This window comes from Eptesicus fuscus, chromosome 4 (genome assembly GCF_027574615.1).
Source record: "Eptesicus fuscus isolate TK198812 chromosome 4, DD_ASM_mEF_20220401, whole genome shotgun sequence".
NCBI classification, from domain to species: Eukaryota; Metazoa; Chordata; class Mammalia; order Chiroptera; family Vespertilionidae; genus Eptesicus; species Eptesicus fuscus.
Genome location: NC_072476.1, coordinates 26,149,649 through 26,637,235, shown reverse-complemented (window position 1 = coordinate 26,637,235; position 487,587 = coordinate 26,149,649). Strand labels below are relative to the sequence as shown.

Genomic DNA, 487,587 nt, shown 5'->3' with positions numbered 1-487,587 from the left:
TGGCACTTGTGTTAAAAAAGGAACTCAGTCACTAATGTAATTCATAGGGGATATAAGGCCCTGTCAAGTATGGGCATTCATTTTGACTTGTTTCAGACAAACGAGTCACAAGGGGAGGGCTCTTCCGGGTCATCTGGTTTACCTTTCCTCTTGCTTTAGAGATGAGAAACCTGAGGCCAAGAAGGGAAGTCACTCAAAATTATCCAGCTGGTGGGTGGCAGGGGCACCTGGGGTCCTGCCTCCTGTGCCCTTCCCAGCTGAAAGAGCTGCCCACACTCCTGGTTCTATGCTCTGCTCTCCTGGCTTCAGTTCAACAGGTCCGAGGCCAGACAGAGAGCCTGGGAGAGGCGTTGGGGGCTTGGCCACTGTCAGCACCCCGCAAGGAGAGAGGAGCTACCAGCCTGCTCCTAAAAGTCCCAGTGCATGTCCTTGGGAACAGGTTGATGGCAGCAGCCCCATGGCACTCAATGCCCTGTGTTCCCAAAGCCGACCAGACAGACAGGGAACACATTCAGAGACCAGCCTCTGCAGCCCTTTAAAAACTGTCTTTTTCTCTCTTAGGTCCAGGCATGGGGCAACATCACACTTGGATTTTGCATTCCCTGGGATATTTCTTCCTAATTATTCTGCTCTTCCTCTCCACTGGAAAGTTCCGGCCTCTGCTTCCTTTCACTTGGACAATAACTTCTAACAATGTCAGAAGCATCGGCGCATCATGCTCAAGGAAAAGAGGTGGGTGAGGGCTCCGCCAGCATCCCAAGGGGGCTACGCAAGCTACCCAAGGTAGGGGTAAGGGGCAGGAGGCCGGATAAGTCTTTTCCAGTTTTAGAGAAGTGTTTTGTGGGACTGGCAAAACCTGATTCTCTGTGGCTATATTTCAAGCCAATAGAATCAAATTAATTTCACCTTGAAGACTTTCGGAGCATTGTTATAATGTCCTTTGAGACCATATAAAAAGGGCCCCAAATCAATATGAAGTAGGAACCATAGCTGCAAAAAAGACTGTGTGCAATAGCAATGAGCATAGGATACTAAGAGAAATGCTTGGATGGTTTGTGTACTTGACCTTATTCCTCCAAATCAAGTGTCTCTGGCAAGGCCACTTAACTGAGGACAGTCCCCTGAGTGACTTAGTCAAAGGAAGGATGGAGTGAGGATGAACAGTTCTGACATTTAAATTGTCATGGAGACAGGGCCCATAAGAAGCAGCCCAAATCCTCCTCTTTTGCCATCACTTTAAATCATTCAGATTGAAAACCCTAGCTGCTGTTTCTTTTCTATTTCTGATGGATTTTCTCCCCCTATGGGGGGCATTTAGCCATGAGGTGGTGAGGGAGGATGGCTATGGCAAGGCCTCTAGGTTACGGACTTTTAGCCCTGAGAGGTCGCTGAAGAGGCCACGTGACAACTCTGACCTGCGGTCATTTCAGACAGATATTCTGCAGGAAAGGCAGCTCTGCAGTCTCCTAGTAATGTAACTGGTATGTGCCGTAGTCTAGAAGCTTAAGCTCAGCCCATCTGCATTATCATGGTGTTATAGCAAAAGGGGCACCTCCTTTTTACAGTGGGGTTCGGGACCTTCTCTATTTATCAGTGGAGCAGGGTGAGGGACATGATTCCTATGGGCCTTTGAAGAAATACAGTCAGATGAGCCAGTGTGATTCGAGACCTCCAGCTGGGAGGAGCAGCGCTCAGCAGCTTCCACAGGGCCAGAGAGCCAGGGCCCGCAGAACAGGGTGCCGCAGCATTCGGCCACCATGGCTGGGCCAGCCCAGCTAAGGGTGGAGCTGTGCTGAAGTCACACCTGTACTCTTCTAGTCGTGCCTTCATATGGTCCCAGGGAGGCTCTAGCTACTGGTGAAGAGCAAACGTCTTTGATTTATGATCTGAGTCTGGACTTAAACGTAGAGAAGGCATTTGGAATAAAATAAATTTCTTCCTCCCAGTTCTTAGATATATCACTTTATGATTCCGTGAATGGGAGGTTGGGAGGGGCATTATTGTCAAACTGTGCTTGCCATCTTTCATTAGGTTCTTCTGGCTAACCACAGAGAGCAGACCAGCAATTTCCAACCGGTGTGCTGAGGCACCTGGTGCGCAGCAAAAATTTTTCAAACACGCACTCACTACCTGACTGTCAGGGGCACTGACCTCTTTTCCCTTAGACTGTCAAATAAAGAAGTGACAACAGCCAACATAATAGCCGTCCAGTGTGCATGAATCAAAATTACACCTATTTTTTTTTTTTTGTCAGATAGGTAAAAAATGTATTTTTTGGTGTGCCGCAGAATTTTTGTAATTAGCTTATGCGTGCCATGAGATGAAAAAGATTGGAAATTGCTGGAGTAGACCATTTGTCCTGTGAAACCTGAGACAGGAGCAGGTATCAAGAACGAAGACTTGCAGGACACATCTTCTCTGCAAATGAAACACCCAGCGTCTTCTGAAACCACTGGACTTGCCCAAGACCACATGTCAACCTCAATCCACTTCAGCTCACATTTCTGGCTCATGGGAGAGTTTCTTAACCGGCAAACAGATGCTTTGGATGATTGAGGCTTAAAATAGTTTTGCCTTCCAGATGACACTTCTGACTTTCCTCCCAGATTGAGAGGGCCTTGCTCTGGGCCCTGGGAGGTGGGGGAGGGGGAGAGTAGGGAGGATGCTACCTGGCTCCCAGGTAGCTCCTGTTCTCCTGAGCAAAAGGGAGGGCAGGTTCAAGCACAAAAGAAAAAGGCAGAGAAACCAGGAGATGTTTTAAGGGTAATTTCCCCACAGCAGGATGTGGATGCAGGGAGTCAGGTTGCAATCAGGCAGAACCCAAGTGTTCTTTAAGAAAATGTTCCCTATTTTTATGTGCCTTGGCGAACTCTGGGTGGAATGCAAGGGTTGCCATGGCAACCCCCTCTTTTTTTTTCTTTTTTTTTTTTTTTTTTACAGATTGGTCACATGGGACCCACACACACATTCTGGAAGCCACTGCTAATAGTTCCCATGCTGGGTCCTGTTTGGGGGCCGTCTGCTTCTGGAGTGATGGGTGACAGCTTCTCGGGGGGCCAAGGGCGTCAGGGTCTGTATTTCTCGTCTCTCAGGCAGAGTGCCTCCTTGATCATCCCTGTGTGGCCTGGGGGCACCCATTCTTGCAACAAGAATGAGCCAAACTCAATTTGCCAGTCACTCAGAATAGACCGCTATGTCTATTAGCTAAGAGCACAGCGGGAGAGTTGATGTCCTCCCTCTCATTTCCTGCAGAGGTCACCTCCCACTGGGGCCACAAGGCATGTGGGACCAGGATCTTCTAGAGTCTTCATCCCTGTGGTGAGGATGCTGACAGGTATGGGGCCCTGGAGCACACTGGTGTGGACAGGACTGGGGGACGTCAACACCCTGAGCTGCCTGACAAAGACCATCCAGACAAAGCAGCCAGGGTGCAAGTCACTGGGACGAGCTCTTAGCTCCCAAAGTCTCAGGAAGGCCACCACTCTGGTTGTCCCCACACACTGCGGCCTGTGGGACACATCTGAGGTTACCATGGAGGAGGTTCACTTCTAGCCCATCGAAGAGAGTTCTGTGGATTCCTTCGTGTCCTCTCTCCCTAGCAGCCCCCACAAAGAATGCACTCTCCTGGATTTTCTCCGGGGTAGGATGGCCGTCTTCCCGGTCACTAGGTCACTGGGAGAGGAAAGAATTCCTCTTTGGGGGAGGACTTTGTAGAGAACAGGCTGTTGGTGCCTTTCGGGAACTCTTTTAATCTCCACCCCTGCATGGTGGCTAATCTGTCTTCCAATAAAGGCTAACCCTCACATCACCAGGGTCCCCGTTCTCCAGCGGGAGGCAGAGGAACCTGCAGAACAGCAGCCCTTGAAGACGTATGCTTTCGTAGCCCTCAAGTCCAGCCTCACCTAGAGCATTGCAATCCCCTCTCGTGGGGCACAGTCCTTTAAGGATCGTCCCTGGGGTCTCTATCTAGTCTACTTAGGATCCTGCACCCCCTACCCCAGTATAATGTAGTCTAGTGGTTCAGGGGGTCCTTCCCACCTGAGTTCAATCCAGATAGGGAGGGCCAACTGCTTTGGGCAGGAGCTAATGATGAAGCTGTCCTATTAGTATGCTATGTTTGGACCTGTTCTTGTTCAGGATTCTAATTGGGGGCGGGGGGAGGGCATGGTGAGTCAGGCAAGGGGAGAGAGGAGAGGCAGATGTGCAGGTGTACTGTGGCAGGGTAGGGTGGGCAGGCAGGCTGGTGCTTTCCTGGCCTGGATGTGCGGGGCCCCAGGCATGTTCAGAGATAGACTCTCATGCCCCTGGACTCTCGAAAGCTTACACCTGCTCCCTCCTCTGTACTATGGCTCAAACCCTAGTTTTTCTTGTGCTCATCATGGATATTCCCGGTCTCCCACAGTGGGGGAGTTCCTACAGCTGCCCCCAGGCTGTTGCCTGAAGCGCGTGCAGAGGTGAAGTGGATGAAGACCCTAAACGGAGACTGTGGATGCTCCACGTCCGAGAGAAGGCAGTAAGGAGAAAGCGGAGAGGAAGGGGAGGCTCGAGGAGAGATTCAGGAACACACACCCCACCAAAAAGCCTACCTGGCTGCAGTGAGAAAGGGAAGATTCTGGAACCTCAAAGCTTTCGGATGCAAGAGGAGCAAGACAATTCCATCATAGAAATAAAGACCTGAGCTTGGAAGAGTACAAAGGGAAAATGTTCCATTGAAAGAGTATTGGCTAACCAGACTGTGCAAGCTTGAATTAACAGTGGTGGCTGATATGACATGTAGGAAAAGTGAGGAAATTACAGACTTGAAATGGTGTTGGAAACAGACTACTGCATTCAGTTTCCTTCCCCAACAGAAGTATTCTGCAGGCAGGAGTCAATGACCTGTCCTGCTGGCTAAGCTTATGAACATCCTTTTTTGTTTTGTTTTTCTCTCACGGAAACGAGTCAGTTGCAGGATCTGAATGCCTGAAGAAGGTATGGAAAATACGGTAGTTTGATCTTTCCACGCTGGATTATATTCCTCTTTTTATCTGGGGAAGACTAACTTACCGAGCCAAGTGTAAGGTGAGAAAAAGGTAAGATGCACGAGGACCTTAATTCCCAGAGGTCTTCTGGCAGGGAGACGTGTGCGGGCTCCATTGTTGCGGACGACTGGGGGGTGGGCTGCAACACCTCCTCACCACCAGTCTCAGTCCCCGTCCCCCAAACGACCTCTCCCACCCAAAAGAGGCAGGGATGCGTGTCGGAGGAGAAGCTTATATGAGGAGTAAGTGATTAGGGAAGAATGATGCCACACATGAAGAAGCCAAATAGATACATCTATCTACGTGTCTATGTGATTATAGAGATGCCCACGAGTATGCTTCTTTTTTCTTTAATGGCAGCACAAGCAGCAAAGCTGGGAGGAAGGCTCTCTGCAGATTCCAAAATGCTGGTGCGTGATGGGCTCTAGGAACAGAAAGCCAAGTGCAGATGGAAACCGAGAACTCCCCAGCTCTGCCAACTAGAGTCCTGTAGAAAGGCTGTAAGAACGGAAGCATGGGAGCAGCTGCAGGCTGCAGGTCCTGCACCCCTCCGACAGCTTTCCCCTCATGCCTTGGGGGGCTCCACTAGGTGGAGGAGGAAAGCCAGAGACAGGTGGAGAGCCGCCTCTTCTGTGGCAACCCTGAAGTCACCCCTTGGGTTGCCACCCGGGGTCTCCAGTTGCCCTCCCGGGTTTGAAAGGATGGGGCGCGGGGAGGTGACTGCGTGTTCACGCCTCTCCCTTGCTCTCTTACCACTGGCCCACATGGCCATTGGAATTCCGAGATGAAAATGAAGTTCCTGTTCGGAGTTTCTGCAGGTGGTTGAAGCGATCATTCGGAACTCCTGGCTATTTATTGCATTAGGAAACAAAACCATTAAAGCATTGAAGACAGCCCTTTTGTGTCCCTGCCAAGGAGATGAAGTGGACTTGCAACAGAGGTTGCACTGCAACCCTGGGTTCTTCACCGAACTGTGCCGCGTCTGCATCGTCCAGATCTGCTTTTGTGGAGGAAGAGTCGGCCCGCAGGGCGTGCGCATGCGCAGTGAGCGGGGACCGCAGCGGCTGGTGGCGGGAGGCTGCTACTCCATGCCGCTCCGCAGGATCTGGTTGGCGGCGATCAGCATGACGCTTATGATGAAGGCCATGGCGAAGGCGCAGATGAGGCTCTTCCGGACGCAGGTCTGCCTGTTCTGTTTCTGGGAGTGCACTGCGGGTGGAGGAGAGGAGGACGGGGAGGGGGAGAGAGGAGAGACATGACACAGTGAGATGAGACAGGCTGCACCTCTTCCTCAACAAGCCTGAGTCCAGTCCACGGGATGCAGACTGGTCAGGTCAAGTCCACAAGCGTTTCTGGGACCACTCTGAACCTCTGAACATCGCGTCTTCTGGCAAATGGTATAAAACGGTGAGACTCCTATAACAAAGACCGTGACAAATGTGATGTTCAGGGAGTCAGGTCTAGATTTCCAGATGTAATAGGGTCCCCCGTGACTTTCTGAGGGAGGAAACATGGAACATTTCAGAGTGAGTTTCACAAAGGGCATCATCCGGGCCCTGCTGTGGCCGTTTCTGCGGAATGCCTGGCTGCCACACCTGAGGCGGCTGATCACAGAATGAGGGCCTTGCATAGCCGTGCAGGGCCGGAAGCAACTTACCTTTCCCAGAATTGTTCTTGGGTGGCTGCTGGTCTAAATGACTCTAAGCAACTTCCGGCATTATTTCATATGTGCCCACCAGTGATTCTAGAGAGGGGTCCCTGGGCAAGCAGCGTCTGCATCACACAGGGCTTATTAAAAATGCAGATTTTTAGCCCGGCTGGTGTCCGGTGTGGCTCAGTGGTTGAGTGTTGACCTATGAACCAGGAGGTCACAGTTCAATTCCCAGTCAGGGCACATGCCCAGGTTGTGGGCCCCATGCCCAGTAGGGGGTGTGCAGAAGGCAGCCGATCAATGATTCTCTCTCATCATTGATATTTCTCTCTCTCTCTCCCCCTCTCCCTTTCCTCTCTGAAGTCAATACAAATATATATTTATATGTATTTTAAAATGCAGCCTTTCAGCTGGGGCCTCACCCCAGATCTACTGAGTCAGTGACTGAGGGTTAACTGGGTGATCCTGGTGCATGCTGATGTCTGAGAAGTGGGGACCACATGCACCTAGACAAGACCAGTGTGAAGATCCTGCAGCCCCAGGGGTCTGACCTTGGGTCCTGGGATTGTGGACTCTTCATCCTTTTGTTGGGCCAGCTCTTGCACCACCATTTTTCTAAGGCCCACCACTAGTGGCTCTCAACCACAAGGCATTAATTAGTGGGTTGTTAATATGGACCAGGAATTGGGAAATGGAAATAACAAGAAAGAAGTTTTGATAACGTGTGCAGAGAAAGAACAAGTCTCTTTTCCAGGCATCACTTCCCAGGCCAGATTTCTTTCTTTCTCCTCCTTTTTGTCTACACCTCCTCCCCTCCTGTCCCGTGCTGCAGCGATCATGCACCCAGTTTACCGCTTAGTTTAAGGAAGAAACCTGTGCCCTGGAGGCAGCCAGGAGGCTCCCTACACCAGAGCTTCTCACTGGACCAGCAGCATCAGCGCCAGGTGGAGTTTGATATAAACGCGGATCCTCAGGCCCCACTGCAAAATTACTGAATCAAAATCTCTGGGGGTGGAGGCCAGGAATGTGTGTTTTAATAAACTTGCCAGGTGATTAGGGGATCACTGGGCTCAACCCCCAGAGTTTTGATTCAGTATGTATGGGTACGGCCAAAGAATCTGAGTTTGAGGTGCTGGGGACAGGAGGGGTGTGTGTGTGTGTGTGTGTGTTAGGGACACTGGGGTGGGGGTATTAGGGAAGATGGTTTTTCATACATATTCAGATGTTCAGAAACCCAGTGATGGCACAAAACACTTTCAGGTACCTTCCATTTGAAAAAGGGGCTCTTCTGCTAGACACACCTTTAAAGAGCCTTAAAATATGTTCCATTTCAAGTACCTTTCCCCCTTGACATCCAGTGGCTCCTCGGATCCCTGGAAACAACGGGGAAGCAGTAGGAGTCCAGTGATGTGTCCAAAGGCAAACAGAGCTCTCCCTGAGAGAAGGGGTCTCAGGGGCTTGTCAAGGGGCCTCTAAAAATTCCATCCATCGGGGAGTTTCTACAGCACCCACACTTCACAGAGACCAGTGCCCAGGCGCAACTCTCGGCTCCCTCACCAGGGAAGGTTGGTGATTGTTGCCATCATCTCTTGTTATTTCTAATTCCTGTTATCTTGGTATCTTTAATTCTTCTGGACCCACTAGGCTTCTGCCTCCCTTGGGTGATTGAAAGTCTTTTTGATTCAGTTCTTTACTTGCTGATCATGTCTGGGTTTTAGAATCTATAGGTTCTTAGCAGAAGGAAGACAATTCCCTTGTGCAGAGCTGTGCCTCCCTCCCCCTGCCCCCAGGATGGGCAAATGTGAAGATGCCAGCCCTCGGGAAGGGAAAGGGAGGTGGCGCTTGAGAAGGAAAGGACTGAGGCAGAAATAAAATGCGATGTGGAAGTAGCGTATCTAACACTTCCTGAGGACTGGCTAATTTATTCTGAGCAGCTCCTCAGCATAAAATGCGTCTGCAGGCAGTCGGCTGCCTTGCCGTCCTGAGGCTCGCGAGGGCTCCAGGAAAAGGACGGTTGTGTGCCTGGGCGGAGGAGAACGTTTCTGCCGAAGCCCTTCTTTGGGAAGGTCACTCAGAAAACAAGGTTACAGGATGATCTCCCAGGACAGAGGCTGCACTTTGACCTAAAAATCCTTAAGTAGTAGGAGGAGAGAGATGGGGAAGGAGGCGAGGCCAAGAGTTTGTACGTGAAACCAAGCAAATCTGAACCCAGACCAGAGTCCTGCAAGCTGAATGGAGCTTCCAGCTCATTCCCCGGGAGCTCTGAAACAGATCGCTTGTCCATAATTCAGACTCTGCCTCCATGAGGGTCCTTTTATGCCCATTTTTGCCGTCACCATCAGTTTTACGGCAGAGTGAAAAAATGAGGACTTTAGAACGAGAACCAGACTTTGGGCAAGCTAATTTCCCTGGGCCTCAATTTCCTCATCTATAAAAAGGGGGTAATGAAACCTACCTTGTTGTGAAGATTAAGGATATACGAAGGTATTGCAATATCGTTTGTGCCCAAAGGATGTGAATTCCCTTTTGCAATAAACAACAACTCCCCTTTATGTATTGAGCACCCCCTCCCATGTGAGCTAGCTATGCGTGACGTTATTGCAGAATTGCAGTGTGACAGTCCTTCGTGAGCTGGGTGTGGGGGTCCTCATTTAATAGGTGAAGGGCCTGAAGCGCCAAGAAGTGGAGTCCAAGGCCATTTGGCAAAGGTGGAGGTAGGATTTGAGCCCAAGTATAATTTAAGATCCAGGTTCAAAATTTCGGCACACACGCTCTCTTCTGAGTCTTTTGCTCGGCAGGGCAGAGTTCAGCCATAGAAAGATCCAAAGAAAATGCACTTTCAGCACTTGGTGTGATTGGCAGGGTATAGTCCGGCACTAATTAACGTGTTTGTTGATGATAATTTGAGGCCTGTCTTTGGCTGGCACACATTTGCCTCACACAGTATCTGTGAATATTTGTTTATTCTCACAGTCTTTGCTTTGTTTCCCCAACAAGACTACAGGTCAGCCTAGGGTGCACTGGGAGTTGAAGTCTGGTTTCCTTTGCTAACTGCCACTTGGGAGCAGCCCTGGGCTTCCTGAACCCGTTCCTCTCCCTGTGAAGGAGCTAATGATCACTGTCCTCCTGATCTCAAGAATTCCTTTAAAGATCAATGAGCTAATAAAAAAAGTGAAAGCTGCGTCCAACCCTGAATTACAAGAGAAATGCAAGGTTTCCTTCTCGGATCCCTGGAGGGCAGGAGGGAAGGCCTGCTCTCCCGCTCTGTGCCCTGCAGCCCCAGCACAGCACTGAGGATCCAAACCTCTGCATCCGCCCCTTCCCTCATTAATTCATCCGCACTGCGGCTAGACGCACCTTCCCAAAGCAGTGCTTCGCATGCACGCATCCGCACCTGCAGCCTTCCTGCAGAGGCCCCCGTGCTGGGAGAAGCATGTTCCGTTCCATCCAGCTCCTAAGCTCAGTGGGTAGGACCCCAGATCACCTCCTGTCCCTTTCCTACCTCTGCCCTTAGACCACTACACCCGCCTCAGCTCCCTCCCCACCCTTCCCCCCGCCCCGCCCCCAGCAATCTCTGTCCCAGCCAAGGAGGTCTCTGGCTGTTCTTTACAGGAGACTCTGCAGCAGTGTTCGCACCGTTCCCTCAGCTAAGGGGTGTGCCGGACTTTCCCTCGCGTTGCTTCTGGGCCTAACCCAAACTTCACTTTCCCAGGAGGCTTCTCCTGAACGCCCTGCTCCCAAAGGGCCCGGTCTTTTAATTTTTTAAATGGTCTAGCTGTTCATTTTTATTTATTTTAAATTGAGATAGAAGTCACATACCACAAAATTCGCCCTTTTAGAGTGTACCATTCAGTGGCATTTACTACAATCACAAGGTTGTGAAACCATTGCCACTACCTAATTCCAAAACATTTTCATCACTGTAAAAAGAAACCTTATCCAGCCCTGGCTGGTGTTCTCAGTGGTTAGAGCCATCAGCCCTCATACTAAAGGATTGAGGGCTCAATTCCTGGTCAAGGGCACGTACCTGGGTTGCAGGTTCAATGTCAGGGGCGAGTTGGGAGGCAACCAATCGATGTGTCTCTCTCACATCTCTCTCCCTCTCCCTCTCTCTCTCTTTCTCTCCCCCCCTTCCACTCTTTAAAAAAGTCAATGGAAAAAATATCCTCAGATAAGGATTAACAAACAAACAAAAGAAACCCCATCCATGTTAGAAGTCACTTCCTCCTTCCCCCTTCTCCCCAGCACCTGGCCATCACTAATCTACCTGCCTCTCTGGGCTTGCTGATTCTTGGCCTTGTACATACATGAAACCATACGATAGCTAGCCTTTTGTGCCTGGCTTCTTTTCACTTAGCATAACCTTTCCAGGTTCATCCATGTGTAGCATGTATCAGTATTCCATTCCTTTTTATGACTGAACAATATTCCACTGAATGGATGTGCCACATTTGTTTATCCATTAACCAGTTGATGGACATTTGGGTTGTTTCTATTTTTTTTGTTTTGTTTACTATTATGAAAAATGCTACTATGAATATTCATGTAAAAGTTTTTATCTGGACATGTTTCCAGGGTCCTAATCTGGGTGTCAAATTGCTGGGTCCCATGGTAACTCTCTGTTTAACTTTCTGAGGAAGCTGTTCCTTTTGGACCTTAGGAACACGAAAGCGGCCATGCTGCTGGTGCTCTTTCCTGTGTCTTCCTTCCCAGAAGGTCTTGAGCTCCCTTCCTAGTGTGGCACTTGATAGGGAAGTAGCCTGGAAAGTAAGTGTGAGTTGGGGAAGGCTGACACAGGAGGACGTAGAAGTGGGGTTTCCTGATTACTTGAAAGCTTGCTAGCAAGCCCCAAACACCGACAGACTCCTGGCTGCCTGGGCCTGGTGTCTGAGCTCCAGCACAGAATGCTCCTTCCCCTTGTCCCAGGCCTCTTGGGTTTTCCCCTGGGAACAGGAGTCCACACAGATTTTGGCCCTGACCAGCTGGGTGACCCTGGATATAACGGGTTCTTAATCCCTCTGGCTTCAATATATGCTTGGAAACAGGGCTGTGTGCCTTCAGAGGCACTGGCTCCCAAGTGAAGCAAGTCGGAATCATTATACTTTTGATGAATGGCCCCAACATAGACGACGTAAGTGACATTTCTGGCAGGGAATTTGGGGCTCAGGAAGGTTAAAACATTACAAAACCCAGTGCAGGTGATTCTCGCAATAAGCCAGAGCTACCGGGTCTGGGAGCTGTTCTTGCTTTGTGATCCTTCCAGGTCTCACACTTTCTGAGTCTAGGAAATTGCATATTTCCATGCCTGAGGTGGGACTAATTAAGAGCTTTTGAGAGAGATTTTTCTATATATCCGTGATATCAGAAAAGACCTGAAGGTGGAGGTGGGGATGCAGCCTTGAAAGGAACAGGAGTGAGGCTGGGGTGTTTTGTGATGCTCTTATTCAGAGGAAGAGGGGCCAACTCTGTCAGGGGATGGAAGCTGGTCCCTTCACCACAAAATCATGTTGGGTTTCTAGTGTCTAGCTTTGAGGGTCCTACTATGGACCTGTGGTGTAGTGGCAGGCATTATTGTGGCTTTTCCAGAAGTCCTTCCCCTTCTTGTATCAAAATCTATCCTTTTATTTGAGGATCTGTACCTCTCCACCTAGTGGGACTCAATCTAGGGACCCACCTTTCCCAGTAACAAACTGGACTGGCCAGGTAGAGTCTCCCTAGCCTTTGGCTTGGTCCAGCAGTAGGCACACTGGACCTACTCGGAATAGAGGTGAACCTTGAAAGAGACAATCCCATCACCTCAGGGAGAGAGAGCCTTCCCAAGAATGAAGCCCACAGAGAGGAAAGAAGGACAGAGAGAAGGAGAGGAAGAGAGGAAGAGAGAGAGAGAGAGTGAGGAGAGAATGCTGCATCAGCATTTTGGGTCCAGGTCAGCCAAAGTACATCTCTTTGACTTCTATTATTTGAGCCAGTGCTTTTTAGTTTAAAAGGGTCTGGGGTGAGTTTCTGTAACTTGAAACCCAAACAGTGTTGACCAATAATCTTGGTAACCCCAGTGTTAGCAGGAACTTGCCTTTAGGAATGAATGTGTGAAGAGGATGGTTCAAACCCTGTAAATCTGTCCCCTGCTCCATCCTTCAAAGATGTGGAGTACACAGTGTCTCCAGGTGAAAAACTAACAATCAGAAGAGAACTAGGGCTAGGGGGTGGCTAATTTTTGTTTGCCTGTTTGTTTTGAGTGCTCACTAATGTGTTAAGCTTTGTGCTAAATATTCTCATGTGCTACCTCATTTAATCATCGTAACAACCACAGGCCATTATATGATTCCCATTTTGCAGATAAAGAAAATTGGGCTTCTAACATTTCCTTTATTACCTGACTCAATGACCTAATATGTGGTGAGGCAGGATTTTAAGTCAACCCTGTCCAGAGTTCAGAGCTCGAACTCTTAACCATCATGCAAATTTATCAAGAACATCTCTCTAGGTCTCTATCTGGAGTCTCAGAATGTCACTATCCCTCACTCATGGCTACAGAAAACTTTCCTACAGGACGGGTACCCAAGTAGAAGAAAAATTCCTTTTGGTCTGAAGCCCCCAATTTATTTGAAAACTGTCTCCTGTCTCACCGCCTGCCATGAACCTCAGGCACACCTTAACCTCCTTCATCTACCCAAGGAGAACAGGTTTTATTTCAGGAGACTCACAGCAGTGGGAGAGCTGGGAGCAGATGGTGTAGATGACACATCATGCCCTTTCCATTCGGATGGGCATGAAATAACCAATGTGCACGACCAGGTGATGACCCAGGTCTCCCCATCCAGGTGTGCATTTGACATCCAGACAGGAACATTGTGACTTCAGCAGGATGGCTGAGCTGGAGACCTTGACTTTGGCCGTGAATTTTTTCTGACCTTCCACTGAGCCTAGAAAATTTTGAATCTAGATATGACTGTTGTTGTCCAATCTTTGCATTGGACAGATAAGGAAAGTAAGGCTTCGAGAGTCACTGTCACATAGCTAGTCTACCCAGGACGGGGAACAGAACCCACAAGTCTGCACAGGGATCCTCTGGGACTACCTGGCCTGTGTCACCTGCTTTGCCATCATTCCTCTTGTCCCTCATACTGAGGCACTGAATGGTACAGAGCAGCTCTTCAGTCTTTCACAGAAACTTACTCCCCAGTTGATGCTCTTCACTTCCTCTCCTGCGCATGTTCTCAGAATGTCTAGAAAAATCTGACAGCTGGTGTTCCATTTAGGGACAATACTTGGGGTATGTGTCTTGAAAGGGCTTACACATAGATCTTGCTGCGTCTCTACTCAATTTCCAAATATAATATGATTTCATGGATGATGGAATGGAAAATGAGAAAGGACGCTGAAGCTGCGTTCTATAAGGAGACTTTGTAATGCATACGCCCAAGGAAATGGCCCCGACAATGAAGAGGCCAGGGCAGGACTTTAGCAGGTAGACCTGGGTTCAAATCCTGACTTTCTATTTGACTTTGGACAAATTACTCCACTTTGCTGAGCCTAAGTTTCCTCATCTGAACCACAGCTGCCACAGAACCTATCGCTCAGACTGTGCTGACAGGTCAATGGAAGGTATTAACAAATGACCAGCCCTTGGCCGGCATGCTGACCAGTTTTCTTCCACCCCTTTCTTCCTGGACTGCATCAATAGGGATGAAGCAGTAAACATTGGAAGCAATTACTACCAAACTGAGTATATAGTTTAATTTGTCATAAGAATCCTTAATAAGGATCAGGGACAGGCAAATAGATAACTCAACTATAAGCCCACTCAGTTGCACATATGACTTGAACCAAATAATAAAATATGAACCTGTCTCTCAGTGTCACAGAGCTTATGTTCTCCAAAAACAAAATGTCTGGTGACCACAAGTGGTTGAACTAAAGCAAAACATCTCAAAACTCCTCTTATGTAGCATGGACACTGAATGGGCATCGTGGGTAGTCACATATTCTTGTATTTAACCCATTTTGGTGGATATGGACCCATTTATTTTTCAAAATAATTATAACACAAATGTTGCCAACTAACACCTAACTACATCAAGCATAGTTTATCTTAATAAGAGATTTCAAAAAAGATCTGAGGGATTGGGATTGCCTGAAATTCCTACTTTTAGCCAAAATATCGTATTGGCTAAAATCAAGCCAAAATTAGAACTAAGAGGACAAAAAACCCCAAACCTCTCCCATCAATGACTCCACACCCCAGGGGCTCCTGGCCTATTTCTCTGTTTTTCATTCTTCCATTCATGTGGGAGGAATAATCAACATTTCCTGACTTCATGGACAGAATCTGAACACCTTTGTAAAAGTATAATCACTGACATAAAATGATACTGGTGCCATTTGGAAATCCCCTATGAATCTCTGACTCAGTGACACACAGGTTGCCCCAGGACACATTTTCAAACCTTTTCCACACTCCAGAATCTCAGTCATGACTCAAGCTTTGCTGACCTCACAGCCATGGAATGGGGGCTTTATTTAAATTCTACTCAGCCACAAAACATCTGTTTCATGGACCATCTATCTCTTCCTTGCTCACAGACAAATGTGCCCTTTTACCTTTTTAAGGCAAAGACCTCCTGTACCTTCAGGTTTTTGTTCACCATTGATTCCTTCCTCTGACATCCAATAGGGCAGGATTTCCAATGCCTATGGATTCCCAGCTCTATAGGTGAGCATGTACTTGCTGCAGCAAAGCTCCAATAAGAGCAGGATGAAAGGGCTTCCTGGTGGGGAGCAGCAAGAGACAGGGGCTCTGGAGTCTGGGTGGGGGGAGGCGGGGGATGTCCTGCCTGCTTTCTTCTCTCTCATTGGTCAATGTGGGTTATGAAGATTAGATCTAAGGAGAAATGCATGCCATCACTTGAAAGAAGAAACCACCTTGTGCCTTCAGATTTCGATGCTGGATTTATTTAGAGTTGGCATGTTGGAAGCTGATAGGTGGGTGAGGGATCAGAAATGTTGGCGAGGGTATGGCTGAAGTGGCTGAACAGGGCATGCTGCCTAGGCTAGGTCAAAAAAGGACAGCAGGGAGTTGATAGCGTGGGGAAGAGGAGGGCCAAAGGGCTGGGAGGAGGGGGAGGAGGTTTAGAAGGCATGAGCCATGCCACTGTGCCATCAGATTGCTGTAGGGAGCAGGGAGAGGTTAAAAATGCTAACATGTCCCTGTTGTGGACAGCAGTAGTGCAAGAAAGAGGGGAAGGAGGCAGTCAAGTTCAACCACAGGGTCTTAAATGGACTTGTTCAGTCCTGGGGCATCAGAGGTGAACTCAGTCCCTGTGCATCATCTCTTCCTAGACAATTTTTCCCACAGTACAATCATATCTGAGACTGAAAAAATCTAAACCTAACCACAAACCAATGAGTTTGCTTTTGGGGCCAAATAGTGATGACTATGTATATATGTATAAATGTATATGTATATATATATAAGGAAAAAAAAGAAAAACCAACTCTCTGAAATGAAAATATACAAAAGGGATTATGTAATCAAGGTCGCAGAGATCACTCCAAAAGCACTGTACTAATTACAAAATAATGTTTCTAAACAAGATCATGAATTTTAGAGCATTTAGTACAGTGCCTCGCCCTTATCATTTACCAACCCCAAATGATAGCTGCTGCCAATGTTATATGTATGAATCATTAAAGCAGACCCAGTAAGACTTCTATTTGAAAATCTTTTTGTCAGTCATTTATTTCACTAATATATGAGCTTTTGAGTAATAAAAAGACATGGCTTAAAGTTCAGATTACTTCCCAGTGCAGTCTGACCTTTCTCAAATTACTAAGACTTATGACATTTCTCTGAAAAAAACAGTGATCCACAAACAGAGGCTCCTGTGGAAAATGAGATGCCCAGAAATACTCTTTCCTCCTCTGTCATGAGCGGTTGCTGACATGGGAGGCTGGAGCCCCAAATGCTTCCACTATTTGAGCACATAGTCTGTCAGCTAGGAAAGAGACGAAACGGGAGTCCAGGCCTGCTGTTTCCCCAAGCTGTAGTCCAATCCCTGCCCTCGAACCTCTATTCACCCTCCCAACCCCCTTGCCTGTCTGACTGGAAATGGGTTGGCTGTGACCATGGTGCCCTGTGTGATCTGTGTGGCTCAAACTCCAAATACGGTCATAGATGCTACGGCCCAGGTCACAAAGAAGGAGACCAGGGCAGCTTCGGGACCACAGCTGGGTTCTGTTGGCTGTCCACAGCACTTCTGAACATGTTGAATTTGAATGTCTTTACAAGGAGGCATTTCTCTCAAGTTCACCCCAGTCCCTACCATGCCCCATTTCTCTGGTTTGAGTTAATTTAGTTTGTCACTTTGGAGTACAAGCCATCTCCTGTTTCCTCTTGTCATGGCCTTTAATACTGACCCAGCAGTGCAGTCCAGGCAGAGGGCAGAGAGGACAGGTCTGAATGAATCGCTGTGGCCACTTGGACCAGCTCAGCCCCAAGCAGCCTCCCTGCCATGGCCCGGCCAGCTCTGATGTGTCAGCTCCAAGACAAGGGAACCAAATGCCATTCTCATGTCTATGTGACCTTCTTACATATATTGTCTTATATATATTGACAATTATATAGCTCACCATCTGTAGATATTCTGATTATGTTCAGGAAAAAAAGGAAAAGGAAAAAAACAGTTTGATCTCTGTAAGAAACCTCAGCGTTGAATAAGTTAAGTCTGCTTTGCTGCTTTAATGGAATTTTAAAAATTCTACACATCAGAGCAGTTCTGATCTTCAATGTTGGAAAGAGGGATCAGATCATTAAGCTTCCCTGGAACTCTCTTCTGATTGGGGATAAGGTAGGCTGTTTTTGTTTTCTTTCATGAGCCCAAGAAAAATGGCCTCTCAGGGGTCTCTTTCTTGGCCCCAAGGGAACCTACTTCTGTAACTACTTCACTAAGTTCACAGAAGTCCTTTCATGAATAGGGCTCTTTTTGGCCAGTGCATTTGGGGAGCACAGCATAGAGGTATTCCATTTCTAAAGATCCTGAGAAGTAGGCGTAATTATCTTGATGTGCATAGATGAAGAAACACACTCAGGGAAGGCACACTCCTTGCCCAAGTCACACAATTAGCCACGGAAGTTGATCTAGATTTACTGACAGCCTAAACAGGCCCTTTCTACCACCCTGTGCAGCCCTCACTAAGTCAAAGCAAACACCACAAAGCCACATATCTGGTCACAGACCACAGAGAGTCACTGGAGGAAGGACAGGGCCAATGGAGGTTTTGCAAAAATGCAGAGTTTGGGGAAAATGTAGAAAAAAGAAAGAAACCAATTGCATCTTTACCAAAAGGATCTTTTAAACTCAGTCCTGGATTCCTGGCTTTAGCACAAGGCCATTCCAGCCCAGGAGACGGTCAACACGTTTTTCATACAGAGGATGTGAAGGCATTGGCCCGTCCCAGACCAGGGAGAAAGCAGAAACAGGGGTACCTACCGCCTTCAAACTCTGTCTGGCAGTTCCCCGAGGTATCATTCAGGCTCTCCTCCTCGTTGATGATGATGTTCTCAATGTCCTTCATTGTCAAGTGGTCCCGGAAGGCGTGATAGAGGATGTGCTTCAACTCTTCCAGAGTTATCCTTTGCATGTCGAACTGTGAAGATAAAGAGGAGTAAGAGGGGCTTTGGCACATGGGGGTGAGAACTCTGCTTGGGGCACGACCCTCAAGCCCTCAAGCTCTTTTATGGAAACTTGTCCCAGCTTTTCGGAACATCAGATGAGCAGTTCTCCATCACATTCAGCTCCAAGCATACTTGTGAACTTATTGGGAAGACCGTGTGTGCACAACATATCCCCCTCCACTGAGACTTTTGGAGAAAAAAATGCCACCTGCTAGTTTGGTTTCCTACTCATCCAACCATCTGCTGTCACCCCTTGTATATTTGGGAGTTGTGTCATACTTCAGACAATGCATATGTCTCTAAAAATTTTATGATCTCCCCAGAAGCCAGCAATTCCCAGCTTGCTGTAAGTATGTATCTCGTTCTAACAAGATAAAATGCAAGTTCAAAGCCGTGTTTATGAGGAAGAGCAGCTGAAGGGAGGTGCAGCATTCCTGGTTATGCTCTGCCCCTCCTGGTGACAGCATTATGCTTTCCCACTGCATCCCCATCAGGCTCAGTTCTGTCACTTTCTTAGCCAGTGAAATGTAAGTAGAAGTCACACATGCCACCGCCCATTGAGAGCTTTAAGAGCCCTTGTGTGATTCTATCATTTGTTCTTTTCCTTCTGCCATGAGAACAGCATGCCCTAGGTAGGGGCTGTTCCTTCTGTCTGGGTCCTAGAATGAGGATACAGTGGAAAATTCCTGCAGATATCCCCAAAGAGAAAAAATAATGTAAGAAATGCCCTTTTTTGCCTAGCTGGTGTGGCTCAGTGGTTGAGCATTGTCCTATGAACCAGGAGGTCATGGTTCAATTCCCAGTCAGGACACATGCTGGGTTGTGGCTTGATCCCCAGTGGGGGGCATGCAGGAGGCAACAGATTGATGCTTCTCTCTCATCATAGATGTTTCTTTCTCTCCCTTCCTCTCTGAAATCAATAAACATATTTTTAAAATTAAAAAAAGGAAGAAATGCCCTTTTTGTTATTAGTCATAGAGACTTTGGACTTCTTCACTACCATAGCATAATGTGCTTTAAGTAAACAATGCAGAAATTATTATGTAGAAATGACAGACTACCATTACAAAAATTCTGAAGTATGATGTATGGCTTCCAGGGCCAGGCAGCGGGAAATGAGAAAACTGTTATTGGAGGCTAAAAAGAAAATCACCTTTCTTATGCAGTAGCAAAACACTTGGTAAAATCATTGCCTGTGGTAACTTGTAGGACAGATCCCTATTGAATGGCTTTGTGGCTTTGGGGGAAAGTGTGGGAAACAGCACTCTGGTTGCAAATAGTTGCATCTGACAGGGTGCTACAAGAAAGGGATGAGCTCAGAAAAGAATTGATTGGCTTGCAAGCCAGGACTAGACACAACTCAGAAATTCTGGGACTTGCAGGAAAAATAGTTGTTATTTCTCACCTCCAACTAGGAAGAGATAAAATGGAGAAATGATTTAAATAACAATACAGGCCTATTAAAACAAATCCAAAAGAGGAACACCTTGTCAAAACCTCTGAATGTGTTAGGTGACTCTCCCAGGAAGCTGGCTGTTAAATTTAGAGAGAAGTGTGTCTCAAAGATAATTGTGGACGTGGCTATAAGTATACACCAATTGGAATCAAATAGATGACTAAGTTTTGGAGAGAACTGTACTGGCCAAGAGCCAATGGCCTAGAATTAAAAGACTCTATAACCCTATTATCGTTGGGCTCCCAACCTTCTATGGGCATAAGCACTATGAGGAGAAGCTATATACTAGTAGACCCCAGGGAGGACCAAGTTCCAGTGCCTTCATTAGATGAGTATAGGGAGTAGAAAAGGCTGGATCCCCCACATGGTGAAGCTGGGCATTATGCTTGAAATCATGAGTAATTTCCAGGATGCAGAATGAGAAATTAATTAAAGAATATTCCTCACCCCAAGGTCTGTCCAACAGGATTTCAGAATTGCTCTGAGTCTTAGACTGCTATATAGCTCCCATTTTTTATTTATTTATTTATTTTAGTTCACATGTCTCTAAGAGAAGCCACACCCACATTTGCGGTACCTCCTGAGATTCTAGATCTCAAGTCTGATGTTATAATTGGATGGGACTTTTAGGGTTTCTCCCTTGGGGAGGGGATGAGTATATTTTGTGGCTGAAGGGAAGGAAATAAATACTTATAAGCAAGAGTGTGGTCTGGAACAGGTTATATTATTTCCAATTATTACGTAGAAATGACAGAATTATATCTCCTTGACCACTGACATTAGGCTTTGGCCTATTAAAGGAGAGTGAAAGTGATGAAAATCTCAGAAGCCATGTGTATTCTGCCATTTCTCTTTTTTTTTTTCTGCCACAAAAACATATACACCAAATATGAGCTGTTCCTTCCTCCTGGAATGAATAGAACATAGAGCTAACCCATGAAGGGCATGTACTTTGAGTGAGAAATAAACCCTTGTTTTTTATTTTATTTATTTACTTATTTAAAATAATATTTTTATTGATGTCAGAGAGGAAGGGAGAGGGAGATAGAAACATCAGTGATGAGAGAGAATCATTGATCGGCTGCATCCTGCATGCCCCCCACTGGAGATTAAACCTACAACCCAAGCATGTGCCCTGACCTGGAATTGAACCGTGACCTCCTGTTTCATAGGTTGATGCTCAACCACTGAGCCATGCTGGCTGGGTGATAAATCCTTCCTTGTTTTAGCCTCTAAGACTTTGGGATTTCTGCAGTATGATTTAGACAATAATGAATACAGAAATCAATGTTTTAAGTTAGTTTAAATCCTGATAAAAGAAAGTTTTAGACATTTTTGTTCCCTGCTTTATTTGTAAAACAACGGGCACCTTGCTTTAAGTGTGCCCATTGTTCTAACACATTAACTTAGGTTACTCAAACTTGCTGGACATCCACATGACTCAAGTTCAAAGCTATTTCTATGACTAAGAGCAACTGAAGGGGAGTGTATAAAGTGGATTTGTTTCTGCATCCCAGGTTATTGACTATAAAAGTAAATTTTGAGATACACTGAGAATTGAGCCTTAGACTTGACAGGGGAACAAGCATGTGGTTCTTAGCCTGGGTGCAGGGAAAAGGCTGGCAGAGTGCATGGTAAGGGTGGGGGACCTCATAAAGGAGAACATTGGTACCCTCCTGCCACAGTCAGAGATGACGAATGACAAAATCAAAGAGACTCAGAACATGGGTAACCATTGCCTAGAAGACCAATCGAAGGGCTGGGGTGCCGGGGGAAACTAAGCAGCAGAGAGTTTGCTGAAATTCAGAAGGTAAGTGAAAAGAATTGGTCAGGGGCTGTGAGAAGAGGAGAGGTGGTGGGAGGGAGGAGAGAAGGGCATGTCAGGAGAGGGAACACCATACCAAGGCGTAGGGTGTGAAAACCCCAGGTCACTGAATGGCCACCTGCTGACTTCTTCTGAGGACCGAGAACTGTAGGAGAAGGTGTTAAGGGGTGTGCTGAGAGCTGTGGATGGGTGCTAATCCATAAAGACCTATATGCCATGGTGAGGAGCTTGGTTGTTTTTTATTTGTTGTTTTTTTTTACTGTGGTAAATATGCATAACATAACATTTACCATTTATCCATATTTAAGTGTATAGTTCTGTGGCATTGAGTACATTCACAGGGCTGTGCAACCAGCACCACTATCCATCTCCAGAACTTTTAGCATTTCCCTCAAGTGATACTTCTTCCCCATTCCTCTCTCTCGCAAAGCCAGGCAACCACCAGTCTACAGTCTATAGAAAGTCAGACAGGAATCTGACTGCTCTAGGTACCTTATATAAGTGGAATCACACAGTATTTGGCCCTTTGTGACTGGCTAACTCACTTAGCGTAATGTCTTCAAGTTCATCCATGGTGCAGCATGTGTGGCATGCTGTAGAATTTTCTTCCTTTTTAAGGCCGAGCCCTATTCCGTTGTATGTCTATGCTACATTGTTAATCTATTTATCCATCCATGGACACTTGGGTGACTTCCACCTTGTGGCTATTGTGAATAGTGCTGCTATGAACACAGGTGGAAAAATGCCTGCTCGTGTTCCTGCTTTTAGTTTTTGGGGTTTTCTTGGTATATACCCAGAAGTGGAATTGCTGAGTCATATGGTAATTCTATGTTTAATTTTTGAGGAATAAAGCTTGATTTTATCTTTTGAGTAAAATGAGGTACCACTAATGAATTTTCATCAGGGAAATGACCTCATCAAGTCTGAACTTGAGAAAAGTTACCCTTTGCTGGTATCAGGGGCAGGACAACCAGGCTATAGAATAACAGGTTTAGAAACCACAATGGGCTATAGGGACGGAGAAAATTCCCTGTAGGAGAGAAGTTGGCAAGACTTGATGAGTCATCGTGGGTGGAAGGTGAAGAAGGAGCCAATTAGGATGACATCTGGGCTTTAGGTTGAGCTGAATGGTAACAGTGAAAAAACAGGCTTAGAGAGCAAAGTGTCAAGTTAAATTTTGGAGGTGTGCTTTGGAGGTCCCAGAGGGACAGCCCGATAGCACAGCCCAGGAGGCAGTAGGATGTACAGATATGGACTGATGATACAGCTTTGGAAGTCATCAGAAAGGATGACAATAAAAGTCCTCAGAAAGGATGACAACATCGAGGAAGTGAGAAAAACCTTGAGAGGCATTAGGAGGACATCAGTATAAACAGAGGGCAGCCTCCATCCAGAACGGGCAGATTGTGAGTGGTTTTATCATAGATACTTTTGGTTTTCCATCCAGGGTTCCTGGCTCACAGCTCCCCAAACCCTTGAAATCTCCTAAGTGTTAAGTGCAATGGGAATACCTTTTGTTATATTTGGTCTCTTGTCTTCAGTTCCTAAAATCACTTCAGAGCCATAAATGGATGTCTGGTTATAGCCTCTTTCAATCCCAACTCAGTTGATGTGGATGAGGTGACTTTTGGAAAGCCCCTAGAGATGGGGATGCTGGTTGCCAGGGGAACCAGCTGTGAACAGAGGGCTGAAACTCTCAGTCTCATCCCCTGACTTCCTGGGAGGGGAGAAGGACTGGAGACTGAGCTCAGTCACCATGGCCAGTGATGTCACCAGTCATGCCCACATCATGAAGGCTCCATGCAAACACCAAAGGACGGGGTTCAGGGAGCTTCTAGGTTAGTAAATCAGAACCCTTACTTCCACGTGTCACCATGCCGGGCCCCAAACTCCACAAGGACACAAACTCCCCCGTGCATCTCTTCACCTGGATGTGGATTTGTATCCTTTAATGTCCTTTGTAATAGTCTAGTTAGTATACTGGTTTCCTGAGTTCTGCGAGTCGCTCTAGCAAATGAATCGAACCCAAGGAGGGGGTGGTAGGAACCTCGGATTGACAGGCATACCTCAGAAATATTGCAGGTTCTGTTCCAGGCACCACAGTAAAGCAAATATCGCAAGGAAGTATTTTTGTTTGTTTGTTTCTCAGTGCATATAAAAGTTATGCTTACCCTATACTGTAGTCTATTAAGTGTGCAATAACATTATATCTAAAAAGACAATGTACTTACCTTCATTAAAAATACTATACTGCTAAAAAATTCTAAGCATCATCTGAGCCTTAAGCCTCAGGAACCAGCCTCTGCTAGCTTTGGACTTCTCTTCTGCAGCTTCCTCACCTCTCGGGCTGCAGAGAATTGAAGACTTGCTCTGGACCAGGCTTGGGCTTAGGGAATATTGTGGCTGGTTTGATCTTCTGTCCAGACCACTAAAACCCCCGCCCTATCAGCAATAGGCCTGTTCTTATCGTTTGCGTATTAACTAAAGTAGGGCTGCTTTTCATTTCCTTCAAGAACTTTCCTTTCGCATTCACCACTTGGCTAACTGTTTGCTACAGAGGCCCAGCTTTTGGCCTGTCTCAGCTTTCCACATGCCTTCCTCACTAAGCTTAATCATTTCTAGCTTTTTTAGGTTGTTGTTAATCCTCACCAGAGGATAGTTTCTCCATTGATTTGTTTTTTTTAGAGAGTGGAGTTGGGGGAGAGAGAAAGAAAAACATCGATGTGAGAAAGACATATCGATTGGTTGCCTACACTGGGGCCCCGGATTGAACCTGCAATTCAGGTACATGCTCTTGACCAGGAATCGAACCTGTGACCTTTCCCTGTATGGGCTGACGCTCCAACCCACCACTGAGCAACACCGGTCAGGGCCTTTTCTAGCTTTTAAACTAAGAGGCACGTGACTCTTCCTTTTGTGACAAGCAGCAAGCCAGGACAAGTGGAACAGGGACACTGAGACAGAGAGCCGAACAAACGGGCAGAGCAATTTATAGCAGATACAGGAGGCACCTCCCTAGAGATAACATCTAGGCCTCAGCTGTATTTCAGCTCCAGGCCCAGAAAAGCAGCAAAACCATGTGGGCTACATCAGGACCAGCTGCAATGACTAATGAAGGACCCCCTGCCCTGGCGCTGACCAATCAGTGGAGACCACAACCCAGAAAGGGCACACCCGGGAAATGGATGAATATTCTGCTGCAACCCTGCCCTGAGACCTCCCCTAAGATTCCTGCCTGCAAGAGAAAGATAAAAACCTGTCTCCAAGGCCCCCTTTTTTCTGACTTTCTAGAGAGCCAGAGCAGCCCCATCTAGGCTCTCTCCTGTTGCTTCTTCTATCCTAGCTCTTCCTTGTGTCACTGTCCCCATCTTTAATAAACATCCTCTCAAAATCACCCGGACTTATGTTGTGAAATCTTTCCTGCATGAAGTCAAGAACCCGCACACCACCAGCTGGCCTGAGGCAGACCCCCTCCTGCCCAGTCCCTTTCTGGTAACACTCTCACTTGAACACTTGGAGGCCCCTGTAGGGTTATGAACCAGCCTAACTTCAATATTGTTGTGTCTCAGGGAATAGAGAGGCCCCAGGAGAGGGTGAGAGAGACGGGGGAAAGGGCTGCTTGGTGCAGCAGTCAGAACACACAATACTTATCAATCAACTTCACCATCATATGGGTGCACGTTATGGTGCCCATAACAAATATCACCATCATCATCATCATCATCATCATCAAAAGTGTGAAATATTGTAAGAATTAACAACACGTGTGACACAGAGCCACAAAATGAGCGAATTGTTGCTGGAAAAATGGTGCTGATAGACTTTGCTCAATGCAGGGTGCCCGCAAACCTTCAATTTGTAAAACATGCAATATCAGGACACACCATAAACAAAGCACAGCAGGTGCCTGAAGAGCCACTCATTCAGAAGCACAGGGAGCAGCCTGGACCTGCAATGGGCAGCTGAATGAAGGGCAGTCTTTTTTCTTTTAAAAAAATTTAAAAATCCTCACAGAGGATATTTTTTCTATTGATTTCTAGAAGGAGCAGAAGGAAGGAAGGAGAAGGGGGGAGGGAAGGGAGAGGGGGAGAGGAGAGAGAGAGAGAGAGAGAGAGAGGGAGGGAAAGAGAGAGAGAGAGAGAGAGAGAGAGAGAGAGAGAGAGAGAGAAACATTGATGTGCGAGAGACACATTGATTGGTTGCCTCCCACACGTGCTCCTACCAGGGGCAGGGGAACTTGCAACTGAGGTACGTACCCTTGACTGGGAATCGAACCTGGGACCCTTAGGTCTGCAGGCTGACGTTCTAACCACTGAGCACACTGGCCAGGACGTGAAGGGCAGTCTTGTGGGACTGAGTGCTTCTGGACTCTGATCCTGTCCTCGATTAACAGTGGCAGAACTGAGTTGCATTAGAGGGCTCCCAACATGTGCTGGAGAATTGCCTGGTGTCGGGTAAAACCCCACACATTGGAAGTGGGTGCAGAACCACAGGTGCCTCTTATCAGTATACGAAATCAGTCATTAAAATATTTAAGGGCCTTCTGTTTGAAAAATAACCAGTTTTTATATCAGTACGGCTATGTTTATTTTCTTCCCATGTGGAATTTCTCCTAAATATTTGTCTCCCCTTTGTCTTTTAAACTGATTGTGTTACATTAAACACATCTCTTTAAAAAGGTACGTCTCTTACAAAGAGAATAAAGTTGAATTATTAGAAAATCTAATTGGAGTTTTTTGCCTTCCAGGGGTGGAGTCTAACTACATTTTCATATATTGTTTTAAACATGTTGGGCTGAACTTTTGTTATTCCATCTCCGGCTTTCTAGTCTTCAGTTCTTTATTTAAAAACAAAACTAAACTAAATAAAACCTACAGTTGTCCTAGTTTTGATTATACTGGTGGATATCTTTCCATTTATCAAATACAGTACTTAAGCCATATTATCAAATTCAAGAAATGAAATTGCATTTTCTCATCTTTCCTTGTGTGACAAGAAAACATATATACCTTACTTTCCTGCCTCTTACCTGACACATTACAGTCTTTGGAAGTTTAATTTGAGGTTTATTATGACATTTTCTACTCTTTGCACCTTTTCCTAGAATGGTACTTGGCTTCTGCATTTAATTTTGTAACAAAATTTATAACGGCTACTGCTACTTCATTATATTTAATTGGTTTCAATGCTCACTTCCATTTGTCTATGACCATCCCAACCAAGTACCTGGCTCTTATCCAAATAACTGCTGAAAAACGTGTAACAGTAGTTTGATAATGAAGCATGTGTGGACATTGCATTGTCCGACTTCTAATAACCTGGTAATACTTCCCCCCTCTCCCAGGACAGATGCTTAGCTTGGCTTACAATTCTAGAACAGCGCCCAATTCCCTCTGCACCGTCTCCAGTTCTTCCGTTGTTTAATGTGGGAGAAGCAAGGAGGTTGGATGGTGGCCTAGGTTTTTACTTTGAAGATCATTCCTTTTTGCTTCTTGAACACTCAGAAGAATATTTCTTTTTCCATGAAAATTTAAAAAATGTTCTCCATGCTATGTTAAGGTATATGTTTTGCATTAATCTTGGCTGGAGTTTCTTGTGAGGGGTCTTTTAATAGTTACACCCATATCATTTTCTGCCTCCTGACGGTTTCCTGAAACCACTTTGGTTATTGTCTTTCTCCTGTTCTACTGAATAGGTTCCCTCCTTAGGAACACAAATCAGTCTTAATTGGGTTTCTATTCCTGGTATCCCTGTTCTTCATCTTTCCTCTAATGATTTTCACCTCTTTGTTTTGTATTTCATATCACCAACGTCCTGTACCGTTAATTCTACTGCTCCTCCGATCCCTGGGAGAGATGTTCATTCTACAGTTTCCGGTTGGCTCCTTCCATGCACTTATTATTTCAGTCCATTCCCTTTGTGCCCCAGACTGTTACAGTTGCTGCTTAAAAACAATTCTAAATCTCTTGCATTGCTTTTAAAGATAACAAGAACAGACCCAGAAACAAGGAGGAATGGATCAGACTGTTGGGCCTCAGAGGGAGGGTAGGGGAGGGTGGGGATATAGGGGAGAGATCAACCAAAGGACTTGTGTGCATGCATATGAGCCTAACCAGTGGTTAAGGACAACAGGGGGGTGGGGGCATGCGTGGGGAGGGGTGTGGGATGGGAATGGGGGGATGAGGACAAATATGTGACACCTTAATCAATAAAGAAACTTAAAAAAAAATAAAAATAAATAAAATAAAATATTAGAGAACATCAAGCAGGCGTCTTCTGCAGGTCTCACCAATTCTCTCTTCAGAGCTTCCCTCTTCTCTCCCCACCGCATCCCTCTTCCTGGGCCTGGGCTAGAGTGCAATGAACCCACCTTCACAGTGGCTGCTGTTTGTGTTTACGTGTATGTGAGCGAGAAGTGGACGACCCAAATGCAGGGCTTGCAAAGGAGAGAGCGGGTGGGCCGGCCTTGGCCCTCCGCGCACAGCTGGTTGGGGAATTTGTGGATCAGCAGGAGTGGTTTTTAAATAACTCATGGCAGGATTCTCACTCCAGCCATGAGTTATTTAAAAACTCTCAGTTCCCCTCTCAGTTCCTCAGGTGCTGCCTTGTGGATACAGATGATCTTGCTCGGGTTCCCCGAAAGCTTATCCTGTAACTCTAGCTCGGTGGTGGGTGGTTCTCAGGTGTGTTCCCTGGACCAGCAGCACCTGGACACTGGTTGGAAATGCAGTTTCTCCAACCCACCCTGGACCTGCTGAGTCAGAGACTCTGGGGGCGGGTCCCTGCAGCCAGCACCTACCAAGCTCCCAGGGGGTTCCTCTGTTCACTCGGGTTAGCAGAAGCACATGAAGCTCTGGTACAGAAGGAGGACCCTTCTCCCAGTGCATCTACCCCCAGCCCCAGGCCTTCCTGCTCGGCTGTCTCCTCCTCGTTATGCTGGGAATCGCAGGCTCCAAAGAGATGCGCGGACGGGATGGGACACAGAGAACAGACAGCACTGCGGCTCTGACAGGTCCATGCTCTCAGGACCCCCCTGTTTTCTCTTCCGGGCAGCCACTGCGACCAGGAATTGGGTGCAAACTGGGGAGGTGAGCCAGAGGATGTCCCTGCCTTTGTGGGGTCCTGTGTCCTGGTCTGACTCCCAGGGAGGAGCATGCCAGCCACCCCTCCTCCCCAGTCCATGGGGCCTCTCTAGGGGCAGCGTCCGTGCTTGGGGCTTCCCAGAACGCCAACCGCTCCTCCCACTGGGAGTTATTTGTCTGTTTATCGGCCTCCTCCAGCAAAGATGAGCCCTGGGAGGGCGCGCCCTGCCGGACAGCCCGCCACAGAGCCGCCCCAACCTGCGCGAAGGCCTGGAGGAGGCCCCGCGTAAGGGGACGTGCCATGCTCAGATTCTCTGCACTTCAAGGTGGAAGAGCAGGGTAATTGAATTGAGTTTCCTGCTGCGAGAGGAACCTCAGGGTGCCTGAGACTCCAGCCCAGAGGGGAATTTTGATAAGATGAAATGCGGCCGCAGGAAGGCCAAGCTCTGAGTTCTCTGCTCTGCAGGCGCTGGCTCTGCCTGGCCTCTGCCTCCAGGCTCAGACCGGCCTCGCGCAGAGACCCGCATGCCTGGGGCCATGTCTTCCCCCACCAGATTTTAGATGAATCCAAACGCAATGCAACTTTCTCTGAAAGTGTGGGATTAATTTCATGGCAGGCTTTCTCGGGAGAGAAGGATGGGCTGCATGAGCTCGGGTACACTGCCCACCTCTATTCCCTTCTCTGTCCCCATCTACAAAGGACATCATCCTACTCAGAGAGGAGTGCCTGGCGATCCGTGGGCCAGAGCTCCTCAGCCAGTGGAATCGGTTGCATTTGCCACCGTAGGAACCCCTGTAGTCTGGGGCATCTGGCAGAGCCCCATCCACATGGCTGGGCACCCTCATCCATTTATCTCGGTGCAGCATAAAAACACATTTTCTAAGAGCGCACAAGCACCAATGTAGCAAGATCACACAGGGCCTTCGGTCTACAGAATTTCCTGCCGGTGTCCTCCCCACACCACGGGCCACACAGCCTCATCTCCCTAATAACCAGCCCCCCGAACGGTGTGTCCTGCCACCAGCTTGCCAGTGGTATCCAGATGTGAGGTACGAGCAACACCAGCATAACCAGAGAGACTTCCAGAGTCCTGCCTGGCCCTACGACTTTCCCCACAGGAGGAGTTAAACAGTGAGACTGGAATGCAAGGCTGTAAGACCCTCCCTGCCACGAGCAAAAGACAGACACACTGGGGCCTTGGGCAAGGTGAGCAGGAAGTGAAAGGAAAGGGAGGTTGGAAACAGTTCTGAAAGCAACAGTGAGAGGCAGCTGTGATGACTCCATCTGGACTCTGGTATGTGCCCCTGACGTGGTGTGGGGACACGAGGAGACAGGGAGGGAGAGGGTACTGTGTGCCGTGGCCCTGCAAGGAGTTCAGGTTAGCACAGGGATCGGGTCATAAATGTGGCTCAGCCTCTGCAAACACCCCCCAGAATGCAAGGATGCTGCAGAAAAACACGAAAACACACCATCACACCAAATTAAGGTTGAGCACCTACTGGCGGCCACCACCTGGAAGAAAATTCCCACTACCCACAGGACGTACGGCGCAGACAGTGTGGGGGGCAGACACGCGGCTCAGAATCTGTAGCTGACATTGAAAAGCTCTGTCTCCTGGAAGATTCACCGATCTGGAGGAAAGCAAGGGGGCACCTGGACCTGCCCGGCTGGCACTCGGGGCGGGTGCCCGCCCCCAGCTCAGACCTCCCGGCCAGCTGCTCCTCTTTCAAAGGCTGCTGACCACAGAGCAGGCCGGAGGGGACGCAGAAAAGGCCCCTGTCCTGCCATTGCCCACTCCATGTGTCTTACCACGTGTGGCCTCTAGCTGGCCCTGGCGGGCATACTGACTGGGGCCACTTTGACTCTCAGTGGCTTCTGCCTGGTCACAGAACCCAGGCTCCACGCTACAGTATGGAAAGACAGTGCCTTTCTAGATGAAGGCCTGTAGACGCAGAGAGCTTGCGTGAGGTCTGTGCCCGGGGAGGGTCCTCGGACTGCAGGTCTGAGAAGGGATGGCCACCAGGACTGGACTATTTGGGTGCCAAATGCCTACTTTTCAGCTAGAAGGTCTGGTAGCAGGTGGGAGGGGAGGCAGGGAGAGCGTCCTCTGTGCCAGGCACAGCCTCATCTAAGCTTCACAGTGGTTACTGCGGTGAGGGGTGGAGTCCGCATGATGCCCACTTTACAGATGAGGATGTTGGAGCTCAGAGGTTGAATGATGTCGCTGAAGACCAGCAGCAAGGGAGCGAGAGGCTTGATTTAGCACAGACCGTCCCTGGGTGCATGTCCTGCTCTGCCTCTGCAAGGGCCACTCGCTCCGCTGCTCTAAATTGAACTTGGCTTGGAGAAGTGCGCCTCGCTCTCAACGTGCTGTCCACAGAGTCCCGGGCCAGGGAGAGAGCCACGGGCCAACCTAGACCCTGACTGTGGCTGGGATATTTCTTTCTCTGCATGCTTTTCTGGCATCTGTTCAACAAATACATATTAAGAACCTACTAAGTGCTAGGCACTGTTCTGGGAGCTGGGAATAGAGCAGAGAATGAGACAGAACATTCTCTGTCCTCCTGGACTTACAGCTGTGGGAGACAAAGTACACAAAGAAACAAGGGAAGCGACGTCAGATGACGAGATGCATGTGCGGCGAATGGAGCCCCAAGGAGGCTGGAGAGGGCTGTGTGTTGCAGTTTTAAATGAGCACGTCAGGGAATGTCTCATCCAGAAGGTGCCTTTTGGGCAGAGACATAAAGGAGGTGAGGGTGGATGGTGTGGATTTCGGGGGGAGGGCATTCCAAGGGCAGGGAATGGCGAGTGCCAAGGTCCGGAGGCGGGCGCCTACTTGCTGTTCTGGCTAAGGACAGCGAGCGAGGGCTGCGCTGGGCAGGAGCAGGGGGCACGCAGTTCTACAAGGGTCATGTCTCACCAGGAACCAGCACAGCGTTTCTCCTTTGAAGATGGGATGATCACTGCGCGGCAGTGGAAAATTGAAGGTGTGGTTTCTGAGTACAGGCCAGAGGACAGGCCCATTAGCGGCTCTCTGCTCCTGATTTCAACGGCCATCATGCTGGGAGCCTCCACTGCAATAAGAATTCACTCGTGCCCAGCCTTCCCCCCAGCCTGCTCTGTGCCCGGGCCTGTGGACAAGTGGGTGTTGTGGGGGCTGAACAACGGCCCAAAAGATGTCCATGTTCTAATGCTGGGAACTGGTACATCTGTTCCCTTCAGGGGCAAAGGGGCTTGGCAGATGTGACTAAATGAAGGACATTTGAGATGGGGGTGGGGATAGGAGGTGGGGAGAGATTACCCTGATTGTTGGGTGGGCCCTAAATGTAAGCGCAGATCCTTACAAGAGGGAGCCAGGCAAAGCGATGAAGGGAGCAGGGACTGGAGCAGTGGGCCTGCAGCTGGAGGAAGCGGCCCAGGCCACGGAATACAGGCAGTTTTCAGAGGCCGGAAAAGACGAAGAGACAGATTCTCCCCTCAGAGCCTGCAGAACACAGCGCTGCAGACACCTTGATTTTAGCCACTGAAGCTGGTTTCAGACTTCTGATCTTCAAACCTTTTTTTTTTTTTGGGGTGGGGGGGGGGAGGGAGAGGTGGTACAATTGTGCTGTTTTAAGCCACAAAGTCTGTGGTAATTTCCTATGGCAGCAATAACAATGTAACAAAGGTTTATGTTTGGCTTTTGTTGACATAGTAAAGGCGTTTTTGCCAGGTCTGGGAAGAACTCATCTCAGCTTTGAGAGTCTGGGCACAGGGTACACTGTGGTTTGCCGGGCAAGGGGGGCTCTTACTGGACTGTGTGGTTTTGGGGGCAGAGGGTAAATTGTGAACATGCCCCTAAAGCGCTGGTTCCTGTGAGACCTGAGCAGATTTAAGATCCTCACTCATTCTACCCCTGGGCGATGTTTGCAGTCTGTGATGTCGGAGGATGCAGAAATGGGATAAAAGGAAACAAGCAGGAAGGCACAGGAAAAATATTCACGTTCTCACAGCAGCTGTTGAGAATAAAAAACATAAAAGTCCCCCTTGGCCTGACTGGTGTGGCTCAGTGGTTGAGCATCAACTCCTGAACCAAGAGGTCACCCATTCAAAGAATGGGTTTCAGGTTTGATCCCCAGTAGGGGGCGTGTAAGAGGCAGCCAATTGGTATTTCTCTCTCTCCCTTCTCCCTTCCTCTCTCTCTGAAAAAATCAATAAAAACATATTTTTAAAAAAATTCCCCTTTGCACATCTAAAAGGAGGTGCTGACAGCCCCAAGCGGCTCATGTTGATAATGTGAAGCAGCATATCAAGGCAAGCATGCATGTATGACGGGTCTGACTGACGGTGAAAGTGGAATGAAGAAGGAAGCCAGTGTGTGTGTGTGTGTGTGTGTGTGTGTGTGTGTGGTGAGTGTTGTGTGTGTCTAAGTTCTTAGTAGGGATAAATTGAGCAAAGGTCCATGACGTTGGTTTCTGTTCAGACACTGTCACCTAGTTGCTGTGACCGAGTGAAAGCTAATAAACGTCTCTGTTCCTAAGTTTTCCCCCATGAGAAACAGAGATGACGCTGTTTACATCATTGGGTTGTGCTCTGGATAAAGTTCTCTTTGTTCTAAAATGCACAGTTCTTTGGACTTCAGACATTTTGCTCTCCTGACCCTTGGTTTCGCGGTGGTCCACACATGATAAGTGGGACACAACTCATTCAGTTACTTATCACAGAGTTAAGTGACGGATGCCTGATCCCAAGTGGAGAGTTCTCTCCCCACACCTTCCTTGGCGACTGCAGCAGTTCCAGAAAATGAGATTCCTCAGCTGAGTTCTCTGCATCCCCATGCACACACATGCAGAAAGGGGCTCGGAGTATTCGAGCAGGTGGTGGGTGGGAATGTCCTGTGTATCATCTAGGACTGGCTCTGCCACTAACTACCTGAGTGCCCTTAGGCAGGTCCCTTAATAGTTCATTATCTGTTTCCTCATCCCATCAATAGATACTAGTAATAATAATAATGGTAAGAATGAGATAATAATAGAAAGAACACTTGCCTTATTGACCTCATAGAGATTTTGTGAGTATCAGATAAAATAGAAAGTGTTAAATCTTTTTTTTAAAAAAAGATAGACTCTATTTAATATATTTTATTGATTTTTTACAGAGAGGAAGGGAGAGGGACAGAGAATTAGAAACATCGATGACAGAGAAACATCGATCAGCTGCCTCTTGTACACCCCCCACTGGGGATGTGCCTGCAACCAAGGTACATGCCCTTGACTGGAATCGAACCTGGGACCCTTCAGTCTGCAGGCTGACGCTCTATCCACTGAGCCAAACCGGTCAGGGCGGAAGGGTTAAATCTTTTTATAAAAATGCAAGCTAATGCCAATAGAAGACATAATTTTGATAGGCCTACTCATGATACCCAATTTGTCTCTGCAGTTAAGCTCATAGGAGCTATCTCTGCTGCAGGCTGGAGACTGAAGTTGGCCGACACATGCTTCTGTCTGAGAACAGTGAGATTTAAGATCCTCATGGCTAGGGCACACCTGCTCTTTCCTCATTTAAAGAATGTCACTTAGGCTTTCAGGATTCTCTTGACAGCTTCCATCTGGTGTCCCTCGAAGCAATAGGAGGAGATGTCATTGCATTGCTTGTCTCACTCTGGAGTGTTCGTTTTACCACGCCCACGACCTCAGACGAGTAAGTCTTAGTGACTCTCTTCAGATAGAGAGGAACGTCATTTCTGAAGGAGTAGGGGAGGAGGGAAAAGCGCAAAACAGCAGCAAACTGCAACTTTAGATAAGGAGATGGAGACCTGCTTGGGCCGAATAAATGAATGAAATTTGGGTTGGCCTTGATTCTGCCTGCAAGGATTGTGACCTTTCTAGATATGGGTACTTGTTCTGAAACAAGATCCCAGAAGCCAAGGTGACCTACTGGAATCCCTTTGATAACTTTCTAGTGTGTTTTCATCGTAGAGTCCAAATTCTTCAACACAGATTTTCAAGTTTTTCCATCACCAAGCCTTGCCACCTGTCCTGCCTCATTCCACCCCCTACACCTGACTCCTCCATGTGTGGACCATCCTGACCTCCTCAAAAGCTGCTGTATGCATCAGGTTTTCCTTCATCTTGGGGCTGTTGCCTATTCCTTCTGTCTACAACACTTTTCTCTGACCCACGTCCTTCTCCAAATTCCTCCTTCAGGCCTCAACTTCTCTAACATTCCTCTGGTGAGCCTCTTGAGTTCCCCAAGGTTGAATGCGCTTCCCTTCACACATGAGCCATGGATTCCACACATTACTTTGTCACAGCTCTACAACAGTGTATGAAAATTGCCTACTGACATTTATGTTTTGTACATTAGACCATAAGATCCTTGAGGATAGAGATGTGTCCTGTTAGAAGTTTTAACTCCACAGTACCTAACAAAAGTTAGTCCTAGATCAGTATTTGTTGAATGAAAGTATGAGTGCACATTGTCATGAGAAATGGGCAAATGCATTGAGATAAACCCCCATGCCCAAAGAGAAGCACATGGCAAAAGGAAATATGCAACCATATGGGCCATGGCTACACATGAGTGTGAAAGCAAGAAGAGGAATTGAATAAAACCTAGTGACAACTGTGAGTCTTAAAGAATAGAAAATATGGAATGTAAAATGGTTAAAAAAATATAAGAAAAGGTAACCCAATAGAAGACAAAGAATCAGAAGAACAAAAATCAAATGGGTCAGAATGGAGAGTGGAAAAGAAATGAGTATATAGAAGTGATAGGAAAGAGTGGTAATGTAGGGCAGTGTGTCCCTTTGATGCTATAGGGATATTAACATTGATGTTAAAAAATAAGAAAACTAGCTTGGCTGGTGTTGCTCAGTGGCTGAACGTCGACCTATGAACCAGGAGGTCACGGTTTGATTCCTCGTCAGGGCACATGCCCAGGTTGCATGCTCAATCCCCAGTAGGGGGCGTGTAGGAGGCAGCTGATTGATGACTCTCTCTCATCATTGATGTTTCTATCTCTCTCTCCTTTTCTCTTCCTCTGTCTGAAATCAATAAAAACTTTTTTAAAAAAGAAAACTATGATACTTTGTTCTAGAAGTGAAATTAAGGTGGTTATTTTTTCAGAATCCCAAATTAGTTACAATATACTTGACCCAATTTTGGTTCCCAGAGGAAACCACACACAATTCAGAGACCGCCTTCTTTCTCCAGGAACCCAGACAGGAGTCCAAGGTTAGGCCCAGGACCCTCTGTTCATGAACCAGATCACAGATGTAAACTGTGTTAAGCCATATGCCCTTTGTCTTAGTAACTGGAACCCAAATATGGTGTGTGGGAAAGTGGTACAGACCTCTTTTAGTAACTGGATCACAAACATGGCACTTGGATACACCCCTGGCCTTCTGTTTTAGTAACAAGATACAAATACAAAATGTGGTTGAACTGTCTGGTCATCTGTTTAGTAACCAGATCACTCATATGGCACTTGGGTAAATCACACTTGCTCCCGTTTCCTCACCAAATCGTGGAGGCGGCACGTGGTCAGCAATTACAACTCTCTGTTTTAGTAACCAGATCACAAGCACGGCACATGATTAAGCGGCAGAAATTTCCAATTTAGGAACCAAACAACAAACTCAGACTGTGGCTAAACTGGAGCCTCACCCTCTTAATAAGCAGATCACACGTATGGCAGGTGGCATTGCCTCTCAGCTCACTGATTGAGCACACCGCTAAACTGTGCAGTGCTGAGTTTTTACATTTCAATTATACATCCCAGCCTCAGCTTTTTAAATGTTATTTGTTGCCTGTGAAATTTTATTAGCTAAAGAAAAACAAACATTTTACAAAAACAAGATAAGCGAGGCCATAAAATCCCCAGCTCCGTATAAGCACTTAAAAAGGCAGGCTGCAGTCATGTGGAGGAAGTTAGGGAGACAAGGTGAAGGATTCTGGAAGAAACACACCAACCCCACCAGATCTGGCCATGCGAGGGCACCAGAGCAGCAATGGGACACCCCAAGGAGAGTCCACTTGAAGTTCTTTTGTCGCTGTGGATCATCACATTGAATGAGACCTGCTGTTATAATTTGAAATGTAGCAAAGCAAATATTTGCTTCCTACACTTCTACAGTGACTGGAGTGTGTTCCTGCCCCATGGGTGTTGGACTTGCTTTGGGCAATGAGATGCTAATGAGTGTGGCTTGAGCAGAGGTAGTTGGGCATGCCCTCTTGGACCAAAGACATCTCAATAAGAACAACTTCCCCCCAGTTTCTGCTGCTTGGGTCCTGAAGGAACATACATGGGGCAGACCCGCACCCAACTGGCACTTGAAGCAGAGCCTCCCAGCTGAGCCAGACTCAGCTGGCTGCCAGATCCATGCACATCTGTATAAATGCTTCTTGGAACAGGTCACTGAGCTCTGGGGTGATCTGCTGCGCAGCACCAGTGTGCAACACTGATCGATTGATGTGATTGGAATTTCTAAGGGCAAGAGTAACCACCTAATGGGAGCAGGAAGCAGCAGGAAGAAAAAGGCCACATAGCCGGGCGTGGCTCTGAGTGGAGGTTAGGTCCAACAGAAAACAAGAGAAGAATAGCTGACCCCAGGCTCACTGCCTCTGCCTTCATGGATAGGCAGCTCTGCAGAGATAAACTTCTGCTAACAGACCTGCCCATGTTCCTGGCTCCTCCATACTGAAGGCACGTTGCCAGCTCACTGAGACTTTTACTGGTTTATGGAAAATTCTATCCCATTTTTTATCTTTCTTTATGCAAAAGACGGATGTTCTGGAGGAAATGAACAAACAAACAAAGTTTGCAACCTGGGGAAAGGATTCAAGACATAAAAACTGCAGGAGAACCAAGCACTTTGGAGATTGAAGACAACATAATTTTGAAAAAATATGTATAGGTAATAAAAGTTAATTTTTCATAGCAATTGCATTGTGTTCCCTATCTTTTCTCACACACACACACACACACACACACACACACACACACACACACACACATATCTGTTGATGAGAAGAAAACTAGCTAATATATAAGAAGCAATGTTTTAAACATCTAATCATGCTACAGGATATGTGACAACAGAAGCAGTAAAGGACAAAATTTATAGCAGAGAAGGGACTCAGTGATTCAGGTGGCAAAACAAATAGCATTAGCTTTGCCACGCAGAAGGAAAGATTGCGGGATGAAAAACATATGGGAAGAGGTGATAAATATGAAGAATATAGAACAGAGATATATGAAAAGTCATTATTTCTGAAAAAGAGCCAAAAAGCAGATCAAAAGAAATAATAAAACTTTCTGAAAATGTATTTCTCCAGATCTTTAAGGCTTATTGTCAACATAATTTGAAAGATGTCAACACTTGGACATATCTTGATGATGTGTTTGAAATGCAAGAATAAAGAAAAAAATTCTCCCAACATCTTGGTATAAAGAGGAGGTTAACCACAGGGTAAGAGATCTAGGCCTTCTTGGGAAAGTCCTGTTCAACTCCAATCTCCAGTGGATAGATATCACTGAGTTTAAAAAAAAAAAATATATATATATATATATATTATTTATATATAAATATATATTTTATTGATTTTTTTATAGAGAGGAAGGGAAAGGGATAGAGAGTTAGAAACATCGATAAGAGAGAAACATCTATCAGTTGCCTCCTGCACAGCCCCTATTGGGGATGTGCCTACAACCAAGGTACATGCTCTTGACCAAAATTGAACCTGGGACCCTTCAGTCCACAGGCCGACGCTCTAGCCACTGAGCCAAACCGGTTAGGGCTCACTGAGTTTTTAGGGGTAAGGGCTTTTACTGAAAAATTTGACACCTGGCAGGGTTATGATTCATTCATTTGCAAAGGCAACAGAACATCAACCAGCTATGCAAGAGCTCAGAAAGCATAAAATCTGCCACCCTCCCTAAATATATTATTTAAAAGGCACACCAGCCCACTGAGAGATGAGTCAAGAAAAGGAGTTCAGGAATGGAGAACACGTGGCATAAAGGACTGTATCTGAGAACTGAAAGCATGCCAGTCTAGAGCTTAAGATCCATGTTGTGCACATGACTATTAGACAAAACGCAACTAAGGTGGCTCCTTCTTCAAAGGGAAGACATAATATGAAAAACCAGTAATTTAACCATAACAAGTTGGATCTATATCCCATACTGCAAAAACAAAGATCAAAAAGTAGGAACAGGAGGAAAGAGAAGGAGGAAAAAGTACTAATTTCTTTATTTAAATGGTGGCAAAGTTCTGATTTAATTGCACTGGTTACTAGATGAATGTTAAATGATAGTTGTGGTAACAGACATATTTATCCTGTTTGATTTTAATGGAAATGCCTTTAGAGACTGTAATTGTATTGTCTTTTCCAAGTTTTGTTCTGTAGAAAATAGTTTCAGGAAGTGAAGTGCTCTTCAAGAAAACCAAAAAATAAAATGAAATAAAAAACATTCGTTGTAAATATGAATGAAAAAAATATGGCTTATGATCCCCTGCTCCCCGGAGATGAAAAATATATTAGTAAAAATGTTTCCGAGAGGTCTTGGAGTTAACGAGCTCAGTTTAACATTTTAAGGCAGGTGTTTGGCAATAATTAATCAGGGAAACCTTTTCTTGGGTCATATTGTAGCAAACAGTGAGGTTGTCCTCTAACACCCCAGGTGGACATATGACCACTTTTGGCCAGAGGGAGATACTATGGTGCCTGCTGAGGTCCTTGCGAAGCATTTTGTCTTTCTTAAGAGAGAGAGAGACAGCCCCTCCTGAAGCTCTGGGTGTTGTCATGTCGGGAGATGTGATGCCTGGAACAGCTACAGTCATCTTGTTACTGGCAGGACAGTGACACTGTCCAGGTTATCACCGTTTGTCTATGCTCTGTGTTTGGAAAACCTCAAAAGCTGGGGACAACTGGATGATCTGAGGGCTCATTCACTCGCAAGTCTGGCTGCAGGGCAGGAGGATCGAGAGCAAGATTGTCAGTGATAGAGCCTACCAGTGGCCTCTTCATGTGGCTGCTTCCCCACAGTATGGCGGCCTCATGGTCGGCGGACTTCTTCCACTACAATATGATCCAGCATGCAAGGCAGATGCCACATGGCTTTTTCTGAGCTAGCCCCAGAGGGCACCCCACACCACCTCTGCTGCCTTCTATTGGTTAAAACAAGTCACTAGCCCACCCAGATTCAGGGGTGGGAAGGTGGACCCACCAGTCTATGGGCGGGTTGGCAGGGTCATACCACAGGATACCTTGTAGTGCTGTGGCCATATCTGGAGAATATAATTGGCACAGATGTGAACACTAAGGAGGAAGAAGGGCAAAGCCACTGACTCAACCAACCCTGAAGCTCCTCCCACTCTGCACTTCTATTTTCTGAGATATTTTCTTACTCTTTAAGTCAGTTCCAGTTGGTGTTTTTGCTACTTGCAGCAACAACAATCTAACAGAAACCAACAGTTATTAGTATACTACGGAGCCAAGTGTGTACTGGTAAAGAAGGCAGACATTCAAGTAGGAGAGACCTGTGGTTTGATCCCTGGGTCTTCTTGGGCATTTACTGAACCTCTCAGGGCTAAGCCTCAGCATCCTCATCTGTAAAATGGGAATAGTAATACTAATAGTTACTGTGAGGATGAAATGAACCAGCATTTATAAAGTGTTTACTATCATGCCTGAGACAGAGCAAACAATTAAATTATGGCCTTTACCAGCACAGTTTAACCATGAAATAGATGAAGCATTTATTTATATAATGGGGGAAACCACATTTAGGATATATCCTCTTTGTATTTTACTATGGTGCATCCATGCATGTGTGTGTTGTTTGTGTGTGTGTGTGTGTGTGTGTGTGTGTGTGTGTGTGTGTTAGGTATTTGTTATTTTTAAATTGATTTCAGAGAGGAAGGGAGATGGAGAGAGGGAAAGAAGCAGCATCAATGACAGAGGATCATTGATCGGCTTCCTCCTGCACACCCCACACTGGGGAATCGAGCCCATAACTGGGCATGTGCCCTGACCGGGAATTGAACTGTGACCTCTGGTTCATAGGTTGATGCTCAACCACTGAGCCATACCAGCTGGGCTGTTTTTGTTATTTTTTTTTTGTTGTTGGTATTTTAAGGTATTTATTGAAGTAACCTTCCCTCCCCCTCTGAAAGGATGTCCTTTTAAAATAAAAAATCAGGGAAGCATCTGTCACAAAGTAATAGTTGAAAGATCTTCAATATTTTAGTGCAGAAATTTTGCAAAAAGCTGAATTCCATACAAATGGAGTTACAACACACAGGGGCTGTTTTGGGAAGATACAGGGGTGGGGCGAGGATGCATAGAATCCTAGGAGAGGAAGTGAAGGATCAGACCTTGGCAAGGTGTCCCTCCAGCCCTGCCCACCCTTGGGACACCAAGACCCTCAACTCTTTCTGCTTCTCTGTGCACAAGGTGGTAAGGGCCCTGCATGACCATTCAGTTCTTCCCAATGAAGACTGAATGGGCTGGCTGAGGGCCAGTTCCAACAAGACGGACAACCTGGTCAAAGGCCCTAGGCTCTGTCTGCGGCAGGAGAGAGAGGCACATAGCTCATCCCTCACTTAGAGAGACTGGGGGTAGATTGGGTGTATCGAATCACACATCTGTTCGGAAGGGCAGGACTCACTGAGAGTGACATTTGGAGAATCACATCTTGAGCATGGGAACTTGGATGAGTCAAGAAAGAAATGCCAAGATGCCTCACTGGGGCTGCTTGTGCTGCCTCCCACCCACCCACCTCCCAGGGAGCACATAAGGCTGGGCCCTGCGCTGTCCTACAAGCCAACTCCGATCCGCAGGGTGTCCCTTCCAAATTTCTCTGATGTTGACAGCTGCCATTCTGTGTGGGTTCCCAGAGACTCACAATCCATCCTCAGGGGGCTCGACACTCGTTGCAGAACATCCAGGGGTGAGTCAGAGCGCTGGTATTTTGCCCCTGTGGCTTAGCTGATTTCTTCCCTGGGTGTGGGCAGCATGGTTGGTGGCGCAGGAGCAAGACACCTGAGTTTACAGTCAATTCTAAATTAAGAAAACCTCAGTGCCACCTGGAATCCAGCCAGCAGAATGCACCGGTACATTAGCTTCTCTGCTTCCACTGCAGCCTTCGCGATGCCTGCAAGCTGTGCTTGCTGTAGAGCCTCCATAACAGGCTAACACGCTTAGCGAGGTAGCAATACATAACAGGGCCTCCTGGAGCTTTCCTGGCCTTCAACCCCGCAACTAGGAGTACTTCTGTAAGTAATTATCCCCCAAAGCCTACAGGTCCTTCCTTGCACCCCCAACATTGCCACCTTTGATGTACCTCCTTGGAAGTACATTTCGGTAGTAACATATCTGCACTAGAATGTAATACGGTACTGCACTTTATCCTAACTACGATCTATGGAGATTTTATCTGCTTTGCAATATTTCTTAGAAAATCAGCAAAGGACCGTCAATTCTACATACCCAGAATTATAGGGTGATGAGAGGTTGTTTTTAATTTGTTGTTTGCTAGGCATTGACTACTAATAATAAAGATGTGGGATGGCACTGAATGTCCTCAAAGTAAGAAATGTGGGTAAAAAAACATAATGTACAGTAATCAGATCCACCATAATTTCCACATCTTATTCTTATTCTCCCGTACCCTTGATTAGCAAGGAGACAGCCGCCTTCCCCTCTTTAGAATTACTTTTCTACGGTTCCTGAAGGTCTCTCACAAGTGGGGCAGCTCCCAGATGCACTGACCATGGTCCTGACTCACAAATATGGAAAGCGGCAGCCAGTCATGCCAATGCACCAATCATGAGTAAGAGTCAACACATTTAGTCCTTTCTCCACTTAAAATGCATTTTAGAAATATAGATTGCTTCATTTTTGGTCTTTCACAGTTTGAACTATATTGGGCTCTCCAAGTCCTAGAATGTTGGCCTAAGCCAGTAAGGATGCTGCAGTAGCCCATTGTCCCCATAGCTTTTCCAGTGGCAGCAGCGACCTGGAGTATTGAGAGGCCAGAGGTGATGGCAACCTAGTGCTGGACCAACAGGAATGCAGAGCAGAAACTGCTTGTTGCCTAACCAAGATCTGCTCTCCCTTTGTCTACATCATTGGGGTGGCTAGGTTCCCAGCCTCACTTACAGGCATATGCAAAAGTAGTGGGTAGCGTCTGGGGAAAGCGCTTGAATAGGAGGTTACTCAGTTTATGTATGGGCCATCTTTTTTTCTCCCTCCTTCCTCTTTTCTGCCTAACCCCAAAGGCTGGAGCTACAGCAGTCATCTTAAGACAAGGAAGGAAAGAGCAATCAAATTGCAGAGACCTCAGCCCTGATAATCTGGAACTGCTGAACCAACAGCAAAACTGGCGCCTTCGATCATCTCCTTACGTGAGGAAAATAGATTCTTACGCGTTTATGTCTCTGTAGTCAGTCTTCTTTAGAGGCACTCAAATGCAATTTCCATCTTGTACACGATCTGTCTTCCACAAGAGGACAAGAAATAGAGTCGGCTGAGTCCTTCCCTGGTTGCTATTTATGTGAGCAGGATCGGGCGGGCTTTCTGGTATCACAGCCACGATCTGGGAGTAAATCATAACCCTCTCAATCCCTATCTTTGAGTTTTTTTTGGTTTTGCTTTGCTTTGTCAATGAGTGGTGATGACAAGAAAAACTTGGGGGAACAGGAAGGAAAATCTCAAGCTGATTGTGAACAGGTTCTTCTGGGTAGGCCAAGAACTATCTCACTGTTGGAGGTCACTAGGGACCTGTAAATCCAGAGTCCTTATTAACTGACTCCTATAAAGATTCAGAGAGAACTGGAGAGGGTGATAATCAATGTTAGCTAAAAGCTGACGACAGGTCTGGTCATGGGGAGGCTCCAACCAAGTTAGCCATCTATATAAAGCCCTGGTCTCAAGTGACCGGGCCATCTCAAACACTTTTCCAGCTCTTCTTTGATTCAGTAGTAAGACATAAATGAGATAAACTTCTGGTTCCATCACTTACTATTTGGTGAACAATTATCCCATTTAACAGCACAGTGTTGTTACTAGAACTGCTATGGTATTATTAAGTGGTTAAGAGTGTAGACTGGATTTAGATCTTAGCTCTACTCTGACTCATCCTGTGACTGAGGGCAAGTTACTTAAGCTCCTATTTCTCAGTGTTCCCAGCTGTAAAAATGGGGATAATAACAAAAATGCTGTTAGACTGTTTTGAGGATTAATTAAGCACTGCCTGGTACAATATGTAATAAGTGATACAGTTAGTCCTCCCTACTTAACATTGTCACTAGATGACTTTAAGCAAAATGACGTATAACCAAACACATTTCGCCATAGGTAAATTAATATAAATAAGAGTTAAATACAGAGCGCTGTATTTCTACAGCATCTCAATGTTATAACAAAACAAGGTTATTAGAGGAACTGTTGTATAAAGTACTACAGTATTTTTATTTATGAAAGAGAGCTAAGCTAAGCTTCTCATGGTGAAGCTCATTTGTAAAATGGGGCTAAATGCAGCTAATTACCCTCACCTCCTGGGCTGCTTTGACGTGAGGTATGTCACATGCCTGGCACAGTGCCTTACACCAGCAGGCCCCAATAAATGTTCATCTCGTCCCTCAGCCTCCCCTTCTCCTGGGCATAGACTGAAGGCTGAACACCAGATGGCCGGCTGGCTTGACATGGCGAGCTTGACTTTCAGGGTTAATATGTAAGGGAGAGGAAGAGGGTAAGGGCAGCAGACAAGGCGCTAAAATGCAGGTTCCTCGGGAACAGGTCTCAGCAGCTTTGTATCCAATGGCGGCACTGGGCATCCCGGCATTTGTAGAGACGAGCCCTGAACGTGGGGAAGGTGTCACATTTGCACAAGGAGCACATGGTCATGTGCCTTTTCTTCCTTTGAACGACAGGCTACAAAAAGAGGACTGATTTTCCTGCGATGCAAATGCTGTATTTCGAAGCCTCACACTGGGGCTGGATTCCTTCAGTGATGGGACCTACTTCCTTTCTGTCAGATGTCACTGCCATCACGACAGCTGAGATTTGCTCTTCCCACAGAAATGGTTTCAAGCAAGGCCCAATACTTCAGATTCAGCCTTACCTAATGACTCAGACATGTGTTTCTGCAAGATGTAGCTCAGGTTCTAAGTTTGCGCCCCGCTCACCCTGGAAAAGCTGGCTTGTGGGTAGCCAGCTTCTTGAGTGTGAATTTGATGCCAAGCATTAGAATATCCATAAGCACATAGATAACAAGTGGGGAAATAATTTAGTCATTTAAATTGGAACAAATTCCCAAAATATCTTCTTTTTATCACTTTGATGAATCAGACTCCAGAGTTCTTAGGAAATATATCAAAATAGCTAATTAAAGTTTTTAAGATGATGGAAAAGGGATGACTATTAAATGGGCTGGAGTGACACAGGGAACTACAACACTAGACTGGAAGGGTAGAAGGCAAGAGGAGGAAGGAAGCTTGAGAAATGGACTCATTGCCCCTAAATATGTCTGAGATAGGGAAGAAATAGCATCATATAATGAATTCTGCCTTAACCTAAGGATCTATGACTTATTGGAAAAATTACACATTACAAACAGGAGACAACATACTCCCCCATCTAAGTTCTATAAGGTGTCTTATTAGTTCAGCTTCACATAACTTCTGTCTCCTGAAAAAATAAGCTGAATCCAAAGATCAATGTCAATACTGGACATCTATACTGACACAATCCATTGCTCTTTCCATTTGGGCATGACTTTGCAGAAGGAACAGGATGAGGAAGAGGCCTGGGCAGGGTAACCTACACACTTGCATTTTTGTTTAGGTGTGGTTGGGCCCTGTGTGTTTAAATAGCCCATCCCATCTCCACTTGTAGTGTCCAATGTAAACAAGCTCTTGATATCTTGGCATTGTCCATGACCAAGTCCTGGTTTTGACCTTGCCCTCTGCTGACTAACCTTCTTACAAGGCTCCTGACTTCCTGATTTATGATCTTCTGATTTTAGCACTTTTCCCCAATCCCAACCCCTAACCAATAGGTTCATCAGCATCACTGGAGAACTTTTTAGAAATGCACATCCTCAGGATCCATCTAGAGACTCTGGGGGTGGGAACCAGCACCCAGAATCTGGGTGACACAGTACCTCTGTTGCTGCCCTAGGATTTCCTTCTGGGTTAAGATTGGCACTCCCCTCCTATTTCTTTCTGCCTGCCAGCTGCTTCTGACCATTCCTACTAACAGCACCACACATGGGGAAGGCTGGCTCTTGAGCACTGACCGGGGCACTTAGGACATACCCACAGAGTCATCTACGAGGGGAGATGCACTTCTAATTTGGTATCCTATATAATAAAAGCCTAATATGCAAATTGACCGAATGGCAGAATGACCAGTGGAACCACCGATTGCTATAACGCAGACTGACCACCAGGGGGCAGACGCTCAACGCAGGAGCTGCCCCCAGCCCACAGGCCCCAGGCCAGCCAAGGTGGGTGACAGCAGGGGCCCCCAACTGCCCTGCTGGTCACCTTGCAGAGGGAGGTGACTGTGGGCAGCAGCTGGTTGATTGGGGGTTGGGGCCTGCCAGCGAGGGGGCCGGCGCTGGCCCCAGATCACCCCACCAGAGTGGGTGGCGCCAGGCTGGTCAAGCCTGGTGCCAGTGGGCCGCCCCCCTATAGCCCCACCTGACAAATTGGCCCTGATCGCCGGCCAGGCCTAGGAACCCTACCCATGCACAAATTTTGTGCATCAGGCCTCTAGTATATTTATATCAAGGGCAGGGAAAGTGAAACCCCCTCAAATGGTACAATTTTTGCAGTTCTGATCCTTTTATTTTACTAAGATTAGATGACCCGTGGGAGATGCCAGGCGGAGGTAATGACTAGAAAAAGGCCCTGCCCTTGGTTATCAAAGTAACAATACTAACCCTTCTGAGAGGACAGGGCTTTCAGTTGTCTCCTGAGCAGGAAAGCCACCAATCATGTTCTTTGGGGAGCTGTATTAGTGAGGGTTCTCCAGAGAAGCAGAACCAATAGGAGATGATGGAGGCTGGCAAGACTCAAGACCTGCAGGGGGATTTGGCAAACTGGTGACCCAGAGCAATTTTCCAAAGTGGTTGTACCACTCTACATTGCTGCCAGTAATGCATGAGAATCCTGTTTTTTCCACATCCATGCCATCACTTGGTAATGTTGGTCTTTTCCATTTTAGGCTTTTTGTTGTGGGCAAGAAGTGATGAACTCATGGCTGATTTAATCTGCAATTTCTCTGAGACAAACTATATTGTAAATTTTTACATTTATTGTGTTCATTGGCCATTTGTTTATTTTCTTTGGTGAAGTGGCCAAATACTATGTACATTCTTTATTAGGTTGTTTGCCTTTTTATTTGTAGGAGAGACAGAGAGAAAAGTTAAGTCTTTTCTCAGCTACACGTATTGAAAATATTTTTTCCCAATCCGTGACTTGACTTTTCATATCCTAGTGGTTCTTGTTAAAGAGCAAAGTTTTAAATTTTGATGAAATTCAATGTGTCGATTTTTTCATGGTTAATGATTTCTGTGTCCTGCCCAGGAAACTTTTGCCTGTCTCCAGGCTGTGAAGATACTCTCCTATATTCCTTTAGACTCTGTAGTTCTGGTCTTTTGGGTGTATGAATCACCATAAATTGATTTGCGTGTGTGTATAGAGTATGAGGTAGGTGGCCAAGCAGATGGTAAAATTTTAACCTAAATTGGATTCTAGATTTTTGCTGAAAAAAAAAAATTGTCACAAAACCTGGGCTAGAAGATAACACCCCAAACTCACAACAGTGGTTTCCTTTGAAAAGGCATGGAAGGTAGAGGTTGATAAGGCACAGAAAAGGTATAACAACCAGTCAATAATGTTATTTATTTTAAGAGAAAAGAAAAGGTCTGAAGCAATTATAGCAAGTTGGTGATGTTTGTTATTTTTGCATAGTGGCTGCTTTGGTGTTTGTTGCAAAGGCCCTGTCCTTTTTAAGATTTAAAAAATATTTTCATAATTAAAAAGTAAAAGAGTACACCATGATACAGCAATAAAAAAGTTCCTTTGAACAGTGAAGGTTGGCAGTTCCATGCTAGACAATGCCATTAAATGCAATAGAAATTGCCAAGTCTCTTTCAAAATATCACAGACATTTTCAAACTTGGAGAAACTCTGTGGCTGATTCACTCGCTGTGAATGTCTATCACTCAGAGAGCAATATCTGTCATAAGCTCCAAGCTTATTTTTCAAGAGACACTAATGTGAAGCTAAACATAATTCAATTAAGAAAAGAAAAGAAGCCATGGCTTCTCCTAAACAGCAATATCACAAGGCCCCAGAATGCTTTGAAATATCTCAACATTATACTCTGATTCAAAACAATGCCAAATCCGTCATGATGAAGAGTACGGACCATAAAGAGCTGTGTGTTGTTCTGAGGTTCTGCATGAAGAACGGCCGCCGGCCAGAAGTGATGTAGTACATTCTTCATGCCAAATGTGAATGCCGTTTAAACTCGGAGTTTGTGCTAATGAAGAAAAAAGTGTTATGTAACTGCATGCACCAATGCATGTCACGGTCAGTGAAAAGTCAATATGGGCTCCAATGTCGTGCTGCACGTGTGGTCTCTGCAGACCACCTGAGTGCTCACAGATGAGGAGATTTAGTATATCCTAAGGTATACATCTCCTACTGGTCTGGTTCTCTGGAGAATCCTAAACTTCCTTCCTGCCTTTGGAGAATCCTCTGTCTTAGGAGCCATGGGCAGTGTCACCCACTTCACCTGAAGAGACCCAAAGACCATGCATGACACCAGCCTCCCATGCAACTGGGACCAGGGCATGTGACTCAGCGATGGCCCATCCGATGTACCACCCAGACATTTAGTATGGAGCTAGGGCTGCAGAGAAGATGCTCTGCAGGTTCCATCTGGTACCTAGTGGCACGCTGAGTCCAGGGGTGCCATCAGAGCCTCACTGGAGCAGTTCTGCGAGGGGATCTGCCTCTGGTGGTAGCTGCATAGTCTTACTTATTTCCGGTGCCTTCCTCAAGCCTGGCCCACCAGCCTTCCTATCAATTCCATGAGCTACCCAAAATCTTTACAATAAACTGATTATTTAAATCGGCTTAAATTAAATTAGCCTGAGTTGATTTCTGTGGCTGGCATTCAGCATCCCAATTACATGTGCATTTAATGCAGTACTTATTGATTATTGTTTTATTTTGTTTTTATTTCTCTGCCAGCTCTTTTCAAATTGATGGTATTTTTATTTTATTTTTATATGTTTTTATTGATTTCAGACAGAGGAAGAGAGAGGGAGAGAGAGATAGAAACATCGTTGATGAGAATCATTGATCAGCTGCCTTGAGCACACAATCCAGGCTTGTGCCCTGACTGGGAATTGAACTGTGACCTCCTGGTTCATAGGTCAACACTCAACCACTGAGTCATGCAGGATGGGCCACATTGATGGCATTTTTAGAGTCAAAGATAGTATAAATTGAAAAAAAAAATAGTCTTATATATGAACATACACCCATCTGTATGTGGAAGTAAAAAAAATCTGGACAAAATGGACCAGACTATTTACTCTGTTTTACTTTCCACATTTCCAGATTTTAATATTTGTCTTCCCCAAAATATACATCAATGTCTAAGTAAAAATTTTAAAAATATGCTTACTTTTGGACAGGATAATGGTACATGTGTGTGTGTGTGTGTGTGTGTGTGTGTGTATGTGTGTGTGTGTGATTTAAGGTGTAAACCTGTCAAGGCATCCTGTTATTCAAATGGACTAGCATTCTTTTTAAAAAATCATAATTTCACACAAAAATTTATGTTAAAAATATCTATTATACTTATTTGCAATTAGCACAAAAGAAATGAGTTACAGAATCTCACACATGGGCAATAGCGAAATAAAAGTTGGTGCAACCATGCTCTGGAATCTGATAAGGCTATGAGATATTAGACTTCTGAAGAAACATTCATGATGTGTCTTAGTGCCTCTGGCACATCAGAGCAAACGCCATATTACTCAGAGCTAAGAATTCAATATAAAAGAATCCATAAGAAATTCAAGAAGTAGGAATTCAGCCTATGATTCAAAGAAAGTTAAGTGTGGAGGGGTCTGAGAGTGCTGGCGGAAAGCTGCTGGCCGGGGCATTTCAAAGGATTGATCCTCTTGAAAATCATCAGGGAGATTGGCCCCATCCATTCCTTCATTCTATCTCCAGGAACTGACTCTCACCGACTCCTTTCCCTCCCTGTCCCTCTCTCCAGCTGCAGTGTTGCCCTCACTAAATCAAGCCAGTGGCCGAGGCTGATGGCCCAGGGCAAGGGCTCTGCACTCCCTCATTCATTCTAATAGAAAGCAAATGGTTTAATTTACTTCTTCCATTGGAGAAGGGCCCAAGGACCAAAGTATCTTAAACCAATATGTGTGAAGGAAATATAAAGCAATACTTAGAAAAGGCAAGGGCCTGGTAAGCAATAGTTGAGTTCCTTATGGTTCATAGGCTCCAAAGAGCACACCCGGGAACACTGCTCATTCTGAGTCTCTGCTATCAAGGAAGCTGGCCAAAGAAACTCAGGATCCTGGACATAAGAAACCAGGACCTGTGAAAGTGTTACGGAACATTTAAACTGAACAAGCTTCCTTGAGCTCAGAATGGCAGGAACATGATTTCCGTTGTCAATTTACCACATGACACCCAGTAAGCCTGAGCCCACATCTGTGTGGCTGTGTCCCTGTTGCTTGCTGCTGTCTTTGAAAGGAAGGCTGTCGGTTGCTCCAGACAGCAGCTCCTCTGAACTTTGATTTCTGCTTCAACCTCTGACCTCCAGTGTGCATCATGACACTTGGAAGATGACTTTAAGACTAAGCATTGACTCCTATATTTGGGCGTGTTCCAAAGACATCTGATTTGGTTCTTCTTCCCTTTCCAAGTCAAATGTTGCCTTTCCTGGTCGCCTGGCACTGCCCCACTAGTGCATTTGGATGATGTAGGATGGAAAACCAGCATTGGTAGTTCACCCTAATTGAGCCCATGCCGACAAAAACCCATAGTTATGACATAACCCACACTCACAAAAAATGGTCAATGTGCTGTAAGCTTTTGATGCCACCTACCACTGCCAGGAGAGGCAGTGGAAGTGAAAGACGGAATAGGCAGTGCAGAAGTCTTCAGAGCAATGGGTGTGCACAAAATGAAGCGTCTGGGAGCCCTCCATCAAGGAGGGCGCTTAATGCCTGAGCCTAATACCAACAGTGACAAAGGAAAACATCCACTTCATTATTAGATTAACACGTGGTCCTGTGTGGATCTTCAAAGAGGACCATTTGGGTCAGACACACAGAGACAGAACAAGGAAAGAGGAGCAGCCAGCCAGAATGGACACTTCCTACCCATATCTCCAAAAGGATTTCTTAATTCTAGTGCATGGAGAACATGATTATCAACTGACTCGGAATGCTACTTTGCATGTATGAAGCAAAGTGTGTGTGAGTGTGTGTGTGTGATGCTTATGTGAGTACAAATCAGTCAATAGACAACGATTGTGTTTCTACTAGTGGTGGACACTAAACTGTGTATACAAAAAAGAGGATACCCTCCCTGACTTCAAGGTGCCCATGATTGCTCTGCCCATGATTTGGAATCAGCTCTCTTCACTGCATTTTCTCATCCTTATAAGATCTCTTTTTTTAGTCCCTTCAGCTATTATTTAACAGTGTCAGATGAAAGTCAGATTTGGGCCCCACTCTCAGAAGGATTCTGTAGGCTACCAACTCACAGACACTCAGAATTTAAATGTGAATTTGAAGTAGAGAGAGCCAACTGGGCTACTTTACTATCATTTTAACCTGGGGATAATTTCATTCTTGTCACATTTTCCACAGATTGGAGTATTTGTAGGAGGTAGTCTATTTTGCACCCAGGCTTTGGGTTCCTATAACTAATTTGAAGGAGAAGATGGAATCTTGTAGTACAATTGGAACATGTCATAACAGGCGAGCAAGACTGAGGACTGTGATAATAGTCTGGGAGTGGGGGTAGGGATGACCTCGGCTTTGCTGACCAGACCCTTAAGGTTTCCTTCACACTCCCAAACCAGGACACCCAACCCAGACAGCCATTCATTAGTGCACCACAGTCAGTAGCCAAAGGCGGTCATTACCTCTAGAGAGAGAAAAGGTATGGGCTTTACTTGAAACTACAATATTTAATTTCTTTTAAAAAAAAATCATACAATGCTGTACAGCAAATATAACAAAATGTTAACATCTGCTAGTCTAGGTTGTTTGTTAATTATTTTTATATTTGTCTGTAGGTTTGAAATGATTAATAAATAAGGATTATTTTTCAAGGAAAAGGTCTAAATAAAGACAAAATATTATTAGTGGCTGTCTTTAAACAGAATGTGTTTTTCTCTTCCTTCCCAATTTTCTATAGTTTTCAAACATTTTATATTTAGCCTTTGTTACTATTATAATTAGGAAATTCCATTTTAAAGTCATAGAACTAATCAACCGGAGATAAATAGGAAGGTACTGAGAAGGAAAATGGATCAGGTTGATGCTGATAAATTAGCAAATGAAAAGGGCAATGACAAAGCATAAAATGTGGTTAAATCTCATTAATTTGTACTTTCCTTATTCTAATTAATTAGTGGACAATTGGGTCAGACCTTGCACAATGGGTGAAGAAAGAATTGCTTATTAGTACCAGGAGGCATTCTATTCTTAATTCTTATTATATCCTGTCGCCCAACCACATATGTGCTCCAGGCAGGGGATATGTTTCCTACATGTTTGGTTTCTCCTGCCAGGAAATCTCCATTCCAGTAATTTCTGGGTCCTTGCCTGGCTGACCACCCATACCTCCTGAAGGAGTGACTCAGCAAAACAGGTAAGCCAAATCGCAGGGAGAGACTCAATCTTCTCAAGAGAACAAACTGTTTTAATAGCTGTTAGCTCATTAAGTGTTGAAATGTAAATATTGTAGCTAATTAAATACAGCTTTATTTATTCATTGTAGCAAGACCCAGCTGAACATCAATTACAGAATAAATTTTTAATGAATCAAAGAGCTTTGAAAAATAATGTGTATTTGCTAACACTGACTGACCTCTTTTTTTCAATTAGTGTGAATTATCATAAAGCCTCGTCTTTCCAGTATCTGTAGCCTGAAGAACTTTCTCAGAGGAGAACTGAACATATCCAACTCCTCACCTACTCCAGGCTGCATCTGCCCAGTGAATATGGCTGGAGACAAACACCCACCAGGGTGCCCAGTCTCGCTGGAAATCCCCCAGCCCCATCCTCAGGAGCAGCCAGTGCTATAGTCCAGCCCTGTCCACTCTCCTACACCCTAGACAGCTGATCCACCCCTCCTCCTCTGCCCCCACTCCCCTCCCCCACCCTTCCTCTCAACTGATGACTTGGGCTTTCTCCTTTCTGAAAGCATTAAACAGGCAGAAGAGAACTTCAACATGATCCCATCCCCCCTCCCACTGCCCTGTGCCTGAGCCAGTTTCCTGGCCCTCCCTTCTGTGCCCCTGTGAGCCCCTCCTCACCCCCACCCTCACGTGTACATCCTAGCACAGCCCCACTCATTTTTCCAGGAGTCTTCTCTGTCCTGCATCAATTTTCCTCTCTACTGGGTCTTTCCCATCAGCATACAAATGAGCAGTTATTCTTCTTATATTACAAGAACAAAAGCAAAAAAGAAAACCTGTTTTGACCCCATTTCCCTTCAAGCTACCATCCTATTTCTTGTCTCAGCAAAACTCCTCCTAAGACAAACGATGCTGACTGTCTCCAAAGCCTCTCCCCATTCTCTCATGAACCCATCCCACTGCGCCACTCCTTTCTCTGGTCAAGGTCACCAATGAGCTCCATGTTGCTCAATCCAATGATTCATTTCTCATTTAATTCATTTAAATCTATCCAAGGGGGTGATAACATATTATAATTCACTGTTCTGTGACTGTTGAGAATGAGAAGGGATGCTATTAATAATTGAGACAGGATAACGTGGACTCCAGGGCTGGGTCCAGCAAATCAGGAAGGAGGTATGGCTATCTGACCTGGTAAAATTTGACATCTTAAAATCCTTTCTTCTTTCCTCTTCCAGAACACCACACTCCTGGGCCCTCTCCTTATTTGCCTCTTTTGCTGGTTCCTCCTTGTCATTCAGACATCAGCATGTTCCAGTGCCTGGGTGGGTGCTTGGAACTCTTCTCTTCTCCATCCACTCTTACTTGGTAAGCAATCTCATCCAATCTCATGGCCAAAGTACAGATGATTATTAGAGATATCTCTCTGGCCTGGGCCTTTCATCTAAACTCCAGACCATTGAATCCCATCGACTTCTCCACTTTGAAGTCTACTAGGCATTTCAATCTTGACATACCCTACAAGGGCCTTCTGGTTGTGCCCCCAGATCTTCTTGTTTCATAGTCTCCTACATCTCAGCAAATGGCAAGCTTGTGCTGTTAGTAACTCAGGCTCAAATCCTCAACTCCTGTTGGCTCAGCCCTGACTCTTCTCCCTCACACCTTATATCCAGAAAATCCTCTTGTCTCTACTTTCCGAGTATATCCAGAATCTGGCCACGTCTTCCCACCTCATTGCTACCATGCTGGTCCTAGTCACCATCATCTCTTATTTGGACTAGTGTTAAAACCTCCCAACTGGTCCCTGCTCCAGCTCTTTCAGTCTATGTGCCACACAACAGCGCGATGGCTGTCCAGCCCTCTTCAAACAAGAAGGGACGTCCTCACTGTGCAGGTAAGGTGGTCCTCCCCACCTTACCTCCTACTTATCCCCTCCCCCACTCCATGGGGTCTCCCTGCTATTCCTGGACCACTCCAGACTCCTCAGGGATTTGCACCTTCTCATCCCTCTCCTGGAATGCTCTTACCTCTGATTTCCTTTTATTTACTCTCCGCTATGTCTTCCTTCAAGTGTCCCCTTTTTACAGACATTCTCAGACCTGTTTAAATGATAATTCCCGAGACTGTGTATGCTTTACTTTTGGCCATAGCATGTTTCATCTTCTATCAGCATATCCATTGGAACTTTCTGCAAAGATGGAAAAGCTGATTCTACGCTGTCCCAACAGCACAGCACTAGCCAATGTGGTTGTTGAACACTTGAAAGTGATTAGTGCAACTGAAGAACTGAACTTTGAATGGAATTTAATCTTAATTCATTTAAATTTAAGTTTAGATAGTTGCATGTGGCTTGTGGCTACTGTATTGGATAGACTAAGTCTATAATTTACTTATACTCTACTGTAATTTACTTAACCTCCCACAAGTTTGTTCAAGAGTTGGTAGCCTGTAAATATGATTTTATGACATAATACCCATAAGCTCCTCATCCTCTTCACAAGAAAGTCAGCTCCATGAAGGCAATTTCCTCTGTGCCTGATACATAATAGATGTGCAATAAATATTTGCGGAATGAACAACATTTACCTCAAGTTTTATCACTTTAAGTGCCAAAGCTTTTATTTCAAACACTTTCAAAAATTGTTCTAAGCTCTATATATGTTCTTTTCTTAATTTAATACCAGAATATATTGTTTCTTTGCAATTTCAATGTCACTTTTCTGTACATAAATTGCTATGCTGCAATAAATTGTTTTCTCAGAGACTGTTAATGTCATCCCTTCAGTAACCGGACCAGATTGCTAGGTTTTTATAGTCTGTCTACTAACTGGCTGTTTATCATTAAGTTCTTCCTGCTGGTGTCTCCAGTATGTGCCTTGTTTATTTTTCAAAGAAATAACCGAAAAAGACTCAAGAGTACTTCTATTCTCCCACAGAGTTAAAAGCACAAGGTTTATGATGACTTTTACTATGGATACATTCATAGTCTGTTCAAAGAGGTCGGTGGCCTGTACATACAACCTTCATGAAAATAATGTCTGAAATAACAAAAAGAGCAGTTATTGCTATTCCCCTTTTAGAGACTGGAAAATGAAAATCAAAGGGTTGAAACCTAAGGCCACAGAGCTAGAATTAAAACCCAAGTGTTTCTCTCTTAGTCCAAAGTTCTTGAATCTAAACAACCACCATCAACAACAAAAACAAAACAAAACACAAAGTTCTCTAATCTAAAACAGTTTTTCTCAAAAGCATGGTTCAAAACCATCTACTAACAATCACCTCTGTTGGGCTCTGCACTAAACCAATTAGATCAGTATCTTGGGGGCTCCAGGACCCAGAAAGCTATAGTTTTGATGCATAGTAGAGCTTGCGACCCACTGTGCTAAGTTTACTTTCTGAATTGCAGTATAAGCTACCTTGTTTTTATTCTATGGGGGGAAGAATGATACTATTTTATTAGTTCCCTACTTATAAACCTGTAACAACTGCTCTGTTGCTAACCGAATGAGGATTTTAAGCACTGATATATGAATATGTTCAACTAATGTGACTGTACTATACTGTAAGTAGAGATGGAATCAATAAAAAATGTGTTTCAATGACAAGACTATAGGTCAAAAAATATTTCTAGGTTCTCTCACTGCCTCCTGAGGAACAGAGAGATCCATTCGTCAAGTAGGAAGACCTAAGAGGCTATCAATGCCATCAAGACTAATAACAGGAAGCCGAGCTAAACAAGGTCACTTGAAGCAGAAGCAACGTGTGAGCACTTCAGGTGCGCTCTCACTGTCCAGCCTGAGCTCCTGAGCAGGCGGGATCTGAGATCCAGCGCCTCAGCAGACGTGGGGGCAGGACTGGTCCACTGGTCCGGAAGACAAGAGAACAGTTCTCTCTTTTGGATTCCCCAGGGACATTCTCACCAAGGAGAGATCCTAGGAAAGCTTTTGGTTTTTATGGTGATTTCTGAGACTCTGAGTGGTGAGAAGCGGGACTAGAGGAGACCAGGGTTTGGTGGGAAGTCCAGGTGTGTGGGGACACAGGAGCCACGCCAAGCAAGATGGAGTGCAAAGTCAGGAGGGCTGTGTTAGGGGGTGAGGGGATTAGTAATACGGGGTCTCCAAGGATTGGCAACACCAGCTGTGTTAGCAAATGTGCAAATGCAAGGAGCAATGCAGCGGTCTAGATTTCCCCAAAGCTGGGGCCAGGTTAAGTCTGCCACTGAGTCTCAGAAAAGTTTACAGAGGAGCCTGGATTCCCAGGAAGGAGCTGAAGTCAACAGCAAGTCAGCTGGCAGCCTCGGGAAATGTGATAGGAAGTCAGCTGCGGTGGGTGCTGAACTATAGCACAACGAAGCCAGTTACTGAGGATCTGGGTCAAAGGTGCCATCTCCAACTACAAGCCAATGGAGGAGGTCATGACAGGAAGCCAACCACTGGATCCTGACACTGGGAAGACAAGTGGTAGAGCCTGCCCAAATCCTCTGCTCAGCCATGGAGTAAGCAGCTGCCGTGAGGGGCACACGGAGAGTGGATCTGGAAAATTCCAAGGTGAGAAAGAAGGAGGGAGGGCTAAAGGAGCCCAGGGAAGGCTCTCACCCCTAACGATGAACAGCTCAAATTCCGGGAACCCCATAAGTCTCTGTCCCCCCTGGGGAGAATGTGGTCTGTTGGCACTTTTGTTATTTTCTGCTCAGCCCACTGTGGTGAGGGAAAGGCAGTGCCCACGGACCATGGTCAGTAGGGAAGATGTGCCTGACCGTGAGCACAGGCTCAAGGCCAGCAGGCAAAGGAACCTCCACCCCGCCTCCGCGGAAACTATTTATCCGATGAGAGGTTTTGGGTGTTTGGCCAAGAATCCACACAAGTGACTCCCTCTGCTTCACGGTAGGTTAATTTTTGGCAGTTAAAAAGGAAAAATAAAAGTCTTTTTTATGAAAAAAATAAACCTTCACTGAGAATATAGAGCTAACTTTCTTGAATTCTTTGTAATTCATATAACAACCCTGTGAAGGAGATACAATATTCTCTGTTTAGTCAAGGGGAAGAATGTGATTTAGAGAGGGGAAGCAAGTAACCCAATGAATCCATACAAAATGTTAGAAAAACACAGTCAAAACTGAGTAAGTGCTAGCCATTTTTATTACCCGAAGTTGCCTGGTTTGCAAGTGGCAGAACCAAAATCTGGACCCAGACCTGTCTGACCTGGAAACCTTCGCTCTGACCCACTGCACAATCTCTGTCCCAAATGATTATTTTTTATCTGTAGTTTTTGCTTAGTTGAGCTGATCAAAGAGGAAACAGCACCAAGAGTTAGGTGTGCCTACATTTGTGTGTTATCTAATCTGAATCATGTTGTATTCCTCCCAGCCTCCTGGCTTCAAATAACTTATCCAAGTAAGCAATTAGAATCCCTGTGCTTTTTTTTTTTTTTTTAAGTAAAACCAATGAAACAGGAACATTGATTGAGATAGCAATTTGTGTTTCATTCTTGTTACAGAAGGACACAAAAAAAATTTACAACATATTAAAGGGGAAAAATATAGGAACATACCAATTTCAATAGATGCTGAAAAGACATATGATAAAAATCCACAGCCATTACTAATTAAAATACGACCAGAAGGAAACTGCCTCGAATGTATTAACTACCACTACGTAATAGTGGGAAATTGTAACCCACCCCACCATTCTTTTGACATTGTTTTTGTAACTGCTAACTCTAATATGTGGCTTGTAGATAAACAGCATGTTTGCATAGGAATCCTAGGAACTAACTTCAGAAGATACAGACTCCAACCTTCAGTCATCCCAGTTCCAGGAAATTTGCAGATCTTTGACCGTAGAACCAGGATGACCAAGACCAGGATGCTGCATACCAAACCATCACTTGACCAGCTTTGAGACCCTTATCAGAATGGACTGTACTGGCCTGCACGTAGAGAACTTGACACCTCTCCCCTTGATTGGTTTGTTCTGCTTTCCCTCTCCTTCCTTATGAAAACCTCTGCCTGCACTGAGATATGCAGATGGGCTTTGTGACAAGAGTCCCCATCTCCTTCGGTGACCCAGCACTTGAATAAACCTCTTCCCTTTTCACTAGCATCTGTCTCATGAGTTTGTTGTTGTTGTTGTTTTCTGACTTCAGAGAGGAAGGGAGAGGGAGAGAGAGAAAAACATCAATGATGAGAGAATCATTGATCAGCCGCCTCCTGCACGCCCCACACTGGGGATGGAGCTCACAACCCAGGCATGTGCCCTTGACCGGAATCGAACCTGGGACCCTTTAGTCCGCAGGCCGACACTCTATCACTGAGCCAAACCAGCTAGGGCAGTTTGGTTGTTTTTTTTTGTGATGGCACGCAACTGAACCTTGGTTCCAGTTACAACTAAAGCCCAATAGTAAATATTATTCTAAATGTTGAAACAGTAGAGCCATTTTTAATTAAATTGGGAACTGGACAGGTGCATTTGCTTTGCTGTAATGTTTTTCAGCACTGCTTTGTGGGTTAGTGAATGCAGCATAAATCAAGAAGAGTATATAGACAGGAAAAAAGAAACAATTATCTTATTGTTGAAAATGTAATAAAGTGACTATATATAAAAAATACTTAGTTATCATATAGTTTTCTCTCTATTCTAGAAATGAGAATCTAGAAATGGAAATGGGGGGAGTAATTAACCCAATATAATGATCGCAAACTATAATATTTACTAATAAATTTAGCAAGAAAGGTGATCTTTATGAAAATAAAGCAATGAAATCTAATTTATGACCAATTAAAAGACATTTTTATGTTCTCAAATATAAATACCTAATGCTACAAAAACTCCAATTATCTCATTTCTATGTCATTTATTGCATTTTCTCATTGGAACCACAAGCTTTTATTTTTATCCTCACCGGAGGACATGCATTATTGACTTGGGAGAGAGATGAAGGGAGAGAGAGAGAGAAACATCGATTGGTTGCTCCTGTATGTGCCCTGACTTGGAACCGAACCCTCAACCTTTTGGTGTATGGGACAATGCTCCTACCAACTGAGCCACCTGGCCATGCCAACACAAGCTTTTGGTTTTTAATCGGATGCAATTATCTTACTGTGATATGAAAGAACAAATGCTCAAGAAGAGCTAAGAAAGTCTGGAATGAAAGACTAATTAGGGGGAATTTACTTTATGAGAGAGTACAGCATGTAAGCACATCTGAGAAAGCCATTTTGATGCATCCTCAGACATTAGCCTGCATCAGAATCTGCTGGAGGGCTTATTAAAACACAGACGGCTGGTCCCCACTCAGAGTTTCTGATTCAGTGGATCTGGGATGAGGCCAATAATTTGAATTTGTAACAAGGTCCCAGGTGATGCTGATTCTGCTGGACTAGGGAATATTCTTGGGGAATCATTACTGTAACCAGTCAACAGAATGTTGGCAGGAAAAACAAACAAACAACCAGTCAAATAAACCAGAAATGAGCCCAATATATGTGAGTATTTAATAAATAATAAAAACTATCCACGAGGAGTGACTGTATAAGAAAAGTGTGGTGCATAAAAGTTTGTATAACATTGTCTCAAAGAAAATACAATACTATGTTTACATGCGTGTAAATATTTATATTTTGTATATACATGGTTAACACGGGTTGAGGGAAATGAAAATGGGAGAGGAGAGAGGGGTAGGGGAGCTCAGCCAAAATGAAAAAAAGCAGCACTGAAAAATTAACACTGTATATTATATTATCACATTTGTGTAAAATTACACATGGCCATGATTAATGATATTTTAAAATGGTTTTGAGCAAGATCCAAAGACAATAGAAACTATATTCAAAAGTGAGGTGCCAGACACTCCATTTATCATTTACTCTACAAATAAATATTAAACAGCTATGATGTATGAGGCTCTGATTTACACAGCAAACACAATCAAGCCCCCTCTCTAGGAAGCTCACATTCTAGTAGATTTGCACCATGAAAAATTGATCAGAAAGACGGCGAGGGAAACTTGGTACTGAGTTCGCCCATACCACAGGGAGAGGATGTTCAGAGAGCAGTGCCACCAGCAGGCTGCAAGCCCTCCCACTGGAAAGGGGGCGTGGGGAACACCTGCCCCTCCTTTCAAGCCTTGAGAAGGGTCTCCAATTGGGTTCCTGCTGCTCAGGCAGAGTGAACGGTGGTCTGACTTGTGCCTGGGAAATCTAAAGGCTTACTAAGTGGTCGAAGATGGTAGAAGGAGGAATAGGTGGCTGCGTTAGGTGTTCTCCACCCCCAGAAGTTGTAGAAAATAGGTAGAACCACAATATAATTTTTCACATGAAATGGATCCTTTTGAGCCTGAAAGTGTTATGCTAGAAGAACAGGCATAAACAGGATGGTTCTGGGAAACTGGATGCATGCTTTCTGTAGGCACAGCATAAGGTTCTCATGGACCAGATGACCATATGAGACAGAGCTGGTATGAGGTTATCTGCCGGGATCCTCAAACTTTTTAAACAGGGGGCCAGTTCACTGTCCCTCAGATCATTGGAGGGCCGGACTATAGTTTAAAAATAACTATGAACAAATTCCTATGCGCACTGCACATATCTTATTTTGAAGTAAAAAAACAAAACGGCAAAAACACCCGCATGTGGCCCGCAGGGCCGTAGTTTGAGGACACCTGATCTAGAGGGTCACTTGAGGAGGGGGTAGTGGGCACTCTGATTTAAAGCAGCTCAGTCAGGTGACAGACAGCCTGAGACTTGTGATTGGCATCAGAAAGGCGGGATGGGCAGTCATGTGGGACTGAGCCCTTAACCTGTGGGATCTGTGCTATCCCGAGGCAGTTAGTGTCAGAACTGCGTGGTGTGGAAAACCCACACACCTGGTGTCAGAAGTGTGAGTACGATAGCAAAGGAGAAACAGCTACCTATGGGGAGCAAGGAGCCTCAGGGCTGAGAAGCTAGAGAAGCTAGAGGCCCCACCAAATCCCGAGTATGAAGAAGAGGGAAGTGCTAGCTGGAGTAGAGGTGGAGTTGACTTGACATGGGAAGTGCAAGGGAGAAGTCCTGAGGAAGGAGAGCAGAGGTGTCCGAAAAACATGAAAACGCCCGCGTGAGAAACAGGAGGCCTTAACCAGCTGCCAAGTCTGGGGAGCTGAGACGCAACACCGCAGCCTGCCAGCCAATAGGAACAACCTCCACTCCTTCCCTGCACCCCAGCCCAGCCCAGCCCCTGATGGCTCAGAACCCACAGCGATGGAGCTGGAGGAAGAGTGAGCTGGAGAGCCAGTGGGAAAGAGAGACATGCCAACTGCCAATCTCCCCCCACGACCGATCTCCCCCCAAGACCGGGGGTCCGGGAGAAACGGTAACATTAAATCAAATTTGCAGTTTTGTCAGACATTTTAACGACGGAAAGTCTGTGTTGTAGATGGTACTTAAATGACCATGGCACAGAAGCTTTATTTTCTTAGAGTGGCCAGAAAAATCTGCCCATATTCACCCCTGACTGCAGGGGAAGAAAAAAGTTAAGGGTCATTGGGAGACAAAAACAGAGTTGCTTTATTTCCAGAGTGTCTTTGTTCACTTTAAGAGTGAAATCATAAAATCATAAAATATTTAGATGAATTATAATAAAACAAATCGGGATGCACTTTCCTCTTCCAACTAGAAAAACATTCTCTGTGCTCTGAGTAGGGGACACCATATCTTGGGGGCCACTGATAGCCCTAGACTTTTAGCATCAATATGGAATGGCCAGGCATCCAGAAGGTAACCTTACTTACCTCCTCTCTGAAGATCCTGTGGGAGAAGCCGAGGCCTGTGTAGGCGAAGGGAGAGAAACTCTTGGCAGCAACGGTCTCCTGTGGGCCACGGCTTGCCTTTCAGAGGCCAAAAACGTGAGGAGTTTCTGAAAGTTGTAAAGACCTGGGCCCTCTTGTAGATTCTTCCCCAGATGCCATGCATTCAGGAAGGTGGGTAGGCTAGCCAGACTTTTCTCAAGCGTAGGGAGTGAGGGTCAAATGGAGAAGATACTCTGAGAAGCACTCAAGCCTTCTAAGCATCACCCCACAGCAGGGCCAGGAGGAACCTCCCAGAGCGCCAGGTGCCCTCGATGCTCACACACCTCTAGGGATGAGGAGGGGCTGCCCTCGATGCTCACACACCTCTAGGGATGAGGAGGGGGTGCCCTCGATGCTCACACACCTCTAGGGATGAGGAGGGGCTCCAACATCTCCGGTTAGGGAGGCTTAGGACCAGATTCAACTTCATTGTGAAGTGAATTAACAGCCGCTCAGGAACACAACCTATCATGGCATGTAAGTGAAAGCCATGAAAAGCAGGGGTTAGAGAGTTTCACAACTGCTCAAGGTTGATTGGTTTGATCCTTAAATTGAGCTCATCAACTTCAGGTGCAGCTGGGAACGAAATTAACCTGCTAATTCTACAGTCTATCATTCTCCCAGGGCTGATTCTATTTCCTCTACCAGCTTGGATTCCGGCTCAGGAGGAATGTAATTACCTCAGCATTACTGTTGAGTGCACTTTGCTCTGCCTCCTGTGGCTGTGTGGCTCAGGTGGTCTCTAAATTCAGAAATGGCCCAAGGCTCAACCCACCTCTCTTCATCTCCTTCCCTTTCCCTCTCTGGCTCTCTGGATGACTCTTAAATTTATTTCTTTGGTTCCACCTCTCCCCTGATGAATTAGAAACACACACTCCTCCTGTGTGTGTCTTTTAGTCTCACCCTACTACCACACTCACAACACTTCTCACACCAGCTGTGTGTGGGGTTTTCCCCTCACCGAGCAATTATCTGTAACATCAGCTGGGTGTCCTATAATTCCACTCAAGTCTGACCTAAATAAGTTAGTGAGGACCCCACAGGCTAAGCCAGTGATGGCGAACCTATGACACACGTGTCAGCACTGACACGCGTAGCCATTTCTGATGACACGCGGCCGCTGAGGTGGCCGCATGCCGAGGATGAAACATTTGCTGCTCCTGAGGATGAAACATTTGCGAAATAATGTTTTTTCCTCAAAGTGACACACTTCCCGAGTTATGCTCAGTTTTTTGGCGAAGTTTGACACACCAAGCTCAAAAGGTTGCCCATCACTGGGCTAAGGGCTCACTCCCATGATACTGCCTGCTACTTCAGATGCCACATAGTGGGTCCCAGATTATTCACAACTTCTGTCCAACTTGGCTACAAACTGGAGGTTCACAATTATTTGTAAGGATAGCTCACAGAACTCAGGGAAACACGTTTACTATTTTATTATAGGATAAAGGATGGGCTAAGGCAGTGGTCGGCAAACTCATTAGTCAACAGAGCCAAATATCAACAGTACAACGATTGAAATTTCTTTTGAGAGCCAAATTTTTTAACCTTAAACTTCTTATAATGTCACTTCTTCAAAATAGACTCGCCCAGGCCGTGGTATTTTGTGGAAGAGCCACACTCAAGGGGCCAAAGAGCCGCATGTGGCTCGCGAGCCGCAGTTTGCCGACCACGGGCTAAGGCAGTGGTCGGCAAACTCATTAGTCAACAGAGTGGCAAACCGCGGCTTGCGAGCCGCATGTGGCTCGTGAGGCGCGGTTTGCCGATCACTGGTCTTGTTCATCAGCAAGTCCTGCTGTCTCTCTACCTTTAAGACATCCCAGATCTGACTTCTTCTCACTGCCTCCCACACTACCCCATCATCACTTTTCTTTCTAACTGGTCTCGTTCTTCAACTTCTTCCTCTCTGAGCCGGTCTACCACCCAAGAGCCAAAATGACTATGCAAATACACAAATTGGGTCATGGCGCTCCTTTGCTCCTAACATTCCCATGGTTTTGATTCACTCTCATTAAAGTTCAATATCCTTATCTACAAGGATACCAGGCTCTTCTAGGCGCTAAATAATCTGATCTCTGCATTAGTGTCCAATTGATGTTGTATCACAATTCCCACAAAGTCAGTGGCTTAAACAACACAAATTTATTCTACTACTAGAGGCCCGATGCACGAAATTCATGCAAGGGGTTCGGCCCTCGCAGCCTCGGCTTCATCCGGAAGGTCATCTGGAAGGACGTCCGGAAGGTTGTTCGGCTGTCTGGTCCAATTAGCATATTACGCTTTTATTATTATAGATAATTCGGAGGGTTAGAAGTCTAAAACTGAAGTCTTAGTAGGGCTATTTCTTCTGGAGGCTCTAGGGCAGAATCCATTTCCTTGAACCTTTCCAGCTTCTCCAGGTTTCCTGCATTCCTCCTTTTCCCTCCCTCTTTCTCCATCTTCAAAGCCAGCAGTATAGCATCTCTCACCTCTCTGACCTCCGCTTCCTTATAGCTTCTCTTTATCTAGCTGACCCCTCTGCCTCCTTCTTATAAAGATGCTGTGATTACTCTGGACTCATCTGAATAATCCAGGATTATGTCCCCCATCTTGAGATTTTACTGGTATCTATCTGCAAAGCCCTTTTACCATGTAGTGACATATAGTCACAGGTTCCAGGGATTAAGACATGGACATCTTTGAGAAGCCATTATTCAGCCTACCACACCTGGTTAACTCCAACTTCATCTCCACATCCACATCTCAACTCTTTGGCTTCATTCACTTTGGCCATCTTGCCAACCCTGTATTACTCCCTCCACACTTTATTCCCTCGTCCCACTCTATTGCGTATAGCACTTATCATTGACCTATCACATATTCATTTGATCATTTTATTTTTTTCTCCACCACACTAAGTTATATGAGAATAGTGGTTACTGATACATACATACACACACACACACACATACACACACACACACATATTTTGTTTATTTACTGTCATACCACCAGTGTCTAGAAAAGTGTGTGGCATCAAACAGGTACTCAAAAGTGTTTGATGCTGTATGAATAAAGGAACGAACCCCTGATTATTTGACAATGTAAGATGATAACAAGAATGAGGAGCTCCCTTAAAGAGGTCTCAGAACTCAGGAGCCTTTTAAGTCCTGAAATTATAAATCTCTGTTTCCCTTCCTCCTATTTATTGTTAGCAGTACAATGAGCAAGAGGTAAGGCATCTGAAGCAGCTTCCACCTGCAGGGCTGGAGATGGCCCAGAATCTCAGGAGGTCTGAGCGCCCTCTTTCCTTCCCTTTATCAAAGTGTTGGATAGGGCTGAGGCTGTCCCCTACCAGGACACAGAATGCCATGAAAATCAATGGAATGAAACCTGGACAAAGGCCACAGACCTCGGAGTTAGGGAGGTGGGTATTGGGGCCATGAAGTTACCATACTCCCAATTTGGGCCACGTCAGTCGCTTGGTGATGGTACTGTATGTTGGAGACAGTCGTTTTATAAAAAATAATATTGTCTTTTTCTAATAGAGTGAGCTATGTTGGGCAGAGTGAGCGAGCTCAGGGAAGTGCTGAGCTTAGCACATAAACTATAAACAAAACAAATAAACAGGAGTGAGATGCGCTGATCTGGAACCAAGACATTTGCCAAAGGCTGATGACTATTACACATCTCTGGCTCCCCACCCCTAGGATTCTATTTTCATCCTTCCCCTCTGTGGGGAGAGGTTCGCAGGAGCGTTGCAAATGTTGCTGTGCAGCCTGAAAATCAGGAAGGAACCACAGAAGTAACAAATTCATTTCCATAGTAACAGGCTCGGAACCATCAGGGCTGCCAGTAGAATGAGTCGATTTGATCCATTCCAGCAAACACAGCCACGATTTTAAAATGTGAAGTCAATCTGAGGGTCCAGAGAAATAGCGAGCTCAGAAATTCGGAGTGGGATCCAAGTCCTAGCAAACAACCCAACACCATTTGAACAGAAATCTAAAAGAAAGCAAGTTCTGTCTGCTTTGAAGGGAGTGATTCATCATCTCAGGTGACCTACAAAGCCCTCAACCCCTGCGGCAAATGTCCCCTTTGAAAGCTTCATTATTAAATCCAGCTGGGTCCGCATGACAACTCAAAGTCATGGCAGCCACAGTGGAGGATGCTGGCCTAAAGCTCCCCTGGCGGCAGTGACAGAGCCAGCTTTTCCTTTCAATGTCCGACATGTCACCCACTCCTGCTTCCCCTTGGCAAGTCATGTCCCGGGTTGAAAGGAATTAAGAGAAAGGTTCCTTTGCTCATGCATTTATTCATCCATCTGTTCAATGAATCAACAGCATGTCTTCTATTTTGTGGGTGTGGTATTAGGTACTGAGGATCCGAGAGGACTGAGAGGGGGTACATGTTCTTGAAGAACTCATGTTCTACTAGGGCACAGGCGCATGTAACAAAACCACAAAAATGTGGAAATGCCAAGATTTGATAAGGTATAAGGTATTGTGGGAACAGAGGAGAGAATGAAGAGAGAGATTCTGCTAAGGGGAAATTCTTAACAGGAAATTCCACACAGTTTCGAACATGCTAATGTGTAAAAAGGAGGGCATGTGTGGCGAAGGTCGGGGGTCTTGTGGTGGAGTAGGTGTACAGGAGGACAGCTGCCTAAGGCTGGCAACCCTCTACTCAATGGTTTGGGCTTGATCTATTAGGTGACATGCGCTGGCCACACACCACTGATGGCTCTCTGGCCAGCAAGGCCATGATTTTATGTCTACAGTTTAGGGAGGGAGCCAATCTGGGGGTAGCGAGACCAGACTTTGCAGGAATCAAAGCAAGGGGTAAAAGATGTGTGAACTAAGACAGCAGCAGCGCAGCAGAGAGGAGGGAGGCAGGTAAAACATGCAGGTCAGACATGCATAGGAATTCAGAATCATCAGAGCCCGGTGACAGGCTGGATATGGAGGGTGAGGGAGAAGGAGGAGTCCGGATGCCGAGGCTAACCTTGAGCGAGAGTGAACAACGTGACAATGTGTGTATGGCATGTGTTGCACTGGACGAAGAGCACATCTGTGGCAGAATAGGTGAGTGGGCCTGAAGGGCAAGAATAGGTTCAATTTGCACCTAGAGCATTTGAAGTGCCTGTAAGACTACTGGATGGACATGTGCATTTGGAAGGTGCAATGAGAAGACTAAAGATTGAGGTCTGGGGTTGAGGTACAGCTATGAGAGCCATAGAAGTGCCAAGTTCAAACATGGGCTTGAAGAAGATCTCCTTGAGTTTGGGAGTAATATGAGAAGAAGGCTGAGCAGTGGTAACTGGGAAATAGAAATATTTAAGACCCCGGAAGAAGAAGAGAAGACTAAGAACGAACAATTTAGGGTAACCAGGGGAGGGAAAGTGTGTTAAAAACCAAAGGGAATGTTAACGAGTACAGGTTCACTTTGGGGGTGATGGAAATGTTCTAAGAATGACTGGGGTGATGGTTGTACAACTCTTTGAATATCCTAAAAACCAATGAATTGCACACTTTAAATGGGTGAAATAGACCAATAACACTTGTTATTTCAAAACAGGAGGAAAGAGTACCAAAAGAAGACAGTGAGTATGTGTGTCACATGGAGCTGAAGGTCCAGAAAGAGAATCTGAGTTTTCCAGTTAGGAGGACTGTGACAGGGACACCAGCAAAGCCGAGGGACAGATGCCTAATGGCAGTGGGTTGGGAGGGAAGAGAATGAGTTCTTAGGGTCAGTCATGTGCCAGTTAATGTAGGGAGCCTGCTTCTTCATTCAGTCAGTGTTTACTTTAGTTCTCAGTCGTTTAGTTTAATTTATACCAATTCTGCATATTTCTTATTCAAGTATTCCTAAATGTTTCATATATTTGTTGTTATTAGCAATGAAATATTTCTCCATCTTCTGACTCTTTTGGCAATATGTAAATAATTCAGCAACATCATTAACTTAGATTCTACACTAATTGGAAAGATGCTACAAACTTACGTGGTTAATAAGCTTGGAACCACACTGGCCGTAAAAATATCTCAATTGGAAGGGCAGACTTGAGGAGAGGGTGAGGAAATAATACTGGACCAAAGGTCAAGTCTGAGGGATTTGTGAATGTTTCCCTGGGGATCAGGTGTGGGCTGCCTCCCATGAGTCTGCGCAGGTTGAAGTAGTGAAGTTGATAAAATCTCCCCAGATTTATCAAGCTTGGGAACTTGGTCTCATACTCTGTCAAGTTCTCCAGAATTCAAAATCCCATGGTTACTGAAACTGGGTCCTGGTACCTGATTTCATAACCACATTCCCAAGTCTAACTTGTGGGGTTCCCCTTTCTGACACAGCGTCTCCTCGGTTATAGCCTACATTCTTATTTACATAGGAGTTTATTTCTAGACTAATCTATTGCTCTGCTGACCTCACTGATGGAAGTAGTACAGTTTTATAATGTGTTTTAATATCCTGTTAAACAAATCTTAATTATTCTTTTTGGCATCTCTCAACAAAAAGTTTTTTCTTCTTCATATTCTCAAGTTTTTATTCTTTGAGATGAAATTACAGCACATCTGTTATTTCATTAAAAATTCCACTGAAATTTTGAGTCAGATTGCATTACCTATGCATAATTTGAACAAAAATCCACATTTTCATTATATTTATTTTGCTTTCTCAGAGTATGATATGCTTGTTCATTTAGTAAATGATTATTCTAGTTCTCAGTAGGTTAGTTTGATTTATTTCAATTCCATATATTTCTTATTCAGGTTATTCCTGTGTGCTTCAAATTTTTTTGTTTGTTATGAGGAATTAAATCTTTTTCCATCTTATTGTGTGTGGTGTTTTTTTTTTTCCTTTTCTGCTATAGAAGAAACACTGACTGTAATATTTATACTGCATTCAGCTAACTCACTCAATTCCATTTTTAATTGTAGCGTTATTTCTAATGGTTCTCTTGACAATTTTATCTCATTTTAATTGTTCCTCTTGTTTTTATTTAATTGAAATGCCTAGAAATTTTGGAAGAATATCAAGTAATTATGATAATCCTGCTTTTTCATTCACTTGATTAATGGTTGCTTTTGGTTTTGGTGGGAACGCATCCCATATTTCATCTTTGCCTGGGTTGATTTTCCCAACTCCATGGCGAAAATCTGATTTTCTCTCATGGGGACTGAATTCTGATATAAATACTATACTCATCCTACATGGCCCCCAGAACTGTCCCTAAGAGCTGTGGTAGAATAGCAAAATAATATGAAGGGAACAAAATTACCTTTAAAAGAAGAGACCTAAGAAGAATTAGGCCTTTCAGAAATGCATCCACTGAGGTTGGGGTGTGGTCCAGCCAGAAAACCATGAGACAACCATTTTAGTCTAAGACAAAGCAACACATAAATGGTTTCACAACATCATTAACTTATACTCTAAACTAGATGGAGAGATGTTACACATTTAAGTAGTTAATAAGCTTGGAACCACACTGGCCATAAAAATATCTCAATATGCTTATTTCCTGAAGATAATGATCTCAGTAAGCTATCTAAAATAGGAGTAGGATTGCTATATAATGCCTGCTGTGTCTCACAAGTCAATTGAATTTTATAAAGGACACCAATTATTATGAAAATGACACATACAGTATGTTTCCATTTCAGTAATATATGCCTTTTTTTTTTTTTTTTTAAGCAGGCCATTCATTTGAAGTCATTGCCCATATGTGAGAAAGGATATGACTCGACAGGTTATGTCACGTTTCTTTGCAGGACACTGAACCTCATACACAATATGAATACTTGAAAATCTGTAACCATATACACTGGACAACTGAGGGATGATTTGTCAAAAACTATCAGCTCCCTTTATTAATTCCACATGTCCCTAGAGAAGTAGTTTCTCTCTTGCAAGCTCAGCACTCTCAAATGTTTAATAAAAGATTAGGTTTCCAAAAAATAGCTGAGCCGGTTGAAATGAAATCAGCTTACAAGTCCTGATACAACAGTTCCCAAAGTCTCACTAAAATACTAGTTGTGAAAGAACAAAAAACAACATACACTGAAATTAGTCCAGATCTTGAAGGAATTTACAACAGGAGGACTGTGTTGCTGGGTTAACAAACACAATAGGAGGTTTTGTGTAGCTCCCTCCTGTAGAGGATGAAAGGAAGGCTGGAAAGGCTTTGGAAAACCATCAGCATCTCCCTCAGGCCATGAGAGCCACAGAGTGAACCAACAGCAAAGCTGACCCCACACCTTCAGGGTCTTTTGTGGGGGAGTGGAAAGAGGTCTGTTAGCTCCTTCCACCTTCACTTCCATCTCAACCTCTTTCTCTTCTCTGTTCATACAGAGTCGGCAACTCTCAGGTAACACAGCTCCCCAGTAGGGGAAGACTGCAGAGCTTCCTGGGAGGATGGTCCTCACCTGTGGAGCAGGGCATGTGAGCCAAAGAGGAGAATGGAGTGTGCTGGAACAGAGATTTTTTCTGTTCTTTACCTTTTTGTATCTTTCAGGGAACCAGAAAATCAGGTCATGAGAAGACCCCATCTCAGTCCAGCAGAACCTTAGGAGATAAACATTTGTTCAAAACAAAACCAAATCCCTGGAAATTTGCAAGCAATTCTGGAATTAAATGATTCATCCAGACAAGGACATATCAGGGTGAATCTACCAAGCACCAAAAGGGCCAGTAAACAGAACCAAGGACTTGCCACCTGGGCTATGTGTTGGTAAATACTAGTTCTGCATACCTTTCTTCCTGTTCAAGGACCAAAAAAAAAAAAGTAGAAAAGAAAAATCCTACATTGAATCCATGGAACATTACTCTAACCCCGTGGTCGGCAAACTGTGGCTCATGAGCCACATGCGGCTCTTTGGCACCTTGAGTGTGGGCTCTTCCACAAAATACCACGGCCTAGGTGAGTCTATTTTGAAGAAGTGGCATTAGAAGAAGTTTAAGTTTAAAAAATTTGGCTCTCAAAAGAGATTTCAATTGTTGTACTGTTGATATTCGGCTCTGTTGACTAATGAGTTTGCCGACCACTGCTCTAACCCAAGGTAAAGGGAACATAACTGAGAGTGCTCAGAGTAAGCATGTACCTTTGCAGTTGAGTTCCTAAGGAAACAGAAGAAAGGGATTTGAGCATTTGCTCAATATCAACAGGATGCAAGGAGACCCTGTTTTGGGAAATGAGGAGAGGGGGTGAGGGAGATATTAGCATTTCAGGCCTCAAAATATTTCTAACAAAATTCTATTCAAATCCAACATCCAGCAAACAACCAAAAACAGTGTGGCACATGCAGAGCCAACCCACCATGAGAAAGAAACAGCAGAAACAACAGAGAACAGAAAGAGACCTGCAAGGGTTTCAATATTGAGGTTGCAGTCTATAAAACAATGAAGCTTAGAATTCACGGTGAAATAAACCAAGCTCGACAATATTGGCAATGAATTAGAAACTATAAAAATAACAGACATCGCAAGTTAAAGGAAAGACAACTAAAAATTATAATAACCAAAAATTAAAAACTCAGTGGACAGACTTAATAGCAGATTCAACACAGCTGATGAAAGGATTTAGAAACTGAAATATAGGTCAGGAGAAATGAATGAATGAAACAAGTAAAGATAGGCGAGTATAAGAGACATAAAGGAAACAGTGAGAAGATCTGACATAGGCTAATTTCAGAGTACCAGAAGAAAAAGAGGGAGAGGATAGGGCAGAGGAAATACATGGAGATTTAGAGGCTGAGATGTAGAACCCAGGATTTGAAGAAGCTGAGCAAAGAACAAGGAAGTTACATAAAAAGAAATCTACAACTAGACATGTAGAAACTTGCAAAATTCAAAGACAAAGAAAAATGCCCAAAAGCAGCCAGAGAAAAAAATGAGATTATTCTCAAGGAAGCAATAGATATACTGACAGCTGACAGATTACCCTTAAAGAAATAATTTTCAGATAATAGATGATAGACAATAGAAGCAAGAAAGTGATAGAATGATACTGTCACAATGAGAATTGGAAAGGGACTGTTTGCCAAGGATTTTTTTCCAGAAATAAGGGGAATAACTAGCAGAAGTTAGAAGACCAACTTGTAATTACTGAATTCTATATAATCATACATTTATAAAACCTAAGAGACTCAGATGCAATAGGATTTAAAAAATCAGCAAAACCCAGTGGCTTCTCTACAGCCAATACTAAAATATAAAGGTGAAAAAATAAAATATAAAGGGGAAAATTTCACTCACAACACACACACCCAAGTTTTCTCTCTCACTCTTCCTATCAGACCACCCTCCCTCCACCCCCTTAACACACACACACCTTTTATAAACTGTCAAGAAAAATGCTAACAAGAAATTTATGGGACTTTTATGGAAAATATTGAAAATCTCTACTGGTATTCTTAAAGGAAAAGTAAGTATTTAGAGAGCCATTCCACATTCCTGTTAGCAAGAGCTTTTATCTTAAAGTTGTCAGTCCCTTAAAGTAATTTAATGAACACCCCAATGATATTTAATTTGAAATTAGAAGAAAACATTCTAAAGTCCATATGAAACATAAACAAGGCCCTGGCTGGTGTGGCTCAGTTGGTTGAGAGTCAAACCATGCACCAAGAGGTCACTGGTTTGATTCCCGGTTGGGGCACATCCTCAGTAGGGGGCATGCAGGAGGAGCCGATTGATGTTTCTTATCGATGTGTGTGTGTGTCTTTCTCTTCCTCTCTCTCAAATCAATAAAATAATAAAGAAAAATAAGAAAGAATAACATCAGAGGAATGGTACTTCATCTATCAAAGTATATAATAAAGTTCAGAATAATTGACATGATGTGCTAATGGCAAAATAATCAACATGTGTACCCACAGCACAGAGTATGTCTAGACATATATAAGGCACATTAGGACCCTCTGTCGGGGGGAAATCAAATGAAATCCTCATCGTGGAAATGTAGGTAAGTTTGAGAAGGGATGAAGAATCTAATGTTACTAAATCAGGCTATAGGCCACAAAAATTAGGAGGATAGGTAACTTTTACACTACAGTAATCACTAGCTGGGGGAATACGTTTTAGTCCTAAAAGCAGTGGAGTAAATAAACAAATAAAAAAATTCTGGACTTGTTAACTCTCAACTTTCTCAAAAACACACAGAAAACAAAACTACAACACAAAGGGAAACCTGCAAAATGTTTTCCATGATTGTGACAGACAGACATTGAACATCTTGAGTATTGGGAGTTTCATGGGTCGATAGTAAAACAGTCAAGGTCACAGAAAGGAAAATGCAAATAGCTCTAGTTATCTTAAAAATGGCAAATTCAAACAAGAAACAAAAAAAAACATATGAAGTTGGCAAAACTTTTTTAAAAATCTAGTGTTTACTGCTGTGGAATGGACCCTCTCAGCAGCGGCTGGGGGCCTGCTCTTGGTGCAGCCTCCCTGGCACGCTCTGTCCGTCCATAACCCAAATCCTTTATGCTGTGGCGTTTGGCAGCATCAAGCATAACTTTCCATTTCCCAGGCTTTGGAAGCGCAGTTCAGATGTAGACGATGTATTTCCGGGGCCAGGAGTCAGCAGGCAGTGAACCAGACTTGGAATGTGGGTGGACTGGGGTTCAGAATTCAGGGAGGAGCACGGGAGGTCCCTGGGGTTCCAAAGCCCAGGACAGCAGGCACAGGTGAAAGTCAGTTTAAGAACAATGGGCACAAAGTTTCAGTCCAGCACATGAATACGCTCTAGCGATCTGCTGTACGGCATTGTTCCTACAGTCAATGATAATGTAATGTACTTTTAAAATACATTAAGAGGGTAGATGCATGTGAAGTGTTCTTATGACCACAACAACAAAACAAAAACAAATCTTAAGTCAGGAGCCAGGAAAACAGCTTATAATGATGGCATGTTCAAACTGGACTGAAGAGCTCATTCATTGACACAGCAAATAACATCGGGCGGGAACTACAAACGAGGCACCTTGTAAGTGTTGGGAATTCGATGGTGCCAAGACTGGTGTAGTCTAGCACCAAGGAGCTGACACTGTAGTGGGGAAGGCTGGAAATTAAAAAAAAAAAAAAAAACAACACCCAGAACATAAAACAGGCAAACAGACAGAACAATGCAAGTTTTCATGAGCGTGGTGAAGGAAATCAGTGTGACAAAGAGAGAGGGTGCGGGCTCCAACTCCCACAGTAAAACAGGGAGCAAGGAGGTGAGGCTGGCACAGCCCAGGTGACCGTGAGGTTGCTCCGCTGACCACTAGGGGGCGGCACTGAACATGGCGGGCGTTAGCGACGAGGTGCTGGCAGTGGGCGGCAGTGGAGGCGCTGCTGGCCCCAATAGGCCCTTACGGGTGCATGTCTCTTTCTGCAGGAAGAAATGGCTGCATGTGCTCCTGAGACCCGGACCCCTGCCCCTTCCCGCCGTGGTGCTGTCTGGGTGGGGAGGGTCCAGGCCTGGTTCAGGTGGCAATGGAGGGCCAGCCAGGTGCTGCCCTATGCTTTCCCTGGGCCAGGCCCTGCAGGTGGAGGCGAGCAGAGCTATAGCTGTGGCTGTGTGAGTGCTTCGTAGGCCTTTCTACTTAGACAGTGGTCGGCAAACTCATTAGTCAGCAGAGCCAAATATCAACAGTACAACGATTGAAATCTCTTTTGAGAGCCAAATTTTTTAAACTTAAACTTCTTCTAATGCCACTTCTTCAAAATAGACTCGCCCAGGCCATGGTATTTTGTGGAAGAGCCACACTCAAGGGCCAAAGAGCCGCATGTGGCTCACGAGCCGCAGTTTGCCGACCACGGACTTAGGATAATGGAACACGTAAGGGATCATTCCACTACATCAAGCACGTCAAACTCGTGGCCCACGGACCGCATACGGCCCACAACGAATATTTTTGCGGTCCAGCCAATATAACGGTATATAAGAAACGTTTCATTTTTATTTTTTTAAAAAATATTTTTTTTATTGATTTCAGAGAGGAAGGAAGAAGGAGAGAGAGATAGAAATATCCAGGATAAGAGAGAATCATGGATCGGCTGCCTCCTGCAAGTCCCCGACTGGGGATCAAGTCTACAACCCGGGCATGTGCCCTTGACCAGAATCGAACCTGGGATCCCCCAGTCTGCAGGGCGACGCTCTATCCACTGAGCCAAACCAGCCAGGGCGTAAGAAACGTTTTAATACAAATTTCATAACTTAATTTTTACAATATCCTGTTATACGTAATTATTAATAACAAACTACAACGTTCCCTAATGACTGATTACTATAATCGTGTTGCATTCATTTCCCTTACGCACCTTACACACAGGCATTTCTCTCCACTAATACTAGCAGCGAATATTTTAGCAGCCGACTGCCACGTCATTAGTCTTGGACTGACTTGTTTGGTGTGCGCAACAGGAAATATTTCACTTTCAGAGAACAAGAAAAATAGGTTTATTTGCATTACGCTTATTAATTTGTGCAGTTACTCAGTGTCTGGTTAATGTTGAAGAAAAATATTAATTTTTATGTTAACGATTACTCATTTCAGCCCTTTGTATTCAGCATGTCTCTATCGAAATAAAACTACATTTCTATGAAAATTGAAGCTTTCGTTTTTTTGCGGCCCACATAAACTTAAACCTTGCTTATTTGGCCCGGGGTAGCCTTTGAGTTTGACAGGCTTGCACTACATAAAGTGTGGTCCAGGGAGGCACCATATAAATCACTAAATTAATTTAGGTAAAAGACAAAAAGAAACTTCATCAAGGCTTGCTGTGTTTCATCACGAGGGCCTTCAGAATGCGGCACTTGGTTCCCTGGGAAGCCTCGTTGCACAAAACCGAAAGGACAAAAGGGGAGGGGCCTTGGCCAGCATCCTTCTTTTCCTCGCTCGCCAAGGCCAGGGATTCTCCATGCGGGAACTACGGGCACCACGAAGGGCTTCAACATCAACACAATCACGGGGTCGGTCAGAACCTGGTTTGACCACGTTCCCTGTGCTGCACTTTACACCCCGTGACTCGTCAGTAACCACCAATTTGTGCTTCTTAATCTCTTCACCTTTTTCACTCAGTCCCCAATCCTCCTGTTCTCTGGCAACCATCAGTTTGTTCTCTGTGTCTATGAATATAATCTATAATATTGTAATAACTATGTATGAAGCTAGGTGGGTACTGGAAATATCAAGGGTAACGCTATGTAAAGTATATGACTATCTAACCACTAAGCTGTACACCTGAAACCAACACAAAATGAAAAAAAAAAAAAAAGGAAACGTTTTCTATACCAGATTATTGTGGGTTGTAGGTGTCCTGGCTTCCACTCATTGTCCCAGTCATTTTTACTGGTTCTGTTACCCTTCAGCACATGACTTTTCTTGGCTTCTCACTTCATAACTGCAGTGATTCAGATTGAATGCTTTCTCTCCTTCCCTACTGACCCCCGCGAACCCTGCCCTCCACCCAGAGTCATCCCATTATGGGCGCTAGTCTCCAACAAATTCAAGCTGCAGGTGTTGCAACCCTTTTCTCCTATACATACACCACATAATTATTTTTAATTCACTTTGTTTTATTTTGGAATTATTTTTCTTCCAATTTAGACCCAATCCCAGAGCACAGAGTTTAGTTAAGAACTGCTACTTTCAATGTCAAATGGAGACAGGACATAAATCAAAAAGTTAACATTGGGAGGTTTCTGAGGATCCTGGAGAAAGACAAACCTAGAGGTGACCTGGGAAGTCTGGCCAGGGTTGGAAGATGAAAAGCAGACATGTTAAAAGGATACTGTGAAATGCACTGAAAAATAAACAAGGCACAAAATGCTCTCTCTCCTGTGTCTGACTCGGTATCTTTCTTACACTCTCAAGAAATGGGAAAAAGCAGTCACAGAAGTGTCCTGCTCATTCCGTGTTCTGCAAGGAAACTGAGCTCGGGCAACCCAGAGGCTTGGGCTGGATAGTGCCAAGTCATGCCCACCCCGTACCAATGCATTAACTGGGTCGTTTGATTCAGGGGTAAATCAGAGGGTCTACACACACACACACACACACACACATTCTGTTTTTCTCCTTTAGGAGGTCCAGCACTTCCAAACACGCCTCGAGATAAAATCATGTATGTAGGGAGAGAGGCAGATCTTCTTTATACAAACCCACCATTGACTCCTCCTTTCCACAAACACTCACTAGTTAAAACAGCCAGCTGGCTGCTGATGGAGGCACTTCCTGCCTGACATCCTAGGCACATTGGCTTCCTATCTACACTAATAAAAGAGTGACATGCTAATTGACCGTACCTTTGTGGTGCCCACCAGCCAATCAGGAGTGAGTATGCAAATTAACCCAACAAAGATGATGGATTAATTTGCATATGCAGGCACCCAGCAGCCGGGGGCGGGGCGGGACGCTTGTGTCATCGCCATGGTGACAACGCAGGCATTCTGCACCACCTCAGCCACTCCGGGCCTCTGGGCAGCATGGGAAGGCGGAAAGGCGGCTCCGGGCTGGAGTGGAAAAGCGGCTCCAGCCAGAGCCAAGGTGGTGCCGGTAGCCAGGGGAAGGAAGGCCCATTCTTGTACGAATCTTCGTGCATCGGGCCTCTAGTTCAATAATAATCCTCTCAGCCTATGCAGCTCAGGTTGATGGGATAAAATTCGGCAGACACTCTTCTGGACAGGATTGGGATAAAGTGACAGACTACCCACCTTGTCATCACACCACTGAGGCTTCAAGCTGCACAGATTCCTCCTCAGGCTATGTGGTGGGATGTTTGCCATCACTGGGTTCCCTTTGTATAAACACTCCAGAGGACACTGTGTAAGCGGGTGCATTGGTTAGAGTCCAAGTTGTGCAGTTGTAACAACCACAAGGACTCTGTTGAGGACCTGGGTCATCCTCAGAGATTATGAAGCTGTTGTGTCAACATAAGGCCTGAGGGTTGACCATGGAAGGCGAGGGAGAATGTGCAGAGTCACACACCAGCTCTTAAATGCTTCCATCCCAGTAGGGACCCACATCCCTTCTGTTCCAGTTTCATGAGCTAACTCAAGCCCCATGGCCATGTCTACTTCCAGCGGGTAGGGAAGCTATTCCTCTTGTGCTGGAGTTCAAGGAGATAAGAAAATGTGGGTGAACACTTGCAATGTCCACATGCAGGACATCGGTGTTGGCTGTTCAGCATCCACACCTAACAGGCAGGTAATCCACACTGGGCCAGCTGGGTGCTCTCTCCAGGAAATGCAATCCACCGAATGTTTAAGCTTTGCAATCCCAAATCCCAAATGACATTTGCTTAGCTTGCAATACCAATGAATTAGCCAGGCCTGGAGATCAAGGTCTCTAGGGACCCTCGCTCTTGAGGGGAATCATGAAAGAAGAAGAAAACGGCTCATTCAAAGGCCTGCCCCGGCTAGTACTGACCATTATTTTCTGCAGTCCAGTCCCCCTGAAGCTACCCTTGCTTTTTTGCCCCGTTTCGCTCAGCCTGTTTCTTTAGCTTTCCTATGAATTTTGAGGGCTACCCCTACTCTCCCAATATATTTCTTTTCTGGTTAGTAAGAGTTGGTTTCTATTAGTCGCACCCATAATTTTCTGGGAACAAAATATCCAGCCGATGTGATTTGTGAGGTGCTATGCGACAGACTGGCAGGTCTGGCTTGCAGGGGCAAATGGGGGAGGGAGGGCACCAGGCTTGCAGCTGGGAAATCTGGGTTCCGGTCTCAGCTCCGTCCCTTGTCTTGCTGTGTGAACTTGAACAAACCTCAAAACTTATCCGTGAAGTAAGAGTCTGGGACAAGCTGATCTTCACAGTCCTTTCTGGCTCCAGTGGACCGTGCCTGTGTCACTGTGGGGCTACTGAAGCAAGCACAACCCCTGTGTGTCAGCCTCTGGGCCCCACACTTTGATAAATAACCTGCCAACTCTACAGATTTGCTTGGAATCTCATTAACCTAGGAAATCACGATCGTTTGTATTTTACATTTCAAATGGGCAAGAGATCCTGGCGCCTATCTGAGGAGGTGCCATCCGCCCTGGGACCTCGCCTCAGCAGCAGAGGTGGCCGGCGATGGAAGAGATCAGGCTGGTTCCTGTTTATCGCACTTGAGGTCCGTTAGTTTTCCAACATCACTTGGGGTCCTTCGTTTATATGTCAGCTTAGTACCCAAGAGGTAGGAGAACCTGACATTTCCAGAACATTGCGATACAGTAATAACAATATAAAAAATGATTACAAAACCCTCAGCTCTCAGTCTCTGATTAGAAGAACCCCAGGAGCTGGGCAGAGAGAAAATCCTAAGTATTTCTCAGCAGGTGGGTGCACAGATGAAAAATTAGATGACATTGCCGGTAAATAAGTTCCACCTCTGATTAAAATCCTGCCCAGAACAAAAGGGTGATACACTGAGTTATGAATGACTCACTAAATCAGAAGGGCCTCTCTGTACACATGATTCTTCCTGCGTTCAGCCAAAGCCGATTCTCTGTGGCTCTTGTATTTTGTTAAAGGGATTTTTTTCAGGACATCCTGCCCCGACAAGTAAGCGTGGCGACCAGGCGCTACTGGGGGGCAATGGGGACAGTTTGTCTTTCACACACATTAAGGGGCTTTACCAAGTCATGGAGACCATGTTCCAGGGGACCCTTGGGACAGCTGGTTGTGGATGGCTTTTCCTCTCTACAAAGCTACCTGGGTAGACAGGGCTCCATATCCGGCATCTTGGCCTCTGCACCCCAGGGCTGAACAAGGAGGCCCACATTTTAAAGTGGCTCTCGGGGCAGGTTACTCTTCCGGATGAGGTGAGAAAAAAAAAGGCTTGAGGAGCTGAGCAGACGAGAGACCCGGTTGCCCAGAGATTCCAGAAGGTACTGCCAAGCCAGAGCCCCTTGTGTGAAATTGGAGGCTTTTCCCTGGGCACCAAGTCCGTGTAGAATGTGCCCAGCAAATGCTCCTGTTAACTGCTGGCCTCAGTTAAGGATAGCCGATGCTGGCCCTGTCAAAACAAGGCAATTTGAGGGCATGCTCACTTTGGTCCTCCTGTTCTCCCGTGTTTCAAATGCAGTTGCCTTTTTAATACAATTGCAACTGTTATTCTCGCAGCAACTTAAAACCGGAGGTCACCCAAGTAAAATAGGTGCATGTTTCTGTTTGATGTCTGAAATGTGGCTAGGCACGTTCTATCTTTGATGCAAGGCAGGGGATTTTTTTAAATCATCAGCTTCTCCCCAGTTTTGGTTCCCAGCTAGACTCACCCAGCAGATTAACTGAGTTCCTGCTGACCTTGGCAGGAGCATATGAACCCAAGAATTTGGCAGAATGTAAGCTATGCCCATGCAACCTGAGAAGCAACACATCTGAAGCAGGACCCTGCGGGTGTGGGGGTGGAGAACGATCCCCCGGATCCGGAAATCTGGTGTCCAGTGATTTGTTCTGGCCTTAACCCTGAATCTGGCAGCTCTGAGTTGTGTTTTTCAGGGTTCAGTTCCAGGACATCATCTTGTAAAAACAATGTGCACACGAGAGTTCCTCAGACCCAGCAGTCGGCTCAGTCAGTGCTGGACTGAGCCAGGAGTCCTCAAGCGAAGCCTTGGGGTGCCGAGCAGGTGGCGAGCCAGCACCTATCTGGTGCAGGTGGGCGCAGCACCAGCACAAACATTTGCAGATGATGAACATTTCCCATTAAAGGCTGATGCTGAGACCAGATGTGCACAGTCCCTCAGGGCTATCTCATTGGGTGTGGTGGCTGCTGACATCTTCACCCCCCCACCCCCCCACCCCCCCCAGGGAGAAGAAAAGGGAAGAGAGCTTGTCAGGCGGGCATGGAGGCCTTCTCTATCAGTTCTGACTTCCAGCAGCAAGTCACTTGGCCTCAGCTGAGGATAGCAGACACTGTGCCCTGTCAAGACGAAGGGCTCTCTCTCTCTCTCTCTTTCTCTCTCTCTCTCTCTCTCTCTCTCTCTCTCTCTCTTTGCACTGCTATACAGCATTCTTAGATTTCTATAGTGTATTATTTGTGAGCATCTTGGATCTATCTTCCTTATGAGACTTTGGAGAGCAAAGTCTAGCCCCAGTGGTCAGCAAACTCGTTAGTCAACAGAGCCAAATATCAACAGTACGACGATTGAAATTTCTTTTGAGAGCCAAATTTTTTAAACTTAAACTTCTTCTAACGCCACTTCTTCAAAATAGACTCACCCAGGCCATGGTATTTTGTGGAAGAGCCACACTCAAGGGGCCAAAGAGCTGCATGTGGCTCGCGAGCCGCAGTTTGCCAACCACGGGGCTAGGCAATCTGAGGGCATGCTCGGAGGGGAGCTCTCTGTGCCTTGCTGGACTAAGCCCTACAGGGACTCAGGATTCTGAGATCTGGCTTCTGAAAGCTCCCTTAGTGGGGAATTACTTAAAACATCGAGGGTCAGTAACACCCTGGGGTCAATGTCTCTGCTGAGGAGATGCACAGTGCCCATTGCACAGGTGCCAATGACAGAATTCGGGGGCTGGCTTCTCTATTTATTTATTTTTTTACAAGCAAGGAGGTGGCAGAGTTGACCTTGTCCCTCCGTGCTTTCCGAGTTGTGAAAGGTCTCAGTGCACTGTCCATCAGCTCCTCTTCACAGCCTGTGAGGGCACTTGGTGGGAACCCTCTGTCCCCGGTTTACAGGTGATAGACGGAAGTGTCTGGCCTAAGGTACAAGCTAGTGAGGGGCAGAATTTGAATTCTTTAATTTGCCACACTGTTCTTCCAAAACTCAAGTTTGTAAAATGCCTGGGTGAATTATTTTCATGAGAATTGGAGAAAAAAGCCTCTCTCACCATCTTTCTCCAGCTGAAGACTCTCAGAGGGATGTCAGGCAGGCTACTGATGAAACTGCTCCCTTTGGAAAGAGGTATCCCTGGGAATCAGGGCTCCTCAATATTAGGCTGATACAAGACTGAACTGAGCACATATGCTACTGTCTCAGAGCCTCAAGTTTCTTAATCTGTAAAACTGGAACGGGAACTCGGCCCTCGTCGGGATTCTGACCATTAAAGGCGGTGTATTGTAGATTGCTTGCTCACCAGGAAAACCGAGGCATGTCCAGGTTTTTGCTCTTTTGTTCATTTTTGCACACAAGCGCCAGAATGGGAAAACCTGGGGGAATGCTAAACATAGACCTGAAATTATTGAAGAAGGTGTGGGGGACAAAGACCCCACTTCACCATCCCAGGCAGAATGTATGTCCTTAGAAGGGTGAGGGCCAACCTGAGCCAGCCTAGACCAAGGACACTGGCTGAGGGTCATTAGGGCGGGCCCTGCTGGGTGCCACAAAATGCTCAATCCAGGCCCAGCCTGGGGCTGTGGAATCCCATCCATCTCTCTAGCCCTCTCTGCTTTCCGAGATATTCCCAGACCTCCTTATTTGGAATCACCTTGGTTTCTCTAGTTCGTTCGTTCTCTCTCTCTCTCTCTCTCTCTCTCTCTCTCTCTCTCTCTCTCTCTCTCTCTCCTTTTGCACCGCAATACAGCATACTTAGTTTTCTATAGTGTATTATTTGTGAGCATCTTGGATCTATCTTCCTTATGAGACTTTGGAGAGCAAGGAGTATGTATTTTTCATCTTTGTGTTCCTTACACTGCTCCACAATGATATCTGCTTTTCGAATGAAATATCTCACCTTATCATCCATCTCAAGCCAATCCTATACATAAGCAATGAGGGTGATCTTTGCCATCAGCACCTAATGCCTGGATGCTGCAATGCTTCTTAACAGACCTCTTGTCTTCATATTGGCCTCCCCGATTCATCTTCTTTAAATGCCATTTTAAAATAAATTATTTAAGTTTCCCACTCAAAATCTTTTTAAGGCTTCCCTGACTACCTGATAAGGCTAAAACTTGAAAGCTTTGACGGTAAGACTCTCTACCAGCTGACTGCAATCAGCAATTTAAACTCATTTAACCCACCCATTCCCAAACCAGTGAGGCTAGTTGACTTATTCATTCATTCATTCATTCATTCATTCACTCATTCATCCATCAAGCATGCATTGACTGCCTCCTATGTGCCAATCAGTGTGTTAGGTGGTAGGGATCTCTGTATAAAAAGGCAGTCCCTGACCTCAATGCAGTTACTACCCAGTGGGTTGGCAGAAAGGAAAGGGCCTATTACAGTTCTAAGTGACAAGAGATACTGGGAGTGTAGAAGAGCCAGTGACAAGTTGGCCTGGGGGAATCTGGAAGGCTGGCAGAAAAGGGAGAGAGGCAGAAGGTTTTCCAAGGAGATCCAGTGTGTGGGGTAGAGAGAGGACATTTACGACACAGAAAGAAAATATATGTAGAAAAACCCAGACGTTTTGTGGTTCAGGAAGAAATAGTTGAAGCTGCAGTCCAACTAAAAGGGATCCCAGAGGTGTGTGAAGTGGCATTTATTATCTACGCAATATTTTTCAACTTGAAGAAGGTGTGGGGACAAAGACCCCCCTTCACCGTCCCAGGCAGAAAATGTATGTCCTTAGAAGGGTGAAGGCCAACCTGAACCAGCCTAGACCAAGGACACTGGCTGAGGGTCATCAGGGCAGGCCCTGCTGGGTGCCACAGAATGCTCAATCCAGCCCCAGCCTGGGGCTGTGGAATCCCATCCTTCTCTCTCGCCCTCCCTGCTTTCTGAGATACTCCCAGAACTCATTTGGAATTGCCTTGGTTCAGTGTTCCTGAACCCGGTTCTGAGAGGCATCAAGCAGATCACTATGAGGACCAAAAAATAAAACTTTAAAAAGTGTTTTGTGGTCAAAAAGTTTGCAAAGTAAATTCATACTCGCCTCCACCTTGGAAAGCTACAATGTTCATACGCATATGAAAGTTTCTGCTAAGTCTTGCAATAAAACTAGCTGTTTCAAGTGTCTCAAATCTATTTATCCAAAGAAAATGGCACCACCATGTACTTCCTGGATGACTGACAGTTTTCGAAACACTGGTCTATACCCCTACCCTACTCTATGCATGTCTATACTGGCCTGTAAATGAAGGCACGGGCTTCAGGGACAAACATAGTTAGTTTTCAATCTTGTCTCTATTACTTCCTTAATGTTTGACTTTGGACGAGTTACTTAACATTTTTGATGGACAGTTTCCTCATATATGCATATCATATATATGCCTATACAATATCTTCTCATGTATAGTATACAGGTGTATGATATACTTTCTCCATAGGTTGGTCTGCCTGACACACTCAATCAAAGAATTTCCTTTCATTATCATTGGCTAACAGTTATGAAGCTGATATCTCAGCTGAATTAATGGTGAGAACCTTAGGAGTTATATAGTTTTATTCAAGTACAGTTTCTTTTCTTTTTAATATTTATATTTATTTCAGAGAGGAAGGAGAGGGAGAGGGAGAAAGAGAAAGAGAAACATCAATGATGAGAATCATTGATTGGCTGCCTCCTGCACGCCCCCTACTGGGGATCTAGCCTGCAACCTGGGCATGTGCCCTAGACCAGAATCAAACCCAGGACCCTTCAGTCTGCAGGCTGACGCTTTATCCACTGAGCCAAACCAGCTCGGCTAACCACAGTTTCTTAACAATGGCTCTCAAAAGATTCTTGTTTATCTCAGCAGAAAAGGATTTAATGAAATTTCGCAATTATAAAAATGGGAATAGAACAAAGGAAAAACAACTTTAATACACATCTTATCAGGGTCAAACTGATTTTTTAAAATGAGATATTGTAATGTTCAGAATAACTCAATGTCCTTTAGTGGTTCAAAAACAAGTCATCTAAAATGCAGTCTTGAAAACAGAAATATCTACCATGTTAGGATTAAGATTGTGACACATTACAATCTTAATCTGCAGGATTTTAAAAGCAGGTGCGGAAGCTGCTCTTTTCTGTACGTGGCCTGGGACACATGCTCTGTCCTTAGCCTGGAAAACTGTTCCTCACCTGCCCTCCAGAAAACTCCCACACATCAGCCCAAGCATCCTTCCCGTGTAAAGCTGTCCTCGACCACAGGGTGAATTAGATAGCACCCACGTGGCTCCCCCAGCAGCCCATGCACACTTCCATTAGGCGATATTGAATGCATTCGTACTGAGGTGCTGCTGTGAGCCAAACAGAGGTGGCCCTGCCCTCGCAGAGCTTCGAGTCCAATGGGACAGTAAACACCAAATAGGTAACGTAGTACACATTGAGAAAGTGCTGTAAGAGAATATAAGAGATGTTGCAATAGAGTCAAAGGGGTTGGTTTTAATTATTTACCTTGCTGTCTTGTCTGCTAGCTGAGAAGTATTGGAATATAATATCTGGTTCACATCTGTGCAACTTGGCAGAATGCTGTGTCTGTGTGTGTTGAGCACACATTCCCTCCTGAACGAATAAAGGTCTGAATGAATTCAATGGCTTAACACTGAGACACAGAGGCCTTGCCTAAGGTGACAAGTAATTAGTGACAGTTTGGGGACTGCCTTCTTTTAAAGTGGGAGAACATGTGTAAACATATACATATTATATATCTTTTATGTATACATATTACATATCTTATATATCATTATATATTATATATTACATGTATTATTATACATATTATGTAATCATATATACATACATTTATATATGTTATGTATCATATTCATATGGTATATATACACAGGGTGGAGCAAAAGTAGGTTTAGATTTGTTTGAATGGAAAATTATACAATAATTAATAAACAATACAATAATAAACTCTGTGTTTCACATACTCACAACTGTAAACCTACTTTTGCCCCACCCTGTATACATATACATGTGTACACACACACACACATATACATAGTGTGTGTGTATATATATTCATATACATATATATACATTGAGTGGCCAGATTATTATGATCTCTGAACGCATAATAAGCTGGCTACTATATATATATATATATATATATATATATATATATATATATATAGTACACACACACACACATACATTAGAGGCCCGGTGCATGAATTCGTGCATGGGTGGGGTCTGGCCAACCTGGCCAGGGGGAGGGAACATGGGTGGTTGGCCGGCCTGCCTGCTGGTCGAACTCCTGTTCGAGGGGACAATTTGCACATTAGCCTTTTATTATATAGGATATACACAGAGTGGCCAGATTATTATGCATTCAGAGATCATAATAATCTGGCTACATAGTGTGTGTGTGTGTATATATACATATATATATATTACACACACACACACACACACATATACACACACACACTAGAGGCCCAGTTCACGAAATTCATGCATGGGGGGGGGGTTGTCCCTCAGCCCAGTCTGCACTCTCTCCAATCTGGGACCCCTTGAGGGATGTACGACCACCCGTTTAAGGGGGGACCAGGCCAGCAGGGGATCGGGCCTAAACAGGCGGTCGGACATCCCTCTCACAATCCAGGACTGCTGGCTCCAAACTGCTCACCTGCCGCTGCCTGATTGCCCCTAACTGCTTCTGCCTGCCAGACTGATCACCCCCTAACCACTCCCCCGCCAGCCTGATCGACACCTAACTGCTCCCTGGCCAGCCCGATTGCCCCTAACTGCCCTCCCCTGCTGGCCTGCTCACCCCTAACTGCCCTCCTCTGCCATTCTGGTCACCCCTAACTGTCCTCCCCTACAGGCCTGGTCACCCCCAACTGCCCTCTCCTGTTGGCCCGGTCACCCTTAACTTCCCTCCCCTGCTGACCTGGTCACCCTCAACTGTCCTCCCCTGCAGGCCTGGTCCCCCCCAACTGCCCTCCCCTGAGGGCCTGGGTCCCTGCCCCAACTGTCCTCCCCTGCAGGCCTGGTCCCCCCTGACCTGCCCTCCCCTGTAGGCCTGGTCCCCCCCCCCAACTGCCCTCCCCAGATGGCCTGGTCTCCCCCAACTACCCTCCTCTGCTGGCCCGGTCACCCCTAACTGCCTTCCCTGCTGGCCTGATCGCCCACAACTGCCCTCCCCTGCAGGCCTGGTCACCCCCAACTGCCCTCCTCTGCTGGCCTGGTCACCCCTAACTGCCCACAACTGCTCTCCCCTGCAGGCCATCTTGTGGTGGCCATCTTGTATCCACATGGGGGCAGCCATCTTTGACCACATGGGGGCAGCCATCTTGTGTCTTGGAGTGATGGTCAATTTGCATATTACTCTTTTATTAGATAGGATATATATATATATATATATATATATATATATATATATATATATAATTTTTTTTTTTTTTGCCAGCACATCCAATCAATTTTTGCCACTTGATTTCCAGGCCTAAGCAGTGGGTAATTGTTGGAAGCCCTTCCTTGATTTTTGGCCCCACCATGCCCGCTGCTGTCTGCAGGTGAAGTGGTGAGCTGCCTCGCAGTGGACTTCGCACAGCATGATGCAGACAGGATGCTCCCCACCTGCATCTGTTCTCTCTGACAGAACAAGCCCCCAGCCAACTTCACAACAATTACTTCTATGCTCCACTGGTACTTAATTTTATTTGGCTGTTCGGTTCTCTCAGGCCACAATGTGAAAACACAAACATAATCAATAGCTCCCAATTAGAGCAAGCATTTATTTTAAGAGATGGTGGCTCCCATGCACTTGTGACTGAAGGAGGCAGCAAACATGTGGGATTCACCCAATTAACCTCACGGGTGTGTCATTCAAGCACAGTTCAGACAGAAGACTCACTCTGTTATTCCAAACCCTTCCTTAAACCAATTCCACCTGCAGCCCACACTTCCCCACCTTCCTTGTGATTCTGAGGGGCAGACAGTGTGATTACCTAATTTAAATAAAGAGCTAGCTCATTGCTTTCTCTGGGTGTCAAGACAATTTAGAGCAATGACCTGGCACGGGGATAATATTCTCATATAACTAACAGATTCTATGAAAAATTAGGAAGGGCACATTAAGAACATTCACATATCCTCTGGAGAGAGCTAGACTGAGATGCACATATTTCTTAGTGCAGCACAAAAGACAACAAACACCACCCCCTCCCCCGATGGCCACTGGAGTTTTAAAAGTCCCCAGTGTCAGCACTGGCTTTGAGGGGCCAGTCGCCAGAGCACTGTGTCCAGGACTGGGACTCCAGGTCTTTTTTCAGCAGGTGACAGCATTCACCCCACCCCACCCCCAACTCAAAACCTGCTTTTCCTGATACAGAATACATTTTCTTGGTAGGAGATACAAAATTAAATAATCTCACAATTTTATACATGATATTTAATAGATACAAAAAGAATGTATATGTATATTTCTTGCAAAGCTATAAATCATAATAAAACAAACACCTATGAATCCATTATCCACTTAGAGAACCAGAATACGACTAATACTCCTGAATTCACCCATGGGAATCTTCCCTACCCTATCTTCTTGCCAACTATCTCAGATAAAACAATATTGGAATTTTATGTTTTTCATTCCTTGCTTATTTTGTTTTTCTCTATATAATGTCTCTATTTTTTTCCTCTGTCTGCCTTCATGATTTGTCTTTACCTTGGATTTTCAGCTGTTTGATTATGAGGTATTTTCTTTCAAATAATACAATGCTATGTGACACAAACTATAACAACCTGAAAACAGTGTTCTCCCAGTTCTTCCCTCCTATCTTTTATTCTATTGTTGTCAAGCATTTCCTTTTACATGTGCTACAAACACACATAACTATCTTTGCTTTAAAACATCAATTATTTTTAGAGTGATTAAAATTTAAATTTTATTTCCAGACAGTGTGCATATCATGTTAGAAAGAAATGGTTGGCTTTCTTGTATATTTTCTCTATTAGACTATAAGCTGTTTGTGGGCATGCACTTTGTCTTACTCACCTCTGAATCCTGGTGCCTGAGAGTCAGTAAGATGTTAATGAAATGTGTTACATGAATGTCCAGGTTGGCTGTATAGGCATGTCTAAGTTTTTATGTCCTATAATTGATTCATCTTTATGAGTATTAATCCATTTCCCAGTTAGAATGGAAGCTGCTTTATGCTGACAGACTTTTTAAAAATATATTTTTATTGATTTCAGAGAGGAAGGGAGAGGGAGAGAGAGACAGAAACATTAATGATGAGAGAGACTCATCGATTGGCTGCCTCCTGCATGCCCTCTACTGGGGATAGAGCCCGAAACCAGGGCATGTGCCCTTGACCGGAATCGAACTGTGACCTCCTGGTTCATAGGTGGATGCTCAACCACTGGGGTTGGAGAGAACTAGAAATCACATCCACCCAAGGGTAGCAGCTATGCTCAGCTTCAGGAGGGGTTGACATGTTGGAATACAGGACTGCTCTTTTCAGAACAGCTCATCTGAGGTTTTATATGGAGCAAACCTAGTTTAAAATGTCAACCAATTCAAAAAAAATTTAACTTGCATTTGTCAGATAAAGTCTGCAGGCTACATTTGGCTCATGGGCCAGTAGTTTGCAACTTCTGTCTTAAATACTTCTCATGAAACCCCAAAAGAACTTGAATTATCACAAAAATCATACTGAGTGAGAATTGCTCTTTCTTATATCTGAAACCTAAAAACAATCTATTGACTAGAACAGATGGGCACCCTGGGGAAGGTTGCTAGTACTCATGGGATGTGCGAAGCCAAAGCCACCAGTGCAGATGTTGTTGCCTCTGGGTGTGGGCTAGAGGCAAAGGCTTGTGAGGTCCAAGACAAGGCAGTGTTGGGGGGCTTTGCCAGAGAACAGCTGGACAGGGCTGCTAGCATTTGTGTCCATCTGGAAAAGGAGTTGTGTCAGCTCCTCCAAGACCAGAGAGGGTTGCAATGAAGAAAAGCGAGCAGGAGGCAGAACAGAAATGATTTACGAGTGAAAGGAAGACAAGGTAGTCACAGCCCTAGCGAGGAAAGGAGAGGCCCCTGTGCCAGGAGCAAGGCGCCTGAAGAACGGATCTGCAGCTGTGAGTAGCGAGCGAAGACACCCCTCCTGTCACAGCACCAGGCCCACGCTTCCCCTTCTGGCTCCTTCAGCTGTTGAGCGAATGAAGATGCTCAGCTGCCCAGTGGTAACGGAGGTTGGGGGACACGCAGCCACAAACTGCAATCTGCAGGTTAATTGTGCGCTCTGCAGTGCCTGCTCTTCACTGAGCCTGCTCCTGCGACCTCATTGTGGCAATCGAGACAGTGGGGACTGTTGACTTGTCAACGTAGTGGAGACTCCCAGATGTGCTGGGTGAACTTGTGCAAAGGGTTGTGATGCTCTTTGAATAATACCCTGGAAGTTCTTCTCTGCATGAGTAGAAAGCATGTCAGGCCTCTAATAGCATAGCGTGCTGAGTTGGAAAAAGGCTTCCAGAAACCACAGGTTTAATCTAACAACAGATGATTTCCCAGGGCCTCTTAGCCACGGCTGCGTAAATCTGTCTGCTTAAGAGGAGATGTGCACAGAGCTCGGCTCTGCTCTGCTGCTCACCAAGCCAGAAGGCCCTGGCACCACTCACGCCATCCTCCGGTCTCCGGGAGGTTCTGGTGGGAGCTTGGCCTGGACTCTGGGCTCCAGAACACAAGAACTCTCCACGTTAGGTGTGGGGCTGTGACAGAAGCTCAAAGTGGATATGTGGGTTTTGTCTGTGAACTGCTCTTGTTCCCAAGGCAGTTCCACCTTCCTGAAAGCATTGTCCACTTTGTTCCCCGATCCCAACTCCACTAGGAAGCTCTTTAAATATTTGAAGGCTGTCACCCATGTCTTCTTCCTACCTGCCCTTCTTCAAGGAAAAAAATATTCAGGTCCCATCAACCAGGACTCAAGTGACATAGCGCCCATGCTTCCACCAATCTGGTGGCCCTTTTCCAGAATTACACCTATTTACCTGAGTCTATACTTATGCAACACAGATTTATGTAGCACAGATTTATGTAGAGAGGTGTGTTGGGGGAGTCAGGGAAGGTTTAACATTTTAAGCAACATCGGAGTTGGGCCTTGTGGAATGAGAAGAAGTTCAGCAAATAAAGAATCAGTAATGTCCCCAAGCGATAAAATCAGGAGTATCGTAGGTATGGGGGATGCATTCCTACGGGGCCAAATGCTTCTGTTACCCAACATTGGGAATGCTGGACCCTCATTCTATATCAATGGTTACCCCACCCAGAATGAGAGTGAGGAAGGTATGGCACAAAGAGGACCAGGATATGTGTTGCTTGTTCAATGCTATATCCTCAGTGCCTGGAACACAGAAAATGCACAATAAACATTTGGTGAACGAGCCAAAAATGAATGAAGTGAGGTCAGTGAAAAGAAAGAGGGAATCAGGGCAGTCATTTATTAGGCTCCCAAGATTTTGCTATTAGGGACACAATAGCCAAAAAATGTGTGTCTCAGGGGGAGATGCCCAGATGAGAATGGGAGGCGTGTGAGAATGCCAGAAGCCAGTTCCAGCATGTCAGCAGGGTTGAATCATCTGGGAATGGCTAAAGGAATTTCCCCAAAACTGAAAAGGATACATAAATTGATTGCTTGCTGCCAGACAGCTCAGGGCATCTTAATCTACATGTTATTGCCTCCTACTGGCCAAACACCTGAACAGCCATAGGCAAATTCTCCCCAATCTGACAATGGACTCTGTATAGGAAACCCTACCCTTTGATGTGTATATCTACCTCACCTTAGGACAAATTGTGTTAATAAAAAGCAAGGGGTCCTGAGACAAGAAGAACTTAGAACTTAGTTCCTTTAGCTAAGTCTTCTCTGACTACCTATAATGCCTTTCAAAATTATGTTTTGTCTCTGGACTCTTATTTAATTTACGCACAGCACCTTCTCCAGGTTCCTGAACCCTTCTAGATGCTGGATCAAGACCACCGGCATTATGAGAGGAGCCCCACTCTACAGATGGAATTGGCACAAAAACACATGGAGGACTGAGAGAGACTGGGTGGGGCTGCAGCGGGTGGCACAGGCTTGTAGGAGCAAGAGATAGCCAGATATTTGCACTTCATGCTTTCAGGATGAAGGGACAAATGAATAGCTAGTCTAAAATGGAATGCTGAAAGGAAACAAAATGATAAAAAAAAAAGAAGAAAAACAACGGTTTTCAGCAAAGTTCTGATAAAAGAATAAGAGGACAGAATAAAGGCAGGTATACATAATAAGCTTTTTGCTATGCAAATGACAGACAAGGGCAAGTCAGTCAGGAGTCAATAGTAATAGTATTTTTTTCTGTGCTTACCATCTACCAGATGTGGTGCTAAGTGCTAAGGAAACAGAAGTGACTGCAGTATTAATACACTTAGTGTTTATAGATAGTGGTAACAACAATCATGAAAATTCCCTCTATTTAATAGATAAGGAAACTGAGGAAGGAGAGGGAAGGAAGGGAAGGAGGAAGACAGGGAGAGACTGGGAGGGGTAGAGGGAGAGAGGAACATCGGTGTGAAAAAGACACCTCTCAAACGCACACCAACCAGGGCTGGGGATTGAACCTGCTACCCAAGCACTTGCCCTTGACCAGGAATCGAACCAACGACCCTTAAGGGCATGAACCAATGCTCTAACCACTGAGCACACCAGCCAGGGTGAAACAAAGATATTTTAAACATATATATTTATAACTTAGGAGTTGCCAATTGCAGTTCTTTTTCCTGGAATGAGGGTCCTTCAAGTTCAGGCTAACTTAGTAGCCTTCAACTTACATTTTGTATATTCATCCCTGTAGGAATGCCACGAGCTCGGAGCCATTGATTTCTGTTTAACCTTTGTACTCATTATAGTAAATTCTCTAGAGGTAGAATGCTGTGACAAATATCAGGCTCACTTCAATGCACTAACCCTTCTCTCAGAGTTTTTAGATGCTCAAGCCTTAGTTCCCGTGGTTACTTTCCAATGTCTTTAAACATTTGAGGTTTTTTTTTTGTTCTTTGTCCAGGTTTTATAGTTTTTGTGATGCAAGTTTAGTCAGACAAAACTACTCTATTTTATCCAGAAGTGATGTCTACAGGAATTATTTTTAAAACAAGAATAAAAAGTTCAAAAAGAATTTATGCACCCCTATGTTCATAGCAGCACAATTCACAATAGCTAAGATCTGGAATTAGCTCAAGTGCCCATGAGTAGACAAGTGGATAAAAATGCTGTGGTACATTTATATATATATATATATATATGTTGGAATACTATACAACAGTAAAAAAGAAGGCGGGGCCTGTACTCTCCCACTGAGCTGCCCAGTCCATCTGCCTGCCTCACTGTGCTCCTCCTGCCTCACTGTGCCCCTCCTCCTGCCTCACTGTGCCCCTCCTCCTCCCTCACTGTGCTCCTCCTCCCTCACTGTGCCCCTCCTCCTCCCTCACTGTGCCCCTCCTCCCTCACTGTACTCCTCCTCCCTCACTGTGCCCCTCCTCCCTCACTGTGCTCCTCCTCCCTCACTGTGCCCCTCCTCCCTCACTGTGCCCCTCCTCCCTCACTGTGCCCCTCCTCCTCCCTCACTGTGCCCCTCCTCCCTCACTGTGCCCCTCCTCCCTCACTGTGCTCCTCCTCCCTCACTGTGCCCCTCCTCCCTCACTGTGCTCCTCCTCCCTCACTGTGCCCTCCTCCCTCACTGTGCTCCTCCTGCCTCACTGTGCCCTCCTCCCTCACTGTGCCCCTCCTCCCTCACTGTGCTCCTCCTGCCTCACTGTGCTCCTCCTGCTTGCTATAGTCCTCCTGCCTGGCTGTGCTCCAGCCTCTTTGGCTCTCCTGATTTTACAGGAACATGCCAAGTAGTTTCCACCTCAGGACTTCATACTTGCTGTTCCTTCTGCACAAAATGCCAATCCCTTCATCAAATCGGGTCCACCCTCTCACTCCGTTCCCAACCATTCACTTCCTCCAAGAAGCCCACCCTAGCCAGCCAGCCCCAATTTGCCCCCAGTCTCTGTCCTATCATCCTGTTTTATTTTCACCGTAGCACTTAGCAGTACGTGGCAGCCCCTTGTTTAATATCTGTCTCTCCCTCTCTCATTCACTGCGGTTCCTGACGCCCACCTGGCACACAGTAACTGGGTTTAATTACCCGGTTAAAGGTGACAGCCTGGCTATCCCTATGGCACAGCACACCTTTTCTGGATGACATATTGGATTTGATCAAAGAGCTCTGGCACCCGGTAGCTTCAGGAAAACACTTCCCTTCCAGTGAAGAATAACAGAAAGAAGGCTTTCAGCTTCCTAGAAAACTCAGTGAGCAGTCTGGTTCGTTACAGCGTCCCAAAATATACCCCTTGGACTTGAAGGTGTCTCATAGCATTACTGTGACCAACATAATAACAACCAGAGAAGCCAGCAGCTTTGGCTCACGGACTCGCTCTGACTGGTTCACCCCGAGCCAGCATGTGCAATCAAAGCTCTCGACTTTGAAATGCAGTCAAGTGACCTGAAAAATTGTGGATCTTCTTCCTTCTCCATTTTTTTTTTCCTGTGTTCTAGTTTGTCAAACTGCTGCAGCTTTCTCCCCCTCCCATCCCTGGAAGGGAGACTCAACCCATCAATCACTTGCCCAAACTCACAGATGCGGCTGCTGATTGAGAGGGAGAACCAGGGCAGGACCACCCCGGAACGGAGTCAGCTTTCTGGGGCATCTCGCAGGGAAACGATTGCTCGCTGAAGCATGAAAAACGAACAGCCTCGCCATTCTAACAGCTTCTTCCTTGCGCCCCAGTCAAGCCACTGATGTGTTGAATTGGATACGCTGACTGCCAACTGCTAAACTGAAGAAGTCAGAAGCCACTTGGCAGCACCCTCCCGAGCCACGAAATCCGCCCGCTCAGGGTCCCCATGTTCTTGGCTCCATCCCTGAGGCCTCAACGTTCTCCCACTGGCCTCCCACACGTAACCACAATCCTCTCTCCCTCTGGATGTCTCTGTTTCCAGCCCCTGCCTCCATCTACAGGAGAGCCTCTCAGCCCTCACCTGCACTATTACAGGCTCCGGACCCGTCCACCTCACACAACCTGCTAGATTGTTCTTTCTAAAACCAAGTTCCCAGCATGCTCTTGCCAGCTCAGCACTGTGGGCTCCCGGCGTCCTTTTCACTTTCGCATTTAAAGTTCATCAGAACCTCTTCAGCCTCTACTCATCCTTCAAGTCATCTCCATAAAGTCTTCTCTGATACCTCTAGTGGTAGGAAGTGCTGCCCACTCTAAACTTTCATAAATGCCTCCATTCTTCTTTTGTGTCTCAGTCCTCATACTTTCTCCCCTATGGCTTATCTCCTCCACTTGGTTGCTCACCTTTGTGTCCTCCATACAGCCTGTGCCCTGCCCTGTCTACTAAGTAGATGCTATCAACACATCCAACTTGCCTGGCTGGCTGGATCCTCCCTTTCTTTCAAGACTGTCTCTAGCCAGGGAATGGGTGAATTATTTTAAAGGGGTTAAATGAACACTCTAGGCCAATCAAGTAGCTGTATCCTTGGCAGGGGAAAGATGTAGTAATCTCTTTTGCTCCTTTACACGTTGTCAAGGCTTCTATGAAACATCTATTTCACTTTTACTGTATGTTATTCTTTTCATAGTACTTCTAGCTTTCTAAGGTGTTTTCACATCTGTTATGGCATTGTATATGCATAATAATTCTTCTAAGATGCGTGTAACAGTGTTTTGAATAATTGTAAATAAAATTTCTAAAGAAATAGCTATATACTAAATGTCATTTAAGTGCTAGGCATTGTGCTAAATACCAGGTTTATAATGAGACCAAGTATAGGAGCAATTTTCATATCATGTGGCTTCTCTGATGGGAGTGGGTATATGTTTCCATAGGGGTACATAGGAGGGACCCCCTCTCCCAGAGGAAGTGAAAGCTCGAGACAATCTTGAAAGAAAGGGAGGAGCCAGCCAGACAAGTTGAAGTTGGCAGTGCAGAAAAATAAAAAACACATTCTAGGCCCAGAGGTAAGAGAACCTGGATTATTGGAACAAATGCAATTAATTCCTTAACACTAGAGAATCAAGGGTAGAATGGGAATGAAGAGTGACTGCTATTATTTTTAGGGCAGTTATTATTGTTAAAAAAATTTTTTTTTCTCCTATGTTACTCTGTCACCAGAGTAAGGATTTAGCTCTCTTTCATCTCCTGCCCCACCACACATATTCTCCCTTTCCAGCCCCTCATTCTCCAAATACGGTTATATTGTGCTTTTGCTTAGATTGATACTCGGTCTTTACTCATGAATTAGAGCCTCACTTGCTGCCTTGCAGACTCAGAGCCTGAAGGAGATTATCACTGCTAATTCATAAACATGTGTGAAAGAATAAAAACACTTATTGTATATGCCTTTGTGAGCTTGTGGTTGCTCATTATGCAGCAAAATTTGGCTGAGACAACATGTCTGAAATGACCTTATTCTATCCCCACATTTTACTGATAATTTGGCAGGATATGATAGTGTCAGTTGGAAGTGAATTTCAGAATTTGAAAGCATTACTTCATTGCCTTCTGTCAATATTTGAGAAATCCAAAGCCATTATGATTTCTGATCCTTTATGTTTGATTGTTTTTAGTGAGATCTTAATTTTTTCCCACTGTTCTGAAAGTTTATAATTATGTGACCTGGTGTTGATTTATTTTCACTTATTATGCCAAGCATTCAGTAAGTGTTTTCAATCAGGAGCTCATGATAGATTATTTCACTGCTAAGTATTTCCCCTTTGTTTTTCTCTCTAGAAAATCCATTATTAAGATGGAATACCTCCTGAACTGACTGGCTCTCTAATTTAAGATACACACACACACACACACACACACACACACACACAGTCCTCGGGTTATGTCAGACTCGACATACATCATGTCATGGTTACATCACCATCTCCCATTTATTTATATAAAAAAATTTCCGTCATTTCGACATATGTACATATGTGCTCTATGTTTTTTTATTATTTATTTACCACAAGTAAAGGTCAGGAATTATTATCTTTCTTTAAATTTTTTTTTTACTGTTTCACTTCATTACTGCTGTGTATGTACATGCTCCATGTGAGTGACAAAGGTGCTTATGTAGGTGGGTTCCGACTTATGGTGAAAATCGGATTACTTAGCGCTGTAGGAACAGATCTCCGACGTAACCCGAGGACCTACTGTGTGTGTGTGTGTGTGTGTGTGTGTGTGTGTATGTATGCTTTTTTCTATATCTTTGATTTTTTATTCTATTTTTAGGGAAGACTTCCCCAATTTGATACCTATTTTTTCTACTTTTTTATTTCTGCAGTCATATTTCAAAAAATTTAATAGTTCTTATTGCTCCCTGAATTTTCCTTTAGAAACAGCATTGTGCTCTTGATTCATGGGTACAATATCTTTTCTTGTCTCTTTAAGGATATTCATAAGGTCATTTTTAAAAACCTCTCCCCTTCCACAAACTATTTTCTGCAAGTTAATTTTTTTCCTGTCTATGTGTTTTCATTTCTATTTTTCAGGTTAGAAGATATTCTCAGGGGAAAGGCAATCCGTGGTTGTCTACCTATACTGAAGAATGAAAAACTAATGGCGATGGGAAACTTCAAGCCCTGAGGTGGGATACATTCACCATTGTTCCTCAAACGGTGGTCTGGCTGGGACATTTATTTGTGGGATATTTGATGTCAATATTTGTAGATTTTTCTTCTTACACTGGACAAATTCTCCAGAGAACCTTCCAGTTTCCTCCTAGAATTTCAGCATCCAATATGTACTTAATAATTTAATCTATTTTCACTGCATTATTCCAACCCTCAACTCTGCTTAATATCACAGTATCAGACAGTCTATTGTTTTATAATAACTGTTAGGAAAGTTATTATTACTCTCAAATTTATAATGTGGAAACTGAGACTCAAAGAAGAGAGGTGACTTATGAAAGTGACTTGGTATTTTTCATCAATTTTGGAAATTTTTCAGTTAGTGGTTCTTCAGATACTGCTTCTGCCCAATTCACTCTCAACTCTCTTTTGGATACTTCAATTATACACATGTTATGGACTTTTAAATTACGTCTTTCTGTATTTTCTATCATTTTTCTCTTGCTTCAATAAAAATAAGTAACATTTATTAGTATAGACAGGTAATATTCCAGGTGCTTTGCAGTTAACCACACTACAACCCAAAGAGACAGGTTGTATTATCACTTTGCTTTACATATGAGGAAACAGAGGCTCAAAGGAGTAACGTGCCCAAGATTATAGGTTAGACAAATAGAAGATGTTGGCATTAGCATTCTGCATCTAGTCCTTTTGCTAGAACTTTTGTATAGACCAAGCACTTGCATTTCTCTTAATCTTATCAACTTTGACAGCCAAGTCAGAGGAGGTATCATAAATACCTCATTTTGACATACTTAGAAATTAAGGTTCTGAAATACACTATGGTTTGTTCACAGCCATTCATCCCATTTCCTGGCCTACACAGCTCCTCAGCAGCCTCAGCTATCCTGTCTGTAGTCTGTGAGGAGAAGTCCAGGCTTCCTCTCCAGTTATAAGAAAAGAAGCCTTCCTACAAGGCAGGCACCCAAAGAGAGTAGAAGCAAGAAACACTCTAGTGTTTCTTAATTAAAGATCATGATGGAATTAATGCTTTACATTTGGGTAACAATTTCAATGCTTTTCAGTGTACATCTATATCTAATACCATGTCTGATCCCCCTGGAGCAGACATGGTATTAGATATAGATGTACACTGAAAAGCATTGAAATTGTTACCCAAATGTAAAGCATTAATTCCATCATGATCATTTGGTTAGACAGGAAACTGAGACATGGGTTTCATTACTTGCTGAATGAGTTTATCTTTTAGTTAGGGGAGGCAGATAATAAAGTAACAAAAATTTTTATTTTTAAGGCAGGACAAGGGGAATAAAGAAGGCCAGGAGAGGAGAAGGAGATGCTACTTTGAGCAATCAACAAAGATCTCTCTATCCTGTGGGTAGAGATCAGAAGAGAACAAGGGAATGAGCCCTTAGATATTTTGGGGGAAGTGTTTTCCAACTAGAGAAAATGGCAAGTATAAAGACCCTGAGGCAGGTGCCCACATGGGGTGTTTGAGGAGCAGTAAGAAAGCCAGTATGGCTGCAGCACAGTGACAGTGAGTGGGGAGGAAACGTAGCAGACTTTTGGAGTGTTTTGGCTTTTAAACAGACTGAAGGGGGAGCAATTGTAAAATGATGACTCTAGTTGTGTTGGCGAAGAGGAAGCTAGCAAGGGCAGAAGCAAGAAGATCAGCAAGGAGGCCACTTCAATAGACCAGGCAAGAGACGATGGTGGCTTGGACCAGGAAGAGATGGGGAGAAAAGGCAGAGTCTAGATCTGTTTCAATATGACTTGCTGATTGTTGGATGTGGTATGTGAGAGACAAAAGCAGCAGTGAGGGTGTCATTGGAGTCTGGGGGAGTCCAGGGGAAATGTCTGGATGTATAAATCTGTGAGCCTTCAGCATAGAGAGGTATTTAAATTCATGGTCATGTGTGAGGTATACAATGAAATTAACCCAAGGGCAAGAAGTCAGGGCCTTCAGGGTTAGCAGCAAGAGGTGAGGCAGATTTAGAAAGGGAGATGGAGGAGAAGATGCCAGAACAGAAGCAAAGTCCTAGAAGCCAAGTAAAGGGACTGTCTCAGGGAGAGCAGTGGCCGGCTGTGCCAGGGCTGCTGAGAGGCCAAGAACTGACCATTGCATTTAGCAACATAGAGATCATCAGTGACCTTGACTAGGGCTGTTTGCGAAGCTATGGGATGGAAATCTAGCCAATCAGAGTGAATTCAGGAGTCAACGGCAAAGTGAGTGAACACAGACTACACTTTGGAAGGTTCAAGAGGAGAAGGAGAATGAGTTAGAAGCTCGAGGGGGCAGGGGCATGAACAAAGTTTTGTTTCTTGTTTTCTAGAATGAGAGTTGTCTTTGTGTGTTTGTATCCTAATGGGAATGACACAGTGGAGAGGGATAGGATGATCAAGATTTTACATGCTCTTTACTTTAAGCCTCAAAATGCTCAATGAGGTAGGCACGATTCCTATTTTTTATAAGTGAGGACGGTGCGTGAGTGAATTTAGAGATAACATACTAAATTGTGCAGCTGGGTTCAAACCCAGGTCTGTTGGACCCCAACATGAGCTTCTTCCCCCCTGTTCTATGTGGGAAATGGGACATGCACATTGGTTTCCTTAGATTCCAAAACTAACTAATCAGTGTCGGGCCACGATATGGAATGGTCCGAAGGGATTGAGGGTGATAGGTCTCAACAGGCCATGATGCTATGGAACTCAGGAGAGCCACCCAGGCTAGGAGGCAGATTCTAGTATGATCCGACTATGACACGCTGAAGGCCAAGTGTGGGGATAACTGCCCCCTGGGGAGGAGAAAGCTACTGTGTAGTCTGTCTCCTGGTGGTCCCAGGTGATCACAGAGCAGACAGCTACAGTGAAAGTCCCCAACCTAGAAAATGTAGACCAAGCCTTCTACAACTCTGAAATTTTAATAGCAGAAGAAAACCCTTTTTGTGATAGATGGGGTGATTGGAACACTGTGTATGCTGCGGGGGAGGAGCTGCAACCAAGGCAAAGACTGCAGATTCGGGTGTCTGAAAATTTTATGATTCTGTGTTATTCTAATTCAAAGTCTTGATTGAACTTAGCCATGCAGACATGGCGAGCAGGAGCATTTATATTTTACTTTTTTAATGTTAGTCCCTTCATCTCCCTTTATGGGAGATTTATGGAGAGGTAGAGAGTGGGGAAAGCTAAATGAGATACAGACAGAGACTTTGAAATTAATCATCTTGTTTTTATCTCGGTGAAAGTTGTGGTCTGGACACGTGAGCAATCTAACAGCCACTCTCAGCTTTGATTGACAATTATTTTTCATTTCTGTGAAAGAATTTAGATTTGCTCATTTTGGTAAGGTTGATAGGAGGTGGGTGGGACTGTGGTTCTTTGATTCATGATTAAACCTAATATTTTTCTTGACTGCAAGAAAGTTATCTTTATTGATTCTGGAAAGGTGAAAACATGAAGAAATCTGATCTAAAAGCATGAAAAGTAAAATAAACGTTTTTGAAAAATAAAACATGGGACTGTCTTTTGCAGTAGGAAACTCAGGAATACATATTTCACCCTTCAAAAACTCAAACCCCAAAATGACACCGCTCCCAACCTTGACCTTCATTCTCACCCCCACCACAAGGCCCTCCGCCTGCTGTCGCCTATACTGATCACTGCAGACCTGAGACGCCTTCCTCAGCTCACACATCTCAAGCCTCTGATTAAGTAACTTCAGTTCTCAGACACATGAACCCAATTGCCAGGAGGAGAGTTAGAAATGAGCCAGTTGATACTCTGGAATTTTGTTGTTGATTATCTTGAACAAGGGAGAAAAATAGGACTGTTCTCGCTTTAAGACTAGGAAATTTTTCTTTGAATCTAATATGGTACCCTTTGGTGTCCACCTGGGAAGTTTGTGAGATGGCAATGACTGATGTTTGTATCTCTGTCCCCTGCATCTCCTGCAGTAGTTTTTTTTCATCGCTCTATCATATTGCAGGGACTGAGTGCACCATGAGCTATTTCTTCACTCCTTTGATGGGTCTCTGGGTTGTTGCTAGTTTAGAGCTGGGGTACTGCTCCTCTTGATACTGGACTCCTGGGTCCTGGTGCTCTGTGCGCGCTCCTCTATAAAGTGCACAGTGAGAGGTGTTCATGGTCCCGGAAAGCACAGCATAAGGAGACAGCGCCAAAGGATTTTCCAAAAAATATAGCCCTCACTTGCAGAAAATGACAGTTCTGGCTGCTCTGTGTCCTTGCCAACATTTAATATCGCTACCCCCCCCCTTTTCATTTTAAGCGTGCAAATAAGCATGTAGTAATATTTCATTATCATTTGTTTGATTCATCCATATCTTTATTTAATAAGTTAAATGAAATCCTCACACTTCTTTTTCTCCTTGTTAAAGAAAGAAGAAAAAAAAGGAAGAAGGAAGGAAGGAAGGAAGGAAGGAAAGAAGGAAGGAGGGAGGGAGGGAGGGAGGGAGGGAGGGAGGGAGGGAGGGAGGGAGGGAGGGAGGGAGGGAGGGAGGGAGGGAGGGAGGGAGGGAGGGAGGAATAGAGGGAGAGGAAGAAAGGAAATGGAAATAGATACTGACAATGCTGCATTTGCCATCCCCTAACCCATCCTCTGCACTGCTCTGTCCTGGGCCCTGGGAAGCTGATCCCTATGGGTTACATCTCCTAGACAACCTTGCTACTGGCTTCTGGTAGGGTTCAGCCAGTGGGAGACAAAGGTAGGAAATAGGGGGCAGGAGGGAGGGGCGGTGGCGGCAGCAAGGAGGGTGGGGTGTTTCCCTCCTGCTCACTTCCTGACAGGGCTCTGCTATGCTGGCACACCTGAGCTTCACCTCTTCCAGCTCTAATGGAGTTCCAGTACCTCTGCCTCTAAGCCCTTGGGGGGCGGGGGGCGGACATCTTCCAGCTGCATTAGAATTGGGAACCTTACAATCTCTTGTTCCTTCAACCTGCCCACGCTATGTAAACAGCCTCTTCATTAATGCCTCCTGCTTGGCATCTGGGTGCATTCTCTTTCCTCATGAAATTCTGATGCAAAATGCAAGTGATGGAGAGGGAAATTATCAGAGGAATAACTTTAATCAACTCACATATGCACACTATATTAATGATAGTAGAAGCAAATAACTTGTAACAAACCTCACGACCCACACCGCCTCCATGTTGGGGAACTGCTGACGGAGACCCCGTCGTATTTGGCCCCTGCCTACGTCTGGGTGGATATTCTGGATGATATGAAGACTGAATGAGTCCCCTCCTTTAACCCTTTACATTGATGAGAGTGGAGGCTCAGAAGAATGAGACTGACTAGGAAGATTTCAAATTCCACCAGAAACCTTTCATTATTCAATGGCCTTTCAAAATTCTGTCTCGGGTGCTTTGAGGAAAAGACTTCTCTTCCCCATCTTATCTACAAATTGCCGAAAATTTAAAACCAGTTTTATCTCTAGTATGTCATGGCGAATGTGGTCTCTCCTTTCTAGTGCCTGTGCTGTCAGGGATGCCAGGCCCCCGAAGAAAAAGGCAAACCCTGATGAGATGAACAAAGTGACAGGGAAAGTGAAATCAGAAGCGAGCAGCAGAGATCTCATCAATTCAGCACTTAATCACCTTTCTAGTAACCTTGAATGGTGCAGGTAAAATAAATCCTCACACGGGGATTGAAGTTTGACTTTCAAATACTATAATGAGGATAGGTCTAGACATAGGCATCCAATATCTGAAAGTGGTATTGAAGTTTTTGGATCTCAGATACTAGGGAAACCCAGAAAATTTACTCTTCCCAGTGTCACAAATAAAGGTCACCGCCCCAAACTAAGCTCTAAATAACTTGTTTTTCCCCCTCTCCCCTCTCCATCTCCAAATACCACTCCCTTTCCCTTACTAAAGTGTTTGATACCTGTCTTTATGCATATTCATCGATAACAATGGTTATAAATAGATAACACTCACAGGGCACTTTCTATATGTTCTAAATGCTTTGCCTACATTAACTCATCTAATCTGGAGAACAACACAAGGAAGTATCAACATTTTGGGCCCAAGCAATACTCATTCAACCCCTTCCTTCCTTCCTTCCTTCCTTCCTTCCTTCCTTCCTTCCTTCCTTCCTTCCTTCCTTCCTTCTCCTTCCTTCCTCCCTTCCTTCCTTTCTTCCTTCCTTCCTCCTTTCCTTCCTTCCTTCCTTCCTTCCTTCCTTCCTTCCTTCCTTCCTTCCTTCCTTCCTTCCTTCCTTCCTTCCGTGTGATAAGCACTGAGCTAGGAAATGAGGACAAGAAAAATGTGGAGACTAAGCACACTGAGCTTAGGATCTAGTCCTTGCCAACTTAAAAGTATTTCCATTAGAAAAGACACATGCTGTATAGTTTCACTTATATGCCTATAAGTGTGTCAAAATTTTAAAAGAAAGAAAAAGCTGAGAATATCAAGTGACATGGGTGTGAAGCAACTGGAACTCGAACTCTCACACATGGCTGGAGGGAACGAAAAATGATACAGCAACTTTAGGAAACATTTTGGTAATATTTTCATAACATTAATCATACTCTTACTATGTGATCCAGCATTCCCATACCTAGGTATTTACTCAAGAGAAATGAAAACATACATCCACATTGACTTGTATGTGAATTTTTATAGCAACTTTATTCATTATCACTCTGCAATGAACTGGATGTTCATGTCCCTCAAATCCCTATATTCCAATCCTAACCCCCAAGGTGATGGTATTAGGAGGTGGGGCCTTTGGGAAGTGATTGAAGCCCTTGCGAATGGGATTAGTGTCCTTATATATCTTATTGACTTTTTACAGAGAGGAAGAGAGAGGGATAGAGAGTTAGAAACATCAATCAGCTGCCTCCTGCACACCCCCTACTGGGGATGTGCCCGCAACCAAGGTACATGCCCTTGACCGGAATCGAACCCGGGACCTTTCAGTCCGCAGGCCGACGCTCTATCCACTGAGCCAAACCGGTTTCGGCAAGGGATTAGTGTCCTTATAAAAGGGACCCCAGAGAGCTCCCTTGTTGCCCCTGCCATGAGAGGACACACTGGAAAGACAGTTGTCTCTGAACCAGGAACAAGGCTGACACCAAACCTGCTGGTGCCTTGATCTTAACTTCCAGCCTCCAGAACTGTGAGCGATACAGTCCCGTTGTTTATAAGCCACCTGGTCCATGACATCGTATGCTAGCAGCCCAAATGGACTAAGACACACTCCAGTTGGAAACAACTCACATGCCCACTAACTGGTGAAGGGATAAATGAATTGGGTGCGGGCTGTAGAGACCACTGCTGAGAAATGGAAAGGAATGGACCACTGATCCACCACAACACGGGTGAATCTTGAAAGCGCTCTGCTGAATGAAAGAAGCCAATGAAAAGGTTACATACTGCGTGATTCTATTTATATGACCTGGAAAAGGCAAAACCATAGGAAGTGAGATGAGATTGGTAGTAGCTGGGGTTGGGGGAACTGACTCCAAAGTGGCATATAACCATCGACATGTATGTTGTTGGTGGAGTATTACTTGGGCAACTTCTAGGGGTGATGGAAGTGTTTCTTATCTTTATTGTGATAGTGGCTACATGAGTGTGTACATTTTTTAAAATTCCTAGAAGTGTACAAAAAGACATTTTGGAAATGTTATCTCAAAATACTCCATCCAGTGTCCTTTTCCCATGGAGCTGTAGAAGACTCATCTCAGTACCATAAATGGTTGCACTACTCCTGAGTACTGGGTTGTTTTTATCTTTGGAGACTGAATCATGTAACTGATCAGTGCTACCTCTTTGCGTGGGTTGTGAAAAGCTGGAAGCTGGGTGTCCCATGTGTATTTTGGGTATCCATCTTACCTTTGACATCATCTTGTTTCTCCTATTTTCATGTGCCTTTTGACCTGATTTCTTCCTGGCAAATTGTTTTAGCTTAATGTGGTCTATGTGCTTTTCAGAGACTAAGTACTTTCCATCAAGGTACAGTCTACATAACCAAATCAATAAATATACCATGGAATATGGAATAAATCATAAAAGTGGCTCCTCCTGACACACATTAATAACAGTGCAGGCCATAAAATCCCAATTCATTAAAGTATACTATAATGCAATACCTAAGTTGTTTTATTCATTTCTGGAGGCTTCCCTTTACGAGGAATGAGGATCAAACATAGCATTATCAGGAAAAAATAAACTGAATGGTATGGAGGAAGCAGGAACACTAGAGGCTTAATATAAATCATATATTTACAATGGAGCACAGCTCGGATGAAATGCATTGTCTGAGGAAAGAGAGATTCTGGCGGTGTATATAACCAGGCATAGGTTGGATAACATTTGGCTGAGGTCTCATACAAAGATTCATTTAAATAAATGGTCACTTCCTTCTAATACCAACATTCAATAGTTACTTAATCCTATGAGAAAATAGTACCCTTCTAATATGAAACAAGTTCCCTTAAAAAAATGAAACACAAAGAGTTTTGGGGAATTCTACTTGCAAAACAGCCCCTTTCCATGCACAGCCAGCTGTCCTTTTTGCCCTCTAGAAACAGCCGGGCAATAGAACACTTTCTGAATGGAAGTTGGATTTCCCACTTTGTCCTTGTGGTTTAACACTTAGGTAATAAAGCTCCTGACAGTTTCAATAAAAAGCAGAGAAGGAGAAGTGCTCCTTATTCATGGAGAGCTCAAGCCAGCACCATCCCTGCCCTTCCCCATTTGACAAAGCCCAGCCTTTGCCAAACAGCCAGACCTGCGATTTAGAACTCAATTCCGTCAGCATGAGGGACCTGAGGGTGATTGGTTCTGCAAAACTGAGAACAATTGCAGGCTGGCCCCAATGCCTGGGCTCCAAGGCTGCGTGGGTTTGCCCAGCATTCCCCACAGACCTGAGTAACTGGTGAGAAACACGCTGAAGGCATTTTAGGTCTGATAACCAAACTAGGAACTGAGCAAAGTAAAGAGTAAAAGCAATCCTGTGTCATTACTGGGAATTGCAGGCACAGAGCCATGAAAGACTGGTAGGGGCGGGATGGGGGCAGATAATGAGTGTGCTTACTAGAAGGCACAGTAGTAAAAGGCCAAAAGCAAAGGACCCGAAGAGACATTTTTCCAAGGACATATATAAATGACCAAGATTGTACCTGAAATGGTGCTCAACATCTCTAATAATCTGAGAAATGCAAATCAAAACCACAATGAGATATCACCTCACACCTGTTAGAATGGATATCATCAGACAAGAGATACAAAATATTAAAAATGGATCCCCCCTTGACCAGTGTGCTCAGTGGTTAGAGTGTTGGCCCATGCACTGAAGGGTTGCAGGATCAATTTCTGGCCAAGGGCATGTTCCTGGGTTGCTGGTGCCATCCCAGGCCCTGTCAGGGTGTGTGTGGAGGCAACCAACTGATGTGTCTCTTTCACATCGATGTTTCTCTCTCTCTCTCTCTCTCTCTCTCTCTCTCTTTCTCTCTCTCTCCCCCCCCCCCCCCCCATCCCTCCCTTCCACACTCTCTCTAAAAATCAATGGAAAAAAATATCCTCAGGTGAGAATTAAGAAAATAAAAATTAAAAAATAATAAAAATGGATCTGCCTAATGACCCAGATTTCAATTCTGGGTATTTATCTGAAGAAACTCAAAACACTAATTCAAAAGAATCTATGCATCCCTATGTCCATTGCAGCATTATTTACAATAGCCAAGATATGGAAGCAACCCAAATGTCCATCAATAGACAAGTAGATACAAAAGCTGTGGTACATATATAATGGAATATTACTTTGCCATAAAAATATAATAAAATATTGCCATTTGCAACAGCATGGATGGACCTAGAGGAAATTAGGCTAAGTGGAGCAAGTCAGGCAGAAAAAGACAAATACCATATGATTTCACTTATATGTGGAATCCAAAGAACAAAACAAACAAACAAAACTGAAACAGACTCATAGATAGAGAACAGACTGATGTTTTCTAGGGGGCAGTTGGGGGGCTGAGTGAAAAAGGTGACAGGATTTAGAAGTACAAATTGGTATTTACACAATAGTCACGGGAATGTAAAGGACAGCATAGGGAATATAGACAATGATATTGTAATAACTATGTATGGTGTCAGGTGGGTGCTGGAAATATCAGGGGGAACACGTTGTAAAGTATATGATTGTCTAAGCCCTATGCTGTACACTGAAATTAACACAAATGATGTTGAATGTAAACTTCAATTGGAAAAAATATATATAAAAATAATAAAACCTCATTTTGACAACAAAAGCTCCTTTCGGAACATTTGTCTTTTCCCGGTGACCTGAGTTAGCACTCATCATGGTCTTCTATATATGCCATCTTTATGGAAGTGGCGCCATGTGAGACTGAGATGCTTTACGGTTGGGAATCTCTGTCTTGTGATGCAGGATTTATGAGACCAGAGGGCAGCCCCCATCGCTGGCCTTGAGCTTAATGTTGACATTTTATTTTCCCTTCTTCCTTGTTAAGGAATGAAAGATTCATTTTACCTTGTATTATCTATTGATTTTCCTTTCCTTCCACTATTTTGCTAAATACTTTTTAAAAATAGAAGAAATAAAAAAACCAGACAAGAGGTAAGTCTTGGCCAAAACACAGAGACAAGAGAACCCTTGGGCACTGTTGGTGTGAACGGAAATTGGTTCAATCATTATGAAAAACAGTTTGGGCGTTCCTCAAAATATTAAAAATAGAACTACCATTAAAAATAGCAATCCCACTTCTGAGTATATATCTGGAAGAAATGAACTCATTATGTTGAAATGATAACTGCACCCCCATATTCAATGCAGCATTACTCACAATAGCCAAGGCTCAGAAACAATCTAAGTGTCTATCAACAGATGAGTGGATAAAGAAAACGCCAACTTCTTTTTATGTAAACAAACATTTTAGTGGTGGAGTAATAGTAATAATATTAATATGACTAATAATCATATATACACACAAACACAAGGCATGTGTTTGTGTGTTTATATAATATAGGTAATGCGCGGAAAGGGAATCCTACTGTTGGATAAACCTTGAGGGCATTATGCTAAGTGTAATACTTCAGAGAAAGACAAACACTGTATGATGTCACGTGTATGTGGAATCTAGCAAAGCTGAAATAGCATGAGAGGTTGCCGGGGCTGGGGACAGGGGAAGTAGGATATCTGCAATAAAAACATTTTTTACCTTTCCTTCTATTTTTGTCTGCTAAGAGAGAGTTAAGTCAACCCCCATACACAGAAGAAAAAAAGCCAAAGTGTGATAATTTGGCCAAAGGTGTGTCCTCTCTGTTAGTATTTTGTCACAAGTGATAAATGATGTCAAACAAAGTTGTCAGGAGAGTTAGAAGGTGTGTGGAGTGGCAGCAATCGATTTTCAAATTAAGGAATTTAATGTATTTTAATGAGCTAATCTCTGTTGATTACCGGACAGATTTCAACTTTGAGCTTCACTTGCTTGTGTGCTTGGCAGTGATTGATGGGTGTTTTAACTCCCCTAATTTGAGTCCAGTACAGCCATCATCAGCTGTCTCAGCAATCAGGAGAAGCTGGTCTGGAGACCTGCAAAGCGCGTGGCCACTGTGGGAACCTTCTGTCTCCTTTGTTCCCCAAATTTTGCAGCTCAGAACAGTCATGTGATACTCCCAGCACTGAACCCAGGGAGGCGCCCAGCAGGTCACAGCCATGCTTGCCCTTTGAACCTCTCACGCCACCCCAAACAGCATGGTGGGTTCTTCCATGGTAGACACTGATATAGTCTGGTCAGTGGTCTCATAGCACCCAGCACAAGTAGGTACTGAATACATTAAAAATAATAATAATCCTGTACTACTGAACAGATGCATTTCCTGAAACCTGAATTCTGTGACAAGTAGCCCTTAGTTCTAATGTTTACACTATAGAGAAAAATGGATAAGCTAGTAGATATGGGTCTGTGGGCAGACTCATTGTGTGGTGAGAGCAGAAATGTGTCTTCTCCTTGCTCAAGACGTAGGCTTTGAAAACCAGAGCGGCATTTATAAACTGGAAACTCTCATTCAGAATTCTGGGCCTGGCAAATTTAAAATTTATGACAACTTGATGTGAGTAGGGCACAAGTCTTCCCCTCCATTATCATCGAAGAAGAGCTGCCTGGGCAAACAAATCGAGTAAACAAAATTAGGGAGCTCTATTTAAGAAACCTGAGAAAAAAGAAAACTACTAGGGACTTTGGCAGTTTAATTGAGGGGTAACAGGGTGCTAATTATCCATGTGTCTCAGAGCTTCCTTTTAAAAACACTTTTTAAAACTAGCAGTTAATTCCAATTACCTTAGGTATACAAAAATGTGGGGAAATACTGTGTTAAACCCCATTTCTTAAAAATGCCTACGTAGCCCAGCTGGTGTGGCTCAGTGATTGTGCATCAACCTATGAACCAGGAAGTCACAGTTCAATTCCCAGTCAGGGCACATGCCCGGGGTTGTAGGCTCAATCCCCAGTGTGGGGTGTGCAGGAAACAGCCGATCAATGATTCTCTCTCATTATTAATGTTTCTGTCTTTCTCTCCCTCTCCTTTCCTCTCTGAAATCACTAAAAATACATTTTTAAATAATAAAATAAAAATGATATCTTTTTTTTAAGCCTAAGTAATGAGATATCTCTAACCAACATAGGCTGACTACATGGTCTGAATTGAAGCAGTTCAACTGAATAGGCAGTAAACAACACGATCATCTTTATTTATTTGGGTCATCCTTGCAGCAAAGGCAGAGAAGCCACTGCTGATGGCCTGTCTGAGCGAGTGGCCAGGTCCTCCCAGTGTTCTGCTGTTTCTTCTGCTGCTATACTAACTGATCGTCCTGTGCCTAAAGGCTCTAAGGCACAATTTGGTGGACAACTGTGGCCATTGTGATACTCTGTGACCTAGATGAGTTGGCAAGAACAAGTGGGCACATGCTGGCAAGTTCTAAGGAACAAGCCATCAGCAGAGACAGCTGTGAGTGGGAAATATAAGAGCAGATGTTCTCCCCCAGCCCTGCTGTCAGCTGGAAGGAGCCGGTCACAACCTGGTCCCAGCTCTGCTCCGCCTCTGGAGCCCCTGCCTGGGCTGGGGCGGTTCTGCTCAGATTGACAATTAGGTTGGAAGCAGCACAGGCTCCACTGGGGCAGCTGTTTCTGGAACTGGGACCAAGGCTCCTGAGATACTTTGCTCTTTGTCATTAACCTTCTGTCTGGGGGGAGAAGGTCCTGCCCTCCAGCTAAGCACCCACAGCAGAGCTTCCTGAGCTGGGCCTTCCAGTGAATCTAATTAGTTGCCCGCTCAGTTTCCCTTCATTGGAAAGAAGGGCGCTAAGCATACACAGATGCGATGCTCTGGCCCAGAGAGAGGCGCGCATCCAGCTGTGAATCAGAGCCACGTTCCAGCCTCTTTTCCTCTGGTGCCACCTGCCTGACATTTGGTCCTCGGGTGGGTGGCATCTGTGTTCTCCGTCATTTGAAAGAATGAAGTGTAAGCACTCACTCGAAAAGATATCTGCACCCATCCCCACCCCATGATCACTGCAGCATTATTCACAGTAGCCAAGACATGGAAACAACCTAAGTGGCCATCAGTGGGTGAATGGATAAAGAAAATGTGGTATGCATAGACATAATAGAATATTATTCAGCCATAAAAAGAAGGAAATCTTGCCATTTGCCACAGCATGGGTGGAGCTTGAAGACATTATTCTAAGTAAAATAAGCCAGACAGAGAAAGGCAATACCATATGATCTCACTTATATATGGAGTCGCAAAACAAACAAACAAAACAAAAAGAACCTGAACTTACAGGTACAGAGAACGGATTGGTGGTTGCCAGAGGCAGGGATGGGAAGTGGGCAAAATGGGTAAAGGTGGTCAAAAGTAGTACAAACTTCCAGTTATAAAACAAAAATAAGTGATGGGGATGTAATACACAGATGATGACTTATAGTTAATAACACTCTACTGTATATTTAAAAGTTGCTAAGAGAGTAGATCTAGAAAGTTCTGATCATGAAAACAAAAATTATAATTGTGTGGTGATGGATGTTAACTAGACTTACCACAGTGATCATTTTGCAATTATGCAAATATCAAATGATTATATTGTATACCTGAACTAATATAATGTTACATATCAGTTATATCTCAATAAAAATACTAAAAAAAAAGAATGAAGTTTAAGTCTAATGTCAGAATCAATATTTGTATTCCTTCTCCCATACAGCACCCCTTTTTAAGTTTCCTGACATGATTCAAGCCTAATATCTACCATGAGCTTCGTGAGTAATGCTTGTGCTCTAGAAGGCTCTGTGCCCCTTGGTCCCTCTCTTATGCACTAACTTTCACGCCTTCTTGCTCTTTCATCCTCTCTTCATGATACCTGTTCCAGCATGAAACATAGTATAATCAGCTATATTAAGGTGTTTCCATTTGAGTTCTCCAGTACATTCTAATTATGCCAGACTTAGGGCTCCATGAGAGACAAGTTCCAACTATGCACAGCTGATTTACGGGAGTCTGAAGATAAACATTTTTTCTTAAGAGGGGAGTGTTTGGGCCTGTGTCAACCTCTGACTTTGTTTAGACAATGATTTCAGTCAAGAACAAAAGAGTGTCATAGGATAAAATGGAGGGAAAGATATGAGGGCGGAGAACAAGGCTGCCCACCTGGTCATGGCAATGACCAAAAGGTCACGGACATCATAGTGTCCCTGAGCAGGGTTGCCTGAGAAACTAGAGAAAAAGGCAAATTTGGCAACTGGACCGACAGCCTAGACAGCCCTTCTTTCCGGGAGTCTTCCCCCTGGGCCTCTCACATTTCTGCATGTCGTACAGCGCAGGCACTAATGGTCTTTGCTCTGGATAGTCTTCTCAAGGATGCTTGTAGCGAGAACAACAAGATAGAATGCATCCCTTCAAAAGGCGAGTTTTATTAAGGACCAATATGGCATGTCTCTCCAGGACAACTGCAGCAGGTTTACTGCCTATAATAAAAGATTCAGTTTCCTTAAGTTCAGGGGTACCCTGTATTATTTTATGCAGGTGACACCAGGCTCTTCTAGTGTCACCTCATGGGAATTGGGGTTCAGAGAACCAGCTAAATATGATGATACTCTGGCTACTGCTATTACTGTCAGTAAAAGTCCTTGTTTCTCACCAGGTGTCTCGTGTCTTCAGCCAGCATCCATGAAACTGTGGCAGGCTCACTTGCTAGCTTGCAAGGACTATACACTCTCAGACCCATCACAGTTCTTGACACTACTTTATAAAGCTGGCACAGTGGTCCATAGGGGTATTCAAATGAAGAAAATTTTCCCCTCAAGAAACTGAAAATCTGCAGGAGTACAGCAGTCACGCTGGCACTAGAAGGGGCATGCTTTGAGCACCACTCCCCCCACCCCACTCCAATATCAATAACAAAAAGGGAAGACATAGTCCCAGCAAAGAACAAAGTCATCATTTCCATAGGCTAAAAATGAAACCCAGATGCCATGCAGGACATTGCTGAACCGGAGGGCCTGCTGACTTGAGGTAGCCAGGCGCTCCTCTCCCCGTGGGAAAGGAGGTAAAACTGCCCCTCATGAAATGAGGAACCTGAGTTCTCTCGCTGAGACCAGGCACTGAAACTAGCTCTCCTATTATGTAGGAAAGAGGGCCACAAAGTTACCACCACCCCCTGGGGCTGAAGCAGAGGAAGCAGGCAAACCTCACACTGGGACATGAGCCAGGCTGGCCGTCACACTAGTTCTGTGACATCATCAGTCACCTAAATTCTATACAATAATCGCCAAGGACATGAGGGTGGTGGTCATTCTGTTACTTATGAGGGTCATACAGATGCTGAATAATTTTTAACTTTGTAGAAAAATATTAAAGCTCATATTTTAATTGTAAAATAATGAAAATATAATTTATACAATGTATAGCTTCCAAATCAGGAAAAAGAAAAAAAGAGGGTGGTTAATCTATTTAATAGGGAACAATGTAATCTAACCAAGGATAAACCAAAAACACAAAATAAGGCTAATACAGATGAGTCCCAAAGTGTCTATAATCTCACATGTACACACACACTCAGGAAATGGATTACACTTATCTATTTAAAGACAAAGACTATCTGATTGGATAAAATCCAGTTACATGCTACTTATAAAGGCAAACCCTAGAAAAAATACACAGAAATGTTGAAAATAAATAGAATGAGCCTGTGATAAAGAGCAGACATTAATAAAGTAGAATGTAAAAAAGAGATAATAAACCAAACCCAATGATAATCTATTAATAACATGGATGGATCTCTAGCTAATCTTCTCAAAATTTTTCTATAAATCATTAAGTATATACAATTAATCCAAGGGACAATCTCTTACAAAGAGATCAAGAAAAACACCAGGGCTACCTAGTCAGCGAAGTCATTTAATTCAGGAGAAATGGCTTGTCTGGGCCTGGTGAGAAGTCAGATCTTATGGGAGAGGGCAGGAGAGAGCAAGAGGAACAGGCAGAAATGAGAAATGGTTTGGATTCTCCTGACCACACAAATGAGGAGGCCCCGAAACTAGTAGGAATCCAGCCAAGTAGTTAAATGCTTGATCAAGGCTGCAAGGTGTGTCACCCATTCTGGGTTACGCTGACTCCGAGACTCACTCACCCCATGGAATAAGCAGTAATTTGAAGAGAGATTTAGTGAGTCCCCCTTAAGAATCACAATAGCAAAAACAGCAAGAATGATGTGATAGAGAGGAACAATTTTCCCTAAGAACTCAGAGAAGCATCCAGGTAATGCCAACCAGTTTCAGCATTCCAGTGGTGCTGGCTAAGCCAGTGTAAGAAATAAATCACGGAGTGCAAAGCCTGCAGACACACAGCCACACTTATCTTGAGTATTGTACTCAGTTCATCTAGATTCTTCTACTGGGGAGAGGTGGAAGTTCTCTCCCTCCCGGGGATGTGGTGATTCGGCTTGAGTCTGCAGCAGCCTGGGCTTAAATTATTCTCTCTACCTCTGCTATTACCCAGGAGCACTGAGTCACCCAGAGGAAGGAGCAAAACAATGAGTCAAACAAATCAATAAGAAAAAGACACACCACCGAATTGAAAAATTGGCAAAGGATATGAAGCGGTAAATCAAAGAGAAACCCCAAATGGCCAATGCACTGAGGGGGGAATGGCCACCCTCTCCGGTATTAAAGGCAGAATGAATTGAAACAACAACGAAATAGCATTTCATGGGCTGCATTTCAGCAAAGATTAAGTTGCCAAGATGTGGGTAAGTAGGAGTTCATATAAAGCATCGGAGAGATTGTAAATTGAAACTAGCTCTTTAACAAGCCATTTGGCAATTCTTAATGGTGCTGAAGATGTGCATTGCCAAGCACCCGGTTCTGTTTCCAGGTATGTGCCCTACAGAGACTCATGCACAGGTCCTTAAGAAGACTTTAAGAGCAGGGCTACCTATAATGACAAAAACCTGGAAACCATCTAAATGACCAATGGTATGCCATTGAAAATGACGACAGTACAGTGGAATCTCGGCAGCACGAAAATGATCAAGAGCTACAACTTCAGTATGGATAAACCTTAGAAAGCATCCTGAATAAAAATAACAACCCAGCTAGTTGTTTATTACACCCTTTAGATGAAATTTTTAAAATGCTTTTATTGATTTCTTATAGAGAGAGGAAGGGAGAGGGATAGAGAGATAGAAATATCAATGAGAGAGAAACATCAATTGGCTGCTTCCTGCACCTTGCTCCCCCACCCCCCGGCCCTACTGGAGATCGAGCCTGCAAGTGGGCATGTACCATGATGGGGAATCGAGCCTCCACCTCCTGGTTCATGGGTCAACGCTCAACCACTGAGCCACATTGGCCGGGCTACATGAAATTTGAAGACAATTAAGATGAGATCTTGTTCTAGACACAGAGTGTGTGGGAATCTGCGTGGAGATCAAAGTCTTGATCATAAAATGAATCATAGGGGTTTGCAGGCACCACTTCCAAGGATACCTTTTATGTAAAGCTATAAAGCAAATGATTGTTTACAGAATGTACATACATAGTAGAAAGATTTTTTTTTAATTAGCATAATGGGATAAAGGGAGGAACAAGAGACCAGGTCTATCACATTTGATTTCTTAAGAAATTCTGAAGCAAATACTCCATCGTGATGCCATTTGCTCAACATGTGTGATCTATTATATAACAGCGCACTTCTTACATTTGCTCTGTACTTTCCTACAGGAGGGAAATATTTAATTCCTAAAAGTCTTGTGAACAAAAAGTCACAGCCTGCCACAGGGTTTTCATCTAGGGACTGAGTGACATGGCTGTGACTGGCTGTGTTTTAAAGGGGCAACAGAGGACAAAATTGAAGTTGCTTTGATGATGTGACGATCGGTGCTTACTCAGCATCCTGTTCCCATCAGAAACCACTGCTTTCAGGCTGGAGGCCCAAGTGTGTTACATAAGCCGAGGCCGGGTGCTGCGAGGACACGGGCAGGGTCCCAGGGCCAGGTCCCAGGGCCAGCGCAAGGGGTCTGCTTCATCAGCGAGGGCTGCAGGAGACCCAGACATCACCGCAGGGTGGGCACACTGGAGTTCCCCCAGGTGAGGGAGGGGCTGTCTGGGCAGAGGTCAGGGCCAGTGGGACGGTGTGTGTGGAGGATCGAAGAAGTGCAGTGTGGTAGGGACTGTGGGTAATTCTGGCTGCTGGATGGTGGGCTTGTGAGGGTGCTGTGAGGGGCTGGGCTGAAGAGGAGAGCAGGGCAGGTTCTGAAGGGTTGTAGAATTCGGGCCGTGTCCTGAGGGAGAAGTGGATCTTTGAAAGATGTTAAGCGGAGGCATGCCCTTGAAGGATCATCCAGTTCCGTTTCCTGCCTTGAGGCAGATAGATGTCTGAATCTTTCCAGATGGCGGGCTTGTCTCCTTCTCAGTGTCTCCAAGGACAGAGGCTCAGCAGCCTCCATCCTTCATCTTTCATGGGTTGAGTGAGTATCGCTGGGGGTGGGGAGGTGACTGCCATAGGGCAAGACAGGTGGGGAAGGCGATCAGACCCAACTCCTGGGGTCCACCAGGCACAGGGGTGGGGGAGGGTAGAAGAGGAGGGCAGGCTCAGCTACAACAAGGGAAGGAAGCATCGGGTCAGCCGAGCGCAGTGTGCCCAGATGTGGCATCTGCAGCAGGAGGGTCTACTGACAAGGACGGTGGTGACTGCCACCATCATCGTCATCACCGCAGTGAACACTGATACCACGTGTCAGGAAGTGTTGTAAGGGCTTCACAGAGCTCACTTAACCCTATGAGTCGGGCACATCAATACCCCCACTTTAAGGTGAGGACAGTGAAGCAGAGAGAAGAAGGAGGAGTCTGACTGTGGTCCCACAGCTCCTAAGAGGCAGGCAGGTCTGGGATTCACAAGCAGCCTATGAAGCTAACCATTACCCTCTGCTGCCTCTCAAGAAGGAACGTTGCGAGTGTCCTGCCTGTAAGAGAAAAGGTGTCAGGGGGGACTCTGGGACAGCACATCCTGCATCCCAAGCCCACAGTCCAGGTGGAATGTGTCTCTACATGTGAAGCGGGCCCTGGCTCTGCCAATGGGTCTGGGCACAGGCCAGGAGCTGGGCCATGAGAGCAGAGCTGGATGATAGGAGGTCCAAATGGATGCCCGCTATCTGGGCACAGAGCATCAGGAATGGGAGGGGGACGGCGGAAGCACAAGCCCTCGGGTGTGGTATCCCATTTCATCCTCACAGCAACCTCTCAAGAGGATATTCCTATCACAGCCGAGGCAGCAGAGGCTCCGAGGGGTGGCGTAGCAGGCTTACAGTCCACAGCAAGCAAGGCGCAGAGCTGGAGGAAGGCTGCCTGCCTGGGAAGCCCTGTGCTTTTTCCTGTAACTGCAGCGGCCTCGATGGGAATTTCCCAAGTGTCTACCAACTGGGTATGAGTGCTGGCCTGGAGTCAATGAGATATCCTTGCTAATTTCCCCAAAGAATACACACAGAAATAAATAAAAAGGAAAGGCAGTCAGTACTGACTGTGGACTGGAGATAAGAGAAGACCACAGGCCAAAATCTGGGAGGAACTTCCACATGGCCATGGGGATGGATGTAGGAAGTAAATGCCAAATATACCCTCTGGGTCTTGGGAGGAAAACCACAGACCAAAGAAGCTGGGAAACCATGATAAATAACTTCTATGCTCTGTGACAAGTCCCAGGATACTGAGTAATGTGGATTAGAAAAAAAATGTTAACATAGTACTTTTGAAAAGATAATGAAGAACAGGGGAATATAAACATTACCCTGATTAGAGGGGGTGGGGGTGGGGGGGAAAGTAACCCTGAAAAGAAAACAAAAAAAAAAAACCACACCACACTGATCACAGAAAATGATGATACTTTAAACATCTTAGTTTCAAGTCTTCAAAATATGCAAGAGGATTTGGTCACTGTGGGACAGAAATAGGAAGCCATAGGGGGAGAAAAATGTTGAAACAAAGACAGAAACAGAAGAGGATTTAAATAAGAGAATGTTGAACTCAAAAGGCAAGAGCAAAATTAAAATTTCATTGAAGTCATACACAACAGACCATACACTCCAGAAATCAGAATTAATATGCAGAGAACTGACGTTAGAATTTCTCAGAATTATGACAGAAAAAGAATAAAACAGAGATAGAGAAATAAGTTGACAAATAACATGGAAAAGAACAAAAGTCTAACTTAAGAATTTTATCTTTTGCACAGGGGAAAAAAATAAGAGCAGAAGCAATAACTATAAAGAGTAACAGAGCCTGGCCAGCGTGGCTCAGTGGCTGAGTGTGGACCTATGAACCAGGAGGCCACGGTTCAATTCCCGATCTGGGCACATACCTGGGTTGCCGGTTCGATCCCCAGTGTGAGGTGTGCAGGAGGCAGCCAATCAATGATTTTCTCTCATAATTGATGTTTCTATCTCTCTCTCCCTCTCTCTTCCTCTCTGAAATAAATAAATATACATGTATATTTTTTAAAAGAGTAACAGAAAACTATTGGTTAGAAGAAAGGCTTGAGTTTACCTATCAGAAGAGCTTTCTGAGGCAGAGTAAAAAAAAAGGGGGGGGGGGTAATTTATTATTTTTTATTTATTTATTTTTAAATATATTTAATTGATTTTTTACAGAGAGGAAGAGAGAGGGATAGAGAGTTAGAAACATCGATGAGAGAGAAACATCGATCAGCTGCCTCCTGCACACCCCCTACTGGGGATGTGCCCACAACCAAGGTACATGCCCTTGACCGGAATCAAACCCGGGACCCTTGAGTCCACAGGCCGACGCTCTATCCACTGAGCCAAACCGGTTTCGGCTAATTTATTATTTTTTAAATAAACAAGAAAGATTACAAGTATCAGAACAAAACATGTTCTCTTATGAGGAATATAATCAAGCCATCCTCCAACTTCTCTACAAAGTGCAAAAACAATGGGCAGATACTTACATCTATTTCCACTGATGTATTCTGCCTGCCATTTGACTTACAGGAAGGTGGTGGCGGCACCGTTTGTGGCATACCCAGCAGCCACTTACCTCCCATCTTCCTTTCCTAAAGAAACTTGATTTATTTGAGAGAACAATGAGTTGAGCCCCAAGCATGGATGAGATCTAAGCTAATTAAGCTATTGCATTCCTCTTTGCCAGGTACCCATCTTCTCAGCCTCCCGTAGGAGTAGACATCTGGTCTGGCCAATGATGTTTAAAGGGAAAACCTGCTAGGAGCCTCTTAAGGAAGTCTTTCCTTTGCTTATAAGAAAGATACCCTGCCCTAACCGGTTTGGCTCAGTGGATAGAGCGTCGGCCTGTGGACTCAAGGGTCCCAGGTTCGATTCTGGTCAAGGGCATATACCTTGGTTGCGGGCACGTCCCCAGGAGGGGGTGTGCAGGAGGCAGCTGATCGATGTTTCTCTCTCATCGATGTTTCTAACTCTCTATCCCTCTCCCTTCCTCTCTGTAAAAAAATAAATAAAATATATATTTTTTTAAAAAGAAAGATACCCATTATCAAAAATAAAACCTCTTGTTGCCTCTACCCCATTCCAAATACAGTTTTGGTTTCTGAAGATGGAGCAGACACCTTGCAGCCAAAAGGCAACATGAATGAAGATGAGCCTCTGGCAGGCTGAGAGTGGGGCATGGAAGACTGAGGCTCAGAGGCCCAGGATGACCTGGCCGAGCCTCTGCTCCCATCCCTACAGCCACCCAGACTTCCTAAGTTAGATCTGTGTCTTTGCTACTCAATCTATGCTCTTACTCAGAAAAGAAAGCATTGAGGATATATATTAGCAGAAAAAGCACAAAAAGGGATCCCATTATCGTCATTGTGTCATTTGAGAAACAATAAACTACACAAAATTAAACAAAGTTCTCCAATGAAGGCTGGCTGAGAGTTTTCACTAAACCAATGTACATTCTGAATCTCCAAGAAATATGAAGCATTTCTACCATTTATTTGATCAAGGAACTTTTTCCTCCAGGAGGCAATGGAAAAGTACTATGAAAAATGACTACAAGATACTGAGATTAACATTTTGTGACCCAAGAACTCTATATTCAACCATATTTTTATTCATGAGCAAAGTTAGCAGAAAGATATTTTCAAATCTGCAAAGGACTTGAAAAACATATCTGCATAACCCCCCAATCCCCGCTTTAAAAAATTACCAAAGAGAAAATGTTCTCCAGCCAACTGAAAGATGAACTTTTCAGAACGGGGCATGAAATACTGAGGCTCAGAGGCCCAGGATGACTGACGTTCAACCACTGAGCCTCACTGGTGGGGCCTGCGTGCTAATCTTAAACAGGGTGAGTTCCTACTTAAATAGAACCCAGAGTCTGCTAATACATTAGGCAAAATATCCAGGATATAACAGAAAATTACCCATCATATCAAAAGCCAAGAAAATCACAACTTGAATGAGAAAAGAAAAAGGATAGCAACACCGAGGTGAATCAGATGTTGAAATTTTCTGATAAGGTTTTTAAAGAAGGCATCATAAAAATCTTTCAAAAATCATTCATGCCCTAGCTGGTTTGGTTTAGTGGATAGAGCATTGGCCTGCTGACTGAAGGGTCACAGGTTCGATTCCAGCCAAGGGCACATGTCCGGGTTGCAGGCTTGATCCCCAGTGTGGGGCATGCAGGAGGCAGCCGATCAATGATTCTCTCATCATAGATGTTTCTATCTCTCCCTCTCCCTTCCTCTCTGAAATCAATAAAAATAAATTTTTAAAAAATCATTCATAACTTCTCTTGAAACAAATTGAAAAATGAGAAAAATGTCAACAAGGAAATGCAAGTTATAGGAAACACAAATGGAAATTATAGAACTGAAAAATACAATTTCTGAAATAAAAAACAAGCTGCTGGGAGGAATAGCAGAGTAAAGATGACAGAGGTCAGAATCAGTGAACCTGTGGAGAGATTAATAGAGTTCTCTCAATATGGATAGCAGAAAGAAAATAGATTTTTTTTTTTAAATAACAGAACTGCAGGGACCTACGGGGCAATAAAACGATCCAGCACTCATCGGAGCCCCAGGAGAGGAGACGTAAGTGGTAGGGAAAGAGTATTTGAAGAAGTAATGACCAAAAATTTTCAAAAACACAAACCTGTAATTCAAAACGTTAATTATACCTCAAACTGTACAAACCCAAGTACATCCATTTCAAAGTGTATCATAATTAAACTTTAAATAATTAAAAACTCAAAAAAACCCTGGAAAGCAGCCATGGAGAAACAATGTGTGACCTATAGTGGATCAACAATTCAAATGAAAACACACTGCTCATGTGAAATTGTGGAGACCTGAAGGAATTGGCACAACATTTTTCAAATCCTGAAAAAGAAAGAACTATTATCTGTGGTACATAACTGGCAAAATTATCCTTGGGGAAATCAAGACATTCTAGAATGAAGAAAAGAATTTATCACTCTCAGACTTATCCTTAAAGACTGCCTAAAGTAAGTTCTTCAAACAGAAAGGATATAATAAATGAATCTTGGAGCAGCAAGAAAGAGGAGGGAATGTCAGAAAGAGTAGAAATATGGATACAGACATTAGACTTCCTTTTCCTCATGAGTTTTATAAATCATATATAATGACTGAGCCAAAAAACAACAGCACATAATTCCATGTGATACACAAGGCAATGATATTTTAAAAGTGGGAGGTAAAAGGACCTAAATGGAAATGCTGTTTTTACATTCCACTCAAACAGGTAAAATGTTGATACCAGTTGATTGTGATGTCACATATGTTATGTCATAATAACCAGTGCAACCACTATGAAAACTATACAAAGAGATACACTCAAAAATACTATAAATAAATCAAGATGAGATTCTTAAAATGTTCAAATATCTCACAGGAAAACAAGAATAACAGAGGAATAAGAACCAAAGGAAACAAGCAGAAAACATAAAATGGCAGACTTATACACTTCAATAACTTAAATGTAAATGGCCGAAGTATGTGAATAAAAAAACAGATCAACAGAGTGGATAAAAAAACACTACACAATTGTATGCTGTTTACAAGAAACACTTCCAATACAACACAGATAGGATAGGAAAAGGTATACCATGCATATATTAATTTTAAGAAGCAGGAGTGGCTGTATTAATATTCAATGAAGTAGACTTAAGAGCTGGAAAATTACGAGACAAAGGAGGATATTACATAACAGTAAAAGGATCAATTCACCAAACAGATCAGTAAGAGGATTTATGATCTTAAATGTGAACACACCAAAAAACAGAGCCTCAAAATACACGTGGCAAAAATGATTAGAACCTAAAGGAGAAATAAATGCACAATTATAGTTGGGGACTTCAATGTTCCCCACCACTCACTAGCAAATGATAAATTACTAAAGAGAAAATCAGCAAGTGCATAGAGGATCGAAACAGTACAATCAACCAGTAGAATCCAATTGACATATACAGAAAACTCCACCCAACAACAGAGAAATGTACATCTTTTTAAAGTACTAATGGAACATTCACCAAGATAGACTCTATCTGAGAGTATTAAACCTCAAAAATCTAAATAATTGAAATCAGAATGTGTTCTCTGATCGCAATGGAATCAGACTAGACACCAGAAACAGAAAGATATTAGAAAAGTCTCTAAATATCTGAAAATTTAACAACGTAATTCTAAATAACCCGTGAATCAAAAGAGATTACTCAAAGTTAATAAAAATATGGAGAAATGAATAAAGTGAAAGTATAACATCAACCAATAATATAAGTTCTTACAGGAAAAAAAACTAGAAAAGAAGAAAAACAGCCAGGCCAGTGTAGCTCAGTGTTTGAGTGTCAACCTATGAACCAAGACGTCACGGTTTGATTCCAAGTCAGGGCACATGCCTGAATTGCAGGCTCAATCCCCACAGTGGGGCATGCAGGCAGCAGCCCATCAATGATTCTCTCTCATCATTGATGTTTCTATCTCTTTCTCCCCCTCCTTTCCTCTCTTAAATCAATAAAATATATTTTTTTTAAAAGAGAAACAAAAACAGGAAAAAAATCAAAGCAGACAGAAAGAAAATAAAAATTGGAAGTCAATGAAATTGGTAGAAATTGGAAACAGGAATTGTAGGAAAAAAAACCAATGAAGCAAAAAAGCAGATACTTTGAAAATAATGAATAAAATATGCAAGCCTCTAGGAAGAGTGACAAAAAATAAAAAGAGATGACATCACAGATATCAGGATTAAAATAGGGAATATCACTATAAATCCTGCAAACATTAAAAGATAGAAGGGAATACTGTAAACAACATTACATTAATAAATGCAACAACATAAGAATTGGACCAATTCCTTAAAAACCACAAGCTGTCAAAACCTCAAACAGATGAAATAGATATCTGAACTATGCTAGAAGCATTAAGGAAATTGAATTCATAATTCAAAAGCTCCTGAGAAAATAAATCTCCAGGCCCTGACAGTTTCAGTGGAGAATTCTACCGAACATTTAAAAAAGAATTAACACTGATTTTACACAATCTCTTCCATAAAATAGAAAGCACTTCCCAAATGACTTTATGAGACCTGATACCAAAATCAGATAAATGGTACCAAAAAAGAGTCAACTTCAGAATAATTATCTCTTATGAACTTAGATGTAAGAATCCTAAGTAACTAGCAAGCTGAATCCAATAATATCTAAAAAAAAAAAAAAAAAAAGTATATACCCTGACCAAGTCATATTCATTTCAGATATGCAAGGCAAGTTCAACAGTTAAAAAAAAATCACCATATCATCCAGTTATATAACATCGAGTTAAAAAATAAGTCACGAAATATAAAGGACAGCATAGGGAATAGAGTTAATCCTATATAATAAAAGGGTAATAAGCAAATTGACCGAATGGCGGAACAACTGGTCGCTATGACACGCACTGACCACCAGGGGGCAGATGCTCAACACAAGAGCTGTCCCCTGGTGGTCAGTGCGCTCCCACAGGAGGAGCCAGCTCAGCCACAAGCTGGGCTGATGGCTGGTAAGCGCAGTGGCAGTAGTGGGAGCCTCTCCCTCCTCTGCGGCAGCTCTAAGGATGTCTGACTGAAGGCTTAGGCCCACTCCCTGAGGGCTACAAGACTGGTAAAGGGTGCAGGTCAGGCTGAGGGATCCCTGTCCCCCCAGTGCACGAATGTCATGCACCGGGCCTCTAGTGTCATAATAACTATGCACAGTGACAAACAGTTCCTAGACTTACTGTGGTAATGACAAACAGTTCCTAGACTTACTGTGGTAATGGCTTTGTAAGGTATGTAAATGTTGAATCACTATGTTGTACACCTGAAACTAATATAATATTGTACATCAAATGTAATTAAAAGTAAATTTAAAAGTGATCAACACATTTTTAAACAAGTTTGAGAAGCTCTGTGCTAAGAAATCTGTATTATATTCAAATTAGTATATACTCTTTAGCAATAAAGATGATCACTTTTTAGTAAACATTAGATATAATATTTAGTAATAAAAACAATGTGACTTTTGTTGAGACCAAAGGAAACTATCCTATCTAATAAAAGAGTAATGTGCAAATTAACCATCACTCCACTACACTCATAAGCCACACCCACCAGCCAATAAGGAGCAAGTATGCAAATTAACCCAACCAAGATGGCTGCGAACAGGAGGCTTGGGTTGCCCCTGGCAATGGAGGAAGCCAAGCTTTCCACCAGCCCTAGCCTCTACTCAAGGCTACAAAGTTTCAATTATAGAAGATAAATAAATCCCAGATACCAGGGCCTCTGCTTGGGTCACTGGGGGGCGTGGTCGGCCTGTAAACCACCACAGGCCCCTCGCCCAGGCTGCCCAATGCCCCAAGGGAACCCCCACCCTGATCCAGGACACCCTTCAGGGCAAACCAGCTGGCCCCCACCCGTGCACCAGTCGTCTTTCCTATCTAATAAAAGAGTAATATGCAAATTGACCATCACTCCAACACACAAGATGGCTGCCCCCTGTGGTCAAAGATGGATGCCCCCATGTGGACACAAGATGGCCGCCACAAGATGGCCAGCAGGAGAGGGCAGTTGGGAGGGACCAGGCCTGCAAGGGAGGGCAGTTGGGGGCAATCAAACCTGCAGGGGAGGGCAGTTAGGGGTAACCAGGCCAGCAGAGGAGGGAAGTTGGGTACAACTGGGCCTGCAGGGAATGGCAGTTGGGGGGGACCCAGGCCTGCAGGGGAGAGCAGTTGTGGGGGGGACCAGACCTGCAGGGGAGGGCAGTTAGGGGTGACCAGGCCTGCAGGGGAGGGCAGTTAGGGGTGACCAGGCCTGCAGGGGGGGGCAGTTAGGGACAAACAGGCTGGCAGGGGAGCAGTTAGGCATCAATCAGGCTGGCAGGGGAGTGGTTATGGGGTGATCAGGCTGGCATGCAGAAGTGGTTAGGGGCAGTCAGGAAGGCAGGCAGGCAAGCAGTTGGGAGCCAGCAGTCCTGGATTGTGAGAGGGATGTCCCAGATTGGAGAGGGTGCAGGCTGGGCTGAGGGACACCCCCCCCCCGATGCACGAATTTCCTGCACCGGGCCTCTAGTTAAATAATAAAAACCACTTAATCATATCAATTGACACAGATCACTCATATAAAAAAAAAAAACAACTTTCAACAAGAATAGAGAGAATTAACTGAACTTGGTAAAGAGTAACTACAAAAATCCTACAGCAAATATCATACTTAATGTGAAAGACTGAATGCTTTCACCATGAGATTGGGAATAAGCCAAGAATCTTTACTCTCATCACTGCTAATCAACATATTACTGAGGTTATAGCCAGCTTAATAAGGTAAGAAACTAAAAGACATACAGTTTGGAAGGAAAGAAAAAAAAACAGTCTCTATTTGCAGATCACATCATAATCCCAAGAAACAAGCTCACATTTCTTTTTACTACCCATGAACATGTTACATTTCTTCCAGAAAAGATGGAATTCCTAGGTGTACACTTGTCAGAACAAGTGCAAAATCTGTATGTTGAAAAGTTATACATTTGTGGATGAAAGAAATCAAAAAGATTGAAGTAAATGGAGAGACATACCGTGGTCATGGACTGGCAGACTCGACATAAAGGCCTCAATTCTCCCCAAATTCATCTATATGTTTAGTGTAATTCTTATCAAAATTCTAGCAAAGTTTAGGTAGTCATAGATTAGCTTATTCTAGAATTTATATGGAAAAACACAGAGCCTAGAATAGCTAAAACAATCTTGATATGAAAGAATAAAATTGGAGGAATTATTTACTTGATATGAAGGCTTACTATATAGTTACAGTAATCAAAACAGTGTGCTCTTGGCAGAGGGATAGACAGACACACAGACCAATGGAGAAAACTGGGGCACAGAGTTTAACCCACAAAAAAAGTGCTCAATTGACAAAGCTGTCAAGGCAACTCATTGGATAAAAGACAGCCTTTTCAACAAACAGTGCTGAAGCAAGTAGACATCAAAAGGCAAAACATTAAGTGTGACTTAAACCATATACCTTCTACAAAAGTTTACTCAATATGAGACATATACTTAAATGTAAAAGTGTAAAACCTTTTTGAAAAAAACACACAGGAGAAAATCTTTGTGATTTAGTGCTAGGCAAATAGTTCTTAGACTTGACACCAAAAGCATGGTCTGTAGTGGGAAAATTGATAAAGTGGACCTCATCAAAATGAAAAACTTTGGCTCTGCCAAAGCCTATATAAAGAGGATGAAAAGATGAACTATGTATGGGAGGAGGTATTTGCAAACAACATATCTAACAAAGGAATAGTATCTAGAATGTATAAAGAATGATCAAATCACATCAGTAAAACAAAACAAAACAAAAACAACTATCCAATTAGAATATGAGCAAAAGACATGAACAGAAGAAGATAGAGATGGTAAATAAGCCTGGGAAAGATTGGCCATCAGGGGAATGCAAATTAAACACTGAAACATCACTGCACACCTATCAGGATGGCTGAGATAAAAAGAATGATGACACCAAAGCTGGAGAGGATATGGAAGATCTGGATCACTCACACATTGCTGGTAAAAATGTGAAATATTACCGCCTTTCTGGAAAACAGGTGGGCAGTTTCTTATAAAATAAAAAAGACCTGCACACAATTGTTCATAGAAGCTTTATTCATAAAAGCCAAACACTCGAAACAGCCCATACTCACAGGCGAATGGTTAAATAAACTGAGGCACATCGATACCATGATATATTATTATTCATATACAACTTGAACAGAGCAAACTATTGATATGCAGCAACTTGAATGAATGAATGAATCTCAGGGATATTATGCTGAGTGGGGGGGAAAAAGTCAATCCCCAAAGGTTACATACTGTACGATTCCATTTATATAAAATTTTTGAAATGACAAAGTTTTAAAAATGGAAAACAGCTTAGTGGTTGGCAGCAGTGAGGGGCGGGGAGAAGGTGTGAGGTGTGATGGAAGTGTTCACCACCTTGATGGTGGTGGTGGAGATGCAAACCTACACATACAATAAAATTGTATGGCAGGACACATGCGCACACACGTGAGTACAGTAAAACCGGGGAAATGCAAAGGATATTGGTGGATTTATCAATGTCAAAATCCCATTTATATATTGTATTATGGCTTTTGCATGTGTTACCATTGGAGGAAATTGGGTGGAATGTACATGGGCTCTTTCTGAATTGTTTCTTAAAACTGCATATGAATCTTACAACCATTTTGACAAACCTTAAAAAAACACACAGTATATATAATACCAGATTGAATTAACAGAAATTGGGAAGTGAAAGAAGATAATAAATAAAAATCAAGTTTCCTTTCAGGAAAAGTCAGAAGTCATTTATTGTTTGACTTTAATAATTCAGACAAATATAATTCTAAATACATGTTTCATAAAAGTAAAATGTCAGTAAAAGGATTAGAGAAGAGCTATATTTGTATTTAATTTAGAAGATAAGGCATACAAAACAATCAGTATAGCAAAAGACAGAAAACAAAGGACAAAGCTTAAAACCAGAAAAAAAAAATAGAACTATTGAACTGTGAACAAATACCAGTTACACAAGGATTTCCGATATACTAAACCACACTATTAAAAGACAAATTCTGTCAGACTGGCTTATAAAACAAATCTGACACTATGATTTGTAGAAAGAGAGGGGCATCTACAAAAGTAGAAATTTTTAAAGGAGAAGAATGGGTAAGAATATACCCAGTAAAGTCAATTAAAAAGATGAGATATGGTTAGTATTAATATCCGAAAAGGAGCATTCAAGGCAAAATAGTGGGTGGGCCAATAAGGCTACTTGTAGGTATAAGTGGTAATGATGGAGATACATAATGAAAAGACCAGCTTTATTTAGTGAACAGCTCTACCTCCAAAATAAAGCTGTACCTGTCCCTTCTCGTTACCTCAGCTGCTCCCACTCTGGTGTTAGAGAGACGTCAGCTGTCCCCCTAACTCTTGAAATAGTTCCCCAAATCCCCATTTCCACTCTTGCTCCCTACACTCCTTCCACACAGTGGCAGTGGTGTCGTCTGCATGTAAATCACATGCCACTCCATCACCTAAAACACTCCGATGAGTACTGCTACTACAACAGTCATCCAAACTCTTTGTCTTGATGGGACCTGAGCGCTCATCCCTAACTGTCAATTCACTCTTTCTTCATAGCCACAACACCCTCAGTTTTAAAAGCTGGGAACATGGCTGTCCACGTTAGTCTTTACTATGCACAGCCAGTGACGTCAGCTCTTGAGGTCCACATAGCACAGTGCCTGGAGCTAACAGTATGGTCCACTTTATTTTTTTCTTAATATATTTTTACTAGTGACCAGGTGCACAGATTCATGCACATTGAAAGGAAATTAATTAGAAGGTGGCTGGTGGGGCGAGAAGGGCCAGACAAGTCCTGGAGCCAACCTCCCGCGGTTCCTCCCCCCCCCCCCCCCCCCCCCCCGTGTATGCGGAGTGAGCGGGGTCCCTCCAGCAGGTGGAGTCCCTGGGCCTGACCTGCGGGGATCAGGCTGAAACTGGCTCTCCAACATCCCCCGAGGGGTCCCGTGCAAGTTGCTGTCATACAGGGTGTGGAACGCAAACGCAAGTGTGCAGTAAACCAGATTTGGGGCAACAGTGCCCCAGCAACAACATAACCCACGGCCAAAGTGGAATTGCTGGGCCCCGCAAGGAATCGGGATTCTTCCTCTCTGGTTTCGGGGTGTGTCACCTGAGAACCACTGCTGCCAAGTCACTGCAGCTTGGCAGCTCCAGTGTTGAGCGTCTGCCCCCCTGGTGGTCAGTGTGCATCAGAGCAACTGGTCAGTCAGTAGGAGGGACACTTAGCATATTAGCTTTTTATGTATATAGATTGATTTCAGAGAGGAATAGAGAGGGAGAGAGAGATAGAAACATCAAAGATGAGAGTCACTGATCGGCTGCCTCCTGCACACCCCACACTTGGGGATTGAGCCCACAACTGGGGCATGTGCCCTGACCAGGAATCGAACTCTGACCTCCTGGTTCATAGGTCAATGCTCAACCACTGAGCCACACCAGCCGTGCACAGTATGGTGCACTTTAAATTTGCTAGGAGGGTGGATCTTATCACACATACAAAATAATAACAACAGTAATAGGAATAATAATAATACAGAGAGGAAAGGACACTTCGGGAGGAGATGGATATGTGTATAGACTTAATGGTGGCGATGGTTTCACTAGTGTATACTTATTCCCGAACTCATGGAGTTATATACATTAAATATGTACAGCTTTTTACATGTTAATCATAACGCAATAAAATGTGTTTTCTTTAAGTGTCTCCAAAACACCACCCCTGAAGCCCAGGAGACCCATGGCCCCTTCAGAAGCCTGCCTTTGGGTGCTGCGTGCTGTGGGTTTCAGAGGATGTGTCTATCTGACCCCAGGACGTCCCTACAGCTTCCATGCCTCCCTTGCTCCTTTCTCTGCCCCCCTGAACTTTAATGCAAGATTCTGCCCTTGATAGAATCAGTTCAACCATCTTTCCTCTTCCTCCTGTCCTCTTTTTTTAAGTTACTTTGGATGAAAACTCTGGGCTTTCCTGAGAGTCTAGAGCGTACACATAGTATGTAGAATGTGGGTTAGACCCCTGAGTTTAAGTAGACGAAAGAAAGAAAATAACTTCACATAATACTTGGGAAGATTTAACTGGATATACAGATTAAGCCACTGGTGCCAGGCTTCCCTGATAATGGAACCAGTGACATTTTCCTCTTCTTGGCTGAGGTCACCTGTCAGTACATCCTAACCCTGGACACAGGAAGCAGTCATGAAATTATTTAAAAGGGATTTTAAAAATTACTCTACATGTATTTGTTTCTGATTATAAGAATCAATTCAGATGTTCTCCTAACATGTGTGTTTTCAGCATACTATTTGGACATAAGGTGATTGACATGTGGGGCACTGTAGCCAGCGTGGGTGCCCTGCAGCTCCCACAGCAGCTCTGGGTGGGCAGCTGTCACTCAGAAGCCTCCAAAGCGTCTCTTGCCTCCTGGTGGCTGGGGCTGCTGTTTTGATTATATCCTCTTAGATTCTCAGATCAACTTTGTGCTTGGTTGACCACAACGATGAGCATATGTATGAGAAACTATAATCACCTTTTTTTGCCACTGAAAACAGCTGCTTTAGAATGTGATTTTGTTAATTTGAGATGTTGGTAATTTCATTGAATAATAACAGAGTAGATCATCTGGTCTCATTGTGGAAATTCCAGAAAATAAAAAAAAAGGATTAAGAAAAAATTACATTCACCTTTATGCCAACCAATAATAATTAGTATTGTCAGCATTATTACATTTTCTCCAGTTTTTGTCTCTCCGTGAATATAAATGGAAATAGAATAGATGTTGAACAGCAATGTAATTATACTGGAAAGTCAATCTCTACAGACTGCAAAAGGAAAATGGTACTTTTAATGACTGTACAATATCCTATCTTTGTAACTGTATTTTCTACCTCTCTGAGTAATTTCAAATCATAAAGTCATGAACATAGAATTATTTTTAATTATCGGGTTGAAACATTTGAAAAGTTGGGGCAAAGTATCTCCAGGTAGCTTTCCAAAAAGTTTTACAATTTACATTTCTACCAGTTTGCACGTTTTATCTCACTCTTAACAGCACTGGGCATTATCATATGTCTTATTCTTTTCTAATCTGATAGCAGGAAAATGTTATCCAATTACTATTTTAATTGACATTTCTTAGATTTCCAGTGAGGTTCAACTGCTTTAATATGTTTACTGAAAGATGCATTAATCGCATGCTGTTCCTTATCCCATTTCTCTGTTGTCATGTTAAGAGGTTACCATGTTGCTTCAGAAATGCTCTTCACAGATGCTTCAGTCTATCAATGGCCATGTTTTTCCTGTTGGTTAGTTTTGAAACAGTCTTTTACTTTGATTGTTTAATGGTTTTTATATATGAGTTCTTCCATTACTTTAATGCTTAGAGAGACATTTCCAAATTAGAAAATTACTTACTGACATGTAATTTCTGCCCTTTTAGAAACAGTTAAAATTTATACAGGCATTCCTCCTCATTTTATTGTGCTTTGCTTTATTACACGTCACAGACATTGTGGGGTTTTTTTTTAATCTTTATGTGAGGATATGTTTTTATTGATTTTGAGAGAGAGAGAGAGAGAGAGAGAGAGAGAGAGAGAAATATTGATGTACTCACCCCAACCCTCCTGTACGCACCTTGGCCAGGGATTGAAACCACAACCTGGGTATGTGCCCTAATCGGGAATAATCTGCAACCCTTCAGTGCACCGGACGATGCTCCAACCAACTGAGCCACACTGGCCAGGACAAATGTTGAGCTTTTTACAAACTGAACTCAAGACCCTCCACCGACATCAAAATTATAGCTGGCTTTATTGTGATACTCGCTTTAGCTTTATTACAGTGGTCTGGAATGGAACCTGCAATATCTCCAAGGTATGCCTATAGTGTTACATAGACTAGAGACGAACTACACTCATAAATATGGGTAAAATTGTAAAAATGAAACCAATTACCAAGGTCTGAGTCTGACCAGTCAGCCTGCTGGATGCCCACCTCCCATGACAGGTCACTGGAATCTCAGTGGCTCAGTGGCTCTCACACCTGGGCGCGACTCAGCCACCTGGAGGGCTTAGGGCCGTGGTCGGCAAACTGCTGGTCGCGAGCCACATGCGGCTCTTTGGCCCCTTGAGTGTGGCTCTTCAACAAAATACCACGGCCTGAGTGAGTCTATTTTGAAGAAGTGGCGTTAGAAGAAGTTTAAGTTTAAAAAATTTGGCTCTCAAAAGAAATGTCAATCGTTGTACTGTTGATATTTGGCTCTGTTGACTAATGAGTTTGCCGACCACTGGAGGGGAACCCACACTGTTGGGCCCCCCTCTGGAGTTACTCATTCAGTGTTTCGGGGTGGGCTGGCATTTGTATTTCCAACAAGTCCCGGGTGATGCTGCTGCTGGTTCAGAAACTACACTTGGGAGACCCACTGCCAACACTAATGCTTCCCACCCTCCATATTTCAAATGCAGTAAACGCTCTGTGGATTAAGCACTGGCTGTCAATCAAACAGGCCTCGTGATGGGCATCTCTGCTAACAGCTGTTTAGGTTCCATTAGATGATTAAGAACTGAGGAGCAGCAGCTCGGGATCTAAAATTCTGATAGAGTGGCACGTTGGCAAAATATTGATGGGAGAACAATCCGGTTGGTGCCAGATCTGCTGTGAGGAGAGACTGCCTCCTGGAACGTGAGTTAGCCTTAAAAAAAAAACACTAAAGGTGGTATTTTCTATGTCTTGGCCCCAAGCAACAAATAAATACCTCAAAGGGATAAACATGACTTCTTCTGTCTTTTTTAAAAATTTGCTTTCCCTGCAAGTTTTATCAACAGCCAACCTCATCAGACAGGTAATCTCCAGTTTTACAGATGAAAAAATTATAGATATTTCATAGATACCCAACTGGCTGGGGACTGCATTTTTCTTTTTCTGATGATAGAAGTAACACATGCCCCCTGTCAAGATTTTGGAAAATACAGGGAGATATGATCACTCATCATCCTACCATACATGAAAAATCACTGATGTTCCGACAAATTTCTCTCCAGTCCTTTTATGCAAAACAGATATGGATTACACTGTGCCTGTTACTTCGTGTAGTGTTTCTCTCATGCATCATGAACATGGAACGTCAAGTGCTCTCAACTGACCAGGAGTCAAGAATTTTAAGTCCAGCTCCTCGCCCATCTCAGCCATGGCCTGGGGACCAGCGCCTACATATCCCTATGGGACAGAAATCAAAAGTGGAGAACCACAGCAGAAATGGAAAGCCAGGGAAGACATGAGACCACAGAATTCTGGGTGGAGGGACAGAGGCAAGCCTGGGAGCAGCTCTGGGTATTTCACTATACCTGTTGTGTATTATCCCACCAGATGGGGAGGAGTGGGCAGCTGGAAAGGATGCTGAGCAGGTCTGCTATTGGAGAAGCCAGTGTGACAATCAGGCCCTGGTCTGGACCAAATCTGGGGATGGGTGTCCCGCACACTTTAATGTTAAGGTCACTTACAGTGTCTTGGACATTGCGCACAGTTGTGGGGTAAACCAGCTATGGTAACAACCAGCTTGCATGTGGCCAGCGGAGGCTCAGGACACTTAGATTCCAAAGTGGTTGCCCAGAGATCTATGAGACTCACAAGCCAAGGGCTGAACACCCTGGGAGTATGGAGAGAGACTCTGGGGCATGGCCCTCAGACTATCTTTCTTAGGACGAGGCTGCTTTAGTAGCCAATTACATTCTGTCTTCACTGCTACCAATTTCCTGCAAAGAGCCAGGGGCTCACGCTTTTGGGACTAGCACCAACTGACAAATAGCTGCTTTTGCAGAATCCTATTTTATTTTTACCATGGCACTATAGGCTAGAAATCCAACAAGGGGGAACACTGGAAACAGAGTTGATTAGCAAAATGAGCCCAGTGCCTGGTAGGATCACTTCTCAGAATATAGAAAACAGCCCTGGTCACAGGTCTCTTCTAAGGTAGGAAGAAACCAACGTCTGGGGTAAAATGGAAGGCTATGGCAGCAATGTTGGATCAGAAGCTAAAGCCCAATTATAGAGTCTTTACCCTGTGGTAGCCAGCCTCCAGCAGGGCCCCAATGATCCTTGCCTCAGAGTTTGTCCTCCTACCCTGTCTGGGGATGACCTGTGTTAACGAAAAGAATTTTGCAAAAATCATGGAGTTTGACTTTTAAAGCTAGGTCATACAAAAACATCATAGCTTCTGCCTTGTCCTCTCTTGGATCAGTTGTCTTGCGGGAAGCCAGCTGCCATGTCACAAGGACACTCAAGCATCACTGAGGAGGCATCCTTGTGGCGAGGACCTGAGTTCTCCTGCCAACAGCCAGCATCACCATGCCATCAACATGAGGGAGCCTAAAGCACATCCTCCATCCCAGTCAAACCTTCAGATGATCACAGCCCCGGCCAGCATCTTGATTGCAACCTCATGAGAGACCCTGAGCCAGAACCACCCAGGAGAGCTGCTTTCAAATTCCTGACCCACAGAAACCGTGTGAGATAGTAAGTATTTAGTGTCGTTTTACGTCACTAGCTTTTGGTGTAATGTATTATGCAGCAAATGCATCATTAATGCACCCTGCCAGGTGTACCATTAAGTCTATTAATGCAGGAAACTGACTTTGTCCCTGGTGGGAAGCCTTGTCAGCGTGTCTTAAATGGATGGCCTTCTTCTTTCAGAATATTGGTATCTCCTGAGATATATGGGTATCCAGTGCAGTAACCTGCCTTCCTGCTTCTCTTCTTCCATACCATCCTCAACCACTGTGCCAAGCAAATATACACATGTACAGATGCATATACACACATGCACACACACAACTTTGTTTCAAACCTGAAAAAATCACCAAATCACTCAAGCGCTGAAAATATGAACTTTTTTCCAGGAAGAACCAGATGCTTTGGATGTTTTAAGTACTATTTTTCACTCCGTCTCTGAATGGACAGATGGCGGGGGCGGGGAGAACACAGCTGACTACTGAGAATTGATTGATGTGTCTGTTCTCCTTTGCTAGTCATATAATTCTGAGCTGAGTGAGCAAGAGCAGGGGAGGAAAGCCACAGCCACAAATCCGTGCATTCCCAAATTTGTTTAAATATTTCAGAATGGAATTTCTCCTTTTCTCTCATTTCCCCATCCCATTTACCACCATAGGTGAGGAGGAGAGTCTTTGATGAGATAAAAGCACAGAGGCTTTGTGAACATAATAAATAGCCCTTCCAAATTATGGTAGAGGCCATCAAGCTATTATAAGAGAAACATTTCCTCACTGTATAGAAGTTCTGCTATGAAGAACCCGGAAGATGTGAGGCTCTAAGTACCTGCAGGTCCTTCCCCTCCAGGATGGGGGCCAAGAAGAAGGCTTAGAGCTGGGAAAGCCTTGCAGCATTCTCCTTGGCTGGAGTGGGCCCTGAAGGCAGAGGCAAAAGGTAGAAAACAGGGGAATAAAGGAGAGCAGAGAAGAAGAGGCACCCGGGAGAGAACTCCCGATACTCACCCAGAGTGGACCTACGTGGGTTGAAAGATAGCCAGGTGGGAAACTATTGCTCAGCCTCCTGTGTGTTTCTTTTTATTTCTGTCAGAGAACTCTACCTGTCTGTCCTTCCAAGTATGGAGTCATACCTGAAGGGTTACACGTGAAATATTCTCATCACGAGGTGAGTAGGGTCATGGAGGTCCTTCTCTAGAAAGAGTCAGGGTTGATCATGACCACAGTTTGGGGAGACAGTGTTCTCCCGGTGTGTCAGAGCAAAGTAGATATCAGAGGCCCCATGTCACTGGCCCTGGCCCTGGATTCTCCAGGAAGTGGCCCTGTGTCTCTGCTCATCTTCATCTCTGCATCTTCCCCTGCTGAGCTCTGCCACCAGCTCTGATGAATCCCAGGATTTCCAGCCCTGGTCTCTTGCCTGTGACCCATCCCTGATTTCAGCTGTGCATAGACTTTCCTCCTCTTGGTTATCTGAGCTTCACCTTACACTCAGCATGTCCAATTTAGAATTCCACAAAGACTCCTTTCCTCCATGATCTTATTTCTGGCAATAGAAGCCAGCTGGGAACCTTGGAGTCATTTCAGATCTTCTTTCCTCAGGACCTAAATCCATCCTGCCAGTGGTCCTGAGGTCTTTCCCTTTAAACTGTGCCTTTGTTATGCTCAGTGATGGACTGTGCTCAGAGCCTCCACCCTTTGCAAACTCTCATCCTGACAGGCCTGAAATGTGCTCTTTTCTTTCTTTGCCCCCTTCATCCCCTTCATATTTCAAAGTTTGAAACAAGGGCCCCCATTTCCTTAAGCCTTACATGACCCCTCAAGACCACATTTGTCTCCTTTCTTGAACTTCTATTCCTCCTATTCAAAGAAAATCGTTAATGAGGGCCGGCTGTGTGCAATGTGCCAAGTGCCAAGGGGGCAACAACAGTGAAGTTCTGGGCTTCAAGGAGATTACAGTCTAGTAATCATAACACCAATTAATAACTTCTTTTTTTCTATTTCTTTTTTTTTAAATTGTATTTCGTTTCTTTTTATTTTTTTAAATATATTTTGTTGATATTTTTACAGAGAGGAAGGGAGAGGGATAGAGAGGTAGAAACATCGATGAGAGAGAAACATCGATCAGCTGCCTCCTGCACACTTCCTACTGGGGATACGCCCGCAACCAAGATTCATGACCTTGACCGGAATTGAACCTGGGACCTTTCAGTCCGCAGGCAGATGCTTTATCCACTGAGCCAAACCGGTTAGGGCTTTTTCTCTTTCTTTTTTAAAAATATGTTTTCATTGGTTTTTAGAGAGATATGAAAAGAGAGAAACATTGATGAGAAAGAAACAGCGACTCATTGCCTCCTGCATGGCCCCCACTGAGGATGGTGCCCACAACCCAGGCAGGTGCCCGGTCTGGGAATCAAACTAGCGACCTCTCAGGCATTGGGTTGACGCTTAACTACTGAGCCACACCAGCTGGGCTATTTCCTCTTTCTTAACTGTGCTTCCCCAACCAAATTCTTAAATAGCCAGGACTGTGTCTTAAACATCTTTTTGTAAAATCCACAGTGACTGTTAGACTACAGGGCACGTGACATGTTCTTACTACTTGTTGGTTATATGCAAGACTGGTAATAGAATCAGATTAAAAAAAAAATACATGTCAACTATAATCCTTATCTAGATTACAGAAATATCTTTGGTATGAAAAAAAAAACCCCTTCAAGAAATTAAAGAAACCATGCTATGTTTGAATGATGTTTTACATGTCTAATCAATAAATCAATTTAACTTGTCAAATTATTTTTAATATAATCATTGATAATTCATTCCCCAAATTCCATAATCTTGAAATAATAATCATATTTTAAGATTAATGATTCAAAGCACATTAGTAATTCAAAGGTAGATATCTGGAATTTCCTAAGAGATTTCACAAGACAGAAATAGGAGCAAATTGAGAAGCACTGAACATAACCCTTAGGTAAAACCATTCTGTTCTATTAAGGACAAGATTGTTGATAAGATCCCAACACACAAGAGAACCATGACATCCTCTCAGCAAGGGTCTCCTGTACCAGGGACAGAACTGGACTCAGATAATATTGATATGTCCTTTATAAATGTCCCAAGGAAAAAGATTTTGTGAATCAGAAGTAGAGAAATCTCATTTCACCAAAATGTAAAACTCTTTTTGATATAAGAAAAAAATAGGGAGATATTTCACTCCTCCCCGCCTTAAATGAGCATAGTTTTGATTCTTTGTTCAGAGGACCTAGTATGTACCTCAGTTTAGACTACAAGGAATGCATGTCAGTCCAGCCTGGAAGAGATCTTCATGTGCTAAAAAGCTCAAGAACACAGCGTCAAAAATTTATCTCAGATACATGTTTACTGTCAAAGTAAATCTTTAAAAAATGTCTTACTCACCTGCCAGAATATGCTATCTATTGTGTTTCCAAGAAAACCATCACGGCCTTCTGAAGACACCAGTTTCGGGCCAAGAATTGTCATGAATTCATCAAAATCCACCTGGCCATCCCCTGGAAGGAGAAGATATAAATATAAATGGAAAAGTAGTTGAAATTAACCTATTGTACCCCATGAAATAAACATCTTCATATTTTCCTCCTTAGCATCATCTCAATAAATAACTAGTGGCATTACTGAAAGTTGTACAACATTCTTCAAATACCAAAAGAAACACAAGAAATTATTGATAATTATTAATACATCCAATACCACATATCCCTAATTATTTGTCAGTATTTCTATCTAAATGCTCTACCAGCACCTCAAATTGCCCAACTATTCATGATAAAAATTGCAGCTTCATTCATATCTCTCCCTTCATCTTTGTCACTCACAAATACATTTGGTCATCACGTTTATGGAATTCACCTCTTAGATACCTGTGGCTGTATTATTTTTCTTGTTAATCCAATTGCTAATCCCTTTCCAAAGACTATGGTGGGAAAGTGATTCCAAGGATTCAAGTTCCTAGTTATGATTATAATGTTATTAGAATTGCTTTCTGACCTCACACTCTCAACTCCTCACTTTTCTCTAAACAATTCCAAGATTACTTCCCTTAAACATATCTGATGATGCTTTATAAATCAATTCATCTTTGAAAATAAGGAAACCACCTCAGGGTAGCATTCAAGTCCCATTACCCCTTTTGCCACCTTTTGCTCCCCACCTCTGCACAAAATGCCCTGCTCTTTCAGAGCTTCAGGCCTCCGTACATCCGGGATGCTTTCCCCCACTGGTTTACCTGATGAACACTATAAGTGCTCTAAGATCGAGCTTAAATATCATAGTTTCTTTTCATTTTCTTCCTGACCCTTCCTCATCTCACTAGACAGAGTTGGCCAAACTTTCTCCGTCTCTCCTACTAACTTAATGTGCATCCTTTACAGAACTTATCACCTGTATCTCAGTCACTGATTTGCATGCCTGTCTCCCACCTGGACTGTGAGTCCCTGACCTACTCTGAAACTTCTTTGTACATTCAATACCGTGGTGGGCCCTCAGTGTGTGCTTGTGGAATGAACAGATGCTGTCTCTTGCTTGATCTTCCTTTGCTCAGTTCAGCATCCATTGGATCTTTCGAGCCTGAGCTGCTACTGACCAAAAGGTAAACTTGAGCCAAGGCAGACAAAAGCTGACCTTCAAGGTATTGCCCAAGCCTCAATGACTCATCAGTGTGGCATTCCTAATGAGTCATTGAGGCTTGGACGATACCTTGAAAGGATCCTCCAAGAGAGAGTCTCCACCAAGAGCTCACCACATCTTGGCTCCCAACGATGAAGACAGCCTAAGTGTCTGCACACAATTTGCCAAAGTGCAGACATTGATCCACCCCCAGAATGCAATTGCCTTTAAAGAGCCTTCCTTCAAAACCTATTTCAATAATCCAAGCAGATGTCATCATCAAGCTGTCAATAATTCAGATAAGACTTTCTAGAAGATAAAGGAGGCATGAGAAGTCAATAGGAAAGAACAGATTTAGCCACCAAATGGGGTGGGGCAGTCAGTGAGCTACTGAGAGGAAACTGATTTATCTCTCAACCTTCAATAAGATAAAGGGATCTAAAATTTCACCCTCATTGATCATAAGAAAGCTAATGCAAGCAACAATGCGTTACCATCTTGACTTTCAAATTAGAGAATACTGCTCAAGCCTGGCAGAGGTCCAGAGAAGAGCCAGGCTCTCTTCTGCATTCCCAGTACACTTATCTGAATATTGGATATTGACTGGCAGTATTTAAGGTGCTGTTAACATGCTGGTTCTTTTTAACATAATAACTTTACTTTTTAATAATAAAAAAGAAAACAGGGAAATTATCTTACATGCAGACCAAGATGCTTGCCTCAAGATAATCATCTAGTATTTGTGAAAGTGGAAAATTGGAAGCTGGGAAAGAGAATGCCCAGTCTTCCTAAAATTCACACTGAGCTGGCTCTATGTGGCTCCAAGTCTCAGACAGGCACGCCTGTTATGCACATGCACTAACCCTCTGTGTTATGTTACATGCCATTGAGTTGGCTCTGACTCCTGGTGACCCCATGAATGAGTGATGTCCACAGTGTCCTGCCCTCAACAGCCCTGCTCAGCTCCTGTAGACTCAAGGCCATGGCTTCTTTTATGGAGTCAATCCATCTCATATTTGGTTTCCTCTATTTCTGCTCACCCCAAAACACCCCTGTTATTATAGGTGGGACTGGAGGGCCAAAGAGTCTCAGACTAAAATATCCATTCTCAACAAAGACAGTATCTCCCTTACTAAAGTGATTCTTAGAGGACAAAAAATATCTTAGATATTATAATGGTTTGTGGCCCTCCTGGGACCACAGTACATAAACAGATAGACAGTATATCTTTCTATTAAAATTTCATGGATGTAGGGCAACAATGGAAACAAATGTCCTAAGGCTCCTGGGGGTGGGGTGGCTATTTAAAAAAGAAGACGGTCGAGAAGCACTGGACTAGAAGATGTCCCAAGGACTATGGTTGTCCTTCCCCGGGCCCATTAGCAGTGGACCAACATTATCCCAACTCTCTATCACCCATGACGAGGTCTAACAGTTCATAAAGGCTTAGCATTTCAAGAGCATGAATCATGAGACCTTAACTAAACTATGTCTACCAGGCTTGGTCACTCAAGCTCCGGGCCATGGTGTAATGGGCACTGCTGCCTCTCAATTGGGAGCCTTGTAGGGGAGTGGTCCATAGGACATGGCAAAACACCTGCTTCTCATTGCCAGGAAAATGGGATTGTCTTTGAACTGTCCACCTTCCACGTAGGAGGAGAGGCCACCCACCTCTCCAAAATCTCCCCCCAGGGTGATGGGAGTAAAGCACCATGCAATTGGCGCATTTCAAGGGCCCACATGGAACTCTGGTCAAATCACCAAGGAATGCTCACAGAGGGTGCTCTTGGCTGAGAACACCAAAACCAAAGCTGACAAGCAGACACAATGCTTCAAAACTATCCTGGAGCTGGCTGACTGCTCTTTTATGACTCAATCCTTGGCCAGAGGGGAAGCGCTGGGGGCGGGGTGCTCAGGATCCTGTGGGCAGTGCCAACTGCGGTGCAGCAGAACAGGTGGCTTGGTGCAGACTTTCTGCTACTGGGAGAAGAGGTCTAGTTCACGGAGGATTTGCTTCCAGCTACTTACAGGAGGACATTTGGAACACCGGATTTTTTTATTGGTGAAAATATGATTCCGCCGCTCCTTTTTAACTATCATCGAGCAAAGGGAGATTCCTGCAGGAGAAATAATCAGGGTGGGGTCCCCATCTCTCTGTATCTCTCTCAGGACTTCCTCAGCTCTGACTCCTGAGGATGTGTGTACACAGCACATTTTCTGTAGACCTTCCATAAGTGAGGGTCCTCTTGCTACTGCACAATTTGACAGCACAAGGTTCTATTCAGATTTCATGTGAGGAAAAGCTCTCTTCAGCAGTTTGCAGTTTTAACAAACAGTCCCCTCACTCCACCATCTCAGGAGAACTGAGACAAATGGAATCTCAGAGAGAGGTTTTTCACCAAGTCCCTTGTAGGAAAACCATTCCCAGGCCGAAGTAAGGTCTGGGAAGCCTGATGATGCTCGAAATATCTAACATTTACTAAGCACTCATTCACAATGTGCTGGGCATCGTATAAAGAAATTTCTTTACACTAGTTCATTTAAGTCTTTCAGCAGCCCATTTTACAGATGAGAAAACTGAGGCACAGAGAGGTTCAGCAGCCTGCTGAAGCTCATGCAACAAGCAGAGCTGGGGTTCCAAACCCAGCAGTCTGCTTGTACTTTTGCTGCGTCTCAGGAGGCTGGGTCATGCATGGGCCTGTCTGGAATGCTCTTTCCCCTGACCCCAGCATTTCCCGGCAGGGGAGTGTCGTGACTGCGTATAGGCAAAGTGAAAGCTACTGCTCTCTCTGATCTAGTTGTTGCGTCTCAAGTCAACCTCTAGAGGTCTTTGTTAATCATTTAAAAGACTAATAATAAAAGAAAGATATGTTTTTAACAGTTGTTTTACGCCAGACACTGAGTTCAGGGCTTTACATTTTATTATCTTGTTTGATTTTATCCCAACACTATGAACAGGTTCTGCCCTTCCACATTTACCCATGAGAAAACTTAGGCAAAAAGAGGTTAAAAGCAACAAGTTCAAGGCCACGCAGCACATATCAGCTTGGAACCCTGATATTAACCTCCACGTTGTACCGTCCCCGCTTCTGCATCAGGGACCCCAGCGTAAGTCCTGGCATAAGTTCATATCTCTTTTCAAAGTGTCAGAGTCTAACATGGTGTCCTATCTGGGCATTTAGGAAGGAATTTAGTGGGAGGTTGGGAGAGATGGCCTTCACGGGTTCTAATGCAAAAGATCATTGCCTGAAAGCCACTTATTTGTTCCCCAAATTTCTATTTTGCCTGCAGTCACTGTCTCAATAATTCTCCTTCAATGGTCAATTCTTAGTGGACACCGGTCTCTCTCATACAACCTTCCAGGCATCTGAAACCTCTTCTACCTGAAAGCATTGGTCTAATGAGGGAGGCCTGTGCTGGCCTGGCAGGGAATCTGGATTCACATGCTCCCAAGGAAAGGATGGGCATCTTCTCAGACCCACCACCTTTCACAGAACGTGACTGCAAAAATGTCATCGGGTTAAATTTTTTACCAATTTTGAACATGCAAGTAACTGCAGAATTAAAGAATGGAGCTCACCCTTACCAGGCTTCCTTCTCCCTCCTCAAGCCTTCTAATATCATGAGCCACTTAGCAGGAAGTGCAGGAAGCTAACCTGCCAAGGTCTAACTGCTATGTAAGTCAAAGTAATGAACTTGAACTGGGGCAGGAAGCTGCAGGAGGGCCAGGACTCTGCAACATTCATTAAAACCAACCAGCTGAAACGTGCACAAAGAGCTAAAATAATAACAAAAATCACTGCAAAAAAAAAAAGATGAGCTCTGAAGGACAACAAGGACACAGTTAAGAGGAAGAAAAGATGTCTGAGATTCCATTCAAATCACACCTGCGAAGCAGCAGGTCAGTGGGCCATGGACTGTGGGCAACAGGAGATAAGTAAGGCACAGGCTTACCGTCCAGGTGCTTGGAATCTGTTACCAGGACCGAATCAGGTGGGTGCCATGACTGGCCTAACAGCATTGTGCTAAGGCAGGGTGAAGGTGGGAGCAAAAACTCCAATTAGGAAATCCTCAGTGGTTTGGCAGTGAGCCTTTAAGGAGGAGAGGAGCAGGATATAACAAACCAAAGGGAGATGAGGGAGCAGCCTGGGCAGAGCAGGGGCACCAGGAAGGATGGGGGATGGTTGGGAGCAGTGACTGCCCTCTCTTCATGCTGGATTGAGAGTTCGTGTGGGAAGAGAGGAGGACAAGATAAGCCTCTGCGTGTCATTGATCTAGAATCAGTGGAAAGTGGGAATCAGAATATCCGTGTTGCCTACCGAAGATCAGCCAGGTCACGGTGCACAGGCTGGATGGGAGGGGCAGCGCTGGCCCAGGAAGTGGTGTTGGGTTAGACAAAGGGGAGGAAGGCCCAGGTGGAGGAGGAGGAGCGGGGGTGGAGAAGACTGGATCCAGGGAACTACAACACTTGGCAACTGACTGCAAGGACCGAAAAGGGGAAGAGGCAATGGTGACTCTGAGGTTGAGTCTGGGATAGTGGATGGGCCATGGAGCTAATGAGGAACAAAGGGGAAGTCAGGAAGAGTTAAGTAGGAACAAAGGAGAAGTCAGGAGGAGCACATATTTGGGAAACGCTAGCTTTAAGGTGCTGGCAGAATGGGAGGATGGGAAGTAACTAACAGCTAAAAAATGTGGATTCAAAAGTCTTCAGGATCTAAGGAAAGATCTCTAAGATCTCCAAGATAGAATCTCAGGTAAAAAAAAAAAAAAGCAAGGTACATAACTGTATTATAGTGTGCTGCAATTTGATTTTAAAAGATCAAGGAAAATATATATACCTATTTTCTTGAGTCAATCTTTTCATAAAAGTATCTGGAAGTGTACCCTTACCACCCTCCAAAAGTTAATAATGGTTCATGGTTTATTCATGGGTAAGCCTGGGCATGTAGGGTAGAAGAACGAATCTTCTCACCAAATACATTTTTATACTTTTTGGTTTTTGAAACTTGTCACATATTATCTGTTTAAAAATAGATAATTTTTAAAATGAAACAATGAATTCAGACTTTAGCATCCACCTGGATGAACTCATCAGGAGCAGAGGGGAGAGGGAAGCAAAGACCAAGGAGGGCCTGGGGAGCCCCGCACAGCTGTTTTCGTGGATGTCCTAGGCTCCACAGGGTGCAGGCAGAAAATCTTCCTCACACTCCCTGTGCAAGCCACCCTGCCTTATGCTCTCTCTGGCTCTGGGTGAAGCACTGGGCTGTCCCATAGCTTTGTTAGTGACTCTTAAAGAATAAAACTCCAGTCCAGTCTACCAAGAACATAACTCCAGGCCTCCTTTAGTTGGAAACGTCTTCCTTCCTTTCACTTGGACCTGATCCAGGCTAGTGACCTGGACGGGGAAGAAGAGATCCGTTTCTTCATGCTTTCCTTGGCCCACCTCTCTCCATTCTCCAGCTGTGGTTTCTGGCCACACCCGGGGTGGGAGAGGCTCAGGAGGAGGCTGCCGTTTCTCCAAGTCAGCTATACCTCCACCACGTTGGATGCCTATTAACCCCCCTCCCTGGGCCCCTGGGCTTCTGGTGACATCTCCCCTTCACTGGGTGTCATCAACCCTCTAGGTCTGGGGTGGGGAACGAGCGGCCCACGGGTCACATAAGGCCTGCGAAATCATTTGGTCTGGCCCTGCCAAGGCATTATTGGTGAGTTAATTAAACGTTTGAGCAAATACAGCAGGCTAATTTTTAAGTTGATAATTTTGTAGGCCCGTGAACGATGTTATAAATATCCAAACGGCCCTTGGCAGAATAAAGGTTCCCCACCCCCCCGCAGAGTCTAGGCCATCCTAAACTCCACACTGGCTCCTGCTTTGCTCCACATGTCACTGAAAGGTAGCTCTTTCCAAAGCAGCCCTGGTCCTCTCTACTTGGCTACCCAAAGCAGGCAGCAGCTCCAGCTCCAACACAGGCCTCAGGCGGTTCACATGTGGTACTAACACCAGCCCCTAAATACTTGAAACTCCATCAAACACACCTCAGTCTCTATGAGCGGCTCTTTGGAAATACTTTTAGCTCAAACTGAATGAGAAACACCCCCTCCCCACTGCAAGGAGTTTAGGGAAAACCCAAAAACCCACCACCAGTTCCCTCCAATGGAACTGCTTTGCCTAATGCTTCAACTTCAACATCTCATAAAGTGTTAGGAGCGAAACTGTGTCTCCCCGTCTCCCCAAATGCACAGGTGGGAGCCCCAACACCCGCAATGTGGCTGTATTAGGAGAAAGGGCCTTTAAGGAGGTGATTGAGTTAAATGGGAGCGGTGTCCTTAGAAGAAGAGGGAGAGACACCAGGAGTGCAAGCACAGAGAAAGGCCATGTGAGGACACAGTGAGAGTGGTGTCTGCAAGCCAGGAAGCAGGCGCCCACCAGGCACCAGGCTTGCTTGGACTTTGATCTTAGACGTCCAGCTCCTAGAACCGAGAGAAATAAAATTCTGTTGTCTAGGCCACCCAGTCTGAGTGACTTTGTTATAGCAGCCCAAGCTGACTAACACATAAAGGAGAGGAGAACAATGGGCTCTTGGGAAACTTAGCACTTACTGTATTGTATTGTTCCGGTGCTTTATGGCCTAAAATTGAGACCTAAGAGTGTTATTTTGATAAACTGTTACTCTCTGTCTTGATGGAGCAACAACATGGTTACAAGGAGGTTATAGCTTTTCAGGTGGGATATGTATTAGAGAAATCTCAAGGTCATCCCCAAGTTCAATGGTTTGCTAAGAGGACTCCCAGGACAGCATGTGGTCCTACTCATGACTATGATTTATTAATGCGAAAGTATATCAAGCACAATCACCAAAGGGAAAGATGCACAGGGCTAAGTCTGGAGGAAATCAGGCACAAGCTTCCAGAATCCTCTCCCAGCGGAGTCAACAGGACATGCTCAATTCCCCCAACAATAAGGAGTGGTAACATATGGGAAATCCTGTCTACCAGGAAAGCTCCTTAGAGCTACTTAGTAGGGGCTGGTGGTGTAGGCACTCTATGCCTGGCATGCACTAAACTTCCAGACTTCCAGAAGGAAAGCAGGTGCTTAGCATGAACCATGTTGCATGCCCAAACAGTTTAGGCATGGTGAGCGACTCTTATCAGTTCTAGGAACGATGAAAACCCTCCCCAAATCCAATTTCCCAGACGCCAGCCAAGGACTAATCTTGCAAGCAGGCCTTTCTGAGGATAGCCTGCTGTGTTAACTCTCTTCCATACACATCTTCACCCTCATTCCAAGTTCTCGAGTCACTGAGCTAAGGCCACTGACACTTATCAAAATCAACATTGTCACCTAGAACAGGAACAGCTGCATAGCTTCTTAGGGTTCAGAGTCCCTAATATCAGTCTTACATCTAAGAATGTTACAAGTAGGGTGTTCCTAGGCCTGAGTTATTTAACTCTGCTTGGCCATTGTTCCAAAAGCACCAACACAGTCTCTTCCTCCGCTACTTCGATTCATGGAATTTCACATCCATCCAGGTCTTCTAGATCCTGATCTGCCCCATCCTCACCTCATAGGTAAAAGCAGAACTGAGGCCCAGACACCCCAGAGTGGTGTGTCTACCGCTAGCAACCCAGCATTCTGAAGAGTCCGTTTTCCATGAGAGCTAAACACCAAGCACATACTAGTAGTTTTTACATACATTAATCAGAATAATCAAAATAGAAAAGATGCATTTGTTTACACATTACATTTGAATGGAAAGTATCACTTGACCATTGACGAGTAAAACAGGAAGTGAGGAAGTGCTGCAGAAGCAAAAGTTGATAGTGTCTATGACAGTGGTCTCCAAGGTGGGAGCAAGTCAAGGATGCTCAGGAACATTCACTGCAATGCCAGAATGCAATTACAAGCTCCATCATATCTATTTGTATCCATCCTTCCTATTTCTACTTTTTGGGATGTGTCATAAGGTCCAAAATATGTTAGTAGAACAGTGTAGGCATATAACATGATAAAAAAAATAACAGGAAGGGGCAGGGTACAGAAAAGAGAAGTCACTGCCTATTAGAAAAGCTGAAAGCTGCACATTATGAACTTTCTACTTATACACTTCTAATTAGTATACTCTTCTTATGTTACTTAAAAGTAGTGGATTAGTATATTCATTTTATGTAGGCAAACATAACTGCTATTTGGAAAATATAACATCAATTATGTGAGGGGGAAAGCAATAGCAGTTGCAGAAATAAGTAGCAGTAGCAGCAGAAACTATCATATAAATAACCTACAGCCCAAACTTACCCGAAATAACAACAGAAATAAAATGGTGAAAGTGTTGCCATTGTAACTAGCTAATTATTAATATTAATAATAGGAAGAAAGCAAAGGGAAGGCCAGACATTATAAGCATGGCCATCTGGGCAGCTTCACCAGGAAGCTGCAGTTTCACACTCCCCAGGGAACCACTGGTCCATTCCCTGCAAATCACTGGGAGAAGGGGGTCCAAAAAAGGAGAAGACAGATGTGCAGTGAAGTCAGATGACATAGGGAAGGTGCCTGCCTGTCAGGCTAACCTGGGAACAAAGATCATTGGCTAGGAGGGCAGACCCCAATGTAAACCCACTTGGGAATATATGATCCCCAGACAAAGAAATCCTCTCTCTCTTTGTTCCTCTTGCTTCACTCCTGCTTCCTTGCACTTGCCCGAGCTTCCTCCATAACCAAGTGGCCCCAGAAACCACATGGCTATGGCCATGTGGACTCTACACCCAATGGACTATAGCTGGGAACACACGGTAACCTAGCCAGATGCTAAACTAGACTGTGCAAATATGGAGTGAGAACTCCAGGCAATGGCTTTAATCCTAGCTCTGCTGAAGACAAAATGGGACATTTTTGGAACAGAAAAAAAAATGGGACCTTGGAAATCCAGGAGTTTGATTCCACAGAAATAAAGTTTTCCACAATACCTCATCCCCCCATGGGAATTCCTGTTCCCCTGGCACCCCAAGAAACCCACTCCTACCAGCAACAGGTGGGGACATAGAAAGCACCCCCCAACAGCCAAACAGATGATGATAGAGACAGAAGTCAGAAATTGGACACAAATTTTACAAGGAAGGAAAATACAAGCATCCAAGAATACTCAAACCACAATCACAAGACATTTTCCTGAGCTGAGACAGATAACTCTGATGTACTACCAGTCAATATCCAATCAATAGGCAATAATAAAACATAGCTGCCATTTATTATGACAAACTACAGGCCAGGCACACTGCTAAGGCATCTTACTTAAAGGGCCCCAATTACTTCTCACAACAACAAGGTAGAGATTGATGTCCCCATTTTACTAAGACATAGAGGAGATTCAGATATTGGGTCACCTGTACAAGATTATGCCATTAATTGCAACAAAATGCAAATTTGAACTAGGTGAGCTTGATTCCACATTTGCTCTTTCCACAGGCCATTGTGACATATAATAAAAAAAAAATATATGTATGTGGTCTTCATCCAGTTCCTGGCACAGAGATCCTAAAGCCCTTGAAATTTCCTAAATGACAAGAGCAATAAAGGTGTCTTTTGTTATGCTAATGAAGTGACTTTTGGAATACAGCTAAGGACCCCTCTGGTTGCCAGAGAAACCAACCATGTGATTAGAGGGTCAGAACTGTCAATGCTTCCCCCTGACCTCCAGGAAGGGAAAAGGGGCTGGAGTTTGGATCAATTACCAATGACCAGTGATTTAATCAATCATGCCCATATAATGAAGCATCCACAAAAACCCTTCCTCTCTGAAATCAATAAAAATATATATTTTTAAAAAGTTAGGGGCAGAAATATAATATTGCAAACTAGCTATTAGTTATAAGAAATATTAATCATGCTCTGTTAACCATGATGATTCTGTTCTGATTAGAGAAAGCATATTCTCACCTGGCTGAAGAGTTGTACACCCTGGGACATGGGAACTAACATCCTCCTTTCCTGAGAACTGCCTGTCATTATGGAAAGATTTACAACCTCGTGGCTGACACAATCTAGTCCTGGAGGCACCCTGTCTTTACAACCCCCAGCCCCTATTGCCTATAATCTGGTCCCTGGGCACCTGAAGGCACCCACCCTCTGCGACGTCCCCTCCCCCCAGCCCGCCTGACTTGTAACTTGTAATGATTATCCCTGTGCCTACTTTCCCATGCCTGTAATTCCTACTTCCACATGTAATCTTTGTTTTACTATCCAATATAAGCAGGTGGCTTATGGTGGGGTGCAGAGCATATTTTTGTGGATGACCTGCTGCTCTCCCATACTGCCAACATTATTGGAATAAACACTCATATATAATTCAACTCTGTCTCTGCTTAATTGGCTCAAGGAGTGACAGGCATCCTGGACCCCTTGATTGTCCAATTACATAAAGTGGGGGCAGTCTGTGGGACTGAGTCCTTAACCTGGGAGTCTGAGTTGAATTACAGGACACCAGCTGATGTTGGAGAACTGTTTGGTGTGTGTGTGTGGGGGGGGGGGGGGGGGGGGGAAATCCACACACTAATTAGTACTAGAAGTGGAGCCATGTCATAACCCAAGATAATAATTTAAGTACTATAACTGCAGTGACTAAATTATCAGCCATATACTGAATGCTGTGGCAAAGACTACTCCTCTCAAAATATCCATGCAACATTTGTAAATATAGGTTTATATGCAACTAATTTTCCAGAGCTGAAATTAGCAGCCCACATTCTCCCACTCATACTCAAAGAAACTAGGACTTAATAGTAATCACTTTAGCAAAAATCCCTAAACCTTTCTGTAATTGCAAATCATCTCCTGATCAATGAAGAATATAAAGTTGAGATAAATTTTAAAGAAAATGACAAAGAGGACATTACATATCTCAAATATGTAGGTACTAATCAAAGCTGTCCTCAGAGGTAAATTCAAAGCATTAAAGGAAAGAAAACACTCAGAGAAAAACTTAGAAAAGAACTTAGATATAAAGATATAGGGGCAATGATATAATAAAATTGGAGTAAGAGCAGAATTAATTAATTGGGACAAACACAAACAGTATGGTAACCACTGTATTAAGAAGAAACCAGATTCATACAGAAAATGGCGACGGAATAGAGTCGGGTTTGGAGTCTGTTCCTGGGGCGGAGAGTCGGAGCAGCAGAGGCTCGCAGAGGGAGTGTATGTGGGCAAGCCAAGGGACAGCTAAACTCCAGGAGAAGGCGGGGGAGTGCTGGGCAGTGTTCCTCTGACCGCGCAGCACCCACAGGGGCTGGGTCCCCTCCTGGAGCTGCGGGCTCGCCGGGCGCCTCGCCATCTTGCAAGGAAAGGAGGATTTTAGTGGAAACCTGACTTTCTGTGACAACTGCAAACACTGAACTGCTGGGAGCACCAGACCACCGGTCCCCTATCAGCGCAAACATTTGGATTCAAAGAAACTCTTCACTGCACCACGGAAAGGTCAGATTTTGTCTGAAATAAGCTGCGGTTTCTGATCCCCGCGGTGGGTGAGGGAGGCGCTGGGTGAGGGAAGCGCGGCAGCCGCAGGACCGGCAGGAGCCGGGAGGTCTGTGCCTAGAAAAATCTGCGGCAGTTGGAACTGCCGTGATCCGTGAATGAGGAGGGGGGTCTTCTGAGCTGCTAACAGAAGTGACCTCTTGAAAGCAACTCATTTTAATCTGACGAGGAGGGTCAGACTAAGAATTTTCAAAGGAGTGCAGGCTCCTTAGTCTGGGGCACAGACCCACGGTCCGCACACCTGGGCTCTTTCCGACTCTGATTGCTAAGCCCAATACAGAGGCAAACCCAGGTGGAAACCCTGAAAGACTGCAGGGGGAAGGTGTTTTTTCGGAACCTGGGGCCAGAGCTGCGTGTGACCATCAGAGAGGCAGCTCTGAGGCGCACATCGCCACAAACCGGTAGTGAGTGCCATAGAAGGGGGAAAAAAAAAAAAGAAAAAAGAGCTAGAGAGGCCCGGAAGTCAATTCAGAAACACTGCCACCCAGGGGCTGAAACGCTAATTGTCTCTGGTGTAATCAAAAATAAATACGAGAAATTAAGATAGGGCTGGCTTAAAAAGCAGGACTGGCTTCCAACACTGAGGAGCCCTGGAATGAAGCTGAACTGAAATACCGCCCAGACTGGGAAAAAGGCATACCAAACAGAATAATAGAGGAAGTGAATGACAGCCGCTACTGCACATTTTAGTCTTCCTATTTTTTAATTTTCAATTCTTTTTTCAATTTTTTAAATTTTTTATTCTCATATTTTTTTATTTTCATTTTTTGCATCTTTTACTTAAGAAACTAATATTTTTTTCTTTTTCCTCACTTGATTTTCACCTTTTTAATTATTACATTTTTATTTTCAATCAGCACTATTATTACTATTATTTTACTTTTTTTTTTTTTAATGTCATTTGATTTTCTCTTTCTTTTATTTTTGGATTAGTGTCCTACATTCGATTTGCATCTTTCCCTTACAATCGCTTTACCCTATCTCAAAGCTAAAATTATGCCATCACTCTCCTAACCTTTCCCCTTTTGGTCCCAGTTTATCTTAACCCTTTCTGGCTTTAGATTTTCCCTACTTTTTCAGTTTACTCCCTGCTAAAACTTCACCCTACTTATATATCTAATTCCCAACCCCCTGCTCCAAATCCATACAAACCTCTCTCTACGCTACCTTTAAAAAATTATTTTTCTCTCGGGCCTTTTGTTGTTGTTTGCTTGAATGTTGATTAGATTGAATTTTTATGCTTTTTTATGAGATTGTTTAGATTATTCTTTTTGTTGGTTTGGTTGGTTCTTTTGTTTGCTTTGTTTTTGTTTGTTTTTTACTTTTGTTTTCCCTTGCCTCACTTGATATTAGCTGCTGTTGCAGTTTGTATTAATCTCCAGGCTCGTGTTGCTGGAATTTGCTGGGAATAGTGGTTGTTCTAGTGGAGTTTACTCCCCATATATATAGTTTGTTCCCCTTTTCTCTCTTAGTATCATTCTTGTCTCTCTTACTTTTTTTTTCTTTTCTTTTTCTTTTCTGTTATTTCTTTTCTTTCTTTCTGCTCTTTTCCCAAGTTCAGATTCACACTCTTTGTTGTTGTTTTTTTCTTCGTTGTTGTTCTTTCTTTTTACTCTCCCTCTTCCACTCCTATTCCCTAATTTGTCTTTCTCTGGTGGTTACCTTTATTGGAGGTTATTAATATCGTGAATACAATTCTGTTCAGTGCCTTGTCTGTTGTGCCTGGTTGTGTTGTATTTTATACCTTTAAATCAACGCCAGAGAGAGAAATCTATATAACCAGACATCCGGAGAAGAGAGACCATGGGGAGACAAAGAAACAGCCCCCACAGGAAAGAGAAGCAGGCATCACCAGAAAAGGAAGTAAACGATTTAGAGGCAAACAACCTATCAGAGAAAGAATTCAGAGAAATGGTCATAAAGTGGCTGAAAAGGATGGAAGACAAATTCGACAATATGAGTAAGAACCAAGAAGAAATGAAGAAGAACCAAGAAGAAATGAAAAGTGACATCGCTGCTGTAAAGAACTCAATAGAAAGCATCAAGAGTAGACTAGATGAAGCAGAGGACCGCATAAGTGAGCTAGAAGACAAGATGGAAAAAAATACCCAATTACAACAGCTTCTAGAAACAAAAATTAGAAAGATTGAGGAGAGCGTAAGGGAACTTCGGGACAATACAAAACAAAACAACATCAGGATAATAGGGGTGCCAGAAGGAAAGGAAACTGAGCAAGGAATAGAAAACCTGTTTGAAGAAATAATAACAGAAAACTTCCCTGATATAGGGAAGAAAAAACCCACACAAATCCAAGAAGCTCACAGAGTTCCAAGCAAAATGAACCCCAAAAGACCGACGCCAAGGCACATTATAGTTAAGTTGGCAAACACCAACGACAAAGTAAGAATCTTACAAGCGGCCAGAGAGAGACAGACAGTTACATACAAAGGAACCCCCATCAGACTAGCAACTGATTTCTCAACAGAAACTCATCAGGCCAGAAGGGAATGGAATGAAATATACCAAGTCATGCAAAGGAAGGGTCTAAATCCAAGAATACTGTACCCAGCAAGGCTATCAATCAAAATTGAAGGTGAAATCAGGAGCTTCAGAGACAAAAAAGGACTAAGGGAGTTTATCACCACCAAACCAGCAATGAAAGAAATGCTAAAGGGTCTGCTGTAAAAAAAAGAAAGAAATAGGAAGCAAAGAAGGTACACAGGGGTATAGAATAAAAATGGCGTCAAATAAGTACCTATCAATAATAACTTTAAATGTAAATGGATTGAATGCCCCAATCAAAAGACACAGGGTAACAGACTGGATAAGAAAGCAAAACCCAGATATCTGCTGTCTACAGGAAACCCACCTCAAAAAAAAGGATGCATACAGACTGAGAGTAAAGGGATGGAAAAAGGTTTTTCAGGCAAATGGAAATGAAAAAAAAGCTGGGGTTGCAATACTTATATCTGACAAATTAGATCTCAAAGTGAAGGACATAACAAGAGATAATGAAGGCCACTTCATAATACTAAAGGGAGAAATCCAACAAGAAGAAATAACTCTGGTAAACATATATGCACCCAATACAGGAGCACCAAGATACATTAAAAAACTCCTGGAAGATATCAAAGGAGAGATTGACAGTAATACAATCATAGTAGGAGACTTCAATACCCCACTATCACCATTGGACAAATCCTCTAAACAAAAAATCAGCAAAGAAACATCAATCCTAAATGACTCACTAGAACAGATGGAATTAATCGACATCTTCAGAACATTTCACCCCAAAGCCACAGAATATACATTCTTCTCAAGTGCACATGGGTCATTTTCAAAGATAGACCATATGTTAGGACATAGGCAAAGTCTCTCCAAATTCAAGAAGATAGAAATCATATCAAGTATCTTCTCAGATCACAGTGGCATAAAACTGGAAATCAACTACAATAAAAACAACCCAAAGAAATCAAACACTTGGAGACTAAACAGCATGTTATTAAACCATGACTGGGTTACCAAAGACATCAAGGAAGAAATAAAAAACATCATGGCAACAAACGACAATGAAAACACAACAATCCAAAATCTATGGGACACAATGAAAGCAGTCCTGAGAGGGAAGTTCATAGCTCTACAAGCCTACTTCAAAAAACAAGAAACAATGGTAATAAATTACCTAACCCAACAACTCAAAGAGTTAGAGAGAGAGCAACAAGATAAGCCCAGTGTAAGCAGAAGGAAAGAAATAATAAAGATCAGAGCGGAGATAAACGACATAGAGACCAAAGAAACAATACAAAAGATCAACAAAACCAAGAGCTGGTTCTTTGAAAGGATAAACAAGATTGATGGACCTCTAGCCAGGCTCACCAAGAAGCAAAGAGAGAGGACCCAAATAAACAAAATCAGAAATGAAAGAGGTGAAATAACAACAGACCCCGACGAAATACAAAGGATTGTTACAAAATACTACGAACAACTCTATTCCAACAAACTGGACAACCTAGAGGAAATCGACATATTCCTAGAAAAATACAACCTTCCAAAACTCAATCAGGAAGATTCTAAACAGCTCAACATGCCAGTAACTATGGAAGAAATTGAAGCAGTCATCAAAAAGCTTCCGGCAAACAAAAGCCCGGGGCCAGATGGCTTCACAGGAGAGTTTTATCAAACTTTCAAGGAAGAACTAAAACCTATCCTCTTCAGACTATTCCAAAAAATTCAAGAGGAAGGAACACTTCCAAGCTCCTTCTATGAAGCCAGCATCACCCTAATACCAAAACCAGATAAAGACAACTCAATGAAAGAGAATTACAGGCCAATATCCCTCATGAACATTGATGCCAAAATCCTCAACAAAATTCTAGCAAATCGGCTCCAGCAGTACATCAGAAAGATCATACACCATGACCAAGTAGGATTTATTCCAGGAATGCAAGGATGGTACAATATCCGCAAATCAATAAACGTGATACATCACATAAACAAATTGAGAGATAAAAATCACATAGTCATATCAATAGATGCAGAAAAAGCATTTGACAAAATCCAACACCCTTTCTTGATAAAAACTCTCAACAAGGTGGGAATAGAAGGCTCATACCTCAACATAATAAAAGCTATTTATGATAAACCCACAGCAAACATCATACTCAATGGGCAAAAACTAAAACCATTTCCCCTAAGAACAGGAACAAGACAGGGATGCCCACTCTCACCACTTCTATTTGACATAGTACTGGAAGTATTAGCTATCGCAATTAGGCAAGAAGAAGAAATAAGAGGCATCCAAATTGGAAAAGAAGAAGTGAAGCTGTCCTTATTTGCAGATGACATGATATTGTACATAAAAAACCCAAAAGATTCCATCAAAAAACTAATAGACTTAATAAATGAATTCGGCAATGTAGCGGGATACAAAATTAACGCCAAGAAATCTATGGCTTTTCTATACACCAATAATGAACTTACAGAAAGAGAGACTAAAAAAGCAATCCCATTTACCATCGCACCAAAAAAATTAAGATACCTAGGAATAAACTTAACTAAGGAGGTAAAAGACCTATACGCAGAAAACTACAGGACACTGAAAAAAGAGATAGAGGAAGACGTAAACAGATGGAAGAACATACCATGTTCCTGGATTGGTAGAATCAACATCATTAAAATGTCCATACTACCCAAAGCAATCTACAGATTCAATGCACTCCCCATCAAAATACCAACAGCATATTTCACAGACCTAGAAAGAACTCTCCAAAAATTCATCTGGAATAAAAAAAGACCCCGACTAGCCTCAGCAATCCTCAGAAAGAAGAATAAAGTAGGTGGGATCTCAATACCAGATTTCAGGCTGTATTACAAAGCCACTGTTCTCAAAACAGCCTGGTACTGGCACAAGAACAGACATATTGATCAATGGAACAGAATAGAGAACCCAGATATCGACCCAAACCACTATGCTCAATTAATATTTGACAAAGGAGGCATGAACATACAATGGAGTCAAGACAGTCTCTTCAATAAATGGTGTTGGGAAAACTGGACAGATACATGCAAAAAAATGAAACTAGATCACCAACTTACACCATACACAAAAATAAACTCAAAATGGATACAGGACTTAAACATAAGACGGGAAACCATAAAAATACTAGAGGAATCCACAGGCAACAAAATCTCAGACATATGCCACAAGAACTTCTTCACTGACACTGCCCCTAGGGCAATGGAAGCTAAAGAGAAAATTAACAAATGGGACTACATCAAAATAAAAAGCTTTTTTACAGCAAAAGAAACCATCAACAAAACAACAAGAAAGCCCACTGCATGGGAAAACATATTTGCAAATGCTATCACTGATAAAGGTTTAATCTCCAACATCTACAGGCAGCTTATGCAACTCAATAAGAGGAAGATAAATGATCCAATAAAAAAATGGGCAACAGACCTAAACAGAATATTTTCAAAAGAAGACAGAAGGAAGGCCAAGAGACACATGAAAACATGTTCAAAGTCACTTATTATCCGAGAGATGCAAATCAAAACAACAATGAGGTACCATCTCACACCTGTCAGAATGGCTATCATCAACAAATCAACAAACAACAAGTGTTGGCGAGGATGCGGAGAAAAAGGAACCCTCGTGCACTGCTGGTGGGAATGCAGACTGGTGCAGCCACTGTGGAGAACAGTATGGAGTTTCCTCAAAAAACTGAAAATGGATCTCCCATTTGACCCAGTAATCCCACTCCTGGGAATATATCCGAAGAAACTAGAAACACCAATCAGAAAGGATATATGCACCCCTATGTTCATAGCAGCACAATTTACAATAGCTAAGATTTGGAAACAGCCTAGGTGCCCGTCAGCAGATGAGTGGATCGGAAAACTGTGGTACATCTACACAATGGAATACTATGCTGCCATAAAAAAGAAGGAATTCTCATCATTTGCAGCAACCTGGATGGAATTGGAGAACATTATGCTAAGTGAAATAAGCCAGTCAATGAAAGAAAAATACCACATGATCTCACTCATTTAGGGATAGTAAAGAACATTATAAAGTGGTGAACAAAAAGATAGATACAGAGACAGTAAAGCATCAAACAGACTTTCAAAGTACAGGGGGAAAGTTTGGGAAAGGTGGGGGAGTTATGAAATCAAACGAAGGACTTGTATGCATGCATATAAGCATAAACAATGGACGCAAAACTCTGGGGGGGGAGGGCATGTGTGGGTGTGGGGTGGAGGGGGTAATAGTAAGATATGTACACATATAATACCTCAATAAAAATATTAAAAAAAAAAAAGAAGAAACCAGCCTTAGCTGGTTTGGTTCAGTGGATAGAGCGTCGGCCTGCGGGACCCAAGGGTCCCAGGTTCGATTCCGGTCAAGGTCACATGCCTGAGTTGCGGGCTCAGTCCAATGTGCAGGAGGCAGCCAATCAATGATTCCCTCTCATCATTGATGTTTCTCTCTCTCTCTTCCTCTCCCTTCCTCTCTGAAATAAATAAAAATATATTTTAAAAAGGAAAAGAAAAAGAAAGAGCAGCCTTAGCCAGTTTGGCTCAGTAGAAGAGAGCAGGCCTGTGGACTGAAGGGTCCCAGGTTGGGTTTTGGTCAAAGGCACATGCCGAGGTTGCTAGCCCGATCCCCAGTGGGGGCATGCAGGAGGCAGCCAATCAATGATTCTCTTTCATCATTGATGTTTCTATCTCTTTCTCTCCTCCCTTTCTCTCTAAAATCAATAAAAAACATATATTTTTAAAAAAGAGAGAAATTTTGAAAAAACTGTATAGTATATAAATTACTGACATATCGAATCTAGAAAGACTCAAATAAAAGTACAACTGAGGCCCTGGCCAGGTGTTCAGTTGGTAGGAGCGTCACCCCTATACACCTAAAAGGTCTCAGGTTCTATTCTGGGTCAGGGCACATACTGGAGACAAATGATCGATGTTTGTCTCTCAAATGGATGTTTCTCTCACTCTCTTTCCCTTCCTCTCTCTAAAATATCAATTAAAAAGCATATCATTGAGTGAGTATTAAAAAGAAAAAAAATACAGCTGAGAAAAGATGTAGCAACAAATATAAAAGAAACAAAATTATGAAATACTTTGTATAACTGAAATCTAATATGTTTTTTAAATTTTTGTAAAACTATTGCTTTTATTTTAAAAAGAACAATTTACCAGTACTTAAAAAAATTTATAAAAGAAATGGAATAAGATTTAAGCTGAAAAAAGAAAACCCAAAAAGCTTCTCAAAAAGAAAAATCATAAAGTGAGATTTTTCATGGTTTTGAGAAGTAAATATTTCTCATGTTATATAAACTGTTGCATCAACATGTACCAGGATGATGAAAAAAGCGAAAAGTCAGTATAAGTCTGATATCAAAACACGCAAAAAGAAAACAACTATAGGACCTCACTTACAAATACAAAAATCCTAAAGCCTAAACTGGAAAATCTCAACTGAAATATAGTAAAAGCATCATCTATCATAGCCAAGTTCAGATCATTCTGGACTTGTGCACAATTTAATATTAGAAAAATCAATTAATAAGACAAGTCAAAACAATAGATACAATTACAAAAGTGGTGATGTCTATGAATATTGCAAAGGAGCTGAGTAAAATAAAAGGTTCCTTCTGGACTTTTTTAACTGGGAAAAGAATAATATTTCCTTAAGATACTAAGAGCGATCTATGGCCAGACAATAGCAGATCTCCTCACACAGGGAGGACTCCCTGCTCCTCTAAGCAAGACCCCAGGATGCTCGCTATCATTCTTATTCCATATTGCTCTCAATGTGCCGGCCAGTATTGTGATGTGAAATAGAAGTAAGAAATTAGTCTGAGGGGATGGAGAAGACAAGATGATCCCTGTTCCTAAAGCAGTGTTATTGTCCGTATAGCGAGACAGCTGTAATTCTGGGGATTTAGTAACAGTGGCTAAGGACAGATGGGCATTTAAAAATCAATAGTTCTTGTGTGGCAGCAGTAACCATTTTGAAAATTTAACAGAATAGCCAAGGGACCTCTGAGCAGATAGCAGGAGGCGTTCCTAACTCGCTGTCCCTCCCAGCCTCCTGGCAAGTCCCCTGGGCAGTGGGCAAGGCCCTGCAGGCAGGGCTCCCGAGAAGGTGGGAGGAGGGCACGGAGGGCCTGCACCACGCATACAGCAGAAACCCAGCCTGCCTCACCTGGGGAAAGGGCCTCACCTGTGCACATGAGCAGGTTGCGGGTGTTGACCTCACTGACTCCCCACAACCTGGAGAAAATCTGATCTGTGAGCTGGGGTCTTCCTGCTCCAGGGTATCCCCCCTACCGGTCCCCAACTCCCACAGAGAGGGCTTCCTCCTGCACCCTCAGAGGTTAAGACTTGTTCCCTGCTGGGCCACAGATGCCAGAGCGGAGAGGGCTTGGGGGGACTGGGTGAAGGTGATGAAGGGATTAAGAAGTACACATTGATAGTTAGAAACAGTCACCAGGGATGTGGGGTACAGCACGGAGTACAGTCAGTACTGTTGTAATAACTATGTAGGATGCTGGGTAGGTGCTGGAGGTATGGGGAGGGCACTTTAAGGTAGGTGATTGTTTGACTGCTGTGCTGTACACCTGAAACCAATACAAAATAATGTTGAAGGTAAACTGTAATTGAAAAAAATACTAAAAAAGAAAGAAAAGATGCAACCTGTAGGGGTGTCCTCTATTTGTGGCTTTGCCACTGCCCAGGAGGCCCTGACTTGGTGGTGGAGATGGACAGAAAAGCAGAAGTGGGCGAAGGAAAGGTAGTTCATTTCCAGGGTGCAGTGACAAGAGGGGGTGACCCAACCGAGCCTTTGAGCCCTTGGCTCCCACCCCCGCACCTTCGGGATGGAGCCTGACCAGAACTTAGAGGGGGGAAAACAGGAAAGGATCATGAGCTCTCGGTGTGGGAACAATATGCCAAAGGTTCTCAGAAGGAACAGCTTGCTTTCCAAAGACACAAATTCACAGACACTGGAATGGAGGCTGGAAGTGTGGAGGCTGAGGCAGCAGCCTGGGCTGATGGACCCGGAGCCCAGAGCCCTGCGACTTGACCTGAGAAGAAGGGGAATTCAAAGAAAGAGCAAAAGAGCAGGTGGGGGGAATGTTATTCATGATGTCTAGCTGACAGTCATTGAGCATTTTCTATCTTCCATGCATTGTGCTTGGAATTGCATGAACTAACTCGCTTAACTCTCCCAGCACTTAGGAGGTAGGTCTTATTTCTACTGTTCCATGTCCTACATCAGCACGCAGAGACCAGGGCGGGCTGGGCCTGATTTGCAGGGGCCAGGCCTGGGCTGGATGGAGTGTGGATGTGGGCAGCCTGACTCTGGGGTCTGTGATTTTAGCCACAAAGCCAAATGAATAATTAAACAAGGAATAGGGGAAATGATCCCATGTAAAGAGAACAGTCTCTAATTTATACCACAAAGAAGAGACAAACTAAACAGGGGTAAACTTGAAAGTAGTATTTGGGGCCCATAGAAAGAAATCTACAGAACTTTAGTGAGATATTTTTAAAACCTTTAAAGAAAATGGCAAATAATGCCGTGGTTCTTTTTTTTTTTTTTTAAGATATTTTATTGATTTTTTTACAGAGAGGAAGGGAGAGGGATAGAGAGTTAGAAACATCGATGAGAGAGAAACATCGATCAGCTGCCTCCTGCACACTTCCTACTGGGGATGTGCCTGCAACCAAGGTACATGCCCTTGACCGGAATCGAACCTGGGACCCTTCACTGAGCCAAACTGGCTAGGGCAATACCATGGTTCTTGATGGAAAGATTTTTGTAAAGATGTTCATTCGTCCCAAATTAACTCTCATGTTTAATGCAATTCCAATATAAATTGCTATGGAATTTTTTTTGAAGCTTTTCCAACGATTCTTATGGTCATTAGGAAGAAGGAGCAGACAAGAAAAGCTTGAGAAATAATTAAGAACAGCAATGCTATATCTAACAATAATATGTATTATAAAACTAGAATAATGAAAAAAGTACCGATGTAGGAATGGATAGGACATAATTAAAACAGGACTATTCACAAACAAGCTACAATAAATACAGATAATAAATAAAAGTAATTGAATAGAAAATAGGTTTACTTGACAAATGGTGCCAGGAAGATAAGTTAGGAATTTGAAAAGAAAAATCAATTTTGCTCCTCACTTTGTATTTTATTCTAAAACACCAAAGATATAAATTAGAGGAATATATAGATAACATAAGGAAAAACTTTTCTAAGCTTAAATTCAATAAAATAAAAGCAGAAAAGTAAAGATTCGTAGACATGATAACATACCCTACATTTGAAAAACATCAGAAACTAAATTAAACATTTATCAAAAAAATAGGAAAACTATGCAATAAATATGGCAAAGGAATAATACTCTTCAAGTACAAAGGACTTAATTAAAAGACATAAATGCTAAAGCATGTAAACAGATAATTCACAAAGCAAAAATACAATTGTTAAACGTGGAAAATGTCCAACTTCAATTGTCCGAAAATAAATGCAAATTAAAGCAATAGTGAGATAGCATTTTCCACATCGCAAGTACGTGAAGATTTTATGTTTTAAGTGCGAGGACGGAGTGTGCACAGCTTGCCGAGACTGCTCATTCACAAGGATCAGAACAGGCCTTGGCACAGCCCTTCTGGATATTAATTTGGAGATGCCATTTAGATTAAAAATGCCTTATTTATTTTAAAAATGTTCTTTTCCTTTGATTCAGTAATTCTTTTTCTGGAATCTATCCTAAGAAATTAATCAGAAATTTAGACAAATATCTCTGTACCATGTTGCTTATTGAAGCATTATTTATAATAGTGAAAAATGAAAAGGAATAAAGACAATAAATACAAAATTAAAAAACAACCCACCATCCGGAGATAACATTTGAGTATTTTCTTTTAAGCAAATAAATAACAAAATTGAAATAATATTTTCCTATCCTTTCTACTTGACATTCTATTATGAACATTTCCCATGTTATTAAAAATATTTAAAACATACTTGGTCATATAACACCTTACAGAGACACATAGTTTTCTCAATTGGTTTTCCCTATTTCTAGAAGGTCTAATGGTTTCTATAATAGCATGTAATATGGTTATAATAAAACAGTAAGTTCTTTCCATTTTTTAATGCTTTTTAAAATATGTTTTATTGATTTCAGAGAGAGAGGAAGGGAAAGGGAGGGAGAGAGAGAAACATCAATGATGAGAGAGGATCACTGATCAGCTGCCTCCTGCATGCCCCCTATTGGGTTTGAGCCTGCAACCTGCACATGTGCCCTGACAGGGAATCAAACCAGGACCTCCTGGTTCATAGGTCGACACCCAACCACTGAGCCACACTGCATGGACTTAAGAGTCCATACGGGGCAATGGTTCTGCTGGACCAAGCATATGGCTGGATCTTGAGGACTTCCTCTGTGGAACATGGACCAGAGCCTTCCAGGTAGTACAGAAGTAAAATGTCACCTGGCTCCAATTCATCTTCGATAGAGTGTTATACAACCACCACCCAGATCATTTCATTCAAAATCAGAACTGTCTAGAAAATTGCTCTTCTGGGCCTTAATTGCTATACCACATGTAAAAAAATCACAACATGATTAATCTCTATATATGCTATACATCTCATTCCAATGAGTCCCTGGGTGATAATTAGCTCGATTGTTCTTCCTCCCAAATTATTAGCTTGCTTGAGTACAAAGTAGGAGTAAATACTGTGTGTGACTGCTGGGGATGATGGAGGCTGAAACCACCTGGGATCTCCACATCACACCATGGGTGTCTCCATGTCCACACACTGGGAAAAAGACCAAGGGCCCGGGACTTGGAAGATGGTGATTTCTGAACTGAAATAGTTGAGAAAAATAACATCACCAAATACCCTGTGAAAAATATGCCTTTGCTCCATGCAGATCTTGCAACACAGAGGGATGGTGATGTGCAAAGGAAGCCATAACATCCTGCATTGAACAAACACAGGTCCAAAATAAACAACTTTTGGAACAGCCTGGCCTTAAAACCTGGCTGTCAACAGGGTGTGTGTATGGGGGTGGGGAGAGGAGAGGGGATAGTCACTTTGACATGTTTCCATTTTGTTGACGATTCAAGGTTTTAGATTTGGACTTAAACATAAATGCTACGCTTCCTGGATTGTGACTATCCAATTTCATTTATATTTTTAAGCTGACGCTTTAGAAGTATGCAAAATAGTTCAAAAATTTATAGACTATACAAGAAACATGCAGAATTTATTTCTTTTAAATGGTCTCTTAAAAAATCTTTATCAAAGAAAATGAACAAACTACTCTTATGAATGCCATCCAGTCAATGGTGTTCAGAGTCTTTCTCCATGGATTTCTTTCCAAGGCCTAGTCCTCTTAACCTGGGTCAGGAGGGATTACTTTTTCCTGACACTAACCCTATCTCCTCCTTAGCAATGCTACTGCAGGGGTGGGGTATAAGAGCAACATTCCACTGAGAATATTAGCGATGAAAGTTTCTTTAATAACATGTGCCAAGGAAACACGGACAGACTGACCAAAAATCCTGACACTCCTCATACTTAGGGAGTTCATTAAGAATTCTTGCCTTGACAAGAGCTTTCTGAAAAGAAAATCAGTGCTTTAAATTTGAAGGAAACTATTTGGAAATTAGTTTGCTTTGAAACCTTATTAAAAACACAGTGTTTCAAAAAAGAAATTGAATTATAATAGACTTCAGAGCTCAGCTATCAAGACTGAGAATGGTTGTCAATCACGAACCCAGATGCTCCTAGTTTACTGACAGCGAAGACTCGTGACAGCTGATGTCCCCGTTTCTGTTGAGTCCTGTGGCTTCTACTCAGTATTTTACAGACCCCCGATTCTCCATGGCTCACATATAGCGACCTCTTTATGATAGAACTTTCAATTAGCCAGCCACAGGCTGAAGAAAACTTTTGTGAAAATTTTCCACGGGTCTCTAATTATGGGTAGTGAAAATTTTCCACTCCATCTCTTGCATGGAATGCAGCTATGAACCCTGAACCAAGTGCACGAAGAAGCTATATGAAGATTCTGAGAAGTAAACAATAGCAGGAGAACTGGGGAAGAAGACCTGAACTTTAAGTACTACCAAACCAGCAAAGAGATGACTATATTTTTCCCTCTGGTATTCCCAGCTCGATGCAATGCAGTGTGAAGCCTGGAGTGGGCACTGGTGTGCTCAGCAAGAGCTCTGGGAAGCCCTCTGGTTCTGGCTTCCAGGATGGGGAAGGGGTTTGCCAATGCTTACAGCGTGTGGCGGAAATACTTAATATTTTTTCATTTCTCCATTCCCTTAACCTGTAGGCACCTGAAAGCTCCGAGGTAAGAAGACCTTCCCCTCTGATCAGAGGAGCCATTGTCTCAAGGAGAGGAAAACCCCTGGTGTTTTTTTCCTCTTTCTATTCTCTTGTTGTTTGGACCGGGAAGCTGGCACAGCCATGGAAAGTGTACCCAGAATTAAACAAATAAAACCCAGATGCTTGCCTGTAGGAATAAAAAAGAACTAGAAAGAACTAGGCAGATCTGGAAGAGTGAAGAGCTAGGCGAAGCTACTGCATAATATTGTTTTACGGAATCCTGGACTCACCCACAAGCTGCGCATGCATGAGTAGCTTGACCCTAACAGCATACCACGAACTTTACCTGGAGGACAGGACTGACCACTACTCAGGTCCCAGAATGGCCAGTGGGTAGAGCATAAGCAGAGCAATCCGAACAGCACTGCAAAGGCTTTGAAAACTGAACAGACATTGGAACCTCAACCCAAAGAAAGCCAGTTGGAATTTGTGGCTTAAACCCAACCAAATCAATTTCCTACCTAAACAAAAATATCAACAATCTGCCTGGCCAGGATGGCTCAGTGATTGAGCTTCAAGCCAGGAACCAAGAGATCACTGGTTCAATTCCCAGCCAAGGCAGATGCCTTGGTTGGGGCTCGATCCTCAGTGGGGAGCTTGTGGAAGGCAGCAAGCCGATCAATAATATTTCTCTATCATAGACGTTTCTATCAATCTATCCCTCTCCCTTCCTCTCTCTAAAAATCAATACAAAGATTTTTAAAATATCAACATTCTCCATAGGATTTAAAGAAGGCCCAGAGTCTTATAGCATAATATTCAAAATATCCAGAGTAGAATACAAAAGTTATTCAACATCAGAAGAACCAGGAAAGTTTTAACCTGGATAAGATAACACAATCAACAGATGCCAATGACACATGTTGAAATTATCTGAAAAAAGCTTTAATACAACCATTATGGAAATACTGCAACAAGTGAGGGCAAATACTCTTAAAAGGAATGTAATAGAAAATTTCAACAAAGAAATAAATAAGAACCTAGTGGATATTTTAGAACTGGAAGAAAAAAAAACCACCCAACAACAATAACAAAACACCTCTATAAGTAAGCTCAATTATAAAATGGAAATGATAGAAGAGTTAATAAAGTTGAAGACATATCAATATAGATTACAGAACCTTTTATCAGAACCACACATGGAGATAAAAAAGGCTATAGAGAAGAAAAATATTTAAAGAAATAATGACTGAAAACTTCCCAAATGTGTTAACAGAAAAAAAGGATGCGTTATCAATAGGAAATCAGTGATTCAAATACTGTGCTTCCTTATCATAAAACATGGAGACCAGGTGGAAGTGAAACAATATATTTAAGTGCTAAGAGAAAAGAATGCTCTACCCAGAATTCTATATCCAGTGAAAATATCCTTCAGGAATGGATGTAAAATAAAGAAATTTTCAGATGAACAAGAGCATAGAAATTCATTGTCATAATGCTTGCTCTAAAATAATTTTTAAAGAAAATTCCTCAAGAGAAATAAAATGATTTCAGAAAAGAACTTAGAACCTCAGGAATGAAGGAAAGATAAATATCTGGTAAATATAATACACACTCATGATTATTTAAGTGTATTTTTACTGATTTCAGAGAGGAAGTGAGAGAGAGAAACATCAATGATGAGAGAGAATCATTGATTGGCTGCCTCCTCCACACCCCCCATTGGAGATTGAGCCTGAAACCCAGGCATGTCCCCTGACTGGGAATCCAACTGTGACCTCCTGGTTCATATGTCAACACTCAATCACTGAGCCACACCAGTCAGGACACAATCATGATTCTTATCCCATTTTGTTCTTTAAAAAGTGAATAATGGTTGAAAACAAAAATTATAACATGTCTGATAGAGTTTTCCATGTAGGTAGATATATAAACTCTGAGCAAGAATGACAAAGTGAACTGATTCCTCAAGATAACACAAAAGATGAAAGACATAATGATATAACTGAAGAAATTACATTCATAATTAAAACCTCTCTGAAAAAGAAATATGGAGGCCCAGATGGCTTTATTGGCCTATTCTATCAAACATTTAAAGAACTAATACCAATTCTACACAATCTCTTCCATAAAATGAAAGAGAAAAGAACATTTCCCAGCTTGTTTTATGAGGCTAACATTACCCTGATACCAAAACCAGTCAAAGACATAAAAAGGAAAAACAAAACAAAACAAAAAAAACTACAGCCCAATAACTCTCATGAACTTAGTTACACACAAGCATGAAGAGGTTTTTGGATGATCAAGCCGACCTATACGTTGAATGTGTTAGTGGTTACTTGAATCTGTTCGTGTTAAAATTCATAGAGCTATATATCCCCAAAAGTCAAATGTACTGTGTGTTAATTTAAAAATCAAAATTAAAAAGAATGAAATCTTTTACAGATTTCAGACTACAATTCTCAGACTTCATGAATTGGCAGGCTTCAATGTCTGCAAAACCATGTTTCATTCTTCAAAATGGTGTGACAAGGGATGCAAAGTAAGGCAAGGGAGTTGGGGGTCTCTTGTGGAGATGTGATATGTGACAGCCGTCTTGTCTCCATGAGAGGAAGCCACGAAAACTACAGAGCTGCTGACTTAAAATTCTGACACCTTAAGTGGCTGAATTAACCAGCCAGTAATGCATCCTACCTCCAGACTTGTCATGAGAGTTAATAAAGCCATATCATTTCACATTCTGGCAGCTAAAGCCGTCTAAGTTGGATGGTATACCTGAATGTATATTTGAACCACTTTGCATAGCTTTTATAGATGAATTGAACACATGCCTTCTTGGTAAAGGAAATAAGAAAAAAAAATCTCTATGAAGATTCTATGAACCATCAAGGTGCGATTGAACCTTTTACTGGAAAACTACTCACAGCCAATTAACGTAATATAAAACTAATCACTTTTGGCAGGTACTTTTGTTCTCCAGATGGACAATTCTAAACAACTCTGTTAAATTGGGTAACCCATCCAGTTAGGTGCAGGAGGGTTTTGTAGCCAGCTCATCCTGTGAAGCTATGATGATGTAATCTCATTGAAAATTTTATATTTTGCAATAACTATATTATTTTAACATAGAAAGCAGTGTTTGCAAATCCTGACCTTTTAACTCAAGGTCATCTCCTTCACACTCCAGGATGCAGAACTTGTCACTGTTGAGTGATGCTAGCTCAGGCATTTAGCTGATCCAAAACTCATCTATTGGGGGGCACGGAATCCTGGCTGTGCTTTTATGTGGTCCGGGACCACTATAATTCAGGTATGACCACACATTAGGCTATTACATTTTAATGATCTTTGTCACTTATACATTTGGAATCTAAAAAAACCACCAGCCACCTTTGAATCAAAAACAATGTATCTTCAATCTTGGCCAGAAATCTCAATCAACACTTAGCTCCTAGTTCTAAGGCACAGGCCCACGACATTCCAATCTTCTGTGGACAGGGCATTCCTTTCTTTACATCAGCCTCTGCCTTCACAGCAGTGGCCTCCACCATTGCCCCTTATTCTGTGGGATCTTAAAGTCAGGAAGACTTTAAGTTCAGTTCAGTCCAGAACTGAATCTCATGCTTCATCTGTCATCTGGACAGCTAGGACAGAGGGACATCATTACTTTGCTCATTATGACACAATATCTCTAACAGTGCAGCCCACGAGTGCAATTTCATCATCGTGTGGATCCACGCCACACCTAGTGCCATGCATTGGCACCTGGGCTGAGTTGCCCCCCTCTTTCCTGCTTTTCTCTCCTATTTCTGGGCAATTGCTTGTTGGGATGCAAGTACAAGACCTTCTAGTTGTTTCTGCTAAATATCAGCTTGTTGGATTCAGCCTAATTGCTGCAGCCTGTCAAGACCTTTTTGGATCCTAATTACACCATGCCCTGGCTTCAGTAAATCACAGCTAAAATTTTTTGAACAAAATAAAGTTGGGGACAAAGCCCTGTGGCATGTTACTGGGAGCCTTCCCTGGAGCACAGTTCTTCGCCCAGTTATAAGCCTACCTAATTGTAGGAGCAAGTTCTTTTCTTTTACATACTGAAACCCAGATACACTCTGTCTAGGGCAGCCATTCTCACTAGTTCCCAGTAGGTATATACGTTTTCAAGAAAACGAATGTTTCCAGGGACCAACTGTACTGTTCTGCTTCCCGCTCTATGACCAACCACAACCATACATGATGTGATCTGCCCTTGGTGACAATCACTCCGTGAATCTTAAGAAGGATTCAAATCTTCAACAAAAACAACACTAAAATTATGACAGAATTCTGGGTGATTTGTCATCTGCAGAGGCCAGTGGAAGTGCCAGGAATCAGTAAGGACTGACCGTTGAAACACCCTTGCACTAAGGACATAGGTTTGTCCTGGGGGCCTGATGACACATAGAAACTTTTAAAGGAACCTTGAGCGTCATTATGGACACTGCACACACTTGGTGGCTTAGAACAACAAAACCACTCTCTCACAGTTCTGGAGGCCAGGGGTCTGAAATCTGCATCACTCAACCAAAATCAGGAGCACTCCCTCCAGAGGCTTTAGGGGAGAATGCATTCCTTGCCTCTTCCGCTTCTGGTGTCTGTCTGCCTGCATCCCTTTTGGCATCACTCTAGTCTACTTGTGTCTTCATACGGCCTTCTCTGTGTGTCAGAGCTCCCTCTTATAAGAATGCATTTAGGGCTCACCCTGATAATGTAGGATCATCTCTCCAGCTCAAGATCCTTAACTTCATCACATCTGCAAAGACCTTTTTCCCAAATAAGGTAATAAGTTCCAAATGTTAGAACCTGATATCTTTGGGGGCCACCTTTCAGTCTACCAAACCTCTCCCCAGTTTCCTTATATCCTGAGCGCCTATGATCCCACAGTTATGCATATGCAATAGCATTCAGTACAAATAAAGGGAAGTATTATATAAGTGGCATAATGAGTGCAAAAGCAGTCAGGGAAGGAGGGAGAGCCCAACCATGGCCTTCTGGGGATGAAGAGGCCCCCATAATGAGCATCCTTTCCCACGAACACAGCATCTGTCCCCAAACCCTGAGGGGCACAGAGGAGGATCCCAGTGCCCAAGAGTCTCCAGTCAACCATCTCTCCCTCCCCCACCTCCCCACCCCGGCCTATTCTCCTCTCCCTCCCACCTAATTTTTCCTAATTGCTTTAGGAAAAACTCTTGTCACTACAAAGCAAACAGTCTCTCTGTCAAGACTAGTTTAATCAGTCAACCACAACCCATAAAGAAGGGAGAGGACAGATGAAGGTGAAATGCTGTCAGGAATTCAGAACAGTTATTACATTCTAATCTTTTCCTTTCCAAAAAGTTAGGAAAAACGTGCACTAGGCCATCATTTTACATTGCATCCTGAGGATGCCAGGCCAGAATACATGAGGTGTGTTCTGAGACAGAGAATTTGTCCGACTGCCTCAGGCCCCTGAGGCTCTACCTGGCCAAGCATTCTGCTATGGGACTCAGCCAGGTAATCTCCCCTGATAGCACCTTAACCACCTCCCACCTGCTCTGCATAGCAATTGGTGCTACATGAATCTGCTTGCACCTCTTTGGAATCCATTTATATCCCCCAATTCCATCCTCTTCAAGGGGTAAGAGTTCCCTGAGCTTACTATGTACCTATGAAGTAGAACTTACCTTTTTGTATCTAAAACCTCCCATTCAAGATCAAAGGGACCCTGGAGATCAATTTCAAAGTCTGATGCATACTCCTAGGTTAACAGTCTACAATGACAATATTGTAGATTTTAATTTTGTCTCCTCTTAGCCCACACATCTTTATTCTGAGAGGCCCAAACTTTGTCATATGTTTAGTAAGCCTCTCCCCATCTATGACTCAGTTTCTTAAGCCTATTGCAAGTTTGGTTCATAAAGCCTTGCTGTAAAATAAAACAGAGGCACATCCCGTTTCCAGGCCTGACTGAGCTCACCTGGGAGATCAAAACAGAGCTAGATGGGGAGCCTCCAATCATTCCCGTTTCTTTCCAGTCCACTGTGGCTTCAAGAACTTACAATTCCAGGCTACAAGTGGAGGTGCTACACATTAGCCTGGGGTGTGTGATGGCTATCATAAAAGTGTTTCTCTGGGAACGTAAGAGGTGGGATTAGACTTGAATTTAGTTCCTCTTGCTGAGCACCTACTATGTATGAGGGGTCAGTTATGAACTGAGGGAATCAAATGTCAATGTGCCAGTTCCCTGCCCTTAAGAAGCTGACAATCCCAAATGAATAAAGAAAGAGTGATAGAGTTCATATATACATATATATTTACCTCTGTGAATATATATACTAGAGGCCCGGTGCACAAAAATTCGCACACTCTGGGGGGTCCTTCAGCCCGGCATGCACCCTCTCGCAGTCTGGGACCCCTTGGGAGATGTCTCATCCCTCCGGGATTGGGCCTAAGCTGGCAGTCAGACATACCTCTGGCACTTCCCCAGTGGAAGCACACTGACCATTAGGGGGCAGCTCCTGCATTGAGCATCTGCCCTCTGGTGATCAATGTGCATCATAGCAACTGGTCATTCCAGCGTTAGAGTCAATTTGAATATTACCCTTTTATTATATAGGATAATTCTGTAAATATGTATAGTAAAATATTATATAAGTGTAAAAGAAAAATTATTCCATTTGTGACAACAAGGAAGGCATTATGTTAAGTGAAATAAGTCAGACAGACAATGACAAATACTGTATGATATCACTTATATGTGCAATCTTAAAAAAGCACACACATACACACACACCACCTGAAATCATGGAAACAGAACAGGCTGGTGGTTGCCAGAGGCAGTGGATAGGTGGAGTGCATGAAGGTGGTCAAAAGGCACAAACTCCCAGTTATAAGGAAGTCCTGAGGAAGTAATATATAGCATGGTGACTACAGTTAACAATCCTGTATTACATATTTGAACAATGTTAAGGGAGTTAATCTTAAAAGTTCTCATCACAAGGAAAAAAATGTGTAACTATGTGTGGTGATGGATGTTAATCATTTAGCAATACATACATGTATCAAATCATTATGTTGTACGCCTAAAACTAGTACAATCTTATGTGTCAATTATATCTGAGTATAAAAATTAATGTAAGAAAACAGAAGATGACTAACCCACAGGGTCAAAAAACACATCTATCTTTCTGGATGCGACAGTCAAGACCAGTTTTGAAGGCGGTTCATTGAGAAAGTGAACCAGAGAGGTCCTATGAAGAACCAAGCTGTGGGTTCAGAGAAGAAAAATATTCCATTTGGACTCACGACCAGAACCATTTCCAGAGAGAAGATGCAGTCCACGCTGAATCTCAGAGGCAAGCAGGGACCTCGTTGAAGGGCAGGACCCCTCCGAGGTCAGACGGGCAAGGAATCAAAGCCAGAGTCTTGCAGACTGTTTCCCTGAAAAATGCTCTCCTTCCTATTTCCACTTACAGACATTGGTGTTGTTCATCGGAAACCTTGGGGCTCCGGCCCCCTAAAATCCTTACCTGTCAAGGACTGTAAGGTAGTACAAGGCTCCCAGACAGGTTCCAAAACGAAGTGCTGGGCCCAAGGATCTGTCTGGAAGACACAGTTGCCATGGCAATCCTAGCTAATGAATAGGCATGTAAATGAGGGAAGAATCTATTCATCATTTGCCAGTTGTGCTGAGTGCTTGCCCTTTTCGGAGGCTTCGGGAGTGAGGGATGGGGTATTAGAAAAGCATATGTTTAGTAAAATGTGGGTTGAATGTTTGTGTTCAGAGGTCACCATGAGAAATGATTATTTTTGCTAGTAGCCTCATAAGATGATTTTTATCTGCAGCTAATCTGATAAGGATTAAACTGGAATTCAACAAAAGCACATGGGATAGGCTACGTGCACTCTGTGTCCCGTGGAGAAAACTGCAGCCAACATTTATTTCACAAGCAGCAAGCCCAAATTTTGGTCCATGTGGGTAAGTAAGGCCTAAGGGACATCCAAGCCATCCCGGCAGCAGGCTAGCAGTGTCTGACTTACCCTCTCCTGATTTCCAATTAAAATGTCCTGAAAATCCATACTCAGACAAAAGCTGGCAACAGTGACTTAAACTGAGGACCAGGGAAAACCAGAGCCCAGATCCACGGACTGCCCAGCAACCACGCTGCCTGGAGGAGGGCGCTCAGGTAAGAAAATGTCAATGGCCGCAATGACTGGGAAGGAAACAGCCTCTCCCGCGCTGCAAATAAAGTCTGTTCCCATAGAAATTATCATCCGTACCATTTCAGCAATTTACCTAATTTCTCCATGCCTCCATTTTCTCCTGTGGAAAGCGAGAACAATAAAGGAACCTGGTTCACAAGGTTGTTATGAAAATTAAAGGAGTTAAGATCGGGGAAATGAGCATTTTCCCAGTAGGAGGTAAGCTCCACATGGGCAGGGATTTGGTTTGTTTGTGTCGCTCAGCTCTGTGCCAAGTACCTAGGACAGTATGAGGCACCTGGGAGTGCTTCATAAATGCTTGTGGGATTAATGAATTGGCTGTTAACTCTGAGTGTGAGGTGTAGAGGGTGTGAAGAGAGTCCCAGGGAGAGTCACTGGTGTACTGTGTCCCAAGGCATTTGGCACGGGGTGGGGGTGGAGAGAGATGTCAGCTAAGGGGGGATGAAGTTCCTGCAGAACAGACTGAGCTGGAGAGACGCGGGGAAGGCGGGTGCCATGCACATTGTTCTCTCTGGTTTGGACAGAGAGGAAGGATGCCCACTCACACCAGCAGTGCACTCCAGGTGAGCTCTGTCTAGTCTGGGGATGGAGAGAAGGGTCATGCTCGACAGATCTGAGACACTACTAGTATGGGCTAAAAGCAATCCACATACACTCTCTTTTGAAAAATGGTCAGGTCAGGCCTAGTCCTTAGTTTCTCATTCAAGGACCAATTTATGGCAGTGGTGGTGTTGTATCTGCAGGGTATATGAAAAGATGTTGCTATAGAGAGACAGTCTTCAGGAGCACATACCCTCAGAAACCACAAGAAATGTTTGGAGCCCTAACCAGTTTGGCTCAGTGGATAGAGCATCGATCGGCCTACAAACTAAAAGGTCCCAGATTCGATTCTGGTCAAGGGCATGTAATGTACATTGGTTGCAGGCACATTCCCAGTAGGGGGCGTGCAGGAGGCAGCTGATCGATGTTTCTCTCTCATTGATGTTTCTAGCTCTCTATCCTTCTCCCTTCCTCTCTGTAAAAAATCAATAAAATATATATATATTTTAAAAGAAATGTTTGGAAAGGATCTACTTCACATTCTTCAGAAACTCCTAGAAAACATGGGTTGTGCAAGACAAGCAAAGAGAAACTAAGGGAACTGCACTTATGGTTGAAATGTAGAAGGTCACAGAAACCATCTTCCTCAGATAATGAGAACAAGTGGGATAAGTTACAAAGTCAAAGTTCCTCCACGCCTCCCTCTCTCCTTCTTTCTTTCTCACCCTCTCTCCTTCCCTCTTTCTCTCCCTCTCTCCCTTCCTTCCGTTTTGTTCGTAACCCATCAAAAAGCAGAGGAATAAAAGAAATCTAAACAAACCAAGTTCCAGAAGGTGATGAGACCTTCCTAGGAGAGAAGAGACTGACAACCGCTTCCGCTCACGGTCAATATGGAATGAACGAGGAAGCAGCCTAACTTTCAACAAACTTGTAACAGCTGCACACGGGCTACTGTGACAGGTCTGAATCCCTAGGAGCCTGGTGGCAGAGGACTCTATCCCCACCCCCTTAACTACATGGCCACAGCAAGGAGGGTAAAGACTGGAGGTAGGCCAGGAGACCTGAGAGAAATCCCTCTGAGGCTGCCCCAGACTTCATGGAATGCCTGCACCTGCTCTCCAAGGACCAGGAACAGGTGGCAGAATGGAGAAAGAACTCCTGAAAACTCAGATACCCTCAGGTAAAAGGAACGTAAAGGCAACTCCTTAGCGACCAGAAAGCTGACATGCCTCAGAAAGCTGGGCAGCTCAGCCACGAAGCATAAAAAGATCTGTAAGGTCTCTTTGGTGCTCAGATCACAGGCCCTGGTGAATAGAAAGTCCTGGCACCTCCTTCAAGACCTTCGAGGTCACTGTGAACCAAATCTAACTAAAGCTGTAACAAAGCCCCTGCCAAGCTCAACGACAGGTTAGAATGACTAAGTCTCTGACTCTACTGCCTGGCAGAAGGAGGGTCCTGACATTCTATGGAGATAAACTATTTATTTCAGTCTTACAGGGGTAGGTTTTTTTACACACCATATCTGGCATTCAATAAAAATTATGAGAAAAAGCAAGAAAGTGTGACTGATAGTCCAGAGAGGAAAATTCAACAGTAGCAGACCTGAGATGGCCCACGTATTTTAATGACCAGACTTTAAAATAATGACAATAAATACACTAAAGGATCTAGTGGGAAAGATAGAAAATGTGAACAAATGGAGAATTTCAGCAGAGACAAGGAAATCATACAAAAGAAACAAAGTGCTATAAATAAAAAATACAACATAGAAACGAAGAACTCATTACCTAGATTTAAAAGCAGACTGGACACAGCAAATAAAAGGACCAGTCAATAAAAAGTGTCTATTGAAACACACGCATAAAAAAGGAGAGTGGAAAAAAACACAGCATTAAAGATCTGAGGAACATCAAATGGCCTAACAAGAAGAAATGGCATGCCAGAAGAAGAAAACCTAGGAAATAAGGAAAAAGGAATATTCCAAGATATATATTGGCTATGGATTTGCCAAGATTAATGAAAGAAATCCCATAAATTCAAGAAGCTTGACACACACCAAGCCTAATAAATGTGAAGAAAACCAGACCTACACATAGCACAGCCAAACTGCCAAAAACATGCAAAATATCTTAAAACAGCCAAAGGAGAAGACACACTAGCTAACAAAAGGTAGCAACGTTAAAAATAATTGTGGATGTGTCACCAGGAACCATGGCATCCGGAAGATAATAAAATAATACCTTCAAAGTGCTAAAAGAAAAAACTGTTAACCTAAAACCTTCCCTCTTTCACATATCCTTCAGAAAGGAAGAAAAAAATAAAAACATTTTCTTCAAACAGATAATTGTATGCTAATGCGCATTCCAGCATTATTCACAACAGCCAAAAGGTAAAAACAGCCCAAGTGTTCATCAACAGATGAATGAACAAAATGTGATATAGCCATACAATGGAATATCATTCAGCCATACAAAAGAATGAAGCTCAGATACATGCTACAACATGACTAAATTTTCAAAACATGCTAAACCAAATAAGCCAACCACCGAAGGAAAAACATTATCTGGTTCCACATATCCGAAATATCTAGAAAAGGCAAATTCATAGAGACAATAGATTAGAGGTTCGAGTGTTTGGAGTAACAGGATAATGATGAGTTACTGCTTATAGAGCTTTTGTTTGTTATGGTTTAGAAATAGATAGTGTTGATGGATGCACAGCACTATGAACATACTGAATGCCACTGAACTACACTAAGACATGCTTAAAATGGCAAACTTTATGTTCTCTATTTCATTGCAATAAGCATTTCAAAAAAATTCTTAAAAGACATTATTTTTGTCCATCAGAAGTTGAGATTAGTCCTCTCTAGTTGAAGTGCAGTAAAAGAAAATGTTTGCCTGGACAGCAGCTGCATCCTGGAAGACATGATGGTGATCATCCAAGTAAGAATAGACATGGTAAAAGAGCAGGCATTGGCTGGTGCTAATTAGCAATCAAAGCCAAGGCTGAACTCAATGTCCCATAAGAAATCATGGTACTTCCTTACAAGATAATATTACGCAGCTATTAAAAATAATGTTTTCAAATAGTTTTCTAACACTAAAATATGCTCAGACCATGAAGTAAAATAAAAGAAAAATATGAAACTCACATACAGAATATAGAATGTGATCAAAATTATGTAAAATACTAGCTAGAAATATTGCAAAATGGTAATCACGATTATTTCTGCAGATAAGGTTATGTTTGAGTTTAATGTCCTTCTTATTATATTTTTTAAATTTCCTAAATATAAAAAGAAAGAAGTGCAGTAAAAGAAATGCTAAAAGAAGACCTTTAGGTTGAAAGAAATGAAACCCAATGAAAGCTCAGATATGCAAAAAGAAATAAAGACCAGCAGAAAAAGTAAAATGGTGATATAGTATATGGAGAAGTAAAATAAGTTACAACATACATTTACATGTTGTAAGATTATTAGACTGTTCACGAAGTAGAATAAGATTACTTGAAGAAAAAATGTAAGTTAAAGATCTCTATAGTAATCTCCACAGTAACTACCAAATACACATACACAAAGCAATCCTATCTAATAAAAGAGTAATATGCAAATTGACCATCACTCCAAGACACAAGATGGCCACCCCCATGTGGTCAAAGATGGCTGCCCCCATGTGGACACAAGATGGCTGCCACAAGATGGCCTGCAGGGGAAGGCAGTTGTGGGCAGTTAGGGGTGACCAGGTCAGCAGGGTAGGGCAGTTGGGGGGGACCAGAACTGCAGGGGAGGGCAGTTGGGGGGGGGCAGGCCTGCAGGGGAGAGCAGTTGTGGACAATCAGGCCAGCAGGGAGGGCAGTTAGGGGTGACTGGGCCAGCAGAGAAGGGCAGTTGCAGGGGACCAGGACCGCAGGAGAGGGCAGTTGGGGGGACCAGGCCTGCAGGGGAGGGCAGTTGGGGGGACCAGGCCTGCAGGGGAGGGCAGTTGGGAAGGCAGGCCTGCAGGGTAGGGCAGTTAGGGGTGACCAGGCCAGCAGGGGAGGGCAGTTAGGGGTGACCGGGCCAGCAGGGGAGGGCAGTTGGGGGTGACCAGGCCTGCAGGGGAGGACAGTTAGGGGTGACCAGGCTGGCAGGGGAGGGCAGTTAGTGGTGACCAGGCCAGCAGGGGAGGGCAGTTAGGGGCAATTGGGCCAGCCGGGGAGCAGTTAGGCGTTGATCAGGCTGGCAGGGGAGTGGGTAGGGGGTGATCAGGCTGGCAGGCAGAAGCGGTTAGGAGCAATCAGGCAGAAGCAGGCAAGCGGTTGGGAGCCAGCAGTCCTGGATTGTGAGAGAGATGTCCAACTGCCTGTTTAGGCCCGATCCTGGTGGGGTCAGACATCGCTCAACGGGTCCCAGATTGGAGAGGGTGCAGGCTGGGCTGAGGGACACCCCCCTCCCGTGCATGAATTTCGTGCACCAGGCTTCTAGTATAAGTAATAAGGCAGTAAGCAGGACAAAATGCTATACTCAAATATTCTCATTACACCCAAAAGATGGCAAGAAAAAGGGAGGAGAACACAGAATCAATGGTTCTAAGAAGAAGCATTTATCAATAGTGGAATTAAATCCAATCTCATAAATGATTACATAAATTGTAAATGGACACTAATTTTTAAAAAATTAGCTGATTTGATAGAGAGGAGACTCAATTATTTGCAGCTTATAATAAACAGACTTTACGAAGACAGTAACAAGTTGAAAGTAAAACAGAAGAGTAAGCCATGCACATGATAAGCAATATAGCTGGTGTGAATGTATTATCACACAAGCAGATTTTAAGACAAAGTCTTATCAGCCATTTCATCACGATAAAAGTATCAATTTATAAAGAAGACAATCATTTTAAATGCATCTGCTATAAGAAACTGCCAAATGGGGAAAAAAGCAGTGAATCAATTATTTTATGGGTATATATTCAAAAACCTAAATTAAAAACAGCATGTCCAACACAACAGGGTATTGTGGGAGAAACTCGTCCTAAGGAGGCCTCATTCCTCAACTGTAAAAGGTTTTTGGTGTTGTTTCTTTTTAATTGTAGAAAACACCATTAAATACATATCAACATGTAAAATAATAAAAACTATAGGATTATCTCAATATGTGACAAAAAGTTACTCAGTAGCATTATTGGCTTACAAAAAGAAAGATAAACACAAATAGCATATTAACCTACCATAATAACTAATATCCATCTCATATAGCAATCAATACCATTTGCAAATGTAAATTCAAACTGAGGATATTTCCATTAAAATCAGAAGAAAGAAAAAAACGCCTGAAAAAAACACATTATTATTTAATCTACAAGTTCTACCTACTGAAATAAAACAGAAATGGAAAATGAGAGGGACCTCACATAGCACAGACTCAGAAACCGCAGGGAGCCTTTTTGACAGGGATTCCGCGCCTACTGGGACTATAGGAGACACCTACTGGGCCGCTTCTTCAGTTTCTAGGTTGCTGGTTATAACTCCCCCATGTCTTCCCATTGTTTTCCTGGCACAGGAAGGGGATCTGGCTGCTGTCCCGGGTCCATCTCTGCTGGAGCCTGTTGCCTGCGTTAGACAAGCTGGATCTGCCTCTACTGGGAAAATGAGAGCCCTGGGGACCAATGCTGTGGTTCAAAGGTCAACACTGTCTCAGAGCACAGCAAGTGCCTGGCTCTCAAATAGATTTACCAAATAATGTTTAAATCGCATCTACTTTGCATCCTCAACAACACTGAGAAGATGTCATAAACCAAATTAGAAAAGTGACAAGAAAAATTACACAGAGCCCTGGCCAATTTGGCTCAGTGGTTAGAGTAGTTGGCCCACAGACTGAGGGGTTGCAAGTTCCATTGCCAGTCAAGGGCATGTACCTCAGTTGCAGGCTAGATACCCGGCCCCGGTCAGAGTGCAAATGGGAGGCAACTAATCGATGTGTCCCTCTTACATCAATGTATGTTTCTCTTTCTTTCTCTCTCTCTCTCTCTCTCTCTCTCTCTCTCTCTCTCTCTCTCTCTCTCCCCTCATTCTTTTTTAAAAAGTCAATGGAAATCTTCAGGTGAGGATTAAAAAAAAATTACACAGAGATAAGAATTATTGGTATAGATATAAAATCCCCTGATCTGTAGACTGTTCACTGGAAAACCGCAAAGTAGTTGGGGGGTGGGGGGCGGGGCTGAGGATATAAATATATACATGAGAAAGATAGAAAGCTGCGTTTTATATTTTGAAGAAAAAGGTGGAGAAAAGACAGATATGAAGGAAAAAATGTGGAGACCTCAGCCCAGATGGAACCTGCATATAAGGCTAGAAAGAGGGACTGAAATAAATATGGAGCAAAAGTGAAAAACAAAAAGGGCCAAAGAAATGTTTTCTAGAGGAAAAAACTCAGTCTAAAAATTGAGAGTGTGAACCATGTTGCAAGGAACTACCAAGAGCACCAACCACCACCGGCGACCACAGCACGGAGAGGGAAGCAGACCGGTGAGACTTTCACACTTCCCAGAGAATGATTAGATCCTAAAAAAAGTAGGTTGTTCACAGGAATACATGGTAAGTTGGTTACGCGCTTCGTCACAATATTAGAAAACAAAAATAATGGAGTAGCAATCACAGAACTTTCAAAGCAAAAGGCTGTAACCCCCAAATTCTATACCTAAATCAAGTTGTCATTTGTGTGTGTCAAGAGAAAGATTTTCTCAGATTTACAATACTCAGAAGATTTAGGATCAAGGTAAACTTCCTGAAAAGAAGAAATTTTGGAAAGTTTATGCCATAACAAATGTATGTTAATTGAAATAAGAAGCAGAAAATGAGTTAAGTATTGGCAGGGTGTAGGCACAGAATCTAGTCAAAGGTACAGGCAAAATGTTTCAAAATATGGTTCTAAAACTGACAATATTCTTTAAAATTAAAAATAAAAATTATAAAGAAAAGGTGGGGGGAAGGTGGTTGATATATTTATAACAATCATATGTTGAAATTAAAATGAGAAAGGGAGAAACACTTAATTTCTCATCTCCTATAAAAGAAAGTATTATTACTTTGTAACTGATGATAGGAGTTAGAGATAAATTCACAAAAACTTTATGGCCATTACTAGAAAAAGTGATGGTAACATCTATAACTACCAAACAACTGAGAAGATGATACTTAAAAAAAAAACAAACAAAAAAAAAAACACACACACATTTTAGTAAAAAAAAAAAAAAAGACAAATTCTATAGTATGTATACTTGTAAAACAAAATGACAGAATTAAGATCCAACTGAAAGTTCTAAAATAAATGAGAGGTTAAACTTGCCAATAAAAAGGCTCTCAGAATAATTAAAAATTAAAAAGAATGGCACATGCTGTGTAAAATTTTCACCCCTAACAAACCACACAGGAAGGGCAGAAGTGCAGGGCACCGTGTTCCTGGGAGAAGCTGAATAATTGGGAATGTTCCCCAATGATCACAGATAGCAATAAAAGAAATGCAAACACAGGCAAAAAGGGTATACATCAAATATCAACAGCAAGCAGAAGCATAACTCAAAAGCGTTTGAAGGATATTTACATTGATAAAGGATAAAATCCAGTATGAAAGCAGGCAGAGCTTTGGAAATTAAAAACTGTTGAAACTAAACTGAAGAAGCAACATAGCAGTGGGAGACTTCAATCATCACAGTAACTTACCTAGAATAAAATAACCAAAAGTACAGGTGGATGGGATATAGGTAATATGAAGATGATTTCTAAGCATATATAAAAGCTGTATACCATAGAGGCATTACCTTCATAAAAATTCATCTTATTCCTGCTTACAGAGAAAATCCTAGCAAATAGGACATATTTATTTTCCAATATGAAGTGAAAATAGAAAATTTAAATGTAAACTAGAAAATTAAAATCCCAGTGACTTGGAAATTATAAAATAATTTCCTTAAAAAGTTGTAGCATTGCAAAGGGAATTTGAAAATACGATAAAATATTATAAACTATGAAACAAAACTATCAAAATTTGGGAGATATCATTAAGCTCTTCGCTGTGGCAAACTTCTCATCCTAGTTACCTTAATTATCAATTAATGAGGAATTAAAATAAAAAAGTAATCTACTGAAGTTGCTAGAAATGACATCAAATAAGCAAAACAGAAATAAAAACAGAATAATAAACAAACACAAAAACATCCTACAATGCAAACTATGGGAAAGGAGGATGAATTGCCACAACAGTACAAGACGCTCTCATCACTCACTGGTTCATTTACACCAACTCCAAAGTCCATGGGAACAAGATGGTCCATCGAAAAGGAGCAGTTACTGTGGCATCTGCCCTGCCTAGAAAGACAACAACTCAACTCCACCTAATTATTGCAGTGAAGGAATGCAGATCTAGTTTTGCCAAATTCTCCAATACTTTAAAAGGAGAGAGAAATGAGGATTTTTAATATGAGATTCTCTGCTATATAAAATGATGTGTGAGCCAAATAAAACATAGCTATGAGCTGTATTTGGCTGGTAGGCTGCAAATATGCAACTTCCGATTTAGACTACTCACTTTAGCTTGAATCAATTTCAATAACATATTTTTCCAGAAAAAACTCCATTTCATGTAGACGTTCAAAAGTATTCGCACAAAACTGTATCAAGTATTCTTGTAAAAAATTTCCCATATTTTTTCATTTCTAGTTTATTTTAGTGATAACTCTCTTTAATTCTTAAATATGCTATATTTGTCAATATCTTGCTCTTATTTTCAAAGAATCGGCTCTTGGATCTGTTCATTACATTGAAAGGTTTTTGGTTTTTAATTTTCCAGTTGCTAAGTGGGTGAGATTCTTATTCAAACTTTTGTTATTTCTGGTTTATTGCATGTAATAAAAAATATGCCTCTAATGTTTGTCCTTGGGAATTTAATTAAGTTGTCTTTGTGGCCTAATAAATAACCATGAATTGTTAATGTTCCAGAATCACTTCAAAAGGGTGTTCTCTTTTAAAGGGTACAAAATTTATATTGCACACACACACATGCATACCATGTTCATATACACACACATTCAAAGTCATCAAATTATTTACTTAGTTTTATTTACTTGATCAATCTAAAAGGAAAGTTTAAAATCTCCCAGAATAATTATTTTTACCCCTATTCATAGTATCTCCAAAAGCTTTTCCTGAGGTAAAAATTTTGCAGTGAATGTGAGTGACATTCTAAATTTTTTTTAAGCCTAAAGTCCTCAAGTCATCATTAGTGTTGTTCACCAATTATTTCCAGTTCACTCCTTTCTGGGCATGGAGTCAGATTCTACTTCCCAATGGTCCTTGATATTAGGCACAGCCATGTGACTTGCTTTAACCAATGAGATGTGACTAGGAGTGACAAAAACTTCAAGAATCGCTATGTGATTCCTTCAGTCCTTTCTCTGGCCGTAGCTATCATGAAAACAGACACAGAAGCCTCTCTCTGCCAGGATTCCTGAACGAGATGACAAAGAGGAAACACACAGCAAATTACAATGGACATGAGTGAGAGCTTAGATTTTGTGGCATCAGGCAGCTAATACTTGGTGGGGTGGGGGGGGGGGGGGTGTAATTTATTACTGCAGCATAACTTAGCCTATCCTCACAGAAAAGGATTAAAAAAAAAAAAAAAAAGATAACCTGCAAAAGGAAAAAAATGGATAACCAAACCAACATATGAAAAATATATCATCTTATAAGTTAAAATAAGTTCCTACTTTTCACCAATCATATTAATAATGATCTTGTTAAATAATACTCAATATTGGTTAGGGTGTTTTAAGATGGGTATTCTCACATATTCCTTTTTAAAAGCCTTGCCTGAGAAAACTGTTATTTATGTACTAGAGGCCTATTGCACAAAAATATGTGCACTCAGCCCAGCCTGCACCCTCTCACAGTCCGGGACTCCTCAGGGGATGTCCACCTGCCGGCTTAGGCCTGCTCCCTGGGGGATTGGGCCTAAGCTGGCAGTCAGACATCCCTCTGGCAGCCTAGGAGCCCTCGAGAGATGTCCAACTAATAGCTTAGGCCAGCTCTCCAGCCATGAGCTGGCTTCTGGTTGAGCGGCACTCCCCCTGCGGAAGCACACTGACCACCAGGGAGCAGCTCCTGTGTTGAGCGTCTGCCTCTGGTGGTCAGTGTACGTCACAGCAACTGGTCATTCCTGGTCGTTCCACTGTTAGGGTCAATTTATATATTACCCTTTTATTATATAGGGTGAAGGATTTCATCGTTCTTAGCATTCACATAATATTCTTGCTTATAGAGATCCAGCATGGTGTTTATTCATGATGATACAGTATGTGGTCTCAGGAGGAAACAAAGCTCCTAAGTGGGATTCTGAAATTGGTTTGCTTATCTATGATCTTAAATGAAATGCTAACATTCTCACTAATAAAAAAATAGGATAATGATACCCATGTTATGCAATGTCATCATGATTAATTAAATATCATCTGTGGTTTCTTGGGCAAACTAATTATTGAAAGCAAGGCTATGAAGACCCATGTACTAGTAGCTGCTATGTCTGACCTTTACGGTAGCAGTGGTGAATACAAGGACTGTGGGTGGGATGGCTGCTTCTGAATGCCCTTGAAAGAAACAAGAAGTTCAGGTGTTAACACTTCTAATTCTCAGCTCGGGTCACAGAGAGCTAGGGTGGCCCAAAAATAATCTTATTTCCTACAACTTCAGAGAAGACCCCAAATTTAATTGTGTAATCTGTAGAATTATAATAGAAATTGAAATCACAGACCCATCAAGTCTTGTGAAATTTGGGGCACTGATTGAAAAGGAGTGAGACCTGAGTCTTGGGGGTGTTAGAAAATTGAATGTCCAAGTCTCCCTGATATCCTCTCTGATGTCTCCCTGAGGTCAGACAAGAGCAGCCTGAAGAAATTAGCGACCCTGACTACCTGTAATAAACACAGCTGAGGCAGCTGCCTTGAAAGAAGATGCCTGTTTTCAAAACCTACTCCTACCATGTTTCCCTGCCTCTAAATCCGTGATCGGAACCAGACTGGCACATCTCAGGAGAAGTTTCAAGTCTGATATGGGAGAACACAGCATTGCAAGGTGTAGCTAATTTACATTAGTGTAAACTTGGGGATAGGTTTAGCAGTGGATTCTACGATGTTAAAACAAGGGAGACAGAGTATCATGTTAGTTGTAGATGATCTTAACGAAATGGGTGCACCTATCAGAAATTATGTTGGCTCGAGTAGCTGGAAGTGCCTCAAACAGTTAAGTTTTTAACTGAAATTTGGATTCAGTGTGACCAACTGTCAATAGGATGAAGATGACAGACGTTTCCTGGCCCAATGCAGAGGGAGGAACTGCCTAGGGAGATGGGAATGTTGGAGTGGAGTTGTCACAAACATCCACCGCCACTACATATCCCAAGAGGGCCTGAAGAACTCTCCCCTCGCTAAAGCACCAAGACATCCAAAGACACCATCTTCAATTCACAAACTCCGCTTTAGGGTCAGGCTTGACTCATATAAGGACAATCTGGGGAGTCCTTATAAGGACAATTTGGCTGGAAATCTTCACCCAGCCAAAGGAGATAGCAGGAGGCTATTTGGAACAGTAATTGGTAACAAAAACACCGACATGTAGGTTTGATATATCTAGGTAACATCACGACTTTGGCGTGTATGTGTGTGAGGTGCTGTGTGTGTGTGTGTGTGTGTGTGTGTGTGTGTGTGTGTTCTGTTCAGTCACTGCTTCAGTATCCCATTGTCACTCTAAGTGACCTATATCCACTAAGATCACAAATATATATAAGATATGTGGTTAAGATCTTATATTCATATGGCTCTTACTAGTTAGTGGGACCTGGGCAAGTTGCTTGAAACCTCTGCCCTTCGTTCTTCTCATCTATAAAATGAAGATCATCATAGTACCTATGTCTGTTATGAGAACTAAGTAAATTAATACATAAAGTGCTCAGAACAGTGCTTGGCCCATGGTGAAGATCCTGTAATGCCTTGGCTAGGATCCTTGTTACTCAATGTTACTATGGGGCACGGAGAGCATTACGTAAGTGTTAGCTATCATCATCATTACCCAGTTAAGACTTCCCATGGTTAGATCAAAGTGCATTCGGCAATAAACCCCTAACACAGAAGGATGTTTTTAATCACCATGATTTCATGACAATCATGCTTATTCACAAATGCAAACATTTGGAGAGGTATTTTCCTATAACTGACCTTCACCAGAACTTTGGCTCTGTGGATTACTTCCAGTTTTTAGAGTTACAAATCTCATGCATTGAATTAATGGCAGGAGGCTAGGGAGGGGCTGCACTGCCCTGGAGAGGCCCTCAAATGAGGAGACACAGTTGGGTTTGCTTCCCGTTTCTCAAAGTGTGTCCCAGACAAGCACCTCTCCAACTTTAACGTACGTATGAATCTCCTGGGACTCTTGTTAAAATGTAGACTGAATCAGCAGGTCTGGGGGCGGGGAGAAAGGCGAGGTGCCTCATTTTAAGCAAGCCCCCAGGTGATGGGGAATCTGCAGGTCCCTGGACCAGTTAGAGGAGCAAGGAAGCTGAAGGTGAGAAGCAGGGCGCCTGCTTTCAGGCAGGGCTGACGGACCTGTCCTCTTCCTTCATCAAATTCCCAAAGTGAAAACGCCTTATCTGCTTTTCAGGCATTGACCTTCTATTCAGACCTTTGCTCAGACAAATATTCACAGGCTTAAAGATTTCTCTTTAGCTTTAGATTTTTCTTTTGACCAAAGGGACCCCAGTTATAGCAATGCACACATATTGTTGTCCATAATCTGACAAGCTTGTTAAAGGATGCAGGCTCCTGGGCCCCATCCTGGAGATTTCTGATTCAATTCGTCTGTTTTATTTTTTATTAACACACCCTCTGGGTATTTTCTGATGTACACTCAGATTTGGGACCCTCTGCTTTTGGCTAAAAAGCCCCAGCTGCTTCCACCTCACACGTGGCATTTCCACATCATGCAGTCTGTGGACAGCACCTTCCCCCATTCCCAGTAGAGAAGTGTGCATTCTAGCTCACAAAGGAGACCCCTGCCAGCCCCAGGGCATCCAAGTCAGCACGCTAATGTGTTTGGAACGGGAAGCGGAAATGAGCGCTACTCAGAATTAAGACATACTCTTCTCTCTTCTAGGAGATCGAAAATGAAAATAGGTCAGAATCATAGGAATAATCAGCAAAAGACTAAAATTTGTAGTGGATGGGCAGTGAGCGAGGAAAGATGTGGATATGCAGGCTAACAGCGATGACACTGCTAACTCTCCCATGGGACTCTGGCCATCATTTTGTCCTTTGCAGCTCAGTTTTGCCTCAAAATGAACCAAAAGTGAATCTTTCCAACCATAAAAATAAGCCGGTTCCACACATAACGGACACCAGATAAATCCTTTTTGAATTGAGCTAAACTGAATCAAATCCACTATCCAAGCCATGGTGAACCTACAAAAACAAACAAAACACTACAACCCTGTTGAGAGACAAGAATTATTTTCAAAAACCCCAAATTTGTTGGAATTTCTTGAGATTCTGCATCGTGGAGGAGCAAAAGGGAAATTAAGGAGAAAGATGGCAAGGTCTAAGTTTGTTTCAAAGAGGGAGAAGCTTTCGTTCTTTAGGAAGAGAGAATTGTTAGGAAACACAGCAGGGCAACGAAGGGCCACGGACTGCTGTGAACGTCTCCTGGTCTGGTCTGACTGTCAGGGAACTACTTGCAAAGCTAGCTGGATTCGCTGCAGATGGCCACAGTGGTGTGGTTGTGGAAAGCAGTCAAAAACATCCCTTGGGTTTGAAGACACCAAGTCTGTATCCCCCGGAGAATGATGCAGCAGGCTGGGAGGGCCCGGGAGCTGGGGGACCACAGAGCTGAGGGAGCAGCTGGAGCGTGGTAGGGCCCAGAGTCACTTTCAAGCAGCCTTTCTCAACCCACCTCTGTAAAAGACTTAAGCTTCGGAGATACTTTCTGGGGGGCTATTTTATCAATCCTTCCCAGGATGGACCATAACTAGTGCCATGATGCACTGGAGAGAATCTGAAGGAGCGATCCTGGCAATAAGGCATCCGGGAAGTGTGAATGCTGTCCCTGACTGGCTTTAGGGCAGTCACCTCGCTGCGGAGGCTGATGAAAAGAGGGGTGGGACAGTGATCACCAGGGAGTGCAGAATGGAGGTCAAGTTCCAAGAAAGAACCTTTGCAGTGATGGGCCGGGCCAAAGAGGAAGCTCGAGGCACTGGGCAAAATATTTGGTTTTCTAGTTAGTATTTAACTGAGTATTTCAGCCCATGCAATGCACGCACGCGCACGCGTGCACACCCACACCCACACACCCACACAGTCCCAGCCTTAAAGGTAAATTGGCCATGGGCCAAGAGAGCAATCCCAGCCCTTATGCCTGTCTTCCATTCTGTTCCCTAGAAAACCAGCTCCGCACACAGACTGGACCGGTGGTGTCCCTGAGGCGCTGTGTCCAGGAAACCCTGCCGAGCTCCCTGATCCAGGGAGGCTACTGTTACAGGCATAGCCAGCAAGGCACCCACTCTCAAGGAACCACCTAATGAAAGCCTCATGTGTTGACTCAGGCTGCACACACACTCTCAGGCTAATTCTGGCTGGGCTTCGCGCCGAAGGTATGACCTCACTGTCGGGAAAAACCAGGGACCCCAGGAAGAAAAGACTGGTGTGTGGGCCAGACCTGCTCCTAACTGTAGCCGCCTGGGATGGACGGAGACAGCCACCTCTCCTGAAGCCCCTGAGGACCAGGGGTCAGGGCCTGTGGGCCGGGAGGCACAGACATCTTACAGCTAAGAGGCCTCAGTTCTGGCCCAAGCACTCCTTTTTTCTGGCATCATCCCCATAAAAATCTCTACCATTCCACAAGGTTCACGCCAAAGAGAAGTTTAATTATGTAGGGCCAAATCTCTGTGGAGAATTCTCAGTTACAGAAGCTAGGGAGGAAGGATATAATTAGAACCTGACTTTTTAAAACAGAGAACAGCTCAAAAGACCCCATTAAGAGAAAGACACTGAAAAGCACCGTTCAGAACCTGGTACCCCAGAAATTTCACTTATCAGCATCATTTTACAAGCCATGTAAAGACCCACATTTCAGCCTCAGACTGGGCATTTTTCACTTAGCTCTTTACACTCATAGGCATTTAATAAATTGTGTCGGCAATTCCTCTGCCTACACTGCAGCACTGTTTTCAGATGTTCTGTATTAAATCGTTGGTAGGCAACAGAACTTCGAGGAAGCTGTGCTTCAAAAGTAAATAAATGTGATTTTACCTGATGTGGTCACCGTGAAATAGCAAATGACTTGGGCTTTTGTTAAAGGAACGAAGAGAAATTCTCTGCAAGATTTGCTTATAAATTCTGCCTTCGGGCACTGATGGCTGAGTACAAGTTGCAAAAAAAAAAAAACCAACCTGGTGAAATATGAAGTCTCTTAAATTGCATCCCATATGGAGCATTTGCCTGAATCCTGATGAGCACCTTGAATAACCATTGCACGAGATCCCTCGGGACTCCAAGGCCTCAAGGAATCAGGGAAGATTTGGAATAATGTAAAAATTCCCCATAAGAGGGGGAACATTGAGTGAATATCAAAGAACAAGGATTGACTTTGATGAAGACCCATCAGTCTCCTAAGAGTTACTCTCCAACAATAGCTCCAGCTTGTTTTTTATTAAATGTTGCCAATTCCATTTGCTTTTAGTCCATTTGACTAGGTTTTATTATACTAGTTGTGGGGAGAATCAAAGCACAAAACTTCAAAGAACTTATATACTTACTAGAGGCCCGGTGCACGAATTCGTGCACCAGAGGGGTCCCTCAGCCTGGCCTGCAGGATCAGGCTGAAACCGGCTCTCCAATATCCCCTGAGGGGTCCTGGATTGCAAGAGGGCACAGACCTGGCTGAGGGACCCCCACAGGTGCACGATCGGGGCCAGGGAGGAATGTGGGAGGTTGGCCAGCCAGGGAGGGACCACAGGAGGGCTCCAGGGCATGTCCAGCCCATCTTACTCAGTCCCAATCGGCCGGACCCCAGCAGCAAGCTAACCTACCGGTCGGAGCGTCTGCCCCCTGGTGGTTAGTGCATGTCATAGCGAGTAGTTGAGCAGCCTTAGCATATCATTAGCATATTATGCTTTGATTGGTTGAACGGATGACCAGCCACTTAGCATATTGGGCTTTTATTATATAGGATATTCATAGCCCATGGACAATAGTGTGGTGAAGGCCTGTGGGGGACGGAGGGGGTAGAGGCTGGTGAAGGGGGGCAAAAGAAGGGGAAAAATGGGGGACATCTGTAATACTGTCAACAATATATATATATTAGAGGCCCGGTGCATGACATTCATGCACTCATGGCGGGGGAGGGTCCCCTCAGCCTGGCCTGCGACATCCTTAGCACTGCTGCCATAGCCACTGTGCTGGCCAGCTGTGAGCTCGGCTCAGGGCTTCTTGGCTGAGCAGCGCTCCCCCTGTGGGAGCGCACTTACCACCAGGGGACAGCTCCTGCATTGAGTGTCTGCCCCCTGGTGGTCAGTGCACATCATAGCGACCAGTCATTCCGCTGTTCGGTCGATTTGCATATTACCCTTTTATTATATAGGATATTTTTTTAAAGCACAAAACCTTAGTTCCATATACAGATGTATAGATTAAAATGTTTATTATTTTAAAGAGAAAACTTTTTTTTCTGGAAATGTATCTCTGAAATAATGATGGGAGTCCATGGGAAAGCGATTTTGCTATACAATATGTGCTTTGCTTGAGCTTTTCAGAAATACTTCTAAAATTCAAGAAAGGTCCAGTCAAGCCTGCAAAGACAAGACAATTCACAATCCATCAAAGCTACAAGGACAAGGCTTGGTCTGCTCACACAACCGAACATCCTGATAGAGCATCTCTGTCCTGAACTGGAAAAGGAATGTCCACCGTTGCACCTGGAGGCCGGTGCTGTGGTTCACTCACCATATGGTCACCCAACTGTCAATCTTCCAAGTTCCACAGGATACTAGCAGAGAGCCCCGTTCTTCCAATTAACCTGCAGCCCAAGCAAACATCTCCCTACAATGGCCTTGGCTCAGAAAGACTTCTTGGGCCCCTTCTCTGCTTTCTTTCACTTGGTCTATACTTCATGTTCTACCAAGAGTCCCAACAGTCCACCACTATGCACCCCTTAGCCTTGGAACCAAGCTGCTTTTCAGAGGGGGTAAGTATATGTATTAACAAGAAATAAGTAAATAAGAAGGCTCCTCCTTGGATGTTCAGCCCAGGCAGGATATAAATGTAGGGAGGGTCACACTAGTTTGGGATAGATGTGTAGGGTTTCAGAGTGTGTGTGTGTGGGGGGGGGGGGGGGGGGGGGGGGGTACTTAAAGATTATCTAACGCAATGAAACTCTTTTCCCCAGTATGTAAAACAGAGCGAAAAGAAGCTGTTATAACCACACAATAAAATATGATTTGGCCATAAAAGAGACAAACGAAGTACCGACACGTGCTGTAACATGGATGGATCTTGTGAGCATTATGTGAAGCGAAAGAAGCGGGTTACAAAGGCCCACACGCTGCACGACTCCATTTGTATACAATGTCCAGAAGAGGCGAACCCAGAAAGATCGAAAGCAGGTTAGTGGTTGCCTAAGGCTGAGGGGGGCTGAGGGGTTGGGGGTGATGGCTAAGAAGCACAGGGCTTCTTTTTGGAGTGGTGAAATGTTATAAAATTGATTATAGCATTGGTTGCACAAATTTGTGCCACAGGTTAAATGGGTGAATTTTATGGTGTGTGAGTTCTATCTCAATAAAGCTATTTAAAACATACACACACACAAAACAACCTTGTTCTCACTGCTTTGCCAACCAGACCTCCCTCACCCTGTTCCCTCTCGTGGCCCCAGAACTAGCTCTGCAGGCGCCAAGAGCTGAATGGAATGATCTAGTCCAAGTTTCTTCTCCTCAAATGTTAACCAAGACATAAACCCACGTCTTTTGACTCCAAGTGCAGGGCCCTTTAAATCAAAAGTCTCGTTAATGAGTGGAGGCTCATCTGGGGAGAGGCTGCTGGCCTGGGTCTCACCGTCCATGTCCAGGCGCTGCATGATGATGGCCAGCTCCACCTCACTCGGCATGTACCCCAGAGAGCGCATGGCCATTCCCAGCTCCTGCTTGGAGATGAAGCCATTCCCATCTCGGTCCAGAACCCGAAAGGCCTCTCGGATTTCTACAAGGAGAAAGCAAAGAAAAGTCCAATGGTCACGCAGCTTGGTCTATAGCATTGAAATTATTGGTGATTGTCTACTGAAAATTCCTAACTATTTTACAGATAGTGACATGTCAAAACCCTTTACTTCAATAAAAGAATGGCCAAAAGAGGAACCAAAAAAAGGAAGAAAGAGAAAACGAAAGAAAAAAAGGGGTAGGAGGGAAAAGGGGACAGGAGGAGAGGGGAGGAAGGAAAAGAGCTTTGGACAGAGGAGGTAACTGGCCCTGAGCATCCTAAAACACTGTAGTAGGTACACAGTGAGACAGTGGCTCCAGCAGAGAGTCACGTTAACCAAAGACACCTCCTGAGCAAGGATGAAGATGAGGTTTCATCTGTGAGGAGAAAATCTGCTTCTTAACCTTGGCCATCAGGAGGAAAGGGGAATGAGATTCCTAGACAGACTTACACCCCGGCTCCCTGCTGCTGCAGGAGCTGTGCAGAGAGGTTCTCAACCTCATAGTAAGATAGGAGTTAAGTATCCTGCTGTTTTTATTTCATTCCTGTAATTTACAGTTGTTTTATGGCTATAAGCAACTTCAGATCGATAGGAGTGTCATAAAAACCCAAAAAAACATCTTTAATCACATTCGCTGGGGCTGGCAGAGAATTTGACTCTGCTATCAACAAGGCCATTTCCCTCTGGCAGGTGGTCTCCCATCCTCCTACCCCAACTGGACTTGCTCTGCTTTCCACCCAGAGTCCCTCCCTCCAGAGCCCCTGTGGCACTAGTTCTGGGTTGGCTGAGCATTTCCTAACACATCACAACCCTGTGAGGCATGACATGAATTCGAGATCACAGTCTGAAGACGAGACGTTCATCCATCCATCGTCTCTGAGCACCAGACTTGGCCAGCTTTGATGTTTCATCAGTAAACCCAGTGCAAACCCAGGTAGGGCAGCTGCCCACCTTCGTCGTGTCATTCAGCAAGTATTGGCCGTCTGTACCGCAGAGAAATAACCAGCACCTGCTGGGTGTCTGGTGCTCCTTCAGAGCCCGACACTCCGGCCAGGAAGGTGAGAGCCACACAGAAACTTGCAGGAACTCTTAAAACTATTACAGGACACTTGGCCCTAATCCATTTAGTCACCACTTTTCTAAATAGCTGACTTGCTCCCAGCAGATACCTTGAACCACTCCCTTTCCTAAACAGGCTCCGCCCTTTCCTATTTACATTAATTTCCTGTGGCTTCTGGAACACAATTTGATGGCTTAAAAAAACAGAAGTTTTTCTCACTCTGAAGGCCAGAAGTCTGGAATCGGTATCTTTGGACCAAAGTCAAGGTGTGGACAGGGACACTGGAGGCTCTAGGGGGGAATTTGTTTTTGCCTCCTTCCACCTTCCAGTGGCAGCCAGCATTCCTTGCCTTGTGGCCCCATCACTCCATTATCTGCCTCTGTGATCACATTGCCTTCTCCTCTTCTGTCTGTGATCTCTCTCTGCCTCCCTCTGATAAGGACCCTTATGTTTGCATTTAGGGATCACCAGACAATGCAGGATAATCTCCCCATCTGAAGATCCTTAACTTAATTACATCTGCAAAAACCCTTTTGCCAAGGTAGCATTTACAGGTTCCTGGGATGAGCACCTGATATGGGGCGGGGGGGGGGGAGGGGGGAAGACTTTTTTTCAGACTGCTACACTATCCCACCCAGTTCTTTCACCTGACATACCCTGCCTTCCTCTTTACCTGCCAAATCAAATTAGTCCTTCAAGGACAAGTCAAGGACAAGCTGTGGAACCCACAAAAACATCTTTGCTCACTACTGTACAGCCAGAGTCATCTCTCTTTCTGTCAACCATTCAGTAGTTCGTTCATTACTTTCACATGACATCTAGATGACCCATCTAGAAATAAGGTGACTGGTGTAGAAACCAGGGCTTCTCCTCTAAGCTCTTCATACACTTCATTCATCTTTGTATGTTCCCACCCACACTCAGAAGGAGGCACTAGACAGACGGCTGTTCAATGGATAGTGGGTCTGAATAAATTAGGATCGTACATTGGTAGCAAATCCATCATCGATACCAGTTCAGGACGCTGAATGCTTTCTGCAAATAAATGTGGGCTCCAGCAGAGACAAGACCAGCCAGTGAGTCAGGGCCCTCGGCTCCTGGCCAGGTGGATTAGCTAATTAAGTTTGCAGCCAAAGCCTGAGGCCTCAGTTTGCTCATGTGTAAAATGAGTTGGTTAGCCACGAGGATCCCTAAGCCCTCCTTTCTGTAGATCAGTGGACATTGTTAAAATGTTTAAGAGAAGAATAGGAAGCCGTGTTCTCTTTCATGCCCTATAAATCTGTTGTTCAAATGCTCATTTTTCCATTAACTATATAGAAAAAAAACTTAGTCCACTCCAAATTCTGAATCAAGGGGTTTGTCTGCACTTTTACGCTTTCTCATCAACAAAACCTGCCCAAGATTACCTAAAGGGGCCATATGTTTTCCTACCAAGTCCTTGGCGGCCTGAGAAGAGCTTAGTGCTGCTGCTCAGCTTGAGGTCATGGCACATGGTGCTCAAGGACACTGTGACAGAGACCACGGCCTCACCTGAGCCCAGATCCCAGACACCAAGGGCAGGAGGATGCAGAGACTGGGTCCCTGAGGTGGGAGTGAGCACAGGAGGAAGCCTGTCTGGCTCTGCCCTGCAAACTGAAACAATCTCCGCCCCCATCGGTTTCCCCATCTGAAAAATAGGTGGGGCTGGGTCTCCTTCTGGCTTTTATAGCAGGGTTTTACGTGGGGCTGACTTGTACTATGCAACAGTAGAAAATGTCAGATGATGGCAAGGGCTCTGCCAGGGTGCCAGCTGGGCCAGCTGGAGGGTCAACTGTAGGCAGAGCCCTGCCCCATGTCCTCTGGACCACTCCCTTCCCCAGGCGCCATCTCCACTTCCCATCCCTCAGATTCCAGCCTGCACGCTCTGGGCTGTTGCTATCACTCAGAAAGAGTGATGCCCTCCTGTTGACAGGACGGGGCCTCATTCCTGTGCTGCCCCTGCATGCTCTAGACCTTTCTGACTGAGCCTGTGTCCTTACACTGGACACCCCGGAGGGGCCTGGTTGCGGGTGTTGGAGAACTTGGTCTGGAAATGAAGGCCTTGGCGTGTGTGCCTGCTGATCCCCACCCAGCTCTTGGGCTCCTCCCACAGTTACCTCCCGGATTTGGTAAGGCAGACCAAAGATGGGGTCACCCCAGCACTACCGTGCTGTGAAGGGACATGCTCCTTCCAGGCCTCGAAACCCCGTGTTTGGTCCCATCTGCAGTGTGTAAGCAGGCAGGCCCTGGCCCAGCCCAGCACAGGGCAGGCAGGCACATACTGGCTCAGAGTTTTGTTTTCTGTGGCCCCCAGGTAAGGGGACAAAGCCTTCCTCCACTGTTTGCATAAAATATCTGCTCCTGGCTCCCAGGATAAAGCTCACTAACTTAATTTCTTTCAAAATATCAGAGAGTAAAAAAAAAAAAAAAGGTACAAAACTAGAAATCCATAATGGGCGCCTCTGGAGAGTTAGTGTAAGGGAAGCCCAGCCAAACGAGAAGCTTATTAGGAGGAAATGGGTCTTGCAGTCTGAGCATGTGATGTGTGCCTCATTTTATTTTTAATAGCGAACAGGGTGTGAGAAATATGCCCATAAAACCAGCGGAGACACTGGAGCAGGCCAGGTCCCACTGCCTCCGGCTACAGGCGGCCTGCTCACAGCACAGAGGGGCTCTGGCCGCTCTCCCACTGGGAAGCACAGATCGAGTTTTCAGAAAGAACCCAGTTAATGTGGTGTGCTTTCCACTGGAATACATCCCCACTTTGGGCTAACGTCCCGTGAGCAAGCGTGCTGTGCATTTGGTTTTCAATTCAGTTTCAGGCTCACGCGACACATGCACAGCAGGCACCCGCATGGCCACCCCCACTCCCAGAAGGGGCATCTGCGATGGGGATCAGAGCCTGCCCAACAGTCCCTGTGTGAAAGGAAACACGTGAAGACACATCTTCTGAGAAGAGAAATCCGTTCTCTGCACACGGACTTTCTCAGAACCAAATCCGCATTCCCACAGGGGTCCGGGCTTCCCCTCCCTGGAGGGATGTGACGGTCTGGAGCCAAACAAGGCCCATGTGGAACATGGTCCTGCTCTAGAGCCCAAGAGATTACTTCTCATTACGCCTGCAAGTCTGTTTTTCTTTCTTTTCTTTTTTCTTTTCTTTTTAAAGAATAATTTATTGATTTTTACAGAGAGAGGGAGAGAGACAGAGAAACACTTACTGGCTACCTCCTGCACGCCCCCTACCAGGGATGGAACCCGCAACTTGGGTATATGCCCTGACCATGAATTGAACCAGCAGCCTTTGGGTGCACAGGACGATGCTCACCTATCTGAGCCACACTGGCCAGGGTGCAAGGCTATTTTCTGAAAGGTATCCACAGCCACCACTGGTACCATCTGTATCCTGACCCAGTGCCCTCTGAACACCACGCCTCGGTTCTGTAATGCACCCTAGGGACATAGCCAATTGGAGCAATAACAACAGCAAGGGCACACCTAGCATACGGAACAGACTCATCCATCAGGCCGCTGAACGGAGTGTGCAGCAGATGAAATCCAGACCTCAGCCAGAGCCAATATTCACTGGCTCACGTCTGGCTTTGAAGACTCGGCTGAAATTCACAGCGCTAATGTGCAAACTTAGATTAGTAATGAAGAACAACAGTTTCTCATCCCAATCTCCATGACATGCAAAACCTGCTTATTCTCCACAGAAATGTATCTTTAGGAAGACTGTAGGCCTAACGCACAAAAAGAGATGGCTCTATTCACAAGATGAATTCCGTTGATGCACGTCATTGAGAAATTGCAGCACTGGAGACAGACTCAGTTCAGCAAGGCTAGGCACGGCGGTTATTAAATAACAACACAAATGTACCAGGAAATAGAAGATACAAACTTGGAGGTCATTTTTTCAGAGAAAATAATAAGACAGGCATTGAGCCAATGACAAAAGATTTAGAAGGGTTTCCACCTTCCCTAGGGAAGAAAAGAAATGAATATTGAAATGATTAATCAATGGAAAGTTGCTGTGTACTTATTATATGCCAGTACTATGCCACAATAGATAGGAAGCAAAAGAAACTTTGCAGGCTGTACGAAGCTTATATTCTAGTTGGAAAGACAGAGAGGTGACCAGGCACTCATCACACAGGATGACAAGCTCAGTAACACAAGTCTGCACAAAATCCCACGGAAGTCCCTCCAGGGGGTGAAAGGCATGACAGAGAGACAGCTCTGTGAAAGGGTCACCCTTGACTGTTTGACATCTTCAGGCCACAGAGAGGGGAAGGAGGCAGAGTGGAGAGAAAGTGTCAAGATGGGCACGTCTAACACACCAGCTGCACAGTGGGTGTAGAAACACCGAGACGAGGGTGGAGAAGTGCACTAGGGCAAGATCACAAAGGGCCTTCAGAGCCATCTGAGCTTTACCCTGAAGGCCCAGGGGGTTGGCAATTTGTAAATAAAGTTTTATTGGAACACAACCACGTTTACATAGTGTCTGTCTGTTGTCCACTGTCTACTGCTTTTGTACTATACAAATAAAAGTGAGAAATGATGGCAGAGATGGTTTGGTCCACAAAGCTTAAAATATTTACACTCTGGCCTTTAAAGTTTCTGAACCCCACTGTAGGCCACAGGGAGCCCTCACTGGGTTTAAATTTTAAAAAAGAAAAAGGATCCGATTGATTTTTAAACTGAGGGCTCCGCATCGGGGTGGCTAAGATGAGAATGACAAGCGATGAGAAGCAGGGCCTCACGTGGAGGCTGACACAGTGTTGAAGGCAGGCCAGGAGCTTGGAGCCCAGCAACCGGGAGTTGGTGGGAGGGCCCAGGAGGCTTTCCTGAGAGAGGGTCGGTGTCGGGGAGGGGGCAGGCGTGCGGGGCCAGGGCTAGGGAGGATCTGAGGCTCTAAGGCTGATGCTGGGGTTGCTAGTTTGCCTGATGGGGTGAATTGCAAGGACATTAACTGAGAGAAAGTTGAGGAGGAAGCACAGGTTTTCAGAGAGGGAAGGGGGGGGGGGTGGTGGGCATGTGGACACCTGCAGCTAGCATTTGAAGAAAATGGGGATAGAATGACCACAATTGCCATAAAAACACTGGTTTGGTCCCAGTGCAGGTCTTAGTGTGAATGAGTTCCAATTTCATTCTCATCAATCAATCCACAAAAACAACTAATGGGTTCCAGCAATTATGGAACAGAGGGGAGAGCTCAGACATGAAGGGGACAGGGCTCTCAGGAGGAGGCGGGACACAACACACACTCAGAAGTGCCCCAGCAGCTAATAACCCTGGTAGGGGACAGGCCACAGGGATGGGGGCAGGGAGAGGTGGCAGCATACTAGTCACATGTTTAACCTGGCTTGTTTTCCTCGGGACACCTTTAAAGGGTTAAAGAATCCTCACTCCTAGGCAACTTGCTGTTTGAGGTGTAACTGAATCCATTTCAACACATGTATTGAGCTCCTTCCTGGCTCAGATTTGAAGAATGCTACAGCGGGACACCAAAGCACCATGTCAGAGAGGGTCCGCCCTGATTTAAATTGACTCTTGTTTCACAAAAAAGTTGTAGGAGGTTTTAAAATATTAAAATTTACCTGAGAAAAAAGACGAATGCCTGGGAGTGAGAGGAGAGAAGATGAACTAGGAAACACTGGGGAAACACTCAGGGAGGAGGTGAAGTGTGAGAGGACCTAGAAGGAGGCTGAGGCCTGGAGTCAATGCAACAGAGAGGCTTCCAGGAGGCACCCCGGGCGAGGGGAGGAAGGGGCTGCGTTCACGGGCTCCAGCCCCTGGCTAGAAGTGAGGGCCCAGGGGGGAGGCGCCTGCGGAAGGACAAGGCTAGCAGCAGTGACCATCCCTCCCTGAGAGCATCCCTGCATCTGTGACTAAGGATCCAATCCGGGCTGCAGCAGGTTCCAAACTAAGGTTCCAAACTCCCACCCCAGACCCACCGGGAGCCACTGGTCCCCTGGGAGCCGGCTGGGGGCAGTGTCAGAAATCAGTTCAAAGGCTTAGACATCAAGGCTGGAGGGCTGTATGCAGGGTCCCCACGCTCCTCTGTTCCTTACCTCGTGGCCCAAATGACAATTTGAATTAAAAAATAAAGCCAATTCTTCCCCTCGCTAGCATTCAGAGAGAAAAGCATTTCAATAACTTACTAGGTGGTGAAATTATACAGATAAAGACTAAGCATCCCAACTCAAGAAAAATAATAATTTCATTCCTAAAATAGGGAGGCATGAGGCGAGCTGAAAGCTAGGGGCACTTGTATGGGTGAGGAGCTAGGACAGGGTTTATCTGTCTCCAAATTTTACACCTCGACAGATCAAGCTGAATTGATGTTAGCACGCCAGTTCAGTTAAAGCTACTGGAAAAATTCCCCACCAGTAAAAGCACAAGCCAGGGGCACCCTATGATGGACCACACTCTCCTGGCAGGGCCGAAAGGAAAACCACTCATTAGGTTGAGATATATATGAGAGTGAGAACGGCTGGAGGGTCTCTATACAAAAAGTCATGGTGATGAGTGAGGAAAGAGGATGGGACATCTAGCAAGGGGGTGGGCCTCTTTATGGGGTTCAGGACCTGACCTCCGGGGTGAAGACAGCCCCCTCAAAGACTAGAGCTAGACCTGTACAGGAATGCCACATCTTTTCAGGTTACACATGAATTTATGCTTATTCTAAAAAAAAAAAAAAAAATGCTCCCAAAAATCTATCAAGAAAAAAATTTATACTGTATAGGTCAGCAATAACCATTGTAAACGTATTAGGGTATTTTATTCCAAAATGTTTACATATAAATTTTCTAAAATTGGGGTCATGCATTCTCTATAGTTCTTTATCCTTTTTGTTTGTTTGTTTGTTTAACACACTGTCATTTCAATCTTGCATATTGTTTACCAGACCCTAATGTTGCTGGGTCAGGAACATTTTGAAAGCACATTGAATTGTCCTCTATGATCTGTTTCTACTCCAAACACTTCTGACACCAAATGTGTGAGTTTTCCCCCACGCAACTAATTCTCTAGCTCTGTGGATACCAAGTTCCGTTGCTACCCACTCAGAGTTAGTGTAGACCCTACAGAGTGAGTGCAGACCCTCTAGCCACCTGTTCTTACAGAACGCATATAAAGTCAGAGGTTCCCACAATAATTTGTTAGAACAGCTCACAGAACTCAGGAAAGCTCTTTACTTACATTTACCAGTTTACTATAAAGGATAACAACTGAGGAACAGCCAAATGGAAGAAATACACAGGGCTGGGTATGGGGGGTTGGGGAGTGCATAGAGCTTCCATATCCTTTCTGGGTGCACCACCCTCCCAGCACCTCAATATGTTCACCAGCCAAGAAGCTTCCCAAACCCCATCATTTAAGGTTTTTATGCAGATTCCATCACTTAAGCATGACTGATTAAATATTGGCTATTGGTGATTGAACTCAATCTTCCTCCCCTGGACATAGGGGGATGAGGCGAAAAGTTCCAACTTTCTAATCATGCCTTAATCTTTCTGGAAACCAGCCCCGATCCTAAATTTATCTAGGGACCCTGTCACCAGTCATCTCATTAGTATACAAAAGACACTTATCACTCCAGACAGTCCAAGGGTTTTAGGAGCTCTGGGCCAAGAACCAGGGAAGATCAATATGTACTTCCTATTATATCACAACTAGGGGCCCAGTGCATGGGATTCGTGAGGGGGTGTGGCCTGCAGGGATTAGCCCACTGCGGTCGCAGCCGCTCATCCCAGTCAGCCAAGCGGCTCTCCTACTGTGGGAGCACACTGACCACCAGGGGGCAGCTCCTGCATTGAGCATCTGCTCCCTGGTGGTCAGTGCGCATCATAGTAACTGGTCAACCGGTTGTTCTGGTCATTCTGCCGTTTGGTCGCTGGGCTTCTATTATATAGGATATCACACCTTCCAAAAAGGCAGTGTCAATTAGCACCATCCTCCATTTCACATCATTTTTATGCACAGAAATCCAATCTCCATGAGATATTCCTTTCATCCAGTTACCACTTAGGAGTTAGTTACTGAAGTTCGAGGCTCAAATGATTACTAAGGGAGGGTTCAAGGCAAGGTAGACAATTCAGGTGATGTCTGAAAATCCCAGAACCACAGTAACCCACCTTCAGCCTGGGACCTGGCCCAAAGGAAGGGCCCAAAAAATGACCACACATGGCTGAGATGGAGCTGATGCTCAGAGAGAGGGGAAGGGCTCCCCTGACAGGGGAGCAGTGGGGAGAGGCCACTCTCTTGACACCAGGCTGGGACTGTTTCCAGGGCAGGATGATGGGTAGTTTGTCCTATGAGGAGATGGACCATCTCCCAGGGTCCAGCAGACTGGACAGCATCAAGGAGACAAGCCTGGCGTTTCTCCACAAAAGCAGCCATTTCTCATGTGGCAACAAGTAGTTTCTCAGGGAAAACAAGGCCCATAGCCCAAGACAGAAAAGAGGGATCATCTCATTTGACACATAAAGCAATATTGGATGTATCTGCAAGCAGCAGATTGAGTGGAATTTATCTGTGAACAACATGGTAATAATCAATACAATTAATTTTTCATTAACTCACACTGTTCCTAAGCTGTAAATGTTAATATCCTAAGATCGGAGTATAATTAACATCTGAGACAACAGAGTAATTTTGTGGACTTAGCACCAATATGGAGGCCAGAAGCACCAACATGGAGGGACCCCCATAGGCCTACCCATCTTAGGACACAGCACCTGCTGTCTGACAGATTAACTCCTTGCAGGTCTAACACCCCCAGCTGCACCTCCAGCCCAAAGCCACTGCCTGCCCTGCCCTCTGCCCCATCTGGACCAACCCCTGCTCTAGATCAGGGAGAGGGCAGAAGCAGGCAGATTCTGCCCGCCACAAGCATTTACCTACACACTGACCCCAAAGGGACAAGAGGACAGTGATGGTCACACATCTTTAGCTTGACTTCTCCACTCCTAATTCATCCAGGGTGCAGCGTCTTAGACCAACGCAGCTCTGGTGCCTAAAACAGAGCCCAAAAGACTCCTTGCTGCCCACGCCAAGCAGAAATTTTGCTTGGGCAGCTCAGCCTGTGAAAACAACATTCTCATAAAGTCATCTTCCAAATAATTCATGGCACCGAGACTCAGGGCAAAATGACAAATGGTGGGAGTTGGAAGAACTGGCTCTAATCCAGAACAGAACTCCCCTTCTGCTGAGTAATTTTTTAGTTGTAACTCTTAGCAAACTTGTCCTTCCTTTTCTCACATGCAAGAGCACACGTAAACATAGCCCAAGTCATGTTTCTATTGGCCTTGCAAATAGAATTGACCCTGGAGTGCTGTGGATAGAAAGGCAGCCAGATGAGATTTAAGACAACATGAGCCCAAGTGTGCGTCTGCAAAGGAGAAGGCACAGGTGTGGACTGATGCACAGCCGTTCAGGGGAGGCCCGCAAAGAGACTCCATCCCTCAGCTCCCCATTTCCTGCAGAGCCCTCCCATTCGCTCCCCGCGGCATTACTGCCTACTCCATTGTGCCTTCCTGATAACTGATAAAGGGTCTGGGTATGAAAGAAATTGTTCTCCACTGCAGGCTGCATGAATAGCCTATTATCAATAGGAAGCAATTTGTTTGCTTACAATGGCCAACTCCCTCGTTTTGTTTTAATATGCCGGTTTTCCATCAAAATAAGTCTGCACCTTTGAAAAGACCATTTCAAAGCCTCACACTCTCCCCAGCTTGAGAAATAAAACTGAAATCAGCTGAGGCAGACTGATCCCAGTCCAGCTCTCCAATATGAAAAGAGAAACTCAGAAAAGAGGGGGATTGCTTTAGGAATTCTACCCAGAAACTTAATCCTAAATGAGTCCATACGTGCACCCAACAGGCATGCACACACCCGCACAAACCACTGCATATTTTTACTGAAGAGAAGGAAACCTGGGGGGGGGGAGTTGAGGAGGAAGCTCAGGGGCTACGCACGTTCTTGTGGATTTTCAGATCACGGAGGGGAACAGTGTGATAAAGGCCACATTTCACTCCATGGAGGAAAGAAAGATTAGTAAATAATGGAGTAAAAGTAGTCAGTTTATTCTTGGAAAATATTAAGTTACAACTGTACATTACACCATATGCCCCAACCTACATTTTTTTAAAGATAAGAAATCTACTTTAAAATAAAATATATTTGTATTGATTTCAAGAAGAAATCAATATCAATGATGAAAGAGAATCGTTGATCGGCTGCCTCCTGCATGCCCCACAATGGGGATCATGCAGGAGGCAGCCAATCGATGATTCTCTCCCATCAACGTTTCTATCTCTCTCTCTCCCTCTCCATTCCTCTCTCTCTAAAGTCAATAAAAACACATTAAAAAATAAATACATTAAAGTACAATAACACACTGTGTGGATAAAGCTGTGAGGAAGCAGTCCTCTCAAACTTTGGTGGAAGAAGTATTTATTAATATAATCTCTCTGAAGGGCAGTTTGGCAATCTCTATCCTATTACAAATGCCCACTTTACCTCAACGACTCCACCTCTAGAAATGTATATTACTGATAAACTCACACACATGTGGGATGAAGTACAAACCAGGCTCTTATTTGCAGCACTGTTTATATGTTTTTTAAAAGATCAGATTTCATATATTAAGGAATCATAGTTAGTTGTGTTAGGTGTGATACTGGTATTGTTTTTTAAGTCATTTTGTGGATCTATACTAAAATAATTACAGGTGAAATGCTATAATGTCTGAGATGTACTTCAAAACCATAGAGGGAGGAGGAGGGCTGACAGATGGGGTATAAGTAAAACAAGCTTAGTCACAAGTTAAAGCTAGGTAATGGGTATTCATTAGACTTTAGTTTTCTATAATAAAACATTAAAAAGAGTATGCAGCTAGAAAAGGAATAAGAATGTTCTTTTTATCCTAATGTGGAACGACCTGCAAGATGTTAAGTGACAAAAGCAAGAGGCAGAAAAGTATGCATCAAACGCCACCATGTAAGCAAAAGAAGAAAAAATTAGTATAAAAACCTGCTTGTCAGTGGATGAATATACAAGAAACAGGTAGCTATGATTCTCCTGGGGATGGGAACCACGTGGGGGGAGGAGGGAAGGAATAGAGGAACACTTCCACAATCTAGCCATCCCCCTTATCTGTGGGGGACCCTTCCAAGACCCCCAGTGGATGCCTGAAACCATAGATGGTACTGAATCCTGTATATGCTGGGGGTTTTTTTCCTGTGCATACATATCTATGATACAGTTTAAAGTCAGCTCAATAAGAAATTAACAACAAGAACTAATAATAAATTAGGACAATTATAGCAATGTACTGTAATAAAGTTATGGTGAATGTGGTCTCTTTCTCAAAGTATCTTACTGTACTGTACCACCCTTCTTCTTGTGATGATGGGAGATGACACAGTGCCCATGCGGTGAGATGAAGTAGGTGAGTAATGTAGGCATTGTGATGTAGCATTGGACTATTATAAGGGTGACTTGAACATAGGCATTGAGCTACCAAGACAGTTGATATGATAACCAAGATGGCTACTAAGTGACTAATGGGCATGGAGTCTACAGTGTGGACACACTGGACTAAGGGATGATTCACATCTGGGTGGGATGGAGCCACAATAGTGCAAGATTTTATCACACTACTCAGAATGGAGTGCAGTTGAATGTTTTCAAATTCTTTTTCTAGAATTTTCCATTGAATATATTCAGACACAGTTGACCAAAAGTAACTGAAACCATGAAAAATAAAAACCACGAAGAAGGGAGCCTACTGTATGCTTTTGAACTTTGTGCCATTAATGTTTTTTATCTATTAAATAAACAAAATGTCTGTAAAAATATATACGAAATCTTTAATAGTGGTTATTGCTAAAGGGCAGGGTTATGGGTGGTTATTATTTTCCAAACATTCTACAAGGAACATATATCTCTTAAGTAATTTGGGGGGCAGCGAGAAGGGCAAATAAAGTAGGAAATGACTTAATCAAAGAGCTTGTTTCAACCATCAAACAGAAGGTGACCTGGGGACTCTTCATTGCCTGACACTGCCACAGCCCTCTTCCTTCCAGCATGCCGAGCACCCAGGATCTTCAGGGCCCACATTAGGGTGAGGACGAGATGCTAGCCAAGATCTGGCCCTGCCCTTAAAGCCCTCATGATGGGGCAGGTGGGGAGAGTAACAGGAATGCAAATGGGCAATTACCCAAGTATGTGATAAGTGCTGTAATACCCACAACTTAAGAAAACTAGGGAGAGGAAGGTCATGGTAGGAAACTAATTTTTTCAGGAGAAAAATGAATAAGATCCTTAAAGATGGATGGTAATTAGATTCAAGATTATAGGTGATGATTCAGTTTAGTGTCATGGATAAAGCTGACCCCATTTGCTAATTGGCCTCCCCTGGTGACTCAGCAGGAAAACAGTTCCTAATGATTTGCATTAGTCCTCCAGTGCAGAGCTGAGCCAAAGTTACTCACCACTCCTCCTCATGCCCTTAAGCTTTGACCTTATAACACAACAACCTTGCTACTGTCCTAGGTGACTTCAACACCCTTAACCACTGCTTCTCTAAACACTTTCACCTCCCTTCCCCTCAAGAAATGCCCCTGTAAGGAGAGTCTGGTCCTTGTTCTCACTCAACATTGCTCTGAAATATTAAGGTCTAAATATTAAGGTCTCTCATATTATGACCTCACATTTTTCCAACTGTCACTCCCACTGGCTGCTCTTCAACCTTCTGAGACCTTCATTCCTCAGCCCTCCATTGTCTTCCTTTCCTGTTCATCCGAACTAGACAAGTTACCTGGGGCCCACTTCAGTTCAACTGTTCTCTTTCCAGTTCCCCTACTAGCTTCCTGCTAGGCATGTTCTCTGCTTCCCAAGCAGCCTCTCCACTTCTGTAGCTGGACACAATCCTTTCTCCATGGTTATTATTCAAGATCTTCACGATTTTCCACACACTCTTAATCCTACTTTCAAAATCCATCCCCAAACTCTCAGTAAATGATATCCTCTCATAGCTCTTCAGGAAAAAAAAAAAAAAAGAGAGATTATCAGTCCAGAACGGTTTTAAATTTTTTTACCCCCTTTCCCCTGTAAACTTACCTACTACAAAATTCATTCTCATTTCCTCTCTTGTTTTAGACCAAAGAGGTACCGTACCCATGGCATTTGTATCAGACTCATTTAATGGAAATCCAGATTCTCTCGCCTTCATCCATCTCCCATACCCTGGGCCACTTGTTTGGCTGGACTCAAAACAGACTCCTTTAGGGCCATTCGGCCCCAAGCCCTGAGGCCATTGCCAGCATTTCTCTCACTCCTCCATGGTTTCTAAGCTTGGATGAAGCCCCACACTGTGTATGCAATCAGGCCTTCTCGGTGATGGCCAAATGGACCAGATGACACACACATTCCAGGAGCCCCAGGCTGTTAACAGTCCGAAAATTCAATCTTGACCAATCAGAAAGAGTATAAAGGAGAGTTAGGAAATAAATTCCCTCTCTATTCTCTCCATTAGACTGTCCACAAACAGTGTTTCTCTATAGTCTATCTGGAGTCATCCTGCATAGCTGAGACATCATGAAACAATGGCCAACCTAGCAATGCATCACTTGTTGTTGCTCTCCATACTTCCCTCTATCACTTCTCTTTTCTCTCATTCTTGTTGTCCTGGGTTTGCACTTTCCCAAAGACCTGAGCATTTAAGCCTTGCCTCGGGCTCTGCTTTCCAGAGCTAATATGCCAAGAATGCTATGAATTCCATTACTTCCTCCCTCCCAGGGATTTTCCACCTTAGTTACTCTCTCACTTCTATAGCATATCTTTTTAGTAAATGCAGAATAGCCTAGAGAATGATATAAATGAACCCATATAAATCTGCAACCAAGCTATCAAATCTTAACATTTTGCCATTTTGATTTAATATTTTTAGGAAACAAAACAAAAAATTAGACATCACAAATACAAACGAAGCTCCTTGTATGAGTCTCTCTAATCTCATTTCCTTCACTCCCTGGATATTATCACTATCTTTAATTTGGTATTTATCATTCCCATTCATGATTTATAAAATATTTGTTGGCCCTCGCAGGATAGCTCAGTTGTTTAGAGCACTGTACAGATAGCCAAGGTGTGGGTACACTAAGGTTATACATTCAACCCTCGGAGGTTGTGGGTACATTAAGGTTGCACATTCAATCCTCAGTCAGGGCACATACAAGAAGCAACCAATGATTGCATAAATAAGTGGAACAACAAGCCAATCTCTCTCTCTCTCTCTCTCTCTCTCTCTCTCTCTCTCTCTCTCAAGTCAATAAATATAAAAAAATACATAGTTTTAAAAATGTTTATTTCTTACAAAATATCTCAAACATATGAGTGTAGAAAAGAGAATAATAAACATGTGTTTACCTAACCCAGGCTTATCAAGTCTGTGCATTGTACCATATTTACTTTAGATCTTCTTTTAAATTGGCTTTATGGAAGTATATTATTGTTTGAAGCTCTTCATAGATCACTTCTCTATTTTATTCCTCTCCTTCCATTCCAAAAGTAGCCACTATCATGATTTCAGTACATATTGTTGCCTTGGACTTTTTCATCTTTATTTTGAATACATATGCATTCACATACATGTGTGTGTACTTTTATATATAATACAATGAATATACACATATTGATCCATATAACTACTTTGTTTAAACTACTAACTTCATAGAAGATGGTAATATACCATCTTCAGTTGATTGGTATATAGGTTGCTGAAATTTTTATATGAAAGGAATCCCCACAATAAGTATCCTTGCATCCTGTGGAGACAGTGCCTCTCTCTAACAGCTACACAGCCAGGTACAAGGTGGGGGCCAGAAAAAAATATACCCAACCACGCTGGACTTGCGCTTGCTTGGCGTGCCACCTCTGTTTCTGTTAACATGGTTGTCCCTGGCTAATAGAATGAGGGTCTTCACACATGGGAGGGGTCTCTCCTGGACCATCTCAACCACTATGAAAGCTAAAGTATTAAGTATACCTGATAGACCCTATACAATTACTAAAAATAGTTGTGTAGACTCTTAGTGACATGGAAAATGTTCATAATTTATTGTCAAGTGGCAAAATAAATTTCTACATAGTCTGTATTGTGCAATCATCATTTTTAATGAAGGGATTATACCAAAAAGACCCAGAAACCAGCCTGAGGGGGCAATTCTAACATCAAAATAAACAATGGCAGGAAGAGATCGTGATCTATTGAATAAAATGGGAATGCATATGTTAATACTGATTGAATGAATGAGTGAATGAATGAAGAAAAGAAAAGGCTCTTGCTTACAGCATACCAGTAAGTGTAGAAGGAATGATGGATTCAGAAAAAAATATCATTTGATAACCACCATAATAATAACTGACTCAGAAAAAAATTTAATCAGGCAAGAATCACTAGTGAGTGAAAGATTGATGAAGATCAAATATTTATATAGCTTCAACGTATTTCCCCACAAATAACTATTAATTATAAAAGGGAAAGAGTCACTATACAGTGAGAAGCCTAGCAGACTCTATTTTAATTCAGTGGTCAAAGTTAATATCACCAGTAATGGGCCAAGTCATCATCATGTGTCACCTGATCGGATGCCGTGAGGATGACACATCATTATCATGTCTGTAATATCTCTGCCAAAGCTGCATAACTGAAATCTAACCATGAAAAAAACACCAGACAAATCCAACATCCAACCTGAGGGGCATGTTACAAAATAACTGGCCTGTAACCTTCAAAAACATCCAGGTGGTGAATGTAAAAACAACTCCCCAAAACTAAGAAACTTTCTGAGATCGGATGAAACTGAAAAGACATCACAGGTAAGTGCTAAATGATTCTGGATTGGATGATTTAGCCGTAAAAGAACAATACTGGGATAACTGGGGGGATTTGAATAGAGACTGTAGGTTAGGTGGTGGTATTGTACAATGTTTCCTGAGTCTGATGATTATGTTGTGGCTATTCAAGAAGAGCGTGGAAAAAATACACTGACTATTCAAGAGCCTTGGGACTTCATGTTTGATGCTTGCTCTACAAAGGTGTAGAGGAAAATGTAGCTATTTGAAGGGAGAGCGAGAATGTTAAAGCAAATGTGGATGTCAACAATCAGAGAACTAACTGTGTTAAGAATGTAGAGGAGTTCATTGTGCTAGTATTAATATTTTCCTCCATATTTGAAATTATCGAAAATAAAATAGTAAAAACAAATAAGACTATGTAATGTTGATTTCATTACACCATAAGTTAGAATATTATGCATGTTTACTAAATGACATGAGAAAATTTTCTTTAAAAATCAGGATAAAAATTGTATAAGCAAGATGACTTTAACTGTAAAAACATGTGCCTGGGGAGTGGGGGGGTCAGAAAAAAAATACAACAAAATTTAAAGGTGAATTCTTATACAATGGTGACACTCCAGATGACTGCAGGCAGTTGGTGGTGGCCTTTATACTTTCCTTTACTTACAAACTTGTCCATGTGTCTAAAGTTTTATAAGAACCAAATGATACTTTTAAAAACAAAACCAAAGCAATGAATGAATGAAGGCTTGACTCCAGCCACTCTCTCCATTCTGAGGAGCCCTTTTCTGAGAGCATCTGACATCTCAGAATGGGAATCTTAAACAAAACTTGAGGCATCTGTTCTTAGGCCCAATTCCTCTGGAAACTCTTTATTTCCCAACTCCTATTCATCAATTCGGCCGTGAGGAGCAAACCAGTCCCAGACTCTGCCACTAGATGGGTTTTCAAGGTGCTTATGTTAACACAGGCTGAGCATGGACTTAGCTAATCTTCAAAGAGGGCGCCTGCCATCCCATTCAACAACATAAAAGGCAATTTGTTTTTGGGGGGAAAAACCATTTCCACATGGAAATTGCTTCACAACAACATGCCCATAAAAAGTGTCTCATAAATAAACTGCTGGCCAGCCAATCTCCTGCCTGTGTCCTCCCTCTCTCACTCATTACCCTTTCTCTCAGGTGTCACTCGCATGGAAAATGAGGTTCTCTCAATAGAAAAACAAGTTGGGACATTGGTTTAACTCTGAAGTAGTGAACCAAGACTGTTCACACATTCCATAAAAATAAATACATGAACAAACAAATAAAACCCACAAAACATCTAGTCATTCTGCTCTTGCTACCTGATCACATTCCAAAGGTTTCATGACATCATCTATAGTTCAACCTCAAAGAGTCACCCTCGGCCCTTCCCCCTCTTAGGGTCTGCATGCCCATCATCCAGAGCTGTGGGCCTGGAACAGCACACCTCACCGTGGTCTGCTGCAGCATCCAATCCCTCACTGGCTCCTTAGTCTAGCAGGCACTTCCAGGTCAAGAGAGATTGGCAGGTCTGCTGTTCAAAGTCGGGCCAGAGCCCACTGCCACGGGGCAGGGGCAGGGGAGGACCTGCCCTCCCCTCTCTGGTGTGTCAGGGTCATCCCAAACTTGGCCATGCCCACCTCCTTCCCACATCTCAGCACATCCCAACCCCACCCCAAACCACACAGCAGACACCAGCTCTTTGCTGTATACAGTGCAGACCTTTTCTTTCCATACTATGGGCTGCTTTGTTTCTCAGAAATCCTCTTCCACAAATGACACTTTTCTGTGTGTTCTTTAAGATTTACAGCTCAAGTCAGGTTTCCTTCGGAGGGGAGAGAAGAGCTCACTCTCTCCTCTGGAGTCCTGTGGCCCATCCCATCAGAGTGGGCAGGCGCAGTGAGAAAAAGGTGCTCAGAAGTGCCCTGAGCCACAGCCCCACCTCCCCTCTGTGCCTCCTGCTGGAACTGCCCAAAGGCTTTTGGCACATGCAACCACACTGAGGTCCTCTCAGGGGAGATCATGGGGAGGGCATTTCCCCAGCCAATAGTCAAGGGAGAGTGGACAATGGAAGGAGCTCCCTCGGAGACTGCACCCCAGCCTTGCCGGTAGGATGTGGTCAGTCTGGGACTGAAGGCACTGATGCCAAACCCCCGACAAACAGTACTTCAGTCCATGACACATGTCCCAGTTGAAATAGTGTCTCTAACTGCTCAGTCAGCCACTGGCCCACCATCTGCCTCCTCCAACCAGCGGCGCCCAGTAAGTGACTGCTGAGTGGCAGGATGCCCTGAGGGAAGCAGAGGGGCCCCAGGAAAACCTGGTCCTTAGGACTCAACTCCCTGCCACCAGCCAAGGGAGAGGGACCAGGACAGGACTGGAGTCTTTGCTCGTTTTTCTCAGGGTTCTGGAGGTGAGGGAGGCTTTTCCCAAGCGATGGACAGGTTCCCCCAGGCTGTGCATAAGCTGATGCCGGTGTTCCCGAGCTGGGGAAGGTTACCTGAGGTCACCCCGTGGGGCAGAGGTATAGAAAAAATAAACAACTCCAAATAAGGCATTGTTTGTCCCCAAACTGTCCCTGGCCACTTGGACAAATAAACCCAAATACATAGCTTGTTTTCTCAGTGCCTGAAGCTATGTCCCTTCACCGCTGGGCATAAATCAAGACACTCACCAGAGCAGGATAAAAACTCAGCACTTGCATCGGGCTCCCCAGGCTTTCCTTATGAGTCAGTCTCAAATGGCGATGGTAAGACTGACACTTACTTAGCCTGTAGATCCAAATTGTCCCAAGAAGCATATTTAAGAATCCGCCTGTGACACCACTGAGCTGCAGGGGTACCGCCTGCCAGTGTGGCATTGCTGCAGGGCCACCGCACCTAAGTGTGGGCTCCTCTACCAGCAAAATCCCACTGTTCCAACAGTAAAGGCCCTGACTGAACCCCCACTTTGAGAACCTCTGGGGCGGCTGTAGGGGCAGCTGGGTCTTGGTCGGAAATTGTCTGCCTGCTGCAGGTGCGGGATTTCCAGAAAGTGGTCAGACAAGAGGCTCTCTTAGAGTAGGGGTTCTCTGCAGTCCCCCGGCCTGTGGCTCCCATCACGGGACATCAGCTCGGCAGCTTCTCCTGCTTTAGAGCACTCTGCCCAGAGTCGGTCTGGGGCCAGGCCCGGAGAACCCAGGCTTTGATGTCTAGAATCCACCTTCACTGTGCCCAGCTCTCCTGAGATGAGGCTTTTATGTTTCCCAGGTCGCCTGAACCGTTAACAATTTGCAGCACCAGCAAGTTCAGAGAAGGCCGGGGTGTGAAGATGCAGAGAAGTTCTAATTCCTAGAAAGATGAAATCCTCGCTAAGGACCAGACAAACTGCTTCCATTACTAAGCAGGGCAGCAGAAAAAAGAAACAATAATAAAACACCTGAGAGGCATACTACCAGATTGCTGTCAGCTGTCTACAATCATGAGAGAGGCCTTGGGCCAAACAGAACTTGACCCAAAGACTCCACACCCTAACTCCCAGTGCGCTCAGTGTACATTTCCATTGACTGCCCCAGAGGGGTTATATTTGCCCCAACAAGCTCAGTAAAAAAACCCTAAATACCTCAAATTCATCCGGGAAGCCCTGGATGACAGAGCATGAGGTGTGCTCACCTGGGGATCGGCTTGAGGATACTGTTGTGCTGGCACACACCATTCTTATTTGCAAAGAATACTGAGCTTCCGGGATGTGAACGGCCCGAGGAATGTTTGGCCCTTCTGCATGGCTGTGACTACAGAGGGCCTGTGTTATGGATGGAACTGTGTCCCCCCTAAATTCATATGTTGAAGCCTTAATCCCCAATGGGACTATACTAGTATTTAGAGATAGGGACTTCAAGGAGGTAATTAGGGTTCAATGGGATCATAGAATGGAGCCCTAAGCCGAGAGCACTGGAGTTCTTATAGAAAGAGGAAGAGACACAGAGATTTCTCTGTGTGTGTTTGTGTGCACACACCCACAGATCATAGCACATGTGAGCACACAGCCAAGTGGCGGCCATCTGCAAGCCGGGAAGAGAGCCCTCACCGGAAACCTAACCGGCTCGCACCTTAACCTTGGGCTTCCAGCCTCCAGAATTGTAAAAAAAAAAAATAACTGTCCGTTCTTTAAGCCACCCAGTGTGTGGTACTTTATTCTGGCAGCCCAAGTTGACTGTTACTGCCTCACTTGGGTCCAAAAAATAAATGCTCCCATTTGACCAGGCACAAACCCTTTGTACTAGAACCCCAAGGTAGGGGCAATATATTAATTTTCTATTGCAACAAACTGCCACAAACTTAGCAACTTAAAGCAACACAAATTTATTCTCTTACAGTTCTGGATGTTGGAGGATTGGAATGAGCCTTACAGGGCTCAAGTCAAGGTGCTGGCAGGGTGGGTTCCCTTTGGAGGCTCCAGGGGAGAATCCTTGCCTTTTCCAGCCTCCAGAGGCTAGGCATGGCTCCTTCCTCCACTTTTAAAGCTGACTGTGTAGCATCTGCTATCTCTGAGCAAGCACCTCCCTCTCATAAGAACCCTTATCATGGCCTTGGGCTCACCCAGATAATCCAGGAGAATCTCTTAATCCAGTGATTGGCAAACTGTGGCTCTCAAGCCACATGCGGCTCAAGAGCTGCAGTTTGCCGCTCTGTTGACTAATGAGTTTGCCGACCACTGAACTAGAATAAATGTTACCATGTAGTTGGAAGTTGTGAGGATTAGGCAATTGTGGCATATTGTGTGCAAAGAGGTAAAGGGTAGTATATGACAGTGGTCAGCAAACTCATTAATCAACAGAGCGGCAAACGGCGGCTCGAGAGCTGCATGTGGCTCACAAGCCACAGTTTGCCGACCACTGTCTTAATCAATCCGCAAGGTCCCCTTTGCCATATACGGTAACATATTTAGTTTCCAGGGTTAGGACATGAATATTTTGGGGGCCATTATTCAGCCTACCACAGGCAATGTCTGATCTACGAGCATATTCTAGGACTGTCCAAGAGGCCAAAACCCAGGGGAACAGGGGCCTGCAAGGCTATCGGGCCCAGCAATGGGCCCCTGGGTAGGGCAGGGCATGGGTTTACCAAACAATGAGAGATCATTCCCAGGGAAACCAGGAGCAGGCAGACTATAAGCAAGAGTGTGGATAGGACAGGACCGGCTGCTCAGAGAGGACCCTGTGCATGGATGCTAGGAAGAGCCCCCTATATCCTCGGGCCAGGCAGTTGGGCACATGGCACCAGGACCCAGGCCACAAAGCTTGGCTAATGCCCCACACCTCTAGGCCTGGAGGCACCAGCTCTGTAACTGGAAGCCAGCAGAGAGCCACTGTAAGATGAGGCCCACTGTTCCCTTTCACCACAGTAGTGACCATCTGGAACAGCGCTTGGTGCAGCCCAAGCCAGGTATCCCAACACAGCGGGACATGCCCACCACCATGCAGACACAGGCGCCCTACCTGGGCAGTGTTCTCCCTGTTTCATAACTGCTTCACTCTGAGGGCTGACCTCCCCTGATGAAAGCCCTCTGGGTGTCAGAAGCTACCAAGTGTCTGAGGATGACAGAGGTAAACATCACAACCCCATCTGGCATGCTGTCCCTGTCCCTAATGTCCAGGGATTCAGAGCCTCCAAGGCATGGACTTTAAATCACAAAGCATTTGATGAGCCCCTAAGTCTGTGTGAGGGGCTGTGCAGGCCTTGAGAGGACCCCAGGATTACAGTCTGCCTACAGGGGGGGGTGATTATCATGGATGAGATGGACAGTCACAGAATGCTGATGGGAAGTATAAAATAATGTCCTAATTTGTTAATAAACACTGTCAGAATGAACAAACAAATGAACTGAGCCCACTGTGCCAGTGGGAGATCGTGATTGATGATATGGGAATGAGTGGTCATAGCTAATCCATTTGTTTATTTACCCATTGGGCAAATATTGGTCAAACACACTGCATGCCAAGTCCTGCACTCAGCAAGATATGCAAAGATGAACTGGGCATGGCCTTGTCCTCAAGAAGCTCCTGACCTAGGAAGATAAACAAGTGCATAAAAACATCACTGCTCGGTAATGAAAACAGCAACACGCATAAAAATGTTGTAGATACACAGAAAAGAAATAGCCTTTGGGGATGTCTAAATGTCCAACTATTCAATTCACCAGTCAATCAACAAATAAATCTGAAGCCCTAACCATATACCAGGCTCTCTGCGAGGGACTGGGCACACAGTGGTGACAAGACTGGCACAATCCCTGACCACACAGAGGTTAAGTTCCCGTCTATGAAATATCCAGAATCGGCACATCCATGGACATAAAAAAATTAGCAGTTGCCTGGGTTTGATGGAATTGAGAGAAGATAAGAAGTAGCTGCTAATGGGTATGTGTACTGGGGGGCAAATGAGGGTGATTAAAATGCTCTAAAATTGATTGTGATGATGGTTGCACAACTTGGTGAATATATTAGAAAAAATTAAAATGTGTACTTTGAAAAGGTCTAAGTATGGAATGTGAATTACATTTCAATAAAGCTTATTTTTAAAAAACACATCATGATGATAGAGAAGCACAATTATTAAATAAGTCACAAAAGCATGTGATACTTCCAAGGAGAAGCCCAGGGTACTCTGGCCAGTACTTCGGGGCTTCCGACAACGCCTAGTAGGAGAAAGGTCTGGAAGATTTCCCAGAAGAGGTGACATTTAAACTAAAATTCACTTCTAGAGAAGGACTTAGTCAGTCAGAGTGAGAAGCTAAGACAGTTGTTTTAGGCAGGCAGAGGGGAGAAAACACATGGTATGTTTGAAAAACTGAAGAAGGTTCCAGGAAGTTGGAGCAGAGTGGAGGAGTGGGGACGAGTAGGGAGGAGTGGGGAGAGGTGAAAACGGAGGCACAGATCATTCCACAAAAGGCCTTACAAGAAACTTTCAGCAGCTGTGACTTCATCCCAGAGGGAATGGGAAACCATTTGGAGGCTTTCAGAGGAGACTGACAGAATCGGGTTTACATTCATTCATTCACTCAGCTGGCCAACAAACATCTCGTGAGTACCTTTGATGTGAGGGGCCTTGGTCTAGGGTACAAAGTTGTGAACAGAACAAGTAAGGTCTCTTCCCTCATGCAGTTTACATAATTATGGAAGAGACTGACCACAAACAAGTAAGCAAATAAACTAACTAGGTAGCTACACATTTGGAAAGACTCCTCTGGCAGCCAGTGTGTGGGGAGAACGGATTGACGGGAGAGGGAGACTGGAAACAGGGAGGAAGGAGGAGGCTCTGGCCACAGTCCAGGTGAGAGATGAGTGTGCATGTGGCAGACCCTAGGGAAGGCCTCCCCAAAATAACATTCCCTCCCTCTCTGCCAGAAACTCCCTCTTCCAGCCTTCCTTAGCTGGAGCATGGGCCAGGGACTCAGTCACGACCTCTCGGACCTAAGAGTGAGGCTGCAGAGGCATGTCTCAGGAAGGTTTTCCTTGCTCATGCAAAAGGGACACACAGCAGGACATGTCCCTCTTCTTTAATAGTAGAAGTGTTCTGGGTTTTAATTTATAAGTTTGGTGATGTTTTTGTGACTAGAAATATGCTGTTGGAACTTAACTCTTTATACCAATTAGTCTATGGATTTGTTTATACAACATTTCACTTAACGTCACAGGTTCCAAGAACCTATCAACAACATTAAGTGAGGACTTACTGTATAAGTAATATACTACTGTATATACATAATGTTGAATTTCTAACATTTTACATGAAACAAAATCACATTAAAGCTAAATATCTAAACTGTTATAAAAGATGTATATTACAACCCATAGAATAACCACACAAGCATACACAAATCAAAGCAGCATAGCTAAATATGTACTGAAGTAATTAAAGTTAATTAACCAAAAAGAAGGCCAAAAAGGAGAAACAAAGATAAAAGAGTACATATAAATCTAATCAAAGGCTAATAACAAAAAGGTAGAAATAAAACAATAATACAATAATTGTATGTCATGTAAATGAACTTAACATTCCAATTAAAAAGGCAGAGATTTTTTTCTGACAAGATAAAATGTCAAGGGTAAATCATATAGCATCTATGAGATATGTACTTTAAATAAAAAATACATATAGGAGCAAAGTAAAAGAAAGAAGAAAGCTGGTATGACTAAATATCAGAAAAATATGATTATAAGGCAAGGAGTATTAATAGAGATAGAAGGGACATTTCATAATGCTAAAAAGAATCGATTCATCAAGAAGTCACAACAATCCTAAGATAAATGTCTATATACATAATAACAAGAGTTTTGAAATGCATGAATCAACAGAATTAAAGGAAGGAATAAAAAAAACATACAATCACTGTTGGAGATTTTAACATCCCTCTTTCAAGAATTGATAGGAAAGAGAGGGAAGGAAGAAGGGAGGGAAGGAGGGAGGGGGAAGGGAGAATGGGAGAAGGAAAAAGATGGTACATGGAAGAAAATCACCTCAAAATCATTTGCCATCAGGGTAATGTAAATTAAATTCACAATGGGATATCAGTACACACCGAGTAGATTGGCTAAAATTAAAAAGATAGCACCAAGTGCTAATGAAGATGTGGAACAACATAATAGTTGGTAAGGGTGTAAAATAGTACAACTTTGGAGAAGTGTTTGACAGTTGCCTGTAAAATTGACTATATACCTGCACCTACCAAGCAAAATTAAATTGATAGTGATAGAAAGCTACACAGGGTTTGCCTATGGGTGAGGACCGAACAGGAAGGGGGCTGATGGAGCTTTCTGAACTGATGAAAATGTCCTATCTAATAATATCCTATCTAATAATAGACAAATATGCAAATTGACCATACCTCCGACACATCCACAAGCCACGCCCACCACCCAATCAGAGCAAGTATGCAAATTAACCCAAACCAAGATGGCTACAGCCACAGAGAGCAAGGTTTCCTAGGTAACAGAGGAAGCCAAGCTTTCCACCTGCCCTTGCCAGGCCTAAGCCTCCACTCAAGCTACAAAGTTTCAATTATAGAAGGTAAACAAATTCAAACAAATGGCGGCAGAATGGAGCTTGAGAGAGCAGGCCAGGGTTGCCGCCGGCAACAGGGGAAGCAAAGCTTTCCGCACACCCTGGCTGGGCCCACCCTCTTAAGGCAACAAAGTTTCAATTATAACCCCAACACAAATGGCTGCCGGCCTCGGCCTCGGAGGGAGCCCCAGGCTTGGCTCCGCTCCAGGCTACAAAGTTTCAATTGTAGAAGAAAAATAAATTCCAGATACCAGGGCCTCTGCTTGGGTTGCCAGGGGACGTGGCCGGCCTGCAAACCACCACAGACCCCTCGCTCAGGCCGCCCCACACCCCAAGGGAACCCCTGCCTGATCCAGGATGCCCTTCAGGGCAAACCAGCTGGCCCCCACCCCTGTACCAGGCCTCTATCCTATCTAATAAAAGAGTAATATGCAGATTGATCATCACTGCAACACACAATATAGCTGCCCCCATGTGGTCAAAGATCCTGCCCCCATGTGGACACAAGATGGCCACCACAAGATGGCCAGCAGGAGAGGGCAGTTGGGAGGCACCCGGCCTGCAAGGGAGGGCAGTTGGGAGGCACCCTGACTGCAAGGGAGGGCAGTTGAGAGGGACCAAGCCTGCAAGGGAGGGCAGTTGGAGGTGATCAACCCTGCAGGAGAGGGCAGTTAGGGGTGACCAGGCCGGCAGAGGAGGGAAGTTGGGGGCAAACAGGCTGGCAGCAGAGTGATTAGGGGGTGATCAGGCTGGCAGGCAGAAGTGGTTAGGGGCAATCAGGAAGGCAGGCAGGCAAGCAGTTGGGAGCCAGCAGTCCTGGATTGTGAGAGGGATGTCCGACTGCCCGTTTAGGCCTGATCCCATATTGGATCCCACATGGATCAGGCCTAAACGGGCAGTCGGACATCCCTCCAGGGGTCCCATATTGGAGAGGGTACAGGCTGGGCTGAGGGACAACCCCCCTCCGTGCACGAATTTCGTGCACCGGGCCTCTAGTTTTAATATAAGAGGCAGCAAACTATCCATTGGCCAAATCCAGCCTACCTCCTATTTTTTTTAAATAAAATCTTATTGTACCCCAAGCATGCTCACTTGTTCCCATATTGACCACAGCTGCTTTTGCACTACAGTGGCAGAGTTCAGTGTGTGCAATAGAGAGCGTGGCCCACAAATCCTAAAATATTTACTATCCTTTACAGAAAAAAGTTTGTTGATCCCTGTTCCAATATGTAATATACTAGAGGCCCAGTGCACGAATTTGTGCATGGGTGAGGTCTGGCCGGCCTGGCCCCAATTGGGGCGGATTTGGGCTGGGCCTGTCGGGAGGAGGAGATGGCGGGAGGTTGGCTGGCCGGCCTGCCCCGATCAAGGACCAATCAGGGTCCAGCTGGCTGGGGGGAAGGGGCTGCAGGCAAGTGGCCAGCTGGCTCCACCCCCGATTGGGGTGGGGGGGCCAATTGGGGGCAAGGCTGGCTGTGGGGAGGGGCTGTGGGTGGTGAGCTGGCCAACACCGCCCCCGAATGGTGTGTCGGGGGGGGGGGGGGGAGGCGATCAAGGGCAGAGCTGGCTGGGGGGAAGGGCTGTGGGCCGATTGGGGTGGTGGGGGCCGATCAGGGGCCAGAGGCCTGGGGGAGGGGCCTTGGGTAGTTGGCCAGCTGGCCCTGGCCCTGATCAGAGTAGGGGGGCCGATCGGGGGCAGAGCTGGCTAGGGGGAGAGGCCGCAGGCCAATGGGGTGGTGGGGGCCCATTGTGAGCAGGGCTGGCCAGGGGGAGGGGCCTCAGGTGGTTGGCCAGCCAGCCCTGCCCCTGACAGGGGGGGGGGGGGGCTGATCTGGGGTGGGGATGGGTAGGAGGAGGGGCTGCAGGAGGTTGGCTGGCTGGCCTCACCTTCCATCGGGCTGGTTCGCTGGCGGCAGTGGGCATCATAGCAATCAGTCGTTACGGTAGTTAGGGCGTTATGGTTGCTGGCTTTTTATATATTTAAATTACATGGTGCAACATGATTACATTGGGGAATATATTTACATGGAATTAACGGTTGAATTATGTGCCACCCCTGCCGAAGATATAGTAAAAGTCTTAAATCTCAGTACCGCAGTGACCTTACTTGGAAAAAGGATCCCTACAGATGTAATTAGTTAAGGTGAGGTCATGCTAGAATAGGATGCACCCCTAAAATTCCTGGTGTCATGAAGACGGAGACACACATTAAGACGGCGAAGGACGTTGATCATGGATGTAGAGAGAATTATGCAGATGCAGGCCAAAGAATTACAAAGTTTTCTGGATATCACTAGAAGCTAGGAAAAGGCAAGGAAGGATTTGCCCTTACAGGGTTCAGAGGGAATGTGGCCCTGTTGACACCTTGATCTCAGACTTTCAGCCTCCAGAACTGAGATAATAAATTCCTGTTGTTTAAGCCACCCAGTTAGTGGTACTTTGTTACAGCAAGCAGCCCTAGGACACTAATATTCCTGGTGACACTAGTACACATATTTACGAGGTTACAAGGGCATACACATTTACCAAAACTCGTCAAAAAGATGTGTGCATTTCACTGTTTCTAAATTGATATTTAAAAAAAAAAAAAAAGCTTTAAAAAAAGTATAAGCAAGGAAGGAGAGACCTTACCAAGATATGAGATTGGTTGCTAAAAACAGATTTATCATGGTATCAACCCACCAAAACCTAATGTTTCAAATTTCTTCAAGGAAACTGCCCATAAACTTAGGTCTATAAAGGATGGCAGAACCCAAACGTTAGAGAAACTGGTAAGAATCATCAGAATTTTTAAATGACATCTAAGGAAGATCTTTAGCTGTAGTACCTGTCTTTAAATTGCCTGGAAATACCCCTGGCCGGTATGGCTTAGTTGATTGGTGTGTCAGTCCATGCACCAAAGGGTCACGGGTTCGATTCCCAGTCAGGGTACATACCCAAGTTGTGGGTTCAATACCCAGTGGGGGCACTTACCAGAGGCAACCAATCGATATTTCTCTCTCACACTGATGTCTCTTTCTCTCTCCCTCTCCCTTCCTCTCTCTCTAAAATCAATAAACACACACACACACTACTCGGGTGAAGTTTGTGGGGGGTTTTTTTAATTGACTAGAAACAAACAGAACTCCAGCAATGAGGTGCCTCATCCTAGAAGACTGAGTGCCTACTAGAGAAAATGCAGGGAAGAAGGAAGGGCATGCATCGTACCGGGCCGCCACCAATATGGTCTATGACAGATCTTTTAATTGGCTGACCTCATTTCCAACCTCCTTCTCCTTTATCCTCTTTCACTTTAGAGGCTGAAAAGCTAAATATTCACTTTTCTATTCTCACTTGCAGTTGGGGCTGGCCATGTCTAACAGTCCTGGCCAGTAAATGCATTAGGAGAAAAGCTCCTATTCTCAAGCAAAGAGAGCCTCAGGAGGTAAAGGTGTTTTGCCCATGTCTTCTCCTTGATGCTTCAGATGCTTGTGTGATGTACGGACCTAGACAGCCATCTTGAGACCATGAAGCACCAGACATGAAGACAAAAAGCCAACTGCTACTTGTGACAAAGCAGAAAGCTGGGAGAAGCCTGAAGACTAAAGGACATCAATGTGTTGCCACATCTGCTATAACCTGTCCACTTTCTTATTAAGTAAACAATAATTATCTTTCTGCGTTAAACTGTTGTTCATCAAGATTTCTGTTACTTGCTGTCAAATGCATTCCTGTTAAACTAACAACTTTATCCCTCCTACCTAGGAGTTCTGGCAAACAAGAGAGAAAAACAGGCAATAGAGGGAGTGGCAAATGAACTGTAAATATAACCAGTATTCTTCAAGGGCCATGAGTAGATCTAATTCTACTTGTCGGCAACCTATTGCACAGAAATATTAAAGTATAAGTATAGCAGTTAATAATAAAAGAAGAAGGAAGAGAAGAAAAATAAGAATTGGTGGCTTACTAAGTTCTAGGCAATTTATATGCATTGCATTATCAATTCAGATGAGAACTCCTGTACCATGATAATGTCAAGGAACAGTGCCAGTAAGCATGTTAGAGCCAACAAGTATCTGGGGATGCAACCAAAATTGGGTAATAGAGAAAAGAGTACTAGACTGAGAATCAGTAGATGAGCATTCTAGTTTTGACAGTACTATTCACACGCTCAGTGAATTTGGGAAATTGCTTAATATCCCTGGGGTAGTTTTTCTTCCTTAAAAAGGTGAATGTTGGAGAAAAGTATACAAAGGAGCCACTTGAGATTTAACATTCCAATTCCCAACCTACTTAGTCTGATTCAAGTAATTTGGCTAGATTTCTAAAATTCATGAACTACTTATGAAACATCATGGTCATGTCAAAGGAACCACAGCAACTGATTATCCCAAGCTCCAAACACTTGGTACAAACGATCAGTGCAGGATACAGAAGACAGGACCCTGTCAATAAAGTAATAGCTTCCTAAGCACTCTAAACATGCTAATACAGCAGCCATGAGCTTCAGAAAGGAATTACTGTACAGGCTAAGATGCGAGTTTGTTGTCACATCTAGACCCGTGGTCGGCAAACTCATTAGTCACCAGAGCGGCAAACCGCGGCTTGCGAGCCGCATGTGGCTTGCAAGCCGCAGTTTGCCGACCACTGATCTAGACAATCTATGTTAATGGCCAGAAACCATCTTTATTTGATGTGGGAATACAGTGATGGGTTTGTTTAGACAGAAAAATTATTTCTCCCCTTCTGAAGTCAACATTAACATTAGTTGATGTTTTCTCAACACACACTTTTATTCTGTGCACACAAAAAAGACAGAAAACAAAGAGTGACTTGAACCATGAGTTGGGAAGAGGGCCTGAGATGAAATATTCACATATGCAATCCACAAAGTCAGTAATCTTCAGAGTGAAGACGCAAAGGTTGATTATTTGTGAAGCAGACAGTGAATAAATTGGGGAGGAAAAGTTATTCAAGTTGTAGAAAATTACATGGATATGAATTTATGTTTAGCATCAGTAGTGAAATTACATTTTCGAGTGAATCTGCAGCTCAGGGCTTTAAAATATAGATCTTTTCAAATGCATCAAATAAAATTCCAAGGATTACAAGAAATGTTTTATTTATAATGTGTGCACGGATCTAGACATAGTGCCCATCTGTCTCTACTCATATATTTTCAAAACCAGATTTTGGACAATAACTAGAAGAGTAAAAGGGATAGTGTCCTGGCTCCCTCCCAGGCTAGTTCAGTCTATTATCATATTTTTCTTTGTTTTAAACTCACCAATACAATTTGCCATAGTACCCGTCACTTGCTCGTTTCACAGTGGTATGTTTTGTTGATAAATTCCTCAAGGATGCAGACAGGGATATGTATGTTTTCTTTATCACCCTCTTTCCTACATTTTCACATTGAGGTGGCGGGAGAGAAACAAATACTTATTGAACGAAGAACCAGAACTCTCATTACATTGCATCTCCTTCTCATGAAAGGGACCTGAAGGAGAAAAAGGCTCCAAAATAAATGGGATTTCTCATTCACTCTCTACAGGTCCCTCTTGCCTCTTGTTTACACCCTCACCCTCCCTCTAACTTACTCTTTTGTTGCCATTAGTTCTACTCTCCGGTATATGAATGGCCTTAAAAACTCTGAAGAGAGCTGAGAAAGCATCCCATATTCTTTCAGCAACCACATCCAGTCTTCAATCACAGGAGGTTCACTCTACGCCAACTGGATGAGTGGCAGCTGCAACCACTTGCAAAACAACTTCAAACGGATTAAAAAAAAAAAAAAAAAGTTCGTGACTATTTTTAAGTAAATTAGTGGAAGTCTCAAGAATGTCAGGCTGGATGTTAGGCTCAGTGGCATCGTCCCCCTAACTCCCCCAGAGAACAGAAAACATCAGACACAAGGAAGAGCCCCAGAGTCTAAGCTCCAAGACAGGGTCCCTGAGTAATTCTCAGCTTAATTTTAGTCATCTGTCACGGCCACGTCTTTACCAAGGACTCAGAACAACTAAGAAATCTAGACTCACCCAGCTCCTTTGATCTATTCAGAGAAACAGAAGAGCTATTTATTATATTTTATCGTATATTTAGATGAACTGAATAACTGAGCTAAGAATAAGTACATAACTCATACCTGCGGAAACCTTTAGATACAATGATGAACACTGAACAGGACCCCATGTATTCAAGGTGAGGTTTGGGCAGGTTTAAACTTGTCACCCCAAACCCCAAAAGACAAGCTTGCTTCTGAGCAAATCCTACTTCAGCATCATTAACTAGAGCTGTAGATCTGCACATAATTGAAAGTCTCTTAAAATACCTTCTTCCTTAAATGTATGGTGACTGATGTAGAGATGATTTATAATAAATGACTGGATGAATAAGTGGCTAAATTAATGACCAATAACCTGTATTATTTAGCCTAGTACGTTCTTAGTACAAATTTGTTTGATCTGAAAAAAAAAAAAATGCCTGCAACCAGGCCTAAAAAATCAAGTAGAAAAAGAGAGGAGAGAAATAATTTTTTGAGGATCTACTGTATATGAGGCAGGTACATCATTTTAGTCTCAAAATAACACTGGGATCATTCTCATTTTACCTATTATTACATTTATTTTACGTATGAGTAAACTAAGGTTCAGAGAGTTTAAATACTGAAATAGTAATAAAAGTTACCATGTATATATACACAGACCCTCTCACACACACATTATCTTTTTGTTGTTGTTGTTGTTAATTCTCACCCGAGAATATTTTTCCATTGATTTTTAGAGAGAATGAAAGGGAGGGGGGAAGGAGGGAGGGAGGGAGGGAGGGAGGGAGGGAGGGAGGGAGAGAGAGAGAGACATCCACCTGAAAGAGACACATTAATTGGTCGCCTCCTTCACCAGGCCTGGGGATCAAACCTGCAACCTAGGTATATGTGCCAGGAATCAAACCCAACCCTTGGGTGTGCAGGCCAACTCTATATAACCACTGAGAAACACTGGCCAGGGCACACACACATTATCTTTGATTCTTACAACCTTACCAGGAATGTATCATTATCCTATTTGAAAGGCAAAGAAATTGAGGTCCAAAAACATCAAGAAGTTTGTCACCGGTCGGTCATATAGGTATGAAGTGGCACAGCCAGAACCAGAATGAGAGCAGGAAACACCCACCAGGGTCCCTACCCCTACTCTCCAACTCACTCACAGACTCATCAGAAAAAGGGAACCTACAGGGAGGGGAGCAGAGCCACAGAACCCAGACTGACTGTGATCAGGCAAAGGGCAGGGACCCCATGGAAAGGCTGAGTTCTTAAGAGCCACCTTTCAAAAACTTACTGCTTATTTCTTCACTTTCCAAGACTTGCCTGGGGAAATATAGGTCATCCTTGTCTACAAAGGATGCCATAAGGATATGTGAGGTCTGGCAGGAAAGCACTTTGACACCTTTTCAGTCACATCAAACCATGTATCTCTTCTTCCTAGCAACCAGTGATGGACAATACTCAGAGGCAGAAGGTGCCCACAGCTAGACATGCCCAGCCCGGGACATTTGTGTTTAAGCACGAACTGGAGCAAAAGCAGACAACGCAATCACAGGAAAAGAAAACTACAGTAAAAACGTTACAGCTCTAATGAACAAAGATACAAAAGTCTTCAGCATAATTTTAGCAAATTAAACCAGTGATGTACAAAAATATATTAAAAAGGCTAATACATCATAACTAAGTAGGGCTTATCCCAGAAATGAATGGCTGATTTGGTATTCAAAAATAATTTACCATTTCAATAGAGTAAAGTAGAAAACCTCTATATCATTTTAATAGATGCAGAAAAAAAAAGGCACTTGGCAAAATTTAAAAACCATTCATTATAGAACTTAAAGCAAACTAGGGATAGTGGGTAATTTCCTCAGTATCATAAAACCTACAGCTAACAATAGTGAAAACTTAAGGCTTCCCCCTAAAATTGGGAACAAAGCAAAGAAGCCCATTCCTACCACTTCTACTCATTTGGACTATAGGTCTTACCCATTGCAATAAAGTAAACAATAAATAAAATAGAGATTTGAAAGAAACTAAAACTGTTCGTTCTTATAGATGATATGACTATGTAGAAAATTACAAGTTATCTATCAAACAACTTCCAGAACTAACAAGTGAATTTAAGTTTCATATTTTTTTTAAAAATCAGTTGTATTTCTATATAGGAGCAGGAAAAATGAAAAATGAAATTATAAATACCAATAGCATTTACATAAGTGCTAAAAAAAAAAAAAAGAAAAGAAAAAGTAAAGTGTGTGGGAATAAATCTAACCAAAAGGTATGCAAGACCTCTAAATTGAAAGCTACAGTTTAAGATTATTTAGGTTTCAAAGAAAACCTAGATGAAGATATATGCCATCTTTATGGATTTATTCAGTATTGTTAAGAGGTTAATTCTCCCCAAATTGACCTATAAATTCAATGCAATTTCTATCAAAATTCCATCAGGCTTTACATAGAAATTAATCATTTGGATTCCCAAATGAATATGAAAATGCTAAAAATCTAGAAAAGGCCAAAGCAATTTTTTAAAAAAGAAAGAAGGTAGAGGACTTATCCTAGCTGAGTTCAAGATTGATTTTAAAAACACAGTAATAAAAAAAAAATACTTATAGATCACTGGAACTGAATAGTCAAGAAATAGACCTACATATATGTGTTCTTTCTTTTTGCTTTTATTTTTATTTTCTAAATATATATTTATTGTTGATAATATTGCAGATGTCTCCCATCCCTCCCCCCGCCCGCCTTTCCTCCCCTCCTCCCAGCCGCTACCCACCCACCGGATCTTCACTACCCTATTGCCCGTGTCCATGGGCTATGCATATAGTATATAAGTTCTTTTGTTTATCTCTTCTCGTCCCCCCAGCCCCACATTAAGGTATGTCAGTCTGTTCCATGCCTCCCTGCTTCGGGTTTTATTTTGTTGGTCAATTCATTTTACTCATTAGATTCCACAAATAACTAAGATCATGTGATATTTTTCTTTCTCAGTTTGGCTTGTTTCACTTAGCATAATATTTTCCAGGTCCATCCATGCTGTCCCAAAGGGTAAGAGATCCCCCCCCTTTTTTTTTACAGCTCCATAGTATTCCACAGGGTAAATATGCCACAGCTTTTTTATCCATTTGTCTATTGATGGGCACTAGGGCTGTGTTATGATATTTTACAAAGGTGCTAGGTAATTCAGTGGAAAAAGAAAGGTTTGGGTGGTTTTTTTGTTGGAACATCTGGATATCCCCATTAAAAAAAAAAAAAAACTGAACACCAACCATTACCTCATATCATAAATAAAATGAACTCAAATTGAACATAGATCTAAGTATAAAAACTAAATACTATAAAACACTAGAAAAAATTAAGAGAAATCTTTGTGACCTCAGGATACACAAAGATTCATTAGATAGAACACATATAGGAAAAGGTATGAACCATATAAGAAGAAGTATGAACCATATAAGAAAACAATAGTACATTTGACTTTATTTTTAAAAAATTGCTTTTTGAAGGCTATTGCTGAGAAAGTGAAAAGGCAAGCTATAAACTGGAAGAAAATATTTGCAACATGTACATCAGACAAAGGACCTATATCTAGAATATATTAAAAACTCATAACTAAATAATAAGAAAACAAACCTAATACAAAATTTGAACAGAGATGCAATAGCCAGTAAACACATGAAAAGATTCACATCATTAGTCATTAGGAAAATGGAAATAAAGCACAACAATTATTTATCACTACTGCCTCAGTGGAATGGCTAAAATTGAAGACTATTGATATCATTGTTGGTAATAATGTGGAACAATGGAAACCTCATACACTGATGGTGGGATGTAAAATGGTACAACCACTTTGAAACAGTTTGGAAATTTCTTAAAAAGTTAAATATCCACCTACCATTCAACAACCCACCTGCCTTAGTCTGTTTGGGCTGCTAAAATAAAAGGCAATAGACCAGGAAGCTTATAAACAATAGGAAATTATTTCTCACAGTGTGAAAGCTCAAGATCAAGGCACAAGCAAATTTGGTGGCTAGTGAGGGTTCATATTTCTGGTTCATAGATAGCCATGTTCTAGGTGTATCTGCACATAGCAGAAGGGGCAAGAGCATGCTCCATGCTTATTGGTAAGAGCACTAATCCCATTCATGAGGGCTCGAGCCTCATAACCTACGCACCTGCCAAAAGCCCCATATATGAATAATACTACATTGGGGATGAAGGTACAATATATGAGTGTTGAGGAAATACAAACATTGTCTATATCACCACCTATTCCATTTTTAGGTGTCTACTCAAGAGAAATGGAAACATATGTCTACACTAAGACTTGTACAAGAACGATTTATTTATAGAACTCAAAAACTGGCACACACAAAAAAGGCCACCAAAAGGTGAAAAAATTGAGGGATATCCATACAGTAGAGTACCCCTCAACAATAAAAAGCAATAAAGTGCTGATACATAACAACATGGATGAATCTCAAAATAACTATGCCAAGAGAAAGAAGTCTGACACAAGAGTATATAGGGTATGATTCCATTTATATAAAATTCTAGAAAATGAAAACCAGTCTGTAGTGACAGAATGCAGATCAGCTGGGGGACAGGGAGGAGGGAGCATGGAGGAAGGGATGAATTGCAAGCAGTATACGGCAGTTTTAGGGTGTGGTGAAAATGTTTGATGTCTTGATTACGGAGGTAGTTTCATAGGTGTATACTTTGTCAAAACTCATCAAATTACACACTTTAAATATGTGCAGTTTGTATTGAGATAAGTTATATCTCAATTCAATCCTATATAATAAAAGCCTAATATGCAAATCAACCGAACAGCAAAACAACCAGTCACTATGACACGCACTGACCACCAGGGGGCAAACGCTCAACGCAGGAGCTGTCCCCAGCCCGCAGGCCCCAGACCAGCCAAGGCGAGTGCCAGCAGGGGCCCCCCGATTGCCCTGCCGGTTGCCCCACAGATTGGCCCTGATCGCCAGCCAGGCCTAGGGACCCTACCTGTACACAAATTTCGTGCACCGGGTCTCTAGTTTTTTAAATAAGAAATAAAGGTGAGAGGGCAAGGAAGCATTTCAGCCCTCACAGGCATGGCTCAGTTGGTTAGAGTATCATCCCAGTAAGCCAAGGTTGCAGGTTCAATCCCCAGTCAGGTCAGGGAACATACAAGAAGCAATCAATGAATGTATAAATAAGTGGAACAATAAATCGATCTCTCGATCTCTCTCTCTCTCTCTCTCTCTCTCTCTCTCTCTCAGAAAATCAATAAAAATTTAAAAAGAAAGAAAAGGCAATAGAAAGTATGACCACTGTAAAAGGCTTCATTTAATCTTTGTGCAAGAGACTGAATTGAGTAGTTTCCAACACATAATCACTGTGATTAGTAATTTGAAAATGGGTTCTTTTACATGTTCTTATTTTGTTTTTCCATGGGTTATATTTTTAAGCATATAATACATGTCTATTTCAATTAGGGAATGCAAAACTCATTTTGCCAAATTTAGAATTCATCAAAAAATAAAGAGTAAACTCTGAAATACTTTTACCTTGTATTTTATATCAAAATTTTCATATTTGTTTGATAAAATCTGAAGTCCAAGCTTTTCCATGGTTTAAATTTTTTTATTTTATTTTTTATTTTGGTCTTTAGGCATCATGACTGACTCCAAAACAATATATGATTTCCTTTCCAACAAACAAATAAGATGCTAAGTGAAAATTGGTAATTTTTTCGACTAAAAGTAGCAGAGTAAGATTTATATATTTTATCAAATGCAAGTAAGTTCTTTGTTGAGCTCAGACATTATTGAACTATTAGGGTAAAACATTGATCTTAATTAGAGATTCTTTAAAATAAATTCCTTATGACTTTCAAGGGCATTCAACTAAAAAAAGTAAGCAATAATGATAATATACTATTTATATGCCTAATCAGGACAGCTCTAAAGACTAAATAAGTTTCACGAGTAATTAATAGCATTTGCATGAAGACTAATATGCCTAAGATGAAAAGTTCTTTTTTAAAGTATGTACAATTTTCTTGAAAGTTTCTAGTCTGATTTAGAGTAATGGCTGGCCCTGATGCCTGCATCTGCCCCAGAAAACCAAGCAGGTTAAGGCAAGTACTATTATCTCGCTAATGCAGACCTAGCCTCCATCAACCAACACTCAAATTTTCTCTCACAGAGTCTGGTCTCATGGTACATTTGTGTATAATTTAATTTACCACCATGGAAATTAAAACTGAAGTAGAAAATAAATATCATATTCACATATATGCATGTGTGTCTGCGTACATATATATGTATAGTTGTATATGCATATGTAGTTTTCAAACATGCTTAAAATGACAGAGATAATAAAATGAATCCATAACTGCAGCATGGATTCAATAATTTTCAAGACTTTGCCACATTTGCATCATCAGTCCTTTCCCTGCCTTCACTGCTGAAATATTTAAAGCACATCTCAGACATCATGTCACTTCATCCCTACGTACTTCAGTGCACATCTATAAAAAACCTTTTCTCATATAACCATACACTGTTATCACACTGGCAACATAAACAATAATTCCTCAGAATTATCTAATAACCCCACCTCCCTGATTGTCTCCCAAGGTCATTTTACAGATGGAATCAGGACACAAACAAACCAAAAGGCTCTTTCATAATTATGTAAACTTCATGAGGCTCCCTTATCACCTGTCTTCCTCAAGAACTCACTACCCTCTCCCCTGCCTGCCAAGCCATTCACTTGTGACAGAAACGAAGTCACCAGTCCTGTAGAAAGTCCCACTGTGAAAATAAAGGAATACATATTCTTCGTTTTCTGCTAATATTTGGTCTTTGCCTCTAGTTCCTGACACACAGCTCCTAAATCTCTTGGAATTTCCTGGGTGAGTAGGAACATCTTTTCTTCCAGTGAAGCAACTCTACTGGATGGGCCTGGTCACAAGGAAGACCAAGCCATGATTAAAAGTTGGGGACTTTCAGCCCCACCCCCTAAGTCTCCAGAGAGGGGTTGGGGCTACAAATGGATCATGCCTATGTGATTAAGCCTCTTTAATAATACCATAACTATAGGGTCTAGAAGCTCCTGGGTGCCTGGTACAGAGTACCAGGGTGAATTTATCCAGTTGCTGGGAGGGTGGCACACCCCAACTCCATGTGAACAAGACCCTCCAGACCTCTCTTCATCTTGGTGTTGACCTCTATCTTTATCATATTCTTTATGATACAGGGTGGGGCAAAAGTAGGTTGTGAGTGTTCGATACAGTTTATTCTTGTACTATTATTTATTACTAGAGGCCTGGTGCATGAAATTCATGCACGGGAGGGGGGGTGTCCCTCAGCCCAGCCTGCACCCTCTCCAATCTGGGACCCCTCGAGGGATGTCCAACTGCCCGTTTAGGCCCGATCCCGGTAGGATCGGGCCTAAACAGGCAGTTGGACCTCCCTCTCACAATCCAGGACTGATGGCTCCCAACTGCTCGCCTGCCTGCCTTCCTGATTGCCCCTAACCACTTCTGCCTGCCAGCCTGATCACCCCCTAACCACTCCCCTGCCAGCCTGATTGATGCCTAACTGTTCCCCTGCCAGCCTATTTGCCCCTAACTGTCCTCCCCTGCAGGCCTGGTCACCCCTAACTTCCCTCCCCTGCAGGCTTGATCGCCCCAACTGCCCTCCCTTGCAGGCCTGGTCCCTCCCAAATACCCTCCCCTGCTAGCCTGATCGCCCACAACTGCCCTCCCTTGCAGGCCTGGTCCCTCCCAAATACCCTCCCCTGCTGGCCATCTTGTGGTGGCCATCTTGTGTCCACATGGGGGCAGCCATCTTTGACCACATGGGGGCAGCCATCTTGTGTTGGAGTGATGGTAAATTTGCATATTACTCTTTTATTAGATAGGACTAGAGGCCCAGTGCATGAAATTCATGCTTGGGTAGGGTCCCTAGCGGCTGCCATCTGCCAACCAGGACCTCTCTTCCCCCAGCTGCCTGCCATAGGCCAGGGTTTCCCTTTCCGCGGTTGGCCAGCTGGCCCCACCCCTTGGTTGAACTCCTGGTTGAGGGGACAATTTGCATATCAGGCTTTTATTATATAGGATTGCATTATTTTCCATAAGAACAGCTGTAAACCTACTTTTGCCCCACCCTGTATAATAACCTCGTAAAGTGAGCTCTTCAAACTGTTCTAGCAAATTATTAAACCCAAACAGAGAATCATGGGAACTGTAATTTATAGCTGGTTAGTCAGAAGTACTGAGGACAACCTGGGACTTTCTATTGGTGTCTGAACTGGGAGCAGTCTTGTGGGACTGAGCCCTTGAGTGTGGCATCTGATGCTATCTCCAAGCAGAGAAGGTCAGAAATGAAGTGAAGGTAGGCCACCCTGGTGGTGTCAGAGAACTGGTCGATGTGGGAATAAACCCACACGTCAGGTGTCAAGTGTTGTGAGTATGGTAGTAGTGTGACAGCAAAGGAAAGCAGTTTCTCCTAGACTCCCACATTCTGGAAGCCTTTGTGGAGTCAGTTAGCCTTTTCCTCAGAACCTCAGATTTCCTGCAAATGGAAGTTGGCTCTAGAGGCTTGATTAGTTTCATCTTTTGTTCTTTAGGTAATACAATTTGATATTTGGTGCTATGTGCTTCATGTCGCTTCATATCAGGATCCCACAATATCTGGATCTCCCAATTATAGAGACAATCAACAGGTTCAGGTGCTGAAGGCCTGAAATTTCCATTGTAAAGTTCCCCATTACCTTTCTTCTAATGGTTTCTTCCATGGATAACCTTTGCTTGATGCAAATATATACAGTATATATTTTTATACTATACAGTACTTATATATTTTTTTCCAATGAGTTTCTACCAATTGCATTTATTATTCCTTTTGATACTTACATTATCCCATTTGGGGCAGCAGAGCCTCTTTTTGTGGCTCCTAGTCCTTATAATGACCCATTATTCTTTTTTTTTTTAAGGTTTTCTATTGCCCTAGCTGGTTTGACTCAGTGGATAAAGCATCAGTCTATAGACTGAAGGGTCCCAGTTTCGATTCCCGTCAAGGGCACAAGCTTGGGTTGCAGGCTCGATCCCCAGTAGGGGGCGTGCAGGAGGCAGCCAATCAATGATTCCCTCTCATCATTGATGTTTCTATCTCTCCCTCCCTTCCTATCTGAAATCAATAAAAATATATTTTAAAAGATTTTTTTTATTGATTTTTAGAGAAAGAGGAAGGGAGAGGGACAGAGAGAGAGATCCATGTGAGAATGAAACATCGATCAGATGCCTCCTGCATGTCCTCTACCAGGGATTGAGCCTGCTACCGGGGCATGTGCCCTGACCGGAAATGGAACTGTCAACCTTTTGGTGCAGGGGACAATGCTCATCCAACTGAGCCACACCAGCCAAGGCTGACCCATTAGTCTTTGGACTTAGCATACTACTTAGCTCATAGTAAGGAGTTCTATGACTTTTATCTATGATTATATGAAAGCTAAACTTATTCCCACATTAAAATGATCAATAAGAACATGTATTCATCTTATTCAATGTGTCAATATCAGGACAATTTATTAGATCCCTAATCTGTACCACTTCTAATCTAATTTTCATGTGGTTAGATTGTAAAACAGATAACATATAGCACTCTCCCTGTTCCTAAGGACCCTATGGATTAGAACTGTGAACACAGCGTGCAGCACCTCACTCTTCAGGATCAAGCGGAGAGTTTGTTGTAAACCATTTATTACACAGATAAAAGTAGGGATGTTTGCAAATGACTTGTTTTTTTTAAAAAAAAAATGAAGACAGGTTCAATATTCTCCCTACAATCCCTCCCATCTTAATTCGTCCCACTATGCAGAGGACCAAGGAGTAGAAGGCAGTGTGTCCCATACTTATACATCACTGATGAACTGTGTCATGGTCTAAAATATGCTGGTCTAGAAAGATAAATGTGTCATCAGATAAATATAATACAACGTGATGTGTTCTCACAATGCTATAAAAATACCAATTAGCATCTGATTTAAAAATCTCTGTGGAAGGTAAATATGAGTTGGGCTTTGAACAACAACTGAAAACCAGTGTTGATAAAAAGAAAGGAAAAATATTCCAGGCGAATATGATCTATGCAAAAGCATAGAGATGTGCCAATTGTATGGACAACAGTGCTAGGTTTTCTCAGGCCAGAAGACAGAATGTGTTTGCAAAGTAGCAGAGAAAGTTGGGTGGGCCCTGTGGTGCAGGCATTGAATGCCCACGACAAGGAGTCTGGACGATATCATCAGGCTGTGAGGAACCGTCAAGATTGTTCATTATGCCAGAGTAATATGGTCAGATCTGTTTTAAAAGGAAACTCAAGGGAGGCACGAAGGGGAAGGAGGAAGATGAATAAAAATGGACAGAAAGTAAAGACAAAAGATAAGTTAGAAGCCTACCATAGTCCGGATGAAAAATTATAAGGCCTAGAAGCATCCCTGAATTTTCAGGTGGAAAAAAGGAGGCAGAAATTGAATCAAGCTTTTCCAAGGTGAAGCTTACAGGACTTGGTGACTGAGGAAATGTGAGAAATCATGGAGGAGAATACAGGATGACTCTGAGGAGAACAGAGGATGACTCCGAGGTCTCTGAGAGTAAACAGGAAGTAGTTGAAATGCAATTCCATTTACTAATTAACCAAACCAGAGTGCAAACTGATTAAGAATTAATATTGAGTATATCTGCAAAGAGACAAGTCACAAAAAACATCTCCGAGAAATAAATTCATCAGGACTACCATTTTGAAAATACACGCGTGGCAACTAACATATACAGTTTCCCCATTTTTTAAATTTTAGTGTTCCATTTATAGTAAATTATGAATGTCCAGTATGCCATCCCTAGAGTCAAAGAAGATTCCTAAATTTGAGGCACAGGTTGCCTAGCAACCAGTCCCCTTGAGCAGAGAAAAGCTGACTTTTTTTTTTTTTTTTTTTTTTTTTTCAGTAAGATCTTTCACAAACCTACAATAGGAGCAGGGGAAATGATCATTAAACGGAGACTTGATGATTTGGATTCACTTAAAGAAAAATGAATTTGCTCAACCAGCAGGGGGCATCCCACCTTCTCCAAGAATCTTTCTAAAATTCTCAATATGTATATCCCACTCCATGATCACGCCTCCTTGCTGGTTTAACCCCAGAGACACAGCCTCACAGAGCAGTGACCTTTCTGGTCCTCTTCCCCAAACAGACTGACATACCTGGGGCCATAATCTCATACACGTACGCACTAAAGACACAGGCTCTGGATGCTGGCCTTGAATCATGGTGCTGGCCCTTACTATCTGAATGGCCTTGAGCAATTTTTTAACATCTCTGTGGCTCAGTTCCCTCATCTGTAAAATGGGAATAGTAACAGAACCCTTCCTCACAGTGTTGTGAGAACTAAATATAAATATATTCCAAGTGCTGACACAGTTCTGGCACATAGTAGACACTCAATAACCCTTGGCTTTGATTAGTACTGCTTATTACATGTGTCTTCTGACAATGCTGGAGAGGTAAACAGAGCATTTGTTATACAAAAAATGGATGATTTTCTGGTTCTTTCCCCACCACTGCTTCCTGCCCCTCTGTTCTATTTTGCAATACAATATTATAATGTACATCAGAGCTCCCCAAAGGAAGCTCAGGAATTGGCTGAGAATTCTGCAGAGAGATAGAACAGTTAGGAAAAAGCACCCAAGGCATTTCTTAATGTGTGTGATGAATTTGTAGCCTATGGACTATAAGCCTAAAGACCCTTTCTCTGGGTCAGCCAGCTCACCCTGAGTCCCAGCATAGAGTTCCCTCTTTGGTAAAATGTACGCCGACTCATAAAAAGAAAGAACATTTGCTAGAAATGTTAACAACTGCCTTAAGGAAAAAAAAAAAAAAGGAAGAGAAAAAAAGAGGGATGAGCCTATGATAAAAGGGTAGGGAGACAAAAGTTGGAAATTTTTCGGGATTGTTCGGGAAGCTTTCCAGGAAAGGCTCCAAAATGAGCAGAGGAGGACACAGAATTCACCCTCTCAAGGCCCGCCCACATGTCAAACTTGTGGCCGGCAGGCCGCAAGTTTGACATGCTAGTGCCCTCCAAAGATGTCCACATCCTATGAATATGTCATCTGATGCGGCAAAAGGGACTTTATAGGTGTGATGGGGGATCCTCCTGGATTATCTGGATGGGTCTAATGTCATCACAACTCCTTTCAGAGAGGAAGGTCAGAGGAGATGGAGGATGGGAAGCAGAGATGCAGGGCCATGAACAGAGGGATTCAGGCTCCTCTAGATGAGGAAAAAGACAAGGAAACGGATTCTCCACTAGAACCCACAGAAGGAGCACAGTCAGCTGGCCTAGCATAGACTTCTGACTTTCAGAACTAGAACGTAACAAATTGGTGTGGTTTTAAATAACCAAATTTGTGACCATTTTACAGCAGCAATTGAAAACAAAGACACCGGTAAAAAGCAGGAAGAACTAGGAGCAAAGTTACGTACACTCCCTGAATTTGCAAGGAGAAGACAGAAAGAGCAGAGTTGAAGCACACAAATTGGTGAAACAGGGGCTAAAGTGACGCGGGGCAGGTGGTGTGTTCAGAAGAAGATGAAAGTGGAAGCAATTTGAGCCTGATAGAATTTGGCAAAGGAATGTGCATGCTTTAGCCAATTAGGAGTAGCAAAGTGGGTGTTATTATTATTATTGTTATTATTATTATTACTAGAGGCCTGGTGCATGAAATCATACATGGAGGGGGGGATATCCCTCAGCCCGACCTGCACCCTCTCACAATCCGGGACCCCTCGGGGGATGTCCAACTGCCAGTTTAGGCCCGATCCCGGGATCTGGCCTAAACCAGCAGTTGGACATCCCTCTAGCAATCTGGGACTGCTGGCTCCTAACTGCTTGCCTGCCTGCCTGCCTGATCACCCCTAACCACTCTGGCTGCCTACCTCATTGCCCCTAACCACTCACCTGCCTGCCTGACCACCCCTAACCGCCTCTGCCTGCCTGCCTGATTGCCCCTAACCACTCATCTGCCTGCCTGCCTGATTGCCCCTAACCACTCATCTGCCTGCCCTGCCTGATCACCCCTAACCACTCGCCTGCCTGCCTGATCGCCCCTAACTGCTCACCTGCCTGCCTGATCACCCTTAACTGCCTCTGCCTCGGCCCCTGCAACAGTGGCTTTGTCTGGAAGGACATCTGGAATGACGTTTGGAAGGTCATTCGGCTGTCCAGTCTAATTAGCATATTACACTTTTATTATTATAGATGCTTTTGGGGGTAGGGGGGTTGTGAGACTTTGAAATGGATGGAAGGATTCCCAGGTGTCTGGTCTAACACACTTTTGTGGGTTCTCTCAGCCTTTCATCAACTTTGAGCTATTACACAATCTGTAAGCTATAGAAAACTAATAATAATGCAAGTGATTCTTGTCCACAGACATGCAGAGTCATAGCATCCAATGGAATGTGACCATGACCCAGTGTTGTGTCCATTATGCATCTGCAGATACACCTCAGCATCCCTTATTTGCCTGTATATGTGTGGTTCTTAGACTTTTCCTTTTGAACAAGTTGTATCATCTTACTGGCTCCCTCAATTGATGACTTCAATAAAATCTTTGACACATGTTCATTTTATATCTGTAGGAGAGTAATGATTTCACATTTTCAAAAATTTATCCTGTAATATTTTATTAGGATAGAACTGTAATGTTGCTAATAAAGCCCAAAGGCACATGCGTGTGTGTGTGTGTGTGTGTGTGTGTGTGTCCATTCCGCTTCCTAGGAGCTGCCTTTGTGACACCAAACAGTAGTGCCTCAGGACCAGGCACCACAAGGGCCAAAACCATGGCACTTGCCAAAGGGTGAGGCTGACACGGGGCTCTCCCCAGGCAGGGGACGTTGCACAGCAGGGGAACTCTGCTTTCCAAACTATAACCAACCGAAGGCCTGATATAGGGAGGGCTGCAGTAGGAAGCATCATTCTGCAAGCCCTTCATCCTCACCCCCCACCACACTCAGGCAATGTGCCCTATCCTGGTTCCCAGGGGGCATGACTGCCTCTGCCTTCAGGACTGTGGGTCCTGCCGTGAGAGGAAAAAAAATGAAAGGAGAGACTGAGAAAGGAATCAGGAAGAAGAAATCAGTGGTCCTTAGATGCTGTTATATATGATCACAGCTAAAAGTAAGAAATTCCTAACCTCCAGAAATATTCATGTTAAAAAAAATAGCTTCAGAAATGGTTTGGACATAGTGATGGGTGAGAATCATCATGGATTATCATCCTTAGAGTGGATGTCCAGGAGCCAAGTAGTATATTGTTTCTAGTGTGTCCAATTCCACGTGATATTCACAGCATTAATAGGATAACAGACATTTTTGCTTTACTCCTAGCTTTATGGAAAATGATTTTGTTTCTCTATCCACTAAACGTTTGGTCCCTGGTTTCAAATAGGATTTTATTATATTAAAATCACAAAGCTTTATTTGGGAATAAGTATTGGACTTTATTAAATCATTTCCATATGTATTGAGGTTATTTTTCTTCTCTTTCTTAACCTTGTAATAAAATGTACTATGTTAATGAATTACCTCACACTGAATTATTCTCACATTCCCACAACAAACCTCCCCAACTTCAGATGCGATACTCTGAACGCAATACGGCCAAATTCTGTCCACGCGTAAATTCTTTTGCATTTAGTGCCTCTATCAGCTTTTTCTAAACCAATCAGGAAGATGTTATTAAATGTGCAATGATTTTTTTTTTTGAAGGGCTTATTCTCCAGCTTGAGAAATGGTGGGTTAAAAAAAATGTTAGCAGGTCTCTACTGCATGAACACTCAGAGGCCCTGACAGGCTGGAACGCGCTGGGGATCTCAGAAAGGGGGAGAGGGAACCGCATTTCCCAAGCTTAGTTGACTGTGGAACTTTTCCCCAGCACATCTATTTACATTTCCCGGAACAGTGTTCTGCAGAACACCAGTTTTTAAAATGTTGGTTAATTAAAGAGCAAGACTTGCCCTAGTTGGCTGGCTCAAGTTGGTTGGAGTGTCATCCTGTACAACACAAGGTTGCAGGTTCAATTGTTGGTCAGGGCACAAGCTGAGGTTTTTGAGTTCGATTTCCAGTTGGGGTGGAGGTGGGTTCGGAGGCAACCGATTGTTGTTTCTCTCTCACATCCATGTTTCTCTCTATCTTCCCCCCTTCCTCTCTCCATATCCTCAGGTGAGAATTAAAAAAAAAAGAGCAAGACTTGGCTTGTTTATGAAGTACTTTTATTGAGGGTTGGATTCAGGATCATGTATGCCTAATGGGATAAATTTAGTAAGCTTGTCCATGTTTCCAAAGGGCTTTTTAAAATATAAGAGTCATTTTCATACCGTGAAAATTTGAATGAATGCTTTGTGATTCCATTAGATATTTCATGGGAAAGGGCAGCATTTTAATAAATTTTATAAACTCTTTCTCAGCCCTTACTTAACATGACCTAGTCAAGTATCCTACTTTTATAAATGTGATGTTTTTCAATTTAAAAAAAAAGTGTTCCTTTATTTAAAGATTAAAACTTGATTCGCATTCCATTATATGCTTCAGAGCTATTGTCATATACATATTCTCATTTCTCATTTTGTTCTATCATTTGCATTCATTCACTGAACAAAGAATTTGAAGTGACTATTGTTGTGGGGCGCGGCTACAGTGTTTGGACAGGTTCAAGCCTTGGACCGATGAGAGGGCACAGTCCTCTCGTGGCCACGTGCAAGTCCCAGCCTGGAGGGCAGAGCCCTTCCAGCACAATTATGGCCAACAGCTGTAGTTGTAAGCTTGAACCTATGGTCCGAACACGTGGCCCCATGTGCCTAAGTGGCATAGGCCGCAAGCAAACAAAGCTTGATCAGGTGCATGTAATTGAGTAGGATCGAAACCCATGAGAATGTTGTAAACATCTTGACCACGCCCTTACTTTGCCTCGTGGCATCTGGCTATAAAATAAAGACACGGCTTGCAGTCCATGGCGCTGTCTCTCAGGAAGCAGCGTCCTACCGAGACCCAGCTTTCATTCTCTTGTCTGTCTTTTCTAAGCCTTTCAGCCGTCCCCACTCAGGTTCACCCTTGGCCCGTGCTGGCGCGGCACATCAGGCGCCCTGGGGCTGAGTATGCCAAGGCCATGCCTGCGCGCCGCATATTGTAGGCAGGAAACAGGCATAAAAATGGCTAGGTTCTTGCTTTTGGGAAACTCATGATCTACTATGAGAGACAGACACATAAACAAATAATTACGATTCCTCATAAGAAAGGATGTCGTAAAGGCGAGCAAATAGGTTGTGAAGACAACAATAGCATGATTAACAGCCTGGAGAAATTGGTGCTGTCCTCGGAGGCTTTGGGTCCTAAAATTTAATAGAGAACCACATAGCAATTTAAGAGGAGGCTACAGATCAGCAAGAGAAGGCAAGAATGGCGTGGAAAGAAAGGAAGGGTAAAGTCTTGAGGATGCGGACAGAGGATGGCAGGTGAGGCTGGTAAAGTATGTTTCAGCCTATATTTGTTTCCTGCTGCTGCTGTAACAAATTACCACAAACTTAAACAACACAAATTTGTTAGAGTTCTGACAGTCAGAAGTCTGGGCTGAAATCAAGGTGTCGACAGAGCTGTACACCCTCCACAGGTTCTAGGGAAGAATGTTTCCCTGCCTTTCCCAGCTTAGAGGTCACCTGCATTCCTTGGCTTGTGGCCCCTCCCTCCGCCTTTAAAGCCAGTGGTGTAGCGTCTTCTTTCCTCTCTGACCCACCATGTCAGTCATCATATCTCCTTCTCTCACCCTGACCTTCCCACCCACCTCTTATAAGGAGCCTTGCAATTGGATTGTAAGGTAACATATTCACAGGTACCAGAGATTAAGATGTGGAAATCTTTAGGGGAGGAGAGTCTGGGTTTTATACTGCAGTCAATCAGGGGCCATGGGAGATTTTTTAAGCAGGAAAGTGACACAATCAGATCATGGTAAAGAACTCTGACAGCAATGTGGAAGACAGTCTGGAGCAGAGGCAAACTGGGTGTATTGAGACCTGCTAAGATATAATAAAGGCAAAGCAGAAACAGTGGGGATAGTGAGCAGGGTCTAATGACTGAAACAAGTAGAATCAACAGGACTTGATGACTAATTGAATGAAGAGGGCAAGGCCATTAACCAAGATCAAAACTCTCCCAAATGGAGCAGGTTTGGACAAAAAGGGGTTCTCCCACCGTCTTGTACTTTCTGTCCCTACCCCCTCATCCATCCTCTACTGTTCTCCCTCACTCTTCTGGGGTCCCACAGGGTTTAGGTTAAAGTCAACTCCACAGTCTAACACACAAGGCACTTCATGGTCTGGCCTCTATCCATGTTGCCAGCTATATTTCTTGCCATGCACCCCATTCCAACCCACAACTTTAGCCAAGTCAAATCACTTTATAGTTCCTGTTCTCCAATATAGCACATTGTTAGGTACCCTCAGTGCATCAGCTCATCCTGCCACCTCGCCTAGATTGCCTGTCCCAACTGTGCACACATTCTCATCTGAGCCTTTGCTCCGCTGGGCCTTCCTTTATGGCCCTCCCAGATAGAATGGCCGCTGCCCTCTCCATATCAGTGAACTAGGTATGGGCTTTCATTATTTAAACACAGGAACATGCTTAGATCCATAATTCTTCTGCTGTTGGAAAACAAATATTCTGAAATCAAGAATAATATCATATTCATCATTCATTTTTGGTGGCTAACATAGCACCTAATGTTTTATAGCTGCTAAATAAATGCTTGGCGAATGAATATATCCATCAGTGAATGAATATATCCATCAGTGAATATATCCATCAGTGAAGAAATTTTATCTGAACAATAAAATAAAGTCTTTATAAGTTGTAACATGCCATATTTAGCCCATCATATGCTATATTCATACAATGGAATATTATTCAACTATAAATAGGAATAAAATACCAATACATGCTACAACATGGATGGATCTCAAAAATAGTAGGCCAAGTGAAAGATGCCAGTCACAAAGGACAACATATAGTATGATTTCATTCCTATGAAATGTCCATAAGAGACAAATTCACAGAGACAGAAAGTAGAATAGTTGCTTAGGGCTGGGGGCAGTGACCATGAGGAGGGGGATGCAGAAGTAAAGGCTAAGGGGCACTGGATTCTTTATGAGTTAATATAAATGTTCTAAAAGTGATCATGCTGATGAACACACAACTATATGAATATACTAAAAGCCACTGAAGTGTACACTCTCAATGGGTGAGTTGTATGGTATGTGAATTATAACTCAATAAATCTGTTATCAAAAATATGTCATATTCAGAACCAAATATGATTCATTAATGATTAAAAGGAAAGGATCAGAGAGAGACTGGGAGATAGACCTAACTAATGGTAGATTTCCATTCAGACAATCAGTGAGGGGAGGGGAAGTAAGGAAGACTCTTACTCAGCTCATCCTGCCATATTAAACTCTTACTATGTGTTATTCACTACCTATACTATGTACAGTTCTCCTTTAGTTCCCATGAGTGGGGTATTTTTATTCCTATTTAGAGATGAGTTCCAGTCATCTGCCCAATGGCACACAATTCGTAGGGGGTGAAAGCCAGGATTTGAACCCAAGCAGAATGGCTCCAAAATCCACACTGTTGACCACTTTGCCTTATTTACAGACTTGGGGGGTATGTTAGAGTTTTTCCCTTTTCATTTTCTGCAAGAAAAGATAACCTTTAAGATTTTTCAGTTGAATGAATTGTTTATTTTCTTTAATAATGGAAGTATTTAAATCTATGATATTACTTCTGTGTCATTTTTGAGTGAACTCTGGCCACAAGTCATTAGGACTGAATGATTATTTTTTGTCTAAATAATTTGTTTTTTCTATATTTGATTTCCATATGTTGGTAGTTTTGTTTCTTCAGACTTGCACTCCATTATGACCAGACAGTGTGGTCTGCACAGTTTCTGCACTGAGGGATTTAATACATTTTCTTTGTGATCTACTGTATTACCAAGTTTTGTCAAAACCCCAAGGACTCTGGAAAGGAAGGTTCATTACCTCTTCACAGAGGAGGTGCTTAATGCTCCCCTGACATAGTAAATATATTTAAAAAAAAAAAGAAAATTCCAATTTCTTCTTAAATTATTTTAAAAATAGCCATGGCCTTCACAATAATGCATTCTTAATGCAAGCAACACACTTAGAAGTTAAAAGAGGACCATGTCTCCGTAATTCAAAAGACCAGGAAGAACCCAGACATTTGTAATCAGATATTTCAGTACTTGGAAGGCTTCTTACTTCAGCACAATGAATGGCCATAAAAAGATATAAATAAAACTTCTTGTAAAAGACTTGGCTTCCTCTGCTTTTTACATAATCAATTCGACATTTGGATTTTGGCAAAGGGTTGCAGGTACCTTGCTTTATTTATTACCTGAGATTAGGTAAAAACATTATGGTTATCAAACCACACCAGGCTTTTTCCTAAAATAATGTGCAATTTTCAATCAAGGATCACTTTGCCCTGACATCAAAGTCTACAGAACAGGATTTCTAAGTATATCACAGATAGAAATCATTCTCCTCCCACCCCTCCTACCCTCTTCCCCATTCTTCCCTGCCTGCTACACATCCTTCCCCTTAAAATAACCCACTCCCACCAATTCTGCCTTCCACCAACTGCTACATTTATAGCATGGCACCATCCTAAAACAGAACAAGGAAGTACACAAAAATTCATCATCAAAATCGTGCTGGAGAGAAGCAGGAGGGTCCTCAGGCGCCCAGTTTGTCATTCCGCATACTGTATAGTCAACAGTGAAAGGCAGGGAGGTATCTAGGATCTTGTGCTTGCTTTTATTCAAGCTGGGCAGATTTTTAATGCCAGGGATAGTCTAAGAGAGCTGCGACCAGAGAAGGGTGTCTAGGTCATCAAGCCCACACCAATCCCTCCGATGACCTCTGTACTCTCAAAGGCACCCTGTGAAAGGATCTTTCCAGAAACATCTGAAGAGTAAGGAGTAGAGGCTTAACTGGTAGCATCTAATGCCCACGCTCCCAGCTTCCCATGAAAGGCCAAACCCCAAAAAGATAGCTGCTCAGCTCACCCTCAAAAACTAAGCCAATTGCCCTGGCCGGTTTGGCTTAGTTGATAGAGTGTCGGCAGCAGAAGGGTCTCGGTTTGATTCCCGATCAAGGACACCTACCTGGGTTGCAGGTTCGATCCCCACCCCAGTCGGGGCATGTGCAGGAGGCAACTAATTGATGTGTCTCTCTCACATTGATGTTTCCCTCTTCTCCCTCCCTCCTTTCACTCTCTCTGAAAAAACAATGGAAAAATATCCTTGGGTGAGGATTAACAATAAATAAATAAATAAATAAATAAATAAATCTAAGCCAATGGCAAAACTACAGCCCAAAGTCTAGATACAATCTCCCCAACCCCAACCAATTACAAGGCTGGTTTGACAAAACTACCCATGTCTGACTCAGTTCATGAAACAAAGCCAGCTGGGAAAGGCAGCAGGACGCTTCCGTGAGCCGGCTTACTGCCTCCCTCAGTCTTCACACAAGAGAAAATCGGGCTGGAAGAAATTAAAGTTGAGGCATACAGGGCACCCCAATTTCCCCTTTACCCCTTCTCCTCTATATCTCATTGTCTTTCTTCATGCATTCAAATGTTCACATAAATCAACCCAAAGAGAGCCTAATGAATCTGAAATCCGGGGAGTGGAAGTGGCATGACACATTTTTACAGCAGTAATTTTAGGGACATAATGGTGAAGAGCCCAGGCTCTGGAGTCAGACTGCCTGGGGTGAATCCTGGCATCACTACCTACCAGCTGTGCAACCACAGCCAAGTACCTTACCCTCTCAGGGCCTCATTCCTATCTGTGAACTGGAAATATTAATAATGCCTACCTCCTATTTTAAAATACATAAAGTACTCAGAACAGTGTGTGGCCATAATAAACACTCAGGTTTCAAGCACTTTACAAAGAGTATCTCATTAATCATCAAAAAATGTTTTGAATCCCATTATATAAAATGAACAAACCAAGGGCCAGAGAAGCTATGTAACTACACCAAGGTAACAGAGCTAGGAGGGTCAGAACTGGGACTGAGTTGAGATGTGACATCAGAAAGAGGGGCTTTGTATCAACACACCATGCTGCCTCCCTGCAGGTGTGGTCACCACGGGTAAAGGAAGACACATGGGAACGGAGCAAATGCCAGCCTGGGTAGCAGGATATGGTGATGACGGCTGTTTTCCGAGTGCTCTGTTGGTTTAAAATAGGAGAGAACAGACAGTGGGGAGATGACAAGATGTCACCATGTCAAAGCAGTAGCTGTATTAGGCAAAAGCCAAGTAGAGTCTGAGACCTAAATTTGGAGCATGTACATCACACTTAACTGCAGCAGTAGAAGGAGAGCTGACCGCCCATCACCCAAGTAAACAGAAATACAGCCTGAAACAGTCCCCATACCCTGTCTGCTGGCGAGGAATATATCTGGACAGAGCTTTCGTTGAAATAAAGAGTAAAAACAGTATGTAAAACTACTGCACAACCATATCCTAGAGTCCCCGGGGAAGAGCATGCCTCCAACGAATGCAAGGACACGTGAATTTCACAAAACAGGAGCAAAAATATATATGGAGAGAACAGCCTGACAGAAAAGAAAAGAGGAGGAGATGAAAAGGGATATGAGTAACACAAGAATTGTAAGAAATCGAAATGCATTAGAATATCCACATGGAGCTGAGGCAAGACGACTACCGCACAAAATCAAATCACTGATGTTAAAAATACACTTGAGAAGTTCTCCAAGAAAGTAGAGGAAAAGGATAAAGAAGTTAAAGTAATGAGAATGATAGATATGTTAAAGCCAATTTTAAAATTCCAATATAAAGATAATTGATTTTTGCCCTAACCGGTTTGGCTCAGTAGATAGAGCGTCAGCCTGGGGACTGAAGGGTTCCAGGTTTGATTCCAGTCAAGGGCAAGTACCTTGGTTGCGGGCACATCCCCAGTAGGGGACGTGCAAGAGGCAGCTGACTGGTGTTTCTCTCTCATCGATGTTTCTAATTCTCTATCCCTCTCCCTACCTCTCTGTAAAAAATCAATAAAAATAATTTTTTAAAAGATAATTTTTTCTGAAGAATAGGATAGACAAAAACAATCAACTAATCAAAAAAAGGAATAGAAATAATTTTTTCTTGACCTTTGGAAAAATCATATACTGTCAAAAAAAAATCTGCACATGGACATATCCTGCCAAAATATTTATTAAAACATCAAAAAGTTAAAACCATTCAAAGAGCTGAGGAAAAAAACACTTACAAAGGAACAAAAATCAGACTGACTGACCCCTAGCTTCTCTGCAATAAAAAGTTCTAGAAAATACCAAGACATCATCTAACAGTTGAGGGGAAGGATTATAGGCCCAAGGACTAACCCAGGATTTTGAAAACATATTTGTGTAGTCTGTGAAGGCAACATCTTTGACTATTCCTGCTTTAAGAATATATACCACCAATGACCATCTCTTTTAAAAGGCCTGGGCATCCTGTGATAGAGGACTGAATAAAGAAGACGTGGTACATATGCACAATGGAATACTACTCAGCCATAAGAAAGGATGAAACATTGCCATTTGCAACAACATGGATGGATATTGAGAATATTATGCTAAGTGAAATAAGTCAATCAGAAAAAAACTAAGAACCATATGACTTCACTCATATATGGGATATAAAACTGAAACTCATGAACACAAACATCAGTGTGGTAGTTGCCAGAGGGAAGGAGGTGGGGGGCGGGAAGGGGTCCTAATATAAGGTGACAGGAGAAGATTTGACTTTGGGTGGTGGGCACATGGTGCAATATACAGATCTTGTAACTTAGAAACCCACACCTGAAACCTATATGATCAAGATGACCAATGTCACCCCAATAAATTTAATTTAAAAATAAATACACAAAAAATAAAAAGACCTGGGATGGAGTGGGAACCAGGTGGAGGGGGGTGGGGGGGAATGGGAGGGACACCTATAATACTCAACAATAAAGATAAAAAGTAAAAAGTAAAAATTTTTTTTTTTTTAAATTAAAAATCACTAAAAATGCATGCCCAAAACAGTAGGCCATGTTATAAATGGAATTGTGGGTTTTTCCAAACTCCAGCATCCAGGTGGGTTAAGGATAGTTGAGATATTTCTGGGGGCCCTGAGCCAAGCATTCGGTGATACTCTCCTGAGCTATCTCCCTCTCCCTTAGGTTTTTCTATTACTTAACTCCTGGGACCAGGATCCCAGCCTGCACCCTACATCATACCCTGCACCTTATTGTTCACACTAAGTTTTAAGACCATTTCAAACAACAGTAGGTGCTTCTGTGTGCTATTCTAATGAGCAAACACTGATTTACTCCATTGCACACCGTGCAAGAATTGAATTTTAAAAAAAAATTAAAAGAATTAATACAAAGAGCTTTATTTCTCATTCCCTAAAACAGGGCAACATGAACAATTTAAAGGGTGTTTTTATCACCCTTGAGATCTGATTTTCTGTTTCATTATTACTTAATAACATTTCTAAATGCAGAAGCAATACACATGCAATGCCAAAAATTCAGAAAAATACCATGGGGGAAAAGCACCCATAGTCTCAATGCCCAAACAGAAAGAAGCATTGCCAAATTTCATATTGTTCTTGTAGCCTCTCCCAGGCATATCCTCTTATAAGAGTACTACTTTTCATATTAACGTATTTAAACTATACATGCTATGTAGTTTTCTTTGTTTACAAAGTATCACATGATTTTAAAAATTCCCAGACAAAAAGATTATTTTAGATGGTGGTATAGCATTCCATCCCATGACTAATTGTCTCAGAGTTGATTCAATCGATTCCTGATCACTGAACATTTATTTTGGACATTATAGAAATTATACTATACACTAGTGTTCCCGTTGCAGGAAAAATCCTGCAATAGGGTTTCTTGCTGCACTCTACCCCGCCCTGCCTGCTCTCCTCCCTTGTCCCCCGCCCCGCCTTCTCCCCTGGCCCCACCTCCGCTCCTCCCTTCTCCCCAGGCCCCGCCTGCGCTCCTCCCTTCTCCCAGGGCCCGCCTTCTCCGCCAGCCCGCCTGCTTTTCCCTTCTCCCCAGGCCCCACCTCCGCTCCTCCCTTCTCCCAGGGCCCGCCTTCTCCACCAGCCCACCTGCTTTTCCCTTCTCCCCCAGCCCTGCCTCCGCTCCTCCCTTCTCCCAGGGCCCACCTTCTCCACCAGCCCACCTGCTTTTCCCTTCTCCCCCGGCCCCACCTCCGCTCCTCCCTTCTCCTAGGGCCCGCCTTCTCCGCCAGCCCGCCTGCTTTTCCCTTCTCCCCAAGCCCCGCCTCCGCTCCTCCCTTCTCCCAGGCCCCGCCTTCTCCACCAGCCCGCCTGCTTTTCCCTTCTCCCCAGGCCCCGCCTCCACTCCTCCCTTCTCCCCTGCCCCAGCTTGCTTGCTTCTCCACAGCTTTGCTCCCTTCTGCAGCTCTTGGCTTCTTTCTACACTGTCTTGATATGCAAATTAGCTGCCATCTTTGTTGGGGTAATTTGCATACTAATCCTGATTGGCTGGTGGGCGTGGCTTGGGCGTAGCGAAGGTGCGGTCAATTTGCATATATGTCTATTATTAGGTAGGATTATACATTGTATTATGCAATGAGGTAACTAAAATTGAGGTTTGGAAGCAAAATTTCCCAAGAGCGAATCCCTCTTCCACCATTTACTAGCCATGCAATGTTAGGCAAATTAATTAAACAATCTGTGCCTGTTTCCTCATAAGCAAAACAGGGATTATAACAATACTTAATTAAACTAATTAATACTTGTAAAGGCTTTAGCACACCCCAGCAACATGGTCAAAAGTCTATGTTAGATTGTTCTTTGTCCAGTTCATTGCTACAGTGTGGAATGAGCGTCTTTTATACAAACCTTTTTCTTGACTTATACAATTATTAAGATTCTTAGAAATAAATGTAATTGCTGGGTCTAGAGACAATTTATATTTTTAAATTATTTTTTTGATAATCCTTACCTGAGGATATTTTTTCCCACTGATTTTTCAGAGAGTGGAGAAAGGAAGTGGGGAAGAGAGAGACAGACACACAGAGAGAGAAAGATCTATGTGGGAAAGCCAGATCGATTGGTTGCTACCCAAAGGCACCCTGACAGGAGGCAGGCAGCAAACTCACAATCCAGGTACGTGCCCTTGACTGGGAATTGAATCCGTGCCCGCTCAGTGCTTGGGCCTATGTTCTAACTATTGAGTCACAACAGCCAGGACAACAATTCATATTTTTAGACTTGTGTACATATTGTACAACAAAATTGTACAACAATAAATGGAATACAGAAATTGGTGGTATATTTGAGTTTACGTGGTTGTACAATTTTATAATCCCACAACAAAGAATGAAGATGCCTATTGTCACAGCCTTGACAACATTGTATATCTACTTTTCCTCCCACAACTCTGCTAAGATAGTGGATGAAGCTGACATACTATACTATTGTCACCTTATTTTACATTTCTATTACCAATAAAGTGGACCATATTTTCTGAATGCCTCTTGATTATTTTGATTATGTTTTCCTTTATATAAAACCTATTCATGTTCTTCACCCATTTTTTGTTAGGAGTATTTTTCCACTTGTTGCCAAAAAAATAAATAAATAATAAAAACTGTATTGGGGACAAAAATTTATATTATATATTGGAAATATTTTGCCTCAGTTTGTCATTAGCATCATTACAAACATTTGTTTATAAGTATTTGATTTTTAATGCTTTAAATTTTGTAACATCAAATCTACCAAACTTTTTCTTTATAATTTATAACTTTGGGTTATAGTTGGAAAGGCATTCCCAAACCCAAGTTTAGATGTATTTTACCTACATTGCCATCCTTGACAGTTCTCTGTGATTTGATATTTCATATTTAACCCTTTAATCCAAATCCAATTCATTTTATGCATCAGCATAAGGAAACTAACAATTTTCTTCCCAAATATTAAAAATTTCCCCACCCATATTTCCTGAATCCTTTACTTACTGATTTCAGATCCTTGCTGTATACTAACCACATAAACTCAAATATACCACCAATTTCTGTATTCCGTTTATTGCGCTCCCTATTCGGACACTAGCACCACTTTTCATTATAGTTTTAAAGTGAATTCTAGTATCTGGAAGAGCAAGTGGCCACTCACCATTTTGTTTTTGTGTGTTTTTTTTAATGACTTAGTTGGCTTTTCTCAGCAATATTTTTCAGATGAACCTTAGAATAATTTTGTCACATTCCCAAAAATGTCTAGTGGAATTTTATTGTTGTTATATTTGAAACATAGCAGCTGTTATTCTATTTGTTTTTGGACTGTTCTTCAAAAGTATAAATTATCTGTATGTTGGATCTTCACTGTCTGCCCTCTGCATTTATAAACTTATGAATAACTTTTAATTTCTTGTCCTGTCCTCTACCTTCTAGGGCTTTACTCCAACCCATCTTCTCTATCACAAAAAAGATTCACTCTGAGATTAAGCCTGCTCCTTACTGCTTCCAACACTCCAAACAGCTTTGCCTCTGAATGATGCTTCCTTATTTCTCTTCTAAATTTTACCAAATTTATTTCCATCTTAGTATGTTGCCTTATCATATAATCTTATCTTTCTTATATTTTTGTCTCTTGTTTTAGAAGCTATGGTTTCTCAAGTGTCCTTGCAAGGAAAACAGATGCTGAATCAAATTTGTTTTTGAAGAAAAATCTTTTTTAAAATTATGCCCTTTCTTTGCTTCTTACAGGATGTATTTATCTCCTTTCATGTTGCAGATTTGTTTACATGTCCCATATTGTGGGTTTGATTAGTCTGCCTTCTGTCTTTATAGATCTGACTATTCTGACATTTCATTTAAATGGAATCATATGATATGTGGCCCTCTGTGTCTGGATTCTCTCATTTAGCATCATGTTTTCAAGACTCGTGTTCTGTTTCTTGAACAAGGTGCTGGTCTCCCCACTTGGTGAAAATTCTCTAAGTTGTACATTATGCTTATGTACTTTTCTGTGCATATGGGATACTTTAATATACAATTTCAAACAAAAAAAATTTAAACAAAGTCCAAAGAAGGTATTCCAGTCACGTCTACCTGAGGCTCTCACTTCAGAATTCACTCGCCCTCCCTTCCACCTACCTTCCAGCCCACTTAGCCCACCATTTCCCTTTGTCCTACTGAGAAGGATGACTATAGGGACAAGACGTTGGCTCACACTCTTTCCTCTTCGCCTCTTGGCCCAACCATCCCCCACCCCTGCCATGCTGACAGGGCTTCTCAGAGAAGGCCCTCTGGGTGCCCTGGCCGTTCCAACTTTCTGGTCTCCCCTACCTGCACCCCAATAAGACTTCTCTTGTGTGTATTCTATCCTCGGAAGTTTGGATTAAAGTGAAGAATAAATTATTTTGTGTTAAGATGTTTTGTGCTGGCAGGGTAATAATTCTAAAATAAAAATGTGATTGTTATAGCTCTCATTAATTCTTCCCAAAGGCTCTCCATGGCCAACAAAATTAACTGAGGCTTCCTGTAGCCTAACCCTCAAGGCTGTCCCTGACCAGCCCCTCCTCAACCCCCTCCAGACCTCATCCGTCTTTGCACCTCTTTTCCTGCCCTCTCCATGCTCCAGACAAGGGGAGTCTTGCACAGTTCCCCAAATCCATTATGCTCTTCCACACTGCCTTGCTTCTGCCAAAGCTCTGTCTTCTGCCTAAAGTGTCCTTTCCTTAAATTCCCTTCCCCGTTTGCCTACAGCACGAAAAACAGTGCCTGCAGGGCACACCATAAATGTTCAACGAAAGCTAAACATTATTATCAAACTTCATTGGAGGTGCCTGTTCGTATTTCTGTCCCATGCTTAGGAAGCGTGAGCCCCTGAGCACGGCCTTACTTATCCAAGTTGCCAGCTGAGATGCAATGCCCTGCCATGGGTTCATGCCTGGGTTTGCATTAATATTCCACCACCCAAGCTGGGCCAGTTTCCACATCTCTGAAATGGCAATATGATCGTGTTGTTAAAAGGATTGAAGAAAATAATGAGAGCCAACACTTGGCACATATCCTGGCCTACATTAAAGGCACAATAAATAGCTCTATATACAATTCAAGACTGACTTGTAATAGAGGCTTAACAAACAACCTTTTTCATGCTTCCCAGACATCAGAACCATTTGTTCCCTCTTAATTACCATAGAGGGACTGAACCTGCCCAATCCGAAAGTGACATGGGAAGTCCTAAGGGCTGGATTGAGGAGCACCCCATCCCCCACAACAGCTATTCCAACATATCCTCCTCATCTCCAGTCACATGGCAGGGTGAAGATGTTGAAGACCTAACTTAATATGAACATATGTCTAAAAAGGGTAGCATATTAACCTGTACAGAGTTACAGTGCAAAACACCTTAACACAAAACTGTTTGTGGATCACTCTTAGCATGGAGAAAGTCTTTGAGGTCAACTTTTGATTGGGGAACCAAAAAAAAAATTAACAAGATTTGGCAAGACTGCTTGAGCAAGCCCCACCCTCAGGGCCCTCCTTCTCACAGAACATATGTGATCCCATGATGAATTTCTGGGCAGAATGAAAATCGAGGCTTCATTTCAGGAAACGGGGCTGTTTCAGCAGAAAGCTTTCTAGCTCTGAGCCAGGTTCCAGGATGCCTTGTGAAGGTCATCGTTCATACACCTCATGGCCTGATTAAAAATAACCAAAACCTGTTTACACGTCTCGGCCTCCACTCCTAGCAAGCTGTCCAGAATGCCCTCTTGCCTCAGAGTCAGAAGACGCCAAGTGGTAATCCTTTGAGATGAAGAAATTTTGCGGGTCAAATTTTGCTTTGTGTCTTAACCTGGGGTCCCTACCCAAGAAAGTCTGAGGTAAACGTTTATGGGCCACGCAAGGCAGATCTAGAGAAGCAGAAAGCAGATGAGTGATTGCCCAGGCCTGAGAGTGGGACAGGGAAGGGCTGTAAAGTCCCGAGGGCTGTTTTAGGGGTGACGGAAATGTTCAAAGATTGGATTTTGGTGATAGTTGTGCAGTGCTGTAAATTTTATGGCATATAAAGTATACTTCAGTAAAGCTGTATATTTATATATGTATATATAAACATTTTATTGGAAGACAGAATCCCCAGGGAAGCAAAAGTGAAGGGAAAGGAGAATTCGGCAGCCAAGGGGTACAGAGACTTGGAAAGACTGTGTGGCCACATCCCCTCACCTGACACCTTCCTAAAGATGCTGTGTCCCAAGCCTGTATGTCCCAGAGAGAGAAGGAAAAGAAGGCACCCACCAGCTCCCATCCCCCTGCACCATAGGGTGGCACATGAGCCCACGGAGGGCCCAGGGGCTTCTTGCACCCCAGGGTTCAGGGGTGACAGAGGCTGAGGTTGAGGACACAGGTCTGTGTGGTGCATGAGCTGTGTCGCATTCACTATGCAATGCCAACTCTGCCAAGTGATGTCACAAGGAAGCCTGGCCCAAACAGAAATGGCAAACTCCGCTCAGCAGCTCTCTCAAACACTCAAGTCAGGGTAAGAAAACAGCAGTGAGGCCCTAACTTCAATCGCTGTTTTCCCTGAATATTTCAAAAGTCCCAAAACCAAGAGACAAGCCCAAAAGCAGTGACTGCCTTCATGTGGCAGCTGTAGATGCACCGCCAGGATTTCCCTTCAAGAAAGAATCTTCCGTGGAGACACCATGGCCACCCGCCCCCTGAGCAGCCCCAGCCAATGGTCAGACCTCCCCACGTGGGACTCCTGAATGGGCAATCTTTGCTGCAGAATTTCCCACTGGTCTGGCCAAAGCTTTGTCAGATCTTCGTCACCCTCTCAGGCTCCCCTGCCTAGTTCTCCTCCCTCCGCCCTCTCCTATTTTACAGCCATTATTATCACCCTCCCTCTAAATAAACCCTGCACTCCACCTCAGCATCTGCTTCCAGGAAGACCCAGCTGACACACTTGGTGACCTCAAAAGTCACTGTGATGTCCCCTTTCTATGCTCATCCCAAACCCAAACCTGCCATTGGCCTTCCTCTCACTTCCGAGGCAAGGGTTATTGTCCTGATACGTGAACCTAAGGAGAGAAAGTCCATGGGGACTATGTGTATGGGGCTGGAATCTTTTAGAGGAAGGCCAAATCATTGGCGTGGCCCTTGAGGTATCTGGCAGTTTCCTATGGCTGTGTAACAAACTGCTACAAACTTGGTGGCTTAACTCAACTATCGTATGGTTCGGAAGGTCAGAAGTCTGAAGTGGGACTCACTGAGCTGAAACCAAGGTGCTGGCTAGGCTGAGCTTCTGCAGACTCGAGGGGAAAGCCTGTCTCCTTGACTCTTCCAGCTGCTGGAGGCTGCCTGCATTCCTTGGCCCTAGGCCTCCTGCTATCTTCAAAGCCAACAACAGCTGGTTGTGTCTCCGGATTCCTTCTTTCACTTCTAACCCTTTGGCAATGTTGGGCCCACCCAGATAATCTCCTGATCTTGAGATCAGCTGACTAGCAGCTTTAATTCTAGCTGCAATCTTCATTCCCCCTTGCCATGTGTAATATGTGCACAGGTTCTGGGGACTGGGATATGGGCATGTTTGGAGGAGCCATTATGATTCTGCCTGTCACAGAGCACATCCCGAGTGGAAAGTGCCCTGGGGGAGGGGAGGGGGGAAAAAGGATCAGCATGGATTTCCTGAGAAAGAAACACTGGGGTGAGTGGCTGTAACCTTCACATCGCCCTTTCACCCTCACCTGCCTTCTTGCCCCTGAGGTCTGAAATGACCTAGGGTTGGGCACATCCTCCTCCTGGTGGGCACTAAGCACAGAAGTTGAGCTGGTAGTCCTCTGATCCCAGAATAAAGCAGGGGACAGTGTAGCTAAGTGGTTCATTCCCCACCTCCAAACTCTTTCTCCAAAAGAGGCAGAATTTTAGCAGGTTTAAAGCAATGTGTGAATATGACAAGATGTTAAATGAAATAGTGAGAATGCCAGAAAGGACTCAGAGAGGTGGCAGCAAATGCCTTCTGGGGGTGTTTGCTTGCCTCCTGACAAAGATGCAGGCCTGCCCCACCACCAGGCTCTGCCTAAGGCTGTGCCCACTCCTCTGTAGGACAAGAAAGTTCCAGGAGAGCAAGTGCTGCCCAGCCAGCTTCCCAAGGCAGGAGAGCAGAGCGCCTGGGGGAGTAGCAAAACTCAGGAGCCTTGGGTGGTGGCAGGTCTGAGACTAGGCCTCCTACCGCTCGTAGTATGACTAACACCAGCCCCCAACATTATTACAGAAAACAACTCTATAAAGCACTTATCCCTGCCAATAAACTCTCTCCCTGGCCCTGACATCACCACTTCTATGGCAACCAGTGCACTTCGAAGAGCAAAATGTGGGAGACTGGGAACCAGAATCAAAACTGAAGGCATTAAGTGGCGCCAAATGAGTGAGTTGGCCAGAAAGCCACGTAAAAGTTTAGAGGTTAGCGTCGAGGAAGGTCTGGGGAAGGAAAGAGAGATGTAAGAGGCATTTGTAGGTCCAAACCAGAGTGTCCTGCAGCAACAGAGAAATGTCCTGCATTGTGTTGTTTTGGTTGCTTGGTTTTCTGTTCTGCAGGGAAACTGGTGGGAATCCCTACCCTGGCCATTAAGAGAACAGCATGCTCAATGAAGACATTTCCAAAAAGTAAACATCATTGGGCGTTAATACACAAGGTCTAAATAAACATCACTGTCTTTCAAAGAGGTGGAAGGAAACACTGGAAGAATAGGTGCAGTGTGCTCATTAAGAACTTCTTAGGGACATTAGTGGATGTGACCCTACAAAACAGTAACTGTAAGACACTGTCTTAGCTCGGGCTGCTGTAACAGAATACCATAAACTGGGTGGCTTAAACAGCAGACATTTATTTCTCAAAGATCTGGAGGCTGGAAATCCAAGGTCAAGCTGCCAGCAGGTTCAGTTTCTGGTGAGGACTCTCTTGCTGGCTTACAGATGGCTGCCTTCTCACTCTATCCTCATGTGGTGGAAAGAGGAACCCCTGGTGTCTCTTCCTCTTCTTGTAAGGGCACTAATCCCACCATGGGGGCTCCACCCTCATGATATCATCTAAATCTAATCGCCTCCCAAAGGCCCCCGTTCCTAATTCCTAATACCATCACACTTAGGGTTAGGGCTTCAACATATAAATTGGGGGTAGGGGGAAGCATTCAGTCTGTAATATACACTATATCCACCAATTGATTTTCCTCTATAGGAGGAGTGTACCTCCTGATCCATTCAGCGGTACTTTAGCTAAATTCGCCGGTAAGTAAAAAGTCATGGGGAAGCCCAGCCGTGTGGCTCAGTGGTTGAGCATCGACCTATGAAACAGGAGGTCACGGTTTGATTCCCAGTCAGGACATATGCCCGGGTTGCAGGCTCAATCCCCAGTAGGGGGGTGTGCAGAAAGCAGCCGATCAATGATTCTCTCTCATCATTGATGTTTCTATCTCTTTCTCCTTCTCCCTTCCTCTCTGAAATTAAAAAAAATAAATAAATAATCAATCATGGGGAAGACAGGTGCTGATTTTCCTGTTCTAAGAGCAACCAGATGCAGAAAATTGCAGATGCCATAGGCAGCACCCCACTGAAATAGGAAAATGTGCCCACCTGTATTTCCCCCTCCTGACTCTAAGTCTGAGGACATGCACTTCTAACAAATATGCATTCATTAAATAAGCTCTCAGCTATTGAATTCCTTAATTATTTCAGTCATTCTAAGATCTGACCATGAGCACAGTGTATGAAAAACTGCACTCTAGCGACAGTCCTGCAGCCATCTGTAATTGAGTCAAATGCCCTTCATTGGAGAGTCAACCGAACTTCTCTGAGTCAACCTGGAGAGAAGTGCAACACCCTCCTGACCCAACTTTCCATTAAAATCCATGAAGAGACACACATACACACACCACATGCACACATATACACAGAAATACATACACACATACATGCAAGCACACTGCAAGCACATACATGTACACCAGTACATGCACAAACAAATACATACCAAAGAACGCAGGCAAATACTTTGACTAACCCCACAGAGAAAAATAAATTCAAGCTCACTAAGTAATCCAGGTCAAACAAAAATACAATATTATTTAAAACTACCAAATTTTTGCAAAAACTTTTAAAAGTATAAATACAATGGTGGGCGTGTGCTGAAAAGGGAATTTTCACACACAGTTGGGAGGGAAAAAGGAGACAGGGGAAGCTATTTCGCAATACATAATAAGGGCCCTAATCGTTTATACACATTGACCCAGTGCTTTCGCTTGTAAAGTCTAGATTTAAAAAACAATCACAAATACAGGCAAAAATTTATTACAGTAGCTCATCACAGCATTCCTTATGATCAGGGAAAAGCGGAAATACAGCTGAATGGCTGACAACAGGAGAGGACTCAATAAATGAAGGTAAGGCCATTGCTCCATCAGCGGAGTTTTCCCGGGAGTGCTCCCCATTCAGAACCATCCTTGACCTGTGCTGGCCCCACCAGGCAGAATCTGACCTGAATCAGCTTTGTCCCTGCTGCTCAGAGCTGTAGTCAGTCCAGCTAACAAAGTCGGGGAGCTTACTTTCTGAATTTGAGACGAATTATGTAACCTGGAGCAAAATACTCAAGGAGGAGATGAATAAAGAAAGAAACATGAGGATGAGGGATATTGAACTAGTCAATTAGAGTTAGTCAGGATTTCTATTCCACCCTTATGTTCTTCCCAAAGGCTAAAAAGACTTGGTTTCCCTGTAAAACTAAACCCACAAAAAAGTAGAACAATTAAAAATAAGAATGGAAGCAGGAGGGATAAAAGGGGCTGAAAAGTAGTTGCCACCAGACACCAGGGAGCGACTAATTATGACATTCGGGACTGAACGTAGCGCTGTGACCCCAGACAGCTTCAGTGGAGCAGGAAACACTCTGGGTAAAAGAGTTGTTACTGTCTGATTAAAAAAAGACAATTATTCCACTGAAGAGATTCATTATTATCAAGTACTGAAATAAAAAAAGCAATTTCCATGCTTCCTATGCATATGGCTTTATATAAGAAAGGCTGAGAACTGTCACGGGGGACATTCCCTGCTGCCTCTCAAAGAGAAGCATCCACTTTCCACCTTCCCGGTCGCCCTGAGTCTCCTCCACCCGATGGAGAGGCCTCAGAGGGCAGAAAGGGCCTCCGTTCAGTCCCATCCCTGCGCCTTCTCATGTACCTCTGCCCCCTTGCCGGAAGCTCAGCTGAGGCAGGGATGCCAGGCAGGTACTAGGGACCCAATCGGTGGCAGTTGGTTCCAGGTTAAAATGGCATCTGGCGGCTGCCTCTGAGCCAACGTCTCTCCGCTTCCCGATGGAGAAACAAACAAAGACCAAAGTTCTAACAGAGGCACTTCTATGACCCGCCGGTCAGATGGACACGGACTGGAAAGCGGAGCTGGTGGCATACACAGGCCGCCAAGACAAAAGGAGCCCTAGCTAAGGTCAACCCCACCCAACTCTCCCTAGTGCCCCGCCCCGCCCCAGCCCTGCCCACCTTTGCCAGAGGTCGGAACCTTAGCGCCCACCACCAAGATGCTGCAGGCTTTTCTGAAGAAACAATGCTTCGCTGTCAAGCTCAAAACAAAATCAGTCCCCCAGGATTTCGGTTTGGTTGTGGGTCTGGGCACGGGCTTTATGCCAATTCCCACGCTGGCACTTCATTAGAGGCTGAGGGGGAGTGTGGGGCACGTGGCCAGGCCCACGTATTAGGAACTGCTCCCCAGTGCCTAGTAACCTTGGGGTGCCCGCCCTATTCTCTACCACCCGGTGCCTGGTTTGGAGGAGCCAGGGCTGAATCCTCCCCCCCGTGGTAGGACCTGTCTTTATACCAGGTGTGAAGAGCCACAGGCGCTGTGCCCTGGGTGAGCTGTGGGCCCCCAGGGGAGCGGTGGGCACTGGGTCAGAGGCAGCAAACCAGTGGGAATGGCGGGTGTCCTGGCTGCCACGTGGGCTGGGCCGTCAGCAGGCGGTGGGGAGAGGGGATCCACCTCCAGAAACAGCAGAGCGGAACTAGATCTGAATTGGATGCTGGAGCCCGGCCACCATCAAACCACCAGCTCTAACACCGCAGAGGCTTCCAAAGCCGGGAGGAGGGAAAACGCAGAGGAAACATTGTCTTACACCGAAAAGGGAGACAGGAGCCCACACAAGAAACCGCCCCTTCGGCTTAGAAGTGGTGGGAAGGGGGTGGGCTTTCGGACGGACGTGATGGGAGGAAAAAAGGAAACAACTGATTTCATGCGCCTGGGTCTTATTTCTGAGCTACACATGCTCAAAAATAAGACCCAGCGCATGAAGGCAGACTCAGTTCTGCTTCCTCAAAAGAGCAGGACGCCCTAACCGGTTTGGCTCAGTGGATAGAGCATCCGCCTGCAGAGTGAAGGGTCCCAGGTTCGATTCCTGTCAAGGGCATGTACCTTGGTTGCAGGCACATCCCCAGTGTGGGGTGTGCAGAAGGCCCCTGAAGGATGTTTCTCTCTCACCAATGTTTCTAACTCTCTATCCCTCTCCCTCTATCCCTCTCCCTTCCTCTCTGTAAAAAATATTTAAAAAAAAAAAAAAAAAAGAGCGGGACATTCCTGGCGCTGTCCTTGAACTTGGACTTTCATAGACCCTGTGTGTGCGGTGAAAGGTCCCTTCACTGGGCAGGGTGCACCTTGGGCAGAGGCCGTCCTCCAGCAGGTCCCTGTTTTCTCCACTGACTTTACGTGCCCATTTCCAGGCCCTGGGATGGGGGTGGGCAACAACACCCAAAAAGGACCATTTTCAAAGAAGTGAACAGGGGACTTTAGCCTTGTTTATCGACCTTCATAAGGAACAGACAGTGTAAAGGGTCATTTTCCATTTTTTTTCTGTACCAAAGACCAGCGGCTGGACAGGAGGGTCACATACTGCTGAGTCTCTGAAGGCAGATAATTCAGCGTGCCTTCTATTTTAAAGCCCAGCCTTCCGTGCTACCTTGATGATTTCGTACAAGTTACACTGAAAGGGCATAAAATGTCACAGCAGCTTGTGTGTTCCACACTCCCATGTGCTCTTTGCTAAAAATCCAGCCCCACTGCTTCTTCTCAGCAAGCACCCAGCATGTCTGCGGCATGAATTTCAACTGTGCACGTTTTCTGCTAGGCGAAAGGGTAGAGGGAAGGAAATAGCAGCGGGAGACTGTTCACAAGCAGGGCTTCTCTGAGCCACGGCGTCTCATCTGCAAAGTGAGCGTGACATCGCCGACCTCTCCCGGGTGACATGATGACAGAACGCACGGAGCACCTGGAACAGAGTCTAAAACATCTGTAGGTCCCTTCTCCACCCTTTGGTGCCTCTTGCTTCCTCACCTATAAAATTGCAAGGGTCAAGGATGGCCCAGCGTCAACCCTCGACGTTATTGGGATTTCCCCTCAGATGTGTCATCCAAGGTCACACTCCACCACCTGAGTGTTTTCAAGGCTCAGTGGGCAGGATGAAAGTGTCATCACCATCCACAGGAACAAGAGAGCAGGCAGAAAGGCTCTTGGACCATTATGAGGGTGAGACTCGGAGACACCCAGACACTGGAGCAGCTTCTCACTAGTCCAGCACACATCAGCTCCAGGCTGGGTCCTCAATCAGCCAGGCAATGTTATATCCCAGGAGCCACCTATGCCCTCTCCTGAAAGGCTCTGCACTCCATGACCCCTGGTCTCATTTCTGCTGAACCCCTCCAGTGTCAGGTTTCAGGGTCACGGCAAACCAGCACAGTTCAGAACAGGTTTTGGACCACTGAACCCCTGCAGGGAGTGCGATCAGCCCTGCCTTCCCTCCTTGCGGGAACTTGTGTCAAGGCGGCAGCCTGATCAGGGTTAGGCTCAGGTCAATGAGATGCCCATGGTCCATGGTAGATGGGCCACAGGCAAAGCAGTGTGTCTTGGGACTAGACAGCTTTCCCTCCCCCGCAACATTCCTGCACTCTGTGCTCTATAAGACACAGAAATAACTATTCCTGAGCTTAGCCCATTAAATAGTCACTAGTTGAAATGTCTGGCTTCCCTACTGGACTGAGAGCTACTCTAAGGATCTTTCTGGGGTGACAGATGTGTTCTGAAACTGGAGAGTGGAGATGTATGCACAACTCTAAATAAATGGCAAAGCATTGAACTATACACTTAAAACAGGTAAATTATACCTCAATCCACAGCACAGTAGTACACAACTTTGGGAAAATTACCTGCCTGGGCCTCAGTTTCCTCATCTATGATTTAAGACAATATGAACTGATGTTATACAATAATTGTGAGGTTTAAATGAGGTTATGCATAGAAGGTGCTTAGCATGCTAAGCACCCTGTAAGGACTGCTGCTATTTTTATTGTTTTACTATTGTTTTTGTTGTTGTTTGCACAATAGATACAATTTGGGAAAGAGAAAAATCACGTGGAAGAAATCCTGGGTGCTGTCATAGGCAGAAAAATGGCTCCCCAAAGATGTTCACATCCTAATACTTGTGAATATGTCACCTTACATGGCAAAGGGACTTTGCAGATGAGATAAAGTTAGGGATCAGGAGAGGGGGATATTATCCTGAATTATCTGAGTAGGTCCAATGTAATCACAAGGGTCCCTAAAAGATAGAAAAGGGAGGTAGGAAAGTCAGAGAGAGAGAGAAGGCTGGAGAATGCTATGCTGATAGATTTAAAGGTGGATGGAGGGGCCACAAGCCAATGAATGCAGGCAGCCTCTAGAAGCTGGAAAACGCAAGGAAACATTTTCTCCCAGCACCTCCAGAAGGAAAACAGACCTGTTGATATCTCGGTTTTAGCCCATTAAAAACCATTTCGAACTTCTGACCTCAAGAATTGTAAGACAATCATTTTGTATTGTATAAGCTACTAAAGTTTGTCATATTAGGTTACAGCAACAATAAAAAACTAATACAGGTACCATGTTTCAAAAAGCTTGACTGCCAGGGTAAGAGTAGATCTAAGGAGTGATAAACTGGAGGTGCATTTTTGTGAGATTCGGTTTGGGGCTGTGTGTAAGATGCACTGGAATAGAAGGAGAGAGGGAGCAAGGTGGCCAGGCAGATGCTGTTCCTGTGGACCAGGGCGGTGAACTGGCAAGGAGCTGGACCAGCGGGGAAGGGTATGTGTGCTAGACTAGTGAGTGAATGAACATGCATGATCTGACAATCTCCTGAAGGGTGGGGCCAAAGGAGAGAGTCAAAGAGAACAATAAGGCTGGCTCAAGGGAGCACAGTGATGCAATCCACAGGGCCTGGGAGAGCTGGCTGCAGCAGGAGGGCCAGGGATGCTGAGAGGAGATGGGGACATAGATGAGCTCAGTGGGGGAATCAAGGAGTTTACAACCTGGGTCAAAAGCCTAGGAGTGCAGTCGGGCTTGCAGGTGCCATTTTGTGATACCAGAGTACAGAGGTGAAAGCCCAAAGTGACTGAGGTCCCAGAAGAAAATAGCAGCACGGCAGGGAAGGGCATGAAGGAGATGTTTTGAGTAATGGACACATGCAGGTGTTGGAGGAAGGAGAAGAAGCAAGTCAGGAGGCAGAGTCCAAGCCAAAGGAGAAGAGGGTCTAAAGGAGGTCACATGTGAGCCTCCAGGGGCTAATTCAACACCGTAGTCATGGTAGGAGTCAGACGCATAGGGAGAGCTACATTAGGAGTGTGAAGAAAGAAGAGACACATTCTTAAGCAACACAGAGAGGGGAGAGGGAGGGATTAAATGGTAGCTTGATCAGAGAACAGAGTGAAAGAAAAGCATTTCTTACAGTCAAGGGCTCCTGGACATGCGGACATGCTTGGGGAAGAGTAGAGGGGGAAATGACAGATTAGGATTGGGGGATAGAAAGTTCAGGATTTGAGGGGAGAGAAAGTGGTGGTGTTAACAAAGAGAAGAAACATTTCCTTTCAAGAGACAGACGTGAAGACAGAGGTCGTGACAATAAAAAGGGATATAGCGATATTTGCAGGGAAAAGTAACATTGAGAAGAGCTTACCTTGGACAGCCTCAGTCTTTGTTAAAAGTATAGACAGACTTTGTTAAAAGGATAGAAGACTGCTGAGCCTTACAGAGCAGGGGAAAGCAGAGCACTTTGGATGTCAACACGAGAAGAAAAGAGACTTCCGTGTGATCCCAGCCACAATGAAACTGTACCTCCGGCCAGCCATGTATCTATCCCAAGGTCTAACATACCTGAGGCCAATCGTCAGGGTGGCCTTGTCATAAATCCTGAACTGCTGTTTCCAGTGTTACTTATAGACTGTTTGTCTCATTTTTCCAACTTCTTGAGGACAGAGACCATCTCTAATGGAAGCCTGGGCGCACCCCAGATCCTGGGTCTCAGGAGACATCCAATGAGAGCTCAGTGATGGGTGGCGAAGAGGAATGAGGAGAAACAATACTTCAGTTTCCCAACATATTGGTTAAAACTTGCTTTAAAGAACCACAATAGATAAAAACTTATAAAACAAAGTAGACTGTGACCATGCCTTATAAAATTTCTTGAAATACTGACCTCCCTTCATGCATTTTTAAAAGAGTTTGCTTTACAGAAATCCATTTTGGAGACAACTGTTAAAGAAATATCTCCATGGTGTAAAAATTATTTAACAGCTGCACAGATAGGCTTGCAAACGAAACCCTTCATGGGCCCACCGGAAAGAGCCCCACCCATTGTGCTCAGCAGAAGAATGCTAAGCAGCCCTCATACACTACAAATGTGCTCGAGCACCTCTCAGGAGACCTGGCACAGTTCTAAACAAGAGGGAAAGCTCTCAGGTCCCCCAACCCTGGACTCCACCACATCTCTCATCCTGTTGTCTCCTGTTATTATTAAATGTCAATCAAGTCTCTGCCTCGTCTCCCCAACCTGACCATACAATCTTGGAAGGTCAAGTTATGATCACCTCTCTCTTTGAGCCTTACCCACCCTCTGCCTCATTCTCACACACCTGTATTCACACCACCTGCAAGGTGAATAACAAGCACCAAGGTAGGATAGTGTCCTGATTCAGACCAAGCCCCAGGGTCCAAAAGACTGGATACTGCATTGTGGCCGCACCCCTCCCGTACGAGAGGCTAAATCCAAGAAAAATCACCTAATCTTTAAAAATGGTTCATGGTTGCACCCACTTTGAAGGGTTGTTTTACACAAGACGCCTATTACATATAGTAAGGGCTCATTAAGATTTGGTATTTCTATTAAGTGCTTAATGAAAACTTGATTGGTTTATAGAGCCAAATAAGAACAGACAACATGCTCAAAGTCAAAATACTCAAGTAGCATTTAGATTTATTCATCTAGGTCGTCTACCACCCATATCCTGCATGTAGTAATCCTACACAGTAGTAACCTAGTAACATCAACCTACAGTAAAAATTTAGTGTACTGCTATATTTTATATGAAAATAGCAAAATCTAAAGTCTCCAAGTTTCACTTTTCCAAGGTGTTAATTTTCTAAATCCCCAACGTAAGTGGGTCTGTAGGTCAATTGGCTCAATGGGCTAATAATTCTACTGAAAAGTAAAGAACCTGGCTTGTCTGATGATTCAGCATGATCAGCCCCTGCCAGCTCGCTCCCAAATGTGCCCCTACACCAGCAGGATCAGGAGCAGCCAGGGTGTACAGCTTAGAGCACCGCCCTCCCCTGTATTAAAACCAACAGAACAACCCTCCAAGTGCCTCACTTACCAACAGAGGGCCAGCCTTGGAAACTGCAGACCAGGAGACATAGGGAAATGCAAACTCAAGCTCGAGTGACAGCACTTGGTGCTTTCTTTTCCAAGTCTGGGCTCTGCCTGAGCCACACTATAGCACTCAAATCTATTTCAAGTTTAAATGTGAACGACACTCTTACAACCAGCTCATTTTGTTGCATACACGACTAAGTCACCTTGGAGAGGGTCACAGACTCTCCAGTGAGCAGGGGCTTCACCTAGCGAGACCACACAAGACATACTAGTCCTACCATTGCTCAAAACACTTGGCAGAGCCTTCTTCAGAATGTCCTTGAAAACCAGTGTCCAAAGAACACACATCCACCTGGTGGCTGCGTAATCACACAGGCAGTACGGCCAGGCTGTCAGTCAACTGGTCCACACGACTGGACTCTAAACTGCCATTAGCTGATGCTAAAGCTACACTCACTTTCCAAAGAGGGAGATTTGTCACCAGTGAGTATATATATATTCCCAAGGATGTCACAAGGGCTTGCAGTCAGCTCCCAAAAAAAGAGATCTCGTCATTCATGGAGCAAGAGCAGCTTTCTTGGAGAAAACTGTGGAGGTCCTACTGGACTGAACTATGTTTCAGAGTGAGCTGTGCCCATCAAGTGCATCCTGCCTCTGAGCCTTTGCCCCTGCTGTTCCCTCTTCCTGGGATATCCTTTCCCTTGGCCTGTTACACTAACAAACACCTAATCCTTTAAAACTCAGCAAAGTCATAGCGCCCCCCCACCCCAGGAAACCTTTCCTGGGTGGTCCCACCAGCCTCCTATGAAGGAATTAATCTCCCTTCTCTGGTCTTGTGCATACATACTTCTGAGGCACGAACCACACTTTATAACCATGTATTTCATCAGTGTCTACAGGTGCCTCTCTCAATGAACTAAAATGGAGTTAAGCTACGTTTTAACCCCTTCAACTCAGACCTGGCATTAACTACACTCTCTGGCATACAGTCAATTCTCAGTTAACATTTGCTGATTGGAATAGTAGGCTTGCATGGGAATCACTCACATTACTTTATAGTCAGCCCTCCGAAATGTATAGCACCCACCCATTCAACAGGCAGTTACTGGGCACCAGATGTGTACCAGCCATGAGCAGGCATTTGGTGTTTTTGTTTTGTTCTGTTTTTGATAATTTTTAAAAAGTCAAGATAGACAAGAGCACCATTCTGTTTCTCCCTCACATACCAAGGAAGGTTCCAAGACATCTAACCCGACACATCTTTATGTCTAAAATGACAGAAACTGTGACTCAGACATGCTTTCTCTACAAATGAAGGCAGCACATGCTATCTGAAAAGCACAGGCCAGCATGTTTAAGCATACAGTTCAGTGCATTAAAGTACATTCACACTGTTGTGCCACCATCACCACCATCTGCATCCTGGACATTTATCCCAAACCAAAACCCTGCCCCCATCTATCTATATAAAAGCCTAAGCGACCGAACAACCAAACGACTGGTCGACCAGTCGCTATGACGTGCACTGACCACCAGGGGGCAGACACTCAACACAGGAGCTGCCCCTAGGTGGTCAGTGTGCTCCCACAGCGGGAGCGCCAGATGCAGGGCTCACGGCTGGCTGCTACAGCCCAGAGACCGCAGTGGAGCGGCAGTGAGCCTGCCGAGCGGCCGAGCGGCCGTGGCAGGTGCAGCGGGGCTGGGATGAGCAGCAGCGGCAGGCAGGAACGGCAGGTGACATTGGACTGCTGGTTCCGGCCCGATCCCTGCAGGCTATGCACCAGGCCTCTAGTTAAACAATAACAGCCCATTCCCTTCCTCTTAGCTCCTGGCAACCACCATTCTACCTTCTGTCTCTGTGAATCTGATGACTCTAGGTACCTCATATAAGTGGAACCATACAGTGTTTGTGCTCTGTGACTGTATTATGTCATTGAGCATAATACCTTTAAGATTTATCTGTGTTGTAGCATGTGTCAGAATTTCTTTCCTTCTTAAGGCTGAATGATGTCCCATTGTATGTATGCACCACATGGTGCTTATCCACTCCTCTGTCAGTGGACTCAGGGTTGTTTCTACCTCTTGGCTATTGTGAATAATGCTGCCATGAACATGAGTATACAGATAGCTGTTTGGTCCCTGCTTTCATCTCTTTTGGGTTTATTCCCAGAATTGGAAAGCTGCATCATATGGTAATCTATGTTTGAGTTTAAAATCTTAAATGTATTTTTAACCTTTGGGAGTAAGAGGGACAAATTCATAAATTTTTATACACTGTTGAGAAAATAAAATCCACTCTAGTGGTGAATTTGAAAATGTCAGGTTTCACTTATTCATAAACAATTCAAATAAATGAAACCAAGGTCCAGAGACAATTTCTATTTAACAAATTTGAATGAAAATATTTCTAGAATATTCTACATTCTTCCCTTCCTTCTCTTTAACCTCTATTTGCTGGCCCACCCACGGTCACTGTGAGTGCCCATTGTTCCATCTCTGTGTACTAAACAATGACCTTCTCGGGAGATGCTGAAGAGTCCACCCTGAATTACCTGCCTCCTTGAACTGAGTCTGCCATTAGCTGATGCTAAAGCTACACTGCCTCATTCAGGACTAGAGACATACATGATGCAAAGATGGTCTGCACCTTTATGGAGCTCCAGAAGAAAACGTAAGTTACATTTTTTTTTAAGAAAGCTCACTGCATTCCCAGTGCCTAACATATGGTAGATAGTCAATAAATCTTTACTAGAGTCTAATAAAATGATAGGGCAAAGATCTCTCAAAATGTGATTCTTTCCGAATTCTGGGGGTTGATTTCAAATATTTCAATTCAAAGCAATTCACCAAGTCCCTGCAATGTATTAAGTCCCTACAGTGTACAAGGCTCTGTTGTAAACTCTACAAGGGATTCAGAAACAAATGAGTTCCTGGCTCCAGGATATAATCTAGCAGAGAAACGAAGACATACAAAAGGAAAAAAAATAAAATAAAGCTCTACAATCTGTTGTTGTGATAGAAGTGAGGAATAAGCCAAGCGAGAACACAGAGAGTGGATTCGGCACAGCTGGGGTGGGTTTTAGACGTTTCAGAGATTAAGGTGGCGACTGGAAGAGACAAGGGTGGAGTAGGATCCCAGCAGATTGAAAAATGGGCAGAAAGGGCTGCCCAGATGAGAAAATATAAGCAGCTTGGAGATAAAAATTAAAAAAAAATGTGGTTTTTCTGTATATACCTTGACAGAGAGAATAATCATTGCCTTTCTCAACTCCATACCCAGCAATAACCCAGACTTACTTGGAAGAGAGAGAAAACTCGTCCAATTCATTAAATTCTACCAAACCATCTGACTCTGCCTTTCACGCGAACCCCAGCTCCTCAGTGCTTTAGCCTTGCCATGGGACAGAGCAATGGAAATGACACTTCACCAGCCTCCTGCTTCTCACACGAGGGAAATGAAAAGTGACGTAACCCTGCCTCATCATCACCTTCGACTATCCCAAAACAAGAACAGAGAGCCTAAGTGACTTGTCTGACGTCACACAGTAAGCAAGAGGCAAAGCTGGGAGCTCAACCAGGTCTACATGAATCCACGGCCCAGGTCTTTGCTACGCCGGGCCCCTCATAAAACTCAGAAGCTCGATTCTTCTTTCAACAGGAAGTATACACAAGCATCGTGAGAGTCACCTTCTCTACTTTTTTTTTTCCTGTTCCATCAGCAACAAATGGCAAAGAAATGCAGTTACCCACGAAGTTTCCCAGCCCTTGCAGCAATGTTCACATCATTATGCCTTCTCTACATTTTTAATTGAAAAAAATGTCACTCAGACATAAGATGTACCTAGACTCTTCTCGTGTCTTTCCTGCCCACAGGTCCTTCTCCCAACCCCAATCCCACAGCCTCCTGTGATCTGCCAAAAGCGATTCCAGATCTTATTAAGATGAGGTCTTCTTGGGTCCACTCCCACTGGGTCTTGGGATGAAGTACACAACTCCTTATGCAATGTGGCCCCTGGACCACAGAAGCTTCCCCTGTCTCTCAGGTACACTGAAGTCCCTATCTATGGCAGAGGACGTGAGCTCATTTCAAACTTAGGAAGTAGCCTTTCAATGCTGCCATCATGGGTGTGGTTTCCTGGAAACTGCCCTGGACTGACTCGAAGTGTGAAGACTTGGCCCTGGGGTTAAATAGTGAACTGTGTGGTCCGGTGGAGTCATATCCCTTAGCAACTCAGAGTTCCCACTGAACTCAGAGGAGGCAGCCTCGGGGTCCTCAGGGTCACTCCCCAGGCTGACATTCAGTGAATCTGCAATTCTACGGACATGGGACTCATGAATTCATACAGGTGTACATCAAGATGATCAGATTCTCTTATGAGAGCTTGTTTTGATCTGGGAGTAATGGGGGAAAAGGGATATTAAATGTCTGAAAGTGACATAGAATAGGGACGTGGCCCTTTAGCTACCTTACTGTTCTGCCCAGGACTGTCTGATCCCCCCCTACTGTCAGGCCAAGTGTTCTCATTCCTACCAAACTAAGTTCTGCATAATCATACACAGCCCAGTGTCCACCAGTAGCCCCCTTCCTCCACTTCCCTGCACCAACACAAATAGTCGAAGCTGAGACTACGTGGTGTTTTATGAACCTACAAGCAAGAATCACGAATCCTAGAACTGGCAGGGGTTTCAACAGACCATCTATAATAATAAAAGGATAATATGCTAATTATACCAGATGTCATTCAGGACGTCCTTGCAGACAAAGCCAGGGCCGGAGGGAACCAGCCCGGGTCCCCAGTGCCTGCGGGTGGCTGGAGGGAAGCCAGCTGGGTCCCGGGTGCCAGAGGGAAGCTGGTGCTGGCAGTCGGGGGGAAGGAAGAGCTACTCTTGCACGAATTTCATGCATCGGGCCTCTAGTTTTCTTATGAAAGATAAATTATAATTATCATGTCCCCTACACAGATGTGGCCACTTAGTGCCCCACTAGACATCTGTATTAGTTCCCTGTGGCTACTGTTTAGTGGCTTAAAACAACACAAATGCATTCCCTATTTCTTCATCTCTTCTAGCTTCTGGAGGCCACCCACATTCCTTGGTTTGTGACCCCTTCCTCCATTTTCAAGGCCAGCAACACAGCATCTTCCAATCTTTCACTTAGTGACATCACTTGGTGACTCTGACCCTCCTGCCTCCCTCTTATAAGGATCCTTATGGCTACATTGTTCCCACCCAGATAATCCAGGGTAATCTCCTCATCTCAAAATCCCTAATGTGATCACAGCTGCAATGTACCTTTTGACAAGTAAGGCAGTCTATTCACAGGTGCCTGGGCCTGGGACATGGACAGCTCTGGTGGGGGACTTCCTTGGAGGAATATTTCTCAGCCCACCATAACATCCATTAAATTTCTAGCTGATTTTTTTTCAAAAATATAATCACAATCACATGTTGAGAATCAGGATAGTATGTAATAGAGTACATTCTTGTTGCTGAGGGAAATATTTTCAAAAGGATGGTTTAAGTTTTTCCAAAATATAACAGACGGGCAAAAACTAAAAATTGAAATCAAGAAGATAAAAGGCAAGCAAGACAAAATAATGGAAAAGCACGTACATTATTGATCACAGATCACTGATTCCTTCACTAAAGAAATATTGAAGAACCACATAGCATGTGCTCAAAAGTACAAATAGTACTACTGTGCTCAAATAGTTCCAACTGACCTGATTAGACAGGGACATACAGATTCATCACTGCCCAGTGTCTCCTCCTGAGTGGGGACAGACTCAGGCCAACACTGCCTGGTTCAGGGTCTCTGCAGCTGAAAATCGAAGGAACTCACCAGCCCCGCAAAACCAGCTGCAGGCCATAGAGGCACCATCCTCCTATGCAAAGCACCAGACACTTGCCCATGTGCATCCCACAAAACCATCATCCCAAAACTGTAGAGAGGCCACCAGGCACTCGAGCTCCTTTGTCACATCAAGAAATCAGAGCTCCAGGAAGTCAAGAACCTCCCCAAAGTCACATGCTTACTTATGGGTAGAGGCAGAACGAATCCAGAGGGTACACTTTTCCCTCCAGTAGCCATCAAATCCATCCACAGAATCTTCAAAAGTAAAATAAACCTTCAATGAACCTGGATTGATCCTGCTAAGATCTTCCCTTTAACTTAGACTCTTCTCCATGATTCCCTATAATCCTCATTCCAAGTGCTTCTTATCCCCCTCCAGCTCCCTTCTGCTCTCTCTCAGACACTCCCTAAACTTAACTAAACTAAGACATTCTATCTAGATGCATTCAGGTTTTTTCTATGCACTGGCTCCTCTTCTTAAAATGATCGTATCATCTGAATAATATGATTATGAGGGGCTTAACCATTAGCGGTTAAAACTGGGGGCTCAGGAGCAGACAGCCTGGGTCTGTAACTGATTTTATCTCAATCGCTGTGTGACCTTGAGACAGCCACTTAACCTCTCTGAGCCTTTATGTCTTCAGCTAGAAATGAGAATCATAACAGCAAGGACCTGACGGAGCAGTCACAAGAACTGAATGAGAGGAATGCACAGCACACAGTGGGGCTCCTGAGCCTGCACTCTAAACCACTCACACATTGAATAGAGTCATCCTTGGGGTGTTCTTCCTTACTCTCTAATGAAAGGGCCTCGATTTCCTTTAGCCCTCTCTGGTCCCCCCAAAGCCCCCTCTGCCCCAGCACCCTCAGACATAGGGACCAGACCAACCACCCTAGAGCTTGGCTTACACCACTTCCAAGCTCAGTTCCTCTGACTGCCTGCCCACTGAAGTCCCACCCCTCGGCCCCCTGCACCTAACCAACCTTTCAACTCTGCTTTCTGATGTAACCATCTCTCACCTTCCACACCAGTTTTCAGAAAGAAAGAAAAGGACACCCCAAATAGCCTCCAAGGCCCAGCACACACTCAACATTCCCATCCCCAGATCTCTTCCAGTTTGCCCTTTCTGTCATAGATCGCAATCCTTCCCATCCTTCAAGGCCCAACTCCCTCCCTCTGCTAGAAGCCTTCTCTGACCAGTCACACTATCCATATTCCAGGGCATGATCGCTCCTTCCCTGGAACTCCTACTTTATTTCATGTTGTGTTCTTTGGCATTGAATGAGTTAAATTCATGTGGATTAATTGTGATGATGGAGATTTTCTGTATGTGGACTGTATCAGGGTCAATATTCTGGTTGTGACATTGTCTATAGGTTTGCAAGATGTTACCACTGCAGGAAAGTGGGTAAAGGATACAGCAGACCTTTCTGTTTTATTTCTCACAATTGCATGTAACTCTCAATTGTCTTACAATAAAAAGTTGAATTTAAAAATTAATTTGAATTTATAATTTATTCAGCACTCACTTTTGCCACACACCACACAAGACATTTTACCTATATAAGCCCCAATTTTCTCCTGATCTCCAGATGTGATTATCTAATAGCCTATTCAGAATCTTCACCTGAATAAAGTAATATCAGACTTAACACATCCAATACTGAGCTCCTGAGCGCCCCCACCCCCAACCCCACCCCAATGAATCTCCTCTCCATTCTTCTACTTGATCAGGCAAAAATCTTTAGGTCATTCCTGTCTCTTCTCTCTCTCTCTCTCTCTCTCTCTCTCTCTCTCTCTCTCTCTCTCTCTTACGCCACAGCCCAGTGGTCGGCAAACTGCCGCTCGCGAGCCACATGCGGCTCTTTGGCCCCTTGAGTTTTTAGCAAAAGCCAGCTTAGGAGTACCCTAATTAAGTTAATAACAATGTACCTACCTATATAGTTTAAGTTTACAAAATTTGGCTCTCAAAAGAAATTTCAATCGTTGTACTGTTGATATTTGGCTCTGTTGACTAATGAGTTTGCTGACCATTGCCACAGCCACTCCATCAGCAAACCTCAATAAATCCACCTGCAAAACAGATCCAGAATCCAACCACTCTTCCCCACCTCCATGGCCACCATCTGGTCCCTGGCCACCGTCATCTCTCATTTAGATTAATACAATAGCCTCCCCTCTACCTGACACTGCCTATCCCCATTTCCTGCTTCTTTTATAAATTTTCTTCAAATAATATACTTTGTCTCCCACCACAAGCTTGGAAGCTCCATGAGGGCACAGAATTCTTCTGATTGGTTCAGTGCTGAATCCTGGAGCTCAGAACAGTGTCTGAAATATCATAGGCACTCAATGGATACTTAGGGAGTTGATAAAGAAATTAGTGAATGATATTATGCCTTTCATATTTAAAAAGGCAATAACCTCTGAGGTCAACATTACTGCCTCGTATTTTTTTACAAGTAAGTGAAACAAAGCTCAGAGAAAGTCAATGGGCCCTGCAAAGCGTAAGAGTCATGTCTCATCCACCCAGCTCTACCTAAAATTAGTTTCGCAGGATCCATGACTGGTGGATCATTTTGACTTTCAGTATCTGGACCTAGTGCTTGGATATTGCTGGGTGCAATGAATACTTGCAGAATGAATGCAACTTTTAATCTACTTTTTTAAATGTAATTAACAACTTCAGTTACTATTTCTCACATATTAGTTGCATGTAACTGGTAGCTTAGTTCTCACAACTTTCTTCTGTGAGGCAAGATGTGACTCCCATATAATGACCCTCATTTTGCTTGGAAACAAGTTGAGGCTCGATTTCTGCTCCTCTTTGAGGCCCCACCCACTGAGCCACACTGCCTGACAGCAAACTAGACCAACCCGTGCCCAGAATACACAGGAAGCTTGCCATCTTTCTTGCCCGTGCACTGCAGAATCTCCCTAAGAGGTGTTTCTTATTGGGTTTCCTTAGCCTGGCAGAGGACAATTTTATAGCTGTCTTCTCTACACATACCCTTCGTGTGTGTGTGTGTGTGTGTGTGTGTGTGTGTGTGTGTGTGTTCTTAGAACTGGCTCAGGACTGGATCAAATTAGGGAGAGTGTACTTGATTTGTCTCTGCCTGGTAATTTATTGAGGCCATGAAGGTCCAACGTGATGAATGAGGCCCCTTTCCTGGATCTATTGTCCGCCGACCCCACTCATCACCCACCCCGAGTAACGCGTAACCACCTCAAGCACACACACAATGAGTCACTTTCTCTATGAAGACAAATGTGTTTTGCTGTGAGTGGGCAATGCTTTAGAACCAAAAAACATATTATAATCAAAAACTGTCATCAGAAGCTCAGAGGAAAACACTTCCCGCCTGCAGGCTGTTTGTTTGTTTGTGGAGGGAACGGCCTCTCTTCTGAGCTCACAGTGGTGATATGGTGGTACGTGCTACAAGCCAACCTGAAGCCATTAGCTCCTATCTGCACTTAAATAAATATCCTTTAAAGAGAGATTTGCTAAACATCGTGTGAGGACACCAGAAGTGTCGTATTAGATGGCAGGCTTTATTGGCTCTATACTTCAAGAAAGACATTCCATCTTGAATAATTCTCACCTTAGTCACTAGAAAACTGGCCCTGATCACACTTCGGAGATAAGGAAATATACCTTGGGCCTTCTAACTCTGGATCTTACCCTCCTCTCCAGGACTCCTGTCCATCCCACCTCTCTCCTAGAGCAGGCCCAGCATGTTTCTGAAGTTCAAAGAAAGGAAAGGTGAAAACGAGAGTGGGGTAAGGGAGGAGCAAGACTCTGTAAGGTGATGAGGACGAGGAAGAAGGAGGAGGAGAGTGAAATAGCCTAGTATATGTACTAGTACTTGGCACAAAATAAATACTCAGAAAATATGGATCCCTCTCCCCTGATATCCATGCATATCCATGCATGCCCAGCCCAATAACATCAGCAAAATGTTGTTGGATTGTAAGTGTATACAACCAGGATGGCCTTTGCCCCTGTGATCTGAGGACCTCCAGAGGTTCCATAGAGAAGGCTCATGGGCAAGGCCAGAATCAGGGCTCTCCTCTGCCCCCTACACACACACACACACACACACACACACACACACACACACACACACACACACACACCTGAAGATGATGAAAAAACGTGACCCAATTCCACATTCACTAATAAGACTTAGTTTTGTTCTTTCACTTTAAATGAAATGGATGTTTCACACTTTCCATTTTGGTTCAATCAACTACTTTTTAATTGGCCAGTCAAGAGAATGAAAAAAATTTCAGTACTTCTCTCTGGGGAAGGAAATTCATATCCTTCTCCCTGGCCTGCCAAGCAGTAATACTAACACTTAGCTCTACAGAGCACTCTGCTGCGTGCAAGGCAGCATGCCACATGCCTTTCCTATGAGGGGGGTACTATACACCCCATCTTGTAGATGAGGACACTGAGATAGGTCTGTGTGCCTAAAACCTGCCCAAAGGCAAGGAGGTGGCAAATGACAGATCCAGGACTTGAATCACCTTCAGTGTAACTCCAGAATTCCTGGAATTCGCCAGTGCAGGCAAGAAGTCAAGTTCCTCCTCCTTGGTCGGGTGGTTGCCTGGGGCCGTCCTAATTATATGCAAGTAACCTGTGAAGTAACAGTCTCTTTGTATGTCTATTTAGCAGAGTAAAGGACAGTGTGTTTTTATGATACCCTTAAAAAGGAGATTTTTGTGGTCCAGAACTGGAGTGAACTTTGAAAATCTAACATAGCCAATTAGTTTAGGCAAGTTTCTGACTCAAAGAGAGAGGCCCTGTCAATCAACAGAAATTGATTGGGCACAACTAGGTGACCTATTTTTTTAATGCGGAGTTCTTCCTTCTGAAAGTGGATTTTGGCTTTGAGAATATGATAACTAGGGGAGTATACGTGGCATATGAAGCACAGCTAAAGGATATGAAGAAGCTTAGCTGGAGAAGTGGTGCCTCTCAAACCCCATCACCAGCGACCATCTGAGTTCAAAGGAATTGAATGCCTGTTGGGCCTCGGGGTTTGGTCTCTGGTCCTCTTTCTTTTATCTATCACTTCAATATAATGAAGATTCCAAAATCATTATCTCCTGGCTAAATCCTTTGAGTCTCATAATTCAATGTCCAAGGGCCTCCTGGTCACCTCCAGTGGGGTGACCTTTGGTTCTCATCACCTTCTTCCTACCCTTTCCAACTCCTGTGTCCCTGGTCTCAGAGACTGGCACCACCCTCACCTAACTAATTACCTAATTAGGTAGCTGTGCACCCAACTCCTCTTCTTCCTCACCCACCCCACATCCACACATCAAGACCTGCTATGGTGGAGACAGTATAAATGGCAGTTAATGAAGGGCATGAACCCTGGTGTCCGAGAAAGCTGAGCATGAATCTCATCTATCAATTATCAGTTGTGTGACCTCAGGCAAGTAACATCATTACTTTCACACTAATTTCCCTCATCTGTGTAATGGGGACAATAAGGCCACCAGAGTTAATGCAGGCATTGAACTGGACAACATAAACATGGCCAAGTGTCTGTATTTTTAACTTTCCAAGCCCATGTCTCTGCCAGTTTAGGCCACTTGCTAAGGTTAGGCCCTCACCATTTCTCCCTGACTATGACAATGGGCTCTTGGTGGTGTCCCAATGCAATCTTTGTACAGTCTAGTAGGACCTCACTAGCATGCATAAACACACCTAGTCCTGTCTTCCCAAACAAAGCAAACACTTTATGTAATGATGTGCATAGGTGTAGGTTAGTAATTGGTATTACCCTTTTGTTGAACCTCTTTAAGAATCTGACAAAGGCACAGAAAAAAGCACTACTCATAAACACATAAAATATTCAGAAATTCCAGGAGAAATACAGACCTCAGGTTCAAAGCCCCTGACTTGGCACATTCTTTGGCCTGACCTTTATCAACTTCATATCTCTTCAGAAGCCTGTCTTCTAGACTGACTACCTGTCTCTGGGGATTCAAAATTTCAAACACGTTTTTAATTTGCATATTTAAGGTCCTCAAAATCTGGAAGAGAATTCAGCAGGAAGCTCAAGGCACTTTTCCCAGAAATAGATGGCACCTCTGAAGGGTTCTTAAAGAGATTAGCATAAAATTATGATCAGTCAGTCACCTTAAATTCTCAGAAGTTTTTCAGCCCCAAAAGGTGATGGCTGAGAAATTGTACACGGCCTTCTGAGGAGAGGCGCCATAGAGGTATAGGAAGCACAGTTCTCAGGTTTGTCCCTACGACTCTCCTTCCCCACCTTCCCTACCTCAATATCAGATGGCAGAGGAACTAAGCTCTCTAAAAGTCTCCCACAAAAGCTTGGGGGCTGCAGACCAAGAATTTTAGGACTGTCCTCCATACAATGCAACCAGGCAGAGATGCTGGTTGCGGTGAGCTACATATCCTGAGGCTCATCTCACTGAATATCAGCAGAGAAATACCCACGAAGCACAGACACCTGGCACCAGCCTGACGACCATTCCTACACCTGAGCATGCAAATGGTGAGAACCCCGTACTTCATGTCCTAGGCCATTTATTTTAGCCGGTTTAGGGGGGAAATGGGATATTTTTCTCATATGACTATGAAATCTTAATGTAACAAATAATTAATATTGAAGTCAATGTTTAGAGTTTTGAAGAAACATTAAGACAAAAAAATGACCTGGAATTTTAACCAAATAAGGTAAGGGGAAACCCTGAGTGGGGTGAAGCTGGGAAAAGGAACAACAGGAAGTAGGGATGCTAATGTCTGCAGAAGCTACATCCGGACAAACTGATGGTTGGGCACTTCCATTTCCAGAAACTGACACTATTCCAATGCAACCTCCCACTTCAGAGAGAAAGGAAGGGAAATCTTCTTTCCAATGTGTTGAACTCAAAGAGCTGACAATGTCCCCTTCTGAAGGGGAGTCTGGTCATCCAGCTGTGGTATCACCCCACCCTACCCCCTCTCCCATCTTCCTTTCCTTCAACCTAATAAGTTGAAGGAAATAAGTATTGTGTATTACATCATGTTTTTCTTTAAAGGACATTTATGACCATGTTCATTCCTGATCCTCGTGAGCATCATGGTGAGCACCTGGAAGGCCTGAATCTCCGACAGGCACAGATGTTCCCACATCAAAGCCCAGGTCTTAGCGCAGGAATGGGGAACATCAGCCCGAGGGCCATATTATGACCCATGGAATCACTTGGTCTGGCCCTGCAAAGCCATTAGGGGTGAGTTAATTAAATGCTTGACCAACTATAGCAGGCTACTTTTTAAGTTGATAATTTTGTTTGGCCCACGAATAATGTTATAAATATCAAAATGGCCCTTGGAAGATAAAAGGCTTCCCACCCCTGTCTTAGAGGATCCTTGTTCTTTTTCTCAGGAATGGAGAAGGAGAGACAGAGAGAGAGAGAGAGAGAGAGAGAGAGAGAGAGAGAGAATCAGTTGCCCTCTGTTCTCACTCCAACTGAGAATCAAACCTACAACCCAGGTATGTATCCTGACCAGGAATTGAATCAGCAACCTTTCAGTGCACAGGACAACACTCCAACCAACTGAGCCACTCCGGCTGGACAGAAAGGTGTTCTTATGAGCTTAGAGCTAAGACACAGAGAATCACTGTGGGGTGTGCAGATACTTCCACTTTGTAAGGCCTTCCCTATCAGGGGCACTCACATTCTGAAGTGTGCCTCTCCTGACAGGACAATTGCACAATAATGACTAGTGTTTTGTTTTTTCCTCTAAAGAGCCAACTTGCCCCAAGGTAGGAATAATCATTTGTCTGGATGTGTCTTGTCATGATAGTCATCATTGTCATCATAACAACAATAGCAACAATTACTATTACTCACAGTTATTATTTATTGGGTACTTACTATATGCCAAATACACAATAGAACTCACTTTGCATATAATCCCTCATATTGTACAGGTGAGAAAAACCAAATCTCATGGAGCATCGAAGTAGGTAACCTGGTTCTAAATGCCATGTATCATCAACCACATTTCACTGCCAATTCCATCCATTTTAGAATGAATAATCAGGAACAATCAGCTCATTTTGGGACAAACTTTTCTCATCAGAGGACCTGGCATTCATTTCTTCAACAAGCATTTCTGAGCAGTCACTATGTACCCATGCCTTCACTGTGTTTGCTCACATGATGTATGTAAGCCCCATGCTCAAGAATAGGACAAACGCGCCCAAAGTTAATGTCCTCCTGGAGGCCTCTAGGGTCTCTGTCACCCAGTCTTCTCTGCTGGCTCTACCCCTGGCCCTGCTGAACATCTTCCTTTCACATTTCAACAGATGAACTTGATATATAGTCAATCAATATATATATATTAGAAAAATGACAAATCTCTGATGCTTTGAAATTATACCATCCATCATTCCAAATCTTCTACAATACTTCCTCTTAAAAATAGTAAACAAGAGATCCCTAAAAGTAGTTTTATAAGTAAGACATTAATTTAAATATTGGAAAATAAGTTTAGAGGTTGGATTTCTTGTCTATGGACACACAGCTGCTCATTTGGAGGGTTTAGGTCCAGATGACAAAAAAAAAAAGAAAAAGTAGAAGATAGTTTCTCTCTGTTCCACTGTTTTCAGGACCTGGACTCCTTCTAACTCATCACTCTGTCATCCAAAGATGCCACTCTTTGTCTTCATGCTGTCAGATGATAACAATCCCATCCAGGAAGGAGAAAAAGGATAGAAAAAAAAGAAGCAGCGAAGCTACCCAGTGTCACTTCTGCTTACATCTCAATGGCCAGAATTTCCCATGGCCATACCTGGCTCTTAAGGAGACTGGGAAATATAGTCTTTATTGTAGCATCCATTTGTCAGCTAAACTTTCTGCTACTAAGGAAAAGTTATATTGGGGAAGAGCTAACCATCTCTGTTGAGGCTGCTAAACAGTACAACTGAGATAGGAATTGTGATCTGAGGGACTCTGGAGACCCTACTCCATCAACATCAGGTAGACTTTGGTGAGAAGACAAAGAGGGTAAAGGAGATCAAATATATGGTGACAGAAGGAGGCTAGGCTTTGGGTGGTGATCATACAATAGAGTATAGAGATTCTGTATTATAAAGTTGTACACTTGAAATTTATATGGTGTTATTAACCAGTGTTAGCCCAATAAATTTAGTAAAAAATAAATAAATAGGGAAAAAAGATCAGGCAGGCTTTAATTTCTATTTTTATAGCAGTGACCATTGGTCCTCTCTTCTTCACTGCATGAAGAAACTTCTAAGTACGATGTTAGAACTTTCTATAACATTTCATTAGCTTTCAATTCAATAGCTAGGAACTATCTCTAAGCTAATTTGCATGGTCTTTGGTGCTTTTAAAATACACCTGCTAATTCTTTGATACTCCTCCCTTCAAAAGATGGAGCCTAATTCCACTTACCTTGATTGAGTGTGGGCTGTGTCATGGCACACTTGAACCTGCTGTTGTCCAATCTGTGACATCTGAGACAAGGTCATAAAATGATCATTCATACTAGGAAAAGCCAAATCCTAAGTCATGAAGTCACTCAAGCAGTCCTGTGGAGACGCCCTCGTGGGAGGAACAGAGGCCTCCAACCAAAAGCCATTTGAGTAAACTTGAAATTGAATTTCCCAGCCTCAGTCAAGCTTTCAGATGATTGCAGTCTCCGCAAATGTTTTAACTGCAACCTTTAGAAAGAATTTGGGCCAGACCAGCCATTGACACAACTCCTGAATTCCTGATCCACAAAAACTGTGAGATTAAAATGTTTTGTTTTTATTTTTATTGTAAACCAGGAAGTTTGGGAATAATTTCTTACACAGCAATATAGCAATACAGTGTAAATTCAGTGATCTTCTGGCTTGAGAATTCGAGAAGGTAGATATGACCATCTTGAAAGAGAAATTTTGTATTTCAAATGGCTGTGTCCTAGCTCATCACCGCTTTTTAATTATTTGGAGCAGCAGTTAGATGAGATGCCCTGGATACCACTGTGAGGAGGAAAGACCGTGAACCCTCCTGCTAGAAAATATTGCTAACATCACATCCCTGAGTAGTCCCAGGAAACAGCTGAACCTGCTGTTGGCCAATTACCACCAGGAGAAACAGCCCAGTATCAATGAAGCCAACATCAAAATAATGAATTTTGGCAAACTCTCTTCAGCAACCAGATGGAGAATGCTGAACAATTCTATTCAATGGGTTAACTTATTTAGTTATCTGGGGAAGCACTATTAGGATGCACTCCTGTTGAAAGTGAACGGTTCCACAGGAATAATTTCAAAGTTATTTTGTGATAGAAATGAATGGTTGGTAACTCCTATTCCTCAAATATTCCAAGTCAAGTTCATGCTTTATGATAGATGCAGATTCTTAAACTTTCATACAAGATATCACTTCTTCCTACTACCTCAAGCAGAGCTCTTAGGAATGGAAACCAGAGAAACATTCCACAGTGTACCACAATCTACCCTCATCTCTGCATCTGCAGAGTCTAAGATTAGCACCTCGTCCTTCACCGACAATCATCACTATCATAAGCCACTACTACTAGTGGAAATAGGTATTTTTTTAAATCCTCAGAAATTTGAGGATGAGAAAAGTTGAAAGCCACCAATATCTCTGAAAAACAAAATACAAAATGCTTATATATTGGATATTTTTATTATGGACCAAGGGAACCTATTTGTAATACAGATGAGAAGAATATTATTCTAATGGGACACATTAAGGCTATCATTGGAATAATGAAATTCCTATTACCATCTTGCCTCAACCAATTGAAAGCTTGGAGCTAAATTTAATGCTTACCCACATGTATTAGTTTTAAGGGCTGTCATATTTTTTCTTCCTCTTTATATGTGGGCTTTTTATTTCCTATTCCTCTCTTGACAGCCTTTGCAGTTCATTATTCTTCCTTATCACACGATGTCTCAATCACTTTTGGAAACAGGTAGTATATAGATTATAAATGAATAAAATGAAAGCCGCAGGGACGGTACTCAGGTTTCCTTCTTGGCTGTGGCTATCAAAATACATTTTCAGAACAAGATGCAGAAAACTACAAGAAGAGGTAGACAAATGTCCCTTTAAGGAGTGGGCCCTTGGAAGCAGCCACCATCAGAGAAATCTCTCGCTGCTCTGCTAACAAAGCTTCACAACTAACTCTCCACAAAACACTTCTCTTTCAAGGCTCAAAGGCAGATCAAGCCTCCAAGAGGAAGTACCCACAGAGATAAAAGACCCCCATGGTAAGGCTAATTCCAGGCTTGGGAGCAGAGCTATCTACCTGGCAGTTTTACCCTTGTATTGCCTCCTCTGGAGGAGTGAACTTGGAGCCATCAACTTTCTGAAATAAGATTTGTGAGCTTCTCTTCTTATGACAGTAATGTTTCTGTCTCCATAAAAAGGCTATAGAAGGAAGTGTCTCAAAAAAAGGCAAGTAGGGTATGCCTCGAGGATGTTTAAATCAACCAGCAAAAGTAAGGGGGGGAAAAGGGTGGGGGAGAATCTTCTTTACAAGAAAACATGTGAGGGACCAGATGGGTGGAGGTAAGGAGGGGCCGTTCAGAATGCATGGCACGGGAGCCAGCCCCCTTCTACATGAACTCATGCCCACCACCAGCCCTTTCCAGGCTGCAGGGCACCTCTGCTCTGGGTGAGGAGCATGCTGGGCTCACACAGAGCTTTAAAAATATCTCTCCGCCCACTGAAAGTTTGATTCATCAGCCAAGTTCTCAGCCATGTGTCACAGTGGTGGCAGTGAATCTGTATGATGGTGACATGAGGGTGCAGGAAGGCACAGGGGTCTTATCTAGCAGGGAGGAGGATTCAGAGCATAAAAGTTACAAGGCATGAGCTCTGACGACAGGTGGCAGTTTGCATCCCAGTTCCAACACATGCTAGTGACGCTACTAGGTGATTTAATGTCCCCGTTTTCCAAATTTGCAAAAATAGAGTTAATAATAGTACCTGTATCATAGGTTATTAAAGGGATTAAATTAGTTAATTCATATAATGCACATTGAACAGTTCCTAGGACACAGTAGGACTCAGCTGTGATGATGTTGATGATGATCATGATCATGATCATGATCATGACCACAATGACGATGTTGAAACTTAAAAGATGAATATGTGTTTCCCAGGTAGACAGATTGTTCCCAGCAGAAGCTGTACAACCAAAGAACTGAACAAAATATATACAGCATCTGTTTTCAGGCCCTGCACAGTACAAGACTGTGATTGTGGGGAGAAGGGACATGCACATGGTGAGCCCCCTGTCACCCGGGCTCTTGGCCTGGAGACAATTTCCCAGTGACAGTTCATACTTTGGGGAACTAAAGGGGCTAGAATCTGTGGGGTAAGGCAGCCTAGAGAAGAAAACTGTAAAGAAGCCTGAGTGTGGGCTCCCTATGAATACTTGGCTGAAGGCTGGGCTACACTTATGCAAGTTGAGATTAAACCAGACTACCAGGAAGCAGCTGCTATGAGTTTGAGAAGAGAAAACAGATACTAGAATTTAAGCAGCCCTAGGAGATGTCTGAAAAAACCTCATTGACAACCCACAAGCATCCAGCTGAGACACCAGGAAGATCACATTGTAAGAATAAGGAACCACTATAAAGGCCTACTTTAGATCCACCTTAACCAAGCAAAAATCAAGCCCTGAGCAGATCCAGGAAGGCGGAGTTTGGGGGCTGAGTCTCTACCACATTAGAGGGGCTTGGGAGCCACCTTGGGATCTCCACAGACATACCCTAACAGAGCATAAAACCAAACCCACACACATTGAAGGTCGTCAGCTAGTAATTGAACAAAGAGCAAAAAGCAACCCTCTTCAGAGAAAGATAACAGAATACAGAGTCTCTATAACATAGTATTCATCATGTGCGGTAAACAGTCAAATGTTAGTAGACCTGCAAAGATATTTTTTTAAGTTGATCATAATCTAAAAAAAAAACGACAACAGAAACCAACCACAAGCCTAGATATTGGATTTAGTACATGAAGACTTTTAAGAGCTATTATAAATATAGGCAAATATGTCCAAAGAATTTTTAAACACTGTTTAAGTGAGTAAACAGATAGAGTGTTTCATTAGAGAAATGGAAACTATGAAAAAAGAACCAAGTTAAAAATTCTAGAACTGAAAAAATTGTGTGTGTGTGTGTGTGATGTGTTGAGAGAAGGTAGAGAGGAAGAAAGCAAATGCTTCCCCATACCTATTCTCCCTCCACCAAAATAAACTGAAATCCATGTCTGTCTTGGTTAAGGGGCTGCCATTCAGAAAAACAAATAGGACAGGGAACCTCATGTTTTGAATAAAGCAAATCAGTAATTGGTGACAAAATCTAAAGAGCAAACACTGCAATATTAATAATTAAATCCAAAACCACTGTGGATTTGAAATGTTTTTAACAGTTAAAATAAATATTAAATATGTATATATTTATATGCTTGTAGGACAAAAAGTTATAAGCAGAGGGATAACCACATCAAGTATATAATGGGGAAGCATCCCTCCACTGAAATGGAACTGAACTGACACAGGGCGATGTCATGGATGAGGTACAAGGAGATCTACTCCCCATGACTGCAGCATCTAAGATGTGAGGACATGGCCACAGACAATGGCAATGTGCTCAGAGAGGAAGGAACACGTATAATTTGATCTGCAGGACTTTGCCACTTATAGGTGGGAAGTAAGAGAAAAAGAAGAATTGGGGATGATTCCCAAACTACCACTGAGGCTGACTCAGTATAATCTACACTAATAAAAGAGAAAGATGCAAATTTACCATACCTCCGTGACACCCACCAGCCAATCAGGAGTGAGTATGCAAATTAACCCAACAAAATGGTGGGTTAATTTGCATACACAGGCACAGAGCAAAGACTGAAGACTGAAGACTGAAGGCTACGCTGCGGCTGGAGCCAAGCCTGAAGGCTGAAGGCTTGGCTCTGCTACAGCCTGGGTCCTGGGTGTCGGCAGCCAGAGGAAGGAAGGTCTATTGCATGAATCTTCGTGCAATGGGTCTCTAGTGTGATATAATTTCCTGGGGAAAATTCCACAGGAGCAGCAGTTTGGGAAAATAAAAGAAATCCAAAGGGCTCTGGATCTTTGGAGTTTAAGAAATGTGTGGGACATGTACACAGGACTATAGTTAGCAAGTGTAAAATTCAGGAGGGCCCTGGCCAGTGCAGCTCAGTTGGTTGGAGCATCAGCCTTTACACCAGAATGTGGTGTGTTCAATTCCTGGTCAGGGCACATACCCAGATTGCAAGTTTCATTCCCAGTGGGGGCAGATGCTGGAAGGAATGATGGATATTTCTCTCTCACCTCTCTCTCTCTCTCTCTCTCTCTCTCTCTCTCTTCCCCTTCTCTCTTTGAGGTCAATAAAATAAATAAATAAATAAATAAATAAATAAATAAATAAATAAATAAATAAAATTCAGGAGGGATGCAGGAACGTGAAGATATAGATCTTGAGGTGGTCAGCATGTAGACGCCCATGGGGAGGACAAGAGAAACTAACTCTAGGAGACAGCAGTGTGTAAGGAGTTGGCAGGAGGTGAGGGGCACACAAGGAGCAGTGAAAATAACAGAGGCAGAAAAGAGGTAGGAGGAGAGCCAGCTAGTGACATAATGCCAAGGCAGTGACAACTTCAAAACCAAAGGAGTGACAAACACTGCCAGATGCTGCAGAAAGAATAAATACTGAGTGTCCACCAGAAGAGGCGAAGGGGGGTCACTGAGGAGAGTGGCTGTATGAAGAGCAGTAACTCTGGAGCAGTCCAACTGAAGTGAAAGGGTGGCAGACTGATCCATGCACCCCCAAAACTGAAATGAAAATACTCCCAAATTATATGTGTGAGCACATCACCAGAAATAGTAATTCTGAGATATGTCCACATGTCAGAGCCTGAGGAGAACGTCCACTAATTCCCCACTAATTCCAACGCTGATGAAACTGGGGGAACACAACTTCCACCCCGAGAACCACAGCGGCCACGGGAAGGAAGGCTTTCACTCACCACCACTATTTGTTCTTGCCAGGGACCCAGAGGCTACAGTGGCCGCCAAAGCAAGCAACTGTTTCCATGGTGATCTATTCCCCAACCCAAACCCACCTCGGCAGCACCCCTTTTCTAAGCTCCTTTAGAAAACACACCTCTGAGAGTAAGCAGAGCCAGGGGTTGGTGCGCCATCCTGGATCATTGGCAGGGCAGATGAGAACCAGAATGTACCTGGGGTCACTGACTGCTGTGCTCCCGTTTGGGAGCAGGAAGGCGAGCAGGAGAGGGAAGGACAAAGGGCCTATATAATTCTGTGGCACATACAACAGTATGGGCCATCAAGATGCCGCTTCTGCCCAGCAGCCCTGGACGAGACAGATGAATGTCTTCTAGAAACAGGACTCTCTAGTCTGGGGCTGGAAAGGCGAAAATTTTCCCAGATCTGGGCAAAGTGAAGATAGAACAGAGAAGGCTAAAGAATCATTACAAACCTTGCTTGCTCACAGTCACTGGCCCTACAAAGAACAATAATGATCGAATCACAAAGCAGAACAGAAAAAAGCAGAAGGGACCATATAAAAACATCTTCTATTACAACATAAAGGCAGCATTAGACTAAAAAGGCTTTATATATACATATGTAACTTAAGTATATATGTAATATACACAGGTATATTACATTGATATATACATACATTATATTAATATACATTATATAAATTATTTTAAATTTTATAATAAATAATTTAAAATTTGTAAATGACAGTAGACAACTAAATCAGTGTTGTAGAAGACACACTCAAGAAGGAATGCAGACTGCAGAGGTGCAAAAGAGAAAAATAATGTGAGAAGAAACAGGTAAAGTGAAAAACGAATGAAAATCTAGCATTAAAATGAGAGGCATTCCTGAAGAACATAGAGAAATAATGACCATCAAAGATGTGAAAGCAAACAAACCTAAGCTCAAAGGAAGATTCGAGACAATAATCGAAGGGGTTGACACTGTTACTGACAAAAATAATGTGAAATACCTACACCCAGACATGTCATAGCTGCTATGAGGAAGCCCTGAGGAGAGCACACCCTAAGCTCAGCTGCTACAGGAGGGGGACACTGGGTTAGATAATGATAGCCCCAAACTGGAAACCCAAATATCCATCCTGAATAGAATGGACATAGAAATTGAGTTAGAGTATCAATAATGGAATACCATATATGAATGAAAATGAATGAACTGCTGATAGAGGCAATTTTAGTTTAAGATTAAGATAGCATCACTAGATTATTCAATAAATAGCATTTCAAAAACTGTTTTCTTATTATAATTCATATGTCTAATAAAACTTTGTACAAGTGCAAGATACTGCTAATGAATATACATGAACTCCTTGGGTATACTGCAAACTCTTTGGGGACAGGCAATGAACATTATACCTATTTTATTTCTTCCTCTATCCAGAAAGCATTTGGGTAAGCATTCCTACAAGGAATGAATGAACAGGAATGAACAAAAGAATGAATGAATGATTGTCTCAACTGATTCATCGTGGCTGAGTTTGTTTGTTGGGTGAGTCTCAACTCCAGTCTGGCCAACTTGCAGCAGCTTTGCACTATTTCCTCCTGAGCTTTGTGTAAAGAGAAGAAACAGAAACTTCCCAGAGTGAATGGCAGCGTGGAGAGAGGCTCTTGTCCTGCCTGTTCTCCGTGGGGACCCACCCAGGGACTGGGCACTTTTGACCTTTACCTTGAAGGAAAGGGGCATTCTGTCCCTGGTGATAAACACCAACCAACCTATCCCCGTGGTGATCCTGAAGCAGGAGGCTGCAGGATGAGGAGGGAGGGTGGGGAGCAGAAAGTGAGGGTGGTACCCAACTAGTGTCTGCACCAGAGTTAGCCGGACCACAAAGGATGCTCCACTGTCCACCAGTGTCCAACACATCAAGTGCCTGTGCAACACCGTGAGACCTCTGAGGATAAATGAGTGGCCTCGAACAGCAGGACTGAGGACAGCTTGACAGCAGGCCGCCCCAAGAGAACAGCAAGCAGGCAAAGGCTCGGAAACCTCTGCTCCCCGAAGCACCAGCGGCAGTCACCCTGACCGATCCTTGCCAGCTGGTTTTCAGACCCTGCTCCCTGCTCTAAACCCAGTGCATATCTGCACAGCCCTGCCCGAGCCCCACGATGCTCGTAAGAAAGCATGAGTAGTCATAACTCAGGGGTGACCTTGGCAAAAAAACAAAGGAGTAGAAGAAATCTTCCATCAGAAAATACATGGATTGCCGAGGCTGGTTTGGCTCAGTGGATGGAGCGTCGGCCTGTGGACTGAAGGGTCCCAGGTTCGATTCCGGTCAAGGGCATGTACCTTGGTTGCGGACACATCCCCCAGTGGGGGGTGTGCAGGAGGCGGCTGATCGATGTTTCTCTCTCATCGATGTTTCTGACTCTCTATCCCTCTCACTTCCTCTCTGTAAACAATCAATAAAATATATTTAAAAAAAAAAAGAAAAGAAAATACATGGATTACCTCCTGAAGGACAAAGGCAACAACTTCACCAGGGCCCTCGGGTCCTGAAGTCCCACTTCCTTCCACCAGGGCTTCACTCCTGAGCCTGCCCATCTGGACTGCTGGAGTCACTCCCTACTCATCTCACCTGCTAAACAAGAGCCTTTCTTTCTTTTCTTTTTTTTTTTTTTTTTCATTGATTTCAGAGAGGAAAGGAGAGGGGAGAGAGACAGAAACATCTTTGATGAGAAAGAATCATTGATCAGCTGCCTCCTGCATGCCCCACACTGGGGATTGAGCCTGCAACCAACCGGGAATCAAACAGTGACCTCTTGGTTCATAGGTCGACGCTCAATCACTGAGCCATGCTGGCTGGGCAGAAGGCACCTTTCAGCCCTGCCCAGCTGCCTGGCCCTGAGTGAAACAGCTGGTGAACTCTGATGTTTGTCCAAGAACATGCAGGGTGTTGCAGCCAGGTGCTCAGAGCAGGGAACTGGGCTGAAATCTCACCAGCCATCCTCTTGAAAGGCTGCACCCAGAGGTGGCCCAGATTTAACAGAGAAAACGCCTTGCTCTGAGAAGTGTTGGAGAAATCATCTCCTGGCTATTCTCGGCAAGGTTGGGTGGCAGACGGGAAGAGGAAGGGAAGTGGAAAGCAGGATCTGGGACAGCCACAGGGATCTTCAAACTTCATTTGGTTAATAATCGCGCATCTTTGAGAGTCGCCAGTTCTTGGCCTCTGTTCAGCAAAACCCACTCGGGGGGCTCCTGCTAACTGACAAACCCAGAGGACCTACACAAACACACGTGCAAACCCCCCAAATCAATGCACCACCTGCCCTCATCTCCACTGGGGGCCGACTCCTCGGGGTGTGGGGGAGCCTGAGCCTCACCTCACCTGCCCAACGCGGCCAAAAATAATGAAGGATGGGCTCACGTCACAGGCAGTTAGGGCTCTCTGGCATGTGTCTGTGACCTGCATCTGACTGTTCTCTGGCCAACTGGAGGCCAGTAGAGCTGAGGGTCCTGCTGTCCTCTCGGGCCACCAGTCTGTCCAGACCACAGTGAGCAGCTGCTGCCCTAAGGAGCCTGGCCTTGCCCACTCGCTCTGACATCCCAGTCTCCTCTGGACCCAGCCCATCCCCCTCTGCCACTCCACTGCCCGCTCATGCAAATAAGCAGGCCTTTAGGGAAGCATGCCAACAAAATAGACAAGGGCAGGGGAAGTGATCACACGGCCCTATCCTTCGATTGCCTCATCTGCTGCAGATCATGAAGCAAGCGTGGCTTCCCTGGCCCAGCACTGAATCTTCCCACCTTCCCCGGTGAAAGAGGAGCGCAGAGAAGTCATGCTGGCTCGGACCATTACACTTAAAAGCGGAGATGGGAGCCATCTGGGGTAATTTCAGCTTCTCTCTTTTAGAAAATAAATTAGTAGACTTCGTGTTTTAAAATGTGTTACAAGGAACACAGCATTCCAAAACACTGGGAAAAAACCGATTCTGGTCTGGCGTCAGCAGATGTGGCACCTAGGCAAACATCTGGCTGAATCAACCTAATTCTCTATTCCAGAAAAAAATTCCTTCTTTCTCGTTTTAATTTTCTTTTTATTGGGGGTGGGTTTACCAATGGGGACACAACAGGGCAGTGTCCCAGGACGAAGTCAGTCCCTGCGTTCTCGGGGTTTTTTCCCACCCCTCATTCTGCCCTGAATACTCAGGGCTGAACTGTGTTACGAAGGAACAGAGGCAATAAAAATTATTGCTGTCCACCTCGACGCAGCTTCCAGACAATTTCTCATCTGGGCAGGATTCGAAGCACATGGCCACACGTCAAGAGACAGCCATTAACAAGGCTTAAACCCTCCCCCACAGCTGGGCCCCAGCGTAAATGACAATACGGGAACAGGATGACACCATGTGTGATAGAGATTCCATAAACTGGAAAATTCACTTGGGGAGTGGAAGGCTATCCTCCTAGTCAGTATCCAAGGAAACGGAACTATCCACCATCGATCTTTCAGGCCTCGAGGTCCATCCCACACAAAGGAGTCCTTCGGGCAGAATTTACCTCTGAGCTCTTTCCCATCAACCACGGTCAGACGGGGCCACAGCTGGTGGCCAGAGCCTGGCCCTTTCACCTGAGCTGCACAATAGCCCCAAATGCCTCTCCGGATGGCTAAGCTCCCAGACGGGGCGGCTCCTTACCATCGAGCTCCTCCACGGAGATATTAGCAAGCTGCTCGCTGTCGCTGCCAGCAGAGAGAGACCGGTTGAGGTAATTCCCCTTGTACAACAGGCCAGCGGTCACATGGTGGAAAGGCATCTTCTCCCTGTTCAGGAGAGAAGGGAGGTGAGAGAAAAAGACATCGTCAGTCACTCCTCCTTCCCGTCCTTAAAGGACCCCCCCCCCCCCGGCTTTCACATGGCCAGTGTTATCTTTTAATTAATAACATATCTAGAGGGAAAGTCAGAAAACTCCGGGGTACCCATGGCTGAACAATTCACCCAGGGACTCAAGTTCTAGCCCTTCCTCCACTGTATGTCTTGCATCATTGTTCCCACTGAATTATGAATTTGAAGCGAGTTGTCCCTGCAGACTGTGGGACACCATGTCATCACCAAGCTGTCTCCGTGCAAACAGGAACACCCTCTGCTCCTCTCCCTCGCCTGACAACCTCTTTCTCGGTTCTCATAAGAAAGGACTGTGCACCCCAGAAATGTCGGGCTGCCCAGGGACTGGATGTCTGGGCTGTGACCCTGCAGAGGTCCCAGTGTCTCACTTTTCCCAGGCAAAGCAGGCATTCCACTCACACAGCACTCCAAGCAGGTGGGAATGCACGGCTCTACGTGAATATGCATACCAATCTGTACCTCTGAGGAACGGCCCCCACGCCCGACTCGAACCTGCCCTGCTATAAAGGTGAGTAACATCTCAAGGTGTCCCAGAACTAAGCAGCTTCCAGCCCTCTCTGGGAAATTAACTAACGCATCCCTCTACCCGCAACTAACAAACCCTCCAGGCAAAGCTGCTCTGCCCAGATGGCCACCACTGGGCCTCAGAAGTCCCCCACAGGGCAAGGCAGGCCAGAGGCTCCAGGCTAAGGGAAAGGGGTGTGGTGAGGAGAATGAAAGGGCAGGTACAAAGGATAAAGAGGAAAGAGACTTAGAAAGATGGGTCCTCCCCGGCAGAAAGGGCCTGGTGCTGTTACAGTGAGGGAGCCACTGAGCATGTCAGGTTCTGCTTCCCCATCTGGAAAGGGACTAAGAGGACTAATAAGCCACTGAGTGGGACTAGGGAATAGGCAGGAAGTACAGGAAGCCAATTATAGGGTGTGGGTAAAGAACGTCTTAGCAGGGCTCCCAGAAGGAGGACTGGGCAGCCCTGGAAGGAGTCACTTCCCCGTCCCTGGGAGCATTCAAGCATGGATGAGGGCCTCCCTGCCAGGGCTCAGAGGGAGAGGAATGACCCCTTGCTCTCTCCCCACACAGCTATCAGCCTGCATGTAAGTCACCTGTAGAGATATGTCCGTCACTAAAGCTTGTGTCTATAGGATAAGCCGGAGTGGCCGGAGCAGCCCCTGCGGCTACTGCCGAGTAACAAGGTATAAATTGCAGGAAGACAGCCAATGGCCAGTCTCTGAGAATGATAGTTCAGGACAGCCAAACCTCGCTGACCCTCAAACCCCTCTCAGAGAGAATCCACGCTCGGCAATCGTCCCTGCTCATGGGATGCTGGAGCCGGCACACACCAGGGGTGGGGCTCCTGTCTTCTTTTCCCTGGGACACCACTGGTGACAGGCACAGCTGGTCACGCCCCTGCTGTCCCCAACACAGCAGCAGGTCCTTGTTGGGGCTGAGCACTGCTGACTTAGAGATCAACCAAGGAGACTCCTAAGAGTTACAGGGCTTGCCCAAGAGCACAAAACCCGTTAGTGAAAGAATCCTTTCCAGAACGCAAGCCTCCTAAGTGCTGTTTCGACGAAGCAGCCACAGCTGAGCCAAGACATTTCCATCCGGATGTCAAACTCTCATTTCAAACTCAAGATGTCTAAAAACAAATTAATTATCTTCCTAAAATATAGGCCCCACTTCCTGATTTCTCTATTTCTATCAAAGGTACTTTTCGTTCATCATAACAACTGGGACAGCTCTCACAAATGCTCTGGGCCCCGAACAGTAAGACAGGCACGGGGCTGAGGCCGGAGCCAGCCGTCAGCCTCCAAACCACGCGAACTCTCTACCGCTCACAAACACACATCCACGGGCCGATCGTCAACGGCAGGACGCTGGCCACAAAGCGCACACCCATCTGCCAAGTATATAATGTACACCTTCAGCTAGTTATAAGCCAGACTTCCCCCTCCCAAGCCAAATCTGTCCTTTCACATAAATAGGAAACAATCATCTTTTTCTGGAAGAACAGTTCAATTGCCATCTCCTCTTTTCTCCAAGTTAAATTTTCAGAAAGAACAGGCTTAAAAGCGAGTATCAGACGTATAAGTTAAGGCTACTCTCCCTTGTCCTAAAAGCCAATCCGGATTTGGGGGACCGGGTGCCGTGATTGTCTGACAAAGGACTGGATTCCCGTGGCCCAGGGAGAGAGAAGTCAACACCGGCTAACACTTCCCGCGTGCCTTCAGCTCTCTCTCTCAGCACTGGCCCAGGATCCCAGCTGCCTCACCTGCCGTTATTCTGTCATTTCAGTTCTTCGGGAACCTGGGAAGATAGCCCTGATCTTAGCGCATTTCCCTACCTGGAGGAGCCCCACTCCGATCAGTACCGGCCCTGGAAACATTCCTCCCCGTTTCATCACTCATCGCTCTAGCTTCCAAGCATTTTGTGAATATCTTCCCTTTTATCACCTTTTACCTGGACGTCTGAAGCTTTGCATCTGCCACACACATTTTTGCAGCTGAATAACAAATTTATACGCAAACGAACATACCCAAGCCATGTCCCAGTACAGCACATAATAAACAGTGAGTATTTGGCAGAAAGGACAAAAAAAACAAACAACTGGTCATAACTGAATCCCATTTGATATGCCAACATAATTTGCTTCTGGAAAAAGCAGCTTACAAAATTAGGTACATATTCCGTTCCTTCGGTCTCTGCACCCAAAACGTTCAATGTCTAGCAGGAAAGAAAACATGTGCAATTGAACCATCCATACAGATAAATAAAGTCATGTTCAAAAAAGGGAAGAACATTATTTCAAGTAAGCTAAAAACAGCTGCTGCAATTAAAGACTGAATTTCACTCCAAGCCACCTGGGGAAACCCAACCAAGATTTTCTCTTTGGCGAAGGAAAACACACAAGTTCATTGACAAAGACAAACATGGTCCTACACTAAAACTTGAAGATGGATCCTTATTGAGGGGGGGAGGGCAATGAACACAAAATATATGCAAATAGTTTCACCGCAACTTTACTCATTGAGAAATATTATTTAACTGACTTTATCATGTGAACACTTTCTCTGTAGCTTCTGTAAGGCAGTATGATTTCATGTTTAAGAATCAGGACTTGCCTGACCAGTGTGGCTCAGTGGTTGAGCCTCGACCTATGTATGAACCAGGAGGTCACGGTTTGCAAGCACATGCCCGGATTGCGAGCTCAGTCCCCGGTCGGGGGCATGCAGAAAGCATCCAATCAATGATTCTCTCTCATCACTGATGTTTCTATCTCTTTCTTCCTCTCTGAAATCAATAAAAAATGTATTTTTTTAAAAATCAGGGCTTTGGGGGCAAAAACAGTGTTAGATTTAAATCCTACATCTGCCTTCAATAACCATGTCAGTAAGTTACTTATCTTCTGTAAGCCTCAGTTTCCTCCTCTGTAAATGAGGGTTTTGATACATACTGAGTAGTATTTTTATAAATATAAAATAAGGTATGGAAAGCACTGTACTTGGCACCAGGAATATTCTCAATAAATATCAGTAATTATTTGCTAAGGGTTATATGAAGCAGGATACAGGGAAAAGAGGAGATCACAGGTATATCTGATTGAAGATCGAACATTCTGGGTTAGGAAGGAAGGTCAAGGAGGACGTGGCAGAGGGTGGGCTCGGAGGGAAGCTGGCTGGCTCTGTGCACCACGGTTCTGAGGGACCAGGTGGGTGAGGGGCTGGCAACACCAGGGTTCCTGGTGAGTGGAGAGTGGTGTCAGCAAGCAGCTGGCTGCATCGGCAGGAGGGCTATTTAAATGGAAAGCACAGGAACTGAAGAAGAGTCAATCTCCTGGGCACCAGGGGCCTGATTCTCTGGTCACATAATGGACGAGGTGTTCGGGGGTTAAAAACCAAAGGGGTGGTTCCTGTTTTAAGGGTCAAGGAAGGGGTACATTTCTTGGTGGAGTAATCAACCAAAGAAGCCCATTCACGTTGACATGAGATGGTGCCCTTCAGCGAAGGTTAATTTTATGTGTCAATGTGACTGGGCCCGGAGTGCCCGGATATTTGGTTAAACGTTATTCTGGGCTGTCTGTGAGGTTGTTTCTGGATGAGAGTAACGTCTGCGTCACAGACTGAGTACAGCAGGTTGCCCTCCCTGACGTGGCTGAGCCTCAGCCCACCGATGGAGGCAGAGGAGGGAGAATTCATTCTCTCGGCCTGACGGTGAAGCTGCGACACTGATCTTCTGCCTGGACTGGACCTGAGACTCGGACTGGAGCTAACACCATCATTTCTCCTGGGTCTCCAGCTTGCCAACTGCAGACTGTGGGCTTCTCAGCCTCCATAACCATGTGAGCCAATTCCTTACAATAAATCCTTCTATGTTTACATCCATCCTATCGGTTATGTTTCTCTGGGGGACCCAGACTAATACACCTTCCATGCATATTACCAGAGGCTGATATTGTTATTACGGACAAAGAGTGTACCAAAACACAGTTCTGCAGGGCCCCGACAGCAGGGCCACTCAGTGTGCTCTGTGGACCACTGCCAGGCAGACACTGCTTGCGGCTGGTCTGCAATGAGCTGAGGACAGGAACGGAGAGACCGCTTTGAAATGTTTATAGCATTGTCCCAACATCTAAGCATGTGACCAGTTGACTTGATTTATCTTCATTTTCTTTTTCCAGTAATCCCTTCTTACTGTATTTTACAAAAGCATCAGTCTGCCAAGAACCAGAATTAAAAAAACAAACAAAAACTTGTCCTTCCCCACAATTAGAGTGAGATGCACTGCTCTAGAGTACTTCGTTTAAGTTGCATGGATTTCTGTAAAGGACCACAGAGAGAAGGGAAGGGCTTTGGAAAGGAGGTGCAAGACCTCATCCGAAGTGGGGGCTCTCTGTAGAGAGAGAGCCTAGAGTGTGCACGGAACGCTTCACACGAGTTCCTAATTACCAGACATACAAGGAGCAACATAGGCCCTGCATCCTACAAGTTAAAGAGCCTCGCCAACCCAGACAGGGCCTTTGCCAAACTCCCCTACATACACTCATGTAGGCACACAAAACTAATGCCGTTCCTGACAGGGGCAGAAGAAGTTTCCATTAAGTCTGCACAGTTAGCATTAGCATGACCATCAGTGGCAGACCCACACTTTGAATTCGGAAACTAAATAATAGAGCCAGATAGTAAAGGGATAAGAAGAGGTTTTTTGCTACCCAGATTCTTTCTCTTCCATTTCATGGTGGGGATGACCACCTCTGACATCAGACAATCACCCTATAATTGGAACTGCTTTTTAAAAGTAGCCAGGGCCAAATCCCCACTGTCCTTGGCACCAGTGTGGAGCAGCAACCCCCTTCTCCTGGCTACTCAGGGATCATACCTACCAATATGCAACACAGCTAAAAAAAATGAAAGGGTCAGAGGCATGGGGCCTGCACGTGAAGATGTGAAAATGTGCTGCAGGCGAAGGTGTCAATGAGAAGGACCCTAGGAACAATGACCTATGGGGACATTCTGGTTTTTCATGCATTGCTTTTGATTACAAAAGAATAGCAGAAGACCTCAGATACCCCAGAAATAGTACATCTCCTCCCCAGAGTCCAAGAGTTAAGTCATGGGGACAAGAAGATCCAGCAGAGATGCACTAGACACTGGGTACTTGGCTGAGAACTTATAAAACGATTGTGTTCCCTTATTAAGATCCAATTGGCAAACAGGGTTTGGACAGAGCTCAAATCAGACAGGAATGAGTAAGCAAAAGACACCAATGTAGGGTCTGTATGAGAGTTCTGCAGCATTACAGGAGGAAGCACTTTCAAGAATTAAAGCAAAAAGGCAATAATATGAGAAAGAAGACAATTTTACAAAGTTTCTGGTGATGTCCTTAAAAACAAGTTCAGAAAGTGGTGTGTCAATGAAATAAGAATGCGCATGCATAAGGAAGCATCAGGGTAAGGTGAGGAGATACCAAGTTAAAAAGAAAGGAGAGCTTGGTGAGGTGATTTGGAAAAGGTGCAGGCCTTTGCAAAGCAAAGAACAAATCCAAAAATAGCAGCAGAATGGAAATCTATATTAATGGCAACAGTGTTTCAAAGCAACAGAAAATTCAGCAAATAACATAAGGCATCCATGGACCCACCAACCAGATTGAACATGGGCTAATATATTACCTTACTTTAGATTTGTTCAAAGAGATAATCCATTACACATGGAAGCCCTGTTCACTTATTCCTCTATTCCCAATTCTATTCCTCCACCTCCTTTCATCCACTGTGACAACTCTATTCTGGAGTGCAATGTATCCTTCCAGTCTGTGTTTTTAAATTTTCCTACATTTGGATGTAACTATATAGAATATATTATAGTATTGCTGTATATAGCTTTAAATTTACATCAGTAATATCACACCATGCATATGCTTTTGCAACTTGCACATTGCACTATTCAATTTTAGGGACTTATCCAAATCCATACACAAACAACTAGTTAATTTATTTTTAATTGCTCCATGGTTTTCCATTGTGTACATACATTGCAACTTACCGGTTACCCAATGGAAAGAAAAGGCACTGTGAAAGGAATAACTTTCTGTGTCTCTCCTTGCATACATTTGCAGAAACTTCTCTAGCCTCTGTACTTAGGTTAAATATTACAGATTTTGCCAAATTGCTCCAAAGTGGCTGGAATTGTTATATATTGCCACATAAAAAATTACCCCTGAACTTAGTGACTTAAAACAGCAGACATTTATTATCGCGCAGTTTCTGTGGGTCAGGCATCAGGAGTTGTTTAGCTGACTTGTTCTAGTTCAGGAAGGTGCAGTCAAGACATTGACCTTCAGAAGGCATGTCTGGGGCTGGAGGATCCACTTCCAAGATGATACACTCACTTGGCTGTTCACAAAACATCTAGCTTCCTTTGGGCCCCTCCATACGTTTGCTCACGTGTTCTTATTACATAGCAGCCGGCTTTTCCCAGGCAAGTGACTCAAAAGACAGAAGAAGGGGACTTTTATGGCATGGTCTCAGAAATGGTCACTTTCAACATACTCTATTCATTAGAAGCAAGTCACCAAGTGCAGCCCACACTTATGGAATTAGGCTCCACCTATTCAAACATGGAGTATCAAAGAATTTGTGATCATATTTTGAAACCGTCATAGTGGTTGGGGCAATTTGCAGACCCACCATAATTCTAACAGCATGTCTTTTTCTCCACAGCCTTGCCAACACTTGGTATGACCAGGCTGTTCCATTTTTCTTAATCGGGTCTCCTTGATTGCTAGTTTGAGCATCTTGTTGCACAGTTTGGGGCCATTCTGATTTCCTCTTCTATAAATTTGCTTTTCATCTTTATCTACTGGGTTATCATTTTAGGATTTCTTTGTTCTTCCATGGTATAGCTGTCCAATATTTCAGTTCAACCTTACTTTTAACACCCCCCCCCCAAATTAGTCATTACTGTTGTTGTAGCCGTTGTATTTGTTACATTTTACAATCAACAGTTACCTAGACTTTTCCACAAGTTTACCTATTTCTCTGCTCACTGTTGCTTCTTGCCAGGCACTCTCTCCTGGGTTCAATTCCCTTCTTAATGAGGGGAATTTACTAATTCTTTCATTGAGGAACTGTAAGTGGAAATCTTTTTTAAGTCTTTGTCTTTTAAAAAGTCTTTATTTCAATTTCATTTAAATTATAGTTCTGCTTGGAAGAGAATTATAAATTTATTATTTCCTTGGTACTCTGAGGATATTTTGTACCTGATGAGAAGCCTAGTTGTTGTTCACCTGTGAAGATTCATTCTGGACAATTCTAAGTCTACATTTCCAGATATAAGCCCTCTCCCAATCTTTACAATCTCTCTTTTGTAAACTCTTATTAGATGTAGGTTGGACCTCTTCATTCAAGCTTGGTATTCTTGATTGGTTCATTCAACACCCATTCCTACTCCATTGATGAAGAAGCTGAAGAAGTAATAACTGCATTTTTTGGACTCTCTTGCTATAAGAGTTCTAGATGAGGGTTGGCTCCCATATTCAAAAGCACTTGCACAAGTTTGGAATATAGACGTGAGATGAAAGCAGTAGTGTACTGGTAAGTGTTTACCAACTGGGGGAGGGGGGGAGTCTCAAAAAAGTCTTTATTTGCAGCATTTGCCCACTTCCATGGTGTAAATACTCCCAAATGGCCAATTCCAAGCTACCAGCATGATGTCACTGAACACGGATTGGGAAGAGCTGTGCAGAAATATACCAGGAAAACCACTCTACAGTATTTCCACCATACACTGCCACAGATCATCCTACCTAATAATAGACAAATATGCAAATTGACCGTACCTTATCTATGCCCACGATTGGCCAGGAGGCGTGGGGGGGTGGGACTCGGGGTGGCTGGGGTGGCCGATTGGGCTGGCGGGACGCTGAGCTTGCGTCGCCAGCGGCGGCTGGAGCTCAGCGTCTGCACCATGGCTGTGCTGCGGCACAGAAGGGGCCTCTGGGGCAGCGAGCTCACGTCCCACCGCAGACCATCAAAAGCGAGGGAGCTGGGTGCCTGTCCGCTCAGGCACCAGGCCCTTTCAGAAGCCAGAACCTCAAAGTTGGGGTGCCCAGAAGGAGCTAGAACCATGGAAGGAGGACCTCTGCTCTGCCAGCATCCATCAGGATCCTGACAGAGAGGCACTGTAGGAGGCAGCTGTCCAGGGCAGATAGAGGCGGGAACCTCTGGGTCTATCCCCACCTTCTCATCGCCTGCTATTGCTACCCTTTGGCCAGGGAATCTGGAAATACAGCTTTCAAGGACGGGTCCCTACAAGGCAGAGTGGAGCAGGGGGAGGGAGAAGGATAAAATATAAGGAAGGAGGCAAATGACTGGCACAGTGACACATTTAAATCTTATTACATTTAATCCAGCATTTCTATGTTTATAGCAGGAAAAGAATCCACATTAGCTTAGTGGTCACATTGGCAGAACTAGATATCCTTGTGACAATTTTTTAATTTCGAAGATGAGGAAAAGTCCTCGGAGTATCCACGCCGAAAATTCAGGTTCCCCACAAAGGAGAAAACTAAATGGGTCTCAGAATAGCAAGCAGCTACCCCCTGCTGCCTTTAAAGGGCCCCTTACAGTAAAATGAGTAAAGAATTTTAAAAGTTCAATTATGGAGAAAGACTTTAAGGCAAAAGAAAAGTTCTAACTGCAAAATAATTCAAAATAAAAAGCACTGAACTACAATGAACATCATTTCATGTTTTAAAAGGGAACAATCCAAAATGATATATTAGTCACAAATCCCTATGAGTCATATTTCATATTGCTTAAAAGTAAAAATAATTTCAGCATAAAGAAAAACTGATTAAAAAGTGAGGATAAAAATCAAGACTTTAATGAGAAAAAATAAAAACAAAGAGGATATGAATAATGTACACATTTTTCTTTGAAGGCTGAGTGTGTGTGTGTGTGTGTAACAACCTCCCCCACCCCCAGAGATCATTTTTCAGATATCTGTAGAACATTCAAAAAATCTCTCAAATGTAAGAAGACCACAAAGCAAACTTTGGTAAAGGTATTCGAATGCAGGTTTGGCACAGCTGAATATAAGTAAAACAATTTGTAAACTCAATATTTTAAAAGTTAAAATTGAAATTTTTCCAGCTTTATTGAGATATTCTTGACATATAACTTGGTGTAAGTTTAAGGTGCAGAACATGTTGATTTGATATACTTTGATACCGTTGCATATTGCAAAATGATTACAATCCTAGCTTTAACTAACACCTCCATCACACCTTTTTTTGTGTGTGTATGGTGAGAACATTACTTTCTTAGCAAATTTCAAATATATGATACAATATTATTCACTACTAGAGGCCCAGTGCACGAATTTCATGCACGGGGATGTGGGGGTGTCCCTCAGCCCAGCCTGCACCCTCTCCAATCGGGACCCCTCGAGGGATGTATACCAGGATCAGGCCTAAATGGGCAGTCGGACATCCCTCTCACAATCCAGGACTGCTGGCTCCCAACCGCTTGCCTGCCTGCCTGCCTGCCTGATTGTCCCCTAACTGCTTCTGCCTGCCAGCCTGATTACCCCCTAACCACTCCCCTGCCAGCCCGATTGACGCCTAACTGCTCCCCTGCCGGCCCGATTGCCCCCAACTGCCCTCCCCTGCAGGCCTGGTCCCCCCCAACTGCCCTCCCCTGCAGGCCTGGGTTTCCCCCAACTGCCCTCCCCTGTAGGCCTTGTCCCTCCCAACTGCTCTCCCCTGCAGGCCTGGTCACCCACAACTGCCCTCCCCTACAGGCCTGGTCACCCCCAACTGCCCTCCCCTGCAGGCCTGGGTTCCCCCCAACTGCCCTCCCCTGTAGGCCTTGTCCCTCCCAACCGCTCTCCCCTGCAGGCCTGGTCACCCACAACTGCCCTCTCCTACAGGCCTGGTCACCCACAACTGCCCTCCCCTGCAGGCCATGTTTCTCCCAATTGCCTTCCCCTGCAGGCCTGATCCTCCACCAACTGCCCTCCCTTGCCAGCCCAGTCACCCCTAACTTCCCTCCCCTGCCGGCCTGGTCCCCCCAAACTGCCCTCCCCTGCCAGCCCGATTGCCCCTAACTGCCCTTCCATGCCAGCCTGGTCACCCCCAACTGTCCTCCCCTGCAGGCCTGGCCACTCCCAACTGCCCTCCCCTGCAGGCCTGGGTTCCCCCCAACTGTTCTCCCCTGCAGGCTTGGTTGCCCCCAACTGCCCTCCTCTGCCAGCCCAGTCACCCCTAACTTCCCTCCCCTGCTGGCCTGGTCACCCCTAAATGCTCTCCCCTGCTGGCCTGATTGCCCCTAACTGCCCTCCCCTGCAGGCCTGGGTTCCTCCCAACTGTCCTCTCCTGCAGGCCTGGTTGCCCCCAATTGCCCTCCTCTGCCGGCCCAGTCACCTCTAACTTCCCTCCCCTGCCGACCTGGTCACCCCCAACTGCCCTCCCTTGCCAGCCTGATTGTCCCCAACTGCCCTCCCCTGAAGGCCTGGGTCCCCCCACAACTGCCCTCCCCTGCAGGCCTGGTCCCTCCCAACTGCCCTCCCCTGCTGGCCCGATCGCCCACAACTGCCCCCCCTGCCGGCAGTCTTGTGGTGGCCATCTTGTGTCCACATGGGGGCGGCCATCTTGTGTGTTGGAATGATGGTCAATTTGCATATTACCTCTTTATTATATAGGATAATCACCATTCTATATATTAGATGCCCTGAGCTTGTTCATTAAAATTGAAAAACTTAATAAACTCTCTTAACCAGTTCTTAGATCAAAGTTTAAATTATAATTAAAACTATAGATTTTCTTTAAAATAACAAAAAATGGAAATATTTTTATTTAAAAAGCATATTCAGGTATAATGTGAGGTAGTCGGTGCTCCCATTACTTTGTTAATCCTCATCTGAAGATATTTTTCCCATTAATTTTTTTAGAGAGTAGAAGGAAGGAGGGAGTGGGGAGAGAGAGAGAAATATCAGTGAGAGAGACACATCAATTGTCTGCCTCCCGCACACACCCTGACCGAGGCCGGGGATTGAACCTACAACCCAGGCATGTGCCCTCAGCTGGGAATCAAACCCAAGACCCTTTCAGTGTGTGGGCTGATGCTCTAACCACTGAACACACCAGCCAGGGCAAATGCTCCATTATTTTAAAGAGAAAAATTAATACTAAGTAAGTATTCCACACTAACTTCTTAGAAAAATAACAACAAAACAAAGACAATAGAAAGTAAAGAAATAATGAAAGAGATGAATTAGAAAGTAGACAAATTGAAGGAGCTGGTTCAATTTCTAAAACAAAAGTAATAAACCAAACACATTTATGACAAGTTTATTAAAACAAATAGAGAAAGCACAAGTAGACCGCACTCTGAAATATGAGAATTCTATGTACAAGTCTAGACCAATAAATTTAAAACTGCTTTTCTCTCAATATATAGGAATTAGATTTTCTTATTAGAAAAAAAATATAATTCAATATTATTCATGCTTATTAAAAATCTTGACATAACACTTTGTTATACAGTGACTTGAAAATCTGATTTTATGTTGGGTGTATTTCCATACTGATTTTAACACCTCCAAATGTTAGAAAAAATGTCATTGATAATATTTGCTAAATCACAATCTTCATTTTTCCTTTTTTTAAATCACTAAACAAAGTTCTTTTTTATTACGACTTCATATATACTTCCCTGAATTAAATAACAATAGACATCTGCCAGGAAGAAATTGCTCTGCAGCCCACAATGCTGATGCTAACAATGCTCCTTTTTCAATTCCGTCCCGCAAGCAGGCCAACATTTTTGCTGATACTTGGCTCATAACATTTCATCTTCCCTAATGTCAATGGATGGTTTCGCAAACTGATTGACGGATTGCAAATTTTTAACAAATGGGTCTACAGAGCACTTGATCAATTCATTCGGGAGATTCTGAAACAGCTGGAAAAATCGGTTTCCAGATTTTTTTTAACTTCACAGACTTGGGCTGGTAGATCGCACACTCAGATCAATTTTTTTATGCAACAAAATCATATACTGGTTGAAACATCTCAAAAACACATCCATTTTTTAAAATGCTCTCTCCATAGCATGAGTTCCCTTCGAAAAGCAGTTACCTCCTCAATCTTTGTGTTTGACGACTCTTTTAAGAACTTTGCCCTGAAATAAGACACACCTTTTACTGGGGTCTAAAAGCCACCTGCAGTCATTTTCCATTTCATATCAAAGACTTAAGCCAGGCTTCAGTATGCATGAAAGTGAATCAAGATCGGTATCTTAAAGTCTTTTTTAAGTTTTTTAATTGGTTTTGGCCAACTTTTGTCCAAGCTGATGGGCTTGGCCGTGTTTTAATTCACAAAGTGTCTGATGAAAGTCACTTTGGGGACCACAGGAAATGCCAACCTGGTCATTCTCTTGAGGTCCACTTGGGTCTCCACGATCAGCATGATCCACAAGCTGGGGCTTCTTGACACACGTCTCGCCTATTCCCTGAGTGTTAGTCTACTGAAAACTGATTAACATAATCTGTCAGTCCCCCTAAACAGGCACTTGTGTCACAAATCGCTGAAAACAAGTACAAGAGGAAGGTCCTACTGCCAATGGCCCTTGTATAGGGGGCCCCCTTCCTTGACCATGTCACTCCCGCCACACTGGACCAGCAAGCATATGGGCAACTGAGGTGTCAGCATCACTCTACAGTAGATAATTAGTAAAAGTGTAATTCCTTCCTCTTCTCTTCCTGTACCCCCAAGGACTACTTTACACACCCCATTCTGCAAATTCCTACGGAAATACTGTCGTGAAGATGAGGGGAAAAGACAAGATACCCATACCTCTATAATTAACACTTTCCTAGAAATTCTACTTAATGCAGTAAAACATGAACAGAATTAAGAGACTACTTAAAAGGAATAAACCAAGAAAAAAATCAAATAATCAAAAGCCTAGAATGAAACAGATATAACTATTTAAGTCATCTTGCATAGTAAAAGGTCATTCAAAGTTGAAAGGTAACTTAAAGAATTTACAAAGGATAAGATTGAGACTCTTGCCAGCATAAACACAATCTTCTGAATATTATAAAGAGCATAAATAAAAGTAACAAGCAAAAAGGGAGTACAAAAAGGATATGACAGACAATCCACAAAACTGGAAAAACAAACAACTAATAAAATATATGAAAACAATACTTGATCTTACAAGTAACCAAGGAAATATAAATTTTATGCCATTATCTGCCTTTTCAACATGGGAAGATGTTGCTCACATTTTGTTTTTAACCTGCTGGTGAGAATGTAATGGGACTCCATAGCAGCTGAAGAAAAAGCTTACAGAAAACAATAAGGTAATGTGTATGAAGTCTAAAAAGGGGTTCTTACCCTGGGACCCAATGGCTCTATTGTTTCAAAATCGATCCTTAGATACGGTCAAAGACTTGTGCACCAAAAAATTGCATTGCATTATATTTTAAATGGAAAAACAAAGATAAGAAAAGGAAGGAAGAAAGACAAGAAAAATATAGTAATTAAAAACAAAGTATATTTATATTAGAGTACATTGTGTATCAATGATGTTTACTAAAATTTTAATGATGTCAGAAATCTCTATAATACACTGTTAACTTGAAAAAGTATTTTAAGTACAAAAACTGAACACACTTCTCGCTCCTAAAAATCCCATGAAAATCATGGAATAAGTTTATAAAAGTATTGAGTACGGAAAAGGGGCCCAAAAAACTGGCAAATCTCTGTAAGGCAGAATTGGTTTTGTTCATCTTGATGGACAAGGTTGAGCAGAGTGAGGCCGGGCTGAAAGCATGTCAGGGGAAGGCCACGGGACACCACAGAGCAGCCATGCTGGCAGGTACCAGGCGCTGGAATGGAGAAAGGGTAGGAACGGAGGGTGACTGATTAAAAAAAGCCCTTTACTTGGAACAGCTGGACGGGTTTCCCACCCCTATGAAATGGTCTTATTAAAGGAGTGATCTGCCTGAGGTTGGGTGGGTGCTCAGGGTACAGCCCTCCTCCTCTGGCATTGGCCTATGGGCAACCTATTCACCCCTTCCCCATCTTGCAGCCTAAAATGCTCATCAGTATGCCCCACCCATCTCCTTGTCTTTCATAAGAACTCAATTCCTCTGAGGCCGGAGAAAACTGGTATTGAGGGGGAACCTGACCCTTATATTGGCCCATTTAATTTCAGAAATGTCAGAATGACAATGGCCAAATGCGGATTGTCAGAAAATCAGTATCACCAAAGAAAAAAAATCAAATAATCAAAAACCTAGAGTGAAACAGATATAAATATTTAACTCAGGACAGAAAATGTGACTCCAGCACCAACAATGAGAACTCAGAAAAGAAAGATACCTTGGAAGAATTTGAATGTACCACTTCAGCGAGATCTGAGAGGCTATAAAAAAATGAGTAGCCTGATATCAAGAATTCAGGCAAATTAAAATTTTGTTTTAAAATTATCTATAGAAGGACTAAGGGTAAAAGTCATGGAAATCACACAGAATATAGAAATAGACAATCAGAGAAAATTTAATTAATAAATACTAAGGATTCATGCAAAGGGGCCACATCCACCTAATAAGCATTTCAGAACAAGACAAAGAGAACATGGAGGAGAGGAAATCATAGAAGAAAAATTTCCAGAGCTGATGAAACTTCAGACTGAAAAGGCCTGTCAAATAGTCTAAAATTTCATACAGTTTCAGAACACAAAGATTAACATTTTTTAAAAAGCATTCTAAAGCTTCTAGAGGAAGAACTGACAACTTTCTAATGAATAATAATTACACTCTTATTAGACACAGTTCAGCATCATTAGATACTAGGTAACAGCAGGATATTTAAACCTTACGGGAAAAAATAACTTATACCCAGTCAATAGCTAATCAAGATAGGGGCCTAGCAAGTTTATGAGTCATAGACGCTTCCTAACAGAATCACTTAATGAATGATCTTAGCAAAACACAAAAGGAAACCAAGAAATTAGAGAACCTGGAATCCAACTCATGGGTGAAATCTGACAATGAGGTGTACAGCCAGAAGACCGCTGAAGGAGCAAATCAGAGCCACAGTGCCAAGTGCTGAGGGCAGGGGAAAGGGATTTGGGGCAGCAAAGAGGGTGCTGAAGCTGGCTCTGATTAGCAAGAAGAGGAGAAGCCAAATGCCGACATCAAATGTCAAATACAAGTAGAGTGGGCTCCCCTCTCTACTTCACTCTCCCTTTTAAATATTTCTCCTACAGAGAAGTGGCACAGATTAATGATACAATATTTGTTTCTGCAGTGAATAGTTATATAAGCATCATATTATAAACACTAATTATTTTGTTTTCAAATCCAAAATTGATAGACAAATCACAGAAATTTCAATTCCAGATAGAGACCACAGTGTAAGTGCTTAACACCCTAAGAGTCTCCTGATAAAACTGGTTGAGAAAAAGGGGGGAGTGCAAAAGAATGTGTGGTGCAAAGTCTCTCACAGTGGGAGATCAAAAGGTACTGTTTAAAATTAATAAAGAAATAAAGATATAAATGCAATAAAGCTCAATTTGGAAATAAAAATGTGACTGGCAGAGATTGGAAGGTGAAAGGGGAGGGACTGCTACAGGCAGCAGGGATCTCCTTGTCTTTCATAAGAGAGGATGGAGATATGCCATTTAAAGTGCCATCAACAATGCAGAAGCACTTCATGTGGAGTGATTTCATCTGCCTACGGCACTAACAATTACAAGTGGTTGAAAGTAGTTGCCTCTGACATGTGGGTTTGACTGGTGGGAACTCTTATTTTTTGTAACTATTTATATTGTTTTTGTTATCTTACTAGAGGCCCGGTGCACAAAATTCGTGCACTCTGGGGGGTGTCCCTCAGCCTGGCCTGCGCCCTCTCACAGTCTGGGAGCCCTTGGGGGATGTTGGACACCTTAGTGCTGCCGCGGAGGTGGGAGAGGCTCCCACCACTGTTGCTGCACTCACCAGCCATGAGTCCGGCTCAGGGCTTCGAGCTGAGCAGCGCTCCCCTTGTGGGAGCACACTGACCACCAGGGGGCAGCTCCTGCATTGAGTGCCTGCCCCCTGGTGGCCAGTGCATGTCATAGCGACCAGTTGTTCTGCTGTTCGATTTGCATATTAGCCTTTTATTACACAGGAATCCTGTATTACTTTAATAAGGTCAGGTCATAAAATTATATGTAAAGCATATCTACAACTATATAAATATAGTCACCTAGTCACATGTATATTCATATGCATATTCATATATATGTATATTCATATATCTATGTGTGTGTGTATGTATATGTGTGTGTGTGTGTGTGTATATATATATATATATATTCATAGGAAAAATTATTGGAAAGAAATAGACCAAAATGTAAATACTAGTTATTGCTGAGTGATGGATTTACTGTATGTAATTGTATTCTTATTTGTTTGAACTTTCCACAGTACCATGGGTCTAATTCATTTTTATAGCTAGAAAAAACTAACATTATTTTACAAACTAAAGAGCCCGCCTGGAATTTCCTCCACATGGGGGTTGGGCCCCAGGGAGCCTGAGGACAGGACCAAGGTTGCTTCAAGGCCAGGGCTCAAGAGACCCACAGCCGTCACGTGCCCACACACACTGTGTCTGCAGCGCAAGCCTCAGCAGAGAGCACCTTGGCCAGAGAATGTTAATTAAGGGCTAGTGTTAACAACCAGTCGTGTCGACCAGAACAGACGTGCATCTCCTACATCAATTTTGATTTTGAGTGGATCTGTCTCCTCAAGAATGTCCAAGGATCAAAGACCAGCAGGTCATTAGGTGGATGCACCCGCTGGAAGGAATTGTCCACCAGTGTCATAGGGATGCTGAGGCTCACCTTCCAACAGAGATGCTTTTGGCAGATGCTTTGAGTTCTGAAATAATTAGACAAAAAGTTCAGCTGCTTTTTAAGGCTTCTCCTTAAGGCTATTATAATCTTTTTTAATTAAGAAGTTGAACATTAAAGGATTTAACTGTAATAAATTTCTATGCATCTTCATTTGAGATCCTCATGTCAGGTTATCCTGCTAACTCTTCTAGACACTTCTGGCTGCTCAGGCACCAGTATCAAACTGAGAGCCCTGGACAACTTTTAGCAAAGGTGGGCGATCCTATTGGTAGAGTCAGGAGCCCTCGCCCAAAGACCTGAATTGGCGGGGAATGCCTGCACACAGTACCCAACATTGACTGTGGAGAGTTCTCCGGAATGGCATGTTCAATTCTTTACCAGCGCTCTTAGTCTGCTCCGACTGCCATAAGCAAATATCATAGACTGGGTGGCTTACACAACAGGAAGTTATTTTCTCTCAGTGATGGAAGCAAGAAGTCCAAGGTAACGGGTGCCAGCATGGTCGGTTTCTGTTAAGAGCTCTCTTTCGGGTTTGTAGATAGCCACCTTCTTGCTGTGTCCCCACAAGGTGGGAGAGAGAGAATATAAGCAAGCTCTCCAGTATCTCTTCTTATGAGGGAACTAATTCCACCCTGAAGACCCCACCGCTGTGACCTCATCTAAGTCCAATTATCCCCCAAAGTCCTCACCTCCAAAAACCATCACATGCAATCTGGAAGGGACAGAATTCTGTCTAGAGCAGTAGCCAAGTTGAGAATAAATATGGTTGAAGATGGACAAAATCAAACAGGTCTCTAAAAGTCTGTTGCCTTTTTTTTTTTTTTTTTTAATTAGCCCTACCTTACCTGGAAAAGGCTATAAAAGATCATAGAGAAAGGTGTAAGGCCCCTGGAGATTTAGCCTCATTATGGCCAATTTACATAAAATGAAAAGCATGTAAATTAAATTCATTCAACCCATCATTCAGATGAAAAGTGGTTTGGAGTTTGCCCATTATTTTGCACTTGACCGCATAAATATTTGGAAATAAGACTATAGTACTGAAGACAAGGTCTTCATCTTTTTCTGAGGTTTCTTCTCATTCTGCCACTAATCTGCGGCTGTGCCCAGGGAAGGCTGAAGCCGATCTAGCCACAAGAGAGGTCAATTCACCCACTCAGTTATTGGGCAGTAGGCACTCAAAGCATCTAGTATGCTGTGATCCAGGATGGTATTGCAGCAGAAGTCACAGCCCATGTCCTCGAAAAATTATAAAACTGCTGGGATATGAGTCCCAGAGATAAAGTAACTGTGAGAACTGTGCATACTCGGGCAGAGAAGAGTGGCACCCAGAAGCAAGCACCGGCTGGGCCTCCAGTCCAGCTGGTGTGGGGAGGCTGACACTGGGCGCAGACCTCTCACCTGCCGGAGAGACACTGGTGCCCTGCAGACAGCCATGCCTAAGACAGTGGGCAGCATCAGGAATGTCACAAACAGGACACAAGGTCATCCCGACAGCTGGACAGTAAGTGCAGGATGGCAGTCACCTTGGGGACAGCTGGAAAGAGGAGGGTCCCAGCTGATGGGAGAAGAAAAAGGCAGAAACCAACAATAAGCACAAGCTAAGATGGTGAGTTCACCAGGAGGCCACCTCTGAGTCACTGCCTAACCTTCACCAAGACCTATGATGGAGAGGAATCTGCTAAAGAAATGAGAAGCCTTTCTATACTCAAGAGACATGAAAAACAAAACCTCATCAACAACAAGAGTCCACAAAGTACAACCACACTATGAGCTCCCCGGTCACAGTGTTCTCCCAGCATCGAGCCCAGAATCAGACATCTGAGGTGTACAAATGTTTGTGGAATGCATGCCTGCATAAATGAATACATGATATGAAGGAGCTTTTCCTTCTGAGACCCAGTATAACAGAGGCAATAAGACAATCCCTCCCTGAGCAACTCTGCCTTCCACAAGAGAGGTCAATTCACCCACTTTCCTGTAGCAAATCACATCTCCAGGGCCAGTGGGGGCAGAAAAGTAAAATTATGAAGCTAAAACTCTCATGGAGTCATAATGATGCTAGAAGTTTCTCTGGGGACCATGACCATCTGGCATGATATACAAAAGGAAAAGTCCTAAGAATAGGTCATGCATGAAAATAGTGAACATTTTTACGTGGCAGGCAATTCTAAGCAATGTTAATTAGCATCTCTGTTACACCTTGTGAGGCAGGATTACTATTACCTCCATTTTACAGATGAGGAAAATGAAGCACAGACAAATTAAACAGCTGGTCCAAAACTTCAGAATTAGCAACTGGGAGAGCGGGAAGTCAAACCCAAATGGCTTGGCTCCAGAGGCAACATCTACAGAAGCTGTCCCTGGGATGGACAGAGAGCAACAATGAAAGGCATTTACTCATCCTGGAAATTTGTGTTGACTGCTGGCCCTGCTCATCTTTCTGAAGCTACAACATGAGGCAGGGCCTCTGCTCTCAGAAGCACACACAATAGTCTGTCTGCAAATAAAGACACTGAAAGCCAGTGTGAGGCTTGAAAGGGTGGGAGGAACTCAGGAACGGAACCCTCTCCTCTGATGGAGCAAGCAGTCCGAGACCAGGTAATGCGGAGTATAAAGGGAACTATGAAAAGAATGGGAAGGGGAGCGTTCACATGGTCACACAAATAGGGACTCAAGGAATGCCAGGGGGTTCCATGACTGAGGAGAGGAAGCCACCTTCACACGCCCTTGGCTGAGGGCATCAGAGGGACAGATCAGAATGGCAGGCAGGGAAGGTGTCCAGGAGGCAAAACAAACACGAGTGCAAGGTCCCCCACTGTTTGCTGTCTTCTTCTACCCCACAGCCAGCCAGGAAGAGCAACACTGGATCGCTTCCCAAACTCCGCTCCATGCCAAAGAGGTACAAAAGCCAACCTAATTTAGTCATCTTGTCTCCACTCTCTCCTAAAATGACCTTACTCACCAGGTCCAAGGAGATGGTCCAAGTTTGAAGGAGGAGCTGAGCCTGTACCTCCTGCTCCAAGGCTGTTGGGGATGGAGGTTTCAGTATGAAGAAAGCTGTAGACTCGGTCAAGATGCCGACATTTGCCAAAGGGGCCCCTGCCAGCCCTCTCCCACCTAGGTGCTCTCCCAGTCCTGCCCACTCACCACCCTTCCTTCTCCGACTGCTAATGGTGGCCCTTCTGCTATGTCCAGCTCAGGGACGTGCTCAGGGAGGGGGCCTTTCCCAACCCTTAGGCACCTAAATGTATAAAGAGAAGCTGCTTGGCAGATTCGCATTCAAGCTAAAGACCCCTGGCCCAGTCCTGGCTCTGCCACATTCTAGCTGTAAAGCCCTAGACAATGCAACCCTTCTAAGCCTTAGTTTTCTCATCAATAAAATTCAAGCTGTAAGGTATTTACCTCACTGCCCGGTAGTGAGCATTGACTGGAATTATCCAGAGAATAGTTAGCACAGAGCCTGGTAAGATGCATCAGCTCCCGGCACCCAGGATTCTGCCAAATACCCACAGCTGTGGCCTCAGCACAGCAGCACGCAGGAGCATCAGTGGATAAGGAAGGTCCAGGTGGGGGAGGGAAGGCGGAGCCAGAAGAGTGTGCCCTCAGGGGCTGTGATGCTGATATCACCCGGCACCGCCTTAGACAGCACCTGGGAGCATTGCAGCCCTCAGTCATGAACCATGAACCGGAATGACCGTGGGGCACTTTGATGCATCTGATGGCATCAGTACCTACACACAAGGGCAGAGTGCGAAGTTGTAGAGTGGCCAACAGGAGAATGAAGAGGGTCTATGAAAGGAGAGAAAACCATGGACTGAATATGTTTTAAGAGGAGGGAGGTAGTGGTTTGGATGCTGCAGCAGGGCCCAGACTTTAAAGAAAAATAGGAATGATTCAAGAACATAGGAAAGACTCAAGAGATGCACATAGGAAAGTGAGAGCAAAGAGGGAAGGAGCAAACCAAAGGTGACAGGCAAACTGCCACAAGGGAGCCATTTCCAAGCAGGGAAGGCTCGCTCACACCTGGGACATACAGCTGTGTCTCAGCATTGTTAGGGCCACCTGCCCCAGAATGCGAGAAGTTGGGTCTTGAGGAGTCGCTCCCTTATATTACTGTGTTTTTACTTTTTGACTTGGGGTGCACCCACAGGCTGTGTTCCCCATAACACACAGCACTGTGCCGCTCTGGAGTGGAGGGGTCACGGGTGAACCGCACATATCAAGAAATCCCCATTCCAGGGGATTTTTTTTTCTGAAAAATGTAATTCTTAAAATATAATTTTGGAAATGGCCCCTTAGATGGAGAAAATTTAGGAAAGATAAGTCAGTCAAAAAAAAAAAAAAGACAACTGCATCTTTTTTGTTTGTTTGTTTTTTAATGGTTTTGGTAAGTTGGCTCTGGAAATCTGGATAAACAGTGACCATCATAACTGTTTTCTCACTGGAAAAAAAAATTGTAATTTAAAACTATGAGAAAGGATAAGGGAAAATTTGCCCTACCGTGGATTTTTTAAGTAATAATGAAACCAGGATAGCACTGGAAAAAGAATGGAAAAGAATAGAGTAGAACCAACAGATCAGAAGTTCAGCCCAAATGCGTTATTTGGTATAACACAAAACTGGCATTTCTCAATTAGTGGATGGACTAGTCAATAAGTAATATTGGAAAGATTGAAAATCATTTGGAAAAAAAAGACACAATAAAATAGACTCCCTATTTCATACCACAGGCACAATTAATAGTAGGTGGCTTTTTTAAATGTAACAATAAAAATATATATTAGACCTCTGGTAAAAATTGGCAAATCAATCTTACTCATTTATTGCCTCTCCTTTCCCAAACACTGCAAATACACTGAGTGGCCAAATTATTATGATCTCTGAACGCATAATCTGACCACTCAGTGTATATCCTATATAATAAAAGGCTAATATGCAAATTGTCCCCTCGACCAGGAGTTCAACCAGCAGGCAGGCCGGCCAACCGCCCATGTCCCCTCCCCCTGGCCAGGCTGGCCGAACCCCACCCATGCACGAATTCATGCACTGGGCCTCTAATATATATGTATATATACACTGAGTGGCCAGATTATTATGCATTCAGAGGTCATAATAATCTGGCCACTCAGTGTAAGAATGAAGGAGGAAGGACCAGAGGCAGGGACACATTCCTCTGTGAGGCAGGGGGACAAAGAGGAGGGGACAGAGAGGTCTCCAGGGGATCTGGAGGTAAGAAAGCACAGAGATTAGGGCCTTAACGGAGGGAAGGATAGGACAGATTCTTGCCTGTCATGGGTCTACACTAGGAAGGGGCCAGCCAGTCGGCGCCAGAACCCTGAGAAGCACACACTGGTAGTGTCCGTGCTGCGGGAGGCCCTGGTCAGAGGCAGGCAGACAGAGCCCTGTCCCTAGCCCTGAGCTAGCATCCCGCTCCTGTGCCCCGTGTCCGGGAGCCAGCAGGTCAGCCTCAGCAGAAATAAAAAGAGGGCACACCAGGCCCAGTGCAGGGGTGGAGTGAGGTGCCTTCTGTGAACAAGAACACAGGGGCCAGTCTGTGCACAGAACCCAGGAGCCCTCGGCTCCCACCCAGCCTGATGGCAGAATCCAGCACCAAGCTCCCTGGAACCTTGCCCCCAGCGTGGTTCCCAGGATGGCAGGGCCAGCCACTTGGTGTTAGAAGCTGCTGAATACTATTCAACTTCTACACTATCTGAAATATAATACATTAATAAAACAGATTTTAATTGGAAGAAATTTTTTTAAATTTAGAAGTAAATATTTATGTAATCTTGGGGGTAAGGAAGAATTTTCTAAGCATGACTCCAAAACTTAAGTATTTAAAAGAAAAAGATACAACATTTGATTAAATATTTTTTTAAAAAAAACTAAGTTAAAAATAATATAAAAGAAATAAACAGCAAATTTGGGAAATTTTGCAGCATTAATAAACAAAGATGAGTACTATTCTTTCTACTAGAGTTCTTACCAGTCTTCTTTTTTTTAGAAAACAGCACCTCAATAGAAAAGTAAACATAAAGCTTCAATATGCAACTCACAAAAAAAAAAAATCAAAGTACATTTTTAAAATGTGCATGCTTGCTCATGATCCCAGAAATCCAGAATAAACAATTCGAAACCATTTTGGCTATCAAGTTTCAAAAAGAGCTAATGCCAATATCGGGTGTTGGTGAGGATGCGTGGAAATGAGCCCTCTCATACTGCAGCTGGGAGTGGAATGGGAAAAATCTTTAGGAAAAGGTCCCAAATCCTTGACCTGATCATTCCACTCCTGAGAATGTATTCTTAGAAAAACAGTCATGGATGTGCAATATTTTTCAACAGTAAAGTCAAAAATAACACACGCCCATTTGAGGACTAGAATGCATTTACTAAACATGATGAGGAAGCAGCGTATGTAACAACCTAGAAAGACATCCACAAAATGCTAAGTTACCAGACAACTTATACAAGAGTATTCCCCTCACCACCCCTTCCAATAAAGAGAGGAAGGCTTCATAAATGTACAAAACACCTGAACACAAACTCTGGGAGATTTTATCCCCAAACTGTGGCCCACGGTTATCTCTGGGATCATGGGATTAAAAGTACATTTTATTTTCTCCTATTTTCTTTTTTTTTTTTTAAATTGATTTATTACAGTGAGGAAGAGAGAGGGATAGAGAGTTAGAAACATAGATGAGAGAGAAACATCGACCAGCTGCCTCTTGCACACCCCCCCACTGGGGATGTGCCCGCAACCAAGGTACATGCCCTTGACCGGAATCGAACCTGGGACCTTTCAGTCCACAGGCCGATGCTCTATCCACTGAGCCAAACCGGTTTCGGCTCTCCTATTTTCTTATTTGCTGACATTTGACCACAAATGTTTTGCTTTGTTCTTCACATTTACACACATGAAAACAGTGCTCGGAGGGCGGCAGTCTCCTTCGGAAAGCCCCGAACCGCTGGTCAATCTGCGGGCCATGGCCCACAAGGCAGACTGCTCCCAAACATTTCTAAATGAAGGCTGAATGGATCTGAGCTGGGCAATTTGGTGCTACAACTATTCCTGAAACTGTGTGCGCTGCCTGGCTGGCTCCACCAGGAGACTGGTGACAGCCAGTATCCACGGAGCTGTGACCACAAGGGGGGCCCCTGTGGCACCCACACAGGCCTCGGCTCCTCACCCCCAGGCAATGCAAGAAGCACTGAGCCAGAGGGGGAAAGACTGAGGGGTGTGCAGCAGGCGCGTTACCTCCAGCCCCTCCAGGTTAAAGGGCTCAATGCTCCCCCAAGAGGCACCGTGTACCAGCCCTGATAAATGCAGGGATCCAAAGAGCTCCCTGGAGAAAAGTGCGACATGAAGACTCCATGCATCGGAAAGGCAGGAGAAAGAATGTTGAACCACCACACCCTTTCCAAAGAACCATTTACTCTGCGCAATAAATCACTCTCCATTTCCCAGCTATTTGCGTTATAATATCTGACCTGCTTGCTGCTATTTCTGATGGCGCTTTCTGTTCACACGGATGATTTTCTCTGCCTTCCCTTCCCTCTGCCAATTACCTAATGATCTGGAAACTCCATTCAAATTTATGAGGGAGTTCCTATTTAAGAGGCCCCTACCGTGAATTATTCAATTTCAGTGCAAATAATCACTCCCTAACTCATCTGTTCAGATCTACCTAAACGATTCTATCAAGAAATACCTTGATTTTACTTTGTTTCCTCTCCTGCATCTTCTCCAAAGAATTCAAGGTGCTAAAGGAAGTAGTTCATTTAACTCACTTCCATTCCTCCCCTACCAGTCACCTCCCCAGTGGGAGAAGTGCCCGATGTATTATCTCGGCTTTACACTGAGCAAATAATCACAGAGCAAATGATGGAGACAAAGATTGCTGCAGTGAGACCATCTTGCAAACCAACTCAGGCTTGCTCTTCCCAACTGATGTCCCAGTCTTCATAAATGTACAAAACACCCAAACAAACTCTGGGAGATTTTATCCCCAAACTGTGGCCCACGGTTATCTCTGGGATCATGGGATTAAAAGTACATTTTATTTTCTCCTATTTTCTTATTTGCTGACGTTTGACCACCAATGTTTTGCTTTGTTCTTCACATTTACACACGTGAAAACAGTGCTCAGAGGGCGGCAGTCTCCTTCGGAAAGCCCCGAACCTCTTCAAATTTATGAATTAAGAGTACAGCAAGGACACCCAGTCTTCAGATCACAGCTAGATCCCCACAGGACTGCCCTCCAATTAAACTTAAGAAACATCTCTAATCATGCCTTACAGGCAAAGCACTGTGCCAAGAACTGTGGAGAAAACACACACACACACACACACACACACACACACACACAGCCCACACACGACACGCACACCAAGCCCTTTAAAAAGCTCACAATTTACAAGGGGAAGAAGAGACGTGACTGCAAGTTAGCTTAGCTCATGGAGGGTCTATTTCCTCATTGAGAGGGATGTCTTCTAACATCTCTTTAATTGCACTTTTCCAGGACTCTGTTATTCTAACTGTGATACTTAGTGCAAGCCAATACGCATTAGGGTAAATGTCTAGGCAGGTAAGTATTATACAAACACAGAGAGGGAGAAATGAAATTCAGCTTCACCAGCAAGGTCAGATTTCTGCCCCTCTGCATGACAAGGAGCAGAAAGAGTACAGCAAGGACACAGAGGTCGGTCTCGGTGGAATTTGAAGACACAGAAGTGGCCGTGTTCGATGCCCAAGGAGGCCAACTGAAAGTCACTCAGAATTCAAAATGCAACTGGAAGTCTCTGGAAGCCCAGAGTGACATGACTCACCTTGTGTTTTCAGTGGATGGACCAGTCGGAGCTGGCTCAAGTCCAGGCCAGAATAAGAGCAGTGGCAGTGGGGTCAAACATTGGTGCCAAACAACAGAACTGACACGTCAATCGAGCACATGTGGGTGGGGAGTGAGAGCCAGAGATGACAACAAGCTTCTTATTCTGAGTGTCCGTGGGGCTGGAGGCTTCGGGCCAGGCAGGAGAACACACTGTGGATTGGGAAGGAACTGGTCCCTTCTGCTTGGACCATAACAAGTTTGGAGTGCCCGTGGGACAATTTACACCTAAAGGCTGATAAGACGTGATGCTCAAGAGATAGTTAAAGCATAGAGGAGGGGAAAAGATAGTTCAAAGAAAGAAACTAGAGAGAGCAAATGCACGAACTGTGGGAACACCTACATTTGAGGGTTGGAAAGGGAAACATGAGATAGAAAAGTGTTATGGGCTGACTTGTGTCTCCCTACAAATTCATATGGTGAATTCCTAACCTCAGAATGTGACCGTATTTGGAGATAGGCTTTAAAGAGGTAATTAAGTTAAAATGAGGTCGAGTGGGCCCTGGTTCAATATAACTGGTGTCCTTATAAGAAGAGGAAATTTGAACACAGACACACAGAAAGGAAAACCATGTGAAGATGCAGGTAAGACAACCATCTACAAGCCAAGGACAGAGGTCAGGCAGAGAGCCTTCCCTCACGGCCCTCAGAAGGGACCATCCTGCTGACACCTGGGTCTTGGACTTCCAGGCCCCAGAACTGAGAGAAAACAAATGTCTGTAGTGTAAGCCACCCCGATTGTGCTGCTTTGTTACAGCAGCCCTAGAAAACTAATACCAAAATCTAAGGGGTGAGAATAAGCCAGCACAGTTCATTCAGGGGGCAGGTCCATAGGAAAAGGTTGGTGAACAGTGTCAAATATTGCCAAGTAAGAAAAATGAGCCCACCTCGTTCGATTTTAAAGTGAGGATGTCAGTGAGCTTTGAAAAGCAAGTTCATAATGTATGAAGTACCTAAGACTTACTATCAGAGGGACCAACCGCAGGGTTGGCCAACAGCAAAGAGCTAAGGGACAAGCCTCAACTCAGGTGAACCAGTGCGAGCAGCAGGGGCAGACCCGCCTTTTCAGAAGCTTTGCAGTAAAGAGGGGAGTGAAATGAGATGGCAGCCTGGGGAGGCAGCAAGGTCAAGCAAAGTTTTGGGGAGACTTCCGTTGATGAGCTAAGGAAAGGCAAATCTGAGATGTGAGCTGAGGAGAAAGGAAAACTGATAAGATTAATGGCAGAGCCATGTTGTCCTTGTAAACAAATAAGGACACTTCTTTCTTAGAAACAGGAAGAAAGGAGAAATTTTGCAGTAGAAAGGATGGAGAGTGTTGAGGTCAAGGGAAGAGGTGATGGAGTTCATGCCTTCAATCTATCAAAGTCAGAGGCAAGGTTATCTGAGGGGAGTAGAAAATTCAGAGGAGTAGAAGAGATTCAGGAATACAGCCATAGTGGAGAGGACAAGAAATCAGCCAAGGTTTCAAAAGAAGGAGTAGTAAAAATAATTTAGGGCCCAAGTGTAGTTGAACAACATAAAATTTTAATTGAATCAATTTAGCTGACTGAGAACTTGAAGAAGTGAATGGTTAATGTTATTCTAGATGGAGGGTTGCAAAGTGAATACAGCAACAGGCCAGGGAGGTCAACAAGTACAGGGCTCTGGGGAATTCAGAAATGTGATTGAGGATTCTAGAGCAGGCTTGCTAATGACCTCTGAAGAGACAGTCATTGCAGGATGGAAGTCAGAGAGAAGCTGTGAATAGTTATCCAGAAGCAGAAGAGGCAAACTATGACCATGAGCCAAAATCCAGTCCACCTCTGTTTTTGTAAATAAAGTTTTATTGCAACACAGTCTGCTCATTCATTTACATCTTGTCTATGGTTGCTTTCTGGCTATAATCGCAGAACTGAGTAATTGCAACAAGCACCGTATGACCTACTACAAAGCTTAAAATATTTACTATCTTCCCCTTTAAAAAAAAGTTTGCTAACCATTAAGCAAATGGGCTGTAGTGTGAAAATCAGGTGGCAACACCAGGCCAGCAAGAAGAGCAGGAGCACCAAGACCAGGCCAGAACCAATGAGCCATCAGGTGGCCCAGCCCATGACAAAAGACAGAGCAATCAAGGCAAGGACCGGACTCAGGAAATCCAGCCCAGAGAGCAGACCTGAAGTGACGGAGAACTCAGGGGGTCCCATCTCTCCACCAGGTGTGGAAACCCCACTGAGACTCCTATTTGGGTAATGTGATCAATCAATCTGAACAATCCCAGCAAGAACAAAACCAAGCACAGCAGAGCCACAGTCTCAGAAGCCTACGACAACATGGGTAAAGGGTAGCCACCAAGGGAGGAATAAGACCAACCTGACTGCGGTAGTAAAGTCATAAGTCAAATGCAAAACAGGTATTTAGTGCTTACCGCACACAGGGTTGCCTCAAATGACATTCCAACCTTACCCATTGTTGTGGCTTCTCTTCTTTACGGGCTGGGGTTTGCCCACATGTGGGCCCATCAATTGACACATCTACAGAGAGCGAGAAAAGCAAAGACTAGGGAGATAGGACAGCGCCAACACCAGCAGGACGGACTCCAATGGTGTGAGGGAGAACCCACCCCCGTGAGGATAAAAGGGTGCTCTGAGAGGGGAACGTCGGAGTCTGCGTGAAAATGTCCGATGGAAGTTCTCTGAAACGCCTAGCACATCTGGACAATCAGCATCACAGAGGCAGTACAGCCTAGTGGCCTAAGAGCCCGGCTTCCAGAGCCATGAGACAAGCTTCCCTGCTCATTCGTTAGCTGTGTGGCTTTCAGCAAGGTACTCAACTTCTCTGTGGTTTGGCATCCTCATCTACACAAATGGAGACAATAATGGCATCTACCTTACCTCGCTGGGTTGTTGAAGGGATTCAATGAGTTAACATATGTGAAGTACTTAGAAAGGAGTACTTATATAACCATTAGCTATAATTATACTGCCTCAACCTTTATGCTAACTTCCATGTGCCCCTAAGCCTTTTCCTACTGTATTTTAAAGACTTGGTCTTCCAGGACAAATACACCCGCCCTGAGAATGCAACGTCCCCTTCAGTCTCTGAGCCTTCACGTGAAGCGAAGCATGAAGAGATAGGCAGGAAATTGTCCCCGTCAACACTGACATGCTGAAACAGGTGCCTTCAGTTGAAAAAACAGCAGAAGGAAAGGATCCAACAAAATATAATCTATTAGTCATCCCATGCCGAACACATCACATCTAGGTGATAAATGCCAAGAGCATCAATTAGGAACTATTCTTACAACAGGTTTAAATAATCATCATGACATCAAGAAACCTGTATGTCAAGAATGTTCTTTACTTGTTTCGATGACAGGAGGAAAATATTTGGGGTGAAGACAGTAAATGTAATTATTTTGCATCAGGTAGGGCAGCCTGCATTAGCATCCCACCTGGGAACAAGCTACTGAACATCTGTCAAGGTGTCAACTCCAACCGCAGACGCAAAGAACTTCGTCAAGCTCCTGTGCAGTTAACTGGAGTTGGCTGGAGGAAGGCGATGGAAAATCACAGGTATAATTAACAGCAATGTCTCTCGATTCAGAGGCGCTTTTACTCTGACTCCATCGTCTGTCTTTCTGGGTGCCTCTGTCTCCTGATTCCCCTGCATGGGGAGCAACAGGGGTTTCTTCTCCCCAAGCCTCATCCTGCCATGTCCCTCCTCCTGGTCTCGAGTCCACAGCAGCCCTGGCCTGATGATTTGTGACTCTGGACCAATCAGTTTCCTCCCTTTCAAAACTAAGGGGTTTAGGCTAGATAATTGGTAAGGTCCCTTGCAGCTCTCTGAGCCTCTGATTCTGACTCTATAAATGCTGACCAGGGGCAGGAGGATGCTCTGGATTCTGAAGGACAAAGAGGTGCAAGTGATTTGTAGTCATTCTAGCTTTTGGGTTCCAATACTAGAGCAATAATGTTTAAATGTCCAGAGATGAATTTTTAATGAATATTTAATTGATCTGTTCTTTATAATATTAAAGAGGGAGGGGGAGGCAGGGTCCAGACTCATTGTTCTCCAACCCTACCCTGAATGAACCAAAGATAATCCCATGAAAAGGCAATGGTTCCAGAAGCCTTTCATGTGAAGCCAAACAGATCAGGAACCTGATTCTCCTGCCGGGGCCTTGCCCTCCCCGTGCGGCCCATGAGAAGCAGCAGGAGAACCTTGGAGCTTCTTAGAAACGCAGGCTCCAGGCCTGCTCCAGACCTGGCATCAGAATTTGCATTTAAACAGCATCCCTCGGGGACTTGCAGGGTACCTCAGTTTGAGAACAGCTGTCTAGAGCCCTGATTCTCAAAGTTGACTGTACAGTGCACTGAATCACCTGGGGGTCTGGGTCCCATCACTCCCAAGAATCTGACGTCACTTTCCTGGGATGTGATGGGGCACTGGGACATTTTTAAGGCTCCTCAGAGGATTCTAATGCGCAGCAAAGTTTGAGAAACACTGAGCTAGATTCTCCACTTCTAGTTCTAAAACTCAAATCCAGGGCCAACCGACTTCCCTCTGGAAAGGTCGGTATCACCCTTCCCAAGAAGAGAGCAGGATCACCCACTAAAGTTCTAAGTGATGATGGGTCACCATCCCGAATCAGAACCTGCCTCTTGTGTTTACATTCACGTCTGAGGTTACTCCCCAGACCTCCAAGCTCCTGCAAGGTGCTCACTCTAGGAGAAAGCCATCTTTTAGCTTTTAGTTTCTCTCTCTCTCTCTCTCTCTCTCTCTCTCTCTCTCTCTCTCTCTCTCCCTCCCTCCCTTCCTCCCTCCCTCCCTCTCTCTCTCTCTCTCTCCTCTCTCTCTCTCTCTCTCTCTTTCTCTCTCTCTCCTTTCTCTTTCTTGGCAACTGCACCATTTCAAATCAGAGTACAGAACTTTCTTTTTCAGCAACACATTTCATTCAGAGATCCCAAAGCACATGGACCCCAGGCCAGAGGCCAAAATGGAGGGAGTAGAAGAGTCCACGGCGATGCCCTTGTTCAGTCCCTCCTGGTGTGCAAGACTCGGAGTCAGCCTGCACCGTAACTAAAAATTTAAGGCTATGATCTCTGAGTGAGGGCCCACTGACAGTATCTGCCAGTATTTATATTTCCCTCCTTTTTAATTTTGTGATCCTTCCCCTGTGATTCCTGCCCTTTGAGGGCCCCACAGATTCCGTGCCTCTGGGTTTTTGAAAGAAGCATTTATTTCTCTATGTGTGAGAAGTAGAGAACTTTGGTATTTATTAAAAGATAAAACAGGATCCAAGCTGGAATACAGCAGTACTTGGATCTACCAGAGCTCAGAAGGGGGTTAGCATCCTTGCAACTAACTTGAGGATTGAGTCTGGGAGTGAAAAGATGACCACCAGCCTCAGCTGAGAGATGATCCATCCTCAACCTGCTGCCACCAAGTGACTCATGAAGGGAAGGGGTTGGGGACAACCCACAAAACAGACTTGAAAACTCAATCCCCAGAAGAGATCTTTCTAGGTCTACATCCATGAGTTTGCCCAGAGAAAAAAGTGATTCAACTAGTTAAAGCAATTTCACAAAGTCAGAATCTGCTCTTCCTTTTTTTTTTTTAAAGAATAGTCTATTGATTTTGAGAGAGAGGAGGGGAGAGGGAGAGAAAGATAGAAGCATCAATGTAAGAACGCCACATCAATAAGTCGACTGCCTCCTGCATACCTCCTACGGGGGATCAAGCCCAAAACCCAGATATGCGCCCTTGATCAGAAATCAGGAATGGAACCAGCAACCTCCTGGTACATGGGATGATGCCTAACAACCGAGCCACATCAGCCAGGGCAAGTCTGATCTTTCGTGTAGAAAGTGTGCTTGTCTTTGAGGGGCAATGGAAGGTGGAGATTTCAGGTAGTGCATCACATGCCTCTGTGGTTCCCACCGCCACAGGCTAACCTGGGACCCTGGGCAAGTTACCCAGCTTTGCTGCATCTTCGTTTCTTCATCTGTAAAATGAGGAAGTACTAATAACCAGAGGAGGATGAATACTTGTCACTTCCTGCTGGATATGGAATGTGTGTTTACGTGACTGTGTGTAAAATGAATTGGCCACCTTAGACCAGATTAAACAACAGAACAACTGGCTTTCAGGACAAGCCGTAGGAATGCTGGAGGCTGACATGCTACATCAATGTGTAGTACAGATGTTTGGGGCTTTCTTCCCAGGCTATAAAGATGTTTACACAGTAGTCAGGCCTGTTATCAGTACACAAACAGATTACAATTTTACAGAATGAATGAACAGCTCAAACACCCTCCCATTTTTTCATCAGCTTCAGAGTGCTTTTCTAATTCTTGGGTTTACCAAAACAAATACATTTTCTGACAACACAGAGCCATTGCGGAGTATAGGGAAGAGGTTCTAGGGTGAGGAAATGGACTCTGTTTGACAGAGTGCATGTCATTTACTCCTGCGGTCCTCATTTTTCCCATCTGTGAAATGAGATAACCTTGGTCCCTGCTCCCCGCTCCTCCTTAAACTCCATGGTTCTATTACTTTATAACCATTCTCTTCTAAGCACATATTGGCTCTTCTCTTCTCCAAGAAAGGATGTAATTAAAATAATGATGAGAAAGTAGCAATTGTGCTGAATCACATAATGAGACCAATCTGACACTGTTCAATTACCCTAACGCTGAGTTTCATTCCCAACACCAGCCCCACACCCCGTCTGCACGGTGAGACCACACAGATGTACAACTCTTCCCAAACACATCAACGGCTCTAAGGAACACTTCATTGAAGGGTTTTCCTTTCCTGTTTTCAAAGGATAGTACTCCACTGCAATAAATATGTCACCAAAATAATTAGCTAAGCTCCCTAATTTGCACTTCTGAGCTTCCATATTGGCTAACTTTTGTTAATGAAACACTGCAAGTGGTTTGTAATCATGTACCAACTTCTGGGCTCCAATGTTAGAGCAATATATTTCAATGCTCAAAAATGAACATTTAATGAATATTTAATTGCTCTATTCTTTATAAGTATAAAGTATGCTTTCAGTGAACACTCTGAATACTAAAAAGACAAGATGCAGCTTCTCCTAGCTAAGCTATATATTCAAGTTTCCTAATGACTTTGATTTAAGTGGGGGAAGGTCATCTAGGTTTCAAGCTGTAGAGGAAGGAGTTTTGTTACAGCAATATTCCAAAATCCTTCAACAAAATATTAGATGTACTAATACGAAAGGCCTGATGCATGAAAATCGTGCAAGAGTAGGCCTTCCTTCCCCTGGCTGCCGGCACCGGCTTCCCTCTGGCGCCCAGGATCTGGGCTTCCCTCGCAGCCTCAGCTTCATGGGGAAGGTCGTCCAGAAGGACATCTGGTCTAATTAGCATATTACACTTTTATTATATAGGATATTAGAAATGCATAGGAAAAACGTCTAACAATATATGTACAGAATGGTAATTGTCTGCGGAGTGAGAGAACAGAAAAGTGCTATCACTTTTTATGTAACATTTCTGTATTGCTTTAATTTTTAATAAATGATTGCTTTTGTAACTAAAAATATTTTTAAGAATCAAACAAAGAGCCACCCATTGGGGAAGCTGGTGCAAAATATTTCCAGAAATAGAATGGCAGGAAAAAGTGTTTCGTAGATATGCTTCTTACAACACCCATTCAAGACATTTTGGTCATCAGTGTCTACATTTTCAAACAATTCTTTTCTGATTATAAAATAAATATGTGCTCATTTTCAAAAAATAAAAATCATTCAAAATGCCAACATCTTTGAACAAGCAGTATGAACATTTTTAGACCACTGATTTTCATTATTCTTCTAAAATGTGGTTTTGTCAGTACCCACACTTAATTGCTACATTAGAAACCACTAAATTAAGGTTACCAAAGCATTTTCTCTCCATCTGTTACTCTTAAACATTACACGTTTCATTTTACACTCTAATTAAGACTCGTTTTACTGTACCAAGATAGTGCACACAGAATGCAAAGCTGCCGGTATGATCTTTCAAAAACTTGTTTAAGTCACTCACTCTCCCATTTAAAACCCTCCAGTGGCTGCCCTCAAACTCAGTATCAAACTCAAACTCTACATGAGGCTCCCCATGAACTAGTCCCGGCTTCTCTAAACTCACCTCTTGCCATACCAGCCTCCTTCCTGTTCCTTTAATGCACCCAGCCTGTTCAGACCTCAGGACCTTTGCACTGGATGCACCCACTGTCTGAAAGTTCTTCTCCAGATCTTCCCCCTGACCTACCCTCCTTAAATAGGGCTCCTTGGTGAGCACTCACTACACCTGTCTCCATCAGATCATCTAATTTAATTTTCTATTTTATTGTCTTGTACCACCAGAATACGAGTGTACCACCTCTGTCTAATTCACCTTTTTCCCCAGTACCTAAGCCAGAGATGCATAATAAATATTGGTTGAATAGATGAAAATGTACTCAAAGTATACAGATTAGTGGGGCATGAGATAAAGTAACTACTTAAATGGTCTTATTGATAGGAGCACAGCCCCTTAATGAGACTTTTAAAAATAGGTCATCACCTTCTCGGGCAGACTGATCAGACAATGCTGCCCGTAGCCCTGCCAGTGGGGGAAAAAGTGGGTTATTTAGTCTTAGCCACAGTTTCATTTTTTATCCACCTCATTACCTAAGTCAGAAACCCAGGAGTCACGCTGTACCCTTCCCTTTCTCCTACTCCTACATCAATTAATCAAGAAGTTTCACCAACATCCCTTCCTGTGGAGGACATGCCCAACTTCTAAGTCGCCGTGTTTTCACAGGATCATTCGTGTCTTTCAGAAAACTACCTCTCCCCATTCCAATGATATTTCAGAAAACTGCTAATAAACATGCAAACCCAAAGCTATGCCTAAGTGGACATTTCCTCTGTGCATTTGAATGTAACAGAAGAATGCCATGACAATGAGGAGGAGGAGGAGGAGGAGGAGGAGGAGGAGGAGGAGGAGGAGGAGGAGGAGGAGGAGGAGGAAGAAAAGGCTGGAGATCATTTGCTTCCATACTATTGCCTGAGAGAAACCATGGTCCATTCCTGCCACCAATATCCCCTCTGCCTAATTTCTGTCTGCTCCAAGCCTAGCTTTTTAGGTGTGTCTCCAGTCCTGTGAATGCCCATCAATACTGCTAATACATTCTCTTTGGTTTAGTTGTTATACAGAGTTGGTTTCTGTTGCTTGCAACCCAGGAACTCTGAGAATTGTCCTAAATGTTTGCCCAATCCATCTCTTCTGCTCCAAACCCCATGGCCTCGCACCAGCCACCTCACTGGTATCCACACCGCTGGACTTATTGCCAAATCCATTCTCTACAAGGTCCCCAACAAGTCTTACCTAAAATTCAATTCTGACCATGCTGCCCGCCCCCTAATGGAGAAATGGGGCACCTCCAGTCCTGACCAAAGACCTCCATCTATCATTCTAGCTTCTTCTCTTGTCACTCTCCGCCTCGACCTGTAAGCTCCAGGAACTCCAAACTACCAGCTGCTTCCCCATATTCTCTATATATTTTCTTACCTCTCTCCCTGTGCCTACCCTATGTCCTCTGCATGGATTACCTGTTTAAGGCTGACCACTTCCTAATCACCCTTTAAGCTCAGCTCAGACATCACTCCCATCCTAAGCTAGCTGCCTGCTGTCTCTGCTCACCAATGCGTGCCCCCAATGCATGGTCTGCCTTCCCCACTCTCCTGTGAATTTTTATGACAGGTGCTGTGTCATATTTATCTCAATATCCATACCACATAACAGGCACTGAGTACATTTTGTTAGATAATATATTAACTAACCACTCATTAGATGATCTTGTTTAAATGATTATAATTCACTTTGAAAGCCGCAGGTCGGATGCAACCACTGTGTTTTAATTTTCCATCTTTCTAACCACATTCAGAATTACTCGGAATCTGAGTGACTGAGGGATCAGTCTAGGCTGCCCATCTTGAAGACGGTTTCATCGCTTGAGAGCCGAGCGCACAGTTTTAACAGAAATCGGAGGCTATTGTTCATTGAGCTGCCTAATGGTTCTTCATCATAAAAGGATGTTTCAGACACTCTGCCTACATTAGGTTAAGCCTCCAGTGAAGGGCAAAGATGCCGCCCACCCCATACTAATGTGAGCACACTGATAGGGAGTATGCACACAAACAAGCAGTGGCCCATAATCAAACCAAATCTGGTCTTGCACCTCACAAGGCTGGGATATGGGCACCCCTCGAGGGCAGGGCCTTCTCCCCTGACCCACTGCACAAAAGCCCAGCTCCCTCCGGAGCTTGAGCTTCCTCATCAGGAATGAGGAATGAGACGCTGACCTAGATTCACTCAGCAAACACAGACAGGGCACCCACTATGGGTCTGAGTCTGAAAGAGGCACCGAAGGTCAAAGGTGACCAAAATAAGTTTCAGATCGAAAGCAGCAGTGTGGAAAGAGCCCGGGACGTAGGATCAGAAAGCCCAGCCTCTTAGAATCAAACCATAACCCTGCCTCTTCCTCACAAGCTACGCAGCCCCAGGAAAGTTATTTAACCTAACCTCCCTTAGCATCCGCTTCCAAATATGAAAAATGAGGATTACGTGAGCTCAAATGTGTGAAAGCGTCTTGCAGCAAGGAGAGGCTCCGACATCTGAATAAAGAGTGTCTTCAAAGACCTGAAATGTCCAAAGTTCTATCAGAGCCAGGAGAATTCCTCTCAGCATAAGAACTAGCGGCCTTTCTGCCACCCAAGAGTACTGCATGGCGGCCGGTGGTGGACTGGGCTGGCAAAGCCTGGACTGCAGGCTTAAGTACCCGTGCACAGAAACCTCTCTCGCTGGCTGGTGACCTCGGAGCACACTGTCCACTCGCCATGGAAAAGAAATTTCTAGACTGGAGCCCAACACTCTGTAGTATTAAGCACAGATCAGAGTCCTCCCACCATGGAGATCAAAATGTTCAAGTCAACCAAACAGCTGTCATACACACACACACACACACACACACACCCTCACTGCAGCCAATCCCCACCGCCCCTTAGAGCGGTGTGTCTTCATCAAGTCATGCCCATCAGTTTCTCCACAGAACCAGCTGAATTAAATTATTTTCTTTCCGAAAAGCCCTTACTCTGCACTCGCACCGAAGGCCTGATTACTGGCAATAGTTACATTCTGAGTTCAGAGAAAGGTGATCATTCTAAGAGGATTTAGCGCTCCTCCAATAAAATAGCCTAGGGATTGGGTTTCCTACGAGTTTTGTTTTCATTACTCCACTTGGATAGATCCAGTAACCAATGTCAGTGTCCTAGACCAGCTTCTCAGTAAACAGAGCAGTTCCCCCCGCAGCTGGTGCCATGACAAACCCACAGGTCTGCAGTGAGCTCAGCAAGGAGGGCCCTGCTGCTGGGGGAACGCAGCCCAGAGCATCCACGGGGCACGCATCAGGGCCGCCACCAGCTGCCTCAGGGACCAGCAGCGCCCGCTGTGCAGCTCGGGAGCCCAGGAATGAGTCCTGAGCTGGGTGCCACACAGAGCTGCAAGCATGGGGGAGGGAGGTCTCAGCTGCCATCTCCGCTTCAGTCAAAGCCTCCAATAAATAAAATGGGACTCCATCGACACTCCTCCTCTCAAGATGAAATTAAAACCACTAGCAAGCCAAGGAGAGCTGTAGTCAGGCTTTGATTTGAGAAAAAAAAAGAAAAAAAAAACTGTCCTGCGCTAGCCTCCAGACAATTTCACACCAAATGGCTTTAAAACCCTTTCCAAAGCTCTGATGCCTGACTTGAAAAAGAGTTTATCTTTTTTACTAAAAGTCAGCAGTTAAAGAAGCAAAATGTGGAAATCCTGAGAGTTAAGTGTTCCCGTTTGCACAAACGCTGGGTGTGTCTGGACATAGAGGGCAGAAATGTCACCCTTCTCCCCGAGGTCACCGCACCTCTATCACGAGGCCGCTCTTATTCACTCTAGAATGTAATTGCTATTAAAACTAATCAGACTTCGCGACCCAACATAGCCACACGCAGTCCGCAATGAGCCCCTATTCTCTGAGCCCAGGTGAAGTCTCCTTTTTCGGCGAAAAACAGGCGCAGGGGCTGGGATGGCGCCCCGGTCTTGGCACCCAGGGAACTGCAGTCGCCGTTTCACCTGGGCCAGGAGCGGGAACCTGGGCCAGGGCAGGGAAGGCGCCTTCCTCACACACTCCTCCCCACATCAGGAAAGCTGTGGACGCGCCGCGGCGGGCGGGGGCGGAGGGCGCACGTGGCTGGCGCCTCGGAGGCGAAGCGAACGAACCGTCCATCCACCCTCCGCACCACCGTCCCGTCGGTGAGAGGCGTCCCGCGCTCGCCCCGGCCCCCCGCCCGGCCCCAGAACTACCTGCTGCCTAGGAGCCCTCCGGCCAAGTCTGAGGAAGTTCACTCCTTGTGGCGGCCAGTCCGGGGAGGCTGGAACACGAGTTTCAACCCAAACTACCCTGCGAGCCGGAGCCTGCCGCTGCCCAGGCGCCGGACCCACGGAGCTGCTTGATGCCCAGAGGCCAGCCGAGCATCAGCAGGTCCCAGTCTGGGCTGCCAGAGGCCTCCCCGGTTATCCCGAACTCCGCAGGGCCCGGACCCCGATGGGGTGGAGGCGAGGAGCGTGCGCCCAGGCAGGCGAGCAGCCCGCGCTAGGGGCTGGAGGTGGAGAGAAGCCTGCCTCCCGCCTCCCGCCTCGCCTGATCGCCATGACTCCCGGCTTCCCGAAGACCTGGAAGCCGTGCTGCCCTCCCACCTGGGCTGCGGTTCGGATTCCCTGCCCTCCCGTCCCTTCCCTCCGCCCTGGCGCCTGGCCCCCAGCCTACAGCCGGCACAGTTCCGGGACACCCCAAGTGGGACACTCATGGCCCTTTCCCAGCCCCACGCCCCCGGGCGGCGTCCAGGAGCCACCCCAAGGGAGAACAAGGTGGCTCAGGAGAGCTGGGGTGCCCCCTGCCCGGGCCAACAGGTATGGAGGCATGGTCGGCCACCTGCCCGCCCGCCCACTTCGGGGAGAGGGGCCCGAGACAGCCGCGGGCTTTGCGCACCGTGGAGAGGAGAGGGGTGGGAACGCAGGGGAAGGCGAGGGCAGGAGACGAGGAGAGGGGGCGAACGGGTGGTGGCACTCACCTCTCGCAGGGCCAGGGCCGGCCGCGCGGGCCCACAGCCCTGAAGCCCGGGTTCCAAGGCGCGGAGGCGCGGAGCTGGGGGGCTCCCTCAGAGGCCCGCAGGGAGGGGGCGGCGCGGATGCGGGCGCCGGCGGGCAGCTCTCGCCGCACACTCACACACCCAGCCGGCGGCCGCGTCCCCGCGCCGGCATCCTCGCTGCCGCCGGCTCCCACGGCGCCCCAGGCCGCTCCCCAAGCGCGCGCCGAGCCAGCGCGAGTCCCTCGTCGGCTGGGAGCACTATCTGGGCGCGTGCCTCCCTGTCCTTGTCTCCGGCTCCCGTCTGGGGATCGCGTGCCCCGCACCCTGCACGGCGCGCTCCTCTACCCCTCCCGCTCCCGCTGGCCGTGCAGAGCCCCAGCGCGCGGGCTCAGCCCATGTGCGCGGCTGCCTCGCAGCGCCCGGGAGCCCAGTGGCCGAGGCCCCGCCGGAGTTGCGCGCCCTAGAAACTCCATGCAGCTTCGGCCTCCTCCCCAGCTCCTCCCCGGCGAGCCCCCCGGGGCCTGGAGGCCGCTCGCAGCGCCCGCCCCACTCCGCCTTAGCGCGCGCCGGGAGCCGGTATTCAGGGCTCGGCTCGGCAGCCCGCGCGCTTCCCCGAGGGTCGGGGAGCCCCCACCCCCACTCCGTCGCCTTGCCAATAACCAAGCTCCCTCGGTTTCCAGGCAGCGCAACCTGAGGAACGCCTTGGCGCGCGCGCACTCACACTCGCGCGCGCACACACAGGCACACGCGGGGGGCGAGCTGGAGCTTGGCAGACGGTCCTCCTTCCTTTCCTACCCAAAGAAGCTGCCCACGTTAACTCTGGCAAACTGCTGTTCTTCTGTATTGGACGACTCACCCCGGCGCCCCCCGCCTTAACTAATTCACCCCCGGCGCCCGCACCCCTGGGCCACAGTCACACCTGCGTCTTCGCCGGGGCTGCAGAAATGGGTGGAGGAGGTGGAAGCTCTTCTGCTTGCCCACCCCTACTACCTAGGGAGGCACGTTTGGGGCCACTGCCCGTCAACCTCCAAGGTCAAATAGATTTGATGAGAGGAAGAGGGTGCTTGGACACAGGTGTACGCTAGAAATCTTTTAAGACTATCTGAAACCTGCAGGGCGCTGACCTCTGTGGAGTCCATTCGCAGACAGACCCCTTTTTTCTCTTCTGCCCCATGCCTGAAGGACAGCATAGTTGCTTAAGAGTCTCCAGTCACCATCCCTGGTCCCCACCTGCCTACCTCTCGTGTGCCCAGAAGCTGACGGAATGCACAGTGAAGCGAAGGTTTGTGCTGCAAGTAAAAATGAAAATAAAAATAGCAAGATGGTGCACAGACTGTCCCGTAGACAAAGTCAGAAGCCTGCCAGTTCCTTTCCGCTCCTCGCTGAGTGTACCAAGGCAGAAGGGACACCCACCTGGCTGGAGCAGGATGGTCTTTCCTTACAGCACTCTTCTTCCCAGGGTCTCCCGTTTCTTGCCTGCTCTAGGTGGCAGAATGACTGCTCACCAGCTCCAACGACTCCAATTCGCAGAATCAAAGAAAAGCTACAGCATAAAAATTCTCACACCAATCGGAAACAAAGCAGGCAATACTGCCACTGGGCAAACAGCTCAGCCATCACCTCTCTGCTGGCTGGTAGACCTGCCAAGGGAGTGTGGACACTGGCACTGCCAGCCAGTGGCACAAGTTAATCAGGGTCCCCTCCTTACCTGCGCTTCCTGGCTTGCAGCCTGGGAGTGGTTCCTGAGTCCCCACAGTACTCACTGTATCACACCTTTGTCATTTAGTATTTGCTACCCTGTATTCTTACTGTTTTTTCTTGTACCAGCTCAACTCCCCAAGTTAGCTAAAAACCTTTTGAGCCACTGGCTGAGTCTTATGGACATAGTTCAGAGGTGTGCATAGAAGGCATTTCCAGGGGTTTCCATGACGGGTCGTGGGCAGATGAATTGAGAGAGTGGGTGGGGGTCTCAGTATGATCTTTCCCTCTGATCTCTTAGTTTGGATGAAAGCTGCATCTTCTAACAATCGGTTGCTTATGTAAGCAATTGTTTGTCACTTTCTGGATGGCAACTGTGTCACCAAAGCCCATTGCCAGTCTATATACACACATGGTAGAATGTGAGGGTCACCATTTAACCAGGGTGGGACACATCTGGCAGAAGCTCTCTGCTCTCACTTACTGCCTGTATGAATTTGGGCAAGTTGTTTGTTCTCTCTAAATCTCAACTATCCTCATCTGTAAAATGGGAATAATTATGGTACTTAACCCCCATGGTTGCTGTGATTCAATGTGATAACATGAATAGCAGTTCCCTCAGCTAACTCAGTTCCAGGCATAATGTAAGCTTTCAATAAATGTTGGCATTATTGGTGAGTAATTGACACATATCAAAGACATTTCTGGGGGGGGGGGCGGGAGGAGGGAATCAAGGAGACTATGCTCAAGAGATCTCAAGAACTAGAGAAGCCAGGTGTCAGACTTTGGTGAGAATGCCAAATGGAGTCTCCTGGTCCTCACCAAGTATGATGATTTTGAGACTTCCATGTTAAGGAAGTTGCAGGTTCACAGGCCTTGGTACTCTTGCTCCAACTTTTATTCTTTGTTCAATATACATTAATTAAGGGTCAAAATGTATCAGCTCCAAAGACAATCTTGTACCAATTGTAAGAATGGAAGCTCAAGTCATCCTACAACAAAATGGGGGGTGGAGGGGGGAGTTTCCCTTTATTATACATTTGCAGCTGGATTTAGCATAAGTAATCTCTCCAACCCAGAAAAATCCAGCCCTCCATAAGACAGCTAGAAATTAACTTTGTTCAACCACCTGCCACTAGCTTTGGGACTCAGAGGTACACAAATCAGACACCTGGACAAACTGCTACCTTACCACACAGTCATAATTTTCTGGCATGGCCAAAGTCATTCCTGCCTCTACCTCTTCTGTTCCCCTAACCTTCATTCTTTTGTTTTGCCTTCAGTAAATAAATCTACTTCCAAGACAGCTAAGGGTAGAGAGTGATGATATGTTATATTCTGAACAGAAATAGGCAGAAAAAGAAAAATCATGTGGGCAAGCATATGTTAGAGAGTGACGTTTTTCATGTAGTCCACTAAATACAGAGTATAGAATGCTTTGAATTCTTTCTAATATCCATTCTTTGCATTGAGACAAGAGGTTTAGAATGCTGTTAGGCAGCAACAGATAATCAGAACAAAATTTGGTATCTAGAAGTAGAGGGCTGCTGTAACAAAAAGTTAAAACATGGTTTTGGGATTGGACACTGGGGAAAAGCTAGAAGTTTCTTGAAAGATGCAAGATAACAGAAGACTCTTGCAGGGGGGTGGGGGGACTTGAAGAACAACAAGAAAACTGTTCATGGAAGCTGGAGAAAAGAGCACCTGAGTCACATACTGGTAGGACAGTTAGCAAAGCTGTTGCCTCTCATTATGCGACAAATAAAAAGGATACCTAATGAATTCATGGATCCGACTGGGGAGAGTTCCAGGACGAATGAGAAAGTGTAAACTGTGTTTTTCTAGTTGCCTATGCTAAAAGACAAGTGGAAATGAGTTAAAGAAGAAACTACTTTGCTTTTTTTAGTAGGACTTAGAGGAACTAGAGAGAACCAGGACTTTTTGGGTTAGAAAGGATAACTTTCTCATTCTACTATCTCCAAGCAAAAACTTCAAATCCAGAGCAGTAAAATGGGATCTCTGTATAAAGATTAAGCTATCGGATCCTTTCTTAAGACTTCACACATATTTGAGAGCATGCCCAAAAGGGCTTCTAAGGAATTTAGAGACATAGTCCCTCTGCAGCCTCGTGGGGGCTGAAGATAGAGAAGGGCCTATTCGTAAAGAGATTTGTAAGTATGGCTTTTGTCTAGTGCAGTGATGGGCAACCTTTTGAGCTTGGTGTGTCAAACTTCGCCAAAAAACTGAGCATAACTCAGGTAGTGTGTCACTTTGAGGAAAAAACATTATTTCGCAAATGTTTCATCCTCAGGAGCAGCAAATGTTTCATCATCGGCATGCGGCCGCCTCAGCGGCCGCGTGTCATCAGAAATGGCTACGTGTGTCAGTGCTGACACACGTGTCATAGGTTCACCATCACTGGTCTAGTGGGTGGATGTAATTTGAGTCACAGGCTGCCTTCAATGTTTTTAAAGAAAGTATACTAGTTTGGGAGTGAAGGGACAAAAACAGTACAAAATGAAAGGAGGCCTTCGAACCCCCAACCTAAGAGGCAATAAACACACTGCCAACAGGGACCACGTCTAATGGGAGAGAGTGAATGACTCAGAGAGTGGAACCAAGAGCCCAAAAGGTGATGCCAAGAATCATTCCCAAGAAGCAGGACGGGGCCCTAATTAAGGAACTGATGACATTTTCCCAGATGGATTTCAAAATTGCTATGAACCAGTGACTGCTACAAGAAATCCTCCCTTACCCTCCATTACTGAATAGGGTGTCTATTACAGTTATTATATTTTTGCCTCACTAGTGTATGTTAGGTGTTTAGGGAAGAGGAGGGAGGAGATAAATCATCTCTTTAGCTTACAGATCTTCATACTGAGAAGAACTTTACCCAGGGAAACTCACTCCCTGAACCTGCTTTAGATGAGCAGATCCAGGACCTCAAGCCTGAGCCTGGTTCCACAAGGAGATGAGAATTTTTGAGGTTTTTGGATGTTCCTGTGTTTGTTTTCATATTAGAAGAATATAAATAACTTTTTTACTGTGATTAATTAAATATGACCACAAGCCCTAGCAAATGTTGCTAAGTGATTAGAGTATCAGCTACACACCTAAGCATAGTAGGTTTGATACCCAGTAAAGGGCACATACCTGGGTTGCAGGTTTGATCCCTGGCCCTTGTCAGGACATGTGTAGGAGACAACCAATCAATGTGTGTGAGTGGGCATGAGTCTCTCTCTCCCTCCCTCTCTCCCTTTCACTCTCTCTAAAAAATCAATGGAAAAAATATCCTCAGGTGAGGATAAACAAAAAAAAACTTTTATATATATATATATATATATATATATATGTATATATATTATATAATACACACACACACACATACACACACACACACATACATACACACATATATACACACACATATACACACACATACACACACTAGAGGCCCGGTGCATGAAATTTGTGCATGGGGGGAGGGTGTCCCTCAGCCCAGTCTGCACCCTCTCCAATCTGAGACCCCTCAAGGGATGTCCGACTGCCTGCTAAACGGGCAGTCGGACATCCCTCTCACAATCCAGGACTGCTGGCTCCCAATTGCTCGCCTGCCTGCCTTCCTGATTGCCCCTAACCGCTTCTGCCTGCCAGCCTGATCACCCCCTAACCACTCCCCTGCCAGCCTAATTGATGCCTAACTGCTCTCCTGCCAGCCTGTTTGCCCCTAACTGCCCTTCCCTGCAGATCTGGTCACCCCTAACTGCCCTCCCCTGCAGGCCTAGTCCCCCCTCCCCCCCCCCCTGCCAACTGCTCTCCCCTGCAGGCCCGGTCACCCCCAACTTCCCTCCTCTGCCAGCTTGGTCACCCCCAACTGCTCTCCCTTGCAGGCCTGGTCCCTCCCAACTGCCCTCCCCTGCTGGCCATCTTGTGGTGGCCATCTTGTGTCCACATGGGGGCAGGATCTTTGATCACATGGGGGCAGCCATCTTGTGTGTTGGAGTGATGGTCAATCTGCATATTACTCTTTTATTAGATAGGTGCATGGGTGGGGGCCAGCTAGTTTGCCCTGAAGGGTGTCCCGGATCAGGGTGGGGGTTCCCTTGGGGCATGGGGCGGCCTGGGCGAGGGGCCTGTGGTGGTTTGCAGGCCGTCCACGCCCCCCGGCAATACAAGCGGAGGCCCTGGTATCTAGGATTTATTTATCTTCTATAATTGAAAGTTTGTAGCCTGGAGCTGCCACTGAACAAGCCTCCTGCTCATTCAGTGGCAGCAGCCATTTCTGTTGGGATTTATTTATCTTCTATAATTGAAACTTTGTAGCCTTGAGTGGAGGCCTGGGCCCGCCAGGGTGTGTAGAAAGCTTGTCTTCCTCCATCGCCGAGGAAACCCAAGCCTCCCTCCTGCTCGCTCCATGCCCACAGCCATCTTGACTGGGGTTAATTTACATACTCGCTCCTGATTGGCTGGTGGGTGTGGCTTGTGGGTGTGACGGAGTGATGGTTAATTTGCATATTACTCTTTTATTAGGATACACACACACACACACACACACACACACACATATATATATATACATCCTATATAATAAAAGGCTAATATGCAAATCAACTGAACGGCAGAATGACTGGTTGCTATGATGCACACTGACCACCAGGGGCAGACACTCAACTCAGGAGTTGCCCCCTGGTGGTCAGTGCGCTCCCACACGGGGAGAGCCACTCAGCCAGAAGCTGGGCTCATGGCTGGTGGTGGGAGCCTCTCCCGCCTCCATGGCAGCCCTAAGGGTGTCCAACTGCTGGCTTAGGCCCACTCCCCCTCAGTCAAACATCCCCTGAGGGCTCCGGGACTGCAAGAGGGCACAGGCCAGGCTGAGGGCCCCATCCCCACCACGAGCACACGAATTTCATGCACCAGGCCTCTAATATATATATATATTTCCAGAAAAAAACATGGTTAATACATAATGACAAAAGCTCAATTCATTGAGAAAATAAAACAACTCATAATAAAGCTTTAAAATCTGTAATACTTTTCACCAATTAAATATAATTTTTTAAAAATACATGAAGCACAATACATGAAGAAAACATCAAATCCATAAATATAGTGGATTTTAACACAATTCTCTCAGAATGGACAAAACATAAAAAAACCATAGAAGACTTGTGGAACACTGGCAAATAACTTGACTAAATTGAATGTATAGATTACTTCATCAATAACTGCAAGACATACAACCTTTTCAAGTACACATGGAATATTCATAAAATATAGCCCATATATTGGGCCACAGAATATACTGTAAAGTATTGAGATCCTACAGAATAGTCTCTGACCATAGGAGATATCTATTAGAAATCAATAACAATAAGATACCTGGAAAATTCTCAAATATTTTCTAAATAAAATACAGTTTTACATAAAGCATAAGTCAATGAATAAATCACAAAGGAAGTTTGAAAATATTTTGGACCAAATAAAAACACAGTATTTTAAAATTTGAGGGATAGAGCTACAACAATGCTTAAAGAAGAAATTGGACCCAACTGGTTTAGCTCAGTGGATAGAGTGTCAGCCTGCAGACTGAAGGGTCCCAGGTTCAATTCCAGCCAAGGGCACATGCCCAGGTTGCGGGCTCGATCCCCAGTGTGGGGTGTGCAGGAGGCAGCCAATCAATGATTCTCTCGCATCATTGATGTTTCTCTCTCTCTCTCCCTCTCCCTTCCTCTCTGAAATCAATAAAAATATTTTTTTAAAAAAAAGATAAAAAATTGAAGCTTAAGTGCTTACTTTAGAAAAAAGATGAAAAGTTTAAAACAAATATTCTAAGATTCGACTTTAAAAAGCTGCGGGTGGGGGAGCAATTAAACTCAAAGAAAATAGAAAAATGGAAAAAATAAAGATAAGAGCAGAAATCAGTGAAATAGAAAATGGACAAACAATAGAAAAAAATTAATGAAAAAGTCAATATAATGGATAGATCTCTATATAACCTGATTTTAAAATATGAAGAAAACAAAATTACCAATATTATGCATGATGATTATGCATTATATATCCTCAAGACATCCTACCTAATAAAATAGTAATATATCCTCAAGACATCCTACCTAATAAAATAGTAATATGCAAATTGACTGCACCTTCGCTACGCCCAAGCCATGCCCACCAGCCAAAGCCACACCCACCAGCCAATCAGGGTGAGTATGCAAATTATCCAACAAAGATGGCGGTTAATTTGCATACACTGAGGGAGGGAGGAGTGAAGACTGAAGACAACTTAGAAGGAAGAGGGAGGAAAAGCAGAAAGCAAGGTAGCTGCCAGAGGGAAAGCCCGGGTGGGGCGGAGTGGGGCGGGCGGCAGCAGCGCACGGGTGCAGGCCCGGCGGCCGCAGCGGTAGCGCACGCGGCAGCACATGCGGCCGCAGCAGCTGCTTGCAAGATTCTTCCTGCAAATGGGCTACTAGTCTATACTAATAATAGCCTACGTGGTCGTTATGCCCTCATGCTGTGATGCCTCACACCGTCACAATCCATCACCAGGGTGGGCAGGGCTTGACACTGCATTCATGGCACAGGGTCCCGTGGCCCTGCTCACACCACAGAGGCAGGACCCCCGGCTCTGGCCTACCTCTTTGGGGCAATGCATCGAGACAGTGCACAGGCCAGGCTGGGGGAACCCCCCTCCCAAGTGCACAAATTTTGTGCACCAGGCCACTAGTTACAAATAACAAAGGAATATTACAAACAACTTTATGCCAGTAAATTTGAAAACTTACATAAAATAGAAAAACTCCTTTAAAAATACAAATTGACAAAACATATCCAAGAAGAGATAGAAAATCTGAATAACTCTATATCTCTTAAAGAAATTAATTAATAACCTCCTTCTTTCAAAAACAAAAAAGAAATCCCTTTATGCCCAGATGATTTTTCTGGTGAATCCTAACAAAGATTTAATGAAGAACAACCACCAATCTTATAAAAAAAAAAAATCTTTCATAAAATAGAGGATGACATGTCTCATCACTTTATGAGGCCAATGTTACCCTGTTACCAAAATCAAATAATTTTTTACAAGAAAAGAAAACGAATACAAATGCAAAAGCCTTAACAGTATATTAGCAAACCAAACCCAGCAATGCATAAAAAGGATACTATATCTTAAAATTTGAAGTTTTCCCAGGCAAACAAAGGTGGTTTAAATTTTTTTAAAAATGCATCTGCATAATTTATCATATTCAGAGAAGAAAAAAATCATGCTCATCCTAATGCACGCACGAAGAGCACTGAACAAAAGTCCACACCTGTTCATCATAAATACTCTTAGAAAGCAGGAATAGAAGGGAACTTGATAAAGAACACCTACAAAACACTTACTGCCGGCATCATACCAACGGTCAAAGATTGAATGCTCTCCCTGTAAAATCAGGAACAGGGCTTCAACTGAACATTTGTTGGAAACTCCAACAGTGAAATAAGGCAATTAAAAGAAGTAAAGTGCATATATATTGGTAAGAAAAAAGTAAAACTGTTTTCATTCAAAATCAGCATGATTATGTAGAAAATCTTAAGGAATCTACAAATGAAAGCTGTTAAAAATAGTAAGTGTCTTTAGCAAGGTCATGGAATAAAAGATCAATACCAAAAATAAGCAATTGGAATATGAAATTTGAAAACTAGCACCATTCTCAATAGTATCAAAAACATGAAATATTAGGAATAAGTTTAACGAGGGCAAGACCTGTACACTAAAAACTACAAAACACTGTTGTCCTGGCCAGCATGGCTCAGTGGTTAGAGCATCATCCCATGCACCAAAGGGTCACAAGTTCAATTCCCAGTCAGAGCACATACCCAGGCTATAGGTTCAGTCCCCAGTCAGAGCACATACAGGAGGCAACCCATTGATGTTTCTCTCTCATCTCTCTCTCTCTCTCTCTCTTTCTCTCTCTCTCTCTCTCTCTCTCTCTCGCTCTCGCTCTCGCTCTCGCTCTCTCTCTCCCCCCTCTCCCGCTCCCTCTCCCTCCTCCTCTCCCTCTTCCTGCCTGCCTCCCTCTCCCTCATTTTCTCTCTGAAAAAAAAAGGCATTAAAAAAAATACCATCTCCTCAGGTGAGGAATAAAACACACACACATAACAACAATCATACAAAAGGTGGAAGTGAAGTAAATGGAGTTAAACTTTTCTCAGGTCCTTGCATCGTATCAAAGCAATAAATATACTAACTTAGGGTATATGTGGCAACCTCTAGTGTAATCAATAAAAAAATAATAAAAGAACATATAACTAATAAGAGGAAAAAGTAATAATAAAAATACTTAATTCCACAAAAAGGAAGAAAGGAGTAAAAGGGGAACATAAAACAGATGAGATGAATGGAAAGTAAATAGTAAGATTTTAAATTGAAATCCAATAAATCAGTAACTATATTCAGTATTACTAGGCTAAATATATTCTGACTTCAAGACAAAGATTGTTGGATGAGATATGAATATACAAATGTCCAACTAGATTTTGCTTATAATAACTACTTTAAGTATTAGAATTTTCAAACATGAAAGGATGGTATATGCAAACACTAACTGAAAGAAAGCTGGCACAAGTGTACTAATATCAAACACAGTGAAAAAATTTCCCCTATTTGTCTCAACAGTGAACTTTATTTGCATCTTTTAACAATACAAATATAGAAGTAGCTTGATGGAAAAGATCAGGGAAGAAATGTGAAAGCTTGGGCCTCTAAGTCTCCATTTCTATTGGTTTACTATTTGTTTGTTTATAGGTTGAAGAGGCTTAGACTTGAATTAATTACAATCTTTGGTTTATGGCATACTTTTTAAAAAAAATTAAATAACAACATATACATTTCAGGTATACAACATAATTCAAAATATAATACTCTATTGCATGCTCACCACAAAAAGTCTGGTTTCCTTCCAACAGAGTGAATTTTAAGGTAAAGAGGTTTTACTAAAGATAAAGAATGACACTTCATAATGATAAAAGTGTCAATCTCCCAGGAGATTGTATTAGGTATAATTAGATATACCTAATAGCATATGCTCAAAATATGTAAAGCAAAATAGTAAATAGAATTAGAAACAGCCTAGCCCAATCTGACGGATCCAATAAGTAATAAAAGATCTAAAAATAGAGCAGAAATAAAAATAAGAGAATCAAAATATATTAACTAAAATCTATAAATTAAGAAAAATGTCTGAGCATATTCTTGAATCTGTGCATATTGAAACAACTGTTTAAACATAGTTGCCTCAGGGCAGGAGAGAAAGCCCGGAGCTAGAAATTTCTGTTTTTCAGCGTAAACACTTCTGAGCTATTTTTTTTTTTTAATTCAGGGAAGAAAGGAGGGCGTTCCAGGAACTATGGCAGAATAAGGAGACATTTTTAAAGCCTCCTCCACAAAACCTACAAAAATCAACAAAGGCACTAACAATTAGAATGAAAACTAAACTGAGACTTCGGACAACCTTAACCTTTTCCTACAAATGGTGAAGAGTAGTTGCCAGACATAGCACAGCTTGAACCAAAATGAAATCGGATGCTGAGGGTTGAGCACGTTTCCTGAGTGGGAGATCCAGCACGTGCGGTAGGCCAAGCAGCCTCCGGGACAGCGCCCCCACCCCAGGCTAGAGCAGAGATCTGGAGCGAGGGAGGGCCCCAGAGAGAGCCAGGCTTCCCCTTCACCTCAGATCCGCTCCAGAGCAGAGGTTGGGGAGGGGACCTCATGTAACCCACCACCACCAATGTTAATGAACCCCAGCTTTTGGATTGGAAAGGGAGGGATTAGATTAGAAAAAAAAAAAAAAAGCCATTTTCTAATCAAAGCATAACATCAAAGGAAGAGAGAAGCATTTACTGACAGCACCCACCCACCCAACCCCAATAAAATGTCAGAGCTTTTTCACTGTTAACTATATACCAGGAATGAGATTTTTGAATGTTTTTAAATGCACAATGGAGAGTCATGCCAACCCAACTGACTCAGAATCTACACAAGTGAGTCCCAGGCAACTGTCGCTGAAAAACATCTCCGAAATGAATTACGTTTTTAGCCCAATCAATAGATAAAAATTGGAAAGTATTCATAACACCCAATTTTGGTAGGAAGTGTGGAGAGATAGACATGTTTCTGGGAATGCTGAAGGACAAGTTGGTGGCAGGGGATCTCCTTTTCTTGGATTTCATGTTTCCACGTGGAGCCCTATCAATTAGTGCAGCACCGCTTCCGCACCCACTTCTCTACTTGGTGAATTTGGGGAAAGGGAAAGGGCTGGTAGCTCAGCCTCGCCAGCTCTCTCGTGGGCTGCTCCCGCCTGCCAGGACACCGTTTGGCTTTGAGCTTGCATGTGTCCCTCACTTCCAATGACCGGCCAGGTGGTAAATTACCTAATTCCAAGTGCAGTACAACAAAGCTGGCATTTTGATCCCCATCTGCCTGACCCCAGCACTCGAAAACAATTTCAACTAAAGGGAGAACAAAAGCGCAATTTATTGTTCCCTCTCAATTTGTCAGCAGTGGCAAAGTCAACAAAGCTACACGGAAAAGTCATGTTCATCGCGCCCCTCCATACCAGCCTGCCACCCTCATGGCCATGTACCCTGTCCTCCTTCCCCACTGAAGGCCTGTCTCTTCCTGCCTCAGGCCAATGCCTCTTCTCTGCTTAGGGTCATAACCGCCCTCCCCGCCCGCCACCCAATTCCCCAGCAATTCTGCACTAGACCTGATACCTTTAGTTCAATAATTGGCACAACCCTCAATTTTGGAGGCCAGACCACTTCGGAGTCATTCTTGGCACCTTTCTCTTCCCTGACCCCATACCCAATGCATCTCCAAGACCCCTGACATGGTTCAAGATCCCAAAGTAAAAATAATACTGAGTAAAACACCTCGGGCACCTGTGTGTCCCACAGACTCGGCTCTCCTCCATCGGGAAGCTCTATTGTTATCTTCTGTGTGTCCACCCAGAGCTACTGTCCAGATACGTGCTGCCTCTTCACACAAACAACACCGCGCCATATATATATATATAGATGGTTTTCCGCCTTTCTTTCTCACTTGATAGAGCACTGTTTTTAGGTAAAATTTACATACAGGGAGGCGCCTGGATCTTATTTGGGGTATTTGATCAATTCGGTAGAAACACACCCATGTGACCACCTCACAATCAAGATATGGACTATTTCCATCACTCAGAGTCACGTTAGTTTTGTACCGTACACATTGCTCGGTTTGTTGACCTCTCTCACAGCCAATAGAGCACTTTAACCAAGTAGTCATCCCTCTCTACCATCCTCACTGAGGCATCACTCCATCTATAAAACACACTTCCTTTGCTCTCAAGAAAAATATCCAAAAAATATCCATGGACAATGACACCCCCATGCCCCCCACGGCCTGGTTCCACGACCTCTCTGTGCTCATCGGATGCTGTTCTTTACTCTGTATTCTCTCTGCCTTTCCACACTGCTGGCTGCCATTTAGGCCCACCTGTGTGCCCTGCTCCTGCCCGTCTCCAGATGCTCCCCTGCGCTCCCTTGTCCTCAGGACTCCGCTCTCACAGCCCATCTTCTCAGAAGTAATGGTACTTATCCTCCGGATCTCAGCCAGGCCATCACCTCCTGAGGGAGCTTTCTGACCAGCTCATATCCTCTGATAAAAGCTCCCCTTTACAGAACTAATTACAGCCCAAAGTTTACATTTATACATTCATTTGTGATCATTAATGCCCGTTTCCTTCACTTAGAAGGTACGTCCCATGGGGACAGGGACTATATCTACTTATGTTTAAGTAGATATACCCAGTCACTAGCACAGTCGGCACTCTGTAAATTCTAGCTGAATCATAAACTAACACATTCAGCACTTTTTGCAGTCATTAAACAATAGACTCAGATGCATAACTTAATACTGATTCCAAAAACATTTTTAAGGAAGGAGAGGAGGGACAGTTCTTTTTGTAGAAGAATGCCAACTAATAAATGTAGAAAGAATAACCATTTTACAATCACTAAAGCAAGGGTTTGCTTTACTTAGTGTGCCTCCTAATGTGATACGCTGGGAAGATAACCTCACATCTGTAGCATTCTTGCCAAAATGCATAACCCGATTCTAAACACAAGGAAACATCATATAAACCCTGCGCTAAACACTGACCCAGACTCGGCAAAAATACAATGCCATAAAACACGTAGAAAGAAGCCAGGAAAGTCATTAGGATTAAACACCTGACAACTCAATGTCATAGGCGGCTATTATTTTGCATCTTGGGCTTAAACCAACACCTATAAAGGACGTTATGGCAATTATGGCACACAATGCCCATATGGCCCACTATGAAGTTTAATCATTGGTTAACGTGATGTTGCCAGATTTCTCCACATTCCCTTCACCTATCTTTCACATACTGCAGGCAATTATGGCAACAATCAGAGAAACCTTATTTTGGTCTGTATATGCTTTACTATCACTGTTAAATTTCCTAAGTGTGGTAATTATATGATGGCCAGGTAGAAGAATGTACAGGTGACCTTTGAACAACATGGGGGGTTAGAGGAGCCGACCCCACATAATCAAAAATCCAAGTATAATGCCCTGAAAACTTAGTTGTTCCCTTGGGAGTTGGTGCCAAAATCCCCCTGCCCCAAAGATACCAAAATCTGCGAATGTTCAAGTCCCCTCTATAAAATGGTAGAGAACAATGCATACAGTCGGCCCTCTGCATCTACAGACTCCCAATCACAAATCGAAAACAGGATGGGTTTATTGAAAAACTGCATATAAGGGGACCCACACAGTTGAAAGGTCAACGGGAATTGTTCTTAGGAAGTATGTGTTAAATATTTAAGGGTGAAGTCTTTACGACGTGTTCAATGTATTCTTATCTAATTTTCAAATGGTTCCAAAAAGATAGCTAGAGAAAGAAAGAAAATGTGAAGTGTATCTGGGCTTTTTGTATAATTTTTGCAATTTTTTCTAGGTTTGACATTTTTTAAATACAAAATCAGAGAAAGAATGAAGAAATTATACTTGCTCTATGGGCATAGAAAAAATGTATTAAATAGAAACCAGTTGGTAACATTGGCTGTCAGTCACCTATGAGAGGTAGCCTGGTGGGCGAGGGGGGGTTGGATAGAGGAATAAATACTGTAACATTCCTACCTCTATTTAGCCTGCCTTGTTGGCATTTGTTACACGGAGAATGTATTATTTTTTATCATTTGTGTCCAAAAAAGCTAACTTTTCATAATAAAAAAATATCTCCATAGGTTATTCATGAGCAAATCAGGATTAAGCACCAAGTCTCTCCACATAGCCCCCAATCCTCCTCACCTCAGCCCTGGAGCCCCTGAATTCCCCATATCAAAGCCCAGGGCTCAGCAGGAAGCATCTAGAACATTGGTCCCTAAGGCTGGATGCTAAGTATTTTGAATATCACTTCCCATAAAACCTAATAATATGTAAAACGTATGTTAAATAAAAATGATTCTGCCTGTGAATTTAGATGTTAATTTGTACATGTAGATATTTTTAAAAAATTTACTGTGATATCATACTCTGGACCCAGGGATGTCACATTTATATGATAGCATCATTTACAAAAAGCTTACTGAGTTATATAATGAACTCAGGAAGAGTCAACCGAGGGGGAGGAGAAAGCAGAGGAGAAAGAAATGGAAGAACTGGGAAAAATGACGTTTTTCTATCTTTCGGAGGAAAGGTTCAAATACAAACACTTTCAATTAAACAACTTGTTTAATTGAAAATATAAATTTAAACATGAAAATTACAATTATAAATTAGTGGAACTAAATATACATATAATATACATTCCAAATCACCAAAGAGAAAAATGATTTTTTGACACATTTTTTAAAATACACATAAAATTCACCTTTTATTTAAAATAGAAAGGGGGGGGGGGGGCCTTAACCGGTTTGGTTCAGTGGATAGAGCGTCGGCCTGCAGACTCAAGGGTCCCAGGTTTGATTCCGGTCAAGGGCATGTACCTTGGTTGTGGGCACATCCCCAGTAGGGGGTGTGCAGGAGGCAGCTGATGGATGTTTCTCTCTCATCGATGTTTCTAACTCTCTATCCCTCTTCTCTTCCTCTCTGTAAAAAATCAATAAAATATATATTTTTAAAAGGGTCAGCCCTGGCTCAGTGGTTAGAGCATTGGCCTGAGGACTGACCGAAGCGCCATGAGTTTGATACCTGGTCAAGGGCATGCACCTCAGCCCAGGGGGAAGAGTGGGAGGCAACCAGTCGATGTGTCTCTCTCACATCAACATTTCTCTCTCTCTCTCTCTCTCTCTCTCTCTCTCTCTCTCTTTCTTTCTCTCTCTTTCCTCCCCCCCTCCCTTTCACTCTCTCTCTCTAAAAAAATCAATGAAAAAAATATCCTGGGGTGAGGATTAAAAAAAGAAAAGAAAAAAAAAGGTCAGGTTAGGTTTTATATTTTATAGACACAACAAGTTGAAAGTAAAAAAATTGATAGCAGGAATTCACTGGTAGGAAATATGCATTAGTGAACTGTTTTTAAAGGGCTATTTGCAATGAATGGTAAAATTTTAAATGCATGTATATTTTTACCAAAATATTTCTTTTATAAGAATTTATCTTACATGTGTATTTGAACAAATACACAAAGGTATTGATAGAAAAAATAGTCATAACTTCAAAAGAAGAGAAAAAAAAACTAGAAATGACCCTAATTCCCACTAAAGGGCATTTTGTTTTTGTTTTCGAAAACAATCAGTGGTGCATTTAATACAACAGTTTAAAATAATGAGGTCAAGGTTGGTTTATTCGTAGTGGTATACAGAAAGACCCAAAATAAATTATCAACTGGGGAAAAAAAAGTTTCAAAATAATATTTTAAATATAGTGACATTTGCATAAAAGCAATGTTATTTATGTGCTCATATGTGCACAGAGAACTCTACAAGAACATTCACTAACTTTCAACGTTAGCATTCGTTCCTTGGGTTGTGTGTTATAGGTAACTTGTTTTCTATATAAACATTTTCCATGTTGTTCAGCTTTTTAAAAATAGTTTATGATTTTCAGAGCGGGAGGAAGGGGGTTGGGAGAGAGAGAAAGAAACATCGATGTGACAGAGTAACATCAATCGGTTGCCTCCTGCCCGCTCCTGACCAGGAATGGAGCCTGCAACCCCTGGCATGTGCCCTGACTGAGAATTGAACCAGCAACCTTTTGGTGCACAGGACGACGCCCAATGAACTGAGCCACAACAGCCAGGGCTATGTTGTTAAACTTTTACATGAATGCTGTGTAATAAGGAATTTGTCTGGTCTTTGTCCCCAATTCCTGGCACAGAGCCTCTAAAATTTTTGAAATTCCCCAAGTGATAAGAGTCTTTATTCATAAGCCCCTGGATCACCTCCTAGTTCACCCTAATGAGATAACTCATGGTGTGCCCCGAGGTAGCTTCAGAATGTGAACAGGTCACCAGAAAGACCAACCATGTAATTAGAGGGTTGGGACTTGAGCCAGCCTAATCTCCAGGGTGGGAAGGAAGCTGGAGATTAAGTTCAATCATGAGGCCAATAATTTAATCAAACCTCCCTATGGAAAGAAAGCCCAGTCAAAACTCTGAAAACTGAGACTTGGTAGAGCTCTTGGCTGATAAAAACACTGATGTGTTGGGCGGGGGAGAGGGCATGGAAACTCAACATTTGGAACCCTTCCAGACCTCATCCTACTTGTCTCTTCATTCAGCTGTTCTTGTGTTGAATCCTTGGAAATCATAAATACAACGCTCTTCTGAGTTCTTTGAGTTATTCTAGCAAATTATTGAAACTGAGGGGACCCTGAAACCTGCCCAATTTGCCATTAGTATGAGGCCTGGGGAACCACATGCACCTCAGGTTGGCACCTGAAGTGGGGCAGCCTTATAGAGGACTGAGCCCTTAATTTGTGCTAACTCCGGGTGATCAGAGCCAGAACCGAATTGCAGTAACCATTTGGGGTTGGAACAGAATTTTTGGTGTCTGAATAACAAGTATATATACTAAATGTATAGTAGTATATGTATACTACATAGTATATGTATAATATATATAGAGAGAGAAAGTTTGTAATAGGAAAAAGTTTTTAAGTGAAAGTGTAGGTAATGTAAGCCAATTCAAACAAGAAAATGAAGCCCACAATTTAAATATCAGATAAAATTGAATCCCCTTAAAATGATTAAAGGGACAAAGAGAATCTTTCAGTAATGATAAGAGTATAGCCCACAGTTAAGATATTTATAATGTTCCATTATGGAACAAATAACCTAAGAAAAAATCAATTGAAAAATTATTAGGAACCATATGGGAAATCACTTAAGTGGGAAGTTATAAAAATCTTTTCTAAAATCAATAGCACTCATATACAACAATAACAAGATATAAAACATATAAAAATAAAATTCCATTTACAATAGCAAATAAAAAAGGTACTCAATCTCTATGGAGAAAAATTTTTAAATTCTACTAAGGGTCATAGAAGGACATTTGAATAAAAGGAAACTTGAATAGATAAGCATACCTTATTATTTGATAAGAAAAAGCTACTGTAAAGATGTTCAAAATTCCAGGCAGTCACGATTAAAACCCCAATGGGATTTATACTGAAACTTGTCAAATAATTCTAAAGTACATCTGTAAGATTTAATATTTACAAAAAGGCAAAATGATTAATGTGGAAGAGCTAGCTCTACCTCACATTAAAGGAAACCATAAATCTAAGGTAATTAACACCTCGTTATAGTAATTCAGGAGATGAAATAAAAATAATATTTGTGGTTTATTATCTGTCTTTATATCTCCCTCTGTAAGGTAAGCTCCATGAGGAGAGATCAGTCTCTCTCTCTCTCTCTCTCTCTCTCTCTCTCTCTCTCTCTTTTTTTTTTTTTACTGATGTAACTCAAGTGCTTAGAAAGAACCTGGCACATAAATATTTGTCATATGAATGGATGAACAAAGCAATGGAAATGAATTTTCAGTACAGAAATAGACACACACACATATTTAGGGATTTCAGATAATGATCAAGTGATATTTCAAATTAGAGAAAATTAGATAAAACAGAGGATTAAATCAGTGATTTAAAAGACAAGGTAGCAAAAAAACACCCTATCAGAAAAGAAAAATAATTTTTTAAAATGAGGATAATTAAGGGATCTCTGGGACAACATCATACATAAAAACATTCACATCACAGGGGTACCAGAAGGAAAAGAGACAGGTCAAGGGGTTGAAAACCTATTTGAAAAACTAATGATGGAAAATTTCCCAAACCTGCAAAGGAAATAGGCATACAAGACCAGAAAGCATCCACACAAGATGAATCCAAAGAAGCCTACACCAAAATACATAATAATTAAAATGCCAAAGGTTAAAAACAAAGAGAATCTTAATGGCAGCAAAAAAAAAGGCAGTTAGTTACCTACAAGGGAACTCCCATACAACTGCCAGCTGATTTCTTAACAGAAACTCTGCAGGCCAGAAGGGATTGACATGAAATATGCAAAGTGATAAAAAGCAAGGATCTACAACAAACACTACTCTACCCAGCAAAGCTATCATTTGCAGTAGAAGGACAGATAGTTTCCCAGACAATAAAAAGCTAAAGAAGTTCATCACCACAAAACTAGTATTACAAGAAATGTTAAAGGGACTTCTTGAAGAAGAAGAAGGGGTGGGGGGGGAGAGAGAACATAAATATAAATAATAAAATGGCAATAACTACATACCTATCAATAATCCCTTTAAATGCAAATGGATTAAATTTTTCAAGCCAAAGACATAGGATAACTGAATGGGTAAGAAAACAAGACCCAAACATATGCTATCTAGAAAAGATCCACTTCAGATCAAAAGACACACAGTTTGACAGTAAAAAGATAGAAAAGAATATTTCATGCAAATGGGAACCAAAAAATGTTGGGGTAGCAAAATCCAGCATCCATTTATAATAAAAACTCTCAGTAAATGGGAATATAGGGCACATACCTCAACATAGTAAAGACCTTATATGACAACAGCTAACATCATACTCAACAAGGAAAAGCTACAAGTGTGGGTTTTTTTAATTCAGGAACAAGACAAGGATGTACACTTTCACCACTTCTATTTAACATATTACTGGAATTCTGAGCTACAATAATCAGATAAGAAAATGAAATGAAAGGTATCCAAGTCAAAAAGAAAGAAGTAAAACTATCATTATTTGCAGATGATATAATGCTATATAGAGAGAACCCTGAAGACTTCACCAAAAAATTATTAGAACTAATAAATAAATTCAGTAAAGTAGCAGGATACAGAGTTAATATTCATAAATTAGTTGCATTTTATACAACAATAACAAACCATCAGAAAAAGAAATTAAGAAAACAATCCATTTACAATCGCATCAAAAGGAATGAAAGTTCAAGGAAGAAATTTAACCAAGGAGGTAAAGACCTGTACTCAAAATATTAGAAGACATTGAAGAAAGAAGTTGGAACAAAATTAGTGGTATCATGCTACCCGATATCAAGGTTTTAGTAATCAAAACAGCATGGTATTGCCATAAAAATGGACACATAGATCAATGGAAAAGAATAGAAAGCCCCAAAATAAACCCATATTTACATGGATAATTAATCTATGACAAAAGATGCAAGAATATACAATGGGGTAAAGACATTCTCTTTAATAAATGATGCTGGGAAAACTAGACAAATACATGCAAAAATGAAACAACCACTTTCTTACACCATATACAAGAATAAACTCAAAATGGATTAAAGATGTAAATGAAAGACCTGATAAGCCTCTTAGAAGAAAACAGGCAGAAAATTTTTAACATTGCTCTTAGTAATATTTTTTTAAATATGTCTTCTTGGGCACAGAAAACAAATTAAAAATTAAACAAAGAGGACTACATCAAACTAAAAAGGTTTGCACAGCAAAGGAAACCATCAACAGAATGAAAAGATAACCCACTGAATGAAAGAATATATTCACCAGTAATACATCTGTTACTGGGTTTATATACAAAATATATAAAGAACTCTTACAACTAACCACAAAAAACAAACAATCCAATTAAAAAATGGGGAGAGGGTCTGAATACACATTTCTCCAAAGAGAACATACAGATGACCAATAGACATATGAAAAGATGCTCAATGTCACTAATCATCAGAAAAATGCAAATTAAAACTATAATGAGATATCATTTCACACCTGTCAGAATGGCTATCATCAACAAATCAACAATATGTTGACAAGGATGTGAAGAAAAAGAAACCCTCATGAACTGTTGGTGTGATTACAAATTGGTGCAGCCCCTTTGGAAAACAGTATGTAGGTTCTTCAAAATTTAAAAATAGAACTACCATATGACCCAACTATACACAGAAGTATCCAAATAATCCAAAACACTAAATCAAAAAGGACATGCATCCCTATAGTTATTGTAGCATTATTTACAATAGCCAAGATATGGAAGCAACTTGTGTTTATCCTACCTAATAATAGACAAATATGCAAATTGACCGTACCTTCGCTATGCCCGCGATTGGCCAGGAGGCGCAGGGGGGCGGGACTCGGGGTGGCCGGGGTGGCTGATTGGGCTGGCGGGATGCTGAGCTCGCATTGCCAGCGGCGGCGCGAGCTCAGCGTCTGCACCATGGCTGTGCTGCAGCACAGAAGGGGCCTCTTGGGCAGCGAGCTCACGTCCCACCACGGACCATCAAAAGCAGGGGAGCTGGGTGCCTGTCCACTGGTGCACCAGCGAACAGGCACCCAGCTCCCCCATGATTGAAAGCGAAAGCGTGTAGGGGATCCTACACGTGCATGATTTAATCATGCACTGGGCCTCTAGTTGATAGATAATATATATCTACACACACACACACACATATGTGTGTGTGTGTGTGAGTGTGTGTGTGTGTGCGCGTGCACATGCGTGTGTGTGTGATGGAATATTATGAGGCCATAAAAAGAATGAAATTTTACCATTTGCAACAATATGGATGGGCCTAGTGTGTATAATGCTAAGTGAAATAAATGGACAGAGAATAACAAGAACCATGTGACTTCACTTATATGTGGACTCTAAAAAACAAAAAAGTGAACAAACAAAACAAATTCATAGATATAGAGAACAAAGGGATGGTTGCTAGTTGGGAGGTAGTTGGGAGAAAAAAGGTGAAGGGAGTAAGAAGTACAAATTGGAAGTTACAAAATAGTCACAGGGATATAAATTACAGCACAGGTAATATAGTCAATAAAAACTGTAGGAACTATGTATGGTGCCAGGTGCATACTAGACTTAACAGGGGAACACTTTGTAAGTTATATAATTGTCTAACCACTATGCTGTACTCCTAAAACTAATAAAATACTGAATGTCAACTATAATTTAAAAATAAAGAAAAAATTTAAAACATATATCTTTCCTTTCCTGAAAAACATTATACCTTGCTATTATAAAATGTATTTTATCATTGAAAATTTTGAAATTATTTGGAATTAGGAGAGGCATAAATACACAGTGATCCCCCACCCCAAATAAGTATGAAACCAAAGCCAGAAACCATAAAGGCAAAGATTTATCAAGTTGATTCCATTACTGAAAAAGCAAAATATAGTAATAAGGACAAAAAAAAAAAAAAATGTGTGCCAAAACAGCAGCAAGCACAACACATATAATCAAATTAATGGGTAAACAAAAACCAGAACTAATTACTCACAACATAGATATGAGTCAAGTAATTACTTTTCTGAACATATAAAGAACTATAAATCAATGAGAAAAAGATAATAAAATAATTAGCAAGGCACATAAAATGAGAAATACATTTATTAACAAAGATGTTTGAATTCACTAAAAAAGAAATATAACTTACAGCAAAAATGGGAGGTTATTCTTTTTCTATCAGATTGGCAAAATTTAAAAATACAGAGAAAATCCAGTGTCAGTGAGAACGTAAGAAAATGTTCCCTCTTCGTCAATGTTGGTGAAATTGTAAATTGTGCCTCATTTCAAAATGCAAGTTGTATAATGTGTATCAAATTTTAAATGTACCTGGTGATACCCTTAGATGCAGTTATAAGTATTTATCCTAAATAATAATCAGTCAATTAAACAAAGATATGGAGTATAGCATTGTTTATATTAAGAGAAATCATAAGCAAAGTAAATGCTAATAAATAAACAACTAAATGATTAAAGTATGGTACAGCCATATGATAAATACTATAAATTAACATGAAAAGATGCCTGTTACTTATTCTTCAATCATTAAAACAAATTAAAAACTACTTTGTCTAGTATGATACCATTTATTCAAAGTTAAATTGCATGTATATGACCCAACAATCTCTCTTATGTGTATAACCAATAAAAAAATCATTTATATGCTCATAAAAGTTACACTAGAATATTTATAGCAGCAGTATTCATCATAGTTCCAAACTGGAAACCACCCAATACCCATCAACAATAAAATGGATAAATAAATTATGATATATTCACAGAATGGAGAAAGAATACATTTCAACAATAGTGAATGAATTACAACCCCCTAAAACCATATAGCTTAATCTCACAAATATCATGTTGTGTGAAATAAGACAGATAAAGTAAGATACATACTACATGATTATATTTTAACTAGTGGCCTGGTGCACAAAATTCATGCACGGGGGAGGGGGGTGTTCCTCAGCCTGGCCTGCACCCTCTCCAATCTGGGACCCCTCGAAGGATGTCCTACTGCCAGTTTATAGGGATTGGGCCTAAACCGGTAGTCAGACATCCCTCTCACAATCTGGGACTGCTGGCTCCAGCCGCTCACCTGCCTGCCTGCCTGCCTGATTGCCCTTAACCACTCTACATGCCAACCAGCTCGCCCCCAACTGCCCCACGCCGCCAGCCTGCTCGCCCCCAAATGCCCCCCCCTGCTGGCCTGCTCGCCCCCATCTTCCCTCCCCACTGGTCTGCTCACCCCTAACTGCCCCCCTGCTGGCCTGCTCACTCCAAACCGCCCCCCCCCCGCTGTCCTGATCACCTCCAACTGACCCCCACTGATGGCCTGCTCACTCCCAACTGGTCCCCTTGCTGGTCTGCTTACCCCCAATGGCCCCTGCCATCCCATCCTGGCCTGATCATCCCCCAGTGACCCAAGGTCCCAGCCCCTCCTTTTTTTCTTTTTCTTTTTTTTTTCAGCACCTCCTTGAGCGGAGGCCAGGGCCAGCTGGAAGCAAGTATCTAGAATTTACTTATCTTCTATAATTGAAACTTTGTAGCCTTGAGCAGAGGCTAGGGCCGGCCACAGAGAGCAGGAAGCTTGGCTTCCTCCATCACCGCAGGCAACCCAAGCCTCCTGCTTGCTCCAGCTCTGTGGCCACTGCCATTTATGTTGGGATTTATTTATCTTCTATAATTGAAACTTTGTAGCCTTGAGCGGAGGCCAGGGCCGGCCAGGGCAGGCGGGAAGCTTGGCTTCCTCCACCGCCAGGGCAACCCAAGCCTCCTGCTTGCTCCAGCTCCGTGGCCTGCTGCCATTTTGGTTGGGTTAATTTGCATACTCATTCCTGATTGGCTGGTGGACATGGCTTGTGGGTATAGCGGAGTGATGCTTAATTTGCATGTTTCTCTTTTATTAGTGTAGATAAAATTTAAATTCTGGCAAAAGTAATCCATGTCATTAGAAGTTAAGACAATAGTTACCCTTGGGTTTGTGGGGAGTGGGTTGTGACTGGGAATGGACACAAACATGGCTTCTGGATGTTGGCAATGTTCTTTTAACTGATTGAGTGCTAATTACATGGGTATGTTCACTTTGTGGTGATCTGTACATTCACAATTTGTGCACTTTTCTGAAAACACAAACACAGACACACGTACCTACACACAAAGGGTACACATGCATAGAGAGATGTCAGGAAGGATGTTAGCAGATATGTGAATAGTGGCCTCAACTGGAGAGGGTATTCAGCACAACTTTGGCTTCCTCCTGTGTACTTGTCCATACCAATAGGTTTATATATATAAAAACACAATTTGACAGAAGGGATGAAAATAAATTTACTGATCATTCAACTCAAGAACTTATAAAAATAATAAAAAATTGGAACGTAGGATGAATGAAGTAATGAAAATAAGAGCGAGAAGACAATCCTATATAATAAAAGCCTAATATGCTAAGTGTCTGACCGTTCGTTTGACCATTCGACCAGTGGCTATGATGCGCACTGACCACCAGGGGGAAGATGCTCTGACTGGTAGGTTAGCTTGCTGCTGGGGTCTGGCCGATCGGGACTGGGCAAGACGGGCCAGACACATCCTAGACAAATCTGTGCATCAAGCCTCTAGTCAGATAATATGAAGGTAGAAGAAAGTGATTGATACACTTTCTACCAAGTGACCATTAATAAAATTATGAATTTACACACACACTCACACACACACACACATCACACACACACACACACGTAGAAAATGGCAATTTTATCATAAGCCAAGAATTGGGGGAATTTATACTGATTTCACTATCACAGACAATAATTTGAAAACCTATTTTTAAAACAGGCTTATTGAGAAAAGTTTCCTGGTGGGAGAAACCAAGATGGTGGCATAGGTAAACATCTGAACTGCTGCCTCACACAACAACTTCAAAACTACAACTAAAAGACAAAACGGACATCATCCAGGACCACAGGAAAGCTGGCTGAGTGGAAATTCTACAACTAGAAAGGAAGAGAAAAGCACACTGAGACTCAGAGGAGCTGTGGAAGTAAAGGCAGAGGTACAGAGTCGTGCGTGCAGAGAGGGCTGGCAACTGAGTACGCGGCTGTCTTTTTCAAGTGGGAGAGAGACGAAAGCTTCCGACTGCTCTAAACTGCTCTCAGTTCTGGGTGAGACTCTGGGGACCCAGACTCATACAGGGAGAAACTGGACTGTCTGGCAGTGGGCAGAACTCGAGGGCGGCTTTCTCTAAGAGGTGCTTGCAGCGATTACCAAGGGACACTGAGATCCAGGAGCCTCTTAGGGCAGGGCTGATGGGAAGCCATTGCTGTTTGCCCCACCCTGAGACTCCGCCCCACCCTAGCTGTGCGCAGAGGCTTTTGCATATGAATGACCTGGTCCTTTAAAATCTAAACTTAACTAACAAACTGCAGCTGAGTCAGTGAGACCCAGAACATCCAAAAGAAGTCCCAAGACCCCACAGCAGCTTGCATTGCTACACAGCTGGGCCTCATCTGGGCACCTCCAAAACCCAAACAAAGAAGAGGAATCTGCTGATCTCTCCATAGCTCCTGCTGGATGGCCTCAGGCAGAGGCTAAAATAGCACCTCCTTGGAGATCCAAGAGTCAGTGTACCCAGGGGTCAGAGTAGGACCATCCAGATTACAATTCCTCATATCCATAAGGGACACACTCAGGAGGCAGACTCAGTGAGCACCAAAGCCTCACTGAAGCAAGTCTTGCCTCATAAGGGTGTTGCCAGCACAGAAGTTCTCCCAGCATAGACACAGCTGATCCTCACAGCCAATTGGCCTGGAGGTCAATTTCTCCCAGTGATACCAACAACAATCAAGGCTTAACTACAACAAGACTGTGCATGCAGCCCACAAAGGGGTGCACCAAGAGTGTCCACCTCAGGTAACTAAGGAGGCTGAGCCACTGGGCCCTATAGGACAGCTAGCACACAAAGCCACTCTATCAACTCAGGGAAGCAGACAAAATCCAGAGACAAAGAAACAGGTCACAAATGAAAGAAATGGAGGAAAGCAAACTACTGGAATAGAGTTCAAAACCACGGTTATAAGGTTTTTCAAGAATTTTCTAGAAAAGGCCGATAAATTTAGTGAGACCCTCAAGGATATGAAAAAGGACCAACAGAAATTAAGCATACACTGACTGAAATAAAAAGCAGACTAGAGCAGTGGTCAGCAAACTGTGGCTCATGAGCCACATGCGGCTCTTTGGCCCCTTGAGTTTTTAGCAAAGGCCAGTTTAGGAGTACCCTAATAAAGTTAATAACAATGTACCTACCTATATAGTTTAAGTTTAAAAAATTTGGCTCTCAAAAGAAATTTCACTCATTGTACTGTTGATATTTGGCTCTGTTGACTAATGAGTTTGCTGACCACTGGACTAGGGGAAAGCAAGAATCAAGTCAAAGATTTGAAATACAAAGAAGCAAAAAACACCCAACCAGAGAAGCAAAAAGAAAAAAGAATCCAAAAATATGAAGATAGTGTAAGGAGCCTCTGGGACAACTTCAAGCGTACCAACATCAGAATTATGGGGGTGCCAGGAGAAGAGCGAGAGCAAGATACTGAAAACATATTTGAAGAAATAATGACCGAAAACTTCCCCCTCCTGGTGAAAGAAATAGACTTACAAGTCCAGGAAGTGCAGAGAACCCCAAACAAAAGAAATCCAAAGAGAACCACACCAAGACACATCATAATTAAAATGCCAAGAGCAAAAGACAAAGAGAGAATATTAAAAGCAACAAGAGAAAAAGAGTTAGTTACCTACAAGGGAGTACCCATACGAATGTCAGCTGATTTCTCAACAGAAACTATGCAGGCCAGACGGGAGTGGCAAGAAATATTCAAAGTGATGAATAGCAAGAACCTACAACCAGGATTACTCTACCCAGCAAAGCTATCATTCAGAATTGAAGGTCAGATAAAGAGCTTCACAGATAAGAAAAAGCTTAAGGAGTTCATCACCGCCAAACCAGTATTATATGAAATGCTGAAAGGTATTCTTTAAGAAGAGGAAGAAGAAGAAAAAAGTAAAGATAAAAATTATGAACAACAAATACATATCTATCAATAAGTGAATCTAAAAATCAAGGGAATAAAAAAATCTGATGAACAGAATAATCTGGTGAATATAATAGAATCAGGGGCATAGAAAGGGAGTGGACTGACAATTCTTGGGGGGAAAAGGTGTGGGGGGTGCAGGAAGAGACTGGACAAAAATCGTACACCTATGGATGAGGACAGTGGCGGGGGGTTAGGGCAGAGGGTGGGGTGGGAACTGGGTGGAGGGGAGGTATGGGGAGAAAAAAGAGGAACAATTGTAATGATCTGAACAATAAAGATTTATTGAAAAAAATAAAACAGGCTTATTGAGCTATGACATAATAAAATGCACAATTTGACACATTTTTAATCCATGTATATACCTATGAAAGCATCACCACAATCAAGATGATAAATATATCTATTGCCCCCCAAAGTCTCCTCATTTCTTTTTAATTCCTTCCCCCTACTTCTCTCATCCTCTCTCCTCACCCATAAGAATCATTATAGTTTGCAATTTCTAGAATGTTATAGAAATAGAATGTGCCGTATGCACTTTTGTCATCTGGCTTCTTTATTTCGGCATAATTATTTTGAAATTCATCCATAATTTTGTGTGTAACAATAGTTCGCTGAGTAGAATTCTGTTGTATGAATATACCATAATTTGTTAATCTACTAACCCACTGGTGGACATTTAGGTTGCTCCCAGTTTTGACTATTACAAATAAAGTTGCAATAGGCAGTCATGTTTGAGTCTTTGTGTGAACATATTCTTTTATTTATATTGGCTAAATACATAGTGGTAGTAAGTTATATGACAGATGTATTAAGAATATATTAATTAATGTATTAAGATGTATGTTTAACTGTTGGAAAAACTGCCAAATTCTTATGCAGAAAACTTGTACCATTTTACATGTCCACCAACAGTGTATGAGCATTCCAGGGACTCTACTTTCTCATCATCACTAGGTATAGTTAGTCTTTTAAATTTTGGACATTTTAATAGGTGTCTAATTCCACCTCATTGTATTTGTTATTTGCATTTCCCTAATGTTGATAATGTTGAATGTCTTCTCGGGTGCTTATTTGCCATATGTATTTGCCATATGTATACCTTTATTGGTGAATTATCTGGTCTTATCTTTTACCCTTTTTAATTTTGGGTTCTTTTCTTATTGAATTGGAAGAGCTCTTTATATGTTTTAGATACAAGTCCTTTATAAGATATGTGATTTACTAATATTTTCACTCTGTGGCTTGTCCTTTCATTCTTTAACAGTGTCTCTCAAAGAGGAAGTTCTCAATTTAAATGAGTCTAGTATATTAAATTAATAAAATATTATGGATACTTTGGGAATCATATTTTTCAAATATTTGCTAACCCATGGTCACAAAGTTGTTGTCTTATGTTTCCTTCCAAAGTTTTATAATCTTATCCTTTACATTTAGGTCTATGATTCACTATAAGTTAAGTTTTATATATGGTCAGATGTATGAATTGAAGTATGTATGTATGTATGTATTACAAATGGATATCCTGCTATTTCAACAAGTTTCATCAACACAACTATCCTTTCTCCATTTAATTGTTTCAGCATTTTTGTTAAAAAATCAAATGACTAGGCTTTCACTTCTGGGGGAAGCGAGCATACTGTACCCGGTATCTTCCACTGAGTGCAGCCTAATATTATGGGAGAATGCATGGAGCAGCTATTTGAGGACTCTGAAAATAAATGCAACCAGGAAGACTAGATAAGAATATTCAAAGGGCTACCAGCTAGTGATGAGTTTATCGTTTCTTTCTCCTGGTATTTCCAGGCCCGAGTGCAATGCAGCCTGCCATTTGAAAGTGAGCATTAGCACAGCAGAGGAGGCCCCAGGAGATGCCTCCAAGTCTGGCTTGCTGAATGAGAAAGGGGTTGCCTAAGACTCAGAGAGTATGGAAATTCTCCATCACACTTTCTTTTCCTTTTCTCTATTCTCTTGTATCTCACCCCCTAAACAAGTCTTGGAAGCAGAAGCAGCAGTGGCAGTAACCGCCACTAGGAGCCTAAACTTTGAGGAAGAAGAACCTTCCTCTGTAATCAGGTAACATGTGATTCCCAAGAGTAAAGAGTTCCTCCAATGCATTGTGTCCCTCTGTCCTCCCTTCGCTTGTCCCCGACACAAGTGCAGTTGCGTGAAGGCGGCAGTAGACTGGGATAACTAACATGGCAGCTTTCTGGTTGGAAGACTAAAATGGAGAGTTCCAGGGAAGTGGAAAGTGCCGACAAACTCAAGGAGAGGGAAACGTTTGCTAAAAGACTACTTTCAGTTGTTTGTAAACTTCTGAGCTTAATGGCACATGAGCAGATTAATCTTCCCTTAATGAGCTCATAGACTTTGAAGCCTGAACAATGTGTTAGACAATAGCCCAGTTGCCAAAGTAGCCACTGGTGTCACACACGGGAACAGACATGAGTAGCAATGCAAAGGCTTTGAAAACTTAACTGAAATTAGAATCACAACCTTTTAAAACTGATTGGAACTTGTGGCTGAACTCAAACCAATCAGTATGACTGCCTAACTAAAAAAAAAATAAAAATAAAAAATAAAAAAAACAACATTGTCCATAGAGTGTAAACAAAACCCCGAGTCATAAAAGTAATATCCTAAATGCCCAGGATACAATGCCAAATTCTTAAAATACAAAGAACCAGAAAAATCTAAACTTGTTTGGAAAGAGATGTAGCCAACACATGCCAGTGCCAAGAGGACATGGACAATAACATTATCTGACAAATGCTTTAGAGCAGTTGTAAAATGCTCCAAGACGTAAAGGTGAACACTTTTTTAAAACAGGAAAAGATAGAAAGTCTCAGCTAAGAACTAAAAAGTAGAAAGAATAATCAAATGGAAATTTCAGAACTTCAAAATACAGTAATCAAAATAAAAACACATTTGATAAGCTCCACACGAGATAATAAAGAGCCAGAGAACTTAAAGATGGATCCATCAAAATGATGCAATCTGAGCAACAAATTGTTTATATGAGAATGATGATTCACATAACTTTGAACTTCTCATGAGAATTCAAGAAGGCGGAAGGAAATGTAACAACACTCTAAAAGTGCTCAAAGAAAATAACTATTAACCAAGAATTTGTTATTTAATGAAAATATTCTTCAGGAATTCAGGTAAAACAAAAACATTCTCAGATACAGGAAAACAAAGATAATTTCTTGCTGGCAGGTATGCGCTAAAAGAATTGCTAAAAAAGAGTTCTTTAGACAGAAGGTAAATGATGCAAAAGGGAAAGTAGGAACATTGGGAATAAAGGAAAACAACATAAAGATAAGCATCTGGGTTAGTGTAATAGACTGACTATGCTTCTCTTGTTGCAATACGCTTAAATGGATGAAAGTAAAAATTATAACATTATCTGAAAGGCTTTCCAATGCATGTAGACATAAGATGTAAAGCAACGACCACATAAAAGGAGAGAATAAATAATTCTGTATGGTAGTAAAATTTCTACATTCCACTTGAAGTCGATAGGGAGTGACATCAGAAAAAATGGCAGAATAGGGAACTCTGAAATTCTGCCCCTCCATAAAGTAATACAAAACAGGCAACAACAACAAAAAAATCAGAATTAACTTTTTTGGAAAGTCTGGAAACTAGCCAAAAGCTTGTAAAAATCCAGAACCACTTATTCAAGACAAACAGCTAAATTTTGGTCAGAACAATATGCTTTGTGGCATGTTAACTCATCCTAGTTTCTGATCCTCAGACCACTAGCAGCCGTAAAAACAACAGCTCACATCGCCAGTATTGGTACCAGAAACAGCAAAATGAACCTTACAAAGAATTGTAATTATTTTGTTTTGATCTGTCTGGTGGCTCAAAGGTCTATTTTTTTTTTTTCATTGTTGACACTATTACAGATGTCCCCCATTTCTCCCCCCTTTTACCCACCTCCACCCAGCTCCTGCCATCACCACACCTCTGGCCATCACCACACTGTTGTCTGTGACCATGAGCTATGCATATATGTTCTGTGGCTAATCTCTTCACCTTTTTTCATCCAGGTCTCCCCTCCTCCTCCCCTCTGACTTCTGTTTCCATGCTTCTGGTTCTATTTTGTTCATCAGTTTATTGTGTTCATTAGATTTCATGTATAAGTGAGATCATATGGTATTTGTCTTTCTCTGCCTGGCTTATTATTTTAGTATAATAATCTCCAGGTCCATCCATGCTGTAGCAAAAGGTAGCTCAGTTGGTTAGAGCATCGTCCCGATATGCCAAGGATGTGGGATTGCTCCCCTGTTAGGGCACATACAAGAATCAAAAGTCTTGATTTTTATCTCACCATAGTTAAAATTCACTCAGTGTGAAAGCCATTACCCAGTTGTCATTAGTTGAAAACATTTACAGGCAAATGTTTTAGTCACTGCTTCCTGAGCTAATGGATAACAATTAGGGTAAACAATAGACTAAACAGAAAGTTAGGTGAAATAATACCTTAATCAATAAAGAAAGAAAAAAATTAACTAGATTAAAAAAAAAAAAAACAACTTAGTGGCGGGGAGCATTTTATAAAGCTCCAACATATTCCTGGGGATTTAGGAGGCAACATGCATTCCCAGGGCTGAAAGCATGCTAAGGAAAGACCTGAGAAGGCCTAAGTACTCACCTCTGGTAGACCTTCAGAATCTATGTAAGCGAAAATTGAAGATTAAGGGAAAGTAATCAACTTCCTGATTTAGTGTTGCTGGCATGCCTATACACAGAGTCGCTCTGCAAAGACTGGGAGATATTTTGGTTTCAAGAGTTTAAGGAAATTTCTTTTAAATACTTGACTACTAAGTTAACAGAACAGACATTAGTGGCAACACATGACAAAAAAATACAGACTTTACAATATGTAGTTTGGAGAAGTCACTAAACAAGCTACAGCAACTAAAATAAACAGCAACAACAAATCCTGGGGGGAAGAAGATTAAATTTCCAGAATTATCTCCATTATACTAGTTAAAACATCTAGTATGCAAAAAAAATTACAAGACATGCAAAGAAACAAGGAAGTATGGTCCCTGTGGTCCATGGAGTAAAACAACAATCAATAGAAATTATACTTGAACCCAGGTGTTGGACTTACTAGGCATAGACTTCAAGAGAACTATTTTGAAAATGTTCAAAGAGCTAACAGAAATGATACCTAAAGAACTAAAGAACAATACTCTCTAAATTTGAAAACTCTATCAAATTCCAACTGTCTTTTTGCAAAAAATGAACAGGCTTATCCTAAAATGCATAAAAATTTCCAAGGACTCTGAATAGCCAATCTTGAAAGAGAAAACGAAGTTGGAGTACTCATATTTCCTGATTTCAAATTTTACTACAAAACTACAGTTATCAAAGCAGTGTGGTATTGGCATAAGAATAAAATGGAATAGAATTGAGAGTCCAGGAATAAAACCCATATATTTGTGATTAATTGATTTTTGACAATGGTACAAAGACCATTTATTGTGGAAAGAACGGTCTTTTCAACAAATGATGCTGGAACAAGTGGATATCCATAGTGCCAAAGGACAAATTTGAACTCCTACCTCACACCACATATAAAAATTAACTCAAAGTGGATCAAAGGCCTAAATTTAAGAACTAAAACTATAAAACTCTTAGGAGGAAACAGTTGTAAATCTTCATGACCTTCAGTTAGGCAACATCTTCTTAAATATGACACAGAGAACACAAACAACCAAAGAATAGATAGATGAAAAGTCAACTTACAGAATGAGAGAAAAATATTTGCAAATCATGTGTATGACAATGGTCTAATATCTAAAATATAAAGAACTCTTCCAAATCAGTAACAACAAAACCCGAAATAACCCATTTAAAATGGGCAAAAAGATTTAAATAGTTATTCTCCAAAGAAGATATAGAGGGTGTTCCCAAATAATGTATATACACTTTGAATAATTATTCATTCCAATGGGTTAAATCTGAAAAGAAAGAAATATCAATTGAGCTAACAACAACAAAAAATATGTGTATACATCTTTATGGGACACCCTGTATAAATGGTCAATAAACATATGAAAAGACGTTCAACATTGTTAGTCATTAGAGAAATGCAAATCAAAACCATAATGAGACCAAAATCCACTACGATGGCAATAATAATAATAAAATTAACAAGTGTGTTGGCAAGGATGTGGAGACATTGTAACTCTTGTGCATTACTGGTGGGAATGTAAAATGAAGTAGTTACTTTGGAAAATAGTTTGGCAGTTCCTCAAAAAATTGAACATACAGTTACTATTGAACCTAGCAATTCCACTCCTAGGATATGCAGAAAAGAATTGAAAACATATGTTCACACAAAAACATATATTCACACAAAAACATATGTTCACACAAAAATTTATACATGAATGTTCATAGCAAAATGAGCAACAGCCCAAAATGCCCATCAAGTGATGACTAAATAAACAAAACACAGTATATCTACACAATAAAATATTAATCTGCCAAATAAAGGAATGAAGTACTGATACAAACTACAACATGGCTGAACCTGAAAACATTATGCTAAGTGCAATAAATCAGACCAAAAAGGCCACATATAACATGATTCCATTTATAAGAAATGTCCAGAACAGGCAAGTCTGTGCTGTGTTGGGATGGAGAGAAGAGGGAAGTGGGAGGTATGGGATTTCTGTTTGAGGTCATGGAAATGTTCTGAAATTAGATAGTCGTGATGGTTGCACAACATTATAAATATACTATCAACCACTCTGTTATATACTTTAAAATGCATGAATTTTATGAATTTCATGCTATGTATCTTTTATGTCAATAAAATACATTTCAATAAATAAGTTTTTAAAACATGGATCCTAACTAGATTGTGAAAAGTTAAGTATGTATATTGTAATTCCTATAGTAAAAGTAAAAATATTATCCAAAAAGATATAGTAAATAATCATAAATTAAAATGGAATACTAAAAAGATAATTAAATAACCCAAAATAAGGGAGGGAAGAGAATGAAAAACAGAGGAAATAAACAGATAAGTAACAATAAAATTATAGGCATAAATCCAAATATGTCAATAATTATATTATTAAAGGTAAATGGTTTAAGCACAATTAAAAAACAGAGATTGTCAGAATGTATAAAGATGATATCCAACTATATGCTGTCTACAAGAAACTTGTTTCCAATATAATGATAGAGGTAGGTTAAAAATATAGGTATGGGAAAGAAATATACAATGCAAATATTAATCAAGAGGAAGCTAGAGTTGCCTTATAATTCTTTTACTCAGAAATATAATTTGTCTGATATTAGTATAGCATCTAGGCTTTGGTGGTGTGTGTCTTTTAAGGAATTCATCCATTTCATCTACTATCAAATTTATTGGCATAAAATTAATCACAATATTCTATTATTATTCTTTTAATCTGTACAATCTATAGTGATGTTAAATCTCTCATTCCTTATATTGGTAATTTATGACTTCACATTTTTTTCTTGATCAATCTAGCTAGATCAATTTTATTGGTCTTCTCAAAGAATCAGCTTTTGGTTTTGTTGATTTCATCAATTCTTTTGTCTATTTTATTGATTTTGTTCTGACCTTTATTATTTTCACAATATTTTGTTTTTCTAGTTTCTTAAAGTGGAATCTTGTATTACTGGTTTGAAACCTTTCTTCTTTTCTAATATGGATATTTAATGCTACAAAATTTCCTTAAGTATTGCTTTAGCTACATTCCATAAATTTTGATAAGATATATTTATACTTTCACTCAGTTCAACATACTTTCCCACTTATCTTTTGAATTCTTTGACTCATAGGTTATGTAAGGAAATCTGTCTGCTATAGATTTCGGATTTAATTTTATTGTTATCAGTGAACACATCTTGTATGATTTAAATTCTTTTAAAATTATTTATTTACTTATATACCATAAAATAGTCTATCTTGGTAAATGTTGCCTATTTACCTAAAAAGAATGTGTGTTCTGTTGTTGGATGGAGCATTCTATAAACTCTAATTATGTCAAGCTGAATAATAGCATTATACAAGGCAAGTTTGTGATAGTGTTAAAATCTCCAACTATTATGACAGACATGTCCATCTCTCCTGGTGTCCTCTCAGTGTTTACTTCATGCATTTGGAAGTTCTGCTCTGTCTGAGCTCCTGCTCCCTGAACTGAGACCTGGAAACCTTTCAGGCACTGAGTTGGGACAAACATAGGGCTCACTGTTTCCTGTTTCTCAGGTTTCACTATCCTTCATCGCCTTATTGTAATAATACCTTGAAAAACATTGTTTCATGTACTTTTCCAATTTCTGTTGTTCTTATTGTTTCAGGAGGGAGGGTAAATCCAACTTATGTTATTCCTTCTTAACCAGAAGTGAAAGTCTCTTGAAACACCATTTTTATTATTTTTTTATTAAAAAATTTTAGTGTTGACATTATATGTTCACTTCTATATTTGAACAGCACAAGTAATTTCAGAATATGTTCAGGATTGGATTTAGACATACTATTTATCCCTGACTCCAGGGGAATCCAGTTCTAGACTTGAGTATCTCAGAAAGCTAATAATCTGGACCCTCTTCAAAATGATATTGGTCAAATGTTCAGTGGGGATTTGGGGACTTATACTTTTGTTTTAGAATTACCTCTGTATTTTCAAAATAAGGAGGTGGGTTTTTTTTTCTTTTTTAATTTTTTATTGTTGAAAGTATTACATATGTCCTCCCTTTTCCCCCCAATAACTCCCTTTTAACCCATCCCCATCTCCCACCCCAGGCCTCCACCACCCTATCGTCAGTGTCCATGGGTTATGCATATATGCATACAAGTTTTTTAGTTGATCTCTTCCCATCTACACACCCCGCCTTCCCTCTGAGATCCTACCACCCTGAACTTGCCTGATTTTGACTGATCTCAAAATAAGGAGTTTCTTACAGGTAATTAATAGGATAAAACATTATAACCTTTTCCTTTTGAATTAATATTAATTTGTATGTTTTGCAATCTCACAGAATTGGCTAGAACTTTATACCTGTCTGAAAATATAGAAATAAGTTACATGAAATTGATTTTGAAGTCTTGTCCAAAATTCAGATTTCCTACTTTTTAGTCTGTGGTAGAATCTATTAAGATTTATGATCTATCAATGAGCTCTTTTGTACTTCCCATCCTCTCTTGCAGTTGGATTGGGGCCGAGTGACTAGCTCTGGCCAGTGAACTGTATTCTGAAATGACCTATACTACTCCCATCAAAGCAATTAAAATCTGCTGTGTCTCCTCCTCTCTCTCCTCCCCTGCAATACAACCCTTGAAGCATTGTGCTCCCCATGGACTAGCAACAAGATAGGGAAACAGGTCTCCATCTGTGTCCAACTTCATAGGCGTAACACATATTCTTCATTTGTTAAGCCAATAAAGGTTTTAGGTTAGTATGACAAAGTCTATCCTAATGAAAATAGTTTATTCTTATTTTCTCTGATAAAACAGTTGTTAAAGGACACATGAACAGATTTAATTTTAGATAAAGTACATTCAATTAATGACAATGGTAATAGCTAACAGTTATGGGGTGCATACCATGTGCAGGACACTAGGCTAAATGTCTGTCTCTCTCTCTCTCTCTCTCTCTCTCTCTCTCTCTCTCTCTCTCTCTCTGAACTATCTCACTTAATACAAGCATTATACCAGGAAAAGTATTCAACTCCTGTAAATAGCACTACACCATTTATTTATTGTTTCAGAATTCTGACTAAGACTGTCAACTCTAGGTAACTACCAGTTTTTCTCTAGTCACAGTGTTGGTGACATAGACCAACTTTCACCTTGAAACTTGTGCAAACACATTCATAAAAATATCCAACAGATATTGGACACTACCAAAGAGGAGTTTTCTTCACACTACTTGAAAGCACTCTTATTTCAGTAACAGTAGAACAAATATTTTACCAAGCGTTATGTGTGAAAATCCAAGTTAACAGCCATCCAATTTCTCATTTATTTCAATAATGTTTTAGCCCTCCATAGAAAGCTAGATATAATTATAGTTCTTTGTTTATATATCTATAACTATACCTATCTCTCTGTGTGACAATACATTTTATATTTCAATAGCAAGTATTAATAATACTTTTAAATAAAAAATATCCTATTTATAATACTTTTCCTCCTATAGCCTATACCAGCAGGTGTACTTGGTTTGTTGCATAGAGATTGATATAGTTATACATATGTAGATATAGAATTATAATTCAACCTATCTCTCTATATAAACCCTGAACAGCTGTCTAGTTGGTGTGTCCCTTAGCATGACTCTGATTCTAGGACATGGAGGCTGCAGGGACCTGAAAAGTAGGCGACCACCTCTCAGGTGCATAAGAATGTTTTCTGAGCTGTCATCATGTGCAACTCTCTTCCCCATAATTCAGCTCTTCTTTCTGCTTTAAGTCACTACAAGTCTCAGTATGCAAGAAACCAAGTATGACTCCTGGCATATGCTGTATGTAAGAACCCAAGTATGCCTCCTGGCCCCAATCCAACAGTAAATAGGCTATTTATTATTGAAATATAATATATGAAAAGCATTTTAGATAGAGAATTAGAAGCAGTACATGTTATTTTTATTAATTTGAGGAATTCTCCAACTGAGTCAGGAAATCCAACAATCAGAGTAAGAGAAGATCCCACATCAGTCCCACAGCCCCAGTCCAAATGGGTACCAGTCAAAGTCCACAAACTGGCAAATGCCAAGCTTCAATAAGAATGAAAAAGCCAAATGTGGAGCTTATCAGATGACATTGCAACATGCAGGAAGGAAAACATTGTCTTAAAAGTTCAAGGAACACTATTCTTGAAAATGACATCTTAATAAACAGAAATAAATTTTAGAAACTGTGTCCTTGGGGTCATCATAAAAGATACAGGAAGGCCCAAACTTTGTGATACTGAGTCAGGGAGAGAACAAACTAAGGTGAAGGCAGAGATACAGATGCGGAAATGAGAGGAAGGAAAGAAACATCTGGCAGCAGATTAAAAAGGCACATTAGAGGCAACAAAGAGTAGATATTTCATTGAAAAATAAACCAAAGTTTTATTATGGGAGAAAAATTAGAAGAGCTCTCCCAGAATGCAGAAGAAAAGGACAAAGATATAAACATGTTGAAAGAAAATGTGTTAGGTATGTAGGGCAAAGAAATGGAGATGCAACCTAAGAGTCAGAGGTGTTCCCAAGAAATAAGCCCAAACCATAGAAAAGAGGTAATAATAAAAAAATATTGCCAAAGAAAAATTTTTGAACTGATTAAAAAGTAATTATGAAGATTACAGTGGATCACACCTCCTGGCAAAATTAATAAGAAGAGACTCACATGTAGCTATGGGCTGATAAAGCTTTTGAAATTCAAGGATGAGGTGGGGAAATCACTGGAGTTATAGACCAGAAGAGAAAAAATCCAAAACAAATAGCCCTGGCTGGGTAGCTCAGTTGGTTGGAGCATTGTCCTGATAGGTGGAGCAACAAATTGATCTCTCTCTCTCTCTCTCTCTCTCTCTCACACACACACACACACACACACACACACACACACACACAATCAATCGATAAGAAAAAAATCCAAAACAAAGAAAACCCAAGTCTCTTAGATGGGTCTCAGATGAATAAAAACTGTAAGTGTTGGTGATACGCCCTTCAGCAGATTACATCCATGGGCACTGTCCAGCTGTGTCCCAGCACTGGCCACGTCCACGAGGGTCAGCAGTGGACACTTCCAGGTCAGGCAGCGGAAGCCCAGAGAAGAGGAAGCATCACCTTGACGATAACAGGAGACAATGGCAACCATCACACCAGAGTGTCTTGAACCCGTGCACGCAGACTTGTGAGAAACACTGCTGGAGACTTTGGGAAGCTCTAGTTCCGAAAGAATGACTGGCAGGCAGTCCAAAAAATGCTGCTTGGTTACTGTTCTTATAACTGCATTTTTAACTCAAGTCTGCTTTTTTTTTAACTCAATAGGAGCCCTGAAGAGCAGGACCTACGTGATACCGTCTCCACTTTTGTCCCTAGCAGCTGGCACAGAAGGTCCTTGTAGAGCTGCAAGCACACGACTTTATTCGCACCTCGCAGAGGTGTTTCTGAAAAGGGGAGGGAGTGTGTCTTTATACTGAAGAGGATAAAAGCCTTGTCTGGAAATTGGTTGCTGCCCAGTCAATGGAAAAAGCAATGATTTCACAGCTTATATGCAATCCACAGTGAAACTAAAGATGGGATATAGAGCAGTTGGCTCTGTTGTCACATTATTGTCACAACAATCCTCGCTTCGTGTGCACAATTGCATCTCTGAGTATGACCTAGAGAAAGGAGGCAAAATGCTTTCTCCATTATCAACAGAGGACACTTTGCAGACTATGTTGCTTTGAATAAAATAGTTTTCTCCTTTTCTGTGGACTTACACTGAGCTATCTCTGGGAATACTGCTTGTCCTTGGGAGGTGAGTGTTGGCAAATGTGCATCTGCATGCATATTTTCTACAAGACCCAGTCCTGGGAGACCAAAGGACCACAGGGAGAATGAAAGGCGTATGTTGATTTCAACAAATGGAGCTGGAACAATTGGACATCCATTGGTGAAAAAATTAACCTAGGCACAGAATTTATAACTTTCATGAAAATTAATTAAAAATGGATTGTAGACCTAAATGCAAAATGCAAAACTATAATGTTTCTAGAATAAAATATAGGAGAATATCTAGATGATCTTGTGTTTGATAATGAGCTTTTAGATACAATGCCAAAAACATGATCTATGAAAAAATGTTGATAAATTTAACCTCATTGGGATTAAAATCCAATCTGCAAAAGACCCTGCTAAGAGAATGAAAAGATAAACCACAGATTGAGAGAAAATATTTGAAAAACCTGTATCTCATAAAAGACTTATAGCCAAATTGTACAAAGAAATCATTAAACTCAACAATAAGAAAACAAGCAATTTAATGGGGAAAAAGGGGGGAGGGAGGAAAGTTTTAACAGACACCTCACCATAGAAAACATACAGATGGTAAACAAGCACATGAAAAGATGTTCCACATATATGCCATTAGGAAACACAAATTTAAAACAGTGAGATACTACTACATACTCATTAGTGTGGCTAAAACCCAAAGCTGAAAAGATAATACCGGTTGCTAGTGGAAATGTGAAGCAAGAGGGACTTTCTTCCTTGCTGGTGGGAATGCAAAAATGGTGCAGCCACCTTGGAAAATAGTTTGGAAGTTTCTTATAAAATTAAACATAGTCTTACCATTCTTTCCAACAATCACACTCCCAAATTTTCACCCAACTAATTTGAAAACTTACGTCCCCACAAAAATCTGCATGCAGCTTTATAGCATAACTAGAGGCCTGGTGCACAAAATTTGTGCACGGGGGGGGGGGGGGAGATCCCTCAGCCCAGCCTGCACCCTCTCCAATCTGGGACTCCTTGAGAAATGTCCGACTGCCCGTTTAGGCCCGATACCACCAGGCAGTCAGACATCCCTCTCACAATCCAGGACTGCTGGCTCCCAACTGCTCGCGTGCCTGCCTTCCTGATTGCCCATAACTGCTTCTACCTGCCAGCCTGATCCCCCCTAACCACTCCCCTGCCAGCCTGATCAATGCCTAACTGCTCCCCTGCCAGCCCAATTGCCCGTAACTGCCCTCCCCTGCCAGCCTGGTCTCCCCCCAACTGTCCTCCCCTGCAGGCCTGGTCCCCCGCAACTGCCCTCTCCTTCAGGCCTGGTCCCCTCCAACTGCCCTCCTCTGCCAGCCTGGTTACCCCCAACTGCCCTCCTCTGCTGGCCTGGTCCCCCCAACTGCCTTCCCCTGAAGGCCTGGTCCCTCCCCAACTGTCCTCCACGGCAGGCCTGATCCCCCCAACTCCCTTCCCCTTCAGGCCTGGTCCCCCCCAACTGCCCTCTTCTGCTGGCCTAGTCATCCCCAACTGCCCTCCTCTGCTGGCCTGGTCCCCGCAACTGCCCTCCACTGCAGGCCTGGTCCCCCCCAACTGCCCTCCCCTGCTGGCCTGGTCTCTCCCAACTCCCTGCAGGCCATCTTGTTGCAGCAATCTTGTGTCCACATGGGGGCAGCCATCTTTGACCACATGGGGGCGGCCATCTTGTGTGTTGGAGTGATGGTCAATTTGCATATTACTCATTTATTATATAGGATGTTTATTTATAAATCCATATAAGTATATAGAAACTTATACATTTATAGCAGCTTTATTTATATTTGTCAAAAACTGGATGGAACCAAGAAGTCCTTATGAGGGGAACTGATAAACAAACTGTGGTACATCTATAAAATGGAATATTATTCAGCAATACAAATAAGGTATCAAGCCACAAAATGACCTGGATGAATCTTAAATGAATACATGGAAGTAAAAGGAGCCAATCTGTAAAGCTACATACTGTGTGGTTTGAATACATGATATTCTGGAAAAGGCAAAATTATAGAGACATAAATAGATCACAGGTTTCTGGAGTTTAGGGGTAAAAGAGAAGGTTGAATAGGTGAAGCACAGGTTATTTTTTAGAGCAGAGAAACTATTCCACATGATACTGTAATTGTGGATACATGACTATGCATTTGGCAAAAATCCACTGAACTTCAGCTCTGAGTGAACCTTAATGTATGCAAATTTTAAAAGCCATTGAGCAGGTCAGTAGAATCCCAGGATGAAACATAGAATGTAGCCAATTAATCTGTATTACAGTGTATGAAATAACCTCACGGAAGGGAGCAGTGTCGGGGGTGCTGACATAAGTTACTTTGGCAATGAGTGGATTCTGTAAAACTAAGGGCAAAGGAACGATACATAAGAATAGTTGATGAAGTTGTTTTCCCAGGTGGGTGTTAGCAATTCTGATACTGCTCTACATCTGTGCTGCAATTAAACAATCAAGTCCAGTTGACCCTTGAGCAATACAGTTTGAACTGAGGGGGTCCACTTACATGTGGATTTTCTTTAGTAAATGCTGTAAATGTATTTTCTCTTCCTTATGATTTTCTTAATAGCATTTTGTTTTCTCTAGCTTAGTATTATGAGAATATAGTACATAAGACATATAACATACAAAATGTACGTTATTCCACTGTTTATATTATCGGCAAGGCTTCAGGTCAACAGTTGGCTATTAGTAGTTAAGTTTTGGGGGAGTCAAAAGTTATACATGGATTTTCAACTACATGGGGGTCAATGCCTCTAAACCCTGCAATGTTCAAGGACCAAATGTGTAAATAGATGGTGGATATGGGAGCCAGTTTTCTCACTGTTAGAGGGGGAATTTACAAGTAAGTAGGGGAGGATGCTAGAATGATACATGTGGAAATGGATTAGAGTTGGAGACATCAGTATAAATCCATGTATATTTCTATCTCAATACAGATGGTTACATATAGAAACACGTATAGATATGGGTATATACATAGGTGTTAATACACACATGTATATTTCCTTGTTCTGTCAGCTGAGTGGGCCTAGAAGCAATAATACCACAGTAACATCAAACACACTTAGTGTTCAGATCTTGGTTTCTAATACCATTCTCTTAAAGGAAACCAGGCCAGGGAACTGGGACAGGAAATACACAAGATGAGCCTGGAGCGTATTCTAGAGCCTGGAACATGTTCTAGTGCCAGAAAGTAAGGACGTGCTCAAAACACAGAAACCAAGAGCTCCCAATGGCCAAGGCGACGGCAATGAGAGCAACAAAACAACGTTGAAATGGCTTATTACCCAAAATATAAATATCCATGAATCCATACATGTGTAAATACATGATTAAACAAATGAATAGGGCAGAGACAATATCCCCCGTACAGAATTCCAAGTAGTTTAGTTGTTACTCTGCCCTCCTCATTTCTTAAGTGTAGTCTGTGCAAAGGGACTTTCTTCAAAAGAGGACACCAAGGAAAGAGGAAAATTAGTGGCTTTGCAGTGGACGATGCTGACAAACATTACCTCAGGCAGGTTGATCAACATCAACAGTGATGTCACATTGGTAGTATGTACCCCTGATACAATGTAATGAAAATGGCACTTTACCACCTGGCTGGTGTGGCTCAGTGGTTGAGCATCGACCTATGAGCCAGGAAATCACAGTTCGATTCCTGGTCAGGGCACGTGCCTGGGTTGTGGGCTCAATCCCCAGTGGCAGACATGTAGGAGGCAGCCAATCAATGATTCTCTCTCATCATTGATGTTTCTATCTCTCTCTCTTTCTCTCTCCCTTCCTCTATGAAATCAATAAAAATACATTTTTTAAATGGCACCTTACCTCTGTGGTCTTCTGCCCCCAATCCTATAAGCCCCATGCAATCATGAGACAAATCCCAATTGAGAACATTTTGCAAGATACCTGACCAGTATTCCTCAAAACTTCAAGGTCATCAAGAACAAAGAAAGTCTGAGAAACTGACTCAGCGAAGAGGAGCCTAAAGAGGTGTGACTACTAAAGGTAATGTCATATTCTGGATGAGATCCTGGGAGAGGAAAAGGATTTTAGAGAAAACCTAAGGAAATCTGAATAAAGTATGGACCCTAGTTAACAATAACGCATCAATATTGATTCATTCATTGTAACACGTGAGTGTTAGGTATGTGGAAACTCTGTACTACTATCTTCTCAAATTTTCTGTAAATCTAAAAATGTTCCCCCATAAACAAAGTTTACTTTAAAGAATGTCTAGTCTCTCATATCATCTCCCAGGGTGATACGTCTTGTCACACAGTCACGAGTGTCCTGCTGGCCTCCAAACCTGAAGCTTGGAACTGGTGACTTGGGCTCCTTCTAGTATGCGCAATGCTTTCAGGAGCCCTGGTGCCTGCCCTTACTAAGTGATTCCTCTCTGCTCTGTTTGGCTGCACATCCCTGGGTCTCTGCGGTGCCCTCCATCCAGGTCTGGCCAGGGAGCAGAGTGTCCACCCTCCTTTCTACAAACACCTTGCTGTGCCCACACAGCAGACTCGCAAGCTCTCCATTCAGTGCCTGCCCCACAGCGAGACTCGGGAGCTACCTTTCTCTACTTTCCACACATTTAGCAAGACCAGAGGCAGCATCCTGAGACAGGTGCCTGTCTGGTGGGCTCCCACAGTCCCCATGGAGGGGTGAGGCAGGAGCCCCTGTCCCTGGGTGCCGAGAGAGAGGTGGAAGCAGAACATCCTTCCAACTCTCCTACCTCCTTATCCTTTGTCCTTCTCCCTCTAACCTCCCACCAGAAGATGGAGAGAAGTTTCCTTTACTTCTGCTGTGTTATATGCTCCTTCTTCCTGGCTCCAGCCTCACCCTTACACCTGAGAGGTGGTCAGAGGGATCCTCCTTACACAGGAGAAGAATTCAGAGGTCTGCACCTTTAATCTTGCAAGTTTTCTCTGCCTGGGAGGGTTGGTTTTGAAGCCTGCTGTCTCCCTAAGAGGTCCAGTCCCTCTTGTTCTGACCTGGGGTAAAGAAGTCCCTGACTCGGGCTTAGTCTTATTAATATTAACACACACCAGCGTGACACCTCGCCAGAATATCATACTTATTGCCTACGGACAGAGTGGATTGAGTTCTACGGATTGTCCCTGTGGGAAAGGAAGTCAGAGGGAGATGGATCCAGTAGTGGGGTGTCCAGTATCTTAAGGAGGGATGGAGATTTTCCTAGGAAAGCTTGGGAAAGGAGCACTGGCTTGAGCAAGAGAAGGCAGGGCTACCCTAGCTGGTTTAGCTCAGTGGATAGAGCATCAGCTTGTGGACTGAAGGGTCCTGGGTTTTATTCCGGTCAAGGGCACATGCCTGGGTTGCAGGCTTGATCCCCAATGGGGGGCATGCACAAGGCAGCCAATCAATGATTCTCTCATCATTGATCTCTCTCTCTCTCTCTCTCTCTCTCTCTCTCTCTCTCTCTCTCTCTCTCTCTCTCTTTCTCTCCCTTCCTCTCTGAAATCAATAAAAATATATTTTTTTAAAAGAGAAAGAGAGAAGGCTGGGCTGCCACTGAGGTTGGGAACGCGGCTGAAAAATACACCAGACAGGGGTCCTGAGGGACCTTGGGGGCTTGAGCATAGGATTCAAGGGGTCCATGAATTTGAATGGGAAAGAATACACCTTTATTTTCATAAACCTCCAAATGGAATCTAGCATGTGTGGGGGTTTTATTATCAGCGCAAGCCACGGGCACCGTGGAATTAGCTGCACTGTGACTTTGCCACCAATCTATTCCTATCAGGTTACCGCCACCGCACATTATTTCACACTGTTGTTTACCCTTCCACTCCAGCACCTCAAAATTACGATAGTTATTACACCACTGCTGGGCCGCGTTATTTAACGCATCAACAAAGAAGCACATGTATTATTATATCACACATTCGTTTTGTTTAATATTTTAACACTGTGCTTAAATTGATTTCCTTTGTGGTTGCCTTAACTACTCTATTACATGCATTTAAGAACATAAAATCACAGGCTTCACCAGGCTGGCAAAGGGATCTATGCATGGGAAGACCCCTTAAGAAGATTTTTATTTTTCTCACTCTAAGATGATGGCTCCGTATATTGTGATTTCTTCCTACATTTCAATTCCCCGGTTATTCCCAAGCGTTCGGTAAAATCTGAGATTTATCTATATCTGCTGTGTGTGAGTGGTGTTGTGGGGAATGGAGACACAGCACAGCAGAGGAAATTGAGCTTTCTCTCCAGCACCCCTCCCCGCCCCCCGAGACTGGGACTTGGCTGCTGCATATGGAGAGAAAGAAGATGGGGGTCCCGGAGTCCGCAGCGTGGACTGGAGTGAGGCTGCACAGGGCTGAGGTGGTGCTGAGCCTGTGGGTGGGAGCAGGTAACCAGAATCGGCTGCAGGGCGGATAGACTCAGTACAGGTCTGATGCCCAGCTGTTTCCCCTGTTATTCAGCACTTGAATAACAGCAGCACAGGGGAACTAGTGACTGCTTTCCCTTAAATAAGTCCCGTCAAAGGTCTGTGAGACCCAGCCCATTAGTTACATTCCCTAAGCGCCCCGGAGCTGTGGAGCGCACCACTGCGTAAGGAAATGCGTGACTCGGCCACTCCCTCTCCTGAATGTGCTTTGTTACCACTTTCCCTGGAAACCTGTCCTGGTTGTCCCAGCCCCGGTGTCTGAAGTTCCTAATGTGCCCGCACGGGTGCTTCTTCCCCGCCCTTCCTCCTCCGGGAACGCCAGGTTAGAATAATTTAAGGAGACAAATACTCTTCTAACACCGTGGTCGGCAAACTGCGGCTCGTGAGCCACATGCAGCTCTTTGGCCCCTTGAGTGTGGCTCTTCCACAAAATTCCCCGGCCTGGGCGAGTCTATTTTGAAGAAGTGGCGTTAGAAGAAGTTTCAGTTTAAAAAATTTGGCTCTCAAAAGAAATGTCAATCGTTGTACTGTTGATATTTGGCTCTGTTGACTAATGAGTTTGCCGACCACTGTTCTAACATAATAATGTTCCAAGCTATCCACAGGATTCTCAGGTCACTGGAAAGACCCCTTATCTTGACTACCCAGCATCCTATTCTCCCACACCAGCCAGCAGGAAACCAGAAGGTGCTGAAAGGGGTGCATCACCTGGAGCAGGTGGCTGAGGACCCAGGATCCAGGAAGGGAAAGTGTACTTTTACTACGTTGTCCTAAAATTTTTGAACCTTTCCCCACTGAGAGGTGCTATCTATGCATCTACCCCCTGGATCTAGGAGGATTTGATGGCTTTGACCACTAAAATATACCAGAGGTGATGCGTACAGGGTGAAGTCATAAAAGGCCAACCAGGTCCCAGCTGGTCCTCCTGCAAGGTTCACCTTGGACGCCCATCTTACAGCCCAGATGCCATGCTGTGAGATGCACACACCTCATGGAGAAGTCAGAGGGAGATGGTCCCAGCTAAGGTGATCCTTCAGTCAGCCCAGCCCGGGTATCAAGCATACAAGTGACCACATGGTCCCAGCCCCCAGCCATCTGAGTCTTTCCAACAAAGACACGAGACATCGTGGGGCAAATAAGCCATCCGCACTGAATTCCTGACGCAGAGACTCCGTGAGCATAAGATGTTTGCTGGTTTATGCCACTGAGTTTGGGGTGGTTCACTACAAAGCAATGGTAGCTGGACCAAGAGACAAGAGAGGTTCAGGAGAAAAAGGCTCCTGCGATGGCCAGATGTGTGGACCATGGACAGAGAGCTGGACTCGGTTCCCAGGGGAGACAGAGGGGAGGAGCCTCCATGTCTCTCCAGTTCCTTTTGGACTCTGTGATGGGCAGGACTGACTTGAACTTGAGGTAAAGTGCTGTCTTCTGCGAACAGCAAGTCTATTAGGGCATGAATGCCACTGTCTCCCCCCCCCCCCCCGCCGCCCCCTCCCCCCACCTCACTTTCTCAATAGGATCAAAATGCCCTGATTAAAATTTGACACAAACACAAGGAATGTACTAGTTGAATATGGCCTGTCCCAGTGATTCTAAATTTTTCCATTAAAGGGCTTCTAATGATAGAGAATTATGTGGTCATAGCCCAAAAAAATCCCCTGCAAGCAAGACACCACTTTTAAAGTCCAACATTTTGTCTTAAAAACTAGCATTCTGCACCATAACATACTAGGCTTTGCTTGAATATTAGACTGGCTTAGACTGCCTGGCGAGAGGTGACATGGACATTGCATGAACATGCATCCTGTTTATCTCTGATGCTATGTAGGCTCTCCCCGTGGCTGTATCCCCCGTGCAAATTCCAGAAGGACAGGCATGTGGAATCCTGACGCCCAAAGCTCTTCCAAAGATATCTGGTTCCCAGGGGCCAACTGGGTGCCTGACCAGGAAGTGCTTTTAAAGAAATACTTATTAATATTGATGTTAAGCCTCAGTTCGTGGTGTTTTATTGGAAGAATCATGCGGAAAGTAAGCCTCCTTCCCCTCCACGCCAGTGTCCCCTGTCCTCAGAAGCCCTACCTTAGATAATAATTCTGGAGCAATTTGGCAAATCTAGCAAAAGAAAAAAATGTGGATGCTTTCTGACCCAGAAATTTTACTTCTAGAAAACTTATACTTAGGTATACTTGTACAAGTTTATAGGGATAAATATACAAGGATGCTCATTGCAGCCCTGCTTGTAAAAGCAAACAGAGTGACCTAAATAACCATCAATATCGAACTGCTTACATAAATCATGATGCAATGCAAAAGGATGTTGGTAATAAATTCTTGAGTTGAAACACCTTGTAGAGCAATATGACCACATGTTGTTATTAAAACAACAAACAATTCATATTTGGATGGATATATATCCATCCTTTTATAATCCATAACTTCATGGAGTACTACTCACATCATATTCTTGTTTTATAAGTTAATTAGAGGCCTGGTGTACGAATTCATACATGGGTGGAGTCCCTCAGTCTGGCTGGTGATCGGGCCAGTGGGGGGGTGGGGAGAGAGGCTGGCTGTACAGGGGGAGGGACTGCAGGAGGTTGGCTGTGGGAATGCACTGACCACCAGGGGGCAGCTCCTGCATTGAGCGTCTGTCCCCTGGTGGTCAGTGCATGTCATAGCAACTGGTTGTTCAGTCATTCAGTCCTTTGGTTGCTTAGGCTTTTATATATATAGATGATGTACCCTGGAGCTATAAAACAGTGTGTATGTGTGTGTGTGTGTGTGTGTGTGTCCTTTGACATGCTCCTAGGCACACCCTGCGCATGAATTTATCTTAACACATGAACTCTATATGAGTACTAATCTATCTTTTTCATGAGCCTATAAACTGCAGTATTCATTGCTTTATCCCCAACAACCGACACACAGCCTTGTATACCAATTACTGGAGTTTGAATGAATACCAGGGTAACCATCCACTGGGCCTAGAGGCTGTCAGTTACTCATTGTTAGCATTGATCTGAGAATAGCTATGTCCTAGGAAGATGGAATCAACACTTAATATGTGGTCTCTAAGCTTTCACACACACACACACAGCCTCACTCACACCCAATGTTCCTGGCTCAAACTGTGTTTGGAAAAGCTGAGTCAGCCAAAGAGAAGCCATTTTCTCTGCTGGAGGGCATCACTAAGATTTTAATGTGCATTGATATTCTCCAAGATGTAGCTCTAGAGCATCATCTGAATTTTACTGACTGTGAAGCACTTTTAGAGGATATTTGTTTACATTGATGTTCTGAGGATCATCAATTTGTAACACGTTGCCTTAGAAGAAGCACAAAGGAAGTGAATGGGTCCTGGGTGAAAGGCAGATTTCCAAGAGACAGGGTCAGAAAATCTCCAGAAGAGTGATTAAATGTTTCTTAGCTAAGATCACTTGAAATTCCAGTTGGATGGCTGGAACTGATGAGGAAAGATAAAGGAGAAAGATTTGGCCAATGTGACAAGAGTGAGCAAAATGCAATTGTTGGTGTGGCATCGTGATGGCAGAGACCCTGCTGACTGGACCCCTGGGGACTTGGCAGGGCTGTCAGTGAAGTTCCCAATGAGAAGGGAATTGGTGGCAACAGATTTCCAGGTCCTGCTTGAGAAAGCTTCTGACTCAGTAGGCAGATAAGCACATATAGATTTTATAAACTCAGTAGATAAATTTTGATGATGAGCTAAATTTTGAACTGGCCCATTCCTTGGCATTGCTCCTTCTGCTCTAACACTATCCCTTGTTCCAGTCAGAATATGAGCAGTGGACTGATGGAAGCAGAGGCCAGATTTCAGTGAGTGAGGGGTGAAAAGCAAATGAAAGGGGAAGAAATAAAACATGTGTAGGCAATTTTTCAAAAAGTTTGAAGAAAATTTTGTATCTGCTTTAAAAAAAAAAAAAGATGAGTGACATTAGAACAAATGTTTGTGCTTAGAGGAAGAACAAGAAGTTGAAGAATAACAGAGGAAGCATATTTGATGGAATAGGTCCCTTAAGAGGGGATGGTGGGAAACAGATATGCAAGCACATGTGGCAGATAGTCCTTGGACTGGGAGAGGGGTCCTCTCCTCCACAATGATGGGCATGGAGAGGTGAAGAGGGACATGAATAAAGAAAAGATGACAGAGATGGTGGTCAGGAAGATGAAGAATTTTCTTCCTGGGACCTTTGTATTTCGTGTGAATGAGGAAGTGACATCATTTTTAGAAGAATGGGTAGGAGTTGAAACAGTCATGGTAGAGAATGGGGAGGAACCTGACCACTAGAAGAACTACTGAGCCAACACTGAAGACCTATTGGAGTTGAAGGCTATGAGTACATAGGGTCAACTATCCGTGTCCCATATTCATATAGGATTTGCTCTCAGTATGCTACTCATCCCAAAATAGGACTAGCAATGGTAAACAGCTATAGAGAAGATTGTCAAAGAGAGCAGTATTGCAGTGTGAGCTCTCAGAGGTGGGTTACTCCAGAGGGTAACAGGAGCAAGGTGGAAGCCGTGGGAGTAGAAGTCAAGAGGAAAGAAAGTCATAGAGTTAAAGCTGAGGCAACATGAGGTGAAAATGTTGCTTGGTCATCCACATGATCATCTCAGCTTCCCCATATGACATCAAGACTTGAGGCAGATATAAGACTGAACAAGCTGGTAAGTATTCAAGGAGCATGAGATTGGTCAAAATGAAAGGAGACAGCAAGGAGAGGTCAGAGGTAAGACTTTTACACATTTCTTAAGGAATCATGCCATGAAGGTTGACCAATAGTTCCTTCAAGTGAAACATCTTGCTGTTCCTTGTTTTAAGTATTGGATTCCCCATAAGACTTATTTTTAAAAGGTGTTTGTGAGCAAAAAAACAAACAAAACAAAAAAAGAACTAAACACCACTGATGAGGCCCAACCATTCCATTCAACACACAAATGAGCTTGAGACTACGCAGTGAGTTGATGGAGATGCCCACATCCTGCATCCTGCTATAATACCATACAGTTTGTACTCTCCCCTAAGACATAGCCCATAGAGCTAATGCTTATTGATGAAACACCCTTGTTAAGGCTGATGAGTTGAGTCTGCTGAGGTCTAGCAGAGCCAAGCACTGGGGGAGGGAGGAGCAGTGGCCACAGTGGGTCCAAAGAATGGAAGACAGGAGGAGAAATGAGGATGGACAAGCCATGGAGGACTCTGATAAATGATTCCAGTCTAGTGGGGAGTCCAGCTTAGTGACCAAGCAATAAAGGTTGAGTTCCTCCTGCCTCTCACTGTGCTGAACCTTAAATCATGGAGGAGTTTATAGGTCCTGTTTATGTAGAGACTCTTTTTATAAGCTATTCAGAACAGGGGTGGGAGGGAGAAATAGGAAGAGAATAATTCCCTTTGAATTTCTATTGCTTTCAGAATCAGCAATGAGTCATGCATTCTAATTCTTTGCTTTGTCTACACATTTTTATTTCAAAATACTAAAAAACACTTTGTTTGGAACACGAGCTATTCTTAGCTCATATATCAATAGTGCACATCCATTTCTCCCCATATTAGAAAAGCTTCCTTTGGATTGGGTTGGAGCAGCACCATACTAGTAGGGTTGTTTATTTAATTGTAATTTGATGAAGCCACCTGGGCATCTCTCAATTACCTGGGGACACTCTCCTAGCTGGCTTCCTGGGCCTACTGACCATCCACAAGTTAGCTCCATACTTGACCCAAAGAACACCCCAGATCCAATAGTCTGGACAAAAGGGGGAGACCATCCTTTCAGGTCACCAGATTGAGAAGCTGGCACCTTGGCAGGCCCGAGACAAGTCGGGGCTCCATTGTTGTGTGCACTTGGGAGACTCTTAAGGGAAAGAAGTAGAAAAGAAAGAGGTCCCCATCTATGAGTTATCTCCTGCAGACATGGCCACACCTTGGCAAAGACATAGGAAAAGACAGTCTGGGGGATTCTGCAATCCTCTGAGCTGAGAAGCAGGAGGAGAACAGCTGGGAGGAAGGCTGGGAGTAGGTCTTTCTTCTCCAGTCCCCGCCCTCTGTATGAGGTCTCTCTCCACACTCCCCTGCAGAGGCCCCGGCCCACTGTGCTTATCCACCCCACTGTGCTTGTTCCACCAGTGATAGTCCTCTGGGTCTCGCAGGGACCACCTTCTTTTAAAGGCTGCAATTTAAAACATTAATAGTAAGCACCTTATCAGCACTAATAGATAGTCAACCAACTTCCAGAATGGAATACAAAACCAATATTCCAGGAACTGTGGTGAAGAAGTGCCCCACCACTCTAGCCATTGCCTCTCCCCTTATCCATCCACATATTTATAGTGGAAGCAGCCATGTTCATAACCTCTGCCTCTCCTATCCTGGATACTATTTATTTGACCAGGAGTGGGCAGCAATGAGTCTGTTCATGGGGAATTTGGAATTGAGACAATACTGATTCCCAGCCAAGCCTGGAAGACAAATTGGGAGCTTTTTGACAAGAATAATTTGCATATAGTCAGAGAAGTGTGGACAGGTAGAGAGGAGCAGCTTTATTTGGTTTTCAAAATCCCTCTAGGCTGATGGGTTATCCATCCTTTAGGCCTTGTATTCTATAAGACACCTCTCCCAACCCCTGCCCGAAGTCTTTCTAATAGGTCTATCTTTTCACTTAGGAGAGCTCTACTGGACTTCTGTTACTTGCAACCAAAATGGTACGAGGAGATGTGAAAATGATCCAGTGGGAAGATGCGACACGTTGAAGAGACTCCTTACTTTATAATTTTGCCCACCCTGCCCACGCCAGGCACAGCCACCTAGGCAACTGCCCAGAGGGCTTGAGATCTGAGGAGGCCCCTGATGCTCTGTAGGCTTGACCCAGCACCCAGCCTGTGCTTTAGCTGAAGGAGGTCCCAGCCAAGGGACTGAAGGACAGGGAGGCAATGTACTCTGAGGAAACCTTTGGAGCAGCGGTGGCCAACTGGTGGTCCACGAACCACTGGTGGTCCGTGAGGTCCGAAAGGTTGGCGACCGCTGCTCTGAGAGACCTCACTGCTGGAAACTGATGTGGGACCATGCTCCAAATGAGCTGTATTTCTTCCCCTCCTCTCCAATCCCTGGCGCTGAGGTCATCAAAACAGGACTCCCTCTCATGGCCTCATTCCAACCCTCCTTTTTACCTGTATCTCCCTGCCCACTGCACCAAGAAATCTTTGTGGGTATGCTCCCAAGGAAGGAGTACGCAAAAGTGTAATGTGAGGGAGGGAGGTTGATTGTGTGAGGGAACAAGCCAGAAGCCCTAGAGACCCTCAGCCTTGGGTCCAAAAGGAGTTAATGCCCCAAGGAGAAGCTGATGGTTTGATTCATTCCAATTGGGCTAGTGCTACTCCCAAAGACGGGTGAAACTAAATTGCCTAATTCATGTCCATCACAGTCTGACCCCAAAATTCTAAATCCCAAAGTTACAGGAACAAATAGAAAAACATTTTTTTTTTAATTTGAGAGTATATTGAGCAAAAACGGTCTATCTAACTCCATTAGACTTCTTTGTCTGTTTGCTGTATGATACCTTCATTTCCACTAAGGTAGAAACCTGTCCTTTCTCCCTGTGGCATCTGCCATGTTTGTCATTTGTTACAGCCTCTGTGGGACATGCAGAAACATCTGTCACCCCAGTCCTTACCTCTTTTCCTCAACATGCCCCCCTTTCCCAGGACAATTGCCCAGGATGCTGTCACTTATGCCAGCCTGAGGAAAGGCCAACTGGGAACTTTACCCTTGAACTAGACCATGCCTCCTACCAGGCTCCTCTCTTGGAAAGGGTGAGCTGGGTTGAGGAGGCCCCGCCCAGGTTGCTCTGGTCCCTGACCAACCTTGCTGAGCAGACCTCACGCTGAGCCGCCCTGCAGCATGTGTCCCTTCCAGCTCATGTCGCCCTCTTCCAGACCTTTCCTCAGAGTAGACGAGAAGGGCTCACCCACAGGTCAGCATGCCCTGGGCCAGGGATCTCACCAGCTCCCACCTCTGAGTTCCCAGACAATGGCTCTAAATAGACGCTTATAGCCTCCTGTGCTGGGCCCAGCCCCTCCAGGGAGAAATTTCTAAAAATCAGGAGATACAGTCAGAAACTAGTTCTTTTTTTCCCCTCCTAAGCCTAAACTTAAATTCATGGCTCCCACCAGCAACACATCCGGCCACCATGAGGAGTTGGTGGCAGAAAGTACTGGCGATTCCATTCCAACAGCCTTAAGGAGACCATTCAGAACATAACCATTTATAGGACTCAGCACAGACCAACTCCTCAATGCCAGCATCACAGATCAAAATTTCCTTCTATACAAAACCACCCAGAGTTGAAATTCCTCTTAAGTTTATGCAGCCATGAATGTCTCCAAGGAGAAGAAAGAAAGCAGGGTCAAAGCCAGGGAAGCCTGTGGCTTGGTAACATGAGACCCCCTCCCCCTGAACTGACCCCCTCACCTGTAAGTGAGGGGTTGGGTTTCCCAGTGGTTAGGAACCTCGGTTTTGGATTCAGAGATCCGTGGCTGGAATCACAGGTTTACCTTTGCCTGTGCGATCTGGAGCGAGTTGATTAATGTCTGTCTTACTTTTCTCCTGTAAAAACGGTGTTAATGACACCCTTGCGGGGTTATTATGAGGATTTGTTGAAATTACCTATGCGACACTCCCGCTCCGATGCTGACACACAGTCCCACTCTCTAAATGATATCTGTTGCTGCTTTTCTAACCACCAGCATCACCCCAACCCAACCAGCACCTGAGAGAGTCAGCTTGCAAACCCATCCCCTCACCCACCACACACCTTGAACCTGTCAGACTCAGGACTTCATCTCTGTACCCAGCTTAGACATATGTCCCCTCAGGACCCCTCCCAGATGTCCTGTCTGTAGGTCTCCTCTCCCCCCACACTCAGCAGCAAAGACTCCCAGCCCCCGCACCACCCCCTACCTGAGGGCAGAACACAATCAATCCTGAGCAAACACGTGAGAAAGCTCATTTCTCCAGGGGGTTTGGGGGGAGAAGACTTGCCAAGTGGGGAAGTCGGGGGCCTGGCTCCTCGGCGGCTCCTCTCCCCCTCCAGGGGCTCCTCTGCCCCCCTTTTCCTCATGCTCAGGCTTCCCCTCTCCAGGTTGCTCGGGCAGCCGCATCGGGGGTCCAGGGCGATGTTCTCAGAGAGATTTGTGAGCACATCAAGGGAACGTCAGCGGTGACACTGAGGCTCTGTAAGGAGTTGACAGAAACTTACTGCCTGCACAGTGCTGGTTGATCATTTACTCAGTCAGTTGCCTAAATAATTCACACCCTCCCTTCCGTGTTTAAACAGGACAATGGTGGAAACAATCCGGACGCAAGAAATATAATTACAGTCGTGACAGTTGTTTAGTTATTAATAAGGCCTCAATGTCACCAGAGGGTATTACACAATGAAACAGTAATGTGCCTTTGGAACCAACCTTAATATTTACAGGTACTTTTCCATTCACACTCCCGTGGGAACTGCTGTAGTAGAAGCGATGCGGAGAGAGCTACAGCCACCAACGTGATTGCAACTCGCAAGAAAGCCCAGCTCCTTGCCAACATAATTTGTTTCCTTGCCGTTGGCATCAACAGAGCCACAGAAACAAAGTTGGGGGCAGAGTTAGGGATAGCTGCCTTACGGAGCAGAACCTTGCCAAAGCTCCTAAGCCTGGGCTGCTACTCATGATCCCAAGGCAGTGTCATCCTAACTTCCTGAGACAAAGCAAAGAGCATCCAGGACCAGAGTCCCTTTGTGTCTCCAGTCCAGACTTGCTTCCCACACGGAGGGAGCCTCTGCATTCCTTGGATGTCACCATCTCTCCCCGACATCTGGTTAACCCCTACTTGTCCTTTACAAATCCACTCACGTTAAGGCACCCCTCATCTGTGCCTACTTTGGTTGCTGAACTCTCTCTTCCCCCGACACTGCATTGAGAAAAGCTCCAGGCAGAAAGTAATTCCGATGCATGCTGTGTCATCTGGGCCCAGGCAGGGACAACCTTAAAATAATTGGTGCCCAATAAACACTTATTAAACTCACATTTAATCAATATTGGTCCTCTGGATTGACGTTTAAAAATTAGTAACAAAACAAAGAATCTCAAGAGATGTAAAGTACAGAGTGTAACTGGAATCATTTTGGTGATGAAAAGAATGAGCCTTGGCATCAAGGATGGAGTCCTCGTCCGAGAAAGCTGGCCCCAGGGGACGGCCGCACATTGCAGCGGGCAGTGGCCTCTCCCTGCACAAGCAGCCCCGTCCTGGAGCTCAGGCTGCGTATCACATCCTGGAAGAGGCTCCCTGCTCTGCTTCCATCCCCTTGAGTCTGACCAGAGGTGCATTTCCACGCCTGGGAAGTGTCCTCCTGGGGAAGCCGGCCCTTAGGAGGCGGGACTAAGAAGATGACCTTAGGGAGCATGAAGCCTTGCAGAGGTGTGTGCAAATGTCATTACTGTTGTAAGTTAGGGTTGTGAATCTGTCAGTCCCATCCCGGTCAAGTGAGGTAAGCTCAGCTCTAGACATAACGAGTGTCAGTTACTGCAACGAGTGAGTGACAGACGCACAAACTGACCCTGTGCTTTATAACTTCCACCTGACCTAGGTGAGGGCCAGGCCAGATGGTGCTCCTGACCTGTGAGAGCTCTGGTTTTCTGAGGGTCATGACAAGGAGGTGGGCCCTCCCCCAAAGAGAGGCTCTATCTCCTGTGACTGGGACAGCCTATGGAAAAGGCAGAAGCCTTTTCTTACCAAACAATACAGGGTTAACACACCCATGCAATAGCACCTGTCTTCAGACACACAGACACACACACACACACACACACACACACCCTCACACACATCAGTATTATACACATACACACATGCTCACAGACCAGTCTTCAAACACTCACAGACTATGTGTGATCTCAGCCCCTATCCTAGACATACACACAAGGAGGACTCACTCCACAGCCACAGAGCTGTACACAGCTGCACACACCAATATACACCTTCACACACACACACACACACACACACATACACATACACACACACACATAACTCATGTGTTCACACATACTATGGCACCTGCTTATCCACACGAGCTGCACACACACCTATACTTTTTTACTCATCTCTAGTTATCATGTTAAGTTAAAAAGGAAAGCATTTTTCCTGTGTCATTACAGTAGAAATGAAAAAAAAAGTGACATGTTATTTTCAGATATGCTTTTAGTTGCCATGACAGTCACAGCACCATGAAAGCTGTGATTGGTGGCAAATAGATTTTAAAAGAACGTAATTAGCTCCCTATACACAAGACCTTCCAAATATATTGAGTGTACTTTCTCATCAGTCCCCTCCACACAGAGTGGGCACCAGGGCAGGGGCACCCCACAATGCTGGTCAGGCTGCCAAGCCAGCTATGGGACCTGCCAGGAGCTCCGGGCAAGGATGTCCAAGCTGACGCTCACAACGGCTTGAGAACCTAATCCACTTAATTACTTGGAATGTGCTTGAGCTCAACAGGAGCGTGGCCCTGGAGGTGACAGCTCTCCATGAGGAACATCGCTCCTGCTGCTCGGCCGGCCTCTGATGCCCTTTACTGCAGCACTTACTTTGTGCCAGAAAATCACAAAGCCAGGGGGCTGGCCCCAGCCACACAGGGAGCTGGCTCCTCCAGCCAGAAGCCATCTCACCAGAATGCTCCTCTGCAGGTCATGGCTGGCCTGACACACAGTAGGGGAAGCCAAGCTGCCCTCCATGGGCTGGGACTGGCCAACCTCAGCCAACTAATGAAGTAGATGCCTAAGGTGGCATCTGCATAGAAGATGAACCTGCATCTCCCCATCGTACTAGAAGCTTCTAGAAGAGAAGAGCCATAATGCACACACCTCCCAAGTCCTCAGTGGCCTTGTGCACCTTGGCACCCACCATAAATACCTACTGAAAAGTGAGTCTTGGTCCCAAAATTAACTGGTTGCCTCATTTCCTGTTGAGATTCTTAAAGGCAGATAAATTCCAGAATTTCCCCACTAAGTCCATTTACCTTTATAATCATCTGAAAGGTCGGTCAGGAGCTGGTTTGTGAGCCCAAGTCCCGAAGTTAGAGCTTTGTGCTAATTCCTGGGCCCACATTAGTGCCCTTTCCATGTTTTGTTTTAGCAAATGACCCCATCAACTTCCTTCAGCACCTGAAATGTTCCCTGAGAACTGGCCTCTCGTGTGAGGCACTCCAGGCCACCCAGAAAGTGACACTGACTTGGTTCTGCCCTCAAGGTGTTCTGTCAGCTCCATAACTTTTACCACCCCATGTTCTTGATGTGGTTAAGAACATGGCTAATTGACAACTTACAATAGCTAAGGTCTGGAAACAGCTCAAGTGCCCATCAGTTGATGAGTGGACAAAAAAGCTGTGGTACATTTATACCATGGAATACTATGCAGCCGTAAAAAAGAAGAATCTCTTACCCTTTGAGACAGCATGGAGGGACCTGGAGAGTATCATGCTAAGTGAAATAAGTCAGTCAGAGAGAGATAAGTATCACATGATCTCACTCATATGTAGAATCTAAGTAACAAAATAAACTGGCATGGATAAATGACATGGATCCAGAGACATGGAAGCATGGAACAGAGTGCAGAATCTCAGAGAGAAGGCCAGGGTGGTGGGAGGTGTGGGGGAGGAGTGCGTGGGTGGGAGGTAATCAACCAAGGATCTTGTATGTATACATGTGTGGCCCATGAACACAGACAATGGGGCAATAAGGGCCTGGGGTGGGAGGCAGGGATAGGCTCGAGGGGTTCAATGGGGGAAAAAGAGGGATATATGTAATACTTTCAACAATAAAGAATTATTAAATATACTAGAGGCCCGGTGCATGAAATTCGTGCCAGGTGGGGTGGGGGGGTCCAGTCCCTCAGCCCAGCCTGCACCCTCTCCAATCTGGGACCCCTTGGGGGATGTTCAACTGCAGGTTTAGGCTCGATCCATGGGATCAGGCCTAAACCTGCAGTCGGTCATCCCTCTCACAATCCGGGACCACTGGCTCCTAACCGCTCACCTGCCTACCTGATTGCCCCCTAACTGCTCCCTTGCCGGCCTGATTGACACCTAACTGCTCCTTTGCTGGCCTGATTGCCCCCAACTCCCCTCCCCTCCTGGCCTGATCACCCCCAAGGCTTTATTAGTATAGATATGACACTTCACAGAAAATTTTACTAACTCTGCTTTACAATAAGGGCTTGACAATTGAATCATTGGGACCAGACACCAAAATTTCCTTTCTTTGAATAGTGGAGGGAATAATTATCTTGTCTTTAAGTTTCCCTGAAATTAAAATGAGATAATGACTTAGAAAAGTATAAAAGCACCATATAAAGACAACTGTCTTTTTCACGTACTGAAAAGACAATAAACTGGTAAAATGAAAAACACTATTTTTATTCTCCCCCTTCCTTCCTTTACAGCCTTTATTTAAACTTTGAAATTTATAAAAATTTCACTCCAATTTTCATTTCTTTACATTCAATATTATTTTGTATTGGTTTCAGGTTTTATATTAGTTACAGAATAGTGGTTAGACAATCATATACTTTACAAAGTGTTCCCCGATATTTCTAGTACCCACCTGGCATCATACCATCATTACAACACTATTGACTATATTCTTTATTTAAGTGACAATGGGTTTACAGGTTCCTTCCAGTCTTTCTTTTGTGTTGTTCGACTTTCCTTTTCTTTCTCACTTCTTCCCTCATTTTCCTTATATAGTATCTCAATTGGCCATCAAAGCTCAGTGAAGGCACTGGGACACACCGGTTAGCACTGGGAGCTTCTCTGAATCACGTCAGTCAGTCGGGTACCCTGCAGTGTGGCACCCCTCCACTGAGGTGGCACTGCCCCTCAACCCCCGCCTCAGGGCTGTGGGTCCTTGCCCCTCCGCCCCAGTGTCCTTCCATGCCCTTTGATCCCTGGCCGGACCCACCCGCATCTTGGGGCCACTGCAGAACCTCTCTCTCTGCAGGTGAGGCAGATCCCTGCCCGCTGGTCCCCTGCCCCAGCCCGAGCCCCCTCTGGTGCACCCCGCCTCGCCAGGTTTTTGCCTTTGATCTATGGCATTGGTGACAGCACACTCCTAGCAAGCCTGGTACCCAGAGGGGCACAGGGTCAGTTCTTTGCCCAGAATGTTAGAGGTTGCAGTAGCATTTGCAGATGTCGCCCAGAGCCTGCTGGCGAAGGCAGCACCTGTGTGGGGTGTCCTCATAGAGGGATGGTGAGGCGCTGCTCGGCGCCCCTTGGAACACCTGCCTCCTGGCCAGCTGCTTTGCCAAAGCTGTGACACTTGCCCTGGAGCCGTCCCTCAGGCAGCCCCACAGTCGGGCCTCAGGCCTCGGGCCTCTCCTTCTACATTCGGCCTTCATCCATCCCTCTCTCCTGCAGTGCTTGGGCTCCAGGCCCAAAAGAAAAGAACCAAGACCAAGAAGGACAAAGCCCAAAGGAAGTGAGTCTTGAACCCCCACATTCCATTCTCTGTATTTCCTCCCGCACCTCCTCTCTGTGACACATCTTGAACAGGCACACTGTGGCCACCGGGCGGCCTGGTAGAGTTGGTCTCCGCAAAGCTGTGAATCTGTGGCCAGAGGCCCTGTCTGGGTCTCAGCAACCCCATGCCTGCGATGCTCATGGGCCCCACAGGAGTGGCTAAGCAGGCCCAGCCGCTCCTCCCCGGGGCCCCACGGGAGTGGCTAAGCAGGCCCAGCCACTTCTCACGGGGGTGGCGATATTCCCAGGGCCCCACAGGTGTGGCTAGGCAGACTGCTGCCCCTCCCGGGGCCTGCGATGAACCCGGACCCCACGGGTGGCATCTGGCACTGCCCACCCTGCCTCCCAGGGCCCCAATGGACTGGTACCTTGCCAGCAGTGTCTGGTGCTGCCTGCCAGGCCTCTTCTACCCCTGATGGACCTGTACCCCCAGGGGTGGGCCATGGTGCTGCCTGCCCCGCCTGTGTATGCAAATTTACCCACCATCTTTGATGGGTTAATTTGCATAGTCACTCTGATTGGCTTGTGGGTGTGGCTTGGTGTGGTGGAGTGATGTTAATTTGCATGTTTCTCTTTTTTTTTAATATATTTTATTGATTTTTTACAGAGAGGAAGAGAGAGGGATAGAGAGCTAGAAACATCGATGAGAGAGAAACATCGACCAGCTGCCTCTTGCACACCCCCTACTGGGAATGTGCCCGCAATCAAGGTACATGCCCTTGACCGGAATCGAACCTGGGACCCTTGAGTCTGCAGGCCGACACTCTATCCACTGAGCCAAACCGGTTTTGGCTGCATGTTTCTCTTTTATTAGTGTAGATACTAGAGGCCTGGTGCATGAAATTCATACATGGGGGGGGCAGGTCCCTCAGCCCAGCCTGCACCCTCTCACAATTCAGGACTGCTAGCTCTTAACCACTTACCTGCCTGCTTGCCTGATCACCCCTAACCACTCTGCCTGCCTGCCTGCCTGATGCCCCTAACTGCTCGCCTGCCTGCCTGATAACACCTAACAGCTCGCCTGCCTGCCTGATCGCTCCTAACCACCTCTGCCTGCCTGCCTAATCAGCCCTAACCACTCGCCTGCCTGCCTGGTCACCCCTAACTGCTCACCTGCCTGCCTGATCACCCCTAACCGCCTCTGCCTCAGCCCCTGCACCTGGGACCCAGGCTTCCCTCCTCCGGTCGGCCAGCTTCCCCTGGGCTGGTTGCAGGCACCCAGGACGCCGGGTGGCTTTGCCTTGGCCGGCCACAGGCACCTGGGACCCAGGCTTCCCTCCCTCCAGCCAGCCACAGACACCTGGGACCATAGGCAGCTTCCCCCAGGCCAGGCCCTGGCTTTGTCAGGAAGGACGTCCAGTCTATCTGGTCTAATTAGCATATTACCCTTTTATTAGTATAGATATATCTATATAATAAAAGCCTAAGCAACTGTTACAGCAGACCGACCAGAATGGCCAGTCACTATGATGCTCACTGAACACCAGGAGGCAGATGCTCAATGCAGGAGCTGCTTCCTGGTGGTCAGTGCATTCCGACAGGGGGAGTGCCGCTCAGCCAGAAGCCAGCTCATGGCTGGCGAGTGCAGCTGCCATAGTGGGAGCCTCTCCCGACTCGGCACACGGCAGTACTACCAAGCTGCGGTAGCAGGCACAGCAGGCCAGGATGAGTGTGAGCAGTGCGGTGCCTGGCTCCGATTTGGGCTCCTCCCTGGCCACCTGGAGGAGCTACATCCCCCGAGGAGTCCCGGACTGTGAGAGGGATGTCCAACTGCCATCTTAGGCCCAATCCCAGTGCCATTCTCTATAGAAGGCAGTCAGTCTGAGCAACTCAGTGACTCAGGAAGCACAGGGAATTCAGGGTGAGCCTGCCTCCGCACTTGACTCACTCACTCGATGGTGTTCACAGGACAGACCGTGGTGGCCCAGCCCATGCACGTGCAGCAGCTGCTGAAGCTCAAGCAGCAGGCTGTGCAGCAGCAGAAGGCCATACAGCCACAAGCCAATAGGCAGACATCCCCTGAAAGGTCCTGGACTGCAAGAGGGTGCAGGCTGGGCTGAATGACTGCCCCCCTCAGTGCACAAATTCATGCACTGGGCCTCTAGTCTATATACACTGAGTGGCCAGATTATTATGATCTCTGAATGCATAATAATCTGGCCACTCAGTGTATATCCTACATAACAAAAGGCTAATATGCAAATTGTCCCCTCAACCAGCAGGCAGGCCGGCCAACTGCCCATGTCTCCTCCCCCTGGCCAGGCTGGCTAGACCCCATCCATGCACGAATTCATGCACCAGGCCTCTAATATATATATACATTAGGTGACCCTGCTAGCAACCCACAGTTTGAGAACTGCTGCTGTAGAGCCTAAGACCATTGGAAAACACAGATATTTACATTACAATTCATAACAGTAGCAAAATTACAGTTATGAAATAGCAACGAAAATAATTTCATGGTTGGGGGTCACACAACATGAGGAACTATATTAAAGGGTCACGGCATTAAAAAGGTTGAGAACCACTGCTCTAATATACATACACGTGTGTGTGTGTGTGTGTGTGTGTGTGTATGTGTGTGTGTGTGTGTGTATAGATAGATAGATAGATAGATAGATAGATATAGACATATAGACATATAGATATATAGATATATAGATATATAGACATATAGATATATATAGATATATATATTTTTTTAAGAACATGGCTAATTGAATCAGATCGTGCAGGTCAAATCCTAGTTCTGTCGCTTATGAGCTGTGTGATCTTGGGCAAGTTACTTAACCTTTCTGTGCTTCAGCTCCTTCATTGGCAAAATGGGATTGATAATAGTACCTAATTTTTATGATTATAATCAAGTGTTTGGCTCAGAGTAAGTACTACATGTGCTAGCTATCATTATTCATTCCTTCCTTTTGCACCTAACAGGCAGTGGCTGAGCACCCACTCTGCTCAGATGGGTGCTGGGCTGAACCCATAGTGGGATGGAAGAGGCAGGTACAGAGTGAATCCACCACAGATACAGCCTCATGGAGTTCAGAATCAAGCCAGGGGCACAGACACAACACACAGACCAGAGAAGGAGGCTGCTCCTTACTCCTTCAGTTCAAAGAGTCAGTTTGGCTCTGAGGTAACCAAACGAAGAGATTTTGATTCTCCTCTTCAATCCCACAAAGTATGTTCCTGCCTCTGAGGAAGGAAGATATATGGATACAGTCTGGGTGAACTGGTCAACCTCGTCACCCTAGCATGTGGCTGTGAGCATTCAGTGGGATGCACGAGTCACAGGCAAACTCAGTCCTTCACAGATTTGGGTCCTTTTTGGAGTGTTTAAAATTACAATCACTGTGGGAACAGGGGCTGAAAATCTAATGCTTATGAGCAAAGTGTATGAGGATTAATTTTTACCAGCACAAATAATCTATTAATATGGGGTAGATGGTACTACTTAGTTTCTGGGAACCCCAAGGAACAGTAATTCCCACACTGATACTCCCAAGTTCAGTTCAAATGTTCCCATGAAACGCTCCCTGCATTCTGACCACATGGGACATCATCAGGTCAGAGCCTTTTGTGTCTGTGGCCCCTGCTACATCTTCCAGTTGTTGATGGCCATATTATAATCATAACTGTATCCTCTGTCATGCTTGACAAGGGTTTTGCATGTGGGTCTTTTCTTTCAAAACCCTCCACAACATGCCATCAAATTTGATCCACAAGTAAAATTTAATTTATTGATCTTATAACTGAAGATTTGTACACTTTGACCAACATCTCCCCTTTTCCCACCTCTCAACCCTCAACCCTTCAGCCCCTGGTAACCACCCCACACACACCTTTTTTTCCCCACATATAAATGAGATCATGCAATATTTGTCATTCTGTGTCTGCCTTATTTGATTTAGCATACTGCCCTCTAGTTTTACCCACATTGTAGCAAACGGCAGGATTTCCTATTTTGTGGGGTTAATAGCCCATTGTGTAGATGTACCACATTTTATTTATCCATTTGTCTATGCATGAACACATAGGTTGTTTTCTTTTCTTGGCTACTGTGACTAATGCTGCAAAGAACGCAAAGGTGCAGATATCTCTTTGAGATAAGAATTTTATTTCCTTTGGATATATACTCAGAAGTGGGATTGCTGGATTTTATGGTAGTCTTATTTTTAATTTTTGGAGGAACCTTCATACTCCTTTCCGTAGTGGTTGTAGCAATTTATACTCTTACCAATAGTGCAGAGTGTTCCCTTTAATTTAATTCTGTTTTGAAGGTACCTTTTGGACAAAATGTTGAGTGAAATGAGTCACGCCACATGATATTTAGTGGAGTACAATTTGCTGAGAACAGGAAGTCGGAGGCTGGGTGTGAGGTTTTGCTAGCCCCAAAGCCAAGGAATCTCGCACTGACCGGAACACGTGAGCACTGAGACTCCTTCCACACAAGAGAGGCTGTCAAAGAAGCACATACTCAGCTCCAAGTGCTGAAGAGCCACAAAGTTGACCCAATGCACTTCTGTTTACTGAGACACTGTCATCTTGTAAAAGTGGTTGTTCTTGCCATTAAAATAGTTTAACACTAAGGAATATTCAAAGCACAGGTAAAAGATAAAAATAAACTGCTGGTGCCCTAGCCGGTGGTGCTCAATGGTTAGAGTGTCAGCCTGAGCACAGAAGGGTCTCGAGTTCGATATCCGGTCAAGGGCCCGTTCCTGGGTTGCTGACTGGATCCTGGCCCAGGTCGGGGCTCATGAGGGAGGCAACCAATTGAAGTGTCTCTTTAACACTGATGTTTCTCTCTCTCTCTTCCCCTCCCTCCCTTCTACTCTCTCTAAAAGTCAATGGAAAAATATCTTTGGGTGAGAATTAAAAAATAAAAAAGCCACTGGTCTAGCATGTAGAAAATATTCACTGAGCTCCTGAAAAATGCAAAAGCACCAGCTAAAGCTAAATGCTACCTTAAATGTCATGTAAAAACAAATGGATCTGGAAGTATCATGCTAAATGAAATCAGTCAGATGGAAAAAGACAAGAACCATATGATTTCATTCATGCGTGGGGTATAACACAGAAAGCAACAAACGAACAAACAAAACAAACAAACTCAATACACGTAGATAACAGTATAGTGGTTACCAGAGAGAAAAGGGGTGAGGGGAGGATGAAGAGAGCAAAGGGGGTCAATTATAGGGTGTCCCCAAACATGTCTACGCTCTGAGTGATTATAAAGTTTATTAACATTCATTTTAAAATGTAAAAGAATCTACAGAAATGAGTGTGTATACATGTTTGGGACACCGTATATATGGTGACAGAGGGAGACTAGACTATGGATGGTAAGCACAACGTGATATGCAGATGGTGTGTTATAGAATTGTACACTTAAAACTTACATAATGTTATTAACCAATGTCACCCCAATAAATTTAATTTTTACTTTCCTTTTCTCCCTATTTCTGTCCAAAACCAACTTGATATCATGAAGGTAAAATGTGTACCCAGGCAAAGCCAAAATCCTAAGTCCACGTCCGAAGAGGAGACCTGACCCCTCAGCAGCACCTGCATTACGACTCTGCAAAGGCTGCTCCTCAGGAGCCCCACGTCCCTCCATGTCCTGGCTCGGACCCACAGGAGAATACATCCTAACCCTGGTCCCTCAAAATGGAAACCAAGACTAGGAATGGTTGAGAGCAATTGAAGTTGAAAATTACAATAAAATAGGAAATGATAGATTTTTAGCATAAATTACATAAATCCACATTAATCCAAAAGCCAGCATCCAGCCTCTCTCTTCTGAGGCAACACCAGAGACTTAATTGCTAAAAGCAGAAAAAAGCCACTGTCATCCTTACTATTCATATATTGTTCATTGTCTCCACTACTATTAACTCTGTGTTGTAGGCATTAATCAATATGATTAGGTAAGTCTTAAAAGGCATAAGTCTGGAAAAGAAGAAATGAAATAAAACTATCTCTCCTTGAAGATAATATGATTATATATCTGGGAAACCCAAAGAATCCCTAAAAGGTCTATTACAAATAATAAGAGAATTTAGTAAATTTGCAGGATTTTAAGAGTAACATACAGAATTTATTAGAAACATATACTGAGAAGAAATAATGTATGAGCAGAACCCATTTACAATGGCAAAAATAATTAAATAAATAACTTTTACATATTTAAAAAATATACCAAATGGAAAAGCCACACCTGGTGTGGCTCAGTTGGTTGGGCATTGTCCCGTGCACCAAAAGGTTGCCAGTTCAATTCCTGGTCAGGTTGCTGACTTGGTCCCCGGTAAGGGGTGTACAGGAGGCAGTTGATCCATGTTTCGCTCTCACATTGATGTTTCTCTTTCTCCCTCTCACTCTAAAAATCAATTTTAAAAATCTTTTTTTTTTAATGGAAAAGTAAAGCAATAGAAATTAGTAAAAAATTAAAAATAGAAAACAAATGAAAACATGCAGCTACAACTGTGTTTCAGGTTAATGGCTTAACTAAGGAAAGAAGAATTTTTTCAGTTCTGTTAAAACATAATATTTTGACTGTGAGACAGATGCTAAAGACAAAAGAACCACAGAAAAATCATAAATAAGTTAATATCATTAGGAACCAAGATGTTCTATATTAGAGAAAAGGGATATATATAAAATTTTAAAGTACAATAAAAAACCAGAAATCTAATTTGAATAAGAATATTAGTATGAACTCAGAATTTTTTTTTTCTTTCAAGAATATGTAGGTCCCAGGTCTGTCATTGAAAAGGCTTCAAAGTAATAAAACTCAGTAGCAATGAACACCAGTAAGACTTAATCTGTGGTCTCTAAATGCCATTTCCAGTGTGAATAATCAGCTCCAGGGGAGGAAATGTGAAAGGTAGGCTGGAACTTCTTGTCAGGCCCGAATACAGATAAGCCCCCAGTGATGTAAAGAACTCAGGTAAGCTCCCAGTGATGTCAAGTGACAGAGGAACCAACTTGAAGACATGTCCAATGGCCAGATATGGGACAGTTCATTATTCTGAAAATTGATAGGAATATAACTGCTAAGGCACCAACTAATTATTATTTTTAAATGATAAATGAAAGAAAGTATCAAGCAATTACTCTGCAGTTTCTTTTTTTTATTTTCAATTACAGTTGACATTCAATATTATGTTAGTTTCAGGAATACAGCATAGTGGTTAGATACATATAATTTATGAAGGCAGTCCCCCAATAAATCCTGGCTTCATACATAATTATTACAGCATTATTGACTAAATTCCCTATATTGTACTGTACATCCCCATGACTATTTTGTAACTACCATTTTTTTATGCAGACTGTATTAGAAGGTAAACAAATAGTTGATGAGACAAAGTTCCTAATTCATTAAGAAGAAATGATAGAATTAAAACATTACCATTTGGCTACCTCTAATGAATAATAGATCTAGGTAATAATCATCAATGGCTACTAAAATCATTAGGTGTAAGGTTAATAGAGAACTTGATCATGGATGAATCAAGCTAACAGAACCTCAACCTTAACATGAATGAAGGGGGACAACCAGATATTAAGTGCCTTCTGAAGTGAGGTAAGAGGAAGCACACAGCACAACCTAGAAGAACAGAATAAGACTTTAATCAAGCCCTCAGATTTAAATCTAAGGTCTTAAGAGCATCGAGAAATATGTTAAACAACACAGGAGAATAGAGTAAGCCAAAACCGGAATGCAGGAAGTCCTACAGGACTAATTATACCATTTCTGTAACAAATAAAGGGCATAAAAAGAAAAGGAGGACACTGTTATGGTACTTAAAAGAACTATCAGTTGTGAGCTGTGGGCCTTTTAAACCCTGATTTAAGTAAACTGTATAATTGAGGCAATAGGGAAAATAGAACATAGAGATGATATTGAGCAATATTAATAATTCTGTTGGGAGTGATAATGATATTTTAGTTATATTAAATAAAAACATCCTTATCTGTGAGAAATACACAGTGAAGTATTTGCATGTAAAATTATCCTATATAATAAAGAGTTAATATGCAAATTGACCCTCACACCCTCATACAAGATGGCCGCCCTATGTAGTCAAAGATGGCCACCACAAGATTGTCAGCAGGGGAGGGTAGTTGTGGGCGATCAGGCCTGCAGGGGAGGGCAGTTGGGGCAACCAGAATGGCAAGGGAGGGCAGTTAGGGGTGACCAGGCCAGCAGGGGAGGGCAGTTAGGGGTAACCAGGTCAGCAGGGGAGGGCAGTTGGGGGCAATCGGGCCAGCAGGGCTGCAGTTAGGCGTCGATCAGGCTGGCAGGGGAGTGGTTAGGGGTTGATCAGGCTGGCAAGCAGGTGAGTGGTTGGGAGCCAGCAGTCCCTGATTATGAGAGGGATCCCAGATTGGAGAGGGTGCAGGCTGGGCTGAGGGACACCCTCCCCAGTGCATGAATTTCATGCACTGGGCCTCTAGTATGTTATATAAGAAACATAAACAAGACTGGAAGAGTATCATTAATTATTAAGGTTTTTGTTTGGATACATGTGGTTTCATTATAGTAGCCTCTCTACTTTTGTGGATATTTTAAAATTTCCACAATAAGAAGGTGTTGTGTTTTTTTAATGTTTAGAAAAAGAACTTGGTGAGTTGGATCTTGGCAAGATATCTTGTGTGTAAATTAAGGGAAAAGAAATATGCTTTACACACATACGGTCAGTTTTGCATTCAAGTGGAGCTGAAATTCAATAATGTTGAATAAGATGAGCAGCTTTGGAGATGGGGAAGCCAGGTTAGAAACTAGGGCACAGGCCAGGGGTCTTTTCTTAGCTTTCCTGGGATGAATAATATGGCATAAGAGGGTTTCTGCCACCCGAGCTGTGATCATTGACATGGTAGCTAGGCCTGTCCCTACAAATATGCTCAGGGCTTGGCATTAGTAGACACCTCATAAATGTTTGTTGAATGAGTGTCAGATGTTATAAAGGCAACTACCTACAGGAAGTACTGTGATGCATTCCAAACAATCCACTCCCACCCATCCCTGTCACAGCCTATCACAATGGATAGAATTTCTACAGTTAAAGACACTCCTTTTGTTCATGGCATTGTTATAGCAATTGTTCTCAAACATGGTGTCTCTGTGCAGTGGAGTCATAACTGTCACTTATAAAGTAAGTGGAAAGCAGGTTGTTACTAATAATAGTAAAGCAATTTAAGGAAAGTGTATCATTATTGCAAAAAAAAAAACACACAACAAACTACTAAGACTGATAAATGAACTCAGTAAAGTAGCAGGATATAAAATAAACATCAGAAATTTATTGCATTTTTTTATACAAATAATGAATTCTCAGAAAGAGAAACTAAGAAAACAACCCCATTTACAATTGCAACCAAGAAAATAAGGTACCTAGGAATGAATTTAACCAAGGAGGTAAAAGACTTGTTCTCAGAAAAATTTAAGATATGGAAGGAAGATACAAATAAGAAGAAGCATAGACTGTGTTCATGGATTAGAAGAACTAACATAATTAAAAATTTCCATACTACCCAAAGCAATCTATAGATTCAATGCAATTCCTATGAAAATATCAATGGCATGCCTCACAAAAGTAGAACAAATATTCCAAACACTTACATGGAACCACAAAAGACCTCAAATAGCCTCAGTAATCTTGAGAAAGAAGAACAAAGTTGGAGGTATCATTCTATCTGATATCAAACACTATTACAAGGCGATAGTAATAAAAACAGCATGGTGCTGGCATAAAAACCGACATATAGATCAATGGAACAGAATAGAGAGCCCAGAAATAAACCCATGCCTATAAGGTCAATTAATATTTGACAAAGGAGGCAAGAACATACAATTGGGTAAAGACAGTCTATTCATTAGATGGTGTTGGGAAAAGTGGACAGATACATGCAAAAAAAAAAAAAAAAAGAAAAGAAACTAGACCAGCTCCTTACACCATACACAAGAATAAACTCAAAATGGATAAAAGACTTAAATGTAAGTCATGAAACCATTAAAATCCTAGAAGAAAATATAGGCAGTAAAATCTCAGACATTTCTCATAGCAATATTTTTTTTTTCTGATATATCTCCTCAGGCAAGAGAAATAACAATAAACAAATGGGACTACATCAAACTAAAAAGGTTCTGCACAGCAAAGGAAACCATCAACAAAATGAAAAGACAACCCACTGAATAGGAAAACATATTCACCAATGGTATATCTGATAAGGGGTTAATTTCCAAAATTTATAAAGAACTTATACAACTGAACATCAAGAAAACAAAAGTCAAATTTAAAAATGGGCAAAGGACCCGAATAGCCACTTTTACAAAGAAGACATACAGATGATCAATAGACATATGAAAAGATGATCAATGTCAGTCATAATCAGAGAAATGCAAATTAAAACCACAATAAGATATCATCTCATGCCTATCATCACTAAATCAATAAACAACAAGTGTCGGAGAAACCAAGATGGCGGCATAGGTGAAACACCTAACCTGCAGCCGGGCACAACAATTTCAAAGGCACAACTAGAGTTCAGAACGGACATCGTCCAGAACCACAGGAGAGCTGGCGGACTGAAATGCCCACAGCTGCGGGGAAGGAGAAGGCCACGGGGACAATTGGGGGAGCCGTAAAAGCCTGAGGTATGGAGAAACTGGCGGAGACACGAGCACGCGCGCCTGCGGGGAGGATGGAGCCAGAGAGGAAGGGGCGGCTGACGGCCTGGCCGGCGTTCACTGGCAAGAAGGAGATAAAGGCTCCGGAGTGCGCTAAGCGCCGGCTCCGACTGCACTGAGCGCCAGTTCCGGGCGAAACCCTGGGAAGCCAGGCGCAGGCTGGGGGAATGAATTTGGGCTGTGGTGGCGGAGGCACAGAGAAGCGGCGGCTCCAGACGCGCGCACTGGAAGGTGCGCAGAGGACGGACTTTTGCCTGCGCCACTGGGTGGCCCTGCTGGGAAGGAGACAGGGATGCCAGACTGCGCTGAGACCCAGTTCCAACTACACTGAAACCCAGTTCCAGGCGAGAATCTGGGAGTCCAGATTCATTAGGGGAGGGACTGGACTGTTTGGCAGTGGGCGAAACTCCAGGGCGCGTTTCTCTCAGAGGTGTTTGCAAGGAATACAGAGGGACACAGACACAGGAGCCTCATAGGGCGGGGCTGACAGGAAGCCAAGGTTGTAGGCTCCACCCTGTAGCTCCGCCCCAGCCAAGCTGAGCAGAAGCTTTTTCCTGCTGAGTGCCTCAGGTAGTGGCTGACCCACACTACATTGGAGACCCAGAAACGAGGGCATCTAGTGGTTGGTGGGAGATGACACCAGATTTCAATCACTTGCATAAGGGAGGCATTCTAGAGGCAGACTCAGTGAGCGCCAAGGCATTGCTGCATCAAGACCCGGCCCACAAACATGTCTCCTGCACAGCAACTCTTCCTATATAGACAAAGAGGGTCCTCACGGCCAATTGGCCTGGAGGACAATTCCTCCCAGTGACACCAACAACAATCAAGACTTAACTGTACAAAGGAGGACCAAGATGGAGACATAGGGCGGCAGCCTGATCGTTGCCTACCACAACAATATTGAGACTACGACGGGAGAGCAGAGCAGACACCAGCCAGAAAGACCGGAGGGCTGGCTGAGCAGATGCTCTACAACTAGAATAAAAGAGAGGGGTACGCAGGATGATGCTGATGCCGGTGACCCAAAGTCCACACTTTAAGAACTATGGCTCAGGCGACACAATGGTGGCCTGGAACGTGCTCGGCGCAGTTCCCCCGGCGGTCTCCGGCTGAGGGGACGGCTCCACTCGCTGCCGAGCACGGACAGACGAGCCCCTGGGAGACATGGGGTGGGAGACTCCATGCTTGCTGACCTCCGAGTCCTTCAAGAATCTCAATGCCCCGAAGTGGCCAGGTGCGCACGCTCAGCGAATGGCCACCGTTGCAGACCCAAGGGCCTACGCAGCGACACCGGACCAGCCCACCGCCGGGCACCGGGCACACCGGAGCCTTGCCGAGCCCGCCGCCCAACGAGTTCTGCGGCAGCCGCCCTGGAGCTCTGAGAAAATGACCGAAGTAATTGCTGAGAGGGAAGTGACCAACAGGAATTGGGATCAAGAAGACGAAACCCCGCTGAGACCCGAGTCCAGGCGAGCCTGCGAGCCTCTGGGCTCAGATGTGGTCACACGCCTCTGGGTCTAGGTGAGGCCTCACGCCCCTGGGTTTGGGTGAGGCCACGCGCCCCTGGGTCCAGGTGAAGCTGGACTCCGGGTTCGGGTGAGGCCATGTGCCCCTGGGTCCGGGCGAATCTGAACCCTGGGTCCAGGTGAGGCCATGTGCCCCTGGGTCTGGGTAAGTCTGGATCCCGAGTACGGGTGAGGCCGTGAGCCCCTGGATCCGGGTGAGACCACGCGACCAGGGGTCTGAGAGAGGTAACGCGCCCCTGGGTCCGGGTGGCTTCGTGCACCTAGGTCCAGGTGAGGCCACGTGCCCCTGGGTCTGAGAGAGGCCACGCACCCCTAGGTCCGGGCGAGACCATGTGTCCCTGGATCCGGGTGGGGCCTAGTGCACCTAGGCCCGGGTGGGGCCGCGTGCCCCTGGGTCTGGGGGAGGCCAGGCGTCCCTGGGTCCGGGTGAGACCGTGTGTCCCTGGATCCGGGTGAGGCCTCGTGCGCCTAGGCCCGGGTGAGGCCACGTGCCCCTGGGTCTGGGGGAGGCCAGGCGTCCCTGGGTCCGGGTGAGACCGTGTGTCCCTGGATCCGGGTGAGGCCTCGTGCGCCTAGGCCCGGGTGAGGCCACGTGCCCCGGGGTCTGAGAGGCCAAGCGTCCCTGGGTCCGGGTGAGACCATGTGTCCCTGGATCCGGGTGAGGCCGCGTGCACCTAGACCCGGGTGAGCCCAAGTGGCCCTGGGTCTGGGAGAGGCCAAGCGTCCCTGGGTCCGGGTGCGACCATGTGTCCCTGGAGCCGGATGAGGCCTCGTGCACCTAGGCCCGGGTGAGGCCACGTGCCCCTGGGTCTGGGAGAGGCCAAGCGTCCCTGGGTCCGGGTGAGACCATGTGTCCCTGGATCCGGGTGAGGCCTCGTGCACCTAGGCCCGGGTGAGCCAAAGTGGCCCTGGGTCTGGAAGAGGCCAAGCGTCCCTGGGTCCGGGTGAGACCATGTGTCCCTGGATCCGGGTGAGGCCTCGTGCACCTAGGCCCGGGTGAGGCCACGTGCCCCTGGGTCTGGGAGAGGCCAAGCGTCCCTGGGTCCGGGTGAGACCATGCGTCCCTGGATCCGGATGAGGCCTCGTGCACCTAGGCCCGGGTGAGCCCAAGTGGCCCTGGGTCTGGGAGAGGCCAAGCGTCCCTGGGTCCGGGTGAGACCATGTGTCCCAGGATCCGGGTGAGGCCTCGTGCACCTAGGCCCGGGTGAGCCCAAGTGGCCCTGGGTCTGGGAGAGGCCAAGCGTCCCTGGGTCTGGGTGAGACCATGCGTCCCTGGATCCTGATGAGGCCTCGTGCACCTAGGCCCGGGTGAGCCCAAGTGGCCCTGGGTCTGGGAGAGGCCAAGCGTCCCTGGGTCCGGGAGAGACCATGTGTCCCTGGAACCAGGTGAGGCCTTGTGCAACTAAGCCCGGGTGAGGCCACGTGCCCCTGGGTCTGGGAGAGGCCAAGCGTCCCTGGGTACGGGTGAAGCCAGATCCTGGGTCCGGGTGAGGCCGTGTGCCCCTGGATCCATCCGGGTGAGGCTGGGTCCCAGGCCCGGGTGAGACCACGCGCCCCTTGGGTATGGGTGAGGCCACGTGCTCCTTAGTCCGGGTGACGCCGTGCCCCTGGGTTCGGCCGAGACCAAACCAGAGGTAGTCGGACCTCCATTACCACCATTTGTCCACCATCCAGAGCTGAGGGGTCAGTGCTGACATGTACACATAAGGAACTACTGGACATTGAAATTGGGTCTCAAAAGATCTGTTGGTCCAGGGGGAAGCTCGCTACAGATTGATTCATTTGCCTGTCAGCATAACTATTATTGCTCGTCTCACATTCAGTTCTTATTAGTATATATCTGTGACATATGATCTCGCTCATCTAGGGGAAATGATGAACAACATAGACTGAACAAGAACAGAACCAGAAGCAAGGAGGCATCGATCGGACTATCGGGCCTCAGAGGGAGGATAGGGGAGGGTAGGGGGAGGGTGGGGGGGAGGGGGAGAGTTCAACCAAAGGACCTGTATGCATGCATATAAGCCTATCCAACGGTTAAGTTCAACAGGGGATTGGGGCATGCGTGGGGAGAGGGGTGGGATGGGAATGGGGGGATGAGGACAAATATGTGACACCTTAATCAATAAAGAAATTAAAAAAAAAAAAAAAACAAGTGTCGGTGAGGATGTGCACTGTTGGGGGGAATGCAGACTGGTACAGCCATTGTAGAAAACAGTATAGAGTTTCCTCAAAAAATTAAAAACGGAACTGCCTGATGACCCAGCAATTCCACTTCTGGGAATATATCCAAAGAAACCCAAAACACTAATTCAAAAGAATATACGCACCACTATCTATGTTCATTGCAGCATTATTTACAATAGCCAAGATCTGGAAGCAGCCCAAGTGCCCATCAGTAGATGAGTGGATAAAAAAAAATTTATTTGTAAATTTGGTACATTTACAAAATGGAATATGAGAGAGAGAGAGAGAGAGAGAGAGAGAGAGAGAGAGAGATTGATTTTAGCTTTTGCAACAACATGGATGGACCTGGAGAGTATTATTTTAAGTGAAATAAGCCAGTCAGAGAAAGATAAATACCATGTAATTTCACTTGTATGTGGAGTCTAATGAACAAAATAAACTAACAAGCAAAATAGAAACAGATTCACAGATACAGAGAATAGACTGACAGCTGTCAGAGGGGAAAGGTGTTGGGGGACTGGGTGAAAAAGGTAAAAGAAGTAAGCCAAAAAAAACCAAAAACAGACATAGCCAACAGTATAGTGGTTACCAAAGGGGAAGGGGGTGGGAGGAGGTGGAAGAGGGCAAAGGGGAGATAAATGATGTTGGAAAGAGATATGATTTTGGTTGGTGAGAGCACAATGCAATATGCAGATGATATATTATAGAATTGTATACTTGAAACCTATAAAACTTTATTAACCAATGTCAACCCAATAAATTCAATTTTAAAAAAAGAGAAGTGTATCATTAATTTTACTTCATAGTACAAAGATCCTATCTAATAAAAGAGAAACATGCAAATTGACCGTACATCCGCTACGCCCACAAGCCACACCCAACATCCAATCAGGAGCGAGTTTGCAAATTAACCCAACCAAGATGGTGGCTGCCACAGAGCTGGAGCGAACAGGAGGCTTGGGTTGCGCCCAGCAATGGAGGAAGCTAAGCTTCCCACCCGCCCTGGCTGGCCCTGGCCTTGGCTCAAGGCTACAAAGTTTCAATTATAGAAGATAAATAAATCCTAGATACCTGCTTCCAGCCAGCCCTGGTCTCCGCTCAAGGAGGAGCTGGAAAAAAAAAAAAAAAGGCAAAAAAAGGAGGGGCTGGGAGCTTGGGTCTCTGGGGGGCATGGCCAGCCTGCAAACAGCCATCAGCCCCTCACCCAGGTTGGCCAGACACCCCAGCGAGTACCCCCACCCTGAAGGGGTTGAGGCCAGCCTGAAAACAGCCCTCAGCCCCTCACCCAGGCTGGCCAGGCACCCCAGCGGGACCCCCACCCTGATCCGGGAAACCCTTCAGGGCAAACCACCGGCCCCCACCTGTGCACCAGGCCTCTATCTATACTAATAAAAGGGCAATATGCTAATTAGATTGGGAGACCTTCCAGGAGACCTTCCGGACATTTTTCTGGATAAAGCCACGGTGGCGGAGCCGAGGTAGAGGCAGTTAGAGGCCAAGAGGGGAGGGCAGTTGTGGGTGATCAGGCTGGTGGGGGGCGGGGCCGTTAGAGGTAAGCAGACCAGCACGGGGGGGTCAGTTGGGGGCAAGCAGGCCATCAGTGGGGGTCAGTTGGAGGTGATCAGGACAGCGGGGGGGGGGGCAGTTTGGAGAGAGCAGGCCAGCAGGGGGGGAGTTGGGGGTGAGCAGGCCAGTGGGGAGGGGAGGTGGGGGCAAGCAGGCCAGTGGGGGGGGGGCAGTTGGGGGTGAGCAGGCCAGCAGGGGAGGCAGTTGGGGGCGAGCACATTGGCATGGGGGGAGCAGTTGGGGGTAATCAGGCTGGCAGCGGGGGGCAGTTGGGGGTGAGCAGGCTGGCAGGCAGAGGTGGTTAGGGGCAATCAGGCAGGCAGGCAGGCAGGTGAGCAGCTGGAGCCAGCAGTCCCGGATTGCGAGAGGGATGTCCAAATGCCGGTTTAGACCCGATCCCTGTAAACCGGCAGTAGGACATCCTTCGAGGGGTCCCAGATTGGAGAAGGTGCAGGCCAGGCTGAGGAACAAGACCCCACACACACACACATGAATTTTGTGCACCAGGCCACTAGTAGTAACATAACCAGAGAATCTTGCATGGAATAGCGAGAAAGGAGGGGACATCTGTTGCCTTGCCCTGGTCTTCAAAGGCCCTGGTAGGTTCAGCCCTGCCCAAGGTTCTGGTGTGGCTGGCCAGCCCCGCAGGACTTGGTGCTCAGTAATTCTATCATCCTGGCCTCCAGGCCCCAGAGCCCTGCTGGGCCCCATGCTGCTCCCCACCACCTTAATCTGCCATCCCTGCCACCTTGGCCCCACATCCATCCTCTGACCTGAGGGCATGGGACTCAAGTCGAATCATGTCCTACTTGTTGTGTTGGCATGGGTCACAGGAGCTGGCTTCCCTTTATGCAAAGTCCCCTTGTTCTGATTCCCACGTAATGAACACAAAACAATACCGTACTTACTGAGCTCCAAGACTCACTGTTTTCATGTTTTAGCATCTCCGAACCAGGGCACCTTTTACAACCACTGATATCCTGAGTTGGGTGAAATACCTGGTAATAGTTGGCACATATTAAGTATCTCATGCCAGGCGTACTTCTAGGTACTTTACATGAATTTACTCACTGAATCCTCATAACAACCCTTGGTGGCAAGGACTGATACTAACGTTTTAGAGACAACGAGACTGAGGCACCAGGCCCAGGACTGGTGAGTGGCGGGATCAGGAACGCGCCAGCTGTGCTCCCAGGATGCTTCTCACCCGCTCTCCCTGCAGGGCCCAGGAAGTTGCTGCAAACAGGCTCCGGGAGTGCCAGGCTGGTGTCCCTCCCCCAGCCCTAGGGTTCATCGGAGTGTCCTGGCAGGGTCCCTCTGGCCCCCAGCAGCCTCTCTGTTAACCTAGCACACTGCACACATGTTGTCATCTGCCATGTGTGCCAAGACGTGACCGTGGTTGGCAGATATGGCACTTGACAGCCTCTCTCAAGCATGTCAGCAACTCTGGGGACAGGAGCGCTGCCTTTGCTTTGGGGCGCCCAGTATTTTGTCATGAACCCTGCGTGGGCTCCGGCCCCTGCCTCCTCCACCATGTTCCCTCACTACGGACCTGCCCCCAGGGCACCAGGCTCCCCGGCTGGAATCCGGCCACATTGGAGCTCTTCCCCAGACAACCAGAGGTACTCAGATGGCTCCCAAATGTGACTCAGAAGGCTGACTGCAGCCTGAACGCGCCCCCCTCCCCACCCCACCCCCCTCCGGCCCAGCCAGGGCCCAGTTGTCATCTGTAGCACAGGTGAGCTGCGTGCCCTTTGGTTTCTGGGCCATCCAGGGCCAGCCACTCGATGACGCCCCTAGCCCCATCCCCCACCTTGCCCCTCTGGACCCAGTTTGGGAAAAACAAACTGGAAAATCAAAAACACCCCGCATTCCAAACCAAGAGAAACCCCCAGAGCTCCCAGCAGTCTCTGGAAGACCCCTCTACCGCCCTCAATAGAAGCTCCCAGATGACGGAGGCCTCAGCCCAGGCCTGGCTTTCCAGGTGGGACAATATTCATCCTTCTGCCTCCTGCCCACAGCAGGTCCTGTTCCTGCCAGCTCCCTGAAGGCCATGCAGGCTGCCACCGGGAACCAACCTTCAGGCCTGTGGGCCGCCTCATGCATGGGTGGGCATTAGTATCTGCTTTTTTGCTGCTGGGCATCCTGGAGCAAGTTGCTAAAGCAGGTTCTGCTACACACACACACACACACACACACACACACACACACACACACACACACACACGTTCTCCTTCCTTCCACTCTCTCCAAGGCTCTCTGTTTTTAAGAGCCCCCTATTAAAATTAAAAATACTCCCAAGAGCAATTAAGCTTTGGTAGCTAATAACTTAATTGTGAGCTAATACCATATCTTCCCATCGCCCTCACCAGGTGGGAGCAGTGGGGTGGAAGGCTGATTCACACTCTGGAATCAGATTATGGGAGGATCCAGGGAGTGTAACAGGAGGCCTGGACGGTGCACGTGAGACAGGGACCGGGTCACTCATTTTGTGTGCCCACAACAGGGCTGGAGCCTTAACCAGGGATTGCAATTACATGCGAAAATCCAAAAAGCAACCTGTGAAGGAGACCAACCCAGGCACTCCCGTTCACTCTGGGAAGACTGGAGCTCAGAGGGGCTGAGACATTTCCAAAGATCACACAGCTTCTCGGCCAGGCCAGAGGCCTTCCTGACGCCAGACACCAGGGGGTCTCGTGATGGGTGGGGGGAGGACCCTCACATCACTCTCCCTGATCCTACCACCGCTCTCCTCCTCAGCCCAGTGTGGAAGCACCAAGCTCTCCAGAGTTACGACAGAGTAACAGAGTTTGGAAATGTCCAGCATAAGCTGCCAAGAAGGATAGTCCAAGCAAATGTTTGAGGGAGTATATGCAAAATTTTCCATGCCCTGTACGTCTCCTGGGACCGCCGGGAGGCAGGAGCTGTGCGCCAGGGAACCCGTGCTCTGTGGCCCCAGCCTTCCAGTTTCCAGTCCATCCCTTTCTCAAGTGTGTCTGTCACCATTTTCGTGGCAAGCCTGATGGCCAGAGACTCCTGGGGTCATTTACTTTCTCTTCCCCACAGCTGCCCTTTTGCTTCTAAATGGACATCCTGAATCCCAGGTGCGCTCTGGACTGAATTATGCCCCCACCCCCTCCACACACACACACACCAAATTTATAGGTAGCAGCACTAACTCCCAATATGACTATATTTGGGGACAGGGCCTTTAAAGAAGTAATTAAGGTTAAATGAGGTCATAAGGATAGGACCCTAATCTCATAAGACCATGTGTGGCCTCATAAGAAAGGAAGTGATCTCTCTCTCTCTCTCTCTCTCTCTCTCTCTCTCTCTCTCTCTCTCTCTCTCCCCCCACCCCCACCCCATGTGTCTCAGAGGTCCAGCCTCCAGCACTGTGAGAAAAGAAATGTTTGCTGTGTATGCCCCCCGCCCTCCCTCCACCCCCAGTCCATGGCAGCCCTGGAGAGAAGCCAAGCAGCTGAATGGGGTCCAGGAGGTGGCAGGACAGCACGGTGGAACAACTCGCCTTGTCCAAAGGGACAGCACAGCTTGCCACCAGCTGGCAGGTGCTATGGGGTATGGCCCAGCACCTCCAGGGGTAATGTTTAAAGAGAAGCTGGGAGCCCAGACTGTTCGAACAGTGAATCAGTTGATTTCTCATTTCGGGAAGTACAGCCAGGCTCTCTCACCTGTGGCTTCCCTCGCCCGCCGTCTCCCGGGTGCCTGTCTCAGGTGTATTCCAGGGTCCAGGGCCCCCATCTAGGGGCAACACAGACACAGACAGCGTCAGCCCGGACTCCATCTGCTTTCACGTTGCAGGGCTGCTCTTCCCGAAGCTGACCACAGATGCCCGCCCCCGCCCCTTCACTCTACTCAGCACTTTCCAATTCCACCTGCGATGTTGCACTCAGCTGAGGGCTGTGCTGGGCTGGGCTGGGCTGGGCTGGGCTTGGGCAGGAGGCAGAGAGTGCAGGGCAGCAGGAAGAAGCCATGGGGAGTGAACCCGAGGCCGTGGCTTAGCCAAAACGTGCTCCAGGTGCCAGGTCAGCTGCCAGAGGAGGCTGGGCATCTCAGGGGTTCCCAGGAGAGGCCTGAGTCTAATCCAGGCTGAGACCCGGGGCTGTGCTCGGTCAGTCCAGCTGAGGAAGGTCCAGGCTGGCATCTGGAAGCCGGGGGTCTGGGAAGGACCAGTGCTATTTGGTCCCTCCCTTGGGAAGATGTGGGCGAGGCCTCCCACACAATCAATGGGATTGGCAAGGCCACCTGTGCAATGGACTTGGCTCAGCGGGATGAGGGCCGTGGTCCCCACAATGCCAAAAACACCCTACAACCCTTTCTCCACCCCTGCACTCCAAATGGGACAAAGAGTAAACACCAGACGGCAAAATCAGGGCGCAGAAGCACCACTAGTTTGTGCGGACAGGCCTGCATCGGGGTGGGAGGCGATAGATGAGGACCTAAACCAACAGCGTGCTGGTTCCTAAGTGGTTATTCCATCACACACTGCGTGTTTGACTGTATTCATTATATTTTAATATGATTATGTCCAATCCAGTAGACTGAAACAGATTTGTTCAGATGTGATAATTAGTTCCTACATGCTTATTACTCTTGGTGGCAGTGTTGGCAGAAGCTCCGAGGACGGCGAGGAGAGGAGCCCATGAGTTCTTCGTGTTCCTTGGCTATGATTGGGGGTGGGGGGGTGGGGGGTGCTGCATTGGGTCTGGGGTAACCGTGCTGCCCTGAGACACATGGACAGGCCTTAGACTCCAGCACAGCGACCTTGTGCCCTGAGCCCCAACCAGGAATCCTGGGGTAACCAAGTTCCACCTGGAGCTCCCCACCCTGGCTGGCTATTCTTGCCCACGCTTCATCTTAGGTAAGACTCTGTTCTCTACCCCCTCCAGAGGACAACAGTCTCCACACTCACCACAGTGCCCCCAGCACCTGGTACAGGGATGGCTGTAGCCATACATTTACCATTTCTAGACAACCACCACCTGGGCACAGGAGAAGGGGCCACACATGTTATAATCAGCTTCCTGGGAAATACACGCTTGCCAATCTTTCTCCCAACCCACCTAGGCCTCCTCCAGTTTAGAACCTCCCACGTGGATTATAACTTTCTCAGCCAATCATACCTGGATGGGCCTCCGGTAGTTCAAATTCCCTACATCCCTTAAGGGTAACTTTGGTGGCTTGGCAGACCCCAACTCCTTCAGATTGGAAGCAACATCCCCAGCTATACTTGGCTTTCCCTTACTGGCACCCTGTGGTGCATAGGGCAAGGCATTTGTGGATCATCTTTCACTCAGGGCTCCTGTCTGGATCTCCTCGGTCACCCTCCGAGGCTGGGTTTGGGGAGCCCTGTTTACCTCTCTTAGTTCTGACAGCAGAGTACTGGTGTCCCAGAGACCACACTTCTTCCCCAGCTCGGAGGCATCCTGGGGACCTGCCCTATTTCCCAGCATTCCCAGGGCGGGTATGCAGATCAGGTGCTTATTGTCCCACTAACCCCCTGACCCTCGATTTGTATGAAGACCTAACCAGGAAGCAGCTTGGGAAAAGAAGGCAAGAAGTAGCCGAAGCATACGTTTCAGACACAACCAACATTCCACACAGCTTTGCTCCAACCCAGGATGGACTAACGCCCTGATCTGGCCCTCATCCCACAGGCAGCACCGCCTGTCGCACCGCCAACAGGCCCGTGTTTGCTTCTCGCTAGGTAGGTGCTGCCTGAGCGTCTTCACTCCCTGCGGATGGACTTGAATTTCAGGGCTCCTTTATCCCCAGTGCCCAGGGGCGGGGAGCCGGGTGCAGAGAAGGGGAGACTCCCCACTCACCTGACACCTGGGCCCAGGGGAACGAGCTCCCTCTTAAGGAAGGCAGGAAGGGCAGGAAGGCAGGAAGGGAGACAGCGCTTGGGGCTGAGGGCTGATCTATTTGCGGGACCCCTGGGCATGGAAACCCGGCGGGTCCTCACTGCACCTTCCTTTCTGCCCAGCACCTCTGCTCAGGAACGTGAGCGAGTCCATGAGTCTGTGAGCTGACAAAAACCCAGCCCCCAGAGCAACCCTGACTGGTTTTCATTCTTATCCTTAATCCTTTGTGTAAATTTTTACCTTTTCATCCTGTTGCTTTCCTTTTTAACCTTTCTGTTTTTAGCTTATCTTGTTGGCTTTATCTTTGACACCAATCTCATTGACTTCATCTTATCTTTATCACCCAATCTTCATTTCTACATGTTTAATTGTTCAGAGTTTGCGTTTCTATTTTATTCCCTTTTCTCTTCACTCCCTTATTTTTCCTTCAATCTCAAGTTGCAGTTTTTCTACTTTCTACCATTGCTGCATCATTACATGCATGTGCCCCCCCCCCCCACCCTCCCCGTGGTTTCCTTCATCTGCTTCTCTTTCTTATTTTTCCAAGGAGCCAGCAGAAAGCCGAACCCCACTGCAGGGACAGCCAGGCCTCACACAGGTGAGCTAGGGGACCTTCCTCCCTCCGTCCAGTCCTCCTGGGGCTGGCTCTCCAGGCAGCCACCCCCTCCAGAGACCCAGGAAACTGCCCCTGGGACAGGGGGGCACCTGTGACCTCCCTACAGGAGACAGACCGCTCTGCAGGAAGGCCTTGCACCCCACGTCCCATACTACCTGGGCATAGGAAAAGTGGGGGGGGGGGTGCACATTTTATAATCAGCTTCCTGGAAAATACACACATCCCAGGGTGTGCCCTCCTGCCAGATGAGGGAGGGACTGGCTTCCGAGTAGGAGCCTCTGAGACAGGCTGAGTCCCAGGAAGGCAGCAGAGAGACGCCAGCACCAGCCCCCAAGGTGTGACAAATTCCAGACTGAGACCCCTTGAAGATACTTCTGAAGTACAAATTGCCAGTTATAAAAACGTCACAGATGTAAAGTACAGCTAGAGAACATAGTCAATAATCTATAATAATAAAAGCATAATATGCTAATTAGACCAGACATCCTTCAGGACGGCCTTCTGGATGAAGCTGTGGTGGCAGCCACAGCAGGTGGGGGGGGGGGGCAGGGGTGAGGGGGGGGCATTGGGCCTCTAGTATTGTAATAACTATGTATGGTGTCAAATGGGCACTAGACTTACAGGGGGACCACTTTATAAGGTATATAAATGTCTAATCACTGTGTTGTACACCTGAAACGAATGTAATATTGCATGTCACTGTGGTTGACAGAAAAGGTGCCCCGTCCGTCTTCAAGTGCATGAGACGCCTCCTACAGCAGAGGCCCAGCTTCAGTGCCAACATCCGGGGCTTTCACATATTTAAAGTATTTTAAAGTTTAAAATTCCTAGAACTAGAGACCAAAACTTTTAGTGCCCTGACCTGGTGGCACCTGTAAATTGTGAGGGTGAATTTTAGACGCGCAAGCCCCACCCATCGTGCCTCCGAACCATGGGCCCTGTAAAAATAAAAATGTGGTGGAGAACAGGATTGTTTCATTCCACCCTTCTTAGCTTCCACCTTCGTTACCGAGGCCCATTCTAGACGAGCTATAGACTGAGGTGGGGCTGAGGCTGCACCCATCTCTGAGGGTTCGCTCCTGGAGGTGAGATTTCATCAACTCTCTGCCTCGTGATTTGATCAACTCTCCGGCCCAGCCTCCCTGGCCTGACCCCTCTGCCAGCACCTACGTTGCTGCAGGACCTGGACAGAGAGCACTTGCTGCGTGTCTGTCACACCCGCACAGCGTCACAGAGGGCGCCCCTTGTTCGGTTCCTGCCAGGGACTGTGGCCCTCAAGCCATAGGTGCCCCTGGGGGAAGCTTCCTCGGTCGTGAGCTGGGGCGTAGCTCCAGGCCCTCTGGTCTGCGACACTGTGCGCAGTACATCCTCCTTCTGGTGATCGGCAGCCTGACTTAGGAAAAGCAATGTTATCATTATTATTGCCGCTCACTTGGATTCAGCGCTTCCTGTTGCCAAGTCCCATGTGGCACTTTGCAGACGGCTGTTAGCATCTCCTCTCCCATCACGGCCCCCCAGGCAGCAGGAGGGGTTCCGGTCCACTGGCAGATCAGGAAACGGGGACTGAAAAGGTTGCAGAATGTGGGTGATGGTGGACACCCAGAAAGTGGCAGAGCCGGATTTGAACCCAGGCCCGTCTGTACACAGAGTCCAAAGCCTGACTGCCCCCTGCCCCTCTCAGCCCAGCGAGACGGCCCTGCTGGCTCTGGGAAAGAGGCTCCGTCACTAGCACTGCCATCCTCCTCTTTCCACGGTGCCTCCGAAGGAGCCAAACATGTCGAGAACCCCAGCCGAGAAGGAGCAGAGTGCTCAGACCAAGGGTGGGCTGCTGCCCCAGCTGGGGCTTCCCTGTTGGCTGTGCTGGCACCCCAGCTTAGACTGGGAAACCAGGAGGGGTTTTCTGCTATTTTCTTCCAGAAAGTGAAGGAAACCCCCAGACTGGCAGGTTATGAGGTCCAGACTTGAGCCCAGTTACCTCGGGACTGACTGGAAGAGCCCCACCTGGCTGAGGCCCAGAGGGGGTGTGGGCCCCGCCCAGCCTGGCCTGACAGGCTCTTGGCCCATCTGATGCCTGCGAGGTTCCTGCTTGAAACACCTCCAGGCTGACCTTCCCAGGCCAGGCTCCACAGAGACAGGCAGGGCGGGACAGGGCAGTTCTGCTGTGACCACTGGGCTGTACTTACCCCCTAGGAGTGGTTTCTTAGGAACCCCTCTGCCACCTCATCTGGTCTTGGTTCTGGGAACAGTGACCAGCGACGGTGTGCCCTGACCCCTGTTTGCTGCTCATTCAGACTCTATGCTGCTGGGGCCCATCACCCACAGTGGGAAGGGCCTGTTGTGGGCACCGCTCTTGCCCAAGCCTCTGTCTTCCCCACCTGGACGATCACAGCAGCCTGTTTCCACTCTTGCGTGTCTCTGCAGAGTCAGAGCCATCGTTTGAAAGCACAAAATAGATCCCATGATGCCTTGCTTAAAATCCTCCTGAGATTTCTCATCATCTGTGGAATAAAACCCTGCTGCTGCACCATGCTCTGTGAGGCCCTGTGAGCTCTAGTTGTCGCCCTCTAGTTGTCGCCCTCCTCTCGGACAGCCTGCTCTCTGGTCCCCACGGCCTACTCCCTGCCTCTCCAGCTCACCACACTCTCCTGGCTCAGCATGCGTCTACCTGATGCTCCCCCTGGAGCGCTCCTGCCCAAACCCATTAACATCTGGCTGCTCCTTATCATTCGGGTCTCAGCTCAATGTCACCTCCTAAGGACTCTCCCCAGTCACTCAGGTGAAGTGCCCCCACCACATACACACTCCAGACACTCTTCGGTCCTATTTTATCCCATCATAGCATTTGTCACTATCTGAGATTATCTGATCGCTTTGTTTGCTACATTTGGGAGTTCTACTTCTAATAATCACAGAGTAGCTCAGATTAAATCAACTCTCATACAAGTAGCAACCATAAATTCTGGGCATTATATAAAAGACAGTGCCCAAAAGGCCCTGGAGAGGGACCAACAGCAGGAAGAAACTGAAGGGGAGTTGGTATTGGAAAGTTAGAAAGGCTCCAGGCGAATTCCCATTTTTTGTGGTTTTACCTGAAGGCAGCCCCCTCCCCACACTCACCCCAGTCAGTGACCAATGAGGCTAGAAATTGGAGTCTTACTGTCGATGATTCAGAAGACAGAATTCAGAGCATCCCCAGCAGCTAGAAAGTATGAGGAACAGAGAGGATCACAGAGAGGGAGACCCCAATATCATAATTCTGCCAAACTTCTGGTCGACTCCCAGGGCAAGACTCAAGCAGCCCCACTAACCCTCAGAAGACTGAACGGACACTTTAGCTGCTGTTCAGCCAAGGTAACTTCCTGCTAAGCAAACGCACCGACAAACAAATCAATACTCTCTGCAGATGAACAGCACAGAACCCAAGTCTCTACGACATTGCATTTCCACAGTCCAGGGCACACTTCAGAATTACTGGATGTACAAGCAAACAGGAAAATGGGATTCACACTCGAGAGAAAGGGAAATTGAAGGACACCAGCCTCAAGTGGATTCGGATTTTAGAGTTAGCTCAAATCATAAAAGATATATTTGCTAAGGTTTTCTTGTCTTCCACCGAAGAGTGTGAGCTAAGAGCAGGAACCTTATCGGTCTGTGCCTTGCTCGCTCCCCAGCAACCAGAATAGCAAAGGGTGCATAGAAAGCACCCAAAAATATGACTGTGCTGCAAAGCAGAATTGTATTTTTTCTCCTTATCTTCTCTCTTAGAACCTGAGGCCCCTCCTAGATGAACTGAACACTGACAGAGAACAGAGTAATCATGTTCTCTTTTGAGCAGAGGGCACGGTTTTATGCTCATGAATCAGTAGTGGCTATTACAGACAAGTGACTTTGATCTCTAATTATTGCCAAAAAGAAAGCATGTAGATCGGCTATGTTGAAACCCAATGTCATCATTTTTCAAAAACACTTGTCATCCTTGGAGTAAAAATTGTGTGTGTGAAGTCAGCTCATTCCAGGATCCAGGTGTTTAATCTGTGGCCGGTTTATATCAGAGGAAATGATGATGTCTACAGTGAAACATAATGGGTTTCTATCAAGAGGTTGTTGACTGCGGTAGTTGTTTCCATTATTTCTATGTGGCAGTTTCTTTTGCCATGACCAGAGTTTGGGGAGCTCTTAGACCATGGCCTGGCCTCCGCATGGGACCCCTAATTCTCCTGGAGGACTTCTGCAGTCCTGCTCCCAGGTAGGCCGGCATTCAGAATGCGTGACAGCCCTGAGGGGGCAGGCACTGCCCAGTCGAGATGGGTGCTAGTGGAACACTGACCATTTGGGAGAGATGCCAGCTCTGAGGGCCGGGGCTGGCAGTAGCCACATCCTGAATGGTGTTCTGTGCAGGAAGGTGTCCTGGTCACCTCCTCGGGGTTCATGAGAGGATTTCAGGGCCACCTCCAGCTCCACCAACTGTTCAAGCATATGGGGTTGTACCCAACCAGCAGCCCAGGGATGCTGCCCTCCAGGCACTTGTCAAGGAGAATTAGCTCAAAATGCATTGCTCAGTGCTCACACAGTTGGGAAAACAACCACCCATTGAATTACGTCAATCCATCTTTCTAAATGATGACTTTTAAGTCATGATGAGTAGTGGGGACTCCCCCTCTTCAAGTAAATCTTATGAGGAACCCAAGTACACAAATTAGAGGAACAAGGTTGAGGGCTTGGGGTATATAACCCCTCAGTGCACCCCTGTCTTTCACCACCACCCCCAACACATACACCTTAGACGCCGCAAGCAGCCTCTGACACCACACCATGGAATCACTTATGAAATGGCTTTAAAGAAAGGCAGCCAGCCGTAACTGGTTTGGCTCAGTGGATAGAGCGTCGGTCTGCGGACTGGAAGGTCCCAGGTTCGAGTCCGGTCAAGGGCATGTACATTGGTTGCAGGCACATCCCCGGTAGGGGGCGTGCAGGAGGCAGCTGGTCGATGTTTCTCTCTCATCGATGTTTCTAGCTCTCTATCCCTCTCCCTTCCTCTCTCTGAAAATTCAATAAAATATATATTTAAAAAAAGAAAAAAGAAAGAAAGGCAGCCCATCAAGGTAATCTAGTCTCTGATGAAGACTGAGTCAGACCTTCAGCTCTATCCCCCTACCAAACCCCCCTCCTTGAGGAACGTTCTAAGAGGTCACCCTAGCAAACTCCTTGCCATGTGCACAGTAAGGCCATTGGGACACTGTTGCAGTAGCCATGTCCTCTCTGTGAGGACCTGGGGGGAGACTTCTCCCTGCCTCCAGTACCAGGAATCGCTGTGCCTTTTCTGAGCAAGTTGCTTTGCTTCTATTGCAAGGATGCTGGGTCTGCAATGAGGGACTGTTTACTTCTCTGTGTTGGCCAAGAGAACGCTCAGGACAGCTCAGAGTTCCACCTCTAGCAAATTACAGGGTCTGATGTCATGAGTTTTGTGTCCTAACTTCCTTCCTGGATCCACACTTGCTTTCCTTGTCTTATTTTCTTTGTCCATTGAACTTCATTGATTTATGTCTGGCAGTGGCATAAGCATCGGTGCAAACCACCTTGCATCTCTAGGGGACAATGTGGGAATTTACTAGTATAAATGGCTCTCCAAAGTTGGCCACTTTATGATCGACTTCCGCAGGCATTAGTTCTCACATCAGCAACGTCACTGTCTTCTAAAACTAGGAAATCTCTTTGCTAGGCCAAAGAGACGATGCTGCTGAGCTTACCAGATTTCATTGCCTGTTACATATTGATGCACCCTGCAGCCCTGCCAAAGGGAGGATGGGAAGGAATGAACCCATCCCTCTGTTTGAATCCAAACACTGTTACTCTCCCTGCGCTCCCCGTGGACTCTGTTGGCTTTGATGGGGCAAAGGGAAGAAGAGGGAGAATTTAGGGTTTTGGACAGCATTGGACCTTAGGTGGCTTACATGTCTGCTGGTATCATTTCATTTTCTCCAAATCAGGTACTGGAGGGGAGAAAGCAACCTGCACCATCCAATAGTCTTTAAAATGCAGGTCACCTTCCTCACAACACCTCACTCAAATGGCAGTCTGAGTGTCCCAGGGTCAGCAAGTGGGTTAACTGGGGTCCCAACAAAAGCAGTACATCCACAGGAAGCAGGACCTCAAACTGTGGGGTGCACTGATGGTGAGCTCGGGCTCAGATGTGGGCAGTGCCTATACAAAGGGACTAAACAGAAACAGGCTGGAGAACACCTCCCAGAGGGACCAAGGAGGTCTCCACGCTGGCCCTGGGTTTCTCAGTTCACATGGCCCACACAGGGAAGGCTGAGAGTCCCCGTGATCAGGGCCCAGTGCCCCCAGGGCAGCTCCAGGGGGCAGTGGCAGAGACAAAAGAACACTTTCAGCCTTACGTTTGGGAAACATTCTGAGCTTTTCTCGCCCACTTTTTCTTAGGCCAAAGCATCTCCAGCTTCAAGTGATTGCCAGTCTAGCTGGTCTCCGGGTGGCTAATAAGGCTGAAAACCCAAGGAGGATGTCGCTCAAAATCACAAAGCCCCTATCAGGGTCAACAATCGCAACCCAGGACCTGGTTCAGAATGCCGGGAAGCCCCTTCCATCCTGGGGGTCACTCCAGAGCATCTCTCCCTGCAACGGAGAAAGCGCCGTCCACCAACCTCCCACAGTGGGACAGCGGGGAAAACACCACGCTCACTTCTGGAGAAGGCTCGGGAGGCTGGGCTGCCCAGTGCCTGGCGCCTCGGGGATGGGCCAATCAGGAAAACAGTCTCAGCTGAGCCGAGGAAAATCTGGCACCTTCTATGGTTCTCAAAAGGCAGAGTAGGAAACAGGCCTGAGGTTACGGCAGAAAGAACACGGGGAAGCCCATTTGCAACAGCTTTCCAGAGCTCGAACACTGGGTCCCAGGACTGGAGGGTGAGGGAGGGAGCCTCCGGTGTAAACACTGGAGAAACGCAAGGCCCCGTGTACGCACGCCGCCCTCAGCGGGATCTTCCTGCCGTGGACAGCCTCCCTCCCCTGGGCCCGAGACTTGCAGCCGGGAGAGCCGTGGGCATCAGCCTGGGGAGAGGCCCAGTGCTCCCGGGGACTTGGCACGTGCTGCCCTTTGGGCCTGTGGAGAATTCCAGGAGCCGCTCCGGGCCTCCCGTTGACAGAGTCACTTTTCATCTTCCCTGCCTTCGGGCGCAGGCAAACGCGCACACGGGCAAAAATCTGTTAATAACCATGCACATTTTATAATAAATTTTAACAATTTAAGAGTCTGGTACGGCTTTATTATAGTTTTTATTTCACCACACTAATTCAGTGTGTAATAACCTGCCAGACACAGAATTCATTTGACATATGCTCTGAGCCCCAAGATAATGGAATATGCAGAAGAAAAACCTTGGGTCCCACCCAGCAAGGCACTCCCCCTTCCCCTGGGGACAGGGAGGGGAGCTGCTCTCCAGTTGCTGGAAGCGGAGTGCACTCTCCCAGCCCCAGCCTGGGGCCCACCAGCAGGTTCCCTGTGACTGTCTCCAGGGGTGGGGGAGGGATGTCATGGCCCCCGCTGTGCTGCGGTGAACAACAGCCCGACTCTGCCAGGATTAGTCTCAGAGCGCAGCCTGCCCCACCGCATTCTTTGGATCTTTGGTGGCTAAAAGCGGGGCAGGGGGGGGGGGTCTCATCTTCTCAGGGCTGGCAGCTGGCCACCTCCACCTCATTCTGGGCCTCACCTTTGGGAAATGAGAGCAGCCCAAAGGGAAAGCTCCTAGGAGCCAGGTTCCCTTTGCTCCCTCCCTGTCACCCCCGCCCACAGCACTTCCCCTGCCCTGTCCCCAGAGCGTGGCCCCCTGACCAGCAGCCGCTGTGTCACCTGGGAGGCTGTTAGAGATGCAAACTCTTGGCCCCATCTCCGTCCCACTGAATCTGAGATTCTAGGGTGGGGCCCAGGGAATCTGGGTCTTCACAAACCCTCGGGTGATTTGGATGCTCGCTGAAATCTGAGAAATGCTCAAGTTTGGGAGCTCAGAGGGAGGACTCTGGAAATGCCTGCTGAAGCTACAACCAAGCCCCCCCCCCCCCCCCCGAGGCCTGGGCTCAGCTCTGCCGCTGCTGGCTCTTCCTCAACGGGAAGGCTTGGGCCTCAGTGTCCTCATTTGGAAAATAAGGACACGCAGGCCCCTGCAGCCCTGACATTGTGGGACAGATGGCTGAAATCAAGTCCAGCAGATCCCACAGTGCCCTTCCCTTTAGGGAGAGGCCCAATTGGATCACATCCTGTGGGAGCCCCCACAGGGTGTGCGGTTGCTAAGGGCCATTTGGCTTCGAAACAAAGGAGAACGATGGCAAGGAGAGGGGTCCGTGGCCAGAAAAAGTTAGAGGGAGAATCCAAGTTAGTGGTTGAGTGTGTGTGCGTGTGTGTGCGTGCATGTGTGTGCATGTGCAGTATGAGAATTTATCTAGGTACTTCTTTTTCTTTCCTCTCCCCTTTATCTCTCTCCTCTCTCTCTTGACTACCGATTTCGCCAAGAACATGATTCCGTCTCTGCCATTCTACTGAGAAATAAACCAAACCCTTCTTTGGGTTTTGCAACTTTCACTGCCTACCACCCTCTCCTTCCCATGAGAATGGACCTTCTAGAAATAGAGGTCTCAACTCAGAGCCATCACTTCAAAGCTCCAAGTCTATTCTTGTCCTCCCTCAATGTGGCTTCTGCCTCCATCACTCCAGGAAACTGGGCCAGCTGCCTCCTCCTTTCCAAGTCCGAGGGGCACTCCCCGGCCCCTGTCTTGCTCGGTCCCTCTGGCATTTAACACACCATCCTCTGCAGGTTCTACCTTCTGACTGTCCACAATCAGACTTCAAATGATACTAAATAACTGCCACACTTTGCCCATTTTTATCTTTAGTTTCTAATTTTATATTTCATTACATAAACACATATGTGTATATGCCATCCAGAATATGTTATAGAAATAGCCAAGGTATAGTCTATCTAATTTTTTCAGTGGCTCTTAAATAAAACCCCTGGAAAAAAAAAATACTCTTTGAGAATTAAGTTCCAGAAAACATGTTTCCTTGAGAAGCTAGCATATCATCTCACGAGCAATGAAACTCAAAAAGTAATTCCCAGAAAGCTTGAAATAGGGAAATTGATCATGTTGGTCCTTGTGGAGAGTACTGACTAGAAATAACTACAAAGGGAGAGCCTGGGGTGTGAATTATGTCCCATTTCTTGCTCTGGGTGCTGGTGAAAGAGTGTGTTCAGTTTGTAAAAGGTATGGATCCATGTAATCATGATATGAAAAATTCCTGGATGATTAAATTTTTAAAGGAATTTCCTTTTACTGACCAGGAAGTTGGGATCAGATTGGTGGCTCAATTATATTCTTATACACCTGTTGACCTTTATTTACGCATTTTATTTTTTCTGACCTTGCTCTTCTATTCTAAATTGCATTCTCTTTAGTACAGAATTTTTTTTGCTTGCTTTACAATGATATATTTTATATCCCATTATACGTCCAAAATGCTATCAAAAGTGGTTTATGGAAGTAGAAAAGGTAGAAATAAATAGATATTCTTTCAAGTAGATAAAGTCTATTTTTTGTGTCTACATCCTTCTTGCCTGGCATATAGCAGTTATTTAATTAATATTGAAAGAAAGAAACGTAGAGGAAAAGAGAAAAATAGGGTAAAAGCAATGGAGCACTTAGGAGTCAAGAACAGGTTATTTTTAAGATGAGAGCCATCTGAGCAGGTCTCCAAGGAGGTGGGAAGAAACCAGGAGAAAGGGATTAAGTTGAAAGTGGGGAGGATGATTTATGAATCTTGTTCCCAGGAGAGGAGAGGAGATAGAGTACAGGAAGGGGGTAAATTGTCTTAAACGGAAGAGACACTCTTCTTCAGTCTCCACAATTGGCTTCACCTCCTCTCTTTAACCTATAAATAGTTGTAATGCCTTAAAATCCAGTCCTTAGTCTTCTCCACCCATAACTCACCTTCTGATGATCTCATCTGAAACAGCTTTAAATACTGAGTGTGCTCTGATGGCTCCTAAGACTCTGTATCCAGCCCAGATCTCTGCTATGAACTCAGGACTGCCTACTCAACATCTCTGCCGGAATGCTCAAACCCTTCTTGAAGTTAACAGGAGAAACATCGAATTCCTGATCTTCTCCCAAACCTGCTCCACCCCCAGTCATCCCCATTGGGGGCCAAAGACGCTTGAGTCATCCTTGACTCATCTCTTTCTCTCACACAACTATCCAATCCATCAGCAAATTCCATTGCCTTCATCCAAAAGGAAGGAAGGAAGGAAGGAAGGAAGGAAGGAAGGAAGGAAGGAAGGAAGGAAGGAAGGAAGGAAGGAAGGAAGGAAGGAAAGGAGGGAGGAAGGGAAGGAGGGAGGGAGGGGAAGAAAAAAATTTTTAAAATCCAGATTTCTAGCACTTTTCACACCTCCACTGTTCCCCCTGGTCTAGCCATATCCCCTCGCACTGGGATTTTTTATGTACCTCCTAGCTGGCCTTCTTGCTTCCACCATTGACACCTACAACCCTTTCTCAACACAGTAGTTAGAAGAACCATTTTTAAACGTCTCTCCTGTGTTCCCAAGTGTACTTGGCTCTTGCTTGTCATAGCCTCTACCAGTCTTCCAGGGACACACTGTCTACTCCTGGTCCCCTGCTCCAGAGCAAAGCTATTGTCACTCTCGGGTAGGTACCCCCAGCCTGGAGCCAAGGAGACCCTAGTGAATATTAGGTGGCAGTGGTGATATTTGTTATTATTATTATCATTATTTTGATATATATTTATTAAATCAATGACTTTTCCCATTAGTAAGGGCTATAAACAGACAGACTTATTGATTAATTGATTGATATATTGATTGAGTTGTTCTACGCAGCAGAGAGACAGGGAACGTGCCTCCTTCCAACTAGAGCTGTTTTCTCTCTTCAGAGCCTCTTCTCTTCAGAGCACGAGGAGGGGAAGCAGCTCGTGGCCAGGAAGGCAGCGGTCACCTGGACTCTCCTCGGCAGCCAGCCTGGCCCCAGGGGCGCTCTAGGAATCCACAGGCACCTGGCGCAGGTCCTTGTGCAGAAGATGTTTTTTATTACAGTTCTCAAAAGGATATATTTTAGTCCGAATGTATTACAGTCATGGGACTCTTTGATCTGTCTGGCTCAGTTGTATTTCTTAAATGAATTGAGGGAGAAGTGGTTTCACTTAGTCATTAAAAATCACCTATGTTGAAGGTTAAATGTCCACAGACCTTCATGTATAGATGTTTTATGCAGTTTCAGCCCCACATTGGGTCCTATGCTAGCCATCGGGAGGGTGAGGACACGGAAGAGGTTGCCCCTGCCCCAGAGAAGTCAGGGTCCAGGGCCAGTGAAGGAGCCATTGGACCTGTTTAAATGGTTCCAACCCTCCCCGTTAAGATTTACTTAACACAAAGCAGATGCTTGCAATTGGAAGGGGAAAAATTATTTTGTGCCTTCTGTGTGCACAGACTTTAGCTAAATTACTCCATTTAATCCTGACAACTTCACCACATTACAGATGAAGAAACTGAGGCTCAAGAGATTATTAGATAACTGGCGTAGGCCACACACAAGTACGGGGAACTGAGAGGCCAATGAAGACCTGTCATTTCCCCAAGGCCATGCCCTTTCCACTCCAACACCCTGGTGATGGGAGCAGCGCCAAGGCCGCGGAAAGAACACCCGAGGACCACAAAACCACCAAGTCGCCAGGTCTAAGCAGACTCCATTAGGATCTGCTTACAGCTCCTTGAGAGCCAGCAGCCATCCAGTAAATTAAAAACAAAACACATACATACATCATTAAGTTGCAAAGAAAAATGGACACAAAGGAACAGTCTACTCCTTTCCTCACTGTTCACAGATCCCACCCGTCCAAGGACATGATCACACAACAGTGACATCACCCCGGCCTCTCCCTGCCCGGGGAGGGGTTTTGTGAAGCCCCGTTTCTCTGGGCGGAAGAAGGGTGTTGACTCCTGAACAATAGCACCTGGAGAGGCAGGGGGCCCAGGACGGTCGGTTCCCCAGAGGGTCGGGGACAGAAGCTCCCGGGTTGGGCCCTCCATCTATGAGCTCAGGTCACCCTGCTTCCAGGACACACAGTCCTACTCACATCCCCAACCCCAGGAGTGAGCCCGAAGCTCACTGAGCCAGTCACAGACCCGCTGGGAAGCAAAGCCTGGAGGAGCGCACCCAGCCCAGAATGCCGCCTCCCACAGGCCTCCTCTCCTCATTCTGCTCGGGCTTCCCTCATCATACCTCCGAGGTGGCTTCTGTTTGCAGGGAACCTCTCTCTGCGGGGCTGCCTCCCTGGGAACCTATCACGGAGTCCACCGATGGGCACGGTGATTAGTAATTCCATCAAGCTGCGACTAGTCTCCTAACCGGAGCCACAGCTGAGAGTTCATTATTCTGAGACTTGGAATCGCATGGAACCCGTGGCATCTGGGAGGCAGACATGCTGGCTTCCGGGCCATTCATCAGAGAAAGTTCCCAGCCTTATGCTAGGGGGACTGGAAAGGATTCCGCTGCTCACACCATAACTACTGTTTGTGTAAACAGTTTAGGATCCGGCTGGCAGTAACTTTGGGGGGAAATCCCCACTCCTGTGAGCTGTGTTTTGGCTCAGATCCCTCTCAAAGCTCGAACAGCAATGTTAATCGCCCACAGTGTTTTAAAGCCCCTGGGAAAGTCAGTCAAAGTGCTTTCCCTCCTAAGCTACTCTCCTGGGAGGACCAGGGCGGGGGGCAGTTTGGAAGCCTCCTCTCAAGGCACAGGGACCCTTGCTCTGGGCCCTGGGGACTGCTACTCGGGCGGTGAAAATGGCTCCGCTCCCTCCGCCAGGGCCTGGCTTTCAGGGACATCTGTGAAGTCGTGTCGAGCTGACTGAGGGGAAACCTTTCCTTCGGGTGAGACTCAAGAAGAGCATTTCCCCAGGAGGAAGCCGTGGGGGCAAAAAGAAATCAAAGAAGGATTTGCAGATAGATGTTCTCTGGGCTCTAGTACAATTTGCAAAATGCAATGTAAAAAAAAAAAAAGAAGTAGAAGAAGAAGGAGATAAATCTCTCCCTCTCTGCCAGGCTAGAGCAGATTCCTGAATAAAAACAACTCTTTGCAACAGAACCTTAGACTCGTCTGGAAGTGAGTTTCCTCAAAAGGCACAGGGAAAGGGGTATGAATTCCTGAAATCCTGCAGCAAGCATTTCACAGAGCAGCATTCAGAGCACAGGGGAGGGGAGCCTGGGGGACAGGTGTTCCTGCCGGGACAACGCACAGAGAGAAAGTTGTATGCAATGAGTTTCCCAATAACGGGCAGAGCGGCACAGCCATCTTCAGACCGACCGAGAGGCAGGCAGCTCATTGATTTCAGGAGCCAGTCAAGTCAGGGTTATGCCCTTTTCCTTCTAGGCTGAGGGAAGGGACCCGGCCAGGAGGGAATGGTGTTGCATGATCCCGAGCTTGAAGAAACATCTTTCCTGGCTCCTTCAAGCCCCTGGGGCAGCCGGGTGAAGCCAGGACCGAAGCGAACACATTGGGAGCTACCTCCAGACCCCCCGGCCCCTCCCCTTCCTCTGAAACCCATGAAAACTTGATTTGTCTCAACTAAACACAAGCTGGGAAATTGGAGAGGAGGCAGAGGGGAAGCAGGAAAGGAAGGGGGGCCAGGCAGCATCCATGCAGTCGGTTGTATTATTGATTTCGAGCCACATAAGCCCCAGAGTGCCATCGATAAGGATCATACCTCCTGCTGATCTCGGGGGAAATTCTCCAAGATCCATGGCTGGGAGTTAAGGAGAATCTCTAAGCCATCAGGAAGGAGCAGAGCACTGCAGCTCCTCAGAATGATGGACCAGGGCGAGCTTTAATTAACAGGGTCTGGTGCCTCTTCTTTTTTGGTAACTGAGCAGATTTAAAGGGCTAGAGTCCCAATTTGGAGGGTGCCGGTGCTGCTCTTGCTGCTGCCGTGGCTGCTGCTGGAACAGCGTCCTGCAGACCTCACTTCAGCAGGGAGACGGCGCTGGGAAGGTGGAAAAGTGCAGGCGGGAAGGTCGTGGCTGCACAGTGTGGATCAGAACCACAGGGTCCACGTGCTGTCTCCCAGAGCAGCGACACAGGCGGCCTCCTTGGGCGCCAGTGGCTTCGGGGACACCCTCTCCAGACTTGGAACTGATGGACAGCGCCCCAGGACGGAGTGGTCTCTGCTGTGCTCCTCTCCTGGGAGCGCTGCTGGGTGACGGCCACCACGTAAGCTGCATGCACACGTGCCTACCCTTAAACACACACGTCTGCCCGTGTGCCTACATACTTACCTTTGTACACACACATATGCTTGTCCATGTACACATACATGCCTGTCCATGCACATACACATGCCCACCTTCCAAACACCCAGGTGCAAAGGCACGTGACCTGCAGCCAGCCAGACGACCTCCCCGGCACCTGTGTTTTACAGGTGGCGCAGCAGGAGAAAGGGTTGTGACACAGAGCGCGGCCAGGAGGGAGCACACGTGTGTGACCCTTCCCCTCCGGAGCCCGGATGGTCTCGTTTGTAAAACGGCAGCTTTACGCAAAACAGCAATGCTCTTAACAGAAAGAGGAAGCAAAAGTCGAACCACAGACCTAAGAAAGCTTGTTCTAAGCTTAACCAAATCCTGGCTCCTGGGGACAGACACCGCACAGGGCGTGCACTAAAAAATCTTGAGGAACACTGTGCGAAATCGTCCCCAAGGGCCTCAGAGTGAGGGAGGGATGGAGTGGGGCACACACTCACCCGATCCAGCTTCTGCTCTGAGAGGCGGGGCCTGCGCGCAACCCACCCAGACTGACCAAGGTCAGAGAGAGAGAGCCCTTTCCGCTGACCTTAGGCAAAACCACCGAGCAATACCGTCTCTCCCCACCTTTCCCGCTAAGCTCTTTGTGCCCACTTTACCCTTGCCTGGCATCCCTCCCCCCCCCCACACCCCGTCGATGCCAGAGTCCTCACATCCACTGGCAATAAAAACCTTGTCAGCGAAGAATCTGCCATCGCCCATTGAGACATCAGTTCAATGTAATTTCCTGTCTCCTTCTCCCAGAGAGGCGTGCATATGGCACCCCCTCTCGCTACAGAAAGTGAGTAAGGAAAACAGTCAGCTCGGGGCTGCGGTGAGGCGGGAGATGTGTGCCTGACACAAAGCGTTCCCAGACTCACCACCCCGGCGCCCTGTGGCTCCTCATGGGCATCTCCCAGGAAGGTGGACTCTGGAGTCGGCAGAGGCTGGCATGGCAGAGATGCCCAAGAACCACTGGACAAGGAAACATCTGGAGGGGAATTCCAAGCTCTGTTCCTACTACCTGCCCCCCAAACCCTTGGGATCTCTTTTCCAGTTTCATGAATCAAGTTAAGGCCCACAACTCTCGGACTGACAACGAAGACAATATTGGGGAATAACAACAGCCTGGCCCCCTTTGCTTAGGGTAAATGGAGGTCTCTCCCCACGTTACTATAGCTGACGCCAGGATGGCCTGGAGGGCCCTCGGGAGCTGGTCCTGGGTCCCTCCATGGGCCTCCGTGCCCCGTAAGTCTTTCCTCCACTCTCTCCGGGCCTCCTCAGAACAAAGGGCTATGAACCCAGAGAGCAACAGAAAGCTGGTGGCTTACGCAGCTCTGCCTCAGCCCCGGCTGAGTAAGGGAGAGGGAGGCTGTCTGCCGCATCCACCACCAAGAAGTGCCCTTGAGAGCGTTCCGACCTCTCCAAGGTCAAACTGAAGAGACCACGCCCAGAGAGAAGCAGGCGTTCCCTCCCCTCCAGTCCAAGGTCCACTGTTTGCACCCGTTTAATAATGACCTGCCTCTTCTCCTGTGATTGACAAGTGGGAACGCCCACCTCTTCATTCCTATCTGCGGGAGCTTAACTTTATTGGACTTGTACCAGATAAGCTTATCAGAATACAACTCAGGAGGCCTAATCTCCGTTTAAGGTAGGAGTGATTTGTGGGGCCTTGAAATGAGCCTGTCCACAAATCTGCTTTTGCAACTCTGGTTATTCTCTATGCCCCTTCAGCTGGCTTCCTGCTGGTTCAGCCAAACGGGGACTCAGAAGGAGAAATGCAGGCCAGGAGGGAGAAAGCCGCAGAGGATCGCTTTGCTACTTCCTGCTAAGACCAGCCTCCCTGCACCCCCTTCCACGTCCAGCACCAGCTCTGCCCTCCTTGTAGCGGTGCTGGCAGCAGCTAGGCTATGACCCTCGGTGGTCAGGCCACCAGCCATGCCACAGTCCACCCCGCACCCTCTGCCCCTGAGCATGGCAATCCTGGGCATCAGCCCCCTGGGGTCCCTCCTCGGCCAGATGAGACCACTTCTTCTCTTTTGTTTCCCCAGTGCTGGAGATAGAAGCTGTTCTGCAATTACTAATTGTTGGGTTATTTCCACTTTGCACGTCCAGTGTAACTAATTCTCTGCCTAAATGCCATCTGTTTGAAACATGGAATGTGGTTTGTTTTCCTGACTGGACAAGAATTTTCCAAATTGGAGTGTTCTAATAGTCATGATCAAGCCATAATCAGAACATTTTGGCACATGTCACATATTTTGTCATATAAATGTTAACAGATTACAAGAGAGAGTAAAGTTTTAAGATCATTCTGCAGGTTGGAGCCCATTGGCACATCCTTATATTACGTATTTGTTATTTATTATACCACATTTGCAAATAGCAAAAAGAAAAAAAGGCTCTCAGACTAAATTTAGATCAAAACAAAAGAATCTTAAGGCATAATTGAGGAAGTCAACCTCGAGAGACCTGAACTGAATGCCAGCCCAGCAGGGAAGAACTCTGGGTAGCGTGCACATTACCATTCTGCTTATTATTTAGCTACGTTAGGTGTGTCAGGTAAACGTTAATACATTTCACTAATATCTTGGGACTTGGGCAATGTAGGATATTAGGCAATTGGAGGGCCTAATTCATCTCTCATTTCATCCCCTCGGGGGTCTATGTTCTGAGAACAGCCCACCGAGAATAAAGGACCCCTGGGCAGAGCCTGGACAAGGTGCCCTAGGCTGGGAGGTTCGAGGGAGGACCATGGTGCCTTCTCCTCCACACTGAACGCCTGATGATGAGACCTGAGAGCAAGCTGTGGTCTGACATCTGCCCAGACACAGATAGAGAGGGGCAGCAAGGCCTGCTCTGAGCGAGGCCCTGTCCGGGGCTGCGGGGGCGGGGGGAAGGGGGTTCCTCTGCAAAAACAGACAGGAAGAGCCACACAGTGGCCCTGCATGGCCATGAACTTTCTGACTACAGGGACCAGACCCTGCCCACTCATCTATGTCCGGCCTCTGCCTGGTGATTAGCAAGCCCTCTTCCTCTTGGGAGGCTGTTATAGAGAGGGGCTGCAGAAAGGCAAATCACAGACAGCAAAACCATTCCCTCCTCTACTGGCAGGGGTAAGGATGTGGGGAGAGTGGGCAAATGTTGAGCGTGACTCAGTGGTTGAGCGTCATCCCATGAGCCAGAAAATCACGGTTCGATTCCCGGTCAGGGTACATGCCCAGGTTGCGGGCTCAGTCCCCAGTGTGGGGCGTGCAGGGGACAGCCAATCAATGATTACCTCTCATCATTGATGTTTCTATCTCTCTTTCCCTCTCCTTTCATTTCTGAAGTCAATAAAAATATATATTTTTTAAAATGTGTTTGCAGTCCTTCACATCATCCTCTTTACCTCTTTCCACTCTTCCAGGACGCCACATGAAGTGGGATCCAGCGTGTGCTACCTAGAAGTCTGACCTACACAGTCCTTCCTCTCCATTCCCACTGCAGCTACTTCACTTGATCCCTTTTATCTCTCATCTGGTCTCCTGCAAGAAATTCCTAAATGAATCCCCTACCTCCATCTGTTCATAAATACTTCCCAGTGTCCTGCTAGGTACCAGAGATATGGTGGCAAACTGGGAAGATGAAGCCCGGCCCTGGAGGAGCTCAGGAGCTGGCAGAAAGACAAATGTCAAACAATTGCAAAGGAGACAAGGACAAAGAACAGGACGAGCAGAGTGCCACCACCGATTCTCATCATAGGACTGACTTACTCTGGGAGAGTCAGGAAAGGCTCCTGAGAGGATGGTAAAGCTGGGACCTGGAAGATAAGTAAGTGTTGATGTTTGATGGAGCAGAGATTGCTCTCGACAGACAGAACAGGCTCTGAGGCACCAAGCAAGAATGGAGAATGGAAGAAAGCCAACGCTGATCAAGAAGAGACTGATTCGTGGTCAGATGAAGAAGCAAGCAGAGGCGTTCGGGAGGTCTGCAGATGTCATGGTCGGGGAGAAAGGAAGCTGCTACTGAGCTAAGTTGAATTGTGACAAAATGGGAGAGACACCTTTACAAAAGAGCCTTCATCCATATGGGAGTGCTAAAGAATATGCTGTACATTGAACAAGGTTTACAATTGGGTCAGTCCTTCTAAAATACAAAACATTTGCTACCCATGATGTTTGGAATAAAACCAAACTCCTTAATCTACCTAAAAGGCCTTTTTTTTAAGCTGCTGATCCCAATCTACCTTTTGTTACCTCTCATCTCTGGGCCTTAGCACAGGCTGTTCCTCCAGCCTGGAATATCCTTCTTTGCTACCCCAGTGAACTCCTGCTTATCCATCAAGGCCCTACTCAGATATCTAGAACCAACGTTTCCCCTACCACCTCCTTCTCCCAGGCAGAAAGGGGAACCCATCTCTCCTACAGCAATCTTTCCTCCCACGTGACTGTCTCCCACTCTGTAAAGGTAATGGCAGGTGTCCTTTACTTACTTCTTCTGAGTTCCTGGTATAGGGTGGTGCCACAATAAGTTCTGATTAAAAGGAACTGAAGAATATATTTCCACATTGATAAGCTAAGTGATGTAAAATGCAAAATTTATAAAACTCACACCTGTGACGTTCTAATAAAGTCAACAATCTGTAGCCATTAATGGTCTGTAACCCAAGGAAAGTCTGTTCAATAAGTACGTAATTGTCTTGTTTATTAGAATAATACACAAAATAATACACAAGTCATCATTTCTTAATTTTATCATTTTCCTCACATTAGTCAAATTTTCTAGAGTTGTTTCACTGTGTCCCTACCCACAGAAGTAGACCTGCCCAAATGCAAGAACGGAAGGCCTCCTGGGGGAACCTGCTCTTTTAGTCTTGCCCAGGAGTTGCTAAATCAAAAGAAACGTATAAGATCCCAACTTAAAGAATAAGCGCTCCAACATAGCATGGCTTCCATGTGCATGAAGTACAGGTACACAAGGTGTGGAGCCACCAGCTTCAGTCAAAGCACCAACTTACAGCCTCCTCCCATGAAGGTAGAAAGACGCCCCCCTTCATTCCGCGTGTGATAAAGTGGAGATGAAAATCCCCATTCCATGAGATTTTTGTGGACACATTGGATCAATTATATAAATGTAAAGTTTTGGTCAAAATCCCCTTGAGTCCAGATCTAACTTCTTGATCAGCTCTTAGACCCTGTTCTCTGACATATCCTGGGTCAGGCTCCACGGCCACATTTACCTGGAGGATGTGGATTTAATACAGGTGTCATTCCTCCACCACCTGCGTGCCCCATTGCAGAGCACAGAGCTCTGCCTTCTTGAATCACCCGTGAATCTGGGTTTGCTCTGTGGCCCAGAAGATTTGCAAATAATAGAAACAGCTCCCTGTTTTGTTCTCTCCAACCATCCCAGATTCCTCTCTCTCCAGTTCCCCTCTTTCCTCCTTCCTTCTCTCTAACCCACTCCTGAGAGAGTGGCATGAACTAGACAGGTGAAGGATAAAAATGTCACTAGTGAAATCTGTTCCCAGAGCATGGTGACCTCTGGGCCTCAGGATCCCCCTCTAAATCCAAACACAAAGGTGCAGCCTGGGTAGACATTGGATTCCCAAGCTGCGTGCTGGCTAATGCTGCAGCCCTCGGAGGTGGGGAAGCAAGGAGGCAGGGAGGCATCGTCGGGTGAATTTCCTGGAGGCCATGAGCAGCTCACAAACAGCTTGATGAATGACCTTGCTTCATCCACCTGACCTTGGCCACCAGCACAGCTGGCTATGCCCTATTGCAAGGCTCTCAGAGTAGATAAAGTGGCCCCAGCAGGGCACTCCGGATAATGTATATTTTGAATGTCAGTGTCATTTCCTTAAATCATATTGCTGTCACTTGGCAAGGCCATCTACCAGAGCTCAAAGGCCCAACTTCCTCTCCTTATCTCTTAGCCAGAAGAGATGCCAAACTCAATGATAAAACCATTGGCTTCTAAGAAAACAAATCAGTCAGACAAGCTGTGTATAAAGACACAAGCTGAGACCAGCAGAAGCAAAGGAGAGTTATGTCCTTGGCCTCAGTATTCTGGGTCCAAACACAGAAAACTCACTGTGGGGAGAGAGCAACAGTCAAGCTATGAGTTTCTGGGCAAAAGGCAACCCTATCAGGGGTGTGAGTAACCCCCAAACAGCCCTATAATCCAGGTCTTTCTGGACAAGAGATGGAGCTATGCAGGGAGGTTTGAGTGGGGAAAGGGATGGGACCGCCAGGATGCTCAAATCACCCACTCTCCTCCCCAGACCAAAAGACCCCCGTGTGGTTCACTCCGGCCTAGCCACTTGTCATGGTCCACTCTGAGGTCAGACTGGGTTTATGTTTTCTCTGGCCAGAGTTCTTATTCATTCCACACGACTGCTGCACTCCCAGTTCAGCTAAAGCTTCAGAGTCCAGGCTACCAAATCCAAATATCTTGGACAAAGCACAGCAGGCTATCTCAAGGGCCTCTCTCTGGTCTTTCCAGAATGAGAATTCGGGGATCAGAGTGCAGATGAACATGCTCCTGGATAACTTTTATTTGTTCTTCATGGCTCAACTCAGACATCACCTCATCAGGAAGTCTTCTGTCATGCACAAGGTTAGGCTTCTGTTCCCTGCACTCTCAAAGCATCATGTACTTATCTAGACTTATCACATTATATTGTAAATTCCTGGCCACCCCATTCGCTTTCAAACACATGCTAGACTGTGTGCTTTGAGCCCCAAGGGGTTGGCCTGACTGGCCCTTATGGGAGGTTATATAAGTGACCTTCTCCATCTGTCAGTGGCCTGGGGACCTCCAGCCCCAATTTGAGTTTTAATACATGGCCTATGTCTGTTTGTACCAAGATTACCATCTTTCCACTCACACCCAACCCCTAATTGCTACAGCCTGGGAAAATGAGAAGTGGGAATTGAAAACAGGGCTCCCAAGGCCAAACCAACAGAAGAAGAGTTTGTAATGTCACAGTCAAGGTTGGGAAAGAGTTGGACACTCTTTCAGGATAATAAAGTCCAAAAATTATGCTAGCAGAAAGACATGAATCTTGTATGTAGACCACTGAAGTCTGTGGGCATGAGATTAACACTTTCAGTGTAAGCGATTTGATATGTAAAGTACTTTGGGATGATCATAAAGGAACAGAAAGAAAAAGCACGCTTCTATCCAGAGAGCAGGGTCCTCTCCCTTCTCCAATCTGACTCTAGGTTCCAAGCCTCCCCTCACTCTCAGCAGCAGTAAAATGAACGGGGGCTCTAATACTTATGAGGAGCTGGGACACCCCAACCAAGGGTATAGCCCCAGCCTGGGGAAGGAGGAAAGCAAAATAGAGCAGAACGAGGATGAAAAACAGGTCCAAGTGGGATAGCTGGTCAACCAAGAGGACATTCACGTGAGAGACAACACCCGAAATACCATTACTTGGTATTATGCAAGGGTTTGAGCTAATTCATTTGAGGCCACAATACCCACACCTTGGCCCAGTGCCACCCCAGTTCTGTAGAGTTTAAATTCTATCACAAGGACCTGGATTGAAGAACAGACTGAACTTTTCTTGAGGTCGTGTGTGTGTGTGTGTGTGTGTGTGTGTGTGTGTGTGTGTGTTTCTTCCCTTGGTCAATAACAGGCACCCAAGACACCTATAGGGTCACTGATGTGAAGGAAAGGGGATGCCTGGCGGAGGGCACTCAGACACATGAGAGTCCTCAGACTAGTATCTATGGGAAACCAATGGGTCATTAGGCTTTTAAAATACAATATACAAAATGCTATAAAAGTTCAGGATGCTTTGAGGACACAGGGAAAGGACACTTTAGGGCTCAGAAAGGCTTCCTAGAGAAGGCAATGTCCGTGTTGAGCTCTGAAAAACAAGTAGAAATTAACCAGAAGTCATCCCTGCAATACCCTCACCCCTAGAGGACAGCTACAGTCCCTCCTGCAGGACTAAGGTAAGGAAACAGTGTGGGGTCACACACTCAGATGTGTTACAGCCTGTCAATTCCCCGATAGGCCCTTTTCACTTACCTGTGTTCCTGGATGGGCTCCCGAACCTTTCCCTGGATCTGCCAAAATGGTCCCAATCCTGCTAGCTGGGCTGAGAATATAGATTTGCAGTGTCCGCACACCGGGGAGCCCCACTCCAGAGCTACCCCCAGTCCGGCCCCTGGGAGCCCAATGAAGTTGTGCCAGACCCTGGCTAGGCTGCCTACTCCAACTGCAAGAGGGAGAAGTGAGCTGTGAGCATCCTGGAGCCCAGCCAGTTCTCCGTGGCCAAACAGGCAGGTGGAGGAGGAGCTGGAGAGAGAGCCTTATAAAACCTCCAGAGGGTCAGATTAACTCCCGAGAAGCTGTGGATCCAGCAAGCTGATGGCACCTTCTATGCCCACGCAGAGCTCCTGCCAGGCTGGTGGGGTGCACCTCCTTCCCCATTTCTCTGGAGATGCTCCTGCTGATCTTCTATTTGCTGCTTCACTCTGAGCTGGACCCCATCAGCAACATGCTCTGGTTAGAGTACTCTGCAAAAAGACTGGCTGTTGTTTCACTTTAATCTTTTTTTTAAAATACAATTTTTATTGAGGTAAAACTCGCATTACATAAAATGGACAATGCAGTGGCATTTAATACATCCACAATGTTGTGCAGCCACCACCTCTATCTAGTTGCAAAATATTTTCATTATTACAAAATGAAACCCTATATCTATTAAGCAGTTACTTCCCATTCTCCTCACCCCCAGGCCCTGACGACCACAGTTAGTATTCTGTCTCTATGGGTTTGCCTATTCTGGATATTTCATATACATGGAATCATACAATATGTAATTTTTGTGTCTAGTCTCTTACACTTAGCATAACATTTCTAAGGTTTATCCACATGGTGGCATGTGTCAGCATTTCATTCCTTTTTATGACCAAATAATATTCCATTGTATATATACACCACAATTTGTTTATCCATTCATTTACTGCTAGACATTTGTTTTTGTGGGGCTTTTTTCTAGTTTTGGTTATTGTATAGTTGCTATAAAAATTCAGGAACAGCAATTTGTTGGTTCAATTCTTTGGGGTGGGAATCTAAGAGTAGATTTCCTGGATTATATGATAATTCTATGTTTAACTTTTTTAGAATCATCAAAGTGGCTGAACCATTTTATGTTCCCACCAGCAATGTATAAGAGTTTAATTTCTCCATATTCTTACTAACACTTTTTTCCTTAATAGCCATCATTGAATCTGTGAAGTGCTGTTTCACTGGGGTTTTGATCTGCATTTCTTTAAGGACTAATGATGTTGAGCATCTTTTCATATGCCTGTTGGCCATTTGTATATCTTCTTCATAGAAATGTCTTTGCTCATTTTCTATTGGGTTGTTTTTTGTGGTTGAGTTGTAAGAGTTCTTTATATCTTCTGGATACTAGATGTTTATTAGACATATAATTTGAAAATATTTTCTCACATTCTATAGGTTATCTTTTCATTACTCAATAATATTCTCTGGTACACAAAAGCTTTAAATTTTGATAAAGTCCAATTTATCCTTTTTTGTTGTTGTTGTTACTTATACTTCTCTTGGGGTCATATCTAAGACTTGGTTACCAAATCAAAGGTCATGAATATTTACCCCTATGTTTTCTTCTAAGAGTCTTATGGTTTTAGTTCTTATATTTAGATCTTTGATCCATTTTGAACTTATATTTTTGTGTATGGTGTGAGGTAGGGGTCCAACTTCATTCTTTTTCATGCAAATTTTCACTTGTACCAGCGCCATTTGTTGCAGAAACCATTCTTTTCCCATCGATTGGTCTTAAAATCCTTGACAAAAGTCCATTGGCCATAGATGTAGGAGCTTATTTCTGGATCATCAAGTCTATTCCTTGGTATAGCTATCTATACTGTGCTAGTATCACACTGTTTTGATTACTATCCTACCTTATAATAGAGAAACATGCAAATTGACCGCACCTCTGCTATGCCCATGATTGGGCCTGCGAGAGGCTGGGGGCGGGACTCCGGGTGGCCTATCTGGCTGTTGAGAAAACCAAGATGGCGGCGCCCAATCCTCTTAGTTCTGGGGGTCCCGGGGAGCGATGGCAACCCTAGAGGGGCATGGCCGGGCCCAGCCAGGTGCCTCCCGGGGGTCCCGGGGCGGATCGCGACCCGGGGGGCGTGGCCGGGCCCAGCCGGGCGCCTCCCGGGGGTCCCGGGCTGGATCGCGACCTGGGGAGGTGTGGCCGGGCCCAGCCGGGCGCCTCCCGGGGGTCCTGGGGCCCATCGCCACCCCTGGGGGGCGTGGCCGGGCCCAGCCAGGCGCCTCCCGCGGGTCCCGGGGCCCATCGCGACCCGGGGGGGCGTGGCCGGGCCCAGCCAGCCGCTCCTGTGGCGGGGGTCCCTGGGCGATCGCCACCCTGGCCTAAATGGCTGGTGCTGAGAGGGATCAATGGGGCCGGTGGAAGGAGCAGGTGGTAGTTGACCACCGAGGGCATCTGCAGCAGCCGGATGCAGAGCTCGGGTCCACATTCTCCAGGTTGGCCTCCGTGGGGCCCGTGTCGCACCCATAGTAGCCGAGTGGGCATGCTGGCATCGTAGCCCCAGCAGGAGGCCAGCTTCCCAAGCCAGGCTGTGGAGGGAGGGAGGGCCTCTGGGCTGGGAGCACTCCTCTACCCCAGAGGACAGGGCACAGCGAGGGAGCAGCAGAGAGCTACTAGAGGTGGTGGGTGTGGTGGCCTGGCTTCCAAGAGGCTGGCTTCAGCTGCTGTGGCCTGCGCTGAGGTGGCTGGTGGTGGGGGCAACTGCGTGGGCGCATCCAAGCCTGGGGCACTGGGAGACGTGGGACTGCAGCCCAGAAAGCGAGACTCCGGAGGACCTGGTCACCGACCCCCGGCATTGAAGCCGCCTCCTACAAGATGTATCCTAGCCTGGGTGTGTGGGAAGCAGGTTCAGGAACCTCTCCCTTTGCGGCGCCAGAGCCCAGGCCTGCTAGCGCCCCAGAGGAGACCCCCGCCAGGATCGGGGGCTTGACCAGTCTCTAAACCAGGGTGGCCATTAGCCCAGGCCTGCCAGTACCCCAGAGGAGACCCCCACCAGGATCGGGGGCGTGACCGGCCTCCAAACCGCCAGTGACCCTAACCCAGGCCTGCCAGCACCCCAGAGGAGATCCCCACCAGGATCGGGGCGTGACCAGTCTCCAAACCAGGGCGGCCATTAGCCCAGGCCTGCCAGCGCCCCAGAGGAGACCCCTGCCAGGATTGGGGTCATGGCCAGCCTTCAAACTGTGGCGGCCCCTAGCCCAAGGAGGCCTCCTGGCCGAGGACGCCTGAGTCTGTTCTTGACCTAGGGCCGGGCTCTCCCCGCAAGGGACTCAGAAGCCGCCAGAGTCTAACTGCCAGTCTCTGGGAGGGCATCCACTGTCCACCAAAAAGTAGGGCCATCAAACCATTCAGTCTCAGTGCAGGCACAGGTCCGTGGCTGACGGGGTGGAGGCCAGACCAAAACAAAACAGCAGAAACACCCTGCCCACCTGGGCAGGTACTGCTGTAGTCCACGTGGCCTGGGCAGTGTAGAAAGCGCTACCTTCTCCCAGGTCCTGTGCTGGCACCTCCGCCTCGCTCACCCTCAAGCCCCCCTGAGTCCTGACAGCAAAGTGTGTGGGGCATTCTGCAGGAGTTGTGCCGTTCTGGGTGCTTTTGCCCAAAGACACACTTTGGGATGAATTCAGAGCCACATCTCATTTCCCATGACACTGGAAGAACCATGTAAAAGGATTTTGACAAAAGCTTTCCACATCTCTGTTTATTCTTTTGAATCCATAAAACGACCTTAAAAAAAGCATTCGGGCCACCTAAGAAAGAATGCACTTTCTGGCCAGAGCACGCAGGATTCCGAAATTCCATAAGCCTCTTGCCACCTTCTCCTTTGCAAACCACACCATCCAGATCCACCAGGACTGGAGGCAACTGGGAATCACAGCCGTGATTTGGGACATGGTGAGCAAATCTTGAGGGGCTTCTGAAAACATCTGCAATTGATTATAAGACTGGTCTTTATTTAAAAAGAAATAAAAGAACAGCTTTGTTGAGATATAACCCATATACTGTACATGTCACCTAAAGTGTACAATGAACTGGTTTTTTAAAGTAAATTCAGAGCGGTACAACCATCACCATGCTCAATTTTTAAATATCTTCATGACCCATCCCCTCCAAAAAAAACTTCTACCCACTGGAATCACTTTCCTGGTCATCTTCCCCAAAATAGATTGCACTTTAAAGGTGGGTAAAGGAAAGTTGAGGGAAGTTAAAACACTGCACAAAGGATATTGTAAGATGACAAAGCCCAAAGTGAAGATCATGTGTTTTCTTTAAAAAATATATATTTTTAAAATTTCAGAAAGGGAGAGGGAGAGAGAGATAGAAACATCAATGATAAGAATCACTGATCAGCCGAAACCGGTTTGGCTCAGTGGAGAGAGCGTCGGTCTGTGGACTGGAAGGTCCCAGGTTCGATTCCGGTTAAGGGCATGTACATTGGTTGCTGGCACATATCCCGGTGGGGGGTGTGCAGGAAGCAGCTGGTCGATGTTTCTCTCTCATCGATGTTTCTAGCTCTCTATCCCTCTCCCTTCCTCTCTGTGAAAAATCAATAAAATATATTAAAAAAAAAATCACTGATCAGCTGCCGCCCACAGGCCCCCTACTGGGAATTGAGCCCGAAACCCAGGCATGTGTGCCCCTGATCAGAATCAAACCTGGACTCTTCAGTCCACAGGCCGATGCTCTCTCCATTAAGCCAAACTGACCAGTGCCATGTGTTTTCTTCAAGTTCTGCGTGGTTGTAATGGTCCCCAAATCTATACTAATAAAAGGGTAATATGCTAATTAGAGTGGTTGTCTTCCGGACATCTTTCCAGACAAAGCCGCAGTGGCTACAAAGGCCAAGGCTCAGGCAGCCATAACCAGCTGCAGTGGCAGCAGCATTGGGGTTATGGGGGTGGTGCCTCCAGAGGGAGGCCAGACTGGGGGCCAAGGCACAGGCAGTTTGGGGTGATCAGGCTGATAGGGGAGGGCAAGGTAGGGGCAATCAGGCTGGCAGGAGATCAAGGTAGGGGCGAGCAGGCAGGCAGGCAGTGGGGTTAGGGACAATCAGGCAGGCAGGCAGGTGAGTGGTTAGGAGCCAGCGGTTCCGGATTGTGAGAGGGATGTCCGACTGCTGGAAGTTGGACATCCCCTGAGGGGTCCCACATTGGAGAGGGTGCAGATTGGGCTGAGGGGCACACCCTCCCCACCCCACCCCCAGTGCACGAATTTCGTGCACCGGGCCTCTAGTAGCTTTATAATAAGTTGTAAAATCTCTTTCCTTAATCTTGTCTAAACCAGTCAAGGGGAAGTGGCCTGAATCAGTGCTCCTTTTCCTAACTGAATACATCATAAATAACACCTTACTCTCAAATGTCCTTTGAAACTGTGGATTATAGCTCTAATCTGAAGTCAGAGTAAGAGGAAAGAGAGGGAAGAGAAAGAGCCATAAGAGAATTGCCTCCTTCAGTCCTCCATGGAAAGCAGAGCATGATAGAGTGAAAAGAACATGGGCACAAGTGGGTTTCAAGCCCAACTCTGAAGCCTACTAGCTATGTAGTCTTGGGCAACTTATCCTCGCTGGCCCTCAGTTTTGTCATGTGGAAAAAAGCTGCTGTAATAACTGCATATGTGCAATAATGTACATAAAGCACCTGGCCCAGTGTTTCTGCTCAGTAAATAGCACAAAATGGAATTGAGAAATGACCATGGAAACTTGGCATATCCTAACTCCTTCATGATCAGATTTGCCTGTTCTAGAAGGGTGTGCATTGAGGATAGATCTTTTGACTCGGGCATATCCTGAATCAGGCCAGGTGGAAGAGACAGCATTAGTCTTTTATATGTCCTTACTTCCTTTGCTGTAAATGAGTTCCTTGATTAATTAATTTTTTAATATATATTTTATTGATTTTTTACAGAGAGGAAGGGAGAAGGAAAGAGAGTTAGAAATATTGATGAGAGAGAAACATCAATCAGCTGCCTCCTGCACACCTCCTACAGTAGATATGCATGCAACCAAGGTACATGCCCTTGACCGGAATCGAACCAGGGACCTTTCAGTCCGCAGGCCGATGCTCTATCCACTGAGCCAAACCAGTTAGGGCTAATTAATTTATTTTTAAGTGTTATATGGAACACCATAATACTAAGCAATGCTTTCTGCAAAGTCCACACAAATTGTTGCTGTCAGAAGCTTGGTGAGCAGGGAAGGCAAACTCCTATCCAGAATGAGTGTCTATTTCCATTTATAGCCCATCACTGATCCTCCCTGATGGAAGGGATGCAATATCATTCATCATCTCACACTTCTAGTAAAGAAACAGGCAAGACAGAGCTTACAGGATTTTTTTTGTCATTGCTTCCCAGAATTTCTTTTGTGTGAAACATCTCTAGATATTTAGGTAAATCCTTAATTGGAGACCGATGAATTGGATCTCCTAGGAGGAGTACCCCACTCAGGGCCTGCAGGGCAACCAGCTTGCGCCAAGTGCTGCAGAGGGACTGCCAACAACCAGTGGGCACTTATCCCTGAGGATCCCTGAGGACACATGCCCACACCATCGCTGGGCACAGGCTGGACCTGCCCTGCTTCTGGGGGCTGCAGGTGTCTGCACCACCATCACCGAAGTGGAGCCCATGTGGCCCCTCCCTCTGTGGGTTATTGCTTTCAAACTGAAGTTTGTCCAGGGAGCATGTGACCCGCAGAGCCTCAGTGGCATGCCTGCCTCCGGCCTCAGCGGTGGCTGGGGAAGCTTATTCCTGAGCTTTACATTGGGGAGGTGCTGGCCCATCAAGTGGGGGTTTCTCCCAACACAGGTTAGGTGGTCAAAGGAGCCAAGTGTTAACAAGAATGACAGTTGCCCACTGTGGGGGTGTCATAATGAGGTCCTGTTTAGTCTTGGTAAACAGAATACTGCTCTTCTCCTCCCAATCTCATTCCAGTGAGGGCAAGGGAATTGGGCAAATAAAAACATAGGATATGACAGTGCCACCTGCCCTAGTGCAATCAACCATAGTCACAGAAACCTTCCCACCTGCCATCGGAGCCTGGTATTTGCTAGGCAATTCATCCCTGTTGAATGAACGAATGAATGAATGAACGAATGAATGAGATAATGCAGGCAGATCTTATTCACCTCAGGCACAATATCTGGCATATTTGGAATTGAGCCCCAGGACCTCACATATTCCTAAACCGTAGTCTTCCTACTCTCACCTGCCCCCAATCCATTGGCCAGATCTGAAAGATGCAGCTTTTGCCTTATTTTCAGTTCCCCGTTGAAATGTGAGTTCCTGCAGCCTGAACACCTTTGCTACCTTCCCCACAGGGGCTGAACCTGCTGCCTGTATCCCTGGATGTTGGCCAGCTGTTGGCTCAAGTCCTGCCTTGAATAGATTTACATCTAGCAACATACCAGGAGGGGTGCTACTACTGCTCTGACTTTGCTATTACCGGCTGCAGAAAGCCCTACCTGTCCTATCTGCTGACCCCAGCCAAACCCCAAGCACCCACGCTTAGCAAATCGGCTCCCCTGCCCATCAATCAGAGCTGCTGAGGTCCCAGGATGCCATCGTGAGTTGAGACACACCCTCCTAATCCTCAAAGTAACCTTTCCCACTATCTCAGGAGCGCCCTGGTGCCCTCTCAGCTGGGCATCTCCAGTCTCAGGCTGAAAAAGCAGTTCCAGGCTTTCCTGTTCCATCTTCCTTTGCAGGGATTTTTGGCCGAAACACCAGCGTCAAAGTATGACTTTCCAAAAGTTAACAATATGGTTCTCATGCAAATGTAAAAGGAACGCACATCAGATTTATTCAACTTGTTAATGAGAGAATCGGAGGGTTGGGTAAAGCTGACTCAAAAAGCACTTGAGGACCTGGGTATCTATAGATTTTTGAAAGAAGATGTTAGAATGAAGTTGTTAGGTTAGATACAAAACTGGTAAATGTCCTGATAATGCAATAAAACCCTAATATTTGGACTTATCTTTTCTATCAGACAGAAATCAATTGCATCTCTACCAGAAAAAAAAAAAAACAAGATCAAGTTAACAGGTAACTCCACAATGTCTGGGGTTTTAATCAATGATGACTAATGAGTCAAACAAAGGTACATTCCCCTATAATTAAATATTGCTTGGAGGAAAACAGTGCCTCTGGGTGACATTGAAGGAAGATGTTTTCCTTTCTTTGCCTTATTTCCAAGATTCTGACGTTTTTCTTAACTCAATGGATGGGTTGTGAAGGTCTCCCTAAGACCTAGGAAAGCCAAGCTCTTATGAAGATGTCTTCAAACATAGACCTGCAGTGTTCACAATCTGATAGGGACACCTGGTTGTTGCCAAGTCCTGGCAGGGCACTCATAGCCCTGCAGGCACCACGCCCTTCACCAGGCCTCTTCTAGGTGCTTCTGCACATGCACCCGGACTCTGACCCACGCAGACCCCTGAACACACTGGTTGGACTAAACACTCTTGCTCCATCTGTTCATGTGGATTACTCCTGTGCTGACTTCATGAAATCCCTCCTTGACTTTCCCAAGCCTGGGGATTTTTTTATTGATGTTTAGAGAGAGAGGAAGAGAGAGGGAGAGAGAGAAACATCAATGTAAGAGCGAAACATCAATCGGCTGCCTCCTACATACCCCTACTGGGTATCAAGCCCGCAAACCATGCCTGTGGCCTGACCAGGAATCAAACCAGCAATCTTTTGGTGCATGGGATGGTGCCCAACCAACTGAGTGACACTGGCCAGGGCCAAAATTTATTTTTAATGGTTCCTTTCATTACAGAGTTATAAAAGCACCTGGGGAACCATTTATTTTGCTTCTATTAAAAAAATGTTAAAGGGCTCAAAGTCCAGCAACATTCAGGGAGTATGGTACACTTAAGTATAATTATCATAGATGTAATGTGTCTCTACTTGCTCTTCAATGTGGGTCATTGATGGACAAAGATCCACAGGGGTAGACCATAGGGGAGAACAGTATGAAAAAAGAAAAGATGAGTGGGCACTGGAGGAGAACCAAAGAGGAGGCTATAAGGTTTGACACACATAAAAAGACTGGGGAGAAGCTTTCTCTGGGCATTGAGATGAGAAGAGAAAGCCCCACTGGGGGACGAGAAAGTAGAAAGCAGCCTGGAGACCAGGTAGAGCCCGAGTTCAAGGATGAGTAAGTTCCTTGGACGCTCTGGTGTGCAGAGGCTCACTAGTTCACTCCCCCTTTTCTCCAGGATTCCGGCTGAGAACATGCTCAGTGGGTAGGCAAATGGATACCAGAGAATCATCCTTATTAATGGACCAAGTAGTACAGTGACCCCGGAGAATAGGGCTCTCTGCTAAATGGTTAGAGCTTCGCCATGGACCAGATTCCTCGTGGGTCTCCTCCTACCCTGCCTGCTTCGTGGGGGACCACGGGCCTGCCTCACATGCCCAGTTACTTCTCGAAACTGGCCCCTGTCCTGGCCCCAGTGTGCTTACTCATGGGAGCCTGCGCTGAGGGGAGCCCACGGACTCTCTTACCCATATGAGGCAGACAGTCTAGACAGATGTGGTGGAATATTTTTTGTTTCTGAAGCAGTGACTCAACCCCTGGTGACATGGATCGATGACTGGTGGGCCCTGTGAGTACATCAGCCACTCCCTGCCCAAGTGGCAGGAATCAGTGTGGAGGCTTTCACGCCAACACTCCTCCTATAGGGTACCGACCAGAGGGTGTCTCCTCTCCGGAAACACACAAAAAGGGGCAATCCACCCCGCTTTTACCACAAAGAATCATCATAGCTTCTCTAACTTCAATTCAAGATGCGCTTGCTGAGTACCCATGGCCCTGGACCCCTGGGGCTTCGATATCTGACACAATCTTATCTGTAAATATTCCGAACAGGAGCTTTTTATTTCTCACTCACATTTTCTCCATGCGCTGTTTCTCCCAGCCTAAGCCTGATGACCTATGCAATGTGAGGGATCAGGCCCAGCACAGCCTAATCTCCAGGAAGCCTCTCTCCATTGAAATGGCTGAATCCCATCAGGCTGGCTCACCTGCAGGAAATGCAGAACTAAATGTTGCTTCTTGGCTGTTTGCCCCCAGGGATCCTCTGCCTTTATTTGATATTCCTGAAAGCTGGAGGAAACAACAGGAAAGGGGGGAGGGGGCAGGGCAATAGAGTGTGCTGCTGGAGTCAAGCATTTGTATGAGGATGAGGGGGAATGGCTTAGCCCAATGGGGAGAGGCCCTGTCTGGGGCCAGATTCACAAAGCAGCTCCAACTTGGAGCCCCCTGACTGGGCATAGGTGCTGGCTCCCTCGTGGCATTCGGGATGCATTCCTTGCGGAGGCCTCACACAGACCCTTTCTCAGCACCCCTCCACTCCAGGGCTGCTGGGATGTGTACCCCAATGTTTGTTATATAATCTCAGGTAGCAAGGAGCTCACACATGCCTGGGCCCTCACATGAGCTGGCCTCCTGGCTCCCAGCCAGGGCTCCCTGGGCAGCCCAGTGGAGATCATCCAGAAACACACAACTCTCTTTTGCATCTTTGCATTTTTAGGCAAAGGAATTGCAAGTAAAGCCTCAGAGATTAGGGACTGAAGAAAGATTGAAAAAGAGACCATGACTTCTCCTGCCAAATAGAATGCACTGGAATCCTCCAGAAATGGTTTCATCTACAGCAGAATTTCTCTCTTTTCTTTTTTTAATTGAATTTATTAGGGTGACATTGGTTAATAAAATTATATAGGTTTTAGGTGTACAATTCTATAATACATCATCTGTATATTTTATTTTGTGTTCACTGCCCCAAGTCAAGTCTCCTCCCATCACCATTTATTCCTCCTCTACCCTTTTCTACCTCCCGTCACCCTCCGTTCCCTCTGGTGTCTGTGTCTATGAATTTTTTTGTGTGTGTGTGTGTGTGTATGTGTGTGTGTGTGTGTGTGTGTGTGTGTGTGTGTTTTGCTTAATCCCTTCCCCTTTTTCACCCTACAGTGTGAATTTCTGCATAGATCTAATACCCAAGAGTCATGAGAACTTGGGAGTCGGGCAGGTCAAAGACCTCTAGAAAACACACTATAACAATTAGGCAAGGAGAAAACAAAACAAAACCTGTGCAGACAAAATGACTGGTAGAAAGTACTCCATGATGTCATAGGAGGGAGGGTTGTGGCTTGGATTTTCACTTAGCAGCTGAGCTCCTTGGGCATGTTGTCTAACTTCTCTGACCCTCTGTTACCTTCTCTACAGAAGGAAATAACAGCATAGAAATAATACCTCAGAGAGTTGTTGTGAAAGTTATATTACATAATGTATACAATTACACAGCAGGGAGCCTAGTACTTAAAATAATGCTCAAAAATGGGAAACTATTGATTATTGTGGCTTATGCGTGGTGAGACTAGGGGTAACTTTTTTCTTCTTTTTTTTTTTTTTTGTTGTTGTTGTTGTTGGATTGTCCACATTTTGTACAATGAACATACATTGCGTGCTCTGCATCCCCGTGAGAACAGTTTTTTCCACCCGGGCTCATTCAGTGAGGGTCCTCACAGGGTCTTCGGGCCTGCTGTGTGCAAAGAAGGCTTGCTTCTGCTGAACAGCCACTGATCCGTGCAGTCAGCTGCAGTGGGGATGGGATGTGATCATGGAAACCACGGGAGCAGCAAGGAAGGCTGCTGCACACATTTGCATTGTTTTCTTCTCGCTAAGTGACCAAAGACCCAAAGAACATCAAGAGTCATATTTTTGTGCAAATAGAAAATGCTGAGCCTGACCAGTGATTGAGCATTGACCTATGAATCAGGAGGTTGAGGTTCAATTCCTGGTCAGGGCACATGCCTGTGTTGTGGGCTTGATCCCTGTGGGGGGCGTGCAGGAGGCAGCCAATCAATGATTCTCTCTCAGCATTGCTGTGCCTGTCTCTCTCTCCTTCTCCCTTCCTCTCTGAAATCAATAAAAATATATTAAAAAGAAAATGCTGAGATGCCATTTCAGACTATATAAAATTGCAGGTGTTAATCAGTTATATTCCCTCCCTGCAAATGTCACATAATGGAAAGAATTTCCCCTTAACTCAGATATGGGTCAAACCCTGGAGGCCAAACAGGAGGCTCAAGCTGTCAAAGGCAGCGTCTCCAGTGCCCCGTCAGGCACAGCCCTCCCGTCAGGCACTAGGCTGGGAAGTAGACAAAGTAACCACAGCTTCTCAAACTATGACTATTACAAGCAGCAGGGAGAGCAGACAAGAAAGAGACATTTAGAGTTTTGCCACCTTTTCTTCTGGCCTTCAACACTTGAACTACATTTATCTCCCAAGAGTGTGAACCACTAGCTCATGAAATTTAGGATGGAGAATGACCTTACAGTTCTAAGCCTGGATTCCCCAGAGGAAGCTTGACTTACTGACTCGCTCAAGGTCAGAGAGAACTCAGGGCGTGATCTTGGTCAATTCACCTATCAGAGTCAGGACTAGAAGCCACGCCTCCTAATTCCCAGCCAGGGACGCTTCCTCTAAAGATGGCTTTTGCTTTTTCGTTGAGACTATTGGTCCAGAGAGTACCACCTTCTTGAAAGTGCCTGTTACAGGAACTGTCATGCCAATGGGAAGAAGGTAGGTCTTGGATGCAAGTTGAGTGAGAATTGGAAGCAAAGCCTTGCCGCCTGCGTGTATCCTGGAGCTGCTGTTCCTCACGGCCAGAGGCTCTTTCAGGCCCCTCGTCAATGCCAGCAGGGCTGGAGGGCTCCATGCCAACCTCCAGGTCAGCCCCCATGGCTCAGTAGTGGGACTGATGATGAGAATGAGAAACTGACCCTCGTCCTGACCTGGTCATTACTTGTGAAAGGAGACAACAGATGAGTCCTCACAGCACCAGTGCCCAGAATGTAGACTGGCTGCCCAGCATCAGAGGAGTCATGGATCCCTGCTGGCATGTGCTATCCAGGACGTATGGGCAGTGATATCTTTGGTCCTTGGAAAGCCACCATCTCCATCACAAACTAACACATTTTCAGAGACTAAACCAAGGGGATAACAAGATAAGTGTAAACATTTAGCTGAACGTTAAGAACTCTTTTTTACAACTTTGAGAGATAATTCACACACCATACAATTCACTCATTTAAAATGTACAATTTAGTAATTTTAGTATATTCACAAAATTCTGCAATGATCACCTCAACCTAATTTTAGAGTATGTTTAATCAGCCCCCACAAGAAACTCCTCATCCCTTAGCTGTCATCCCTCATTTCCCCAGCCCTAGGACACTAATTTATTTTCTGTCTCTATGGATTGGCCTATTTTGGACATTTCATAGAAATGGAATCATATGATATGCAGTCTTTTGTGACTGGCCTCTTTCACTTAGCATAATGTTTTCACGGTTCATCCATGCTGTAGATCAGCAATTTTCAACCTTTTTCATTTCATGCCACACATAAATTAATTACTAAAATGCTGCAGCACACCAAAAAATATATTTTATGCTGATATGATAAAAAAATTGGTATAATTTTGATTCATGCCCCTGTATGGCTGTTATTATTGGCTGTCTTCTTCTTCTTCTTCTTTTTTTTTTTTTCACAATTCAAGGGAAAAGAGGTCAGTGCCCATGACTAAATAGTCAGGTATTGCATGTTTTAAAAATTTATGCAGCACACCGGTTGAAAATCGCAGCTGTAGATGAATTCTTCTTTTCATAGTTCTTACAGCATCTTTTCTAGATCTTGCAGTGCCTTCTGGGCCAGCTTCAAACATTTTGGTTGCTATTGTAAATCAGAATGAAAATAAATTCTGTTTATCCAAGCTTTTAGTGAGCTAATGTAGGTGGCATTGTATTATTACAATCTATTTGTATATCTATATCTACAGACACTGGATGCCTTGGCTTCAGGAATGTTTAGCTGTGTTCTGTGGGTATAGCTTTCTAGTCATATATATAAATCTAGGGCTTATTGCAAAAAGAAATTATCCCCCAAGTAACAGAGCCATGAAACTTGGGAAAACCTATTTCAATAGATGAATTTTCATGCTTCCCAGGATGCGCTACACTGCCCTCTGCTGAGGAGTATGCCAGGAAGACTGAAAATCAGAAGGATAAGAGATACCAGAGGACCTGCTTCTGACAAGCTCACCTTTGTTTGTTCAATTCACATAACACTTAGAGGGCACCTATGCTGTGCCAGGCACTGTGCTGGTAATAATGCAAACATGGGGTGTGAGTCTTGTCCTCCAGGAGCTCCTTGATCAGAGGAGAAGTTCGTTCAGTCACATGCTAAACGGGACTCCTGCTCAACACAAGCTCCCCAACTTCAGGAATTCGTTGAAACTGGACCCTGCCCAGAACACTTGTCTCTGGTGCCATGTCAAAGGCAACTCGAAGGGAGGTGCTAAAATGTAAACAACCAGCATAGATTGTTAGAGCCAAAGAAAATTCGAGTGAGATTCCATTGTCCTTAAAGGTTGTGGGTAACAAATCACCCTACAGCCAAGTAACTTAAAACAATAATAGTAATTTATTATCTCTCACAGTTTCCATGGGTCAGGAATTCAGGAATGGCTCAGTTGGGAGGTTCTGCCTCAGGGTATCTTGTAAAGTTGTAGTCAGATGTGAGGGGGGCTGAACTCATCTGAAAGTCTGAAGTATTTGAAGGTCTCCTCCTTGCGAAACCTTCCAATACTTAAAAATAATAATCCTGTTTCTCCAATAAGCATTGATCGATACATACTCTGCACCAGGCCTGGTGTGCTAGCTGCTGGGATACAGCAGTGAACGAGATACAGTCTTTGCCTCCAAAAGCTTATTTTGGTTTAGCTTCCTCAGTCTGTCCCAGCAGGCCCATGACACACCGCATGAGCAAGGGACCCTTTATCCATCTTCTCTACACCTGACCTCAGATAAAGTCTTCCTCTTTTAGTTAAAGCTCTTCTGGTACCAAATAACAGAGAACAAAATTCAACTTGCCTCAAGAAACCAGATAAACATGAATGGGAATGGTAAGGTTGCCCTGAATCTGAGACAAATATTTATTGTTCTTAAAATACAATTTAAGAGACCTGAATCTGATGTATAGAAAGCAATGGATTTGTAAATATTGCTCTAATATCTAGCATCCTACCTTAACTCTTATTATTAAAAACTTTTTAATGACTATTTTGAATTTTCATATCATCTGCAAATAATTTAAATTCTATTTCTTTCTTTTCCATTCATATGCTTTTTCTTTTTTCTTATTCTATTGCACTTGTTAAGACCTCTAGTGTAATGTGGAATAGAAGTAATGATACTACTTTATTTTTAATTTTTTTTCTTACATCTCTAATAATGGCAGGGTTGCTTGTATCAGACAAAACTCACCTGCTGATGGCAATTATAGATTATAGAAAAAATATTAAAACAACTGTACAATGGTCTTAGGAAGTAAGCAAATTTAATTATAAACATCATATATAAGAGAATGAACAGGCTTCCAAAGAGAATCTATACTAAAAACAACCTATACCTCGCCACATCACAGTTAAATACCACAGTTAAACAGAAAATCTTAAAAGAAGCCAGGCAGAAAGGACTTATTACATTCATGAGAACTATCATGACCATCAGCTGACTTCTCACCTGGTAAATAGAGACCAGAAGACAATGAAAGAATATCTTAATGTATGGAAAGAAAATCCTGTCAATTTACAAGTCTATAACTAGTCTTTAACAATGAGTGCAAAAAATATATTTTTAGATAAATTTAACATAATTTGCTGTCAGCAGACTCACATTACAAAAAGTGCAAGAGAAAGTTCTTTAAGCTGCAGGGAAATAATACTATTGGAAATTTAAATCTAAAAGAAATGAGTAGTAGTGGAAATAGTTAATATGTGGGCAAATATATAAAAACAATTGTTTCTATAAGAAAGGAGTTTAACACCTTTACTTATAATTTTTGCTGGAAGTTTCCAGCTTTCACTTTCTGTGCCTGTCTTTTGTGGGCTTCATGGACTCACTTGCAGAACACTTCTGCGCCCTGCCTTCTCTTCCCTACCACCCCCACCCCCGCTTACATAACCTCCCCGTCCTTATTTATTTTATTTAATTTGTAACTTATTTAATTTAATCTTGTTTCTTAAAATTAAAAAATGCCTAAAGCAAACACGAAAAGCTGGTAGCCTATATTACTTCTGAGTAGTGAGGCACTGGTGTTATTATTTATTCTTTATGCATTTCTATATTTTAAAACTTTTGGTTAAAAATTTCCAATTATTTCCATTTCTGAGTCACTGTGTATGAGTTCATTAGTTTTAAACAATTTTTTCAAAATAATAATAATTTACATGAATAATTTATAAGGATGTTTATATGAAAACATTCAAAGGAACAATGACTAAATTATCACTTTATCATAATGAGAAATTGGTTAAAAATAAATTTCTGCATTTGTGATGAGAACAAGATTCATTAACAAGTATTGCCAGGACCTCTCTCTTTTTTTAATCTGCTGAAGACATTTCTGTCTTTCGTTTCTGCCCACACCTTCCGAGAGGAGCTTTGGTGACACCAAATCAGAAGGATGGGTAGAAAGATGCCATAACTGGAGAGGTAAAAGGCTTAGAGGTAAGTTGGGATAAAGAGTGAATAATATAAGTGTTCAATATTGGGTGACTTTGGAATAGCTAGAGATGAAAGGGAACTGAAGGAAAGAAGAAAGGACATTCTAAGAGCCGTAGATCTGGGCTATGAATGGATCCATTATAATATTCTTTAAGTGATGGAAGTAAACACTGAGATTATTTTTTAATTGTTGACTATTGTTTCTTTGTGGGTATTTAGGGCCTCAAGATTTATTTGAGTTACATGTTCATAAATTACTGCAATTTATTTTCCTGCTGTACTTATTGGAAGAAACCTTATAATATTGGGAGGCGGAAAGTTTAAATGCTACATTTTCTTTCTTTTTGGTTTGTAATCCAATTTTATTTTTTTATTTTTTTTAATTTAATAAATCTTTATTGTTCAGATTATTACAATAGTTTCTCCTTTTTCCCCCCCATAGCTCCCCTCCACCCGGTTCCCACTCCACCTTCTGCCCTTACCTCCCACACTGTCCTCATTCATAGGTGTACAATTTTTGTTCAGTCTCTTCCTACACCCCCCATACCCCTTTCCCCTTGAGAATTATCAGTCCACTCCCTTTCTATGCCCCTGATTCTATTATATTCACCAGTTTATTCTGTTCCTCAGATTTTTAATTCACTTGATTTTTGGGTTCACTTGTTAATAGATATGTATTTGTTGTTCATAATTTTTATCTTTACCTTTTTCTTCTTCCTCTTCTTAAAGAATACCTTACAGCATTTCATATAATACTGGTTTGGTGGTGATGAACTCCTTTAGCTTTTTCTTGTCTGTGAAGCTCTTTATCTGCCCTTCAATTCTGAATGATAGCTTTGCTGGGTAGAGTACTCTTGGTTGTAGGTTCTTGCTATTCATCACTTTGAATATTTCTTGCCACTCCCATCTGGCCTGCATAGTTTCTGTTGAGAAATCAGCTGACAATCGTTTGGGTGCTCCCTTGCAGGTAATTAACTGTTTTTCTCTTGCTGCTTTTAATATTCTCTCTTTGCTCTTGGCATTTTAGTTATGATGTGTCTTGGTGTGGTCCTCTTTGGATTCCTTTTGTTTGGGGTTCTTTATTCATCCTGGACTTGTAAGTCTATTTCTTTCACCAGGTGGGGGAAATTTCAGTCATTATTTATTCAGATAGGTTTTCAGTATCTTGCTCTCTCTCTTCTTCTGGCACCCCCATAATTCTGATGTTGGTACGCTTGAAGTTGTCCCAGAGGCTTCTTACACTATCTTCAACTTTTTGGATTCTTTTTGCTTTTTGCTTCTCTGGTTGAGTGTTTTTTGCTTCTTTGAATTTCAAATCTCTGACTTGATTCTTGCGTTCCTCTAGTCTGCTGTTGAGTCTCTGTATAATATTTTTTATTTCAGTCAGTGTATGTTTAATTTCTAGTTGGTCCTTTTTCATATCCTCAAGGGTCTGGCTAAACTTATCGGCCTTTTCTAGGAAATTCTTGAAAAACCTTATAACCGTGGTTTTGAATTCTATATCCAGACATTTGTTTTCCTCCATTTCTTTTGTTTGTGATCTGTTACTTTGTCTCTACATTTTCGCTGCTTCCCTGAGTTGGTAGGATAGCTTTGTGTGCTAGGTTTCCTATATGGCCCAGTGGGTCAGCCTCCCCAGTCATCTGAGGTGGACACTATTGGTGCACCCCTTTGTGGTCTGTGTATACAGCCTTGTTGTAGTTAAGTCTTGATTGTTGTTGGTATCACTGGGAGGAATTGACCTCCAGGCCAATTGGCTATGTGTATCAGCTGTGTCTATGCCGGGAGACCTGTGCTGGAGACAGCCTTATAGGACCAGTCTTGCAAAATTGCAAAAGCCTCTGAGCTCAGCTTGGATGGGGCGGAGTCTCAGGGCTGAGCAGACAGTCTTGGCTTCCCATCAGCCCTGCCCTTGCGTGTGCACCTCCAGACCTCTGCCTTCCGCAGCTCCCCTGAGTTTCCATCTGACAGTCCAGATTCCCACAGGCTCGTCCGAAACTGGGGTTCAGTGCAGTCAGAACTGGGGTTTAGTGCAGTCAGGAGCTTCTGACTCCCTTCCACTAGGGAAAGCCTGCGGCAACCTCTGCAGTCAGTCTTCTCTGTGCGCACTCGCACGAGCGCCTCCAGACCCCTGCCCGCCGAGGCTTCCCTGAGTCTCCGAGTCTCCGTGTGCCTTTCTCTCTACCTGACAGTCCAGACTTCCCCCATACAAGCCTGGGTCCATGGGGTTTCGCCCGGAACTGGGGTTCAGTGCAGTTGGGGGCTTCCTTTCCTCTCCCGCCAGAGAAAGCCAGCCAGGCACTCAGCCACCCTTCCTCTCTGCACGCATGTCTCCATACCTCAGTCCTTTACAGCTCCTCTGATTCTCCGTGTGCTTTCCTCTTTCCTTCTAGTTGTAGAATTTCCACTCAGCCAGCTTTCCTGTGGTTCTGGATGATGTCTGTTCTGTCTTTTAGTTGTAGTTTTGAAATTGTTGTGCGAGGCAGCAGTTTAGGTGTTTAACTATGCCACCATCTTGGTTTTTTCTCTAAATGCTACATTTTCATTGCCTAGTTGCTTAGCGGAAATTATTTCATATAAATACAGTGATGGTAGAGGTTTGACTTTAGAATCTTCAGAACATTTTATGATTGAAGTCTAAAATTATGAGTTAGAAGTTCCTAAACATCTGAGCACTTTGACATATCTTTCAATCTGTGACATCTTCTCCACCTACTACAGATTATGTGTGTATTCACATATATTGTATATAACATATATTATATATAATTATAATTCAAACACCTTATCATGTCTCTATTAACTACTATTACACATATTCAAAACTTTAAAGTAAATTCCACCATTCCCCATTCCTGCTGCAGAGTAAATACTTCTCTCCATTTTGCATCTGAGTATGTACATGTGTTTACTTTTACATTATAGAATTGCATAGTTAGCCTACTATTTCTTGATTTCTCAAATATTAACTACTGACTTTCTAATATGGAAGATGAGGATATAAATTCCTCATAAATATTCCCTCATTCTCCCAATGTTGTTCCAGTATGATTTTTGGTTAAATCAATATTCAGTGCTTATATAAGTACTAGAGGCCCAATGCACAAAATTCGTACAAGGGGTCAGCCCTCGCAGCCCCAGCTTCATCCAGAAGGTTGTCCAGAAGGTCATCCAGACAGTTGTTCTGCTGTTCGGTCTAATTAGCATATTAGCTCTTTATTATATGGGATTATTCATGGCTGAGGGCATACCATGGAAACAATTTCTCTCTTATAAACATTTTCTTTACTTAGAGTTAAGAATAATTGTCTCAACAGAGGGGTGAGGGCATGAGTGAGAGCGGATGGGAGGTAATGGGGGAATAAGGACACATATGTAACACCTTAATCAATAAAGAAATTTTAAAAAAAGAATGATTGTCTCATATTTTCATGTGTTCGTTTTCTACCCCTATCAGCAATTGTATATAGTTGTATACTCCTGACTATGAATTATTCTAGGTGGCGAATGAGGGGCAAGGATTGGGATGCCAGCACCATTCAATGTGTTCATTTGTACTTAGTCCCCCTGGCCCAGTGTCCCTGAGTCCAGGTTCCATTTGGATCAAGCCCTCCTAAGAGGAATAGTGCATGTTCTGTTAAGATGGGCAGAATCACTGAAGTTGACTGTTGGGGATCCAACTTCTTCTTATACACTTTACACCAATCTATTTGAACCCAAGCTGTATCCCCACCTTCAGAGATCCCTGTGGCCTTCAGGAGTTCAGACATGCAACTCCGTGTTGCATTTAGCCTTCCCCTCTGCAATCTTGAGTTTCTGTTTTCCAATTTGCTAAGTTCCTTTCCATTCATTCTTCTTATTTCCAACTTCCTAAATTTTATTTGTATTATGATTTTTCTTGAAAACCAATTAATCCAGTACCAGTAGCCTTCTCTGAGTCTGTTTCCCAATCTATTAAATGAAAACAGTCATGCTTCCTCAGCAGCACCCAGATGTGAATCCCACAGCACCCTTGGTTCACACACATCATCTCATCCCCGCTTGCTGTGAGGATCTCTGAGGGCTTATGGCCAGAGCTGAGGATGTGCTGGGGGTGCTCATGCTTTACCTGAGCTGTCAGTCAAGGTGGAAATGCCTAGGTTTATTAATGGCTCACAGAGACTGCCACAAAAACATATCTTTTATAGCTGCTCCTATTTCCAAGAGACTGGAAACAAATCCAGTCACCCCTGGAGGGGATAAAAAGGGGGAAGAGAAGAGAGAGAAAGACAAATGGCCTGTTGTCCTGCTATGTCCCGACTCTCCCCTAGGGCGTCCATTTCCCGAGTGGGTAGACCCCACATCATGGTGAACACCGTGGGTGGCCACAGCTGAGGCTTGGACGAGACTCCTGCCACAGAGGTTAAGATTATGACAGCAAACTGATTACTCAGTGCATCATAAATCTCATGTGTCTTTGATTCTTCTTAGCCCTCCCTGATGTCTACTTTCATGATGAAATATCATTCTACAAGGCCAGCTGTCTGATGGATTATGAAACTTACAAGACTAACTCCAGGGAGTGCTTTAAATGGATCAAAACACAGGCTTCAGAAAAAATGGATGTCATCTGGGTTCCCTATTTCAAGGTTGGCAGCATAATTTTCTTTCATAATATAGGTTTCCGCTTGTAATTCAGATTGCTTTGCCTCTGTCTGCAAGTGGGTTCCCTGCTTCCTTCCAGAGCAGCCCTCAGCACTCCCCTTTCTCTACTCTTCGGCGCATGTGCAGGGGCTGGCCCCATAGCTCTGAGGCCATAGAAGGAAAGTGGGGGTGAGGCCAGTCACCCAGGCCACCCCAACATGGAAATTCAGGTAAAAGGTTTACAGAAGACACCTCGGAGAAGAAAATGGGTTATAAAGGGGTGGTGGAATGAGGAGGAGGGCCAGTGCCCAGGTCTTCAGTCTACTGGGACATGAAGAAAAGTCCGTCCTCTTTATCACCAGTTGCCAGTCTCTGCTGACTATTGGATGGAGACATCCTTGGGGGTCTGGGGGGTGAAAATCCACTCAAACTGCCATGCTGGACCTCAACCCCTTTCTAGAGGTTTTTCTGGGAGTCAGGTGTGCTGAAGGCAAACCCAGAGAAATAGAAAGAGGCTGGCATGAAGTTCATTTCACTTCTGTCAAGTGCCCCCAGAACTGGTCCCACATTTCCAGGCTACCAAATACCCAAAGCTCTCGAGAAACTCCCCGTCTCTCTTCCTATGACCACATATAAAAACCTCAGCTCACCTCTGTCCCACAAGTGCCTCAGTACCACATCCCAAAATATTCTGTCTTTCCCAGACTTATGTACACATAGGAAATGGTAAAAATGGTATTAAGCCATTGCTCAGGATCACCACAAATTTTATGCCAGAAAAATAAGCTTATGATGGGCATGTGGGAGGAAAGAGAAGCCAACATCACAGTGTTAATCTAAGAAAAAAGGCAAGGAGAGCAAGTAGCTGCAAAAACAGTATCCAGGTGAAATTCTACAAAACACAGCGTGAACCAATGGAAATCTCTCACTGATGGAACAAAAGGCTAAAACCCAAAGTCATCCGGATCAAAGTATCCCTTGGATAAGTCTCACCTGCTCAATGACTTAAAATAAGTGGGCAAAACCAAGTAAGAATATAAAATAAACTAGTATCATAATAAAAAAAAACATAGACCTTATGAATATGTATTAAATTTTACCCTTGGTAATAAAATATTAATCTTCTCAAGCACACATGGAATATTTATAACTGATCATATAAGTAACAAAGAAGATATCAGTAAATAATAATAAACTTCATGTGAAAAAAATAAACATTCAATAACAGCCAAGAAACCACTATAAAATAAAAACTATGAGAGACAACTAGCCCTGTCAGATATTAAAATATACTACAATGCTTTGCTAATTGAAATAGTGGAGTGTTACTACCTGAACAGAGAATAGGCCCGTGGACAAGAATAGAATATCCAGAAATAGATGCAAGTACCTGTGGAATTTCAGTGTGTAATAATGGTGGCGTCTCAAATCAGTTGGACAAAGGGACTTTTTAATAAATTGTGCTAGGACAACTGGTTAGCTACCTGAAAAAAGATAAAATTAGATCCATACTTCATACCATATATAAGAATAAATTCCAAATGACTTGGGGATTTAGTTTTAACCTGCCTAGTTCAAAAAAAAAAAAAAAAGCTTATTGGTATTTTTATTGAGATGGCACTGGATGTACAAATTAATTTAGGAATATATTTAATATATCTAATATCTATATATATAAAAGCCTAAGTGGCCAGCCAACTGGCTGGTAGCTATGACATGCACTGACCACCAGAGGGCAGATGCTCAACGCAGGAGCTGCTGAGAGACAGCAACTTCGCAGAGTGCCCTCTTGCACTCTGGGACCCCTCAGGGGATGTCGGACTGCCAGTTTTGGCTCAATCCCTGCAGGGACCCCACTCACTCTGCAGACACCTTTTAAGCTCCAGTGCCATCCCAAGTGCAGCTGGCCAGAGAGGGAACGTGGGAGGGTGGCTCCAGGGCATGTCTGGCCCATCTTGCCCAGTCCCACCCCGCCAGCTACCTTCTAATTAATTTATTTTCAATGTGCATGAATCCGTGCACTGGGCCTCTAATTATATAATTTATACATAATATATAGTCAGAAATATACACTTATATGTAAATCTATAAAAATTTTATGTAAGTATATAAATTATATATAATATTCCTAAATTATATCTGTAACTTATATATATTTATAAAATATATAATTTATTTCTATTTATTATGATTATATAAAAATTTTATATATAATTTATAAATATAGTTATAAATTTCTATTTTCTTGCATGTTTTTATCAGGAAGTGTTGTTGAATGTCATGGAAAGTGTTTTCAGCACATATGGAGATATTAATATTTTATTTACATTTCTTAATATAGTGTATCATAATATGGCTTTTCAAATATTGAACCAGCCTTGAGTTCCTAAAATAAATCCCATTTGGTCATGATGTATCATTTTATTAATGTGATGTTGGATTATTTTATAGAGAGTATTTAAGTAAATATTCATAAGTGATTTAGGTCTATAATTTTCTTATTTGTACTGTCTTTAGCAAGTTTTGGTATCAATGGTATACTTGCTTCATACAAGTAATTAGAAAAAGTAAAAAAAGGTTAAATATACTTTCTAGATTTCTCTTTCTAAAATGCCTGATAGAGGCATATTCAACTTCTTAAATTGCCTCCTTATGTTTGAAATGTATCTTATGTTGTTTATTCTCTCATTGTTCACTTTTCTTAGCAAACTATTCCAGTTTTAGGAACTTATTCTGTACAAGATCTCCCGTAGTCTTTCTGGTGATATTAATTAGAATTATGTAATTTCTCTTTTTACCAAGTTAGCTGTTTCTTCTGGGTTTTCTTGTTCTGTTTTTTTCATTTGATCCTTGTCTTATACACTGTTGACTTTTTTTTTTTTTAATATGTTTTATTGATTTTTTACAGAGAGGAAGGGAGAGGGATAGAGAGTTAGAAACATCGATCAGCTGCCTCCTGCACACTCCCTACTGGGGATGTGCCCGCAACCAAGGTACATGCCCTTGACTGGAATTGAACCAGGGACCCTTCAGTCTGAAGGGCGACACTCTATCCACTGAGCCAAACCAGCTAGGGCTACACTGTTGACTTTCTTAAAATATGTGGAGATCCTTAATAGTCATTTACAATTATGTAAAAAGGTCTAGGTTGCTTAATAAGGGAAGCTGATCTTACTTCTTCTGACATTGATTGGTTTATATTTCTGGACACCCTTTCCCCTGTGACTCTGGAAAGATGAACAACAGAATAATCTGCATCCTTCACTTTAAGCTTTTGGGTGTAATGTTGCTTTTGGGTGTGATGTTGCTCCCACGGACCAACATCACAGCCTTATCAGTAAAAACTTTAAAATTTGCACACTATCTCAACATATGTATAATCTAGTGGTCGGCAAACTGCGGCTCGCGAGCCACATGCGGCTATTTGGCCCCTCGAGTGTGGCTCTTCCACAAAATACCATGGCCTGGGCGAGTCTATTTTGAAGAAGTGGCATTAGAAGAAGTTTAAGTTTAAAAAATTTGGCTCTCAAAAGAAATTTCAATCGTTGTACTGTTGATATTTGGCTCTGTTGACTAATGAGTTTGCCGACCACTGGTATAATCAATTACAAATTTCATGTACAAATGTACTAGTTTATTATGTGCATGAAAAATACACAAATAGAAATTAAAAAAGGATTTTCCAAAGAATCAATAATGGTTCAGTTGCTTGGGCATCATCCCACGCAACGAGAGGTCGCTGCTTCGATTCCCAGGTTGCAGATAATATGAGGACATTTTTGTTTTAATCTATAAAAAAATAATAAATGAAGCCACTTTAATATGGAGCTGGAGCTACCACCAGACTGAAAATTTTAAAACATTGTTCTGAATTAGCATCACTATGTTATGTTATCTGCATCAACAGAAATGCCTTTCTTCTATTGATGTAATTATTCCCCTTGCCTTCCTCATCAATACCCATTGGCTTTGTCTCCCAATCAGAACATTATTTGGGCTCTGCCTGAATCAGTGTGTCCCAAATGGCTATTCTTATTGATCTCAAATAAATGCTTGTTGCCTCTCATTTGGAAAGGCCTTTTATTTTTAGCTTAGCAAGTTTAATGGTTCAAAAGTATATTTCTATACTACCTATAATAAATGATCATAACAAAGGAAGTGAATGAATAAATCTGAAGTGATTGTTCTTGTTCTTACTTGGTGATAAGTGATGGCCATGCTCTTTTGTTGTGGTGAATGTTCCTTTTTGATTAGTATTACCTTTCATCTACAATTTCTCTGCAGAAAATTTTGAAAACACTTGTCCATTTTGTGAGGGTGATATCAGTATAAAACAGACAATATAGTCTATAAACCTACTCAACCATCGCAATATGCCACAATGCTCTGAAAGTGAATAACTGAGGGAGGCACTGAGGACTTTGAAGTTCTTACTCCCATTCTTCCCTCCAGAGGCCCTGTGTGGTGCCCATGACCCCTGGCTGTCAGACAGGCAGGAAGTGAGGAAGCCACAGTCAATCTATATGGTAAATATCAGTAGAGCTCAATTTTTACTTTCATAAAAATAGATATAAATAAAAATCTTACTGTTTCCTTCTCTTAGGTTGGTGGATTGCCTTGAACTTCACCTGATGAACCGTCTCATTGCAAACCACGGCTCTAAGATGCCAACACCCTCCTGGGGGACCCTGCCCTGCCCAAGCAAGTCATTCATTTTCATTTCACCTTCTATCAGAATCTGCTTCTTTTCTCTCCAACCCTCCCCGCCTCCCAAACACACACACACACACACACACACACACACACACACACACACACACACACACACAGAGAGAGCCAAATCCAGCCAAAAACATGCTTTAGGAAAAACAGAAACGTTTGAGTGAGGTCTGCACTCTCCAGTTTTCCACAGTCCCCACTGCTCCCTACTGTCTTAGGCCTCTTCACAGGTTTGAATTTTCTGCTCCTGCTCCAAAGTTTGGGCCACTCGGTTTTACAAGGGAGTAAACACCGCTGTTGCCATGTGCTCTGTACTTCTTTTCATTTATTTAGCACATACTGATTGAGCACCTAACGCACGCTGGTCATTCTAAACACAGGGTCATAACCAGACAAATTCCCTGCTCTCCCAGAGATCACACTGTGGAAGAAGGGGATGGTGCTAAAATGAAAAAACAAGGGAGAAAGGACAAGGTGTTGGGAAGAGGGGCTCTTCTAGGTCAGTTGGGCAAGAGGCCTTTCGGGGAGGAAATGAGCAGAGACCTAAATGAAGTGAGGAAATGAGTTGTGTAGGTGTCTTAGGAAGAACATTCCAGGCAGTGGGAGCAACGGGTGCAAAAGCCCTGAAATAGGAATGGGCCTGGTGTGCGTGAGGAGTGGCAAGGAGGCCGGGGTGACTAGAGCAGAGCAGTCAGAGGGAGAGCTGCAGGAAAGCCATCCCAGAGGTGGATTTTCTATGGGAACCACATCCCATAAAATATTGGACACAATGGTAGGCAGTTTGGATTGTATAATGACTGACATGGGACGTCATCAGAAGGCCATAAGCCAAGAAGTTATATGGTTCAACTCATTGTTCTGTACCAAAGTGTACTTTGGGGCAAGGATAAAAAAAGGAAATCAGGTACCATATTTTGTCAATTCTAACACACACATTCTTTTCACACTTTCACTTTTCTAAAATCAATGTATGTCAATAGTTGAAGACTCACAATCACTTCTGGCCAGTGGCACAGAGGGCCTAGTTGTCCTGCCCCAAACACATTCAGATATTAAAAGTGCCTTCATCAAAACTTCCAGAACAGCCCTGACCAGAATGGCTCAGTTTCTTGGGTATCATCCCATGCATCGAGAGGTCGCTGGTTCGATTCCCGGGTTGCAAATTCAATTCCCAGTATGGGGCTTGCAGGAGGCAGCTGATCCATGTTTCTCTCTCATTGATGTTTCTCTCTCTCCCTCTCCCTCCTCCCACTCTCCCTCTATATATATATGTATATGATATATTTTTTAAAACTTCCAGAACAAGTGTAACAGCTCATAAGAACCATCCAATAACAAAAGCCATAGAAAACAAAGGAACAAGGAGAGTGGATGGGATGAACCAGAGTTTTAATAACATTCCCAAGCATAAGTAAAAAGTGAGCTGACTCAATTAGACTTTTTGCAGGAAAAAAAAAAAAAAAAGCTGGTCTTAAAATTCATACGAAAATTTAGAAGAATCCAGAATAGACAAAAACAATCTTGAAAAAGAGCAAATTTAGAGAACTTAATCTCTTGAATTCAAAATGCCAGTAAGTGGTGCTGGCATACAGATAGACAGATGGATCAATGGAAGAGAATTGAGACTTTCCCAAATAAATCTCTACATTTACAGTCAATAGATATTTTAACAAAGATGCCAAGAAAATTCAATGATAAAAGAACAGTCATTTCAACAAGTGGTGCTGGGGAAATTGTGTATCACATGAAAAAATATGAATTTGGACTCCAACCTAACACTGTATAAAAAAAAAAAACCTCAAATGAATCAAAGATCCAAAGTAAGAGCTAAAATTCTACAACTCTAAGAAGAAGACATGAGAGAGATCTTCATGATCTTAGATATGGCACCAAATGCACAAGTCACTAAAGAAAAAATAGATAAATTGGCCCTCAAATTGAAAGATTTTGTGCTACAAACAGTACCATTAGAGTAAAAAGGCAATCAATGAAATGGGAGAAAGCTTTTGCAAATCATATCTGATGAGGGACTTGTATCCAGAATATTTGAAGAACTCTTACAACACAATAATAAAAAGACAAATAACCCAAGTAAAATATGGGCAAAGAATCTGAACAGACATTTCTCCAAAGAAGACATACAAATGGCAGATAAGCACACACAAGAGATGCTCAATATCCGGGAACTACAAATCAAAACCGCAGGCAGGCTTTCACAGCAGCACAGCCACGGGACAGGACCAGGCCACAGCCCTGAGCAGTCTTTAGGTTGTACTTAAATCTGTGCCCTCTCCCCCTTTGTCGCCATCCTTCTTTGTGGGCTAGAGACTCCCACTGAGCATATGAGCTCCCCCATCGTAGCAGCTCTTAGACCAATGCTGCAGAACCGCCCCCCCTCCCCCGCCCCAGCAGTTTCTTAACATCTCTGGTCAGCTAAGGTTTCTCTCTACCCCATAATGTGTGCCCAATGTACTCATCTCTTTCTACTTCCTTATAGTGGCATTTCAAAGGGAATTAGGAGGCAGGAAAGGCAAATGTAGGTGCAGGCTGACCCTTAAACAATACTTTTCAAGGAATAAATAGTTTTGATGCTATATAGCAAAGAAGTCTGATGTCAAAATGTGGGGGAGAAAAGCAGAATGAAGGAAAACTCTACCAAACTCTCATTGACAAATGTAGAGTAACAAATAATAGCAAACCAAACCTAATGATACATTAAGAGTCATGGCCACCTAGAGTTTATCTCAAGAATGCAAGACAGCCCTAAATGGTTTGGCTCAGTGGGTAAGAGCATTGGCCTGTGGACTGAAGGGTCCCAGGTTCAATTCCGGTCAAGGGCATGTACCTTGGTTGCGGGCACATACCCAGTAGGAGGTGTGCAGGAGGCAGCTGATTGATGTTTCTCTCTCATCGATGTTTCTAATTCTCTATCCCTCTCCCTTCTTCTCTGTAAAAAAATCAATAAAATATTTTTAAAGAAAAAAGAATGCAAGACAGTTGAATAATAAGATGTCTAATATTATGAAAAGTCACAAAAGGTGGGACCAATAAGAAAAATCATATCACAATTTTAAAGAAGCCTCAAAGACCTATGCTATTTAATATTTATTCTTGATGAAACACAATAGTTAAAATTAAAAAGATTCCTCTCTAGCATGATTTTATATCTTAATTCAACAGCCAACAGTATAATTTACAGTATAGAACACTTTTGACTGGGCTATTTCCATAAAATCAAGAGTAATACAAAGATGTCAGCCGGCATGATTACAATTTTACAGTTTTAGAAGTTCTGACTGATGCAAAAAGATTTGAAACAGACACAAAGGAGTAAATATCAGCACACATTATCAAATACGTAAGAAATCCAAAGTGTCCAAATCGAACTCTGAAAATTAGCAAGAAAATTCAATATGAGGGAAGACGTTTTCAAATTAATGCTTTCCATTTAGAAAAAAATAGAAAGTGGGGAGAGAATCTATTCAAAACGACAACAGGAATATCCTATATAATAAAAAGCCTAATATGCTAAGTGTCCAGTTGGCCGTTCAAACAATCAAAGCATAATATGCTAATGATATGCTAAGATTGCTCAACTGCTTGCTATGAGGTGCACTGACCACCAGGGGGCAGACAGTCGACCTGTCCACCAGTCGCTTTGATGTTCTGACCAGTAGGTGAGCTTGCTGCTGGGGTCCGGCTGATCCAGACTAAGCAAGATGGGCTGGACATGCCCTGGAGCCCTCTTGCATTCCCTCCCCCACTGGCCAACCTCCAGTTTCCCTCCCCGGCCCCAATCATGCACCAGTGGGGTCCCTTGGCCTGGCCCTTGCCCTCTCACAATCCAGGACCCCTAGGGGGATGTCGGAGAGCCGGTTTCAGCCCAATCCTACAGGTCAGGCCAAGGGACCCCATGGGTGCACGAATTTGTGCACCAGGCCTCTAGTATCTAACATAAACTCAAGAAATTTCTCTGAGATTTTTAATAGCATTGACATTGAATATATTGTTGATCTAGAATTGTCTTTAAATGTTTTATTTTTTACTAAAAAGTGTTGTACATACTCTAAAAAGACAAATAGTTCTACAAGACTCTCCCCACCTCCCACACCTAATTCCCTGACATATGGCTACTTCATGGCTTTGGGGTTTCCATCATTTTTATGGACTTTCCACTATGGAAGATAAGATTTGCTCTTTTTCACACCCTGTTCACTCCGATATACCAGTCCCATCCCCCATGTTCACAGTATGCTAATACCACACTATTTACACAGGTACTCCCTGGCTATATTATGAATCCTTTTCCTGTTAAACACAACTTCTCTCTCCCCTGGAGTTAATACATTTCTTGTTTTTTTCATTGCACATTAAAATAATTAATAGACTTTGTTTCTTAGAGACATTTTTGGTTCATAGAAAAATTGAATGGAAAGTACAGCGAGTTCTCATGTACTCCCTCTCTGCCTACACACAGTTTTCCTATTTTAACAACTTGCATTACTCTGGCACATTTGTTAAAATCAATGAGCCAATATTGATACTTTAGTACTAACTGAACTCTGTGATTTACATTAAGTTTATTCTTTGTGTTGTATATTCTGTGCATTTTGACAAATGAATCTATTTGACAAATAGATTCTCTCCCCATCATTTCAGTACCATATGGAATAGTTTCACTGCCCTAGAAATCCCCTGTGCTCCACTATTCATCCCTCCCTCCTTCCCTGCCTGCAGAACCATTGATCTTCCTACTGTCTCATTGCACTTTGCTATATACTTAGCTTTGATTTAAAACTAAATGCTTCTTAGTTGTCTGCAACTCCTCTCTCCTCATATTACAATGCAACAGACATTTGTCAAATTCATGTTCTTGAAAAACTCTCTCTGGGTGTCTGCTGACCTCTCCCCTGGGACCTGTTGCCCCCCTGGCCCTGGTGACAGGCACCAGGGTGGGATCCCCTATTTCCTGGGCCTCAGGTCTTCTTATTTCTCGGTTTTCTCCCTCATTTTTTTCTTATTTTCTTTTTTAACCCTTTGCACTCGCTTGCTTTTTTCTCGATTCCTTTATTCTACTTGGGATTTAATTTTTTAAAGACCCCAGATTTTACAAAGCACGGCAGTAGAATAAAAACTGGAGTTTCTTTTCATACAAACTTATTTATTTGAATTTTTTTATATTTCAAATTATTGATACATTCAGTAACCGTCACACTCGACATCCGAGTGCAAAGGTTAATGAGATTTATTGGGGTGACATTGGTTATACAGGTTTCAGGTATACAATTCTATAACACAGCATCTCTATATTGTATTGTGCATTTACCACCCCAAGTCAAGTCTCCTTCCATCACTATTTATTCCCTCTTTATCCTCTTCTACCTACCCCCACTCCCTTCCCCTCTAGCAATCACCATACTGTTGTCTATGATTTCTTAATTTTATCTTCCAAACATTCTGTATTGAATTTGTCATGTCTTCTATCTAACTTTTAATTTCTAGGTGCCCCTTTTTGTTCTGGATGGTGTGTGTGTGTGTGTGTGTGTGTGTGTGTGTGTGTGTGTTCTTTTTCCTGAATTGTCTGTTTCCTCCCAGGTGTTGTTTGTTTGCTTGCTTGCTTGCAGTATACTTTTTCACGTTAGAGCATTTCCTTAGCCATCTGATATTCCTTCGCATTCTACTCATGTTTAAGAGTTGAGGGCTAGGGGACAGGCTGGAACTAGTGAACCCTCAGACTATGGCCTAGCATGGAAGGTGGTCTGACTGGGCCCTTTCATTGAAGATAACTTTATGTCAGGATCTCTAAGTCTTTTTCCCTGGGCTGGTCAGGATCATCTGCAGGAAGTTGTCTGCAATATTGGGACTTAAATAAGGGAACAGGACTGGGGGTGGGCCTCTGAATCAGGATACAAATGTTCATTTTATTTCAGTACAGTTCACCTGCCTTCGGTTGGGCTGATGACCCCCATCCACCACAACCCACAACTACTTCTTAGGTAATAAACCTCTGTTCTTCGACCAGGGGGAGAGGAAGGAAGTGCAGGCCGCACAGCCAGGTAAAGAGCAGAGGATCCAATTGCTTTTAATTTTTTTCCACTTTCAACTTTGAAATATTTTTAGACTTATATCAAAGTTGCTAAAACATTGACTAAAGTTCTTGTGTGTGCTTCACTCATCTTCTCCTGATGTTAGCATCTTACATAACTTAGTACAATGATCAAAGCCATTATATTGACATTGATACAATACTGTCAACTAACCTGTAGACCTCATTTGGATTTTACAAGTTTTATAAGTACTTGGGTGTGTTTTTTTCATGTTTAGTTCTATGAATATTATAATATATACACATTTGTGTAACCATCACCACAATCAGGCTATAGAAAATATCCATTACCTCAAAACACTCCCTCATGCTATCCCTCCAAGATCGCACCCTCTTCTCACCCTGGCAAAACACTGCTATTCTCCAACACTATCATTCTGTCATTTTACAATATTATATCATGGAATCATACCATATGTAACCTTTTGAGTTTGACTTTTTTTCACTCAGTGTAATGTCCTTGAAGACCAACCAATGTGTTGCATGTATCAATGGTTCATTCCCAAGATAAATGAAACTATACCATATTTCACTTAACTGTTGATCTATCAAAGGACATTTGAGTTGCATACAAGTTTGCAAAATTACAAAGAAAGCTTCTATAAATATTTGTGTCCAGGTTTTTGTGTGAACATAGGTTCACTTATCTTGGGAGTGAAATTGCTGGGTCCTATAGAATGTATATATTTAACATTTTAAGGAAACTGATCAAGTGTTTCCCTGAGTGGCTATATCTTTTTGCATTTTAACCAGCAGTGGATAAGAGTTCCAGTTTCTCCATATTCTCACCATCACTTGATTTTGTCAGTATTTTTAATTTTAGCTATTTCTAGTAGATATGTAGTGGTATCTCATCAAGGTTTTGATTTGGCTAATGATATTAAACATTTTTCATGTGCTTATTATTGATCCTTATATCCTCTCTGGTGAAATATCTCTTCCAGTAATTTGCCCATTTTTAAATTGGATTGTTTTCTTACTCTTGAGTTTAGAGAGTTCTTTATGTATTCAGGATAAAAGTCTGTTGGATGTGTGATATGCAAATATTTCTCTAGTCTGTAGCTCTCCATTATTTTAACATTTTTGTCACAGAGCAAAAGTTTTAATTTTGATCAATTTATCATTTTTCATCTTTTATTAATTGTGCTCTTTGTGTAATGTCTAAGAAATTCAAATATCCTCAGGTTTCCAAAATTTTCTTTCTATGTTTTTATCCAAAAGTTTAACTTTTTCTATGATCAGTTTTGAGGACATATTTTGTAAAGGGTGTGACGTTGAGGTGTGTTTGTTTGTTTTGCCGATGGATGTCCAATTGTTTCAACACCATTTGTTAAAAAGATGATCCTTTCTCCATCAAATTGCTTTTACATCTTGTTCAAAATTCAGTCAGCTGTATTTGTGTGGGTTTATTCTATTGATGTGTTTTCTATCCCTCTAACAATACCATATGGTCTTGATTATTGCAGCTCTCTAGTAATTTTTACAAGTGGATAGTGTGAGTCCTCAATTTTATTTTTATTTTTTCAAAATTACTTTAGCTATTCTAGTTTCTTTTGGCTTTCTATATAAGTTTTAGAATCAACTTACTTATACAAGAAATTCCTCCTGGAATTTTTATAGAAACTACAATAATACTTATCTGAAGTTAGCCAGACTGCGAAGTTTGAGAGCAAAATCTTTTAGACTGCCAAGTCTGCTCAAAATTTCTGAAGCCAACTGTAAGTTTGGGGGTTTCCCAAAACCACCCACAGGTTCAATAATCAGCTAGGAAGATTCCCAGAACTCATTAAAAACTGTTATATTTATGGTCAAATTTATCACAAGGAAAGGACACAATTTAGAACCAGCCAAAGGAAGAAGCACAGAGTGCAGAATCTGGTCTGGGTCATTCCTCTCCCCATGAAGCCATTGATGGGGTTATGTCTTCTGAACCATGACATCTCACAATATACAAAAACAATTGCCAAACATGGAATCCCCTCAAGCTTTGTGTCCAGAGATTTTATTGAAGTTTAATTATGAAGACATGACTAATTTATTCATTGACCACGGGCTTGAACTCCATCTCCTGTACCCACACTCTACTCCCTGGATATTGAGCTCCCAGGAATTCAACTATGAAGAGGCTTATTATCATAAACTATTATGTTTGGTCTGAGGGGCTCACCATGAATAGCAAAGATAGTTGGGAAATGTCAAAGATTTATAAGTGAGCCAGGGACAATGGCCAAACCTCTCTTTGGGTAAGGCCAAATTTCTTATTACATATACTATAGATGAATTTGAAGACAATTTACATTTTTACCACATTGGCTCTTCCAATCCATGAATATGGTATGTCACTCCATTTATTTCAGTCTACTTTGAACGCTTTTTAGGTTTTATTTTTATTTTTAAATTACAAGTGACATATTATATTATATTAGCCTCAGGGGCACAGCATAGTGATAAGGCATTTATGAGACTTATAAAGTGATCACCCAGATAAGTCTAGTGCCCATCTGACACCATACATAGTTATTACAATATTATTGACTATTATTCCCTGTGCTGTACTTTACATACCTATGACTGTTTTTATAACTGAAAAATTATACATATTAATCCCTTTCCATTTTTCACCTACTCCCCTAAACTCCCTCTAATCTAACAACCTTTGAATTTTTTCTGTATCTATGGATTTGTTTGTTTTTTTATTCATTTATTTTGTTTAGATTCCACATATAAATGAAATAATATAGTATGTGGTTTTCTCTGTCTCACATTTCACTTAGCACAATACCCTCTAAGTCCATCCATGCTGACACATTTGGCAAGATTTCATTCTTTTTATGTCTGAGTAATATTCCAATGTATATATGTACCACATCTTATTTATCCATTCATCTATCAATGGACACAGATTGTCTCCCTACCGTGGCTATTGTGAATAAGGCTACAATAAACATAGGGATGCATGTGTCTTTTTGAATTACTGTTTTGAATTTCTTCAGATAAATAACAGGAAGTGGAATTGCTGGGTCAGGTGGTAGTTCATTTTTAATTTTTTTAAGAACCTCCATTATGTTTTACATAGTGGCTGCACCAATTTACAATCCCACAAATAGTATGTGAGGGTTCCGTTTTGTCCATATCCTTGCCAACACTTGTTTGTTGATTTATTGATGATAGACGTTCTGACAGCTATAAAGTGATATACAGTCACTATGTAAAACAGTATGGAGAATCCTCAAAAAGTTAAATAGACTAATACCACATGACCCACCAATTCCACTTAAGGGTATCTATCAAAGAAAAAAAATACTGAGATATGTACTATGTTCATTGCAGCATTGCTTACCATAGCCAAGATTTGGAAGCAACCTAGGTGTCCATTGATAGATGAATGGGCATAGATGTAGTATGTACATACAATGAAATATTTCTTTTAAATTAAGAGTGAAATCTTGTCATTTGGGACAACATGGATGGTCCTAGAGGGCATTATGCTAAGTGAAATAAGTCAGTCAGAGAATGATAAATACAATATTTCACTTATATGGAATCTAAGAAACAAAATAAACAAACAAAAAACTGAAACAACTTAGAAATAGAGAGAACGTTTTGATGGTTACCAGACTGAAGGGGGGTAGAGGTGAAGGGGAAGGGGAAGTGATTAATATGTACAAATTCCAGTTACAGAAATAGTCACCGGCATGTAAAGTACAGCATAGGGAATATAGTCAATAATATTCTAATAACTATGCATGCTGTTAGATGGGCACTAGACTTATCAGGGTGATCACTTTGTAAGTTATATAAATGTTTAAATCATTATGTTGTACACCTGAAAGTAATTTAATGTTGTATGTCAACAGCAATTGAAAAATAAAATAAGTGTGTTACTCAGTTTCCAAATATTAGTATTTGGAGTTTTCCAGATATTTTTCTGTAATTAATTTCTAACTTCATTCCACTGCAATCAAAGACTATACTCTGTATAACTTGCATCTTTTAAAATTTATCTAGACTTCTGGCCCAGAATATGGTCTGTCCTGAAAAGAATGTGTATTTTGTGGTTGCAGAGGTTTAGAACATGCCATCCCAAAATATGCTGCTTTGGTATGTGGATTATTTTGAATTAAAGGCACTTGAAGAACAACAGATGATAAGGGCTCTGTGACCTAAAAACAGATTATAAAATTTCCCCAGAGAAAGGTGTCCTCTCTGTTCCAGGACAAGAAGAACATTCTTATTACTAGAGACTGGGAGTCAATGGCAAAATTCATCTGTACAAACTTACTAAAATTATCCTTATCTTCTATTAGTTTCTCCTATATATCTCCTGATCACTGTCCCTCAACTCACTGCCCATAGCCATTGTCACATTCCCAGAATTTATTGCTATTTGTGTAAAAAGGTATATAAGCTTTGGGGCCTAACAGCTTCTTCGGGTCTTCATTTTTCTTTTGAAAATTCCTACCTACCTATAAAAATATGAAATGAATCTCTATGCTTTTTTTCTTTTTAATCTTTCTTATATGTCATTTTAATTCTTAGGCCAGCCACAGAACCTAAGAGGATAGAAGTTTTTCTTTCCCTACACTGTTGTTGGAGTGATATAAATATCAATTAAGTCAAGTTGATTGATAGCGTTGTTTAAGTTCTTCTACATCCTTACTGATTTTCTGTCTACTTTTTTTTACCAGTTATTTAGAGGGTTGTTGAAATGATCAAGTATAATTGTGGTTATAGCCATTTCTGCCCACATTGCTATTTGCTTCATATATTTCAAAGCTCACTTTTTAGATGCACAAATGTTTAGGACTATTGAGTCCTCCTAATTTATTGAGCTCTTAATCATTGTGAAATGTCTTTTTTATTTCTGGTAATTTTCTTTGCTTGGAAGTCTACTTTGTTTGCCATCAATATAATTACTCCAGAGTTTTTAAAATTGGAGTTAACATGGTATGGTATATTTCTTTTATTCTTTTTTAAATTTTGGGCTACTTATATTTATACTAGAGGCCCGATGCATGAAATTCATGCAAGAGTAGGCCTTCCTTCCCCCTGCTGCCAGCATTGGCTTCCCTCTGTCTGCTGGCAGGCACCTGGGACTTGGGCTTCCCTCGCAGCCCCAGCTTCATCTGGAAGGTTGTCTGGTCTAATTAGCATATTACGCTTTTATTATTATAGATTGAGTTTCTTAAAGACAGCGCATAGGTCTTATTTTTTAGTACAATCTGATCATCTCTGCCTTTTAACTAAAAAGGTATCTATATATGTCTTTTATTTTTAAATTTTTTAATCCTTTTTATTGATTTTTAGAGACAGAAGAAGGGAGAGGGAGAGAGCGAGAGAGAGAAAACACATTAGTGTGAAAAAAACATCAATTGCCTGCCTCCTGCACTCCCCCTACCAGGGATTGAGCTAGCAACCCAGGCCTGTGCCCTGATGGGGAATCAAACCAGAAACCATGTGGTGCACAGGACAACACCCAACCAACGGAGCCACACCAGCCAGGGCTATATATGTCTTTTAATTAAATGAGTATTTATACTATGTATATTTATTGTGATTAATGATATGGTAGAACTTAATTCTACCATTTGCTACTTGTTTCCTCTTTACCCCATATGCTCTTGTGGTGTTCCTCACCACTGTGGTAAAATGTTTCTTAGTATTATGCTATATGGCTGGTAGGAACAAAAGCTATTCCTGGTCCTGTCTGAACTCTGAGGATTGTTCCTGCCAATCTTTTCAAAGGGTTCCTTCCCAATGCCAGATAGTTCTTCACATGAACACCTTGCTCAGAACTCAGCTAAAGATTGAGAGCCCTCTGCCGATCTCTCTCTCTCTCTCTCTCTCCCCAGCTCTCTTCTCTCCACTACTCTTTCTTGAAAACTCTACACTTCTTGGTCTCCTGGACTCCTAGCCTCTTATCCTCAGGTCGGGGAGACCATTGGCTTTGTCTGTGTTCCCCCTCCATGTATCCAAGCCTGAGAACTCTCCTGAGGATGTCAGCTGGAACAGGCATAGGCTCATCTCATTGTTTCATCTTTCAGGGATCGCCATTCTTCATTGACCGGTGTCCCTGTCATGAGAGTCATTATTTTATATATTTTGTCTGATATTTTGCCCAGTATTTGGTTGTTTCAGGCTAGTGGATAAATCCAATCCCTGTTACCCCTTCCTAACCAGTAGCCTGGTCCCACCAGTCCGATGGGAAAACATCATAATTCATAGGGCATCGTGTAGGGTGGTCGGAAGGTCTTGCCTCGATAGTGGGAAATCATTACCCCAGACTGAACACTGCTCTGGTTCTACCTAACGAACCCTAAAAGCAAGACTCTAAGGCTCAAACTGTTTTAAGTTACTTAAGTGCATTCCGGAACAAAAGTAAAGAATATAAGAAGCCCTGGCTGGTGTGGCTCAGTTGGTTGGAGCATCATCATCCCATACGTGGAAAGGTGACGGGTCCAATTCCCAGTCAGGGCACATACCCAGGTTGTGGGTTCGATCCCCAGTCTGGTCGGAGTGAGTACGGCAGGCAACCAATCGATGTTTCTCTCTCATATCAGTGTTTCTCACTCTTGCTTTCTCTCTCTCTCTCTCTCTCTTTCTCTCTCCCTTCCTCTGTCTAAAATGAGTAAAAATTATATCCTCAGGTGAGGATTAAAGAAAAAAGAATATAGGAATGCAAACATATCCAGCACATAATAAAGTAAAATTTACAATGTCTTATGTCCAAAGATTACAAAGCTTGCAAGACAGGACCCATCAGGAGGAGGAAAGGCCATCAATTGAAAACGACCTAGAACTGCCAAAGGTATTAGAATTATTAGACAGGACCATTAAAACAGGCATTATCATTGTGTTAAGTTAAAAAGCAAAGTAGAGACATGGGAGGTGTTTAAAAAAGATTCTACAGATGAAAACTACAATTAATAAGATGGATCGGATTAACAGCTGATTAGACCTAGCAGAAGAAAAGAACACTCAAATATTTAGCAAGAGAAATTATCCAAAATGAAATGGGGAGAAAAATAACTTTTAAAATTCAGAAGAGCCTCAGTGATCTGTGACAACTTTGAGTGACTAATATACATTTAAGTCTGGACCCACAAAAAGGGGGGAGGGATGGAAAAAATATTTGAAGAAATAATAGCTGAAAATATTTAAACTGTGATGAAAACTATAAACAAGAAACATGAAGAACACTATACCCAAGCATATCATTAACAAGTTGCTCAAAACCAGGAATAGAAAAGAAAACCTTAAAAGCAGCAGCCAGAGGAGAAAAAGGACATATCACATACACAAGAACAGAGATAACAATGACGGTAGATTCCTTGTCAGAAACACACAAGTAAAAAAACAAAAGAGCAACATCTTCAAAGTGATGAAAGGAAAAAAAAGGCTGAAAACAGAATTCTATACTCAGTGAAAGTATCTTTCAAACAATGAAGGTGAAAGGAAGACGTGTTCACACATAGAAAAGCTAAAATAATTCATTATCAGCAGAGTCCCATTACAAAAATGTTGCTGAAGGATTTCCCTCAGGCAGACGGAAGATGATACCAAAAGCAAGTACGGATCTACACAAAGGATTAAAGAACACCAGAAATGCTAAGTATAAATGTCTGTTGCTGTGTATATCTCTTTAAAAGGTAACTGAGAGGGCATACGGAAATGGAAACAATGCATTGTGGAGTTTACAGCATTTGTAAAAGTAAAGCACAAGGCTGCAATAGCATAAAAGTTATGGAGGAGAAATGGAAGTGTACTCTTGAAAGGTTTTTATCTTCTATGTGAAGTTGTATAATATCACTGGATGTATTCAATAAACCCTGAAACAACCACTAAAATGTTTGAAAACATAAGAGTTAATGAGCCAACAAAGGAGATAAAATGAGATCATAAAAAATAAAAATACTCATTCAACCAAAAGAAGACAGAAAGAGAGGGGGGAAGGACCAAGAATAGATGAGACAAATAGACAACAAATAGCAAGTTGATAGATTTAAACCTAACTAACTTAATAATCACAATAAGTCTAAATGCTCTAAACATCCTGCATAAATAATCAAATTGGGTCAAAAAAACAAGACCTAATTATATGCTGCCCTTAAATTGTACTTAAATAGAAACAAATAAACAAATGCTGTAGTTACTAGATAGGTTAATGTTGCCTTTACATTGGGAAGATTTCACAGGAAAGACTTGAAACACACACACACACACACACACACATATTAAAAAGCTTCAACATCAGGAGGGTGGGGATAAGGGGGAGAGATCAACTAAAGGACTTGTGTGCATCCATATGAGCCTAACCAGTGGTCACGGACAACAGGGGGGTGGGGGCATGCGTCGGGAGGGGTTTGGGATGGGAATGGGGGGATGAGGACAAATATGTGATACCTTAATCAATAAAGAAATAAAAATAATAAAAATAAAAATAAATAAATAAGGAAATCAGTTTAGAGAGATAGACTATAAAAAATTTAATAAAAAGCTTCAACGCCAAATGTTCAATTTGCTGAATCCCTCATTTCCAAACCATTTCGGAAAATTGAGACATTATTAACCCTCATCATGCCGCCTTCCATTAGAAAGTTATCCTGGCGGAGCTGTACCTGCCACTCAACCAGACGCATGAGCTGGCGGGGCTACCAGGAGTTGCTACCTTAACCCAGGCAGAGGCAGGGTGGGCCCTCCTTGCTAAGCTGTAATGGAGCCGAGAGAACCGGCCCTCCCACGCCCAGCGCAGCCCGTTCCACATGGAAGGAGACAGACACATTCACTCAGACTCATAAATGGAAGCACAGGGCCATCTCAGGACGGTCCAGGTTCCATGATACTATCCCTCCTGAATGACCCCTTCCTGTAGACATCTCCACCCGGGAGAACAGACAAGAGGAAGTTGATGGAAATTGATCATAAACAGGAACACAATGCTCTTCGTATTCCTTCAGAAAAAAACTCAATGCCTTTCAATTAACTTATGGAAACATCTGTGACAAACTAGGAAAGGCTCTCTCTGAAGGTGGCACTTGGTTTTTGTGGTGTAAGGAGAAGACGGAGACGGAATTCCCCATCAGTGTTCTCACATTTTGTTCTGGGGCAATGATGAGATGATCAGATTCAGAGGGCTGCTGGAAATCAAATTAAGAAAACATTAAATAATTCTAGGGCACCTTATTCCATCTAATTTCCATTTGTACCTGAAGGGAAGCGAACATCTTGACAGCCCAGGGGAGTGAAACCGGCAGACGCAGGTGCCAGGAGAACAGGGCCCTCTGCGTGGAGGGGGCTGTGGGCGCCGTTCCCACACAATCTGCAAAGACCTGTGGCAGCCAGGGAGCCAGCGGGCTCACCACGGGGGAGGCTGGAATGGATGCTGCAGCAGAACCTCAGTGTCCCAGCCCTCTGGGGGCAACTTGGGGGCCCTGTAGCTCACACATCACAGGGCCCTGCCCCAGCCCTCCTCTCTGTCTGTCCAATGCAAATCTGGCCTCAGGGAGTCTGCCTTGGTTTCTCTCTGAGGACTCCAGGCAGGTCCTACGGGAGTTCAGCCCTGCCTGCTCCAATGCCACCCCCCCCACCCCACCTCCTGCCACCCACCTTCCTCTGGCTTCTTTTTCCAACTCTCCCTTCCTGCTCCCGCTGCTGGTGAGAGCCTGGCTGACCATGCATGACCCCGAGACCGCACTATGGAGGCCTCTGCACCCTGTCCTGGGCTGTGTCCACCCTGCCCCATCAGGCCTCCCGGATGTGCCCGCCCAGACTCCTGGCAGTACCTCGCCTGCCCACCTCTGGGCCCGCCTTGGGTCTGCTTCTGGCTTCCCTCCTGTGGTGATTAATTCTCTCAGCTGGACTGGCCACCTCGTGCCCGGCTTACACATTATTCCAGCTTGTGTCTTGGGGGCGTTTCCAGACGAGATTAGCTTTTGAATTGGCAGCCTCAGTAGATGAGCCTCCCAGAGTGGTGGGCATCAGGCAATTCATTGAGGGCCTGAACAGAACAACAGTTGGAGGAAGGAAAAATTCACCCCCTCTGGCTCCTGCCTCGATGCTTGAGCTGGGACACCTCATGTTCCCCTGCCCTTGGACTGGAACTGGCATCACTGGCTCCCCTGGCTGCTGGGCCTTCAGACTGGATTACACCACTGGCTCTCCTGGGCCTGCACTGGCCGATGCTACAGCATCCAACTTCTCAGCCCCCATAACTGCACGCGCCAGTTCCTCTCAATCCGTGTATATACTCTCCTTCGGTTCTCTTCCTCTTGAGAGCCCTGCTGGCTGGTGCAGCAGTCCGTGCTGCTGAGCCCCTCCTGTTTCCTCAGAGCCAAGCTCTCGGAATAAGATGCACACACATGGCCTAGGCATGTTGCTCCCATCTGCCCCGGTTTTTCTGAGTCAGGTGAGAGCACGGGAAGTTTATCAGGACATTCCTTTCCAAAGCCCAGTGTCGATTCTTCTCTTTTAAATAACCCCGGCGTATCTCTTCAGCAAAACAAATCACAACCAAAACCAAGACTTCCATGCACTTGCCAGACCCTGACAGATAAGCTGTTTGTACTGGTTTAGATTCAACAACTTCAAGATAGTCATGGCTCATCAGAACATCCAAGGACGGTGGTTGCAAGATGTGGGTGATCCCAGTGACAGGCAGCGAGGACCCCCTATCAAGTACGGCCGGAGAGCTCCTGTGGAGGGCAGCTCCTCTGACCTCTGAACCTCACCTTACCTCCGTGGCTTTATTCTCTGTGGTCAAGATGAAGGTAAAAGACAGAGAACCCAGATGGCAGCGCAGTAAATGTCTGTACTCGCCGCCTCCCACAACCACATCAAAATTACAGCGAAAATACAGAACAACCATCATCCAGAACCATCTGAAAGCTGGCTGAGTGGAAGTCTTACAACTAGAGAAGTAAAGAAAAAAGCACACGAGACTGGTAGGAGGGATGGAGGCACTGAACTGCTGGACCTGCACCCACGTGTGCGGCTTCTTTAATTGGGAGGGAGATCGTCTCTGCAGAGGCCCCCAGTGAGGAGCAAGGGGCTCAAGCCCCACACCAGACCCCCAGCCCAGGCTCCCAGAGCTGGGAAGAGAAGTCCCCATAACTAGGGGCTGTAAAAACCAGCGTGGATTGTGGCGGAGGAACACGGAGGCTATGGAAACCCAGGTGTCCCTCGTAAAGGGCCGGGCATGAACTTACTTGGACTCGCTTCCTCTGAGCTCCAGTGTCAGGGCGAGGCTCCTGGGGACACAGACACATACAAGGAGGAACTGGATTGTCTGACATCGGGGCAGGAACTCGGGTGGCTTTCTCCCAGGCGGAGGTGCTCGCAGGGGTCTGTTCCTGTGGGAGGTCCTCCTGGGTCACAGGGCTGACTCCGCCATTTGTTTGCTCGGCCCTGGTGATTCCCCGAGACCCCGCCTCATCCAATTTATAACCCCACCCACGCTCTGTGCAGCAGCTGTTGCACATGAATGGCTAAAATCTCTCTCACAAGCTGCAGCTGGGTCAAGAAGCCCCAAACCTCAAGACACAGCACTAGCACCAGCCTGCCTTGCTTCATAGCTGGGCCTCGCCTGGGCACTCCCAAACCCAAAACAATGAGAAGGAATCGCAGATCTCTCTGTAGCTCCTGCTGGGTGGCCCCAGGCCTTAGCTGACTTTGCACCTCCCTGGAAACCCAAGAGCCAGTGCACCCAACGGTCAGCGTCAGACCCTACCAGATGACAACTCTACACATCTGTAAGCGACACATTCAAGGGACAGACTCAGTGAGCACCAGAGCCCCACTGAAAGAAGTCCTGCTCCATAGGGGTGTCTCCTGCACAGCAGCTCTCCCACTGTAGTCGCAGCTGGTCCTCACAGCCAATTTGCTTGGAGGTCAATTCCTCCCAGTGACATCAATAGCAATCGGGGCTCAACTACAAGGCTGTGCTCACAGCCCACACAGGGGCGCACCTAGAGTGCCCAGCTCAGGTGACTGGGGAGGCTGAGTCACTGGGCCCTAAAGGACACCTAGCACACAAGGCTACTCTACCAACTCAAGGAGACATAGCAGCTCTACCCAATACATAGAAACAAACACAGGGCAGCAGCCAAAATGCTGAGACAAAGAAACATGTCACAAATGAAAGAAATGGAAGAAAGCAAACTACTGGATACAGAGTTCAAAACCACAGTTATAAGGTTACTCAAGAATCTTCATGAGACCTTCAAGAGACTTAGTGAGACTTTCAAGGATCTTAGTGAGAATGTCAAAAAAAATGGAAAGGGCCAGTCAGAAATTAAGCATGCACTGACTGAAATAAAGAATAATATACAGAAATTCAACAGTAGAGGAGGAAGTAACAATTGCTTCCCCCATCCCTTTCGAGGATATTACCACTCCAGCCCCAGAACATGTGTTGCTATGGTGATGGGAGGAATGGATGCTAAAACTGGGAAACTATGACATGTTGCAATGGGAATGGGGTTGTGGAGGTTTAATGAGTCTTCTTTGCAAGCTAACAGGTGTCCCATAATCCAATGGGTTGGCAAGAAAACCTCTTTGGAGTTTTCAAAACCATAAATCTCTGTCTTTTTTGTGTGACCCCAAGCATCTGTCAGTCAGCTTTTGCCATGTTGAGCTGCACCAACGAACAACTCTAAAACTGCAGGAGCCAAAGATAAATTTAAAAAATAAAAATAAATAAAACCACAGGGGCTTATAACCACAAACTTATTTCTTGCTCACGTTACAAGTCGACTTGGCAGTGGCACTGGTCCAAGTGTTTTCATCATCCTCAGCAGACAAACTGAAGGGGCAGCTTTTTTTATTTTAATTTTTTTTATTACAGTTGACATTCCATACTGTATTAGTTTCAGATATGCAGCACAGTGGTTAGACATTTATATAACTTACAGTCTGAACCCCCTGATAATTCTAGAACCCACCTGACACCATACATAGTTATTACAATCTTATTTACTATATTCCCTATGCTGTACTTTACATTTCCATGACTATTTTGAAATTGCCAATTTGTACTTCTTAATCTCTTCAACTTGTGTACCTAGTCCCCCAATCTCCCCTCCCAATATGGCAACCATCGATTTTTAAAATATATATTTTTAATATTTTTATTGATTTCAGAGAGGAAGGGAGGGAGAGAGAGAGCGCTATGATGAGAGGGAATCATTTATTGGCTGCCTCCTTCATGCCCCACATTGGTAACTGAGCCCACAACCTGGGGATGTACCCTGACCGGGAATCGAATTGTGACCTCCTGGTTCATGACACTCAACTACTGAACCACACTGGCCAGGCTGGCAACCATCAATTTGTTCTCTGTATTAATGAGTCTTTCTACTTTGTTCTTTTGTTTTCATTAGATACCACATATAAGTGCAATCGTATAATATTTGTCATTCTCTGTCTGACTTATTTCACTTAGCATAATACCCTCTAGGTCCATCCATGATGTCACAAATGGTAAATTTTCATCCTTTCTTATGGTGGAGTAATATTCCATTGTATGTAACACATTTTCTTGATCCATTTGTCTATCAATAGATACAGATTGCTTCCATATCTTGACTATTATAAATAATGCTGCAATGAACATCAGGATGCATATATCTTTTCAAATTAGTGTTTTGGATTTCTTCAGATAAATACCCAAGAGTGGAATTGCTGGGTCATATAGGTAGCTCTAGTTTGAATTTTTTGAGGAATCCCCATACTGTTTTCCATAGTGGCTGTACCAATTTGCAGTCCCACAACAATACACAAGAGTTCTCTTTTCTCCACATTCTCCCCAAAACTTGTTGTTTCTTGATTTAATGATGATAACCATTCTGACAGGTGGGAGGGGATAAATTCCATTTCTCTGTTGACTGGTGACCTTGAGCAGCTTTTCATATGTCTAGTGACATCTGTACTCTTTTGGAGAAATATCTATTCAATTCCTCTGCCCGATGTTTAATTGGTTTGTTTTGGGTGTGTTTTTATTTTGTTTGGTTTGGTTTGGTATTAAGTTGTATGAGTTCTTTATAAATTTTGGATATTAACCCCTTATTTGATACGTCATTGGAGAATATCTTTTCCCAATCAGTAGGTTGACTTTTCATTTTGTTGATGGTTTCCTTTGTTGTGCAAAAACGTTTTACTTTGATGTAGTCCCATTTGTTTATATTTTCCCTTGTCTCCCTTGCCTAAGGAGATATATACAAAAAAAATGTTACTAAGAGCCATGTCAGAGAGTTTACTGCCTACGTTTTCTTCCAGGAGTGTTACGGTTTCGGGTCTTACATTGAAGTCTTCAATGCATTTTTAGTTTATTCTTGTATATGAGGTAAGAAAATGGTCTAGTTTCATTGTTTTTGCATGTATAGTATCTGTCCAGTTTTCCCAATACCATTTATTGAAGAGATTCTCTTTACCCCATTATGTATTCTTGCCTCCTTTATCATAAATTAATTGACCATATGGGTTTATTTCTGGGCTCTCTATTCTGTTCCACTGATTTTTGTGTTGGCAATATTCGTTGATTTTTACAACTTCTGCTGGGATATATCTTCTCACACGCCATTGACCAAAGTAGGTTGAATAGCCAAGCATGAAGCCAATGGGACAGGCAGGCAGTCTACCTTCCCATGGGGGAGGGACCAGGGAGGGAACGGAAGCAATGGGCCCGGAGAGGGGCAGTGAGTATGTGGGACAAGTCATATAAACCACTGCAGCGGCCAGGGAGCCATGGTCACTTGAAAGGGGACCCTGGTCTGCTGACATATCAGGACAAAAATATCAATATATTTTAGATTAAAATATCTGATACTAAAATATTTGAATCCACTGCAGCAAAGCTGCAATATAGATATTGTGAATCATTCAGAAATGTTCTTGTTGTAGATGGGTATATCTTAAAAGGATAAATTGGTTCTGCTCAAACTGAGAAATCCATTTAGGGCTTTTTGAAACCAAAAAGAGGTGCCAAGGCATTTTGAAAGAGGCTATTAGTAATATATGTGGTGAGTTACCCCTGACTTATTAAAAAAGAGCATGGTTTTATAAATGAGTCCATTAGAAACTCTTCATGAGATATTAGGGCTCTCAGAGCTGGCTGAATGGGAGGGAAGGGGAGATAATTAGGGCAGTCAGAAATCTGTTATTTTGTGAGCTTGCCAAAGGAAATGAGTCCTGCGTGCATTCTTTGGCAGGTACTTAGAATGGCTTTGCAAGGGGCCTGTACAGACCCGGCACTGCTGAGAGGAAGGGGATTTGGGCACAATCTGCAACTCGAGGACTCATGTCTGGATGGGGAAGGGGAGGCAAATATTTAAGCCAATAAACCGCAACCCCGTGTGTAATGGACAATACTAGGAGTATGTTCGGTGAGAGGGGCAGCTTCCCTCCGTGGGCATGGAGGGCCTCGGAGGGGCTCTAATGTCTTGGCTGGGTGTTGAAAGGTGAACAGGTGAGCAAGGAAAGGGGAAGCTGGGAGGGCGCTCACAGCAAAGAGAACAGCAAGTGCAAAGGCAGGAAGGTATGAGATGTGCGCATGGAACAGGGCTGCCTCTAGCTGTGCAGCAACATACGTGAGTTAGAATGACACCGCCTCTTTATCATTTTAAAAGTCAGCAAGGGCCTGCTGTGTGGCTCAGTGGTTGAGCTTTGACCTATGAATCCGGAGATCACAGTTCAATGCCTGGTCAGGCACATGCCCAGGTTCTGGGCTCGGTCCCCAGTGGGGGCATGCAGGAGGCAGCCAATCAATGATTCTCTCTCATCATTGATTCTCTCTCATCATTGATGTTTCTCTCTTCTCTCTCCCTCTCCCTTCCTCTCTGAAAGCAATAGCAATATACTTTTTTAAATCAGCTAGGAATTTTATTGTGTGCCCTCCTGCCTGTGTGTGTGAAGGTTTGTATGGGAGGGCAGTTTCGATGGGACGGCTTCTGTGTTCCCAGATAAATCAGTGTGTGTCCATGATGAGAACCTTGTTCAGTTCGCACCTGATCACCTGCACACGCACAGCCTTGCTGGCAGGACTCCCGGCATTCAGTGTTACTAGAACATAACGTGTAATCATGGGCGGCTGGGGCCTGCGTGTTAGGGGTGGTGATGCGGGGAAGAGGAAACAGTAGGGGCAGATGTGTTTAAAAGTGGGTGGAACCAAAGTGCAAAGGGCCTTGCTGACAGGTGGCAATGAAGAGCCAGAGAAAGAGGAGCGCTCAGGCAGCAGGTCCAGAAGCTCACTCTGGCTGCAGGGGGAGAGCGAGAATACAGGCTCCAAAGTAGCCAAGTCCTAAGCCCTGGACCCTGTGAGTGTTACCGTCTAAGGCAGTGGTCAGCAAACGGCGGCTCTCGAGCCACATGCGGCTCTTTGGCCCCTTCAGTGTGGCTTTTCCACAAAATACCACGTACCCTAATTAAGTTAATAACAATGTACCTACCTATATAGTTTAAGTTTAAAAAATTTGGCTCTCAAAAGAAATTTCAATCATTGTACTGTTGATATTTGGCTCTGTTGACTAATGAGTTTGCTGACCACTGGTCTAAGGCAAAAGGGGCTTTGCAGGGTGATTCACTAAGGCCCTGAAGATGGGGAGGGGGGCTGGTCATCGGGGTGGGCCCAGGGAAGTCACAGGGTCCTTAGAAGAGGGGGCGGGGGAGCTGAGACAACAGAAGAGGAAGAAGTTGAGGTGACAATGGAAGCAGAGACAGGCGTGCAGATGCCGCACTGCTGGCTTTGAGGTCAGGGAAGGGGCATGAACCAAGGAATGCAGCTCTAGAAGCTGGAAAGGCTAAGAAAGGACTCTCCCTTGGAGACGCAGAAGGCGCACACACGGCTCTGCTGCCACCTTGGTTTGGCCCCTGAGACCATTTTGGACTCTGGCCTTCAGAGCCATAGAACAGGTTTGTGCTGTTTTAAGGCAAGGGGAGGAGGAACCTAGTGTCTGCCCAGGGCCTTTTGGAGGTGTAACATCATCTGCGAGCCGTACAAAATTAGCAACTTAAACATGCGCCTGCTACCTTTGTCAAACATTTAATTAACTCACCCCCAATGTCTTGCCAGGGCCAGACCAGAGGATTACCGAGGCCTTTTATGGCCCGTGGGCAGATATTCCCCACCTTTACAAAACTGAAATTGTACTAACTGGAATCCACTGCCATACAGTACGTCACAGAGTGCACTTCACAAAGGACAGGTCACAGGTGGCAGGTCATTGAAGGGAGGTCACAGAGAACAGGTGAAAAAGGGCAGGCCAGGTAGGGCATCTCACACAGGGCAGGCCACGTAGGGCATCTCACACAGGGCAGGTCACAGAGGGCACCTCACACAGGGCAGGTCACAGAGGGCACCTCACACAGGGCAGGTCACAGAGGGCACCTCACAGAGGGCAGGTCACACAGGGCACCTCACACAGGGCAGGTCACACAGGGCACCTCACACAGGGCACTTCACACAGGGCAGGTCACAGAGGGCACCTCACACAGGGCACCTCACACAGGGCAGGTCACAGAGGGCACCTCACACAGGGCACCTCACAGAGGGCACCTCACCCAGGGCAGGTTACACAGGGCACCTCACACAGGGCAGGTCACAGAGGGCACCTCACACAGGGCACCTCACACAGGGCACCTCACAGAGGGCACCTCACACAGGGCACCTCACACAGGGCACCTAACACAGGGCAGGTCACAGAGGGCACCTCACACAGGGCAGGTCACAGAGGGCACCTCACACAGGGCACCTCACACAGGGCACTTCACACAGGGCAGGTCACACAGGGCAGGTCACACAGGGCACTTCACACAGGGCAGGTCACACAGAGCTGATCACCCAGGGCAGGTCACACAGGGCACCTCACACAGGGCAGGTCACACAGGGCACCTCACACAGGGCAGGTCACAGAGGGCACCTCACACAGGGCAGGTCACAGAGGGCACCTCACACAGGGCAGCTCACACAGGGCAGGTCACACAGGGCACCTCACACAGGGCACCTCACACAGGGCACCTCACACAGGGCAGGTCACAGAGGGCACCTCACACAGGGCAGGTCCCACAGGGCAGGTCACACAGGGCAGGACAAACAGGGCACCTCACACAGGGCAGGTAACAGAGGGCAGGTCACACAGGGCAGGTCACAGAGGGCAGGTCACACAGGGCAGGTCACACAGGGCACCTCACACAGGGCAGGACAAACAGGGCACCTCACACAAGGCAGGTCACACAGGGCAGGTCACACAGGGCAGGCCACAGAGGACAGATCTTGGTGCAGCCACAGCCTGGACCGGAGGAACCCTGTAGGCAAGAACTTCACAGCTGCCAGGGAAAATACTAGAACCTGTATTTTTATCTATTTTGTAATGCAACTTTTAAAAGTTTATTTTGGTGAATGGTTTATAGTATACTAGTGTTAACTTAAAAATGCTCCAGCTGATTTGGCTCAGTGGACAGACCATTGGCCTATGGACTAAAGGGTCCCTGGTTCGATTCTAGTCAAGATCATATGCCAGGGTTGTGGGCTTGATGATTCGCTCTCATTGTTGATGTTCCTCTCTCTGCCCCCCTCTCAATTCCTCTCAGAAATCAATAAACATTAAAATAAAAATAAGGCCTTTGAAAGTGAGAGGCAAATAAGCATTTATTTGCAATCCGTAAGAATAGCTATTCCCGAATTGTTAATTCAGGCAGAAGCCCTAAAAATTTCCATTCGGAAACAAAGATAAGGCGTTTATGAGAAGGGGAAAGGGACCATCAATAGAAGGAAGGCATTTCTGCTGGTGCAGACAACATAACATAGTGACATTAATTCTAGACCATGCTTTTAATTTTCAGCCCAGTAGTCAGTCATAGTAACTGCTTTTTTGTGACGACTACAAAGTGTCCCCACAGAAGACCACCCAGGCGCACCCTGTGGACAGGACCCAATGCTGGACCTGCGGGGGCCCCCGTACCACAGCTCCCTGCTTTGCATCGGGTGCACTTGGCCGAGTCCTATCTTGGAATTCCAAATCTCCCCGCTCATTTTGGAATTTCTTTCATAGTGTTATCTTGGAAAACCATTCTTTGGGAAAAAATGTTGCGTAGGTCCAATCCAAAGTTTATTTGCCCTGTCTTAACATTCCAAAGATTCCAGGCATAAAACGTGCCAGGCAGTTCCTGGGGCATGGCAGCTCTGGCTCCATTCATATTACTGTTTACACTAGTAGAAGGCTTGGTGAACATGGTGTATACTAGGTGT

The 487,587-nt window shown here is 44.3% G+C and overlaps 1 protein-coding gene across 1 annotated transcript; it reads right to left on the bottom strand.

Moving 5' to 3' along the window:
- Positions 1–5,871: 5,871 nt before the first annotated feature.
- CALN1 (calneuron 1) lies at positions 5,872–386,017 on the bottom strand. The gene is made up of 6 exons (XM_054714819.1): positions 385,895–386,017; positions 290,697–290,817; positions 192,006–192,149; positions 138,466–138,578; positions 18,162–18,318; positions 5,872–6,230 (listed from the first exon to the last, which is right to left on the bottom strand). Exons 1-6 carry the CDS (start codon positions 386,015–386,017, stop codon positions 6,103–6,105), a joined length of 786 nt encoding a protein of 261 aa, XP_054570794.1. The 3' UTR covers positions 5,872–6,102.
- Positions 386,018–487,587: the final 101,570 nt, after the last annotated feature.

Excerpts from the sequence above, each read along its gene's own strand:
- CALN1 (XM_054714819.1), bottom strand. The coding sequence starts at position 386,017 with ATGCGGCTGCCCGAGCAACCTGGAGAGGGGAAGCCTGAGCATGAGGAA. Across the intron at positions 290,818-385,894 it reads CCGACTTCCCCACTTGGCAA|AAGATGCCTTTCCACCATGT; the intron begins GTCTTCTCCCCC and ends CTGAACAGGGAG. Across the intron at positions 18,319-138,465 it reads TAGATAGCATATTCTGGCAG|TTCGACATGCAAAGGATAAC; the intron begins GTGAGTAAGACA and ends TTATCTTCACAG.